At 45.2% G+C, this 479,627-nt stretch overlaps 2 protein-coding genes and 1 long non-coding RNA gene across 17 annotated transcripts; 2 read left to right on the forward strand and 1 right to left on the reverse strand.

The window, feature by feature from the left end:
• Nucleotides 1-78,238: 78,238 nt before the first annotated feature.
• On the reverse strand, nucleotides 78,239-325,545 carry LOC141172401 (myosin-10-like). 11 transcript variants are annotated; one of them, XM_073656559.1, is made up of 44 exons: nucleotides 325,398-325,545; nucleotides 188,416-188,783; nucleotides 168,290-168,446; nucleotides 164,590-164,617; nucleotides 163,138-163,240; nucleotides 159,476-159,505; nucleotides 146,685-146,777; nucleotides 145,528-145,591; nucleotides 144,270-144,368; nucleotides 141,679-141,822; nucleotides 140,896-140,991; nucleotides 134,484-134,602; nucleotides 134,250-134,402; nucleotides 131,716-131,889; nucleotides 131,384-131,557; nucleotides 130,438-130,552; nucleotides 124,960-125,028; nucleotides 123,992-124,185; nucleotides 121,437-121,558; nucleotides 120,447-120,516; nucleotides 120,076-120,236; nucleotides 119,840-119,948; nucleotides 118,819-118,950; nucleotides 117,006-117,212; nucleotides 114,400-114,537; nucleotides 114,024-114,147; nucleotides 113,730-113,901; nucleotides 113,419-113,631; nucleotides 102,971-103,115; nucleotides 100,504-100,710; nucleotides 99,494-99,598; nucleotides 99,240-99,392; nucleotides 98,902-99,150; nucleotides 97,892-98,104; nucleotides 97,469-97,681; nucleotides 97,220-97,381; nucleotides 96,193-96,321; nucleotides 95,739-95,827; nucleotides 94,953-95,076; nucleotides 94,287-94,495; nucleotides 93,460-93,568; nucleotides 90,458-90,630; nucleotides 87,500-87,523; nucleotides 78,239-83,565 (listed from the first exon to the last, which is right to left on the reverse strand). In XM_073656559.1, exons 2-44 carry the CDS (start codon nucleotides 188,761-188,763, stop codon nucleotides 83,430-83,432), a joined length of 6,048 nt encoding a protein of 2,015 aa, XP_073512660.1. In that variant the 5' UTR covers nucleotides 188,764-188,783; nucleotides 325,398-325,545; the 3' UTR covers nucleotides 78,239-83,429. The 11 variants fall into 11 exon arrangements, with proteins under 11 accessions (XP_073512660.1, XP_073512661.1, XP_073512659.1 ...); XM_073656560.1 differs by lacking the exons at nucleotides 159,476-159,505; nucleotides 325,398-325,545 and adding exons at nucleotides 152,293-152,313; nucleotides 226,006-226,162; XM_073656558.1 differs by lacking the exon at nucleotides 325,398-325,545 and adding an exon at nucleotides 226,006-226,162.
• Nucleotides 310,652-404,938, forward strand: MPV17L (MPV17 mitochondrial inner membrane protein like). 5 transcript variants are annotated; one of them, XM_073656574.1, is made up of 5 exons: nucleotides 310,652-310,830; nucleotides 392,960-393,501; nucleotides 394,572-394,642; nucleotides 395,052-395,081; nucleotides 402,347-404,938. In XM_073656574.1, the coding sequence occupies exons 2-5, from the start codon at nucleotides 393,195-393,197 to the stop codon at nucleotides 402,545-402,547; spliced, it is 609 nt and encodes a 202-aa protein (XP_073512675.1). In that variant the 5' UTR covers nucleotides 310,652-310,830; nucleotides 392,960-393,194; the 3' UTR covers nucleotides 402,548-404,938. The 5 variants fall into 5 exon arrangements, with proteins under 5 accessions (XP_073512675.1, XP_073512673.1, XP_073512674.1 ...); XM_073656572.1 differs by lacking the exon at nucleotides 310,652-310,830 and adding an exon at nucleotides 317,049-317,237; XM_073656573.1 differs by lacking the exon at nucleotides 310,652-310,830 and adding an exon at nucleotides 325,356-325,598.
• A 47,502-nt stretch (nucleotides 404,939-452,440) lies between these two features.
• On the forward strand, nucleotides 452,441-460,554 carry LOC141173200 (uncharacterized). The gene is made up of 3 exons (XR_012252607.1): nucleotides 452,441-452,463; nucleotides 455,556-455,648; nucleotides 460,442-460,554. It is a non-coding gene; the product is annotated as an uncharacterized lncRNA (long non-coding RNA).
• Nucleotides 460,555-479,627: the final 19,073 nt, after the last annotated feature.

Here is a 479,627-nt window from a genome sequence, read left to right on the forward strand (position 1 = left end):
GAGTGGAGGCTCAGTGCCAGATTTGGCGCATCTTATTGATGCGCCATTTCTGGGACTGCTGAGGGGTGATATTAATAGCCATGGAGAGGGTTAGTATTCATGGCCCCTTCCCAGGCTAGTAATATCAGCTCACAGCTGTCTGTTTAGCTTTTTCTGGTTAGATTTTATAGGGGGACCCCTCATCAATTTTTTTCTGGGTTCTCTCTGTAATCTAGCCAGTAAAGGCTAAACAAACAGCTGTGGGCTGATATTAATATCCAGGGAACATTTTTGGCTAATGGCCCCTTCCCCTGCTACTAATATCAGCCCCCAGCAGTCGGCTTTCCCTCTGCTGGTTATAAAAATGATGCGGGCGCCCATGCCGTTTTTTAAAAAGTTTTAGGCTCTGTGCCCACGATCCGGACGTAGCAGCGCTTTGGACACATTTTTGGCTGTGTCCAAAACGTTGCATTCTATTGAACGCAGGTAAATCCATATGGGATCATTAAACCATTTGGATTTACCGCATTCAATACATTCTAGTGGCCAAATTTACGTTGCTGAGACTAGCGACTCCGCAAGAGAATTTGACATGCTGCAGTCCTGAAAGACGCGCCGCACGTCAGTGTCCACGGGTGATTCACAGCCTCAGATGCACGCATAGTGGACATGGGATCTCTAGAGATACCATCCACTATGCTGTACCATCTGGACGCTGCAGGTTTGACGCTGTATAAACACGCAGCGTCAAACCTGCAGCGGCTCCTGATCGTGGTGACGTACCCAAACTCACCCGCAGCATGTCAATTTCTGTAGCAAACACGCTAGTCTCTGCTGCAGATTTGACTGATTGAAGTGTCATTATATGTGATAGATTCACATGTACCGATAACAAAAGTGCGGAATTAGAATACCCAGTTTTGGACGCAGCAAAAATACGCTGCGTCCAAAGCGCTGCTGAGTGCTGATTGGGGGGGGACAGAGCTGCTAACGAAACAGCTGTGAGCTGTTAATAATGGCCAGGGACCATGTTTGCAAATGGCACCTTCCTAGGCTAAAAATAGCAGCTCACAGCTGCCGCATAAATTACATGAAAGGAAATGCTAATGTGATTGGACAAAAAATCCCATTCGCCCAATCTCATTAGCATTTCCATTCATGTAATTTCATCAGCAGTCATTTCAGTTTATATCTTACAAGTGAGGACAATAATTAATAAAGAGAGGGCGCTATAAAAAACAAAAGCAAGAGAGTCTGATATGTAAAGAATGGTGCCGTATATAACAAGAGAGGGCACTTTTTAATAAAGTGTGGCAATATACATAATGACAGGAGACTATGTAATATATACAGTATACAGTTATATGAAAAAGTTTGGGCACCCCTATTAATCTTAAGCTTAATGTTTTATAAAAATTGGTGTTTTTGCAACAGCTATTTCAGTTTGATATATGTAATAACTGTTGGACACAGTAATGTTTCTGCCTTGAAATGAGGTTTATTGTACTAACAGAAAATGTGCAATCTGCATTCAAACAAAATTTGACAGGTGCATCAGTATGGGCACCCTTATAATTTTCTTGTTTTAAATACTCCTAACTACTTTTTACTGACTTACTAAAGCACTTTTTTTTGGTTTGAGCTTTGAACTTCATAGCCAGGTGTATGCAATCATGAGAAAAGCTACTTAAAGTGGCCATTTTCAAGTTGCTCTCCTGTTTCAATCTCCTCTGAACACCATTTTTTATAAAACGTTAAGCTTAAGATTAATAGGGGTGCCCAAACGTTTTCATATAACTGTATATCTATAGTTTGGTCACCATAAAGGGGGGGGGGGATGGGCACAAACACATTTCTTGCACAGGGACCCCAAGCTGTCATTGTCCGATCCTGAATATGAGAGCAGCATAATGTAGAGACAGGGACCTTGATTCCAGTGATGTGTCACTAACTCGACTGCTTGTTGTAGTTTCAATAAAATTAGTGTTTTACTAGTAGGAGATTATCACTACAGGACTAGGTGTCTTGTGCCTCCTAGTCCTCCTGCTCAGTGTAAACCCACCACTGATTAGCAGCTTTCTGCCAATCATTGGTGTAGGCAGGGCTAGATAGAGCTCTTAGAGCTCTGCTTTTGAGAACTGCTAGATCTGCAGCAGAGAAAACAGTGATTTTATCAAAACTGCAGCAAGCAGCCAAGTAAGTGACACATCACTGGAATCAGGGTCTCGGTCCCTACATGAAATTGCTCTTAGTTTACATAGCAAAAACCTGGAGACAGATTCCCTTTAACATTGTATGTCATGGAACATCAGAAACAATACAGCCAGGTTCCCTCAGTTGCAGGTAAGATACAAAAAAGCGCACTATCCCCTTCATGACCTTATATGTACTCAGTACGTCCTGGTTAGGAAGTGCTTCCCAACCTTGGACGTACTAAGTACACAGATTCTGACAGCTGACACCCACACTTAGTGCCAAGAGTGGTGCCCGCACTATTCCCAGCACTTTAACCACCTAAATGCTGCGATCAGTATCTATCACAGCTTTTAGAGAGCAGGCAGAGGGAGGAAGCCCCCTCTGCCCTCCGATCAGTGCCTCCGCAACGTCATCGCAGTGGCTTGATCGTTTCCATTGTGACCCAACATTGGGATGATGACATCTGGGTCACAAGAGCTATCAAACTTGCTACACCAGAGCATGGTGTAGCAAGTTTGTCTGTCAGTGCAATGCTGACAGTTTAGAAAGCATAGCAATGCTCCTGCATCCCTACGCTTTATAAGTGATCAGGCTGAAAAAAGTGAAAGTCCCATAGTGGAACAAACTAAAAAAGGGGAAAAAAAATTGTAAAAATATAAAAAATAAAAAAAAATCACAAAATAATACAAAAAAAATAAAAATATATTGTATCTGTGGCGCCACAGATATAGGGGGCTTCCAAGTTACTGGTAGTACAAAGGCTCTGAAAAAGCTAAATGGCTCCTCACCCCCCAAAAGAAATTCGGCAAATTCTGCTCTCCCAAATCCAAATTCCACCCTTCCTTCAGCCTCAACCGTCCACATGGTTGAGATTTCTGTAGCGATGAGAAAAGCCTAATTTACGGGTGCATGTCTCCAGAAACACGAGCTGGGCACAATGTACAGGCACTACAAAGTATTGGACACTACAATGGCAGTTTGTAATTTTCACTCAGCAACATCCACTGGTGCTTGTCTCTGAAAGTCACCCGTGGAGTCAAAATCATCACTACACCTGTAGATAAATTCCAAAAGGGGGGGAATCACTGACGGTGGACTTATATACTCCACTCTAGAGTCCACTTAATTAAATAAATTCACTGACTGTGGTGGACTTAAAAATGCAATTGAAAACCTTTTAAAATAGGGCTATCTGATCCACCGTACTTCTCATGCAGTCTATCCCATATGACTCAATTTTATTAGTCAATATTAGATACTAATAGATTAAAGTTCACAACCATTTGCCTTATTTCATTTAATTTATTCCCTTTGGGTCAAAGAATCCATTATTGTGACATGGCATCCACTAATTATTCAAGCAACTTTTACATTCAAAAAGTCAAATGCCACTCCTTCCTTTCCGAGCCCTGCCGCACGCCCAAACAGTGGTTTTCCCCCATTTATGGGGTATTGGCGTGCTCAGTAGAAATAGCACAACACATTTGGGGGTCCATTTTCTCCTGTTACGATTGTGAAAATAAAAAAATGGATCTAAAATAAAATTTTTGTGAAAAAAAGTTATATGTTAATTTTTTCCTTCCATATTCCATTAATTCCTGTTAAGCACCTGAAGGGTTAATAAACTTCTTTAATGTGGTTTTGAGCATCTTGAGTGAAAACTTTAGAATGGTGTCACTTTTGTATATTTTATGTCATATAGACCCCTCAAAGTCACTTCAAATGTGATGTGGTCCCTAAAAATATGGTTTTGTAAGTTTTGTTGGAAAAATGAGAAATTGCTGATCAACTTCCTCACAAAAAAAATTAGGTTTAAAAAATTGTGCTGATGTAAAGTAGACATGTGGGAAATGCTATTTATTAATTATTTTGTGTTACATAGCTCTCTGATTTAAGGGCATGAAAACTGCAACATTTTCAAACTTTTTGCCAACTTTAATGTTTTTTTTTTTCACAAATAAACGCGCCATATTGAAGAAATGTTACCACTATCATTAAGAACAATATGTCACAAAAAAGCAAAGAATCAGTGGGATCCGTTGAATCGTCCCAGAGTTATTACCACATAAAGTGATAGTGGTCAGAATTGTAAAATTTGGTCTGGTCATAAAGGTTAAAACATGCTTAGGGGTAAAGGAGTTAATTGTGTGGTGCAAAATGATTATTATTGCAACCAGGTGCCTTACAAAAGCTCCCAGGCTTTAGTCAATATGTGCATATCAAACTATTTAGCTTTTTTTCACACACTCTCCTTTCTCTCTCTCTTTTTTTGCTAATGCTGCTATCATATAATGACTCCTTAGAATAAAATGAAGTTTTTATTCATACTGCACTGATAAAGTCATGAAAAGTCTATAATTTTAAGGGTAGGTTAATTTTAACATTGAGAGATAGAATATCCAAAAAAAATCCAGAAAATCACATTGTATGAATTAGATTTTATTTTTTTTGCATTTTGCAGTGAGAAATAAGTATTTGATCCCCTACAAACTATTATGAGTTCTGGCTCCTACAGACCAGTTAGACACTCCTAATCAACTCGTTATCTGCATTAAAGACAGCTGTCTTACATAGTCACCTGTATAAAAGACTCCTGTCCACAAACTCAATCAGTCAGACTCTAACCTCTACAACATGGGCAAGACCAAAGAGCTTTCTAAGAATGTCAGTGACAAGATCATAGACCTGCACAAAGCTGGAATGGCCTACAAAACCATAAGTAAGATGCTGGGTGAGAAGGAGACAACTGTTGATGCAATAGTAAGAAAATGGAAGAAATACAAAATGACTTCTAATCGACATCGATCTGGTGCACCATGCAAAATCTCACCTCGTGGGGTATCCTTGATCATGAGGAAGGTGAGAGATCAGCCTAAAACTACACAGGGGGGACTTGTTAATGATCTCAAGGCAGCTGGGACCACAGTCACCAAGAAAACCATTGGTAACACATTACGCCTTAAAGGTTTAAAATCCTGTCGTGCCCGCAAGGTCCCCCTGCTCGAGAAGGCACATGTGCAGGCCCGTCTGAAGCTTTCCAATGAACATCTGGATGATTCTGTGAGTTATTGGGAGAAGGTGCTGTGCTCAGATGAGACAGAAATTGAGCTCTTTGGCATTAACTTAACTTGCCGTGTTTGGAGGAAGAAGAAGGATGAGTACAACCCTAAGAACATCGTCCCAACCGTGAAGCATGGTGGGGGAAACATTATACTTTGGGGGTGCTTTTCTGCAAAGGGGACAAGATGACTGCACCGTACTGAAGGGAAGATGGATGGGGTCATGTATCGCAAGATTTTGGCCAACAACCTCCTTCCCTCAGTAAGAGCATTGAAGATGGGTCATGGCTGGGTCTTCCAGCAAGATAATGACCCAAAGAATACAGCCAAGGCAACAAGGAGTGGCTTAAAAAGAAGCACAGTAAGGTCATGGAGTGGCCTAGCCAGTCTCCAGACCTTAATCCCATAGAAAACTTATGGAGGGAGTTGAAGCTCTGAGTTGCTAAGCGACAGCCTCAAAATCTTAATGATTTAGAGATGATCTGCAAAGAGGAGTGGACCAAAATCCTCCTGACATGTGCGCAAACCTCATCATCAACTACAAACAACATCTGACTGCTGTGCTTGCCAACAAGGGTTTTGCCACCAAGTATTAAGTGTTATTTGCCAGAGGGATCAAATACTTATTTCTCACTGCAAAATGCAAAAAATGTATCTAATTTATGCAATGTGATTTTCTTGATTTTTTGGGGGGATATTCTATCTCTCAATGTTAAAATTAACCTACCCTTAAAATTATAGACTGTTCATGTCTTTATCAGTGGGCAAACTTACAAAAACAGCACGGGATCAAATACTTGTTTCCCCCACTGTATAACTTAAACAAAGATGGCAGACTTGTGCTTTTTTCCATCTCACCCAAAAAGAAATGTATAACAATTAGTAAACAAAAGATATGCACCCCAAAATGGTATCAATAAAAACAACAACTAATTCCATGAAAAACTAATCCTGATCAAGCCAATTATTGGAAAAATAAAATAGTTATAGCAAGTTGAAGTGTAGCATTGGCAACATGAGTTTTTTTTCCAGAAAACAAGTTTTATGAGTGCAAAAATACTAAACTTTAAAGAAAACTACTTTTATCCACTAAACCGCGGTATCGGTTCGTTTCTCATAGTTCCCTCTGTACAATGTGTTTGTATTATACAGAATTAGTTTTATGTCTTACTTTAACATTATCACATCCAGTGCAGGAGAACCAAACCAAGGTTCCATCTTAGATCAACAGTCCCTATATGTGCGCCACACATACATAGAGGATTTATTATTAAAGCAACATGATAATTCACACAGGATTTCACAAAAAAAAGGTAATACTTTCTTTGTCAAGTGTGTTCTCCCTTCCCAGAAATAGGAGGATGAAAAATCTGTAGAGCTTCTTTATTCCCATTATTTTGACACCTGTGAAGCAGGGTAAGAGTTTCTGCTAAAAATATTTCTGTCTGGATATTCAATCCACATATTAGTAATACCACGTACTCCAAGCATTTTAATAAATCATTTTTAAATAGCATATACCGTAAATAAATAGCACATATTTTTACAGATTTCACTGGAAAATTTGCAAAAAAAAAATCTAATCAATGTCTGAATAGCCAGAGTCCCTTAACTTTACAGGGAACTTGTCATGTTGGACATGTAGTCCGATATGTGGGCAGCATGTTACAGAGAAGGAGAAGCTGGGCGGAACTATCTATACAGACCAAAAGTTTGGACACACCTTCTCATTTAAAGATTTTTCTGTATTTTCATGACTTTGAAAATTGTACATTCACACTGAAGGCATCAAAACTATGAATTAACACATGTGGAATTATATACTTAAGAAAAAAGTGTGAAACAACTGAAAATATGTTTTATATTCTAGGTTCTTCAAAGTAGCCACCTTTTGCTTTGATGACTGCTTTGCACACTCTTGGCATTCTCTTGATGGGCTTCAAGAGGTAGTCACCGAAAATGGTTTTCACTTCACAGGTGTGCCCTGTCAGGTTTAATAAGTTGGATTTCTTGCCTTATAAATGGGGTTGGGACCATCAGTTGTGTTGTGCACAAGTCAGGTGAATATACAGCTCATAGTCCTACTGAATAGACTGTTAGAATTTGTATTATGGCAAGAAAAAAGCAGCTAAGTAAAGAAAAACGAGTGGCCATCATTACTTTAAGAAATTAAGGTCAGTCAGTCCGAAAAATTGGGCAAACTTTGAAAGTGTCCCCAAGTGCAGTTGCAAAAACCATGAAGCGCTACAAAGAAATTGGCTCACATGAGGACCACCCCAGGAAAGGAAGACCAAGAATCACCTCTGCTTCTGAGGATAAGTTTATCCGAGTCGCCAGCCTCACAAATCGCAGGTTAACAGCAGCTCAGATTAGAGACCAGGTCAATGCCACACAGAGTTCTAGCAGCAGACACATCTCTTCAACAACTGTTAAGAGGAGACTTTGTGCAGCAGGCCTTCATGGTAAAATAGCTGCTAAGAAACCACTGCTAAGGACAGGTGACGCGCCCCCTGGGCAGTGGGGATACCCAGAGCCGGGCCTGTAGATGCTGGGGGTTGTAGTCACCGTGGCGGTGACCCGGTCCGTGACCCAGGGCGGTCAAACCAGTGGTAGTCTATGTGTATCTGCTTATATAGTCCGTCTACGCCACCTGTGGATTGCGGTCATTGGTAACCGCCGCTGCAGAGCAGTCCACTGAAGCTGATGATATGCGCAGCAAGGTAGTGTAACTCCCCACAGGAGGAGTGTAGCTTCAGGGCAGCGTGTATTGATGATGGTGGTGATAGTGCAGGGTGTCGCGGTGTAAGAAGAATCACAGAGTCCAGATAATGCAGTCCCAGATCTTTTACTCACAGTTAGGCAGTTCCAATTACAGGGCCAGTGTAAAAGCCCACGGCGTCCTGTGCTCACGCAGTAAGGGGCTCGGTCGACCCTCAGGTATCTCTGGAGCATTTAGCAGGACCCCCTTCAGTGTGTCCTCTCTGGCCTGTCTCCTTGTACCTCACACCTAACGGCACCTCTGTCCAGTGTCCCCGGGCCTTGGCGGGCGACGTGTGTTCCGTCCCCTGGCCCTATGTGGCTACCTTCCTGGTGGCTGGTGTGGACGGCTTGCTGTACTTGAAGTGCTGCAGCCTCTGGTTCCCAGTTGAGCCCTGTAGTCTCTGCTGGCTGAGCGATCCGGTTCACTTTTTCTGGCCTGACCCCCCTACCTCCTGGCAGCGGCGGGCGTACGGGTGGCGGCTGCGCGGCCTGTACCCCTAGGGTCCCTTCGGTTCCTGTCCTGGAGCCTTCCTGCTCCCCTTTCCTCTCTTCTCCTTTCAGGCTCAGGCTTCTTAACTAAGCCTGCCTGTAGAGCAGAGCTCGTGCAGAGCCCCTGCTCCTCTGACTGACCACTCCACTACCGCCTGTCTGCTGAATCAAAATGGTTCCTACCTTTTTTACCTCCTACTCCAGTGCTCCCAGGATCTACGTCCTCCACCCATCCACTACCTAGTTCCCCCTCTCTAGGTGGTTCCTCCCCACTCCAGCCAGGGATCAGGGACAGTTGTGCTCTCCCGTAGGAGCATTGTCGCCCTGTCCCCCGGAAATGTGGTGTAGTGGATGTAGTGTTAGGGTCCTGAGCCATACTCCTTCCTTACCTGAGAGTGAGATACCACACCTCTGGATGAGCTGCAATACCTCTGTGGCGACCGAACCCTCAGGGGCACCACACACCCCCCTGGTAAAACACAGCACGTCCGCGGGCTGGAACAGAGTAAAAGACAGATATATACAGTATATATCAAAGACATACAAAAACTTTTAGGATGCATCCACATATAAGATTGTAAACAACACATCTTCCCTTTATGGGAGGCATACTTCTTTTAACGTTACTGTAAAATTTTATAAGTGCACTTTTAATAAAACTTTCTTCACATGTTATGAAACATTTCTTCACATATATCAGACATTATAAACATCTTCTTTGCATATAAAACATTATAAAACTTTTCTCTAGTATAAGCACATTGTTGTATATAAAACAGTTTTCTTGGTAAACATTCTTCATATCAACACATTTTCAAGCAAAACTTTTGGTCAACCGGTCACAGTGATGTCTGCAACCAGGTGTTCATTTTTCAATAAGGTGCAACTTGCAAACACGAATATGAGGGACCCGTCTCAAACCCTCAACGGAGGCCCTGGGGTGGCTGCAGGGCTTAGATGATCCAGATGCTGGACCTCGTCTTCGGCCACCTCCAACGGGTTTTTGTTCTGAGGTACTAGTTGTAGTTCTTATAAGACCAATAAAGGGCACCTGAAGAGGCGCAACTATTTACAAGAAGTGGCTTCTCCCAGTCCTCAGCCGGTGAGTCTTTGGACCCGTTCCGGGTAACTTAAGTGCACACAAGGAAACTTTTTAACTTTTGATTACACCCTTTTGGGCAACTGGGTAAACTTGAACTCGCAGTGTCCCTGCATACCCTGACGGGTAACTTATTTACATTTTCAAAGTTCTGCTCCACCTACTTTACTCCATAAGGGTGCTCCCTGCCCCTGACTCCTCGTGCCTGGTGTAGGACACGGTGTCCCCGGGATACAGGTCCCGATCTGGATGTCCCTCTGACAGGCAGGACTCCACGTCTCTTCTGTTTACGAAGAGGTCAGTGTCTGACAGCGGGTCCCAGATGAACCCCCATCCCGCGTCCAAGTTGAACTTCACCACGGTCCTGGTAATTCTGGGACCACGAGCCGCTCGCTTGTCATGGCGGGTCCGGGCCTTTTCCTCCATATTTCTGGCCTCAAGTTGCGCCCACCGCTCACGCCGTTGTTTCCGCTCCTTCTCAAACTTGAGCAGCTGTTGGTGGCAGGACTCCTTGCGGCGTGCTGCGGCTGCCCTGGTCTCCTGGGAGAACCCCATTAAGTCTTCCCCCGAGTGATCCCACTCAAATTGGGCCTCATCCTCCGGTACCTGGGAAGCGGCGGCAGCGGGCTGTGGAGCGGACAGGAGTGAAGGCCGCTGGTCCTCCACCTCCACGGACCAATCCCAGGGGGAACACCCGTACACCCATTCGGGTGTCGGAGGGGGCGGCTCCTGCAGAGGACCTAGGAGCGGGCCGGCGTCGCTGGTGACTCGAGCTGGTTCCGGGGTCTGGAGGGCACCTGGAACTGGCGCGCCCTGGTACGCGCATAGCGAGCACGTGGCGGTCTCGCCCTGGTTTAAAGGGCCTGGCTCTGGCATCGGGAGTGGGGCTGCTTCGGTGATGCCCGGGATCTGCGACTCCACCAGGGGGCCCAGGGGCAGGTCGACGCTTACAGCGTCCGGCATAGGAGAACTTCTCCTACCTGCTCCTGCGGCCGCTCCTGCGTCAGACACGGTCTCCTGATCCCGATCCCGGTCCTCGGAGGCTGGGGCGCTACCGGTGCTGGGCAGCATCGCTGGCTGCCAGGCCGCCATCCTCTGCTCCATCTCCTTCTTCCAGTCCGCGATGGCGTCTCGCTGCGCCCTGGCCATCCTCCGGCCCAGATCTTCCATGCCGGCGCGGAGGAACTCGGTATCCTCCCGGGGGAGCTTGGCCACCAGCTCCTCCAGGGTATAAGGCGCTTCGGCCGGCAGCATGGCGCTGGCAGGGTCTCCGGAGCTGCCACGGTCCATCTCCTTTCCCGGGTGCGGCCTGCCTCGACTGGCCCAGACCACACCCTGTCTCTCAGTTTTCTTTGGTTCCAACCACCGTGTCTTTGTGCGACGCAGAAAAGGTGAACGGATGGACTCTACATGCCTGGTTCCCACCGTGAAGCATGGAGGAGGAGGTGTGATGGTGTGGGGTTGCTTTGCTGGTGACACTGTTGGGGATTTATTCAAAATTGAAGGCATACGGAACCAGCATGGCTACCACAGCATCTTGCAGCGACATGCTATTCCATCCGGTTTGCGTTTAGTTGGACCATCATTTAATTTTCAACAGGACAATGACCCCAAACACACCTCCAGGCTGTGTAAGGGCTATTTGACCAAGAAGGAGAGTGATGGGGTGCTACGCCAGATGACCTGGCCTCCACAGTCACCAGACCTGAACCCAATCGAGATAGTTTGGGGTGAGCTGGACCGCAGAGTGAAGGCAAAAGGGCCAACAAGTGCTAAGCATCTCTGGGAACTCCTTCAAGATTGTTGGAAGACCATTTCTGGTGACTACCTCTTGAAGCTCATCAAGAGAATGCCAAGAGTGTGCAAAGCAGTCATCAAAGCAAAAGGTGGCTACTTTGAAGAACCTAGAATATAAGACATATTTTCAGTTGTTTCACACTTTTTTGTTAAGTATATAATTCCACATGTGTTAATTCATAGTTTTGATGCCTTCAATGTGAATGTACAATTTTCAAAGTCATGAAAATACAGAAAAATCTTTAAATGAGATGGTGTGTCCAAACTTTTGGTCTGTACTGTATATGTGATTCGTGTGACGGAGAAACCACAGTTTTAAATAGCTGGCCTGTAGGTAACTATTTTCAACACCAAACTGGTGTCAATAGCTTCACTGACACACTGCAACAAAATTTCAATGGAGGCCAGAAATGGTAATATTTTCAGCACAATTATATTTGATCCATGTGATGGACAAACCACAATTTTAAATAGTTGGATTTTTAGCGCTGTAATATGGAAAGGACCTGGCTGTGTTTTGCAGTGCCAACAAGCAAATGCATGAAATGATCTCGATGGTCCAGATGGATGGAGTGGAGGATGGCTGGTTGATGGACACCCCATGCAAACACGGCTACGGCACTAACAAGGAGGAGGTGGAGTAATGTTTTGGGCTGGAATCATGGGGAGAGAGATTGTCGGCCCTTTTAGGATCCCTGAAGGGGTAAAGATGAACTCCATAATGTATGTTGAGTTTCTCAAACAGCACTTCCTGCCATGGTTCAAGAAGAAGAACCGTGCATTCCGCAGCAAGATCATTTTCATGCATGATAATGCCCTGTCTCATGCTGCACATAACACATCTGCATCTCTGGCTGCTATGGGCATAAAAGGGGACAAACTTATGGTGTGGCACCCATGCTCCCCTGATCTCAACCCCATTGAGAACCTCTGGAGCATCATCAAAAGGAGTGTCTATGATGGCGGGAGGCAGTTCACATCTAAGCAACAGCTCTGGGAGGGCATTCTGTCCTCATGCAAAACAATTGAAGCAGAAACCATCCAAAACCTGACAAATTCAATGGACGAGAGAGTTCAGAAGCTCCTTTCGAACAAGGGGTCCTATGTGCAAATGTAACATCACCTAGAATAAAGTTTTGAGTTGAAAACTGTTTGATTTCAGTTTGTAATAACCTGCTAATGCTTAGAATTTCAAAAATGACAATTTTTTTGTTCTTTATTAAAATGAAAAGATTGAAAACTCTGCTGTGCATAATAATTTGGAACATGCATTTTGAGTGCAGTTTGAGTTTTTTATTTTTTTAAAAATATACTGTTATCATAGGCAGTTTGTACAAAAACCTTTCAATTGTACTCTAATAGTTATTTGACTGGAAAATTACAATGACTGCAATTCATATAGGTAATTTGGGAAAATCTGAGAAAATATTATTTGCATAATAATTTGGAACACAGTGTAATGCCACAACCAACATGGCTGCAGCATTACAGTGAGTAGCAGGCAATCCCTGCATGTTCATTGGCTCTGTAAAGAGCGCCAAACATGCAGGGAGGGGACCCGAGCATCCGCCCGAGCATATCGCAAGTACTTGGCGAGCTCCGAACATCTCGAGTATTGAGATGCTCGGGCGAGTACCAAGGACTTGCAAGTATGCTCGCTCATCACTAGTAGCAGTAAAAAGTTTTTGGATTTGTGACATGGCTTAGGCTGTGTGCCCACGATGCGTTTTTTAAGAGTTTCCACAGCAGCAGAAACGCTGCAGAAACGCTTAAAAAGCACATGTTAGAAGGCCTGCCATGTTCCCTAATGATAATCCGCATGTGCTGTGCACATGCTGCGGAAATTTCCGCTGCGGATTATCATTGCGGAAAAAAACGCAGCACTACCAATTATTTTGCGGAAGTGCTGTGTTTTCGCCACCATTGACTTGCATTGGAATGCATGGATTACTCATTACTGCATATGTAGATGCGCATTCCACGCATTTCAATGTGCGGATGGTACCCGGGTGTGGAGGACAGGAGACTCTCAGACCCGGGTACCATGGAACCTGTGAAAAAAAGAATAAAATAAAAAATAAATGTTATATTTACCTTCTGACAGCCCCCACTGCGCTCATCCTCTCATGCCGGCAGATCGAGGTGGGCTGAAGGACCTGCGCTGACGTCATAGTCATGTGACGGCAGGTCCTTCAGTGCAGTGTACCGCGATCTGCCGGCAAGGGAGAACGGAGCGAAGCAAGACTCCGGGGGCCATAGGAAGGTAAATATAGATTTCTTTTTTTATTTTTAACCATTCTTTTACGGTCACACTATATAAATCCATGCTGGTTGCATGGATTTATATAGTGTGACCAAGTTGACAAGCACTTTCCAAGTGATGCTAAAATCGCTTGGAAAGCGCTTGTCAACCTGCATGCGGAAATGCATGTGAAGAACGCTTCACATCCGCATGTCCCTGGCAGGAAAAACGCATGTACAACGCATGCGTTTTTTCTGCCAGGGAGATGCAGAAACGCTCAGGAAAAATCCGGAGCATTTCTGCATTGTGTGCACATAGCCTTATTGTGCAATGTCTTTGGATAAGATAGAGTGAGATTTTTCAGGAAATTAAAAAGAGCATGGGAGAGGGCAGGAGAGAGGGGCAGATGTGGATGAGAGGTGATGGAGGGGTGATGGGGCGGTGAATGTGGATGAAAAAAGCACACAGGAATATGGACGCAGGAATAAAGTACAAAAGTACATAGTTAGAGGAGAGCACAAAGTGTGGGTTACCTGACTCCCCTGAATGAATGCCATTGAAATGACTGTCAGAGACACTTGTCGAATAGGACACTTTGCTGAAGAGGACACGTGCATGCACCCCACACCACGTGCACCCCTTATGATGCATCTAGATTTGTAGGAAGGGCTATAGCATCAGGTGAGAGGGATTGTGGGAGCTGCTTGTGGATAAATTAACAGCTGCTCAACACACCAGGAGGTGGAGAGCTGGTCAAAGACTCTATGCCTGACACAGTATAACACCTTCCATCAGATAGCGTTGACAATGCGACTATATCTATATCAGACAAAACAGGGATTCTATGAAAACTACATTAAACCACACAGTAAGTAACACATTGCTGGAATCAGGCTTTCTTGCTGTATATTATGCTGCTCTCAGATTATATAGTAAACACCTGCTGACGCATTCCTTTTAATGTATCTGTTGCCCTCGTCATACATACTTATGCTGACAATCTGCTGATTCCCCATCTTCTTTTCTCCCATCATGGTCGCAGTGCTCCTTAGACTACCTGTCTAAAACTTCTCCCTGTTCTCCAAATGACCAGTGCTTCTCACGTTCATTAGTGGATAATGTGATAAAATCCTAGAATACATTTTTCAAAAAGTCAACCAAGGCCGGATCTGCCATGAGACAAAATAGATATCTCTCCTCTGGCACAGTTTATAGGTCTTAGGAGGGGGTGGCACATCAGGACTGACATCAGCCCAGTGAGAAGACACTGACAGCTGCTGCTCCCTCATGTGTATCTGACACAGGGCCGGAGCCGCAGCTGTCATGTGCCCTTCATCAACCAGTGACAGCAACAGGCATCAAAGCTTACTCCACATTTTGTAAGTTTCAGGCTGTAAAATTTATGTAAACGCCTTCCACTGTAGGGGAGCAGTCAGACGATGGAAGGAGAGCAAGAAGTCATCAGATTGCGTTGTGAGCTTTGCTATGGAGCTGGGGACCACCAGTCAGCAGTTCTCCTGCCCTGTTATCAATAGCTCCCACTTTCAGTACAGTGGCCGAGCACTTTCATAACACTATTAACCAGCAAATTAACCCTATATCTGCAGGTAAATAGTGTTATCCAACATGACTGGTTGCCTTTATATAACAAAAAACATACATATTAATATGTATCCACACAACCTTAGTAACCTGAAGAAATCCCCATTAAGACTCTCCTTTCTGCTCTTAGTCCAGAGCACATTGTCACAAAGAGGGAAGAGAGAAATGCTGAGGAGGTGGTGTGAGAGCAGATAGGAATGCTGAGGAGATAACCCGAGGGCAGATATGTGAGCTGAGGACATGGCTTGAGGGTAGAGTGAAGTGCAGAGGAGGCAGCCTGTGGGCAGAGAAGACAGCCTGAGGATAGAGAGGAGCACTGAGTAGACAGCCCAGGGACAGAGTGTAGTACTGAAGAGATGGCCTGAGGGCAGAGAGGAGAGCTGAGCAGATGGACTGAGGGCAGAGAGGAGCGCTGATCAGAAGGCTTAAACGCAGATAGGAGCCCTGAGGAGATAGCCTGAGTGTACAGAGGACCACCGAAGAGGTAGCCTGAGGGCAGAGAGGAGCGCTTGTAGACCGTGTACCGAGGAAGTCTCTCTCAGAATACAACGGGCCGAGGACAAAGGATACTAGCAGTCAATTTGTTGGGGAACACTGTTTTACTAAGAACAGGAACTGGGTTGCCCCGGCAATGTAAGAAAGAAACACAAATAAACTTCACACACATCTAGCTCTGGACAGCTAGGACCACTGCGCTGCACAACTGACAGGACCAGGATGTATTAACAGAAGAACTATAATTCGCCTACCCAGTGGTTCCACCTAATGCAGTAACCAAGTGTTACCCAGAGCAATGATGCAATCAGATGGGTGCACAAAGCGGCCCGTGCAGTGGTGCAGCACAACAGTTCACAAACTTAACAACTCTCTACGTTTACAATACTGTTATTCTAACTATACACAAGCTCACCACTGGGGTGAGTCTCTAGCTAAGGTTCACCCAAACCCGCCTACAACCAATGTCTCTAATGGATAACCTGTGTTTGGCGGCAAACTCTTCCTGTTATTTACGTGCACACATCCACTGGGATCCCAATGGTGGGGCCTGAGCTCAGGACTTACCGGACGGTAACTGTTCTCTGAAGATGCTGTATGATCGTCCGACTGGTCACTTAGCTGGGAGACTGAGGAGAGAGTCCTGACCTTGTCACAGGAGTGCAGTTTTCAGTCTGTCAGACTAGCAGAAGGCCCTTCATGTCACTCAGATGCCTTGGGGGAATCCAACTCTGTATCCAACCATAGTCATCCACCCAAAGTGATTCTTTCTCTTTGCCAGAGACACAGGCAAGGCTTCACCTTCACTCAAAGTTCTGTTACACTCCCAGAACGCTGCACACACCGAGGTCTTAGGATGCAGCACCACAATCTCCTTCCTCTCCTCACTACTTGCTTTTGCAGACTCACACACCATCAAGTTCACCATAGAGTCACTTTTAGAGGCAAAAGAGACCTCTTGTGGCCAGAGGCTGATACCGCAGCAATGTCCACACATCTTCCTCTCACATGCCACCCCACTAGAGGTTGGCGTCTTCGACACACCTTCCCAGATGAAGTCATCCTGCGCATAGCGTTGTGGGGGTATGCCTGTGGTAGTCCGAGTGGTGCTTCGCAGGACTGGGGCTGTCAACTTCCCTGGTGCATTAATGCTGGGGGCAGTCATTTCTTCCTGCATATTGTCTCTGGGGGAAACCACAGGTTGTGAAACAGTCTCTCTGGAGGGCATTATTACAACAGAAGGGGCCCGTGTTTACAAGGGAGTGGATGCAGCCCACCATTCAGCATCCATGGGCGGGTCCACTTCCCTCGGCTCAGGTTCAGGAGTCGCAGTCGCGATAGTCGGTTCTCTAAACTGACACCGTCACAACATGTTGCGATGGAGATTTCTCATAGGTCCCCCATTTCCCACCGGTTCCACCTCATACACAGGGATATCGACACCTACACTCCTTTTCATCACATACGGCACAGCCTTCCACCGATCATCTCACTTTCCAGACTGTTTTTTCACTCGGACCAGCACTCTTTCCCCTGGGGCAAACACTTCCTACTGCATCGGTCTCGGATCATGATAGGTCACCTGTCTCAACCGTTCACCCACCACCCTGTGTACTGTTCTCAGGCGCCACCGATGCTCCTGGGCCCAGGCGGTAGTGGACAGAGGAGGTTCTGCCATGGGATCAGGCATGTGTAGATATTGAATCTCCCTGCCTGCTCTCCAGCACATCAGCATGTGAGCAGAGTACCCTGTCGTGTTGTGGACACGATTGTTATAAACCCACATCAGTTCCGATAGGTACTCATTCCAGTGTGCTTTTTGATCATTCTTCAGGGTCCATGCATTTGCAGGAGGGTGCGGTTGAAACGTTCACATGCTCCGTTGTCTTGTGGATGATAGGGCTTCGTCCTAGACTGTTCAATACCATAAAGGTGATAAAGTTCCTTCATTAAGGCACCCTGGAAGCACGCTCCCTGATCAGAATAAATCCACCGGGGACAACTGAACACTTGGTTGAAGTGGCGACATACTGCCTCTGCGGCTGATTCTGCGGTCTGGTCTCTGGTAGGTACCGCCACTGTATTTTTAGTGATATGATCCATCATCACCAAACAATATGAGTGTCCTGAACTGGAGTACCCCATTTGTACACAGTCTATCATGAGTATCTCCAACGGAGCGGACGTACAGATGGTCTGAACAGGAGCTCGCTCTTCCAGACTCTTGCTCAGCCCACACGCTCAGCATTTTCGACACGCTTCAACTACCATTTTCTCTAGGTCTGGGCAATATACCATTCTCTGTAGCCACTTGTAAGTCTTCTAGCTCCCGAAATGAGCCCCTCTCTCATGGGCCTCTCGAGCGGCAACTGGACCCAATATCATGGGAATCACCATCTGTTGGTGATGCTGCAACTCTGAGGGTAGGTAAATCTGACGACAGAAGAGACCTTGCACCACATTTAGATTATCCCATTGACGCAGCAGTTTTTCATTTTCCGGGGACAATCCCTCCCGCTCCTCTGGCCGGGGCCATATATTAGCCTTGACCCAGGGTTTCACGCATCTTACATCTCTGTTCTCCTCCTGGGCTCGCTCCCAATCTGCAGTCGTTTTTCTGAGCACTGTAGGCATTCCAGAGGCCACCCCACTTGAATGTACCACGCTCCGGAAGACAGGCAGTCGGCCCAGGTCAGGCGTCTCAGTGTCCTCCAGTTCATCGTCGATATTCCCGGCTGGTGGCCTCATCGGATCGAGATAGCGCGTCTGCGTTTCCATTCTCCCTTCCTGATTGGAACTTGATATGGTAGTTGAACTTAGTCAGCCTTGCCATCCACCTCTGCTCCAGCGCCCCCAGTTTGGCGTTCTCCAGATGGGCCAGTGGATTGTTATTCGTCATGTTTGTTATTCGTCATGATTATTATTCAGCCCCCGTTAAGTACTCCGCAAATCGTTCGGTCATCGCCCAACCCAAGGCCAGCAGCTCTAGCCTGAAATAATTATAGTTTGCGGGGTTACGTTCTGTGTCTCTTAGGGAACATCTTCCATATGCGATCACTCTCTCCCGGCCATCTTGTACCTGCGACAACACTGCTTCCGAACCATGCAGGCTCCTATTGGTAAAGAGCAGGAACGGAGAATCAAATCAGGTGTAAGCCAGGATCGGTGCACTGGTTAGGCCGGCTTTTACCTCCTCAAAGGCCTTCTGTTGCTGAGAGCTCCACTGAATGGGGCGATTCTTGGGTTCTCGAGTTGTGCCTCTCAGAAGTTCATTCAAGGGACCAACCAGATGAGCGAACTTGAGGACAAACTGTTGGTATTATCCCGCTAGTCTCAAAAAGGCTCTCACCTCTCGCAACATTCTCGGCTGAGGCCACTTCTGGACAGCCTCAACCTTACTGGCAGCTGGTTGTACTCCTTCAGGAGTCATCTCATGACCCAGGTATTCGATACGGTCTTGAAACAATTGGCATTTTCGAGGCTTGATCTTCAATCCATGGTCACAAAGTCACTGCAGGACCTTCCGAAGCTTCTGAATATGATCCTCAAATGATGTCCCGAACACCAACACATCGTCCAGGTAGATCAACACTGACTCGAAGTTGAGGTCGCCCAAGCAATGTTCCATTAGTCACTGAAAGGTTCCCGGTGCATTGGCAAGACCAAACAGCATCCTGTTAAATTCATAGAGTCCCATGGGTAGGATGAATGCCGTCTTCGCTTTGTCTTTCTCAGCCACTGGGACCTGCCAGTATCTGCTGGCCAAGTCGAGGGAGGAAAATTACTTAGCTCGACCCAGCGCTGATAGCGATTCCTCAATCTGGGGAAGAGGGTAGGCGTCCCGTACATTGTGAGCATTCAATTTTCTATAATCGACACAGAATCAAAGGGACCCATTCTTTTTATGTACTAAGACCACTGGCGCTGCCCATGGACTCTGGCTCTCTCGTATGAACTGGTTGTCCAGCATGTTGGCTACCATGTTCTTTACTTCTTGATACATCTTCGGAGGGATCTGCTGATAAGGTTCCGAATTGGGGGCGTGTCCCCAGTTGGAATCCATTGCTCGATGTTAGAGGAACACCCAAAATCTTCATCATGATGGGAGAAGGCCTTCCAGAATTCCCATAGGGTATCTTCCAGGAGCCTCTGTTGGGCAAGAGTCAGGGTCCTCCTATCCACTCCCATCCGATCCATCATGATTCGGCTGTTCCACTCAGCAGTCGGGTCTTCCTTCCTGGTCAGTTCAGCAGCATAAGTCCAGGCTGACCTCCTATCGGGCCGGAGTTCAAGCCCTGTTCTTCGGAGTATCTCTCGGTCAGGCACATAGATTTCTGCCAGCAACGTACCCCTGGGTATAGTAACTTCAGTATTCAGCACGTTAATGAAACAGACGGGCACGCAGCCATCTTTCATGGTCGCTAGTGCACGAGCCACCAAAGGTTTCATCTGGGATTATTCGTCGAACATTGGCTCAACCAGTACTTCCAGACCTTTCAGCCTCCATGAGGTTCCCACGGACAACATCAGAAGTTCTTCTCTGTTCGTTGTGATTACCACTGGTGCACGGGAGGGAACCTTGATAAGACTTAATGGTCAAGGCAACAGAGACCTCTTGTGGCCGGAGGCTGATACCACAGCAATGTCCACACATCTCCCTCTCACACACTGAGCAGATGGCCTGAGGTCATATAGGATCCCTGAGGAGATAGCCTGAGTGCAGACAGGAGCCCTGAGGAGACGGCCTGAGTATAGAGGAACGCCAAGAAGACAACTTGAGGGCAGTTAGGACACCTGAGGAAATGGCATGAGGGCAGAAACAAGCCCTAAAAAGACAACCTGAGGGTAGAGAGGACTACCGAGGAAAGAGCCTGAGGGCAGGTAGCAGCCCTGAGGAGGTGGCCTTAGGGCAGAGAAGAGAGCTGAGAAAACAGCCCGAGGGCAGAGTGGAGCGCTGAGGGAATGGCCTGAGAGCAGTAGGGAGTGCTGAGGAGACGACCTGAATGTTGACTGATAGGAACAAGAACTTAAATGGGTATTCCCATATCCAAGATCCTATCCCAATATGTAGTAGGTGTATTATTAATAATATTAGCAAATACAGTAGTGTTCAAAATAATAGCAGTCCAATATGACTAACTAGATTAATCACTGTTTTTGGTATAAATTATATTACCATATGTCAAACAATTTATCAGTTGGTGCAGTAGATTCCAAGAAAACCAACAGACTCAGCATTCATCATCTGCATGTTTTTGAGTCTGTGTATTTGAATAATTAATTGAAAGGGGATGTGTTCAAAATAAAAGCAGTGTGGTGTTCAATAAATGAGGTCAATCATTCTACGTAAAAACAGGTGTGAATCAGGTGGCCCTTATTTAACCCCTTTCTGACATAGTAATAGTATGTCCCTGTGCCCAGGTTCTTATGGACAAGGTACGTACTGTAACGACATGGCGATCGCGCCCACACACAAGCTGGCACTTTAACCCCCTAAATGCTGTGATCGGTGCGATGGCAGCATTTAGTGAGCAAGCAGAGGGGCTGCAGAGGGACAGCAGCCCCTCTGCTCTTGGATCGGATCGTTGCCATCGTGGCCCGATGTCGTCATAATGACATCCGGGTCACCAGACACCGGCAAATTACTTTAAAGAGACCTGAAAATGGCTGCCCACCAACGTTCACCATCCAACCTGATGCAACTGGAGAGGATCTGCAAGGAAGAATGGCAGAGGATCCCCAAATCCAGATGTGAAAAACTTTTTGCATCATTCCCAAGAAGACTCATGACTGTACTAGCAAAAAGGGTGCTTCTACTCAATACTGAGCAAAGAGTCTGAATACTTATGACCATGTGATATTTAAATTTTTCTTTTTTAATAAATTTGCAAAAATGTCTGCATTTCTGTTTTTTTTCAGTCAAGATGGGGTGTAGAGTGTACATTAATGAGAAAAAAATGAACTTTTTAGAATTTACCAAATGGCTGCAATGAAACAAAGAGTGAAAAATTTAAAGGGGTCTGAATACTTTCCGTACCCACTGTAACTGCGATCAGACTGCTGAAAGTGAAAGTCACATAGTGGGACTAAGTAAAAAAAAGTGAGAATAAAGGAAAAAAAAAGTTGTAAAAATATAAAAAAAAAATAAAAAACATAAATAAAAAACAAAGCAAAAAACAATGCTTTATTATCATACCGCCGAACAAAAAGTGGAATAAAACGCGATCAAAAAGAAAAAATGGTACCACTGAAAACGTCATCTTGTCCTGCAAAAAACAAACTGCCATACAGCTCCATCAGCCGAAAAATAAAAGTTATAGCTCTCAATATAAAGCGATGCAAAAAAAATTATTTTTTCTATAAAATAGTTTTTGTTGTGTAAAAGCGCCAAAATATAAAAAAAGATATAAGCATAGTATCGCTGTAAACGTACTGATCCGAAAAATAAAGCTGTCTTATCAATTTTACCACATGCGGAACGGCATAAAAAAAAATCACATTCCTGAATTGTTGATTTTTGTTTATTCTGCCTCCCAAAAATCGGAATAGAAAGCGATAAAAAATTGTCACGTGCCTGAAAATGATACCAATAAAAGCGTCAACTCATCCCGCAAAAAAAAAAGCTCTTACATGACTCTGTCGGTCGAAATATGGAAAAATTATAGCTCTCAAAATATGGCGATGCAAAAACTAGCCTTTGCAAAAAAAAATGTTTTTTAGTGTGTGACAGTTGCCAAACATAAAAACCCGATATAAATCTGGCATCGTTGTAATCGCACCGACCCAAAGAATAAAGTCGTCTAATCACTTATACCGCATGAGGAACGGCGTAAAAATAAATAAAAACAATTCTTCACCTGCTGCTGATTTGTTCATTCTGCCTCCCAAAGATCACAGTAAGACTCGGCTAACAGTTATTATGCGCTTTGCGCTGAGCGCTTACACCGGGGCTTCCGTGTAACTCTCTGAAATATGTGATTCAGACGGAACCCCCGGCGGAAGACTCCCTGTAATTAGGCAGATGGAGGCACCGTGGGCGCCTTCTGGCCTGTGATCCCACAGTGTCCGTCTTTTTATTAGGCGTGCATAAAAGTGCCATCGGCCACAGTTTTGTGAACCTCTAAAAAAAAAGAACACCGCTAAACAGAGGCCACATGGAGTCCAGAGCAACTCTGCTGCCTCATTATAGTGAATGGATCCCTCGAGATAGGGTTAGGGTTGTGTTAGGGTTAGGATTGTGTTGAGGTTAGGGTTGTGTTAGGATTAAGGTTACGATTAGGGTTGTGTTAGGGTTGGAGTTGGGATTTTTTCAAAAGAAAAGAAAAAAATTATGACGATATAGCGACTAGTATTGAGCGCAAGTGCTCGCTACTTGAGTTTGCATCGGGTGCTCGGGTATGCACTGAGTATGGCGGGTGCAGTGACATGCGCACTGAGCACGCTGATACCCCATATGTGGGTGAAAACCACTGTTTGGGCACATGGCATGGCTCAGAAGGGAAGGAGCCTCCATTTGCCAATTTTTTTATGTAAAATTTGCTTGAATAATTAGTGGACGCCATGTCGCGTTTGGGGAGCACCTGATGTGCCTAAACAGTGGAAACCCACCACAAGTGACACCATTTTGAAAACTAGAGCCCTTAAGGAACTTCTCTAGATATGTGGTGAGCACCCTGAACCCCCAGATGCTTCACAGAAGTTTATAAAGTAGAGCCATGAAAATAAAAAAAATCAAACTTTTTCCACAAAAATGATCTTTTAACCCCAATTCTTTTATTTTCACAAGGGTAAGAGGAGAAAATGGACCCCAAAAACTGTTGTATAATTTCACCTGAGTACGCTGATACCCCATATGTGGGGAAAATACACTGTTTGGGCGCACAGCAAGGTTCAGAAGGGAAAGCGCACTGTGTGACTATTTGAACGCAAAATTGGCTGGAATCAAGAGCGGACGCCATGTCGCGTTTGGAGAGCCTCTGATGCGCCTAAACAGTAGAATCCCCCCACAAGTGACCCCATTTTGTAAACTAGACCCCCTTAAGGATTTTATCAAGGGGTATAGTGAACATTTTGGACCCAGAGGTACGACACAGTATTTGATAACATTAGGTCATCATATTGTATAAGTTGTCATTAGTCTTGAGCATAAGTGCTGTCTACTTGAGTTTGCATCGGGTACTCGGGTATGCATCATGTATTGCGGGTGACATGCTCGAGTCCCCACCCTGCATGTTTCACGGTTGTTAGACACCCCAAAAAAAACATGCGGGGATCACTCATGCATGGCAGGCAACCCTCGTGAGGTTTTTTTGGCTGTATAACAGCCGCAAAACATATGGGGCAGAGACTCGAGCATGTCACTCGAGCACTCGTGATACTCGGTGCATACCCAAGCACCCAATCCAAATTCAAGTAGCAAGCACTTGTGCTCAATAGTAGTCGCCATATCGGCATGATTTTTTTTCTTTACTTTTGAAAGAATCCCAACCCCAACACAACCCTAACCCTAGCACAACCCTAACCCTAGAGTTTATTTTTTACGCCGTTCCTTATGCGGTACAAGTGATAAGACGACTTTATTCTTCGGGTCGGTGCAATTACAGTGATACCAGATTCATATCAGGTATTTATGTTTGGCAACTGTCACACACTAAAATACTTTTTTTGCAAAGACTAGTTTTTGCAATCATTTTTCCATATTTCGGCTGACAGAGTCATGTAAGGGCTTGTTTTTTGCGGGATGAGTTGATGTTTTTATTGGTAACATTTGCGGGCAAATGACATTTTGGCAGAATAAACAAAAACTAACAATTCAGTAATTTTTTATTTTTTTTTATGCTCTTCCGCATGTGGTAAAATTGATAAGGCAGCTTTATTCTTCTTGTCAGTACGTTTACAGCGATACTACATTTATATAGTTTTTTTATGTTTTGGCACTTTTACACAATAAAACCTATTTTATAGAAAAAGATTTTTTTGTATTGCTTTATTCTGAGAGCTAAAACTTTTTATTTTTTGGCTGATGGAGCTTTATTGCAGCTTGTTTTGTGGGACAAGATGACGTTTTCAGCAGTACCTTTTTTATTTACATTCGTCATTTTTATTGTATTTTATTCCATTTTTTCTTTGGCGGTAAGATGATAAAGCAACTGTCTAGTGGGACAGTTTTATAGGTCAGGTTGTTCCGGACACGGCGATAACAAATATGTGTACTTTTATTGTTTTTTTTTTTTACATAATAATATTTATTTATGGGTACAGTATATTTTTATTGAATTATTTTTTCATTTTATTAAAAATATTTTTACAATTTTTTTTTTACTTTCTGACATGGTTTTTCACTTTTACACTTTGTCCCACTATGGGACTTTCATTTTTTGCAGGCTGATCGCTTGCATAGCAGACTGATATAGCAGCATCTCTATGCTATGCTGGCTGTCAGCCCTGCAGACACAAGTTAGATAGATTGTGCACTGGGCATGATATAACTTCCTGATGGATGCCTGGTGACCCAGATGTCGTCATGACACACAGCGTGGGGTCCCGATTCAAGGAAAGAGGGACGCTCTTAGCTCTGCCTGCCCCAGAAATGCTGCAATCTACTTCAGTCGCAGAATTTTGGGGGTTAATGTGCTGGGAGCGGTGCGGGGCCGCTCCTGGCACATAGTCCTGGGTGTCAGCTGTGAGAATCAGCTGACACCCGGCACGACTACATTGTGCGTAATAGTACGTACCTGGTCCATAAGGCCCAGGGCACAGGGACATAGTATTACTGACAATGTCAGTAAGGGGTTAATCACACAGGTGTAGTAGTGGTGGAGGTGATAGTCTGCCCCGATACTAAAAAGGGTTAAAAGCACATTCCCGAAGTTAGAACCCTCTGGGGCTGCAGTTTGGCCTAGGTAGGGTTAACTGTAACAGCTGGCCCAGTAGAGGGAGGGGGGAACTGAGTACTAGTGTCAAGTGCAGGAAGTGAGCACAGTCAGAAGTGTGCAGTACTGCAGAAAGCTAACAGGCTCTGTAGAGGCTGCTAGGGTAGACGTGGGCCTAGCATCCTGGACAGTGGATCGCCCGAGAAACCCTCCACAAGAATCCCCTTAGCCAGCCTGGGAACCTCAAGAAATTCGATGCGTGCCTGGGGGCACATTCTGTCTGCGAGGCTGCAGAAGAAGTTAGGACTCAAGCTCTAAGAGGTGGAGTGAATTGGGATCCAGATATACTGTCATAGGTGAAGAAGAGTCTCTAGGGCTAGAGAAGAAAGCAACAGAGATGCTTCACCTAGATCGGGAACCAGGGCTAAAGTTGCATCCGGTACCTGTGGGAAAGATTAACTCGTTGGGCCTGATCTTTTATACCTGCCTTTAAATACTGTAAATACTGCCAGTTACCAAGTAAAGTTTTGGTTGTTTTTATGAACTCTGTGTCCTCTGAATTGATTGCTGCCTTGGTTCTAGAAGAGGAATTTCTGGAGCCAGAAGAGGCTGGCTGGCCAGAAGTAAGTGCGAAACACCACACACACAGCAGCACACCAGAGCGAGCACACACTTTGTCTGTAGGGTGCCAAAGCGAGCATGGGCTACAGCTCGCCCGCGACTACCATATTTGGGCACCTTACACAGGTAAAATACACTATAGCATCTGCATTAAACTCACAAGCAATACTCTGATGTAATGAGGCTAAAATGCAACTGTCATTTCAGATAACTTCTGCCTGGTGAGGGTGTAGATGATGAGATATCCACCAATAACTGAAACAAAGTTGTAGAATTGCCCATCTAAGGCCCCATTACACTAATATCAGTTGAACCAGCTGTTATCAGCAGACTCAGTCAACAGTCTGCGCATGGGGCCTCCTGACTCTACCCCCATAGATAATGTTGGGAAAGACAAGGATCCTGCATGTTTCAGACTGCCAATTATTTTGTTCTTGGTGAGATAAGACCCCACCAGAGGAGTCTGACAGTAACTCTCTGAGAGAGGACACAGGAGAACAAATGCTTCTGTGTATGAGACAGTGGAGAGAGATAGCTGCTGAACGATAAGCCCTCGATAAATACAGTGGGGAAAATAAGTATTTGATACACTGCCGATTTTGCAAGTTTTTCCCACCTACAAGGAATGGAGAGGTCTGTAATTTTTATCGTAGGTACACTTCACCTGTGAGAGACAGAAGCTAAAAATAAAAAACAGAAAATCACATTGTATGATTTTTACATATTTCATGCAATAAAATGCAAATTAATTAAGTATTTGATACAATGCAAAAACAGAACTTAATATTTTGTACAGAAATCTCTGTTTGCAATTAGAAGTCAGACGTTTCCTGTAGTTCTTGACCAAGTTTGCACACACTGCAGCAGGGATTTTGGTCCACTCCACCATACAGATCTTCTCCAGATCTCTCAGGTTTCAAGGCTATCGCTGGACAACATTAAATTTCAACTCCCTCCAAAGATTTTCTATTGGGTTCAGGTATGGAGACTGGCTATGTCACTCCAGGACCTTGGAATGCTTCTTAGGCCATGGTCCCACTATCAGTATTTGGTCAGTATTTTTTCTCAGGAGTGGGTGATAAATGCAGAATTGGTGTATTTGTTTCTATTATACCTTTTCTTTGATTGTTCCTCACCTGGTTATGGCTCCCACTCCTGAGAAAAAATACTGGCCAAATACTGATAGTGGAGCCGTGGCCTTACAGAGACACTCCTTAGTTGCCTGACTGTGTATTTTGGGTCATTGTCATGCTGGAAGGCCCAGCCACGACCCATCTTCAATTCTCTTACTGAAGGAAGGAGGTTGTTGGCCAAAATCTTGTGATACATGCCCGCATCCTTCCTCCCTTTAATACGGTGCAGTTGTCCTGTCCTCTTTGCAGAAAAGTACCCCCAAAATATGATGTTTCCCCCATCTTGCTTCACGGTTGGGACGATGTTCTTGTGGTTGTACTCATCCTTCTTCCTCCAAACACGACAAGTGGAGTTGATACCAAAAAGTTATATTTTGGTCTCATCTAACCACATGACCCTTCCCATGCGTTCTTTGGATCATCCAGTTGGTCATTGGTGAACTTCTAATGAGCCTGGACATGTGCAGCCTCTTGAGAAAGCCGGTTCTTATGCGGTGAAACGCGCGTTGAGGTGGTGCCCAGCATCGCCCCAGCTGCTCCTTCCCTCCTTGAGGTCCTACAAACATTGGTAAGGTTTCAGCCCCATTTCTGATATATTTATATTACTATTTATCTTTTTTATGCATGTGAACCTGGGGCTGTTAAAGATATACCTGTTTTGCACTATATCAGGTACTCCTACCTAATGCACCTTATGGGGGATTGTGCAGCTGTTCCCCACAGTATTTGATCTTGTCATTTTTAATTATCATGTTGTTACTCTACCCATTGTGGTTTGACTTTTGTATCTAAATAAAATATACCTTTTATACCTGTACTATTCTGCATTTTGGTTATTATGTTTTTGGCCTTCCTTTTGATAAATGTGCTGGCATGAGCAGGGGGACCTTGCATGCCCTGCAGGATTTTAATTCATGACGGCGTAGTGTGTTACTAGTGGTAATGTTTGAGATTGTGGTCCCAGCTCTCTTCAGGTCATTGACCAGGTTCTCCTGTGTAGTTCTGGGCTGATTCCTGACCTTTCTCATAATCATCCTTACCACACGAGGCGAGGCCTTGCATGGAGCCCTAGACCGAGGAAGAATGACAGTCATCTTGTGTTTCTTCCATTTTCTAATAATTGTGCCAACAGTTGTTGCCTTCTCATCAAGCTGCTTGCATATTGTCCTGTAGCTCATCCCAGCCTTGTGCAGGTCTACAATTTTGTCCCTGGTGTCCTCAGACAGCTCTTTGGTCTTGGCCATGGTGGAGAAGTTGGAGTGTGATTGAGTGTGTGGACAGGTGTCTTTCATACAGGGAACGAGTTCAAACAGGTGCAATTAATACAGGTAATGAGTGCAGAGTAGGAGGGCTTCTTAATGAAAAACTAACAGGTCTGTTAAAGCCAGAATTCTTGCTGGTTGGTAGGTGATCAAATACTTATTTCATGCAATAAAATGCAATGTAATCATTTAAAAATCATACAATGTGATTTTCTGGTTTTTGATTCTGTCTCTCACAATTGAAGTGTACCTACGATAAAAATTACAGACCTTTCCATTGTTTGTAGGTGGGAAAGCTTGCAAAATCAGCTGTGTATCAAATACTTATTTTCCCCACTGTATATACGCCAGCTGTTAGCTCAATGATGGTGCGGCCTAAGTGCTTTTCCCCTTCGGCTGTGATTCCCTTTCCTTGGTGATTAGCAGAAGATGAGCTTATAGAAAACAGATTCAGATAACAAGGAGAGCTGATCACAGCTGAAGGGACTGGAGGTTTCATCACCTCAACCCCAACGAATCAAAAATTCTGACGTGTCACTATGATGTGTCAGAATTTTTCTGAAATGATAATTACTCTTTTGGATCAGAGAGTAGCAGACCTGGGGAGGGGTGCACATTTAGTTTCCATACATAAATCCTGGTAGATATATTCCAAATCCACTGCTAATATATTTCTTCTGGGTCTGGTGCAGGACGATCCTGTCATCATAAATTTGGGTATATGGCGGATTAGCCGAAAGGGCCTGCAGGTCGCTCACCCTACGGGCTGATGTAAAGGCCACCAAGAGAATAGTTTTAAGAGTGAGTAATTTCGGAGAGATAACCTGCAGGGGTTCAAACAGGTCATCAGTGAGAGAGTTTAGGACTAAATGCAGGTGTTATGTTCTGCTACCAGAGCTAAGGAAAGAGAGGAGATCTGTCCCTACGATAGAACTCAGCTGAATCCCTACGATGTAACAGGGAACCTGATCCTGCGATCAGACCTGCTAAAGTCCTAAGCTAGTCTGTACGGAGACCTATAGATGTGGGGAAGGAATCCCTACAAGTACTAAGGACTGGGAGGAATATGGGACACCTCCTAACAGAAATAGTAGCAGACAGACGAACAAACAAAATATATAGAACATAGAGGTCCGTAGACCAAGCAAACTAACAGAGTAAGATACAGAGCACAGGCTAGCTAGAAAGTAGTTATACAATGAAGTCCAGCAAAGCCAGAAGGGCGGAGCATGCTTAAATAGGCCAACAAGGTCATGTGACCAGCAAAGGAAAAAAAAACTAAGAGCAAGGTTCTAACAGCAGGTCCCAGGGAAGAATTTTTGGAGTCCGAACTGGTTTGGACTAAGCAAAGGATTTAATAAATCTAGAGACTCATCTGTTCCTGGCCAAGTTACAATTATATAGTGCACCTAGCGCAGATACCTGGACCTTGAGTGTTCCCGTGGCCAACCCTAAATCGTATCCTCTATATAGGAACTCAAAGACCGCCTTAATAGGAGGATTATTTGACAGAAGGGTTTTAAGAAAATCCAGGAACTTTCCCCAAATTCTACCATAAATTTTAGTTGTTATGGGCTTTCTACTACATAGTACGGTGGAAACTATGGCCGGGGAGAAACCCTTATTGCTCAGTAATGACCTTTCAAATTCCACGCCGCAAGATGAAACCCTTTCTCTTGCATGTGGAATACCGGCCTCTGACTGAGAAGGTTTGGCCTGTCCAGTCGGAGCAGGGAAAACCAAAGTCTTTTTGGCCAGAAGGGGGCTATCAAAATTATTCTCGCCCGATCTTCCCGTACTTTCCTCACGACTGCAGGAATCATTACTATTGGGGGAAACGCATAAGCTTTCCTAAACTTCCACGGAATATGGAGGGCGTCTACCGCATAAGGATTCTCTGATGGGTCTAGTGAACAGAATTTCTCAACTTTTCTGTTGGTCTTGCGGGGGAACAGATCTATGTCTGGTAAACCCCACAGCTGGACAATCTGTTGAAAGACTACCAGGTTCAGGGCCCACTCCCCTTGACTCAACGTATGGCGACTCAAAATGTCTGCTTTTGTATTCTCTACCCCCCTTATGTATATAGAGCACTGAGGGATGAGAGCTGCTGTTCTGCTAGCTGCAGGATCCTGTTCGCCACTACCATAAGGGAGAGAGATCTCATACCCCCCCCTGGTGATTTATGTATGCCACCGTTGTCTGGTTGCCTGACCTGACCTGAACGTGGTGCCCCTGAACGTGGGGGGAGGAAGCCTAACAGGGATCTTTCACCACCCAAAGCGCCTTTAAGTTGGATGATGCCCCCTTTTTGCGACTTGCCCAGTGTCCCTGAACTGAGTGATCTGCCAAGTGACCTACCCAGCCAGAACCGCTTGCATCGGTTGTAATAACATAGACGACCGGTCTGGACCACTGCATGCTTGACCACTGCAGAAGCCTCATATGACCTTGGGCCCATTTGACTGCTGGGAGACAGGATGTCATGGATTCCAATAGGGACATCGCTTCTCTTAAGGACATTGCAGGAATCCTGAAGGCTTTTGTGGCTAAATTGATTATCTTGCATATCTTGTCTTCTGTGAGAAAAAAGGCCTGGAGCTGAGAATCTAGGGTTATACCCAGAAAGATGTGTCCTTGAGGGGGTTAGTCTTGATTTCTGGGAATTTATTAGCCAACCTGGTTGCTGTAAAAGCGCCGTGACCTCTAGTAGTTGAGTGGAACAGTGGCTCTCCGATTTCCCCACTACAAGAAAATCGTCTAGGTAGGGAACGATCACCACTTTCCTGATCCGTAGACAAGCTGTCACCGCCGCTATGAGTTTTGTGAATATTCTCGGAGCTACTGAGAGGCCGAATGGAAGGGCCGTGAACTGGAAATGTCTCAGTTCCCCATAAAGCAATTGAGGTGGAGGAGCTTTACTGCAGAGTTCACCGACTCCATCTTGAACGTCTGGTTCTCCGCTAGTTGGTTCAGGCCCTTGAGGTTGATAATGGTCCTTAAGGACTGATTTGTTTTTTTTATCAGAAAAAGGGGGGAATAAAATCCCCTTCCCCTTTGTGTCTCCGGGACTTTGAGAAGAACTTGTTTTTCTACTAAGCCTAAAATTTCCGTCTCTAAGGCCATCTCTTCCTCTACTGATTTCCTCCTGGGGGTGATTATAAAGGTACGGTGAGGAATTTGATGGAAGCGTAGCTTCAGGCCCTCCTTTACCATGTTTAGCACCCAAGGACTCGAGGTGATGGCCTCCCAAGCTGGAACGAAATGGGACAGCCTTCCACCCACCCTCAGATTGGCGTCATTGTGAGGACTTTCTAGCCGTGGCGGAGGGGGGGCACTAAACATATATCCTAACTCCTTCTTAGTTTTGGAGTCCTATCTCTTTTTATCTCCCGGCCTGCAACCCGGTTAAATTTCTTCCTCCAAAAATAAGATCTTTTTGCCTCTCCTGAGAAACCTGGAAAGCCTCTTTTCCTGTCGCCTGCCTTTTCCAGAATATCGTCTAACTTCTGGCCAAAAAGGAAGTTGCCGTCGCATGGGAGAGAGCATAGCTTATGCTTCAACTGCAAGTCTCCTGGGCAGCCCTTGAGCCACAAGTCCCGCCTGGCTGCATTTGACAGGTTCGCTGACCTGGCCGATAGTTTGACAGTCTGCTGAAGTATCAGCAAGGAAGTCCGAAGCAATACAGGTTAATTAGATAGGATCTTATCTCTAGGAACCCCTCTGTCTTTAAGCTGATCTTCCAATTGCTGTAACCAGACCATTAATGGCCTGGCTACAAAGGTGCCTGCTACTGCAGACCATAAGGCCCCCCCACTGCTGCTTTCCATGCGTGATGCAGGAAAGAGTCTGCCTTCTTATCAAGAGCATCTCTAAGGATGCCTGAGTCCTTCAAGGGTAAGGATGATTTTCTAGAGGATCAAGATACAGCGCCATTCACCTTGGGAATTTTCTCCCAGGATTCAGAATCCTTATCCTCAAAGGGGTATTTCCTCCTAGAGGATGAAGGTAATGCCCCTGTCTTTTCAGGCTTCCTCCATTCCCGATCAATAAGGGCCTGGATTTTAGCATTAACTGGGAATGTGCGCCTCTTTTTCTCTTCCAATCCGGCAAACATCATATCCTTTAAGGATCTGGCTGCTCTTTCTTCCTTCAACCACATGGTGGATCTAATGGCTTTAACCAGTTTGTTGGTGTCCTCAATAGGGAAGAAGGGTCTACCACAGTCACCATCCAAAGAGGAAGAGGACAAGGAATCACTAAGAGCCTGATGCTCTGACTGAGAGGAAGAGTCATAGTTAGGAGATTTTCTTATGGGACCTTTTCCTCCTTTTAAGCAACCCTTTCAGTGAACCTTGTATCTCAGAATGGACCATAGACCTGAGATTATTAGCAAAATCCGACGTACTCTCAGCAATAGTTCTACCAATACAGCCTGAACAAAGATCTTTCAGCCACTCTATAGACAGGGGTATATGGCATAAGGCACACATCCTGTGCTTCTTTTTGGCGCTATTTTTCACAGGCTCCTAGGGGCTAAGCACATAAGAGAAGAAAACTATTAATACCAAGTGACAATCACGAAGATCACTCACCCCTGAAGTCACTGAAGGTTACCAGATTTGGAGGTTGTGGCAGGATACGAGATGAATTCCTTCTGGGTGGCACAGAGATGTCCGAGACCTTGCTTCTGCGGCTACTGCTGCGGTTGCTTGAGTGACTGTCAGTCTGAGGGGCGTCAGCCTGCTTCTTCCACTGACGCTGTTGCTGCTGAGGTGGAGGTGTCAGCTGCTGCTGCTCCTGGCTGTCCTGGTCTGCCATAGCTACCAAGAATGTAGGGCTGGAGCAAGAGTAGCTCTGACCACCTTGACCCACCTTTAAATAGGATTTGGTGCCATCCAGGTCATGTTCCCTCCCCCCCTCCTTGCACCCGCCGGCCGAGGCTTCATTAACCAGCTGGCGAGCGCTTACAGGGTGCTGCCATCTTGGATCCGGGGCCCCTGACCCCGATGTCATCCGGCATGCCTCTCCCTGTGTGTCCCGCTCCGTGACGTTAGGGGCAGCGTCATACACGGAAGTACGCTGCTCCGTGCCCGCGCACAGCATGGACTCCAAAATGATGGCAGTGGGAGGGCGGTGCAGCTGTCTGCGGGAAGCCAGAGTTCTCCTCACCGCCTGCACCCACATGGATGCAGCATCCAGGAAGCTGCAGACGGCGCCTCAGGTTCCTGAAGGCCGGAGCATGTTCCTCTGCAAAAACAATCTTCTTTCTTTACTAATTTAGACAGGTTCCCATCAAGGACAGGAAATCAACTGAAGCGAGGGAGAGGTACCGCCCTTTTATTTCAGAAGGTTTCCTGTCCTTGGTGGGGCGGATCCCTCTCTCAAGGTGTGCTGTCAAGAGTGAAGGGAAAAGTAAAATTGTTCTTTTCGGGTCCAAGGGCCGCAGACAGTTTGTCAGACGACCTCCAAACTCTGCATTGAAGCCACAGTATACTCTGAAGACAGTGAAGCATGGTGGTGCAAGCATCATGATATGGGCATGTTTCTCTTACTATGGTGCAGGACCCATTAACTGCATACCAGGGATCGTGGACCAGTGTGCATAGATTAAAATGCTTGAAGAGGTCATGTTGCTTAAGCTGAAGAGGATATGCCCTTGAAATGGGTGTTTCAACAAGACATCGACCCTAGAAACACCAGTGACTAGCCCAGGGGATGGGGATGACTCGGTTACCCGGGACATTAGCCTTGGGGATGTCGCGGTGGTCGACTCCCGGGCCCGTGCCCTGGGGTCACTCTTTAAAAGCGTTAATGTTTATTAATTTTAAGAAAGTGTTCGTGACGCCACCTGTGGTTTCTGGTGAGAATCACCAGCGCAGCGCAGTCCACTGAGGCCGGTGATAAGGCAGCTCGATGGTATAGCTCCCCACAGGTGGAGCTAGGCCTCAGGGCAACGTATGAAGGGGGATGCAGGACAGTTGTGACCCAGCCGGGTCAGAGCAAGAACAGGGACAGACACGATAGTCACTTCAGTACCTTTTACTGATGGAAAGTCAGGCACGTCCCGGAGCACTGTAGGGTGAAGGGTGCATGTCAGGATCCTCCCCAATGATCGGGTTTAGGGCCTCCTGTTTCTTGCCTCTGCGTAGTAAGTTTCTGACCTGCCTGGAGCTAGCCCTAACTTTGTCTCTGTTCTGCACTGACTGACCTTGTGGTAGGGCCTTTCCTTGGAGTACACGCTCCTCAGCTTGCGGGGTCTATGTGTCTCCTGGCTCTGTTACGTATCAGCACTTTAGCAATCCTGGGACTTCCGGTTTATCTTACTGGGTCATAGAGATCCCGGTAAACTTCGGACCCGGTGTCCAGTAAATTCTTCGGGGTGAGCTAGTTAAGCTCCTCTGCCCCCTATGTACTAACTCTCCACTTGCCTTCAGCCTACTCGGGCCCTCACTAGGCTACTCACACTAACGGCAGCTTGCCGCGCTTCACCGATCTTATGGCGCCGGCACACCCAAAGCTCACCTCTCTGAGCTACCCGGAGTCTTGATCTGGATAAGCTCCACTGCAGGATAGCAATTGCAGGAGCTGGAACAGGCTTTTGTCCTCTGAGGTAACTCTTCTGACACCGCACTGGACTCACTGCTAAACCAGACTCTGACTCCAACTCTGACTAACTGCTGCCTGGCTCCACCTTCCCTATTTATCTATCCCTAACGGACTCCCTCTGGTGGTCTGAGGTGGAAGGTGAAGATGTGTGAATGGTTATGGGGGCCTCTTGTGGAGGAATCCATCAATACACCCTTCTAGGATCTGTGATACCAGGCGCAGCTGGGCGTCACACCAGTAAACAAGCTAAATCTTGGTTCCAATCCAACAAAATGGAGGTTATGGAGTGGCCAGCCCAATCCCCGGACCTTAATCCGATAGAGCACTTGTGGAGTGACATCAAAAATGCCGTTTCTGAGGCAAAGCTAACAAATGCTAAACAATTGTGGGATGTAGTCAAAGCATCCTGGGCTGAAAAAAACAGTTGACAGGTGCCCGAAGTTGGTAGACTCTTTGCAACATAGATGTGAAGCAGTTCTAAAAAACTGTGGGTACACAACTAAATATTAGGTTAGTGATTCACAGGAATGCTAAATCCTCAAAAAAAAGAGTACATATTGTGAGTTTGTAAAGACAAATGCAGACTCTATTTAAAAAAGTAGTTAAAAATTATATACATTTCTCTTCATGTTTTGAATTAGAAAACAGTGTGCAATGATCCCGATGCATGGAAATAAAAACTAGTATAACGATCATGTTTATGAACACACTGCCATTATATGAACACCACTGTATGACAAGGTAACAGTTGAGCTGAACTTTATGGTCATAAGACAGGAGCTTAGAAGAAGGGAGATAACACTTTCTATCACACCAGATAATGCATGGCATTGCACATGATGATCTTGCATGCAACAGCTTCACCATGAACCTTTGAACCCATGAAGCTTCTGATGTTCAATTCTTGTGCAGATGTCACCGTCAGAGACACTATGGATACAATATACTGCTTGATGGTTGAGCTATTGTTGCTTGTAGACACTTCCATTTTACAATAATAGCACAATAACAGCAACTACAGTTGACCAGGCAGATAAAAATTTACAGAAATCTCATAAAAGCTCAGGTAAGGCTATGTGTCCACGATGCAGAAATGCTCCGGATTTTTCCTGAGCGTTTCTGCATCTCCCCTTGCAGAAAAAACACATGCGGATTGTACATGCGGATTGTACATGAAGTTTTTACATGCGTTTTTCCCGCCAGGTAGAAGCGTTTGTCAAGCGTTTTTGCATGCATTTCTGCATGCAGGTTATCAAGCGCTTTCCAAGCGATTTTAGCATCACTTGGAAAGTGGTCACACTTTATAAATCCATGCAAACGGCATGGATTTATATAGTGTGGCCGTAAAAGAATGGTAAAAAATAAAAAATAAATCTATACTTACCTTCTGATGGCCCCTGGCGTCTTGCTTCGCTCCGTCCTGGCTGCCGGCAGATCGCGGTACACAGAAGGACGTGCCGTCAGATGACTATGATGTCAGCGCAAGTCCTTCAGTCCACCGCGATCTGCCGGCATGAGAGGACGGGTGCAGCGGGGGCCATCAGAAGGTAAATATAATATTTATTTTTTATTTTATTCTTTTTTCACAGGTTCTATGGTACCCGGGTCCGGAGGAGAGTCTCCTGTCCACCACACCCGGGTACCATCCGCACATTGAAACGCTTGGATTCCGCATGTACATATGCAGTGATACGTAATCCATGCGTTCCAATGCAAGTCAATGGCGGCGAAAATGCCGCGCTTCCGCACAATAATTGGTAGTGCTGTGTTTTTTTCCACAATGATAACCCACAGCGGAAATTTCCGCAGCATGTGCACAGCACATGCGGATTATCATTGGGGAACATGGCAGACCTTCTACCATGCGTTTTTAAGCGTTTCTGCAGCGGAATTGCCACTGCGGAAACGCTTAAAAAACGCATAGTGGGCACACAGTCTAACACATCCTGACTGAGTAAAATCCTTAGAAAAGTCCCCCAGAGCAAGGGAAGCTCAATAATAAAGATCCCTTTTACACATTCATGAAACAGGATCCACAGGAGATGTCATAAATGTCTTAATAGATGCGGGTTATAGCTTTAATTGGCTTGGCTGTTTTTGGAGATCATCTATATTATAACCAGTGTTGTGTCCTTCTGTCCGAAGCCTCTATAGACTGAGCATGCTCAGAATGGCGCCATGACGACAATATGTCCAGGACGAGAGAGAAAGAGAGAGACAAATTTGTGAGTACACCCCCATATTATTAGTACATTATATATACGCTAAGAATAAGTGAGTACACCCCTGTATTATCAGTACATTATATACACACTAAGCATAAGTGAGTACACCCCTGTATTATCAATACATTTACAACACTCAGTATAAGTCATATATATATATGTGTATATATATATATATACAGTACAGACCAAAAGTTTGGACACACCTTCTCATTTAAAGATTTTTCTGTATTTTCATGACTATGAAAATTGTACATTCACACTGAAGGCATCAAAACTATGACTTAACACATGTGGAATTATATACTTAACAAAAAAGTGTGAAACAACTGAAAATATGTCTTATATTCTAGGTTCCTCAAAGTAGCCACCTTTTGCTTTGATGACTGCTTTGCACACTCTTGGCATTCTCTTGATGAGCTTCAAGAGGTAGTCACCGGAAATGGTTTTCCAACAATCTTGAAGGAGTTCCCAGAGATGCTTAGCACTTGTTGGCCCTTTTGCCTTCACCTGTGGTCCAGCTCACCCCAAACCATCTCGATTGGGTTCAGGTCTGGTGACTGTGGAGGCCAGGTCATCTGGCGCAGCACCCCATCACTCTCCTTCTTGGTCAAATAGCCCTTACACAGCCTGGAGGTGTGTTTGGGGTCATTGTCCTGTTGAAAAATAAATGATGGTCCAACTAAACGCAAACCGGATGGAATAGCATGCCGCTGCAAGATGCTGTGGTAGCCATGCTGGTTCAGTATGCCTTCAATTTTGAATAAATCCCCAACAGTATCACCAGCAAAGAACCCCCACACCATCATACCTCCTCCTCCATGCTTCACGGTGGGAACCAGGCATGTAGAGTCCATCCGTTCACCTTTTCTGCGTTGCACAAAGACACGGTGGTTGGAACCAAAGATCTCAAATTTGGACTCATCAGACCAAAGCACAGATTTCCACTGGTCTAATGTCCATTCCTTGTGTTCTTTAGCCCAAACAAGTCTCTTCTGCTTGTTGCCTGTCCTTAGCAGTGGTTTCCTAGCAGCTATTTTACCATGAAGGCCTGCTGCACAAAGTCTCCTCTTAACAGTTGTTGAAGAGATGTGTCTGCTGCTAGAATTTTGTGTGCCATTGACCTGGTCTCTAATCTGAGCTGCTGTTAACCTGCGATTTCTGAGGCTGGTGACTCGGATAAACTTATCCTCAGAAGCAGAGGTGACTCCTGGTCTTCCTTTCCTGGGGCGGTCCTCATGTGAGCCAGTTTCTTTGTAGCGCTTGATGGCTTTTGCAACTGCACTTGGGGACACTTTCAAAGTTTTCCCAATTTTTCGCACTGACTGACCTTCATTTCTTAAAGTAATGATGGCCACTCGTTTTTCTTTACTTAGCTGCTTTTTTCTTGCCATAATACAAATTCTACCAGTCTATTCAGTAGGACTATCAGCTGTGTATCCACCAGACTTCTGCACAACACAACTGATGGTCCCAACCCCATTTATAAGGCAATAAATCCCACTTATTAAACCTAACAGGGCACACCTGTGAAGTGAAAACCATTTCCGGTGACTACCTCTTGAAGCTCATCAAGAGAATGCCAAGACTGTGCAAAGAAGTCATCAAAGCAAAAGGTGGCTACTTTGAAGAACCTAGAATATAAGACATATTTTCAGTTGTTTCACACTTTTTTGTTAAGTATATAATTCCACATGTGTTAATTCATAGTTTTGATACCTTCAGTGTGAATGTACTATTTTCATAGTCATGAAAATACAGAAAAATCTTTAAATAAGGTGTGTCCAAACTTTTGGTCTGTACTGTATATATATAGTGCTCAGCATAAGTGAGTACACCCCCGTATTATCAGTACATTATATTTACAGCACTCAGCATAAGTCAGTACACCCCCTGTATTATCAGTACATTATACTGTATATAGTGCTCAGCATAAGTGAGTACACCCCCTGTATAATCAGTACATTATATATATATATTTATATAGTGCTCAGCATAAGTGAGTATACCCCTGTATTATCAGTACATTATTTATACAGGGCTCAGCACAAGTGAGTACTCCCCCTGTATTATCAGTACATTATTTATACAGCACTCAGCACAAGTGAGTACCCCCCCTGTATTATCAGTACATTATATATAAAGCGCTCAGCATAAGTGAGTACACCCCTGTATTATCAGTACATTATATATAAAGCGCTCAGCATAAGTGAGTACACCCCCCTGTATTATCAGTACATTATTTATACAGCGCTCAGCACAAGTGAGTACCCCCCCTGTATTATCAGTACATTATATATAAAGCGATCAGCATAAGTGAGTACACCCTGTATTATCAGTACATTATATATAAAGCGCTCAGCATAAGTGAGTACACCCCCCCTGTAGTATCAGTACATTATATATAAAGTGCTCAGCATAAGTGAGTACACCCCCTGTATTAGCAGTACATTATATATATATATATAGTGCTCAGCATAAGTGAATACACCCCTGTATTATCAGTACATTATATTTACAGCACTCAGCATAAGTCAGTACACCTCCTGTATTATCAGTACATTATATATAGTGCTCAGCATAAGTAAATACACCCCCTGTATTATCAGTACATTATATTTACAGCACTCAGCATGTCAGTACACCCCCTGTATTATCAGTACATTATATACAGTTATATGAAAAAGTTTGGGCACCCCTATTAATCTTAAGCTTAATGTTTTATAAAAATTGGTGTTTTTGCAACAGCTATTTCAGTTTGATATATGTAATAACTGTTGGACACAGTAATGTTTCTGCCTTGAAATGAGGTTTATTGTACTAACAGAAAATGTGCAATCTGCATTCAAACAAAATTTGACAGGTGCATAAGTATGGGCACCTCACCAGAAAAGTGACATTAATATTTAGTAGATCCTCCTTTTGCAAAAATAACAGCCTCTCGTCGCTTCTTGTAGCTTTTAATGATTTCCTGGATCCTGGATGAAGGTATTTTTGACCATTCCTCTTTACAAAACAATTCCAGTTCAGTTAAGTTTGATGGTCACCGAGCATGGACAGCCCTCTTCAAATGATCCCACAGATGTTCAATGATATTCAGGTCTGGGGACTGGGATGGCCATTCCAGAACATTGTAATTGTTCCTCTGCATGAATGCCTGAGTAGATTTGGAGCGGTGTTTTGGATCATTGTCTTGCTGAAAGATCCATCCCCTGCGTAACTTCAACTTTGTCACTGATTCTTGAACATTATTGTCAAGAATCTGCTGATACTGAGTGGAATCCATGCGTCCCTCAACTTTAACAAGATTCCCGGTGCCGGCATTGGCCACACAGCCCCAAAGCATGATGGAACCTCCACAAAATTTTACTGTGGGTAGCAAGTGTTTTTCTTGGAATGCTGTGTTTTTTTGCCGCCATGCATAACGCCTTTTTGTATGACCAAACAACTCAATCTTGGTTTCATCAGTCCACAGGACCTTCTTCCAAAAGGAAATTGGCTTCTCCAAATGTGCTTTTGCATACCTCAGCCGACTGTTTGTGGCGTGCTTGCAGAAACGGCTTCTTTCGCATCACTCTCCCATAAAGCTTCTCCTTGTGTAAAGTGCGTTGTATAGTTGACCGATACACAGTGACACCATCTGCAGCAAGTTGATGCTGCAGCTCTCTGGAGGTGGTCTGAGGATTGTCCTTGACTGATCTCACCATTCTTCTTCTCAGCCTTTCTGATGTTTTTCTTGGCCTGCCACTTCTGGCCTTAACAAGAACTGTCCCTGTGTTCTTCCATTTCCTTACTATGTTCCTCACAGTGGAAACTGACAGGTTAAATCTCTGAGACAGCCTTTTGTATCCTTCCCCTGAACAACTATGTTGAATAATCTTTGTTTTCAGATCATTTGACAGTTGTTTCGAGGAGCCCATGATGCCACTCTTCAGAGGAGATTCAAACAGGAGAACAACTTGCAAGTGGCCACTTTAAGTAGCTTTTCTCATGATTGCATACACCTGGCTATGAAGTTCAAAGCTCAATGAGGTTACAAAACCAAAAAAAGTGCTTTAGTAAGTCAGTAAAAAGTAGGTAGGAGTATTTAAAACAAGAAAATGATAAGGGTGCCCATACTTATGCACCTGTCAAATTTTGTTTGAATGCAGATTGCACATTTTCTGTTAGTACAATAAACCTCATTTCAAGGCAGAAACATTACTGTGTCCAACAGTTATTACATATATCAAACTGAAATAGCTGCTGCAAAAACACCAATTTTTATAAAACATTAAGCTTAAGATTAATAGGGGTGCCCAAACTTTTTCATATAACTGTATAGTGCTCAGCAAAAGTGAGTACACCCCCGTATTATCAGTACATTATATACACGCTAAGCATAAGTGAGTACACCCCTGTATTATCAGTACATTATATTTACAGCACTCAGCATAAGTCAGTACATTCCCTGTATTATCAGTACATTATACATACAGCGCTCAGCATGTCAGTACACCCCCTGTATTATCAGTACATTATATATAGTGCTCAGCAAAAGTGAGTACACCCCCGTATTATCAGTACATTATATTTACAGCACTCAGCATAAGTCAGTACACCTCCTGTATTATCAGTACATTATATATAGTGCTCAGCATAAGTGAGTACACCCCCTGTATTATCAATACATTATATATATATAGTGCTCAGCATAAGTAAATACACACCCTGTATTATCAGTACATTATATTTACAGCACTCAGCATGTCAGTACACCCCCTGTATTATCAGTACATTATATACACGCTAAGCATAAGTGAGTACACCCCTGTATTATCAGTACATTATATTTACAGCACTCAGCATAAGTCAGTACATCCCCTGTATTATCAGTACATTATTTATACAGCATTCAGCATATGTGAGTACACCCCCTGTATTATCAGTACATTATTTATACAGCATTCAGCATATGTGAGTACACCCCCTGTATTATCAGTACATTATTTATACAGCATTCAGCATATGTGAGTACACCCCCTGTATTATCAGTACATTATATATACAGGGCTCAGTATAAGCGAGTACACTCCCTGTATTATCAGTACATTATATATATAGTGCTCAGCATATGTGAGTACACCCCCTGTATTATCAGTACATTATATATAGTGCTCAACAAAAGTGAGTACACCCCTGTATTATCAGTACATTATATACACGCTAAGCATAAGTGAGTACACCCCTGTATTATCAGTACATTATTTATACAGCACTCAGCATAAGTGAGTACACTCCTGTATTATCAGTACATTATTTATACAGCATTCAGCATAAGTGAGTACACCCCTGTATTATCAGTACATTATATATAAAGTGCTCAGCATAAGTGAGTACACCTCCGTATTATCAGTACATTATATATAAAGCGCTCAGCATAAGTGATTACACTCCTGTGTTATCAGTACATTATATATACAGGGCTCAGTATAAGTGAGTGCACCCCCTGTATTATTAATACATTATATATATAGTGCTCAGCATAAGTGATTACACTCCTGTATTATCAGTACATTATATATAAAGTGCTCAGCATAAGTGAGTGCACCCCCTGTATTATTAATACATTATATATATAGTGCTCAGCATAAGTGAGTACACCCCCCTGTATTCTCAGTACATTATATATACAGCGCTCAGCATAAGTGAGTACACCCCTGTATTATCAGTACATTATATATACAGAGCTCAGTATAAGTGAGTACACCCCCTGTATTATCAGTACATTATATATAGTGCTCAGCAAAAGTGAGTACACCCCCGTATTATCAGTACATTATATACACGCTAAGCATAAGTGAGTACACCCCTGTATTATCAGTACATTATTTATACAGCACTCAGCATAAGTGAGTACACCCCTGTATTATCAGTACATTATTTATACAGCATTCAGCATAAGTGAGTACACCCCTGTATTATCAGTACATTATATATAAAGTGCTCAGCATAAGTGAGTACACCTCCGTATTATCAGTACATTATATATAAAGCGCTCAGCATAAGTGATTACACTCCTGTGTTATCAGTACATTATATATAAAGTGCTCAGCATAAGTGAGTGTGACGCGCCCCTGGGCCTGCTGTATCGTGCGGCATCGCGCGCACGGGGGCTTACCCGGAGCCGGATCAGATGGGGGTAGTAGTCTCGTGGCGGTGACCCGGTCCGTGCCCAGGGAGTCAAACTGAGTGGCAGTATTTAGCAGTAGATGTTAGAATGTTCGACTACGCCACCCGTGGATTGCGGTCACGGAACCGCCGCTGCACGGCAGTCCGCTGAGGCCGGTGTTGTTTGTGCAGCTGAGAATGAGATGACTCCCCACGGGAGGAGTATGACCTCAGGGCAGATCTGTTAGAGATGATGATGGGAGTGATGGTGCGGGTGTCCCAGTGCCGAGGGTGCAGGTGTGACGACAGGAACACAGAGGCGGGAACTGCAGTTTCAAAAGCTTTACTCACAGTTCTTTATCAGGTCCTTGTGCACAGTAGGACCACCCGAGCCGTGCTGCGTCCACCAGGTCAGGGACTCGGCCAACTCCCAGGCGATTCCAGAGCGTGGTCCAGAGCTCCCCTCTCTTCCTTCCTACTGGCCGTCCTCACCAGGGACCCACCTATGTCCGGCTTCCTCGGGCCTTATGGGGCAAAACCTCTCTCCGGCTTTCCTGACCCTATGTGGCGTGCCTTCCTGGTGGATATGGCGAGGGGTCGTGCCAAAGCTTGACCACGACCTTCGGTTCCTGGCTAAGGATGATTAACCTCCACCAGTTTGGGATCCGGTACCCTTCTCTGCCAACCCTTCACCCGTTTTAGTTCACTCGTGGGATCTCAGGGTTCCCTCTGCTTGCGTCTCTGGGCCTTTCCTTGTGTTCCTCTTCTTCCTTCTCTCTCCTCTCTGCTTCAGGCCTAGCTCTGGAGCTGGGCCCAGACGGAGCCACAGCTCCCTGTCAGCCCTCTCTGGCTGAACTCCCTCTCAGCTTCTCCTCAGTCTGAACTCACTGTTCCTAGATGGTGCCCACCTTTTATACTCCCTCTGACACCCGAGCCCTGATGACAATGCAACCAATGGGCTCCTACCTATGCCCAGAGTCCCACCCCTGTCTGCTCCTACACCACTGGGTTTTCCTCCCCCTCCCCACTCCAGCCAGGGACAGACGCTGTCGTACCTGCACAACTATCTGGTGGGAGTACCGTTGTTCTGTCCCCCGGAAATGGGGTGTATGTAGTGCATGCAGCTTACTGAGCTCTGTTCCACACTCCATCCTTACCCGGGAGTGGAATATCACACCTCTGGTTCGAGGTGCAATACCCCTGTAGCAGCCGAGTCCTCGGGGTGCTACAAGTGCACCCCCTGTATTATCAGTACATTATATATAGTGCTCAGCATAAGTGAGTACACCCCCTGTATTATTAATACATTATATATATAGTGCTCAGCAAAAGTGAGTACACCCCCATATTATCAGTACATTATATACACGCTAAGCATAAGTGAGTACACCCCTGTATTATCAGTACATTATATTTACAGCACTCAGCATAAGTCAGTACATCCCCTGTATTATCAGTACATTATTTATACAGCATTCAGCATATGTGAGTACACCCCCTGTATTATCAGTACATTATTTATACAGCATTCAGCATATGTGAGCACACCCCCTGTATTATCAGTACATTATTTATACAGCATTCAGCATATGTGAGTACACCCCCTGTATTATCAGTACATTATATATAGTGCTCAGCATAAGTGAACACACCCCCATATTATCAGTACATTATTTATACAGCACTCAGCATAACTGAGTACACCCCTGTATTATCAGTACATTATTTATACAGCATTCAGCATAAGTGAGTACACCCTTGTATTATCAGTACATTATATATAAAGTGCTCAGCATAAGTGAGTACACCCCCTGTATTATCAGTATTTTATATATATATATATACAATGCTCAGCATAAGAGAGTACACCCCCTGTATTATCAGTACATTATATATAAAGCGCTCAGCATAAGTGAGTACACCCCCTGTATTCTCAGTAAATTATATATACAGCGCTCAGCGTAAGTGAGTACACCCCCCTGTATTATCAGTACATTATATATAAAGCGCTCAGCATAAGTGAGTACACCCCCTGTATTCTCAGTAAATTATATATACAGCGCTCAGCGTAAGTGAGTACACCCCCCTGTATTATCAGTAGTGTTGAGCCACCCCCGTAGTGTTCGAGTTCGGTTCGGTTCGTCGAACACCCGTGTGTTCGCCGAACTGTTCGTCGAACTGTTCGTCGAACACCTTCGAACACCGTTAAAACCAATGGCAGGCAAACAATAACACATAGAAACACATAGAAAACACCTTCAAAGGTGTCCAAAAGCTGACAAACTGCTCAGAAGACATAACTAACACATGGAAAAGTGACAAGTACATATAGTCATGCGAAAATAAAAGAGGTGGAGGAGTAAAAGGAGGGGGAGACACAGATATAGGCATGTCATGCCCTTCTAAAATCCAAAAAGTGAGAAGCCGACACGGCCAGTCCGCTCCTGCCCGTGCCACCTCCTTGTCGCCGGGTTTGTGCCAGAGCCGCGGTGAACCCTGACGGCCAGCCCCCCTCTCCCAATACTGGTGCCTGTCCGCTGGTGGGTCGAGCGAGCCCCCCTGTGGTGGAGGCAGCTCTAAGCTTTTTAATTTAAATTGTCTCTCTAATTTGAATGAATACACTTTAAATCCATTTACAAGGATCTATTGGAGGGCAAGTCTCATGCCAGCAGCCGCGGTAATTCCAGCTCCAGTAGCGTCCACTAAAGCTGCTGCAGTTAAAAAGCTTTTATAAGGATCGAGCTCGGCTGTCCACCGCAAGGCATCCTACTGCCAGTCCCAGCCCCTATGCCTTGGGGTGCCTCCTGATGCTCTTCACTAAGTATCCCATGGTCCCGAAGCATTTCCTTTGAAAAAATTAAGTGTCTAAACTACAGGTGGTGTAGCTTGCTTAACAGCCGGGATAATCCGCTGACTAGCAGACACTGCTACTAGGCACAAAGTATTTCCTGGGCTAGATGCAGTTAAAAATTTGTAATTAGATACTCTCGTTGGATGCTGAGAAAGCATTCCATAGAGTCTCCTGGCACGCCATATATGATTCTCTTAAAAAGCTTGGGGTAGGGGTCTAGGGGACCCTTTTATAGCCAAAATCACGGCCCTGTATCGCAATACGTCACCTAGGCTGAAGATAAATGGAACTGTAGCACCCTGAGGGCTCGGTTGCTACAGATGTATTGCACCTCACCCAGAGGTGTGATATCTCACTCTCAGGTAAGGATGGAGTGTGGATCAGGACCCGACACCTGCATGCATTACACCACATTGCCGTGGGGCAGGGCGACCAATATGCCCCTGAGATGGGCACGACAGTCCCTGTCCCTGGCTGGAGTGGGGGGAGGGAACACTGAGGAAGGGGAACCCTGTAGTGCAGGAGCAGGGAGGAAGCAGTTCCTGGGTGCATTGAGAAGGGAGTATAAAAGGTGGGCACCATCTTAGTTCAGTGCAGAGAAGTCTGAGCAGAAGTGGCAGGGAGCAGGGGCTCTGCATGAGCTCTGCTCCGGAGGCGGGCCTAGTAACAGAGGCCCAGGCCTGGAAGAGGGAGCAGGAAGGAAGAGGAGCGGAGAAGGCTCCAGGAACGAGGAATGAAGGGATCCCAGGGGTGCGGACGGGCGAGTCGCCACCGCACGCCCGAATCCACCTGCGTGGAGGGGTCAGGCCAAAGGGGGAGACCGGTCCCCGAACTAGTGGAGGCAGGAAACGACCCTCAGCTAGAAACCGGAGGCTCTGACATTTTATGTGGCGCAGCCCCTCGCTACACCCGCTAGGAAGGCACCACATAGGGTCAGGGAAACTGGCGCCAAGTTTACCAAGAGGAGGCCCGAGGCAGCCGGACAGAAGTGTTGGTAAGAAAGGCCAGACAAAGGACACACAAAGGGGGTCCTGTGAAGTGCTCCAAAGTTATCTGGGAGTTGTCTGAGCCCCTCACCTGGTGAGCACAGTACGACGTGGGCAGCCGTTACCTGCAGACGTGGTCTGGATAATAAGAACTGTGAGTAAAGGCCCTGGACTGCATCACTGACTCCGTGTCGTTACTGCTGCTGCCCTGCACCATCACCCCCATCCTCCGCATACACTGCCCTGAGGCTATACTCCTCCCGTGGGGAGTTATGCTACGCTCTGCTGCACCCACAACACCAGCCTCAGCGGTCTGCCCTGTAGCGGCGGTTCACTCTGACCGCAATCCACGGGTGGCGTAGTCGGACATTTAAACATCAAAACCACATAAATAGTTCCGCCACTGGTTTGACCGCCCTGAGCCACGGAACCGGGTCGCCGCCACGAAGACTACAACCACCAGCATCCACCAAAAAGGGTCCGGCTCCGGGTGTCCCAAGGCCCAGGGGGTGCGTCAGAACATTTTCATCACCTTTCACAATCACCAATGGGACAAGGCAGGGATGTCCTCTGTCCCCTCTCTTATACATCCTAGTGACGGAGCACCTGCTCTCATAAATTCGCCATAACCCCAATATTAGGTGGATTGAGGTGGGAGGCACCGAGTACAAGTGCTCTCTATTTGCTGATGATGTCCTAGTATATATCACTCAATCACATATATCCATCCCTGCTGTTATGGCTGAAATAGATCACTTTGTTACATGGTAAAATTTTAAAATCAATGCAGCGAAGTCTGAGGCCCTCGATGTCTCCCTCCCCAAATCCATATAGGATTCCATCCAGTCCAACTTTCCCTTTGCCTGGCCCTCACAGGGTATCAAATACTTAGGAATTCCTATTCATAGAGACCTCTCCCATCTATGTTATCTTAATTTTGGGCCCTTTATTGAACAATTCCATACAGACCACGGTTGGCAAGTTAGAACTGTGAGATTCACTACGTGAACCACTGGTGTTTTGTGGAAAAGCACATGTACACTGCGTTCCAAATTATTATGCAAAAAGTGTTTAGGAGTGATAAGGGAAGAATTTGTTTGTTTGTCAGTTAAACTCATTGATGGTGATGTGTGTCAGGGCTCTTTATATCACTGTAAGCAATTGCAGACACCTGTGCTAATTAGTTTGGCAGGTGTGTCCAATGAAAGGCAAGACTACTTAAGAAGGCTCTCTCACATTATTAAGCAGCCTACATTTTCTGCCAAAATGGGAAAGAAAAAGGATGTGTCGGCTGCTGAGAAGCAACAAATTGTGGAGTGTTTAGGTCAAGGCATGACTACAATCAACATTGTGCGATGATCAGGATGAAGTGTCTTGGCAATCAAGAAGTATGTAGCTGATTCAGAGTACACATGTGTGCGTGCTGATAAGGGCAAATTGAGGACTCTTTCCTACAGGCAATTACGTCAGGTTGAAAGAGCAGCGGCAAAAAAGCCTTGTCATAGCAGCAGACAAGTTTTTGAAGCTGCTTGTGCCTCCAACGTCCCCCGAACAACAAGATGCAGGGTCCTTCAGAGGTTTGCAGCTGTGCATACGCCATCCTGTCGACCTCCTCTATCCACTTCACACAAGCAGAAACGGCTCCAGTGGGCCAAACATTACATGAAGACTGATTTCAAAACTGTTTTGTTCACGGATGAGTGCCGTGCAGCGCTCGATGGTCCAGATGGATGGAGTGGAGGATGGCTGGTTGATGGACACCCCACGCAAACACGGCTACAGCGCCAACAAGGAGGAGGTGGAGTAATGTTTTGGGCTGGAATCATGGGGAGAGAGATTGTCGGCCCCTTTAGGATCCCTGAAGGCGCTAAAGATGAACTCCATAATGTATGTGGATTTTCTCAAACAGCACTTCCTGCCATGGTTCAAGAAGAAGAACCGTGTATTTCACAGCAAGATCATTTTTCTGCATGATAATGCACCATCTCATGCTGCACATAAAACATCTGCATCTCTGGCTGATATGGGCATAAAAGGGGACAAACTTATGGTGTGACCCCCATGCTCCCCTGACCTCTACCCCATTCAGAACCTTTGGAGCATCATTAAAAGGAGTGTCTATGATGGCGGGAGGCAGTTCACATCTAAGCAACAGCTCTGGGAGGGTATTCTGTCCTCATGCAAAACAATTGAAGCAGAAACCATCCAAAACCTGACAAATTCAATGGACGAGAGAGTTCAGAAGCTCCTTTCGAACAAGGGGTCCTATGTGAAAATGTAACATCACCTAGAATAAAGTTTTGAGTTGAAAACTGTTTGATTTCAGTTTCTAACAACCTGCTAATGCTTATAATTTCAAAAATGACCATTTTTTTGGTCTTTATTAAAATGAAAAGGTTGATCGAAAAGTTTGGGGGATCTAAGAGTGTGGCAACCCAGTAGTCATGATTACTTCGAATTCTGACAATATGAGGGTCATGCTGCAGGTAGTGCAGCAAGAAGGCACTTATGTGTCTTGCGCATCTCGGAGCCCCAAAATTATTTTCCGGGCTAGATGCAGCTAAAAATTATTTTTAATTTTAAATCTGGTGGAGCTTATTATAGATGGCCTAATAGGATCAGCGCTGCACACTGCTACAAAGCCCAAATTATTTTCCAGTCAAGATACAGATAAACATGATTAGTAATTTGAAAGCTTAAAACGGTTGGTAGGGTGATTTTAACCAGTCATCAAGCTTTTACTCTCCCCAGGATGACACAGGGGTAGAAAAGTCATTTCGGATCCATGATTTGTTCATCTTTATGAACGTGAGTCTGTCTACATTATCAGTGGAGAGCCGCGTGCGCTTATCTGTCAGCACACCACCAGCAGCGCTGAACACACGTTCAGACAGAACGCTGGCTGCGGGGCATGACAAGATCTCCAAGGCGTAAGTGGCTAGCTCCGGCCATTTATCCAGATTGGAAGCCCAAAAAGAGCAAGGGTCCAGTGACACAGTCGTGGCTTCAATGTTTACTTGGAGATACTCCTGTACCATCGTCTCTAGGCGTTGACTATGTGTCAGACTTCTTGTCTCCTGTGGCCTTGCAAAGGATGGGCTAAAAAAGTGGTGAAATGATTCCGCAAAATTGATGTTACCAGCAGATACTGTGGTTCTGTTACGGTTTGAGTGCTGAACACTTGACGGTCCCACGGTTGGCAAGTTGGAACTGTGAGATTCACTACGTGCACCACTGGTGTTTTGTGGAAAAGCACATGTAAGATTCTGCAACAGTCTCTGCTGATACTCCTGCATGCGTGCATCCCTTTCTATGGCAGGAATAATTTCGGCAAATTTACTTTTGTACCGGGGATCTAACAGTGTGGCAACCCAGTAGTCAGGATTATTTCTAATTCTCACAATTCGAGGGTCATGTTGCAGGTAGTGCAGCAAGAAGGCACTCGTGTGTTGCGCATCCAGGAGCACCAAGTCCCTGTTGTGTTGGTGGCGAGGTAACAATCATGCTTCCTTCCTCTGTCCTCTCCCCCCAACCTCGCACAACAGAAATGTGATCAAGGTCTCCCTCATCTGATGAGTCTTCCATCAGTTCGTCCTCCACTTCTTCCTGGGCTCCTGCACCTTCCTCACTAGTTTGGCTGCTACCATGCGCCCTGGTAAAACCATCTCCCCCACCCTCACATGCCTGCCGCCTTGGTGCTGCCGACCGTCTGGACCTTGCAGATGTTAGCCCTTCCGCATACAACTCCTCCTCCTCTACTTCCTCCACCTCCTCTTGTGCCACCACCTGACTCCGAATTCTGTTTAACATGTGCTCCAGCATGTAAATCACCGGAATAGTCATGCTGATAATGGCATCATCAGCACTAAACATCTTCTTCGCCATTTCAAAACTGTGCAGAAGGGTGCATAGGTCCCTGATCTGAGACCACTCCTCCAGCGTGATTTGCCCCACCTCTGGATCTCGTTGGCCCAGGCTATACGTCAGAACGTATTGCACCAGGGCTTGTCGGTGCTGCCACAGTCGCTGCAACATGTGCAGAGTTGAATTCCACCGGGTAGGCACATCGCATTTTAGCCGGTGAAGTGGCAGGCCCAACGACTTCTGTAGAGATGTAAGTCGCTGAGCTGCGGGATGCGAACGGCGGAAGTGAGCACACAGCGACCGTGCCCTCTGCAGAAGGCCATCTAGTCTGGGATAGTGGGCTAAAAATTGCTGGACAACCAGGTTCAACACGTGAGCCATACAAGGCACGTGTGTGACATTGCCCCGGCGAAGGGCCGCACCCAGGTTTGCAGCATTGTCGCACACGGCCTTCCCTGGTTTCAGGTCCAGTGGAGACAGCCATTCATGAAATTGGTTCTCCAGAGCTGACCACAACTCCTCAGCTGTGTGACTCACATTTCCCAGACATTTCAAAGTAAAAACCGCCTGATGACGTTGAGCCCTACTGCCAGCATAGTAAGGAGGTGTGCAGGATCCCTTCTGCGCAGTTAGAAAGCTTGTGGCATGCCCAGACAGGCTTTGGGTGCAGGTGGAAGACCGAGAGGAGGTTGAGGAGGCAGAAGCAGTGGAGGAACTTTGACATAAAGAGGATTGACGCACAACTCGTGGGGACGGCAAGACTTGGACAGCAGCCCCTTGTCCTGCTGTCACCATAGTTACCCAGTGCCCAGTCAGCGACATGTAACGCCCCTGTCCATGCCTACTCGTCCAAGTGTCTGTGGTGAAATGCACCCTGTCACACACAGAGTTTCTCAAAGAAGCGGTGATGTTGTGTGCGACATGCTGGTGGAGCGCAGTTACACCTTTCTTTGAGAAGTAGTGCCGACTGGGCATCTGGTACTGGGGCACTGCGACGGACATAAGGTCTCGAAAATCCTCTGTGTCCACCAGGCGGAAAGGCAGCATTTCTGTAGCCAAGAGCTTGCAGATGGTCAAATTCAACCTCTTAGCTTTCTCATGGCTAGGAGGAAATGGTCTTTTACTTGTCCACATCTGAGGGACCGAGGGCTGGCTATTGTGCTTAGACGGGGTTGATAAGGGTGTCCCCGGCAAACTGCCGGTCTGTGAGGAAGATGCAGGCGGACATGTTAGGTTGCCTTGATCAAAAGGTGGTGCTATCGATGTCGGACAGCGCTCAACACCAGCTGGTGTTACCACCTCCAAAGAAAATGATGACCTGCCAATCACGCTGGCTGTTGCGGGTAAAGAGGTGGCAGGTCTGCGCCCCAAAACAGGTGTGACTGCTGTCCCCCCAGTCACAGAGGATGAAGAGGCCGCGGATGCACAAGATATGGCAGACGGTGGTTGGCCCGGCCGGCTAGGCCGCATTGTAGCACACTGAGCTTCCCACTGCAACTTATGCTTCATGTCCATGTGCCGGTTCATGCATGAAGTACTCAAACTATGTATTTTTTGGCCTCTACTTAGCTTTTGCTGACAAATGTTACAGATAACACGAGTTGGGTCATCTTTATCGATCTGAAAAAATGCCCAGGCTATGCAAGGCTTAGCACCCATGCGACCTGAAGAGCCACCACGACTTGTGGTGAGAGGCAGAGTTGTGTTTGAGGATGCAGTTGTTGACGTGCTTCCAGTACTACGTCTCTGTCCAGGAAGGAGCAACCTGACCTCGTCATCACTAGCATCTTCCTCCACCTCCTCTGCTGACCTCATCTCTTGGCTGACTGTGGGTTGACAGTAAGTGGGATCTCCAACCTCATCATCATCACCCTGTGTGTTATCACACCCGTCGTCCTCAGAGCCAACCTGTTCCTGCCCTGACAAAAAACTAAAGTTGTCGCTCCAATCAGGTATTTGAGTCTTATCATCGTCTTCCTCATTGTCTCCACCAACAGGAGTTACAGTTTGGGAATGAGGGTCTACATTATGGTCAGAACCTTCTGCGTCTGGTCCTGGATCCGACTCATAAAGATTCTGGGCATCAGTGCAGATCATTTCCTCGTCTGGATTCACAGAAGCGCTGGAGTCGACCTCTGATTCCCAGGCTATAGTATGAGTAAACAGCTCTGCAGACTCAACCATCTGTTCTACCTCATACTCAGACGGGCAGCTGGAGATTTGGGAGCTGTGAGGAAGCAAGTGCGATTTGGGTGACACCTTTGAGGACTGGAGTATTTGTGATGTTGAAGTTGATGTGGAGGAGAGCCCACTTAAAGGAGCACTTGATATCCGTTGAAGCACCTGCTGTTTTTGTGCCTCATCTGGAATTTGTAGCGATTGGCGTGGCCGTAAGAAAGGGATCTTATCACATTGTCCGCTAAAAGAAGTAGACATTTTAGTTTGGCTGGAAGATGGTCTTTCTTCTGCAGATGTTACTGTTGCTTTAACACCTACCCCACGGACACAACCTTTTTTCCCCTTCCCAACACGCCTATTCCCCTTTCCACCAGCAGCAGGCCTTTTTCCACTCATTTTGGTGGTTAACTAATTCACAACTCTGGAGTTGTTTGCACAAAAAAACAATGGATGGTAACCGAGCAGAGCTGAGTGGCCAAACTGTGGTATTAGGCCAAAACTATTGGCTGGGTTAGATGCAGAAAAAAATTATATTCAATTTGCAACCTGATGGAGGTCAGTATAGATGGACTAATACAACAAGTCCCACACACAGCTAGAAGCCCAATATTTTTTCAGAGGTAGATGCAGAAAAAAATATATTCAGTTTGCAACCTGATGGAGGTCAGTATAGATGGACTAATACAACAAGTCCCACACACAGCTAGAAGCCCAATATGTTTTCAGAGGTAGATGCAGAAAAAAATATATTCAGTTTGCAACCTGATGGAGGTCTGTATAGATGGATTAATAGAACAAGTCCCACACACAGCTAGAAGCCCAATATTTTTTCAGAGGTAGATGCAGAAAAAAATATATTCAGTTTGCAACCTGATGGAGGTCAGTATAGATGGACTAATACAACAAGTCCCACACACAGCTAGAAGCCCAATATTTTTTCAGAGGTAGATGCAGAAAAAAAATATATTCAGTTTGCAACCTGATGGAGGTCAGTATAGATGGATTAATAGAACAAGACCCACACACAGCTAGAAGCCCAATATTTTTTCAGAGGTAGATGCAGAAAAAAATATATTCAGTTTGCAACCTGATGGAGGTCAGTATAGATGGACTAATACAACAAGTCCCACACACAGCTAGAAGCCCAAATATTTTTTCAGAGGTACTGTAGATGCAGATAAAAAATATTTTTAATTTGCAACCTGATGGAGGTCAGTATAGATGGACTAATAGAGAAAGTCCGACACACTGCTAGAAGGCCAAATATTTTTTCAGAGCTAGATGCAGAAAAAAAATAGATTCAGTTTGCAACCTGATGGAGGTCAGTATAGATGGACTAACAGAGAAAGTCCCACACACTGCTAGAAGGCCAAATATTTTTTCAGAGCTAGATGCATACAAAAAATTATTTTGAATTTGCAACCTGATGGAGGTCAGTATAGGTGGACTAATAGAACAAGTCCCACACACTGCTAGAAGGCCAAATATTTTTTCAGAGCTAGATGCAGAAAAAAATTATATTCAGTTTGCAACCTGATGGAGGTCTGTATAGATGGATTAATAGAACAAGACCCACACACAGCTAGAAGCCCAATATTTTTTCAGAGGTAGATGCAGAAAAAAATATATTCAGTTTGCAACCTGATGGAGGTCAGTATAGATGGACTAATACAACAAGTCCCACACACAGCTAGAAGCCCAAATATTTTTTCAGAGGTACTGTAGATGCAGATAAAAATTATTTTTAATTTGCAACCTGATGGAGGTCAGTATAGATGGACTAATAGAGAAAGTACGACACACTACTAGAAGGCCAAATATTTTTTCAGAGCTAGATGCAGAAAAAAATTATATTCAGTTTGCAACCTGATGGAGGTCAGTATAGATGGATTAATAGAACAAGACCCACACACAGCTAGAAGCCCAATATTTTTTCAGAGGTAGATGCAGAAAAAAATATATTCAGTTTGCAACCTGATGGAGGTCAGTATAGATGGACTAACAGAGAAAGTCCCACACACTACTAGAAGGCCAAATATTTTTTCAGAGCTAGATGCAGAAAAAAATTATATTCAGTTTGCAACCTGATGGAGGTCTGTATAGATGGATTAATAGAACAAGACCCACACACAGCTAGAAGCCCAATATTTTTTCAGAGGTAGATGCAGAAAAAAATATATTCAGTTTGCAACCTGATGGAGGTCAGTATAGATGGACTAATACAACAAGTCCCACACACAGCTAGAAGTCCAATATTTTTTCAGAGGTAGATGCAGAAAAAAATATATTCAGTTTGCAACCTGATGGAGGTCAGTATAGGTGGACTAATAGAACAAGTCCCACACACTGCTAGAAGGCCAAATATTTTTTCAGAGCTAGATGCAGAAAAAAATTAGATTCAGTTTGCAACCTGATGGAGGTCAGTATAGATGGACTAATAGAATGATGCTATGCCCAAAAGATTTTACTTCACTAGGTGCAGTAAAAAAATTGGTATTCTATACACAGGTGGTATATCTTGCAACACAGATAGGCTACTCCACTGACTAACACACTCTGCAATAGGCCAAAAAGGATTAGCTTTGCTAGATTCAGCCAAATGCTGTGAAAAAAACTTGCACAGCACTGGCACAGACCTGCCTGGCAAAAACTGATAGGAACTGATGTAACCTAGTCCTGAAAAGGACTCCAATTACAATTAGTCTTTACTCCCACAATCTATCTATTTAAGAGCACAGACCTGCCTGATAAAAGTCGTAGGAAATGCTGTAACCTAGTCCTTAAAAGGAATGCAATCACAACTATTCCCTACTCCCAAGCTATCTGTAGATTTGTGCGAAAATTGGCTTGAAATTAACAAGGTATAGCGCACACAGCAACAGCGGTGCCGTCTAACACGCAGCTGCAGCAGTGAGAAAATGGTGGCGACGGGGAAAATGGCTTGGTCTTATAGGGCAAGGACATGTGACATACACTGCCAATGACACATGCCCTTGCTTGTGTGAAAAAAAGCACTTCGCTCCGTGTGTGCGCTGCTGATAGGCTGACAGATTGCACCTCCCCACTGTAAATGCGGGAAAGAGAAAAAAAAATGGAGATCTTCATTGTTCCTGCAGAGATCCATCCCCTGCCCCTCCCCCCACCCCGCTGTACACTCAAACTGCGTATTAACATTAATTTTCATCATTACTGAGAAAAAATCCAGTTATGATTTTGGTGCACGAACAGTTATCGAACATAACCTCGAACAGCCGAATTTTTCTCAAATTGTTCGTGTTCGCCGAACGGCTCGAACACCGCCCAAAACAGCTCGAATTTGAGATTGGCGAACAGTTCGAGTAGAACAACGCTCATCTCTAATTATCAGTACATTATATATAAAGCGCTCAGCATTCTATATACGAATTCGCAAACACAGTTGACTAGCCCAGAGGAATGGGGATAACTCGGTACCCGGGCCTTTAGCCTGGCCTTTAGGGATGTCGCGGTGGTCGGCTCCCGGGGCCGTACCCTGGGTCTCTCCTGTAAAAGGGTTGGTGTTTTTGGTTGAGTTTATAAAAGAGTTTGTGACGCCACCTGTGGCTTCTGGTGAGGATCACCAGTGCTGCGCAGTCCACTGAGGCTGATGATAAGGCAGCTTGATGGTATAGCTCCCCACAGGTGGAGCTGGGCCTCAGGGCAGTATAAGAACGGGGATGCAGGACAAGGAGACTCAGCCGAGTCGGAGCAAGAACAGGGACGGACACAAAAGTCACTTCAGTACCTTTTACTGATGGAAATTCAGGCACTCCCCAGAGCACTGTAGGGTGAAGGGTGTATGTCCGGATCCTCCCCAATGAGCAGGTTTTGGGCCTCCTGGTTCTTGCTGCTGCGTAATAAGTTTCTGACCTGCCTGGAGCTAGGCCTAACTTTGTCTCTGTCCTGCGCTGGCTGACCTTGTGGTAGGGCCTTCTCTTGGAGTGCACGCTCCCGACCTACGGGGGCCTATGTGTCTCCTGGCTCTGGTACGTATCAGCACTTTAGCGATCCTGGGACCTGTAGTTCTCCAGGGATTCCGGTTTATCTTACTGGGTCGTGGAGATCCCGGCAAGCTTCGGACCCGGTGCCCGGTAACTGCTTCTTCGGGGTGAGCTAGTTAAGCTCCTCTGCCCCCTATGAACTAACTCTCTCTACTCTTTCGCCTTCGGCCTACTCGGACCCTCATTAGGCTACTCACACTAACGGCAGTGTGCCGCTCTTCACCGATCTTATGGCGCCGGCACACCTAAAGCTCACCTCACTGAGCTACACCGAGTCTTGATCTGGATAAGCTCCACTGCAGGATAGCAATTGCAGGAGCTGGAACAGGCTTTTGCCCTCTGAGGTAACTCCTCTCAGGCTGTACTGGACTCACTGTTAAACCAGACTCTCACTTAGACTCTGAACTGACTCCAACTCACTACTGCCTGGCTCCACCTTCCCTTTTATATCCCCCTAACAGGCTCCCTCCGGTGGTCTGAGGTGGAAGGTGAAGATGTGTGAATGGTTATGGCGGCCTCTTGTGGAGGAATCCTTCAATACACCCTTCTAGGATCTGTGATACCAAGCACAGCTGGGCTTCACATTCCCCCCTAGTTAAACTCAGCACTCCCGGGCTGAAGTACATTTTATAAAAACAGTAACAATATGAAACATAAGCAATACTAAAACAATCTTCCCTTTATGGGAGGCACAAATCTTAAACGTTGCATAACAAAACAATTACAGAGTGTCCTCAGAATTCAAGTCTCCTATGGTGAGGTTCCCTTACAGGATGTCCATCTCACAGGGTAGAGTACTTGGTGGTTTTGAGGGACCTGTCCTAAACCCTCTACGTAGGCCCTGGGGTGGCTGCAGGGCATGAAGATCCCAAGTTGGACCTCCAAAAGAGCCACTCCAGACAGGTTTTTCTTCTGAGGTCACCTAAAGGGCACTCCAGGGAGCGCAATTATATACAATAAGAGTTTTTGGGCTGCACACAGTCCTCAGCCACAAAGTTCTTTGGTAAATAAAGAAGTAAATAGGCAAAGTGTCCATATCACTTAGACTGTTCAAAAATAAGCAAAACACAAAATAATGTACATCTGCATGGGATATACACAATTATGCAGTACATTACAATTTAATACTCAATACCCCAGGGGTAACTATCTACACTCTCTGAAATTTTGCTACTTTACTCAGTGTACCTAGCAGGGGGTTTACCTCTCGTGCTACGTACTGATCTGCGTAGTGCTGTGGTTGGTGGAGTGTCAGTATCTGTATCCTCAGTTACTCTACCAGTTCTACGTGTAACCATGTTGTAAAACTGCCTTAACCTCTCTCTTGGACTGGCAAGTCTACCATTGGCTGGGCCCTCTTGCTCCGCTTCTGCCAGGGATCCTTCATCCGGGGATGCTTCTTGAGCTGGCTCTTCTGCAGCACTTACAGGTTGAACTTGCTGTGGAGGGTTTTCTGGCTGTGCATAGAATTGGAGTACTGGAATGATTACTGCTCCTCCTACTTGAGGCCAATCCGCTGGGAAGTCTCCTAGGTCAGTGTGTATCACCGCTTCTTTAGGTTCTTCCTGGGTTGTGAGAGACAATTCTTCCTGAGTTCTTAGTAGATGTGGACACAATTTTAGATGGTCCCTGGACACTGTAGCAGATGTTCTTCCTCCATTACGACTAATTACGCAGGTCTTTTTGTTGTCAAACCTTGATGGTAACACAGTGTAGGGGTCTTTTTCCCACTGGTCATCGAGTTTGTGGTTGCGTCTTTTCCTTTTTAGTACTGTTTCACCGGGTGTGAAAGGTTCTGCTGGTGCGTTTTTGTTGTAGTGCATTTCCTGCTTTTCTCTCACCCGAGTAAGACTGTCCTTGACACAAGCTTGTACCCTTCTGTACTGCTCTCGTCTGGTGGTGTCCCAGTCCTCAGTGGTCATATCAGCTTCAGGTTCAACAACACCAAGCTCCAAATCCATGGGCAGCTTTCCTGGCCTTTCCCGCATGAGATATGCTGGAGTGCAATGGTGGAACTGACTGGTATATGATTGTACAGATCCACTAGGTCTGGTAGTAGGTCTGGCCACTGGTTTCTCTACTCAAGTGGTATGGTCTTTAGCAGGTCGATGATGATGTTGTTCATCTTTTCGCAGAGACCGTTTGTTTGTGGGTGGTAAGGTGTAGTTCTTATCTTTTTACACCCGTAGAGATGGCAGAACTCCTTGAACAACTCAGCCTCAAAGGCCGGGCCTTGATCCGTCAGCACCAGCTCAGGGTAACCATGGGGTCTGCAGAAATACGCTTGAAATGTCTTTGCTGCGGTCTCTGCCGTCAGGTCTTTGACGAGGGCGACCACCAAGAAACGTGAGTAGTGATCCACCATGGACAGAGCATAGGAGTACCCTGACCTGCTAGGGGAGAGCTTGACATGGTCCAGGGCCACGATCTCCAGGGGCCGAGTCGTCTTGATGGGCTGCAGGGGTGCCTTCTGGCTGATGAAGTCTTTCCTTCTTAGGCCGCAGGCACCACCTTTCAATGGAGCTGCGCATTCCTACCCAGTAGAATCGACACTTCAGCAGGGTCTCTAGCGTTTTCCAGCCAAAGTGCCCCGCTTGATCGTGGTAAGCCTCTAATACCATCTGGATGTCTGTCTTCGGGACCACTATCTGCCATACCATCTCATGTGTTCTTGGATTAACGTACCTCCGGCACAGCTTCTCATGGTAGATAAACAGCCGGCTTCTCTCGTTCCACAGCTGCTTTGCTTGCAGAGACGCATCTTTCTCCAGGGAGGCACCTTCTTGGGTTATCAGCTGTTTGATGCGGCTGACAACCGGGTCGCTGTCCTGGGTCTCTTTCCAGCTGTGGTGAGGAAGGGGGTTTAACGTCTTTTCACGTGGCTTCCTAGAGGCTCGTTGCTCGTGGATCATCCCACTCCGGTGAAAAGCAGGTAGCTCTATCTCTTCCAGGTTATCCACTTCTTCTTCTGTGTCTGACTGGTGAGGCATCCTAGACAGGGCATCGGCGTTGGCGTTCTTGCAGCCCGCCCGGTATTTAATTGTAAATTGGTAGTTTGACAGGCGAGCCATCCATCGTTGTTCCAGTGCCCCCAACTTAGCTGTTTCAAGGTGGGTCAAGGGGTTGTTATCAGTAAAGGCGGTGAATTTACTGGAGGCCAGATAGTGCTTAAACCTTTCAGTGATGGCCCAGACCAAGGCCAGGAACTCTAACTTGAAGCTGCTATAGTTCTCTGGGTTCCTCTCAGTCGTACGGAGCTTCCTGCTTGCGTATGCGATGAATTTCTCTTGCCCATTCTGCTTCTGACTTAAGACAGCGCCCAGGCCTTCGTTGCTGGCATCCGTATACAGCAGGAACGGTTGGCTGTAGTCAGGGTAGGCTAGGATCTCATCACCTGTCAGGATCTCCTTCATCTCCTGAAACGACTCTGCTTGCTCCTTACCCCAGTGGAATGGAGGGTTTTTGCCTTTAGGGGACTGCCCTACCAGGAGGTCTGGCAGAGGAGCTGCTTTCTTTGTGTAGTCCTTTACGAACCTCTGGTAGTATCCTACTAGTCCCAAGAACTGACGCACCTCCTTGAGGTTCTTCGGCTCCGGACACTTCTGGATGGCTGTGACTTTCTCTGGGTCTGGTGCTACCCCTTCCGGACTGACAATGTGCCCCAGGTACTGTACCTTCCTCTTGAGCAGGTGGCACTTTGAGGGCTTCAACTTCATCCCGTACCGGGACAGTGACTCAAATACCTCTGCCAGGTGTTTCAAGTGGTCCTCGTACGTTCTGGAGTACACAATTACGTCATCCTGGTAAAGTAACACAGTCTCGAAGTTGCGGTGTCCCAGGCAGCACTCCATCAATCTCTGGAACGTTCCGGTGACATTGCAGAGTCCAAACGGCATGCTGTTGAACTCGCAGAGTCCCATCGGGGTGATGAAGGCCGTCTTCTCCCGATCCTCCTCAGCTACAGCTACTTGCCAGTATCCACTAGAGAGGTCAAGGGTGGAAAAGTAATTTGCAGACTTCAAGGCAGCTAGGGACTCCTCTATGCGTGGTAAAGGGTATGCATCTTTATGTGTAATGCGATTTACTAGACGGTAATCTACACACATTCTCATGCTCCCGTACTTTTTCCTAACCAGCACTAGGGGAGCCGCCCAGGGACTACAACTATCCCTTATCACTCCCGCCTTCCTCATGTCATGCAGCATTTCTTTTGCCTTCTGGTAGTGAGCTGGGGGTATAGGCCTATAGCGTTCTTTGATTGGGGAATGGCTGCCTGTGGGGATATGATGTTGAACCCCCTTAACCCTCCCGAAATCTAGTGGATGTTTACTGAACACCTGCGAGTATTCTTGTACCACCCGGTGTACACCCTATTTTTGATGGGCAGGAGTGGTGTCCGTCCCAACATGGAGCTGTTGACACCAATCCTCCACCTGGGTTGCAGGGTCATTATCCTTTACTTCATCTGGTGAGGTTAAGGACTCCACCTCATGTATGCAGCTATTGTTGACAGCATGTAATTTGGCAACAGTGGCATAACGTGGCAGTTTGACCTCGTCTTCCCCTAAGTTGAGAAGACGGACGGGCACCCTCCCATTGCGTACATCTACCACTCCCCTGGCGGTTAAGAGCGTGGGTCTATGTTCGGAGCAAAGGGGTTCTACTACCGCCTGGTAGCTCTGTCCTCTAAGACAGGGTTCCCCAACTCCAGTCCTCAAGGCCCACCAACAGGTCATGTTTTCAGGATTTCCTTAGTATTGCACAGGTGATGGAATTATTGCCTGTGCAGGTGATGCAATTATCACCTGTGTAATACTAAGGAAATCCTGAAAACATGACCTGTTGGTGGGCCTTGAGGACTGGAGTTGGGGAACACTGCTCTAAGACCTATGGCAGCTCTACACCAGGTGAGCATTTTACTCATTGGGGGGATGACAATGGGTATGGGGTCTGTTACCCTCACGTTACCGATTTCACCGTCTGTTAGCCTTACTTGCTGTTGATACATCAGGACGTGGATCTCCTTCTGTAGCGCCCTCCTCTGTCCTGGTTTGGCAGTGTCAGCTATCTGTTGGAGTAAGAACTAGAGATGAGCGTTGTTCTACTCGAACTGTTCGCCAATCTCAAATTCGAGCTGTTTTGGGCGGTGTTCGAGCCGTTCGGCGAACACGAACAATTTGAGAAAAATTCGGCTGTTCGAGGTAATGTTCGATAACTGTTCGTGCACCAAAATCATAACTGGATTTTTTCTCAGTAATGATGAAAATTAATGTTAATACGCAGTTTGAGTGTACAGGTGGGGGGAGGGGCAGGGGATGGATCTCTGCAGGAACAATGAAGATCTCCATTTTTTTTTTCTCTTTCCCGCATTTACAGTGGGGAGGTGCAATCTGTCAGCCTATCAGCAGCGCACACACGGAGCGAAGTGCTTTTTTTCACACAAGCAAGGGCATGTGTCATTGGCAGTGTATGTCACATGTCCTTGCCCTATAAGACCAAGCCATTTTCCCCGTCGCCACCATTTTCTCACTGCTGCAGCTGCGTGTTAGACGGCACCGCTGTTGCTGTGTGCGCTATACCTTGTTAATTTCAAGCCAATTTTCGCACAAATCTACAGATAGCTTGGGAGTAGGGAATAGTTGTGATTGCAGTCCTTTTAAGGACTAGGTTACAGCATTTCCTACGACTTTTATCAGGCAGGTCTGTGCTCTTAAATAGATAGATTGTGGGAGTAAAGACTAATTGTAATTGGAGTCCTTTTCAGGACTAGGTTACATCAGTTCCTATCAGTTTTTGCCAGGCAGGTCTGTGCCAGTGCTGTGCAAGTTTTTTTCACAGCATTTGGCTGAATCTAGCAAAGCTAATCCTTTTTGGCCTATTGCAGAGTGTGTTAGTCAGTGGAGTAGCCTATCTGTGTTGCAAGATATACCACCTGTGTATAGAATACCAATTTTTTTACTGCACCTAGTGAAGTAAAATCTTTTGGGCATAGCATCATTCTATTAGTCCATCTATACTGACCTCCATCAGGTTGCAAATTGAATATAATTTTTTTCTGCATCTAGCTCTGAAAAAATATTGGGCTTCTAGCTGTGTGTGGGACTTGTTGTATTAGTCCATCTATACTGACCTCCATCAGGTTGCAAACTGCATATATTTTTTTCTTCATCTACCTCTGAAAAAATATTGGGCTTCTAGCTGTGTGTGGGACTTGTTCTATTAATCCATCTATACAGACCTCCATCAGGTTGCAAACTGAATATATTTTTTTCTGCATCTATCTCTGAAAAAATATTGGGCTTCTAGCTGTGTGTGGGACTTGTTGTATTAGTCCATCTATACTGACCTCCATCAGGTTGCAAACTGAATATATTTTTTTCTGCATCTACCTCTGAAAAAATATTGGGCTTCTAGCTGTGTGTGGGACTTGTTGTATTAGTCCATCTATACTGACCTCCATCAGGTTGCAAACTGAATATATTTTTTTCTGCATCTACCTCTGAAAAAATATTGGGCTTCTAGCTGTGTGTGGGACTTGTTGTATTAGTCCATCTATACAGACCTCCATCAAGTTGCAAACTGAATATATTTTTTTCTGCATCTACCTCTGAAAAAATATTGGGCTTCTAGCTGTGTGTGGGACTTGTTGTATTAGTCCATCTATACTGACCTCCATCAGGTTGCAAACTGAATATATTTTTTTCTGCATCTACCTCTGAAAAAATATTGGGCTTCTAGCTGTGTGTGGGACTTGTTCTATTAATCCATCTATACAGACCTCCATCAGGTTGCAAACTGAATATATTTTTTTCTGCATCTAGCTCTGAAAAAATATTTGGCCTTCTAGCAGTGTGTGGGACTTTCTCTATTAGTCCATCTATACTGACCTCCATCAGGTTGCAAATTGAATATAATTTTTTTCTGCATCTAACCCAGCCAATAGTTTTGGCCTAATACCACAGTTTGGCCACTCAGCTCTGCTCGGTTCCCATCCATTGTTTTTTTGTGCAAACAACTCCAGAGTTGTTAATTAGTTAACCACCAAAATGAGTGGAAAAAGGCCTGCTGCTGGTGGAAAGGGGAATAGGCGTGTTGGGAAGGGGAAAAAAGGTTGTGTCCGTGGGGTAGGTGTTAAAGCAACAGTAACATCTGCAGAAGAAAGACCATCTTCCAGCCAAACTAAAATGTCTACTTCTTTTAGCGGACAATGTGATAAGATCCCTTTCTTACGGCCACGCCAATCGCTACAAATTCCAGATGAGGCACAAAAACAGCAGGTGCTTCAACGGATATCAAGTGCTCCTTTAAGTGGGCTCTCCTCCACATCAACTTCAACATCACAAATACTCCAGTCCTCAAAGGTGTCACCCCAATCGCACTTGCTTCCTCACAGCTCCCAAATCTCCAGCTGCCCGTCTGAGTATGAGGTAGAACAGATGGTTGAGTCTGCAGAGCTGTTTACTCATACTATAGCCTGGGAATCAGAGGTCGACTCCAGCGCTTCTGTGAATCCAGACGAGGAAATGATCTGCACTGATGCCCAGAATCTTTATGAGTCGGATCCAGGACCAGACGCAGAAGGTTCTGACCATAATGTAGACCCTCATTCCCAAACTGTAACTCCTGTTGGTGGAGACAATGAGGAAGACGATGATAAGACTCAAATACCTGATTGGAGCGACAACTTTAGTTTTTTGTCAGGGCAGGAACAGGTTGGCTCTGAGGACGACGGGTGTGATAACGCACAGGGTGATGATGATGAGGTTGGAGATCCCACTTACTGTCAACCCACAGTCAGCCAAGAGATGAGGTCAGCAGAGGAGGTGGAGGAAGATGCTAGTGACGACGAGGTCAGGTTGCGCCTTCCTGGACAGAGACGTAGTACTGGAAGCACGTCAACAACTGCATCCTCAAACACAACTCTGCCTCTCACCACAAGTCGTGGTGGCTCTTCAGGTCGCATGGGTGCTAAGCCTTGCATAGCCTGGGCATATTTTCAGATCGATAAAGATGACCCAACTCGTGTTATCTGTAACATTTGTCAGCAAAAGCTAAGTAGAGGCCAAAAAATACATAGTTTGAGTACTTCATGCATGAACCGGCACATGGACATGAAGCATAAGTTGCAGTGGGAAGCTCAGTGTGCTACAATGCGGCCTAGCCGGCCGGGCCAACCACCGTCTGCCATATCTTGTGCATCCGCGGCCTCTTCATCCTCTGTGACTGGGGGGACAGCAGTCACACCTGTTTTGGGGCGCAGACCTGCCACCTCTTTACCCGCAACAGCCAGCGTGATTGGCAGGTCATCATTTTCTTTGGAGGTGGTAACACCAGCTGGTGTTGAGCGCTGTCCGACATCGATAGCACCACCTTTGGATCAAGGCAACCTAACATGTCCGCCTGCATCTTCCTCACAGACCGGCAGTTTGCCGGGGACACCCTTATCAACCCCGTCTAAGCACAATAGCCAGCCCTCGGTCCCTCAGATGTGGACAAGTAAAAGACCATTTCCTCCTAGCCATGAGAAAGCTAAGAGGTTGAATTTCACCATCTGCAAGCTCTTGGCTACAGAAATGCTGCCTTTCCGCCTGGTGGACACAGAGGATTTTCGAGACCTTATGTCCGTCGCAGTGCCCCAGTACCAGATGCCCAGTCGGCACTACTTCTCAAAGAAAGGTGTGCCTGCGCTCCACCAGCATGTCGCACACAACATCACCGCTTCTTTGAGAAACTCTGTGTGTGACAGGGTGCATTTCACCACAGACACTTGGACGAGTAGTCATGGACAGGGGCGTTACATGTCGCTGACTGGGCACTGGGTAACTATGGTGACAGCAGGACAAGGGGCTGCTGTCCAAGTCTTGCCGTCCCCACGAGTTATGCGTCAATCCTCTTTATGTCAAAGTTCCTCCACTGCTTCTGCCTCCTCAACCTCCTCTCGGTCTTCCACCTGCACCCAAAGCCTGTCTGGGCATGCCACAAGCTTTCTAACTGCGCAGAAGGGATCCTGCACACCTCCTTACTATGCTGGCAGTAGGGCTCAACGTCATCAGGCGGTTTTTACATTGAAATGTCTGGGAAATGTGAGTCACACAGCTGAGGAGTTGTGGTCAGCTCTGGAGAACCAATTTCATGAATGGTTGTCTCCACTGGACCTGAAACCAGGGAAGGCCGTGTGCGACAATGCTGCAAACCTGGGTGCGGCCCTTCGCCGGGGCAATGTCACACACATGCCTTGTATGGCTCAGGTGTTGAACCTGGTTGTCCAGCAATTTTTAGCCCACTATCCCAGACTAGATGGCCTTCTGCAGAGGGCACGGTCGCTGTGTGCTCACTTTCGCCGTTCGCATCCCGCAGCTCAGCGACTTACATCTCTACAGAAGTCGTTGGGCCTGCCACTTCACCGGCTAAAATGCGATGTGCCTACCCGGTGGAATTCAACTCTGCACATGTTGCAGCGACTGTGGCAGCACCGACAAGCCCTGGTGCAATACGTTCTGACGTATAGCCTGGGCCAACGAGATCCAGAGGTGGGGCAAATCACGCTGGAGGAGTGGTCTCAGATCAGGGACCTATGCACCCTTCTGCACAGTTTTGAAATGGCGACGAAGATGTTTAGTGCTGACGATGCCATTATCAGCATGACTATTCCGGTGATTTACATGCTGGAGCACATGTTAAACAGAATTCGGAGTCAGGTGGTGGCACAAGAGGAGGTGGAGGAAGTAGAGGAGGAGGAGTTGTATGCGGAAGGGCTAACATCTGCAAGGTCCAGACGGTCGGCAGCACCAAGGCGGCAGGCATGTGAGGGTGGGGGAGATGGTTTTACCAGGGCGCATGGTAGCAGCCAAACTAGTGAGGAAGGTGCAGGAGCCCAGGAAGAAATGGAGGACGAACTGATGGAAGACTCATCAGATGAGGGAGACCTTGATCACATTTCTGTTGTGCGAGGTTGGGGGGAGAGGACAGAGGAAGGAAGCATGATTGTTACCTCGCCACCAGCACAACAGGGACTTGGTGCTCCTGGATGCGCAACACACATGAGTGCCTTCTTGCTGTACTACCTGCAACATGACCCTCGAATTGTGAGAATTAGAAATAATCCTGACTACTGGGTTGCCACACTGTTAGATCCCCGGTACAAAAGTAAATTTGCCGAAATTATTCCTGCCATAGAAAGGGATGCACGCATGCAGGAGTATCAGCAGAGACTGTTGCAGAATCTTACATGTGCTTTTCCACAAAATACCAGTGGTGCACGTAGTGAATCTCACAGTTCCAACTTGCCAACCGTGGGACCGTCAAGTGTTCAGCACTCAAACCGTAACAGAACCACAGTATCTGCTGGTAACATCAATTTTGCGGAATCATTTCACCACTTTTTTATCCCATCCTATGCAAGGCCACAGGAGACAAGAAGTCTGACACATAGTCAACGCCTAGAGACGATGGTACAGGAGTATCTCCAAGTAAACATTGAAGCCACGACTGTGTCACTGTACCCTTGCTCTTTTTGGGCTTCCAATCTGGATAAATGGCCGGAGCTAGCCACTTACGCCTTGGAGATCTTGTCATGCCCCGCAGCCAGTGTTCTGTCTGAACGTGTGTTCAGCGCTGCTGGTGGTGTGCTGACAGATAAGCGCACGCGGCTCTCCACTGATAATGTAGACAGACTCACGTTCATAAAGATGAACAAATCATGGATCCGAAACGACTTTTCTACCCCTGTGTCATCCTAGGGAGAGTAAAAGCTTGATGATTGGTTAAAATCACCCTACCAACCGTTTTAAGCTTTCAAATTACTAATCATGTTTATCTGTATCTTGGCTGGAAAATAATTTGGGCTTTGTAGCAGTGTGCAGCACTGATCCTATTAGGCCATCTATACTAAAGCTTCACCAGATTTAAAATTAAAAATAATTTTTAGCTGCATCTAGCCCGGAAAATAATTTTGGGGCTCCGAGATGCACAAGACACATAAGTGCCTTCTTGCTGCACTACCTGCAGCATGACCCTCATATTGTCAGAATTCGAAGTAATCATGACTACTGGGTTGCCACACTCTTAGATCCCCAAACTTTTCGATCAACCTTTTCATTTTAATAAAGACCAAAAAAATGGTCATTTTTGAAATTATAAGCATTAGCAGGTTGTTAGAAACTGAAATCAAACAGTTTTCAACTCAAAACTTTATTCTAGGTGATGTTACATTTTCACATAGGACTCCTTGTTCGAAAGGAGCTTCTGAACTCTCTCGTCCATTGAATTTGTCAGGTTTTGGATGGTTTCTGCTTCAATTGTTTTGCATGAGGACAGAATACCCTCCCAGAGCTGTTGCTTAGATGTGAACTGCCTCCCGCCATCATAGACACTCCTTTTAATGATGCTCCAAAGGTTCTGAATGGGGTAGAGGTCAGGGGAGCATGGGGGTCACACCATAAGTTTGTCCCCTTTTATGCCCATATCAGCCAGAGATGCAGATGTTTTATGTGCAGCATGAGATGGTGCATTATCATGCAGAAAAATGATCTTGCTGTGAAATACACGGTTCTTCTTCTTGAACCATGGCAGGAAGTGCTGTTTGAGAAAATCCACATACATTATGGAGTTCATCTTTAGCGCCTTCAGGGATCCTAAAGGGGCCGACAATCTCTCTCCCCATGATTCCAGCCCAAAACATTACTCCACCTCCTCCTTGTTGGCGCTGTAGCCGTGTTTGCGTGGGGTGTCCATCAACCAGCCATCCTCCACTCCATCCATCTGGACCATCGAGCGCTGCACGGCACTCATCCGTGAACAAAACAGTTTTGAAATCAGTCTTCATGTAATGTTTGGCCCACTGGAGCCGTTTCTGCTTGTGTGAAGTGGATAGAGGAGGTCGACAGGATGGCGTATGCACAGCTGCAAACCTCTGAAGGACCCTGCATCTTGTTGTTCGGGGGACGTTGGAGGCACAAGCAGCTTCAAAAACTTGTCTGCTGCTATGACAAGGCTTTTTTGCCGCTGCTCTTTCAACCTGGCGTAATTGCCTGTAGGAAAGAGTCCTCAATTTGCCCTTATCAGCACGCACACGTGTGTACTGTGAATCAGCTACATACTTCTTGATTGCCAAGACACTTCATCCTGATCATCGCACAATGTTGATTGTAGTCATGACTTGACCTAAACACTCCACAATTTGTTGCTTCTCAGCAGCCGACACATCCTTTTTCTTTCCCATTTTGGCAGAAAATGTAGGCTGCTTAATAATGTGAGACAGCCTTCTTAAGTAGTCTTGCCTTTCATTGGACACACCTGCCAAACTAATTAGCACAGGTGTCTGCAATTGCTTACAGTGATATAAAGAGCCCTGACACACATCACCATCAATGAGTTTAACTGACAAACAAACAAATTCTTCCCTTATCACTCCTAAACACTTTTTGCATAATAATTTGGAACACAGTGTACATGTGCTTTTCCACAAAACACCAGTGGTTCACGTAGTGAATCTTACAGTTCTAACTTGCCAACCGTGGTCTGTATGGAGTTGTTCAATAAAGGGCCCAAAATTAAGATAACATAGATGGGAGAGGTCTCTATGAATAGGAATTCCTAAGTATTTGATACCCTGTGAGGGCCAGGCAAAGGGAAAGTTGGACTGGATGGAATCCTATATGGATTTGGGGAGGGAGACATCGAGGGCCTCAGACTTCGCTGCATTGATTTTAAAATTTGACCATGTAACAAAGTGATCTATTTCAGCCATAACAGCATGGATGGATATATGTGATTGAGTGATATATACTAGGACATCATCAGCAAATAGAGAGCACTTGTACTCGGTGCCTCCCACCTCAATCCACCTAATATTGGGGTTATGGCGAATTGATGAGAGCAGGTGCTCCGTCACTAGGATGTATAAGAGAGGGGACAGAGAACATCCCTGCCTTGTCCCATTGGTGATTGTGAAAGGTGATGAAAATGTTCTGACGCGCCCCCTGGGCCTTGGGACACCCGGAGCCGGACCCTTTTTGGTGGATGCTGGTGGTTGTAGTCTCCGTGGCGGCAACCCGGTTCCATGGCTCAGGGCGGTCAAACCAGTGGCGGAACTATTTATGTGGTTTTGATGTTTAAATGTCCGACTACGCCACCCGTGGATTGCGGTCAGAGTGAACCGCCGCTCCAGGGCAGACCGCTGAGGCTGGTGTTGTGGGTGCAGCAGAGCGTAGCATAACTCCCCACGGGAGGAGTATAGCCTCAGGGCAGTGTATGCGGAGGATGGGGGTGATGGTGCAGGGCAGCAGCAGTAATGACACGGAGTCAGTGATGCAGTCCAGGGCCTTTACTCACAGTTATTATCCAGACCACGTCTGCAGGTAATGGCTGCCCACGTCGTACTGTGCTCACCAGGTGAGGGGCTCAGACAACTCCCAGATAACTTTGGAGTGCTTCACAGGACCCCCTTTGTGTGTCCTTTGTCTGGCCTTTCTTACCAACCCTTCTGTCCGGCTGCCTCGGGCCTCCTCTTGGTAAACTTGGCGCCAGTTTCCCTGACCCTATGTGGTGCCTTCCTAGCGGGTGTAGCGAGGGGCTGCGCCACATAAAATGTCACAGCCTCCTGTTTCTAGCTGAGGGTCATTTCCTGCCTCCACTAGTTTCGGGGACCGGTCTCCCCCTTTGGCCTGACCCCTCCACGCAGGTGGATTCGGGCGTGCGGTGGCGACTCGCCCGTCCGCACCCCTGAGATCCCTTCGTTCCTCGTTCCTGGAGCCTTCTCCGCTCCTCTTCCTTCCTTCTCCCTCTTCCAGGCCTGGGCCTCTGTTACTAGGCCCGCCTCTGGAGCAGAGCTCATGCAGAGCCCCTGCTCCCTGCTACTTCTGCTCAGACTTCTCTGCACTGAACTAAGATGGTGCCCACCTTTTATACTCCCTTCTCAATGCACCCAGGAACTGCTTCCTCCCTGCTCCTGCACTACAGGGTTCCCCTTCCTCAGTGTTCCCCCCCCCCACTCCAGCCAGGGATAGGGACTGTCGTGCCCATCTCAGGGGCATATTGGTCGCCCTGCCCCACGGCAATGTGGTGTAATGCATGCAGGTGTCGGGTCCTGATCCACACTACATCCTTACCTGAGAGTGAGATATCACACCTCTGGGTGAGGTGCAATACCTCTGTAGCAACCGAGCCCTCAGGGTGCTACAGTTCCATTTATCTTCAGCCTAGGTGACGTATTGCGATACAGGGCCGTGATTTTGGCTATAAAAGGGTCCCCTAGACCCCTACCCCAAGCTTTTTAAGAGAATCATATATGGCGTGCCAGGAGACTCTATGGAATGCTTTCTCAGCATCCAACGAGAGTATCTAATTACAAATTTTTAACTGCATCTAGCCCAGGAAATACTTTGTGCCTAGTAGCAGGGTCTGCTAGTCAGCGGATTATGCCGGCTGTTAAGCAAGCTACACCACCTGTAGTTTGGACACTTCATTTTTTCAAAGGAAATGCTTCGGGACCACGGGATACTCAGTGAAGAGCATCAGGAGGCACCCCAAGGCATAGGGGCTCGGACTGGCAGTAGGATGCCTTGCGGTGGACAGCCGAGCTCGATCCTTATAAAAGCTTTTTAACTGCAGCAGCTTTAGTGGACGCTACTGGAGCTGGAATTACGCGGCTGCTGGCATGAGACTTGCCCTCCAATAGATCCTTGTAAATGGATTTAAAGTGTATTTATTCAAATTAGAGAGACAATTTAAATTAAAAAGCTTAGAGCTGCCTCCACCACAGGGGGGCTCGCTCGACCCACCAGCGGACAGGCACCAGTATTGGGAGAGGGGGGCTGGCCGTCAGGGTTCACCGCGGCTCTGGCACAAACCCGGCGACACGGAGGTGGCACGGGCAGGAGCGGACTGAACGTGTCGGCTTCTCACTTTTTGGATTTTAGAAGGGCATGACATGCCTATATCTGTGTCTCCCCCTCCTTTTACTCCTCCACCTCTTTTCTTTTCGCATGACTATATGTACTTGTCACTTTTCCATGTGTTAGTTGTGTCTTCTGAGCAGTTTGTCAGCTTTTGGACACCTTTGAAGGTGTTTTCTATGTGTTTCTATGTGTTTTTGTTTGCCTGCCATTGGTTTTAACGGTGTTCGAAGGTGTTCGACGAACAGTTCGACGAACAGTTCGGCGAACACACGGGTGTTCGACGAACCGAACCGAACTCGAACACTACGGGGGTGGCTCAACACTAGTAAGAACACAACCTCTCCCAAACAGTTACCAACAATGTTAGTGCCAAGTACCATATATGGGTTGCTGTCATCAGGGTTAGTCTCCACTACAATTAGTCCCTGGTCCTCCAGCTCCACTCTCCCCACCTTTACAGTCACATTCTTAACCCCGAGTAGGTTAAGGGGGAGTCCATTTGAAGCATATACAGACAAATTTGGAGCTGGCGGACGTAGATCGTCCATGGACCAGAACCTCTTGTAGAGGACTTCAGGCATGATGGTTACCTGAGATCCTGTGTCCATGCGTCGGGATCCCGTCCAGTACAATGGACAGGAAAGGTCTTCCTCCGACGAACCTGTTGTACCAGTCTGATGGGCCTGGTGAATCTACTCCTGGGTGTCGGCCCTCGGACCCAGGGTTTTCTCGTTTAAAGGACACTTCTGGGCGAGGTGTTCGGTCTTGCGGCAGTGGTAGCAGGTTGGTTCCCTCAGTGGGCGGCGCTGGTCACTGGTCCTTGGCGAGGGTGGTGTTGGCCTCCTCCTCCTCCGCATCCAGGGGACATCCTCAGGGCTGTTGGCTAGCAGGATCTTCCCTCCTTCCTCGGGCTCCGTCCGCAGCTGCAGAGCACTCAGCACGGTGGTCAGAGTTTTGCTCAACTGACGCACCTCAGAGCGCAAACTGTCCAGTTCTTTAGGGGACGTTGCTGGAACCTTAGCTTCAGCAGCCACTGGGGAAAAGGTGGGTGTAGCAGGCACTGGAGTAGCCCCACCCTGGTAACATTGGATGGCATTTGTTTCCAGGGGCTGCAGTCTTTTTATAGCCATTTCCTTAAGATTGTCAAAGGTGGCATCCGGATGATCCAGGGACCACCAACGCACAGTCCTACTCTCCTCTGGAGACTTCAGTCCCTGGACAAACTGTTCCTTCAGCATTTTGTTCTCAACGCTGGTTGGACTAACCTGGTTCAGAGCCCGCAGGAACCCTTGGAGACGCCAGGCGTAGTCCCGAACATTGTCCTCTGGTTGTTGGGAGCAGTTGTAAAACCTCATCCGGAGGTCCGCCTCAGTAAGGTCCTCAAATACAGTCTGTAGTTTTTGGAATATTGCGGACACTGACTCCTGGTCAGCGGCTGACCATGTTTCCACTTCCCGCTCCGCAGCACCGGTAAGTTGTCCTAATACAACGGCAGCTCTTTGTTTGCCGGTCATAGAGTACATGTCCAAAATACCACATATCTTCCGCTTGAATCCAGACAGGGTATCTGGTTTGCCGTTGTACTGGGGGAGCCACTTTGCTCCAGGAATGTACGGTAAAGTCATAGGAATAACAGGTGTTACAGGCGCTGCTAGTGGAGCGGCGGCTTCGGCCTGCCCATTATCAGGTGCGGGCTGAACCTCAGGGACGTTGACCGGTAGGTCGGTGTTCTGCTGTTCGACGGACACCTTAGCACCCCCCTAGTTAACCGTGGCCTACCTTCTGTTTTTTTCTTCCGGTAGGCCGCAGCTCCGCAGGTGACGGTTATCTTCAGGACCTTGCGTCGCTTGTGTCCTACGTCAGAGCGTTCAGCGACACTCCGTACAGGACCTGGAGCTTCCTGCTTTGACGTCGAGGCGTGGGGCGTGTCCGGGACTTCGCGCTCTTTTGCAGGTATGCCCCTTATTTTCCCGCGGTTACGGCCTTCTTCTTGCTCAACGGCCCAACAATGGCGGCTATCTTCACCACAACTTTACGTACACAGTTCAAAATAAAGGCGCACAGTACCCGGTGGCAACGGGCATAACACTACGGCATTGCAGCGGGCACGTGATCCTGTTCGTGACGCCAGAAAGAGAGATGACTAGCCCAGAAGAATGGGGATAACTCGGTACCCGGGCCTTTAGCCTGGCCTTTAGGGATGTCGCGGTGGTCGGCTCCCGGGCCCGTACCCTGGGCCTCTCCTGTAAAAGGGTTGGTGTTTTTGGTTGAGTTTATAAAAGAGTTCGTGACGCCACCTGTGGCTTCTGGTGAGGATCACCAGCGCTGCGCAGTCCACTGAGGCTGATGATAAGGCAGCTTGATGGTATAGCTCCCCACAGGTGGAGCTGGGCCTCAGGGCAGTATAAGAACGGGGATGCAGGACAAGGAGACTCAGCCGAGTCGGAGCAAGAACAGGGACGGACACAAAAGTCATTTCAGTACCTTTTACTGATGGAAATTCAGGCACTCCCCGGAGCACTGTAGGGTGAAGGGTGTATGTCCGGATCCTCCCCAATGAGCAGGTTTTGGGCCTCCTGGTTCTTGCTGCTGCCTAATAAGTTTCTGACCTGCCTGGAGCTAGGCCTAACTTTGTCTCTGTCCTGCGCTGGCTGACCTTGTGGTAGGGCCTTCTCTTGGAGAGCACGCTCCCGACCTACGGGGCCTATGTGTCTCCTGGCTCTGGTACGTATCAGCACTTTAGCGATCCTGGGACCTGTAGTTCTCCAGGGATTCCAGTTTATCTTACTGGGTCGTGGAGATCCCGGCAAGCTTCGGACCCGGTGCCCGGTAACTGCTTCTTCGGGGTGAGCTAGTTAAGCTCCTCTGCCCCCTATGAACTAACTCTCTCTACTCTTTCGCCTTCGGCCTACTCGGACCCTCATTAGGCTACTCACACTAACGGCAGTGTGCCGCTCTTCACCGATCTTATGGTGCCAGCACACCTAAAGCTCACCTCACTGAGCTACACCGAGTCTTGATCTGGATAAGCTCCACTGCAGGATAGCAATTGCAGGAGCTGTAACAGGCTTTTGTCCTCTGAGGTAACTCCTCTCAGGCTGTACTGGACTCACTGTTAAACCAGACTCTCACTTAGGCTCTGAACTGACTCCAACTCACTACTGCCTGGCTCCACCTTCCCTTTTATATCCCCCTAACGGGCTCCCTCCGGTGGTCTGAGGTGGAAGGTGAAGATGTGTGAGTGGTTATGGGGGCCTCTTGTGGAGGAATCCTTCAATACACCCTTCTAGGATACCAAGCAAAAATGGAGCTGGATATCGCGGGATACAAAAGCGTTGACTCCTGCATCATTTTATTGAAGAATTCTACTACGTCAACATAGCAGTGAGCACACGCCAGCCATCGCCATTATCCCTATGGCCGGTGTGAGCGCACTGCTATGTTAACGTTGTAGTACATTTTCTCAATAAAACAGCGAGTGCGCATACCGCGATCTCCGGCGCCGTTTTACTGAAGACACTGTATATGTGAATTCAAAGACACAGTGTCTTTAAAAAAATGGCGTAGGATAGAAAGGTACACGCACGTGCTGACTCCAGTGCCATTAATAAAATTAAAAATGTACCAATAAAAATGCTCGCCACCCGGGCATAGAACGGATTCAATGGGTAGTATTAATATAAGGAGTTGAGCGTGCTGTGAAGTCTCCTTTCCATTCACAGCAATATGGATGTGAGTCTAGAGATTGATACCAGACATTTGTGCCTTATTAAATGAATATTATTATCATATGGATGAAGTATTTGATGACCTAACCTTCTCACAGGCTGTATATGACACGCCCCCTGGGCCGTGGGGTACTGGGTAGCCGGGCCGGTCAGTGCTGGGGGTGTCACGGTAGCAGTGACCTGGTCCGTGACCCAGGGAAAGGTAAAAGGGGAATAAAGTTTTTATATATAATGTTCGTGACGCCACCTGTGGTATGCGTCTATATGGAGCCGACGCTGCAGTGCAGATCCACTGGAGCTGATGGTGATGCAGCAGAGTTGGTTCCGCTCTCCACAGGCAGAGCTAAGCTCCAGGGCAGGATGTAGTGATACTATAGGGTAGATGTGGTTGGTGCGGTGTAATGCAGGTGATGGCGCAGATAATGACCAGTCCACAACTTAATGGCGGTTTCCTCTTATCTTTACTTGCGGTTGTTAAGCAGGCCGGGGCACGGGTACTAGCTGGTAGTAGAGGTCCGGGCGGCCTGGAAGCAAGTTGGGGATCCACCTCGCCAGGTAAAGTTGTAGGCCTTCCCTCTGCGCTATTCTCTTTGACCCTGCTGCTTATAGCTGTGCTGTGGCCCTCATCACTGAGTAAACGTCTGTTCCTCCCCCGTATGGCAGGCAAATAGGCCTTCTTGGAATGTCGCTCCCACGTGGCGGTGATGGGTCCTATGGTGCTGCTGAGCCTCCGGGCGTCTGATGGGGCCTGCAGTCTCCTTCCCTTCGGATTCTGCTGCTAGGCCTTCAGTGCCCCACAAACCTCGGACTCAGGTTCTTCTGCGCTTCCCTCTGGGGTGAGCTGACTGACAGCTCCACTCCCCAGGTCCTTCCTCGTTGCTGTCCTGTCTTCAACTCCTCTCCACTAACTCTTACTAACCCCGCCTCCAGATTCCAGTTGCTAAGGGGAGGAGCTCCCCTTTCTGGTCTGGAGCCAGAAAAGTGTTGGATGCTGGTAAACCTGATTAGGAGACCCCTCCTTGCTTCCAGGCATGGCATCACCCCTTGTGAGGGAGGCAATGCCACTGTGGCAACCGGACCCCTGGGGTGCCACATATACATTTAATACCTTTCAGGTAACTTATTAGAATAGGCTGTCATGTGTGTACAGAAAAATAACACAATTTCTGGCCATTTTATAACATGTATTCTGAATTTTTACTAGTTTTCCCTTTTTGCAGGATCAATGTATAATTTTTAGCTCTCTCTGAGCTGGTAGGTGAAGAGTAGCTGCTAAGATGTCTTCTATAACAACACACAGCGAAATGTATTTCTGCAGCAGCATGGAATACATTATACAGTAGTACTGACCTGAGTGGCTGTGAATCCTGCTCGGCCTATGTCTGCCTGGTTTCTCACTGTGCTGAATGCTTTTCACTACTCCTCCCCCTTGTCATAGAGTATAATTGGAGGTGTAACCAGACGCCTCCATGTGCTGGCATTGTGTCTTGCTTTGGTCAAGATGGATTTGAGCAGTTTCTTTCACAGTTGAGTTCTTTAGGTATGGGGGAGAAATGGCTCATAAGTGGAGAAAGCATATTTATCTGAATGATGATTACAATGTGCATCTAACAAGCAGAAATGTTACAGGCTCCACCAGCTCATGTAACGCTCATGTAATTTTGGTATTGATAGCACAAAGAAAGAAAAAACAGGATGAAAAAAAGATGGTGTCTATCAGAAGCAAGCAAGGATGCTTAACTGTGGGGAAGAAGCATTAGGTAGGATGTGCAGTGATCAAGAGCAGTTTTTGCTGCTGATTACTGACTCACAATACTTTGTTCAAAATGAATTGTTTGACTATAATTTTTTATTAATTTTAGGCACATACATACATCTCGTAGCTTTCAACAGAAATGTTTAATCTTAGCATTTGGTTCCAAGATATCATAGCTTACTTCTGTATTTCCTAAATTACTTATTTAAATATGGATCTAAGATACGAAAACCTAAAAAAATATTTATTGCGTTACCGCAGGTATAACTATATGATGAATGTAAAATTTTCAAAACAAGGAGGTTGATGTCAGTTTGCTGCTTAATACATCTTCTTGTCTATATTGTACATATCAGAGAGACAAACAGAGGTTTAAGATGACACTTTAATCAAAGCCATACATCTCTTCCTGATGGTGGATCTGGAGAGATCTCTGACGAATTGCTTACCAGTAGCGCAATGCCAATCTATTCTTAAAAAAAAATAGGAAGCAAAATAAAGAACACACAAGGAAAGACCAACTGAAGCTTCTTCAACTGTCGTAAAAATACATCTTTTAGATTTTAACAGAAAAATATAAGACTATATTTTAAAAATGAACCTGAAAGCCCGGGGAATACGTCATTTACACATCATAGGCTTTTGAGTAGACCTGTTGGCAATCAAAGAATTCTGTGCATTTTGGTTCTGGAATACCCTATAGTAACCTTACGCTTTGGATGTCAGGCCATGAAGCTCTCGAGCATTGTGTCTGAGATGCAATCTATTAAAATGATTAGAGAAAAACAATCTATATCTCTAATGGTGTCTCCTTTAAGAAGAAAACCTAATAGTAGTCTGGTCCAGCGTCTGTCCAGCATGCCTACAGTCTTCCAAACCCAGTACAACCGCTGATTTCACGTGTGTCAAAGAGGTTAAGGGCCTCGGCCGGCTTTCAAACTTCCAAGTCACACTGCCATACATCTGACGTTAGTACATTCACTTATACAATAACTGCGAGCTGTGAAAATCATTTAGGCACAATTATCCACGGCGCCAATACCAGATCTCATATAGTTGTCAATTATATTGGAGGAATTAATCAAGACCGGTATTTCATGTGCCTGTCTGACACAAAAGTCCTGATGGAGTCACATCTACCAAATAACAACTCTTAATACATTTTATACATATTTGACCTGTCTTATCATAAACTGAAACCTATAGCAGTTACAGGGAACCTGTCACATCCTCAAACGCTACTAACCAGCAGATATAGGGTTAAAATGCAAAATAATAGTGCTACTATACTGTCCGGCCGCCTTACTGAAAGGGCGGCTACCAGGAGAACATGGGCTTCAGTTCTCCCAAGATCTGTCATTTTTCAGTCATAGAGGATCATAAAGTATTGTGAGCGGTGGCTATAAGCGCGCCCCGGCACTGTGATTGACGGCTCGCTCTGCACCATTGTGCTGTGCACTGAGTGGTGACTGGCACGCCCCGGCACTGTGATTGACGGCTCGCTCTGCACCATTGTGCTGTGCACTGAGTGGTGACTGGCACGCCCCGGCACTGTGATTGACGGCTCGCTCTGCACCATTGTGCTGTGCACTGAGTGGTGACTGGCACGCCCCGGCACTGTGATTGACGGCTCGCTCTGCACCATTGTGCTGTGCACTGAGTGGTGACTGGCACGCCCCGGCACTGTGACTGACAGCTCGCTCTGCACAGATGTGCTGTGCACTGAGTGGTGACTGGCACGCCCCGGCACTGTGACTGACAGCTCACTCTGCACAGATGTGCTGTGCACTGAGTGGTGACTGGCATGCCCCGGCACTGTGACTGACAGCTCACTCTGCACAGATGTGCGGTGCACTGAGTGGTGACTGGCACGCCCCGGCACTGTGACTGACAGCTCGCTCTGCACAGATGCGCTATGCACTGAGTGGTGACTGGCACGCCCCGGCACTGTGACTGACAGCTCGCTCTGCACAGATGTGCTGTGCACTGAGTGGTGACTGGCACGCCCCGGCACTGTGACTGACAACTCGCTCTGCACAGATGTGCTGTGCACTGAGTGGTGACTGGCACGCCCCGGCACTGTGACTGACAGCTCGCTGTGCACTGAGTGGTGACTGGCACGCCCCGGCACTGTGACTGACAGCTCGCTGTGCACTGAGTGGTGACTGGCACGCCCCGGCACTGTGACTGACAGCTCGCTCTGCACAGATGTACTGTGCACTGAGTGGTGACTGGCACGCCCCGGCACTGTGACTGACAGTTCGCTCTGCACAGATGTGCTGTGCACTGAGTGGTGACTGGCACGCCCCGGCACTGTGACTGACAGCTCGCTCTGCACAGATGTGCTGTGCACTGAGTGGTGACTGGCACGCCCCGTCACTGTGACTGACAGCTCGCTCAGCACAGATGTGCTGTGCACTGAGTGGTGACTGGCACGCCCCGGCACTGTGACTGACAGCTCGCTCAGCACAGATGTGCTGTGCACTGAGTGGTGACTGGCACGCCCCGGCACTGTGACTGACAGCTCGCTCTGCACAGATGTGCTGTGCACTGAGTGGTGACTGGCACACCCCGGCACTGTGACTGACACGCCCCGGCACTGTGACTGACAGCTCGCTCTGCACAGATGTGCTGTGCACTGAGTGGTGACTGGCACACCCCGGCACTGTGACTGACACGCCCCGGCACTGTGACTGACAGCTCGCTCTGCACAGATGTGCTGCGCACTGAGTGGTGACTGGCACGCCCCGGCACTGTGACTGACAACTCGCTCTGCACAGATGTGCTGTGCACTGAGTGGTGACTGGCACGCCCCGGCACTGTGATTGACAGCTCGCTCTGCACAGATGTGCGGTGCACTGAGTGGTGACTGGCACGCCCCAGCACTGTGATTGACAGCTCGCTCTGCACAGATGTGCGGTGCACTGAGTGGTGACTGGCACGCCCCAGCACTGTGATTGACAGCTCGCTCTGCACAGATGTGCTGCGCACTGAGTGGTGACTGTATCATCTCTGTTCACGCCTCTATAACTGAAGGCTGGCAGCTCCCAGGAGAAATAAAGTTAAACAGCATTTGGGGACATGATTTCTTCCCTTTACCATCATAAGCCATAGCGAATCCATTGGGACATTGTTATCCATGCCCTCAAGTAAGTCACAGCCATGGTAAAAAGACTCAAGGCCAGCACAAAATTGAAAAAAGTCACAATAATTCTGCCTTGATAATTATGGCTTATTGATTGTAGGATCATATTTCAACTTCTCTGTGTGACGTGGTATCCATGTAGTTTTACAAGGGAACACAAACTATCAGTAAGGCACCAATCTTAAAGGGAATCTGTCAGGTTTTAGCTATTAAATCTGTGAGCAGCATAATATAAAGACAGAGACCCTGATTCCAAAGATGTGTCACTTACTCAGCTGCTTGTTGCAGTTTCAATACAATCAGTGTTTTATCAGCAGTAGTTTATCACTAGAGGACTACTTGTCTCCTGACATGTAGTCGTCCTGCTCTGTGTAACTGTCTCCCACCACTGCTTGATACAGGTGTGCTGTGGTTTCAGTACAATCAGTGTTTTAGTCATCAAGACATTATGATTTCAGGACTAGGAGTCATGTGCATGGCAGTCAGACTAATCTGTGTAACCACCACGGATTGGCAGCTTGATGCATTGCACACTGTAAACAGGAAAATACTATTCAGTGGAGTGGGCGGGGTTATATCCAGCTCAGCATTCTGAGCACTGCTACATCTACAACAGTGAAAATAGGGATTCTATCAAAACTTCAGCAAGCAGCCCAGTAAGTGACACATCGCTGGAATCAGGCTCCCGTGCCCTATAATATGCTGCTCTCAGATTAGAAAGCAAAACCCTTCTGACAGATTCCCTTTAAGCAGCTCTCGTTATAGTCACATTGATAAAGAAATAAGTCATAGCTTAGAAATGAAGTGGCTCCTCAATTGGGTTTTCTGTCACCAAACAATGGCATTCCAATAATAGTACAGGCAGTGTCCGGACCCCTGTGAGCCTGGTCTGCTTATTATATGAAGCCCTATCCTACACAGCAGTGACATGGGAAGATCGGAAGACTGGATTGTGATAAGCGGCTATGTTAACATGTGCATATTAGATTCGCTGCCTTCGTCTATGAAAAGTTGCCAGAGGAAAATGGTAAAGTACATCTCCACTCAAAGGCAGCAGAAATAGCTGGAGACAATACGGAGAGTAAGGATAACAAGAGAGTTAGGTAAAAGCACATGCGTGTGGTGCATGATTGCCATAGGGTGCAATGAAAGGAAGAATACATCTCATAACAGTATACAATCACCATTGAGTGAAGGAATGCCTAGTGAAGGTGGGAAATGGGGAGGGGATATATTATTAAAGCCCACCACCACTTTCACAAGAAAATGTACAAAATTCTGCACCTTAACCACTTTCCTAAAACACTTGATTAAACGCTTGTGCAGATAACCCCCAGCACGGACCACCCGGATTCTGTGCTGCGGGCTACACTAAATAAGCAACACCCTTCTCCTGCTTGTCCACCGTCTTCAAGGCACGGGGAGCATCATAGGATCTCACAGCACTCGCTCCGACACCGAAGACAGCCGCTAAAAGTGCCCAGCAGGATGCCGCTTAGTTTAGCGTGGTCATCAGCAGACTGCGGGAGGTCCGTGCTGCAGGTTATCAGCAAAAAGCACTAATAGAGTGATTTAGCAAAAGGATTAAATGACAGAGGTCACGCTCGCCAATCATTTCCTTGTGGGCGTTGAGATACGACTTAAGCTTAGTGTCATGGTGAGCTCTCATTACATCCGCATTACTTCGTGCAGGAGGAGACCTCAAGCCCCTTATAGAGGTTGTCTGGTGGGTCACAATGTTTTATCATTGTAGCAGAAAGTCTGGACTGAGAGGGAACCCCATTGGGATGGGAGCGTCGGGGAACAGTACGTTGAGTATTGCATTTCATTATTATTATTTTTTTTTTTTTAAGCTTTTTCTTAGCTTTTTGTAAAAACTTTTCCTTGCCATACCACCCCTTTAGCAATGTACAAAGTTAATCATGGCGATTTCCACTGTTGTTTTGAATCAGATATTCCATTGCAGCTTCTTTAGAGAAGACATGTTTTATGAAGACATTTAACAGAGCATATCTGAAGCGCTAATAAGTAATGAGATCTCAGTGGAAGTGCTCAGCCTCGCTAATACTAAAGCACTGGGTCTTATGATACATATGTATAGCCATATGTCTATGGGCTCCACGGAACGCCACCCGTCACATCTAAATGGCAAGAAACCAGTATTCTCACAACTTGCCCAAAGCTTGAATTAATACCATATAAAGTGCTCTGTGAAAATCATGGCTGATAAGGAAACAAAGGCTTAGGTGCACTCATATGGAGTGTTTAGTCATCATTCAGAGGTCATTTTAATTGAGGCGAGTGGTCTATGAACTATGTTAAGTGGTGCGTCATTGTCCGTTTCTGTTAAACCAGTCTGTCTTTAATTTTGGGGTGGTGTTAGGACCACCACCTTCCTATGGCTGTGTGGGGGCATCACTCGGGCTGAGGTTGCTGCTGCTGGTGGTTGGCTGATGGCTCGCCACTATTCGCCTCTGGTTCCTCATCAGAAACAGCTTCCAGGTGGTATACTTGACGAATGGTTCGGGTAGTAAACTGCATCGGTGCCCTCCTGCAAAGACATTAGAACATATTAAAGCACATACAATCGGTAGGTTTTTATATGGTTTTCTCTTAATTAGAGAACGTAATAACCAAAAGAGAATATTCTATGCCATGCTGGAGCAGTGTAATAATCAACGATTGGTAAGATAGTCACCCTAACATTTGCAGTACTGGGTATATACCCTCAGCTCTCCCAGCACGCCTGCAATACTATGCTTATTGGGGAGAAACTAGGCTATGGAGCTACAACCATGGAGTCTGTACACGTGTCACAGGCAGCACCGGACGTGGGTCACCACGGACTAGGCCTTGGGCACGGAAATATATTATACATGTTTACTAATCATAATTTGAAATGCAATATAAAAAATATATTTTGTGCTTCATACCCTTCCCACAAAAGAAAACAAATAAGTTTGACTATGAAGGCGTAGTGATTGCACATGCTTACTACCGACCATTCACACAAGACATTTGGGATCCCTTACTTGGATGGGTGAGGACTCGGCAGCCGGGCCCTGAGCATCAAACATGTATCATCTATCCTGTGTAGCGGTGAGAAATATTGTTTGTGATTGTGACAATACAGCCCATAATCTTAATAAGCCAGACATTTAGATTTGTTAAGCCAAGAGAAATACACAATTATCTTTGTGTTTCTGTTGACTTCTAAATGTATGAATATATAAAGAAGGACAGACCAGTATTTATGTAACCCTGATTGTTATCTCCTCTTGGGTTTGGAAACAATGAATGTTTGCTAATTATGTTGGTTAACCTTTGTGGACCCTGTTGCTTATTGACTCACAAGACAGTAGGACAAACTAAGCAAATTCATTAAAGGCTCAAACAATGACACCTGAATGAGCCCTGCACCTTTAACTCTAACTCCAACCTGTGACTGATGACCTTTATATGTAAATAGAAAAAGGGTTTTTCTATCCTGTTGAAAAGAGACTTAAAAACAGAGAATTAAGGAGAAGCAAGAGGACACTCAGAATCTCTTCACACCATCAGCTTGGCAGTATGGCTTAACCTAAAGAGACATAGATTTGGATTCTACATGATTCCAGCCTATGGGTATATAGCCCTGACTGGAAAGATACGGATCTGCTCCATTGACCATCAGAGAGCCCATGGATACATTTTAGGGAGACCAGGTTGGGACGATTAAGTCACCTGGCCCCATGGATATGTTGTTTGGGGTTGCCAGGAGGGACCCACCGGTCGCCTGGAACCTACGGAGACATTCGGAGAAGTCAGATTGGGACAAGCCGGTCATCTGGCCGCATGGAAACTCTCGGAGAGGCCAGGGTGAGACCCTCGGGTCTCATGGCTTTGTACCTCGATGGACTGCTAGCTTCCTAAGCTTGCCGCTACATTCTCTCTGTGGGGGCCCGACAGAAGTGGGGGGCCACTGGTTGAGGTAGTTGGCCCTCCTCCTGGAAGTCCCAAAGTGGCAGCTGTTCTATCCCAGGTGGGCCAGTGGAAGAGTGAGGACTGTGTAATGTTGCACCATCTTGGGTATTTGCTGGGACTGTTCTATGTGTTTATTGTCCGTTTTGTGGTTCAATAAAGTATTGCCACGCTGTTTTACCCTCACCCTGTGTGGTCTGAGTAGTATGACTCCCATGGAAGACCCCGGGTCTTCACAGTGATCTTCTAAACAGCTGTAGCAATGCCTCATACTAAAAACTCTGGCAAAATCTTCTTTCATTACAAGAGAAGAAGAACAAAGTGCAGAGAATGTCATCATGAGTGAGACCCAAATGATAATCCCTGACGGTTCCCAGTCATTGATATAGACTACAGCAGCGCCATTGGGCAAATCAGTGACACAAAGCCCTGCACATTGTAAAACGCTGGCTTATGGAAACTGCAGAAAACTCAAAGTTGTTCCTAATGTTTGACTCTGTGCCTATTGGACGGTACACCTAGTGTGGACCTATAGGTGCTGATGTGTTGCCCTACAGTTCCTCTGCAGCCACTGAAGTAATGCTTCTAGGAAAGAATCACTGCACAATCTGATTTACTTCTTACAGATTCCACATAAAACTGCATGTACATGAGCACTAGACCTACAAGGCTATATTCTGGCCATCTTTTCACCCATTATATATTATAACATTTTAGAAATAAGATGGTAAAATCTATTTGGGCAAGGACTGCAGAGGATTAATCCATGCTTTGTAAGTCACTGTCACATTGACTCTAATGATTTATTATGGCTTATGTCATATGATAGATCGATTGGCTTTCCATAAACCTGGATGTTTAGATGTCAGAGCCCCATTGCAGGACTATTCTAATAATGGGCAGTGAATGAATAAAGCAGTGATTTTACCCTGGTGGAATGTATTACACAATCTTCCCTGCACCATCTGTGATTATAGATAGATGCAGTCTGCACATAGTTAATGTGAGTAAACTGTAACGTGCGGTCCGGGCCCACCATGGGGCACTGATAACTCAGCAGGTCTAACACAGGGCGTCTGTGTGCACGGCTGCCCTCGGTAATGGCTCGGCCCAGGAGGGGTCCTGCTGCTGCTCTCACCGGCCACAACATCTCCCCTCTTACACAGGGATTCCTTTGTGCTCTTGGCACCTGGACTGTAATAAACTTGGACAGGTTTTTTTTGCCGTGCACACTGCTATGGAGAGACACAAGGATTTCAGTCATATAAAAGGGACGGCAGGGCATGAGGAGACACAGCCAAAACATGCCAGAGATTAAAGGGTAATGGTAAAAATAGCAAATAAACAGTGGGTTATCTAAGTCGGTCAGTCACTGTGTACACTTCACATCAAAGCACTACAAAGGGTTAGTTATGCTTTACAGCCAAAAATGCAATCGCTCTTACTAAACTCGAATGTCTGGGAAGAATTTGATGAATTAATGAAAACTGAATTATCCTTAATATCAAAAATAACTTGGAGATTTTTACTGCAATGATAAAGATATTCTTAAAACTAAGAAGAAGGATTGCATCTTTTGTGCCATAAAGCTTGCTTGGCACTACAGGCAGTGAGCGCCAGGCATTTCTGCCACACTGACAACTAATCTAGTGTCAAAAGCTCCAGGTAGAGATAAACACATATATACACGTCCTAATCATGTCCATGCTGAGAACACAAGGAAAACAAAGCACCATTACAACACTACAGCTGTGGCTGCTCAGCCCCTTCTTTTCCTAAGAACATATCCTTATCTGATGGAGTAAAAGTATATTACTCCTTCCAAACCAGGGTAAGGATGTGAATGGAGGCTCATCTACTCCAATCTCAGAAACTTGTATGATTTCGTCACTTTAAACAAACAAAAGAATATGATTAACCCTATAGAAATAATATAAATGCAAGACTTATGCCCCATGTACATGGCAAAGCACACTGTTCTGTGACACATAACTGAGACAATGTGTCCTCAGGTCTATCTTTTCTTTTTTTGGAAACCGCTTCTTAGTTTTAGCTTTAAAAAAACATATAAAAAAAGACCCGGTATTAACCAGGTCCACTGTTATTATCAGAAGTGTTCCCTTTAGAGCAGGAGCAATGTTAGTACCGGAGCTCCAGGTGACTTACCACCAGCAGTGCTGGAGGCAGCTGGCTCCGTGGCCACAGTGCTTTGCTAAAATGACATAACATCATTACATCTGGGGATAGCTTATAATAACAGTCATATAAATACAGTCTACCATGTCATTGATGCAGAGTTGCACTCTTTTCTAAAATATATATTATGCACTGCCCAAGATTGCATTGAACAAAAAAAGTATTAATTAAGTCTGAAAGAAAATGAAATGTACGGCAGCAGAGCGAGAAAAAAGGCAAAAGCGCATAGTGCGCAATACAACAGGGCACTATCAGAGGGGGCCGGCAGGTACAGGAAAGCAGCAGGAAAGCAAATGAACTCTCACACAGGTTCATGCACATACACGTACTTGCGTTGCTGACGCTCTAATTTGCTGTGATTGGAAAACAGAAAGAAACAGTAAAAGAAAAAGAGAAGTTATAGAAACCAGAAATGCAACCTGCGGCCTCTGGATACTACTATGCAAACATTCATTGTAGTAACCACAAAACACATATTTCCAAGTGACTTTGTATCGTCTACATTACCTGTACAAGCGTCCTAGACTCGGGTAATGACTTTATTCAATTCACACATTCTACACTACAATTACAGCAAGTTAAAGTGCACCTGTCAGCAGGATTGTGCTCAGTAAACTACATACACTGTCAGGTGGGCGACATTACATTGATTAAAATGATACCTTGGTTGATGAAATCCGTCCTGTGGTTCTTGTGTAATCTTTACTTTCAGTTTGGAGATAATGATATGCTCGTGCTTTGGGGCGGCCTGTGGGGGCGCTCTATTTGGTGCTCTGCTTACATATTCATCACTATGCTCTTATGACAGCTTACTGTGCCTTCACTGACCTGCCTCCTATGTTGCCTAGCCCCGCACTACTAGATGGATTCTGTAAAATAGGAGGCAGGTCAGTGAAGGCACAGTGAGCTGCCATAAGAGCATGTAAGCAGAGCACCAGATAGAGCACCACCCACAGGCTGCGCCGGAGCATGAGCATATCATTATCTCCAAACTGAAATTAAAGATTACACCTGAACCACAGGACGGATTTCATCAACCAAGGTATCATTTTAATCAGTGTAATGTCGCCCACCTGACAGTGTATGTCGTTTTCTGAGCACAATCCTGCTGACAGGTGTGCTTTAAAGGCGAATGACAACATCCCTCCCTTTACATGCAGTATGGATATGAAGCATCAGAAGATGATACACTTAAAGAGTAACTACGCTTTGAACATGCTTTTTCAAATTCCTCAGACCCTTTAATTGCCTGCTAATCGTTGAGGATCTGGGTCGTAAGATCCCATTGATTACTCAATAGACCCCTGAGCAGTGCACAGTGCAGGAGACAGTAGCTCACATCTCCTGTCTGAGCGCACACAGAGGGGGTACAGAATCAGAAGAAATATAGGCTTCATGGAAATTCTTGAACCCCTGAGAACATTATTCTTCAATATAAAAGAAATGCAATAACTTCTCAGTTTTCACTGGAAGAAGTGAATATAAGAAGTTCTAGCAGTCTGTCAAGAAACATTACTGATTATCAAGTGGTTGTAGGTCTGGACTGTCAGACCAGCACAACAGAATAAAAAATACATGATCGAGTCATCAGAGCTCAGTAAGATCCCTCATGAGGCCGTCAGGGATCCATTAAAACAGGATGTCATGGCCAAGAACACATTGATCTGTTACCCTTCATCACAATCTTGAAGTGCTTCTCCACTACTGGAAACCCCATTCTTAACTGCTTAGGTGCCCCACATAACATAAAAAAGATATACTACCTCCCAGACCAGCGCCAAGACTGCGATGTCGACTGTGTGATTCCCAGCAGTCATGTGACAATGGTGTGTCACATGAGTCCTTCAGCCTATAAGCCGCTTCTGTTTGATGCCACTGTTCCATCTAAGAGAACTGAGCGCTGCAGCCCATCAGCGATCGCTCTTACATTACAAGCTGCAGCGCTCACATGACGTAACAAGGTCAGTGACTGCCAGAAATCACAGAGCCGACATTGCAGTAAGAGCGCCAATCCGGGATCTAAGTATATGTTTGTTTATGTTATGTCTAACACTTTAAGAGGACCTATCATTTGCTTTAAAAAAAATTACTTAAAAGCTAGTGTAAACATCTCTGAGCTCCTTGATGCTGCTGCTCTTTTCTGTTTTGCACTACATCACTCCTTGGTAGAGATATCCACATCTGTTGCTTTTGGAGCGCAGTATGTGACATTTCTGCTTCCAGACCAACTTGTTGTTTGTTCAGTCTTCCCTGGGGGAGTGCGCCTTCACCCCTCCCACCAATCCCAGCAGTGCAGCAGTCTCAGACACTGCCGAGCTGTGATTGGCAGCGTCTCGGAGGAAGGGTGAAAGGCTACTAAACCCTCTGGACATGTTTAGCGTGTCTGTCGGGAGCTTTGCTAGTATACATGCTAAGAAGAAACAAACCCAGCCTTAAAAATTTGTGGAAGATTTTTTTGTAACACAGCAGTGTCCATAAATCAATAGCACAAATGGAAATAAGAAACTTTGTGATATATCTTATCGGAGAAATCTGTTTTCTCCAAGACTGATCACTTTCAAAATTCTTAATTAATTGTTAAAATCTGTCTTCAGCAAATAGAGACCTTCCCATTACTGAGATAGTGAAGGGTTGTTGGTGCTCATATAGTTCTATGGAGAACTGTAAGGGTTTATTGACATCTATGCGAGCAAAGACTGGCCGCGGCTCTCCCGACCCGAGCGTGACGGCCTCATAGAAATATATGAAGATGTCATGCTCTGGTCGGGAGGCCTGTGGCCAGTCCATATGCACTGCGGTCTGTGCTCGGACTGATTTGCACTGAATGAGACCCTACTGTGGTTTCAGGAGAACTTGAAGTAGAATGTATGTGCCTGCCTCCAGCTCCTCCCTCTTTGTTTCAGGAGAACTTGCAGTAGAATATCTGTGCCTTCCTCCAGCTCCTCCCTTCTTCCTCCCCTCTACATAGAATTCTAAGAACACCAACTGCCATCTCCTGTCTCAGTAATGGGAATGTCTGACTTCACTTAATATAGACTTTACCCATGAACTGAGAATGAAAGATCAGTCCCAAGAGGTGAAAGAATCAGATTTCTGTTGTCATATGTACTATTAATTTCTGAAATAAAAATTAAAACAATACGGGTACGGTTTCTATTCAGCTCTTTCATCCTGGAAATCTGTCGTACCTGATATCATAGACTTTTCACACCTTTAACATATTAGAAGAGCATTGTGACCGGATTTCCACTCTACTTTGTAATTGGTTAAAGGACTCTTCCCCTTACCTTAACCTGCTTCTGAGTGTGGTCACTTCTCGGTTCATGGACTCGGCAGATTCCGTCACATCTTCCAGTTCCCTCTGCAGGCGGCGCTTGTTGGAGTTTGCCCTTGATGCGTCTTCTTCCGCTTCCTCCAACTGACGTTTCAGCTGCTTCATGCGGATGTGCGCTTTCTCCAGCTAGAAAAGGAAAGCACATTTCTTCTAATGCATTATTTCATTGGAGGCGCGGGAACAAGACTTGTGATTTGTCTACACAGATGAGTATGGCACCTGTGATTTGTTTACTCTACTCGGAAGAGTATGGCACCTGAGATTTGTCTACTCTACTCGGAAGAGTATGGCACCTGTGATTTGTCTACACGGATGAGTATGGCACCTGTGATTTGTCTACTCTACTCGGAAGAGTATGGCACCTGTGATTTGTCTACACGGATGAGTATGGCACCTGTGATTTGTCTACTCTACTCGGAAGAGTATGGCACCTGTGATTTGTCTACACGGATGAGTATGGCACCTGTGATTTGTCTACTCTACTCGGAAGAGTATGGCACCTGTGATTTGTCTACACAGATGAGTATGGCACCTGTGATTTGTCTACTCTACTCGGAAGAGTATGGCACCTGTGATTTGTCTACACGGATGAGTATGGCACCTGTGATTTGTCTACTCTACTCGGAAGAGTATGGCACCTGTGATTTGTCTACACAGATGAGTATGGCACCTGTGATTTGTCTACTCTACTCGGAAGAGTATGGCACCTGTGATTTGTCTACACAGATGAGTATGGCACCTGTGATTTGTCTACTCTACTCGGAAGAGTAAGGCACCTGTGATTTGTCTACACGGATGAGTATGGCACCTGTGATTTGTCTACTCTACTCGGAAGAGTAAGGCACCTGTGATTTGTCTACATGGATGAGTACGGCACCTGGGATTTGTCTACACAGATGAGTATGGCACCTGTGATTTGTCTACTCTACTCGGAAGAGTAAGGCACCTGTGATTTGTCTACACGGATGAGTATGGTACCTGGGATTTGTCTACACGGATGAGTATGGCACCTGGGATTTGTCTACTCTACACGGATGAGTATGGCACCTGTGATATGTCTACTCGGATGAGTTTGGCACCGGTGATTTGTCTACATGGATGAGTATGGCACCAGAGATTTGTCTGCACGGATGAGTATGGCACCTGGGATTTGTCTGCTCGGATGAGTATGGCACCTGGGATTTTTCTACACTGATGAGTATGGCACCAGTGATTTGTCTACACGGATGAGTATGACACCAGTGATTTTTCTACTCTACACGGCTGAGTATGGCACCTGGGATTTGTCTACTCTACTCGGAGGAGTATGGCACCTGTGATTTGTCTACACAGAGGAGTATGGCACCTATGATTTGTCTGCACGGATAAGTATGGCACCTGTGATTTGTCTACATGGATGAGCATGGCACCTGTGATTTGGCTACACGGATGAGTATGGCACCTGTGATTTGTCTACACAGATGAGTATGGCACCTGTGATTTGTTTACTCTACTCGGAAGAGTATGGCACCTGAGATTTGTCTACTCTACTCGGAAGAGTATGGCACCTGTGATTTGTCTACACAGATGAGTATGGCACCTGTGATTTGTCTACTCTACTCGGAAGAGTATGGCACCTGTGATTTGTCTACACGGATGAGTATGGCACCTGTGATTTGTCTACTCTACTCGGAAGAGTATGGCACCTGTGATTTGTCTACACGGATGAGTATGGCACCTGTGATTTGTCTACTCTACTCGGAAGAGTATGGCACCTGTGATTTGTCTACACAGATGAGTATGGCACCTGTGATTTGTCTACTCTACTCGGAAGAGTAAGGCACCTGTGATTTGTCTACACGGATGAGTATGGCACCTGTGATTTGTCTACTCTACTCGGAAGAGTAAGGCACCTGTGATTTGTCTACACGGATGAGTACGGCACCTGGGATTTGTCTACACAGATGAGTATGGCACCTGTGATTTGTCTACACAGATGAGTATGGCACCTGTGATTTGTCTACTCTACTCGGAAGAGTAAGGCACCTGTGATTTGTCTACACGGATGAGTATGGTACCTGGGATTTGTCTACACGGATGAGCATGGCACCTGGGATTTGTCTACTCTACACGGATGAGTATGGCACCTGTGATATGTCTACTCGGATGAGTTTGGCACCGGTGATTTGTCTACATGGATGAGTATGGCACCAGAGATTTGTCTGCACGGATGAGTATGGCACCTGGGATTTGTCTGCTCGGATGAGTATGGCACCTGGGATTTTTCTACACTGATGAGTATGGCACCAGTGATTTGTCTACACGGATGAGTATGACACCAGTGATTTTTCTACTCTACACGGATGAGTATGGCACCTGGGATTTGTCTACTCTACTCGGAGGAGTATGGCACCTGTGATTTGTCTACACAGAGGAGTATGGCACCTATGATTTGTCTGCACGGATAAGTATGGCACCTGTGATTTGTCTACATGGATGAGCATGGCACCTGTGATTTGGCTACACGGATGAGTATGGCACCTGTGATTTGTCTACTCTACACGGATGAATATGGCACCTGTGATTTGTCTACATGGATGAGCATGGCACCTGTGATTTGGCTACACGGATGAGTATAGCACCTGTGATTTGTCTACATGGATGAGTATGGCACCCGTGATATTTCTACTCTACACGGATGAGTATGGCACCAGTGATTTGTCTACACGGATGAGTACGGCACCTGGGATTTGTCTACTCTACAAGGATTAGTAGGGCACCTGTAATTTGTCTACACAGATGAGTATGGCACCTGTGATTTGTCTACTCTACACAGATGAATATGGCACCTGTGATTTGTCTACACGGATGACTATGGCAGGAATTTCTAGATTTCTCTACTAAAACAAACTGGTGTCCAAATCCAGCACAGAATGAGGAAATGAATAATGAAAAAAACAAACAGCAAAAATGTACCTGATCCTTGAACTGATCGGCGTTCCTTCTCTCTTCTTCCACTTGTATGATGACCTCCTTTAGCCGCTTCTCGGCACGTCGTACCAGTTTGTTAGCAATAATACGTTCCCTGGTAATTAAAGGTGATAATGTTGATGTAACTCAATTTCCTAACATTTATATTTTGACATGTAATTGAATGTGAATACATGTATATAAATTTATCAGTAGAAATGTAAGAAAAGGTTATAAACCTTATAGTGTCTCTTAGTAATGAAATTCAACGATCAATTCACAACTGGGTCCCCAGACTCCTGCTCCTTCTCATTCAACAACCTCATCTAGGCTAATTTTGATTGAAGTGACAATTGTACCTGTGCCCTGCTTTATGTCCATGGGGCTAACAGAATCTGCCATCTGTCCCACAGAATTAAATGGAGTGCCTGACAGTGCTCCATCCACAGTTCTCCCCACTACAGTTGTGCAGCAAAGAGGAACCGAACGTTGGGCCCCTAGCCTAGTGATCACACAGGTATCACTTATACAGGGGATAGAAGACGAATGGTCACTGGGAGGACAACCCTTTAATGGTAGTAAGCCCTTGTAAGGAGTCCTTATCTGTCTGTATTTTCTTGGCCATCTACGCTCTGATTTTTAATTCACCACTTGTAAAGGAACCAATGCTACTGATTCTCTTAAGTCCACATTTATTAAATAAAGCGTAGATTCGCAGCAGTTTAGCACGTGCAATGTATGCAGATCAGGAAATGAGTGATGAAGCTGGACCGGACACTGTGGATAACAGTCTTTTTCTCAGAGGATCCATGAGGTCCAGTCCATTTACTTACTTGGATTCTTGTTCCATTTGCTCCTCCAGCTGAGCAATCTTAGACTCCAGGGATGCGATGGCAATCTTGTATTTTGACCTGACGCTAGAATCCATCTCATTTAATTTCCCTTTGAGCTCCTTGTTTTGCCTCTCCATCTGCTGCCGTGCGTTCTCTGCCTTCTGGGAGAAGCTGCGCTCTGCTGCCAGCTCAGTGGTCATTGTCTCCACCTAGGGGAAGCATCAAGTACTGTAGCCGTGTATGTGCCGGGGTACAGAGCTTATAAAGGAGGACATAATACTGGCTCATCAAAAAATCAAGATGAAACCAAGCAAACCTTTGTACAATTCACAGAACATTAGCTGCACACATAGAGATGTTAAGAGCACTATACCAGTAGCAAAACTGCCTCCATTGTTCTACTTTCATATACCTATAGAAAAGTGAAGGATGAGAAACACTGATTCCTGTTTATGACACGTCATACTGCCATGACAGATCGCATTGTGTGCTAGTGTACAGGAAACACAAGTGCTGTCCTATGTCGGCATGTATGGAGGGGCAGAGGTACAGCTCAGGTCTCTATACAGGCTGGTTGGGTATTTGGCTGCTATGTTAGTTCCATTATAGTCATTGCACCGTGCTCTCTTACGTCTGTACCTTAGTCCTATTACTATCTAATCTTACCTGTAGTGTATACTTCCGATATCTATCATTAAGAAGCTCCATGTTACTCTGCTCCTCATCCAGCTCCTCCTCCATCTGAGCAATCCTGGCTTCCAGAGCACGTTTTTCATCCAACAAGGCTGATCTATCAGGGAATAAGATGAGGTTAATACTGGAGTCCCTTTATGTGATATACTACTTGGATGAGCATTTTTATTCTAGTTTGTATACAGACTTAATACCTCTCACAGCTGACAGTTTGCTTCAATGCAGTTAGCTTATACAATCTTCTGTGAAATAAACATATCAGTAGCTTTGTGACTGTTCAAACCAAGCACTGATGATCGGTGCACCCTTGGCGTGGCCAAATAGCTCAGTGCACCTTTCCATCTACTTGTTTTCCATGTATTTCTGCCCTCCTCTGGCTCCTCTATAGCCAGAGCTGTCAATAAAGAAAGAGGGGCTGGAGATAGGTGCAAAAAAGTGGGTGGGAAGGTGCAGTGAATTGTTTGGCCACACCGAAGGTGCACTAAATGCCTGTGCTTGGTTTGAACAGTCATTTTGTGCTGACAGACTACCATTAATATATCTGAAATGAATGAGTGCAGATAAATCTTATCGGTCAATCAATTACACTTGGGTCCATGCCTATGCAAAGTCGACTGTTAGTAAACCCTGCTGAAAACACTGAGCACCTTAAAATCAGACATAGCTTATCGATCACAATAAATCTGTATTGTAGGATGCTGTGCTCCCAGTACGACTCCATCAGGATAATCTTGTCATGAGCCTATACAGGTGACTTACTTGCCACTGACACCATTAGCCAGTTCATCTGCCAGGTCGTCTCTTTCCTGTTGAGCTTGTCGTTTTGCCCTTTCTGCAGCTGCCAAGTCCTATAATAATGTAAGTAAATAAATCATCCATTATCCATTACACAAGATGTAGGACATGTCATTACTGGTAATCACTGACAGGCAGACATATGGGAAACCCTTATTCTTTTATGTTCAGAGGTTTCTAACTCTAACTAAGCTCAGACAGTCACACATGGGCAGCAGTGACACGGTGAGACATCTGCTCCCCACCAAAATCAGCAGGAGTTCTCCTTGTGTGATAATAAGCGCTGGTATCACAAAGGCTCCATGGCTCACTATAAGCAGGGTCCTGGTGGCCAGGTGCTTCATGTCTAGCCTAACTCTAAGCAAGCCATGGAACCGCTCCTTATTTCCTAGAAGATAAGTTTTCATATGTGACAAACCTCTTGTAGCTGGAGAAGTTCTGCTTCCAAACTCTTCAGCCTCTTCTCACTCTCTTTAGACTGGATGAACATTTCCTCTCGGGATGACCGGGTTTCCTCCACTTCACGCCACACTTCTTTGAGTTGGAGCTGTAATACAAATCACATCTACCATCAACTACACATTTCCATTGTCAGATGAAAATACACTAAAACCACAGGATAGATGATAACTCATTGATCGGTGGGGTCTGACCCCTGGTACCCACCCTGACCGGCAGAACAGGGCACTTTTGTCCCCATTAGAACGGACCCACAGTGCACATTTGACCACTGCTCCATACATTCCCTATGAGACTTGTGCTTGGCTGTTTTCGGCAGCTTCATAGACAATGAGTGGAAAGAGAGTACGACATCTGATCACCCACTACATTTGGTAACAGGGATGTAATTTCTCCTTTCTGCCAATAGGTGCAGTTCCCAATGGTCGGACATTCACTGATCAGCAAATTATCCACAGGCGGCAAGGGTCGGACACAGGCGGCACGCGTCGGACACGGGCAGCCCGATTTCAGCCAGATATGTGTGCGGCATTTCAGAGAAATACATACTTTAAAAGTCGCGGCTTCTCCCGGCTTGCTCCCCTAGATCGACAGGTCTCTCCCTAAACACGCACACAGGAAGAGACCTGTCAGTCACTGGCAGCGGGTGAGGAAAAGCCACCGGGGACCCGACTGTAAGACTAGACCTATCCGTCTTGGTCCTTGGTGGCTTTTAAAGTATCTTTTTCTCTGAAGCACTGCAACATCAAACATATATGGTGGAGACCAAACAGCCAGTTCAGGTTCAGCTGTAGTTCAGGCAGCATGTGTCGGCTGTCACAACATGTGACAGGACACTTGGTGAATAAGGAAATTATGTCTTTATGGCACTAATCAATTAATTTATGTAGCAATGTAGAAAATAAAGAGCGCTGAAATGATTGCAGAGCCCAGGGAAAAGGAAGAAATCCAAGCTATGATGGTACACATGCAATGTCTCTAGTCACCTGTAATTTCTTCAGCTGCTTCACTGCTTCTTCTCGTCCCTTGTTTGCAGCATCAATTTGACTTTCCATGTTCTGAAGGTCAATCTCCAGTTTTTTCTTGCCAGCTACAATCTGAGCTTTTTGCTTGCGTTCTTCATCCAGCTCCACCTCTAGATCTCGCACCTAAAAAAACAGACAACCAAAAATATTAGGTAATTTATGTATGTCAGCATAACACGGGCAGAAATCCAGACCTGAAATATAATGCACCTGCTTAATCAAGAGTTTCTTCTTTTCATCATTTGAGTCATCACGGTTTTGAAGATCCCTGTCAAATTGTGCTTTCATGGCCTGCATATTAACTTCCACGCGGAGTTTTCCATCTTCAATGGCCTGAAGCTCATCCTCTAGTTCTTCTAGCTGGGTCTTCATCTCTGAGACTTGTTGTTCCAGAGCTCTTTTGGCCCTTTCCAATTCATGAACCTGTAAGTGCACATGTTAATGTTATATGTATCTATAGATAGATAAATCTATAATATAGATAGATCTCCATCTAATACATGGGCATATTTGGATCTTTGTCATAGGGTCTTCTATCTTCTATGTTCACCATTGCATGATATCAGAAAAGCAGTACAATGTTAGAAATGACACTAGAATCTCTGAGATGACAAAGGTATAGCGGATCCTTACATTCTTGCCAACATCATCCTTGGAGCTGATCAGGTCGTCCATCTCTGCCCGCAGCAATTTGTTCTGTCGGTCGAATTCATCCTTTTGGTCGAGTGCTTCTTCCAGTGCTCGACCTAGAGACAGGGTCTTAGTCTCCTTGTCCCGTGCATCTGCTTCTGCCCTATCTCTTTCCTCAGCATAACGTCCTGATATATTCTTCTCTTCGGCCAACATCTAAGAAATACACAGTAACAGTTGTGAAATGGTTACAAGCAATAATTCCTAGCACTCATTTACTATAATGCCAGCTGGCCCATAGGAGTGTCCAGAATTACCCTACACACTACTAAATCCCATTGTGTATTACCGCGAACTATCCCAAGACATTCTCATGGAGAATTCTGTAGCTTTATGGGTATCAAAACCAACTGTCTTTATATTTATTCATCAACATTGATCAACTGACATCACAACTGATTCTGATGTAAACATTTAAAGGGAATCTGTCGCCTGTGCTTCACTAATGAAAACCAGATACTGATAAATACTTTATTCTATTATGTCTGGACTTGCTTATTGTATATATTTTTTACTATTTTCCATATATGATTATGGGGCTTCCCCCGTGTCTGAGCTGCTGTTAGCAACATTCAGAGAAGTCATTTACAGCAATCACATGGACCATTGGACCTATAGGGAGGGGGAGGAGGTCGCCTATTGTGAATGGTAATCCTGTCTATTATGAGAATCAGATGATTGCTATATAAAGAGGTCCCTACAGAGCAGGAATTGGCAGTCTGATATCAGGTTCAATTTGCCAGATTTCATTTTTTTTTATACGATAGATAAGGACATGGAAAAATTTAAAAAAAAAAATCCAAAAATTCTTAAAAAAACATGTATTAAACAGTGGGCCATTTTCTGGTGACACATTCAGTTAGAAGCTGCTTCACTTGTAACCAAATGTAATTACTTAGCAGCAACACATCCACATTAATTCACAATCTGTTAATACCTATCACTGTATTTACCTGGTCAAACTTCTTCTGTTTCTTTTCCAGATTTGACACAATTTGCCGCTGATGATCCAAGTCAACCATAAGGTCATCCAGCTCTTGCTGCAAACGATTCTTGGTCTTTTCCAGCTTGTCATTGGTTTGATGCTTCTCATCAAAGCGCTGGTGCATCAGCTCTAGCTCCTTAGCCATTTTCTTTTTGGCGTCTTCCAAGCCCTCCACTGCACCTCCGTGTTCCTCCATCTTTTTCTTTGAGTCAAGTAGCTGAAAAGAATAAGACGCGTTTACAGTCAGATCCAGCTATGGCGACTAGTGGTCTCACGAATAGATACAAGATCAGGTCTGCCAGTTACCTGTTGTTGCAGTGCCTGAATCTGACGACTAAGCTGGCTCTTGGCTGCCTCTTCTTCCTCAAGGTTTTCCATAAGGTTATTTTTCTCATCTTCCAACTGTTTTACTCTAGAACTGAAGTTTAGCTTCTGTCTTGTCTCTTCTTGCAATAATTCCTGGATTAGGATTTACCAGAAAGATACAACCATTAAGAGGAATAGACAAGAAGCGGAGGCGCTCAATACCAACATGTGCAGTACAAGGTGATGCTACGTACCTGGGCGTCCTGCAGTGATGACTGTACAGAGGACAAATCTTTGGTTAGTTTTATGGATTTGCTTTCTGTGGATCCCAAGGTACCAGATACACCATCTAATTCAGCCTGTGAACATAATAAACACAAGTGTTATGAGAGAAAAAAATCCTAGAGGCTAATCATAGAAGTAAAATCTAAAAATAAAATTAAGAAGACTTCTGAATTTAATGCTTTTTATGATGCTTAGTGACATTGATGGATTCAGGAGTATCTGGTCAAGAACAGATACTCTTTCCTTGAATATACAAACTGACATATTAATTCAATACAATCTGGCATCATAAGCTGTAAATGTTAATGGTGGCTATTTGTCTGAGATTGGATACTATAGGCGAGATGGATGGCATTCGTCCTGTAGGGATTCACTCACTCTTGGCAGCAGTTGAGGTACACACAGGCATGAAGTGTCTTGTTCACACAGGAAAGTTTATTACACAAAAAGTCCATGACACTTTCAGCAAAAGAAGATAAATAGCCCTTCTTTGGCATAAACGGAAATCGTATAAGAAAACACAGTAACGGCAACATTGACAAGAGTTCTTCCTAGACAATACACACACCTTTTGTCACTGACTGAGACTCACCAGCAATAGAGGTCTACACTTGATCAGCTTCTGGCAGTCTGACTAGCATACCAGAGGTACGGGAGCAGCCAGTCCCACCCATCTCTCCCAGTTGCTCCTAAAAACCTGGACCCAGAATCCAGACCCATTAAATAAACCTCTCAGTACTATCAGTGCTGGAGCCTTCTCACTGGGTTTTACATCCCTAAGGCTAGGCACGTTGGTGATACATATACTTTTGTCTAGGACTTGTCCAGCTGCCATCTTACAGTCCACATTTAGTCATGTTAGTGTAATATCTCGGCATATGATGAGTGTAGAAACAAGTGGAGGAAGGACAAGGAGGTTCATAGACTATATAAATCAGAAACCAAAGGACACAAGTCAGATATTACACGTCAGCCTTACCTGCACTTTTTGTAGCTTTTCCGCCAGTTCAGACTTTGCCTTCTCACTTTCAGAGACTCGGACCTGAAGTTCAGACACCTGCCCTTCCAGCTTCTTTCGCTTTTGTTCTGATTCTTGTTTTACACCGTGAAGATTCTTGACTTCCTTCACTAGATCAGCGTTCTCGCTTTCTAGAGTCTGTTTCACTTTCTCCAGATTCACTTTGAACTAAAAAGATAAAACCAGATGTAGCATAGGTAGCCACACACCGGAGATGTAGATCATCGATTTTGGGGGATCGCTGAATCATCTAAAACAGGGGTCCTCAAACTACGGCCCGCGGGCCACATGCGGCCCGCGGAGGATTTTTATCCGTCCCGCCGGGCTGTGGGCAGAGGAGAGCGGTGTCAGCGCCCGCTCCCTCCCACTTGCTCAGGGCCCCGGCAGCCAGATACTTACCTCTCCCCGTGCCTCTGCAGATCAGCTGTCTTCCTGCTGTGCGCTCCCTGTGACGTCTCAGGTCAGAGGGTGCGGTGACGTCTTTCCACCGCGCCCTCCCCTGAGCCGTCACAGGCAGCGCAGAGCGGGAAGACGCCGGCGGCGCTGGAGTCCGGACCCGAGCAGCGACAGCAAGTGAAAAGTGAGGTGAGTATTTTTTTTTTTTTTTTTAATGTATGGAAGCATGGGCATTCTGCATGGGGCATTATAAAGAAAAGGGGGTGATATCCTGCATGGTGCATTATAACGACAGGGGAGTGATATCCTGCATGGGGCATTATATGGGGGGTGACATCCTGAATGGGGCATTATAACGACAGGGGAGTGATATCCTGCATGGGGCATTATATGGGGGGTGACATCCTGAATGGGGCATTATATGGGGGGGTGACATGCTGCATGGGGCATTATATGAGGGGTGGGTGACATGCTGCATGGGGCATTATATGGGGGGGTGACATCCTGAATGGGGCATTATAAAGACAGGGGAGTGATATCCTGCATGGGGCATTATATGGGGGGGGGGGGTGACATCCAGCATGGTGCATTATATGGGGGGTGACATCCTGAATGTGGCATTATAAAGACAGGGGAGTGATATCCGGCATGGGGCATTATATGGGGGGGTGACATCCTACATGGGTCATTATATGGGGGGGGGGGTGACATCCTGCATGGGGCATTATATGGGGGGGGTGACATCCTGCATGGGGCATTATAAGGGGAGGGGGGGACAGCCTGCATGGGGCATTATAAGGGGGGGGGAATAACCTGCATAGGGCATTATAAGGGGGAAACAGCCTGCCTATTGAGGACCTAAGCTGCCTATTGGGGACATTTACCTGCCCATTAAGGACCTATGCTGCCTACTGGGGACATTTACCTCCCCATTGAGGACCTATGCTGCCTATTGGGGACATTTACCTGCCTATTGGGGACATATGCTGCCTATTGGGGACATTTACCTGCCAATTGAGGACCTATGCTGCCTATTGGGGACATTTACCTGCCTATTGGGGACCTATGCTGCCTATTGAAATACCGGTTGATTTAACTTTACTTGTTCTTCATTTTAAATATTGTATTTGTTCCTGTATTGTTTTTTTACTTCAAAATAAGATATGTGCAGTGTGCATAGGAATTTGTTCATAGTTTTTTTTAAAAAATTATATTCCGGCCCTCCAATGGTCTGAGGGACAGTGAACTGGCCCCCTGTTTAAAAAGTATGAGGTCCCCTGATCTAAAGTGTAGAGGGTGGTCCGACACTCACTGACCTCAAATGTTGGGGAAGTAAGGGTTGGGCATGTGGGATTTCAACATAGTCATTTGGCTGCGGCCAGGAAAATGAGGCAGCAGCTTAATCCCATCTTCCAATGAAAAAGTATGCATCATGGCCACCATAAGAACTATCTGTATTGGTATAGATGACATATTTTTGCTCAATCTATCTTTTTAAACTTCTTCAGATTTATTAAAGATGGTAACATCTATTGTTAAACTCCTTGCCATTCACATATGATAACTTCTTTAGGAAATGCAATAATTTTTCTTGTGCCAATTAACTCTTGGCAGGAAGGACATCAAAGCTCTTTATTCAATCACCTACTTATAACCTTACACTAGATTTCTGAGGAATTTTCCAATGACTCCCCTTTGTGAAAGCTGCAATAAGAACGGCTCATCTTGCTAGGTGACAAGGATTTACATACATCAGGTGGTGACTATGTTTCCTTAGCTTTAACCCCCTTTTTCATAACTCAGTAACATTAAGTCCCTGTTAAAGACAATTATAGATAAAAATGTATCCAAATCTAATAGCAGATTATCTGTTCTTAGCAGAAACGATCACAAGTCTTACCAGTGTTTCATGCTACCCTGGAAATTCACTCACTTGCCTTATAATACATGTCCACCTCCTCAGTATCTGTCCTACTGCTTCCTTTATCAATGGGAGAAGTACAGTACTTACGTTCCCAGACTTTATACTCACCCTGCGTGATTGTTCCAGCTGTTCTGAAACATCCTCCAGAGCCTGAGTGTGGCGCTGACGCATTTCTACGATTTGAGACTCGTGTACTTTAGATTCTTCTTCAATGTTCTTCTTCAGATCAGTCACCTCCTGTTCACGCTTTGCCCTTAAATATAATTTAAAAATTATAATTTACTTGAATACTTTCTGCGGATGTTCCACAAGATGATACAGGTAGACAAAAACATGTTAAACAATTATCTTTGTATTTTTAGGCAAAAAATAATGTTGTGTCTCCAATGTGCACTGCTCTGTTCCAGTCATCTGGACGGGACACAGAACCAGTCTAAAAGACTCCGCTGTAATCAGACCCACTTGACTGATGACTCACTCCGCACATTCACAGGCTGAGTAGGATGTCAATGAAGTTACCAGTGGGCCTGATCATAGCGCACACGGGGAACAGCGCACACGAGGCACAGCCATGACTGATCAGTACTATGCCCTACCTACACGACGGCTACAGAACAGTGAGATGTAAAATTAATTTCTCCTTTTTTGTGTGCAAGACCCTTACACCTCTGCTGTGGCCTTACACATTTTCCACCTATATACAGTACAGACCAAAAGTTTGGACACACCTTCTCATTTAAAGATTTTTCTGTATTTTCATGACTATGGAAATTGTACATTCACACTGAAGGCATCAACACTATGAATTAACACATGTGGAATTATATACTTAACAAAAAAGTGTCAAACAACTGAAAATATGTCTTATATTCTAGGTTCTTCAAAGTAGCCACCTTTTGCTTTGATGACTGATTTGCACGCTCTTGGTATTCTCTTGATGAACTTCAAGTGGTAGTCACCGGAAATGGTTTTCACTTCACAGGTGTGCCCTGTCAGGTTTAATAAGTGGGATTTATTGCCTTATAAATGGGGTTGGGACCATCAGTTGTGTTGTGCAGAAGTCTGGTGGATACACAGCTGATAGTCCTACTGAATAGACTGTTAGAAATTGTATTATGGCAAGAAAAAAGCAGCTAAGTAAAGAAAAATGAGTGGCCATCATTACTTTAAGAAATGAAGGTCAGTCAGTCCGAAAAATTGGGAAAACTTTGAAAGTTTCCCCAAGTGCAGTTGCAAAAACCATCAAGCGCTACAAAGAAACTGGCTCACATGAGGACCACCCCAGGAAAGGAAGACCAAGAGTCACCTCTGCTTCTGAGGATAAGTTTATCCGAGTCACCAGCCTCAGAAATCGCAGGTTAACAGCAGCTCAGATTAGAGACCAGGTCAATGCCACACAGAGTTCTAGCAGCAGACACATCTCTTCAACAACTGTTAAGAGGAGACTTTGTGCAACAGGCCTTCATAGTAAAATAGCTGCTAGGAAACCACTGCTAAGGACAGGCAACAAGCAGAAGAGACTAGTTTGGGCTAAAGAACACAAGGAATGGACATTAGACCAGTGGAAATCAGTGCTTTGGTCTGATGAGTCCAAATTTGAGATCTTTGGTTCCAACCACCGTGTCTTTGTGTGATGTAGAAAAGGTGAACGGACGGACTCTACATGCCTGGCTCCCACCGTGAAGCATGGAGGAGGAGGTGTGATGGTGTGGGGGTGCTTTGCTGGTGACACTGTTGTGGATTTATTCAAAATTGAAGGCATACTGAACCAGCATGGCTACCACAGCATCTTGCAGTGGCATGCTATTCCATCCGGTTTGCGTTTAGTTGGACCATCACTTATTTTTCAACAGGACAATGACCCCAAACACACCTCCAGGCTGTGTAAGGGCTATTTGACCAAGAAGGAGAGTGATGGGGTGCTACGCCAGATGACCTGGCCTCCACAGTCACCAGACCTGAACCCAATCGAGATGGTTTGGGGTGAGCTGTACCGCAGAGTGAAGGTAAAAGGGCCAACAAGTGCTAAGCATCTCTGGGAACTCCTTCAAGATTGTTGGAAGACCATTTCTGGTGACTACCTCTTGTAGCTCATCAAGAGAATGCCAAGAGTGTGCAAAGCAGTCATCAAAGCAAAAGGTGGCTACATTGAAGAACCTAGAATATAAGACATATTTTCATTTGTTTCACACTCTTTTTGTTAAGTATATAATTCCACATGTGTTAATTCATAGTTTTGATGCCTTCAGTGTGAATGTACAATTTCCATAGTCAAGAAAATACAGAAAAATCTTTAAATGAGAAGGTGTGTCCAAACTTTTGGTCTGTACTGTATGTCAGATTATATGACATTGATATAGAGCAGATACTGTGAAACTATATTAAAGATATTTCCAATTTGGTAGATAAGGAATAATGTAAAACACTATCACCTATGTAAGGAATAGGTAATAAATGTGTGATCACAGTGGAGCCCACTGCTGGGACCACTACTGATGACAAAATCAAGGGTCCCAAGACCCCATTCTGTGGAAGTTTGACAAGCTTAGGTGCAGCTCCTCTATTCAATGTCAATAAGACTAACAAATAGCGAGTACACTGCTCAGCTATTTCCCATAGACCTTTCTCTGGACAAATTTTTAATGACTGTGGAGTTTTCTAAAAACGTATAGCATATCTAGAGATATGGAAAGGGGAATTTCCATCCATACTACTCCTCCTAATACTATATCACAAAGCTATACACATTTACTTAAAAATGTATCTGTGCCCGGCTTTGGGCAGAGGAAGTAGGGGGGGGGGGATACGTGAAAGAGTCACTGGTGAGGTATGTGAAGGGGAGATATGTTTCACTGCGGCTGTTAGCTTCAGCGAACTGAACCCAGAAGTTTTTCTTCAGCATGTTAGATGCTTTAGAGTTTAGAAGTTAATCAGCCATTTTGGGATGGGTCCTTTGTGAGGAGGACCCGTATCTCCACCTCAAGGGTGTGGCTGGAGGAGTTAAATCTCTAGCATTGAGTTTTTTTCTGTTGTGAGTTTGGAGAAGGAAGTCTCCAGACTGTGTGGAACTTCAACTCAGGAGGAGCTGAAATGTGTTGCATCTTAAGCAGGCGAATCCCGCAAGCACATGGACTGTGCTAATATTTATATTTTGTTTTACCACTATGCCAGCAAGGCCGTGTTTAGTTTGTGGAACCTGCAGTGCATTATGCCGTTATAAATAAACCTGCAGATGAAAACGTTCCTGTGTCTACTTCTGGAAGCAGCTGAGTGAGTCGTCTTACCACAGTTGGTGCGAGTGTGCGGTCAAGATTCCAGGAACACGTGTACCTGCCACAGAGAATGGTGGATGTCCTGGGTAAAGGCCGCCAGCCAGCCAGAGATGTCCGACAGCATGGAGGAGCTCATCAAGCACCTGATCCAAAGCAAACAGCAGCAGCACCAGCAGAGCCAGCAGCAGCAGGTACAGCAGGAGACAAAAACTCCTGATGCAGCAGATCCAACAGCAGCAACGGCAGATGGAACTCCTTGCAGGGGAGGTCCGCAGCAGAGAAACCACCCCTCCCCCAAGTCCAGGTGATTTCTCATATGTCCGGAAGGCGGTAAGGTGAACTATGCAAAAGATGACTCCAGGTGATGATGATGAGGCATTTTTGACTGTGTTCGAAAGGGTAGCAGAGCGGGAAAAGCTGCCGCCAGAGCACTGGGCGGAGGAGCTGGCCCCATATTAAACGGGTGAACCCCAAAAGGCCTACTATGACCTGGCCCTACAGGATGCACAGGAGTATGCCAAGTTAGACAGAGATAATGGCACGCTCAAGAGTGACTATGTCTGTCAGAACACAAAGGGTCCACCACTGGGCGTATGCTGGCGACAAACCTCCTCGCTCGCAGATGTTTGACTTGCTACATCTAGTCCAGAAGTGGCTACAGCCAGAGTCTTCCACTCCTGCCCAGATGGTCGAGCGTGTGGTGATGGACAGATTCATCCATTCCCTACCCAGGCCGATGCAGACCTGGGTTGCCCAGGGCGATCCTCGGAACGCGGACAACCTCGTGGGCCTAGTAGAGAGGTACCAAGTGGTTGAGAAATCCCTCGGGAAACCGGACATAGTCACTTCCCCGTACTGGAGTACCTAAAAGGGGGCGGGCTCTCCACATAAGAGGTCTAGAGTCACAAACGGGAATCATACCAATTCCGCTGAGGGCCCTGCAAAGACTTTTGTTAAGGACGTGGTCTGTTGGCGTCATAATCCTGGACATGTAGCCGCCCGGTGCCATATCTCCTCTGAACCAATGGACTGCAGCCAAGGCCAGCGTTTTTCCTATTACGCCTATGCGGCCTGTAGTGTGGACGGTCAACCTGGTGAGGGGCAGCATGCATGTGCCATATCCATTAATGGGGTGATGGTGCTTGGACTATTGGACTCTGGTGACCCTAATCAGTGCTACCCTTCACCACCAGCTGATCCCTGCCAAAACTGTGGGCGTTCGCTGCATACATGGGGACGCCAAGGACTACCCTGTGGCTAGAGTAACTGTGGGAACAGACTGTGGTGCTCAGCCCCACGAGGTTGGGGTGGTCAAGGATCCGATACATCTCGTCAAATTGGGGCGGGACTTTTCTATATTTTGGGACTTACGGAAAAAGGGGTCCGCATCGAGTTGCTCTGGAAAAAAACAGGTCCCTCGTGAAGAAACCCTGTTGAAGTCAAAGGTGGATGAGTTCCCCCTGTGTGTCCTTGCCGGGGTAGAGGATGAGACTGTTACCGAGGAGGCCGACCTCCCTGAGTTAGAGGTGTCTGGAGAGAACTTTGGCTAGGCTCAAGTTCGGGACTTGACCTTAAAGGGGGCGTGGGACAATGTTACTGTCTGTAATGGGGATGCTCAAGAGCCGGGTGCAGACACCAGGTTCCCACACTTTGCAGTTCAGGGGGAGTTAGTGTATCGGCTGACCAAACTAAGGGGTGATGAGATAGTGGAACAGCTGTTAGTTCCAGGACCATACTGACGAAAGGTATTAGATATGGCCCAATTCACATGTTCTGGGGGAACACCTGGGGGTCGAGAAAATTCAGGAGAGAATAATGAGGAGGTTCTATTGGCCAGGGTGTTACCGGGAGATCCTAGACTATTGTAGGTCCTGCCCCACCTGCCAGATAACCGCGCCCTCCTCCCACTTCCGTAGTCCCCTGGTCCCACTATCTATGATAGAGGTCCTCTTTGAGACGATTGCCATGGACCTCGTGGGTCCCTTAGTTAAATCGGCCTGGGGCCACCAATATATCCTGGTGGTCATGGACTATGCTACCAGGTACCCTGAAGCAGTACCACTAAGGAACTCATCAAGTATAAGAACTGGTCCATATTTTTGCCAGGACAGGTCTGCCAAAGGAGATTTTGACAGACCAGGGAACCCCCTTCATGAACAAAGTGATTAAGGAGCTGTGTAAGGTCCTTCAGATTGCCCAGCTACAGACCTCAGTTTACAATCCGCAGACGGATGGCCTAGTGGAGCGCGCTTAACAAGACCTTAAAGGCAATGCTCAGGAAGGTCGTTGAGAAAGATGGGCGAGAATGGAACTACCTGCTTCCGTTTCTGCTCTTCTCCATCAGCGAAGTTCCTCAAGCCTCTACTGGCTTCTCTCCGTTCGAGCTTCTTTATGGTTGGCATCCAAGAGGACTCCTACACATCACCAAGGAAACCTGGGAGGCCGAGGTCACGCCCCACCGGAGCATCATCGAGCACGTTGCCCAGTTGCAGGAGAGAATGGCGAAAGTGATGCCTATTGTGAAGGAACATCTCCTCCAGGAACAGAAAGCACAGGCAAGGGTGTATAACCAATTAGCGAGGCTGAGGCAGTTCCAGCCTGGGGATCGCGTTCTGGTTCTTATTCCCACCGTCGAGAGCAAGTTCCTGGCCAAGTGGCAAGTCCCGTATGAGCTGGTGGAAAAACTCAGCGAAGTGAACTACAAAGTCCACCAGCCTGGCTGGAGGAATCAAAGAGCGGATGGTTGAGTCCCATCGTTCTCTTGCCAAAGCCCAGAAGGGAGTGGAGATTTTGTAATGACTACCGCAGGCTGAATGAAGTATCCAAGTGTGACGCATACCCGATGCCCCACGTCGATGAACTCATTGAGAGGCTTGGACCTGTAAGGTACATTACCACCCTTGACCTGACGAAGGGCTACTGGCAGATCCCCATTTCCCAGAGGGCCAAGGAGAAGAATGCTTTCTCGACACCTGATGGGTGCTTCCAATACACTCGAATGCCTTTCGGACTGCAGGGGGGCCCAGCCAACTTCCAGAGGGCCATGGATCGGATCCTAGCCCCACATAAGAAGTATGCCACAGCCTACCTTGATGACATTGTGGTCTTTGGCTCAGACTGGGCTAATCATTTACCAAAGGTACAGGCGATTCTAGATGCTCTGAGGAAGACGGGGTTTACTATAAAACCCCAAAAAATGTGCTATTGGGAAGGAAGAGACCAAGTACTTAGGCTATGTCTTTGGGAGAGGCAAAATCAAGCCGCAAGTCAATAAGGTCGAGGCAATCCAGAACTGACCACAACCGCTCTCCAAGAAGCAGGTGAGAGCGTTTCTTGGGATTGTGGGATATTACCGGCGGTTTATCCCAAATTTTGAGATGATGGCTGCTCCACTTACGGATCTTCTCAAAGGCACCAAATCAACGATGGCGAAATGGACGGCTGAAAAGGAGACGCGTTCCAATAGCTGAAGCTGGCACTGTGTAAGCAGCCGGTCCTGGCCGCACCAGACTTTAATAAAGAATTAGTGGTCCAGACAGACCCTTCAGAAGTTGGCCTAGGAGCCATGCTGTCCCAACAGATAAATGGTGAAGAGCATCCCATCCTGTACCTGAGAAGGAAGCTCTCATCCTGCGAGAAAAACTAGGCTATAGTAGAGAAAGAATGCTTAGCCATCAAGTGGGCCGTAGATACGCTAAGATATTACCTACTAGGCCGGAAGTTTAAACTGGTGTTAGACCATGCCCCTTTGAGATGGTTGAGGGAAAAGAAGGGTAAGAATGCCTGGGTAACTAGGTGGTACTTAGGTCTCCAGGATTTTAAGCTGATGCCCTCTCCAGAATTCCCTGTTTGGTGTCTGAAGGTGCCCAAACCCCTGGCTTTGGGCAGAAGGTGGGGGGGAGAATATGTGACAGAGTCACTAGTGAGGTATGTGAGGGGAGATAAGTTTCACTGCGGCTGTTAGCTTCAGTGAACTGAACCCAGAAGTTTTTTTTCAGCTTGTTAGGTGCTGAAGAGGTTAATCAGCCATTTTGGAACGGGTCCTTTGTGAGTAGGTGTGAGATGGGCAGGTCGCCTACTCACCATATCTCCATCTCAAGGGTGTGGCTGGAGGAGTTAAATCTCTAGCAATGAGTTTTTTTTTCTGTTGTGAGTTTGGAGAAGGAAGTCTCCAGACTGTGTGGAACTTCAGCTCAGGAGGAGCAGAAGTGTGTTGCTGCTTAAGCCGGAGAATTCCGCAGGCATATGGACTGTGCTATCATTTATATTTTGTTTTACCACTATGTCAGCAAGGTCGTCTTTAGTTTGTGGAACCTGCAGTGCTTTATGCCATTTTAAATAAACCTGCAGATGAAAACGTTCCTGTGTCTACTCCTGGAAGCAGCCGAGTGAGTTGTCTTCCACTATATATATATACAGGTGCATCTCACTAAATTAGAATATCATTAAAAAGTTAATTTATTTCAGTTCTTCAATACAAAAAGTGAAACTCATATATTATATAGAGTCATTACAAACAGAGTGATCTATTTCAAGTGTTTATTTCTTTCTGTTACTGTTGATGATTATGGCTTACAGCCAATGAAAACACAAAAGTCATTATCTCAGTAAATTAGAATACTTTATAACAACAGCTTGAAATTTTTTTTTTAAATCCGAAATGTTGGTTTGAGATGGTTGAGGGAAAAGAAGGGTAAGAATGCCCGGGTAACTAGGTGGTACTTAGGTCTCCAGGATTTTAAGCTGATGCCCTCTCCAGAATTCCCTGTTTGGTGTCTGAAGGTGCCCAAACCCCTGGCTTTGGGCAGAAGGTGGGGGGAGAATATGTGACAGAGTCACTGGTGAGGTATGTGAAGGGGAGATATGTTTCACTGCGGCTGTTAGCTTCAGTGAACTGAACCCAGAAGTTTTTCTTCAGCATGTTAGGTGCTGAAGAGGTTAATCAGCCATTTTGGAACGGGTCCTTTGTGAGTAGGTGTGAGATGGGCAGGTCGCCTACTTACCATATCTCCATCTCAAGGGTGTGGCTGGAGGAGTTAAATCTCTAGCAATGAGTTTTCTTTTCTGTTGTGAGTTTGGAGAAGGAAGTCTCCAGACTGTGTGGAACTTCAGCTCAGGAGGAGCAGAAGTGTGTTGCTGCTTAAGCCGGAGATTGATGATTATAGCTTACAGCCAATGAAAACACACAAGTCATTATCTCAGTAAATTAGAATAACTAACAAAAAACACCTGCAAAGGCTTCCTAAGTGTTTAAAAAGGTGCCTTAGTCTGTTTCAGTAGTCTCCACAATCATGGAGAAGACTGCTGACTTGACAGATGTCCAGAAGGAAGTCATTGACAATATGTAAATGCAAAGTAAATTTTGCATTTCATTTGGAAATCAAGGTCCCAGAGTCTGGAGGAAGAGTGAAGGCGCCGCAATCCAAGCTGCTTGAGGTCTAGTGTGCAGTTTCCACAATCAGTGATGGTTTGGGGAGCTATGTCATCTGCTGGTGTAGGTCCACTGTGTTTTATTAAGACCAAAGTCAGAGCTGCCGTCTACCAGGAAATTTTAGAGCATTTCATGCTTCCCTCTGCCGACAAGCTTTTTGGAGATGGAAATGTCATTCTCCATCAGGACTTGGCACCTGTCTACACTGCCAAAAGTACCAATACCTGGTTTACAAACAACAGTATCACTGTGCTTGATTGGCAGCAAACTCGCCTGACCTTAACCCCATAGAGAATCTATGGGAAATTGTCAAGAGGAAGATGAGAGACACCAGACCCAACAATGCAGACAAGCTGAAGGCAGCTATCAAAGCAACCTTGGCTTCCATAACACCTCAGCAGTGCCACAGGCTGATCGCCTACATGCCACGCCGCATTGATGCCGTAATTGATGCAAAAGGAGCTGCGACCGAGTATTGAGTGCATTTACTGAACATACTTTTCAGTAGGCCAACATTTCGGATTTAAAAAAAAAATTTCAAGCTGTTGTTATAAAGTATTCTAATTTACCGAGATAATGACTTTTGTGTTTTCATTGCCTGTAAGCCATAATCAACATTAACAGAAATAAACACTTGAAATAGATCACTCTGTTTGTAATGACTGTATATAATACGAGTTTCACTTTTTGTATTGAAGAACTGAAATAAGTCAACTTTTTGATGATATTCTAATTTAGTGAGATGCACCTGTGTATATGTATATATATATATGTATGTATATATTACACACAAAAAGTCAAGAATACAGCAGCACACTGTATGCAAGCATTCAATATGTGAAATTTAAACTGCATTGCTTTGATATAGAATATACTGTACATATAAAATGTATAATAATAAATAATAATAATAATAATAATGAAAGTATTTTTTGGACTATAAGACACACCAGACCATAAGACTCATACCAAATTTTGGGCAGGAAAATAAAAAAAATGTTTTTAGTAAAATGGTTGTGCGTCTTATAGTTTGATTTTACGATAGCTTACCTGGGGGTGGCTGCGGTGGAGCGGGGTCACAGGAGGCAGGGTCCCCGCTGCAAGAAGCTGGCAGCAGGAGTGAGGCGATGCTTACCGGGGGAGTGGCTGCGGTGGAGCAGGGTCACAGGAGGCAGGGTCCCCGCTGAAGGAAGTCAGCAGCGGCGGCAGGAGTGAGGCGATGCTTACCGGGGATGGGGGGGGGTGTGGCTGCGGTGGAGCGGGGTCACAGGAGGCAGGGTCCCCGCTGCAGGAAGCTGGCAGCGGCGGCAGGAGTGAGGCGATGCTGCGGGCCCAGTGTTGGGAGGAAGGGGCGTTCGGAGGTGCGAAGCTGTGGGGTGCCCTGGGCTTTCAAGTAAGCTACATTCGAATTCTAAGGCGCACCCCCATTTTCCTCCCAAATTTGGAGGAAAAAAGTGCGTCTTATAATCCGAAAAATACGGTACTTAGCACACAAATTGGCCAACTTGTGAGTGCCCACCAGCCGCGACCAGGGGACCTCTATCTGATGGGACCCTAACCACAAACATGCCTCTCCCAGGCCAAAAGCCTGGCAAGTAGCATCCAATACCATTTAAAAACAGCCTTAGGAAGACAGTGGGAGCCAAATATGGAGGCAGTCATCATCTAAAATAGTATACGGCAAAGAAACAAGACTGACCAGCACCTCCGAACAGAATAAAGCAAGTGTGAACAGGTGCAAGCTGCTGTGACTGATAGATACATACCGTATAACGATATACATAGTGATAAGCACATTAAGCATTACTTATTAGAAACGTGTGCAATGGTGCAGCCCTCCTGATCACTCTCACCTAAGTTCTTGCTGGGTGGCAGTAGAATCTAGCGTGTCTTCAAGTTCAGACTTCAATGCTTCCAACTCTTCCCCTAGGTCCCGCCGCTGCTTCTCCGCTTTTGTCCTTGCAGCCTTTTCAGATTCCAAGTCTTCATGAAATTCTGAGATCTGAGATTGCAGTTCCCGGAGCTGCTTCAGTAAATTATTCTTTTGACTTGCTTCTTCTTCAATCCTACATGGGGAACAAGAGCATAGAAATAATCCTATCTGTAAATATGAGGGGTCTAGGACTAGATAAGTAACAGAGAGTCGGAGCACAGCTTAGATTACCTGGCGAGGGCGGCCTGCAGCTCCTCTTCCTTACGGGCCAGTTGTTGTTTTAGTTCCTCAATTTGCTGTTGAAGCTCTAAAAGCTGATCCTGTAAATCTGATGTTTCTCCATCCAACTTCCTTTTCATTTTTTCCATCTCTTGCCTGCCCTTTTCTTCTTTCTTTAGACGATCTGAAATGTTTGTCAGAAAGCATTAGATAATATTTTGCTATTAGTCATTATCTTTTACTAAAGAACACAAGTGCTGAGCATCTCATGGCTTCTAAGCCAAACTGTGAATGGAGATATTGTACCTTCCATGTCGGCAATGACGGCTTCATACTTGGTGCGCAGCTTGCTTAGACTCTTTATTTTCTCTTCTTCTTCAGCCATGTTTGATGTAAAATCAGCAATTCTATCCTCCATCAACTTCCGTTCCTGTTATAAAAAAAAAAAGCAATAAATTGTTGTCTAGGGCATTGTGTTGTATAAATCCAGTAAGGTTTTCTCTGTATTGTCTGTGTTCACAAGCCTTGTGCAGTCAATTGTGTCCTCCAAGCTAACTAGGACATTGTACCAAATTGCAGGTCAAGACTTCAATGCAGGACCCCTTATTATTTCTGTATCTCCGATATATATTCCACGACGACTGAGTGCGCCTGGTTTCCATATACAGCACAACGAACCAACCTTAGCGAGTTTGGCATTTTGGTCTTCCAATAGGAGAACATCTTCTTCCAACTTCTTAAATTTCCCCTCAGTTGTTACTTTCTCCAGCTGAAGTTTCTGCCGAGCAGCCTCCTCTTCCTCCAGCTGCTCTTCCAAGTCCTGAATAATACAAAGAACAGCAGAAAATGTCATTCTGAACAAATACTCTATATATAATGGTATATATATGTAGATATATCTATAATAACTAAATATATATTAAAGTCTAACAATTCGACTGCTGTTGTCCCAAAATAAGTTCCACCCTGGGAACCAGACATGCTGCAGACCACAGCACTGCTCCTGCTGCTGCATTACCAGCACCTGCCGATGAATTACCTGCACCTGCAGATGAATTACCTGCACCTGCAGATGAATTACCTGCACCTGCCGATGAATTACCAGCCCCTGCCAATGAATCACGTGCACCTGCTGCTGAATTACCTGCAGCTGAATTACCTGCACCTGCCAATGAATTACCAGCCCCTGCCAATAAATCACGTGCACCTGCTGCTGAATTACCTGCACCTGCTACTGAATTACCTGCATCTGAATTACCTGCACCTGCTGCTGAATTACCTGCACCTGCTGCTGAATTACCTGCACCTTCTGCTGAATCACCTGCACCTGCTACTGAATTACCTGCATCTGAATCACCTGCACCTGCTGATGAATCACCTGCACCTGCTGATGAATCACCTGCACCTGCTGATGAATCACCTGCACCTGCTGATGAATCACCTGCACCTGCAGATGAATCACCTGCTGCTGAATTACCTGCACCTGCTGATGAATCACCTGCACCTGCTGATGAATCACCGGCACCTGCTGATGAATCACCTGCACCTGCTGCTGAATTACCTGCTGCTGAATTACCTGCAGCTGAATTACCTGCAGCTGAATTACCTGCACGTGCATTACCTGCACGTGCATTACCTGCACGTGCTGCTACATTACCTGCCCCTGCATTACCTGCTCCTGCATTACCTACCCCTGCATTACCTGCCCTTGCATTACTTGCTCCTGCATTACCTGCACGTGCTGCTCCATTACCTGCCCCTGCATTACCTGCTCCATTACCTGCCCCTGCATTACCTGCTCCTGTCGCAGCATTACCTGCACGTGCTGCTGCATTACTTGCACGTGCATTACCTGCCCTTGCATTACCTGCTCCTGCTGTTGTAATACCTGCCCCCCTGCATTACCAGCACCTGCCGATGAATCCCCTGCACCTGCCGATGAATCCCCTGCACCTGCCGATGAATCCCCTGCACCTGCCGATGAATCCCCTGAACCTGCCGATGAATCCCCTGCACCTGGCGATGAATCACCTGCACCTGGCGATGAATCCCCTGCACCTGGCGATGAATCCCCTGCACCTGGCGATGAATTACCTGCAGCTGAATTACCTGCACCTGCTGCTGAATTACCTGCACCTGCTGCTGAATTACCTGCATCTGAATTACCTGCACCTGCTGCTGAATTACCTGCAGCTGAATTACCAGCACCTGCTGATGAATTACCTGCACCTGCTGATGAATCACCTGCACCTGCTGATGAATCACCTGCTGATGAATTACCTGCACCTTCTGCTGAATTACCTGCACGTGCATTACCTGCCCTTGCATTACCAGCACGTGCTGCTACATTACTTGCCCCTGCATTACCTGCTCCTGCATTACCTACCCCTGCATTACCTGCCCTTGTATTACCTGCATGTGTTGCTACATTACCGGCCCCTGCATTACCTACCCCTATATTACCTGCCCCTGCATTACCTGCTCCTGTCGCTGCATTATCTGCTCCTGTCGCTGCATTACCTGCACGTGCTGCTGCATTACCTGCTCCTGCATTACCTGCCCCTGCATTACCTGCTCCATTACCTACCCCTGTATTACCTGCTCCTGCTGCAGTAATACCTGCCCCCCTGCATTACCTGCTCCTGCTGCTGTATTACCTGCCCCTGCATTACCTGCCCATGCATTACCTGCCCCTGCATTACCTGCTCCTGCTGCTGTAATACCTGTCCCTGCATTACCTGCTCCTGCATTACCTGCCCCTGCATTACCTGCTTCAGCATTACCTGCTCCAGCATTACCTGCTCCTGCTGCTGTAATACCTGTCCCTGCATTACCTGCCCCTGCTGCATTACCAGCCCCTGCATTACCTGCTCCTGAAATACCTATCCCTGCATTACCTGCTCCTGCTGCTGTATTACCGGCCCCTGCATTACCTGCTCCGGCTGCTGTATTACCTGCCCCTGCATTACCTGCTCCTGCTGCTGTATTACCTTTCCCAGCATTACCTGCTCCTGCAATACCTGTCCCTGCATTACCTGCCCCCTGCTGCATTACCTGCCCCCTGCTGCATTACCTGCCCCCTGCTGCATTACCTGCCCCCTGCTGCATTACCTGTTCCTGCTTCTGAAATACCTGTCCCTGCATTACCTGCCCCTGCATTACCTGCTCCTGCATTACCTGCCCCTGCATTACCTGCTCCTGCTGTTGTATTACCTGCCCCTGCCGCTGTATTACCTGCCCCTGCATTACCTGCTCCTGCTGCTGTATTACCTGCCCCTGCTGCATTACCTGCACATGCTGCTGCATCTTCTTCTTATCATTCTGCATCTGTAGATTCCGCTCTTCCTCTTCTTCCACACGAGACTCCAGGTCATGCAGGATTTCCTCCAGCTCCTGCTTCTTTGCTGCCAGTCTGGCACGCATTTCCTCTGCTTCGGCAAACAGTTCTGTCTCTGCTTGAAGCTGTTCAGCCAGAATATTCTTTTCTTCCACCAACTAGAATAAGGAAACATGAGAAAAATGCAATATTATCTTACTTATGTCATTTGTTTCTGCTCAGCTGGAGAATGCCACCACAAAGATGGCGCTATACTAAGAGATTGTACATGGCCGGGATTACAGGATATGAAGCATTACTGCAGATTAGCAGCAGAATTTCCTGAGGTTTTCTGTTAAGAGCATTGATGGCACATTGATATGATCTGTCTGATCAATGGTGCTGCCCTGCAATGTCAGAAACTTCATCACAGTCCCATGAAAGTGGGACATATGGAAAGGCACCTCAAACTAATTTTCTCATAAAATCCCTTAAATTGTAGGTTAGGACAAAACTATGAACTGTTCTGGACATACCTAAAAGGCTTTAAAAATTATGTACAGCCTTTTTATTAAGCCAATGTGTCTAAAATAGAAAATAAAGCAACTTTGCAAATAGTTTTGATTACAAAATGCTACTATTCTGTACCTACAGCTTTAACCCCTGAGTGACCAGACCTGAATGGGCACTTACTGAGCGCTTTGCAGCCGTCAAAGGAGAAGGCAGACGCGGTAGTGAACAAAAGCTTTAAACTGTAAATTTACAACGGCGTGGGGTTAAAACCCAGGAACAAGAATTTATAAATGTATACACAATTTCAATATATAGAGGATTTGCACTGCAAATTTCACCCGTAGCATCGTGTAGGGTAAAGTCCAATGCAATTCTGCAATAACATCGGTACAGAACACATTTCTGTAGTAAAAACCGTGTTAGAAAATATTTATCATGTCTGGCCGTAGCCTTGGGTGCAGTCTGTTTCTGTTTCTTCAGTCGTGTGTTAGACTATGTTCACATGACAACTATCAGGGAGCAGAGTTTCCGATTTTTTCTAGACAAAGCCACTTCAGGGAAGCGTCAGGGGTCTTTATCCTGAAGCGGCTTCGCTGGCAATTTTGCCGTCATTATTGCAGTGTATTCACCGACGGAGATGGTGTTTTTTTTCTATAAGATATAGTATTGTTAGCGAGTGGCTTCCTGGCCGACACCGCCTGGAGAGTGACCATGCTACGTCTTTATACCGATTCATGGTTTCTGTACCCTGAAGTGCTCGTTCTTGGGGCGGTTTTGCAGCGCCTGACATAGGAGTCGTGTGAACATCGCCTTATTTTCCTCCAATATCTCCCTCTCCACTGTGCGCTGGGTAGTAAGAAGGAACAGATTACACATCACTGGTTGTACTCTGTGACCAGAGAGGTACCTGGCCCGGATCCGTATACACGGGACCACTGGATCATTTTCGATTCAGTTTTCATTTTCATGTCGTTCAGCAATAAGAAAAAAATTGCAAGTGGAAAAAAAAGCCTTTATATAGAAAATGTCTAACACTATTTCTGCAGACATCACATGAACATGGCAGCCTGCAATCCGCTTCACCGCAGCTGCCAGAGCATCCACCAGCAAAGCGAGAGCTGTCTACAGTCTGCAAACCAGTGTCCAAAGCCAAAGAGCCACGGGGGTCCGACTGCTGGCCGCTCTCACAGCCCGCTCTCACCGCCCGCTCTCACAGCCCGCTCTCACAGCCCGCTCTCGCACCGCCCGCTCTCGCACCACCCCCGCTCTCACCTGCTGGAATTTGCCTCCCATGTCCTTAAGTTCCATCTCTGTCTTCAAGTGGGAATCTTTCACCTTCTGCAGCTCCACTACCTTTGCCTGCATTACTTCATCCTGCCGAGTTACTTGTAGTAAGGGCTTCACCTACAGAGAGAAATATTGATCACGGGATATTAACAGATGAAGCAACATTTCTATAGAATTTCGACAGAGGATGGAAAACTGCAGGCAGCATATAGCCCAAATGTCAGGAGAAGGCATGCTTATAGGGTGATGAGATAAACCATCGCTGTCCATGAAAAGGTGAGAACTTCTGGATAGTGGGGTCTGACCACTGGGAACCTGTATCCAAGGCCAGATCGGTTATAATGGAGATATGGTCCTGCATGTGCGCTGCCGCTCTGTTCAGTCTGTGGGGCTGATGGAGGTGGCAAGTGCTGCACACAACTATCCCATCAGCCTATCAACTGTGAAGGAGCAGCGGCAGCGCACAAGCACAGCCACCACTCCACTTCAATGATGGATATGGAGCCCATTCTGGTGACCAGTGAGGGTCCTTAGTGGTCAAACCCAACTAACAATTAGGACTTATCTTGGGGCTAGGTGATAACTTGTTATACCCCAAATTATTATTATTATTATTTATTATTATAGCGCCATTTATTCCATGGCGCTTTACATGTGAAAAAGGGGTATACATACAAGAACAATTACAATAATCTTGAACACAATGTGACAGCGACTGGTACAAGAGGAGCGAGGACCCTGCCCGCGAGGGCTCAAATAACCCTTTAATGGTCAGAATACATGATATTGTGTTCTGCTTGATCCACAGCCATGCAGCAGAACAGGGAACAGTGGCCGTGTATCCTAAACCAGCCCCTATACACTGTACCTGCATGTGTATATGTGGTGCCACAAACACCAGGGACTGGAGAAGAAACATTGCTCCAGTGTTCTATATAAATGACAACACAATGGCGTGGCTCCTGAAAACAGAACAGGAGACAGATACATATATACAAGTACAAACCTTGGTAAATAATCGCCACCATTGCCAGTGCCTCAGCTTCAGGTACGCAGCACAGTTTCTCTGCACCACCTTCAGTGCACTCATCTGTTGCTGTCTTCTGGAGAACGCTCTGAGATAAAGAAAACATTCTCAATTTATTATTCAGTTTGTAGGACTTAAGAATGTAAAACATACCCACATATCCTATGGCTGCCACAGGCTGGTGTCCCGTGGCCTAATGTGTCACTATAACTCACTTCCTGGCCAGGTAGCCTCTGCAAGCCGCTTGGAAGAGGACAATTATATCTGTGATCTTCAGATCTCGCTCTTCTTCCAGGTGAGCCAACACTCCAGCTCGGAAGAATATTTTGCTCTGTCCTATGCGGTATAGATTTGGGTCCAGCTCCAAAGCCTTGATCTGAAAATCAAAAATATACATAAAAGTTACATAAAAGTAAAGGGTTCTTCAAAAGTCCTGGAAACTTTCATTGCAATTATAGGATGAATGAAGTCACTGATAAGATAGACATCCACCATCTGATAATGTTATCTGGGAAAAGCCACCAGATCTTATATCAACTGTGAAGTAAGGTTACACAATTGGTGTCGAAGTAATCTACATTCTTACCATTATTGCACATGCTTGTTTGCCATCCATGAATCCTTTGGGAATAGCATTTGGTGTCAGGATCTCATATCTAAAAAAAATATATATTTTTTCATTAGTTAGTTAAAACATTATTTAAAATGACTTTACTGGCACTTATAATGTGGCCATGTTTTCAGCTGCACCTTCTGAACTGACAGTCATTACAACCATACTATAAAACATTACAACAATTGGTCCCTTGGAAGCTGCCGGCTCTCGAGCCCCCCATGCTCCACCTAACCGTGGCTGCTCCAGAGCACACTACTGGGACCAGCAAGGTCACAGGAGAACTTGGCACTAATGTCAAAACTATAAGAATGGCAATCAGTGCAAGGTAATATTATTCTTCACATCTTTAATATATTGTTCCAGTAACATGTGGTAAGCTGAAGACCCCATGTCATATTCAAAATGCCTCACAAGCTACAAACATTTGCAGACCTACGAGGTAAAGTGATTCCCTCCATCTCCATATCTAGCATTGGTGTTTCGGGGGTCTTTTGGTGATAATGTGGCCGCTACAGTCCATAAGTGGCTGCAGCACTCATGTTATTGTACTGGCGTCACCATTCAGCTAGTGGAGCCATGAGTACGGCAAATGATCTCTCAAGCCACGGACTGGATGCAGCGGTCACGTGACGGTAGATTATAAACAAGGACTAGGAGGACCAGTAGATAATCAATGCTGGATCACAGGTGGGGGTTGGAAAGAAATCCTGAGCATCAGCAGCAACTTTTACAATGTTTGGAAATCTGGATAAATGCTTTAGTGTGTCGGTGGCCTTGGCACATTGTCTGCTGGCATTGTAGGCAATGTCACCACCAAAGAAGATAGCCCTCCAGTGTGACAAGGATCCATTACATAGCTTAGCAGGTGTTTGTGTGCATTGGGTATGCCCGGGTTTTCCCTGGGCGGCATTAGCCAAAAGGAGAAGGTCAAAAGTCCTAGAAATAACTATAAGCATTTACCTCTGTCTGAACTCCTGGAAAATGATTCTGTTGGGGAAGCCTTGTCTACAGATTCGGATCCCCTCTAGGACCCCATTACAACGTAGCTGGTCAAGCACCAAGTGAGGCTCCAGTTTTCCAGCCTAAAGAATAAAGATAACAGTAACAATATACAGTACATACTTTTCACTAGGAGGAATTATAAATCTATATTTCCTATTATTTTCCCGTGTGTTAGGTCATTAAGCAATGTATACATCTTTGTTATACAGGACATCCTGTAAATGGCGGCTGCTCTAGTCATAAATCCACCACAGTCTTGCTAATTAGTAATAGTGTGACTAGTTTTAATTCCTCCATGACAGTGCCACTGACATAAGTGGATTTCATTGCCTATACAGGAATCCTACCAGGAGGATTAAAGGGATTGTCCACTACTGAAAACCACTTTTCAATGACCCTATAGTGCCTAGTGACATAAAAGCATACTTACCTCCCAGGCCGGCACAGCTCCTCCGCTCCAAGTGCTGTGTCCCCCTACAAGCTGGTGACATTGTCCCAGGAGCGCTGCAGCGCACAGGCTGTCGCTCACAGTGCTATCAGACAGAAGTGTGGAGGCTGCAACCATCAGCGGTCACTGATAGGCTGCAGCATTCATGTAACAGTCATAAGATTGCGGGGGGAAAGAGCACTCGGAGCAGAGCAGAGGCATTGGTCTAGGGGGTAAATCCTTCACAGTGCTTGTAAAATGTAGAGAGCAACACACAGCTATAATAAAACCACTATCGGCAGGTTGATGGAATCACAACCAACATTTAGGGCAAAGGCCCGCACTTAGTAAGGTGGTTGTACCTGCTTCTTTTGTGCACCAAATTCTAAATTTTTCTGATAAATGTACAGTTATATGAAAAAGTTTGGGCACCCCTATTAATCTTAAGCTTAATGTTTTATAAAAATTGGTGTTTTTGCAACAGCTATTTCAGTTTGATATATGTAATAACTGTTGGACACAGTAATATTTCTGCCTTGAAATGAGGTTTATTGTACTAACAGAAAATGTGCAATCTGCATTCAAACAAAATTTGACAGGTGCATAAGTATGGGCACCTCACCAGAAAAGTGACATTAATATTTAGTAGATCCTCCTTTTGCAAAAATAACAGCCTCTAGTCGCTTCCTGTAGCTTTTAATGAGTTCCTGGATCCTGGATGAAGGTATTTTTGACCATTCCTCTTTACAAAACAATTCCAGTTCAGTTAAGTTTGATGGTCGTCGAGCATGGACAGCCCTCTTCAAATGATCCCACAGATGTTCAATGATATTCAGGTCTGGGGACTGGGATGGCCATTCCAGAACATTGTAATTGTTCCTCTGCATGAATGCCTGAGTAGATTTGGAGCGGTGTTTTGGATCATTGTCTTGCTGAAAGATCCATCCCCTGCGTTACTTCAACTTTATCACTAATTCTTGAACATTACTGTCAAGAATCTGCTGATACTGAGTGGAATCCATGCGTCCCTCAACTTTAACAAGATTCCTGGTGCCGGCATTGGCCACACAGCCCCAAAGCATGATGGAACCTCCACCAAATTTTACTGTGGGTAGCAAGTGTTTTTATTGGAATGCTGTGTTTTTTTGCCGCCATGCATAACGCCTTTTTGTATGACCAAACAACTCAATCTTGGTTTCATCAGTCCACAGGACCTTCTTCCAAAAAGAAATTGGCTTCTCCAAATGTGCTTTTGCATACCTTAGCCGACTCTGTTTGTGGCGTGCTTGCAGAAACGGCTTCTTTCGCATCACTCTCCCATACAGCTTCTCCTTGTGCAAAGTGCATTGTATAGTTGACCGATGCACAGTGACACCATCTGCAGCAAGTTGATGCTGCAGCTCTCTGGAGGTGGTCTGAGGATTGTCCTTGACTGATCTCACCATTCTTCTTCTCTGCCTTTCTGATGTTTTTCTTGGCCTGCCACTTCTGGCCTTAACAAGAACAGTCCCTGTGTTCTTCCATTTCCTTACTATGTTCCTCACAGTGGAAACAGACAGGTTAAATCTCTGAGACAGCTTTTTGTATCCTTCCCCTGAACAACTATGTTGAATAATCTTTGTTTTCAGATCATTTGACAGTTGTTTTGAGGAGCCCATGATGCCACTCTTCAGAGGAGATTCAAACAGGAGAACAACTTGCAAGTGGCCACTTTAAGTAGCTTTTCTCATGATTGCATACACCTGGCTATGAAGTTCAAAGCTCAATGAAGTTACAAAACCAAAAAAAGTGCTTTAGTAAGTCAGCAAAAAGTAGGTAGGAGTATTTAAAACAAGAAAATGATAAGGGTGCCCATACTTATGCACCTGTCAAATTTTGTTTGAATGCAGATTGCACATTTTCTGTTAGTACAATAAACCTCATTTCAAGGCAGAAACATTACTGTATCCAACAGTTATTACATATATCAAACTGAAATAGCTGTTGCAAAAACACCAATTTTAAGAAAACATTAAGCTTAAGATTAATAGGGGTGCCCAAACTTTTTCATATAACTGTATATAAAAGTAAAGTTAGACGCTCTTACCCTCTTTTCATGGTTGGGGATTATACAGCGGACGAAGTTGGGATTGGTGTTTCTTAGTGTAGACATCAGCTTAGACAGAGATTCCTTGTAAAGTTGTCCAACGGTGCGGAACATTCCTTTCTTAGTCTTGTAGGAAGACCCAAAGGACATCTCGGCCATGCCACTCATCTGGTCCAGTCCAACAATCCTATCCACTGAAGGCAAATCAATGAGAGTGATGAAGACGACATGCACAAAGGTCTAATATCTCACAGACCTGGAGCTTTCATTAATACGTCTCTACTGTAGGCATGTGAATTACTCCACAATAATAATAATGACACAAAATGGAAAATAAGTGAGCAAGCAGGCATCTGAACATTATACAATGGTCACTCAGGAACATCTGCAGGAGGCAGATACAGACTATAGGAACAAATAGTCATCCATCCTCCTCATACAGGGATGTGATACAGCACCCACATGTCACGTGGCACAAGACCAACACGTTCAAAGGCAGGCTACATCTCAATGTTCCTGGGATCTCCGTGTGGAGACACTTCTCATGTAACTGTACAAATAGCAATTCCCTAAATTAGAGTTCAGAATTATCCCTGTACAAGCAGGGCTGGAGGAATCAATGCATTGCCAGTCATGGCAGCCTGTACTCTGGAGGCACAATGCTGATACTCTGCCCCCGGGATGAGTCCTTGTGGAGCACATGCAGGTTGAGGTCCACCTTGGCCCAACACTGCAAAGCTTGTAATGCAATCCAAACTCTGAGCTGTTTAATGTCACACATTACAGAATACTGATAATTATGTATCAATAATAAGTCTTAGGCTAAATAGCATGCCTTCAACACGACAGCAAGAGAGAAAGCCAGAGTCAAAAGCAATGATGCAGACGGGGGAAGCAAGCGTCTACCACTGCATGCGTGAGCCATGGACACTGGGATGGGGCACAGACAGAATAACGGAATCACCTACTTTCACCGGGGCCCTGTGGTAGCACAGCGTACGTGTCAAAGAAATAAACCGCCTGAATATTCTGGATATCTGAAGAAATATAGCATTGCCAGGAAGGGAAGGGACATTTTATGTAAGGTATGGAATGGGAAGAGATAGTGTCATATCAATTATATGAGAAGTAAAATCCCCATGTTTGTTGCAATATTGGAAAATTGTAAATGCCACCATGGGAGAGATGTGAGTGTCGATATATGTGTCAGTATGAAATATTAGTGGGTATCCATATGGGACAATTGTGGGTATGAATATAAATGTCAGCATGGGATGGTACACAGTGTTCGGATGGATTAGTGAGGGGTACCAGTATGGAATAGTACACGGTATTAGGATGGATTAGTGGGGTTATCAGTATGGAATGGGTGTTAGGATGGATTAGTGGGGGTATCAGTATGGAATAGTACAGGGTGTTAGGATGGATTAGTTGTGGGTATCAGTATGGAATAGTACAGGGTGTTAGGATGGATTAGTTGTGGGTATCAGTATGGGATAGTACAGGAAGTTAGGATGGATTAGTTGTGGGTATCAGTATGGGATAGTACAGGAAGTTAGGATGGATTAGTTGTGGGTATCAGTATGGGATAGTACAGGAAGTTAGGATGGATTAGTTGTGGGTATCAGTATGGGATAGTACAGGAAGTTAGGATGGATTAGTTGTGGGTATTAGTATGGGATAGTACAGGGTGTTAGGATGGATTAGTTGTGGATATCAGTATGGGATAGTACAGGGTGTTAGGATGGATTAGTGGGGGTATCAGTATGGGATAGTACAGGGAGTTAGGATGGATTAGTGGGGGTATCAGTATGGGATAGTACAGGGAGTTAGGATGGATTTGTGGGGGTGTCAGTATGGGATAGTACAGGGAGTTAGGATGGATTAGTGGGGGTATCAGTATGGGATAGTACAGAGTGTTAGGATGGATTAGTGGGGAGTATCAGCATGGGATAGTACAGAGTGTTGGGATGGATTAGTTGTGGGTATCAGTATGGGATAGTACAGGGTGTTAGGATGGATTAGTGGGGGTATCAGTATGGAATAGTACAGGGTGTTAGGATGGATTAGTGGGGGTATCAGTATGGAATAGTACAGGGTGTTAGGATGGATTAGTGGGGAGTATCAGCATGGGATAGTACAGGGAGTTAGGATGGATTAGTGGGGGTATCAGTATGTGATAGGTACAGGGTGTTGGGATGGATTATTTTTGGGTATCAATATGTGATAGGTACAGGGTGTTGGGATGGATTAGCGGGGGTATCAGTATGGGATAGTACAGGGTGTTAGAATGGATTAGTTGTGGGTATCAGTATGGAATAGTACAGGGTGTTAGGATGGATTAGTTGTGGGTATCAGTATGGGATAGTACAGGAAGTTAGGATGGATTAGTTGTGGGTATCAGTATGGGATAGTACAGGAAGTTAGGATGGATTAGTTGTGGGTATCAGTATGGGATAGTACAGGAAGTTAGGATGGATTAGTTGTGGGTATCAGTATGGGATAGTACAGGAAGTTAGGATGGATTAGTTGTGGGTATTAGTATGGGATAGTACAGGGTGTTAGGATGGATTAGTTGTGGGTATCAGTATGGGATAGTACAGGGTGTTAGGATGGATTAGTGGGGGTATCAGTATGGGATAGTACAGGGAGTTAGGATGGATTAGTGGGGGTATCAGTATGGGATAGTACAGGGAGTTAGGATGGATTTGTGGGGGTGTCAGTATGGGATAGTACAGGGAGTTAGGATGGATTAGTGGGGGTATCAGTATGGGATAGTACAGAGTGTTAGGATGGATTAGTGGGGAGTATCAGCATGGGATAGTACAGAGTGTTGGGATGGATTAGTTGTGGGTATCAGTATGGGATAGTACAGGGTGTTAGGATGGATTAGTGGGGGTATCAGTATGGAATAGTACAGGGTGTTAGGATGGATTAGTGGGGGTATCAGTATGGAATAGTACAGGGTGTTAGGATGGATTAGTGGGGAGTATCAGCATGGGATAGTACAGGGAGTTAGGATGGATTAGTGGGGGTATCAGTATGTGATAGGTACAGGGTGTTGGGATGGATTATTTTTGGGTATCAATATGTGATAGGTACAGGGTGTTGGGATGGATTAGCGGGGGTATCAGTATGGGATAGTACAGGGTGTTAGAATGGATTAGTTGTGGGTATCAGTATGGGATAGTACAGGGTGTTAGGATGGATTAGTAGTGGGTATCAGTATGGGATAGTACAGGGTGTTAGGATGGATTAGTTGTGGGCATCAGTATGGGATAGTACAGGGTGTTAGGATGGATTAGTTGTGGGTATCAGTATGGGATAGTACAGAGTGTTAGGATGGATTAGTTGTAGGTATCAGTATGGGATAGTACAGGGAGTTAGGATGGATTAGTTGTGGGTAACAGTGTGGGATAGTACAGGGTGTTATGATGGATTAGTTGTGGGTATCAGTTTGGGATAGTACAGGGTGTTAGGATGGATTAATTGAGGGTATCAGTATGGGATAGTACAGGGTGTTAGGATGGATTAGTTGTGGGTATCCGTATGGGATAGTACAGAGTGTTAGGATGGATTAGTTGTGGGTATCAGTATGGGATAGTACAGGGTGTTAGGATGGATTAGTTGTGGGTATCAGTATGGGATAGTACAGGGAGTTAGGATGGATTAGTTGTGGGTATCAGTGTGGGATAGTACAGGGTGTTATGATGGATTAGTTGTGGGCATCAGTTTGGGATAGTACAGGGTGTTAGGATGGATTAGTTGAGGGTATCAGTATGGGATAGTACAGGGTGTTAGGATGGATTAGTTGTGGGTATCAGTATGGGATAGTACAGAGTGTTAGGATGGATTAGTTGTGGGTATCAGTATGGGATAGTACAGGGTGTTAGGATGGATTAGTTGTGGGTATCAGTATGGGATAGTACAGGGAGTTAGGATGGATTAGTTGTGGGTATCAGTATGGGATAGTACAGGGAGTTAGGATGGATTAGTTGTGGGTATCAGTATGGGATAGTACAGGATACAGGATATCAATGAGATGGTTGTGAACGTATGAGACAGTGGTGATGTGCGCAATAGTCGGTATATTATTTTAGTATGTAAATTATAAAATAATCAGAACAGAGCAGAATACAAAGCAGCACAGGTAAAGAGATTTCGGGATGTACCAATGTTATTGTGTAGAATAAATGGTGTTTAAGGAAAGAATAAGGAAGGAAAAGCAAAGCAAACAGAGAAAGTTACATTGTAGAGGATAGATAAAGTGTAGTCAAAAGGGAAGCAAATTAGTAACAGAAAGTAGACTAATTATATATAATACTCTAAGTATTACACATCACAGACATGATGTCATCTACCTGCTAGAGACAATACTAGTAGTAATATCGAACATATATATATCTACAGCTGATAAAGAATGGACACATGAGCTGTCCACTGTGAAAACTGAAAAGGCCCAATGCATATTAGGTGAAAGTCGGCTGAGCACGTCCATTTTACAGGACCGGCCCACCATCTGATGTGTATGGCGGTCTCCCAACAACAGATGATGTCAGGGGAGGGAACGTTAAAGCCATTAATATTCAACCAACAATCCTTTTGTTGTAAGGTGAGATAAGCGTCTGGCAGTGACTTTCTCTTCTCTATCTCCATTGAAAAAAACTCAAGGGTCATATTAATAACATTAATTAATATTCATAACCATTTAATATCAACTATTGATCAATAGTGAAGTGAATTCTTGCGGGTTAATAATCCACTTTAGGGGAGATATCACGGTACCTGGGCTGTGGGAATGTAGAATCCTCGATAGTTTAGGATTAAAGTTTTTTTCACACCAGCGCGTTTCGGTGCTGGATTGGTACTGAAACGCGATGGTGTAATAAAAACCTTAATTTTAATCTAATCTATCAAGGATTCTTCACTCCTGCAAGCGCAGCCCAGGTACCGTGATCGCTCCACTAAAGTGAATTACTATCTGGAAGGGGGCTGCAGCTGCGGATTCTAAGGCTCTTCTAGGTGTTGGGTCCCTACACAACCCCCCAGGTGAGCACTACCATCACTCTCACCATCTTATTTATCTTACGGCACTGTGCGCTTCTGTCCCAAACAGACCTCTGCAGGTTAATGATGTCAGAGGGAAGTCAGTCAGGACAGCCAAGCGGAGCAAAGTTCTGCCTCACAATGCAAGTCTGCATCAGGCTCTGGAATGGGAGGCCAGCCTCACCCACCACGTACTGGAGGTACAGGACATGTTTCATTTTAGCTATTTTTTCCTTTCCCAAATAATTGATTACCCTGAACCAAAAACTGTATAAATCCAGGTGTGACCAGCCAACTATTTCTTTATTAGTAGGTGTTACACAGATGAGTATGAGATAGAAGCAGGGAACAGTTTAGTAAGAATACAGCTAATCCTTGTACAATGAAGCACTGCTGTCAGAGAAACATGCGGCACGTTTTGATACCTATCCCTCCCTTATGTTGATCAAGTATGAATATAGATAAAGTAGAGCTGCTTTAAACTTCCAAAACGGCATAGAGCCACCATACACAATAAGATGCCACACCGACACCTAAGGCCAGGAATAGACCGTTCCTGCTGATGCCCCAGAGGTCAGGAAGGATCCGCTAACCACAAAGACCATGATATTGGGAAACCCTTAAAATGGGTCATCACTCGTCCCACGGGCCATCAGAAACTCATGGCGCTCATTAGGATGCAGTACCAGGCACAGTCTCAGCCGTGTACACCAGGGTTCCCCAACTCCAGTCCTCCAGGCCCACCAACAGGCCATGCTTTCAGGATTTCCTTAGTATTGCTCAGGTGATGGGATTATTGCCTCTGCAGGTGATGGAATTATCACCTGTGTAATATGAAGGAAAATCTGAAAACATGGCCTGTTGGTGGGCCTGGAACACTGGAGTTGGGGAACCCTGGTGTGCACCATGCAGGGTCGCAGGCACAATGAACGCCACTTCATTCTGGTGATCAGTGGCGCTCTCAAGAGTCAGACCCCCACCAGTCAAATATTGGTGTCTATGCTAAGGATATACCATCACTAAACAGAACCTGTCACCCGAGCAAAAGTGGACACACGTGCTCTTATTTTATTCCTGCTGTTTCAGAGATTACCATTTTTTTTTATATATAAATCTGCCATTTGGTTCCACAATTGTCATGTGTTTACCAAGGGGGTGTGGCTAACAGGATTCTATGGAGGCTTCTTTAGGTTGCTCTGTATAATTACCCAGTAAGCCACACCCCCTTGTAAAGACCAGAAAAAGCAGCATTAAATAAAAAGACCCGTATCTTTAGAAAAGTATGGCGGATTAAGAGAAAACACTAAACGGAATACTCAGGGGAGCAGGGAATAAAAAAGAACAAAAACTGGACTCTCCTACACCAGGGACAGGTCTTCTTTCATTCTCCCAGCACTCACCATCTTTCCAGAGCTCTGCTGTGAATTTATCTGTGCTCTGATGAAGGAGAGTTGCAACGTTGTCATTCAGAGGATCCATGTTCTTCATCAGCCATTCATCAGCTTTGTAATCCACCTACCAACACCCAGAAATGACATGATCATAAACAACACGTGTCTACAGTGATAGGACACAATCTACACTTGTGATGGTGCCTGATAATAGACCATTCTCAGCACTGGCAGACACAGACAGAAGAGGGCCCCTGCCAGAACAATGAATGGGCCCTTTGCAGTCCAAATAACTCATTATAATGCACATTTCCAAATGCTTTGGAGGTCAAAATGGGCCCCCTTAACCCTTGGGCCCCTGTGCGACTGCACAGGTTGCACCAATGGTATGTCCGCCCCTGATTCTCAGACATCCATGGCATGTTCACTGGCTATGCCATAAATAGCTGGTCAGCCTGATGGCACGCCATTGTTAGGAGGTGGCAGGTTCTTGCGCTCATGTCGGAGAGGTGCACACTCCCTGGGATATCTCTTTGCTTTCTAGTAACGATAATTAGGAGGGACTGGCCACTGCTATTCTTAACTTCAGTGAAGGTCCCAACAGTTGGTAGTCATATTGTCACATTGTAATGCTGCGTTCTATTTCTCTTGTCTTTATATCTAACCAGAGTTTAGCTTTCTAGTAAGAGGTCACCAGGGTTCAGAAAACCTTCATGTAACGTGTACGGGGGCTTTTACTTAATTCCGCTGCTCTAATCAAAGTAGCAAAATTGTGCACAGAGAGCACAGAATAGCCCAAATAAGACTCACAGGACCAGGAATGCTGGATACTTTGCAATCCTTAGCGCCTGCCACATCTGTGCTTCTAATGTAACACTTCTCTACATGTTCACACTGTAGAATCTGCAATGGGTCAGCACTGTATATAGACAGGGCGCTTCTGCAGAGCCCCCACCTTTCCTGCATAGTGGATTATGCACAGATCAGCCTTGTCTCGGAGTTGCCTCGGTTTCTGGAATTTCGGATGAGTGCCAAGTTCTTGGATGACCTTCTCTACAAAACTTTTATCAGTGGCCTTTGGAAACCAGCACTCTTCATCTAGAAGTGACAGAACACCAGGAGGATTCGCCTAAATAACAGAAGAAACCCAAAATTATAACGGGGATTGATTTACAGCAGCTGAGAATGAAATAGGAACAAATGTAAAGTATTGGAAGATGTCCTCAAATATAAGAATTAGCATCTTGTATACAGGATATATAGTGATTCATTAGCGCTCCATCTTACCGGCCTCTCAATCAAATCAATGCACGGCTGCAGGTCCAGACCAAAATCTATAAAGTTCCACTCGATGCCTTCACGCTGGTATTCCTCTTGCTCCAGAATGAACATGGTGTGGTTAAAGAGCTGCTGCAGCTTCTCGTTGGTGTAATTAATGCAGAGCTGCTCGAAGGAATTCAGCTGTGGAAAGTTACAAACGAGGCAAGAATTGTTAATAGTTTGGTCAAAAATGCAGGGTCCATTTTACGCCATTACATATTACATCACACAGCTGACTGTATGGACCTACAGACTGTAAAGCTTGGAAAGAGCGCCATCACATGTTATAATAGAGAGCTGCAGAACACAACATTAAGGCTGGGGAACCACACGGCAATGGGCGCGTCCCAGGTGCTAACAATTCTCTTCATAAGAGTCGCAGCGACTTCCTGTTCATCACTAGGGATGAAATACAAGTGACCTGTCTGCTGTTATTGTCCTATTATCCAGAGCAGTAATGCTACTCAAATGTCATATATTACATGTGTACATGCTGTAGCGCTGCAGAGTGCTGCTTTACTTGTCATAGGCAGCAACGATTTACAGAGTAGTAATAAGCAGCTCACGTGCAATTAATCAAGTGTTAGAAAGTTTTCTCTTTGCAGCCGCATCATGGACGCCCACTACTAGCATGCCAAACACTCTGTGGGACCCAGACTAGGACTTACTTCTAGTATAAGCCATGAAAAGAGGAGAACTTAAGCATTAAATCATGGTATGGGCATTCATTTCCTTCCTGGCAGGCATTTATCAGATCCCGGTCACTCTCTTGCCTATTACTTTTACAGCATTCTCGCTTATAGAGAGGCACATTTTCTTGGAAAATACATTTCCTTCACAGTATTTTAGTTGTGGACTGAATACGAAGTATAACGACCATACAGTCAAACACAAAGGTAGCAATCCTTCTTATATCTTGTTCTTTGATAATGGCCTGCCCATCAATGTGATTATCCATATGCTTCCCACAGGGGTGTCATCCTCATTACATCTAGAATACTTGGGGAATGGGGAGACGTTGTCATTTCCAGGTGCGTGCGCTCTGAAACCCGCTACCCAAACGCTCAAAAGAATGAACAGGAGCATTTCTATGTAAAGACCACTTGTTCATATGTGCTTCATGCTTACAAAGACACCAAGGGGTTAAAAGAAGTGACCCGACCATTCGTCTGGCAGCTTCCACCCTGAAGCACTCTCATACTCATACTTTAGGATGGCTAAAAAAAAAATTTAAACGACCCAAAAACACAAAAATGTCACTTTAGGGAACAAAATCGCTGTAATTTCCTGAAATGTCTTTCTCTTGGAAAACTTGGCTGGTTCACCCACCAGGTAAAGACATCGCGTCCATATACCTTTAGGGGAAAAATGGCATTGTTGTGCAATGGTTCATCCTTCACTCTCATGTCTGCATAAAAAGAAAACCTTATAATTTCATCTCTCGTGGAGCATCTGTGGGAACTCTTCCTTGGTCCTCGGCCACTCCTGTGGGAACGCTTCCTTTGTCCTCCGTTGCTCCTGTGGGAACTCTTCCTTGGTCCTCTGCCGCTCCTGTGGGAACTCTTCCTTGGTCCTCTGCCGGTCCTGTGGGAACGCTTCCTTGGTCCTCTGCCGCTCCTGTGGGAACACTTCCTTGGTCCTCCGCCAGTCCTGTGAGAACGCTTCCTTGGTCCTCTGCCAGTCCTCTGTGGGAACGCTTTCTTGGTCCTCCGCCGCTCCTGTGGGAACGCTTCCTTGGTCCTCCACCGGTCCTGTGGGAATGCTTCCTTGTTCCTCTGCTGGTCTTATGGGAATGTTTCCTTGATCCTCTGCTGGTCCTATGGGAATGTTTCCTTGGTCCTCCACCGGTCCTGTGGGAATGCTTCCTTGGTCCTCCGCCGCTCCTGTGGGAACGCTTCCTTGGTCTTCTGCTAGTCCCCTGTGGGAACGCTTCCTTGGTCCTCCGCCGGTCCTGTGGGAACGCTTCCTTGGTCCTCTGCTGGTCCTGTGAGAATGCTTCCGTGTCCCTCCACCGGTCTTGTGGGAATGCTTCCTTGGTCCTCCGCCGCTCCTGTGGGAACGGTTGCTTGGTCCCCCGCCGGTCCTGTGGAAACGCTTCCTTGGTCCGCCGCCGGTCTCTATATACCCAGTGATGACATGTCTGTGATTGGTTGCAGCGATCATGAGTTGAGTAGGTGTCATTTATGTAGAGTGGGTGTTCAGAGATCGTCGGGGAACCAGCTACCCAGCTACTTTGCTGCTACTATGACCCACCGCAGATTTTCCACCTTAAAAACCTGCAGCTCTTGTGTATGCACCCACAAGAAATAACTATTTTATTGACTAGGCAGAGGAAAAATCAAGAGTCTTATTTTTCTGCTGAAGAAAAAAAAAACATTTACTTGTAGATGCATGAAACAAGAAGTTGTCAGCCTGTTCACACCAGTCTGCTTAAGTCACCGGCCTTACATACGGATTTCTGAGAGATAAAACATAGACACGACCTACACTGGGATATTTACCTCAAATATTTCAAAACCAGCTATGTCCAGAATTCCTATGAACGAGGCCCCTTGTCTTTTCGTCCTATCCAGAGCTCTGTTAATGCGATGAACCAGCCATCGGAAAAGACGCTCGTACATGGCTTTAGCGAGTGCTTCCACTGCAAAGTCAGCCTATGGAGAGGAAGAAAGACGTCAGCGTGTAGTGCGGAGTCAGCGGTGTCGTGCTGTGAGTCTCATCAGATTATCACTTGCCTGTTCCTTAGTTTGTGCCTTCTGGACGTAGTCGCGCCCCACTTTTATCTTAGGCATCAAGATGGCACGGGTGAATTCTGTGACATTAAGTCCCATGAGATGACACAGCTTCTGGGCAGCTAGAAAATCCAAAGAACATGGTTACTGTTACATCATGCAGATTGTCCATGGCTGACAGAGTAGCCTGTGGTAGTGAATTACAAGTAACATAAATTACTGGTCTGAAGGTCTTATTCCAGGGCCTGCAGCCATGACAGAGTTGCAGAAGAGTGGGTGATGCAGCCCGTCTGCCCAGGGCACAACTAAGCCATAGCCTACATGTCTGCCCAGGGCTAAGAAGAATTCCAGAAGGAATCATTCAACCATATCGTTGTCCTGAGGAAGGAGTCGGTGGACTCTGAAACGCGTAGACAATAAACCTACATTTTTATCCATACTAATGGTTTGTCGTGACTCCAGAGAGCGCAGATAAAGCTACCTTTCCCAGCACCTCTCTCTGACATATCCCTAGGAAGCTGCAGCATTTGGAGTCCAGGCTTTATAGTTGTTGTGTCTCACACAACCCGACTAGTTGAGCAGTTTTTAATACTTTTATGTAACATTTATTAATTGGATAAGACCCTATTGCGCTCTTGCATTTTTCCACGAGTTCACAATTAGTCAGTCACATTTACACTCATGTAAAATAGTAGTCAGTGCACAGCTGTAATAATTACAGGGATTCTGATTGACCCTATGTAAAGCTGTTGTAGTAAGATTTTCCTAACATTTTCATAGTTGCATGTTACAGCAAAAGCAATAGTCCGTAAACAGCTTACAACATAGCAAAGGGATTGTTGAAACTTATCAGCTAGGAGAAGGGTACAAAAGATTTTCAAGGTATTAGATATACTATGGAGCACTGTGAAGACATCATAAAAAAGTAGATTAATTTTGCCACAACAGCAACATTACTAGAACTCGAAGTACCTCAAAAATGTATGAAAAAGATAAAAAGAAAATTGGTCCGGGAGGCTGCCAATAGGCCTACAGCAACATTGAAGGAGCTGCAGGAATTTCTGGCAAGTACTGGTTGTGAACTGCATGTGACAACAGTATTCCGTATTATTCATATGTCTTGTCTTTGTAGGAAAAGGTTTCCGTCTTGTCACCTGAACGCAAAGACAAAAACATCCAAGCCCCGCTATGTTTTGCCCAAACCAGAGATTGAAGCTTGAAGAGGACAATTTGCATATTCCAGGTGCCTTCTGGGAAAAGCGAAGAGTCTCCTTCAGCTAGAAGATCGTCGGGTACAGCCGGGACCAGCTGCTTGGAAAGCATCGCCAAATTTATTTCATTTGTTTATCCTAGGGTATCACAAGAAAGAAGACAGACATCAAGTCAGCAGGGACAAGGAGCAGCATGGCAGATGTGACAACCTACATGGTGAGCTGCAACATGTGCTACATGTTCACAGATCGACCAGAAGCTGAAACCAACTTCACCTGCCAGAAGTGTAGACTACTGGATCTTTTAGAAGAAAAGGTGCGGGGACTGGAAGAAAGAATTGCGACATTAAAACTCATCAAGGAAAATGAAGACTTCCTGGACAGAACAGAAGCGTCACTACTGGTCACGGAAAGTGAAGGAAGCATCAGAGAACCTCCAGAGGCAGACAAGTGGAGGCAAGTGACCAAAAGAAGCAAGAAGATCATGGAGACACCACCAGCCACACAACTGACAAACAGATTCCAAGGACTTGTGGAGGACAAAGATGGCACACCTAAGGATGAGGAACTACCAGCAAGCAAAAAAGAAAAGAGCACCCAGAAACACCCAGAAGCGACAAGAAAAAAGACAGCCAAGAAGGGAAGAAGAGTGGTGGTGGTGGGAGACTCACTACTGAGAGGAACAGAAGCAGCTATCTGCAGACCGGACATAACCGCAAGAGAAGTATGCAGCCTCCCAGGGGCGAAGATCAAGGATGTTACCGATAGAATACCGAAGCTCATCAGTTCCAAGGATGTCCACCCATTTCTTCTGATACATGTTGGCACCAATGACACGGCAAAGAAGGACCTACCGACAATCTGCAAGGACTTTGAAGCATTGGGGAAGAAAGTAAAAGAACTGGATGCGCAGGTAGTTTTTTCTTCTATCCTTCCAGTAGACGGGCATGGCGTCAGGAGATGGAACATGATCCTTGATGTGAACAACTGGCTGAGACGATGGTGCAGACAACAAGGATTTGGATTCCTGGACCACGGTGTGAATTACCTCTATGACGGACTCCTTGCCAGAGACAGGCTACACCTCAACAAACCCGGGAAACACACATTCGCCAGGAGACTCGCAACACTCATCAGGAGGGCGTTAAACTAGAAGAAGAGGGGATGGGAAGAAAAACGCCGGACATGAACATGCAACCAGAGAACATACGAATGAAAGATATGAAGTGCGACAAAGAAGGTCCAAGACAAGATACTTGGAAAGGAGGTAAGAAAATTTCTAATACAATCCACAGGGAGAAGATTGGAACAAAACAAAATTGTGTAAACTGCGTGCTAGCAAATGCCAGAAGCCTGACAAACAAGATGGATGAACTGGAAGCAGAAATATCTACAGGTAACTATGACATAGTGGGAATAACAGAGACATGGTTAGATGAAAGCTATGACTGGGCAGTTAACTTACAGGGTTACAGTCTGTTTAGAAGGGATCGAAGAAATCGGAAAGGGGGTGGAGTCTGTCTATATGTAAAGACGTGTCTAAAGCCTACAATACGGGAGGATGTATGGGAGGGAAATGAGGAGGTCGAGTCCTTATGGGTGGAGATACATGGGGCAAAAAACAATAATAAAATTATCATAGGAGTCTGTTATAAACCACCAAATATAGCAGAAGCCACGGAAAGTCTATTAATGAGACAAATAGACGAAGTAGCAAAAAATAACGAGGTGATTATTATGGGGGACTTCAACTACCCCGAGATAGACTGGGAAACCGAAAGCTGTAGATCTCAGAAAGGAAACAGGTTTCTGTCAATTATCAAAGACAATTATTTGTCACAACTTGTGCAGGAACCAACTAGAGGGACGGCCCTTTAAGACTTAATATTAACTAACAGGCCAGACAGAATAATTGAGGTGCAGATCGGGGGGCACCTGGGAAATAGTGACCACAACATTATACAATTCCACATGTGCTTCAGTAGGGTGCCCAGCAAGGGAGTCACAAAAACATTGAACTTCAGGAGGGCAAAGTTTGATCAGCTAAGAGATGCCCTTCACCTTATAGACTGGGATAGTATCTTTAGTAATAGGAGCACGGATAGAAAATGGGAAATTTTCAAAACAGTCCTACATAGTCACTGTAGAAGGTACATACCTTATGGGAATAAAAGGGCTAGGAATAGGAGGAAGCCAATGTGGCTAAATAAGGAAGTCAAGAGGGCAATGAAAAACAAAAAAAGGGCTTTCGCTAAACTTAAACCAGAAGGCAGCGAGGAAGCGCTAATATCTTATAGGGAAAAAAACAAAATCTGTAAGAAACAAATAAGAATAGCAAAAGAGGAGACAGAGAGACTAATTGCCAAAGAAAGTAAAACGAATCCCAAACTGTTCTTTAACTATATAAACAGTAAAAGGATTAAAACTGATGGAGTTGGCCCATTGAAAAATAACCTGGGTAAAATCATAGAGGGCGATGAGGGTAAAGCAAACCTACTCAATAGCTTCTTCTCCACTGTTTTCACAAAAGAAAACAATTTATCGGAGGAAATGCAGAGTGATAAAGTAAACCCTCCGCTAAATATCACCCACCTAACCCAGGAGGAAGTTCAGAAACGCCTAAATAATATCAAAATAGACAAGTCACCAGGCCCAGATGGCATACACCCCCGGGTACTAAAAGAATTAAGTAATGTGATAGACAGACCGCTGTATCTTATATTCAAGCACTCTTTATGGACAGGGACTGTCCCACTAGACTGGCGCCAAGCAAATGTGGTACCAATATTCAAAAAGGGGTCTAAAAGTGACCCTGGGAACTACAGACCAGTCAGCTTAACGTCTGTTGTGGGTAAATTGTTTGAAGGATTTCTTAGAGATGCTATTGTAGAATATCTTAATGATAATAACTGTCTAACTCCATATCAACATGGATTCATGAGGGATCGCTCCTGCCAAACAAACCTGATGGCCTTCTACGAGGAGGTGAGATCACAGCTGGACCAGGGAGAGTCAGTGGATGTTGTATACCTTGACTTCTCCAAAGCGTTTGATACCGTGCCACACAAAAGGTTGGTATATAAAATGAGAATGCTTGGTCTGGGGGATAATGTGTGCAAGTGGGTAAATAGCTGGCTGAGTGATAGAAAGCAGAGGGTGGTTATCAATGGAGTAAGCTCAGGGTGTGTCAGGGTTACTAGCGGGGTGCCTCAAGGGTCTGTCTTGGGCCCTATATTATTTAATATATTTATTAATGATCTAGTGGAAGGGTTGCATAGTAAAATAGCAATATTTGCAGATGATACTAAACTTTGTAAAGTAGTTAATACAGATGAGGATAGGGCACAGCTACAGGAGGATTTAGATAAATTGGGGAATTGGGCCAAAAAATGGCAAATGGGGTTCAATGCCGATAAATGTAAGGTCATGCACATGGGAAAGAAAAACAGCAGTCACCCATACATATTAAATGGGAAACCGTTGGGGAAATCTGACATGGAGAAGGACCTGGGCGTCTTGGTTAATAGCAAATTAAATTGGAGTGCCCAGTGTCAGGCAGCAGCTGCGAAGGCAAATAGAGTCAAGGCATGCATCAGAAGAGGAATAGGGGCATATGATGAGAACATTGTTCTTCCTCTGTATAAAGCGCTGGTAAGGCCGCACTTAGAATATTGTGCACAGTTCTGGGCTCCGGTGCTCAGGAAAGACATATTGGAGCTAGAGAGGGTACAAAGGAGGGCGACTAAGGTAATAAAGGGAATGGAGGGACTAGAATACCCAGAGAGGTTGTCAAAATTAGGCCTATTTACGTTGGAAAAGAGAAGGCTTAGGGGAGACCTCATAAACATGTATAAATACATCAGGGGGCAGTACAGAGATCTCTCCCATGACCTGTTTATACCAAGGATGGTGACAAAGACGAGGGGGCACACTATGCGTCTGGAGGAAAGGAGGTTCCTGCACCAGCATAGAAGGGGATTCTTTACGGTCAGAGCCGTGAGACTCTGGAACTCTCTGGGAGAGGAAGTGGTGATGTCCAACTCACTTAATGAGTTCAAGAGAGGCCTGGACGCCTTTCTTGAGAACAATAAAATTACATCTTATGCTTAGTTAATTAATCCAGGGATTTAATCTGACTGCCAGATTGGTGTCGGGAAGTGAATTTTTCCTCAATGATGTAAATTGGCCTATACCGCATGGTTTTTTTTTTTTGCCTTCCCCTGGATCAACGCTGCGGAATAGCTGCAGTGCACAAGAAATAGGCTGAACTGGATGGACGCTTGGCTTTTTTCGGCCTTATAAACTATGTAACTATGTAAACCTACATCAAGTCTGCCAAAAGCCTGTGGGAAAATGTGTTATAGCCTGATGAGACAAAGGTTAACCCTTTTGGCCTTAATTCCAAAAGTTATGTTTGGCGCAAAGCCAACACTGAGCACCACCAAAAGAACACAATACCCACAGTGGAGGCAGCATTATGCTTTGGGGCTGTTTTCAGTAGCTGGAACTGGAGCTTTAGTCAAGGTGGAGGGAATTATGGACAGTTCCAAACATCAATCAATCAATTTAGCAACAAAACGTTTAGGCCTCTACTAAAAAGCTGAAGATGAAAAGGAGTTTCACCTTTTGGCACAACAACCACCCTAAGCAGACCTCCAAATCAACAAAAAAAATGGCTTTGCTAAAATAATATCAAAGATTTGGAATGGGCCAGCCAGTACCCAGACTGGAATCCAATTGAAAATCTGTGGATGACCTGAAGAGGGCACTGTACACAGGAGATGCCCTGACAGATTTGGAGCTACTGGAAGGAAGAGTGGGCTGATTGCCAATTCTAGATGTGCTATACTGATAGACTCCTACCCAAATACACTGAATGCTGTCATCATTTCAAAGGGTACTTCAACAAAGTATCCACCACATTATTTTGGTTGTTTATTTTGCTCATTCCATCCAAAATGTTTCAGTTTGTTTCTCAATGAATTGTACAGGTTATAGTTGACATTAAAGGAGTAAAAAGTTCTGCAATGATTCTTCTTGGTATTATTTTTTTTACATGATAAAAACTTGGCATTTTCACAGAGCCGTGTAGACTTTTTATATCCACTATATATGCCCAACTAGTGCACATAGAAATGACCCGTTTTTATGTTACAAATGATACTTCTAAAGATATATCTACAAGTTTACTAAGAATTACACACCTGTGTTGTCTGGCATGGACGCCTGGTCTGTGTTCCTCTCCTTCCGGAACACAATATTGCCAAACTGAAGCACTGCTGACACCATCCTCAGCATAGCTAGAGGAAAACAGAGACATTTTCAAGGATATATGTATTTATTTTAAACCAAGATTCTTAGATATGAGATAGAAAGTGTGCAGCCACTCTGACAGCTCTCTATGGGGAAGGGGAGAAAAGTTGATTTCAAGAATCCCCATCTAAACTATTTCAGTCCTTAGCTGAGGGCTTTATGATTCCCTTTATCTCCCTTGGGCCACCCACTATCAGTATTTGGTCAGAAAAATCAGAAAAAAAGGTATAATAGAAATGCTGACCAAATACTGATAGTGGGGCCGTGGCCTAAATAAAAAACCTGCTGATTCCTATGTCTGGGTGCTCCCCGAGTCCATAGACCTATTGCTTCCATGAACCAAGCAAACAAGCCATGATCAACCATATAAAAGTTTCCATAAATGTCTCTAACTCCAGGATAGAAATTCTTTTCTGCAAACTTGGATATAATAAAGGCCTTACAGACACAGGAGTGTCAGAACTGTTGTGATTGCGATGCATTTTTTACATAACGCTTGTTCTCTTAATCTAATAGATGAGATCTAATTCATTTCCTAGCCCTTTAAGCCGGAGCGGCACCCTCTGCAGACTCTTCCCCCTCAGTGATGGGAAGCGCTCAACAATCACATTCTTCAGCAAATAATGCCCATAGACATTCCACTGCCACCAAATTGGGGACAGCTTGTTACTTACACATGATTTCTTCGTGATTAATTCCCATGATTTTCATGGACTCCATTGTCTCCTGGAAGATCTCTTTATCTTGCTGTCCAGGAATGGTTATGTTTCCATTGGACAAAAAGCGATACTGATTGAAGCCCTCCAGTAACAAGTCAGCTAGAGACGGATGCAAGAGAAGAAACGCTGCAGTTACTGCCGGAACATTATGTGATATCAAACCTTCTGCCACGAGGAAAGCTCAGCACACTACTCATTGCCAGCAGAGCACCTGGACACGTGGAGGCTCCTGATTCATGAAGAGATGGACACCTCTAAATGAATCCAGCGCAGCTGAGAATTGCCATGCGCCCTGCCACAAAACTTACTCTAGTCAAAGACTGGAGTAAGATTTGCGGTGTAAGGAACGCCACTGCTCATTAAGAGTTTAACAAGCGAGGGGGGGATGCCAGGCCCCCGTCCCTCCGCGGCTCCACGCGCTTTGTTGGTACTGGGAGAAAATGGCGTAAGACTGAGAAAAGTTGAAAAATTTTAGAACAGTCTTGTGTTGTGCCATAATTGTGCGACTTTTCAAAGCTTTTTATGCCAGAATTCTCATTTAAAAATCTTTGAGGAATTGTGGCCTGAATATATACGTGCAATGTGATGTTTCCATTGGAGGAGATATTTAGTCTAGAAACCCCATTTTCATACTCTCTGCTTGGGGTTTTAGACTTGTAGAAAGGGAATCCTCAGATCAGGATCCTCATCTCTTGGCCAGAGATAAGAGAAGTCACCCCTGTCCTGCCTTACACAGACTATTCATTGATTTTAATGTGACAAAGATTACTGGCAGGTGTCACTCAGAGTGTAGCAGACTGCTAGGGATCCTTACAGGGGGCACAGCTTATAGTAAAGGGATGCTTCTAAAGGCTCCATACACATTAGAATAACGTCGGCCAAATCCACGGATATGGACAGGTTCGGCTGGCTGTCTAATGTGTACGAGGGCTCCTGACGCTCCCTAATGATTTTGGACTCCCAATAATTTGGTTCTCTAAGAGATAAGTTACTGCCGGAGACGTCTGGCAGCGAAGAACACAGGAGTGATGAGCAGAGCGAATTGGCTGAACCATCATTCAGCTATCTGGTAACATCCATGCAAGTACTCGCTCCTTCTGCTTCTGTCAGCAAGTGATGCCGTACCTTTGTTGTGAACGACGTAGAGTGACAATGCAGCAGTTCTATTTAGCATTCTGGGACTTGTGGTACGGTCAAGGCAAGATGTAATTCCTCACATTGTTGTTTCGTTAACTCCCTGCTCTAGGTGGAGCCTTACACTATTCAAGCCCCTAGCTCCCTGATTCCAGTGCAAGTTGTAAGGCATCTCACCTTGGTTCGCACCTGTCATTCCGCTCCTACTCAGCTCAAGTCTTGACTATTCTACTGCCTGCCGACTTTGTTCCTATCCTGACTTTTTGATACTGACGCAGCTTTCTGACCATTCTCTGCCAGCCCGCTCCACCAGCCAGCCCCTGCATAAGTAAAGATCCCTGCATAGATGTTAAAAGGATGAAGGCCGAGTTCCCCTGGGACCTACTAGACCAGTGTTTCCCAAACCCTGTCCTCACGTCCCCCCACACGTCATGTTTTCAGGATCTCCTTAGTATTGCACAGGTGAGAGAACCTGTGGCAGTTTCTGATGCCTTAATAATAATTCTATCACCTGGGCAATACTAAGGAAATCCTGAAAGCATGACGTGTGGGGGGCCGTGAGGACTGGCGTTTGGGAAACACTGTACTAGACAGAGGGGCTAGACCAAAGCCTGACCATCATAGTATTTTTAAGTGCTGCCAGTCTTTCACTTGCAGTGTGCCGTGACATATATAAAGCATATGGTGGGATTCACAATTAGTGATTGTTTACAGTGAACAACTATATGTGAGAGAATGATCAGTGATAAATGATCTTATCACCTGATTGTGAATGAATGATAAATGTATTTGTTATGGAGGCCCCTTTAGTAATTACCATGACTATTAATAAAACATGGCTGATAACTACACAGGAGAGCACAAATAGCTGAATACAAGCAATGCTCCAATCTTAGGGGGCTCGTACATTTAGTGGTTTTCACACATTTATTTTTATGGTGATTTTGGCGACTCCTATGTATAAAGAGTTAGGTCATCATTGCAAATCTTTTTCTCAAATGAACTGATCCCTCAAGGGTTTTCCGATGCAACTTTTGGTCATTAAAAATTCTTTCAGCACATAAATACACCTTCACGGTTCTTATTGGTAACGGATGGCTGGTAAGACTCCCATTCAAGCTCACCAACCTACGTCCATTGATGGCTGGTAAGACTCCCATTCATGCTCACCAACCTACATCCAACTGATGGCTGGTAAGACTCCCATTCATGCTCACCAACCTACATACAACTGATGGCTGGTAAGACTCCCATTCATGCTTACTAACCTACGTCCACGCTACAGAGTAAGTACAAACTGCTGAGAACCTGTGATGTGTGATCCGATGTGATATGGCATCATACACGTGGGAATATATAGGCATGTGTGAGGAGAAGGTTCTTCCACCAGGTATTACACAACTGAGACTTACTTTTGACATGCTCTCCTGCGCCAGCAAGAAGCTGATAAAAAACATGGAAGGTTCTTTCATCCTTGGCTTGGCGGATTGCTCGAGATTTTTCCAGTAAATCTTTGGAGTGGATAAGGAATGATACAAGCAGCATGGGTAAGCTCTATCTTATGCACACATTTTCTGCATACATGTAAAGAAGCGCAATCATATGATGTAAAATGACACAACCTTGATTACGAAAAGGGTAAAAACTTGTCCTGCAATAATTTTATCATATAATCTACTAGTAGAATTACCCGGCTTCACACCGGTCTATGCTGTTTAACTGTTGTTTGTGTGTGATTAAAAGCTTTGTTACTAATATTTACGTTGGTGTTCCGTATTTTGGGTGAATATCAAGGGGACGGTAGGTTCTGAAGTGGAAACCCAGTTTAAAACCTTCGGTCGAGTCTTATTTACCTGTTTACCAAATTTGCTGCAGATTGATCCAATCGTTTGGCCACAAATTAATATTTGGTATCTAATTCCATTTTTTGTTCATTATCTTGAGAAACGATAGCTCCTAGAGAGTTGAAACCCAGTGTAAAGCCGTCCTATGCCGCAAATTTGGGGCAAATTGGTTCAGTCGCTTGGTCATAAATTGCTATTTGCAGTAGTGTTCATTGTTTGGCAAATATTTTGAGAACATTTTTGTATTACATTTAGTGGCGAGTAGGACTTTGAGAACTGAAACCTGATGTAAAACCTTCAGTAAGGCCTGATTTACCTATGTGGTACATTTGGAGCAGATTGGTCCTACAGCTTGGCTGTAAATTCATATTTGCATTTGTTTTCCATTTTTGTGGTGAAAATCTTAAGAACAGTAAGACCAAGAGACCATAAGCCTGGTCTAGAACCTTTCAAAGTGTATGATTTAGCAGTATGGCAAATTTTGGGAAAATTGGTCAAGTCGTTTAGTCTCAAATTAATATTTGACTTCATTTTCTTTTTTTTTGTGACTATCTTGAGAATGATGGGTCAGAAAAAAGCAGTATAAAAGGTGTGTAAGCACCTAATTTACCTACATGCATAATAATATATATCAATGTCTCTGTTAGCAGGACCAGGTCAGTACTGGTGTTCAGCCGGTGATTAAGACAAAACGTGTGTAAGTAAATGACAACATGCAGAACTTTTCGCTATAAAATGACAACCAGTTTCCATTATTTTTACCAGACATGCTAAAAGTGCAGATCTTGATTTTACAAGATGTTGTGAGAACTTGCTGAAAGGATACAGGTTTCGATATTGGCTCCAACAATGTATCCGGCTACATCAAAATTGATTCTGATAAATTTTCCCTGTAAAAAGTAAAAATAAGAATTAACAAGATGAAGTGACACTGAAATGAGATTAGCATGCCGTAACTCCCATTGACTAAGCCTGTGTAATTGTTAGCGTAGTGTGAGTGTGTTACTATACTCTGCGACCACCACCTTCCCCGGTATCCTGCGTCAATCTGCTCCTGTATGTGACAGCCATTCAGACACTTCACTGCGTGCGTCAGAACCAGACTCCTTAGACTTACATTGTAAAAGAGACTTCCAGCTCACATAGAGCGCAGTGTCCTCCGGAGAGGCCGCCAAGAGACTCAGAAGAGGATCGGTGAGAATATTACCACACTGACACTACACCAACATTTACACAGGTAGAAAGAAATAACAGGAGGTTAGAGTCAACTTGGCATGACTATTAGCCTCTTTCTCCAGTAGGTGGCACATAACCCTTGAAATATAGTAGATCGACTGCAAACAAAAAAAGTGTCAGTGTGTCCAGATCATCCAATCAGATTCCCAAATCCATTTTTTTATGGACTGTTTGTAAATGTGGAATGTAATATGAAAAGTTGCTGTGCATCACATTGACGCAGGTTAGAACCATTTTTGTTCTTTGGGCTTTTTGTATAGAACTAGTGAAAAATTATTAATAATAGAATAAATATCAGAGATATGTGAAAAATAAAATAGGTGGTATCTAAGTGCTGCAGCCGACAGCAAATAACTGCATTATCCAAACATGATTTCTCACTAATATTTAGTCCAGTGTACAGTAGCTTCAGCCTATCCACCATACTACAAGTCACAGTGCACATGCTGCTGTACATGGGGCCTAATGCACATAGGGTCACAGTGAATGGGGATAGACCATAGAAATAAACGCACACAGGGCTGTACATCCGGCCTGGCAGGGCGTCATCACCACAGAGCGGAGAGCAGTCACATATCCTGAGGCTTCACACTGGTCACAATGTGGGGAAGCTTTTATTGGGTGCAACCAATTGTAAAAACTCCCCAAACTGAATGTTCCTGATGATGTTACAGGCGTCTGTATTACTTATTACAGGACTATAATCTATAACTAAAGAATAGAGAAATGAAACCATTGCCCACTTACAAATCGTGAAGAGTTATCGTTTTTCACAGTCTTAGCATTGCCGAAAGCCTCCAATATGGGGTTGGCTTGTAGAAGTTGGTGCTCAAGCTCTCCCTAAGAGCAGAAACAATTATTACGGCAAGTCGCGATATTGTGTACATCATTACACAGCGCATTCACAAGGACAGTGCAGACAGACGTGACGGCGGCTTACAACCAATTCACAATGAGATATTTGGGATATGTATATATAGATACAACATTTTAAGAACAGAAAAAACAGCTACACATAAGAGAGAATCTGCATACCAAGCAATACCATTTTATGCCCAACAGGGGCAAGACACAAACATTACATGCTGACATCTATAAAGGGTTAACCCATAGTGTCCATAGTGTCCACTACTCAGCCTGGAAGAGCCTGCTGCTAGAGAGATGTCCACGAACACTGCTGTCCGGTCAGTGATGGCCGAGTATCGTCAGGCCCCACTCGCTCACCACCCACTCCACCATCAGCACCTGAGTGTCTCCCCACATTAGTGAGCACTGCTGTCCGGTCAGTAATGGCCGAGCATCGGCAGGCCCCACTCGATCACCATCCACTCCACCATCAGCACCTGGGTATCTCCCCACATTAGTGAGCACTGCTGTCCGGTCAGTGATGGCCGAACATCGTCCAACCCCACTCGCTCACCATCCACTCCACCATCAGCACCTGAGTGTCTCCCCACATTAGTGAGCACTGCTGTCCGGTCAGTGATGGCCAAGCATCGTCCGACCCCACTCGCTCACCATCCACTCCACCATCAGCACCTGCGTATCTCCCCACATTAGTGAGCACTGCTGTCCGGTCAGTAATGGCTGAGCATCGTCAGACCCCACTCGATCACCATCCACTCCACCATCAGCACCTTGGTGTCTCCTGACATTAGTGAGCACTGCTGTCCGATCAGTAATGGCTGAGCATCGTCAGACCCCACCCGATCACCATCCACTCCACCATCAGCACCTGCGTATCTCCCCACATTAGTGAGCACTGCTGTCCGGTCAGTAATAGCCGAGCATCGTCAGACCCCACTCGAACACAATCCACTCCACCATCAGCACCTAGGTGTCTCCCCACATTAATGAGCACTGCTGTCCAGTCAGTAATGGCTGAGCATCGTCAGACCCCACTCGATCACCATCCACTCCACCATCAGCACCTTGGTGTCTCCCCATATTAGTGAGCACTGCTGTCCGATCAGTAATGGCTGAGCATCGTCAGACCCCACTCGATCACCATCCACTCCACCATCAGCACCTGCGTATCTCCCCACATTAGTGAGCACTGCTGTCCGGTCAGTAATAGCCGAGCATCGTCAGACCCCACTCGAACACAATCCACTCCACCATCAGCACCTGCGTATCTCCCCACATTAGTGAGCACTGCTGTCCGGTCAGTAATAGCCGAGCATCGTCAGACCCCACTCGAACACAATCCACTCCACCATCAGCACCTTGGTGTCTCCCCACATTAGTGAGCAATGCTGTCCGATCAGTAATGGCCGAGCATCGTCAGACCCCACTCGCTCACCATCCACTCCACCATCAGCAACTGGGTGTCTCCCCACATTAGTGAGCACTGCTGTCCGGTCAGTGATGGCCGAGCATCGTCCGACCCCACTCGCTCACCATCCACTCCACCATCAGCACCTGAGTGTCTCCCCACATTAGTGAGCACTGCTGTCCGGTCAGTGATGGCCGAGCATCGGCAGGCCCACTCGATCACCATCAGCACCTGAGTGTCTCCCCACATTAGTGAGCACTGCTGTCCGGTCAGTGATGGCCGAGCATCGGCAGGCCCACTCGATCACCATCCACTCCACCACCAGCACCTGGGTGTCTCCCCACATTAGTGAGCACTGCTGTCCGGTCAGTGATGGCCGAGCATCGGCAGGCCCCACTCGATCACCATCCACTCCACCATCAGCACCTGGGTATCTCCCCACATTAGTGAGCACTGCTGTCCGGTCAGTAATAGCCGAGCATCGTCAGACCCCACTCGAACACAATCCACTCCACCATCAGCACCTGCGTATCTCCCCACATTAGTGAGCACTGCTGTCCGGTCAGTAATAGCCGAGCATCGTCAGACCCCACTCGAACACAATCCACTCCACCATCAGCACCTTGGTGTCTCCCCACATTAGTGAGCAATGCTGTCCGATCAGTAATGGCCGAGCATCGTCAGACCCCACTCGCTCACCATCCACTCCACCATCAGCACCTGAGTGTCTCCCCACATTAGTGAGCACTGCTGTCCGGTCAGTGATGGCCGAGCATCGGCAGGCCCACTCAATCACCATCAGCACCTGAGTGTCTCCCCACATTAGTGAGCACTGCTGTCCGGTCAGTGATGGCCGAGCATCGGCAGGCCCACTCGATCACCATCCACTCCACCACCAGCACCTGGGTGTCTCCCCACATTAGTGAGCACTGCTGTCCGGTCAGTGATGGCCGAGCATCGGCAGGCCCCACTCGATCACCATCCACTCCACCACCAGCACCTGGGTGTCTCCCCACATTAGTGAGCACTGCTGTCCGATCAGTGATGGCCGAGCATCGTCAGACCCCACTCGATCACCATCCACTCCACCATCAGCACCTGCGTATCTCCCCACATTAGTGAGCACTGCTGTCCAGTCAGTAATAGCCGAGCATCGTCAGACCCCACTCGAACACAATCCACTCCACCATCAGCACCTGCGTATCTCCCCACATTAGTGAGCACTGCTGTCCGGTCAGTAATAGCCGAGCATCGTCAGACCCCACTCGATCACCATCCACTCCACCATCAACACCTGAGTGTCTCCCCACATTAGTGAGCACTGCTGTCCGGTCAGTAATAGCCGAGCATCGTCAGACCCCACTCGAACACAATCCACTCCACCATCAGCACCTTGGTGTCTCCCCACATTAGTGAGCAATGCTGTCCGATCAGTAATGGCCGAGCATCGTCAGACCCCACTCGATCACCATCCACTCCACCATCAGCAACTGGGTGTCTCCCCACATTAGTGAGCACTGCTGTCCGGTCAGTGATGGCCGAGCATCGTCCGACCCCACTCGCTCACCATCCACTCCACCATCAGCACCTGAGTGTCTCCCCACATTAGTGAGCACTGCTGTCCGGTCAGTGATGGCCGAGCATCGGCAGGCCCACTCGATCACCATCAGCACCTGAGTGTCTCCCCACATTAGTGAGCACTGCTGTCCGGTCAGTGATGGCCGAGCATCGGCAGGCCCACTCGATCACCATCCACTCCACCACCAGCACCTGGGTGTCTCCCCACAGTAGTGAGCACTGCTGTCCGGTCAGTGATGGCCGAGCATCGGCAGGCCCCACTCGATCACCATCCACTCCACCACCAGCACCTGGGTGTCTCCCCACATTAGTGAGCACTGCTGTCCGATCAGTGATGGCCGAGCATCGGCAGGCCCACTCGATCATCATCCACTCCACCACCAGCACCTGGGTGTCTCCCCACATTAGTGAGCACTGCTGTCCGGTCAGTGATGGCCGAGCATCGGCAGGCCCCACTCGCTCACCATCCACTCCACCACCAGCACCTGGTTGTCTCCCCACATTAGCGAGCACTGCTGTCCGGTCAGTGATGGCCGAGCATCGGCAGGCCCCACTCGATCACCATCCACTCCACCACCAGCACCTGGGTGTCTCCCCACATTAGTGAGCACTGCTGTCCGATCAGTGATGGCCGAGCATCGGCAGGCCCACTCGATCACCATCCACTCCACCACCAGCACCTGGGTGTCTCCCCACATTAGTGAGCACTGCTGTCCGGTCAGTGATGGCCGAGCATCGGCAGGCCCCACTCGATCACCATCCACTCCACCACCAGCACCTGGGTGTCTCCCCACATTAGCGAGCACTGCTGTCCGATCAGTGATGGCCGAGCATCGGCAGGCCCCACTCGATCACCATCCACTCCACCACCAGCACCTGGGTGTCTCCCCACATTAGCGAGCACTGCTGTCCGATCAGTGATGGCCGAGCATCGGCAGGCCCCACTCGATCACCATCCACTCCACCACCAGCACCTGGGTGTCTCCCCACATTAGTGAGCACTGGTTGTGTCCTGGACTGATGAGTCTCACATGTCTGTCTAAAGGCCCATTCATACAGCAGTTTGCTATAAGTATATTTAGCAGGTCCTTTTTCTTGTGAACAGAGTGTCCGCTGAAATAAAAAAAAGACGTGTCCTTCCTTGATCTGTGTTACAGACCAAAGTCGCCGATTCAAGTGAAAAAGTCTGTGATAAAACAGACAGGACTCGGTACCATCTGCAGGAGATCTGGGTGCTGTCCATTCATAGCAGCTCTGATAAACCAGGACATATTTAGGGGTTTCAGGGAAACACAGACATTTTACAATAGATAAGGACATTTTTATTATGTCAGAATGATTAGAAGGAGGATCAGCACAAAAAAAAACCTCCCTAATGCCAAAGGAAGCAGCATGTGGCCCCTGGAGAAGACTTCTGGCTGTGCTGCGGAGCCACACAACTGACTGCACTGAGAACAGACCGGGAACCTGACATTGACCCTGGAAGCTAAGAGCCCACGGCTGAGTGACGCCGTTATTCCACATTGTTCATATTACCCTGAAAGTCCTCAGCGTTCAACACACACAGCGGTGTTGCCCGGGCCCTGGACACGCCAATTATCCCACTACAAAGTTTCCACCATGCCCATCCATGTGTCTCTCCTACTAAAAGGGATTTCGGTCATCTCCAAAATTGTGCTTAGGTTAGAATTAATTAGCTCTTTAGCCAACTGCAATATGTTAAAAATATAGCCGTGCGCAAGACATAGTTTTTCCCTATGATTCTAGCCGGATTCATTAAGACTGGCGTAACGCACGCTGGCACTACAGCAGTCTTGATGGAGTAATAGAGGCACCGAATCCATTAAGAGGCACAGACCACTTAATTAATTTAGCATTCTTCTCAGTGGTGTGCACCTCCGTGCGCTGCAGCAGGAATGTTACTCCAGTCAGTGACCAGAGTAGCATTTCTAGCGTAAAAAAACGCCGGCAAGTTTCATGAATCACACCGGTGGGCATGACAACACCCTGGCTCATCCTCAGCTCCATCTTTTCAGCAGAGCTGATCAAAAGTGGCATAAAAACGTCAAAAATTGCAAAATTTGGGAGCAACTCCATATAGCACTAAATTTTTGAGGCTTTTCAAAGCTTTTACACGTTTGTGGCGTAAAAGCTTTGATAAAGAAATCGTCCCCTTCATGTTCTCTGAAATGCCGGAGCGTCTCATAAAAGAATATTCCTGGCAGTAATCGTGCGGCCAGGCTCTGATTGGCGAGGTCCGCGGTGTGGGCACCATGAATCGCCTCACAGGTTCCCTTTAAAGCTCTCTGGTGGTACAAAAATAAAAGGTAATAAAAGCTGAGGCCCAGACATGCAGATGTTTGGCGATGCAATCTATCCATGGTGACACCTAATCATGTCAATGGCATTTAACCATGAAGGACAAGTTGACAATTCCATAAAACATAAAAAAAGAAAATAGAAGTAGCAAAATGAAAGTGAAACAAAATGAGTGTTACTCACATATGACACAGCACTGGAGCTCTGAGGGAGGACCGCACACAACAGGGATGGGGAAACATAAAACAGATGTTAATGAGAGCCAAAAAGGCAACAGAAAGATAAAATCAATGATAAAAAAAAAACTTCTAATGATTGATGTTCATGGTGAAGTTTGTGATGGGGGGGGGGGGGGAGAACAAAGACAAAACTGGTGACTACATAATGGAATAGGCAAGTAGATTATAAGTATGTCAGTTATATAATAAACTAACTAATGGCAAATAGAAGCAAAGGCAGACCCCAAGAGTGAGGCCAAAATACTATTGCACCCCGCTATCTGGTGAACAGAATGGAAGTCCTCCAATGACTTCAATCAACTATAGGAACTGGAGACTTCAGGCCCCCAAACACCTTAGATTGCTGTCGGCAACGATGCTCCGGTCAAATGTTCAGCCGACAGACAGCTCAACCAGCTCTCCCATACACAGGAGCGCTCATTCAGTCCAGCTAATGCTCATGCGTTCCCTATGAGAAAACCACCATCCGACACTTCAGCTGGCGGCTTATCTACTGGAAACAATGTACTCATCAGTACAAAATGGGACATGCCTAATCAACATCTCCTCTGACCAGAAGTCGGACGACATGCCATGCACATTAGATTGTCGGCCAAACCCATATATATCAACCGGTTCGTCCGACATTAATCTAATGTGTATGGCGGCATTTAGACTAAACTGCACAATGCTGTGTGCCTCCTGACGAAGCTCAGTGCAATGAAACGCGTGTTGAGGAGCCTGTGCACCCCCTTCTGTGCTCCCTCCAGCCTCACCTGTTTGCCTAAACGCGTCACAAGGTACGGTTCATATATAACCATTCCCCTCTTCATTTATACATTGGGCTATTTATTTGAGTGGCTATGGTGTTGAATGTATACTTTAATCATTGTGCCTATGATTGTTAGATTAGTCCCTTTATACTGCCCATGCAGATTTTGCTGCTTTGACTTCTTTATTTTGTTTAATTTATAACTTTATCTACCTCTGCAGCAACCTTTGTATGTGTTCAGTATCTTCATACTGTTTAGGCTTCAATTCATTAACTCTATTGGAGCACAGATACAGGGGTTGTTTAGACTCTTTTTTAGGGAAATGTTCATTTTCCTAATTTGAGGTTAAAGACGTTGTCCACTACTTTTCACTGATACCCTATTCATTTGATAGGGCATCACTGTCTGATCGGCCAGGGTCCGAAACCAGCACCCTCACCGATCAGCTGTTATCGGTGCCGATGCTTGGCCGTCTAGCTGTAGTGGTCGCAGCGGAGTACTACACATCCGCCTCTTATTCAATTCAATGGGAGGTGGATGTGTAGTAGCCCACGGTGGCCACGACAGCTAGACGGCCAGCACCCCCGCCGGCATCGATAACAGCTGATCGGCAGGGGTGCTGGATCCCGGACGATCAGACATTGATGCCCCATCCTACAGATATGGCATCAATGTAAAAGTAGTGGAAAACTTCTTTCACATTTCCATACTTCCTACCCATTTTTTAGCCATTCTTCTCCCTGACATCGTTTCATGCAATATTGTATGTGATGAACTGTTATGTAATAAACTAGAATATTTCTTTATTAAATTGGTTCCTCTTTTGCGTTTTTTTCACTAACCCCTTTAATTGGGCTTTTGAAGAAACTCTATTTGGTTTCATATTATCTGTTAGGGGCCTTCTCTTTATTTTTGATGGAGAATTTTTTATAGGTTCATATGCACAATGATTGAAGACTGGGCGGCAACGTGCACAATATATGAACTCCAATTCACAAACCCCACTGGGCCCCCACTGTGCGGCTTTAGGGGCTGCTGACGTTTTCCATCACCACTGCATGCTTTAGCTCGGGTGTTTTGTGGCTCTTTATAGAATATGACGTGGAGGACTATATGTAAGAGTCATGGCTGTTGTAACGGGTCTGGGAGGCGGAACCTCTGGGCTACTATACAAGGGAGCGGTCCTTTTTTGACGAAAAAGAAGCCTGCTCCCGCCGGGGAGGTAGATTTCCGGATGAATCCCCTGGCCAGATTCTCCTCAATATATTCGGACATCGACCGGGTCTCAGCAGCGGATAATGGATAAATACGCCCACGGGGAGGAGAAGTACCAGGTAACAGGTCGATAGGGCAGTCGTATGGTCTATGAGGGGGTAGTGTCTCTGCCTCCTTTTTATTAAAGACATCAGCATAAGACCAATAAGGAATCGGAAGTCCAGGTAGATTAGCTGGGGTAGGAGAAGGACGGACGGGATGAACGGGAACCAGACAGGTCTTATGGCAGCCCTGTCCCCAGCGAAGGACTTCTCCGGTCTGCCAGTCAAGAACGGGTGCATGTTTCTGGAGCCAAGGTAGGCCTAGCAAGAGGGCGTGAGAGAGTCCAGGCAGAACATGGAAGGAGATACTTTCAGAATGCAGCATTCCCACCTGCAGAGTAATGGATTCGGTGATGAGTTGGATGGGGCGTGGTAAGAGCCCCCCATCCACGGCAGCAACAGACAAGGGTACAGCCAGAGGTTTGGTGGGGATGCGGTATTTCTCTACCAGGGACTGTGAAATAAGATTCCCGGCTGCTCCAGAGTCCAGTTGGGCTAGTTCGAAATAACGGTTCTCCCCGTAGACGATTGAAACTGACAACAGCAGGGATGGAGAGGATTTATTCTTGTCTAGGTGGACCTCTCTGAGCGAACCTAGACACAGGCGTTTCCCGACCTCTCCGGGCAGGCACGGATCCGGTGCTCCTTACTGCCACAGTAGAAGCAGGTCCCCTCGGCACGGCGTAAGTCCTGACGGGTCTTGACCATCTTGGTCTGGTCGACCTGCATAGGCTCAGGAGGGTGTACCTGGTTAGAGACAGAAGGAGTGACGGGTTTCTGAAAAGTAGGAGCTAGACATGGTAACCTCCTCTCACGGGTGACCTCTCTGGCACGCTCCTGGAACCGTAGGTCAATCCGGGTGGCAAGAGTTATTAAGTCATCGAGAGTGGTAGGAATGTCCCGACCGGCAAGTTCATCTTTAATACGGCCGGACAGACACTCCCAGAAGACGGAAACCAGAGCGTCGTTATCCCAGGCCAGCTCCGAGGCAAGGGTACGGAACCGTATGGCATATTGGCCCACGGTGAGACTTTCCTGACGGAGGCGTAGCAACGATGATGCGGATGAGGTCTTCCGTCCGGGTTCGTCGAAGACTTTCCGGAAAGCCGTGAGAAAAGCAGGCAAGTTGGACACCAGGGGGTCTCCTCTCTCCCATAGAGGATTTAGCCAGGCCAGGGCCTCCCCGGTGAGATGGGACATGATGAATGCAATTTTGGCTCGGTCGGAGTTAAACTGGTGGGACAATAGTTCAAAGTGCAGGGTGCACTGATTTATGAAGCCCCGAGCCTGGGCTGAGTCGCCTCCGAAGCGAGGAGGTGCAGAAAGCCGAGGTCCGGGGTAGGATATCATGGTGTTAGTGGACAGCGGAGCTGCCGGATTGCGAGACATGGCACTGGCGGAGGTTGTTGGTGGAACAGTCAGAGTGTCCAGGCGAGTATTGACATTCCGCAGGTGACCCAGGATGGACTCCTGTTGGGACCTTTGACGGGACAGTTCATGACACAGGTCCGAGAGCGAGGGAGCTTGGGTGCCACCGGGTTCCATGGCCCGAGCAAACTGTAACGGGTCTGGGAGGCGGAACCTCTGGGCTACTATACAAGGGAGCGGTCCTTGTAAGGGAGCGGGTGGCGACCAGGCAGGCAGTCACAGCAGGTGACCAGGACAGTCTCTGGGTGTACGGGCAGGAGGTCACAGCAAGTGATCAGGGCAGTCTCTGGAAGAACGGGCTGGAGGTCACGGCAAGTGACCGGGGCAGTCTCTGGAAGAACGGGCTGGAGGTCACGGCAAGTGACCGGGGCAGTCTCTAGGTAAAGGGTAGGTACGACCTGTGATGGCTGAACCTCCAGGTAGGCTAGCAAGGCAGATGGAGGATGTGTGCTCCCAGGTGAGCAAGCGAGAGTCTCTGGAATAGCAGGTGGTCACAGCACGTGACGGCGGAGCCTCCAGGTAGGCAAGCAGGCAGGTAGCGGAGAAGCGCTCCCAGGTGAGCGGGCAAGAGTCTGGAATAGCTGGTGGTCACAGCACGTGACAGCGGAGCCTCCGGGCAGGCAAGCAGGCAGGTAGCGGAGATCAGGCAGGATTAGGACAGCAAGCTGGCAGGAATCTGGCAGGTAACTGGCAGGTAACTGGCAACGGGACCTGAGGGCTGAAGCAGAGTAGAACGGTGCAACAACATTGCTCGGGCACCTCCATTTTGGAGGAGGTGCCTTATATATGGTAAAGTCCTCCGGCCATTGGCCGGGGACTCCTTAGGACGGCGCGCGCGGCCCCTTTAAGAGGGAGGGAGGGCGCGCGCGCGCGCCCTAAGCACAGTGGCCGGGAAGGAGCGCGTGCTGCCAGCAGAGCGGGAGAGGGACGCCGGGCACGGAGCAGAGCGGTGAGGGGAACAGCATCCCTGCCTAGCAGAGGGCAGGGACGCCGGCACTACAGCTGTTATACATACCAAACATGCTATTTTCAATAAGAAATAATTTCTTGCATTTCTTTTTAAGCCAAAGTTAGAAATTGATGAAGCAGGAACAAAAAGGCTAAATCCTTTCTTCAGTTTTCTTACTTCTTGTGAATCCTGGCTTTGGCTAAAAAACTGTATCAAATATATCAAGTCTAACTCCAGTCTACATCCAAACAATACGCGGTAACTGCTGCAAAACCGTGCACACAAGCCAAAGTGGCCAGGCGCTCAACTAGACCACTGGGCACTTTATATTACATCCATATCGGCAAAAACTGGTGTCATTCCTGAGCTGACCCATCACTGGATGGATACATCATACCTTGTACTAGATAGGACTTTCTTCTTATATGCAGGCAGCTTAATATTTCTACTGTTATTGAAGATTATTGTTGGAAGTCCATATTACACTTTTGCTTTTATTTATGTTAATTTGTGTTTTATATTTTTTTATATTGTGTCTTTGTTCACACCTGTGCTTTAATGTGCTGTTTTTCAGTTCTATCTTCAGGAACAAATTATATATTAATGTCAAAAACAGATGTGTAGCGTAACTGATGTAACTGGAGGCAAAAGGGCCTCAGTATTATGGAGTCTGTCTGGGATCTGTTAGGTGTCCATTTATTGAAGAGAAGAAAAGGCGCAGCATGCAGAACGTTTTCTTACCTTCCAATAAACTGACACATGATGGACCTAGGCAGACCCCATAATAATCATTGGGGTCCATCTGCTCGTTTGCACCGTTTATGCAATGTATCAGTTTTTGACATTAAATGTTAAAATGCAAGTGTAATTATCATTGTCACATTAGGCCAGGTCTACTGTAGCAGATTTTATCATTTATTCTGATTTTATCCATTCAGCCGTGTTTGACCTTTGGATACTCGGTAGGCCAGTTCTCAACATGTTTCCTTGTTCTCCACGGCTTCTCTTAATTGCTTGATGTTGATTTCCATGTCATTCTTGATGGTATACAGCTCTGCCGCTGCCTTTTACAACCAACCATTCAGAGGAACATCTTTCTAATTGATTTGCCTTCGTCACACCATTTCAACTTGTGTTAGTTGATCTTTCTTGCCAGGAAGAGCTCTGGGTTTATATGATCAAGAACATCTTTGTGGTGATCCTAGGTGTGCATGGGATTTGTAGAAGTCTTCTCTAGCACCACAGCTCAAGGGCATCCATTATTAGTGTGTCTGCTTTAGTTAGTGTCCACGTCTACTGAGACTAGCTTAATCCATTACATAGCCTATGCCCTAATGGGTGTATACACCAACAATCTCTTCCCAAACATGTCCATAGGCTACATAGGGTAGATGTATTCTTTCTGCGCAGGAAGCAAGTGGCATACATCTTATTTCACTGTATTAAAAACTATCAACATTCAATAAAAAGATCTATATCTCATATTTATTTATCTCATATCTATCTGTCTCATACCTATCTATTTAATATACCTATTTTTACATACATGAATGCATAAATCTTTGCCTCAATGAAAAGCATAATAGTTTCCCATAGGCAGTAAAATCATTATCAAATTAATTAAGAACTAATTTATCGCTAAACTCAGGGTAAGTCAATAGTGAGGAGCCACCAAAAGCATTTTCCCATCTAAAGACACTCATACACACTAGGGGATTTCATTCAATATCATATTTTTTATAGCCGAGTTTTTGATGCTTTGCGCCCTATTTTTTAGGGGTTTCCACCAAATTCACCTTTCCATTTGTACCATTTTTAAGTCTATTTTATGTGTGTTCACCTATAATTTTCTTTTTGCACGATTGTGGGCAAGGGTTATTGGTTTCCAGATGTTTTATCCAATTCATCATTTTTGACTTTTAGAAGAGTGGCAAAAATTTGCCGCAAATGTACCCCAGTTTCCACTTGGTGTCATCTCATGTATGCAATAAAATTTTGCCCAATTTTTGCAACTTTTTGAGCTAAATAGTCACAAAAAATGGTGAAAGTTAAGAAAAAATGACCGTTTTTGGATTTGCACCAAATTCATGAACTGCATGCGCCATTTGTATGAACTTGGTGCAAAAAATTCAGCGAATAACAGAAGACAAAAATAGAAAAGTAACTTCAAAAGGTCCTGAAATGATGAATCGGCCCCAAGATCTTTGCTTTCAATGATCTAGGGCCTAATTAGTGTGGCACCCCTAGTTGTTGGGGAGGATAACCTGGAAAAGTGAATATCTAGAGCACACATCTTTCTCTGGCTCTGCCAATTCTTGCTTGAGATGAGTTCATTTCTTACCAGCGGAGTATATCTGTTTATAGGGAGATATTGGTGTCGGGCCATGCCAGGTCTCCTCATTATAAGGTAGTACATACATAGACACTACCCTGGCCTGGTCACCATAAAAGCTGACAATCTGGCACAACGTCAAAGTTTTGATCATGTTCCTAACTTTTGACTTACCCGTAGCTAATATTCAGTAAATATCCTGTGTTAGATTCACACCTAGGAACATTCATGTAAAATAATTCTACACTGCTAAACTAGTGACAAGATACTGGTGGCACAAGTGACACGGCTACATGTGCTAGTGGCATGCATTACACGGGTCATGCAGGGTGCACACAATCTCCACTTGCCTTGTGTTTGACAGATTTGAAAGCTTCCATCTGGTATTAGTAAAGTGCACAAGATAATCAACAAAGACTGTTAGTACCCGAGACTGCAGAGCATCGCACTACAACGTGGGCTGTATCATGTCTATGCACATAGTGTCATACTCAAGTACTCCAAATACAGGTCATGCAACATGTGTGATCTACCTGTGAGAAGTGCCGACATAGAAAATGAAAAAGGAATTACTGTTTACGCCACTAGAGGTTTTCATGTTTGCGGTCTGGTCTGGGGGACTGGTCCCAGAAGAACCCGGATTCTATGCAGGCTGGTAAACCTTTTACTGAATCAACAAAGATCATACATTTATTGGGCGTGCATGTTGTCACACTGGGCTCTTTCCGTATATCACCAATACCGTACAACAGAGTTGGGGTCTGGTCCTCTTCAACCCCAATGATATTTCTGACTAACGTCATTAAAGTATTTTAATGGGATTTTATTTAATGGTGTTGTCCACTACTCAGACAACCCCTACTGAATCCCTATGTTTCCCCCCAGTAAAATAATACCACCTATACTCACCTCAGCTGCAGGCGCCGTTCCATCATTGTCAGCACTAGCTCTTCCAGGGATCGCGTGACGTTATGTCACATAATCCCTGCAGCCATTCAGCGCTGGCTTCACACTCCTCTCCATCGGACAAATCAAGACATTGGGTGAAAGTGAGAGCTGCTGCTGCCCTCTCACCGCCTCCGGATGTCAACTACATCCATTATGTCACATGATCCTCTGTACAGCCAGTGCAGACATCGGTGGAACGGCACCGGAGGTGAATATAAATGTTATTATTTTACTAGGGTAAAAACACGGGGATTCAGAAGGGGTTGTCTGAGTACTGGACAAGCCCTTTAACTCTATGCAACCTATGAGGATGTGCGCATGGGTAAAGGATCCCATTGCATCCAGTCACCATAACTTCAAGTAAGGAGCATACATGAGCATGGAACGGTGTGTGCACACCGGCAATATGGCAGTTTATAACAGTTCCCCAGGAAAATATGAGGTTTGTTTAGAACAGTAACTTACAAGTTGAGCTTTGTGTATATAACCTAAGTATATACTGTACAACTGACTGAGGCAAGGATCACTGATTAATCCTATAATATAGAGGGGGTCACTGATTAATCCTATAATATAGAGGGGGTCACTGATTAATCCTATAATATAGAGGGGGTCACTGATTAATCCTATAATATAGAGGGGGTCACTGATTAATCCTATAATATAGAGGGGGTCACTGATTAATCCTATAATATAGAGGGGGTCACTGATTAATCCTATAATATAGAGGGGGTCACTGATTAATCCTATAATATAGAGGGGGTCACTGATTAATCCTATAATATAGAGGGGATCACTGATTAATCCTATAATATAGAGGGGATCACTGATTAATCCTATAATATAGAGGGGGTCACTGATTAATCCTATAATATAGAGGGGGTCACTGATTAATCCTATAATATAGAGGGGATCACTGATTAATCCTATAATATAGAGGGGGTCACTGATTAATCCTACAATATAGAGGGGGTCACTGATTAATCCTATAATATAGAGGGGGTCACTGATTAATCCTATAATATAGAGGGGGTCACTGATTAATCCTATAATATAGAGGGGGTCACTGATTAATCCTATAATATAGAGGGGGTCACTGATTAATCCTATAATATAGAGGGGGTCACTGATTAATCCTATAATATAGAGGGGGTCACTGATTAATCCTATAATATAGAGTGGGTCACTGATTAATCCTATAATATAGAGGGGGTCACTGATTAATCCTATAATATAGAGGGGGTCACTGATTAATCCTATAATATAGAGGGGGTCACTGATTAATCCTATAATATAGAGGGGGTCACTGATTAATCCTATAATATAGAGGGGGTCACTGATTAATCCTATAATATAGAGTGGGTCACTGATTAATCCTATAATATAGAGGGGGTCACTGATTAATCCTATAATATAGAGGGGGTCACTGATTAATCCTATAATATAGAGGGGGTCACTGATTAATCCTATAATATAGAGTGGGTCACTGATTAATCCTATAATATAGAGGGGATCACTGATTAATCCTATAATATAGAGGGGGTCACTGATTAATCCTATAATATAGAGGGGGTCACTGATTAATCCTATAATATAGAGGGGGTCACTGATTAATCCTATAATATAGAGGGGGTCACTGATTAATCCTATAATATAGAGGGGTTCACTGATTAATCCTATAATATAGAGGGGGTCACTGATTAATCCTATAATATAGAGGGGGTCACTGATTAATCCTATAATATAGAGGGGGTCACTGATTAATCCTATAATATAGAGGGGGTCACTGATTAATCCTATAATATAGAGGGGGTCACTGATTAATCCTATAATATAGAGGGGATCACTGATTAATCCTATAATATAGAGGGGGTCACTGATTAATCCTACAATATAGAGGGGGTCACTGATTAATCCTATAATATAGAGGGGATCACTGATTAATCCTATAATATAGAGTGGGGCACTGATTAATCCTATAATATAGAGGGGATCACTGATTAATCCTATAATATAGAGGGGGTCACTGATTAATCCTACAATATAGAGGGGGTCACTGATTAATCCTATAATATAGAGGGGATCACTGATTAATCCTATAATATAGAGGGGGTCACTGATTAATCCTATAATATAGAGGGGATCACTGATTAATCCTATAATATAGAGGGGGTCACTGATTAATCCTACAATATAGAGGGGATCACTGATTAATCCTATAATATAGAGGGGGTCACTGATTAATCCTATAATATAGAGGGGGTCACTGATTAATCCTATAATATAGAGGGGATCACTGATTAATCCTATAATATAGAGTGGGGCACTGATTAATCCTATAATATAGAGGGGATCACTGATTAATCCTATAATATAGAGGGGGTCACTGATTAATCCTATAATATAGAGGGGGGCACTGATTAATCCTATAATATAGAGGGGATCACTGATTAATCCTATAATATAGAGGGAGTCACTGATTAATCCTATAATATAGAGGGGGGCACTGATTAATCCTATAATATAGAGGGGGGCACTGATTAATCCTATAATATAGAGGGGGGCACTGATTAATCCTATAATATAGAGGGGGTCACTGATTAGAGGGAGTTTTCTTGTTTTTACTCCTGGACAATTCCTCTGACACGTTGAGGGGTCCTGTTACTCACTATATGGCATACGCAGAGTTCGCTGAGGATCAGGGTCCTAAGTCCTGTGCAGAGATTCTGCACAGAGAGGTCAGAGACGTCCTCACTTGCCTTCTCTATGCAGAGTTGTATGTGTGTCGGGCTGTCATTTCCTAACACTCGGTGGTCCATGAGCAGTTAAGGACCTGAAGCGGTGACAACCTCCCTTTAGGACCTACATCACAGGATACTGACTGCAGGTGATGTCAGGCCTGTACTGCACCGCTGGGGAAGCAGGTCTAATCCTATGTAATCTTCATGTTACCTTGGGATTCCGTCATGTTGTGATGGTCATGTAATTACGGTCAGCACTTGTGGTGGAGTGCGTCTGCTATCTGCAATGATTTTAGCACACGTGCACACATAGCAGATCTTACCGGCGCTGCATGGTCCTTACGGCCCTTGTGTGAAGAGGCCACGTGAGCCAGGTACTGGATTACTTTCTTCGTGTTCTCTGTTTTTCCAGCCCCTGATTCTCCACTGCATATATAAAACATAAGCAAAGCAGGTGAAATAATAAATGCATGGGTGTAGATTATATGTCAGATTTCCTTAAAGGGGATATCCATTTTGCAATCTTTTTAAAGGCTCAGGCTGAGTTCACACGATGCGTATTTAATGCGTTTCCGCGGCGTTTTTGAAGTTGCGGAAACGCATGAAAAACGCATGGTAGAAGGGAAGCAATGTTCCCCAATTGAAATCCGCATGTGCTGTGCCCATGATGCGGATTTTTCAAAAATCTGCAGCATGTCAATTAATTTTGCGGAAACGCTGCTCTTTTGCCGCCATTGACTTGCATTAGACCACATGGAATCCGCATCACTGTATATGTTGATGCGCTTTTCATGCGGTCTAATGTGCGGATGGTACCCGGGTGTGGATGAGAGGACTCTCATCCAGACCCAGGTACCATTAAAAAAAAAAGAATAAAATAAAAAATATATATATTCTCACCTTCTGACGGCCCGCGCAGCGCTCCTGCTTGGTTCGCGGCACTTCGGGGTTGAATGAAGAAGGACCTTCGCTGACGTCAGAGTCATGTGACGGGTCACGTGACGCTGACGTCGGAAGGTCCTAAAGTCTTCACTGCCGGCAGTCGGGACCGAGCGAAGCAGGACACCGGGGGCCATCAGAGGGTAAAGTATATATTTATTTTTTATTTTTTGACATTCACACACTATATAAATCTATGCCGGTTGCATGGATTTATATAGTGTAAAGTTGACAAGCACTTTCCAAGTGATGCTAAAATCGCTTGGGAAGCGCTTGTCAACCCGCATGCGGAAATGAAAGTGAAGACCGCTTCATTTCCGCATGTCCCTGGCAGGAAACCGCATGTACAATCCGCATGCGTTTTTTCTTGCCAGAGAGATGCAGAAACGCTCAGGAAAAAATCCTGAGCATTCCTGCATTGTGTGCACATACCCTCAAAATAGCATACAACATACGGTAAGTAATACCCTATCAATCCACCAGCTGATCCAATGTTTCCTGGGTTCCCCGCTGGTCTCTACTTTTTATTCCTCTTGACATACAGGAAATGACTGCTTAGCCGATCACTGGCTGCAGCGGTCACATGCCCTGGGTCGGGATGTCATGGATGCAGCAGGAAATAGAGACCATTAGAAATCCGGGCAGCATCGGTACAGTCACACAAAAACTGAAAAAAAAACTAATACAAAAAAACCCCTCACGTGGAGCTCACGTGAAAACATGATAGAGAATGTAACAGAGGGATCAGCTAGCACAAGCCTGCCCTAGACAAGTACGCCATTACTCCTCCAGAGGCACATCTCATAATGCAGCATGTGGTAGGCATGGTCACTCACGTGCACAGAATGGACTGATCCTCCCGATCTAGAAGGAAGAAAGAAAAGACACAGGTAAATAAACTAGTTATTACAAATGCCAATATTATTCATCATTGGCTGCAGGTTTGTTCTCCGGTGAAGCAATCATGAAGCTGTGCAATGTTTGTATAGTCAGGTTTGTGATGTGGGTGTGAGGCTGCAGGAGGTGGTGCAAGCTTAATAGCCTTTAATAAGTCTTTGGCTTTACACGTCAATCTGGACATAATGATCCACGGATCTGATGTGACCTACATAAAGGTGTCCATGGCAAGGGGCCCCATTACATGACACTGCACGGATTGTGCCAAGCTGGGCGGCATAAATATTCTGCCCCATGTTAGTCAGTAATACCATGCAAACAGCCTCTTCATAGAGGAAGGGAGCAGGGCTCTAGCTCCACCTACTGGAGGTAGCAATCTTAAAAGTCAATATCGACCCTTTAACCCTTTCATGAGCAGGGAAGTTTTTGTTTTTGCGCTTTCACCATTGTTTTTTTTGCATGTTTGTTTTTATGGAATTCATTAAAAAATTACCTGGCAACATGATTTTTCAGGTCAGTTTGATTATGGTAATGCTAACACTGTCCAGTCATTATTACTGTAGGTGGCAAAAAAAATGCTGAAACTTAAAAAATAAATAATAATTGTCAGTGTTGCCATTTTCTGCGACTCTGAACTTTTTTATTCTTCTATCATTGGACTTGTATAAGGGCTTGACAATTATGCCTTGAGCTGACATTTTTATTGATACTATTTTGGGGTACATATGACTTTTAATCTCTTTTTATTGCATTTTTGGGGGCGAAATGTGGCCAACAAAAAATTGCAATTCTGGAATTAGAAAATTTTTGGGTGGTGTTTTTGTTGCAGTTTAATGTATGGTTTCAATTATTTTAGATTTTGAAAGATTAGCCTTTTTTAATATCAACAACGTGAAATATGTTTATTTTTTGTAATTTTTTAATTTCTTTATTGAGCAGGGAAAAGGGAGATGATGTAAACTTTTGCATATATTGTAAGGTTGCAGCCGGACAAATTCTGGATGGAGTGTATGTGTCACTGAGATACCTAGCCTCGGTGATGTGAAACCCGGACAGCAGGCTCCAGCACGGATAGTCCTGAGAGATTTTAATGGGTCCAGGTTTTAGGAACGACCACTAGAGCTGGGAGGGACTGGCCGTTCCCATACTTCCAGTTCCAGGCCTTGGAATAGCCTAAATAAGGCAGCCCAGCTGCCTCATTCAAGGTCTGTTTGTGGAGGGTAAGACCTTGTTTATGTATCTCAGTGTCTGCCAGACGACTAAAATCAGTTGGTTCTGCTATACCTTTTGTGCCCAGAAGAGGCTGTTTCGTTTGGATTTAACCTGGAAGTTTATGGAATTAACACACTTCACCTGTTATGGACCTGACCGCTTGGCCGGCCTGTGCAAACGCTACCGATTACCAAAGAGCCTGATCTCTTACTATATATATAATATAGAATTTATTTCATTTTTTAAAGCATTTTCTTTTCATTTCTAATCTAGTTTTCATTCCCCTTAGGGGACTTGAACATGGTATTGTTTCTACTATATACTGCAACACTGTATACTGCCTGTAGCTGAGCTTTATTTAAGGGTCAAGCTGGCGGCAGCAGAGGCCTTCAGAAGGAACCTAGCAGGCATGACAACCCATCTGTTCCCTGTGGTTACATGCATCGACAATGTCGTAAATTAAAGCGGTATTCCAAGATCCTATTCCAATATGTCGTAGGTGTAATAATAATATTAGCATCTCTTGATGCGTTTTTTACTTGCTCTTTTGATGCAGATCTTTCCTCACTCATTAGTATGGGTGAAATCTGCAGCAAAAACGCTGAAAGAACTGACATGATGCAGATTTAAATCTGCTCCAAATCTGCCAGTCACAAATGAGCAATGTGTGCATGAGACTTCAAGATTCTCATTCACTTTCCTGGCATCAGGAAACCCTTCAGGTTTTGTCACAAATCTGCACAGAAAAAAATGCAACAAATCTGCAGTGTGTACAGTGTGTTAGTTAGTTAGTTGTTAGTGGTTGTAACCATGGATACCTAAGCTACTGCAATGCCCTGCACATGGGGTAAGCGTCATAGAAAATCAAGAAGAACTATAATATATTTCTAATTGGAGGTATTTCCGAATATTATTATGATTACACCCACTACATATTGGAATAGGATCTAGGAGATGGATATACCCCTTTAAATGCTGCTGTAAGTAATTAATAGCGGTAGTTAAAGTACAGCGATCGGAGCATGCTCACAGGCAGATAGAAGCTGACTACGTAACACAGCTGGCACCTGCTGCTATGAAGTAGGATCAGCTCCTGAGCCGGCTTCATACTTTGTTTAGCGACCTATGACAAGAATGTACGTGATAGGATAAGAAGCCCATAAGACAAGGCCCTTTAGCTGGTCACAACCTAAGTCATTTGGCACGGACTGACTTTTAAGGCCGCTTCCTCCAATAGATGGCGCCAGATTCTTTGTTAACTTCCTCTCTGAAGATGATATTTGCATATTTAAATTCCCAAGGGGCATTGCATGGCCTTATGGTCTCCCTATCTTGACTTCGTGCTCTCAATAAGGACATATTTTTCCCCTTAAAAGTCTTAGTAAAATTCATGTGATGGTCACTATATTTGTTCCAAAAAAGACTAAATTATTATAAAAGTGATATGTTATTGGCTGACCAGAAATGTGATATAGAAGCCCCTTCACCAAGCGAGTTAACAAATGAATGCCTATAAGAAGCAACTATGAATGCAGAGCTCTAGAGTCTGTGATACAGAGCTTAAAGGGGTTGTGTGGGACTTTTATATCCTTAGGATACATCAATATCTGATCAGTGGGGTGCGACACCGGCCTCCCTGCCGCCGTGGTGGCCGGATGTGCTGAGCGACACAGCTCCGCCACCTGCACAGGGGCCGCAGCCGGGTACTACACATGGAATAATGGGTGGATCTGCAGCGTCTGGCCATGGCATTAATCTCAGAGTCCTGGACAACCCCTTTCATAGTGTGCCTTTGTGATGGCTCGTAAATCCAGGCACTAGGCTCTGTGTGTCATTACCTCGATTTCTATCAAAGCTATGGGAAAATAACACCTTTATGTTCTTCAGCTGGACTGTACATAGGAGGTCCAGGCAAATGCTGCCCCCATGAGCACAACTTCATCCCACATGTGCTCAGCTCGGAGAACCACCAGAAATATTATCTGCTCTTTATTAAGGGGAAGAGCTGGGAGAAAACAATGGCGCAATAGGGTCGTAATCGATTAAAAGATAGGGGGGGTGGGTGAGGGAGCAACCTTGGGTAGTGCGCCCACTACCACAGGAAATCACATAGGAAGGCTGCTCCAGACCCACCTGGAAGTATAATGCAATGTGGTGGGAGGAGATGGGGTTAATCCTGTGCTGCCTATTCGGATGAAGGACGATGGATGGCGCCAATGAAGGATCCTGTGGTCTTGTCCTGAGGATGAAGGTGTATATACTTCCACAAATAAACTGCATTTGATCTGGTCCTTTGTTGGCGCCATCCATCGTCCTTCATCCGAATAGTTGGGATTAAGCCCATCTCCTCCCAGCACATTGCATCAGCTCTTTACTATGAGACATGCCCTGACAATGTTTGAGTGGTCCTTTATAAAAGTGTCTCACCTTGAAGCATGCTCCGGTATGCGGCTTCTGATATCGCATATATATGTGGCGGCATTTCATGTCGTTTCTTTCCTCGATACATCTCCACTATCTGCTCCGTATATATGGGCAGGTTCTTGTATGGATTAATCACAACACAGAAGAGACCTGAATATGTCTGGATGTAAAGGGGAAATATTTGGATCAGTAACAGATTGCAGACAGCTTGGTGTACATTCAGCCTGGACTAATAATCGCCGATTGGTAAATTAGATCCTGCCATGTGCTCAGCTTTATGGTGATCCCACTGTATGTATCTGCATCTGAAGCCTAAAATCAGCTGCAGAATTTGTTACACATATATGGTAACTTCGCAGCAGATTTTACCCACTAAAAACCCCAAAATCCACAGAGAAGTGTGCAGAATAAATGGACCCGCACTTCAAATTCACAGCACTGGTTAATTCAGATTTCCCTGTAATGTGTGGATGCACCAGAGTTTCCCTATCAGATACATCCAGAAGCACATTTCAACTTATGCTTGCACCAAATTTTTGCATAAATTGCACAAAATACCTGAGCAAAATTTTATCAATATTTTGCACCAGTATAGCATCATTTTTTAGTACTTACATCAAAGCTTAAAAATGATGAGAAAAGAGTGTGTGGTTAAGTAAGTGAAGTGCAGAATATTTAAAATTGTAATGCTATATAAAAGTCACAAAAAAGCTGCATATTCCAGACAGGTTATAGTGGTCTTAAAACAGGGTGGGAAAATAGATTTGTAGTGCAACACTTTTGCACTAAAGTCTTGATTTGCATTATATTTTACATTAATATGTCACATTTGACACACTGGTCTAGAGCTCTTTTCTAACATTAGCAGTGTACTCATTAGTATATTTTAAAAGTTGCAATTTGTGCAAAAACTTGTGAAAAGTCACAATTTTTACGAAATTTCAGCATTAGCGTGAATCATTCGGCACCTTAGTCTCCATTCTTATCTACAGTTGGGGCCAAACATTTTGACAGTGACACAAATTCTGGTTTTCACAAAGTTAGCTGCTTCAGTTTCTATAGAGGCAATTTACATTAACTCTACATTGTGAAAGAGTGATCAGATGAAAAGTCATTCCTTGCCATGAAAATTAACTTAGTCACAAAAACTCCACTCCCATTGAATTTCAGCCCTGCCACAACATGACCTGCTTCCATCATTTCAGTGATCTTCTGGTTAGCTCAGGAGAAAGCAGCTGGTATCAATCTGCAATGCTGATTGATTTATGAGAGGAGACTGGGTACTTTAAGGGGGCTGGTACTTGAGATCATTGTCTTCTTCTGTTAACCATGATTACCTCCAAGGAAACGCGTGCATTCATCATTGTTCTCTGTCAAAAGGGCTTTACAGGCATGGACATTGCCTATCGTATCATGAAAATCGCTCAAAAATTGCTATTAAGAAGGCTTCAGGATGCCCCAAAAGGTCCAGTAAGAGCCAGGACTGTCTCCTCAAGAAGATTCTCTCCAAGAAAAACATCAATGACAGACCAACATTCTGCACAAAGCAAAAGTGATAACTAAGTGGCTTTATAAAGAAAACATTGACATTTTGGGTCCACAGCAAGTTAACTCCCCAGATCTCAATCCCATTCAGAACCTGTGGGTCAATCCTCAAAAAAACATAAACAAAAACACAGAAGTTGTGATAAACTTAAAAGGGTTATACACAATTTTTTTTTTTTGCTATAAAATTAACAACTTGCTGGTAGGTAATTTTTAACTACTTGCCTGTTCCGCCCAGCGATGACCTGTTCTGGCTCAGGCGGCGATTCTTCGACTTCTTTGACCTCATGTCAACAGAGCAGCTCTTTCTCTTCCACTCTGCTCTGTGGACGGGGGCATCACTGCCGACATCATGCTGACTGACCGCCAGCTACCTGCTGTGTTAGGACGAGTCGGCTGTCAATCAGCATGACATGGGCAGCGACATTCCATCGACAGAGCAGAGCGGAAGAGAAGCTGTTCTGTCGACATGATGTCCACGGCAGAGGGAGAATCGCTGGCAGGATTAGGCTCTGATCCGGAGCAGATCGTAGCAGGGCAGAACAGCCAGGTGGTTAGCAACTACCTGCCAGCAAGTGCTTAGCCCCATAGCAAAAAACAAAAAAACAAAAATGGGTTGCCATCAGTCAGGATTTGTCCCAGCTGTCAGGGCGAAGGGAAAAATAAGGATCAACACTGTAAATATTGAGTTTCTACATAAACTTGATAGATTTGTATCTAAAAGTGTAAAAACTCATGAAATGCTGCTAATTGTACATCAGTAACCATAGAAATACCTGACTAAAAGATCTAAAAACACTGGAGCAGAAGACTTTCTGAAAACCAAAAATTGTATGAGGCTCAAAACTTTTGGCCATGACTTGCAGGGGTGTAACGACTGCAGTCGCAATGGTCACCACTGCGATCGGGCTTGGATGCACATCCAGTTGAAGTGTATTGTGGCACAGAAACACATCGGGTCCACGCGCCACAATACACGCTGCCGGCCAATGAGATGCCAGCAGCTGACGTCGGCGTGCATGTGACACACAGCGGGGAACTAAGTGAAGGTATTTATTTTATTTTTATCAATCGCCATACTAGTACATGGATAACTATGGGCTGTACATTATACTTTATGGTGGACTATGGGCTGTACATTATACTTTATGGTGGACTATGGGCTGTACATTATACTTTATGGATAACTATGGGCTGTACATTATACTTTATGGATAACTATGGGCTGTGCATTATACTTTATGGTGGACTATGGGCTGTACATTATACTTTATGGATAACTATGGGCTGTACATTATACTTTATGAATAACTATGGGCTGTACATTATACTTTATGGATAACTATGGGCTGTGCATTATACTTTATGGTGGACTATGGGCTGTACATTATACTTTATGGATAACTATGGGCTGTACATTATACTTTATGGATAACTATGGGCTGTGCATTATACTTTATGGATAACTATGGGCCGTACATTATACTTTATGGTGGACTATTAGCTGTGCAGTATATTATATGAAGGATATGGGCTGTGTATTATACTAATATGGATGACTATGGGCTGTGCATTATACTACATGGATGACTATGGGCTGTGCAGTATATTATATGGAGGATTATGGGATGGATTATACTTTATGGAGGATTATGGGGGGTGCATTATACTTCCGCTATGGAGCCCTATGACTTCTATGTACGCCCCTGGTCAGTATAATGGTTTATTTGTTTCTATACATTAAAGAACAGCGGCAGAACAGGGGACATATACTAAGATGAGGGATATATATAGCAGGATGGGGCCAAGGATAAGGGACATATATACCAGGATGGGGCCCAGGATAAGAGACATATATACCCAGATGGGGGATATATATATATACCAGGATGGGGCCCAGGATAAGAGACATATATACGAGGATGGGGAATATATATACCAGGATGGGGCCCAGAATAAGGGACATATATACCAGGATGAGGGACATATATACCAGGATGGGGCCAGGATGAGGGACATATACCAAGATAGGGCTAGGGTGCATATATACAAGGATGGAGGGTGCATGCATGTACATATATATATATATATATTATATATATTTATATATATATAACATTTTATGAGGATGGGAGGGGGGGGGGCCCAGGTCCAAATCTTGCACCGGGGCCCATTAGACTCTAGTTACGGCACTGCATGACTGTACTGTGCTTCCGGAACATGGTAACACCTTAATTTATGTCATTTTACATAATATGATATAGAAGCTGCCAAACTGTTTGGGAAACTGTCAGCAAGCTGTATACCATGATGCTCACTGGAGCATATAGGAGTGGGCTACAATGAGCAGCCCATAACCTGTTGAAGGTCTGCATGACAGGAGAAGGAAGTGTCCATGTGTCCTACCTTCAGATTTAGTGAGGAAAGAGCTGTTTATTCTGGAATTCTTTCTCATCAAAAGAGAATTAATCATTTGGGTGCAACAATGGAGAAAACACCAATGTATGTGCAGACAACAACTACATCTCTGCTGAGGAAATTACACTGGTATAAAATAGGAAAGGAAGCAAAACAAAATGAATTTCCTGCAGCATAAGCCAAAGCGACCGCACCTATCCCTCATAAGTCTCCTAAAGAGCGAGCAGTGGAACAACTCCCACAATTACAGCGTCTGCTCCCAGCTTATACGGCAGATAATTAGAGAGCGAGGCTCGGCTCCTGGTGACTCTCACTAGGCAGACTACCTGTAATGGATGCACAGCGTGCCAATAACATGGTGCTGGTCTAGAGAATGCTGATGGCACAGCCGAAACACCATGGTCACCTCATCCAGATGATAAGACGCCTCCTAGAAAATCCGGCCAAGTACAGACATGGCAGGGACGGACATGGACAACCTGGGCAGCCACACAAGGAGATAAGGGGCAAATGCCAGCCTAGGAATTGGACCACCTGCTGTACATGGGACTGCATGGAAATGACGGTGCTGAGGAATATAATGGCCATTACTGATAGATTGTAAAAGGGGTTTTCCCACAAACAAAAGTTATTTTTATTCCAAGATCTAGTGAATAAAATGAAGATCCACAATTGTATGTGATTAAATAAAATGTTCCTGTGCGGAGATAATCTTATAAATGTGCCCCTGCTGTGTACTGTGTAATGGCTGTGTCTGACCGTACAAGAACATGGTCTGATCATACCACATCTCCTGGGCAGGGGAGGAAGCAAAAGAATATACAGACATTACAGCACAGGATCACAGCTGATTCTTTCTTTGAGGTAAAAAATTATTTAACAACAGGCAGGGAAATGTTTTACCCCACAAAAAGAATCAGCTGTGATCCCCTGCTGTCCTGTCTGTATAGTCTTTTGCTTCCTCCCCTGCCCAGGAGCAGTGGTATGATCAGACCATGTTCCTGTACGGTCAGACACAGCCATTACACAGTACACAGCAGGGGCACATTTATAAGATTGTCTCAGCACAGGGACATTTTATTTAATCACATCCAATTGTGGAGATTATTATTATTCCAAGATCGAATGAATAAAATTAAAGGGGTTGTCCACTACTATTCAAAATAGCCCAATGTGTTTTTATGCTGAATAGAAGCTTCTTTCTAATTACCTCCCTCTGCTGTTTCTGCCTGTGAGTGGCGCTATCACTGGCCGCTCACAGGCAGCACGTGACCCCCGGCTGCAGCCGGCTCGGACATCCGCTGACGTCACGTCATGATTCCGGATGCAGCCGGGGGTCCCTCTTCTGCGTTCCACCGGTGGCTGCTGGGTTGAGGGCAGGGTTACCCCGTGCGTCACACCCAGCATCCACCGCGCGCTCTGCCTCTCCCCATTCATTGGGAAAGTGTGCGGTGGATGCTGGGTGTGACGTGTGGGGTAACCCCGCCCACAACCCACCAGCCACTGCGGGGACCCCAGTGCTGAGTCACGCTTCACTAGACGTAATGTCAGCGGGGGGTCACGTGCTGCCTGTGAGCGGTCACCGATAGCGCCTCTCACAGGCAGAAACAGCAGCGGGAGGTAATTAGAAAGAAGCTTCTTTTCATCATAAAAACACATTGGGCTATTCTGAATAGTAGTGGGTAACCCTTTTAACTTTTGTTTGTGGGAAAACCCTTTTAAGGCTTTGGCACCACACAACCCACCATCATGTCAGATAACGCAGTTGTGTAGCAACGCTTTACTCACAGGATTGCAGACCTGCGGCACTTGAACATCTCTCCACGGGGATTATCTGATGTATCTGCCTACGTCACAATCTACACATGATTTTCACCTGTGCCAAGAAATCTAGGGCTTTCCTGCTCATAATGAGAACACCGGCACATCAGAAAGATTGATGGTAATAATAAAGCTAATAATAATGGTAATAAAGCCTTCCTCTGACTGCATCACAATATTAAAATAATGCCAGACGCAATAATGTCTTCTCTAATGAGAAAAGGAAAATGACATTTCCCGCTATTACTCATGGGACATATATGAACTGTATACTCTTATTAATACCTCAGGAGTGGCAGATACAATACAGTCCCACAGATGTCTTCAGAAAACTTTATGAACGGTAAATCAATCTACCCCACTGTGCTCACGAGGGTCATTATTGTAATATATGTCGTATAAAACATATTGTCTAGTACGTCACGCACTAGTCTAGCCACAGGCATAATACATAACCATGATACTGGAAGAATAGGGGAATGGCCAGGGCAAAGGTGGCAGTCTTCATCTAGGCTTTGGTGTGGGCTTGGCTACTATGTTGGCTAGTAAAATGCTGAGCCCCATGACAGAAACCCGATGGACTCCATTATGGGCATTGGCGCCATTGGTAAGAATCACATCAGGGATTCACAACTACTGTTCTCTTCATTGTTCTGCGTCTGAGACAACTTCTGTTACTCCTACGGCTGAAGGTTTCCTTTCTCTTGATAAGTGCACTTCATCTACAGCTTTCCATGACCAGTCACCAGTTTTCACATGAAGAGAAAACTCTACATGTTCCAGTAGTTATATATGTATAATCTACACTGCTCAAAATAATAAAGGGAAGACTCAAATAACACATCCTAGATCTGAATGAATGAAATATTCTCATTAAATACTTTGTTCTGTACAAAGTTGAATGTGCTGACAACAAAATCACACGAAAATCAATGGAAATCAAATTTATTAACCAATGGAGGCCTGGATTTGGAGTCACCCCCAAAATTAAAGTGGAAAAACAAACTACAGGCTGATCCAACTTTGATGTAATGTCCTCAAAACAAGTCAAAATGAGGCTCAGTATTGTGTGTGGCCTCCACGTGCCTGTATGACCTCCCTACAACGCCTGGGCATGCTCCTGATGAGGTTGCGGATGGTCTCCTGTGGGATCTCCTCCCAGACCTGGACTAAAGCATCCGCCAACTCCAGGACAGTCTGTTGGTGGATTGAGCGAGACATGATGTCCCAGATGTGCTCAATCAGATTCAGGTCTGGGGAACTGGCGGGCCAGTCCATAGCTTCAATGCCTTCATCTTGCAGGAACTGCTGACACACTCCAGCCACATGAGGTCTGGCATTGTCCTGCATTAGGAGGAACCCAAGGCCAACTGCACCAACATATGGTCTCACAAGGGGTCTGAGGATCTCATCTCGGTACCTAATGGCAGTCAGGCTATCTCTGGCGAGCACATGGAGGGCTGTGCGGCCCTCCAAAGAAATGCCACCCCACACCATTACTGACCCACTGCCAAACCTGTCATGCTGAAGGATGTTGCAGGCAGCAGATCGCTCTCCACTGCGTCTCCAGACTCTGTCACATCTGTCACATGTGCCGAGTGTGGACCTGCTTTCATCTGTGAAGAGCACAGGGTGCCAGTGGCGACTTTGCCAATCCTGGTGTTCTGTGGCAAATGTCAAGCGTCCTGCACGGTGTTGGGCTGTGGGCACAACCCCCATCTGTGGACGTAAGGCCCTCATACCACCCTCATGGAGTCAGTTTCTAACCATCTGTGCAGACACATTTTGCAGGGCTCTAGCAGTGCTCCTCCTGTTCCTCCTTGCACAAAGGCTGAGATAGCGGTCCTGCTGCTGGGTTGTTGCCCTCCTATGGCCCCCTCCACGTCTCCTGGTGTACTGGCCTGTCTCCTGGTAGTGCCTCCAGCCTCTGGACACTACGCTGAAAGACACAGCAGACCTTCTTGCCACAGCTCGCATTGATGTGCCATCCTGGATGAGCTGCACTACCTGAGCAACTTCTGTGGGTTGTACAGTCCGTCTCATGCTACCATGAGTGTGAAAGCACAACCAACATTCAAAAGTGACCAAAACATCAGCCAGAAAGCATTGGTACGGAGATGTGGTCTGTGGTCCCCACCTGCAGAACCACTCCTTTATTGAGGGTGTCTTGATAATTGCCAATAATTTCCATCTATGGTCTATTCCATTTGCACAACAGCATGTGAAATTGATTGTCAATCAGTGTTGTTTCCTAAGTGGACAGTTTGATTTCACAGAAGTTTGATTTACTTGGAGTTATATTCTGTTGTTTAAGTGTTCCCTTTATTTTTTTGAGCAGTGTATATAGTCTATATCTGTGAGATGATGGTAGACAGAGGCAGCAGGAATGTCATACAATCATCTTGTTTTAGGCTTTGTGCACATAAGCTTTTGGAGGTTTTGGAGCACAAAATGAACGGAAATTCTCCAAATCCTTGGCAAAAGCTCAAAACTTCTCCAAAACTTCAAGGATCTGCTCAGTTTCTGCTTCATAAACTCTGCAAGAAGACTCCGCGTGTATATAGCCTTGGATTTTTACCCACATTTGGACCAAACTCCTTTCTGTCTTTCCCAATAGATAGTAGAAATAAAACATGTACAGGGTCATGTTCAGATGCAGCGTTTTTGCAGAGTATTGGCACGAAATTTTTTTTTATGTTTTTCGTTGCAGATTTTTAAGTGCCCACAGTTTTAAGGGTAAAAATACAACAAAAAAAGCATAAAAAATGTCTGCAAACTTTCAACTACATTTTTACTTTGTTTTTTAAGACCCTCATTGATCTCAATGGGTGACAAACGTTGAAAATACGCTGAAAGAATTGACATGCTGCATCTTGAAAAAAGCACACTACAAGTTTATATGCAAGCGGGAAAAAGGCATCAAATACGCTACATGTGAACAAGCCCCAATTGTGTCAGCGGTCACACAGGTCAGGGCAGAGTGACATTGTGCTGTAAGCTCTATAGTGGTGGCTGGCTCCGGCATTGCTCCGCACCGCTGTTTCCTCTAGCAATGTATGGGATACAACATCATAGGTCTCAGGGTCAGGGCCACAAAGATGCCGTGACTGCTCTGTGTGGCCATCATTATCGGGTGTCTCCTGATGAAGCAGTCTGTGAGCCGCTGAGTGGTAGAGCCTAGAAACAGTGGGTGGGAGACCGGGGATGGGAACACGTGAGCTGTCTCCATGTGTGTGTGTGTGGTATATATACATATATACATCCATACATCACAACGGGCACAGTTGCAGACAGTAACTACTCCGCTGTTTTCATTTCCAAAGCTACTTGCATCAACAAGCAATATTTTTTTCTATATAATCCTGTCAGGCGGTGACGAGTACGCCCGTGACCGTGCGGCACCTAATGGCCGCTGCATTCTGCACGCTCTGCAAGCTCTGGAACAGGCAGGGCAGACTGTAGTTATGTCCCGCACGTGATTGAACTCTTTCCTACAAGGGACCAGTCATTGTGCTGCTAAAAAAAGACGTCCATCAGTAATGCACAGATATCAGAATGCTGCGGCAGTGGAGTATTCATCATTTAGAAAAGGTAAAAGGATGTAAAATCCATCTCTAAAGTGTATAAAACTTGAATCAAAAAAGCATAATCATAGCGACGTGTTCCGATCTAGAAGATCTTAGTCCGTGCTATAAGGCATTGCTATAATGAGAAAAAGAAAACTCAGCAGAGTTTTCTTTTTCGTTTAGAGGATATTCCAGATGCTGGACGCTGTCTTTCTTTGTTAATGTCCAGGCAATCTAATCTATCTTCAAGTTGGGTGAGCTGACAAGTCTTTTTTCTACTTTTTATTAATAATTTACGGTACTTTCCTGCAGCTTAAGAGTTGTGATAATGGCGGAGAGGCCAAAGAAAAGGCAGACGTTTCTACTTCTCTCTCTGTATGGACGTCCAGATATTTCTAAGTTTAATGTAACTGGTTATTGGGTTCCTTGGTTTCCTGTTTATGTGACAAGTCAGTGATAAATTTCCTCCTTTTTGGAATTATGGTGTTCAAGATACATACCTGTAATTATCAGAAATGGTAACATATATTCTGTAAAGGGGGAGATACCAGTGGCCAAGCCGTGCTCATATGACAGGTGCAGGAGGGTCCCAGGCCCCCGAGCAGCCGTCATCATCAGTGGTATCCCGCATACTATATGTATGTTCACACAAGTCACAAAAGCAGCAGATTTCCCAGTCTGCTTATTACAGTACCAGCAAAGTGGATGAAATTTTATGAAACTGATCAGATTTTATCCTTTGCAATGTGGTAAGGATTTTGCTGCACATTTTCCACTGCAGAAATGCATCAGTGCGAAAGTCCAGTGTGAACGTACTCTAAAGAACAAACTCATCTATCAAATAACTGTGTAATAATCCAGTATTCCTGATTCAATGGGAGCCATGAAATGTCCCTGTATTCTTCCGGCTGTCCATCCTGTAATCACTGTTAGGTGGCACGGTGTACATGCGTCTCCCGCAGTGCAGTGTGTGAGATGGGAGAACACACCGCCTCAGTGGAAATCCTGAAAACATGACCTGGAGGACTGGAGTTGGGGAACCCTGGTGTACACCATGCAGAGGGCTCTTCATGATGGTTTATGACAGCTGAGGACTCGCCTCAACAAATGGAGGACATCGTGTATAATCTTAGTTCGGGTACATACAGCGTGGACAGAATGGTCAGAGTGGTCAGTGCAGCCATTTTTTAGGGCGAGGACTGGGTACTATTTCTAGTCTTACTGGGCATGAATAAGGTGACAAGTTATATTTGAAATATACGGCACATTCACATCTATACATTTTTCTCAAACGATTTTGTTATTGCAGGTATCTGCGAGAAAATGATCAAGTCTTAAGGCTTGTTCAGATAAGCATATAATGGGTGTGTGTGCTGACCCGACACAGAGTGCACCCCTGCCGGGCCCAGAGCGCGCATCCGCCGGGCCCAGAGCGCGCACCCGCCAGGCCCAGAGCGTGCCCCAGCCGGACACAGAGTGCGCCCCAGCCGGGCCCAGAGTGCACCCGCCGGGCCCAGAGCGCGCATTGACCCATTATAACAAATTCATGTGAAAATCCCATAGCATGCATGGCTTTGGTACATTGTATGGAGCAGAATAATGCATGTAATGAATGACAGCGCTGTCATACATCTGCAATGTGGATGAGGACACGGAGAAAGCCAGTCATGTCAGCAATTTGTGGTTGTGATTGACCCAATTTTCAATATCTGCGCCTGACTTTCCATGCACACTAATCGCAGATATGGCACTCTGGATCTTTTCACCCTATTTATAAGAGATGTGAAATCTGCAGCATATATTGCCATTATCTGGATTTAGTATGTACATCGCAGGTTACCATGTGCTGTGGATTATTTTGCACAGTATCCACCATGTGTAAAAAATATATATATTTTTTCTTTTTATCGTGTTTTCTACAAATATGTCATGTCCCAGTAGATGACTGCTGGCTGGAGACTTCTGGTTGGAAGGCCAAGGTAGACCCCATTTTAGCCTTAGACCCTGATTCCAGCGATGTGTCACTTACTGGGATGCTTGCCCTTGGGTTATCACTGTTTTATCAGCAGGAAATTATCACTAGAGGACTAAGCCTGCTGCCATGAAGTCCTCCATAGTCATGAGCTGTGTATAACCCCGCCTGCACCACTGGTTGGCCGCTTTCGGCCTATGCACAGTGTACACAGAAAGCGGCCAATCAGTGGTGTGGACGGGGTTATACAGAACTCTGCATTCAGAGAACTGCTAGAGCTGCAGCAGAGAAAACATCATCATCATTTTAATCAAACCTGCAGCAACTTGTAAAGTGACACAGCTCTGGAATGAGGGTCTGTGCCCCTATATCATGCTGCTCTCAGATAGGGAAGCAAAAACCTGGTGATGGATTATCTTTAAGGAATGAAACCTAAAGACAGACAAAGTATATGGGAATGTGTTAAGAAACCTATTGCCATGTGACGTCATTCCCGATAGTGGCCATGAAGTCTTAGCGCAGGTGTTCTCTGAGATCCTGTTTTCATACATTACATTCTTGAGTGTCAGAGACAACAGCAAACTAATCCACCTGCCTGCAGTACAAGTCTGGGCAGGCATCCACCTGTCTGCTGAGCACAATGCTGTCCCGAGGCCACCACCGACCAGGGTTACTGGGCCGGGGAGGAATGCGGAGGCCAGGCAGACGGGAGGCCTGATGTGCCTCTAATATAGAGGACATCTGACACAATGGGGGCGCTACATAACCACACAGCACACATTGTACAATGTTCTTCTGATCAGTCGCTGGTCCCACAGATATGAGTGAAGGTATAGAGCCCATGCTGGCAATGTGGGGGAATGGAAGTTCTGCACAAAAATCTGCAACTGTTTTCATCACAAAACATTTTTTCCTGCTCTCGGCATTGAAAGCCTGGCATAAACAACAGCACAAATCAACAATAGATTTTCTTTTCTACCTACAGACAATAAGGAAACTAATATATTAACAGGCCTAAGCCACTGCTACATTTGCTGCACTCTAGAGTCAGACTGCGAGAAGTGTATGAAAGTACATGCAGTGTATGAAAGTGCATGCAGTGTATGAAAGTATATGCAGTGTATGAAAGTGCATGCAATGTATGAAAGTGCATGCAATGTATGAAAGTGCATGCAGTGTATGAAAGTATATGCAGTATATGAAAGTGCATGTGTAGCACCCTGAGGATTCGGCTGCTACAGGGGTATTGCACCTCAACCCAGAGGTGTGATATTCCACTCCCGGGTAAGGATGGAGTGTGGAGCTGAGCTCAGTTAGCTGCATGCACTACACACATCCCATTTCCGAGGGACAGACCGATGGTACTCCCACTAGAGAAATGTGCAGGTACGACAGTGTCTGTTCCTGGCTGGAGTGGGAGGGGGGTGGAACATCCCAGTAGTGTAGGGGCAGATAGGGGGAGCAGCCTGGGTAAAGCTAGGAGCTCATTGGGTGCTGGTCACCTGAGCTCACACATAGAGGGTGGGAACCATCTTAGATCAGGGTCAGTCTGTCAGAGTTGAGTCAGAGAAGCAGAGCAGCTCAGCCAGCTCCAAGGCCAAGAGAGAGAGAGAGAGGAGAAAGAAGGACCCAGAGGGGGAGAAGAGGGAACTCCAAGAACCCAAAATTAGATCAGAGGGTGAAGAGTTGGCACAAGGGTACCGGATCCCAAGCTGGTGGAGGGCCCTAATCCTTAGCCAGAGACCGGAGGTCGTGGGCAGGATCTGCCACGACCACCCACTAAATCCACCCGGAAGGCAAACCAAGAATAGGGTCAGGGAACCCAGAGACAAGGGTTTACCAACAAGAGGCCCGAGGGAGCCGGACTTAGGTGGATCCCTGGTGGGGAAGGCCGGAGAGGAGGACAAGTCAGAAAGGGAGCTCAGGACCACACTCCGGAGTTGCCTGGGAGTTGACCGAGTCCAGGACCTGGTGGACGCAGCACGGCTTGGGTGGTCACTGCTGTACACAGTGACCCGAGCAACACCAGTAAGTAAAACCCTGGAACTGCATTTTATGCCTCTGAGTCTCCTTGCTGCACCTTCACAACCACCATCCTCCACTGCTGACCCCCTGAGGCTATACCCCTCCCGTTGGGGGTTATACTACCGCAGCTGCACACACACCACCAGCCTCAGCGGACCATCTTGCAGCGGCGGCCTTTTGACCGCAAATCAACGGGTGGCGTAGTCGACACTAATAACATCTATAAGGACTGCCGCACACTGAGTTTGACACCCTGGGCACGGACCGGGTCACAGCCACTCGGAGACTACAACCCCCATCTGATCCGGCTCCGGGTATCCCTAACAACATGGCCCAGGGGGCGCGTCAACTTTGGCGTAGTCGGCAGGATCACGTGCCCGCAACAACCGGGTACTGCGTGCCTGAAGAAAAGATCGCATTTACCTCAAAAAGAAGTCTCCCGCCAATTCCAGAGGGTCCCCGCCATCGGACGCCATCTCGGATCAGTTCCCGCCATTTGCCCGTCATCTGCAGTCTTTTCCCGCCATCCACAGAGTTTCCCGCCACTGGGAAGCGGTTCCCGCCATCTGAGAAGGTTTCCCGCCTTGGCAGAGCGGACGCCATTATGGGCGTGCCAAAGGATGGCAAGAGGCCACCTCCCATCGTGGGCCAGGACCGAAAATGGCGCCAAAAGTGGAAACCGCCCCCACCAGCAGAGACTGTGATGATTGATATGTCCATCAGCGTGAGAGAACTGCCCCTGGAACTGGCAATCACAAAGTTGCCCCAGGACCGCCCTCGGGATGGGCGTAGACAGAACAAAAGAAAGAAGATGGGAGCAGCTTGGAGGAGTCTGGAGGAGAGTCCAGAGAGAACACACCCGGAGATGGAGGGAGAGTCAGGCAGCACCGACCCAGTGGTCAGGAGCCTGTTGCAGGTCGCCACTCCAGAAGGCCTGCTGGAGATCCTGGCGCAGCTCCCCGGAGATCGGGAGCGTGCACAGACCGCGTTGGAGGGCCTCGCACGGAGGATGGCCCGGGTGCAGCAGGAAACACTGGCGGAGTGGACTCGAGAGATGGCCCAGCAGGCTGGAGCCCGCCAGCGAAGCATGCCACCCGCAGCTAGGAGCAAGTCCACCTCTGAGGACGGCGAAGGAGGGACGACGGCCGGAGACGACGCCGCGGAGGGAGCCGAAGAGATAAAGGCAGGTAATGGGGACGACAGCATCCCGTGCCCAGAAGCCGTAAACCTGCCCCAGCTCCCCGTCGCAGAGCCTGAAGCCCCACTCACCGTTCCCGTAGCCGCTGCGTCATCACTCCAAGCTAGGCCTCAAGCGGCCGGAGCCGCGGCCACGCCCCCTGCTACGTCACGCGCCTCAATCCAGAGCGCGACCAAGCAGGAGACGCCACCGGCCTGGTCGCAAGGCCGAGTGCCCCCGGGCGCCGCAGTACCAACAGCGCCCCCTACCTCTGCCGAACCACCGGCCTGGTCGCAAGGCCAGGAACACCCGGGCGCCGCCGTCTTTACGGTGCCCTTCACCTTCAGGGTGCCCCAAGCCTGGTCGCAAGGCCTGGTAAACCTGGGCGCCGCTACCACCTCCGCGCCCTCAACATCTAGAGTGCCGCACCTGGGTGAAGACCTGTTCGCCCAGCATACGTGCCCGGATGGGCAGCCCTTTATATGGCCACCGGAGTATTACCAACTTGAGCTCCAAAAAGAAAGACCCCTAGATGAGCCCCTGATTCCGGTTCCGAAGCCCGTTAAGATCACCCCACTCTCGTTGGAGGAAGCGCAGTTTGCGTGGGACCCCACCGGAGGAGACCTCATGGGATTCACCCAAGAAACGCGGGCGGCCGCAGCTGAGCGTGCGGAGTGCTGCCGGCAGCAGTTAGAGGTCTTCGTCCGGGAGAGGAGAGAGAGGCGGGTCCGAGAGCAGCGGCTGCAAATCCAGAGCGCAGAGCAGAAGAGCCGGACCCGGAGGAACCCCCGTGCAGCCCACGGTCCCCGTGCCACCGGGACTGTAATTAAATTCCAACTGCAGCACGGTTGGGGTTTCATCAGGGATCATCACACCCCCGGCGACGTCTTTGTCACCCGCAGAGACGTAGAAAGCCATCTGCCGGAGGGACACAGAGGTCGTGACCTGTATGTAGGGGACGAGGTCACCTTCACCCGGCACAAGTGTGCCAAAGGACCCTACGCCCTCCATGTGCATCGCCTGACGGAGGAGGAGCTGCGGTGTGAGGAGGAGCAAGAGGACCCGGACGGGTCTGAAGAATCTAAAGAAGGAGCAGGAGGACGCCGTCGTTGAAGTACGGTAGAGAGAGACTGTACATAGTTACCCGTCAGGGTATAAGAACTGTTCTAGTTAAAATATAGTCCCCGTTGGGACCAGCAGATTGAACTGAAACCCGTGTGTCCCTATTCCCACTGACCGAGGACTGAGAGCGGTCAATCCTCCCTAATACCTGGCCGAGGACTGAGAGCGGCCATAATTCCCTTGTATATAGTTGCGCTTCCTAAAGCGCCCCCTACCGGTTTTATAGGAAACTGTTTTCTTCCAAGAGAGACTGTCGCACTTGACCCGGTCACAAGTTGCACCGTGGCCGGAGGAACAAGAATGTTTCTAATGAGGAGTTTTATATGAAAAGTTTTATGATATATATATATATTGTTTTATATGTTTATGAAAAAAAAAAAATTGTATGTTTTTGGATGTTTTGTTATTTTACAGCCCGAGGACGTGCTGTGATTTACCAGGGGGGAATGTAGCACCCTGAGGATTCGGCTGCTACAGGGGTATTGCACCTCAACCCAGAGGTGTGATATTCCACTCCCGGGTAAGGATGGAGTGTGGAGCTGAGCTCAGTTAGCTGCATGCACTACACACATCCCATTTCCGAGGGACAGACCGATGGTACTCCCACTAGAGAAATGTGCAGGTACGACAGTGTCTGTTCCTGGTTGGAGTGGGAGGGGGGTGGAACATCCCAGTAGTGTAGGGGCAGATAGGGAGAGCAGCCTGGGTAAAGCTAGGAGCTCATTGGGTGCTGGTCACCTGAGCTCACACATAGAGGGAGTATATAAGGTGGGAACCATCTTAGATCAGGGTCAGTCTGTCAGAGTTGAGTCAGAGAAGCAGAGCAGCTCAGCCAGCTCCAAGGCCAAGAGAGAGAGAGAGAGAGGAGAAAGAAGGACCCAGAGGGGGAGAAGAGGGAACTCCAAGAACCCAAAATTAGATCAGAGGGTGAAGAGTTGGCACAAGGGTACCGGATCCCAAGCTGGTGGAGGGCCCTAATCCTTAGCCAGAGACCGGAGGTCGTGGGCAGGATCTGCCACGACCACCCACTAAATCCACCCGGAAGGCAAACCAAGAATAGGGTCAGGGAACCCAGAGACAAGGGTTTACCAACAAGAGGCCCGAGGGAGCCGGACTTAGGTGGATCCCTGGTGGGGAAGGCCGGAGAGGAGGACAAGTCAGAAAGGGAGCTCAGGACCACACTCCGGAGTTGCCTGGGAGTTGACAGAGTCCAGGACCTGGTGGAAGCAGCACGGCTTGGGTGGTCACTGCTGTACACAGTGACCCGAGCAACACCAGTAAGTAAAACCCTGGAACTGCATTTTATGCCTCTGAGTCTCCTTGCTGCACCTTCACAACCACCATCCTCCACGGCTGACCCCCTGAGGCTATACCCCTCCCGTTGGGGGTTATACTACCGCAGCTGCACACACACCACCAGCCTCAGCGGACCATCTTGCAGCGGCGGCCTTTTGACCGCAAATCAACGGGTGGCGTAGTCGACACTAATAACATCTATAAGGACTGCCGCACACTGAGTTTGACACCCTGGGCACGGACCGGGTCACAGCCACTCGGAGACTACAACCCCCATCTGATCCGGCTCCGGGTATCCCTAGCAACATGGCCCAGGGGGCGCGTCACATGCAGTGTATGAAAGTGCATGCAATGTATGAAAGTACATGCAGTGTATGAAAGTACATGCAGTGTATGAAAGTACATGAAGTGTATGAAAGTACATGAAGTGTATGAAAGTGCATGCAGTGTATGAAAGTACATGCAGTGTATGAAAGTACATGAAGTGTATGAAAGTGCATGCAGTGTATGAAAGTGCATGCAGTGTATGAAAGTACATGCAGTGTATGAAAGTGCATGCAGTGTATGAAAGTGCATGCAGTGTATGAAAGTGCATGCAGTGTATGAAAGTGCATGCAGTGTATGAAAGTATATGCAGTGTATGAAAGTGCATGAAGTGTATGAAAGTATATGCAGTGTATGAAAGTATATGCAGTGTATGAAAGTATATGCAGTGTATGAAAGTGCATGAAGTCTATGAAAGTATATGCAGTGTATGAAAGTACATGCAGTGTATGAAAGTATATGCAGTGTATGAAAGTGCATGAAGTGTATGAAAGTGCATGAAGTGTATGAAAGTGCATGAAGTGTATGAAAGTGTATGAAAGTACATGCAGTGTATGAAAGTGCATGCAGTGTATGAAAGTGCATGAAGTGTATGAAAGTATATGCAGTGTATGAAAGTGCATGAAGTGTATGAAAGTACATGCAGTGTATGAAAGTACATGCAGTGTATGAAAGTGCATGCAGTGTATGAAAGTATATGACGTGTATGAAAGTGCATGCAGTGTATGAAAGTGCATGCAGTGTATGAAAGTATATTACGTGTATGAAAGTACATGCATTGTATGAAAGTACATGAAGTGTATGAAAGTGCATGAAGTGTATGAAAGTGCATGAAGTGTATGAAAGTATATGCAGTGCATGAAGTGTATGAAAGTGCATGCAGTGTATGAAAGTACATGCAGTGTATGAAAGTACATGCAGTGTATGAAAGTACATGCAGTGTATGAAAGTACATGCAGTGTATGAAAGTATATGACGTGTATGAAAGTGCATGCAGTGTATGAAAGTATATTACGTGTATGAAAGTACATGCATTGTATGAAAGTACATGAAGTGTATGAAAGTGCATGAAGTGTATGAAAGTGCATGAAGTGTATGAAAGTATATGCAGTGCATGAAGTGTATGAAAGTGCATGCAGTGTATGAAAGTACATGCAGTGTATGAAAGTATATTACGTGTATGAAAGTATATGACGTGTATGAAAGTACATGCAGTGTATGAAAGTGCATGCAGTGTATGAAAGTATATTACGTGTATGAAAGTACATGCATTGTATGAAAGTACATGCAGTGTATGAAAGTACATGCAGTGTATGAAAGTGCATGCAGTGTATGAAAGTGCATGCAGTGTATGAAAGTACATGCAGTGTATGAAAGTATATGACGTGTATGAAAGTATATGACGTGTATGAAAGTACATGCATTGTATGAAAGTGCATGCAGTGTATGAAAGTACATGCAGTTTACGAAAGTACATGAAGTGTATGAAAGTACATGCAGTGTATGAAAGTACATGCAGTGTATGAAAGTATATGCCGTGTATGAAAGTATATGAAGTGTATGAAAGTATATGACGTGTATGATAGTAAAAGCAGTGTATGAAAGTATATGAAGTGTATGATAGTAAAAGTAGTGTATGAAAGGCTGGTGGTCTTACAACATTCCTCATATACACATCTCTTCTATGTGTGTAAAGAAAGGAATTCTCAGCTTCAACCAATTAGGTACTAAATGGCATCTTATATTTTACCCTTGTGGGCACCTGGTTGCAGGAGTATATATATATATATATATATATATATATATATTCCTAGTGTGTATTAACCCTATGAAGCACCATTATTGAGTCATGAAGCGATCCAAACAAATAGTCATAGAAAAATCAATCCACATTTTATTAAATATTAAACATTTAAACACAAGTTAAAAAAACGTTGTGCTAAATAGCAACAACACATGCAGAGGTCAAAGTATAAGCTCACAGCTAATGTGGTGTTAAAGGCACATGTTAAACAATGGGGAAAGTTAGTAACTTGAAGTCAACACTTGGACGGATGACATAATCAGCTGTATGATTGGGCATGGAACTCCTAGTCATAAGTGAATTAGTCCCATATAGTTAGTACTGCCAGACATCGGTGAGAATGCCCGTACAAGTATTTATCAAGAACATGCATCACCCCAAGCGTCATGAGCTAAGGACAGTAACACCGGGTAATTCTCATAATTCCAACATAATAATTACCTTGCTCACGCGCTTCACCACCTGGTTTTCAACCACTACGTACGTTTCGGCACTAAACCGCACCTTTTTCAAAGGGAAAATGTACAACTTTTTTTTTTAACTTGTGTTTAAATATTTAATAAAATGTTAATTGATTTTTCTATGACTATTTGTTTGGATCGCTTCATGACTCAATAATGGTGCGTCATAGGGTTAATATGCTTGTGAGTCTTGATCAATAATGCAGCATTTTACCCAGAATTCCTCTTTGTTTTGCTATTCCTGAGTGTAGTATGAAATACATTGGCTTCCTTTGCATGTTTCATACATGCAACAATAACTAACAATTAAAGATCAGCAGATTGACTTGCAGGACCCTGGTCCAGGGGACATGTCAGTATTTTGTGGCCACTGGACGGGAGCCCTGAATACTGCCTCATTAGCGCCTCCTCTGGCAGAGTGACAAACAAACGAAGTTGCACCAGACCGGCTAATCAAAGGAGGAGCCGTAGATGCCAGGAGGTACGAGGTCCAGCAGCCACAGATTACTTACCGGTCCTTTGGGCCAAAGTCCTGCTTGTATCTGCTCATCTCCACAAACAATGCCAAACAACAGGACTTAATGTAAGCATTACTCACATAGATGAGTCCAGAGTAGTAGCGATCCTTCAGATTGTGCAGGACAGATGCCTCGTTCAGACAAGTTAATTCGGCCATGTCCTCCACCTTGGTAAACTTGGGTGGGTTCATCTTCTGGATGTCATCCTTGTTGATCACTACTTTTTTGCCATTTTCTGCTAGTTCCAACACCACCTCATCACCCCGTTCTTCTTTGATGCTGGCCGCTTCGAAGCCATGCTTCTCAGAGGGCACCCAGACCTGCTTCTTCGCTGTCCAGTCAGCCTGGGTGGCAGTGATACTCACAGGGTTACGGTCCACAAAAAGGTAGCGTTCAGCATCATCTCTGTATGAATTTCGAGATGACATCTTGGAAGCTGATCAAGGACCTAGAAGAAAGATAAAAATCAATATATGCAGAATACGGTACTACTGCGGATCTGCTTCTGCCTCACTATCATTAAGTCTTCATTACAAATATGTCATGCCGGCCTCTCTGAAGGATCCCAGGACTTTCTGCTATGACATGAGGTTACAGCACAGTCAGAAAGGCAATAAAGTAAGAGGCATTTGGTTGTCTGCCAGAAGTACTACATGAGTAGGGGAAGTGATAAAAAGTCATGGAAAATGAATAGAAACTTCATGGAAAATCTAAGTCAGTCTGCTGTAAGCAGGAAAGTGCCCATTCCCTCATGTAACAATGACCGATGTGTGCGGAGAGCAAATAACCGCAGTGGTTACTGCCTGCAAAACGATATACAGCAAAGCTGGCATTATATGATGGAAAAGCTGCCCACGTCTGCAGGGTGCCCACACACCATGGCACCAAGTCCGGCAGTGTAAAGAGAAACCTTCCAGGATAATAACAGTTTCCATTAATGATTGGTTTGCTCCACTTTCTAGTCATTACTGTACCACTTTCCATACGTTAGGCGCCTCTATGACAAGCCTGGGGACATAAGCCTCCGGTGGGTACGATGAATCAAGATCTACTATAATTAGCTCACAAGCATTATACTGCTCGCTTAGGAATAGCTTTCTAGGCTGAAAGGTATGGCATTATATTATTATTATGATCACTTATATAACACCATTAACAGCTCTTTACAGACATCATCACTGTCCCCATTGAGGCTTATAATCTACATTCCCTATCAGTATATCTTTGGAGTGTGGGAGGAAACCTACGCAAACATGGGGAGAACATACAAACTCCTTGCAGATGTTGTCCTTGGTGGGATTTCATCCCAGGACCCCAGCGCTGCAAAGCAAAAATGCTATCCACTGAGCCACTGTGCTGCCCTATGTTCAAAATCAATAGTTACTTTGTATATTGCACATTACTTCCATCTACAGCAATATTCTGTTATCAACAATGTCCACATTACTGTATCTCAACTCATAATACCATGTATAAAAATTCTTAGCACCCTTTCTACCCTCTTTAAAAATAAGGAAGTAAAAATATATATTATATATATATATATATATATATTATATATATTGTAAGGTGGCTAATGGTCAGATAGTCAATGGGAGGTATGTGTCACAGAGATGGCTGGTCTGTGTGATGTAACCCAGAGTGTTTCTCTAGGGCACGCATGCACTAAGAGGACTAATTGGTGCACCTGGAAGCCGGGTTACGAGTTTCTAGGAGAGAACGGGCGAGTCTAGCAACCCACATACCTCACCTCGGTGTGGTTACCAGCCGATATAATGGAGGCTGTAGTTTGGCACATGGTCTGTGTGTCTGGAGGGAGAAGGCCTGTGTGACCACAGTGCTGGCTAACCAGAGACTTTGCTAAACGGACTGTTTTCTTTGTTTTTGCCTGCACTAAAGGCTGTTTGTTTGCATTTTTGCTTTTGACCGGTTTATGAAGCCAATAAACCATTATGGACACTTAAAGGAACATACCTCCTGTTTGCCTGTCATCGCACCCAGGTGAGTATGATCCCTACAATATATATATGGTATTTCCGCATCTGTAAAAGTCCGATCTGTCTAAATATAAAATTCTTGTTATATAAACCCCAGTAGGGTAAATGGTGTTTGACAAAAAAAATTAAAAACGACAAAGTTCGCAATTTTCAGTCACTCTAATAAATGCAATTAAAGGCTTTCAACACATTATATGTGCATCAAAAATGGTAACAAAAAATCAGATCACTACACTCAAAAAAAGCCCCCACATAGCTCCATTGATGATAAATAAAAAATAAATAGCAGCATTGGAGACCCTGAATACTTTCTGGAAAGGCATAGGCTTTGATTTATCTAAGTGCCAGAATTATGTAGTAAAATCTGTGAGGCAGCGCTAAAATACTGCGACTCTTGGCGGGTTCACACCATTTTCGCCCAGAACAGACATGATGGGTGGGATGGGGAGTGGCAGCCCCCGTTCATCAAATTCATGATGAGCAGCGGCGGCCCTTACACCACGAATGTTACTCTAGTCACTGGAGTAGGATGTGTGGTGAGGCACACACCACTTGTCAGACGCTCCTGATTTATTAGGTGGTGCACGCCTCTGAACGAATCTGGATAGTCTGATTCCAACACTCCTCTGATCAAGAACAATGCCGGTCTTGATGAATCGGGGGCCTTAGTCTGTGGACACTTTCTGACCATTATCTCCAATTCATCACTGCTGACATATAGCACATGCTGATGTGCAGACAATGCAGGAAAGAAGCTATAATCTGAAATAAGGCCGTCCTAAGGAAAGTATAAAAAAATAAAAAGTACAACATAAATATATAAATGCATGAAATAATTCATTATCCATTATTTCTTTACTAAGGATTTACATTTAATGACCGACATGACACATTCCCTTTAAAACATATTTGAAGGTTAGTGGTCCTATAACGCTCAGAGCTGCTATATTTATACAGTTTTACAATAGATCCCCATTACATTCCAGGTTACGTTATTATACTTATATATTTCAGTGCCAAAAATTGTAATAAAACCTGACTTCAGGGGTAACGCGTGGTGTGAGGGGGCTGCTCATATACATTGCTGGCAGGTTATTTTACTGCTATAGGAGGTAAATGTTATGAGAAGATATAAATATAAGGCTGGAATCATACACAAGTAAGATGTGAAGGCATTTAGAAAAAATAGACGAGCGGGGGCGGTGTTAGAGAAGGAAAGGGGCTTGCACCATCAATAAGGGTTCATAGCAAAATTATACATATTTCTTTAATGGTTAACGAGGTTATCCACTGCTGCTGAACCCCCACTTAATCACTTTAGGGCCCTCAAGTGTTTTTGTATTTTTAAGCACTGTTTTTGGGTACATATAAATTGCTGTGTAATTTTATAAAATTTTTTAGACAATTTTTTTTTCAGTTCTTACATTTTTTGCTAGTCATGTTTCCCAACAAATAACCCATTGAATGAATGCTCCAGGTTATTAAGGTCATGTAGATATCTAATATGTGTAAGTTTTTTCTTATTATTACTTGTATGTAATACTAGATTTTAATGTGTATGTCTTACTATACTCTTCAGTCTTCTAATGACACATCTATCACCCACACATTGCACCTACCGCCATGGTCTGTGTTCAGACAACTATCATGTGATGGCCATGTCTTTCTGAAGCATCGGCATTCAGGGTGAAATAGAAGACAGAAGCGACCATGAGCTGCTCTGCCTTCTCCCCAGATCCCCAGCAGATCAGGGACCAGACCTGCTCCTTCTAGATTGCAGGAGCTTTAACCGCTGGCAGTAAATTTACAACAGCGCAGGATTAAAGTCCAGGACCACGTGCTGTAAATTCATGGAGCTTGTTGGTTACCAGGTCAAACACACAGACGTGTTAAATTAGGTGCTGTGCATTCCCTCTACATGATCTTACGAAACTTTTCAGGCTAAGACTCAGAATAAGACGCAGACTTAACACTTCAGTGTCTGAACATTCTTGACTGGACAGACCTAATAAACACATGGCACAGATGGGCATAAGCATTTTCGCAAAATGACACATGGACTCGGGCTACCAAGGACACCTCTAAAGACGGCAGGGGAAAAATATCAGGTATTTGTGGAGCATTGCAGGCAAAAACCTTCTAGCAGGCTCCCTTTAACGTCTTACTAAAGATATGTGAAGATTCTGCCATTGCTCCCAAGTATTTTAATTGTTGGCCATCGTCAATGGTTATAGGTGTCTAATTCAAATTCAGAAATCCATGACACATGGGCCAAGTATGGACAGCAATGTCTGAACTGGCTGTGGGTCAGCTGGCCCAACCTCAGCCCCCCATATAAGCCTATAGTCACAGCGGGTCCACACATTGTGGTCTGTGCTCAGGCCGTGTGTCACAGACGTCTGAATTTGGTCACATATTCTTATGTCGATTCACAGTGTTACTAATTTCACTAGGAATACAAATGTGTGAGAGCTGCCCACTAATCTTACCAGGCTTCAATGTGCAAGTCTATGGCACATCTGTCACCCACACATTGCCCAACAGTGCACCTGCCGCCATAGGGTGTGTTCACACAACTACCAGGTAGAGTAAAAGATAATAGCGCCAGTAATTCACATTCCTGAGCACTGTCCAGGCCATCAAAGGTGCTGCACTTCTGTGCAATTCAAGATTAATCATTACACAATATGGTGTCATTACATTTACTTCCAGTATTGCTGAGAAAAGGTCATAATTAGTTTCAATCACATCATAAATATAAAGCGTATTTATTGGTAATATATTCTATCACCATGAACAAACAGTATGGCTTTATATAGTGTAGACAATGGGGAGCGAGATGGCGGATGGCAGGTATGTGGCACTGAGGCCTGGAAATGGTAGGACCAGTGATGAGACCAGTCACTGTGTAGTTTATTTTACAGGCGTTTGGGTCCAGGTTTTTAGGGCCTGGATGGAAGGTCACTACCACACTCCCAGACTCCATCACACAGTTTTCCTTTCGGTTCAAAAAACATAGACAAAAGTGTGATTGATTAAAAGCCAGGTCAGTGATCGGTGTCTGCTGGACTGAGTGGAAGTACAGCCTGGGAGTGACCGCTCTGACGATATCACAGTGAGGGCTCGCTCACATGGGTGTATACACTGTATGACGTTTTATCGGAGAGCACTCAGACAATGTTATTCTATGGGGCAGATATCACAGTGAGGGCTCGCTCACATGGGTGTATACATTGTGTGATGTTTTATCGGAGAGCACTCAGACCAATGTTATTCTATGGTCAGATATCACAGTGAGGGCTCGCTCACATGGGCGTATACACTGTATGATGTTTTATCGGAGAGCACTCAGACAATGTTATTCTATGGTCAGATATCACAGTGAGGGCTCACTCACATGGGTGTATACATTGTGTGATGTTTTATCGGAGAGCACTCAGACCAATGTTATTCTATGGGGCAGATATCACAGTGAGGGCTCGCTCACATGGGTGTATACATTGTGTGATGTTTTATCGGAGAGCACTCAGACAATGTTATTCTATGGTCAGATATCACAGTGAGGGCTCGCTCACATGGGTGTATACATTGTGTGATGTTTTATCGGAGAGCACTCAGACCAATGTTATTCTATGGGGCAGATATCACAGTGAGGGCTCGCTCACATGGGTGTATACACTGTATGACGTTTTATCGGAGAGCACTCAGACCAATGTTATTCTATGGGGCAGATATCACAGTGAGGGCTCGCTCACATGGGTGTATACATTGTGTGATGTTTTATAGGAGAGCACTCAGACCAATGTTATTCTATGGTCAGATATCACAGTGAGGGCTCGCTCACATGGGCGTATACACTGTATGATGTTTTATCGGAGAGCACTCAGACAATGTTATTCTATGGTCAGATATCACAGTGAGGGCTCGCTCACATGGGTGTATACATTGTGTGATGTTTTATCGGAGAGCACTCAGACCAATGTTATTCTATGGGGCAGATATCACAGTGAGGGCTCGCTCACATGGGTGTATACATTGTGTGATGTTTTATCGGAGAGCACTCAGACCAATGTTATTCTATGGTCAGATATCACAGTGAGGGCTCGCTCACATGGGCGTATACACTGTATGATTTATCGGAGAGCACTCGGACAATGTTATTCTATAGGCAGATATCACAGTGAGGGCTCGCTCACATGGGCGTATACACTGTATGAAGTTTTATCGGAGAGCACTCAGACCAATGTTATTCTATGGGGCAGATAGCACAGTGAGGGCTCGCTCACATGGGTGTATACACTGTATGACGTTTTATCGGAGAGCACTCAGACTAATGTTATTCTATGGGGCAGATAGCACAGTGAGGGCTCGCTCACATGGGCGTATACACTGTATGATGTTTTATCGGAGAGCACTCAGACCAATGTTATTCTATGGGGCAGATAGCACAGTGAGGGCTCGCTCACATGGGTGTATACACTGTATGACGTTTTATCGGAGAGCACTCAGACCAATGTTATTCTATGGTCAGATATCACAGTGAGGGCTCGCTCACATGGGTGTATACATTGTATGATGTTTTATAGGAGAGCACTCAGACAATGTTATTCTATGGGCAGATATCACAGTGAGGGCTCGCTCACATGGGCGTATACACTGTATGATGTTTTATAGGAGAGCACTCAGACAATGTTATTCTATGGGCAGATATCACAGTGAGGGCTCGCTCACATGGGCGTATACATTGTGTGATGTTTTATCGGAGAGCAGTCGGACAGTATTATTCTATGGGGCAGATATCACAGTGAGGGCTCGCTCACATGGGTGTATACACTGTATGATTTATCGGAGAGAACTCAGACAATGTTATTCTATGGGGCAGATATCACAGTGAAGGCTCGCTCACATGGGTGTATAGACTGTATGATTTATCTGAGAGCACTCAGATCAATGTTATTCTATGGGGCAGATATCACAGTGAGGGCTCGCTCACATGGGTGTATACATTGTATGATTTATCGGAGAGCACTCAGACTAATGTTATTCTATAGTCAGATATCACAGTGAGGGCTCGCTCACATGGGTGTATACATAGTATGATTTATCGGAGAGCACTCAGACAGTATTATTCTATGGTCAGATATCACAGTGAGGGCTCGCTCACATGGGTGTATACATTGTATGATTTATCGGAGAGTACTCGAACAGTATTATTCTATGGGGCAGATATCACAGTGAGGGCTCGCTCACATGGGTGTATACATAGTATGATTTATCGGAGAGCACTCGAACAGTATTATTCTATGGTCAGATATCACAGTGAGGGCTCGCTCACATGGGTGTATAGACTGTATGATTTATCGGAGAGCACTCGGACAGTATTATTCTATGGGGCAGATATCACAGTGAGGGCTCGCTCACATGGGTGTATACATTGTATGATTTATCGGAGAGCACTCGGACAGTATTATTCTATGGTCAGATATCACAGTGAGGGCTCGCTCACATGGGTGTATACATTGTATGATTTATCGGAGAGCACTCGGACAGTATTATTCTATGGGGCAGATATCACAGTGAGGGCTCGCTCACATGGGTGTATAGACTGTATGATTTATCGGAGAGCACTCAGACCAATGTTATTCTATGGGGCAGATATCACAGTGAGGGCTCGCTCACATGGGTGTATACATTGTATGATTTATCGGAGAGCACTCGGACAGTATTATTCTATGGGGCAGATATCACAGTGAGGGCTCGCTCACATGGGTGTATAGACTGTATGATTTATCGGAGAGCACTCAGACCAATGTTATTCTATTGGGCAGATATCACAGTGAGGGCTCGCTCACATGGGTGTATACACTGTATGATTTATCGGAGAGCACTCGGACAATATTATTCTATGGGGCAGTGATAACCAGCGTTTTTTTTCTTATGCCAAAGAGGATCATGATTACCAAAAACGCAGACATATTTTTTAAAACAAAAACCAGATTTAGACAATAGGTCATTTTCTGAAGACACATACCCTTTTACGCTTCACATCCCCCTACATTGCATATAGATACAAATGTGTAATACAGGTAATATAGCGTTTAAAACATTTACACTTTTTATTTCAGCCAACACTGGATGTGATTCTTGAAGAACATGCATGTCATCTAATGGAGAATGCTGCATAGTGAAGAAAACTAACCACGTGAGGAAATGTAGGAGGTCTGACCAAACACAAATGACGTTTTTAAAGTACATGACTTCAGTGCAAAACATATACAGACAGGTGGGAGACATCGCTTCCATGCATTTGCGGTATGGAGTCATGTCCTCTGCACACAGGAATGCAAATACCCCCCTTCCTGCGCTCATCAGTGGAGCTTGCTTTACAGGGAGAAACTGAGGCACATAGTGGGCAAAGATTACTCTTCTTAAAGGGAACCTGTCACCTGATTTATGCTGCCTGAACCATGGGCTGCATGAATCAGAGATCTGATGCATTACTGCTGCAGCATTCAGAGAAGACATACATTGAAGAGTCAACCTGTGACTATGTGTCTTGGCTGACTAGTCCCATCGGCGTCTCCCTGACCCCATCCCTCTGACTGACAGGTCTCTCCCTACACAACATACACAGGGACCAGTCAGTTAGGTGGAGCTGGTTGGTGGCTTTTCAAAGTATGTTTTCACCGCATCGTTTCAGAGTAAAATATACAGGACTGAAACAGCGCAGCCAGTGATGGACTCATGCTGCCTGTGGTTAGGGCAGCATCAGATGACAGGCTCCCTTTAAGTGCAATTATCATGTAAGAGATGGAGAGATGGAGCAATGCTTCCTACACATTGCCCAGTGTAATCAGGTGCAGTGATGGCCTCCTCTTTAATGACAGCCTACAGATCATTGTTTGTATCTGTTAATTGTAAGACATAAAACGTTACAGAAAGTGTACGAACGAACGCTCTGCACAACATGCTTTTCTATCTAAACTGTCCAGGGTAATAACTGGATAACATAAAGAGCGTCAAACATTTTGAGCTAACTTCAAATGTTTCAGAAAGGGCATATATATTATATGCTGAAAAAGCAGAATAATACTACAGCATATAAGCGCCAAGTGCTGAATGCAGATCTGGGTGTGCAGTTATCACTATTTGTCCTTTGTTGTCAATTCATTAATTAATATCTAAAGATCTTAAAAATAAGTTGGCTATACAAGTTATCATAATAGAACCTTAAGGAGGACTATGCTCCTATAGGGAAGGTCCATTGGTTCGGGCCAAGGAAAGCGGATCTAAAGCTTTTCCATTCCTTATAATGGCCATCACACAATAACTGCCCGTATTAGGGAAACATGCCGGTTGCTGACTTATTTACAAAGTGGTCGGCGGCGAGCTTGCTTCAGCAATTCCATTTTGAATGAAGGGCCCATATGGAAATTAGCTGATCACTTGGGGTTCCTGCAATGGAAAATCCAGTTATCAGCTCCCACCTATAGGACTATTCTGTAAGTAATGAATGCCCCGCAGTGGCACTGCACCATTAATAAAAAGTTGTACTTCACTTTTTTAAAAAAAATGTGCCCATTCTGGAAAAAGTATGTGCATATATTCTTAATAGTCTGGATGCACACAGACCAATTACACAATGTCAGCAGCTTCAGTTATGTGAATCGGGATCACCTATAAAGCCTATGCTGATCTTTATTCTTCTGCCTAGGTGCCAATGTACACAAGCTTGTAGGCTAGATGACTTAGGGTAATCACAACTCTCTATGAATACCTAATCACATACTAAATATAATTAACAGATTTTTCTAATATAATAATATAATTCAAGTACAACCAAAAATGTATTCTTAGATTATGTTCTAAAAGGCGACCAGGGTTTAGATAACTCACCGGCTGAGACGCTGGCACATAAATGTATCGCTCTATTGCTAAAGTCCACAAGGTCCTGCTGATGGCGGTCACACCGAGCGCTCTTCTAGATAAGGACAGGTACAGAGGAGTCTCTCTACACGGTGACACACGTGAATAATACTACAAGGCTGTGCTAACGGAAATACGGGCTTCTTTGTTTCAGTTGTAAAGGAAAAACGTCAGGGATTTTGTGGAGTTATAGTCAGGTGCATGAGTAACCAATTATAACAAATAGGTGATAATTAGCATATCAAATTGAAACACATACATTAACTAAAACAGAAACAACATGTGTATGAGGCTTAAAACTGGGTGAGGATCAGCCAAAATCTACCACAAAAGTGAGGTTGTGGAAGACCGTTTTATGTAACAGGTCATTCACCATGGCAAGGCCGAGCACTGCAACAACACACAAGGTAGTTATACTGCATCAGCTAGCTCTCTCCCAGGCAAAGATTTCAAAGCAAACTGGGGAGTCCAGGTGTGCTGTTAAAGCTCTATTGAGGAAGCAACAAGAAAAGAACAACACTGAAGATGGTAAAGCAGTGATGGGCCAAGGAAACTTAGCGAAGTATATAAAAGACACATTATGCTTATTACTTCCCGTCAAAATTGGAAGCTGTCCAGCAGTGTCATCAGCTCAGAACTGGCAGCAACAGTGGTACCAAGCTACACCAATCTATTGTTAAGAGAAGTCTGGCCAGAAGTGGTCTTCACGGAAGAATTGTGGCCAAAAAGACATACAGTTATCATGGAAACAAGGCCAAATGACTCTACTATGCATGAAAACATAGGAACTGGGAAGCAGAAAAATGGCAGCAGGTACTTCGGACCGATGAGTCAAAATGTAAAATATTTGCCTGTAGCAGAAGGCAGTTTGTTTGTTGAAGGACTGGAGAGCAGTACAATAATGAGTGCCTGGAGGCAATAGTAAAGCATGCTGCATGGTCCTAGCAAGTCTTGGGTTGCATTTCAGCAAACAGAATTGGGAATTTGGCCAGGATAAAAGGCCAAGATTAATGGTGTCTTCAATATTAAGAAACACAGGCAGATACGTATCCGTCATGTAATACCATCAGGGAGGCGTCTGACTGGCTCCGGATTTATTCTACACCAGGACATTGACCCCAATAATACAGCTAATGTCATTAAGATCTATCTTCAGCATAAAGAACAACAAGGTGTCATGTGAGTGACCCCACAGGGCCCTGATCTCAACATCATCCAGTCTCTCTGGGATTACATGAACAGAAGGATTTGCACAAACGACATCCACAGATCTGTGATTAGTTCTCCAATATGTTTGGAACAATCTCCTGCTTAGTTACTTCAAACTCTGTGTGCAAGTTTACCTAGAAGAACTGAATTGAAGGCAAAGGTCGGTCACACCAAATATTGATGTGATTTGTTCATTCAATTTGCATTTTGTTAACTGATACAAATAAACTATTCACACTTCTATGATTGAAAGCATTTTTACTCTGCAGCATATTTTCCACGGTACTGTGTAATAGTTGAAAATCATTAGATGTTAAAGGATAGTTTTACATGTGTGCAAAGAGAATTTATCAATTAAGTTTACAATAAAAAGGTTGAATAAAACATCATAGCGTCAGTGTGTGCTAAGGAGATCACATTTCATACCAAGAGTAATAAGCAAATTGTTTAGGAAAATGTGGTATAGTATAATACAGAATCAACAGGCAGTAAAAGTAGTCAAGATGCATCTAGGTGTAATAGGATTAATGGCATAAATAATATACCTTTAAATACAGGAAGAACTACATGTCTGTCTCAGGATTTGGTGATGGGGCAAGTTACTGCCGCTATTGAGTACCGCAGAACAGTCAAGGTAAAGGCTTAGTGCCCACGATGCAGAAACGAAGCAGAAATTTTCCTGAGCATTTCTGCATCTCCTTGGCAGAAAAACGCATGCGGTTTTTACATGCGTTTTTGCATGCGTTTTTGCATGCGTATTTCCAATGCATTGTATAGGAAAATACGCATGCAGAAACGCAATTGGTCATGTCCGTATTTTTTCTGCGAGTAAAATCAGCGCAGAAAAAATCCTGACCATGTGCACAGAACTTGCAGAATGTCATAGGAAGTCATGGGATAAGGTATGCAATGCGTTTCTGGAGTTTCCGCGCTGCAAATCCGCACCAAAAACGCATCGTGGGCCCACAGCCAAAGACATGAGAGAAATCGGTATTGTGGGGTCTACTATTAATGGCTATCTGCTCATCTGTGCTGCAAAAGGAGATGATGGTCTGCTCATAATACAACAGAACAATGGGCACAAGTACAGCACCTTTACTCCAGGGGGTGTCCGGTGTTAACACGCCATGTCTTACCATTCCAGACAGATGAAAGTAAGCTTACAATGCTGCCTGGGCGAGCAAGTCCGCAGCCAGGAGAAGGGTAGGGCATGTACAGCATTTTACACAAGAGTCTTTTTGACTAAGGAAACTTGCTCCATCTGGCAATTTTTAAGTTAAGGGGAATAATATTTAATTTCTCAAATTTTATAATCGATCTGGTAATTTTTATTCCATGATGAGTAAAGTTTGCTATACTGTGACAGCTACAGTGGTGGCCAAAAGTATTGGCACCCCTGCAATTCTGTCAGATAATACTCAGTTTCTTCCTGAAAATGATTGCAATCACAAATTCTTTGGTATTATTATCTTCATTTAATTTGCATGCAAGGAAAAAACACAAAAGAGAATGAAGCAAAAATCAAATCATTGATCATTTCACACAAAACTCCAAAAATTGGCCAGACAAAAGTATTGGCACCCTCAGCCTAATACTTGGTTGCACAACCTTTAGCCAAAATAACTGCGAACAACCACTTCCGGTAACCATCAATGAGTTTCTTACAATGCTCTGATGGAATTGTAGACCATTCATCTTTGGAAAACTGCTCCAGGTCCCTGATATTTGAAGGGTGCCTTCTCCAAACTGCCATTTTGAGATCTCTCCACAGGTGTTCTATGGGATTCAGGTCTGGACTCATTGCTGGCCACCTTAGAAGTCTCCAGTGCTTTCTCTCAAACCATTTTATAGTGCTTTTGGAAGTGTGTTTTGGGTCATTGTCCTGCTGGAAGACCCATGACCTCTGAGGGAGACCCAGCTTTCTCACACTGGCCCCTACATTATGCTGCAAAATTTGTTGGTAGTCTTCAGACTTCATAATGCCATGCACACGGTCAAGCAGTCCAGTGCCAGAGGCAGCAAAGCAACCCCAAATCATCAGGGAACCTCTGCCATGTTTGACTGTAGGGACCGTGTTCTTTTCTTTGAATGCCTCTTTTTTTTCCTGTACACTCTATGTTGATGCGTTTTGCCAAAAAGCTCTACTTTTGTCTCATCTGACCAGAGAACATTCTTCCAAAACGTTTTAGGCTTTCTCAGGTAAGTTTTGGCAAACTCCAGCCTGGCTTTTTTATGTCTCGGGGTAAGAAATGGGGTCTTCCTGGGTATCCTACCATACAGTCCCTTTTCATTCAGACGCCGACGGATAGTACGGGTTGACACTGTTGTACCCTCGGACTGCAGGGCAGCTTGAACTTGTTTGGATGTTAGTCGAGGTTCTTTATCCACCATCCGCACAATCTTGCGTTGAAATCTCTCGTCAATTTTTCTTTTCCGTCCACATCTAGGGAAGTTAGCCACAGTGCTATGGGGCTTTAAACTTCTTGATGACACTGCGCACGGAAGAAACAGGAACATTCAGGTCTTTGGAGATGGACTTGTAGCCTTGAGATTGCTCATGCTTCCTCACAATTTGGTTTCTCAAGTCCTCAGACAGTTCTTTGGTCTTCTTTCTTTTCTCCATGCTCAATGTGGTACACACAAGGACACAGGACAGAGGTTAAGGCTATGTGCCCACATGCGTTTTTCAAGCGTTTACGCTGCGGAAATTCCGCAGCATATACGCTTGAAAAATGCTACGTGGGCACACGCATGTATATCCGCACCCCATGTTCCCCAATGGGATTCCGCAAGTTCTATGCACATGCTGCGGATTTTTCCGCAGCGTTTATGCCGCGTTCAAAAATCCGCAGCATGTCATTTAATTTTGCGTTTCCGCAAGCGGAATTGCCTTTGTCCAATGCATAAAAAACGCAAGGCAATTCCGCATGTGGAAAACGCGTGATAAACGCGCGAAAAATGCGCGATAAACGCGTGCGGAATTCCGCATGCGTTTTTCCGGGAGAGGACTTGCATTTATGCAGCAGAAATTTTCTGCTTCATAAATGCAACGTGGGCACATAGCCTAAGTCAACTTTAATCCATGTTAACTGGCTGCAAGTGTGATTTAGTTATTGCCAACACCTGTTAGGTGCCACAGGTAAGATACAGGTGCTGTTAATTACACGAATTAGAGAAGCATCACATGATTTTTCAAACGATGCCAATACTGTTGTCCTCCCCCATTTTTAGGTTTGGTATGGAATTGTATCCAATTTGGCTTTAGGACAATTCTTTTTGTGTTTTTTCATTGAAGACAAATTAAATGAAGATAATAATACCAAAGAATTTGTGATTGCAATCATTTTCAGGAAGAAACTGAGTATTATCTGACAGAATTGCAGGGGCACCAATACTTTTGGCCACCACTGTATACTTTCTGCATCGCACATACACACACACATGATCAAACCTAGCAAAAATCAGACAGCCAGCTCTGGGGGCAGATTATCTCACATAAGAACAGGAAGATTGGGCATGTACAAATTTAACATGCCTCACCCTTCATTTCCCAGACATCTGCTGTTGGTTTTCAGAGGACACTCATCCAATATGGAGAGATACCATACAACAGAAGTGGAGAATCTTCTGCCAGGGGCCATTTGGATATTTCTACCGTCATTTTGAGGCCGTACAAATTGTGCGCCAACTCCGCCCACAAAATACGTCCTGATGCTGGCACTGGTGTCAGGACATAATCTGTCATTGCATGCGCCTCAGTGTTCAGTAGTGGGCACTGCATGTACATGCTCACAGAGCAAGAAAAAATTAATGGGCAGGCGGCCATCAAACTACAGCTGCCAGCCCAAGCACTGCGGTCCCCAGGAATCTGCCCGGGGGCAGGATAAAAGATCATCGAGAGCCATAAACGGCCTGTGGGACTGAGGTTCCCCACCCCTGCCTTAAAGGGTTATTCCCATCTCGCCATGCTACATTGTTTCCTTAAAGGAAACCTGTCAACAGAAATAACGCTATTAACCTGCAGATATGCAGTTAATCTGCAGGTTGACAGCGTTATTGTGCTGCCCGGCGCCTGCACGCAGCTGAATGCAGCAGGGAGAAAATTAACTTTATTCTCCTCACCAGCATTCGGATCAGTCATGAGGGCGTGGGAGCTGCTGGTTCGGTCACCGCTCTGAGAATACAGAGCAGCCGATGTAACCGTGCTCCTGGCCCTGACTGACAGCAGGCCGCAATGCAGAGGCGCCCCGCCCTCATGACCGACACCGAATGCTGGTGGGGAGAATACCAGAATGCATTCAGCTGCGAACAGGCGCTGGGCAGCATAATAATGCTATTAACCTGCATATTAACCACATATCTGCAGGTTAAAGTGTTATTTCTGGTGACCAGTTCCCTTTAACCCCAATTAATCACAGTTACAGCAGTGTGCGAGAACAGTAATGTGCACGTCCTGACATACAGCCGAGCACTGTCATCACAGTTACAGCAGTGTGCGAGGACAGTAATGTGCACGTCCTGACATAGAACCGGGCACAGTCATCACAGTTACAGCAGTGTGCGAGGACAGTAATGTGCACGTCCTGACATACAGCCGAGCACAATCATCACAGTTACAGCAGTGTGCGAGGACAGTAGTGTGCACGTCCTGACATACAGCCGAGCACGGTCATCACAGTTACAGCAGTGTGCGAGGACAGTAATGTGCACGTCCTGACATACAGCCGAGCACAGTCATCACAGTTACAGCAGTGTGCGAGGACAGTAATGTGCACGTCCTGACATACAGCCGAGCACAGTCATCACAGTTACAGCAGTGTGCAAGGACAGTAGTGTGCACGTCCTGACATACAGCCGAGCACAGTCATCACAGTTACAGCAGTGTGCGAGGACAGTAATGTGCACGTCCTGACATACAGCCAAGCACAATCATCACAGTTACAGCAGTGTGCGAGGACAGTAATGTGCACGTCCTGACATACAGCCGAGCACAATCATCACAGTTACAGCAGTGTGCGAGGACAGTAATGTGCACGTCCTGACATACAGCCGAGCACGGTCATCACAGTTACAGCAGTGTGCGAGGACAGTAATGTGCACGTCCTGACATACAGCCGAGCACGGTCATCACAGTTACAGCAGTGTGCGAGGACAGTAATGTGCACGTCCTGACATACAGCCGAGCACAGTCATCACAGTTACAGCAGTGTGCGAGGACAGTAATGTGCACGTCCTGACATACAGCCGAGCACAGTCATCACAGTTACAGCAGTGTGCGAGGACAGTAGTGTGCACGTCCTGACATACAGCCGAGCACAGTCATCACAGTTACAGCAGTGTGCGAGGACAGTAATGTGCACGTCCTGACATACAGCCGAGCACGGTCATCACAGTTACAGCAGTGTGCGAGGACAGTAGTGTGCACGTCCTGACATACAGCCGAGCACGGTCATCACAGTTACAGCAGTGTGCGAGGACAGTAGTGTGCACGTCCTGACATACAGCCGAGCACGGTCATCACAGTTACAGCAGTGTGCGAGGACAGTAGTGTGCACGTCCTGACATACAGCCGAGCACGGTCATCACAGTTACAGCAGTGTGCGAGGACAGTAGTGTGCACGTCCTGACATACAGCCGAGCACGGTCATCACAGTTACAGCAGTGTGCGAGGACAGTAGTGTGCACGTCCTGACATACAGCCGAGCACGGTCATCACAGTTACAGCAGTGTGCGAGGACAGTAATGTGCACGTCCTGACATACAGCCGAGCACAGTCATCACAGTTACAGCAGTGTGCGAGGACAGTAATGTGCACGTCCTGACATACAGCCGAGCACAGTCATCACAGTTACAGCAGTGTGCGAGGACAGTAGTGTGCATGTCCTGACATACAGCCGAGCACAGTCATCACAGTTACAGCAGTGTGCGAGGACAGTAATGTGCACGTCCTGACATACAGCCGAGCACAGTCATCACAGTTACAGCAGTGTGCAAGGACAGTTGTGTGCACGTCCTGACATACAGCCGAGCACAGTCATCACAGTTACAGCAGTGTGCGAGGACAGTTGTGTGCACGTCCTGACATACAGCCGAGCACGGTCATCACAGTTACAGCAGTGTGCGAGGACAGTAGTGTGCACGTCCTGACATACAGCCGAGCACGGTCATCACAGTTACAGCAGTGTGCGAGGACAGTTGTGTGCACGTCCTGACATACAGCCGAGCACGGTCATCACAGTTACAGCAGTGTGCGAGGACAGTTGTGTGCACGTCCTGACATACAGCCGAGCACAGTCATCACAGTTACAGCAGTGTGCGAGGACAGTAGTGTGCACGTCCTGACATACAGCCGAGCACGGTCATCACAGTTACAGCAGTGTGCGAGGACAGTAGTGTGCATGTCCTGACATACAGCCGAGCACGGTCATCACAGTTACAGCAGTGTGCGAGGACAGTAGTGTGCACGTCCTGACATACAGCCGAGCACGGTCATCACAGTTACAGCAGTGTGCGAGGACAGTAGTGTGCACGTCCTGACATACAGCCGAGCACGGTCATCACAGTTACAGCAGTGTGCGAGGACAGTAGTGTGCACGTCCTGACATACAGCCGAGCACGGTCATCACAGTTACAGCAGTGTGCGAGGACAGTAGTGTGCACGTCCTGACATACAGCCGAGCACGGTCATCACAGTTACAGCAGTGTGCGAGGACAGTAGTGTGCACGTCCTGACATACAGCCGAGCACAGTCATCAGTTACAGCAGTGTGCGAGGACAGTAGTGTGCACGTCCTGACATACAGCCGAGCACGGTCATCACAGTTACAGCAGTGTGCGAGGACAGTAGTGTGCACGTCCTGACATACAGCCGAGCACAGTCATCACAGTTACAGCAGTGTGCGAGGACAGTAGTGTGCACGTCCTGACATACAGCCGAGCACAGTCATCACAGTTACAGCAGTGTGCGAGGACAGTAGTGTGCACGTCCTGACATACAGCCGAGCACAGTCATCACAGTTACAGCAGTGTGCGAGGACAGTAGTGTGCACGTCCTGACATACAGCCGAGCACAGTCATCACAGTTACAGCAGTGTGCGAGGACAGTAGTGTGCACGTCCTGACATACAGCCGAGCACGGTCATCACAGTTACAGCAGTGTGCGAGGACAGTAGTGTGCACGTCCTGACATACAGCCGAGCACGGTCATCACAGTTACAGCAGTGTGCGAGGACAGTAGTGTGCACGTCCTGACATACAGCCGAGCACGGTCATCACAGTTACAGCAGTGTGCGAGGACAGTAGTGTGCACGTCCTGACATACAGCCGAGCACGGTCATCACAGTTACAGCAGTGTGCGAGGACAGTAGTGTGCACGTCCTGACATACAGCCGAGCACGGTCATCACAGTTACAGCAGTGTGCGAGGACAGTAGTGTGCACGTCCTGACATACAGCCGAGCACGGTCATCACAGTTACAGCAGTGTGCGAGGACAGTAGTGTGCACGTCCTGACATACAGCCGAGCACGGTCATCACAGTTACAGCAGTGTGCGAGGACAGTAGTGTGCACGTCCTGACATACAGCCGAGCACGGTCATCACAGTTACAGCAGTGTGCGAGGACAGTAGTGTGCACGTCCTGACATACAGCCGAGCACGGTCATCACAGTTACAGCAGTGTGCGAGGACAGTAGTGTGCACGTCCTGACATACAGCCGAGCACAGTCATCACAGTTACAGCAGTGTGCGAGGACAGTAGTGTGCACGTCCTGACATACAGCCGAGCACAGTCATCACAGTTACAGCAGTGTGCGAGGACAGTAGTGTGCACGTCCTGACATACAGCCGAGCACAGTCATCACAGTTACAGCAGTGTGCGAGGACAGTAGTGTGCACGTCCTGACATACAGCCGAGCACGGTCATCACAGTTACAGCAGTGTGCGAGGACAGTAGTGTGCACGTCCTGACATACAGCCGAGCACGGTCATCACAGTTACAGCAGTGTGCGAGGACAGTAGTGTGCACGTCCTGACATACAGCCGAGCACGGTCATCACAGTTACAGCAGTGTGCGAGGACAGTAGTGTGCACGTCCTGACATACAGCCGAGCACGGTCATCACAGTTACAGCAGTGTGCGAGGACAGTAGTGTGCACGTCCTGACATACAGCCGAGCACGGTCATCACAGTTACAGCAGTGTGCGAGGACAGTAGTGTGCACGTCCTGACATACAGCCGAGCACGGTCATCACAGTTACAGCAGTGTGCGAGGACAGTAGTGTGCACGTCCTGACATACAGCCGAGCACGGTCATCACAGTTACAGCAGTGTGCGAGGACAGTAGTGTGCACGTCCTGACATACAGCCGAGCACGGTCATCACAGTTACAGCAGTGTGCGAGGACAGTAGTGTGCACGTCCTGACATACAGCCGAGCACGGTCATCACAGTTACAGCAGTGTGCGAGGACAGTAGTGTGCACGTCCTGACATACAGCCGAGCACGGTCATCACAGTTACAGCAGTGTGCGAGGACAGTAGTGTGCACGTCCTGACATACAGCCGAGCACGGTCATCACAGTTACAGCAGTGTGCGAGGACAGTAGTGTGCACGTCCTGACATACAGCCGAGCACAGTCATCACAGTTACAGCAGTGTGCGAGGACAGTAGTGTGCACGTCCTGACATACAGCCGAGCACAGTCATCACAGTTACAGCAGTGTGCGAGGACAGTAGTGTGCACGTCCTGACATACAGCCGAGCACGGTCATCACAGTTACAGCAGTGTGCGAGGACAGTAGTGTGCACGTCCTGACATACAGCCGAGCACGGTCATCACAGTTACAGCAGTGTGCGAGAATTCCTCATGCTGCCTGTGATTTAACACAACATTAGCATTTGAATGAAGCCTTAGTTTTGCGGCTCCAAATGTAGTGAATGTAAAACAAAGGAGTACAGTATTTTCATGGCAACAGAATTCATTCCTCACCAGCAATGTATTTATCGCTAGGAGAATAAAGTACAGATCAGCACAAACATCCCAACTATTTATTCCCACTTCTAATTTCATTAATTATATAAAAGCCAAAATGCACAAAGTGAGTTTTTTTATTAAACCCAATGGAATATGTTATGAAGAGTCCATTGTCCATAAAAATAAGAAGAAGAACACATCCACAAAAGCCTGGTGGAACAAAGACTGATAGAGTGCGGAGGGGCAGCCTGGCATGCACCGGCAGGGGCAGCCTCACACCCAGCCCACAGGACAATGGCCGGCTGCCAGGCTGCTTACTTTCTTTGGCCTTGCTTGCTGTACTGCAGCTTAGTCAAACAATTCTGCGCCTCCCGGCTCATTCCAGGGACACACATACTATATTGGCTTGTACACGAGAATTGCCTGTCCAGCAAATACTCAACATGTTTTATTCTTTTATGGTAAGTTGTCAAGAAGGGAAATCATGTTTTCTCATAAGTCTAAGACAACAGGTTGAGAAACACCTGCTACATAAATGTATACATGTTACTTAAATAGAAATGATTATTCCAATTCACTGACAGCAAGGAGAGATCTTATGAATGGCCAGGAATAGATGAAGAACCTATGAAGAATAACTACACAGAATGGCTGTGTCCCCGTATTATACACAGCACAGCCTTACAGACACACTCGTAGCCACATATAACACCAAGCTCTACTTGTACATAATGCTGAATCTTACGACATCAGTAACTTTGTTGTCATGAATCATTGTGTGATTATTACTTTCTTCACCTTGTCTGGTCACTCTCCCCAAAGTAATCCTGCATACGCAGCGACCTAATAGCACGGAGCTCGGTTTCCATGGGTGTTTGTACACTAACAATATAGTATAATAATACGTTATGACAATACTGTTTCTATTGACATAAAACTAAATATTTAAAGGGTTATTCTCAAGTTCTTACTAAGGTAAAAGCAATTTAGCAATTTATTCCTATCCTCAAAAATGGAGGGATTTTTAATTATATAGTTTACGGCTTGTTGTCTAGGTTACCAGCCTCCTGTGCAGTCTGTCAGCAGTGGCAGTTCTCCTAGCCAAGGAGTGTAATGCTTACAAGCTCTTTCCTATAGAACTTGTAAGCGTTGCTCCGGCCTGCTTAAGTACCCTGCACGCCTCCGATGCTGCAGAGGCAAACCTGCCTTTGCTTTCAGCAACAGAGAACACAGCTTTGTCTAGCAGTGCACCCATGCTGCTGGTTGGAACTGTCAATCATTCAGGAGCGCACCACCCGCCCGCCCATCGCAAACAGGAAGACGGTAGGTTGGGGAGCAGCGTGCTCCGGAAACTCAATCATGAGACTACCCCTTATAGGGGTTGTCTGGTACTTTTAAAAAAATGCCAGTGTGTTTTAATGATAAATACAACCTTCTTTCTAGTTACCTTGCGCTGCTGATACTGTCTGTGAGTCGCGCTATCGGTGACCGCTCACAGGCAGCATGTGACCCCGCGCTGACGTCACGACAAGTGAGGCGTGACTCAGCGCTGGGGTCCCCGCGGTGGCTACTGGGTTGTGGGCGGGGTTACCCGTTTCACACCCAGCATCCACCGCGCGCTTTCCCAGTGACTGAGGAGAGCGAGAGCGCACGGTGGATGCCGGGTGTGACGCGCGGGGTAACCCCGCCCACAGCCTGGCATCCACCTGGAACGCGGAAGAGGGACCCCCGGCTGCAGCTGCAACTTGTCATGACGTCAGCGGATGTCAGAGCCGGCTGCAGCCGGGGGTCACGTGATGCCTGTGAGCGGCCAGTGATAGCGCCACTCACAGGCAGTATCAGCAGCGCAAGGTAATTAGAAAGAAGGTTGTATTTATCATTAAAACACACTGGCATTTTTTTAAAAGTACCGGACAACCCCTTTAAATGCTAGAAATAAATATCTTCAAAGACTGAGGCATCTTATAAAATAGGACAATATAAATTACTGACAGGGGTTATAACACTGAACAGCTGTAAAAGTACATGGGGACAGGGCTGGAATGAATAGGTAGTTACATTCCTCGGCACCTACTTCTAAAATCATATTTTCACCACTTGTCCAGAAACGGAGCAGAATCTTGATGGCACTTTTATCATAATCGCTGATTTTATAGCATGAAGCACAGACAAGGGTTTATATTTCAGAAATCAATATTCCAGATAGATGACCCATTATCTAGCTCTTGCAATGCTTACATTAATATTACAGGCAACTGAAACAGCAGTCTTGTGGGCTACAGCTACTGAGCACCTGTACTTTGTGTGAACAGTCATCCTGTGATAACAGAGTCCCGTTAAGTTTCCCTACAGTAAATAGAGAAAAAAAATTCCACTCCAATGTTACAGGTGCGATTGTGCGGAGCCTCAGTACAGTCTAATGTGACAGGTGCGATTGTGCGGAGCCTCAGAACAGTCCAATGTTACAGGTGCGATTGTGCGGAGCCTCAGTACAGTCTAATGTGACAGGTGCGATTGTGCGGAGCCTCAGCACAGTCCAATGTTACAGGTGCGATTGTGCGGAGCCTCAGCACAGTCCAATGTTACAGGTGCGATTGTGCGGAGCCTCAGCACAGTCCAATGTTACAGGTGCGATTGTGCGGAGCCTCAGTACAGTCTAATGTGACAGGTGCAATTGTGAGGAGCCTCAGTACAGTCTAATGTGACAGGTGCGATTGTGCGGAGCCTCAGCACAGTCCAATGTTACAGGTGCGATTGTGCGGAGCCTCAGCACAGTCTAATGTTACAGGTGCGATTGTAAGGAGCCTCAGTACAGTCTAATGTGACAGGTGCGATTGTGCGGAGCCTCAGTACAGTCTAATGTGACAGGTGCGATTGTGCGGAGCCTCAGCACAGTCCAATGTTACAGGTGCGATTGTGCGGAGCCTCAGCACAGTCTAATGTTACAGGTGCGATTGTGCGGAGCCTCAGCACAGTCCAATGTTACAGGTGCGATTGTGCGGAGCCTCAGTACAGTCTAATGTTACAGGTGCGATTGTGCGGAGCCTCAGTACAGTCTAATGTGACAGGTGCAATTGTGAGGAGCCTCAGTACAGTCTAATGTGACAGGTGCGATTGTGCGGAGCCTCAGTACAGTCTAATGTGACAGGTGCGATTGTGCGGAGCCTCAGTACAGTCTAATGTTACAGGTGCGATTGTAAGGAGCCTCAGCACAGTCTAATGTGACAGGTGCGATTGTAAGGAGCCTCAGTACAGTCTAATGTGACAGGTGCGATTGTGCGGAGCCTCAGCACAGTCTAATGTTACAGGTGCAATTGTGCGGAGCCTCAGTACAGTCCAATGTTACAGGTGCGATTGTGCGGAGCCTCAGCACAGTCCAATGTTACAGGTGCAATTGTGCGGAGCCTCAGCACAGTCCAATGTTACAGGTGCGATTGTGCGGAGCCTCAGCACAGTCCAATGTTACAGGTGCGATTGTGCGGAGCCTCAGTACAGTCTAATGTTACAGGTGCGATTGTGCGGAGCCTCAGTACAGTCTAATGTGACAGGTGCAATTGTGAGGAGCCTCAGTACAGTCTAATGTGACAGGTGCAATTGTGAGGAGCCTCAGTACAGTCTAATGTGACAGGTGCGATTGTGCGGAGCCTCAGTACAGTCCAATGTGACAGGTGCGATTGTGCGGAGCCTCAGTACAGTCCAATGTGACAGGTGAGATTGTGCGGAGCCTCAGTACAGTCCAATGTGACAGGTGCGATTGTGCGGAGCCTCAGTACCGTCCAATGTGACAGGTGCGATTGTGCGGAGCCTCAGTACAGTCCAATGTGACAGGTGAGATTGTGCGGAGCCTCAGTACAGTCCAATGTGACAGGTGCGATTGTGCGGAGCCTCAGTACCGTCCAATGTTACAGGTGCAATTGTGCGGAGCCTCAGTACAGTCCAATGTGACAGGTGCGATTGTGCGGAGCCTCAGTACCGTTCAATGTTACAGGTGCAATTGTGCGGAGCCTCAGTACCGTCTAATGTTACAGGTGCGATTGTGCGGAGCCTCAGTACCGTCCAATGTTACAGGTGCGATTGTCCGGAGCCTCAGTACAGTCCAATGTGACAGGTGCGATTGTGCGGAGCCTCAGTACAGTCCAATGTGACAGGTGCGATTGTGCGGAGCCTCAGTACAGTCCAATGTGACAGGTGCGATTGTGCGGAGCCTCAGTACAGTCCAATGTGACAGGTGCGATTGTGCGGAGCCTCAGTACCGTCCAATGTTACAGGTGCAATTGTGCGGAACCTCAGTACCGTCCAATGTTACAGGTGCGATTGTGCGGAGCCTCAGTACCGTCCAATGTTACAGGTGCGATTGTCCGGAGCCTCAGTACAGTCCAATGTGACAGGTGCAATTGTGCGGAGCCTCAGTACAGCTCCACCAGATTAGAACGTGCTCCAGAAGTGAGCAAATCTACTAAATAATCGTGGTACCTGGTTAATCATGAGAGGCCTCTCCGCTTCTGCTGAGCCTTCAAAATAAGTCAAATTCTGCACATCGGCCTAATCTGTGTCTGACTACAAGCAGCTTATACTGAGGCCCGGACAGTGAAGAACAGGAGGGTGTGCTGCTGTCCTTCCCAGCAACAGAGGAGACAAAAGGTGTGCCTACAGCAAGGCAACCAGCTCTGGAACATGTGAGGAGGGCATAGATTCTCCTAGATTTTATTTAATTCTGGTTACATTGCTGGAATATCCATTGCACTAAACATACAACACTAAACCTACATTTCCAACAATTAGCATTAATATTGCACCCACAATGACTCCCACATCATTTTTTCTACACTTATTAATGTGAAGTTGTCACTAAACACTCTCCTGAGAAGGAATGGTCTTAAAGAGGACCCGTCACAAGTTAAGAAGTGTCCAGTCTTTGGTCTTATTTTATTACCGCTGCATCCTTGGATCATCCACCATATGGACCCAGAGATATGGGCCTTTTTATTTAGTGCAAATATTTATGGTCTTTACCAAGGGGGCGTGGCTCACATGATGATAATGTCGAGCAGCCTAAAGACACACCCCCGAGGATCCTGTGAGATTCGCGCCCCCCCGTAAAGACTCTAAAATTTAACAATAAGTAAAAAGACAAATATCTCTGAAACCATAAGGCGGATTTAAAAAAAACAAAACGAAAACCTTAATATTCAGTGGCGCAACGGGAATAAAATAAGAGCAAAAATGAAACACTTTTCACCTAGTGACAGGTCCAGTGTAAAAAATACCATCACTGGAAGCGCTGTGCACCATGGCACCAATGAAGTCACAGATCACAACCAGCTTTCCTAAAATCCAACATAACAGAACGTAATACACAGGGATCCTGAATTCCAGGTTTTAACTTAGTATTTCTTAATTTGGTTCTGTAAATGAGTATGTAGCCAGACAACCACCTTAATGGGAACCTATCAGCTGATTCATGCTGCCCGAACCACCCCATCAGGGAGCTTCTCCCAGCCCAGCTCCTCCAGACACATACATAGGGGAAAAGCTGTCAGTCACGGGGAGCAGTGCAGGGGGAAGCCACCAGGGACCTGCCTCAGACTAGTCATCCAGGACATAGACGCCTTTTATTGAGTATGTTTTCTAAGATGCTGCAAAGTAAAATAGAAAATCATACATGGCTGTAGTGGTTCGTGCAGTATGAGTCTTATGACAGGTTCCCATAAAGATGAATATTGTATTGTTTGATACAAATTGTCGCTAGGAAGAGAGACAAGTCAATTTCCAATGTGTCTACAAGATGAGGGGAATAAAGAAAGGATCCAGCCCTATATTAGTTCAGAAGGGTATATGAAAATTGAGAGAAATCCAGAGCCACACTTGGTGGATTTTTGATGAAAGCATTTCAGTTTTTTTAAAGGGCTTGATCCAGGGTTCTAGGACTGATCGCCTTTTCTCAGGGTCAAGAAGGAATTTTTCCCTATGATGCAAATTGGCTGAATGTGTCCTGGGGTTTTTGCCTTCTTCTGGATCAACAGATTTAGGCATCATAGGGATTTTAGTAATAACATTATTAGAATCACTAAAGTAATATAAAATATAACACTAATCAAAAAAATCAAACAGGTTCATTTTTAATTGTAATAGTGCAGCAATAATAAAAAGGGTAATAATACATTTGTGAGGCCTAGGCCCAGGAAGTTAGTGTAGTGTTAGTGTAGGGAGCACAATTGGGGGAGAAAGGCTGAACTGGATGGACCTAGGTCTTTATTCAACCTGTCAGCAGCAACAACCCTCCTAAGCCGTCTATATGGGCATGTAGGTCATAGGAGGATAAATAATATGATACCTTGATATCTGGGATCTAATATCTTACTTCAGCAATATCCATATTTTTCTTATATAGATGAGCTCTTCCAGGCTGTGGGGAGGACGCTGCCTCCAGAGATTATTGTACATGGAGGAGGAGTTACCAGTGTGATGTGTGATGGCCGCTCTGCTCTCCTGATCTCACTGCAGAGCTGTGTGTGATTATACCTGACACATCTGCAGGTTCCTCTCAGCTTCCATCTAACAGGCAGACAGGGGGTGGTATTGTGACAATACAGCAGAGCTCTGTAAGGAGACAAAAGTTCATTTCTCCTGTTCTGTGTTAGTTACTTGTCTCACACTGGTAACTCCCCCTCCATGTACAATAATCTCTGGAGGCAGGGTCTCATGCAGATCAGTGTCCGGCCCATAGACCTTAACAACTCATTTACATATGAGAAAAACCTGGATTTCTCTGGAATAAGACATCAGATCACAGATATCAAGGCATCACTTTATTCAGCTTCCTATGACCTACATGCCCATATATATGGCTTAGGAGGGTTCATCCTACAGACAGATTCCCTTTAAGTAAAATAAAACCTATTTGCATACAACATTTGTTCCAGAGAGAAGCTAAAACTTGTGTGGAATCAACTGTTCTCCCCCAGAGCTTGAGAACATCAATAGATGCCTTTCTTTGATGTTAGAAAATACAAAGCCTTGCTGTACAACCAATTACTGCCACACCTTCTGGAGGCATCTAGCCACAGATTTACTCATGGATGTTAGTTTCACTGCAGCTCTTGGAGACTCACTATCTGAATATAACCCTTAGACCTAAATACTTGGAGCAAATTCCTGTAAATATTAACTAAATTCATATTCATGAGTTATTATCTGAAAACGAAAAGGCCAACTACATGCGGTCTTACATCCAATATGCTGACCACATTCGTTTTGTAACATATTGCTATAGCAGCTGGAGCCCCTCAGCCACTGCATGGGTAAATCATACATTTAGGGCTGCCTGCGGTCACCACTAGGGGGAGCAGACAGCACACTGTTATGTTACTGTTTGGATAGAGGCATATAGCAGGCAGCACCCAATGATAAGCCGTTGTCCATAGATATCATATGTCCTGCTACATCTGTAAAACTTATGGCTCCTATCGCCCTTCATTTACATAGCACCAAGGGATTCTCAGCCTTTTATCTGTGCAACGCCCCAAAGGCAAATAATGCAACTCTGCGAAAGGTCTTAATGAGAAATATCCTAAAATGTGTCTCCAGCTCCAAATCAGACTTATGTGTCTCCATGGTAACATGGCTGCGGCCACTTGTAATTATGGTGGGGACCGCAGAAGCTTCTGTGCTGGATGACTAGGGTAAGAGTAGAGGTTACTTTTCATATTTCCCATCTATTGTGGTTTCCCATAGGTCGGATAGCCCCTTTACTATCGACCACAGCATTGTGGGGATTCCATTCACACACAGTTCATGCCACGCTCACAGCAGGTTAAGGGGGTTTTCTCATGTTGTTTCCTCAGGAGCGCAGCGGTCCTCTGCCCCCCGGCTCCCGGGGCTGGTGCGCTCCTGGAGAGTGACAGTTCGGGCCGGCAGTATTGTTGCTCCACCGGTCTGACTGAGCACTCTCCTAGGCCGCTAGCAGAGGTAGCTTTGTCTCTGCAGCATGGAAGGGTGACGGAAAGTGGTCAGGTGCAGCGATCCGGCCAGCTGCAGGCTGTAAAGCACACAGTCAGCAAGCAACGCCTGCTCATTGCTTAGGTAACCGGCCACTCTGAGCCTGCAGGGAGGCTGGTAACCTAGGCAACGAGCTGTACACCATATTACTAAAAAATCTCTGCTCTCTGTGCAGAGGATTATTAAATAACTGTTCGTTTTTACAAGAACTTTGTCATTTTATCCATTTAAAAGCGTGAGACAACCCCTTTACAGTAACTTCTGCTGTAACAAAGCTTGTCCTTAAGTATGTCTTAAGAATTGAGTGTGGGAGGAAACCGGAGAAAACCACACAGACATGGGGAGAACATACAAACTCCTTGCAGATGTTGTCCTTGCTGGGATTTGAACCCAGGACTCCAGCGCTGCAAGGCTGCAATGCTAACCACTGAGCCACCGTCATTAGTCATGTGTTCCTCCCGTCCTGCCTCTGCTGCACCTGCAGCCATGCATTTAAGGTGTTTTCCACTGCTGTGATATTGGTGACCTGTCCTCGCTCCCCACCTATCAGCTAACAGCACCTCCGCCAGCATCTACATGGCGGACTACCACCGCTCCGTCATACTGCTCACTGACCACTGCAGGTGCTGATCGGCCCCATTCTGCAGTTCCCGGCACGGTGTGACAGAGCGGCGTGGTCTGCCATGTTCACTAATTACATGCAGTTACTGCCGGAGCTGCTAGCAGCTGATTGGTTGGGTGCCGACCTCCACCGATCTGATATTGATGTCCTATATAACAGATACATCATTAATATCCGATAGTGGAAAACCCCTTTAATGTTAGCAATGACTGACAAAGTAGAAGCAGGAGGGTCTAACTTTGGAAGAAGAATTATTTACTGGCGAGTGACCACTGACATGTAAAGGGGTACTCCCATCTCAGGTATTAATGGTGTAACCACGGGATATATCTGATGGATAGGGTCTTACCTTGCTAGACAATTTTCTGAACTTCCAAAAAAGTAGAATAAGCTGTGCATTTCCAACCCCCCTCGACAATCACGGCAGCTGGAGGCCTTTCTTATGTAGGCTGCAGGTGCAGAGGCGGGACCCCCATCTATCATACATCTATGGCCTATTACACGACATGTCAGAAATGTCTGACATGGGAATAACCCTATAAGCACCAGGTCACAATCTTTGAGAAAAGCTTTTGTGTGTGTGCAAGAGGCCACAGCTGTCTGCCACCTAAAGAGAGGTACATGGCTGATCATACGCAGTGTAAAGACCACCTCCATTTCCCATCCATGCAGGTCTGACATAGGACTGGCATATATTGGGAAACAGAAACCCTGCTCTACTGGGAGGACGTCCCTATCTATAGATTATATCTCTAACATCTGGAGAAGTTTCTGAGACCAGTGGTCAATATCTAACCAGGAATGCTTCATCTCCTACAAGCCAGTGACTGTGGGAATCACATGGCCATGGAGGCCGCCATGGCAGGTGGTGCTGTCAGTGACAGCTCCGCTCATCTGTCCCTCATCACACTGCAGGCAATAGACTGTAGTGATCCCACATTGCCACCACTGCCTATGTGACTGTCTCTGTAAATACAACCATTACTGCACATTTCAGCCCTTACTAAAGGTTTGGGAAGGAAAAATGTATCCATCATGTAGCCATGACTAGTGATATAGCTGCTATACAGCTGTGGTAATTATTGCTGAATGGGCCTACCAGTCCAGGAGGTAGTGGTCATATTGGCCAATGATTCCTGAGGTTACGGCAATGAACAACTTCCGGAGACCTTTCCACCTGTTTAATGTAAACTGAGGGGGTTGATCTTTTCACCTTTCCGAAAGCCTTTTTTTAGTGCCACTTTTATGGGGGCGTGGCTCCCAGGGCAGAGGCGCTAAAGACACGCCCCCGAGGACACAGTGAGCCACACCTCCTTGGTGAAAACCATAAAAATGAGCACTAAAAAGGACGATATCTCTGGAACATGGCAGATTTAAAACAAAACAAACAAAAAATTTAAATACTCGGGAGCAGCGGGAATAAAATAAGAGCAAAAGAGGGCCACCTCTGACCTGGTGACAGGTGGTCTCTCAGTTTTGACACTTCGCAGAGACATCCTGTTAGCATGATTACTTATGGTGGCAGCGATGCACCTTGTATGCGATTGTATTGAATCCACTCATCTACATGGACTCAGCCTACAATAGACGAGGAGCAGCAATCAGCTGTAAGAGGTGATCAATGCTGGTATTCAGGTCTGCGTGCTCCTCACCTAAAGCCCGCACATACCTATTCAGCCCTAATCTCAGCTCGGCTACCTCTGATAAGCAAGAATTTCTCAAAGCTTCAGACTCCACCAAAGGCATATAGTGACTTGCTCCATTGTGCTGGCACCACCACATGTCAGCAGAGGAGCTGTATGACACATGGAACAGACTGGAAGGTGTGGGTTTGTTCTTACCATCATTTCTGGATGACAAAAGTGCAGTGAAAGTGATCAGCTTTATACTAGTGAGACACTCGCCACCTGCGTTCCCTCATGGCCAGCAACACCTCTCAAGGAGACAATTCACTTAATGGGAATGTGTCATCAGGAATGTATCACCAGCTGACCGGCATGATGGAGGGGCAGAGACCCCGATTCCAGTGATTTATCATTTATTGGGCTGCTTGCTGCAGTTTTGAGAAACTTCCTGATTTCTCTGCAGCAGATCTAGCAGTTCTCTGAATGCTGAGCTCTGTGTAATCCCACAACACTGATTGGCTGCTTTCTGTGTACACTGTGCTTAAGCAGAAAGCTGCCAATAAGTGGTGGGGCGGAGTTATACAGAGCTCATGAATATGGAGGACTACATGGCAGCAGGTTTACTAGTCCTCTAGTGATAATCTCCTTCTGATAAAACAGTGATGTTATCAAACATACAGCAAGCAGCCCAGTAAGTGACACATCGCTGGAATCAGGGATGGCAAAAATCTGGTAACAGATTCCTCTTAAAGGTTATGTCCACACAGAACTGATATGCAGCAGATTTTCCACTTTATATTATATATACAGTTATATGAAAAAGTTTGGGCACCCCTATTAATCTTAAGCTTAATGTTTTATAAAAATTGTTGTTTTTGCAACAGCTATTTCAGTTTGATATATGTAATAACTGTTGGACACCGTAATGTTTCTGCCTTGAAATGAGGTTTATTGTACTAACAGAAAATGTGCAATCTGCATTCAAACAAAATTTGACAGGTGCATAAGTATGGGCACCCTTATCATTTTCTTGTTTTAAATACTCCTACCTACTTTTTACTGACTTACTAAAGCACTTTTTTTGGTTTTGTAACCTGATTGAGCTTTAAACTTCATATCCAGGTGTATGCAATCATGAGAAAAGCTACTTAAAGTGGCCACTTGCAAGTTGTTCTCCTGTTTGAATCTCCTTTGAAGAGTGGCATCATGGGCTCCTCAAAACAACTGTCAAATGATCTGAAAACAAAGATTATTCAACATAGTTGTTCAGGGGAAGGATACAAAAAGCTGTCTCAGAGATTTAACCTGTCAGTTTCCACTGTGAGGAACATAGTAAGGAAATGGAAGAACACAGGGACAGTTCTTGTTAAGGCCAGAAGTGGCAGGCCAAGAAAAACATCAGAAAGGCAGAGAAGAAGAATGGTGAGATCAGTCAAGGACAATCCTCAGACCACCTCCAGAGAGCTGCAGCATCAACTTGCTGCAGATGGTGTCACTGTGCATCGGTCAACTATACAATGCACTTTGCACAAGGAGAAGCTGTATGGGAGAGTGATGTGAAAGAAGCCGTTTCTGCAAGCACGCCACAAACAGAGTCGGCTGAGGTATGCAAAAGCACATTTGGAGAAGCCAATTTCTTTTTGGAAGAAGGTCCTGTGGACTGATGAAACCAAGATTGAGTTGTTTGGTCATACAAAAAGGCGTTATGCATGGCGGCCAAAAAACACAGCATTCCAAGAAAAACACTTGCTACCCACAGTAAAATTTGGTGGAGGTTCCATCATGCTTTGGGGCTGTGTGGCCAATGCCGGCACCGGGAATCTTGTTAAAGTTGAGGGGCGCATGGATTCCACTCAGTATCAGCAGATTCTTGACAATAATGTTCAAGAATCAGTGACAAAGTTGAAGTTGCGCAGGGGATGGATCATTCAGCAAGACAATGATCCAAAACACCGCTCCAAATCTACTCAGGCATTCATGCAGAGGAACAATTACAATGTTCTGGAATGGCCATCCCAGTCCCCAGACCTGAATATCATTGAACATCTGTGGGATCATTTGAAGAGGGCTGTCCATGCTCGGCGACCATCAAACTTAACTGAACTGGAATTGTTTTGTAAAGAGGAATGGTCAAAAATACCTTCATCCAGGATCCAGGAAATCATTAAAAGCTACAGGAAGCGACTAGAGGCTGTTATTTTTGCAAAAGGAGGATCTACTAAATATTAATGTCACTTTTCTGGTGAGGTGCCCATACTTATGCACCTGTCAAATTTTGTTTGAATGCAGATTGCACATTTTCTGTTAGTACAATAAACCTCATTTCAAGGCAGAAACATTACTGTGTCCAACAGTTATTACATATATCAAACTGAAATAGCTGTTGCAAAAACACCAATTTTTATAAAACATTAAGCTTAAGATTAATAGGGGTGCCCAAACTTTTTCATATAACTGTACATATTACAGTATCAGCAAAATAGATGAGATCTGAACAAATCTCATCCACATGCTAAGGAGAAATTCTGCAACGGGAAATGACCTGCAGGTTTCAAATCCGCAACACGTCAGTATATGCTGTGCGGTGTCACACACGTCTATGCCGCCAGCCTACAGCATGGTATATACCCAGACAGCACATGTGTACACAACACACAGTATACGGCCCATTTACATCGACCGCTCTCGGAACAATAAGGAACAATGGCCAATTAACTAAGCATAAGTCAATCGTTTACCTGCTCGTGCACGCAGGACGCCATGAAAGCGATGGGAAAAGAATGATCATGAATACCATCGTCCTGTCCCCATACGGTGTAATGTTGTCAGCAGCACACCCCAGCTTACATGGAGCAATGTGCAGCCGATACCCAGGATTTTTATACAATCTGATTCCCGAGCGACAGCAGGTTTCAATAACTCGGAACGAGCAATTTTACACATGTTCCTATAGAGTCCCATTTCATTAAAATAGGCCAACCTGATTATATCTTTTTCATTTCGGGAGAAAGTATTAAAAAAAAATTAAGAATTTTTTTTTTATGGGCACATTAGAAAGCCCAGAATAAATTAGATTATATGTGATCTCTATCAGTAGCTCAGTCACAAAAATACTGTACAAGTTCCTGCAGCATCATTTCTTTTTCTTTCAGAACAGTGGAAAAAAGTTCCCACGTTTTACAGACAATGAAGGAATTAATGGTAGAAGCAGTGTGTTCTGCTTATTTACGTGGACATACTATTTGCTTAAAAGCAATGCAATCTGTTGAGTGTGTCAGTGTTACATTTACATGTATGTTGTAATAACATGTATAAAAGATGCAAAAAAAATGTTCCATAGTGTCTTTCACAAAAAAACAAAACACCCTCTACACCCCCTGCAAAATGGTTCACTCTGCATTAATCATCAAAATCCTATTTAATTGTGACAATCCAATATGGCTGCACATACTCTTCTATGTACTTTAACTCACTATTTCACATCAAGAAAATCTAATTCTAAAACCTAATACTCATTTATATAGCGTCATTAATCCCACCGCGCGTTACAGACATCATCATCATCACTGTCCCCATTGGTCTCACAGTCTATATTCCCTATTAGTATTGGAGCAAACTGAAGTACCAGGAGGAAACCCATGCAGGCACGGGGAGGACATACAAACGCCATGTTAATGTCGTCATTTCTGGACTTTAGACCCAGGACCCCAGTGCTGCAGTGCTAACCACTGAGCCGGCGGGCTGGCTACCGCTCTCTGCTTCCTAAGACGTGTCTATCTTTACAGTTTAGGTAGAAATGCTGTTAAAAAAAATAATAATTTGTAGGTTTCTTGCAAACCAATATTTCTATAAAACAGTTGTATAGTTTAGAAAAAAAAGTCTTCTTAGCAAAACTAAGACCATTATATTCAAAGTGTTTATCTATGGAGCATATGGACATCAAAGGATGCAAAGGACCCCCTGTGTTAGCCGGAATGGAGGGCCACTCACCGCGAGCACAGCTCTGTCTGGGAACCTGGTTTGTCACTACAGTCATTACAGGGTTGGACATTTATTTGAAGGGCTGGGACGTAACACTAGATGTCAGCCGCAGTGGAATTTATTACAAGCCGCATCATCCCAGGTAATTGCCTGATGTTTCTGACACTGAACCTTATTCAATAAATATTAAAAATAATCTTAATTAAAAATCCCCAAGATTACAGACAAAGATGGTGTAGTCTGACCCTGCAGTCATAATAGCCTTGATTAAAAAAAATGATACTATTTCCAAAATTGCTAATCCAAGAATCCAAGTATACAAGAGAGTGGAAGAGCATTGCCTCACGGTGTAACGTATGGAAGAAAATTGTTCATATTTGAGGACACATCAATCCATGAAAAACACTGACAAACGGTGATCATATCGCAAGAAAACAGTTCCGGATCGCGGTGGAGCTGATAAATCTGCAATGCTTCATTCCATACTATTTAAAATATGATAAAATGTCCATGATGGTGAATAGGAGTTACACTACGAGTTTCTGGCGTTGCCGCCCCTCAGCCACTGAGTATGTGTTCAGTAACTTGTGATATTTCCAAAACTGCTTTTGTTTTGCATTGGAGCAATAAAAAAATTGTTGCTTGCAAGAGATGACAAAGATTCTTCAGGCCATCACTACCATAAAGGCTGACATCTTTCTCCATCTACACTGTTCTGTTTTGCCTGTTCAGACAATTAACAAAAATAATAAACCTTGAAGGAGAAGGCATGCTCTATGTAACTTTTGTTAGAACAGAGAATTTAATTCAGTGGTATACCATTAAAATTCATATTTTATTTGTTTTAGAAATAAAAATGTCTGCTGCAAGGTTTGGAGCATATATACAAAAATGGTAAAATAACTTCAAAATGGTGTGAAGACGCCTTTTGTAATGTGCTTTCTGATCTGTCAAGTACAAAGTCACGCACAGCTCTGCCCCACCCTACAGCTGGAGCCTCATCTCTAAGGGTGAAGTCAATGATAACCTACACGTTTCCCAAGACTAGTAACAGAGGCCTACGGGTGACCCAATCCACAGCCACGGAAGATCTTCTCAGCAGGAGGACTTTGGAGGGCTGCTCATCGACATGTTGATCTGTTCCTACGGTTCATGCAAAGGGGTTCTCCCACCAAACCCATTCATCACATTTCCACAGGACAGGTGATAAAAGTATGATCGTTGGGGGTCCATCTGCTAGGACATACAACAATTCTGAGACTTGGCTTTCCAAAGACCCTTCTGTGAATGGAGCTGTAGCACATGTGAATGACCACTGCATCATCTCTTTCTATGAGACTAACGTAGATAATCGTTCTATCAGTGAATAGAAAAGTGGCCACATGTGCACTGCTGCTCCATTCATAGAGAGGACTGTGGGAGCAGCAATCTTGAAGTTGGTGGGGGTCCCACAGAATGCCATCATGCCTTTATCATCTGTGAAAAGGTGATAAACACATTTTGTAGAGAAACTCAGCTCATCTTGATTGAAGAGTTATACCACAGAGTCCATAAAAATGATGGACCTTCGTACTAGAGTCAAGGGACACCCATGACCTTCTAAAATAGCTTGGAGCAAATTCAATTCATTGATGCAATATCCAAACTAAGGCCATGATTCATGTTATGGATCCATCATTTCCTCCTTCACTTAACTTTCATTCACTGCAGTATGTGAAGAACCTATATGAATAATATGCACAATATCTGAGCCAGAAGCCCCGTCCATCCCTGCCGGCAGTGCACGGCCCATGCTTTTCCCACCAGCCTTCCATATCGTAGGTAAATAGCAATAAGGATCCTTTTCAACAGCCATGAATGGGCTTTCAGCATGTAGCATGGTAAGTAGCCACTTACTACTAAGGTGGTATTCAGGTAGGAACTCGTGTGACGGGGTTTCATGTTTATGGGCTTCAAATAATAAAGTATGCCCTGCTCCGCCAAGGAAAACATTGGTTAGTCGCACTCTTCTGGGTTTATTGTTTTTCTTTTTCCACAATGTGCCAAGGAAACATGTTTATGCCAATGCATCGGTAATGCTTTCATGTGCACCCCGGTACCAGCCTCACACTCCGGCAACTTGGAGGAACTCTCATAAATGCGCTGCAGCAACAGGCACTGACTGTGATGACTACTCAGGCGTCTCGTATATGGCCCCGGGACGCTCCATAGTGACCAGCCTCTCTATCAGTACCATGGACTCTCCATACTGATCAGCCTCTCTATCTGTACTATGGACGCTCCATAATGACCAGCCTCTCTGTACCATAGACGCTGCATACTAAACACCCTCTCTGTACCATGGACGCTCCATAGTGACCTGTACTGATCAGCCTCTCTATCTGTACTATGGACGCTCCATAGTGACCAGCCTCTCTATCTGTACTATGGACGCTCCATACCGACCAGTCTCTCTATCTGTACCATGGATGCTCCATAGTGACCAGCCTCTCTATCTGTACTAGGGACGCTCCATACCGACCAGCCTCTCTATCTGTACTTTGGACGCTCCATAGTGACCAGCCTCTGTATCTGTACTATGGACGCTCAATACCGACCAGTCTCGCTATCTGTACCATGGACGCTCCATAGTGACCAGCCTCTCTATCTGTACTATGGACGCTCAATACCGACCAGCCTCTCTATGTGTACGCTCCATACCGACCAGCCTCTCTATCTGTACTATGGACGCTCCATAGTGACCAGCCTCTCTATCTGTACCATGGACGCTCCATAGTGACCAGCCGCTCTATCTATACCATGAAACAATGTAAAGAGTTGCTGTTCACTGCATTTCTTTGGCCAACGACTGCGATTTACTGAACAAACGTTTGCAAAATAGATATCGACTAGAAAGACTGTATGATTGCAAAAATCCAATGAAAATTGTACAGTCAAAAATCAATTACTTTACAAAACGGGAATGCTGGTATCTGTAGTTCCACAACAGTTGAAGAGCCACTGCTCTACATAATACTAGTATCACAAGTACAATCTGAGATCCTGTGCAGAACAGATCAGAAATGATCACCTAGTATTGCAGTAAATCTCGTTTGCTCAGTATGGTAACATAGGTATAACGCCGATATCGTCCTATAGCATTAGAAGAAGTGGTGCCTATTAGGAGTGCACCGGTGCCCAGGACTATGTGGCGAGAAATGGTAAATTATGGCTATGACCTCTCCACACATCAAACATGGAAAGTTCTATCCTAATCTATCAGAACGTCCCGCTGTTAGGAAATGCTCCACAATCTGGAGTCTGAACACAAATCTACAGACGAGCTAGGGATTAGGAATCCTACCTGTACTCAAGGAATGTGCAATGTTCCTGCAGAACCAGAAAAAGAAGAACCTATTCCCCGGCTGCAGAGCAGGTAGATAACTCCAGAGTGGCCTGTCCCTCAGTGCATCCACACACTGTAGTGTCAGTGCCTGTCCGGAAGGAGAAGAGGGCGTGCAGCCTGATGTCACTGTGCAGGAGGGGCAGGAATGCTCCCATCTGACCACACATCATACCTACACACAGGGATGGGCTCAGCACATTGCTAACCTACCAAGACAAAGGTGTAAAATGTTTCCTCGTTGTACGGCCGAGAGTTACTTTATTCCACTACTTTCTGCCAAATAAAACTTTCTAAATGTATTTGGCTTGTGTAGTGCGATAGAGAACAGATGGTAAATGGGGAAGATTCCTGCTCTTCGCCCAGCACGAGTCCGCTCCGCAGCCCATCTTCTGGGGGTTAATGTGAAGCGTAATCGTGAGGTAAAGGTTCTGTAAGGTTCTAATGGCCTCATTCAGACAAGGATTCTCTCATACATAATAAACGGCCCGTGTGTCGTCAGCGTTCTTGGTCAGCGTCATCAGCGTACTTGATCAGAGTCATCAGCGTTCTTGATCCGAGTGTCATCAGCATTCTTGATCCGAGTGTCATCAGCGTTCTTGATCCGAGTGTCATCAGCGTTCTTGATCCGAGTGTCATCAGCGTTCTTGATCCGAGTGTCATCAGCGTTCTTGATCAGAGTGTCATCAGCGTTCTTGATCAGAGTGTCATCAGCGTTCTTGATCAGAGTGTCATCAGCGTTCTTGATCAGAGTGTCATCAGCGTTCTTGATCAGAGTGTCATCAGCGTTCTTGATCAGAGTGTCATCAGCGTTCTTGATCAGAGTGTCATCAGCGTTCTTGATCCGAGTGTCATCAGCGTTCTTGATCCGAGTGTCATCAGCGTTCTTGATCCGAGTGTCATCAGCGTTCTTGATCCGAGTGTCATCAGCGTTCTTGATCCGAGTGTCATCAGCGTTCTTGATCAGAGTGTCATCAGCGTTCTTGATCAGAGTGTCATCAGCGTTCTTGATCAGTATCGTCAGAGTTGGTCAATTTTTCTCAGATGAAAAAAAAAAGTAGCTTATGGAGGTTTCCCAAGCGTCTACTATCAAACAGTCAGTGAAAAACTAGCAGGACACGGATGGCATCTGAATACTGCCCGATTTCACTGATCCATAGACTTGCATTGGCCAGTTTGATCCAGCACTCAGATCAATATTGGAAAAGTCTCTGTGATTTTGTGCGGACCACTTTGTCCGTGGAAAATTCGGACATGGAAACAGCCCCATAGAGTATCATAGGTGAAGAACTCGTAGCACTTGTAGTAGAATAACTGACACCTGAATAGTCCCTTATTCAATTTATCAGCATTTTCAAGATCTTATTATCTGTGAATAGAAATATTAATATGGGTTGTCTGGGACTTTTACACTGATAGCCTCTCCTTAGGATAGGTCATCAATGTCTGACGGGTGAGGATGCGACACCCGGAACCCCGCCGATCAGCTGTCCTTGGTGTCGGCAGCGTCTGGAGCTTTCAGTTGCAGAGCTGCACAGCTCCATGGACAGAATAGTGGCCGCGGCCGGGTACTGCACATCTGCGCCCTATTGATTTGAATCGTGAACAGCTAATTGGCAGGGAGGCTGGGTGTGGTACCCCAACTGATCATACATCGATGACCTATCCTAAGGATAGGCCATCAATGTTAAAGTCCAGGACAACCCCTTTAAGACTCCGCCACATGTCAAAATACAGGATATGGCGCTGCTACGACGAAGCTCAGTGTAAGTGAATGTGGCCGCCCTGTGATCTGCATTTTGCAGTGACTGTGATACCATCCAGTGAGCTTGGATTTTCTGTCACTTGCACACAGCGGTCTTAATAACTTGCTGGTAGCAATGTGAGGACATTCACTTGCTTTACACCAGCAGGTATAGTGATGCAGCGGCTTCATTAGCATTAGAGCAGCCAATATCATTCCTGTGAGTTGTAGATAAGAAGCCGGGGACAAGATCTCATCTTAGGATAGCAACGTGCAGCAAAGCACAGTGGAATATGTCAGATAGTTGCATACCTTTCATTATATGATGGACATGCATTATTTACATAAAAGTCTGCATTCACCTCCGCAGTGCAGCACGGACTGACAGCGCTGGCATGCAGAAGGCCGCCTGCTGCTCCGGCCAGTGCTGAGCCTTGTGGCAGGGCCCAGACAGCTAAGATTTGTGGAAAATAATGAAATCACTGCTTCCTGGCAATCTGTCACAATATGTCAGGGGATTTCTATCACCAACTTGCCGTAGACTTAAAATAAAATAAAATAAAATAAATTTCTAACACCATGTAATGGGGGAAAGTAGAAAACACTCACCTGCTAAATCCCCTGCCCCCAGCGCCTCCCAATGCATTGCTGTTGCTTTGCTACTATGATCACATCCTGTACATCTGCCTGACCACTGTAGTAAAGAGACCAGCGGAGGCACTGGCATGGCAGGACTAGAGCAATGGGGGATTTACCAGGCGAGTATTATTGCTAAAGGGGCTGCCTTATCTTCTGCAGGAGCGCAGTGCTCCCCAGCCTCCTATTCAGACCATCGGCATCAATATGCAGCTGGCCCTGATTCCAGTGATGGGTCACTTACTGGGCTACTTGCTGTAGTTTTAATACAACACTGTTTAATCAACTGCAGCTCTCCTAGGCCTTTCAATGATGAGCTCTGTAGTTCTCGATATTCATGAGCTTTGTCTATTCTGCCCCCACAGGCATTTAGCAGTTTCCTATCTATGCACAGTGTAGATAATATACATAGAGAAACAGGAGCAGCACCAGAGAAGTATGGCTGCACAGCCTCCCTGGCAAGAACCAGGCCATTCAGATAGAAAGAAAAAACTGCAGGCAGCACTCAAAAAACTTATAGCAAAGAGCGTGGTTTATTAGCCCATAGTGACAACGTTTCAGAAGTGAAGGTCTGAAGGTTCACACTTCAGAACCGAAACGTTGCCACTACGGGCTAATAAACCACGCTCTTTGCCATAATGTTTGGGAGTGCTGCCTCCAGATTTTGCTTTCTTTGTACAGTTTAGGATAAAACTGTCAATCACTGATGTGGGCGGGAATAGACTGTGCACAACAATGAGAGGACTAGCAGAGCTGCAGCAGGAAAAATAGCGCTTTATCAAAACTACTGCTCGAAGGCCAGTAACACAGCACTGGTATCAGGGTCTTATGCTGCTGCCCTCCCCAGATTAGGAGGCATAAACCTGATGAAAGACTCCCTTTAAAGGGAAACAAACGTTCATTTTAATCAATAAGTCTTGGAATAATAGTAACAACTTCCACAATTGGATGTATTTAAATAAAATGTTCCTGTGCTAGGATAATCTTATAAATGTGCCCCTGGTGTGTACTGTGTAATGGCCGTGTCTGACCGTACAGGAACATGGTCTGATCATACCACAGCTCCTGGACAGGGTGGGGAGCAAAAGAGTATACAGCACAGGATCACAGCTGATTCTTTCTTTGAAGTAAAACATTGTTTAAAAACAGGCAGGAAATGTTTTACCCCACAGAAAGAATCAGCTGTGATCCCCCGCCGTCTTGTCTGTATACTCTCTTCCTTCCTCCCCTGTCCAGGTGATGTGGTATGATCAGACCATGTTCCTGTACGGTCAGACACAGCCATTACACAGTACACACCAGGGGCACATTTATAAGATTATCTCAGCACAGGAGCATTTTATTTTAACACATCCAATTGTGGAACTTATTATCATTCCAAGATCTATTGATTAAAATCAACTTTTGTTTGTGGGAAAACCTCATTAAGTCATATTAAAGGCCTCTTTTAAGGGGGTCATTAAGAAAATTGGGGTGGGATGAGAGCTGTGGAAAGCTCCAGTGCTTTCTGGCATTATGTACTAATTTGTGTAACATTTGAATGTATGCCCAGGAGAGTACACAGCACCATGGTGTGTGAATAGTCTCCTAATCACCATATGCTGACAATAGTATTGACTGTTTGCAGTCCATTTTTATAGTCTATACCACAGGACTACTGATCCATTATCACACAAACAGCGGCGTTATATGGCCTAACCATTACACAGATACGCATAGGCTCCAGAGCAAATACTGCTTACCTAAGTCAACAGTATGACGGCGCTCACAGAGCAGAGAGACTGATCAATCACATAGCCGCTGAGAGAGAAGAAATGAAAGCAGAAAGCGGATAGGTCGTGACTCCATGTTTTTTCACTTTACAGATAAGTGAGTGAATATGTTCCCTTTAGGAGTCTACAGGGTACCACGTTAGGTTTTGACATTCTTGGTCTGCCCCCGATCTGCTATTGAAGACTTCTGTTGTAGATAGGTCATACAATACTAGAGATAAGCGGATCGATCGAGGGAAGTTACAGGACATGCGACATTGACGCGTTTGAGGTGACCGCGCACCCTTAATCATGATTAGGGTCTGAATAAATTAAATACTATTAACATTTGGTGAATTAGCGGTTTTTTTGTTTAATATATTGTCATAATTGAAAAAAACACGGTTTGGTATTAGCACTTCCAATATTTCAGAGGTTGCTGAGCAGACCCAGAAAACCTGACTAACTCCACATAGTAGCTCAGCACTGTCCAGACTTTGAGGAAAAATTGTCATTTTTCAAAAAACTTAAAATCCAAATGAAATGATACTGAGGTGCAGTATAGCGACGGCACTCCTTCACCCACACCCTGCAGATCACGCAAGACTTCTAAATGTGATTGCAAGTAGGAGGAGAGCAAAAACACATGTTTTTCCCACTTCCAAAAAAGGGCAGAAAATGCAGCCAGAAGCTCACCACCCTTTGGACCAGTGCCAGGAACAGGAGGTGCCGTCACTCAGGTAGGGTGTGTTCTGTATGTGCAGCGAAATACTTGGACAATGACAGAGACAATCTACAGGGGTGGGGCAGGGTGATGGCAGCCGTCTGCCAGGAGAAGTCACACCTTATGCACAATGTCGCTGGAATTCACCGCTGCAGTCACCTTGTGCGGAAGGAAAACCAGGGGTTAAACGATTATGATTTACAGAACTGCAGATACTGAAAAGCTTTATATAAAACAAGAGCCCAGAATACAGACTATAACTAATCTCTAACAAGAATGACATCCTGGCATTTTTTATTTGGGGTGTTTACACAGGATTTTTTTATTTCAGTTCATATTAAAAGAAGCTATAAATCTACAGTGTATAAAACGTCAGGATCCTGCACTGTTATTATACGGCTATAAAAGAGAAATTAATGATAAAATATAACGCAAGAGATCAGCTACATCAGGGACCTGCACCCACAGCAGCTCCATGACCTGCATCATAACAACTGGGAGAGATCCACACTGCTCAAAGGCTGAAGGGAACGCCTGCACGTCACAGTGTAACGGCAGGTGCAGCCCGGCGTATCAACGGCCCGAGTACAATCCCACAAAACATCGGATCACGGAGTGTCTACAGGTGTGCTGTGTGTGTGTAGGTGTGAGTGTGTACAGGTGTGCTGTGTGTGTGTAGGTGTGAGTGTGTACAGGTGTGCAGTGTGTATGTAGGTGTGAGTGTGTACAGGTGTGCAGTGTGTGTGTGTAGGTAGGTGTGTCTACAGGTGTGCAGTGTGTGTAGGTGTGAGTGTGTACAGGTGTGCAGTGGGTGTGTAGGTGTGATTGTGTACAGGTGTGCAGTGGGTGTGTAGGTGTGATTGTGTACAGGTGTGCAGTGGGTGTGTAGGTGTGATTGTGTACAGGTGTGCAGTGGGTGTGTAGGTGTGAGTGTGTACAGGTGTGCAGTGGGTGTGTAGGTGTGAGTGTGTACAGGTGTGCAGTGTGTGTGTAGGTAGGTGTGTCTACAGGTGTGCAGTGTGTGTAGGTGTGAGTGTGTACAGGTGTGCAGTGGGTGTGTAGGTGTGATTGTGTACAGGTGTGCAGTGGGTGTGTAGGTGTGAGTGTACAGTGGGTGTGTAGGTGTGAGTGTCTACAGGTGTGCAGTGTGTGTGTAGGTAGGTGTGTCTACAGGTGTGCAGTGTGTAGGTGTGAGTGTACAGGTGTGCAATGTGTACAGGTGTGCGTAGGTGTGAGTTTGTACAGGTGTGCAGTGGGTGTGTAGGTGTGAGTGTGTACAGGTGTGCAGTGGGTGTGTAGGTGTGAGTGTGTACAGGTGTGCAGTGGGTGTGTAGGTAGGTGTGTCTACAGGTGTGCAGTGTGTGAAAGTGTGAATGTGTGCAGGTGTGTGTGTGCAGTGTGTAGGTGTGAGTGTACAGGTGTGCAATGTGTACAGGTGTGCAGTGTGTGTAGGTGTGAGTGTGTACAGGTGTGCAGTGTGTGTGTAGGTAGGTGTGTCTACAGGTGTGAAAGTGTGAATGTGTACAGGTGTGTAGGTAGATGTGAGTGTGTACAGGTGTGCAGTTTGTAGGTATGTGCGCACAGGTGTGCAGTGTGTAGGTGTGAGTGTGCACAGTTGTGCAATGTGTGCAGTGTGTAGGCGAGAGCGTGTGCAGGTAGGTGTGTCTACACGTGTGCAATGTGTACAGGTCTGCAGTGTGTAGGTGTGAGTGTGTGCAGGTGTGAGTACAGGTGTGAGTGTGTAGGTATGAGTGTGTACAGGTGTGCAATGTGTACAGGTGTGCAGGTGTGAGTATGTGTAGGCGTGAGTGTGTGCAGGTGAGAGCGTATGCAGGTGTGCAATGTGTAGGTGTGAGTGTGTGAATGTACAGGTGTGCAGTGTGTAGGTGTGAGTGTGTACAGGTGTGCAATGTGTACAGGTGTGCAGTGTGTAGGTGTGAGTGTGTACAGGTGTGCAATGTGTACAGGTGTGCAGGTAGGAGTGTGTGTACAGGTGTACAGTGTGTAGGTGTGAGTGTGTACAGGTGTGCTGTGTATAGGTGTGAATGTGCACAGGTATGCAGTGTGTATGTAGGAGTGTGTGTACAGATGTGCAGTCTATATGTAGATGCGTGTGTGTGCAGTGTGTATACGTGTGTAGGTAGAAGTGTGAGTACAGGCGTGCAGTGTGTAGGTGTGCAGTGTGTGTACGTGTGAATGTGTACAGGCGTGCAGTGTGTGTACTGGTGTGCAATGTGTGAATGTGTACAGGTGTGCAATGTGTGTAGGTGTGAGTGTATACAGATGTGTAGGTATGAATGTGTACAGGTGTGCAGTGTGTGTAGGCGTGAATGTGTACAGGTGTGCAGTGTGTGTTGGTAGGTGTGTGTGTACAGGTGTGCAGTGTGTGTTGGTAGGAGTGTGTGTGTACAGGTGTGCAGTGTGTGTGGGTAGGAGTGTGTGTACAGGCGTGCAGTGTGTGTAGGTGTGAGTGTCAAACTGAAATACACAGAGGGACAAAATTAAAACTTGGACATAGTTGCAGGCCAACCTTGATATTTATTTAAAAAAAAAAAACACCTTAATATTTGGTGGGGTCACAGAGGAGCAAATCTCACAACTTTACAGCCCTTACAGAGTAATTTTCCTAATATTCATTGCCCACATAAAAGTATGATTCCAACAAAAGTGCCCCCCAAACAAAGTATGATTCCCCCACAGTGAAGTCCTCCACACGTATGGTATGATGACCCTACTGTGCCAGGCGAATTGAAGTGGGGGTAAAGTATGATGATCCCAACACAGTATGATCCCCCAACTGTGACCCCCATAGAGCATAATGGCCCCACATAGTGCTCCATAGAGAATAATGGCCCCACATAGTGCTCCATAGAGAATAATGGGCCCCACATAGTCCTCCATACAGTATAATGGGCCCCACATGGTCCTCCATACAGAATAATAGCCCCACATAGTCCTCCATACAGAATAATGGCCCCACATAGTCCTCCATACAGAATACTGGCCCCACATAGTCCTCCATACAGAATAATGGCCCCACATAGTCATCCTTACAGTATAATGGCCCCCACATAGTCCTCCATACAGAATAATGGGCCCCACATTGTCCTCCATACAGAATAATGGGCCCCACATAGTCCTCCATACAGTATAATGGCCCCCACATAGTCCTCCATACAGTATAATGGCCCCCACATAGTCCTCCATACATAATAATGGGCCTCACATAGTCCTCCATACAGAATAATAGGCCCCACATAGTCCTCCATACAGAATAATGGCCCCACATAGTCCTCCATACAGAATAATGGCCCCACATAGTCCTCCATACAGAATAATGGGCACCACATAGTCCTCCATACAGAATAATGGCCCCCACATAGTCCTCCATACAGAATAATGGCCCCACATAGTCCTCCATACAGAATAATGGCCCCACATAGTCCTCCATACAGTATACTGGCCCCACATAGTCCTCCATATAGAATAATGGCCCCACATAGTCATCCATACAGAATAATGGCCCCACATAGTCCTCCATACAGTATAATGGCCCCACATAGTCCTCCATACAGTATAATGGCCCCACATAGTCCTCCATACAGTATACTGGCCCCACATAGTCCTCCATACAGTATACTGGCCCCACATAGTCCTCCATACAGAATAATGGCCCCACATAGTCCTCCATACAGTATACTGGCCCCACATAGTCATCCATACAGAATAATGGCCCCACATAGTCCTCCATACAGAATAATGGCCCGAAATAGTAATCAATATGGAGTTTCGTGCCAAATGTGATCACCTGGAGGGCCAAATCTGGTCCACGGGCCAGAGTTTGACATGTAGAGTTTACCCAATGTGTAACCCTACGAGTTATTTCCAGTGCACATGGATTTAGTGAGTAAGGATGGCATAATATATTCAGATATGAGTATCAAAAGACTGACAGTCTCTTCCAAAACAGAAAACAAGTGTGTACAGGTCCATACTAAGAGTCACCGTCTCCATATATTACTAACAAATAAAGTAGCACTCTGTAGCACTATAGTATGCAAACATGAAATGTATGAAATTTGAATTGCAATACTGCTCCAGAAAATAGGAACAATTGAGAATACGTAGCGCATAAACTGGCCAATTCATGTGTATCTGGCAGCCAAGGTAAGTCGACCTTGGGTTTTGCAAAATGCAGCATGTCACTTCTTTTTTGTGTTTTTTCACCCATTGAAAGAAATTGGTAGTGGAAAAACTCAGGTATCAGGTTTTGCTGTGCTTTTGGTGCCAAAGCCTGAGGACATTGAATTAGGTTATTATTTTTGGCACTAAACTTTATTAGCATGCACAAGAGAAAAATGAACACTGACAAGACCACAGTAACAACTGCACCAAAAACACAGCAAAAATGCACTAACAAACACAGCAAAATCTCATGAAAACTTGATTTTTGAGGCAATAACTTCACTGGCAAGAGAGCAGGTTTTGCTGTAGAAAAACAAAACGAAGCAAAAACGCAACGTGTGAACATAGCCTATGAGTCATAAGTCACTGCAAAAGTTCTTGGCAGGGGGAGGAGCAGAGCAGCTGGGTCAGGAGGTGAAGAGGGGGATGATAAATGCAGGAATAAGAGACTTCCTGCTTCTACATAGAGCAGAGAAAAGTGAAGACTTAGCTGGGTAAAAAGGCAAAATGAGCAATTGTAAGTACACAGTGCCATATAATATGATGGCTGCAGTATATTAAGAGGATAAAAACTTTGATGGGAGGAGGAGTGCTTCTTTAACATGTACACAAATCCTGTTATATACAGTCAGGGCCGCCATCAGGGCATTATTGCCCTTACTGCTGTATGGGGCCCAATGAACAGTGGTAAAGAGTGGGGCCCCCTTCCTCTTGTGCTTCTGCTCACCAGGCCACGGGGTTTCGTGTGCAGGCGTGAAGCCGACGGGTGAGCATTTTCTCCGCGCAGGGAGCCTTGGAGCTGCATAGCCGTCAAAACTGAACGGCGGTGCAGCTCCAAGGGTGTCCCCTCTTCCCTTCAGTCATGCGCTGGAGACGGTGTGTACGAAACGCCAACATCGAGCAGAAGGATGCTGCCAGCCCAGAAGTGAAGCTACAGGGATCGTATGAGAGGTAAGTATGAAAACTTTATTTTGTTTTAATAAAATTTAATGGTCTTGGGGGAGAACTTATAATGAACTGGGAGTGGTGAGGGAGAGCACACGATGAACTGGGAGTGGGGGGAGGAGAGAACATGTTGAACTAGGATTGGAGGGAGAGCACATGATGAATTGGGAGTGGGGGAGAGAGAACATGATGAACTGGGAGTGGGGGGGGACACATGATGAACTGGGAGTGGGGGGGGGGGGGGAGCACACAATGACCTGGGAATGGGGGGTGGGGAGAGCACATGATGAACTGGAGTGGGGGTGGGGAGAGCACATGATAACCTGGGAGAGGGGGATGGGGAAAGCACATGATGAATTGGGAGTGGGGAGAGCACATGATGAACTGGCAGATGGGGAGAGCGCATGATGAACTGGTAGATGGGGAGAGCACATGATGAACTGGGAGTGGGGGGTGGGGAGAGCTAATGATGAATTGGGAGTGGAGGGTGGGGAAAGCAAATGATGGACTGGGAGATGGGAAGAGCACATGATGAACTGGGAGTGGGGGGTGGGAAGAGCACATGATGAACTGGGAGTGGGGGGTGGGAAGAGCACATGATGAACTGGGAGTGGGGGGTGGGAAGAGCACATGATGAACTGGGAGTGGGGGGTGGGAAGAGCACATGATGAACTGGGAGTGGGGGGTGGGGAGAGCACATGATGAATTGGGAGTGGGGGTGGAGAGAGCTAATGATGAATTGGGAGTGGGGGTGGGAAAAGCAAATGAACTGGGAGAGGGGAGAGCAAATGATGAATTGGAAGTGGGGGGTGGGGAGAGCTAATGAATTGGCAGTGGGGGTGGGAAAAGCAAATGACAAATTGGAAGTGGGGGGCTAATGACGAATGAGGAGAGCAAATAATGAATTGAGGGTGCAGGGGTGCAAATAATGATGAATTAATGGTGGGGGACAAGGGACAGCAAATGACGACTTGAGGATAGAGGGGGAGAGCAAATGATAATGAATTGAGGGTGGGGGACAACAAATGATGATGAATTGAAGGTGGGGGAGAGTAAATGATGATGAAGTGAGGATGGGAGAGAGAGAGGACATGACAAAACGAATTGGGACGGAGGGGAGCATGTAAATATAATGAATCGGGAGAGTGGGGGAAAGAGTACAGGTTCTAATTAATTTATATATTAGGTGGGGAAAGTGACTATTTGCAGTTAGTGGGGACACAGTGGTGAATTACAATTTATATTTGGAATGGTGGGTTTCATAATAACTAATTATATATTAATGGTGGGTGCAAGTCTGAATAATGTAGAATCTGGGGAATGTGCTTTAGATAACTGTGCTATTTTCTGTAGATGAGATGAGTACTGGCTGGAATAAGTGATAGTGGTCTGCGCTTGATGAAGGAGAAAAGCAAAGATGAAGGACTTCAACTAGAGACATCACTAGTGAGTCAGTGTGTTATATGTACACTGACACTATACACTATATACTATGTAAAGAGCTTCTGTGTATCATGTCACTGGTGATCACTGTATTACCTGTACATTATATACAGAGCTTCTGGGCATAATATCAATGATGATCCCTGTATTACCTGTACACTATATACAGAGCTCCTGTGTATAATATCACTGATGATCCCTGTATTACCTGTACACTGACACTATGTAGAGAGCTCCTGTGTATAACGTCACTGGTGATCACTGTATTACCTGTACACTGACACTATACACTGTATACTATGTACAGAGCTTCTGTGTAAAATCGCACTTACAGTAATATTAGTATTGTGTTGTTTTTATTAATAATCAGTATTGTAGTATTCGGTCACTATGTGGTAGCAATATGTGGTTTGGTCACGGTGTGGAGGTATTTGTTCTTTGTATGTGGTATTATTCAGTCCCTGTGGTGGTAATATGTGGTCTAGTCATTGTTCCTTGTATGTGGTATTATTCGGTCACTATTTTGTGGTAATATGTGGACTAGTCATGGTGTGGCGGTATTTGTTCCTTGTATGTGGTATTACTCGGTCACTATGTGGTGGTAATATGTGGTCTGGTCATGATGTGGCTGTATATGTTTCTTGTATGTGGTATTATTCAGACACTATGTTGTGGTAATATCTGGTCAGGCAGTGGTGTGACGGTATTTGTCCCTTGTATGGGGTATTATTGGTCATTTTAAAAAATGTATGTGACACATTCCCTTAAAGAAAAATAAATAAAAAATATACCTAAAAAGAGTATTGGATATTTTAAGAAACGTTTAATAGGTTAGAGTAGAGTAGGGCCCAGCCAGAAAGTCTACCATGTCGTTGTGGGGGCTTAAAAAAATCTTTTGGCCAAAACAAAAGCTGATGGTTATGTATGTGATATGGCGTTAAATGGGAACTGTTAATGTGTGATTGATGAGGATGTGGTGCAGAAGTGGAGTTTTTCCAAGAGTGGGTGGTGGGACTGTGGAAGGTTCAAGGGATGGAGACGGAGCAGGGGTGGAGCCTGGGCAGTGTCTCATTGGGGCCCAAAAATTTTGCCAGTATGAGGCCCTGAAATTCTTCGTGGCAGCCCTGTGTGTAGTCTGTGCTCGGATTCTACTCGTCCTGATCAGCTAATCTCCTGATCTGCATTAACAGCCTCATAAACCGTATGACTTTAAGGAGACCTGCTGGTCCGGGCCAGGTGTTGCAATCCAAACACAGGCAATATTTCACAGACATGTGAACCCAGCTTTAGGCTACATTCACATTTGCCAGGCCACCAATTAATGCCATATGTAGCTGTGGCAAATTAAGTCACATTTAGACATCAGTGATTTTTCTGGTATGTGAAAAAAAAATCAGATCATCAGTGTTTGGGTCAGTGCGTCAGTTTCATCATCAGTGTTTGGGTCAGTGCGTCAGTTTCACCATCAGTGTTTGGGTCAGTGCGTCAGTTTCACCATCAGTGTTTGGGTCAGTGCGTCAGTTTCACCATCAGTGTTTGGGTCAGTGCGTCAGTTTCACCATCAGTGTTTGGGTCAGTGCGTCAGTTTCACCATCAGTGTTTGGGTCAGTGCGTCAGTTTCACCATCAGTGTTTGGTCAGTGTGTCAGTTTTATCCATCAATGATATGAAAAAATAAATAAATGACAAAGCTTCTCCTATTCATTACGTTAATCACAGGCACAGATTACACACTGATGCCATCCATGTGCTGTCCAAACCCATAAAGTTGTAATAACAATTTTGATCCGTGACTCGGATGAAAAGAGTACGTTTCTCCGGTCTGAAAAAAACATGGACATGTGAACAGCTTCATAGAAAATAATGGTTATGTATTATATCTGTAAAAACGCACGCAGAACGACGTGATTCAGGGACATCTGACTGAGGTCTCAGTATGTTGCCTTACAAATGAAGAAATATAGTGCTGCTGCACGCCCCTGGGAAAACGCCAGGTTATTGTCATGTAAAAAAGAAATATATATACTAAGCATAATTGCAGAACTTTTTTCACCTTTAATATCACCTATAATCAGTACAAATCCATTGAAAAACAAACCAAAATGTTTTTTGGTGAAAAAACAATAAAGAACTAAGATATTGTGGTGCATAAATATGCACACGCATAATACTTTGTTGAAGTTCCCTTTGAATATGTCACAATTGTAGAAAGACATGGACCTCACATCTGTGAAGACCTGGGGTCTTCCGTGGGCAGACCACTACTCAGACAACACAGGGTGATGGTAAAACAGCGTGGCAATACTTTATTGAACCACCAAAAAGACAATTAACAAATAGAACAGTTCCAGCAAATACCCAAGATGGTGCAAAATTACACAGTCTCACCCTTTCGCTGGCCCGATGGGGATAGATCAGCTGCGATTTTGGGACTTCCAGGGACAACTACCTCAACCAGTGGCCCCCCGCTTTTGGCGGGACCTCACAGAGAGGAAGTAGCTGCAAGCTTAGGAAGCTGATAGTCCATCGAGGTACAGGGCCAGGAGACCCAAGAGTCCCACCCTGGCCTCTCAAGAGTTTCCATGAGGCCAGATGGCCGGCTGGTCCCAATCTTGCTTCTCCGAATGTCTTCATGGGTTCCAGGCGACAGGAGGGTTCCACCTGGCAACCCCAAACAACATATCCATGGGGCCAGGTAACCTCATTGTCCCAACCTGGTCTCCCAAAATGTATCCATGATGGTCAATGGAGCAGATCTGTTTCCTTCCAGTCAGGGCCAAATACCCTTAGGCCGGAATCATGTAGAATTAAAATCTGTGTCTCTCTAGATCGAGCCGTGCTACCAAGCTGATGTCGAAAAGAGTCTGACTGATCTTTGATTCTCTGATTCTTCTTGTAAAGTCTGCCTGCTACAGAGGCCTTGTTCCTTAAATAGGTCATAATTGTTCTTTCAAGCACACATCCACATGGCAAGGATTAGGAAGGGTATTAATCCACAGGGTTCATGTCTCATTGTATGAGCATTTAATCAAATACATAGTTAGCATAGCAGGGGAGTTCTTGTAAATTAACATATAGCTGGCTTGTGAATGTACAGTACAGACCAAAAGTTTGGACACCTTCTCATTTAAAGATTTTTCTGTATTTTCATGACTATGAAAATTGTACATTCACACTGAAGGCATCAAAACTATGAATTAACACATGTGGAATTATATACTTAACAAAAAAGTGTGAAACAACTGAAAATATGTCTTATATTCTAGGTTCTTCAAAGTAGCCACCTTTTGCTTTGATGACTGCTTTGCACATTCTTGGCATTCTCTTGATGAGCTTCAAGAGGTAGTCACCGGAAATGGTCTTCCAACAATCTTGAAGGAGTTCCCAGAGATGCTTAGCACTTGTTGGCCCTTTTGCCTTCACTCTGTGGTCCAGCTCACCCCAAACCATCTCGATTGGGTTCAGGTCTGGTGACTGTGGAGGCCAGGTCATCTGGTGTAGCACCCCATCACTCTCCTTCTTGGTCAAATAGCCCTTACACAGCCTGGTGGTGTGTTTGGGGTCATTGTCCTGTTGAAAAATAAATGATGGTCCAACTAAATGCAAACCGGATGGGATAGCATGCCGCTGCAAGATGCTGTGGTAGCCATGCTGGTTCAGTATGCCTTCAATTTTGAATAAATCCCCAACAGTGTCACCAGCAAAGCACCCCCACACCATCATACCTCCTCCTCCATGCTTCACGGTGGGAACCAGACATGTAGAGTCCATCCGTTCACCTTTTCTGCGTCGCACAAAGACACAGTGGTTGGAACCAAAGATCTCAAATTTGGACTCATCAGACCAAAGCACAGATTTCCACTGGTCTAATGTCCATTCCTTGTGTTCTTAGCCCAAACAAGTCTCTTCTGCTTGTTGCCTGTCCTTAGCAGTGGTTTCCTAGCAGCTATTTTACCATGAAGGCGTGCTGTACAAAGTTTCCTCTTAACAGTTGTTGAAGAGATGTGTCTGCTGCTAGAACTCTGTGTGGCATTGACCTGGTCTCTAATCTGAGCTGCTGTTAACCTGCGGTTTCTGAGGCTGGTGACTCGGATAAACTTATCCTCAGAAGCAGAGGTGACTCTTGGTCTTCCTTTTATGGGGCAGTCCTCATGTGAGCCAGTTTCTTTGTAGCACTTAATGGTTTTTGCAACTGCACTTGGGGACACTTTCAAAGTTTTACCAATTTTTCGCACTGACTGACCTTCATTTCTTAAAGTAATGATGGCCACTCGTTTTTCTTTACTTAGCTGCTTTTTTCTTGCCATAATACAAATTTTAACAGTCTATTCAGTAGGACTATCAGCTGTGTATCCACCAGACTTCTGCACAACACAACTGATGGTCCCAACCCCATTTATAAGGCAAGAAATCCCACTTATTAAACCTGGCAGGGTACAGTGAAAACCATTTCCGGTGACTACCTCTTGAAGCTCATCAAGAGAATGCCAAGAGTGTGCAAAGCAGTCATCAATGCAAAAGGTGGATACTTTGAAGAACCTAGAATATAAGACATATTTTCAGTTGTTTCACACTTTTTTGTTAAGTATATAATTCCACGTGTTAATTCATAGTTTTGATGCCTTCAGTGTGAATGTACAATTTTCATAGTCATGAAAATACAGAAAAATCTTTAAATGAGAAGGTGTGTCCAAACTTTTGGTCTGTACTGTATATATTATATATCTATATATATATTATATATCTATAATATAACCGGGGATGCGAGTCTCTGTCTGAAGCCTTTATAGACTGCGCATGCGTGACGCGCAGTCTCGCTCCTGACAGAAGAACGCATGGAGCCGTTACAGGTAAGAGGAGTGTATGGCGCCGGAGATTGCGGTATGTGTAGTCACTGAACACCGCGATCTCCGGCGCCATACTTAGATACTTACCTGACCGGGAGGAGCGTTGCCGCGGCGCCTCTCTTCTGGCCGGAGACCGGGGGCAGGAGTGAGGCATCGAATCGGCGCATGAGCATAGCGCTATCCGGCGCCATTTTACTGAAGACACATTTGCAGTGTGTCTTCAGCAAAATGGCGCCGGACAGCTGGAGCACAGGGAAGAAAGGTGAGTATAAGTGTTTATTTTTTTGTATGTGTGTACAGCGTGAAAGGGATGAGGGGACCATGCATACCAGGATTGGGGGGGTGAGGGGACCATGCATACCAGGATTGGGGGGGTGAGGGGACCATGCATACCAGGATTGGGGGGGTGAGGGGACCATGCATACCAGGATTGGGGGGTGAGGTGTGTACCAGGATGGGAGCAGCACATACCAGCATGGGAGACCATATACCAATAAAAATGCTTGCCACCCGGGCGTAGAACGGGTTCAATAGCTAGTATGTGTGTGTGTGTGTGTGTGTGTGTGTGTGTGTGTGTGTGTGTGTGTGTGTGTGTGTGTGTGTGTGTGTGTGTGTGTGTGTTGTAGGGTTTCACCCTCTCTGGTAGCCACTACAGCTTTGGTCCAAGCAAGTGCAATCTTTATTGCTTTCCACAGGTTGCACGGCAGCAAATCAAACTCATAAACATAAATCCCTAGCCTTATCCAGAAGCTAACTAAACAAAACCGACCCTGGTTGCTCATACATGGCTGAGCTCACCCCAGCTCGGTCATACAAAACAGCGATTGACTATAGCAACCAATGATACTTGCGGTTCTCTACACACAGCCTGTGCAGACTCTTCTCAGAGAGGGATTCTGTCCTGTCTCTCTCTTTAGCTCCAAGACACATCCTGTCTGGTTAGCTTCCCTGAGCTGACTGACTAAGGAGACCAGCTAGCCTAGTTATATGAAGGGCCAGCCAACTGATCTAATCAGAACTTGGAGAGCTAGGATTTATCTCTAGCCTATCTAGCTTTGCTACAGTCCATGTGTGTCTATATGTATGCAAGTCCGTGTATGCACTGTGTGTATATGTATGTGTATACTGTGTCAGTGTTTTCACTGTATGTATGTATATATGTGTGACTGTGTGTTTTCACTGTATGTATATATATATATATATATATATATATATATATATATATATATATATATATGTGTGTGTGACTGTGTGTGAGTGTGTATACGTATGTGTATATGTGTGTGTTTGCACTTTGTGAGTGTATACAGTGTGTATATGTAAATATGTGTGTATGTATGCGTGTGTATATTAATATATATAAATATAATGTGTGTGTATGTATGTACAGTGGTGGCATATAGTGGTAGACATTAGTTATACACAGACATTATGCAGATCATCCAAACTGACACAGGCCAGTTAAATCCAATGACTCACAGTTTGTGTATGATCGGATTGGAGTCATTCTCTTTCCCCGACCTCTTTATCTGTCCATACATCTTTGACTACTGACTTTCCTGCACCCTTCCTGTCGTTTCCCAACCATCACAAACTCTCCATCTTGCTATTTCCCAATATAACACATTCGCTATATAACACATTCTCAAGATGACTTCACTGCATTCAAACAAGCAACACTCACATTCAAATCAGCACTCACCTTCATTAAACAGGCCTACTTCACAACCCTTATATCCTCCTTATCTTACAACCCCAAACAACTATTCAACACTTTTTACTCCCTCCTCCGCCCTCCACTCCCCCCCCCTCCGACCTGCCTGCAGAGTACTTCAAAAACAAGATTGACCCAACAAGGGAAGTCTTCATTGTCCAAAAACCACAACCCGTTTGTTTTCCAGACCATTGCCCTTCCCCCATAACCTCCCTCTTCGGCATCACTGAAAGAGGGCTTACCCGTCTCCTCTCCAAATCACACCTCACCACTTGTGCATTTGACCCCATCCCATCTCCTCCCCACTCATCCCATCCCTAACCCATCTCTTCAACCTATCACTAACTTCTGGTACCTTCCCCTCTGCTTTCAAACATGCCACAATCACGCCTATCCTCAAAAAGCCATCCTTCGCCCCAACGGCTTTGTCCAGCTATCGCCCCATATCGCTGCTTCCATTCGCCTCCAAACTCCTTGAGCAACATGTTCACGCTGAACTTTCCTCCAATTTCTCATCTAACTTTCTCTTCAACAACCAACAATCTGGTTTCCATCCCTACCATTCCACCGAAACTGCCATTACCAAAATTACTAATGATTTACTTACAGCTAAAGCTAACAGACAATTCTCCATACTCCTCCTAGACCGGTCCTCTGCCTTCAACACAGTTGACCACTGCCTCCTTCTACAGATTCTCTCTTCCTTTGGTGTCAAAGACCTTGCCCTATCCTGGATCTCCTCATACCTTTCCAACCGCACTTTTAGAGTCTCGCACTCCCACACTACCTCCTCATCCCGCCCTCTCTCTGTTGGAGTCCCTCAAGGCTCTGTCCTAGGATCCCTACTGTTCTCCATCTATACCCTTGGCCTGGGACATTTCATAAAGTCCCACGGTTTCCAGTACCACCTGTACGCTGATGATCTACCTCTCTGGCCCAGACATCACCTCTCTGCTGTCTAGAATCCCAGCATGTCTATCAGCCATATCTTCCTTCTTCTCTTCTCGCTTCCTCAAGCTCAATGTCTCGTGTATCTTCCCCTTCTGATCTATCTATCACAATAAATGACATCACTCTTTCCCCTGTACCAGAAGTCCGCAGCCTCGGTGTAACCCTCGACTCTGCTCTGTTCTTCAAACCCCACACCCAAGCTCTCGCCACCTGTCGCTTCCAGCTAAAGCGCACCTGTCAGCAGGATTGTGCTTAGTAACCCACATACACTGTCAGGTGGGCGCCGTTACACTGAGTAAAATGATACCTTAGGTGATTAAATCTGTCCTGTGGTTCTTTTATAATCTTTAGTTTCAGTTCTTAGGTTCATTTCCCCAAATGGCCACCCGACACTCGCGCATGTGCAGAAGCATCTTTCGGCTGCCGAGAGATGCTACTGCGCGGGCGCCATTTTGCTTTTGGAAAAAGAATGTGGGTGCAGCAATATGGCTCCCGCCGCCCATGCTTGCGCAGTAGCATTTCTCGATTGCCGAGATGCTACTGTGATATGCTCATCACCTCTATGTAGCAGAGACGATCAGACAAGTGCTGCTTCTAGTCTCCTATGGAGACTATAGAAGCAAGCAAAAAGTGAAAAAAAAATGGTTTTAAAAATATTAAAAAAATTAAAATATAAAATTTTAAATCACCCCCATTTCGCCCCATTCAAAATAAAATAATAAAAAAACACATACACATATTTGGTATCGCCGCGTTCAGAATCGCCCAATCCAGCAATATAAAAAAAGAATTAATCCGATCGGTAAACGGCGTAACGAGAAAAAAATTCTAAACCCCAGAATTAAGTTTTTTGGTCGCCGCAAAATTGCAATAAAATGCATTATTGGGTGATCAAAACATCGAATCTACCCCAAAATGGTATCAATAAAAACGTCAACTCAGCGCGCAAAAAATAAGCTCTCACCCGGCCCCAGATCCCGAAAAATGGAGACGCTACGGGTCTTGGAAAATGGTGCCATTTTTTTTTTTTTTTTTTTAAGCAAACTTTGGAATTTTTTTTTACCAGTTAAATAAATATACATGTTTGGTGTCTACGAACTCGTAATGACCTGGAGAATAAGAATGGCAGGTCAGTTTTAGCATTCAGTGAACGTGGTAAAAAAAAAAAAAACATCTGTGGTATTGTACTTTTTTTTGCAATTTCACTGCACTTGGAATTTTTTCCCGCTTTCCCGTACACGATATGGTAAAACCAGTAATGTCGTTCAAAAGTACAACTAGTCCCGCAAAAAATAAGCTCTCACATGGCCATATTGACCAAAAAATAAAAACGCTATGGCTCTGGGAAGAAGGGGAGCAAAAAATGAAAATGCAAAAACGGAAAATCCCAGGGTTGCGAAAGGGTTAAGGGGATCTGTACTGGTTCTAACTGCAGAGAACTGATCTCCACCAATGTGAACAACAGACACCTTCCTTTGTGTCAAGCACAGTAATAAGGCTATGTGCCCACTCTGCAGAAATGAAGCAGAAAATTTCTGCAGCATTTCTGCATCTCCCTGGCAGAAAAAAACGCATGCAGATTGTACATGCGGATTGTACATGCGTTTTTCCTGCAGAATACATGCGGATTCACATGCGTATCCACATGCGTTAACGCATGTGTTTCCGCATGCAGATTGACAAGCGCTTTCCAGGCGATAGCATCACATGGAAAGTGCTTGACAACTAGGTCACACTGTATAAATCCATGCAACCGGCATGGATTTATACAGTGTGACCGTAAAAATAAAAAAATAAAGCTATACTTACCCCCGATGCCCCGGCGTGGCTGCAGCGCTCGTCCTGGCTTCTTCCGGGTTGCCGGCACATCGCGAGACAACCTGCGGTCACATGACCGCGACGTTATCTCAGGTCCTGGAAGGAGAAGCGCTGCAGGGGCCGCCGGACAGGTGAATATAAACTTTATTTTTTATTTTATTCTTTTTTTACAGGTACAATGGTACCCAGGTCTGTATGAGAGTCTCCTCTCCTCCAGAACTGGGTACCATCCGCACATAGAGACGCATAGAAGCCGCTTGTAGAAATGTACAGACACGGATTCTATGCGTCTCAATGCAAGTCAATGGCGGCGCTTCCGCAAAATTAATGAACATGCTGCGGATTTATGAGCGCTGCAGAAACGCTGCGGAAAAATCCACAGCATGTGCATTGACATTGCGGAATGCCATTGGGGACCATGGGGTGCGGATTACCAAGCGTTTTTGATGCGTTTCCGCTGCGGAAATTCCGCAGCGGAAACGCATGAAAAACGTATCGTGTGCACGCAGCCTAAAAATGAAGTAACCCAAAAATGTACATGTGATCGGCCCATTATTACCGTGGTTGAATATTGCCATCTCCACTGACTATAGCCACACATAACGGCTTTCCACTAGTTAACGCTCAACAACCACTCCAATCATTCCATCATCTCCTCACTACTTTCTTAACAATAACATGACTGACGTAATGATCTCTTTTCTGGTTCTCACATGTATCTACACATTACACCTACACTTTCATAAATAATTACTGACTTCTTACTGCTGGTTGCTTTTACTTGTTAGGACAGGTTACTCAGTGGTTAGATCATCCCTTTTTTGCTTTCTCAAGTGCATTTAATTACAGTAGAAGTCCTTACAGGAGGCAGAAGCCCTCTGCTGAATGCACTTGTTGGCCCATTCTTATTAGGATGGGATATTCAGGAACATAGTGAACGCACAATGATACTAATGTCAGGCAGGTGACAGCACAACTCAGAGCTGTAATCACAGCGGTCACCCTGCTCCAGCATCAGTCACAGCTGGCAGATACCAGGGCTCTGTTCCTGGCAGTGGGGCAGAGCCACCTCCAGTCCTTTGCAGAACAAGCACCACACGGACAATGTGACTAAGTTTCACTGTGAGTTCTGTTGGCAGGCCAATCACCAATCCAGTCAGCAGACCAATCTGTTGCCATTATGTGCCCATGGAGCCCTATTTAAAGAGAGTTTGTCACCAGGTTTTTGCCACCTAATCTGATGACAGCATAATGTAGAGACAGAGCCCCTGATTCCAACGATTTGTCACTTACTCGGCTGCTTGCTGTAGTTTTCATAAAATCACTGTTTTATTCAGTAGGAGATTATCAGTAGACCTCAAGTAAACCTATCAGCTTTGTATAACCCCGCCCCCACCACTGATTGGTAACTGTGCATAGGCAGAAAGCTGCCAATCAGTGATGTGGGCGGGGTTATACAGAGCGCAGCATTCAGAGAACTGCTAGATCTGCTGCAGAGAAATCAGTGATGGTATCAGAATGGCAGCAAGCAACAAAGTAAGTGATACATCATCGCAATCAGGGTGACCATCCCTACTTTATATTGCTCTCAGATGCGGTAGCAAAAACCAGGTGACAGATTCCCTTTAAATCCACAGTGTGCTCTCTGACATTGTCCGTTATTGCATACTATACTACCCTGGAGCACTATTATTAGGATTGACTACTGTGTATCTGACTTGAATCAGTTACCATCAATTCTCCTGTCAGTCCCCTGGATCCCATACTGGATGGACCCTTAGATTGCAACAACTCTGTCTGCCTACCGTTACTGCCGGACCACCTGGATTTGAACCTGGCTTCCCCGGCTACCTTTTTGGCCGATATTGTCCTCATCCCCATCTCTCTGATTATGGTGCAGCATGTTTATATTTAACCCTTAAATTGCTTCCTTGGCAGCTTCTCTGTTTGCACATCTGGAGGCCCCTGTAGCACAGGGTGAAAGTCAGGTTGCTCCTGGAAACTGCTAAGCGGAGTGTGACGTGTAAATCTTGCCCATGGGCATCAATTTCTGAATTGACAAATTCTTAGCAGGAGAAATGTCAAATTGCAAAAACACAGAATTATGGCTTTGTAATCATAAACAAGCTAATTATTTAATGGTAGGGCCCCTTGGTTTTCAGAATTTATGAAGTTTTCTATCAGTTTTTCCTTCTTGGATGAGTACTGCTTTGACTTATTTTTGTTGTGGCCAAATCATCACATCGAAGCATTCGTTAAATGGATAGGACACCCATAAGACAATGTGGCTAGGACACCCATAAGACAATGTGGCTAGGACACCCATAAGAATGTGGCTAGGACACCCATAAGACAACATGGATAGGACACCCATAAGAATGTGGCTAGTACACCCATAAGACAATGTGGCTAGTACACCCATAAGACAATGTGGCTAGTACACCCATAAGACAATGTGGCTAGTACACCCATAAGACAATGTGGCTAGTACACCCATAAGACAACGTGGCTAGGACACCCATAAGACAATGTGGCTAGGACACCCATAAGACAATGTGGCTAGTACACCCATAAGACAATGTGGCTAGTACACCCATAAGACAACATGGCTAGGACACCCATAAGACAACGTGGCTAGGACACCCATAAGACAATGTGGCTAGGACACCCATAAGACAATGTGGCTAGGACACCCATAAGACAATGTGGCTAGGACACCCATAAGACAATGTGGCTAGGACACCCATAAGACAATGTGGCTAGGACACCCATAAGACAATGTGGCTAGGACACCCATAAGACAATGTGGCTATGCTTCCCTGGTGATAGAGACATCAGAAGGCAGTCTAGCTACATTACTGCCATATCCAGTACCGTCCGCACCCATACAAACACTGTGACCTAATGAACTTCAGTCTGATCCCCTGGCAGCTGCTCATCAAATGTTAATGTCTCCGTTTCATCGGCCAATTATCCCCTTCTTTGTGGCTGTTGGCAGGACTCACAGACACAATGCACCTGAACTTTTATACGAGTCTATTCGGACTTCTAATGAGCTCCCATGGGCTGAACAGAAAGCCACAAAGGGCGACACTTTGTGCACTAAAGGATATCTTTGTACTTTGCCATCATCTGTTGAATCTGAAGAATCCCCTTCCTGGGTCAGTGCAGATAAAGTTGGAATTTTTACAAGGAAATATAATGAGAAAATAACATAAAACGTTGGCAGTATCACGGTTAGGTCCAAAGGTCTAGTGTATATATACAGCCAGCTCACTATCCTACATTTATGTAAACTTATAATATTGACTCGATGGAACAGAGCTGGACAAATACCTGCAGCCAGATACCCAAAGTACCTAAAATAAATTGTACCAAACCATCTATAACACCTGCCCCCCTCCACATCAGCAATGCACAAGGACTGCAGTCTCACCTGCAAATATGATTGGGAGAAGAAAAAAAAACACTGTCATGCAAATTAGGTCACTTTTTTTATTTCTGCAATGTAGCATGAGCTTGCCGATAACAAAAGTTTATCATGATATATTAAAGTGTACCTGACAGCTGGCACATGCTGCTCAATCTACGGGCAGCATGTATCAGGCCCCGGCTGTATGATCTCAGACATGTATGTATGACTGATATTCTGCGGCATTTCAGAGAATAACACACTTCAAAAACTGCATGAGCCTGAGAAACACAGGAGACCAGTCGGACAGGCAGGTCCCCAGCGGCTTCCACCTGCCCACTGCCAGTGACTGACAGATCTCTCCATATACAAGCACGCAATGAGAGACCTGTCAATCCAGGGCGGTGGGGGGGGAGAAGTTGCCAGGAACCGGCCTGTCTGATTTGTAAAGTATATTATTGTCTGAAACACCGCAGCATTTCGCAGTCAAGTGACAGGGCAGGAGACAGGTAAGACGTGCAAGACACTTAAACTTGCTTCCAGGTCATTCGATCTGCAAACAGTGTTCACATTTGTATCTGTGCCATTTACGTTCTGGCTGCTACAATCATCCACTTTCACCGTTCTCCCACAAACTCTGCACATTTCATCCATATTAACCCCTCTCTCCTCTCTTCTCCTATGTACAGCTCTCATGCTCTCTTCACAATGTTATACCACACAGATGCATTCATTCCCACCATACAACACAGGAAACGCTCTCCCAAATCACTCAACCTTCTGCTCATTCTCTATATTTTCCTTCTCTTTGTCGCAGATGATATTTCTCCTAATCTAGGACCTTCTTGTAATAATAAGACTAACCCTTTCCTTGCTACATTGAGAAACCCTGCTAATCTCATTAAAGGGAACCTGTCACGTCCTAGCTACTATCTACACTGCCCCCATAGCATTGTTAGTAATGCAATGTGCATCACTAACAAGCTTTTTTCATTAAAATCGGTGGTAGTATAATGATTTTATAACATTTTATATACTTTGTCCTACCTGCTGGTTTTCAGTCATAAGGGTGTGATCTTGCTATTCAGTCAGGGGCGGTGCCGCATACAGTCACTGCTGGCGTCGCCCACATATTTGAATATTGCTCCCGGCAAGCGCTGATATTATTGCGGCGCTTGCGCATTTCTACATGTCCGGCCGCTGGTCCCGCGCCTGTGCAGGGAGGCTTCTGTGTGGTTACCAGCTTCACTGCGCACATGTTATGTCCCCGCGTGTGCACAGTGAGGCTGTGTAGTTCGCAGCTTCACTGCGCATGCGCTATGACCAGTGGCTCCCCGCATGCGCGCAGTGATGCTACGAACTACACAGCCTCACTGCTCAGGCATGGGACCAGCGGCCGGACATGTAGAAATGCACAAACGCCCCAATAATATTAGGCTTGCAATATTCAAATACGTGGGCGGCACCAGCAGTGACTGAATAGCAGAATCACACCCCTATGACTGAAAACGAGCAGGTAGGATATAAGTACATAAAAGGTTATAAAATCATTATACTACCACCAATATTAGTGAAAAAAGCTTGTTAGTGATGCACATTGCATCACTAACAAAGCAATGAGGGCAGTGTCGATAGTAGCTAGGACATGACAGGTTCCCTTTAATATTCCCTGCATGCCGTCTGTCTCTTTCAATTGTGCCCTTTGGAACGTGCAGTCAGCATGTAATAAACTCTCCTACATCCATGACTTTTTCCTCTCAAATTCCCTCAACCTTCTGGCTCTCACTGAAACATGGATCCAGCAGTCGGACACCACCGCCACTGCTGCGCTCTCATATGGTGGCCTAAACTTCTCTCATACCCTGAGACCTGACTATAGATCAGGTGGAGGTGTTGGTCTGCTCCTTTCAACAAAATGTACTTTTCAGGTTATCCCTCCAGTACCCTCCCTTATCTTCCCTTCTTTTGAGGCCCACACTGTCAGACTCTACCAGTCCTTCTCTCTGCGACTGGCGGTTGTGTATCAACCTCCAGGCCCCTCCCGTCAGTTCCTGGATCACTTTGCTGCCTGGCTTCCAAATTTTCTATCATGCGACATCCTCACTCTCATCTTGGGGGACTTTAATATCCCAATTGGCAACTCGCTTTCCCCATCTGCTGCTCATCTTTTATCGCTAACCTCCTCCTTCTGCCTTTCACAGCTTACTAATTCTCCTACACATGAAAGACGGGAACACACTGGACCTTATCTTCTCCCGACTCTGCTCAGTACATGACTTTACTAACTCTCCTCTTCCGCTCTCTGACCACAACCTTCTTTCATTCTCTGTCAAGAACTGTAACCCTACTCAAGACACCCCTACTTTCCACACGTATAGAAATATACGCGCCATTAACACAGAGAAATTTATGAAAACGTTGCAATCATCATTGGCCCCAATCTTCTCCCTCTCATGTCCTGACTCTGCACTGAAGCATTATAACGAAACATTGCAATGTGCCCTGGATGAAGCCGCACTTCCTACACAAAGAACAATTCGGCATAGACGGCGACAACCCTGGCACACGCTACAAACTGTTATGTTCTGCTACCAGAGCTAAGGAAAGAGAGGAGATCTGTCCCTACGATAGAACTCAGCTAAATCCCTACGATGTAACAGGGAACCTGATCCTGCGATCAGACCTGCTAAAGTCCTAAGCTAGTCTGTACGGAGACCTATAGATGTGGGGAAGGAATCCCTACAAGTACTAAGGACTGGGAGGAATATGGGACACCTCCTAACAGAAATAGTAGCAGACAGACGAACAAACAAAAAACTAAGAGCAAGGTTCTAACACAAACACGTTTTCTCCAGCGTTGCTCCAGGTGCGCTGAACGGCTGTGGAGAAAATCTAGTCTGCCGAAGATTTCCTCCATTAAAAATTTATGCTCAAAATATATAACTCTGCCCTTGACCTCTCCAAACAAATCTACTTTAACAACCTTATCATCTCACTTTCCAATAATCCTAAATGCCTCTTTGACACTTTTCACTGTAAACTTAATCAACCAGCACATGCACCAACCATCGACCTCAGTGCTGACAATCTGGCCAATTATTTCAAAGAAAAAATTGACCATATCCGACAGGAAATTTTCTCCCAATCCCCAAATGTTATGCATGCTCCTCCCTCCCACATTGTATCTTGCTCACTTTCTGACTTCAAACCTGTCACGGAAGAAGAAGTGATCAGGCTCCTTGCATCTTCTAACCCTACCACCTGCACCAGTGACCCTATTCCCTCACATCTCCTTCAGTCCCTTTATCCTACTGTCACCACTCATCTAATTAAAATATTCAACCTCTCCCTCTCATCTGGTATTTTCCCTCCTCTTTTAAACATGCCAGCAAACAAAATATATCGAACATAGAGGTCAGAAGACCAAGCAAACTAACAGAGCAAGACACAGAGCACAGGCTAGCTAGAAAGTAGATATACAATGAGGTCCAGCAAAGCCAGAAGGGCGGAGCAGGATTAAATAGGCCAACAAGGTCATGTGACCAGCAAAGGAAAAAAAACCTAAGAGCAAGGTTCTAACAGTACCCCCCCTTCTAAGAGGATCCTCCGGATCCCCTAGGACCAGGCTTATCAGGAAATCTCCAGTGAAACGCTCTGATAAGTCTGGACGCGGAAACATCATCCGACCTCACCCAAGAGTTATCCTCGGGACCGAAACCTTTCCAGGCCACAAGATACTGCAAACTACCTCTATACCGTCTAGAGTTAAGGATGCGAGAAATTTCATATTCCCCGTCCTCCACCACCGGAGGAACAGAGGCAGAGGCGTCACAATCCGATACAACAGCTTTTTTCAACAGAGAGACATGAAATACCGGATTAATTCTCCAGGAGGTAGGAACCTCCAACCTAACAGCAGATTGGTTGACAACCTGAAGCACCTTAAAGGGCCCTACAAACTTGGGACCCAATTTCTTTGAAGGAATCCTCAACCGCAGATTCCTAGAGGACAACCAAACCATGTCACCAACAGCGAACAAAACCTCCTGTCGTTTCCTATCAAAGTAGTCTTTAGATTTTCTGTTGGCCTCCTGAAGATTACCACGCACATCCGTCCAAACTCTCTCCAAATCACCGGAAAAATTCTCCTCCTCAGGCACGGCAGATCCCAACTTGGAGAACGACCCAAACGACGGATGTCTCCCAGAACAACAAAAAAAAGGCGAACAACCAGCAGAAGAAGATGTATGATTGTTCAGAGCAAATTCAGCAAGTGGCAGAAACTCAGACCACCCCTCTTGATTGTCTGCCACAAAACAACGCAAGAACTGCTCAACATCCTGGTTTTTCCTTTCTGTCTGGCCATTAGATTCAGGATGATATCCGGACGAGAACGACAAATGAACTCCCAACCTATCACAAAAGGCACGCCAAAAACGAGCCACGAACTGAGGACCCCTATCAGAAACAATGTCAGTAGGAACGCCATGAAGTCTGACAATTTCCTTGACAAAGGCCTTAGCGAGAGTTTTAGCGCAGGGCAGTTTGACGAAAGGAACCAAGTGACACATCTTGCTAAAACGGTCCACGACCACCCAGATGACAGTAAAACCCTCAGAGGGGGGGAAGGTCAGTTATAAAGTCCATAGCCAAATGTGTCCAAGGAGCACTGGGAACCTCCAAAGGACAAAGCAACCCCGCAGCAGGAGTATGTGAGGACTTAGATCTAGCACATATAGTACATTGACGCACCCACTTAATGACTTCCTTCTGCCATCCAGGCCACCAAAAACTGCGACCCACCAGTCTCTTGGTCTCAGAGATTCCGGGATGACCTGCCAACCGAGATTCGTGACACTCAACAAACAAATCTCTCCTAAAGGTCCCAGGCACAAACAACCTCCCATGAGGAGTGTTAGAAGGGGCATTCTCCTGTGCTTTAAGAATCTCATTTTCCAAAACGGAGTCCAAAGCAGCTATCACAACACCTTCTTGTAAAATGTTCTCCTCTTTCTCAGCACCGACTATGGGAGAAAAACTGCGAGACAAGGCATCCGCCTTAACATTCTTAGTACCAGGGATGTAAGTAACGGAGAAATTAAACCGCGAGAAAAACAGTGCCCACCTAGCCTGACGGGCATTCAGGCGCTTGGCAGCATCAAGATATATCAGATTTTTATGATCCGTAAGAACCTGAACGGGAAATTCCGCACCTTCCAAGAAGTGGCGCCAGTGTTCAAATGCGAGTTTAATAGCCAATAATTCCCGATTACCAATATCGTAATTCAGTTCAGTCTCCGAAAATTTTTTTGAAAAAAAGGCACAGTGATGTAATCCATCCCCGTTATCCTGAGACAATACTGCGCCAACCCCCACAGAGGAAGCATCAACCTCAACCAAAAACGGCCTAGTAACATCAGGCTGCATAAGGATGGGAGCAGAGGTGAACCTCTCCTTGAGATACACAAAAGCTTCAATGGCCTCAGAAGACCACTGAACCGCATCAGCACCTTTCCTGGTGAGATCAGTCAGAGGTTTGACAATACTAGAAAAATTTTTTATGAATTTTCTATAGTAATTGGCGAAACCCAAAAACCTCTGTATCGATTTCAAACCAATAGGCCTAGGCCATTCCTGCACAGCCTGAACCTTAACCGGATCCATCTCAAAACCTTTGCTGGAGATAATGTAGCCCAAAAAACTAATTCTCTGTACAGCGAACTCACATTTCTCCAGCTTAGCAAAAAGCGAATTGTCCATTAATAACTGTAATACCTCACGCACGCTCCGCCAATGAGACTCCAGATCCGGCGAATAAATCAAAATGTCATCCAAATACACAACCACATTTTTACCGATCAAAGGTCTAAGGATGTCATTAATCAGATTCTGAAAAAATGCAGGAGCATTAGTAAGACCAAAAGGCATAACCAGATTCTCAAAATGACCCACAGGAGTGTTAAAAGCAGTCTTCCATTCGTCACCCTCCTTCATGCGCAACAGATTGTATGCCCCCTTAAGGTCAATTTTAGAGAACCACTTGGCCCCCATTAACTGGTTAAACAGATCAGGAATCAATGGCAGTGGGTAAGGATTGCGTACAGTAATTTTGTTAATCTCACGAAAATCCAGACAAGGACGTAAACCGCCGTCCTTTTTTTTTACAAAAAAAAATCCAACCGCCACAGGAGACTTAGAGGGCCTAATGTGACCGGCGGCCAAACTTGTCTGTATGTATTCCTCCAAAGCTTTCCTCTCAGGAATAGTAAGATTAAATAAACGACTTTTAGGAAGAGTCGCTGCAGGGACAAATTCAATAGAACAATCATAGTCTCTATGAGGAGGCAAAACCTGCGATTCCTTCTCAGAAAAAACTCTCCAAAAATCCTGAATAGGAACAGGCAATTCTCCCCTATCCAAAGCTGCAATACGCCCATTACAAAACTTGTCATAACATTTATGGCTCCAGGATTTAATTTCACTGGTAGACCAATCCAGTACAGGATTGTGAAATTTTAACCAGGGCAATCCCAATATTACTGGAGAAGGCAAGTTATTCAACACTACCAAATCCAATTTCTCATGGTGAACACCATTAATAGTGAGAGGAAATTCACAGACCTTGAGAGTAATATTCTTCAAAGGGGAACCATCCACAGAAACCACAGCAATGGAGAATGATAAAGGTTCAGGTTTTAAATTGAGTCTTTCCACGAATCCCCCATCAATAACATTCAGAGTAGACCCACAATCGACAAACACCCGAAATTCCATTAATTTTTCCTGAGCAATCGTGGAAGCAGCTAAAAATACACCCTTGGAATTTAAACAGGCAATACGGGCATGACTGACCATTTTTTTTTCTTTCTTCATACGAAGCTCACAGCCTTTAATCAAATGACCAGATTTTCCGCAATAGAAACACAAGCCTTCAAAAAATCGACGGTCTTTTTCTTGAGAGCGAGGTGCCACCGATCCAATCTCCATCGGTTCACCACTGTTAGTACACACATTCTCATAACCAGAAACTGACATAGCAGAGGATTTGCTCTCATTAACCCTTGCACGCAGTCTTCTATCCACCCGTATAGCTAATTGCATAGCCTGTTGCAAATCTTCAGGTGAGGGATAAGCAATTAGCAGGTCTTTAACCCTTTCACTGAGCCCAGCAAGAAATAGACTTTTCAGAGCAGAATCGTTCCACCCTGTTTGAGTAGACCAACGACGGAAATGAGTACAATATTTTTCCACATTACCTGATCCTTGTTTTAAACGTCTCAACTCAGTCTCAGCTGATGCGACACGGTCAGGATCATCATATAATAGTCCCAAAGCAGAAAAAAAACTATCCACTGATCTGAAGCATGTATCACTAGGTTGCAAAGAAAAGGCCCACTCCTGAGGCTCTTTGCGCAAAAGTGACATTATGAACTCTACGCGCTGGGATTCATCCCCAGAGGACTTAGGTCTCAAACGAAAATACAATAAGCAAGCATTTTTGAATGAAAAAAATTCTCGGTGTTCACCAAAAAATAAATCCGGCAAACATACCTTAGGCTCCAAGAAATGTGCTCCAGGACAGTTACTCACGTGCTGACGGAGCTCGGCCACCTCCAGAGAGAGTCCCTGCAGGCGATGAACCAAATCCTGAACCGACACCATGATGGAACAGAAAAATCTTTCCTTAGAGAATTTGCTGGCTGGACTTACTGTTATGTTCTGCTACCAGAGCTAAGGAAAGAGAGGAGATCTGTCCCTACGATAGAACTCAGCTAAATCCCTACGATGTAACAGGGAACCTGATCCTGCGATCAGACCTGCTAAAGTCCTAAGCTAGTCTGTACGGAGACCTATAGATGTGGGGAAGGAATCCCTACAAGTACTAAGGACTGGGAGGAATATGGGACACCTCCTAACAGAAATAGTAGCAGACAGACGAACAAACAAAATATATAGAACATAGAGGTCAGAAGACCAAGCAAACTAACAGAGCAAGACACAGAGTACAGGCTAGCTAGAAAGTAGATATACAATGAGGTCCAGCAAAGCCAGAAGGGCGGAGCAGGATTAAATAGGCCAACAAGGTCATGTGACCAGCAAAGGAAAAAAAAACTAAGAGCAAGGTTCTAACACAAACACGTTTTCTCCAGCGTTGCTCCAGGTGCGCTGAACGGCTGTGGAGAAAATCTAGTCTGCCGAAGATTTCCTCCATTAAAAATTTATGCTCAAAATATATAACTCTGCCCTTGACCTCTCCAAACAAATCTACTTTAACAACCTTATCATCTCACTTTCCAATAATCCTAAATGCCTCTTTGACACTTTTCACTGTAAACTTAATCAACCAGCACATGCACCAACCATCGACCTCAGTGCTGACAATCTGGCCAATTATTTCAAAGAAAAAATTGACCATATCCGACAGGAAATTTTCTCCCAATCCCCAAATGTTATGCATGCTCCTCCCTCCCACATTGTATCTTGCTCACTTTCTGACTTCAAACCTGTCACGGAAGAAGAAGTGATCAGGCTCCTTGCATCTTCTAACCCTACCACCTGCACCAGTGACCCTATTCCCTCACATCTCCTTCAGTCCCTTTATCCTACTGTCACCACTCATCTAATTAAAATATTCAACCTCTCCCTCTCATCTGGTATTTTCCCTCCTCTTTTAAACATGCCAGCATACATCCATTACTTAAAAAAAACATCCCTTGACCAGAACTGCACTGCTAACTACAGACCTGTTTCCAATCTATTCTTTATTTCTAAACTTCTGGAATGCTGGGTCCACTCCAGTCTAATCCGCTATCTCTCAGATAACTCCCTTCTTGACCCTTTACAATCTGGTTTCCGCTCTTTACACTCTACTGAAACTGCACTCACTAAAGTCTCTAATGATCAACTAACAGCTAAATCTAATGGTCACTGCTCTATGCTGATTCTCCTGGATCTCGCTGCAGCATTCGACACTGTGGATCACCAGCTCCTCCTCACACTGCTCCGCTCTATCGGGCTCAAGGACACTGCTCTCTCCTGGTTCTCCTCCTACCTCACTGACCGCTTCTTCTCTGTGTCTTTTGCTGGCTCCTCTTCCTCTCCCCTTCCCCTTACTGTCGGGGTTCCTCAAGGATCAGTCCTAGGCCCCCTTCTTTTCTCCTTATACACTGCTCCTATTGGACAAACAATCAGCAGATTCGGTTTTCAGTACCATCTCTATGCTGATGACACCCAACTATACACCTCTTCTCCGGACATCACCTCTGCATTATTACAAAACTCCAGTAATTGTCTTTCTGCTGTGTCTAACATTATGTCCTCCCTCTGTCTAAAACTGAATCTGTCAAAAACTGAACTACTCGTATTTCCTCCCTCCACTAACCTACCGATGCCCAATACTGCCATTTCCGTTTGTGGCTCTACCATTACTCCCCAGCAACGTGCCCGCTGTCTTGGGGTCATATTTGATTCAGATCTTTCCTTCACTCCTCACATCAAATCACTTGCTCGCTCATGTCATCTACACCTCAAAAACATCTCTAGAATCAGAACTTTTCTTACCTTTGACTCGGCAAAAACTCTTACTGTAGCTCTTATTCATTCTCGTCTCGACTATTGCAACTCTCTACTAATCGGTCTCCCTCTTACTAAACTCTCCCCTCTCCAATCCGTCCTTAAAGCAGCAGCCAGGATCATATTCCTGGCCAACCGCTACACCAATGCCTCTTCCTTCTGCCAGTCATTGCACTAGTTGCCCATCCAATACAGAGTTAAATATAAACTTATCACCCTCACCCACAAAGCACTCCATGCTTCAGCACCACCCTACATCTACTCCCTCGTCTAAGTCTACCACCCTTCCCGTGCCCTCCGTTCTGCCAATGACTTAAAACTAAAATCCTCCATAATCCGAACCTCCCACTCCCATCTCTGAGATTTCTCACGTGCTGCGCCAATTCTTTGGAATGCACTACAGAGGACAATTCGATTAATCCCCAATACCCACAGTTTTAGGCGTGCCCTAAAAACCCATTTCTTTAGACTGGGCTATGTTCCTCAACATAGCTATCTAACTGTCCTAGTTTGGCCCATATAAAAATTTTCTTCAAAATCATGTTCATATCATCCATGCACTTAATAGTCTCTGTCTAGACTGTACACGTATTGGCTGGCGACCGGTTCATGTAGTGTTATGTACATACCCTATTTAGCATATTAAGGATGTATTGTACAACATATGTACTTTTTTCCTTTTGTGTTCCCCCTATTTCCTCATAGACTGTAAGCTTGCGAGCAGGGCCCTCACTCCTTTTGATATGAGTTATGCTTATTCTGTAACATCTGTATTGTCTGTATAAGTCCCCCCTAAAATTGTAAAGTGCTGAGGAATATGTTGGCGCTATAAAAATAAAAATTATTATTATTACCTGGATGGGATCAAACAGCCAATGTCTGTTACATGCTGGCCTTGAATCGGGCAGTATGTGCCACCTGTCAGATTCTCTTTAAAGGGAACCTGTCACCAGAAAATACTATAAACCTGCAGATATGGGGTTAATCTGCAAGTTAATAGCATTATAATACTGCTTGGTTCCTGCACTTAGCCTAACGCTGCGGGGAGAGAATTAACTATATTCTCCCCAGCAGTGTTCCCGTTTCAATCACAGGGGCTCTGCATACTTAGAGTGGTGACTGAACCAGCACCAGCACCACCCTCGTGACGAACCGCGCCCCAGCCCTGACTGACAGCTGAGACCCAATACAGAAGAAAAATCAGTCAGGGCCGGGAGCGTGGTTTCAGTCACGGGGCGGCGACCGCACGGGTTAAGTCACTGTTATAAGCATACAGAGCGACGGCTGTAACTGCGCCCACAGCCCTGACTGGCACTCCCTCAGCTGTCAGTCAGGACGAAGGGCGCAGTTACAGCCGCAGCTCTGTATACGTAGAGCGGTGACTGAAACAGGAACACTGCCGGGGAGAATAAAGGTAATTTTCTCCCTGCAGTGTTGGGCTAAGTGAGGCATTATAACGCTATTATCCTGCAGATTAACCCCATATCTGCAGGTTAATAGCGTTTTTTCTGGTGACAGGTTCCCTTTAGAGTTATGAAGTCCTCCTATCCTCCTATACAAAGCACAGGGTGGACAGTGAATTCACCCCAAACACTAGCGGATGCCTGCAGCATATTATACAGCTATTTTACTAAAAATTTATTGGTGTAGAAATTTTTTTCAAGGCGATCTAAAAACGAACATGGTGCATGCAGTAATTAGAAATTGTAATTATAAAGTGTTCTACAATTTTTACACTCTTATCAAAGTCAGAATGTTTCTGTTTGGTTTTCTGAATTGTGTCCAATATTTTCTATCCTAACACAAACCTGTCAGCAGATTTCACAATACAAAACAGCATACATGATAACATAGATCCCCTTGATTTGATTAGACTGGTGTGGTTTCTTTACAAATATAAATTAGTATGGTTATATAATACTTCATGAAAGTTTATTTGTCTTATATTAAAATGACTAGCTATAGCAAGGGTATAGTTACCAAAATATTAAATAGGAAAAGTAGCGTTTGGTACAGAATGTATATAAAACGTTAAAAAATAACCTTTAATGAATACCTTTAAAAACTTTTTGAGGACAAACAAATGCAAAAACTAGTGCTCACACACGTGGTGCAAAATAGCCCCTGTATCTAACAGGGAACCATATAGAGGTGCCTGCATATTGACCACTTTTTCAAAATCAAATGGCGACCAGCAACACCTTCTCTTTTAGTATGGTATGTGCCTTGTGGTACTTTCCCTACAAAATCTCAATGTTTCAGTTGCTGCCAGTAATATTGTACAATAAAGGGAAAAGGACATACATATATAAGTGTATAAAAACTTGCGTCTTCTATTTGTCTCTCACAATCACAGATCAAAGTGGTACAACCTCCAGACGTCCCAACACAAAAGTGTGGCTGACTACACTTAGACACATAGTACCATACCAAGCAGCAGCCTGGATGTGTATTGGATGTGGGCTATGTATAATCACATCCAAAAAACAACAGTTCCCTGAATAGTTTGCTCTACAGGCAAGTTATTGTCATAACATGATGCACACTTCTAAAAATCACATACCGTCTTACAATATGGCACCAGGCATCACACTGTACTACTTCGGTGCAGAAATAATAAATGGAACAATCTCACCCCTTTTTTGCCACAATCATTCAGGGATCACTCCTGGTAAATCCTCTGTCCATCCATATATAGGAATGGCTAGTGGGGAAAAAAATTGTCTTCAACTCATACTTCCAACGCGTTTCGTCGGGTATCGACTTGTATTAAAATGAGCATTTTATGAGTCATATACATATGCATCCGCACACTGCGACTAACGAACACATGAACTCAAATAATGCTGCAAACGTTAAAAACGTGTTAGAGCTCAACTCATAAAATGCTCACTTTAATATTAAGATTGCACTGCCAATTTGACATGGATTTTCAGAGTAAGTACACCAGGGTCATCAGGTCTAAGAGACCTGTTTAATAATGTATGAAATTTATATTGGGAAATCTGGTGACAGATCTGCTTTAAAGGCTACAGACACCTTTGATGGAAGAGGGTCTGTGAATCGATTCACATCTCTAATAAGCACAGCTACAATACTTTATTTCTTCACACGCATTTCTCCTTATCCAATAGCTTATTTTGTTTGTCCTCACTGAGACTGAAAAAACTTTCTCCCCTCTTGATGATGTGGAGATATGTGTGTAACCGAAGTCTTACAGAATAAACACCAGCTTTGTATACCTGTTCCGGTTTGGTCACCTGCATTATGGTATCCAGTCATACGAATTGTATTAAAAACCAATCGACGCAAACATGACAAAACATTGAACATTGCACAGCAACTGGAGCTGTCCTACGTGACAACTCCAGAAAAATGGCTTTAAAAGAACTGAGAGCCAAGAAAGATCTATTAATAAGACAAGCTGATAAGGGTGGCGGGATAATAATTCTAAATGCTGGCTTGTATGAGACTCTTAATTTGGGACTACTAGCTGATAGTAATGTCTATTGTAAACTAAAAGGGGATCCAACAAATGTATATAGGAAGGATAAATTAGCACAATATCTGTTAGTCCCACACCCTATTATTCCTATTTTTCACTCCATCCCAAAGATTCATAAAGGGGTCCCCCCCCCATGACCTATTGTTGCAGGAATTAGGAGTCTACATGAAAGTATGTGGGTAGATCATTATCTCCAACCCCTAGTCAAAAATATCCCTGCATTTATTAGGGATACAAAATATGTAGTAGCCTCTTTGGATAAAAGTCTTTGGCCTGAGTCATGCTTATGGTTGTCATGTGATGTCATTGGGTTATATCCATCAATCCCACAAGATTTAGCATGGACAGCTTTGTCATATCAATTACACATTCCTTCTGATGACAGTGGATTATCTCTTACATCATAACTATTTTGCATTTAATGAGGAATTAATTCTTGCACCAAAAACAGAGAGCCTCAATTGGGGCAACTTTTTCCCCTTCAATAGCAAATATTTTTATGGCATGGTGGAAGGTGTGTTATGTGTTCTCAGAGGCGGTCTCCTTTCCCTCCCATATCAGGTGGTATGGTCGCTATATCGACGACCTACTCCTAATATGGGATGGTTCAAGGGAGACGGCTTTGGAATTCATGGATTACCTAAATAACAATCCTATGAATTTAAAATATACTTATAATATGGATTACAAAAGTATGATTTTTTTAGATATCACATTACAATTTTCCCCAGAGGGAGTACTTATCCCACGCCCCCCTTCAAAAAAGACAGGGCAACTAATTCAACATTATTAGCAACATCTTGCCATATGAAATAAACCATCAAGAGCATCCCAGTAGGAGAACTAATCAGTATTAAAAGGAATTCTAGTAGAGATCAGCAATATGTACACGAGGCCACTAAAGTAACGGACAAGTTAAAACAGAGGAAATATCCACATTGGATGTTGGAGAGAGCAAACAATATAGTTAACAACATGGATCGTGACTCTATGATGAGAGATAGAATGAAAGTAGATTTACATCAATTAAATACCATAACACTCATATCTAATTATAGTCCCCAATTTCCAGAGGTCAAAAAAATAATTAATAAGTATCATTTATATAATACCACTATTATACCAAGACCCTAAACTTAAAAAAGTTCTTGATATTAGGTTTGTGGCCAAGCAAGCCCCTTCATTAGGGGATCTCCTATCCCCAAGTCTATACTTAAATAGTAATATGTCAGATAATAAAACATGGCTGCATAGTACTGGATCTTTTAAGTGTGGACACAGTATCTGTAAGACTTGCACACAAGTTAAAAATACAACATCTTTTACAGCTACAGTTACAAAAAAAGACATACCAAATAAGATAATTGCAACACAACACATGTGGTGTATATGATTACTTGTCGTGCATGCCAACTTCAATATGTTGGATGCACGTCGGGACGTCTTAAGGTGCGAGCGAGACGCCACCTATCAGAAGCGGAAAATAAATTGATCAATAATCTGAGAGACACCAGATTTTTTACAATGGTGGGAATAGAAAAAATAGCAAAACCATTCAGGGGTGGAGATCTGGTTAGAAAACTATTGACTAGAGAGTCATGGAGGATGTATGTTTTAAAGACTAGATCACCTGAAGGGTTAAATATCCGCCAGGATCTGATATATCATTATGAATAGCACGGTAACCACATTGATGCGATATTGAATATACGCCAGGAGGTTAGTTTGGATCCTAAAAGTTGCTGTGCAATGTTCAATAGTCTTGTCATGTTTGCGTCGATTGGTTTTTAATACAATTCATATGACTGGATACCATAATGCAGGTGATCAAACCGGAACAGGTATACAAAGCTGGTGTTTATTCTGTTTAAGACAATGATTAAGAACAGCAGCTCTAAACACGTCTGCGTATAACTTATATTCTGGACAAGTTGTTGACTGTAGGATATGATCATGAATTTTTAATATTTTCTAATAAATATGGAGATTTTATCTAAAGCTGGAACAATCTTTTTGATTTGGTTTGGAGCCCTGCTGCACAGCTGATTCTGTGTTTTGGACATTCCGGTGGGTGAGCGGATTATATTGGTTTTTATATGTGTGCAATCCTCTCCCTTCCTTCCCTGCTGTTATCCATAACACTGAGAGAAGTTAGGAAGACAAGCCGGAGCCTTCAGAATAGGATCTGACTGATTTGTAACATATTTTACAGACCCCCCAGCTATATAAAAGACCTAGGGCCCAAAAAAGAAAGTTATCTCCTACACTTAAAATAGGGAATAACATGCTGGTTGCTGGGAATCCAACTGCTGAGACACCCAAGAATCCAGAGATCAGTACTCTGCAACCCCAAATCAGTTTCTGCAGCTCCTTCCTGAACGGCGCGGAGGTGCACATGCACAGCCTCTGTTTTACTGATTGTCTATGGGACTGATGAAAAAAAGCTGAGCGCTGTACTGGGCAGCCCCAAAATGAATGAAGAGGGACTGAGCATGTGCATCTTGGCTCCATTCAGGACAGAGCTGTAGCACTGTTTTTGGGGTTCCAGAGCACCAATTATATGCGATCCCTGGAGATCAGCAAGTTTTCCCCCATCTATGGATAGAGGAATGCATTTTTGTGAATAACTCTTTAACGGCCACCATCAGGGTTTATAAAGATAGCCTTGCAGACATTCTGCAGTAGCAAAATGGTAGAAAAGTGTTCATATTTTTTAATACTTATAACATTTCATAATTTTGCATTTAGGAACCAAATAAACAATAAAAGATTATGTGCCAAGATGTTTATACCCTTTAAAAACAGTGGTTAGTATCTAGCTGCTTCTCTTGGCTGGCTCCACAGCATAGCCTGATGCTATGGAAAATACACTCCGTTACATGAAATTTTAGTGGTTCTGGCATCTGTTATGGGTTCACCTGGTGAGGTGGATTCTCTAAGCCGCAGATCATGTTGAACAACACAGACCAAAGGCAATGGCACAGTGGGCAGGAATTGCCGGATGGCATGTGGAATAGTGAAGACCAGGACAGAAGGCAGATAAAGGAGCCGGGCACAGCAGAAGACCCAGAACCAGGAATAACACACATAGGAACTGAAGATGTACAGCATAAACAGTTCAGGACTTGCAGCAACATTTGCAGTGTGAACAAGTCCAAAGATGAATTTGTTAAACATACAGCAGATGAAGAGTTTAGTTGCCTGTCTGAGCCAGGAAGTAAATGCATATATCAAACAAACAGCAGATTCCTGAGATGATTGCCTGAGAGAACAGTTAGAATAACTCAAAAATACAAGGTAACTGGACTCAAAGCATACTTCGTACTCGGGCACATGAGTCTCTTAGTTGGTCTTAAAAGGCCTTGGGTGATGATGTCACTGGAGTTTGCCGGGAAACTTGTGAAACCCAACAGCAAATGGCAGCAGCCACAGGTGAAAGTAGGAGATCCTGGCCCAAAAGCCAAAAAACAGGCCCACTTTTAGGAACCCTTCCAGAAGAAGAAGAGATGGAAGCAAGGATATGTTCAGGTTCAATCGTGAGAAGAGAGACCATTAAGCTTGATAGGGATTCGGTCTCTGGCTGACTAAAGATAATTCAGATTTTTATGGTCTGTATAGATGATCATTGGGAATTCAGCTGGTTGAAGTACATTGAAAAATGGTAACTGTTTTGACCTTTTGACTTTCAGGCTCCATATCTCACCATCCATTACTGCTTTGAAAGTGAGACTATTATCATTTTATAGACAATCATCTTTGCTATCTCATACATAAATTTGACTTGTAATTATTTAGCATATGATTAGTTATGCAGGGGTGATTTCTTGATTTAGAGGAATTTTTTTGACAGAACTGCACCTTCACCTTCACCAATAGTAGAGGTTTCCAATGCGATCTGTTGACATCAGGATGGTGTATGACTGGAGCAGTGAACAAACAAGAATGAAGGTACTGGAAAGTTGAACAGCAGAATCCAAATCAGTTCTAAGAATTAGCGCCCTTCTGAGTGTGGGCTATAAGAGGAGCAACCACTTGAGAGTCATTTTTAATGAACATGTGGTAATAATTTACAAAGCTGCTCAATCCAAAATTCTCTGGATCCATGTGCAGATTTCCAGATGAGATGATAGATCCGAGAAACAGCAGTACAAAAAGCTCAAAGACACATTTTTACAGTTTGACACAGAGATGGTTTTATCATAATCTCTTCAGAATGGAGCAGACATAAAGATGATGCGAGTACAGATCTCTAAAGAAGATTAGGATGACGTCTAGATAGTTTAGGATGTACTGGTACAGGGCAACATGAAAAATCTCATTAAGGAACTGCTGGAAAATAGCCAGCGTTGCATAATTCAAAAGGAATAATTAGGTAATCATAATGACCATCACTGTTGTTGAATGTGGTCTTCCATTCGTCACCCTCTTTAATGTGGATTAGGTTATAAACCCCATGCAGGTCTAATCTGGTGAAGATGGTGGCAGCTTTAAACCGGTCAAATAGTTCTGATATGATGGGCAACGGATAATGGTATTTTAGTGCGATTTTATTCAGACCCCAATAGTCTATACACCGTATCGGAGACCTGTACTTCTTGTTTGAGAAGTCTGCATGGCTGGAGATATAGATTTTCGGATGGACCCCCTTTCTAGATAATAATTAATGTAAGCAGGTATCACCTCAGTCTCAGGAAGAAATAGAGGATATACTCTTTTTACTTGATGGTTCAGTATCTGGAAGAAGGGATATGGCACAGTCAATTGGATGATGTGGATATAGTGTCTCAGCCTTCTGTTTAGAAAATACATCTCTAAAGTCCTGGTATGGAATAGGCAAATTGGAGACAATTCAGCAGAGGTTCAGAGAAGGCAGTTGAGGTAGAGCTTTGAGGTAATTTTGAAAATAAGACGATCTCCACTGTGCGATCAGGATGGACAATCTATGAATGAATTGGAGACTAGAGCCTTAGCCGCGGAAGTCCCAAAAGCACAAAAGTCTCAAAAGTTTTGCTAAAGCATCTAAAAGTAACAAAAAAAATGTCACTTTCAACTGATCAAAAATTGCTAGAGACAAGCTTCAAAGTATACGGTGCAGTGGTTCACAAAGCCCTGGCCAGTGATAGGATACCCAACAAAACGGGCAGCAGTAGAAAAATGTGGAGATGTTCCCAAAGCAAAATGTCCGGGGAAGAAATTAGGCTGTGACAGGTGTAGAGAGAGTCCTGAGGTTTAACTGCAAGAGTTTGAGGCAGTGCACCCGCAGTGCTTTCACGAGGGCCGAGGTCACGCCTAGCCTGGATAACCTGGTTAAGACTGAACAACACAACACGATGCCGATGGCACAACGAGCAGGATTTGCTGGATGGCATGTGCAACAGCAGGGTATACCAGAAGACATAAGGCTAGAGATGACACACACAGGAACTGAGGATGTACAGTGCTGCTCATCATTATTAGCACCCCTTCATTTTTTTCATAGACTGTACAATATCTTCAGAAATAAATGGAAATGTACCAAAGTTATATCCTCAGCCATTTTTAATTAGTGGTCCAAAGTATTACAACAATTAAACATTTTTTTCAACTATTTCCATGTTGCAATTTCAAAGAAGAAAACAGAATAAACTGCATGTGCAGCAATAAAGGCACCCCTAATTAATACTTGGTTGCACACCCTTTGGCATTGCTGACAGCCTCCAAACGTTTCTTGTCGCCATCTATGAGCTTCTTGCACTTCTCAGCTGGAATTTTCTCCCAGTCTTGCTTTGCAGTTTGTTCAAACTTTTGAATGTTTGCAGTTTTTTTTTTCCCAGATAGATTTCAGCTCACTCCAAAGATTTTCAATGGACTTGAGGCCAGGGCTCATTGCTGGCCATTTTATAACAGTCCATTTTTTCTTTTTCAACCATTACTGTGTACTTTTGGGTCATTGTCGTGCTGGAGGACCTGTGATCTTTGACTCAAACCAAGTTTTCTTACACTGGGTTGGACATTTCGCTCTAAAATCTCTTGATAATTCTCTGATTTCATGATTCCTTTGATGCGGTCAAGGCCTCCAGTACCAGACGCAGCAAAGCAATCCCACAGCATTATAGATTCTCCACCATGCTTAATTGTTGGTAAGGTGTTTTTTTCCTTATAAGCTTCATTGTGACATCTGTAAACAAACTGTTTGCATTGCCAAAGAGCTCTTTTTGTTTCATCTGTCCACAGAACATTTTCCCAGAAGGATTGTGGTTTGTCAAAATACTCTTTGGCAAAGATCAGTCGTTCCTTTTTTATGTCTTTTCTTCAACAATGATTTCTTCCTCGGCCTTCGCCCATAAAGCTCGGCTCGGTTTAGTGTGCGGCATATAGTACTTGTTGAAACCATGACCCCAGACTTTTCCAGGTTGGCCCTCAGGTCTTTGGATGTTTGATGTGGAGTTTTTTTTACACCATTCGCACCAACTTTCGAAGACCTCTCTTGTCGATTTTCCTCTTTCCCCCACGTCCAGGGAGGTTATTGACAGTTCCATGCTTGGCAAACTTCTTAATAACAATGCGCACTGTTGAAACTGGGATACCACGGTCTTTGGAGATGGCCTTATACCCTTTGGAAGTCTTGTGTTTACTAATAATAGCAGTTCTGATGTTCTCAGACAGCTCCTTTGTCTCCGCCATTGTGACAAAGGAACAGGGCCTACCATGTGGCTTTTTAAAACACTGAAGCTATCATTCATTGGCTAATTAATGTCACATGGACACAAACAATCACAGGAGAATCTCTTTTGTGATTTACCACAGGCGAGTCAAAATGTGTTTCCATACTAAATTAATGGAAAAGGTGCCAATACCAGTGACACAGCAAGCTTTAGGTTTTTCTATTTTTCCCTCCCATTGTTTTTGGTTTTAAATTATTACTTTTCATTTGCTCTTTTGTATTTAGCACGAGTGCTCTAAACAAAAAAACTTTCACTTGATTCATTTTTTTCAGGAGATATTCCACATTATGTACTTAAACTTCATGGGTGCTAATAACGATGAGTAGACAATCAGTGAATATGAATAGCGGTACCAGAGGGCCAATAACAGGGCAAAAATATTAAAAGGACTGGTTTATTAATACACACAACGCGTTTCGGTGGATGCAGCTGTCCACCGAAACGCATTGTGTGTATTAATAAACCAGTCCTTTTAATATTTTTGCCCTGTTATTGGCGCTCTGGTACCGCTATTTATATTCACTGATTGTCCCTTTCCCCCTGTTGGGGTGCGGTAGAGCTGCCTTTAATCTATTGTTCTTTCACCTGTGGGAGCAATTTAATTAGAATTACTACCCTGGTTTTCCAAGCTGCGCTGCCCTAACCGCTCCGGAACGCTGCCGGGGGTGTTGGTGAAGCTGGGCATCCATCTTGGCGTTACATGCTACTAACCTGACCACGTGATCCACCACCGAGAGATCAGGATCTGTGAACGCCGCTGGAAATAGATGACAGTCACCAACAGAGCGGAGCTTGTGAAGCTTTACACTGGGGTTGGGCAGAGGTGCACAACTTCACAAGGTTAGTAGCCATCCCCACACCCCTCTAACAATTGCAATACTGAGTCACCCATTGCGCCTTGTTCTCTCCTCTCTTTACAAATAACGATGAGTAGGACTGTGTAGACAGTTAAATGGGTATTCCCATCTCCAAGATCCTATCCCAACATGTAATAATAATAATAATATTAACAAATACCTCCAACTAGAAATGTAGTGTAGTTTTTCTGATTCGCTATGTTGTTTATCCCATGTGCAGGGCATTGCAGGACCTTAGGTATCCATGACTAAGGCCACTAGTACCTAACTGTCACAATATTAGTGGTCATAATCACTGATACCTAAGCTACTGCAATACCTGTACATGGGGCAAGCTACATAGCTAATCAGAACCATACTACAGTTCTAATTGGAGGTATTTGCTAATATTATTATTATACCTACTATATATTGGGATAGGATCTTGGAGATGGGAATACCCCTTTAAGGACTTGTAGCAGCATTTACAGTGTGAATAAGTTCAGAGATGAGTTACAGCAGACGAAAGGTTAGTTGTATGTCTGAGATAAGAAGCTTGTAGAAACCAACAACAATTTGCTGAGGTGACTGCCAGATGAGAGAATTAGGGTCCTTTCACACTGTTTTTGCACCCGTTCATTGGTCCTGTCGAGGTTTACGGGCAAACCTCCCGCAAATAAGGATTTGGGCTTATGCGCCGAAGGGGTCAAAGCATGTAATGGTGCCGACAGAGTGAACTTGTGCTCTGTCGTGCATCATTTTCGGGTGTGAACGCCTACTGGAGGTGGACACTTAGACGTAGTAGACGGAGTCTGGGTGTCTGTCTCCAGTAGGCGTATACGTCCAAAAATGATGCATGACAGAACATACGTTCACTTTGTCGGCGCCATTATAGTGTACGGCTCCGTCGGCGCATATGCCCGAATCGCATTTTGCGGGGGGGCTTGGACATAAGCCCTGACGGGACCAACGAACGAGTGCAAAAACACAATGAAGATAAACTCCAAGAACACAAAGCTTATCTATTATTCAAACACATGAGTGTCTGAATCAGCCTTAAAAGCCCTTTGGTGAAGAGGTCGAGTTCACTGGCAATGTGTGATACAATGTAAAGTACAGCAAAGGTCAGCGGCAATAGGGGAAGAAGCAGAGCCCGGCAACGGAGCCAAGACAGGTGCATAACAGTCTCTACATTTTCTGCACAAGCCCCTCTACCCAACACTTTTTTCTGCCTGGTGGTAACTCCTCTCTCCGTCCTTCTCAGATCCCCCCTTATCTGGTTGTCTGCTACATTCCGTGCTAGTCTGGGTTGGTATGTGGACCCCAGACACTCTATTGTTTCCATGTGCTGCAATACCAGTTGTTGCCTATTCGATTAATCCAATCAGAAGATTAAAAAATGCCACGAGATTAATAAGACTAATAATAAGACTCCAATCACATGTATTAAGTGTAAAGATCACACTGCGCACAATCACCACCTAACCAGCAGCCTACTGTATATAGTCCACTATTCATTACCATGCTTGGGCACCTTGGTGACATCTTAAATGACTATTACATCCTAGTTCTGGTCATTATTAGTGCTATAACATGCTCATTCATACTAATGATCGTGAGTAAAGGCCGTTGCTGACACCACAAGAAGTTCCTTCAGTTAATGAGCGATCGTTAAACCCGCACATGAATGAGGTCATTCTTTTCCTTGGCTAAATGTAATTGTGTGCACACATAGTCTGGCAGACGACCAACACAGTTAAAGGTTAACAATATGCAAGAATCACTCTCCCTGAAAGAAAAAGAAAATACCTTCAGAGTTATCTAATGAAAAGCAAAATAATCATTTACAAAACATCAAATTTATTATTAGACCAAGGCCACACAACTCCACAGCAGTGTCTGCTGCATTTATATATGGACGGTCTGCATTCATTTGCTCTTTTTTTTTTAAGTATATGTTATAAGTGTTTGCCAGTTTTTTTTGCCACTGTGGGCGGGGTTTGTGGTTTTTAGATGGTTTCAGCTCTTTAATCAATTGCGTGTTGTTAAAAAGTTGCAGCATTTTTGCAAAAATGTACTCCACACCCCCTGAAAGTGATTAAAAAAATTTTTTTGTTCATATTTTGCAACACTTTAACAGTACCAGGGCTGTGGAGTGGGTAAGTAAAACAGACTCCTCTGCACAGGCTCACTACCGAGCGTGTACATAAAGTGCAGCACAGATTCATCTCACTACTGAGCGTGTACCTAAAGTGCAGCACAGATTCATCTCACTACTGAGCGTGTACATAAAGTGCAGCACAGATTCATCTCACTACTGAGCGTGTACATAAAGTGCAGCACAGATTCACCTCACTACTGAGCGTGTACCTAAAGTGCAGCACAGATTCATCTCACTACTGAGTGTGTACATAAAGTGCAGCACAGATTCATCTCACTGCCTCACTACTGAGCGTGTACATAAAGTGCAGCACAGATTCATCTCACTACTGAGCGTGTACATAAAGTGCAGCACAGATTCATCTCACTGCCTCACTACTGAGCGTGTACATAAAGTGCAGCACAGATTCATCTCACTACTGAGCGTGTACATAAAGTGCAGCACAGATTCACCTCACTACTGAGCGTGTACATAAAGTGCAGCACAGATTCATCTCACTACTGAGCGTGTACATAAAGTGCAGCACAGATTCATCTCACTACTGAGCGTGTACATAAAGTGCAGCACAGATTCATCTCACTACTGAGCGTGTACATAAAGTGCAGCACAGATTCATCTCACTACTGAGCGTGTACATAAAGTGCAGCACAGATTCACCTCACTACTGAGCGTGTACATAAAGTGCAGCACAGATTCACCTCACTACTGAGCGTGTACATAAAGTGCAGCACAGATTCACCTCACTACTGAGCGTGTACATAAAGTGCAGCACAGATTCATCTCACTACTGAGCGTGTACCTAAAGTGCAGCACAGATTCATCTCACTACTGAGCGTGTACCTAAAGTGCAGCACAGATTCACCTCACTACTGAGCGTGTACATAAAGTGCAGCACAGATTCATCTCACTACTGAGCGTGTAAAGTGCAGCACAGATTCACCTCACTACTGAGCGTGTACATAAAGTGCAGCACAGATTCATCTCACTACTGAGCGTGTACCTAAAGTGCAGCACAGATTCATCTCACTACTGAGCGTGTACCTAAAGTGCAGCACAGATTCATCTCACTGCCTCACTACTGAGCGTGTACCTAAAGTGCAGCACAGATTCATCTCACTACTGAGCGTGTACATAAAGTGCAGCACAGATTCATCTCACTACTGAGCATGTACATAAAGTGCAGCACAGATTCATCTCACTACTGAACGTGTACCTAAAGTGCAGCACAGATTCATCTCACTACTGAGCGTGTACCTAAAGTGCAGCACAGATTCACCTCACTACTGAGCGTGCACATAAAGTGCAACACAGATTCACCTCACTACTGAGCGTGTACATAAAGTGCAGCACAGATTCATCTCACTACTGAGCGTGTACATAAAGTGCAACACAGATTCACCTCACTACTGAGCGTGTACCTAAAGTGCAGCAGATTCATCTCACTACTGAGCGTGTACATAAAGTGCAGCACAGATTCACCTCACTACTGAGCGTGTACATAAAGTGCAGCACAGATTCATCTCATTACTGAGCGTGTACCTAAAGTGCAGCACAGATTCATCTCACTACTGAGCGTGTACATAAAGTGCAGCAGATTCATCTCACTACTGAGCGTGTACCTAAAGTGCAGCACAGATTCATCTCACTACTAAGCGTGTACCTAAAGTGCAGCACAGATTCACCTCACTACTGAGCGTGTACATAAAGTGCCGCACAGATTCATCTCACTACTGAGCGTGTACATAAAGTGCAGCACAGATTCATCTCACTGCCTCACTACTAAGCGTGTACATAAAGTGCAGCACAGATTCATGTCACTGCCTCACTACTGAGCGTGCACATAAAGTGCAGCACAGATTCACCTCACTACTGAGCGTGCACATAAAGTGCAACACAGATTCACCTCACTACTGAGCGTGTACATAAAGTGCAGCACAGATTCATCTCACTACTGAGCGTGTACATAAAGTGCAACACAGATTCACCTCACTACTGAGCGTGCACATAAAGTGCAACACAGATTCACCTCACTACTGAGCGTGTACATAAAGTGCAGCACAGATTCATCTCACTACTGAGCGTGTACATAAAGTGCAACACAGATTCATCTCATTACTGAGCGTGTACCTAAAGTGCAGCACAGATTCATCTCACTACTGAGCGTGTACATAAAGTGCAGCACAGATTCATCTCACTACTGAGCGTGTACCTAAAGTGCAGCACAGATTCACCTCACTACTGAGCGTGTACATAAAGTGCCGCACAGATTCATCTCACTACTGAGCGTGTACATAAAGTGCAGCACAGATTCATCTCACTGCCTCACTACTAAGCGTGTAAAGTGCAGCACAGATTCATGTCACTGCCTCACTACTGAGCGTGTACATAAAGTGCAGCACAGATTCATCTCACTACTGAGCGTGTACATAAAGTGCAGCACAGATTCATCTCACTACTGAGCGTGTACATAAAGTGCAGCACAGATTCACCTTACTACTGAGCGTGTACCTAAAGTGCAGCACAGATTCATCTCACTACTGAGCGTGTACATAAAGTGCAGCACAGATTCACCTCACTACTGAGCGTGTACATAAAGTGCAGCACAGATTCACCTCACTACTGAGCGTGTACATAAAGTGCAACACAGATTCACCTCACTACTGAGCGTGTACCTAAAGTGCAGCACAGATTCATCTCACTACTGAGCGTGTACATATAGTGCAGCACAGATTCATCTCACTACTGAGTGTGTACCTAAAGTGCAGCACAGATTCATCTCACTACTGAGCGTGTACATAAAGTGCAGCACAGATTCATCTCACTACTGAGCGTGTACATAAAGTGCAGCACAGATTCATCTCACTACTGAGCGTGTACATAAAGTGCAGCACAGATTCATCTCACTACTGAGCGTGTACATAAAGTGCAGCACAGATTCATCTCACTACTGAGCGTGTACCTAAAGTGCAGCACAGACTCATCTCCACTAAAAGCCGAGATCCTTAGATCAGGAACAGAACAGACATTTATGCTATGTGCCCACGATGCAGAAATGAAGCAGAAAATTTCTGCAGCATTTCTGCATCTCCCTGGTAGAAAAAACGCATGCAGATTGTGCATGCGTTTTTCCTGCAGAATACATGCGGATCCACATGCGGATTCACTTGCGTTTCCGCATGCAGATTGACAAGCGCTTTCCAGGCGATAGCATCACTTGGAAAGTGCTTGACAACTAGGTCACACTGTATAAATCCATGCAAACAGCATGGATTTATACAGTGTGAACCGTAAAAATTAAAACAAATATAAAGCTATACTCACCCCCGATGCACGGCGTGGCTGCAGCGCTGCTTCCTGGCTGGTTCCCGGCTGCCGGCATATCGCGAGACAGAGCGGTGAAGGGCCTGCGGTCACATGACTGTGACGTCACCGCAGGTCCTCAAGCGATGCCGGCATTCAGAGAAGCCGCCGGACAGGTGAATATAAACTTTATTTGTTATTTTATTCTTTTTTTACAGGTACAATGGTACCCAGGTCTGGATGAGAGTCTCCTCTCCTCCAGAACTGGGTACCATCCGCACATAGAGACGCATAGAAGCCGCTTGTAAAAATGTACAGTCACGGTTTCTATGCGTCTCAATGCAAGTCAATGGCGGGAGTTCCGCTGCACTTCCGCAAAATTAAATGACATGCTGCGGATTTTTGTACGCAGCATAAACGCTGCGGAAAAATCCGCAGCATGTGCATAGAACATGCGGAATCCCCTTGGGGACCATGGGGTGCGGATTACCTAGCGTTTCACAAGCGTTTATGCTGCGGAAATTCCGCAGCATAAACGCTTGAAAAACGCTACGTGGGCACCCAGCCTTATAGGACATTTCAGAACTTTCCCAAATTCTTATGAAAACATTTACACCACATCCTGCATTGTACTACGGTACCCAATTTATTATATATTTTAGGAGTCGGAGTTGGTCCATTTTATAACGACTCCACCAAAATGAACACAGATGCCGACACCACAGCCCTGAGCAGAACAGTCAACTTTTTGTGATAAAAAAAATTGCAAAACAGGTAAAAACTAAAAATAAAGAGCCTTTTTATTTTGGGCAAAATTCATGAACCATGTGTTGCATTTTGAAAAATTAAGTTCACATATACATTTACAGTTTTTAGCATAAATAACTACATCTCCTTTGAAAAGTAAGATTTTAATCAATATCTCACTGAACACAAGAACAATTTCCAAAATTATGACCATGCATTTAGAAAAATACATGACGCCTACAGCGAAGCATGATAGGAGCAGTGTCCTTACGTGGTGCTGCTGGTGTCGGGGAGCCACATTTCATATATAGTATTATTAATTCACAGACATACTGCTCTTTATTGAAAGAGAAGATGCTACCATCACTCTGTGCCCTTGGTAGACATGCATGTTTCCAGAAGGACAATGATCCAAAACACATATGTAAGGCCATGGCTGCATTTCTGAAGAACAGGGTGAAAGTGATTCAGTGGCCAAGAGTCTCCGGATGTGAACCCAACCAACCATTTATGGGGAATTCTGAAGAGACAAGTTGAGCACTACTACGCCCGGCATCCAGGCTCTAGAAGAGGACGTTCTAAGAATGGAAAAAGATAGATGTTGCAATATGTCGCCAACTTGTTCATTCCACGTCTAGAGGACTTGGTGTTGTCCTTAAAAATCACGGGGTCATACAAAATTACTAGATATAGTAATTTTTGATGTGGGTTATACTCATTTTTGTATCAACTAATTTGAGTTAAACTGACGATTTTGTAATGAAAGTTATATTATTAACCTTACTAAGATGTTATGGGTTAAAAACATGTTCTATGAAACGCAGTCGTATCAAAATTTTGTAAATTGTTATTGGGTTCAGTGAGATATTGATTAAAATCTTACTTTTCAAAGGGGGTGTACTCACTTATGCTGAGCACTGCATATATAATTTGTTTGTATTTGTATACCTCATTGTCACTTCTATTTATATAAACTGGTCAATGAATTGTATATTTTTATATGGAAATACAGGGACCAGTGTTATTTTGGATTCTATTATGTAATTTTATCTAAGTCTGAATGTTTTTGCACTAATTTTAGGACAGGTTAGTGGAACATGCGACTTTTTGCGCTAATAGGTAAAAGACCAAAATTAATAAACAATAAATCAATTTTTAGTCAAAGGCAAACAACTGATGTAGTTTGTACAACTTCAGAAAGTGACCATAGTCCTAGTTATAAGTGGCTATAGCTCAGCAGGTACAGGGCCAGGAGTAATAGGGTTCTCACAGGCACGTTATTATATTTTGGGAGGAAACATCACAGTGCAGACATGTTGGTCTTTATTACAGCATGAACACTCCTATGTGCAGAGAATCTGACATAAGCCACTAATATACGGTACATCCGTGGTTGGTGCTCAATTACAGGTACTTATTATACTTCTGCTTTACAACAGGTCATTATACCACTATGAACGCGGGACCATCCGAGTCATGGTGCCTATAAATTCTCCTGCTACTCCTAAGTTACACGAGGCAAACTCCAACCAGTGACCCAAATCTGACCCGCAGGGTGAGTATATTTGGCCCGCGATGCCTGGATGCCGATACAATTGAAAGCAATGATGAAGGAGGGAGCGCCAACGGATGCTCCTTCCCCCATCATTCTCTTTCTGCGTCTGACGTCTCAGCATAGTGGGTGCCCACTGTGCCAAACAGTGAAGAGGTTCAACGCGCTCGCTGCCGAGACTGGAGCAGTGGGGAACGAGGAGAAGTATTTATTTATTTTAATTTGGGACCCATTATTCTGAATGGAGGACAATGCAGGGCCCCGTTATAATATATGGAGCACTTTGTGTGGCCATTATACTGTATGGAGCATTATGTGGGGCCCATTATGCTGTATGCAGCAGTATATGGGGTCCATTATACAGTATGGATGACTATGTGGGGCCATTATATTGTATGTAGCACTATGTGGGGTCATTATTCTGTATGGAGGACTATGTGGGGCCATTATTCTGTATGGAGGACTATGTGGGGCCATTATTCTGTATGGAGGACTATGTTGGGCCCATTATTCTGTATGGAGGACTATGTTGGGCCCATTATACTGTATGGAGGACTATGTTGGGCCCATTATACTGTATGGAGGACTATGTGGGGCCATTATACTGTATGGAGGACTATGTGGGGCCATTATACTGTTGGAGCACTATATGGGGCCCATTATGCTGTAAGAGGCACTATGTGGGGCCAATAATGTTGTATGGAGCACTATGTGGGGGCCATTATGCTGTATGGAGCACTAGAGTGGGGCCATTATACTGTATGGAGCACTATGTGGGGCCATTATACTGTATGGAGGACTATGTGGGGCCATTATTCTGTATGGAGCACTGTGTAGGGCCATTTGATTGTACGGAGGACTATGTGGAGCCATTATACTGTATGGAGCACTGTGTAGGGCCATTCAATTGTACGGAGGACTATGTGAGGCCCATTATGCTGTATGGAGGACTATGTGGGGCCCATTATACTGTATGGAGGACTATGTGGGGCCCATTATACTGTATGGAGCACTATGCTGGGGCCAATTATACTGTATGGAGCACTATGTTGGGGCCAATTATACTGTATGGAGCACTATGTTGGGGCCAATTATACTGTATGGAGCACTACGTGGGGCCCATTATACTGTATGGAGGACTATGTGGGACCCATTACACTGTATGGAGCACTATGTGGTGCCCATAATACTGTATGGAGGACTATGTGGGGCCCATTATACTGTATGGAGGACTATGTGGGGCCATTATACTGTATGGAGGACTATGTGGGGCCATTATACTGTATGGAGGACTATGTGGGGCCATTATACTGATGGAGCACTATATGGGGCCCATTATGCTGTAAGAGGCACTATGTGGGGCCAATTATGTTGTATGGAGCACTATGTGGGGGCCATTATGCTGTATGGAGCACTAGAGTGGGGTCATTATACTGTAAGGAGCACTATGTGGGGCCATTATACTGTATGGAGGACTATGTGGGGCCATTATTCTGTATGGAGCACTGTGTAGGGCCATTTGATTGTACGGAGGACTATGTGGAGCCATTATACTGTATGGAGCACTGTGTAGGGCCATTCAATTGTACGGAGGACTATGTGAGGCCCATTATGCTGTATGGAGGACTATGTGGGGCCCATTATACTGTATGGAGGACTATGTGGGGCCCATTATACTGTATGGAGCACTATGCTGGGGCCAATTATACTGTATGGAGCACTATGTTGGGGCCAATAATACTGTATGGAGCACTATGTTGGGGCCAATTATGCTGTATGGAGCACTACGTGGGGCCCATTATACTGTATGGAGGACTATGTGGGACCCATTACACTGTATGGAGCACTATGTGGTGCCCATAATACTGTATGGAGGACTATGTGGGGCCCATTATACTGTATGGAGGACTATGTGGGGCCATTATTCTGTATGGCGGACTATGTGGGGCCCATTATACTGTATGGAGGACTATTGGGGCCCATTACACTGTATGGAGCACTATGTGGGGCCAATTATACTGTATGGAGGAATATGTGGGGCCCATTATACTGTATGGAGGACTATGTGGGGCCCATTACACTGTATGGAGGGCTGTGTGGGGATTATAGTTATTATAGAATCATACTGTGATGGAGTCACCATAGCTTGCCGTGGAAGGGGGGTACAGTAGGGTCATCATACTATGCATAAGGAGGAATTAACTGTGGAGGTATCTTACTGTGTGTTGGCATCAAACTTTATTATCTGTATTATTCAAGGTTTTTTATCCTTTGTGAGTACATATTTAAATTAGGCTGCTCTTATTACTGCTCTTACATAACAGATTATATTATATTATTCCAATATTTTATTCTAATATCTGCTAATTAAAATATAATTTGTTCGTGGGACGACCCCTTTAAAGGGGTTGTCCACTACTATTCAAAATAGCCCAATGTGTTTTTATGCTGAATAGAAGCTTCTTTCTAATTTCCTCCCTCTGCTGTTTCTGCCTGTGAGTGGCGCTATCACTGGCCGCTCACAGGCAGCACGTGACCCCAGGCTGCAGCCGGCTCTGACATCCGCTGACGTCACGTCATGATTCCGGATGCAGCCGGGGGTCCCTCTTCTGCGTTCCACGGTGGCTGCTGGGTTGTGGGTGGGGTTACCCCCTGCGTCACATTCAGCATCCACTGTGCGCTGTCTCTCCCCATTCATTGGGAAAGCGTGCGGTGGATGCCAGGTGTGACGCGGGGGGTAACCCAATCCACAACCCCAGCGCTGAGTCACACCTCACTTGTCGTGACGTCAGTGCGGGGTCACGTGCTGCCTGTGAGCGGTCACTGATAGCGCCTCTCACAGGCAGTAACAGCAGCGGGAGATAATTAGAAAGAAGATTCTTTTCATCATAAAAACACATTGGGCTATTCTGAATAGTAGTGGGTAACCCCTTTAAGTTTGTTTCCATATGAAAAAGTTCATTGCTATATTTGATAAGGAAAAACGTCCTCAATTGTAAACTTTTTTATATCAAGGTCGACCTGTGATTTTGTCCAAGCTTTTAATTTTGGCCCGGTGTATTGGAGTTTGACATCCCTGTTTAGTAAATCAGTGCTCCTGCCGATGCCTCCCTGTGCTTTTTAGGTGCATTCAGACGTCTGTTCCATCCATGCTTTTCACGGACAGAACACCTACCTATTATAGTCTATGTGGCGGTTCACGTGTCGGTGTTGTCCGCAAATAAATAACATCAACATATTTATTTGTTTTATATCTGATTTATGGTTCATAATTACCCATATGAAAAAAAATCACTGATGGTAAAAACTAACACACGGACCAAACACTAATGAATAAAGGACCGTGATTTCGCGTACGAGAAAAATCACTGAAGTGTGAATGAGACCTTACCACTGGGTGACTGTGGCCTCAAATGAGGAGTCCATCACAAGGGAGTGAGGAAGAAACCCTCTCTGTATTTCAGGGTATACTGCATCTCCCAGCAAGTAACTGGACATAAACTATGGTGGCTGCTGCAGGGGAAGCCTGGTGTTGGATGACACATTACAATCATTGCTCTAGAGAAGGACTTCTCAAACTATTTGTATGTGACCTCACTAGAAAGACCAAAGTAATGCTTGAGCCTCACCATCTGTGATAGTGGACATTAATGCCAAAATTGAAGACATGGCCTAATTTACCTTTCATTTGTCTGTAAAACATTACAAGTACAGAATGAGTGAATAATGGTGTTACACCAAAGGTTGAGGCAGTTAGTGACAAGAACGCACAACTTATAACTTCTGTGAGCATCTCACTACCTGAGGGGCGCCTCACTGGTAAAGCCCCCTCAAAAGCGTGAAAGCACTGCTCCTGGCTATAGGTACATTTACATGAGGCCTGTAGGCTCCTCTGACATCCGCTGATGTCACGTCAAGTTCCGGCTGCAGCCGAGGGTCACCCAGTGATGCGCTCCCCCTGATTGATGGGCTGTGGGTGGGGTTTACCACACGTCACAGCCCAGCATCCACCGCACGTTTTCCCAATGAAAGCAGGAGAGGGAAAGTGCGCTGTGGATGCTGAGCTGTGACGTGTGGGGTAACCCCACCCACAGCCCATCAATCAGGGGGAGCGCGTCACTGGGTCACGCCCGACTTGACGTGACATATCAGAGGAGGGGTCACATGATGCCTGTGAGCGGTCAGCAATATCGCCACTCACAGGCAATAAAGACCACACAAGGTATTTACAAAAAGACTTGTTGCCATAATTTAAATCCATGGGGGTAATGTTAATAGTAGTGGACAACCTCTTTAAGAACAGTTTTCAGCGTAAGGCTAAGTGCCCACGATGCAGAAATGCTCCGAATTTTTTCCTGAGCGTTTCTGCATCTCCCTGTCAGAAAAAACGCATGCGGATTGTACATGCGTTTTCCTGCCAGGTAGAAGCGTGTGTCAAACGCTTTTCCAAGCGATTTTAGCATCACTTGGAAAGTGCTTGACAACTTGGTCACACTATATAAATCCATGCAACCGGCATGGATTTATATAGTGTAACCAAGTTGAGTTAAAAAAAAAAAGAGTAAAAATGGTAAAAAATAAAAAAAAAAATTATACTCTCCGATGGCCCCCGGTCTCCTTCTCCGGTGTCTTCGGCGGCTCGCGATGGTGTAAAAGGACCTTCCATGACGTAATTTAGTCATGTGACAGGTCACGCGACCGCTGACGTCGGCTGTCGCGTGACCTGTTACATGACTAAATTACGTCATGGAAGGTCCTTTAACACCATCGCGAGTCACCGGTGAGCCAGGACGCACCGTACCGGAGACCGGGGGCCATCAGAAGGTGAGTATAATGTTTTTATTTATTTTAAATTCTTTTCTTTTTTTACAAGTCAAAGGCGGCAAAAACGCCACAATTACGCAAAATTAATGGTAGTGCTGCGTATTTTTCCGCAATGATATCATTGGGGAACATTGCAGACTTTCTACCAAGCATTTTTTTAGCGTTTTCGCGGCAGAATTTCCGCGGCGGAAAAGCTTAAAAAACGCATAGTGGGCACACAGCCTTAAGAACAAGGAGTCCTGGAAGTGATGATATGGCCCCACAGAGCCCTGATCTCATCATCATATAGTTTATCTGGGATTACATGAAGAGACAGAAGGATTTGCACAAGCGACATCCACAGATCCTCTCTGGAGATCCAAGATGTTTGCAGCAATCTTCCTGCCAAGCTCCTTCAAAAACAGTTAGCAAGTGTACCAAGAACAACTGATATTTTGTTTGGAAGCCAAAGGGCAGTCACAAATATTCATTTGATTTAGATTTTTATTCATTCACTTTTCATCACTTTTCATCTTTCTAATTGATAAAAATCAAAAAAAATAATAAAAATAATCTATTAACATGTCTAACATTGAAAGTATTCTTACTTTACACTGATGATATACGGTATGTGATATATGTGAATAGGTATCGGATTCTGGCATCAGATGAACCAGGTTCGAGCAACACATTATCCAGGATGTTCCAAATGTCGTTCTACACACAGCAAGTGCTACAACATGTTATATATTTCCCCAAACTTTCAATCATGTGTTATTCATTGTCAATATCAAATGAAAGCATATCAACTATAACATCTTATATGTAATTTATAATGTGACCTGCACTTAATGCCAGAAAACTTGTTTCCCATATTGTTTGAATAGAAGGCAGGATTTAATCTTACATCATTGAGGTTATTTTTTTGTGTCTCCTTTGGTCATTTGTATGTACAGTGCTGGCCAAAAGTATTGGCACCCCTGCAGTTCTGTCAGATAATTCTCAGTTTCTTCCTGAAAATGATTGCAATCACAAATTCTTTGGTATTATTATCTTCATTTAATTTGCTTGCAAGGAAAAAATACAAAAGAGAATGAAGCAAAAATCAAATCATTGATCATTTCACACAAAACTCCAAAAAAGGGCCGGACCAAAGTATTGGCACCCTCAGCCTAATACTTGGTTGCACAACCTTTAGCCAAAATAACTGCGAACAAACGCTTCCGGTAACCATCAATGAGTTTCTTACAATGCTCTGCTGGAATTGTAGACCATTCTTCTTTGGCAAACTGCTCCAGGTCCCTGATATTTGAAGGGTGTCTTCTCCAAACTGCCATTTTGAGATCTCTCCACAGGTGTTCTATGGGATTCAGGTCTGGACTCATTGCTGGCCACCTTAGAAGTCTCCAGTGCTTTCTCTAAAACCATTTTATTGTGCTTTTGGAAGTGTGTTTTGGGTCATTGTCCTGCTGGAAGACCCATGACCTCTGAGGGAGACCCAGCTTTCTCACACTGGGCGCTACATTATGCTGCAAAATTTGTTGGTAGTCTTCAGACTTCATAATGCCATGCACACGGTCAAGCAGTCCAGTGCCAGAGGCAGCAAAGCAACCCCAAAACATCAGGGAACCTCCGCCATGTTTGACTGTAGGGACCGTGTTCTTTTCTTTGAATGCCTCTTTTTTTTCTTGTACACTCTGTGTTGATGCTTTTTCCCAAAAAGCTCTAATTTTGTCTCATCTGACCAGAGTACATTCTTCCAAAACGTTTTAGGCTTCCTCAGGTAAGTTTTGGCAAACTCCAGCCTGGCTTTTTTATGTCTCGGGGTAAGAAGTGGGGTCTTCCTGGGTATCCTACCATACAGTCCCTTTTCATTCAGACGTCGACGGATAGTACAGGTTGACACTGTTGTACCCTCGGACTGCAGGGCAGCTTGAACTTGTTTGGATGTTAGTTGAGGTTCTTTATCCACCATCTGCACAATCTTGCGTTGAAATCTCTCGTCAATTTTTCTTTTCCGTCCACATCTAGGGAGGTTAGCCACAGTGCTATGGGGCTTTAAACTTCTTGATGACACTGCGCACGGAAGACACAGGAACATTCAGGTCTTTGGAGATGGACTTGTAGCCTTGAGATTGCTCATGCTTCCTCACAATTTGGTGTCTCAAGTCCTCAGACAGTTCTTTGGTCTTCTTTCTTTTCTCTATGCTCAATGTGGTACACACAAGGACACAGGTTGAGTCAACTTTAATCCATGTTAACTGGCTGCAAGTGTGATTTAGTTATTGCCAACACCTGTTAGGTGCCACAGGTAAGTTACAGGTGCTGTTAATTACACGAATTAGAGAAGCATCACATGATTTTTCAAAGGGTGGCAATACTTTTGTCCACCCCCTTTTTTAGGTTTGGTGTGGAATTATATCCAATTTGGCATTAGGACAATTCTTTTTGTGTTTTTTTCATTGAAGACAAACTAAATGAAGAGAATAATACCAAAGAATTTGTGATTGCAATCATTTTCAGGAAGAAACTGAGTATTATCTGACAGAATTGCAGGGGTGCCAATACTTTTGGCCAGCACTGTATATGTATATACTTGTTCTATTTTTATATGTTTTAACCTTATATCAGAACAACTCCCTGTATTTATTTATGAAGGGGTTACGTTTGGCTTCCGGTGTGGTGAATTATGCTGGTCTGTGTATAAATGTTGTACATTCAGCCAGCCATGATACGAGTAAGGGCCATAATGGCTTATAAGGCGCAATCAGATGGTTCCTTTTGTCCTCTATGTTTGATATGGCTCATTACTATTTTAGAAGAAGCAATAAAGATCTTTGATTTGAGTTTACCTTGGACGCTGACATATTCTTTTCCTGTATTCTTACTTTACAGCATTTTTTTTCCACAACTGCCTAAAACTTTTGCACAGTACTGTATATCCAATATACTTCACAAATGTCAATAAGTGGTTTGATTTCTTTAATATTAGTGGATCTCTGCGCTAATTGCCAATCAAAAGAGCTTAACCCCTGCCTGATCTGCCATCAGATGCAGAAAATGCTGCTATGCTCCGGACGGGACAGCGAGGCGTCTCATGTAACCAATCTATAGGACAAAGGATACCGGTCTGGTGATGATGCCTGCCTCTGTGTTATTATTTATTATTATAGCGCCATTTATTCCATGGCGCTTTACATGTGATAGGGATATACATAGCAAAAACAAGTACAATAATCTTGAACAAAACGAGTCAGCAACTAGTACAGGAGGAGGGAGGACCCTGCCCGCGAGGGCTCACAATCTACAGTGGATGGGTGAGGATACAGTAGGTGAGGGTACAGCTAGTGATGCAGCGGTATGGTGGAGCGCTGGTTACTGCAGGTTGTAAGCTTGTCGGAAGAGGTGGGTCTTCAGGTTCCTTTTAAAGTTTCCAGGGTAAGCGAGAGTCTGATGTGTTGGGGTAGAGTTTCAGAATAGGGGGGATGCACGGGAGAAATCTTGTATACGACTGTGGGAAGAGGAGATAAGAGGAGTATAGAAGGAGATCTTGTGAGGATCGGAAGTTGATTGTAGGCAAGTATCGGGAGACTAGGTCACAGATGTATGGGGGAGACAGGTTGTGGATGGCTTTGTATGCCAGGGTTAGGGTCTTGAACTTGAGCCTCTGGACAATGGGGAGCCAGTGAAGGGATTGACAGAGGGGAGAGGCCGGGAAATAGCGGGGGGACAGGTGGATTAGTCGGGCAGCAGAGTTTAGGATAGATTGGAGGGGCACAAGAATGTTATAAGGGAGACCCCAGAGCAGGAGGTTGCAGTAGTCAAGGCGGGAGATGATGAGGGCATACAGAGTCTTTGCTGAGGAATGAGCGGATCCGAGAGATATTTTTGAGCTGGAGTCGGCAGGAAGAGGAAAGGGCTTGGATAGGAGGTTTGAAGGAAAGATCAGAGTCAAGGGTTACCCCGAGGCAGATAGCTTGTGGGACTGGGGAGAGTGTGGTAGCCATTAACTTTGATGGATATGTCAGATAGGGGGGTTGAGTGAGGTGGGGGTAAGATGATTAATTTCAGTTTTATGCATGTTAAGTTTTAGGAATCTAGCAGAGAAGAAGGATGACATGACGGACAGACATTGTGGGATTCTGGTTAGTAAGGAGTTGATATTGGGTCCAGAGAGGTAGATCTGTGTGTCATCAGCATAGAGGTGATATTGAAAACCATAAGACTATGAGCTGTCCCAGGCCAAAGGTATAGATGGAGAAGAGCAGGGGGCCCTAATACTGAGCCTTGGGGGACACCGACATATAGGGGGTGAGATGAGGAGGTGGTGTGTGAGTGGGAGATGCTGAATGTCCGGTCTGTTAGGTATGAAGAGATCCAAGATAGGGCCAAGTCCGTGATGCCAAGAGACGAGAGAGTCTGTAGTAAGAGGGAATGGCCCACTGTGTTGAAGGCAGATGACAGGTCTAGGAGGAGGAGGAGGACAGAGTAGTGTCGCTTAGATTTGGCGGTTAATAGGTCATTGGTGACTTTAGTCAGTGCATTTTCAGTGGAGTGATGCGGTCGGAAGCCAGATTGTAAGCGGTCGAAGAGGGAGCATGAGGAGAGGTAGGAGGACAGTTCAAAGTGGACATGTTGTTCCAGTCGTTTTGAGGCATAGGGGAGAAGTGATATGGGGCGATAGCTAATCAGAGAGGATGGGTCAAGAGAGGGCTTTTTGGGGATGGGTGTGATTGAGGCATGTTTGAAACATGAGGGGAAGACACCGGTTGTTAGTGACAGATTGAAGAAGTGGGTTAAGGTTGGGATGAAAACTGTGGTAAGGTTAGGGATGAGGTGGGATGGGATTGGGTCAAGTTCACAGGTGGTGAGGTGTGATTTGGAGAGTAAAGAGGAAACTTGATCTTCTGTAATGGTGGGGAAGTTGGTTTTGGAGGAGGAGGGTTGAGTAGATATGAGGAGGGGCTGAGGGGACTTAAGGCAAAAGCTTTGTCTGATGTTGCCGATCTTCTGCTTGAAAAATGAGGGAAACTCTTCAGCTGAGATGAGGGAGGAGGCGCTGGGGGACGGAGGAGAGAATTGAAAGTTTTGAATAGCTGTTTCGGGTTGTGGGACAGGGAGGATATGAGAGATGAGAAGTAGGTTTGTTTTGCTGTGGTGAGTGTGGACTTGAAAATAGTGAGGGATTGCGATGAAGTACTCAATGGAGCGGGACCTTTTCCATCTCCGCTCAGCAACTCTGTAGGCCCGTCGCAGTTTTTAAGTCAGGTTGGTGTGCCAGGGTTGCCTATTGAATGTGCAAGCTTTGGTATGAGTGAGAGGGGCGACCAAATCGAGAGCTGCAGCTGTTGTGGCGTTATATAACGCAGCAGCAACGTCTGCGTCGTGTAAGAAATTTATGTCTGTAACAGGGAGGAGGGATTCAGAGAGTGAGCGTAGGTCAAGGTGTTTGAGATTTCTGAGAGGGTGTGCAAGTTTTGGGAGTGGGGCTTGTGGCCCTTTATCTGTCCTGCTAGGTATACAACAGCATTTCTCCACGCTTGATATAAAAGCCCTTACCTGTTAAAGGGGTGGTCAGCACCACTCCACTCCTGAAGGAATTATGCATTTGCCCTATTCATGCACGTACCCTTACTGGTATTTGTTGTACCGCTACATAAAACTCCCAATACATACCAAATTGGTCAGTATTTTAATATCATGACTAAAATTCTTTACAAGAAACATATAATGAAAAGACTGGAATGCAAGTGGAAGCACAACTCAGGCTCACGTGTGAATACAACCTAAACCTTGGTGCCTAAATAAAGGACGCCTAAAGAATGAGGCTGACACACCTGAGAGCATCCGCTGCCAGCACTATAGGACACACGCTGACATTACAACACCGTGGAGCAAATCCTCAGGAATGCCAGAGCAGAACTTGGTATAAAAGCACAAAAAGTTGCCTTACAAATAAAGCACTTTTATGGCTGACAAATGTCTGGAACGGTAAACTCAAAATAGCATTCACTTTCCCCTCAGACACAGCCTGAAACTCATTACTGGCAGCACAAAACCTACAATGTTCCCGCTGGGTGGTCTGAAATGCACATTGTGTGAAACGCCTCCCACATAAACAGGGGACTTTACAGGGTTAAAGTTGTTTCCTACTTTGTGAGTTTCAGAAAAGATCATGTTATAAATAGTTCTTATGTCAACGCAGACACATCGCTACGGACAAGCACTACAGGTTCCAGCATGTCCTCCACTGCTAATGATTCCAGGCAGGCGTCAGGTATGGAACTGGGGCCAACACTTACCGACGTATCCAAGTAGTGTTCTGCTTCTCTTACGGTATTCAGATATACCTATGTTACAGATTGTGGCCATTGTGGTATCTAACCATAGGGGAAAGTCCATACAGACTATATATACCGTCACATACATATACTATACACCGTCACATATATATACCGTATACTACACACCGTCACATATAAAAACCGTATACTATACACCATCACATATATAAACTGTATGCTATATAAAGTCACATATATATACACCGTATATCCTGTTACGTGCCGCCCCCATCCTGTTACGTGCCGCCCCCATCCTGTTACCTGCAACCCCTATCCAGAGGCTGGGGGAGGAGTGTGGCACCAGAGTACGCATGTGCCCATACCGCTCTGCTCGCGTCAATGTGTCTTCACTAAAATGGCGCCAGATAGCGCGCTATCCGCTGATTCCGACACCGCACTCTTTCCCCGGACTCCGGACAAAACAGAGGTGGCGTGGCAACATTCCTTCAGGTCAGGTATGTCCTTATGGCGCCGGAGCTCGCAGAATGCATTCAGTGTCTACGCATACCACTATCTCCAGGCGCCATATACAGTACAGACCAAAAGTTTGGACACACCTTCTCGTTTAAAGATTTTTCTGTATTTTCATGACTATGAAAATTGTACATTCACACTGAAGGCATCAAAACTATGAATTAACACATGTGGAATTATATACTTAACAAAAAAGTGTGAAACAACTGAAAATATGTCTTATATTCTAGGTTCTTCAAAGTAGCCACCTCTTGCTTTGATGACTGCTTTGCACACTCTTGGCAAAGCAGTCATCTTTAATTTTGGGGGTGACTCCAAATCCAGGCCTCCATTGGTTAATAAATTTGATTTTCATTGATGATTTTTGTGTGATTTTGTTGTCAGCACTTTCAACTTTGTACAGAACAAAGTATTCAATGAGAATATTTCATTCATTCAGATCTAGGATGTGTTATCTGAGTGTTCCCTTTATTTTTTTGAGCAGTGTAGTATATGGTATATATATGTGACTGTGTGTAGTATAAGATATGTATATGTGACTGAATAGTACACAGTATATACAGTACAGACCAAAAGTTTGGACACAACTTCTCATTTAAAGATTTTTCTGTATTTTCATGACTATGAAAATTGTACATTCACACTGAAGGCATCAAACTATGAATTAACACATGTGGAATTATATACTTAACAAAAAACTGTGAAACAACTGAAAATATGTCTTATATTCTAGGTTCTTCAAAGTAGCCACCTTTTGCTTTGATGACTGCTTTGCACACTCTTGGCATTCTCTTGATGAGCTTCAAGAGGTAGTCACCGCAAATGGTCTTCCAACAATCTTGAAGGAGTTCCCAGAGATGCTTAGCACTTGTTGGCCCTTTTGCCTTCACTCTGCGTTCCAGCTCACCCCAAACCATCTCGATTGGGTTCAGGTCTGGTGACTGTGGAGGTCAGGTCATCTGGCGCAGCACCCCATCACTCTCCTTCTTGGTCATATAGCCCTTACACAACCTGGAGGTGTGTTTGGGGACATTGTCCTGTTGAAAAATAAATGATGGTCCAACTAAACGCAAACCGGATAGAATAGCATGCCGCTGCAAGATGCTGTGGTAGCCATGCTGGTTCAGTATGCCTTCAATTTTGAATAAATCCCCAACAGTGTCACCAGCAAAGCACCCCCACACCATCACACCTCCTCCTCCATGCTTCATGGTGGGAACCAGTCATGTAGAGTCCATCCATTCACCTTTTCTGCGTCGCACAAAGACACAGTGGTTGGAACCAAAGATCTCAAATTTGGACTCCTCAGACCAAAGCACAGATTTCCACTGGTCTAATGTCCATTCCTTGTGTTCTTTAGCCCAAACAAGTCTCTTCTACTTGTTGCCTGTCCTTAGCAGTGGTTTCCTAGCATCTATGGGCCTGCTGTACAAAGTCTCCTCTTAACAGTTGTTGAAGAGATGTGTCTGCTGCTAGAACTCTGTGTGGCATTGACCGGGTCTCTAATCTGAGCTGCTGTTAACCTGTGATTTCTGAGGCTGGTGACTCGGATAAACTTATCCTCAGAAGCAGAGGTGACTCTTGGTCTTCCTTTCCTGGGGCGGTCCTCATGTGAGCCAGTTTCTTTGTAGCGCTTGATGGTTTTTGCAACTGCACTTGGGGACACTTTCAAAGTTTTCCCAATTTTTCGGACTGACTGACCTTCATTTCTTAAAGTAATGATGGCCACTCGTTTTTCTTTACTTAGCTGCTTTTTTCTTGCCATAATACAAATTCTAACAGTCTATTCAGTAGGGCTATCAGCTGTGTATCTACCAGACTTATGCACAACACAACTGATGGTCCCAACCCCATTTATAAGGAAAGAAACCCCACTTATTAAACCTGACAGGGCACACCTGTGAAGTGAAAACCATTTCCGCTGACTACCTCTTGAAGCTCATCAAGAAAATGCCAAGAGTGTTCAAAGCAGTCATCAAAGCAAAAGGTGGCTACTTTGAAGAACCTAGAATATCAGACATATTTTCAGTTGTTTCACACTTTTTTGTTAAGTATATAATTCCAAATGTGTTAATTCATAGTTTTGATGCCTTCAGTGTCAATGTACAATTTTCATAGTCATGAAAATACAGAAAAATCTTTAAATGAGAAGGTGTGTCCAAACTTTTGGTCTGTACTGTATATGTGACAGTATATAGTATACGGTATATATATGTGACTATGTAGTATACGGTATATATGTTACTGTATAGTACAATATATATATATACACACACACTACAGTATATAGTATACGGTATATATGTGACGGTGTATAGTATACGGTATATATATGTGACTGTGTGTAGTATATGGTGTTTATATATATGTGACTGTGTGTAGTATCTATAATATAACGCTACAAGCGTCCCTCTGTCTGAAGCCTTTATAGACTGCACATGCGCGACGCGCAGTCTGGCTCCAGACAGAAGAACGCATGGAGCCGTTACAAGTAAGAGGAGTGTATGGCACCGGAGATCGCGGTATGCGTAGTCACTGAACACATACCGCGATCTCCAGCGCCATAAGGACATACTTACCTGACCGGGAGTAGGTTGCCGCGGCGCCTCTGTTCTGGCCGGAGGCGGAATGTGGCGTCAGAATCGGCGCATGCAAATAGCGCGCTATCCGGCACCATTTTACTGAAGACATGGCGGTATGGGCACGCGCATACTCCAGCACCACACTCCTCCCCTGGCCTCCTGCCTGGCCACACTACAAGCTGATCCAACTTTGATGTAATGTCCTTAAAACAAGTCAAAATGAGGCTTAGTATTGTGTGTGGCCTCCACGTGCCTGTATGACCTCCCTACAAGGCCTGGGCATGCTCCTGATGAGGTTGCGGATGGTCTCCTGAGGGATCTCCTCCCAGACCTGGACTAAAGCACCCAGAACCCAGGGCCAACCGCACCAGCATATGGTCTCAAAAGGGGTCTGAGGGTCTCATCTCGGTACCTAATGGCAGTCAGGCTACCTCTGGCAAGCAAATGGAGGGCTGTGTGGCCCTCCAAAGAAATGCCACCCCACACCATTACTGACCCACTGCCAAACCGGTCATGCTGAAGGATGTTGCAGGCAGCAGATCGCTCTCCACGGTGTCTCCAGACTCTGTCACGTCTGTCACATGTGCTCAGTGTGAACCTGGTTTTATCTGTGAAGAGCAGAGGGCGCCAGTGGCGACTTTGCCAATCCTGGTGTTCTGTGGCAAATGCCAAAGCGTCCTGCACAGTGTTGGGATGTGAGCACAACCCCCATCTGTGGACATCGGGCCCTGATACCACCCTCATGGAGTCGGTTTCTAACCGTTTGTGCAGACACATGCACATTTGTGGCCTGTGTGTGCTCCTCCTGTTCCTCCTTGCACAAAGGTGGAGGTAGCGGTCCTGCTGCTGAGTTGTTGCCCTCCTAAGGCCCCCTCCACGTCTCCTGGTGTACTGGCCTATCTCCTGGTAGCGCCTCCAGCCTCTGGACACTAAGCTGACAGACACAGCAAACCTTCATGCCACAGCTCGCATTGATGTGCCATCCTGGATGAGCTGCACACTACCTGAGCAACTTCTGTGGGTTGTAGAGTCCTACATAACACATCTGCATCTCTGGCTGCTATGGGCATAAAAGGGGACAAACTTATGGTGTGGCACCCAGGCTCCCCTGACCTCAACCCCATTGAGAACCTCTGGAGCATCATCAAAAGGAGTGTCTATGATGGCGGGAGGCAGTTCACATCTAAGCAACAGCTCTGGGAGGGCATTCTGTCCTCATGCAAAACAATTGAAGCAGAAACGATCCAAAACCTGACAAATTCAATGGACGAGAGAGTTCAGAAGCTCCTTTCGAACAAGGGGTCCTATGTGCAAATGTAACATCACCTAGAATAAAGTTTTGAGTTGAAAACTGTTTGATTTCAGTTTGTAATAACCTGCTAATGCTTATAATTTCAAAAATTACCATTTTTTTGTTCTTTATTAAAATGAAAAGGTTGAAAACTCTGCTGTGCAGAATAATTTGGAACATGCATTTTGAGTGCAGTTTGAGTTTTTTTTTTTTATAAAAATATACTGTTATCATAGGCAGTTTGTACAAAAACCTTTCAATTGTACTCTAATAGTTATTTGACTGGAAAATTACAATGACTGCAATTCATATAGGTAATTTGGGAAAATCTGAGAAAATATTATTTGCATAATAATTTGGAACACAGTGTATATCGTATACTATACACCATCACATTTATATACCATATACTACACAATCACATATATACAGGGTGGTCCAAAAGTAGGTGGACAGAAAGTGTAATAAGGTTATGAAGGGGGAGATTTATCAAACCTGGTGTCAAGTGAAACTGGCTCAGTTGCCCCTTAGTAACCAATCAGATTCCGCTTTTCATTCCTCACAGACTTTTTGGAAAATGAAAGGTGGAATCAATGTTGGTGTCAATGTTTGGGGTGGTATTTCAAGTTTGGGTGTTTTAGGACCAATATTTTTTGATGGAACAGTCACAGGAGATAAGTATCTCGAAATTCTAATGAATCAAGTTGTTCCCCAGTTACAGCAACAGCCTAATTCACATGACCTTTATTTCCAACAAGATGGGGCCCCTCCACATTATTCAAGAGTAGCCCGCGAGTATCTTGATGAAACATTTCCTAATAAATGGATTGGCCGAAGAGGCCCACTTGTTTGGCCGGCACGTTCACCAGACTTGACCCCAATGGATTTTTTCTTTTGGGGAGTACTCAAGGACAAAGTTTATAGTCGAAAAACAAAGAGTGTCAGTGATTTGAGAAATGACATAAGAGATGCATTTCAAGAAATTAATACCCAAAGAGATCCAAAAAAGTTTGTCGAAGCGTAAGAGGCAGACTTCAAAGCTGTGAAAATTGTAATGGAAAACAGTTGGAGCACCTGCGCTGATAAAATGCTAGGGCTTTTGTATTATTGTTCAGAATAAAATGTAATTGTCAATGTTATGCTTGTGTTAGTACATATAATTTTATATATAAATCAAAATAAATGTTATTATTTTCTGGCCACCTACATTTGGACCACCCTGTATATGTGTGTGTGTGTGTATATATATATATACCGTATATTCCGGCGTATAAGACGACTTTTGAAGACTGAAAAATCTTCTGTCTAGTCTGGGGTCGTCTTATACGCCGGTAATGCTTTTGAACTTTCAGAAATTGACATGCGGGGATACTCTGGGGGTGTTAATAAGCTGCCGTGGCCGTATCCCTGCCATGTCGGAGTTAATATAAGGTGGAGGGAGTTAAAATACGGCGGCGGTAGGTCCAGACAGTCAGCGCTTCTGTGCTGAAACTGACACATCGCTGCGTATTCCCAGCTCTGGACACAGCGCAGGGCTTCTGTGCCGACAGCTTTCACTTGTCACAGAAGCGCTGCGCTGTGTCCGGAGCTGGGAAGTTCGCATCGCTTCTGTGACAATATATGAAAAGCCGGCAATTCAGCAGCGGCATAAGCCGGCACCCGACAATTTAGAATAGAAAGAATAGAGCATCACACATAGATTAGATAGATAGAAACATGTCAGTCACATATATATGAAGTACAGTGACAGTATTGCTTACTGTACTTGTCATTTAGTGTAAAGAATTTATTAAAACAAATAATAGTGTTTTCATGCACTGTCTCTTTAAAAAAGCCGGCCGGCAATTCAGCATCTGTACCCGACAATTTATAACAGACAGAATAGAGCTTCACACATAGATTAGATAGATAGAAACATGTCAGTCACATATATATGAAGTACAGTGATAGTGTTGGTTACTGTACTTGTCATTTAGTATTAAAATAAAGGATTTATTATTAAAAAAATTGGCGTGGGGTTCCCCTTAATTTTAGGCTCTAGCGGAGGTTAAGCAGACGACTGGGGCAGATGTTTGAAGCCTGGGAAGGGGGTAATACCCACAGAGCTTCCCAGGCTACTAATATCAGCCCCCAGCTGAATACCTAGTCTTTACTAGCTATTAAAATGGGGAACCCCCCCAAAAAAATGACGTGGGGTCCCCCCTAATTTAATAGCTAGCAAAGGCTAGGCAGACAGCTGGGGGCTGATATTAATAGCCCAGGAAGGGAGCCATGAATATTGGCCCCCTCCCAGGCTAGAAACACCAGCCGTCAGCCGCCCCAGAAATGGCGCATCCATAGGATGCGCCAATTCTGGCACTTAGCCTCGCTCTTCCACGCTGCCCTGGTGCGGTGGCAGGGGGTAATAGGGTTGGGGTTGATGTCAGCTTATAATGCCAGCTGACATCAAGCCCAGGTTAGTAATGGAGAGGCGTCTATAAGACACCCCCATTACTAACCCCATAGTCAAAGTTAAAAGAAAACACAAACACCCAGAATAAAGTCCTTTAATTGAAATAAAGACACAATTCTTTATTGTTCTAAATTAAACCATACTTACCATCACGCCCATTCCAGCTGAAGCCAACGATCTCCTGCAATAAAAGAAAAATAATAAAGCAACCTCATCCTTACCTCTCCATGGTTCCCAGGACAGCTCCAGCTCTGCTACATCGAGATGACAGGCTGGACCGCAGCAGAACGCTGCCATCCAGCCTCTCATCCCGCAGACACTGAGAAGCGCAGGCATGCTTGCGCTCCTCAGTGTCTGGCTGTGACGGCATCCAGATGAGCCGACAATGAACTCAGCTCACCTTCTGGACGTCCGTCACTGACAGCGTGGGAAACTTCTACTGCGCATGCGGGGAGCAGGAGAATTTTCCCACGCTGTCAGTGACGTGCATGAGGTGAGCCGAGTTCATTGGACATGATCTCGGCTCATCTGGATGCCGTCACAGTCAGACACTGAGGAGCACAAGCATGCCTGCGCTTCTCAGTGTCTGCCGCATGGCAAGCTGGATGGCAGCGTTCTGCTGCGGTCCAGCCTGTCATGTGAATGTAGCAGAGCTGGACCGGTCCTGGGAACCATGGAGAGGTAAGGATGAGGTTGCTTTATTATTTTTCTTTTATTGCAGGAGATCGTTGGCTTCAGCTGGAATGGGCGTGATGGTAAGTATGGTTTAATTTAGAACATTAAAAAATTGTGTCTTTATTTCAATTAAAGGACTTTATTCTGGGTGTTGTGTTTTTTTTAATTACTTTACTAGAAATTCATGGCGGTCATGTCTAATATTGGCGTGACCCCATGAATTTCGGGCTTAGGGCCAGCTGATAATGCCAAGCTGGCCCTAACCCCTTTATTACCCAGTGAGCCACCGCACCAGGGCCCTGGATGAGTTGGGTACAGCGCCAGAAGATGGCGCTTCTATGAACGCGCCATTTTCCGGGGTGGCTGCGGACTGCAATTTGCAGCAGGGGGGGCCCAGAAAGCTTGGGCCTCCCTGCGCTGCAGATTCCAGCCCCCAGCTGCCTAGTTGTACCTGGCTGGACACAAAAATAGGGCGAAGCCCCACGTATTTTTTTTTTTTATTATTTCATGAAATAATTAAAAAAAAAAGGGCTTCCCTATATTGTTGTGTCCGGCCAGGTACAAATAGGCAGCTGGTGGTTGGGGGCAGCCCGTTCCTGCCTGCTGTACCTGGCTGGACACAAAAATATGGCGAAGCCCCACGTCAACATTTTTGGGAAAAATTAATTACAAAATTAATAATTTAGGGACTGCATCTTTATTAACCCCTCAATTGTCATTTAGTGTTAAAATAAAGGATTTTTTAAAAAGAAAATTGGCGTGGGATCCACCATCATTATAGTCTCTAGCGGAGGTTAAGCAGACGGCTGGGGCAGATGTTTGAAGTCTGGGAAGGGGGTAATACCCACGGAGCTTCCCAGGCTACTAATATCAGCCCCCAGCTGAATACCTAGCCTTTACTAGCTATTAGAATGGGGGACCCCCCCAAAAAATGACGTGGGGTCCCCCCTATTTTAATATGTTTATGAGTGACAGTTTTCCTGCTATATACCTGCATGTCATAAGAATTTAAATTAAAAAAGGACCATGTTAAATTCAAATCTGTTTTTTTTTAATTTTTACCGGTGTTTGGTATGCGTTGGAAAAGGGGTAGTCTTATACGGTGAATATATCCTAAACTCTATATTTTAACAGGAAAGTAGGGGGGTCGTCTTATACACCAGGTCGTCTTATACGCCGGAATATACGGTATATATATATATATATATATATATATATATATATATACACACATACAATACACACCATTATATATATATATATATATATATATACATACATACACACACCATATACTATACACCGTCACATATATATACACCATATGCTATACACTGTCACACACATTATATATATATATTATATACACCATATACTATACACCGTCACATATATATACACCATATACTATACACAAGTGATTGTATATAGTATATGATATATGTATGTGATGGCATATAGTTTACAGTTAAATGACGTTGGGACACTGATCTCGCGCCACCATTACATAGTGATGGCCCGCATCACATTCAGGTCACTCCAGCCTGGCCCACATGGATTCTGGGTAACAAAACGGGCCATCAAAGCAGGCAAATAGCCACTTTTCACAGATTTGAATAAGTATCTGGTGTTATTCAGGGGTTAAATTACTTTGGGCCACTGATCTCAGACCAGCATTACATACATAGTGATGGCCCATTCTGATGCCCAGAACCCACTTGAGCCAGGCTGGAGTGACCTGAATTTGATGCAGGCCATCGCTCTGTATGTAATGGTGGCGTGAGATCAGTGGCCCAACGTTATTTAACCCATGAAAAACACCAGTTACTTATTCAGATGTGTGAAAAGTGGCTATTTGCCCAGTTTGATGCCCATTCTGATACCCAGAACACATTTGGTCCAGGCTGGAGTGACCTGAATTCGATGTGGGGCACCCTGATCTGTGTGTCTGCAGTGTGTGATCAGATACCTTTAAATAACGCCCTTCAGTGCCCACTTTGATGCCCATTTTTGTGCCAATTTTATAACTTTTGTAGCTGCTTTTAAGCGTATTCACATCAGGGCACCTCGCTGCATTGTATTTTATTATTGTAATTTTTTTTTTGTTATTAAACCTGTAAAAAACAGAAAAAAAGAAATTGGCGAATAAGAAACTTCAGCACTGTACTATGTTGGGCCCATTATACTGTATGTAGGACTATGTTGGGCCATTATATTATATGGAGGACTATGTGGGGCCCATTACACTATGGAGGACTATGTGGGCCCATTACACTGTATGGAGGACTATGTGGGGCCCAATATACTGTATGGAGGACTATGTGGGGCCCAATATACTGTATGGAGGACTATGTGGGGCCCATTATGCTGTATAGAGGACTATGTGGGGCCCATTATGCTGTATGGAGGAATATGTGGGGCCCAATATGCTGTATGGAGGACTATGTGGGGCCCATTATGCTGTATGGAGGACTATGTGGGGCCATTATACTGTATGGAGGACTATGTGGGGCCATTATATTGTATGAAGCACTACGTGGGGCGATTATACTGTATGGAGGACTATGTGGGTCACATTATTCTGTATGGAGGACTATATTTGGGCCATAATACTGTATGGAGGGCTATGTGGGGCCATTATTCTGTATGGAGGACTATGTGGGGCCCATGCATCCTGTATGGAGGACTATGTGGGGCCATTATACTGTATGAATCACTATGTGGGGCCATTATACTGGATGGAGGACTATGTGGGGCCATTATACTGTATGAATCACTATGTGGGGCCATTATACTGTATGAATCACTATGTGGGGCCATTATACTGTATGAATCACTATGTGGGGCCATTATACTGTATGGATAACTCTGTGGGGCCATTATACTGTATGGAGAACTCTGTGGGGCCATTATACTGTATGGAGAACTCTGTGGGGCCATTATACTGTATGGAGAACTCTGTGGGGCCATTATACTGTATGGAGAACTCTGTGGGGCCATTATACTGTATGGAGAACTCTGTGGGGCCATTATACTGTATGGAGAACTCTGTGGGGCCATTATACTGTATGGAGAACTCTGTGGGGCCATTATACTGTATGGAGAACTCTGTGGGGCCATTATACTGTATGGAGAACTCTGTGGGGCCATTATACTGTATGGAGAACTCTGTGGGGCCATTATACTGTATGGAGAACTCTGTGGGGCCATTATACTGTATGGAGAACTCTGTGGGGCCATTATACTGTATGGAGAACTCTGTGGGGCCATTATACTGTATGGAGAACTCTGTGGGGCCATTATACTGTATGGAGAACTCTGTGGGGCCATTATACTGTATGGAGAACTCTGTGGGGCCATTATACTGTATGGAGAACTCTGTGGGGCCATTATACTGTATGGAGAACTCTGTGGGGCCATTATACTGTATGGAGAACTCTGTGGGGCCATTATACTGTATGGAGAACTCTGTGGGGCCATTATACTGTATGGAGAACTCTGTGGGGCCATTATACTGTATGGAGAACTCTGTGGGGCCATTATACTGTATGGAGAACTCTGTGGGGCCATTATACTGTATGGAGAACTCTGTGGGGCCATTATACTGTATGGAGAACTCTGTGGGGCCATTATACTGTATGGAGAACTCTGTGGGGCCATTATACTGTATGGAGAACTCTGTGGGGCCATTATACTGTATGGAGAACTCTGTGGGGCCATTATACTGTATGGAGAACTCTGTGGGGCCATTATACTGTATGGAGAACTCTGTGGGGCCATTATACTGTATGGAGAACTCTGTGGGGCCATTATACTGTAGGGAGGACTATGTGGGGCCATTATACTGTATGGAGAACTCTGTGGGGCCATTATACTGTATGGAGAACTCTGTGGGGCCATTATACTGTATGGAGGACTATGTGGGGCCATTATACTGTATGAATCACTATGTGGGGCCATTATACTGTATGGAGGACTATGTGGGGCCCATACATCCTGTATGGAGGACTATGTGGGGCCATTATACTGTATGGAGGACTATGTGGGGCCATCATACTGTATGGAGGACTATGTGGGGGCCATCATACTGTATGGAGGACTATGTGGGGGCCATCATACTGGATGGAGGACTATGTGGGGGCCATCATACTGGATGGAGGACTATGTGAGGGCCATCATACTGGATGGAGGACTATGTGAGGGCCATCATACTGTATGGAGGACTATGTGGGGGCCATCATACTGTATGGAGGACTATGTGGGGGCCATTATACTGTATGGAGGACTATGTGGGGCCATTATTCTGTATGGAGGACTACGTGGGGCCATTATTCTGTATGGAGGACTACGTGGGGCCATTATTCTGTATGGAGGACTACGTGGGGCCATTATTCTGTATGGAGGTTGGCCCTCGACTTTGTCCAAGCTTTTAATTTTGGCCCTGTGTGTATTTTCAGTTTGATATCACTGGTCGAAAGGGTCAGGATACAGTGATAAATGGCCAGAAGAGGTGTGAGGCAGTGCAAGGATCAGGCCGGTTAGGGCATTTAGAGGGTAATCAGGAGAAATGACAGAATATGGTCAGTTCAGAGCACACAACCTCAGTTTCAATAGGGAAGTACCGTATATTCCGGCGTATAAGACGACTTTTGAAGACTGAAAAATCTTCTGTCTAGTCTGGGGTCGTCTTATACGCCGGTAATGCTTTTGAACTTTCAGAAATTGACATGCGGGGATACTCTGGGGGTGTTAATAAGCTGCCGTGGCCGTATCCCTGCCATGTCGGAGTTAATATAAGGTGGAGGGAGTTAAAATACGGCGGCGGTAGGTCCAGACAGTCAGCGCTTCTGTGCTGAAACTGACACATCGCTGCGTATTCCCAGCGCAGGACACAGCGCAGGACTTCTGTGCCGACAGTTTTCACTTGTCACAGAAGCGGTGCGCTGTGTCCGGAGCAGGGAAGTTCGCATCGCTTCTGTGACAATATATGAAAAGCCGGCAATTCAGCAGCGGCATAAGCCGGCACCCGACAATTTAGAATAGAAAGAATAGAGCATCACACATAGATTAGATAGATAGAAACATGTCAGTCACATATATATGAAGTACAGTGACAGTATTGCTTACTGTACTTGTCATTTAGTGTAAAGGATTTATTAAAACAAACATTAGTGTTTTCATGCACCGTCTCTTTAAAAAAGCCGGCCGGCAATTCAGCATCTGTACTCGACAATTTATAACAGAAAGATAGAGCATCACACATAGATTAGATAGATAGAAACATGTCAGTCACATATATATGAAGTACAGTGACAGTGCTGGTTACTGTACTTGTCATCTAGTGTTAAAATAACGGATTTATTTAAAAAAAAATTGGCGTGGGGTTCCCCTTAATTTTAGTCTCTAGCGGAGGTTAAGCAGACAGCTGGGGCAGATGTTTGAAGCCTGGGAAGGGGGTAATACCCACGGAGCTTCCCAGGCTACTAATATCAGCCCCCAGCTGAATACTTAGCCTTTACTAGCTATTAAAATGGGGGACCCCCCAAAAAAAATGACGTGGGGTCCCCCCTAATTTAATAGCTAGCAAAGGCTAGGCAGACAGCTGGGGGCTGATATTAATAGCCCAGGAAGGGAGCCATGAATATTGGCCCCCTCCCAGGCTAGAAACACCAGCCGTCAGCCGCCCCAGAAATGGCGCATCCATAGGATGCGCCAATTCTGGCACTTAGCCTCGCTCTTCCACGCTTCCCTGGTGCGGTGGCAGGGGGTAATAGGGCTGGGGTTGATGTCAGCTTATAATGCCAGCTGACATCAAGCCCAGGTTAGTAATGGAGAGGCGTCTATAAGACACCCCCATTACTAACCCCATAGTCAAAGTTAAAAAAAACACAAACACCCAGAATAAAGTCCTTTAATTGAAATAAAGACACAATTTTTTAATGTTCTAAATTAAACCATACTTACCATCACGCCCATTCCAGCTGAAGCCAACGATCTCCTGCAATAAAAGTAAAATAATAAAGCAACCTTATCCTTACCTCTCCATGGTTCCCAGGACCGGTCCAGCTCTGCTACATTCACATGACAGGCTGGACCGCAGCAGAACACTGCCATCCAGCCTGTCATCCCGCAGACACTGAGAAGCGCAGGCATGCTTGCGCTCTGCAGTATCTGGCTGTGACGGCATCCAGATGAGCCGACAATGAACTCTGCTCACCTCCTGGACGTCCGTCACTGACAGCGTGGGAAACTTCTACTGCGCATGCGGGGAGCAGGAGAATTTTCCCACGCTGTCAGTGACGTGCATGAGGTGAGCCGAGTTCATTGGACATGATTTCGGCTCATCTGGATGCCGTCACAGTCAGACACTGAGGAGCACAAGCATGCCTGCGCTTCTCAGTGTCTGCCGCATGGCAAGCTGAACGGCAGCGTTCTGCTGCGGTCCAGCCTGTCATGTGAATGTAGCAGAGCTGGACCGGTCCTGGGAACCATGGAGAGGTAAGGATGAGGTTGCTTTATTATTTTACTTTTATTGCAGGAGATCGTTGGCTTCAGCTGGAATGGGCGTGATGGTAAGTATGGTTTAATTTAGAACATTAAAAAATTGTGTCTTTATTTCAATTAAAGGACTTTATTCTGGGTGTTTGTGTTTTTTTTAATTACTTTACTAGAAATTCATGGCAGTCATGTCTAATATTGGCGTGACCCCATGAATTTCGGGCTTAGGGCCAGCTGATAATGCCAAGCTGGCCTTAACCCCTTTATTACCCAGTGAGCCACCGCACCAGGGCCCTGGATGAGTTGGGTACAGCGCCAGAAGATGGCGCTTCTATGAACGCGCCATTTTCCGGGGTGGCTGCGGACTGCAATTTGCAGCGGGGGGGGGCCAGAAAGCTTGGGCCTCCCTGCGCTGCAGATTCCAGCCCCCAGCTGCCTAGTTGTACCTGGCTGGACACAAAAATAGGGCGAAGCCCCACGTCTTTTTTTTTTTAATTATTTCATGAAATAATTAAAAAAAAAAGGGCTTCCCTATATTGTTGTGTCCGGCCAGGTACAAATAGGCAGCTGGTGGTTGGGGGCAGCCCGTTCCTGCCTGCTGTACCTGGCTGGACACAAAAATATGGTGAAGCCCACGTCAACATTTTTGGGAAAAATTAATTACAAAATTAATAATAATTTAGGGACTGCATCTTTATTAACCCCTCAATTGTCATTTAGTGTTAAAATAAAGGATTTTTTAAAAAGAAAATTGGCGTGGGATCCACCATCATTATAGTCTCTAGCGGAGGTTAAGCAGACGGCTGGGGCAGATGTTTGAAGTCTGGGAAGGGGGTAATACCCACGGAGCTTCCCAGGCTACTAATATCAGCCCCCAGCTGAATACCTTGCCTTTACTAGCTATTAGAATGGGGGACCCCCCCAAAAAATGACGTGGGGTCCCCCCTATTTTAATATGTTTATGAGTGACAGTTTTCCTGCTATATACCTGCATGTCATAAGAATTTAAATTAAAAAAAGGACCATGTTAAATTCAAATCTTTTTTTTTTAAATTTTTACCGGTGTTTGGTATGCGTTGGAAAAGGGGTAGTCTTATATGGTGAATATATCCTAAACTCTATATTTTAACAGGAAAGTAGGGGGGTCGTCTTATACACCAGGTCGTCTTATACGCCGGAATATACGGTATTTAAAAGGGAACATTACAGCTGGTACCGGGAGTCATGGAGAAGGTGAATTATATACAGCACCCAGAGCAGGAACAGGCCATCACAATCATCCACTGATTAATTCAGTGCCCAGAGTTTGGAATTGACTAATTAACTAGACAATCTAATTGGCAAAAACTACTGCCAGTCACACAGGGTAAGAGCTGCTGTCGCTGCCCAGTGTCTGTCAGCATCACCAGAAAGAATGGCAGAGCAGGCGCCTGACAAGGCACAGACATCATTTACTTATTCATATCCTACTCCATTTACTTGATCTCTATAAACCAGCAAAGTCTGTGAGGTTCCAGAATTCTTAGATCACACATCCTGGTTTTTCTTTGTTCAGGATTTTGTGCCTTGCATGTTTTTTTGGAAAATAGAGCCTGTCACTTTTGTTGCGTTTTTTCAGTGTTTTTTTCACCACCCAATACTTCCTATGGGTGAAAAATCGCTGAAAAAATGCACCAAAAGTTTTTTCAGCGTTTTTGATGCCAAAATAGAATGGTTTTTTTTTACTGTACATGCATAAAAAGAGACAAAAAGACAGTGAAAAAAAACGCACCAAAAAAATCACCAAAACTGCAAAAAAAATCCTGAAAAAAACTCCCTTGAGAGATCAAGTTTTGATGCAGAAAATTGACGCCAAAAAAAATAGCTCAGCACTGACTGCTCGCTTCTTGCTGTAACGGCAAAACAATTCAATTTAGAAAACCATCGGTGACCGAGGTTGAGGAAAGAGGTTGGACCCGTTTTCATTTTAGAGACACTGAGAAAATGATTTTAAAAAGTTGCCTTAAATCACACATTGCTGGAGTGTTGTAACATGCCATAAAGGCCGTGGAGGCAGGAAGGTAAGCAAACCAGGGATTGGGTTTCATTCCAAGAAAAGCAAAGTTAATTGAAGCGTTTCTTCCTTCACAGTCTAATGCTGCCATACTAAACGTTTATTAATGAAAACAAGGTGGACTCATCTCAGGAATATCTGGATCAAACTATTACCTGTTTACTTAAGATGCATTAATTGCCACAGAAATAGCAGTAATGGAAGCCATCACTACTTCTTAAAGAGGACCTGTCACAATTTTTCTTGTTGAACTGGACACACAATGTTTGGCTTTATTCACACATCAGTATTTCAACGCCAAAACCAGGAGTGTCTACAAAACACAACAGGTGTCAATCTTTGCATTTTAGTTTTTCTCTGTTCCACTCCTGGTTTAGGCATACAAACACTGACGCAGAATACTGACCAGATACTGACGTGTGAATGAGGCTTCATAGACAGTGATCTGACCGGAGATGCAGCTTATACGCCAAAATGTGAGATGACGGGTGGCAGGGTATAAACTGGACTGTCAACTTATCACCCGCAGAATTTACATTAAAGGGGTTGTCCGCTACTAGGACAACCCCTGTTCGTACCCCTCACTGGGCTCCTATAAAATATATAGTCCCCTCCCGTGCTGGAGCCGTTTCAGCGGAGTCAGTACTCTCGGTCCTGGGGCTGTGATGCGGTGGAATGACACATGGTGTCTGGCGCCCAAGCAGCGCTGGCGTCTCTGTCTCCGCCGTCGTACGAATTGAACATGAAGAGGAAGCCCAGGCTGCGACTGATCTCTGACTTCCTCTTCATGTTCAATTCGTACGAAGGCGGAGACAGACGTTGGTTGGGCGCCGGGCTCCCATGTCACAACAACAGAACCGTAGACCAGGGGAGAACGACTGCCGACACTACTGGAATGGCGCTGGCACAAGAGGTGAGTATAAGGTTTTTTATTTTATCGGGGCCAAGTGTGGGGGATGACAAGGAGTTGTTGCTAATCTGTCTGGTCCCAGCATTGGGCCCCACCTGATCAGGAAGTTATCGCCTATTCCATGGACAGGTAATAACTTGTGTTAATCAGACAACCCCTTTAGGCTGTGTGCCCACGATGCGGATTTAATGCATTTCTGCGGCGGCATTTCCGGAGCGAAAACGCATTCAAATCGCTTGTTACGATAATCCGCATGTGCTGTACACATGCTGCGGAAAAATCTGCAGCACAACCAATTTGGGCGCGATTGTGCAGCGAAATTGCGCCCATTGACTTGCATTGAACTGCATAAAATCCGTATGTATAGATTTATACATGCGGACTTTATGCGGTTCAATGCGCAGATGGTACCCGTGTTGGGAGAAGAGGAGACTCTCATCCGATCCAGGTACCATCGTACCCGCAAGTTAAAAAAGAATATAAAGTAAAAAATAAAAAAAATTATTCATACTCACCTCTCCGGCGTCCCCCAGTCTGCTTCCGGCGGTGTCCTCTCTGCTCGGCAGCCCGCGGTGTACTGGCACGACTTGCGGTGACGTCAGCGGTCGCATGACCATCAGCTGATTAAATTACATCACCACAGGTCCTGCCAGTACACCGCGGGCTGCCGAGCAGAGAGGACGCCACCGGGAGCAGACCGGGGGACGCCGGAGAGGTGAGTATAAGGTTTTTTTTTTTACTTTTTAATTCTTTTTTTTTAGTATAGATGCACCATTTGAAAGAAGAACTCTCCTCATAAGTTGGTCACACAATATAAATCCATGCCAGTTGATGGATTTATATTGTGTGACCACCTTATATTGTCAAGCCCTTTTCCGAATGCATTTGAGTGATGCTCAAAATAGCTTGGAAAACCGCTTGAAAAAACGCATGTAAAAACGCTTAAAAAATACATGTAAAATCGGCATGTGTTTTTTCTGCCAGGGAGAGGAAAAAACGCTCAGGAAATTTCTGCTTCAAATCTGCATCGTGGGCACAAACCCATAAAACTCTCTTTTTTGTCTGAACACCCACTGAAGTACCAATCTGCATAGGGGCAGTAAAATGAGGAACAAATGTATATTTCTTTCCAGGTTTCGGCTAAGTATTTGACTGTTGACCTATAATGTTGTTACCATGCAACACCTTGTATTCTTTACTATAGTTAATCTTATCAATGACATGGGAAAAATAACCTTTGCCCTTCTCCAGTTAACCTTTAACTAGAAAAATAAGAGTATCACTTGTCTTACAGAAAGGATATCATGATATTAACCTCTAGGGCCAGGTTCACACTGCAGTTTGGCTTTGACACATTTTCCATTTTATTATAGCCTGAAAAGAAATTCTAAAAACAGCAAAAATATACTAGAAGTATTCTCCTATTAGCAGCCACTCGTGGCTTTCTGCTAAAAAGAAAAAAAAACAGCGTTAACTGGACTGTGTGAACAAGGTCAGGAAATCACAAAACTAAAGATACAATTATGCGGTAACTCGCTAACATTTGGGGAGTGGTTCAAATGGAACAAAAAAATGCTTCTTTTTTCTGTGGCATGTCCGGTATTTCTTGTAGTGAACATGTGGCCGATATATGTAGGATGAGCCTAGAAGGCCTGACATTTCCACTACAGTATGGAGGGTTCAAGTTTGCTTTTCACACAGAGGTGACATTACAGATTCTGGAGGAACATGTAAAAGTTTTACGTTTCATCTGAGTCTGAGTACTGATGACACAATAAAAACCTGCAGCTAATGTTCATCAGAACGCCCAACAATGACAAAGTCTGTACAGAAGACAGAGATCCAGCATTGCGGTGGTTCATCCTGCACATACAACCTGCAGCAGTCAGCGAAAACGAACATGTAGAAAAAGATACAGGCGTCACACTATCCGAACAAGTACAAAAAGATCCAGGCACCACACTATCCGAACAAGTACAAAAAGATCCAGGCACCACACTATCCGAACAAGTACAAAAAAATCCAGGCACCACACTATCCGAACAAGTACAAAAAGATCCCGCACCACACTATCCGAACAAGTACAAAAAGATCCAGGCACCACACTATCCGAACAAGTACAAAAAGATCCAGGCACCACACTATCCGAACAAGTACAAAAAGATCCAGGCACCACACTATCCGAACAAGTACAAAAAGATCCAGGCACCACACTATCCGAACAAGTACAAAAAGATCCAGGCACCACACTATCCGAACAAGTACAAAAAGATCCAGGCACCACACTATCCGAACAAGTACAAAAAGATCGAGGCACCACACTATCCGAACAAGTACAAAAAGATCGAGGCACCACACTATCCGAACAAGTACAAAAAGATCGAGGCACCACACTATACGAACAAGTACAAAAAGATCGAGGCACCACACTATACGAACAAGTACAAAAAGATCCAGGCACCACACTATCCGAACAAGTACAAAAAGATCGAGGCACCACACTATACGAACATGCACAAAAAGATCCAGGCACCACACTATCGGAACAAGCGCAAAAATATACAGACACCACACTAAACGAACATGCACAAAAATGTTTAGACGCCACACTATCCGAACAAGTGCAAACAGGTTCAGGCACCACACTATCCAAACATGTGCAAAAAGGTCCAGGCTCCACACTATCCGAACATGTGTAAAACGATACAGGCACCACACTATCCGAACAAGTACAAAACAATACAGGCACCACACTGTCTGAACATGTACAAACAGGTTCAGGCGCCACACTATCCAAACATGTACAAAAAGGTCCAGGCGCCACACTATCCAAACATGTACAAAGAGGTCCAGGCACCACACTATCCAAACATGTGCAAAAAGGTCCAGGCTCCACACTATCCGAACATGTACAAAAGACACAGGCGCCACACTATCCGAACAAGGCCAAAAAGGTTCAGGTGCCACACTATCCGAACAAGGCCAAAAAGGTTCAGGTGCCACACTATCCGAACAAGGCCAAAATGGTTCAGGTGCCACACTATCCGAACAAGGCCAAAAAGGTTCAGGTGCCACACTATCCGAACAAGGCCAAAAAGGTTCAGGTGCCACACTATCCGAACAAGGCCAAAATGGTTCAGGTGCCACACTATCCGAACAAGGCCAAAATGGTTCAGGTGCCACACTATCCGAACAAGGCCAAAAAGGTTCAGGTGCCACACTATCCGAACAAGGCCAAAATGGTTCAGGTGCCACACTATCCGAACAAGGCCAAAAAGGTTCAGGTGCCACACTATCCGAACAAGGCCAAAATGGTTCAGGTGCTATGATGAACCCGTAGCCGCCATCTTGGTAATGATAAATCATATCCAGGGATGGCCACACTTCAGCAGCCCCCACCCTTGGGACCTTCTGTTAAAACGTCAACTAGATAGTTTCCACCTAATCCAGGCTCCTGTAAGATAAGAAGCCCCAGGGCCTACTTAACACTTGAATGCTAGGAGCTTCAAAGACTTCGAGAGGAAACACAGCTAGCAGGGGGGGTGCTTCGTCCATCTGTAACTGACCATTTGTCCCATAGGACTAGTTTCTTTGTCTGTCACCAGCATGGAGGCATAAGATATAGAAACATGAATAGTACACGCATGTTGCGTGGGATGGGCCAATAAAAAAATATCACGGCGTCCCGGAGCCATTGCGCACACAAGCCTCCGCGGTAGACGTTTGTACGTGCTCTGGAAGCCAAGATAGAGCGCTGAGCCATTCCTGAGGACCGTATGGTATCATAATGGATATCAAAAGGTCGGTTACGACGGCCCGAATCCATGGGAACCCCTGGGGGTATCATGAGACCATCCCAGAAGAAGTTATTGGGTTCCATAGAATTTGGGCTTCTGATCGAAGTTAGACCTGAGGGTGGAGACTGAGCCAGCTGACCTCACCAGCAGTGGGCGGGACGGGGCAGGTAAGATAGCAGGACAGACAAGAGATCAGGCAGTCTTGACCCAAGAGTGGTGTGCTGAACATCTGAGCACCAGCTGAGGCCACCAAGGGGAGGAGCAGTTTGACCATGCGGTGGTAGGCCTCAGCCTGTAACAAAGAACCGTGCCTGCGACCGCAGAATCCTCTCCCTGCGTCACAAGAAAATCAAGAAACCGGTAACTGATATGCTGTGGTGATTCTGTGTGTTGTATTCCATTGTTGTATAGTTTAGCCTGACCTTATACCTGTGTATATTTAGTTGTATATCGTGTATCTAGTGTATTATTATAATCAATTACCTCAAGTAATTGTGGGCCTGCCTTTTATTCTGCATAACGAACGCACGTCCGTGTGAGCTCGGCTCAAGCCAAAAACGCTACCCAGGGTTGGTTCCTGACCCGATATAGGCCCATTCACGGACTGGGCGTATATCTAAAATAGGGACTGGTGGCAGCATACCAACTGGAGATTGGGGAAGGCTGGTAGTGACGGTCGGAGGTTCAGATATATATATTCCTGGCGCGGCCAAGGAAGATATATATACCGCCCTCACTACAGAGGGCCCCGATACCCAGTAGGTTACAGGACAGTCTCTCTGGCAACCGCTTATCCTAGGTGCAGTTCCCTGACTGACCTGAGGCTAAGAGGGCGCTAGCGAGTTGTGCTGTGTAGTGACGTTACGGTTTAGTGACGTTGAAGGGATAACACTCTACCGTGTTCCCTGCGCTGGTTGCAGCTTCCTGGCACTACTTTCTCTAGGTGCAGTACCTTGACTGACCTGAGAGGTAAGGGGGCGCCAGAGAGCTGCACCCACCGGCCGGCTTTCATCACATTGGTGGCAGAGCGGTGGGATTGCAGAATAATAGTGTTGTGGGACCCCTACTCCCAGGCACCTCAGGGAGCCAGTCCCCAGTATACGGTCCCGCAGTGGGCTGCCCACCACCTACCCAGCCCAGCCTGTCCAGATCACAAGCCCTTTTACAAGCGGCTATGGCAAGTCTCCAGTCTCATGGCGATGCCGTCTACAAAACCCTCCTGGCGGCATCAGAGAAGGCAGCGGAGGAGGAGCGTGCAGAGCGGGCTGTGGAGCGGGCTGCAGAGCGTGCAGAGCGAGCTGCGGAGCGCCAGCACCGACTGGACCTGGCCCAGTGGGGGCTTCCGCTAGAGCAACCAACCCATCAGGAGACCAAGTCGTCCAAAGTCCGAGCTGAGGACTTCCCTCTACTGGAGAAGGATGGGGACCTGGACTCCTTTCTGGTGGCATTTGAACGGACCTGTCTTCAGCACCATCTGGCCCGGGATCAGTGGGCCAGATACCTGACCCCCCGTTTGAGGGGTAAGTCCCTGGATGCCTTGGGGGACTTACCTGCCGGGGAGGTACAGAACTACGACTGCATCAAGCGGGCCCTGATCCGGCAGTACAACCTCACTCCCGAGTCGTACCGCCAGAAGTTCCGGAGCCTGCTGCGTGGCCCCAAGGACACCTGGACCGATCATATGCGGGCGCTGTTGAGAGCCGCAGAGCACTGGACCTCGGGTCTAGCGCTTACTACCCGCCAGGAGGTCCAGGAACTGTTCGTCACGGAGCAGTTCTTGTGGAACTGCCCAGAGGACCTCCGACAGTTCCTCCGTGACCGAAAACCAACAGGGGCTTCTGCTACAGCCGCCCTGGCAGACGAGTATGCCAATAACAGGGCGCCTGAGCTGAAGAAGTCTGCCAGCAGCACCTGGAGAGGGGGTAAGCCCAATCATGCCCCTGTTTCCCCGGCCCCTAGAACACAAGGGGTGTATCCCCCTGTTGCCCTCTCCAGGCAAGGACCAGACGTAAGACGTTGTCATCTATGCAACAAACCAGGACACTTTAGGGCTGAGTGTCCCCAGCGCCAAAAGACCCCATCCCAGTCCCAGAGAGCGCCCAATGTTTTGTGTGTGGGAGGGGGTGGTGGTAGGTCCCTGGACAACATCCAACCCGTCACCATAGGCCGTTCTGCGGTCATGGGACTGCGGGACACTGGCGCTGAACGAACACTGGTACGGCCTGAGGTGGTGTCCCCCCAGGACTTGGTACCAGGAAAGACTCTTTCCGTCTCCGGGGTTGGAGGCGTGGAGCCGGCACTTCCCGTTGCCATGGTGTATTTGGACTGGGGTGCCGGGAGGGGGATGCGGGAGGTGGGAGTAACGCCAAATATTCCCGCAAATGTTTTATTAGGGACCGACTTGGGGCGTCTAGTATCGCAGTATGTACCCTCTGAACCCCCAAGTTTGGCCCCCCAAGAGTGTATTGATTTGTCTGCTGCTAATGCCAACCATGTTGTATGTAGTGTGCGTCCTTGCTGAGGAGGAGGGAGTGAAACCTGAGGGTAACACCTGCACAGACACAACACAAACAGGGTTAGTGAAAGCAGGTGGGGAGTGTGGGGATGCCCGCAGAGGTGCTCAGCCGGCGTGCCGTGACCTCTTGTCCTCCGGTGAGGGAGGGGGCGGGCAGGATTCTGTAGAGGGAAGCTCAGGGATGGAGAGGGGGGCAGCTACCGGCAGTGTAGGGCTCCCAGGGGTATCCAGGCTGCTGAGTATAGGCCCACTGCAGGGGGAGGAACAGGCCATGGGGGGTGGGGGTGTCCCAAGAGAGGAGCCGCCAGGTAAGACCCCAGGGCAGGAGTTCCCCACATCCGAGATGTCCAAAGGCCTAGGAAGCCTGCCTGATCGGGCGGCTTGGTCAGAAACAGAGGGGAAGCGGGCACTACCCACGGTCACAGCGGTCATAGCCGCTGTCACCAGGAGTGGGAGCGCCGGAGCCCAAGGAGCCTTGCAGAGGTCCGACGGCTTCCCCACTTCTGACCAAGTGTCTGCCGGGTCAGACAGCGGCCAGGTGACATGCCCGGAGGGGCTGACGGAGGATGTGGCAGTTTCGTCGATTCTGGCCACATCAAGTCAGGAATTTCAGGCTGCGTTGGAAGCAGACGACAGCCTGAAAGCTCTCAAGGAACAGGCGGCACAGCCTCCCATGGAGTCAGACTGCGAGCGTGTGGTCTGGGACCAGGGACGGCTGTACCGGGTAACGGTCCAGCAGGGTTCACCGGAGGCGTGGCCCAGGGACCGACAGTTAGTGGTACCCTATCCGTTCAGGGCGGAATTGTTGCGGATCGCACACGAGATTCCGATGGCCGGACACCTAGGGATCGCTAAAACCAAGGCCAGGATAGCTCAGCATTTCTACTGGCCTGGGATGGGAGCCGCGGTGGGTGCCTACTGCCGTTCGTGTGACACCTGTCAGAGGGTGGGGAAGGCGGGGCCGCGCCCCAAAGCCCCACTGGTAACTCTGCCAATCATCGAAGAGCCTTTCTCGAGGGTCGCTGTGGATCTTATTGGACCTCTGTCCACTCCCAGCCACTCCGGGAAATGCTTCATACTCACGGTAGTGGACTATGCCACCCGGTACCCGGAAGCGGTAGCTTTGTCGTCCATTCGGGCCGACAAGGTGGCTACCGCCTTACTGGAGATCTTCTCCAGAGTGGGTTTCCCCCAGGAAATGCTCACCGACCGAGGGACCCAGTTCATGTCGCGGCTGATGGAGTCCCTCTGTAAGCAAATGCAGGTGCAACATCTGGTGGCCAGCCCATATCACCCACAGACTAATGGCCTGTGTGAGCGGTTCAATGGCACCTTAAAGCAGATGCTTAAGATGTTGGTCGACTCCCACGGGAGAGACTGGGAGCGTTACCTCCCACACCTCCTATTTGCTTACCGAGAGGTTCCGCAGGCCTCAACGGGGTTCTCCCCCTTTGAGCTCCTGTACGGGCGACGGGTACGGGGCCCCCTGGCTCTGGTGAAGGAAGCATGGGAAGGGGATTTGGCCACCCCCGAGGTGTCGGTCATCGAGTATGTCGTGCGCCACCGGGACAGGATGATGGCCTTGGCAAAGCTGGTGCAGGACAATATGGCCCAGGCCCAGGCCAACCAGAAGCGGTGGTACGACCAGAATGCTTGTGAGAGGACCTACCAGGTGGGTCAAAAGGTGTGGGTACTGGTCCCCGTACCACAGAACAAGCTTCAGGCAGCCTGGGAAGGTCCCTACTTCGTGCACCAGAAACTCAACGCCGTCACCTATCTGGTCACCCTGGATCACGCCCGTGGAAGGAGGAAGGCCTTCCACGTGAACATGATGAAGGCTCATCATGAGCGGGAAGCGACTGCCCACCCAGTGTGCAACCTTCCCGAGGAAGGAGAGACAGAAACCCTCCTGGATCTGCTCACCCAAGCCAAGGCGGGTGGGTCCATCGAGGATGTGGGGGTTGGCCACCAGCTCACGGAGGACCAACGGTCCCAGCTGGGGACCGCCCTGCACCCCTTCCGGGGGCTGTTCAGCAGCCTGCCCGGAAGGACTGAGATGGCTGTCCACGACGTGGACACTGGCGATCACCCGCCGATCCGGCGTTCAGCATATCGGGTCTCTTTCGAGGTGCAGGGAAACATGCGCCAAGAGATAGACGAGATGCTGAAGCTGGGGGTGATCCAGGCATCCAGCAGCGCGTGGGCCTCGCCTGTAGTCCTCGTTCCAAAAAAGGACCGAACTACACGGTTCTGCGTGGACTACCGGGGGCTCAACGCTGTAACGGCCACCGATGCGTTCCCCATACCACGCATCGATGACCTGCTCGATCGGATGGCCGGGGCTAAGTACCTGACCATCATGGATCTGAGCCGGGGGTACTGGCAGATTCCTCTGACCCCCGCGGCAAGGGAACGCTCTGCCTTTATCACCCCTTTTGGACTGTACGAGTCCACAGTGATGCCATTCGGCATGAAGAATGCCCCTGCCACTTTTCAGCGGATGGTCAATACGCTGCTTGAGGGACTTAAAGGGTACGCGGCTGCGTACTTGGACGATATTGCAGTCTTCAGTCCCACTTGGGAGGATCACCTAGAGCTCCTGCGGCAGGTGCTCGGTCGGATCCACCGGGCAGGCTTGACCATCAAGCCGGAAAAGTGCCAGCTGGGCATGAGTGAGGTCCTCTTCCTGGGTCACCGGGTAGGCGGGGGGGTTCTGAAGCCAGAACCTGGGAAAGTGGATGCCATCGAATCCTGGCCCACTCCTAGGACCAAAAAGCAGGTGATGTCCTTCTTGGGGACCGCCGGGTACTATAGGAGGTTCGTCCCACACTATAGCACCCTGGCCAAGCCCTTGACGGACCTCACCAAGAAGAAGCTGCCCGTCGCAGTCGACTGGACAGTCGCCTGCGAGACAGCTTTCGGGGCACTCAAGGCCGCCCTAAGTAGCTCCCCTGTACTGCAAGCTGCCGACTTCGACCGGCCGTTTGTGGTACAGACCGACGCCAGTGACTTTGGCCTCGGTGCTGTGCTAAGTCAGGTCAACACGACAGGCCAGGAACATCCTGTCTTGTACCTGAGCAGGAAGCTACTGCCCCGGGAGGTGGCTTACTCCACGGTGGAAAAAGAATGCCTGGCAATTGTATGGGCCCTGCAGCGTCTGCAGCCCTACTTGTACGGGAGCCATTTCACCGTGGAGACGGACCACAACCCCCTCAGCTGGTTACACACGGTCTCTGGGTCGAATGGCAGGTTGCTACGCTGGAGCCTCGCTCTCCAGCAGTACCACTTCTCCATTCGCCACAGAAGAGGCCGTGACCACGTTAACGCTGACGGGTTATCCCGGCAAGGGGAGGGTGCAGAAGGAGGCACGGGGGAACACAGGAATGTGCTACCCCCTCGCGCCCTCGTATAGGGGGAGGTGTGATGAACCCGTAGCCGCCATCTTGGTAATGATAAATCATATCCAGGGATGGCCACACTTCAGCAGCCCCCACCCTTGGGACCTTCTGTTAAAACGTCAACTAGATAGTTTCCCCCCCATCCAGGCTCCTGTAAGATAAGAAGCCCCAGGGCCTACTTAACACTTGAATGCTAGGAGCTTCAAAGACTTCGAGAGGAAACACAGCTAGCAGGGAGGGTGCTTCGTCCATCTGTAACTGACCATTTGTCCCATAGGACTAGTTTCTTTGTCTGTCACAAGCATGGAGGCATAAGATATAGAAACATGAATAGTACACGCATGTTGCGTGGGATGGGCCAATAAAAAAATATCACGGCGTCCCGGAGCCATTGCGCACACAAGCCTCCGCGGTAGACGTTTGTACGTGCTCTGGAAGCCAAGATAGAGCGCTGAGCCATTCCTGAGGACCGTATGGTATCATAATGGATATCAAAAGGTCGGTTACGGCGGCCCGAATCCATGGGAACCCCTGGGGGTATCATGAGACCATCCCAGAAGAAGTTATTGGGTTCCGTAGAATTTGGGCTTCTGATCGAAGTTAGACCTGAGGGTGGAGACTGAGCCAGCTGACCTCACCAGCAGTGGGCGGGACGGGGCAGGTAAGATAGCAGGACAGACAAGAGATCAGGCAGTCTTGACCCAAGAGTGGTGTGCTGAACATCTGAGCACCAGCTGAGGCCACCAAGGGGAGGAGCAGTTTGACCATGCGGTGGTGGGCCTCAGCCTGTAACAAAGAACCGTGCCTGCGACCGCAGAATCCTCTCCCTGCGTCACAAGAAAATCAAGAAACCGGTAACTGATATGCTGTGGTGATTCTGTGTGTTGTATTCCATTGTTGTATAGTTTAGCCTGACCTTATACCTGTGTATATTTAGTTGTATATCGTGTATCTAGTGTATTATTATAATCAATTACCTCAAGTAATTGTGGGCCTGCCTTTTATTCTGCATAACGAACGCACGTCTGTGTGAGCTCGGCTCAAGCCAAAAACGCTACCCAGGGTTGGTTCCTGACCCGATATAGGCCCATTTACGGACTGGGCGTATATCTAAAATAGGGACTGGTGGCAGCATACCAACTGGAGATTGGGGAAGGCTGGTAGTGACGGTCGGAGGTTCAGATATATATATTCCTGGCGCGGCCAAGGAAGATATATATACCGCCCTCACTACAGAGGGCCCCGATACCCAGTAGGTTACAGGACAGTCTCTCTGGCAACCGCTTATCCTAGGTGCAGTTCCCTGACTGACCTGAGGCTAAGAGGGCGCTAGCGAGTTGTGCTGTGTAGTGACGTTACGGTTTAGTGACGTTGAAGGGATAACACTCTACCGTGTTCCCTGCGCTGGTTGCAGCTTCCTGGCACTACTTTCTCTAGGTGCAGTACCTTGACTGACCTGAGAGGTAAGGGGGCGCCAGAGAGCTGCACCCACCGGCCGGCTTTCATCACAGGTGCCACACTATTAGAACATGTACAGGCACCACACTATCTACTCTACGACACTGGGGCAGATTCATCAGAAGGTCGTCCGCACCAGCAGCTGGTCACACGGGTAGAGGTAGTACAAGTGCGGTCGCCAAGATGTGTATATCCCATCATGGAGCACTAACAAGCGCTCACAACAGATATACAAGTTCTTCTCAGTAAATTAGAATATCATCAAAAAGCCATAATCATCAACATTAACAGAAATAAACACTTGAAATAGATCACTCTGTTTGTAATGACTCTATATAAAGTTTCACTTTTTGTATTGAAGAACTGAAATAAATTAACTTTTTGATGATATTCTAATTTTGTGAGAAGCACATGTATACATCAGGGAGCACAAAAGAGAACCGGTCAGCCGAAGAGGAGACTAGGCGGCTCCGCCGAGCGCTGCTGCAGGTGACCGGCAGGACTCTCCCCATGTACACAAGGATCTTATAGCTACTGGTATATTCTCTCTGAAACGCAGGAACGTTTCAGAGCAGAGTCAGTAGTAGGAGTAGCAGAGAGGAGTTCGTTATCAGGTACTTTGTTGCAGCAGAGTAAAAGATGTGAACAACACCAGAAATAGGAGAGAGGAGTTCATTATTGCAGCAGAGCTGATGGTGTGATTTCACTGCAGAGTTTCAGAGAAAAACATAGTTTGATAGCCACTGGGGACCGTGCCGCGGGTGAGACTAATCAGACAGGCGGGTGCCCGACGGCTTCTCCCCTGGAGTGACAGATCTCTCCCTATACATGCATGCCATTATTCTAGATTTTTCTCTGAAGCACAGCAGCGTTTCAGAGTCAAACTATATGGCTGATAAGATGCAGCCAGTGTCTGATACATGCTGCCTGTGGATCGGTCAGGTTCCCTTTTAATGGTTCACTGATGCAATATAAGAAATAAAAAGTACATTTCAGCATTTATTTAAAAATTAAAAATATAATAATTAACAATATGAAAGTTGACACAAACGTCAATGGCTGCACACACTGAGCTGAGTTGTATGTAGAAGTCTTATAGACAAGTCTCCGGGGCCGCCGGTGTCACTGAGCTAAGCACTAGTGTTTCCTGTATTGGCCAGATGATCCATTAACACGGCTAGTGTTTCCTGTACTACACATGATCTGGAAAGCCATGACTACAGCGCCCCCTACCTACTAATCTACACACACTACAATAGGCAGCACTTCAGGAATGAAGGTGTCTGATGGCTCCACTGCATGACTGTATATGAATATCTCACAATTATAAGAGGCACGGATGTAACACAATCCACATAGAGGGCATCATTCAGTATGTGAATGTATCCCATAAATATGTATAACTACACATCAATGATTCCCATTAGTTTATTATTACCACCTGTACGTGCTTTGCTTATTGTACATTCCTATTTAGGGTGCTGTACACACTGCAGCTAGAAACAAATTAAATTGTGCGTCCATTGCTCGCCACATGTGCGCGGAGCTCCGCGGCAGGGCTTGTCGTAGGGTACGGTCACCCCTTCTCACCCACAACTCCAATCAAACTCTATACTTCTGAGCGAACAAACCCCCACTGTCCATGTTTCCTCCTGACTTCCCATCCGAGTTCTCTGCGCTGGGCCTAATTCTGTAACCCGTCCCCAGCGCACTCCTGCGCTCTACTCTGTCTTCCCATCCGAGTTCTCTGCGCTGGGCCTGATTCTGTAACCCGTCCCCAGCGCACTCCTGCGCTCTACTCTGTCTTCCAATCCGAGTTCTCTGAGCTGGGCCTAATTCTGCAACCCGTCCCCAGCGCACTCCTGCGCTCTACTCTGTCTTCCAATCCGAGTTCTCTGCGCTGGGCCTAATTCTGTAACCCGTCCCCAGCGCACTCCTGCGCTCTACTCTGTCTTCCCATCCGAGTTCTCTGAGCTGGGCCTAATTCTGTAACCCGTCCCCAGCGCACTCCTGCGCTCTACTCTGTCTTCCAATCCGAGTTCTCTGCGCTGGGCCTAATTCTGTAACCCGTCCCCAGCGCACTCCTGCGCTCTACTCTGTCTTCCAATCCGAGTTCTCTGAGCTGGGCCTAATTCTGTAACCCGTCCCCAGCGCACTCCTGCGCTCTACTCTGTCTTCCAATCCGAGTTCTCTGCGCTGGGCCTAATTCTGTAACCCGTCCCCAGCGCACTCCTGCGCTCTACTCTGTCTTCCCATCCGAGTTCTCTGAGCTGGGCCTAATTCTGTAACCCGTCCCCAGCGCACTCCTGCGCTCTACTCTGTCTTCCAATCCGAGTTCTCTGCGCTGGGCCTAATTCTGTAACCCGTCCCCAGCGCACTCCTGCGCTCTACTCTGTCTTCCCATCCGAGTTCTCTGAGCTGGGCCTAATTCTGTAACCCGTCCCCAGCGCACTCCTGCGCTCTACTCTGTCTTCCAATCCGAGTTCTCTGCGCTGGGCCTAATTCTGTAACCCGTCCCCAGCGCACTCCTGCGCTCTACTGTCTTCCCATCCGAGTTCTATGCGCTGGGCCTAATTCTGTAACCAGGTATTTTTTTCAGCGGTTTTTTTTTCCACTGTCCTTTTGTCTCTTTATGCATGTACATAAAGTTCAGTGAAAAAAAATTCTCATTCTGTTATGGCACAAAAAATGCTGAAAAACCGCTGAAAAAATGTCACCTGCGTTTTTGGTGCGCTTTTTTCAGCGTTTTTTCACCACCCATTACTTCCAATGGGTGAAAAACCGCTAAAAGAAGTGACATGCTCTATCTTTCAAAAAAACATGCAAAGCACAAAATCAAAAGTAAAAAAAAAACATGATGTGTTACAATGTAATGTAACTATATTATTACACCGCCCCCCATAGTAACAGCACTGCTCACCGCACTCCGCACACAGAACACACCAGTCCTCACAGCTCAAGGGACGGAAAAGAAAAAGTGGTCAGATTTCAGAAAATGGCAACACAAACTGATTTATTTTTTCACAACCGTCATTTTTTGGTGTGTGTGTGCGCGTGTCCGTCGCGTGTGTCCATCGCGTGTGTGTCACGTGTGCGTGTGTGCGTGTCTGTCACGTGTGCGTGTCTGTCACGTGTGTGTGCGTCTGTCACGTGTGCGTGTCTGTCACGTGTGTGTGCGTGTCTGTCACGTGTGTGTGCCTGTCACGTGTGTGTGCGTGTCTGTCACGTGTGCGCAAATCCCATTCCTGCAGTGACAACCGACCAACGAGCAGAGCCGAATCCTGACATTGTATCCACTGCGCACTGTCAGTTATTCCATAAGCTGCACTGCTCGCTGAACGTTTCCTTTGGAGGTGAAAAAAACCTTTAATGGCTGTAGCTATTTTTAAAAGAATGGTTACAATACGGCTAAGAGATGTGCCAGCCATTCTTCCCTTTCTTTTTTGCTTTTATTTTATGTTCTATACAGTTCCTCAGTATATTTATGTCACCCCCCCATTACCTTTTTCATTTCTCCTTACAAGTATGTCTTGTATCTTAGCTAAAATATGGTAGTAAGAAGCACATTAGACACTTTTATAATGGGTAGTGTATAATCACTGCATATTTCAGGGTTATGTGCTTCTGAGGACTAATTCTGACAAGTAAACAGGAAAGGGTTCTTTACAGTCAGAGCAGTCAGACTATGAAATTCCGACCACAAGAGGTAGTGATGGCTGACACTAGAACAGACTTTAAGAAAGGGATGGATACTTTAACAAAACACCATTGTGAATTAGAAATAATCTAGCAATAGAAAATGTATAACTTTGAACTTTATGATCCTAGGTATTTTTTCAGCCTATATAACTATGTAGAATGTACATTAAGAAAATGCTTGAAATGCAATTCGCTATAATATTATTTTACAAGTAATTTCATCTTAATATTTTTCTTTGTAAAGTGCTAGTTATAAACCCAATCTCTGGATTTAAAAAGTGCAAAACACTCCTGAAACACTTGCACATTTAATCTGTATTTCTTATGGTGCTTAAAGGAAGCCATAATGATAAGGCTCCTGCTTGGTAACAAGTGCAGTTATTTGCCTCTATAATGAAAGCAAATTACCAATGATGAAAGGGTTAATACTTGGGCCCTGCATCAGTAATAGCCCCTGTAGTAACCATGACAACTGTTATGAGGTCATAAACAAGTGTCATAAAGAAGATTCCATAAAAGAATGCCACGATCAGTGCCATTACTGATGCGCCTGAGGACCTTGAGCTTGACCACCCCACGTAATGTGCTAACCTTGGTGTAATTTGGAGGTTCTAGCAGGGAAAGGGGGTTGTCTGATTTAGACACCCCCAGGGTATGCGAAGGTAACAGAAGGGGGTCCCCAGACCAGTATCCCCTTCTGATACCCTCTACATAGAGAGGCTCTCCTTTGGGAGTTGATGGATGGATCTATAACTTCAATGGGTGATAAATTGGGAGGGGATATTTATCCTATTAGGGGTTATCCATAACGAACTGTAACAGAGTGTCCAACTTCTTGAGAGACGGACCTGGATCTATAAGGGAGAAATGGTACATCCACCTGGACAACCAGATCAGCTAAATTTGTTCTATCAATCAATGTGGTGACCGATATCGCAGCCGGATCTCTTCCACATCCAGTTTATCACAGTCTATATTTATGTCGTTCTCTGTTAATCTGGTAAAATGTACAAATTCTAAAACTCTGTATTATATTGGCACTAACTCTCTAAGCCCAATGGAAGGGCAGCCCTCCAGCCACGGTTCCCTAGAGGTTTCCTCCACAGGGGGTTTTCCTCTCCTGAGTGCTGGAAGGTGACTCTTCGTGAGTCGGGGTTGTGCTATTTTCGGTGTCATGTAAATTTAAATAAAGTTGAGAACGTTTGACACCTAATTGCAATGCTTTGTGTGTTTATTTTGTGTGTTTCTGTCTAATTCATTTTATTTGGGAGTAGGGGTCCATCACATATCACAGAGTGATACATATGGACATCTGACAGCCGCAGTTTTGCCCCAGGGGTTGCCGCTGCTCTGGGGAGTATGATGGAGCAGAGAAGACAAGCATTACAGCACAGCACCTGCAAGTGAGCACTCATCCTCGGAATAATATTACAGCAGTATTACAAGCAGCTTCCTCGCCTCATTCACACAGTGAGTATTTTGGACAATAATTTACATCGGTATTTGTAAGCTAAAAACCAAAATGGAAGAAACACAGAGAAAAATAATAACTGAATCACACCTCTTATGTGTTTTGGATCCACTCTTGCTGTCTATTAACAAATACTAATGCAAAATATTGCCAAGTAAAAATGCCCTAAATCCTCACTGACTGATCTGACAGATTGAGTTGCAGTGAAGCAGCAGAGGTTGCAAGCGTTAAAGGAGTTTTCCAGCTTCCGTACTGCACTTTCCTCCCCCTCCCCAGGAAAGACCATGCAGCATATGATCACTTCTATGATAACCGCCTCACTATCCTCACCTCACTTACAACCAGCTACTGCATCTGAGTATGAGACGTCCTCATTTAGGCTAAGTTCTGCTGCATATTTTCAAAAATAAACAAACATAATACAGCGTATTACAGTTCCAGCAAAGTGGGTGACATGTATATAATCAAAAAGGCAAAAAAAAAAGTCAGCTCGTAGAAGCACGGAGACTTGTAATGCGGAGAGAGATAGTCAGGAGCAAAAAATAGTGATCCAGCATCAGAATCTTCCACTAAAAGCCTTATTTTATTGTGCAAAAATAGAGAAAGGAAATTGAAACTTCATCTTGAAAAAACATTAAAAAATTATGCAAACGCGTTTCAGACGACAGTATTAATCACTGCATGTCTTTGCTTCTGACATGTAAGTAAATTTTTCCCCTGGGCCTTTTTAACACTAAAGAATTTGAAATGCATTGAGTTTCTGAAATCTGCAGCGTCACTTTCTCTATCCTGAACCTGTGCTGCCTGCCCCAACCTCAGACCCTGTCCTAGTCTTCACCCTCCTGTACCTGGTACCCGCACCTCTGACCCTCCGCTCTGCTCCTGCAGTCCCGAGGACTGCCCTGGAGTGGTACCTGGTGTCTACCGGCAGCCCAGCCTATCCTCACCACCAGAGGCTCTAGTGAAGACCCAGGGGAAAATATGTGCAACTGGGTCAACAACTGGCTCAGTGATGGGAAACAGAAAGTGGTTATAATGGGACACACTCAGACTGGGTCACAGTGAACAGTGGGGTCACAGAGGTCAGTAACGGCAGGGCAGACATATCGCCGGTGAAGATGCACCGGGACCCAGAGTTAGAGGGGTCTTGCAATGGTGCACATCCAGCTAAAATGTATTGTGACGCCGGATGCCTACACTGCTAATATGCCGCTGGCCAATCAGAGGCAGACAGCTGACGTCGGCGTGCCCCTAACTGGGGGAATATGACAGTGACGTCATGCGCCATGGCTCACACGCCGAACATCATGTGTAGCAAGATGGGAGCAGCACATCAGAGGCAGAAGATGCCGGACAGAACAGAGGACGAGTTTTTCACACAAGATGTCCTCCAGCACACCAGGAAAAAGTCCTTCTCACCAGCTGGACCAGGGGAGGGTTCCTGCACTAACATGCTGCTGCTCTTCAGTGTGTACCTCAGCCTCCTCCTGCGAGACCTGCTGGCGGTAATGACCATACCGACTGCCTGAAGCGTCATCTCCTCTGTCACCTGCATAACGTGACTGTGAAGAAAAGGACGTCACATGGGACTCGTGGGAGGAGGGGTGCGGCACTGATCCCTGCGCAGCGGAGGGTACCAGGAGACACCAAGTGACAGAGCGGCCCACTGCAGGTACCAGCCCGTCTGGCAAGTGTGTGTGTGACATGTGAGTGAGTGTGACATGTGCCACGCGTGTGTGATGCGCGTCACGCACTGTGTGTGTGTGACGCACGCGTGACACATGCGTGATACACACGTGACGTGTGCGACACACGCGTAACGTGTGCGTGAAGTGTGCGACGCGCGTGACGTTTGCGTCACGCGTGAAGTGTGTGTGACGCGCGTGACGTGTGTCTGTGTTTGTGTGACACGCGTGACGTGTGTGTCTGTGTGTGACACATCACGCGGATTTATTCTCCTATTTCAGCACATTTTATGGTCATGTGAATGGAGTCACTGAAAATGCCGTCCCGGTTCTCGCCCCTCACACTGCCGGGCCTCACGGGCTCAGGCCGGTCCTGTGCTGCTGACCGGCAGAGGCGATAACGGGGCAAAGCACAGGTCACTGTGCACACACAGACGTACCGCGTCACAGGCGGGCACAGAGCGGGGCACAGGCCTGGCACTGCCTGCAGGAGCTGGGCTCCGGGTGACAGCACAGTGCCCCAGGCTGCGGGCATCACTGCCATCTGAGCAGGCCTGGACTCTGCAGCCACTGCACAGCGGGCGCCGTCTGCAGGTAGAGAGGTGCCCACAGTGCGGCATCTGTGCCAGGCTCCGGACTGCCGGGAGGGCAGCGCATTACTATCGCATCATACTGTACAGCATAGTCACGTGATGCGTTACCTGCTCGCTGCACCGGCTCCTGCCGTCTGGCCAGCGGCTTCCTGCAATGTAACAACGGACAGTGAAGCTGCGGAGGCGACGGCTGCCCGTGATCCAGGAGGGTGGACAGCAGAGCGGTGAGCCAGGCAGAGGATCCCGGCAGCCTGCACGTCACAGCGCCCCCTGCTGGCGGCCGTGTGGTAGCACTGCAGGAACCTGGAGGTAGGAGGATATGTGTGCGCATCAGGTGCAGGGCGGCCCAGGGGCGCAGGAATATGGGGACGGATGTGTGGAGAAGCTGCGCCCTGTATCAGGCTGCTGAGGAGGGGCCTGGCAACTGTAAGGGGCACCTCACCCTCACCACCATGGGGACTGGAGAAAAGTCCACTTGCCCTGTGGCATCACTACAGTCCTATGGGCCCAAGAGCAAAATTCAGACATGTACCCCCAACCAAACGTGTTGGTATGATGTACTGTATATTGTTACCAGTGCCGTAACTATAAACTTCGGGGCCCCGGGGCAAAACTTCATAGTGGGGCCCCTCAACATTTCAATCACTAGAGGTTGTGCGGAACGTGGTGAAGCTGCTACGCATTGTTGTATACAACACACAGGCTTCACCACGTTCTGCAAGACCTTTAATAGATTTTGTTGCTTATGATGCAAGTTTTAGAAGTTAAATATTCAGTGAATATGTTTGGAAATTTTTGTACCATCAGGTTGGGGCCCCTTGGATGGTTGGGGCTCCGGAGCAGTGCCCCGGTTGTAGTTACGGCCCTGATTGTTACACGCACTCCCAGGGGTGGATTAAGAGTAGCAAGGGCCCCGGGCAGCTTAGAAGGCGTGGCCCCCTCCACACACACACACCTGATGTATCACATGTCACATGATCCCCTGTGATAGATCATGTGATGGTTCACGTGAAATTAATTTGGCACAATATTAATATATTAATTATAATAATTTTTTTTAGGCTGTGTTCCCACTATGCGTTTTTTAAGCAATTCCGCTGCAGAAACGCTTAAATGCTTGGTAGAAGGTCTGCCATGTTCCCCAATGATAATCCCCAATGATAATGAAATTTCCGCTGCAGATTATCATTGCGGAAAAAAACGCAGCACTACCAATTATTTTGCGGAAGTGCTGCGTTTTTGCCTCCACCATTGACTTGCATTGGAACGCATGTAATCCGCATCACTGGATCTGTACATGCGGATTCCATGCGTTTCAATGTGCGGATGGTACCCGGGTGTGGAGGACAGGAGACTCTCATCCAGACCGGGGTACCATAGAACCTGTAAAAAAAGAATAAAATAAAAAATAAATATTATACTTACCTTCTGATGGCCCCCGGTGTCTTTATCCGATGCGTCCTGGCTTGCCGGCAGGTCGCGGTACACTGAAGGACCTGCCGTGACGTCATTTAGTCATGTGACGGGTCACGCGACCGCTGACATCGGCAGGCCATCAGAAGGTAAGTATATATTTATTTTTTACCATTCTTTTACGGTCACACTATATAAATCCATGCTGGTTGCATGGATTTATATAGTGTGACCAAGTTGTCAAGCACTTTCCAAGTGATGCTAAAAGCGCTTGGAAAGCGCTTGACAACCCGCATGCGGAAATGCATGTGAAGAACGCTTCACATCTGCATGTCCCTGGCAGGAAAAACGCATGCACAATCCGCATGTACAATCCGCATGCGTTTTTTCTGCAAGGGAGATGCAGAAATTCTCAGGAAAAATCCGGAGCATATCTGCATCGTGGGCACATAGCCTTACATTGATTGTATGACTCAATATGGAGCACACGTAGCCATCTATACACAGCAGGAGGCCGCACGTAGCCATCTATACACAGCAGGAGGCCGCACGTAGCCATCTATACACAGCAGGAGGCCACACGTAGCCATCTATACACGACGGGAGGCCGCACAAAGCCATCTATACACAGCTGGAGGCCGCACATAGCCATCTATACACAGCTGGAGGCCGCACATAGCCATCTATACACAGCTGGAGGCCGCACATAGCCATCTATACACAGCTGGAGGCCGCACATAGCCATCTATACACAGCAGGAGGCCGCACTTAGCCATCTATACACGACAGGAGGCCGCACTTAGCCATCTATACACGACAGGAGGCCGCACGGTGCCATCTATACACAGCGGGAGGCCGCACAGTGCCATCTATACACAGCTGGAGGCCGCACGTAGTCTTCTATACACAGCGGAAGGCCGCATGGTGCCACCCATACACAGCGGGAGGCCGCACGGTGCCATCTGTACACAGCTGGGGGCCGCACGGTGCCATCTATACACAGCTGGAGGCCGCACGTAGTCTTCTGTACACAGCGGGAGGCCGCACGGTGCCATCCATAAACAGCGGAGGCCGCACGGTGCCATTTATACACAGCGGGAAGCCGCACGATGCCATCTATACACAGCGGGAGGCTGCACGATGCCATCTATACACAGCGGGAGGCCGCACGTAGCCATCTATACACAGCGGGAGGCCACACGTAGCCATCTATACACAGCGAGAGGTCGCACGTAGCCATCTATACACAGGTGGAGGTCGCACGTAGCCATCTATACACAGCTGGAGACCGCACGTAGCCATCTATACACAGCGGGAGGCCACACGGCGCCCCCCAGATACAGCGGGAGGCCGCACGGCGCCATCTATACACAGCATGAGGCCGCACGGCGCCATCTATATACAGCGGGAGGCCGCACGGCGCCATCTATACACAGCGGGAGGCCGCACGTAGCCATCTATACACAGAAGGAGGCCGCATGGCGCCATCTATACACAGCGGGAGGCCTCACAGCGCCCCCCCCCGAGACAGCGGGAGGCCGCACGCAGTCACGCACACACACAAACATATACAGACATATACATACATGCATAAACACATTTGAAACACAAAAATACATATAAACAGACATCCCCCAATGATATCTGCCTGCACACACTCACACACACACGCTCACTCACGCACTCACCACCCCCTGGCTCGGCTCCAGTCGTCCAGCTTCTCTCCGGTGCAGCAGTGCAGGCCGGATGCGCACTGCATGACATCACACTAGCAGACACGGCTACGCACAGGTCGTGTCTCCTAGCTGTGACGCGGCCGGGTCAGCAAACAGGGAAGTTAACAGGTGCAGTGCTGGACCGGCCGAAGAAGAAGCAGCGGCCGTGCGCCGCTGCTGCGGGAGCGGTCCGGGGGCCCCCCCGCCACTGTCTGCCGGTATGTGCCTCGGCGCCGCTCATATTATAATGAGGGCAATCTGGCCATAGACCCCCTGGGGCCCCAGGCGGTAGCCTAGATTTCCCTCATTATAATCCGCCTATGCGCACACCGCTAGGTTCAGATAGGGGCGAGACAGGTGACATGAATTCTTTGTAATCCTGGGGGAACCGTAACTCAGGGCGACCATAGACCATGTGCTGCAGCTTCTCTCCTCTACACAGGGGTATTGACCCTCAGGCACAGCCATGTAGATTGTTTCACTTGCTGACCAGACACACTTGACAAGAGTCCTCATAAACGGTAGAACAGTAGCATTTAATAAGAATCCGCACGGCCAATGCAAGTTAAGTCTTATGAGCAACAGGCTCCAGTGACAAACAGTACAGTTTCCTTAGCAGCACAGCAGTTCACAGTCTTCCCAGTAGTACAGGACAGCACAGTTCTAAAGCAAAGGCACATTAATGAACACAGCATTCTTTACAGTACAGTGAGATGGAGGAGGGGGGAGGGTTTGCTGAGCGTGATGATATCTGTGACACCATTTTTTTCAGTCCTTATCTTTCTGCCTGACAATACTCTGCACTTCTAGTTCAGGAACTTTACCTGACCTGTGCTCAGCTTCACTCCTGACTTGAATCCTTTTCACTTGCAGGGGCGCTTCTGTGAGATACAGAACACACACACCACCTTTCTCTTAGGCTCCAGCCAGACAGTAAACAACTTCCCCACAATCCCCCTGGGGCTCTGCTAAAACACCCCCCTTCTCCTGTGACTGTGTTAACCCCTCTAGTTGCTGGATGCTTCTCGAGCACAACACTCCCTGTCTCCTGTGACTGTGTTAACCCCTAATAGTTGCTGAATGCTTTTAAAGCAACAGCACTACTTCTGCATGTTACACGCTTCCCTCCTTTTTGAATGTCATCCTCAACATTCGTCTTAATTGGTCAATCTGACCAATTCTGAGACAGTGGTGAAAGTTGGATAGCTTTATATACAAATTGGCATTGTGAAATTGGTATAACGTTCATAAACATTGATAACAACCTAATCTTACGACCTTTTTCTTGTAGGATGCCTGTAAGAAATAAACAACACAATTAAAACAATCAGCATCTCTTCAGCTGGAGCTTTTTGTACGTCTTCAACCAGCTCTCTCTATCTATGCTTTAACAGTTCTTTGTTTCTACAAAGTCTTTTAAGAAAAATCAAAGCATGAAAACAAGTCTTTCCACCAGGCAACATCTTCCACACTGTCTCTCGGTGGTGAATACCACTCAAGTTTGCTTACCTGGTCCGCAGGCAGAGATACCTGTTTCCAGTCGACAGTCCTTGGCACTTGACTCGGTTCACCAAGTGTCTCATATGTCAGCATCATGGGCCTCCTCACTTCTCGAGTCGACATCCTCCTGGCTGGTTGTTCCTCAGATACCACGGGTTCTTCGGTCACAGAAGTTTCTTCTGCCGCACTCATTTCCCGTGCCTCCTCAGATGCTCTTGGAGCTGCCTCTGTAAGTTCCTGTACTTCTCCTGAGTCGCTTGTTTCCGCACGGTCTGGTAATTCCGCTCCTCCTGAGTGTCGATCGGTCTCTTCAGGGGCCAGAGTTCGATCATCAAATCTGAATAGAATTTCATCTGTACTCCTTGGTACGAACTCTGGAGCCTCAGGACTTAGTTCATTCTCCTGAGGATGGTACATCCCTCTCCTTGCCGGTCCGAGAAATACAACAGTGTATTCTTCTCCATCGGAACTTTCAAGGTCACTATCCACCTCCGGAGCTTCAGTCTGTGGTGGTCCCTTAGTCAATCTCAGACGATGTTGGTCTACTTCTGGGAAGTCTTGTTGTGGTGGGAGATAATCACAGGGTAGTAGTAAATTCCGATGGACTATTCTGGTTTTGTCTCCCATTTCCAATCGGATTTAATACACTGGGCTGTCATCAGCTTTCCTCCTTACGACCACATACACCTTGTCTTCCCAGTATGAACGAAGTTTTCCTGGACCGCCTTTCTCACATATGTTCTTGACTAGCACCCGGCTTCCTGGTGCCAATTCTGCTCCATTTGTATTTCCACATCCATTGCTGCTAGTGAGTTTTCTTTAGGGCTGGTCCCCTTTAACTGGTGTAGCAGAGTTGAGTTGAGGTGCTGTGCTGCTGTGTTTTTCCAGACACTTTTCCTCTTCTCCTCTACACGCTAATTCCCGCTCAGGGCTCCCCGTATGGACCGCAAATGTTACATGCACGCCACTAGGTTCAGATAGGGTCGAGACAGGTTACATGAATTCTTTGGAATCCTAGGGGAACCGTTACTCAGGGCGACCATAGACCATGTGCTGCAGCTTCTCTCAGGCACACAGGGGTATTGACCCTCAGGCACAAACACATAGGTTGTTTCACTTGCTGACCAGACACACTTGACAAAAGTCCTCATAAACGGTAGAACAGTAGCATTTAATAAGAAGCCGCACAGCCAGTGCAAGTTAAGTCTTATGAGCAATAGGCTCCAGTGACAAACAGTATAGTTTCCTTAGCAGCACAGCAGTTCACAGTCTTCCCAGTAGTACAGGACAGCACAGTTCTAATGCAAAGGCACATTAATGAACACAGCATTCCTTACAGCACAGTGAGATGGAGGAGGGGGGAGGGTTTGTGGAGGGAGATGATCACTGTGACACCATTTCTTACAGTCCTTATCTTTCTGCTTGACAATACTCTGCACTGCTAGTTCAGGAACTCTACCTGACCTGTGCTTAGCTTCGCTCCTGACTTGAATCCTTTTCACTTGCAGGAACGCTTCTGTGAGATTCAGAACACACACACCACCTTTCTCTTGGGCTCCTGCCAGACAGTAAACAATTTCTCCACAATCCCCCTGGGGCTCTGCTAAAAACACTCCCCTTCTCCTGTGACTGTGTTAATCCCTCTAGCTGCTGGATGCTTCTGGAGCACAACACTTCCTGTCTCATGTGCTTGTGTTACTTCTAATGGTTGCTGAATGCTTTTAAAGCAAAAGCACTACTTCTGCGTGTCACAACAGTGCCGTGTAGTAATGTCCACCATCCTGTTCTAATGTCCCCCATCCTGTAATAATATTCCCATCCTGTACTAATGTCTTCCATCCTGTACTAATGTCCCCCATCCTGGCCCCATCCTGTACTAATGTCCCCCATCCTGTACTAATGTCCCCCATCCTGTACTAATGTCCCCCATCCTGTACTAATGTCCCCCATCCTGTACTAATGTTCCCATCCTGTACTAATGTCTCTCATCCTGTACTAATGTCCCCATCCTGTACTAATGTCCCCAATCGTGTACAAATGTCCCCATCCTGTACTAATGTCTCCCATCCTGTACTAATGTCCCCAATCCTGTAATAATGTCCCCATCCTGTAATAATGTCTCCCATCCTGTACTAATGTCTCCCATCCTGTACTAATGTCTGTCATCCTGTACTATTGTCTCCCATTCTGTACTATTGTCCCCCATCCTGTACTATTGTCCCCCATCCTGTACTATTGTCCCCCATCCTGTACTATTGTCCCCCATCCTGTAGTAATGTCCCCCATCCTGTAGTAATGTCCCCCATCCTGTAGTAATGTCCCCCATCCTGTAGTAATATTCCCATCCTGTACTAATGTCTCTCATCCTGTACTAATGTCCCCCATCTTGTATTAATGTACCAATCCTGTACTATTGTCTCCCATCCTGTAGTAATGTCCCCCATCCTGTAATAATATTCCCCATCCTGTAATAATATTCCCATCCTGTACTAGTGTCCGCCATCCTTTAATAAAATCCCTAATCCTGTAGTAATGTCCCCCATCCTGTAGTAATGTCCCCATCCTGTACTAATGTCTCTCATCCTATACTAATGTCTCTCATCCTGTACTAATGTCCCCATCCTGTACTAATGTCCACCATCCTGTTCTAATGTCCCCCATCCTGTAATAATATTCCCATCCTGTACTAATGTCTCCCATCCTGTACTAATGTCTCCCATCCTGTACTAATGTCCCCCATCCTGTACTAATGTCTCCCATCCTGTACTAATGTCTCCCATCCTGTACTAATGTCTCCCATCCTGTACTAATGTCCCTAATCCTGTAGTAATGTCCCCAATCCTGTAGTAATGTCCCCCATCCTGTAGTAATGTCTCTCATCCTGTACTAATGTCTCTCATCCTGTACTAATGTCTCCCATCCTGTACTAATGTCTCTCATCCTGTACTAATGTCTCTCATCCTGTACTAATGTCCCCCATCTTGTATTAATGTCCCAATCCTGTACTATTGTCCCCCATCCTGTAGTAATGTCCCCCATCCTGTAGTAATGTCCCCCATCCTGTAATAATATTCCCATCCTGTACTAGTGTCCCTAATCCTGTAGTAATGTTCCCCATCCTGTAGTAATGTTCCTCATCCTGTAGTAATGTCCCCCATCCTGTAGTAATATTCCCATCCCCCCATCCTGTACTAGTGTCCCCCATCCTGTAATAAAGTCCCTAATCCTGTAGTAATGTCCCCCATCCTGTACTAATGTTACAATCCCTTAATAATGTTCCCCATCCTTTGCCCCCATCCTGTAATAATGTCCCCCATCCTGTAGTAATGTCCCCTTCCTGGCCCATCCTGTACTAATGTCCATCATCAGCTGTGATTGCAGTAGTTATTCCCCTGCTGATGGTGAGTGGGCCCCCTGTTTGTCCAGGGTCCCGGCACTTGCCCCAGTGCGCCGGTAGGTGACGCCGGCCCTGTACCCACATATATATTAACCACTTCATGACTGAAGCATTTTGCGTTTTCGTTTTTTGCTCCCCTTGTTCCCAGAGCCATAACTTTTTTATTTTTCGGTCATTATGGCCATGTGAGGGCTTATTTTTTGCAGAACCGGTTGTACTTTTGAATGACGTCACTGGTTTTACCATATCGTGTAGTGGAAAACGGGAAAAAATTCCAAGTGTGGTGAAATTGCAAAAAAAAGTATTATTCCACAGGTTTTTTTTTTACTGAATGTTAAAACTGACCTGCCATTATTATTCTCCAGGTCATTACCAGTTCATAGATACCAAGCATGTATAGGTTCTCTTTTATTTAAGTGGTGAAAAGAAAAGCCAAAGTTTGCTAAAAACAAAAAAAATGGCGCCATTTTCCAAGACCCATAGCGTCTCCATTTTTCGGGATCTGGAACCGGTGTGAGCTTATTTTTTGCACAACAAGCTGATGTTTTTATGTATACCATTTTGGGGTAGATACGATGTTTGGATCGCCCGTTATTGCATTTTATGGCAACCCAAAAAAACATAATTCTGGCGTTTAGAATTTTTTTCTCATTACTCCGTTTACCGATCGGATTAATTCTTTTTTTATTTTGATAGATCGTGCAATTTTGAACACGGCAATACCAAATATGTGTATGTGGGGTTTTTTTTAATTGTTTTATTTTAAATAGGGCGAAAGTGGGGTGATTTAACCGCTTCCCGATCGCCCACTGTACATAAATGTCGGCGCTGCCTGGGCTCTGTGCAGCGCCGATGTTTATGAACGGTCTGTGGTCCCGCAGCCCTCAGGACCCCCAGGGTCCTGCAAGTGCTGCGGTTGCGGTTCAGAGCGACAGCTCTGACAGGGGACATCATCGGGACCTGATTGGATCAGGTCCCAATGATCTTCTGTATGCCGCGATCTATAGTGATCGCGGCATTTAGAAGATAGTGAGAGGAGAGGGGGTCGTCCACTTACCTCTCCGACGGCCCCCTGATGTCTTCCAGGACCTGCCGTTGTTATGGCAGCTGGAGGTCACATGACCGCCTCCGGATCTGCCATATATGGTGTCCTGCTAGGCTCAGCCTGCAGCTGAAGTCTAGCAGGAGACAGACAGTGTGAAACTGTCAGCAAAGTCACATGTCGATTGCATTGCATGAGAACAGTGATTAGAAAAATAACTATTAATGTCCCATACAGGGACTAAGTAAAAATGTAAAAAAAAAAAAATGTTTTCAAACTGTTAAAAAAAGAAATCACGAAATAAATAAAAATAAATAAATAAATTATTAAACCAATAAATCCGTATATTTATGCAAAAACAAAAAAAATACACATATTTGGTATCGCCGCGTCCGAAACTACCCGATCTATAAAACTGTCACACTAATTAACTCCTTCTGTGCACACTGTAATAAAATAAATAAAAAACGGAGCAAAAAACTATGCTTTTTCATCATATCGCCAAACAAAAAGTGGAAAAAAATGCGATCAAAAAGCAAAATGGAAATAAAAATGATACCGCTGAAAACGTCATCTTGTTCCGCAAAAAAATGCCGCCACACAGCTCCATCAACCGAAAAATAAAAAAATTATAGCTCAGAATAAAGCGATGCAAAAAAAATATTTTTTCTATAAAATTGTTTTATTGTGTAAAAGCGCCAAAACATAAAAAATATACAGTAAGTGTAGTATCGCTGTAAATGTACTGACCCGAAGAATAACGCTGCCTTATCACTTTTACCACACGCAGAACGGCATAAAAAAAACCTCAAAAAACAATTCCTGAATTGTTGTTTTTTGTTAATTTTACCTCCCAAAAAACGGAATAGAAGGCGATCAAAAAAGTCACGTACCCAAAAATGGTACCAATAAAAATGTCAACTCGTCCCGCAAAAAACAAGCCGTCACATGACTCTGTCGGCCGAAATATGGAAAAATTATAGCTCTCAAAATATGGCAATGCAAAAACTAGATTTTGCAAAAAAAAGCGTCTCTTAGTGTGTGACAGCTGTCAATCATAAAAACCCGATATGACTCTGGTATCTCTGTAATTGCACCGACCCGAAGAATAAAGTAATCTCATCACTTATACCGCACGAGGAACGGCGTAAAAAATAAATAAAACCAATTCTTCACCTGCTACTGATTTGTTTATTATGTCTCCCAAAGATTGCAGTAAGGCTCTGCTCAAATTTATCCTGCGCTCTGCGCTGAGCACTTACACCAGAGTTTCCGTGTAAATCTCTGAAATACGTGATTCAGACGGAACCCATGACGGAAGATTCCCTGTAATGAGGCAGATATAGGCCACTGTGGATGCCATCTGGCCTGTGATCCCACGGTGTCAGTTTTTTAAGGCGTGCATAAAAGTGCGGTTGGCCACAGTTTTGTGCACTTCTGAAAAAAAGGACACCGCTAAACAGAGGCCAGACAAAGTCCAGAGTAACTCTGCTGCCTCATTACAGTGAATGGATCTCGAGGGGTTTCATCTGAATTACATCACTTGGAAATTTAGATGGAAACCCCGATGTAAGTGCTCAGCCTAGAGCGCCGGATAAATGTGACGTTAAATGTTCCCAATAAAAGCTTCAACTCAGTCCTCAAAAAAAGCTAGTCCCCACTCAGGTCCGTCATCTGTTAAAAATATAAGGGACTTCCAAGTTACTGGTAGCAGAAAGGCTCTGGAAAAGCGAAATGGCCCTTGCCCCCCAAAAGAAATTCAGAAAATTTTGTGCTCCCAAATCCAAATGCCTATTCTACAATAATTTGTTCTCCAATTGTTAAATAGCGCTCCGTCCCTCACAGATCTCGCCGTATAGCTAAGCGGTACGATACAGCCACATATGGGGTATTGCCACTTTTAGAAGAAATTGTGTGACACATTTCGGCACCATTTTTACCCATTGCCCTGTGTGAAAATGTAAAATCTGAGGGTAAAACATTTTTTTGTGGTAAAAATATAATTATGTTTTCTTCACTGCCCAATGGTATACATTTAAAAATTAAAAAATACTCACTACTTCCCTAGATTAATTCCTTGAGAGGTGTAGTTTACAAAATGGGGTCACTTGTGGGGGTTTCTGCTGTTTCGGCATGTCAGCGACTCTTCAAATGTGACATGGTGTCTGCAACCTATCCCAGCCAACATAGCGCTCCTTTCTCTTCCGAACCCTGCCGTACACCAAAGCGGTGGTTTTCCCCCACATATGGGGTATCGGCGTACTCAGGAGAAATTGCACAACAAATTTCATGGTGTAATTTCTCCTGTTACCCTTATGATAATGCAAAATTAGGGGATGAAAAACATTTTTTGTGGGAAAAATGTGAAAATTTTATTTTTACGGCTCAATATTATAAACTTCTGTGAAGCACCTAGGGGTGCAAGGTGCTCACCACACATCTAGATAAGTTCCCTAAGGGGTCTAGTTTCCAAAATGGTGTCACTTGTGGGGGGATTTCCACTGTTTAGGCACATCAGGGGCTCCCCAAATGCAACATGGCGTCCGCTAATTATTCAAGCAAATTTTACATTCAAAAAGTCAAATGGCGCTCCTTCCCTTCCAGACCCTGCCGTGCGCCCAAACAGTGGTTTTCCTCCACATATGGGGTATCGGCGTGTTCAGGAGAAATTGCACAACAAATTTCATGGTGCAATTTATCCTATTACCCTTATGATAATGCAAAATTAAGGGATGAAAAACGTTTTTGTGGGAAAAATGTGAGAATTTTATTTTTACAGCTCAATATTATAAACTTCTGTGAAGCACCTTGGGGTTCAAGGTGCTCACCACACATCTAGATAAGTTCCCTAAGGGGTCTAGTTTCCAAAATGGTGTCACTTGTGGGGGGTTTCCACTTTTTAGGCACATCAGGAGCTCTCCAAACGCAACATGGCGTCTGCTAATTATTCAAACAAATTTTACATTCAAAAAGTCTAATGGCGCTCCTTCCCTTCCGAACCCTGCAGTGCGCCCAAACAGTGGTTTTCCCTCACATATGGGGTATCAGCGCGCTCATGAGAAATTGCACTACAAACTGTGTATTTTTTCCTGTTACCCTTGTGAAAATAAAAAATTGGGTAACATTTTTGTGAAAAAAAGTAAATGTTCATTGTTTTCTTCCACATTCCAAAAATTCCAGTGAAACACCTGAAGGGTTAATAAACTTCTTGAATCTGGTTTTGAGCACCTTGAGGGGTGCAGTTTTTAGAATGGTGTCACTTTTGGGTATTTTCTGTCATAAAGGCCCCTCAAAGTCACTTCAAATAAGATGTGGTCCCAAAAAAAATGTTTTTGTAAATTTTGTTGGAAAAATGAGAAATCGCTGGTCAACTTTTAACCCTTATAGCTTCCTAACAAAAAAAATTTGGGGTTCCAAAATTGTGCTGATGTAAATTAGACATGTGGGAAATGTTATTTATTAACTATTTTGTGTGACATATCTCTCTGATTTAAGGGCATGAAAATTCAAAGTTTGTAAATTGCAAAATTTTCGCCAAATTTCCGATTTTTTCACAAATAAACGCAAGTGATATCGAAGAAATTTTACCACTATCATGAAGTACAATATGTCACAAAAAAACAATCTCAGAATCAGGGGAATCCGTTGAAGCGTTCCAGAGTAATTACTTCATAAAGTGACTGTGGTCAGAATAGAAAAAATTGGCCCGGTCACGAAGGCAAAAACAGGCTCTGGCGCGAAGTGGTTAAACTTTTATATTTTTTTTTTATATTTTTAAAACTAATTTTTTTTTACTTTTTGCTTACTTCAATACTCTCCATGGGATACTAGAAGCAGCACTTGCCTGATCGGCTCTGCTACATACCGGCGATCTGCTACATACAGGCGATGAGCAGATCGCCTGTATGTAGCTGATTTGCTCACTTTCTATGAGCACCGACCACTAGGCGGCGCTCATAGCAATCTGGTCATAACAACCACAGGGGTCTGCTGCAGAGCCCGGGTTGTCATGCCAACCATTCGGTGACCCACGATCATGTGACGGGGTCACCGATGGGCGGGAATAGTGACGCTCTTCTGACGCAGCGCTGTTAAATGCCACTGTCAGAGATTGACAGCGGCATTTAATTAGCTAACAGCCGCGGGTGGATCGTGATTCCACTTGTGGCTGTTGCGGGCACATGTCAGCTGTATAGATCAGCTGACATGTGCCCGGTTTAGCGCGGGCTCAGCGCTGGAGCCCACACTGAATCGGGGGTTATGACGTGGTGCGTACTATTACGTACCACGTCATAAAGGGGTTAAATCCCTTACATCCAGGCATCGGATTTTTGATCCATTCTATTACCATTGTGGTTGTTATATACATACGTGGTCAAAATTGTTGGTACCCCTCATTTAATGAAAGAAAAACCCACAATGGTCACAGAAATAACTTGAATCTGACAAAAGTAATAAATTAAAAATCTTTGAAAATGAAGACATGACAGTGAGTCATTGCTTTTCAACCCTGCATCCACAGAATTTAAAAAAAAATTACACTCATGAAATAGGCCTGGACAGAAATGATGGTTCTTCTTAACTTAATATTTTGTTGAACAACCTTTTAAGGCAATCACTGCAATCAAACGATTCCTGTAACTGTCAATGAGACTTCTGCACCTCTCGACAGGTATTTTGGCCCACTCCTCATGAACAAACTGCTCCCGTTGTCTCGTGTTTGAAGGTTGCTTTTTCCAAAGATGCTCAATAGGATTTAGGTCAGGGCTCATAGAAGGCCACTTCAGAATAGTCCAATGTTTTCCTCTTAGCCATTCTTGGGTGTTTTTAGCTGTGTTTTTTAGGTCATTATCCTGTTGCAATACCCATGACCTGCGACTGAGACCAAGCTTTCTGACACTGGGCAGCACATTTCTCTCTAGAATCCCTTGATAGTCTTGAGATTTCATTGTACCCTGCACAGATTAAAGACACCCTGTGCCAGATGCAGCAAAGCAGCCCCAGAACATAACAGAGCCTCCCCCATGTTTCACAGTAGGGACAGTGTTCTTTTCTTGATATGCTTCATTTTTCCGTCTGTGAACATAGAGCTGATGTGCCTTGCCAAAAACTTCCATTTTTGTCTCATCTGTCCATAGGACATTCTCCCAGAAGCTTTGTAGCTTGTCAACATGTAGTTTGGCAAATTCCAATCTGGCTTTTGATGATTTTTTTTCAACAATGGTGTTCTCCTTGGTCGTCTCCCATGAAGTCCACTTTGGATCAAACAACGACGGATGGTGCGATCTGACACTGATGTTCCTTGAGCTTGAAATTCATCTTTAATCTCTTAAGAAGTTATCCTGGGCTCTTTTGTTACTATTCGTATTATCTGTCTCTTTGATTTGTCATCAATTTTCCTCCTGCTGCCACGTCCAGGGAGGTTGGCTACAGTCCCATGGATCTTACATTTCTGAATAATATGTGCAACTGTAGTCACAGGAACATCAAGCTTCTTGGGGATGGTCTTATAACCTTTACTTTAACATGCATGTCTTTCTAATCTCCTGAGACAACTCTTTCCTTTGCTTCCTCCGGTCCATGTTGAGTGTGGTACACACCATGTCACCAAACAGTGAAAATTCTGTGGAAGCAGGGTTGAAAAGCAATGTCTGACTTTCATTTGTTCATTTTCATAGATTTTTAATTTATTATTACTTTTGTCAGATTCAAGTTATTTCTGTGACCATTGTGGGTTTTTCTTTCATTAAATGAGGGGCACCAACAATTTTGACCTTGTGTGTAATTGGATGCCAGTGCTGCAGGTATTTTGTTTTTTAATTGATTTTAGTTGTGTGGTAAAGCGACTTACTTGGCTGCATGCGGAGGTAAACAAGTGACACTGTTTCTTTAAATTTCCAGTTGGTTTATTTAGCGGCATAAACCAACGCAAAGTTCATGAAACATAAACGTAGCCCATCTGGCATAATGGCAAAATAAACTTAAGAAAGTGTTCAGCAAAGTCCTTGCACCCGGCCGGGGTCCCGCCACTCAAGATCAGCAACAGAGATCCACACGGTTCAGTTTAACACACACAAACACAAGCTCCTCTCTCTGGAGCTGGCCTCCAGGTACTGAACACACCTAAGTGTCAAAGCTGGCTATTTAAAGCCCAGACACTCCCCTGATTGGAGAGGTATGGTGAATGAGCTCCCACCCTTCACAATGGTCATTCACAAAAAAACACTCTCTTTTAGTGATTTAACCCCAAGCATATAACATGCTGGAGAATAGTTGTAGGTTCAGTTCGCTAAGGCTAACAGCCGTAGCGAAACATACCTCCCCTCAAATACAACACCAGTGACTCTGTCACAGTTGGTATATGTGTATTATTGTCTCAATAAAATTTGTTATATTTACAGACAGGTGTGCTTTTCGTTACTCTAATGCCCCTTTTTCTTTCCTTTGTTGTACTTTAGTTTTGCTTACTGATACAGCACCCGCTTATATATTGGCTGTGCATCTTTAGTATTGCTATGCTTTATACTATTTATACACTGCCGCTTGTCCCCTCACCTCACTCCCTGGGGAAGCTAATGCAAAACGTGCATTGATGTACAGGGTGTACACCATATACCACACCATACCATCAAGATACGAGATGTGCAGCATCTGAAACAACGGATACTGGAAGCCTGTGCTAGCATTTCTTCTGCGGTGTTGCTATCAGTGTGTCAAGAGTGGGAGAAGAGGGTTGCATTGACAATCCAACACAATGGGCAGCACTTTGAACACATTTTATAAGTGGTCACAAACTTTTAAAAAACTCATGAAAGAATAAAGTTATGTTAAAACCAAGCACACCATTGTTTTTCTTATGAAATTCTCAATAAGTTTGATGTGTCACATGACCCTCTTCCCATTGAAAAAAATAAAGTTGGATCCAAAATGGCTGACTTCAAAATGGCCACCATGGTCACCACCCATTTGGAAAAGTTTTCCCCCTCCCATGTACTAATGTGCCACAAACAGGAAGTTGATATCACCAACCATTCCCATTTAATTTAGGTGTATCCATATAAATGGCCCACCCTGTAGAGGTAAGGAGCACCTTTGCCAGTTACATCCATTGGTCAGTATAAACTTTAAATTGTTCTTTATTATTTATTTTGAGCAATATTTCACTACATTCTTGGGATTTGTGCAATACATATTAGAGGCTTTATAAACATCTCTACAATATTACAGGGTACAATATTGCTTGGTATTTATATCCCTTCTTTATATTAATTGTTTGCTCACAAGGCTTATTATTTCACTGACCTCATATTTATACCCCTTCTTTTATATTAATTTTTTGTTCACAAGGAACAATACTTCATTGCCTTATGTTTAACCCTTGAATTAATTTAAATGAATCATGGAATAGTCTTTTCCTCCCACTTTTTATGTCTTTTATGCTTATGGTTTTTATCGCTGCCTTTTTAGTAATAAAGTTATTTAGTTTAATATTCTATATTTGTTTTGCTTCTTTTGGAATACATTGTTTTTGGTGTATATTTATATTCTTTGACATTAACTTGGTGAATATGTTGAAATATTATTGGTACTTCTAATATAGGTTATTCATTCGCTTTATGTGCTGCTCCAGTCTGTGTTGTGTGCAGACTGAGACTTTGCACAGCAGGCATGATCTAGTGACATAATCGCGCCTGCTGTGCTGAGACTCAGAAGCTGAATGGTGGCACAGGGAGCTGACTGCATTGTGTTCCACCATTCTATTCAACTGTATCTCCATCCTGAGGATGCAGATACAGGTAAAATTGTGACGTCAGACGGAGGGAGCGGCCGCCAGGTCTGCTGCTATTAACGGTACTGCCCTGTACTATTATATTTTTCCTGAGATTTATTGAATTGCTGGTCTCTTGCATATATCTACAGACTGTCAAAGATTGCAGCCAGTTCAGGATTTATTCATGCATCATTATTTGTTGCCCGTGTACTGTCCTTTTTTTCCATGAGGAGCACATAGATACATTAAATTATATGGGGTGTGACAGAGTCACAAGGGGAGGTACAGTACAGACCAAAAGTTTGGACACACCTTCTCATTTAAAGATTTTTCTGTATTTTCTTGACTATGAAACTTGTACATTCACACTGAAGGCATCAAAACTATGAATTAACACATGTGGAATTATACGCTTAACAAAAAAGTGTGAAACAGCTGAAAATATGCCTTATATTCTAGGTTCTTCAAAGTAGCCACCTTTTGCTTTGATGACTGCTTTTCACACTCTTGGCGATCGCGCACAGCATCTGTGCATGCAAAAATGCCTGGACTTATCCATATGTCAAAGGTCGGTAAGTACCTAGCGACCTGGACGTATGGATACATCCAAGCTCGTGAAGGGGTTAAAATTGACCTGTGATACCATGTTTTGTCTGATTGAGATGATGTTCTCCCTCCCTGTGAATGTACGTCCCTGGCTTAATTGGTGTACTGTGTATTCTCAAGGAGGCAGCAGTGACACCGGACACTGAGAGCTACGGAGGAGCTCCACATTTATCGTTTGAAAACGTCAATGTAAATATAGTTTTCATTGGTGGTTTGTGTGTTTCATTGGTGGCATATGGGGCTGTAAGACTGGCCTTACATTTTTGCCCGTAAATGTGGAGCTCTTAAACAGTTGCCCGAGTCCGGTGTCAAGGGCCGGACTAAGTCAAAAAAGCAGCCCTGCCACACAAACCCCACCAGCCACATACTATAAGGGTATGTGCACACGGTCAGTATTGGCAGCGCTTTGAACACAGTATACTTTATGCTGCGTCCAAAGCGCTGCACGCGGTTGAATCTGCATGTGTTCATTGAATCATGCGGATTCACCGCATCCTATAAATTATACTAATATAATTTCTCTTGCGGAGACTAGCATCTCCGCAAGAGAAATTGACATGCTGCGGTTTGGAAAGGCGCACCACATACCCGTGTCCGCAAGTGATCCTCAGGTGCACAGAGACTACAAATCCCATCCACTATGCTGTAAAATCTGGGCGCTGTGGATTGCATGCAGTACAAGTGTGCTGCGGGCAATCCGCAGCAATTACTGATCGTGTGCACGTAACCTAACACTCATTACCCCCGATCAGTGAATTTTGCTTTACTTTGTCGTGCCCCTCACTTTCCTAAAAGGAGTTATTTGACGATCCGGATGTGAATGGCACCACAGTGCGTATAATCGACCACAGCTCCGTTTACATGGTGCTCTACAGAGCTCCGATTCTCGGGATAATGGGGGTTCCAACTGTGATGTTGTTACTACATCTGTGATTGGTTGGCTGTTATCATTGTTTCAGTTTCTGCCTAGTAACGATGATGTAATGGGGAGGAGGGGACAAGGCGGAAGGAGGGTAGCGCGCGGGTAACGGGGAGAGAAGGGAACGGAAGCAGGAGAATAAAAGTATGGCTGTTTAAACCTACCATCCAGCATCTCTGTGTGGCCTTCTGGAGTTCCTTTCGTCTGCATAACAACACCACAACTGGCGACGAGGAAGCGTTCATCATCAACTAAAGGTATTTCAGCTCTACAACAATGGCCTGTTTACCTGCCTTCCCTGCTTTTGATGTACATCAGTCCCCAGCTAACCTAGCAGCATGTTGGGAGAAATGGCTGAAGCGTTTTGATATATTCCTACAAGCCATGAACATATCAGATGATACCAGGAAGAAAGCCATGCTATTACATTATGCAGGGGAACAAGTCTATGATATCTTCACTACTCTGCCTAATACTGGAGAAGACAAAGACTATGAGCTCAGCAAGGCAGCATTAAGCAAATACTTCTCCCCACACAGAAATGCGGCATTTGAAATCTTCAAGTTTAGACAATTAAAGCAGTCAGCAACAGAAAATATTGATGAATATCATGTCCGATTACGGCACCTTGCAGCTTACTATGAATTTGCAGATGTCGACAAAGAGATCCAAATGCAGATTTTACAAGACTGCATCTCCTCTAAATTACGGAGACAAGCACTCAGAGATCCCACCATGACTTTAGCAAAATTGCTTGAAACAGCACGTGTAAATGATACCGCCGAAAAACAAGCTAAACTCATAGAGAACATTGAGTGCGAGGCGGAAGCACCATCTTGTATAGCAAAGCTAACACAGAGACCGCCTGTGCCTCGTACGCAGGGGGCAACTTGCTACAACTGCGGAGGGTCGTATCCTCACCAGAATGTCTGCCCAGCAAAAGGGGGACCTGCCATAATTGTGGAAAACAAAACCATTTTGCAAAAGTGTGTAGATCCAAACCACAATCCCCTCATCCCACAGTAAAACCTAGGTCACAAAAAGTCCGAACGCTGCAGCTTACTGACGAGCCTCACAGTACTTATCTATTCTCAGTAACTGCAGAGGGATCTCAAACACTGCACGCACTTACCAGTCCAAGGCGACTTATCCTGATAAATGGCAGTCCGGTGGAAGCCCTAGTAGACACGGGGGCGTCAGTAAACGTCATCAGCCGTGCAGTCTATAGCCGACTCCCGAACAGACCTGCTCTACAAAGCACTAGCCTAAAGATTTTTCCTTATGGTTCAGCATCGGCACTACCCCTGTGCGGCAAATTCCAGTCAGAACTTGCAGCTGACGGGAAGTCCATCACCGACACTGTACATATAGTAGAGTGCTCCGCAGACACGCTTCTCAGCTGCAGTACTGCTATATCTCTGGGTCTGGTCAACCTGGTCAATAGCGTCACGGGTCCTTCGGCCCAACACATCATGCAGAGGTACCCCAATCTCTTTAAAGATCTCGGTAAGCTAAAAGACGTTCAGATAAAATTGCATATTGACCAGTCAATACAGCCGTCTGTTCAACCTCACAGGCGCATCCCATTTCATGTCCGCAAACTTGTGGAGCAAGAACTGCAAGATCTGGAAGCGTCTGATGTTGAACGAGTTGAAGGCCCGACCCCTTGGGTATCGCCCATTGTTGTTGCACCAAAACCAAAGCAGCCTGGTAAAATCCGGCTATGTGTGGATATGCGGCATGCCAATCTAGCTATTCAAAGAGAAAGGCACATCACGCCCACTATTGATGACATTCTCGCAGACCTGAATGGTGCAAAAGTATTCTCTAAAATTGATTTAAAATCAGGTTATCATCAACTTGTATCTGGAATCTGGATGCAACTCATTACAACTTTTAGTACCCACTTGGGTTTACGACGATTCAAGAGGTTGAACTTTGGTATCTCATCTGCGGCAGAAATATTTCAGAACGTTATCAGTCAGGTTCTATCTGGAATAGCAGGAGTCCTAAACGTCAGTGATGACATTCTTATATATGGTACAACCCAAGAGGAGCATGACAGTCACTTAGAGCAAGTGTTTCAGAGACTGCAAGCCTGCAATCTAACTGTCAATCCGTCAAAATGTGAGTTTAACCAAAAGTCATTAAGCTTCTTTGGATATATCTTTTCTGAGCAAGGAGTTTCAGTAGATCCTCAGAAAATTTCTGCCATAAAGTCAGCTAGCCAACCTCAAAATGTGTCAGAGGTTCGCAGTTTTCTAGGACTAGTCACGTACTGTGGACGATTTATACCTGATCTGGCCACGGTCTCCGAACCCCTGCGACTACTCACGAAAAAAGACACTCCTTGGACATGGACTACTGAACACCAAGCAGCATTCGACTCCATGAAGTCCAGTCTAACTGGCGACACCGTCATGGCCTATTTTGACCCTCTAAAGTCCACCGAGCTTATCGTGGACGCAAGTCCGGTGGGCCTGGGTGCAATTCTCACACAAGTGTCCAAAGCAGGCAACGTCTCTACCATTTCCTATGCAAGCAAAGCCTTAACAGAGACAGAACAACGCTATTCACAAACTGAAAGGGAAGCTCTTGCGGTTGTATGGGGATACCTTCATTTTCATCTGTACCTTATGGGACATAAATTCACAGTGATAAGTGACCACAAACCGCTCATTCCGCTTTTCAACAAACATTCTTCAAAGCCTCCCCCACGACTTGAACGCTGGTTGCTCCGCCTACAGAACTACCAGTTTCGGTTGAGATACGAGGCAGGAGCTGGTAATCCGGCAGACTACTTCTCGAGACACCCAACACCACAAACTACCGAGGACACATCCCAGCAACTATCCTTGCAGAGGAACATATCAATTTTATCGTTGCACATTCTGTGCCAAAAGCCATGACTATGGAGGAAATACAACAAACGGTGGATTCCGATCACCAACTTCAGTTAGTTATAGAGACTGTTCGATCTAAAAATTGGAGCAATTTTCTTGCTGAAGCCCGCCTCCAAACACCAGATCAAACAACCTACTTGACAGCTTTTTTAATGCACGACATGCTGTCTCCGTGTCTGATTCAAATCTACTGTTGCGTAACAATCGACTGGTGATACCCCAGAAGCTTCAAAGCAGAGTACTGGATCTGGCCCACGAGGCTCATCAAGGGGTGGTGAAAACAAAGCAATTACTGAGAGAGAAAGTCTGGTTTCCAGGACTAGACAAAAAAGTAGAGGCATTTATTGAAACTTGCATACCTTGCCAAGCAACTACAATTGACCATAGACGCGCACCCTTACAAATGACACCCCTGCCAGAGGGCCCGTGGACTGCTGTTAGTGTTGACTTCTGTGTTTTACCGGATCACTCCTATCTGCTGGTTGTCATGGATGACTATTCGAGGTTCCCAGTCATTGAACATGTTTCGACAACCTCTGCCAGGGCTGTTATACCAAAATTAGACAAGATCTTCTCGGCATATGGCATACCGGAAACAGTGAAATCCGACAATGGACCACCTTTTAATAGCACAGACTTTCGATCATTCGCAACCTATCTGGGTTTCACTCACAGGAAAATAACTCCTTACTGGCCTCAGGCCAATGGTGAAGGGGAACGGTTCATGCAATCAATCAACAAAACTTTGAGGATCGCTACCATGGAGCACAAGGATTTACAGCAAGAGCTACACAGATTTCTTAGACAGTACAGAGCTACACCCCATTCAACTACCGGGGTACCACCCGCCACTGCGCTGTTCAACAGGCCTATGCGTGTCAAACTCCTGAGCGTTCCGCTGAGTTCTGTTCAAACACCAATTGCTACTAAGGATGCCATATCCAAACAGAAGATGAAGAGGTATGCAGATAAGAGCAGTCATCGTTGCAAGCCGCCGGAAGTTTTGGTGGGAGATTGGTTCCTTGTAAAAAGACTAAGACCTAGTGACAAGTTTGCATCACGATACTATCCTGAACCCTTTCAGGTCACACAAGTCAAAGGCACCATGGTCACTGCTCAAGATCACGGTCGCCAGGTCACAAGGAACATGTCACATTTTAAAAAAACTTTGTGACTATATCCCAGAAACAGACGAGGCAGATGGCGATGACGTCCTGCCGGGTCCCCAGAGCTCAGCAGTTCCAAGGGAGGATACCTCAGAGGACTCGGAAAGTTCATCTGGGACTGAGATGTCTTACCGCTATCCAGCGAGGGCAAATCGAAGACCGCCAGCCCACCTCTTGGACTATGTTCTGCAGTAAAAAGAAAAAAAAAAAACCCTTTGTACTAATGTGAATTTTTGAACCGTTATCCAGTTCTATTGTGGTTTTGTTTTGTGAGATGAGGAGAGATGTGATGTTGTTACTACATCTGTGATTGGTTGGCTGTTATCATTGTTTCAGTTTCTGCCTAGTAACGATGATGTAATGGGGAGGAGGGGACAAGGCGGAAGGAGGGTAGCGCGCGGGTAACGGGGAGAGAAGGGAACGGAAGCAGGAGAATAAAAGTATGGCTGTTTAAACCTACCATCCAGCATCTCTGTGTGGCCTTCTGGAGTTCCTTTAGTCTGCATAACAACACCACACCAACAGTTAGATCTCCAGCGATTGGACAGTTATCCCCTCTCCAGATTACTTGGTATAATCAATTTAAACAGGTTTTCCAATATTTATTTTTATTTGGCCATAGTAATATTGAAAATACTAATCCAACATTGCTGCCTCTCCGACAACAGGACTGGAGAAGTGGTACTGTGCAGTGTATATATAGGACACAAGGAGTTGTACTGTGCAGTGTATATGTACAGGACAGGAGGAGTGGTACTGTGCAGTGTATATACAGGACAGAAGGAGTGGTACTGTGCAGTGTATATACAGGACAGGAGAAGTGGTACTGTGCGAAACGCACGTAGGGGCACAGGAATGCACATTTCGCATTGGATTTCCCTTATGTAAGTATTGCGGCTCATTTCTATTGTGGCCTCTTTTGATTTGGCCTAATTGTTATTGGTAGCAGAATTGCCCCTTATGCAGGGTAGGATTGACAGGGGACAGAGTATGGGATTTATCCCATTATCCCTTTGTTAGGCAATATGCACATAACGCTTTGAACACAAGGTATTTAACCCAGGACTATTAGCCTAATATCATCAGAACAATTCAGCAATACGGGGCAATAATTTATCCGACCTGTTATGTATGTTCTCATGTAGCAGCACTGTGTCTTTTTAATTGTTTTTCTATTTTTTGTCTAATAAAGTATCAGTATTTGGATATCAAGACTTTGGTCTAAGGAGCATTTTTTAGCTCAAGCTTTGTGATGTTGATATGTATATGAAGTTGTTGTCCAGTAATGTTTCCTGGATATTGAGTGCGTATAATGTTATTTACAGATTCAAGACACCCTGTGCCAGATGCAGCGAAGCAGCCCCAGAACTTAACAGTGCCTCCTCCATGTTTCACAGTAGGGACAGTGTTATTTTCTTAATATGCTTCATTTTTCCGTCTGTGAACATAGAGCTGTTGTGCCTTGCCAAAAACTTCCATCTTTGTCTCATCTGTGCATGGGACATTCTTCCAGAAGCTTTGTGGCTTGTCAACATGTAGTTTGGCAAATTCCAATCTGGCTTTTTTATGATTTTTTTTCAACAATGGTGTTCTTGGTCGTCTCCCATGAAGTCCACTTTGGATCAAAAAACGATGCATGCTATCTGACACTGATGTTCCTTGAGTTAACCTTTAATCTATTTAGAAATTTTCCTGGGCTCTTTTGTTACCATTCATATTATCGGTCTCTTTGATTTGTCATCAATTTTCCTCTTGCAGCCACGTCCAGGGAGGTTGGCTACAGTTCCATGAATCTTACATTTCTGAATAATATGTGCAACTTTAGTCACAGGAACATCAAGCTGCTTGGAGATGGTCTTATAACCTTTACCTTTAACATGCTTGTCTATAATTTTCTTTCTAATCTCCTGAGACAACTCTTTCCTTTGCTTCCTCTGGTCCATGGTTAGTGTACACCAGATAATCCAATGAGCAAGTTCAGTTTGTGAGTAGTACCCCTGTTTTCATTATTAATAATGTTAATTCATGTTTTACTGTATATAGGATGTGTCCTGTGTGGTGTAGTATAAAGAGGATATGTCCCATGTGGTGTAGTATATAGAGCATATGTCACGTGTGGTGTAGTATATAGAGGATGTAACATACCTGGCGGTGTCCTTGCATAGTGGTCCATCTCCCACTGTGCAAGAGCGCGCACTTGATCTCCAGTCCAGAATGTCTCTCTGGCTTCCCTCCATGCTGTCTGTTTGTGTCTGTTTCTGCTGCTTAAGGGCGGCACCCGATCACTTCCTGCTTTTTGTACCTGCTGTGGGTCACACCCCTTGTGCGTCCTCAGCCTATTGCTGTCTGTCACCTGGTATATAACCCAGCTGCTCCAATCAATCCCTGCCTGAGCATTGTGTTTCATTCAGTGTGTGCTTGCACTCTGAAGGTGCCAGGTCCCGTTCTGTGTTCTCTTGTCTGCCTATCCTGGAGGCTGTATTTCCAGGCCTGTCTGAACACGCTCCTAGCCTGTTCCTCCCGCCTTCTAGGGGCCGATTACCTAGACCCGCTCCTGTATCTTGTCTGTCCTGTCTGAACTCGCTCCTAGCCTGTTCCTCCCGCCATCTAGGGGCCGATTACCTAGACTCGCTCCTGTATCTTGTCTGTCCTGTCTGAACACGCTCCTTGCCTGTTCGTCCCGCCTCTCTGGGGGCCGTATTCCCAGACCCGCTCCTGTATCCCGCTGCAGTGTCGGTCTCTTCCGTACACTCAGTTCCAGTCTGAACTCTCTCCTATCCTTTACCTGTTTTGCCTCTATGTCCATTCCTTTCCTTTTTCTGCAGAGTCTGAACTCGTACCTAACTCCTGCTTGTTGTCTCTGTACTCCCGTTTGTGTGTTTGTGGTCCACTCGCTACTTCACTGCAAGTTCCTTGTGGGTATCTGGCTCTGCCTTTCCCTTCCTGTCTGTTCCGTGTGAACAGAGCCCTGTTCCCCCTGCTCAGTCTCACTCCGCTCTGACTCCTTTGCTCACTGCTCCGGCAGTCTCGCTCCGCTCTGACTCCTTTGCTCACTGCTCCGGCAGTCTCGTCCTGCTCTGCTCTTGCTCACCGCTCCAGGCGGTCTCGTCCTGCTCTGCTCTTGCTCACCGCTCCAGGCGGTCTCGTCCTTCTCTGCTCTTGCTCACCGCTCCAGGCGGTCTCGTCCTGCTCTGCTCTTGCTCACCGCTCCAGGCGGTCTCGTCCTGCTCTGCTCTTGCTCACCGCTCCAGGCGGTCTCGTCCTGCTCTGCTCTTGCTCACCGCTCCAGGCGGTCTCGTCCTGCTCTGCTCTTGCTCACCGCTCCAGGCGGTCTCGTCCTGCTCTGCTCTTGCTCACCGCTCCAGGCGGTCTCGTCCTGCTCTGCTCTTGCTCACCGCTCCAGGCGGTCTCGTCCTGCTCTGCTCTTGCTCACCGCTCCAGGCGGTCTCGTCCTGCTCTGCTCTTGCTCACCACTCCAGGCGGTCTCGTCCTGCTCTGCTCTTGCTCACCGCTCCAGGCGGTCTCGTCCTGCTCTGCTCTTGCTCACCGCTCCAGGCGGTCTCGTCCTGCTCTGCTCTTACTCATCGCTCCATGCGGTCTCGTCCTGCCCTGCTCTCACTCACCTCTCTGGGCGGCCTCACTCTGCTGTGTTTGTCTGCCACATCTGTGGTTCTGTTCCAGAGTCCCAGTGTGTACTGGGTCCTATCCCGCCTGTGTTCCTACCTGCTAGTGCCTTCCTGTCTGCACTCTAGCCGTGCTTGCCTGTACCCCCCTGCCTGCATACCCGCCTGCCCGCATACCAGTCGTGCCTGCCTATTCCCACCAGTCTGTGTGCCAGCCTAACCAGTCTGTTCCTGTATTCCCCTGTGTGGGTCAACAGCCGTGTCCGGGGTCTGTCCTGGAGTAGCACCTGGTCCCTCTGCTCGGTTCCTCCTGGGTGCACTGGCGTCGTATGCCGTCGTGCGACCCTGGTCGGATCGGGTGAATACCTAGTTACGCCCCTCCAGGCATTCACTCTCCGGCACGGTCCAGTGGAATCACACGCACACGCCGCTCAGCCCGGGCGTGTGCAGTACAGCATGCTCAGGCCATGGTTCCCGTTGAGCCCCACGGCCTTCGCTCTCTGAGACGTTTTCCAGCGAATACGTGCATTAAAAATAAATAAATAATTTTTTTTTTTCTTTAGCTGAGTTCCAGGCGAATTACGCACCCGTCCAGATGGATCTATCAGCTCTCGTTCCTGCGGATCCACCACGTTACTATGGGGATCCAAGACAGAGTCGTGCATTTGTGGAGCAATGCATGCTACACTTCAAGTTCTACCCTCTATGTTTTCCCACAGATCGGGTTAAGGTGGGATTCATGATGTCTTACCTAGCGGGTGATGCCTTGAATTGGATCATTCCCCTATGGGACGCACAGGATCCTATCGTCCTAGACATAATGGCCTTCCTGGTGGCCTTTCTAATGGTCTTCGATGATCCTAACCCGGAGGCTCCTGCTGAAGCTTCACTTCCCAGTATCCCGGAGCAGCCCCGATGGGTAATGTGTGTGGGTAGCGCAATAGTCCTCCAGCCTAATGAGACTACTGCCTACCCAGAATCCTCACAGGGTGACTACACTCTCCGGAATACTTCTCCCTACCTCAAGAGGCAGTCCAGACGTGCTAGACTTAGAGGCAAGCCGTCACGCCAGGGTCTGTCCTCCCTGAGACCTCCTGACCCCAACCTTGAAGTCCCTACTGAAGCTTCATCTCCCTGTATCCCGGAGAAGCCCCAACGGGTAATGTGCGTGGGTAGTGCACCAGTTCTCCTGCCCGAAGAGACTGCTGCCCACCCAGAATTCACACCGGAGGACCCCCTGTTGCCTCCTGAATCCCCCGAGATACCACTTGAGGACAATTGGAGAGAGACTTCCCTATACCCTGCACCTGATACCTCGCCCGCTTCGTCCAGTGAGTCCGACCTAGTGTTCTCCGAAGCAGAGGTTACCCCTGAGTCTCTACATCCCTCCGATCAGGCGGAGGATCTCCAGTTGTCTCCTGAACCCTTCGGGGTGCTACCTGGTAGCGAATGGACAGAGACTTTCCTATACTCGGTACCTGATACCTCGGCTGCTTCATCCAATGAGTCCGACCTAGTGTACTCTGAAGCAGAGGTTACCCATGAGTCTCTTCACCCCTCCGATCTGGCGGAGGACCTCCAGTTGTCTCCTGAGCCCTTCGGGGTGCTACCTGGTAGCGAAAGGACAGAGACGCTCCTATACTCTGTACCTGATACCTTGCTCGCTTCGTCCAGTGAGTCCCACCTAGTGTACTCCGAAGCAGAGGTCACTCCCGAGTCTCTACACCCCTCCGACCAGGCGGAGGACCTCCAGTTGTCTCCAAAACCCTTCGGGGTGCCACCTGGTGGTGAATGGACAGAGACTTTCCTATATCCTGGATCTGATACCTCGCTTGCTTCGTCCAGTGAGTCCGACCTAGTGTACTCTGAAGCAGAGGTTACCCATGAGTCTCTACACCCCTCTGACCAGGCGGAGGACCTCCAGTTGTCTCCAGAACCCTTCGGGGTGCCACCTGGTGGTGAATGGACAGAGACTTTCCAATACTCGGTACCTGATACCTTGCCTGCTTCGTCCAGTGAGTCCGACCTAGTGTACTCTGAAGCAGATGTTTTCCCTGAGCCTCTGCACTCTTCTGACCCGGCAGAGGACCTCCAGTTGTTTCCTGACTCCTCCGGGGTACCACCAGATAACAAAGAGACAGTGACTTTTTCTCACCCTGTACCTGATAACCCGTCTATTTCTTCCTGTGAATTTGACAAGATGTACCTCAAAGCAGAGATTACCCCCAAGTCTCTGCTCCCCTCCAACCCGGTGGAGGACTTCCAGTTGTCTCCTGTACCCTCTGGGGTGCCACCTGAAAATATGTGGAGAGAGACTTCCTTGTGTGCTGTTCCTGGTACTCCACCCGTTTCGTCTGTTGCTGAGGATGGCTGGATAGGAGGTAGCATCCTAGCTAACCAGATGAGACCAGTTTTTCCTGTGGACAGTGGAAGTGATCTCCTTGAAGTGAAGGATTGGCCCTCGAATTCCCTGCGGAAGATTCCGGCAGGCCTGAAGAAGAGGGGGCGTAAGGGGGGGGGTACTGTAACATACCTGGCGGCGTCCTTGCATAGTGGTCCATCTCCCACTGTGCAAGAGCGCGCACTTGATCTCCAGTCCAGAATGTCTCTCTGGCTTCCCTCCATGCTGTCTGTTTGTGTCTGTTTCTGCTGCTTAAGGGCGGCGCCCGATCACTTCCTGCTTTTTGTACCTGCTGTGGGTCACACCCCTTGTGCGTCCTCAGCCTATTGCTGTCTGTCACCTGGTATATAACCCAGCTGCTCCAATCAATCCCTGCCTGAGCATTGTGTTTCATTCAGTGTGTGCTTGCACTCTGAAGGTGCCAGGTCCCGTTCTGTGTTCTCTTGTCTGCCTATCCTGGAGGCTGTATTTCCAGGCCTGTCTGAACACGCTCCTAGCCTGTTCCTCCCGCCATCTAGAGGCCGATTACCTAGACCCGCTCCTGTATCTTGTCTGTCCTGTCTGAACACGCTCCTTGCCTGTTCGTCCCGCCTCTCTGGGGGACGTATTCCCAGACCCGCTCCTGTATCCCGCTGCAGTGTCGGTCTCTTCCGTACACTCAGTTCCAGTCTGAACTCTCTCCTATCCTTTACCTGTTTTGCCTCTATGTCCGTTCCTTTCCTTTTTCTGCAGAGTCTGAACTCGTACCTAACTCCTGCTTGTTGTCTCTGTACTCCCGTTTGTGCGTTTGTGGTCCACTCGCTACTTCACTGCAAGTTCCTTGTGGGTATCTTGCTCTGCCTTTCCCTTCCTGTCTGTTCCGTGTGAACAGAGCCCTGTTCCCCCTGCTCAGTCTCGCTCCGCTCTGACTCCTTTGCTCACTGCTCCGGCAGTCTCGCTCCGCTCTGACTCCTTTGCTCACTGCTCCGGCAGTCTCGTCCTGCTCTGCTTTTGCTCACCGCTCCAGGCGGTCTCGTCCTGCTCTGCTCTTGCTCACCGCTCCAGGCGGTCTCGTCCTGTTCTGCTCTTGCTCACCGCTCCAGGCGGTCTCGTCCTGCTCTGCTCTTGCTCACCGCTCCAGGCGGTCTCGTCCTGCTCTGCTCTTGCTCACCGCTCCAGGCGGTCTCGTCCTGCTCTGCTCTTGCTCACCGCTCCAGGCGGTCTCGTCCTGCTCTGCTCTTGCTCACCGCTCCAGGCGGTCTCGTCCTGCTCTGCTCTTGCTCACCGCTCCAGGTGGTCTCATCCTGCTCTGCTCTTACTCACCGCTCCAGGCGGTCTCGTCCTGCCCTGCTCTCGCTCACCTCTCTGGGCGGCCTCACTCTGCTGTGTTTGTCTGCCACATCTGTGGTTCTGTTCCAGAGTCCCAGTGTGTACTGGGTCCTATCCCGCCTTCCTGTCTGCACTCTAGCCGTGCTTGCCTGTACCCCCCTGCCTGCATACCCGCCTGCCCGCATACCAGTCGTGCCTGCCTATTCCCACCAGTCTGTGTGCCAGCCTAACCAGTCTGTTCCTGTATTCCCCTGTGTGGGTCAACAGCCGTGTCCGGGGTCTGTCCTGGAGTAGCACCTGGTCCCTCTGCTCGGTTCCTCCTGGGTGCACTGGCGTCGTATGCCGTCGGGTGAATACCTAGTTACGCCCCTCCAGGCATTCACTCTCCGGCACGGTCCAGTGGAATCACACGCACACGCCGCTCAGCCCGGGCGTGTGCATTACAGAGGAGGTGTCTTGTGTGGTGTAGTATATAGAGGATGTGTCCCTTGTGGTATAATATATAGAGGATATATGGTGTAGTATATAGAGGATCTGTCAGTTCTCCCGTGTGGTGCAGAATATATAGGAACTGTCCTGTGTAGTGTAGTATATAGAGGATCTGTCCTGTGTGGTGTAGAATATTGTCATGCAAGGTGTGGGAAATGACGCGCCCCCTGGGCCAGTGTTGTTGGGGATACCCGGAGCCGGATCAGATGGGGGTTGTAGTCTCCGAGTGGCTGTGACCCGGTCCGTGCCCAGGGTGTCAAGCTCAGTGTGTGGCAGTCCTTATGATGTTACTAGATGTTCTTTTGTGTCGACTACGCCACCCGTTGCAGAGTCCACTGAGGCTGATGATGTGAGTGCAGCTTAGGTAGTATAACCCCCAACGGGAGGGGTATAGCCTCAGGGGGTCAGCCGTGGAGGATGGTGGTTGTGAAGGTGCAGCAAGGAGACTCAGAGGCATAAAATGCAGTTCCAGGGTTTTACTTACTGGTGTTGCTCGGGTCACTGTGTACAGCAGTGACCACCCAAGCCGTGCTGCGTCCACCAGGTCCTGGACTCGGTCAACTCCCAGGCAACTCCGGAGTGTGGTCCTGAGCTCCTTTCTGTCTCTCCCTTCTTCTGGCCGTTCCCACCAGGGATCCACCTAAGTCCGGCTCCCTCGGGCCTCTTGTTGGTCAAGCCTCCTCTGGGCTCCCTGACCCTATTCTTGGTCTGCCTTCCGGGTGGATTTAGTGGGTGATCGTGGCAGATCCTGCCCACGACCTCCGGTTCCTGGCTAAGGTGTGCTGTAGCCTCTGCCAGCTTGGGATCCGGTACCCTGTTGCCGACCCTTCACCCTATTAGCTCTCTTATGGGCTCTTGGGGTCCCCTCTGCGCCTCTGGGTCTCTCTCTCTTCTCCTCTGCTCTGCTTCTCAGGTTCTCAGACAGACTGTCTGACTGACTGTGGCTGACTGACTGACATCTCACAGACTGACCCTGATCTAAGATGGTGCCCACCTTATATACTCCCTCTATGTGTGAGCTCAGGTGACCAGCACCCAATGAGCTCCTAACTTTACCCAGGCTGCTCCCCCTATCTGCCCCTACACTACTGGGATGTTCCACCCCCCTCCCACTCCAGCCAGGAACAGACACTGTCGTACCTGCACATTTCTCTAGTGGGAGTACCATCGGTCTGTTCCTCGGAAATGGGATGTGTGTAGTGCATGCAGCTAACTGAGCTCAGTTCCACACTCCATCCTTACCCGGGAGTGGAATATCACACCTCTGGGTTGAGGTGCAATACCCCTGTAGCAGCCGAATCCTCAGGGTGCTACAGAAAGACTTAGTGCAACACAAAGGGAAGAGAGAAAGGGAGCCCAGACTCTAGAAAAAGGGGGAGTGGAGACCTCCTAAGCTGATCTAGTGTCACCCTGTCTCCACAACAACCCTGTATTGACTCTTCACCAATTGCCGCAGGCGTGCCTTGCCCTTTCTTTCCCTGTCATATGGCTAAGGCTAGGGAAGGAAGGAGATGACACTAGTCAATCCCCACTAAACACTAAAGACAGCAAGAGAGGACAAACAGGGGGAAATTGCTTAGCTTTAGAGGACTCCAGACAAATGCACACATGTCCTCAAGCTCCAGAGAGGAAGAAGTACTGCTCTTGCTAAAGCTTTCACAAGGAGAAATTAATATCGCCGGCACCTCCTTCTGGAACACAACAGGTATTTTAAATACCCAGACCAGTGTGTTAATTAGCCAGAGGAAGGCAGCCGCTAGGTCCTAGAGACAGTCTCTAAGAAGATTAATGCCAAACGTGGAGATCTCCTGCAACCCACTGCAGGGCGACTGTCACTTCTGACACGCCCGTGACAAATATAGAGGATCTGTCAGCTTTCCTGTGTGGTGCAGTATATAGAGGAACTATCCTATGTAATGTAGTATATAGAGGATCTGTCGGTTCTCCTGTGTGGTGTAGTATATAGAGGATTTGTCAGCTCTCCTGTGTGCTGTAGTATATAGAGGATCTGTCAGCTCTCTTTTGTGGTATAGTATATAGAGGATCTGTCAGCTCTCCTGTGTGGTGTAGTATATAGAGGATCTGTCAGCTCTCCTTTGTGGTATAGTATATAGAGGATCTGTCGGCTCTCCTGTATGGTGTAGTAGATAGAGGATCTGTCAGCTCTCCTGTGTGGTGTAGTATAGAGAGGATCTGTCAGCTCTTATGTGTGGTGTAGTTATATAGAGGATCTGTCAGCTCTCCTGTGTGGTGTAGTTATATAGAGGATCTGTCAGCTCTCCTGTGTGGTGTAGTATATAGAGGATCTGTCAGCTCTCCTGTGTGGTGTAGTATATAGAGGATGTGTCAGCTCTCCTGTGTGGTGTAGTATATAGAGGATGTGTCAGCTCTCCTGTGTGGTGTAGTATATAGAGGATCTGTCAGCTCTCCTGTATGGTGTAGTATATAGAGGATCTGTCAGCTCTCCTGTGTGGTGTAGTATATAGAGGATCTGTCAGCTCTGCTGTGTGGTGTAGTATATAGAGGATCTGTCAGCTCTCCTGTGTGGTGTAGTATATAGAGGATGTGTCAGCTCTCCTGTGTGGTGTAGTATATAGAGGATCTGTCAGCTCTCCTGTGTGGTATAGTATATAGAGGATCTGTCAGCTCTCCTGTGTGGTGTAGTATATAGAGGATCTGTCAGCTCTCCTGTGTGGTGTAGTATATATAGGATGTGTCAGCTCTCCTGTGTGGTGTAGTATATAGAGGATCTGTCAGCTCTCCTGTGTGGTGTAGTATATAGAGGATCTGTCAGCTCTCCTGTGTGGTGTAGTATATAGAGGATCTGTCGGCTCTCCTGTGTGGTGTAGTATATAGAGGATGTGTCAGCTCTCCTGTGTGGTGTAGTATATAGAGGATGTGTCAGCTCTCCTGTGTGGTGTAGTATATAGAGGATGTGTCAGCTCTCCTGTGTGGTGTAGTATATAGAGGATCTGTCAGCTCTCCTGTGTGGTGTAGTATATAGAGGATCTGTCAGCTCTCCTGTGTGGTGTAGTATATTGAGGATCTGTCAGCTCTCCTGTGTGGTGTAGTATATAGAGGATCTGCCAGCTCTCCTATGTGGTGTAGTATATAGAGGATGTGTCAGCTCTCCTGTGTGGTGTAGTATATAGAGGATCTGTCCTGTGAGGTGTAGTATATGGTAGGTCATGGTCCACATCGGCACCAATGACAAAGTGAGTGGTAGATGGAGGGTCCTTAAAAATGATTTCAGGGACCTAGGTAGGAAGCTTAGGGCAAGGACCTCCAAGGTAGTTTTCTCAGAAATACTACCAATCCCACAAGCCACACAGGAGCGCCAACGGGAAGTTAGGGAGGTGAATAAGTGGCTAAAGAGTTGGTGCAAGGCAGAAGGGTTTGGGTTCATGGAGAACTGGGCCGACTTCGCGGTCGTGCTACAGGCTCTACCGTAGGGACGGCCTGCACCTCAATGGGGAGGGTGCAGCGGTGCTGAGGAAGAAGATGGCTAATAGGTTGGAGGAGTTTTTAAACTAGAGACGGGGGGGGGGAACCAAGGAAATAGGTGGGATGTGAGGCAAGCAAGGGGGAAGGGGAGAAGTGAATATAATGAGGGTGGAGTGGGGGGTGGGGATAGTACAGTTAGATCGTTAGAGAAGAATAGGATGCTAAATAACCCCAAAGTTTTATCTTGCATGCTGACCAACGCAAGAAGCCTGACCAATAAGGCGGATGAGCTGCGGGCGCTTATATCGGAGGAGAGGTATGACATCGTAGGTATAACAGAGACTTGGCTAGACGATAGCTACGACTGGGCGGTAAATTTATTAGATTATAGTTTATTTAGAAGGGACCGTAAACAGGGGAAAGGCGGAGGAGTCTGCTTATATGTAAAGTCATGTCTAAAGCCCAGACTAAGGGAAGATATAGGAGAGGGAGAAGAGGGGGTCGAGTCCATGTGGGTAGAGATAGAGGGAACTAAAAATAATAATAAAATATTACTGGGGGTCTGCTATAAGCCACCAAATATAACAGAGGAGAATGAGAATCTGCTATTAGAACAAATAGACAAAGTAGCAAAACATAATGAAGTGATTGTAATGGGGGATTTCAACTACCCGGATATTGACTGGGAAACAGAAACCTGTAGATCTCAGAAAGGAAAAATGTTCTTGACAAATATTAAGGATAATTATCTCTCCCAACTAGTGCAGGAACCAACGAGAGGGAAGGCCGTGTTGGACTTAATATTGACTAATAGGCCTGATAGAATAACTGAGGTACAGATAGGGGGGCACCTAGGTAATAGCTATCATAATATTATCGACTTCAAAATGCCCTTCAGTAGGGTTATCAATAAGGGAACAACAAAAACATTAAACTTTAGGAGGGCGAAGTTTGATCAGCTGATAGAAAACCTTCAACTTATTGACTGGGACAAAGTACTTAATCAATGGAATACGAATAGTAAATGGGAAACCTTCAAAAGAATTCTGAATACTCAGTGCGAGAGGTATATACCGTATAGGAATAAAAGGGCCAGAAATAAGAGGAAACCAATATGGTTGAACAAGAACGTAAAAGGGGCGTTAAATAGCAAAAAAGAGGCATTCAAGAGATTAAAACAGGAAAACAGTAAGGAGGCACTAATGTGTTACAAGGAAAAAACGAGAACCTGTAAAAAACAAATAAAAATAGCGAAGGAGGAAACAGAGAGACGTATTGCTAGGGAAAGTAGATCAAATCCCAAACTGTTCTTTACGTATATAAATAGTAAAAGGATTAAATCGGATAATATTGGACCGTTAAAAAGTGAGGAAGGCAAAATCATAGAGAAAGATGAGGATAAAGCTAATCTATTAAACAATTTTTTTTCGACAACTTTCACAAAGGAAATAGAACTAACAGGAGAAATGAGAAGTGACAAGCTTAATCCTCCACTAAGTATGACTAATCTAACCCAAGTTGAGGTACAGAAACGCCTCAGTAACATTAAAATAAACAAATCACCAGGACCTGATGGCATACACCCACGGGTACTAAGGGAACTAAGTAATGTGATAGACAGACCGTTATATCTTATATTTAAGGACTCTGTTGAGACTGGGTCTGTACCACTTGATTGGCGACAGGTGAATGTAGTGCCAATATTCAAAAAGGGAGCGAAAAGTGACGCCGGAAACTATCGGCCGGTGAGTCTGACGTCCGTTGTGGGCAAAATTTTTGAAAGCTTCATTAAAGAGGCAATTACGGAGCATCTTGATGCTAATAATCTTTTAATCCCGAACCAACATGGATTCATGAGGAATCGCTCCTGCCAAACAAACCTGATTGACTTCTACGAGGAGGTTAGCTCTCGAGTAGATCAGGGGGAACCAGTGGATGTCGTGTATCTCGACTTCTCAAAAGCGTTCGATAGCGTACCACATAATAGGTTGGTATACAAAATGAGAATGATGGGGCTGGGGGAAAATGTCTGCAAGTGGGTAGCTAACTGGCTAAAGGATAGAAGGCAGAGGGTGGTTATAAATGGAATATACTCAGATTGGGTAAGCGTCACTAGTGGGGTACCACAGGGGTCTGTACTAGGCCCAATGTTATTTAATATCTTTATTAACGACATAGTCAACGGAATAAATAGTAAAATATCAATATTTGCAGATGACACAAAGTTATGTAAAACAATTAATACAAAAGAGGACAGTGCAGACCTACAGAGGGATTTGGATAAGCTGGGTAGGTGGAGCATTAAATGGCAAATGAGGTTTAACGAGGAGAAATGTAAGGTCATACATATGGGAAGGAAAATTGGAAGTCACCAGTACTCACTGAATGGGAAATCATTGGGGAATTCAGAGATGGAGAAGGACTTGGGCATCTTGATTGATAGCAAACTAAATTGGAGTGCCCAAAGTCAGGCCGCTGCTGTAAGGGCAAACAGGGTAATGGGATGTATCAGAAGAGGTATAGCTGCAAAGGATGAGAACATTGTTCTTCCACTGTACAAAGCACTGGTCAGACCACACTTGGAATACTGTGCTCCGTTATGGGCCCCAATATATAGAAAGGATATAAATGAGCTTGAAAAGGTACAAAGGAGGGCAACAAAATTAATAAAGGGAATGGAGGGACTGCAATACCCAGAGAGGTTGGCAAAACTAGGACTATTCAGCCTGGAAAAGAGAAGGTTGAGGGGGGACATAATAAATGTGTACAAATATGTTAGGGGACAGTATAGAGATCTTGCCCGGGATTTGTTCAAAAGGAGGGATATTACGGTAACAAGAGGGCATTCACTAAGACTGGAAGAGAAAAGGTTTCAGCACCAGCATAGGAAGGGGTTCTTTACGGTAAGAGCAGTGAGAATATGGAATTCACTGAGTGAGGAGACGGTAATGTCGGATTCACTACACCAGTTCAAGCGGGGACTGGATGTATTTCTAGATTCCAGGCAGATTTCAGCATATACTTAAAAATAGAATAAAATAGTAGGTTGATACAGGGATTTATTCTGACTGCTGGTTTCAGAGTCGGGAGGGAATTTTTCCTCAGGTGAAGATTGGCTAAATCATTTGGGGTTTTTGCCCTCCTCTGGATCAACTTTAGCAATTACAGAACTAACAGGTCGAACTTGATGGACGCAAGTCTTTATTCGGCTTTACAAACTATGTTACTATGTCAGCTCTCCTGTGTGGTGTAGTATATAGAGGATCTGTCAGCTCTCCTGTGTGGTGTAGTATATAGAGGATCTGTCAGCTCTCCTGTGTGGTGTAGTATATAGAGGATCTGTCAGCTCTCCTATGTGGTGTAGTATATAGAGGATCTGTCAGCTCTCCTGTGTGGTGTAGTATATAGAGGATCTGTCAGCTCTCCTGTGTGGTGTACAGTCATGGCCAAAAGTTTTGAGAATGACACCAAAATTATATTTTCACATGATCTGCTGGCCTCTGGTTTTTATTAGTGTTTGTCTGATGTTTATATCACATACAGAAATATAATTGCAATCATATTATGAGTACCAATAGGTTATATTGACAGTTAGAATAAGTTAATGCAGCAAGTCAATATTTGCAGTGTTGCCCCTTCTTCTTCAAGACCTCTGTAATTCTCCCTGGCATGCTCTCAATCAACTTTTGGACCAAATCCTGACTGATAGCAGTCCATTCTTGCATAATCAATGCTTGCATTTTGCCAGAATTTGTTGGTTTTTGTTTGTCCACCCGTCTCTTGATGATTGACCACAAGTTCTCAATGGGATTAAGATCTCAGGAGTTTCCAGGCCATGGACCCAAAATCTCTATGTTTTGTTCCATGAGCCATTTTGTTATCACCTTTGCTTTATGGCAAGGTGCTCCATCATACTGGAAAAGGCATTTTTGGGCGCCAAACTGCTCTTGGACGGTTGGGAGAAGTTGCTCTTGGAGGACATTCTGGTACCATTCTTTATTCATGGCTGTGTTTTTAGGCAAGACTGTGAGTGAGCCGATTCCCTTGGCTGAGAAGCAACCCCACACATGAATGGTTTCAGGATGCTTTACAGTTGGCATGAGACAAGACTGGTGGTAGCGCTCACCTCTTCTTCTCCGAATAAGCTGTTTTCCAGATGTCCCAAACAATCGAAAAGGGGATTCATCAGAGAAAATGACTTTGCCCCAGTCCTCAGCAGTCCACTCCCTGTACCTTTTGCAGAATATCAGTCGGTCCCTGATGTTTTTTCTGGAGAGAAGTGGCTTCTTTGCTGCCCTCCTTGAAACCAGCCCTTGCTCAAAGAGTCTCCGCCTCACAGTGCGTGCAGAAGCACTCACACCAGCCTGCTGCCATTCCTGAGCAAGCTCGGCACTGCTGGTAGTCCGATCCCGCAGCTGAAACAGTTTTAAGATACGGTCCTGGTGCTTGCTGGTCTTTCTTGGGCGCCCTGGAGCCTTTTTGACAACAATGGAAGCTCTCTCCTTGAAGTTCTTGATGATGCGATAGATTGTTGACTGAGGTGCAATCTTTGTAGCTGTGATACTCTTCCCTGTTAGGCCATTTTTGTGCAGTGCAATGATGGCTGCACGTGTTTCTTAAGAGATAACCATGGTTAACTGAAGTGAAACAATGATACCAAGAACCAGCCTCCTTTTAAAGTGTCCAGTGATGTCATTCTTACTTAATCATGACTGATTGATCGCCAGCCCTGTCCTCATCAACACCCACACCTGTGTTAATGGATCAATCACTAAAACGTTGTTAGCTGCTCCTTTTAAGGCAGGACTGCAATGATGTTGAAATGTGTTTTGGGGGTTAAAGTTCATTTTCTGGGCAAATATTGACTTTGCAAGTACAGTAATTGCTGTTAAGCTGATCACTCTTTGACATTCAGGAGTATATGCAAATTGCCATTACAAAAAATGAAGCAGTAAACTTCGGAAAAATTACTATTTGTCTCATTCTCAATACTTTTGGCCATGACTGTAGTATATAGAGGATGTGTCAGCTCTCCTGTGTGGTGTAGTATATAGAGGATCTGGCAGCTCTGCTGTGTGGTGTAGTATATAGAGGATCAGTCAGCTCTCCTGTGTGGTGTAGTATATAGAGGATCTGTCAGCTCTCCTGTGTGGTGTAGTATATAGAGGATCTGGCCTGTGTGGTGTAGTATATAGAGGATCTGTCAGCTCTCCTGTGTGGTGTAGTATATAGAGGATCTGTCCTGTGTGGTGTAGTATATAGAGGATCTGTCAGCTCTCTTGTGTGGTGTAGTATATAGAGGATCTGTCAGCTCTCCTGTACGGTGTAGTATATAGAGGATCTGTCAGCTCTGCTCTGTGGTATAGTATATAGAGGATCTGTCAGCTCTCCTGTGTGGTGTAGTATATAGAGGATCTGTCAGCTCTCCTGTGTGGTGTAGTATATAGAGGATCTGTCCTGTGTGGTGTAGTATATAGAGGATCAGTCAGCTCTCCTGTGTGGTGTAGTATATAGAGGATCTGTCGGCTCTCCTGTGTGGTGTAGTATATAGAGGATCTGTCCTGTGTGGTGTAGTATATAGAGGATCTGTCAGCTCTCCTGTGTGGTGTAGTATATAGAGGATCTGTCCTGTGTGGTGTAGTATATAGAGGATCTGTCAGCTCTCTTGTGTGGTGTAGTATATAGAGGATCTGTCAGCTCTCCTGTACGGTGTAGTATATAGAGGATCTGTCAGCTCTGCTGTGTGGTATAGTATATAGAGGATCTGTCAGCTCTCCTGTGTGGTGTAGTATATAGAGGATCTGTCAGCTCTCCTGTGTGGTGTAGTATATAGAGGATCTGTCCTGTGTGGTGTAGTATATAGAGGATCTGTCAGCTCTCTTGTGTGGTGTAGTATATAGAGGATCTGTCAGCTCTCCTGTGTGGTGTAGTATATAGAGGATCTGTCCTGTGTGGTGTAGTATATAGAGGATCTGTCAGCTCTCTTGTGTGGCGTAGTATATAGAGGATCTGTCAGCTCTCCTGTGTGGTGTAGTATATAGAGGATCTGTCAGCTCTCTTGTGTGGTGTAGTATATAGAGGATCTGTCAGCTCTCCTGTGTGGTGTAGTATATAGAGGATCTGTCCTGTGTGGTGTAGTATATAGAGGATCTGTCAGCTCTCCTGTGTGGTGTAGTATATAGAGGATCTGTCCTGTGTGGTGTAGTATATAGAGGATCTGTCAGCTCTCCTGTACGGTGTAGTATATAGAGGATCTGTCAGCTCTGCTGTGTGGTATAGTATATAGAGGATCTGTCAGCTCTCCTGTGTGGTGTAGTATATAGAGGATCTGTCAGCTCTCCTGTGTGGTGTAGTATATAGAGGATCTGTCCTGTGTGGTGTAGTATATAGAGGATCAGTCAGCTCTCCTGTGTGGTGTAGTATATAGAGGATCTTTCAGCTCTCCTGTGTGGTGTAGTATATAGAGGATCTGTCCTGTGTGGTGTAGTATATAGAGGATCTGTCAGCTCTCCTGTGTGGTGTAGTATATAGAGGATCTGTCCTGTGTGGTGTAGTATATAGAGGATCTGTCAGCTCTCTTGTGTGGTGTAGTATATAGAGGATCTGTCAGCTCTCCTGTACGGTGTAGTATATAGAGGATCTGTCAGCTCTGCTGTGTGGTATAGTATATAGAGGATCTGTCAGCTCTCCTGTGTGGTGTAGTATATAGAGGATCTGTCAGCTCTCCTGTGTGGTGTAGTATATAGAGGATCTGTCCTGTGTGGTGTAGTATATAGAGGATCTGTCAGCTCTCTTGTGTGGTGTAGTATATAGAGGATCTGTCAGCTCTCCTGTGTGGTGTAGTATATAGAGGATCTGTCCTGTGTGGTGTAGTATATAGAGGATCTGTCAGCTCTCTTGTGTGGTGTAGTATATAGAGGATCTGTCAGCTCTCCTGTGTGGTGTAGTATATAGAGGATCTGTCAGCTCTCCTGTGTGGTGTAGTATATAGAGGATGTGTCAGCTCTCCTGTGTGGTGTAGTATATAGAGGATCTGTCAGCTCTCTTGTGTGGTGTAGTATATAGAGGATCTGTCAGCTCTCCTGTGTGGTGTAGTATATAGAGGATCTGTCTGCTCTCCTGTGTGGTGTAGTATATAGAGGATCTGTCAGCTCTCTTGTGTGGTGTAGTATATAGAGGATCTGTGTTATGTTCTGCTACCAAAGCTAAGGAAAGAGAGGAGATCTGTCCCTACTATAAGACTCAGCTGAATCCCTACGATGTAACAGGGAACCTGATCCTGCGATCAGACCTGCTAAAGTCCTAATCTAGTCTGTACGGAGACCTATAGATTTGGGGAGGGAATCCCTACAAGTACTAAGGACTGGGAGGAATATGGGACACCTCCTAACAGAAATAGCAGCAGACAGACGAACAAACAAAATAGATAGAACCTAGAGGTCCGTAGACCAAGCAAACTAACAGAGTTAGATACAGAGCACAGGCTAGCTAGAAAGTAGATATACAATGAAGTCCAGCAAAGCCAGAAGGGCGGAGCAGGATTAAATAGGCCAACAAGGTCATGTGACCAGCAAAGGAAAAAAAACCTAACAGCAAGGTTCTAACAGTACCCCCCCTTCTAAGAGGATCCTCCGGATCCCCTAGGACCAGGCTTATCAGGAAATCTCCTGTGAAACGCTCTGATAAGTCTGGACGCGGAAACATCATCTGACCTCACCCAAGAGTTATCCTCGGGTCCGAAACCTTTCCAGGCCACAAGATACTGCAAACTACCTCTATACCGTCTAGAGTCAAGGATGCGAGAAATTTCATATTCCCCGTCCTCCACCACCGGAGGAACAGAGGCAGAGGCGTCACCATCCGACACAACAGCTTTTTTTAACAGAGAGACATGAAAGACCGGATTAATTCTCCAGGAGGTAGGAACCTCCAACCTAACAGCAGATTGGTTGACAACCTGAAGCACCTTAAAGGGCCCTACAAACTTGGGACCCAATTTCTTAGAAGGAATCCTCAACCGCAGATTCCTAGAGGACAACCAAACCATGTCACCAACAGCGAACAAAACCTCCTGTCGTTTCCTATCAAAGTAGTCTTTAGATTTTCTGTTGGCCTCCTGAAGATTACCACGCACATCCGTCCAAACTCTTTCCAAATCACCGGAAAAATTCTCCTCCTCAGGCACGGCAGATCCCAACTTGGAGAACGACCCAAACGACGGATGTCTCCCAGAACAACAAAAAAAAGGCGAACAACCAGCAGAAGAAGATGTATGATTGTTCAGAGCAAATTCGGCAAGTGGCAGAGACTCAGACCACCCCTCTTGATTGTCTGCCACAAAACAACGCAAGAACTGCTCAACATCCTGGTTTTTCCTTTCTGTCTGGCCATTAGATTCAGGATGATATCCGGACGAAAACGACAAATGAATTCCCAACCTGTCACAAAAGGCACGCCAAAAACGAGCCACGAACTGAGGACCCCTATCAGAAACAATGTCAGTAGGAACGCCATGAAGTCTGACAATTTCCTTGACAAAGGCCTTAGCGAGAGTTTTAGCGCAGGGCAGTTTGACGAAGGGAACCAAGTGACACATCTTGCTAAAACGGTCCACGACCACCCAGATGACAGTAAAACCCTCAGAGGGGGGAAGGTCAGTTATAAAGTCCATAGCCAAATGTGTCCAAGGAGCACTGGGGACCTCCAAAGGACAAAGCAACCCCGCAGCAGGAGTATGTGAGGACTTAGATCTAGCACATATAGTACATTGGCGCACCCACTTAATGACTTCCTTCTGCCATCCAGGCCACCAAAAACTGCGACCCACCAGTCTCTTGGTCTCAGAGATTCCGGGATGACCTGCCAACCGAGATTCGTGACACTCAACAAACAAATCTCTCCTAAAGGTCCCAGGCACAAACAACCTCCCATGAGGAGTGTTAGATGGGGCATTCTCCTGAGCTTTAAGAATCTCATCTTCCAAAACGGAGTCTAAAGCAGCTATCACAACACCTTCTTGTAAAATGTTTTCCTCTTTCTCAGCACCGACTATGGGAGAAAAACTGCGAGACAAGGCATCCGCCTTAACATTCTTAGTACCAGGGATGTAAGTAACGGAGAAATTAAACCGCGAGAAAAACAGTGCCCACCTAGCCTGACGGGCATTCAGGCGCTTGGCAGCGTCAAGATATATCAGATTTTTATGATCCGTAAGAACCTGAACGGGAAATTCCGCACCTTCCAAGAAGTGGCGCCAGTGTTCAAATGCGAGTTTAATAGCCAATAATTCCCGATTACCAATATCGTAATTCAATTCAGTCTCCGAAAATTTTTTTGAAAAAAATGCACAGGGATGTAATCCATCCCCGTTATCCTGAGACAATACTGCGCCAACCCCCACAGAGGAAGCATCAACCTCAACCAAAAACGGCCTAGTAACATCAGGCTGCATAAGGATGGGAGCAGAGGTGAACCTCTCCTTGAGATACACAAAAGCTTCAATGGCCTCAGAAGACCACTGAACCGCATCAGCACCTTTCCTGGTGAGATCAGTCAGAGGTTTGACAATACTAGAAAAATTTTTTATGAATTTTCTATAGTAATTGGCGAAACCCAAAAACCTCTGTATTGATTTCAAACCAATAGGCCTAGGCCATTCCTGCACAGCCTGAACCTTAACCGGATCCATCTCAAAACCTTTGCTGGAGATAATGTAGCCCAAAAAACTAATTCTCTGTACAGCGAACTCACATTTCTCCAGCTTAGCAAAAAGCGAATTGTCCATTAATAACTGTAATACCTCACGCACGCTCCGCCAATGAGACTCCAGATCTGGCGAATAAATCAAAATGTCATCCAAATACACAACCACATTTTTACCGATCAAAGGTCTAAGGATGTCATTAATCAGATTCTGAAAAAATGCAGGAGCATTAGTAAGACCAAAAGGCATAACCAGATTCTCAAAATGACCCACAGGAGTGTTAAAAGCAGTCTTCCATTCATCACCCTCCTTCATGCGCAACAGATTGTATGCCCCCTTAAGGTCAATTTTAGAGAACCACTTGGCCCCCAATAACTGGTTAAACAGATCAGGAATCAATGGCAGTGGGTAAGGATTGCGTACCGTAATTTTGTTAATCTCACGAAAATCCAGACAAGGACGTAAACCGCCGTCCTTTTTTTTTACAAAAAAAAATCCAACCGCCACAGGAGACTTAGAGGGCCTAATGTGACCGGCGGCCAAACTTGTCTGTATGTATTCCTCCAAAGCCTTCCTCTCAGGAATAGTAAGGTTAAATAAACGACTTTTAGGAAGAGTCGCTCCAGGGACAAATTCAATAGAACAATCATAGTCTCTATGGGGAGGCAAAACCTGCGATTCTTTCTCAGAAAAAACTCTCCAAAAATCCTGAATAGGAACAGGCAATTCTCCCCTATCCAAAGCTGCAATACGCCCGTTACAACACTTGTCATAACATTTATGGCTCCAGGATTTAATTTCACTGGTAGACCAATCCAGTACAGGATTGTGAAATTTTAACCAGGGCAAACCCAATATTACTGGAGAAGGCAAGTTATTCAACACTACCAAATCCAATTTCTCATGGTGAACACCATTAATAGTGAGAGGAAATTCACTGACCTTGAGAGTAATATTCTTCAAAGGGGAGCCATCCACAGAAACCACAGCAATGGGGGATGATAAAGGTTCAGGTTTTAAATTGAGTTTTTCCACGAATCCCCCATCAATAACATTCAGTGTAGACCCGCAATCAACAAACACCCGAAATTCCATTAATTTTTCCTGAGCAATCGTGGAAGCAGCTAAAAATATACCCTTGGAATTTAAACAGGCAATACGGGCGTGACTGACCATTTTTTTTTCTTTCTTCATACGAAGCTCACAGCCTTTAATCAAATGACCAGATTTTCCACAATAGAAACACAAGCCTTCTGAAAAACGACGGTGTTTTTCTTGAGAGCGAGGTGCCACCGATCCAATCTCCATCGGTTCACCACTGTTAGTACACACATTATCATAACCAGAAACTGACATAGCAGAGGATTTGCTCTCATTAACCCTAGCACGCAGTCTTCTGTCCACCCGTATAGCTAATTGCATAGCCTGTTGCAAATCCTCAGGTGTAGGATAAGCAATTAGCAGGTCTTTAACCTTTTCACTGAGCCCAGCAAGAAATAGACTTTTCAGAGCAGAATCGTTCCACCCTGTTTGAGTGGACCAACGACGAAAATGTGTACAATATTTTTCCATATTACCTGATCCTTGTTTTAAACGTCTCAACTCAGTCTCAGCTGATGCCACACGGTCAGGATCATCATATAATAGTCCTAAAGCAGAAAAAAAACTATCCACTGATCTGAAGCATGTATCACTAGGTTGCAAAGAAAAGGCCCACTCCTGAGGCTCTTTGCGCAAAAGTGACATTATGAACCCTACGCGCTGGGATTCATCCCCAGAGGACTTGGGTCTCAAACGAAAATACAATAAGCAAGCATTTTTAAATGAAAAAAATTCTCGATGTTCACCAAAAAATAAATCCGGCAAACATACCTTAGGCTCCAAGAAATATGCTCCAGGACAGTTACTCACGTGCTGACGGAGCTCGGCCACTTCCAGAGAGAGTCCCTGCAGGTGTTTAGCCAAATCCTGAACCGACACCATGATGGAACAAAAAAAAATCTTTCCTTAGAGAATTTACAGGCTGGACTTACTGTTATGTTCTGCTACCAAAGCTAAGGAAAGAGAGGAGATCTGTCCCTACTATAAGACTCAGCTGAATCCCTACGATGTAACAGGGAACCTGATCCTGCGATCAGACCTGCTAAAGTCCTAATCTAGTCTGTACGGAGACCTATAGATTTGGGGAGGGAATCCCTACAAGTACTAAGGACTGGGAGGAATATGGGACACCTCCTAACAGAAATAGCAGCAGACAGACGAACAAACAAAATAGATAGAACCTAGAGGTCCGTAGACCAAGCAAACTAACAGAGTTAGATACAGAGCACAGGCTAGCTAGAAAGTAGATATACAATGAAGTCCAGCAAAGCCAGAAGGGCGGAGCAGGATTAAATAGGCCAACAAGGTCATGTGACCAGCAAAGGAAAAAAAACCTAACAGCAAGGTTCTAACAATCTGTCAGCTCTCTTGTGTGGTGTAGTATATAGAGGATGTGTCAGCTCTCCTGTGTGGTGTAGTATATAGAGGATCTGTCAGCTCTCCTGTGTGGTGTAGTATATAGAGGATCTGTCAGCTCTCTTGTGTGGTGTAGTATATAGAGGATCTGTCAGCTCTCTTGTGTGGTGTAGTATATAGAGGATCTGTCAGCTCTCCTGTGTGGTGTAGTATATAGAGGATGTGTCAGCTCTCCTGTGTGCTGTAGTATATAGAGGATCTGTCAGCTCTCTTGTGTGGTGTAGTATATAGAGGATCTGTCAGCTCTCCTGTGTGATTCTGCAAGGAGGGCCTATTTTCTAACCTGGCACCATACAATAAGCTGACAGATCAAACTATTGATGCAACACTCGTCTTTAGCATTGTTGTGTCTTGTGTAAGCCCCATTTTGTGGCCCCTGGAGTAAGTATGGTTGTATATTCTGCATACATACTGATTCTACATGCTTCAACATAAGTTTAATATGGCTATGCCAACTGCAAGTGCATATCCTCGTGTGCAAAGGTTGTAGTCAGATGCTGTAGTAGAGTGTATGCACTAACTTTAATAAGTTCATATTTAGATTACATATTTACCAATAGGAAAATATAGGGCAAGGTGGGCATGCTGCTGCAAGGATCTGCTGCATCATCACAGAATAAAACAGCCTGAGGCTGCGTGCCCACGATGCGTTTTTCAAGCGTTTATGCTGCGGAATTTCCACAGCGTAAACGCTTCAAAAACGCTTGGTAATCCGCACCCCATGGTCCCCAATGGCATTCCGCAATGTCAATGCCCATGCTGCGGATTTTTCCGCAGCGTTTATGCTGCGCTCAAAAATCCGCAGCATGTCCATTAATTTTGCGGAAGCGCCGCCATTGACTTGCATTGAGACGCACATAATCCGTGTCAGTACACTTGTACTCACGGATTATATGCGTTTCAATGTGCGGATGGTACTCAAGTCTGGAGGAGAGGAGACTCTCATCCAGACCTGGGTACCATAGAAACTGTAAAAAAAAGAATAAAATAAAAAATAAAGATTATATTCACCTTCCGACGGCCCCCGGTCTCCTTCCCTGTGCTTGCGGGTAAAACTGAAGGACCTGCGGTGACGTCACATTCATGTGACGGCAGGTCTTTCAGTGCAGTGTCCCGCGATCAGCTGGCAGCCAGGAAGGAGCGCAGCAACACACCCCGGGCCATCGGAAGGTAAGTATAGGTTTATTTTTTTATTTTTAAACATTCTTTACGGTCACACTATATAAATCCATGCTGTTTGCATGGATTTATATAGTGTGACCTAGTTGTCAAGCACTTTCCAAGTGATGCTAAAATCGCCTGGAAAGTGCTTGTCAATCCGCATGCAGAAACGCATGTGAATAACGCTTCAAATCCGCATGTATTTGGCAGGAAAAACGCATGCACAATCTGCATGCGTTTTTTCTGCCAGGGAGATGCAGAAATGCTGCAGAAATTTTCTGCTTCATTTCTGCATCGTGGGCATATAGCCTTACCAGCACCAGGTCAAATTACCAATGCGACAGACCCTCATGATAGAGGCGGGGGCAGCACAGGTGCAAAATACTGATGCGACAGCCACCCACTCCATGAAATGGCAGATATGTGAGTGGTTGTGTAGTATTATAAATGCACTTACAACTGCAGCTTGGAGGGGGTGGCTGTCACATCAGTCCTCTGCACCTGTGTTTCTCCTGCCTTTATCATGGAGGTCTGCTGCATCCTGCTTGTGTATTGGTAATTTGACCTAGTGTTGGTAAGGACTCTTTCACATGTCAGTTTCTCCGGTATGAGTGGTGACAGTTTCCACACGTACCGGAGACACTGACACATGCAGATCCATTAAAATCAATGGGTCTGTGCACATCTCCGTATGTTTTCACGGGCCATGTGTCTGTGTGCTCCACACGGAGACAAGTCCGTTTTTTTGCGGATACACGGTCCGCAAAACGTCCCACATGGATGACATCAGTGTGTCATCTGTGTGACATGTACCGGCGCCTGGGAATCAGCACTACAGTTAGCGCTGTTCCCAAGTGCCGGGTGCTGAACGCTACCCTCATCATAGTTCCCTGCCGGCTCTGCCGTCAGCACCAGAAGGGACAATGATGAGGGTAGTGGTAGTCTGCTTCCGCAGTGTCCCCACCTGTAAAGATAAGAATAAAATAATGAAATCCATGTACTCACCTCTCCTAGGTGTCCCCCGCTGTGATCCATGTGACCACTGCTGCCGAGGAGCCGGGGAGAATGAGTGGCTCTGGAGCTGCGCTCAGTGAGTGACAGGACACCGCTCCTGAGCTGAAGCTCCGCTGCCAGGATTCCCTGGTTTTTGAGTCTGGACCGGCTGATAGGTATACGTTATACATACTCCCGGCCAGAGCCTGGCCAGTGGCTGCGGCCTCTCTCCATACACTTGTATTGAGTGAGCTGCACCCATCTAGTGACGCGACCGTCCAGTGGGCGCGGCCTCACTCCATACAGGTGTATGGAGCCAGGCCTCGCCAACTAGTTCCTGAATTGTTCAGGAATAGTTTAGACACTGGCAATGCATTGAGTTTGTATGACACTATTTACTTTCACACTATGGGGTCTGCCATTCAGTTGCACAGGCATTGTTCAATTTCAAACTTTCCTGGTCCACAAGTATTGTTCAATCTCACACATAGCTCAATTAATGTTTACACGGTACACATCACTAATCTGATTAAACTCTCCTAATACAAACAACCATCTGAGTGACCAAGACAAGATGGTAAAATCACAAAAATAAATTACTTCCAATGGGTGAAAAACGCTGAAAAAAACTGAGCGAAGTGACCTGCTCTATTTTCCAAAAACCCAACCAGGCACAAAATACGCAACAACAAAAAAAACAAGACGTGAGACCAGAGAATTCTGGTTTCTCATACACTTTGCTGGTACTGCAAAACGCAGCTGGAAATTTGCATAAAAATCTGCTGCAAAAAATGCTGAAAAACCCATCATGTGTGAACATAGCCTAAAAGAGCTAAGAAAGCCTTCATCTTGCTCCTTTATTCTCAAGCAGCACCCAGAGCTTGGGCTGATTCATTAGAGCAGTTGTGCTTTGGCTAGTTTTCGGTCTTGCCCCTGCTTCTTGTGTTTTTTGCTTGTGCCATATTCATTTGCGTCTATTTTGAAGTCTATTTAATGTGTTTGCCTGTTTTTGTTGTATTTTCCATTATGGCAGAGTTTAAGGTTTCCAGATGTTTTCACCTAATTCATGAATTTGTCACAAATGTATCCACCCCACCCCCCACTGGCACAACAGCTTTGCTCCATTGTGCAAAACTGGCAATATTTTGAGCTAAAAAGTTGCAAAGAAGGTTAAAGACAAAAATAAAGACCATTTTTACAATCCATGAACTAGCTTACAAAATATGAGCAAAAACAATAAGACAAAAAAGAAAAGCGACTTAAAAGAACCCTGCAGATGATGAATCGGAGCCTCAGATGAGAACTGTAGGGTAATTGCACAAAATGCTGCCATTCAGGGATGTTATTAGGGGTAATATGGTAAGGGGGACTATTAGCTGTAATATGGTAAGAATGGAAGGCTGAGCTACAGTGCCGGAAGGAGCTGCCCTTAGGTGCTGTCCTGAAGCCGGCACATGCACAGAGGACCCCTGCTGCCAGCTGCCCCTCCCCGGCATAGTGCGCCCTGTGCTCGGCGTGCAGCGGATCAATAGGATCCATCTATAGGGTAAAGGTAACGAGCACCCCTGCAGCAGCCATGTTCTTCATGGTGGCAGCTGCTCAGCGCTTGCTTCTTTCTCCTCTTGGTCCTGTGTTCCTTCATTGTTTCTGCTCTAGCCATCAGTGATGAAATATTAATAGTAGCCTGAGAATACTGATATAACATTGTAGGCTCATCTCAGGAGTGAAGTAGGGTATGATTGTGTGCAATACCTAAGTGCATAGCTTTATTGTTAGATATATATTTTCAGATCCATTAGGCTATGTTCACACAAGTGTATGGAAAATCGTCACATTTTTTTCTATATAAAAATTGAAATTTTGTCATCAGTACTCTCATCCGGGTGACATCTGTTTTTATACCGTTCATCAAACATTTAAAGAGTTCTACGACAATGGCCATAAAATGTCAGCAACACGTCTGTGTGGTGGGACAAGCATTTTAAGGGCTTACTCACAATCACTGGGAGACTGACAGCGCCTCTGTGTTTTTGGAGACCCTCCTGGATTTGGCGTACAAATACTGATGTGTGATTAAAGCTTTAGAAGGAAAGCAATGTGTAAAAACGTTGCTTCCCGCGATGGAGGGCTACCGTGTCTTTTGCGGTGACCGGTAAGAATACCTATCACATGTAATGACGTGTGTCACCAAAATCACCTCTGTTTTTTTGATGTACAAGAAAAATGGTAGAGAGTTTCAACAGATTTTCATCAGTTTTTTTTTTTGATCCGACAGATCAATATAGAACATGTCTCTGTGGTTTTGCACAGACCACTCTGAAATGTGAACAGATGGCACTTGTATATGAAAAACTGCCATGTGAGTGAGCCCTGACCGGCCAGTCCTGTTCCCTGCCCCTTGAAAGCATGCAGGATAGCAGGACTTCATGAAGGGCTTGATTCATTGTTGCATTTGCGCCTGCTTTTTGTCTCATCTTTAATGTTTTTCACCTGTCTTTTATTTGTGCTTAACTCTTCTTGTAATTTGTGATTTTTTTTTTTAAAGTGTATTTTATACATTTCCCGGTCTTTCTTATGTTCGTCATTGTTGGCAGAGTTTAAGGTTTTCAGATATTTTTGGCCAATTAATCAATTTTTTACTTTTTAAAAAGGCTCCAAATTTGGTGCAAATGTACTCCACTTACCCTCCTGGAGTGATTTGAAGACCAGAAATTTTGACACAGATTTTGCCCCATGTTACAAAATGTGTAACCTTTTGTGCTACAAAGTCACAAGACAGGTCAGGGATAGTGTTGAGCATTCCGATACTGAAATATCGGGTATCGGAATTCCGATACTTTTAGAATATCGAATACCGGAATCGGAAGTTCCCATAATGCCTGCGTTCTGCAGTGTCTCTGAAGGATGACAAGCTGCATGGCAGCGCTCAGCTGCGATCCAGCCTGTCATCAGAATGCCATCCCAGCGTGAGAGAATTCTCCTGATTATTTAAAAGCTGGCGGGCGGTAAAAAGCTGCCGGCTTTTAAACAATCACACAGCCCCATACTGTTTCCCCGCAGCCTCCCACCCCGATCCTCCGCTCCCCCCCATCCTGATCGTAAGTTAGGACCGGGCGGGGAGCGCAGCACCAAGGAGCGGGGAGCGAAGGACCCGGGCGGGGAAGCCAGCAGTGAAAAGACTTCACCGCCGACTTTCCCGTTCTGTGCTACGCTTTCCCGCCGGTTATTTCAAATGAACAGCTGAGGTATCCGCTGATGCCGATCAGCTGTTCATTTGAAGTAGCTGTGGTGCCCTCAGAGGGTTCATGTGAGTTCATGCTTGACTGCATTGCATGAACTCACATGAACTTTCCCACGGCCACACAGGTCCGCCTCACCTCCCAGACCATCAGCCCGTCATGATTAGTGTCTGCGGAGTGTCTTTGCGATGTCTGCGGAGTGTCTGTGCGATGTCTGCGGGTGGGTGCGTGCAGGCAGACATAGGCCGATGTGACACTACTACTCCCATCGGCCTATGTCTGTCCCCCATCCACTCGTGCCAGCAGGATCAGCTCGATGGGAGCAGTAGTTCCCATCAGCCTGATCCTGCTATTTAAACTGCCTCATATGTTATTTTGCCCCTATACACCTCTTTTATTCTTTTAGGCCCCCATATTTTTTTTTTGTTTTTGGTCCCCAATAAATGTTAAATACATGTCATTGGTGGCCAGTGGTTACCTAAAATAAATGAGTTTATACATTACCTGTCCCCGCCGATCGCCACCTAAAATAAAGTAAAAACTACACCTATACTCACCTAGACACCTAATTCCCCGAAGCCATCGATCTCCTGTAATAAAATATAAAATAATAAACCACAACCTTATCCTTACCCCTCCGTAGTAGTCCACGAGTGTCCCACGATGATCTCCAGTTTAGAGCAGCCACATAGAATGTGACCGCTCTGAACCGCTGCCGCAGCTAGAATGATGGGGCCGTAAAGCAGCCCCGTCATTGCATAAGCGGGTTCGCCGGAGTTCAGGCAGCGCTGCTCCGGTTAGCTGCTTTACGGCCCTGCTGTACTGTGAGAAATTCCCATGGTACAGCAGTGCCGTAAAGGAGGTCTCCGGAGCTGCGCTGCCTGAATGCACTCCGGTGACCTCAGTCAGTGGCTCCCGCTGCCGGGAGCGGACGTGTTCCCGGCAGCGTGAGCTTACAGCAGCCATGCACAGCTGTCACCATCTCCAGATGTGACAGCTGTGCATGGGAGATCAGCGCAGGAACGTGGACAGGTAACTATTTTTTTTTTAGTAAACTAAGAATTAAATAAAATGGTGTGTTTTATTTCAAATAAATTATTTTTTTCTGGATGTAGTGTGTTTTTTTTTCTTTTTAACACTTTGTAGGTTAGTAATGGGGGTGTCTTATAGATGCCCATCATTACTAACCTGGGCTTCATGGCAGCTGGTGCTGACATGAACCCCAGCACTATTACCCCCTGCCACCGCACCAGGGCAGCGTGGAAGAGCGAGGCTAAGTGCCAGAGTTGGCGCATCCTATGGATGCGCCATTTCTGGGGCGGCTGACGGCTGGTGTTTCTAGCCTGGGAGGGGGCCAATATTCATGGCACCCTTCCTGGGCTATTAATATCAGCCCCCAGCTGTCTGCCTAGCCTTTGCTAGCTATTAAAATAGGGGGGACCCCACGTCATTTTTTTGGGGGGGGTCTCCCATTTTAATAGCTAGTAAAGGCTAGGTATTCAGCTGGGGGCTGATATTAGTAGCCTGGGGAGCTCCGTGGGTATTACCCCCTTACCAGGCTTCAAACATCTGCCCCAGCCGTCTGCTTAACCTCCGTTAGAGACTAAAATTAAGGGGAACCCCACGCCAATTTTTTTTTTAATAAATCCTTTACACTAAATGACAAGTACAGTAAGCAACACTGTCACTGTACTTCATATATATGTGACTGACATGTTTCTATCTATCTAATCTGTGTGTGATTCTCTATTCTTTCTATTCTAAATTGTCGGGTACTGCTGCTGAATTGCCGGCCGGCTTTTTTAAAGAGACGTTGTATGAAAACACTAATATTTTTTAAAATAAATCCTTTACACTAAATGACAAGTACAGTAAGCAACACTGTCACTGTACTTCATATATATGTGACTGACATGTTTCTATCTATCTAATCTATGTGTGATGCTCTATTCTTTCTGTTCTAAATTGTCAGGTACCGGTGTATGCCGCTGATGAATTGCCGGCTTTTCGCATAATACATTCTACATTATTCTTAGTTGTTTTACTTCATGTAGAATTACCCTACAAGGAAAGAAAGGGTTTATTTTCATTCCGATATTTGTGTCCCATTGACTTGCATTGGTTTCCGGTATCGGAATCGGCGATATCCGATACTTTTTGGGTATCGGCCCGATCCAATCCGATCCAATATTTCCTGATATCGGAAGGTATCGCTCAACACTAGTCAGGGACAAAAATTGTCTGATTCAAGAATTTTGGGCAGAATGTGGAATTTTGAAGAATTTGACCCAAAAAATCATTAATGATCCCACAAAACAAAAAAGACAAGTGACTTAACAAAACAAAAAAACAAACAAATCAGGGCTAAATAACTTTGTAGTCCGGCACAGGAAGCTTCTGGAAGGGCTTCTCCTCCTTTTCTAGGGCCTTTCTGACATTCCAGGAGAGTTGGCCAATAAGGTTCCAGGCAGTGGGTTAAATAAGGACAAGCCCCTATTCATCATGGACTTCGTGGCTTTTTTTCTACAGTAAAAAATGTTTTTAAGGCTAATGAGCATATAAATAAATAAATAAATTAAAAAAAATCAGTTTTATTCAGAAAAGTCATAGAATTTTTTTTAAGCTTATATGTATGGAATCCAATTTTTTTTTTTTTTTTTTTTTTTTTTTTTTTTTTCTGCACCCTTAGATCTGAATGGGTGAGTCTCATCTGATTTATGGAAGAAACTAGTGCATCCTGTGATCTGTGATTTTTTATTTTATTTTTTTTATGTAAATTCAATCCATGAAAACAACTGCTCCTCTCCACATGACCACTGAATAACCTTGCTCTCTGTGCAATCCGTTTTTTGCACAGACATCAGTCGGACTGAAAATATGGTTGTGTAAATGAGCCTTATAGTGAGTTATTTGTTATGTAGAGGGGAGGAGCTAGAGGGAGAGCCCCTCCCCCTCTTATCTGCATAGAATCTTATCAGTACCAACATGTTTTACGGAGAATTGAGAGTTCTGATAATGACTGATCAGTTCTGGAGGAGAAAGAAGCAGATCTCTCTGATAAGATATGACAAAGTCTCTTATTTCCATATGTAATATTGATTTATGCACTAAAAGTAAAAGAACGGTTACTCTTTAATGTTTCAGCCTGCATGTGATTTTAGACTACTTTTTATCCTGTTGTCAAATCCAGTAATCATCCACTTTTGAGAACCCGCGGATGGGATTTTCTTGTGGAGTATTAGGAAAAATGTAAGATTGTGTTTACTTAGCTTCAGTTGGGTAGTCACAAACCGAGGAAACAGGCCACACTTTGGGCCTCACTTTCTCTTTTAATGGTTGACTTTTTATTGCTTAAAGGGGTTGTCCACACTTAATTACTTTTTTTCAACGTATGCGTGTATTTTTGGATAAATTCATTTTTGCAATTAAAAATGTAGCCGGGTACCTTGTACAGCCTCTGTATTGCCCTGTCTATTGCTGTTTGTAGAATGGATTAAAGTAGCCGGGAATCCATCACGGAGCTGGTTCTAATGGTCCAGTGGGAGACTTTGTCAGTCTCTGAGCTCCTCAGATGATTTATGACCACAGTCCACATTAAAGCTGAATGTGCAGTAAACAAAGAGCCTGTGAAAGTCAAATGATGCAAAATCTGTAATGAAACACAATTGCTAATGTGATTTTTAGCTGCAAAGTTCAAAAATGGTCAGTGGTGGTGGACAACCTTTTTAATGTGAGTAAAGCCGCACTAATTCAAGAAAGTGGCTAACTCTTTAACCCTTTAAAATCTAAAGCATTGGCTCCAAACTTTCTGAACAATGAACCACGTTCATCTCTGACATATGTTCGCGAGTCACATGCAGAGCCCTCCGAATAGTGACACCCAGAGTCCCCATTACCAGTATAATGACAAAGAAGCTTCTCTACCCCCCCCCCCACCTCCCAGAAATAACACCCAGACTTTGTGCCAACCTGCCTTGTAGGTCGCATGCTCATATCCAGTAGTTCACACCTTACCTCCATTCAGTACTCCAGTCTACCATATTTACCTCTCCACCACCATGGCCAATATTCAGGTGCATCTCACTAAATTAAAATATCATCAAAAAGTTAATAGATTTCAGTTCTTCTATACAAAAAGTGAAACTCAAATACTATATAGTAATTACAAACAGAGTGATCTATTTCAAGTGTTTATTTCTGTTAATGTTGATGATTATGGCTTACAGCCAATGAAAACACAAAAGTCATTATCTCAGTAAATTAGAATACTTTATAACAACAGCTTGAAAAATATTTTTAAAATCCAAAATGTTGGCCTACTGAAATGTATGTTCAGTAAATGCACTCAATACTCGGTCGCAGCTCCTTTTGCATCAATTACTGCATCAATGCGGCGTGGCATGGAGGCGATCAGCCTGTGGCACTGCTGAGGTGTTATGGAAGCCCAGGTTGCTTTGATAGCAGCCTTCAGCTCGTCTGCATTGCTGGGTCTGGTGTCTCTCCTCTTCCTCTTGACAATACCCCATAGATTCTCTATGAAGTTAAGGTCAGGCGAGTTTGCTGGCCAATCAAGCACCGTGATACTGTTGTTTTTAAACCAGGTATTGGTACTTTTGGCAGTGTGGACAGGTGCCAAGTCCTGCTGGAGAATGACATTTCCATCTCCAAAAAGCTTGTCGGCAGAGGGAAGCTTGAAGTGCTCTAAAATTTCCTGGTAGACGGCTGCGCTGACTTTGGTCTTGATAAAACACAATGGACCTACACCAGCAGATGACATGGCTCCCCAAACCATCACTGATTGTGGAAAATTCACACTAGACCTCAAGCAGCTTGGATTGTGTACCTCTCCACTCTTCCTCCAGCCTCTGGAACCTTGATTTCCAAGTGAAATGCAAAATTTACTTTGCATTTACTTAGTATCAATGACTGCCTTCTGGACATCTGTCAAGTCAGCAGTCTTCTCGATGACTGTGGAGCCTACTGAAACAGACTAAGGGACCTTTTTAAATGCTTAGGAAGCATATGCAGGTGTTTTTTGTTGATTATTCTAATTTACTGAGCTAATGACTTTTGTGTTTTCATTGGCTGTAAGTCATAATCATCAACATTAACAGAAATAAGCACTTGAAATAGATCACTCAGTAAAGACTCTATATAATAGGAGTTTCACTTTTTGCATTGAAGAGCTGAAATAAATTAACTTTTTAATTATATTTTAATTTTGTGAGATGCACCTGTATATACATGAAGATCTGCTCTTCTGTGTGGGACTAGTCTGGAGACCATTCTTCATAGCTGTCTGATAGAACTGGTACACCAAGCTGGCAGAGAGCCACGCATCAATGATCCACGAGCCACAGGTTGGGGACCCTTTGTCTAAAGGCTGTAAAAATAACAAAATCAGGTGTCCTTACCCTTGTCATTCCAGGGTTTCCTCTCGTCTTTGATGCAACTGGAGTGGTAATGGCCCAGCCACTGGGCTCAGCACTTTTGCCAATGCAGACGACATATTAGGCTTCCAAAAAGGAGCATGTATGCCTCTGATTTAATTGTGAGGGTTTTTTTGCATATTATATAGCTGAAAAGAAAAAATAGTTGTATTCTCCAGGTAGGCTGTATGCACTTAGAGGTTGTCCACTACTTTTTCATTGATGACCTATACTAAAGATATTTCATCAATGTCTGATCAGTCAGGGTCCGACACCTGGCACCACCGCCGATCAACTGGTGTCAGTGGCGGCCTCTGGCCGGAAATGCTTGATTGCAGAGCTGCTCCTTCTTGTGGCCATGGCCAGGTAAGGCACATCCGCCTTCTATTCAAATCTACACTGCCGACTCCAAGAACAGCTGTTTGGCAGGGGCACTGGGTGTCGGACCCTGATCGATCAGACATTGATGACCTATCCTAAAGGGGTTGTCCTGTCCAAGTCGATAACTCTGTGTGTCACTCTGTGTGTCACTCTGTGTGTCACTCTGTGTGTCACTCTGTGTGTCACTCTGTGTGTCACTCTGTGTGTCACTCTGTGTGTCACTCTGTGTCTGCAGACTTATGAATCCCGCCAGCGCACGCACTGTACGCTGTGGAGATTCGCCAGTTTCTGACCCGAGACCGGAAGTTATGTATGTGTTATGCTTGCTTCCAGCCCGAGCCCGTCTAGTGGGTGTGGCCTCACTCCATACACTTGTATTGAGCAAGGCAGCGCCCCGACTAGTGACTCTGCCAGTCAGTGGGGACGTGACCAACTTGAGGGCACGGCCTCACTCCATACAAGTGCATGGAAGCGAGGCTGCTCCCACTGGCCGGGAATATGTATAACTCAGAATCCGGTGAATCCCCGCAGCTCACAGTGTGTGAGCTGGGGCGATTAATAAGTCTGCAGTCTTATGAATTAAGTAGTCTTATGTATTAAACAGCTGACGCCCTGCAGTATTGGCCCCAGCCAGTTTTGTGACTGATCGGGGCCTATTAACCCCTTAAATAACGCTGTCCATTGTGACAGTGGTATTTAAGTTGTGACAAGGGGGTCACAAGACCCCCTTAGTAACAATCCGACCCCCTTGATGAGAATCGCAGGTCCCGATGGTTACCGTGGTACCCTGAGGTCATGTGATGACCCCAGGGTACACGGTGGCCTGTGAGATCCAGCTAAGAGCTGCGTCTCAGTCTGTTGTGTCAGTGAGACACTGACACATCTCATGCACTGCAGTGTATGAGACCAGCAATCAAAATAAGAATTATACATGTCCCACAGTGAAAGTGTAAAAAAAAAAGCACAAAAAGTGCAGACAAATCACTAAAATCCATTTCGCCACTCAAAACGCAGCGTTTGTGATAAAACAAAAATGAAACAAAAAAAGTACACAATTAGTATTGCCGCATCCGGAACTGCTCGCCTTAAAAAAAAAAATAAAATAATGATAAACACGCCAAAAAACGTCGCTTTTTCATCATACTGACTCACAAAAGAAGTGAATAAAAGTCTTATGTAAAAAGAAAAAAAAAAATGGTAAGAATTAAAACGCCAAACCGTCCCGCAAAAAAACAAGCCCTAATATGGCTCATTTGACAAAAAAATAAAAAAAAAGTTACAGCTCTCAAAATATGGCAATGCGAAAACAAATTCATTTTTGTAAAATAATGTTTTTAGTCTGTAAAAATAGCAAAGCATTAAAAAAATATAAAAATCTGGTATTGCTATAATCGTACCGACCCAACAAACAAATCGGTCTTACCACTTTTACCACACGGTGAACGGCGCAAAAATAAAAAATAAAAACAGTAACTAAATTGCTGTTTTTTGTTCATTCTGTGTCTGTCTGAACAATCTGAATAAAAAGAGAAAAAAAAAATATTGTGTGCCCCAAAATGGTACCAAAAAAATCTTCAACTGGTCCCGCAAAAAATAAGCCCTCATACAGCTCTGTTGGCCAAAAAATGCAGTTAAGCTCTCAGAAAAGGGCGACAAAAAAACTACTTTTTATAAAAAAGGATTTTTACTGTGTGATAGGAGCAAAACCTTAAAAAAAAAACAATTAGAAATCTGGTATCGCTGTAGTCGCACCAACCTGAAGAATAAATCCGCCTTATCACTTATACCGCATGGAAAACAGATCAAAAATAAGAACTATTCTTGTACTGCTATTTGTTCATTCTACCTCCCAAAAATCGTAACTAGGCTCGGCTCACAATTATCCTGCACTCTCCTCTGAGCGCTTACACCGGGGTGTCCGTGTAAATTCTCAAAAACTGCAATTCAGACAAAATCCAGGACGCAACCACTCATTTATGAGGCAGATGGAGTCATTTTGGACTGGTCTGTGTTCGGGCAGTGTCCCATCATTTTAGTCGTCTTTTTAGTACACAAGTGTGGGTGACCACAGATCTGTGCATGCCTAAAAAGATGGAGACCACTGGAACAGACGCCAAACTGAGTGCGAAGTGTCTCCATCTGCCTCATTATGGTGGGTGGTTCCGTTGGGGATTTCACCTGAATCGCATTTTTGTAGAATTTACATGGAAATCCCGACATAAGTGCTGAGCATAGAACACAAAAATGTGATCCAGCCTTATTCTAGAAGCGTCAAAAAATATTATGCACCCCAAAATGTTACCAATAAAACCCCTAAATTATCCCACATAAACCAGCTCCCACTCAAGTCTGTCATTTGTCACTGGAACTATAGGGGGTCCCACGTTACTGGTAGAACAAACTCTTAAAAGCGTCAAGGCTCTTGACCCCCTCAAATAAAATCCAGTGAATTCTGCGCTCTCAAATATAAATGCCTACCTCCTTCTCAGCCCCACTGTGCCTAAACCGCAGTATGTAGCCACATGTTTGGCATTATTGTAGTGGGGAGAGAGCACTTAACAATTTATGGGTTGCGTATTACCAGAAGCACAATGTATGGGGGCTCCATACTTTATGGGGGCACATCGTATGGACACTACACTGGCAGATTCTCCAGAGAAAAAGCCATTCATTGAGAGGTGCAATTTCTACAATGGGGTCTTTTTTTTTTTTGCTGTTCTGGCACCTTTGGCGCTCCGCAAATGTCACCCACAAACTGTTCTAGCAATATCTGTGCTTCAAAAGCCAAATAGCGCTCCTGCCTTCTTAGCCCTGACGTGTGGCCTAAGGCTGGGTGCCCACATAGCGTTTTTCAAGCGTTTATGCTGCGGAATTTCCGCAGCGGAAACGCTAGGTAATCCGCACCCCATGGTCCCCAAGGGGATTCCGCATGTTCTATGCACATGCTGCGGATTTTTCTGCAGCGTTTATGCTGCGTACAAAAATCCGCAGCATGTCATTTCATTTTGCGGAAGCTCAGCGGAACTCCCGCCATTCACTTGCATTGAAACGCATAGAAACCGCGACTGTACATTTGTACAAGCGGCTTCTATGCGTCTCTATGTGCGGATGGTACCCAGTTCTGGAGGAGAGGAGACTCTCATCCAGACCTGGGTACCATTGTACCTGTAAAAAAAGAATAAAATAACAAAGTTATATTCACCTGTCCGGCGGCTTCTCTCTGAATGCCGGCATCGCTTGAGGACCCGCGGTGACGTCACAGTCATGTGACCGCAGGCCCTTCACCGCTCTGTCTCGCGATATGCCGGCAGCCGGGAACCAGACAGGAACGAGCGCTGCAGCCACGCCGGGGCCTCCGGGGTGAGTATAGCTTTATTTGTTTTAATTTTTACGGTTCACACTGTATAAATACATGCCGGTTGCATGGATTTATACAGTGTGACCTAGTTGTCAAGTACTTTCCAAGTGATGCTATCGCCTGGAAAGCGCTTGTCAATCTGCATGCGGAAACGCATGTGGATCCGCATGTATTCTGCAGGAAAAACGCATGCACAATCTGCATGTACAATCTGCATGCGTTTTTTCTGCCAGGGAGATGCAGAAATGCTGCAGAAATTTTCTGCTTCATTTCTGCATCGTGGGCACATAGCCCAGTAATTTCTTACGACATATGGGGCATCACCGTGTCCGGGGGAAATTGTACAATAAATTGAGGTCCAGTTTCACCTATTAACCCTTGTGTACCTGAAAATTTGCAGTAAATACAATAATTACATTTTTATCACTACATGTCATATTTCCATGTCTCAATGTTATAAAATTCTGTGAGGCACCTATGGGTTCAAAATACTCACTGCACCCCTAGATGAATTCCTTAGGTAGTGAAGCTTCCAATATGGGGTCACCTGTGGGGGGGGGGGGGTGTTCTGCTGTTTTCGCATGTCAGGGGCTCTCCAAATGCGACATGGCATTCACAATTTATTCTAGACAAATTGTGCTCTTTCCTTTCATAGCCCTGACATGTGCCCAAACAAAAGTTTTTGACCACATATGGGGAATCATCGCGTTTGGGAGAAATTGCGTAACAAATTATGGGGTCCGTATTCACCTTGTGAAAATTACAAATTTGGGACTAAAACAACATTTTCGTGAAAAAAATGAAAATTTTCTATGACAACCTAATGTTATCAAATTCTGTGTAGTACCTGTGGGTTCAAAATGTTCACTATACCCCTAGATAAAATAATGTAGTGTGAGTGTATTAATGTACTCATCTGCTGCTCTCTCCGAGATCCAGTGCCGTTCTTCTCCTCTTCTCAGTGACGTCACCACTCTGCAGACTCTCCGGATCACACTGTGATCTGTGTAACTCCTAAGTGGCTTTTACAATGTAAGTTCATAGAGCTTCAGAACAAGTCTCTATAGAATTACATTGTAAAAGAGACTTCCGGCTAACACATAGAGCATAGAGCGAGCCGGCTGGTCACAATTGCAGGGCTGTGGAGTCGGTATAAAATGGACCGACTCCAACTCCTAAAATATATAATAAATTGGGTACAGTAGTTCAATGCAGTTTATGGGGAATATTTTTTTCATAAGAATTTGAGAAAGTTATGAAATGTCCTATTCCTGATCTAAGGGTCTAGACTTTTAGCTGAGATGAATCTGTGCTACAGTAAATTTATCACTTAAACATGAGCCATGTATGAGGGAGTCGGAGTTGGAGTCGGTGTCATAGAAATTGAGGAGTTGGAGTCAGAGGTTTGGCTTACCGACTCCACAGCCCTGCACAATTGTGGTGACGTCATGAGAAGAGGAGAAGAACAGCGCTGAACACCGGCGGAGCAGCGGTAGGTGAGTATATTAATACACTCACACGACATTACATGCACACATACACACATTTAATAAAAAAAAAATAGTTAGGAGTGCTCCTTTTACGAACATGTTTTTCAGATTTGCTCACCTAGAGCTTTATAATCTGGCTTGTGCACCTGGAGGTGCTACCGGTCTGGTAAGAAGGATGTATTACATGCATGACTACCAAATGCGGAAAACTATTGTACGTGCCTAAACATTAGTTCAGCCTGTCCTCACGCCTGTCAGCTTGTCTTCTGTAATGAAGGAGAAACTCTCGTAACGCTGCTGAAGATCACCTCAGATATTACGCCTTCTATATTATTTACTGAACAAGAAATGTTATATTGTGGATAGTTATTTCTGTATGTAGATACTGTACGTTCTATATGGGTGGGCCTGGGCCGGGCTACTGTTTACCTACTGACTATATTGGAGCGAGCCGGGGAAGGAAGGTCAGACAGGGAACAAACCTCTGGAAGCCTCCATCTGAGAGTGGGGTCTGTGTGGAGAGGTTGAGAAGTCCTAGCGGAAGTGAAGAGAAAGACGATAAAAACTGTGAGTTGGCAGTTTTAACAATGACTTAGGACCCCACAGATCTTTATGGTAAGGCTATGTGCCCACGATGCAGAAATGCTCCGGATTTTTCCTGAGCGTTTCTGCATCTCCCTGGCAGAAAAAACGCATGCGGATTGTATATGTGGATTGTATATGTGGATTGTACATGCGGATTGTACATGCGGATTTTACATGCGTTTTTCCTGCCAGGGACATGCGGATGTGAAGCGTTCTTCACATGCATTTCCGCATGCGGGTTGACAAGCGCTTTCCAAGCGATTTTAGCATCACTTGGAAAGTGCTTGTCAAATTGGTCACACTATATAAATCCATGCAACCGGCATGGATTTATATAGTGTGACCGAAAGAATGGTAAAAAATAAAAAAATAAATCTATACTTCCCTTCCGATGGCCCCCGCAGTCTTGCTTCCCTCCGTCCTGGCTGCCGGCAGCTCGCGGTACACTACACTGAAGGACCTGCCATCACATGACTATATGACGTCAGCGCAGGTCCTACAGTCCACCGTGATCTGCCGGCAAGTGAAGACGAGTGCACCGGGGGCCATCAGAAGGTAAATATAATATTTATTTTTTTATTTTATTCTTTTTTCTTTTACAGGTTCTATGGTACCCGGGTCTGGAGGAGAGTCTCCTGTCCTCCACACCCAGGTACCATCCGCACATTGAAACGCATGGATTCCGCATGTACAGATCCAGTGATGTGGATTACATTAGTTCCAATGCAAGTCAATGGCGGCGAAAACGCATTGCTTCCGCAAAATAATTGGTAGTGCTGCGTTTTTCTCCGCAATGATAACCCGCAGCGGAAATTTCCGCAGCATGTGCACAGCACATGCGGATTATCATGCTAACAATTTGAGCCGACAATTTTTAGCGGATACCATGTTGCATTTGGAGAGTCCCTGTGTACCCAAACATTGAAGCTCCCCCACATGTGACCCCATTTTGGAAACTAGACCCCCCAAGGCACCTATCTAGATGCATAGTGAGCACTTGGAACCCCCAGGTGCTTCACAAATTGATTCATAAAAATGAAAAAGTGTTTTTTTTTTCACTTTTTCATTTTTACGAATCAATTTATGAAGCACTTGGGGGTTCCAAGTGCTCACTATGCATCTAGATAGGTGCCTTGGGGGGTCTAGTTTCCAAAATGGGGTCACATGTGGGGGAGCCCCAATGTTTGGGCACACAGGGGCTCTCCAAACGCAACATGGCGTCCGCTAATTATTCAAGCAAATTTTACAATCAAAAAGTCAAATGGCGCTGCTTCCCTTCCGAGCCCTGCCGTGCGCCCAAACCGTACTTTTTCCCTAGATATGGGGTATCTGCGTGCCAAGGGGAAATTGCTCAACAAATTTTGGGGTCCATTTTTTCTTGTTACCCCTGTGAAAATAAAAAAAATTGGGTCTAAAGTAACATTTTTGTGAAAAAAGTTAAATGTTCATTTTTTTCTTACACATTCCAAAAATTCCTGTGAAGCACCTGAAGGGTTAATAAAGATCTTGAATGTGGTTTTGAGCACCTTGAGGGGTGCAGTTTTTAGAATGGTGTCACTTTTGGGTATTTTCTGTCATAAAGACCTCTCAAAGTGACTTCAAATGTGATGTGGTCCCTAAAAAAATGGTTTTGTAAATTTTGTTGGAAAAATGAGAAATCGCTGGTCAACTTTTAACCCTTATAGCTCCCTAACAAAAAAAAATTTTGGTTCCAAAATTGTGCTGATGTAAAGTAGACATGTGGGAAATGTTATTTATTAACTCTTTTGTGTGACATATCACTCTGATTTAAGGGCATAAAAATTCATATTTTGAAAATTGCAAAATTTTCAAAATTTTCGCCAAATTTCCGTTTTTTTCACAAATAAACGCAAGTGATATCGAAGAAATTTTACCACAATCATGAAGTACAATATGTCACGAAAAAACAATCTCAGAATCAGTGGGATCCGTTGAAGCGTTCCAGAGTAATTACCTCATAAAGTGACAGTGGTCAGAATTGTAAAAATTGGCCTGATCATTAATGTGCAAACCACCCTCGGGGGTTAAGGGGTTAAACTGCTCCCTAGTGTGAACAAGGGCAAGCTGCTACAAAACCATAATATTCTAACCAAAGAACACCGCAGCCTCTGTAAGCGCTAAGATGTATGGAAACACTGAATATGTGAAATTTGAGCTCCATTACTTGAAGGTACTTGGCGCATACATTGGCTAATTCATGTGAGCCCCATTATGCGTTAAGTACCTCTGTTTTATAAGTATATTCTATATAGCAGTAATGGAGTTCAAGCTTCATATATTCAATGCTTGCATACATCTTCGCACTTAGTGTGCTGCTGTATTCTTTTGTTTGTATATATATAATGTATATATTTATTTCTGTCCTATGACATTGAATAGCCGTGAGTGATCAACTAGCAATCATTAATTACCACAATTACCTTCAGAGTATCTCATTCATCTATTGGAAAATACACTTTATTTGCAATTCCAGTCTCTCTTGAAGTTGTGGGTTAAGCTATATGTCAAGGAAACTAATGTTTTTGAAGTAGAAACATGTTTTTGTCATCTTTAAACTTGAAAGTTTCGATGCTTATTGTGACCACCATCCTTTTCGTAGTTACACAGGCATATTTCGATTAAAGGGGTATTTCTGTATCTGACATTTATGGCGTATCCACAGGATGCGCTGCAAATTTTGGAACTCCCATACAAATGAATGGAAAAAGCTGCTCATGCTGCGGACCATTATCTCCTCTGCCTCCACCATACACATGAACACTCTGCTCAGCTGAGCATACCCATGTTCTCTGATAGAGCCGCTCCCAGAATTATCTGCCAGCAGCTTATCACCCCACCACACAAAAGGATCGGACAATTGAATTCCATCTGCCTGATCCGTATGTGCCCTTACACAATCTGTCGGCAAACAGTCAGGACGCCGCCATATACATTGAAGTTCAATGAGGGAACCATGAATGCCAACATGTACTGGAACATATTGAAGCAGAGCATGAACCCCTCCCTTCGGAAACAGGGCTGCAGGGCAGTATTTCAGTCTAATGACCCAAAACACACCTAAATCACATAGGATACACTGATACTCTGCAGTGTACATCACATAGGAAACACAGACTGCTGTATACAGCAAATAGGATACACTGAGACTGCTGTATATACATTGTATAAACACTGAGATAATATGAATAATGGTGGCCAAACAAAATATTGACACTGTGGGCACAATTTTGTCATTTTCACTTAGAGGTGTACTCACTTTTGTCTCCAGCAGTTTAGACATTAATAGCTGTGTTGAGTTATTTAGAGGGCACACCAAATTTACACGTTATAAGAGCTGTACACTGACTACCTTACATTGTATATAAAACGTCATTTCTTCAGTGTTGTCCAATGAAAAGATATAACAAAATATTTACAAAAATGTAAGGTGTACTCATTTTTGTGAAATACTGTATATTGGGCACTTAGATAAAATATCAAGCAAATAAATAAACATTTATGGATATTGTATACAATACATTTACTATTGAGGTATACCCCTACATTATCCTTTTTTTTTTCCAATCTTTTGTGTAATCAATTTCCCCCAAATCCATTTTAATCCTTTTGGTGTAATTAATTTTCCAATAAATATTATATTTAATATATTTGGTTGTATGTCATATTTGTAGGTTTTATTATGATATTTGGATGTACAACCGCCTCTTTGTGTTTAATCTATAACTGTCATGTATACAGCAGTGTCTCAGTGTATCGTGATGTAAACAGCAGTTTGTGTATCTTATGCGGAGTCTGTGTATTCTATGTGATATATACAGCAATCTATATATCCTATGCCAAGTATACAGCAGTCTCAGTATATGTATACCCTAAGCGATGTATACAGTAATCTCCGTGTTTATGCAATATATACACAGCAGTCTCTGTGTCTCCTATGTGATGTAGGCAGCAGTCTCTGTGTCTCCTATGTGATGTAGACAGCAGTCTCTGTGTAGCTTTTTATTACTTAGATTTGTACATTTTCTATGTTAGTAATTACAAACTTGGGACCTGCTTGACGAATTTAAGAGCTTCTTCGAATAGGCTGCTGTATAATTAGGATTATGTGAGGACTTTTATTTTCTTATCTGTGGTGGCGGATATCACGAAAATTACTCAGACCCTTTTTATTTTTTTTGCTCATCACCTTTCATTAGTTTGTATATTTAAGTGGACCTTTCACCGAAATGTTCATGTTGAATAGGACATGATATAGTACATAATAAAATGGAAGAACATGCCTCAACAGTAGCATTGACAAACAGTCTGCTCTCCTCCCTGCAGAGTGATGACCTTTTGCTGGAGCACAGCAGACCTGAGTATCACTGACAGCTGTCACTTCATCTCCAACAGTCTCATTACAAACACTTCTAGTAGCTATTTTCTCATAATGCTTCCAGCTCTGCCAACCATAAGTAGTCCGATATAAGAGGAAAAAGACCCCCCCCCCCCATTATAGCGTAGAATAGGCTCTGTGCAAGACATAATGGCACAGCATTCAGTGTGGGGGGAGGGGCAGTACAGCAGAGTTGGCAGATGAATACACCCCCAGTTGACATCTCTCTGGTAAAGCCCACTTGGACTTTAAAAAAATAACTGTTTAGTTGCTAAATTCTTTGATCGCTAATATCTCCACAACAAAGAAGTGAAACAGAACAATCAAGCCAAAAAAGTTTTATTCCGCTCTGCAATCACTATTACATCCTATGCCCAGCTCAACATGAAGAATTTGGTGAAAGGACCTCTTTAATGTGTGGCCCAAGACAACTCTTCTTCTGACACAGCCCAGAGACATCAAAAGGTTGGACACCCCTGATTTAGCCTTTGTGACGTATGTAGACATAATAATAATAATCTTTATCTACATATAATACAACAGTGAAAACAGAATACTATGAATGTTATACGTGTGCGTGTAAAGGAATTGCCATGGTATCGGTTATTTGACAGCTGACTTTTTTTTTTTAGCACCTGATGCATTTTGTACAGTGTGATTAGGCTTTAACAACTAAATATCTGACTTGTAATATTGTTTTAATGTTTTTTCACTTTTTTAGGACCAGTGACTATACGGAGTGTGAACAGAAGCAGTAATACAGACAGTACACATAATTACAAGGAGGCCCACGTCATCCCAGTGTCTCACTTATTAGTGTTAATAATGTGGCTCTAAACATCCTCGATCCTGTAAGAATCACAATATATCATTCAGTGAGAGCAAAGATATCGTCTTGTAAATTGGTAAGTAGTGCTTGTGCCTCCGGTATCCTATCATCTACAACACTGCAGAACATGCGTGCTTTTCTCCAGTTCACGAAAAGACATCCGTGGGCGACCAATGTGACAATTTATGGCTCTCTCTTCGCATCAGCTGATGCTGTACAACAAAAACTCTCTAAAGGGCCGAATGAGCGGCTAGACTGGAAGCAAACTGCTAAAGTCGGCATTGTTGGCTTCTGCTTTCACGCCAATTTTAACTTCTTTTGGCTGAGATTTATAGAAAGGGCATTTCCAGGATCTGCTCCAAAGAATGTCCTAAGGAAAGTGGCTTGTGACCAGTTAATGGCGGCACCCATAACGATCAGCGCTTTTTATACAGGTAATCTATACCCTTTCTAACAATGTCTGACACTGAACAAAATGTTACATCTTACTTATTAAATATAATGTAAGGAGACCTCTGTATCTACACCATCAGTGTTATGACATGGCACTATCAAAATGCTGCTGTTATATTTTAAAGTAGTATTCCAAGCTTACTGATTGCTGGGGGTCCAACCGATGGGGCCCCGACAATTGCAAGGGACCGGGCTCTGCAAGCAAGGGACCGGGCTCTGCAAGCAAGGGACCGGGCTCTGCAAGCAAGGGACCGGGCTCTGCAAGCAAGGGACCGGGCTCTGCAGAGATCTGTCATAAATGGAGTGGAGGTGATGTGAGCTAGAGCCCTGCTCTTAGGATTGCTGGCTATTCCAGCGATCCGACCCCCATCAAACAGTAAGTTATTCCCTATCCTGTTAAAGGGCACACTTAAAATTTTGGGCATAACACTTTAATGCTTCATGAATATGTCATATCAATTGTTCTTTTGAAAAAAAAAAAAAAATGAAAATAAAGGAAATAGTTTTTAGATTACCTCTATAATTAATGTATACAGTGCTGCTGTATTCTCCAGGATTCTTTGGTTTGTTCACACTGCTTCATTGTGTTTGGTTATACATTTGGAGGTGGTGACGGCCTTATTTCATCAGTGCAAGGCTGTTTTTAATTCTCATTGGATCCTACCTGCCAGGCTTTTGGCTTGGTAGAGGCATGTCTGATAGATAAGGTTAGAGTTGCATCAGAGAAAGGTCGCCTTGACTGGTGGGCACACACTAATTGGCCAATTTGTAGCTTCATTTTTTAAGTATATTCTATATGGCAGATAATGCTTTTGGCTTGGCTCTCACTGTATGTGGGCTATTATGTGGCCATTACTACCTCACTGTATAAGTGCCATTACCAGATGCAGTGTTGTGACTAGAAGGAGAGCAGAAGATTGCCTGTGTATACTTGTGAGTGATGAGATGACCAGAAAACTCCGCTCTATAGTTAAAAAACTGCTCCTGATTGTTGCAATCATTCATGATCATATTTTATGCCTCCATAATAAATCACTATTTTGTTTTTTAGGTTTAAGTCTTCTGGATGGAGAGGATGACATCTTTAAAAATCTTAAAGAGAAGTTTTTGCCAACCTACAAGGTAATAATGCTGTGTCTGTATAGTATTAGTGCTCTGGAGTGTACTGTCAGGAAAAGGAATGCAATCTGATTATATCCAGGAGGATACATAGTGCAGGATTGCACGGCCTGCAGATGGTGGGAGGATGCAGAGAGGTCTCCCTGCCCCAGCGGAGCAGGAGACTGTGAGAACATGGGCAAGTGATGGGACCAGGAAGCCAGCCAATCACATCCCGGTATATAGTAGGAAAGAGGCAGCTGGATCCATGTCTGCAGGCGATGAGCTGAGGAGAATGAGGCACCCGAAGACAGTGAAATTATCTAGAAAGTCACAAAAACCTATAGTACCCAGGTGTAAGCTATGAAAGAATATATGGCATAATGGATAGTAAACCTCGTCTAATGTTATATTTTTATCTCTCCATTTCCAGACTGGAGTGTTATGCTGGTCAGTGTTTCAGGTAAGGTGTCATTGATCAGGTTTACTTTGGTTACAATATCTGTTACATATAATTTATCTTCTATAATCTTACCCAACTGGACAAAATGGCTTTTGCATCTGAGGTGTTTTGTAATGGACGAGGCTGATGGACAGGCTTAGTCATACAGTATGCTCTGAGAGCTGTGAAGAAAGCTGCGCTCACAAGTTCAGGAGGAGAACCTGCCATACTTGTATATAATAGGAAGTGCCTCATAATCATGTCCCCAGTACATGTGTGAAAATAAAGAGAACCATCATCCACCTCTTTGAGTCTTGTCCATACCTGAACCTCTAGACTTGCAGATGTACATGCGCTGATTCCTCCTCCTACTGGACCAGCGCAAGCAGTTATTACTGATCCGAGGCTCATCCCCAATATGGGTGCATCCTCAACTGCATTGGTCAAGGAAAAGGCGGAAACCAGTGCATGTGCATGGTCAGAGGTGTGGACAAAACTGTTAACATGTCACGTCATGTGCTGAGCTAGGCAAGAGCAACATGGAGCGGGGAGAAAGCACAACTTACAAGAAGAAATAACCGCGGATACTGATGAAGATATTAGTAATTGTAATGTATTCGTGTCTGACACTTCTTAGTAAGGAGTCCACATAAAGTGGCCATCCCCTTTGAGAGGTCAATGGTTTTCCTATGATGCATTTTATAAGATTGTGTATGCAGCATTGTGTCACTGAAACAAAATCTTATGCGACAAAAATGGAGGCACGACATTCTCTTGTGGTAATGTTGTGCTGCATCATCACAATTTCCCCTGGCTTTACACACCCCATACACATTGCATATGTGGGTATCAGGTTTATTGCCCATGTTAATCCAATCTATGAAGCTCCTCTCTCACCTTTTAAAGGGAACCTGTCACTTGATTCATGCTGTGCAAATTGCGGGTGGTGTAATTTATGATGAATTTAATGGGCAGCCGTGACCATGCCCCATCCCGCCCATGTCCCTCCCATGCTGTCCCCGCATTGGTGTAGCAGGCCGAGACTGGCTTGTAAACACCAGATGTCGCAATCATTTTATGCAACTGCCAAGTTGTGCAAAAATACTGTCACTTATTAAAATGGTTATGGCAGATTACACGTTACTGAATCGACCCCACAGTCTGTAGAGCTGGCCAAGGGAGATGTGACTTGTCTGGCGCTGCCCCCAGCATCTTCTGCTCATATTTCCAATTCCAGAGCTGTTGTCTGCAGAGATTGCATAACTTTATGCTTCATGTCGTGCACCAGCAAAGCATTCATGAGGATATACAGGTGCATCTCACAAAATTAGAATATCATCAAAAAGTTAATTCATTTCAGTTCATCAATACAAAAAGTGAAACTCGTATATTATATAGAGTCATTACAAACAGAGTGATCTATTTCAAGTGGTTATTTCTGTTAATGTTGATGATTATGGCTTACAGTCAATGAAAGCACAAATCATTATCTCAGTAAATTAGAATAATTAACAAAAAACACCTGCAAAGGCTTCGTAAGCATTTAAAAGCGTCCCTTAGTCTGTTTCAGTAGGCTCCACAATCATGGGGAAGACTTCTGACTTGACAGATATCCAGAAGGCAGTTATTGACTCTCCACAAGGTCCCAGAGGCTGGAGGAAGAGTGGAGAGGCCACAATCCAAGCTGCTTGAGGTCTAGTGTGAAGTTTCCACAATCAGTGATGGTTTGGGGAGCCATGTCATCTGCTGGTGTAGGTCCACTGTGTTTTATCAAGACCAAAGTCAGCACAGCCGTCTACCTGGACATTTTAGAGCATTTCATGCTTTCCTCTGCCGACAAGCTCTTTGGAGATGGAAATGTCATTCTCCAGCAGGACTTGGCACCTGTCCACACTGCCAAAAGTACCAATACCTGGTTTAAAAACAACACTATCACTGTGCTTGATTGGCCAGCGAACTCACCTGACCTTAACCTCATAGAGAATCTATCAGGTATTGTCAAGAGGAAGATGAGACACCAGACGCAACAATGCAGACGAGCTGAAGGCTGCCATCAAAGCAACCTGGGCTTCCATAACACCTCAGCAGTGCCACAGGCTGATCGCCTCCATGCCACGCCGCATTGATGCAGTAACTGATGCAAAAGGAGCCCCGACCAAGCACTGAGTGCATTTACTGAAGATACATTTCGGATTTTAAAAACATTTTTTCAAGCTGGTGTTATAAAGTATTCCAATTTACTGAGATAATGACTGTTGTGTTTTCATTGGCTGTAAGCCATAATCATCAACATTAACAGAAATAAACACGTGAAATAGATCACTCTGTTTGTAATGACTCTATATAATGAGTTTCACTTTTTGTATTGAAGAACTGAAAAAAATTAACTTGTTGATGATATTCTTATTTTGTGAGATGCACCTGTATATGAGATATGCTTTAATAAGAGTATTTGATTAATTGATGACATTTCTGTACTATTCTTTACAGAGGAAATAGTTGATGGACTTTTAAATTAATCTCTCCCATGGACAGCGTGAAGGCCAGATGTTATGGCCTTATTGTGTTTAATCACATGCTTTTTTTGCATTTACATATATTCTTTTGACTGTATGCTGTTTAGCCGAGTCACTACAACTAGTCCTTGATAATGCTATTAAATTTGGCTTACACAGTAAAAAGAGAACCTGTCGAAGCATTTCTGATTACGCAAAAACCTCAATTGTTTTATTGGAGCACATCAGCCATACCATCTGGCATCATTTGAGTGAGGCTTTGCCCACTAGTCGGATTTTGGCCAGGAGTATGCATATCATGTACTTGAGCGCCATTCCCAGCACAAACACCGGTAAATCCTTGGCGCGCACTGTGCCTGCGCTGGGAGGATTCACAAGTCTGCATTTATACAGAGTGACTTCACACTTGGCATCCTAGACCAGACCACCCCTTTTAAAGAGGTTGTTCCATGAACAAAGTAGATTTTAATAAATAGATCTTGGAATAATAAGTTTCACAATTAGAGGTGTTAAAAAAAAAAAAAATTGTTCCTGTGCTGAGAGCTTATAAATGTGCCCCTGCTATGTACTGTGTAATGGCTGTGTCTGATCATGCAGAGCCGCTCCAGTTCATGGTCGGCACATACCACAGCTTCTGGCCAGGGGAGGAAGCATAAGTCACTTATGATGAATGAGTATACAGATGAAAAAGCAGGGGCTACTTTCTGAGGTAACACATTTCCCTATATGTTTTATCACAGGAGTGAGTGTTTCTGCCACTTCACCAGCAACACTCACTCCTGTGATAAAACAGACAGGAAAGTATGTTGCCTCAAAAATACCAGCTGTGGTGCCCTTCTTTTTCTCTTGTCTGCTCACTTATAATAAGTGACTTCTGCTTCCTCCCTTGGCTAGAAGCTGTGGTATGTGTCAGACACGGCCATTACAGGGCACATAGCAGGGGCATATTTATGATTATATCTACACATGCACATCTGATAGTGGAACTTATTATTCTTCCAAGATGAAAATGTTCTTTGCTTCTGGGACAACCCCTTCAATGTAAAAAAATACAGCAGGACAATGAAGCAGACGCTCCTTTTCTTCGGGGTGCTATATAAATGTCTGTTACATATTGTAAATGAGAATCCTGCTTAAAGGTGTTGTCAGGCACCACTCACTTCTGTATTGATAGGTGAGCGGCAGTGATGAGGTGGCATCTACACATTCCTGCTGGGACGTGCGCATGATTGTGGGGTATCGTGCACTTGTCCTATTCATCAGCATCCCATGCCCTGGCCGTTATGCATAGACACACAGCGGAGGGTGAGCAGCAGCTGACAACCCCTCGTGGCCACGTGACTGCATCCACAGCACTTTAATAGGCATACTTGCTATGTAAGGTAGGAGCTCAGAGGCATGCTCAGTGGTACAGGAGGCTTTCTTTTCTAAATAGACCGCTCCCTTTAACCCCTTTAAAGCCCATGACGTACTAATACGCGTCTGTGCCCTGGGCTTTAAGAGCCTGACCCGTATTAGTACGTCATCGCGATCGCGCGCGCACACAGGCTGTGCGAGCGCGATCGCCGCCGGGTGTCAGCTGATAGTACCGGGTGTCAGCTGTGACAATGTGCAGGGAGCGGTCCCACACCGCTCCCAGCATATTAACCCCTGCAATGCTGCGATTGAAGTCGATCGCAGCATTGCGGTGGCAAGGGGAGGTGATCGGAATACTCACCTCCTCTTCCGGCCTCCAGCGCGGTCTGCCGCGGCTTCCCGGGTGTTGCCATGACGACCCGATGTCATCATGACAACATCCGGGTCACCAGACAGCAGGAAGATTGTTTGGACATGCGCAGTGCATCTCCAAACTATCTTCTCCCTGTCCAGCGCTGACTGCCTGCATGCCACAGGGATGGTGCTGCATTCCTGTGCCATGCAGGCGATCAGAATGAAAAAAGTGAAAGTCCCATAGTGGGACAAAGTAAAAAAAACTCCCAGAAAAAAATAAAAAAAATAATCCACTAAAAATAAAATATAATGTACCCATCAATAAATATTATTATGAAAAAAACCAAACAAACAATAAAAGTACACATATTTGGTATCGCCGCGTCCATAACGACCTGGCCTATAAAACTGTTCCACTAGTTAACCCCTTCAGTGAACACTGTTTAAAAAAAAAAAAAAAAAAAAGCAAAAAACAATGCTTTATCATCATACCGCCAAACAAAAAATGGAATAACACGCGATCAAAAAGACGAATATAAATAAAAATGGAACCGCTGAAAACGTCATCTCTTCCCGCAAAAAACAAGCCACCATACAGCTCCATCATCCGAAAAATCAAAAAGTTACAGCTCTCAGAATAAAGCGATGCAAAAAATAATTTTTTCTATAAAATAGCTTTTATTGTGTAAAAGCGCCAAAACATAAAAAACGATATAAATGTGGTACCGCTGTAAACGTACTGACCCGAAGAATAAAGCTATCTTATCAATTTTACCACACGCGGAACAGCATAAAAAAAGTAAAAAAAAAACAATTCCTGAATTGTTGGTTTTTGTTTATTCTGCCTCCCAAAAGCTGGAATAGAAAGCAATCAAAAAATGTCACATGCCTGAAAATGGCACCAATAAAAACGTCAACTCATCCCGCAAAAAAACAAGCAATCACATGACTCTGTCAGCCAAAATATGGCGATGCAAAAACTAGATTTTACAAAATGTGTCTTTTAGTGTGTGACAGCTGTTAATCATAAAAACCCGATATGATTCTGGTATTGCTGTAATCGCACCGACCCGAAGAGTAAAGTAATCTCATCACTTATACCGCACGAGGAACGGCGTAAAAAATAAACGCTAGGGCTGGGGTTGGGGTTGTGCTAATGTTAGGGTTGGGGTTGTTGTTTTTTTTCAAAAGTAAAAAAAAAAAAAAAAAAAAAAAAAGATGACTATATGGCAACTAGTGTTGAACGCAAGTGCTCGCTACTTGAGTTTGCATCGGGTGCTCGGGTATGCACTGAGTATCGCGGGTGCTCGAGTCTCCGCCCCATATGCTTCACGGCCAAAAAAACATTGTGGGGTTTGCCTGCCATGCACGAGCGATCCCCGCATGTTTTTTTGGGGTGTCTAATAACCATGAAACATGCGGGCGGGGACTCGAGCGTTTCACTTGAACACCCGTGATACATGGTGCATACCTGAGTACCCGATGCAAACTCAAGTAGAGAGCACTTGCGCTCAAGGCTAATGACAACTTATTCAATATGATGACCTAATGTTATCAAATTCTGTGTCGTACCTCTGGGTTCAAAATGTTCACTATACCCCTTAATACAATCCTTGAGGGGTATAGTTTCCAAAATGGGGTCACTTGTCGGGGAGCTCCACTGTTTAGGCACATCAGGGGCTCTCCAAACGCGACATGGTGTCCGCTAACAAATTGAATGGAAAATCGGCTCAAATTGTTAGCGGACACCATGTTGCATTTGGAGAGCCCCTGTGTGCCTAAACATTGGAGCTCCCCCACAAGTGACCCCATTTTGGAAACTAGACCACCCAAGGCACCTATCTAGATGCATAGTGAGCACTTGGAACCCTCAGGTGCTTCACAAATTGATTCGTAAAAATGAAAAAGTGGAAAAAAAATACTTTTTCATTTTTACGAATCAATTTGTGAAGCACCTAGGGGTTCCAAGTTCTCACTATGCATCTAGATAGGTGCCTTGGGGGGTCTAGTTTCCAAAATGGGGTCACTTGTGGGGGGTTTCCACTGTTTAGGCACATCAGGGGCTCTCCAAACGCAACATGGCGTCCGCTAATTATTCAAGCAAATTTTACAATCAAAAAGTCAAATGGCGCTCCTTCCCTTCTGAGTCCTGCCGTGTGCCCAAACAGTGTTTTTTCCCCACATATGCGGTATCTGCGTGCCCAGGGGAAATTGCACAACAAATTTTGGGGTCCATTTTTTACTGGTACCCCTGCGAAAATAAAAAAAAATTGGGTCTAAAGTAACATTTTTGTGAAAAAAGTTAAATGTTCATTTTTTTCTTTCACATTCCAAAAATTCCTGTGAAGCACCTGAAGGGTTAATAAAGTTCTTGAATGTGGTTTTGAGCACCTTGAGGGGTGCAGTTTTTAGAATGGTGTCACTTTTGGGTATTTTCTGTCATAAAGACCTCTCAAAGTGACTTCAAATGTGATGTGGTCCCTAAAAAAAAATGGTTTTGTAAATTTTGTTGGAAAAATGAGAAATCGCTGGTCAACTTTTAACCCTTATAGCTCCCTAACAAAAAAAATTTTGGCTCCAAAATTGTGCTGATGTAAAGTAGACATGTGGGAAATGTTATTTATTAACTATTTTGTGTGACATATCTCTCTGATTTAAGGGCATAAAAATTCATATTTTGAAAATTGCAAAATTTTCAAAATTTTCGCCAAATTTCCGTTTTTTTCACAAATAAACGCAAGTCATATCGAAGAAATTTTACCACAATCATGAAGTACAATATGTCACGAAAAAACAGTCTCAGAATCAGTGGGATCCGTTGAAGCGTTCCAGAGTAATTACCTCATAAAGTGACAGTGGCCAGAATTGTAAAAATTGGCCTGGTCATTAACGTGCAAACCACCCTTGGGGGTAAAGGGGTTAAATAACTTGTGGCAGACTTACATTTAATATGTAATATGCAGTATATATTTGGGGTTTCCATATTTTGGGTTTTCAGACCATCCTGCACTCTTTTCTATGTTCTGTACTTTATATATTTTTTTGTATTTCTATTTTCAGACAATAAATTTCAGCATTATCCCTCCCGTCATCAGAACTGCCTACATTGGGGTCTGCGCTTTTCTGTGGACAACGTTTCTCTGCTATATACGTAATAGAGACATTGATCAGGTGATTGCAAGGTTTCTGCAAAAAATACCAATAGTTGGAAATAAAATGGCTCATGAAACTGGAAAAGAAAAAGAAGAAAAGGGGAAATAAATGAGGCTGCTGAACCTGTGGATTATAATTCCAAACGCGATCCTGGTCTTACAGAAGCAGCATGTCCCGGAGTAAACGACACCCGGATCAGGAACATTCTGCCAAGAATTCGTAGTTAATTCACTAATCTCTGAAATTAAACATTCTTCCTGTCCACACAGATCATTATAAATTAGAGATGCATTATAGATGGCCACCAATGTAGTCAGCTTCCATAACCGACTGCAAATGCCCAGCACTATGGTTAAAGAGAAGCTGTCAGGTCCTTTTAGAAGAGACATGATGGAGCAGTATAAGGCGTCCGCACAGCATGGCTGACACGGGATTTGTGCTTAGTAATGTATTTCTTAACTTTACATGGCGAAGCTCAGTGCGTGAGCAGCACTTGTTCTCCGCTCCTGAGTAACTAAGACTTCTATCTCTACCAAAGGGGTCATCCCATTTCTGGAAAAAAATAAAAACAGCAACAAAAGAATAAAAAAATTATACTTCCCTCTTCTTCCCTTCTCCAATCCAGCATGAATGGTGCAGGGGTCCTCTGGGTATTTGTTTGCAATACTATATTGGAGCCAATATAGGACCACTGCAGCCAATTGATGGGCACAGCGGTCACATGTCGTAATATTGTCACTATGGCTCTGGACTGGGCAATGTGGCCAATAAAGTAAAGCATGTGACCTCTGTGGCCACTGATTTGGTGCAGAAGTCACAGGCTAGCGGCAAGTAACCAAACACTGGAGGACCACAAGAAGAAAGGAGAGGGAAGTAGCGTTCTTTGTTTATTTTTGCCTTATAACATTTGCTGGAGTTTTCATGTTGTCAGAATTTGGGTAATCCCTTTACTGGATGCCCGGAGTTTATTGTACACCCATCAGTGTTCAGCATTTTTTAAGGATCTTTTCTAACCTGTCAATGTGAATCCTTTTATCACTGCTGCACTACAAGTACTGAGAACTTTTGTATTAACCGTTCAATTTTATATTTCACATACTCATATTTGTTTTATGATCACAAGCATCGCACATTGTAACATTTTTGTCAGACAGCACCTCGGGTGATATATTTGGAATCAATATTGAGAATGTGAGGGGTCATGATGGATATGATTGGGGCACTGTCTACATACTGTATGCACTTGAAAAAATGTTATTGGGTTTTGAGAGAATAAAAACATTATTAATAACCTACAAAACTGACGAGTAATTTGTTTCTACCACGGTTACTGCTGATAATCATACACATTTATCCTAATGGAATTTTTTTGGACCTTGTGCTATTGGAAATAAAGTACAGTTAAAGGGCTTGTCCGGTCCAAATCGATAAGTCTGCAGTCACTCTGTGCGTCACTCTGTGCGTCACTCTGTGCAACTACAGACTTACGGATCCCCCCAGCGCAGGCACTGTGCGATGCAGGGTTTCACCAGTATTCTGACCTGGGACCCGAGGTATGTATTAGTTATACATACTCCCAGCCAGAGCCCATCTAGTGGGCGTGGCCTTGCTTCCGTACACTTGTATCGCGCAAGGCCGCGCCCCGTATAGGGGCGCAGCCTTCCAGTCGGTACATCCTCTCTCCGTACAACTGTATGGAGCGAGACCGTGCCCACTAGCCAGGAGTATGTATAACTCACACAGGCCCTTCAGTCCTGGATCAGAAACTGGCGAATCCCCAAAGAGCACAGTGCCTGCGCTGGGGGAATTCATAAGTCTGCAGACACACAGAGTGACTACAGACTTATCGATTTGAACTGGACAACCCCTTTAAGTGATGTTTTAATAACTATGTATAACCTATCAAAGATCAATAGATCTTAATAGTTATGGTCCTAATATATTCATTAACAAGGGGACATGCAGGTAGCAGCTCGCCTCCTAAATCAAAATGTAAAGAGCAGATAAAGGGTTTCTTCAAAGAGCAACTATCACCAGTCTGGGGCTGCCCTTTTTATTCAACCCCTTCCCAACATGTGACGTACCAGTATGTCAAACCTTGTCGGTACTTCCCTCAAATGGATTTACTGGTAAGTTATGGCAATTATGCGGGCACAGGAGCTCAGCTTAACCACTCCCTCTCCCGCCTCCCCCAAGCCAATTTTCACCTTCCTGACCAGGCCAAATTTTTCAATTCTGACCCCTGTCACTTTATGAGGTAATTACTCTGGAACGCTTCAACGGATCCCCCTGATTCTGAGACTGTTGTTTTGTGACATATTGTACTTCATGATTGTGGTAAAATTTATTCGATATGACGTGCGTGTGTGTGAAAATATTAAAAATGTTACAGTTTTTAAACTTTTTTTATTATTATTTGTTTTATTAAACAAAATTACGTTATCTATGTGAAGAAATTATAAGTAATAAAGAATTCCTGAAATCACAAATCTTGGAAAATTTTAGCGTGGAGCCTCTATTCTAATATACCCTCTTTTCATACAGTATTATTGAATTTACAAGTTCAATCCAGGATTGTAGTGTCAGGCATGAATTACCCATCCACTGTAATGCTAGCAGCTTGCTAGCCAGAAACAAAGTCTCACGCAAATTTTTTTTTTAATGTATTGGTACCACATCTCCTCCTCAAGTATCCCAAACAAACAAATCAATGGGTCACAAGGAACTGGAATGGACATTAAGGAGGTCACCTCTTGCCAGAAGGATGAAACCATTAGACAGGACCATATCATGTGTGAAATCTGCATCTGTAGTATGACATCATAAACATTCTGTGGTGCAAAATAATTTTAACGGAGTGACATATGATTGAATAGTATAATGCGGAATCATTTTGTTGTTAGAAGAGAAGACCATGGTAGGGGACTCTACGACCCCCTCCCAGTCTTCCTCCTGGATATTAGGTATTAAAGGGATCCATTTATCTATTACCGTTAATGGATTATGTTCCAAATTTTTTTTCATTTTTACAAGGGTAACAGGAAAAAATTTAACCCCAAAATGTGTTGCAATTTCTCCAGAGCACGTCTATACCTCAAGTGGGGGGAAACTACTGTTTGGGCGCACGGCAGGGCTCGAAAGGGAAGGAGCACCTTTTGACTTTTTGAACGCAAAATTGGCTAGAATAGAGAGCAGACGCCATGTTGTGTTTGGAGAGCCCTTGATGTGCCTAAACAGTGTAAACCCCCCCACAAGTGACCCCATTTTGGAAACAACTAGACCCCTCAAGGAATGTATCTAGATGTGTGGTGGGCACCTTGAACCCCTGGGTGCTTCACAGAAAACTTTTTTCACAAAAATGTTCTTTTAGCCCCAAATATTGCATTTTCAGAAGAGTAACCGCAGAAAATGCACTCTACAATTTGTTGTTAAATTGCTTCTGAGTACGCCGATACTCAGTATGTGGTGAAAAACTACAGTTTGGGTGCACCACAGGGCCAGGGAAGGAGCGCCAGATTACTGTTTGAACACTAAATTTGTTGGAATCATTAGCGGATGCCATATTGCGTTTAGAAAGCCCCTGATGTGCCTAAACAGTGGATCCCCCACAAGTGACCCCATTTTGGAAACTAGACTTCTCAAGAAATGTATCTAGATGTGTGGTGGGTACCTTGAACCACTAAGTGCTTCACAGAAGTTTATAATGTTGAGCTGTGAAAATAAAAAAAAATTCCCAACAAATTGTTCCTTTAGCCTCAGTTTTTGATTTTCACAAGGGTGACCGGAGAAATTGCACAACAATTTGTATGGTGCAATCTTCTGCTAGAACATTCCATCCTTTTGTTCCTTCATTTATCAATATGAATCTCTGTTTTCTTTTAGTACAACGCTGAATACACATTAGAAAAAGCTTAAAAACCAAATAAACCGCAAGACACATTAGCAAAACCTGTAAAATAGCTTGTACTATACCAGCCAACCACCCACCGATACCTTTAAACCAATTTGCGGGATTTAGAAAGGAAAATCTCTGTGTGAAATTATTGGCCCAAGTATCTGAACAGTTCACCCAAAAGTTTATCTCTTCCCATGAGACTGGAACAGCGAGAAAGGGTATGCTAGTGGACGTCACAGGGGCATGTGTACATATCCAACAGTTAGCAATGGTCTGGTTTTGCTCCTTTAGTCCATCGATTAGAGCAAGATGGTGTCTAATGAATCTATTGTCATCTCCATCCATGGTGCCTAACGTAGTCCATGCACCTGTGGTCGCAAGTATGCAGGTAAGTAAAACAATGTCTTCATTCTTTGTCCGCTGGTTCTCCTAGTATCTTTTTGCAATGGGACGCGTGGATCCAGGTCTCTTTTCCCTCTAGCTTAACGGCTGTACTTGTGGTCAGCAGAACTTGAAAGGGTCCGTCAAACCGTGGATCTAGGCTTTTCCTCACGTGTCTTTTTATAACCACCCAGTCTCCAGGTTGCAGCGTATGGCTGCTAGAGTCTTGATCTGGATCTGGAAGAGAACTGAAGACATTATCATGTACTTGCTTAATCTTTTTGTGTAAAGCCCTCACATAGGAACTTAGCACATGGTTGTTCATTTCTAATGCTTGCGGATAGAAACACCCTAGGCTGGGTACGTTGCCAAACAATATCTCATATGGAGAGAGTCCAGTCTTTCTATTAGGCGTGTATCTTACTGAAAACAGAGCAAGCGGTAAACAGTCCGGCCATGGTTTTCCTGTCTCAGCCATGGCTTTCTGAATTTTTAATTTCAATGTCCCATTCAGTCTTTCCACTTTTCCACTACTTTGTGGGTGATATGGGGTGTGGAATGCTTGTTGAATTCCTAGAGCTGACATGACTTCATTCATTATTTCACCTGTGAAGTGTGTACCTCTGTCACTCTCAATTACCTCTGGTACCCCATACCTGCAGACCACCTCCGCAAGCAGTTTCTTTGCAGTTGCCGCAGCCGTGGCTTTGACAATCGGGAAAGCCTCTGGCCATCCTGAGAACAAATCAATACAGACCAACACATATTCCCATGATCCTGACTTTGGCAGCTGAATATAATCAATTTGCAGTCTCTGGAATGGATAGAGGGGCCGGGGGGTGTGTTTGGGTGGTGTTTTAACTACTCTACCCTGATTATGTGTAGCACATATCATGCACCCTTGTACCAGGTTTTCATTACAGGTGGAGAATCCTGGTGCCACCCAATGTTTCTGCATCACACTCATCACACCCGTTTTAGATTGGTGTGTCGGCCCATGTAGTATCTGGGCAGCTGCTGGGTACAGTGCCCTTGGAAGGCATCGTCGTGTCCCTTTCCCCCATACCCCATTTGCTTCATTCAGGCATGCACCTTCCTTTAACCACTTATCAACCTCCTCCTTTTGAGCCTGAGCCTGCATTTGGGATAAGATGTCCTCCGACACAAAGGGGTTTTTAGGGGCACTTAACTGACGTACTGCTGACCATTGTTGCGGCTTACAGGCTGCTGTTTTTGCCGCTGCATCTGCCATCGCGTTTCCTCTGCTTACCTGGTCGGTGCGTCTGGTATGTGCTCTTACCTTTATGACAGCTACTTGTTTGGGTAGTTGTAGCGCATCAATTAACTGCTGGACCGCATCAGCATTCTTAATGGGGTGTCCTGCTGCCGTCAGGAAACCTCTTGACTTCCATATTGGACCAAAATCATGCGATATACCGAATGCGTACCTAGAATCTGTGTAAATGTTAACAATACTACCTTCCGCTAGTTTACAGGCCTCGGTTAGGGCCCTAAGTTTGGCTTCTTGAGCCGACTGGTGTGGGAGCATTGGTTCTGCCTTGATTACTGCATTGAGGGAGACAACTGCATATCCAGTATGGAAGGTACCTGAATCGTCCCGATGACGGGATCCATCTACAAAAAATTCAAAATCTGCATTTTGCAATTCATGTTCAAATACAGTAGGTAAACCTGCCGTTTCTTGTGACATCATTTGTACACAGTCATGAGGAACTTCCTCTCTTGGATCTTCCTTAAAAAGCACAGTACCTGACTCCACCTTTAGATCCGAGAGAGGTAACAAAGTTGCTGGATTCAGGGTAGTACACCTCTGTAAAGAAACATTGGGAGGCATTAACAGTGAACATTGTAGCCTAAGATGACGTGCTGCTGAGAGGTGAGCGGGTTGCACTTGATTCAATATAGTATAGACATCATGAGGTGTTAGCATGGTGAGCGGATGATCTAGAACAATGTCTGCGGATTTATGGAGTAATAGTCCAACAGCATGCAGAGCACGTACACAGGATGGAGCACCTCTGGCTACCGCGTCTAATCTGCCACTAAAATAGGCAACAGGTCTCTGATTATCACCGTGTGTTTGAGTTAAAACTCCTGCTGCATGTCCAGCTTGTTCATGAAGATACAGAGTAAATGGGAGCTCATAATTAGGGGTAACCAAAGCTGGAGCAGCCAAATACGGTTCTTGAAAGAATAAAAGCAGTCTATTGCCTCTGATGTTAGTACAAAAGGTGTTGGAGTAAGACAGTCATAGAGGGGCTGCATTAAAACAGAGACGGCATGAATCCACTGTCTGCAATAGGAAACAAGTCCAAGAAAAGTTCTGAGGGCTGCAACATTAATGGGGACGGTGAATGCCTGTACTGCTTGTTTACGTGCATTTGTTAAATGACGAGCTCCTGGTGTAATGCAATGTCCCAAAAAGGTGACTGAAGATTTACAAAACTGAAGCTTATCTTTCGATGCCTTGCAGCCAGCGCGATAGAGAAACAACATAAGTGATATAGTTGCGTTATGACATTGTTTCCTGGAGGGGGCATAAATGAGCAGGTCATCGACATATTGCAGAACAACGATATGTTGTTCAGACCATCCCTCCAGTATTTCCTGCAGACTTGCAGTGTACATTGTGGGTGAATTCTGGGCACCCTGTGGCAACACTGTCCATGTATATTGACTACCCTGGAATGTGAAAGCAAAGAAGTACTGGCAGTCAGGATGTAATGGTACACTGAAAAATGCATTTGCCAAATCGACCACTGAAAAGCAAAGAGAGTTAGAAGGTATCTGTGACAGAAGAGTATGCGGGTTGGGCACAACTGGTGTTAGAAGTTCTGTGGCTTTGTTAACCAACCGGAGGTCATGGACCATTCTATATGCGGCTGGTTGTCCTGGCACACTCTTTTTCTTTACTGGGAACAGGGGAGTGTTGCAAGGGGACTGGGTTTTGACTAGTACTCCTCTCTGTAGTAATTTTTGGACTTGCTGGGCTATGGCATTCTCCTGAGCCGAGCTAAGGGGATACTGCCTCTGTTGAGGTAAGATTGCTCCTGGTTTTAATTTCACCATTACTGGTTGAACTCTTAACCTACCAACATCTGTTTTGTCTGAGGCCCAAAAATCATGTGGCACAGCCTGCTCTAATATCGGGGGAAACTCATTTGTCTCTTCTATGCTGGCAATATCTAGTGACATAATTTTGCAAAGGGTACTTGGTTTTAAACCTGGGGTCATGGTGACAGTACCATCGGGATGATACTCAATATGTGCTTGTAATTGGGACAACACATCATTTCCCAATAGATTACATTGGCCTCGGGGTGATACCATGAGCTGGCTATGTACAGTAGCTCCTTGAATTTGCAGGGGAATTTTTTTAGTGACAGAGAGCAGGACAGACGGGGAATTGAAGGGGGTGGCAATGACATGATGTGAAAAATCAGTGTCAGTATATGGCCAATCACCTTGCGTAATTACTGAATTGTCGGCCCCCGTATCTACTTGGAAATCGATTTCATGTCCCCCTGGTAGGTTCACCTGCACTATACAACTGGGAGTTGGGGGTAAGGAGATGAGGGGGTTCATGTGCAAGCTACCCTCATCCTATGGGGGCATTGTTTGGTCGGCTGGAGGACCCGTACTCTGAGCATTTGGATACGGGTTGGTCCTACAGTTCTTTCTAAAATGTCCTGGCTTTTTACATCCGTAACACAGTTTCTGTCCTCCTCCTTCAGTCCGTCCTCTGCCTCTGTTGTTTCTGGGGGTCGTCTCTACTATATGTATTCTGGCAGCTCTTTTTGCCTGCGCTATGTCATGCTGTGCCCCCTGAGCTATTCTAGCTAAATCTTCTGCCTTCACTGATCTCCAGTCCGGTCTACTTGCTTTTACCTTCTCTGCAATCTCTTTCTTTAGTCCATTCATGAAAGCACTTGCTAATACCCTCTCACTAGTCTTATTCCCGAGGTTGAACCCCATTTGTGACCAGGTTTTCTTTAGTGCATAGAAATAATCCTTAGGATCTTCCTCCTTCCCTTGCACTCTATCTTCTAGTGTAACTTGCTTTTCTGCTTGCCTGTCTTGACATGCTTTTACCAACGCTGCTGCGAATAGGACTCCAGCTGCTGCATCATTAGATTCTGCATCTACGGGTCCGGTCCTATTGGCATACTGTTTTTTTGTCTCATCTATCAAGCTATCATAGCGGGCTTCATCTGCCAATTTTCCCTTAATTACCCCCTGCAGATCTATTCTAGTGGCATGGTACGTATCCTGTATGGTGGTGATCATTCTAGCGAAACCCATAGGGGACTGGGATGGGTCTGGCAGCTGGGAGATCAGTGCCAACTGCTCTGAGGGACTCCATGGTCTATACATTAACATTGTACGAGCTTCCTGACCTGGAACCACTGCATCCCCCCCTGCTGCTGCTCCCGGTGCTCCTGGCACAACTACCGTCCTCATTGGGAATTGTCTAGCTGGGTGGGGTCTCGGTCCTCCACATGCCACACAGATGTCTACGGTCAAGGGGTTCTGCTGTCCACATCTGGGGCAAACCCAACATTTAGGTTCCTGGGAATTCTGATACTGGGGTGGGGGTGACGTCGGGAGCGGACAGGGAGGAAAATCTGTCATTCCGGTTTTTGTCAGTCTGTAACGTCCGTCTCCTAATGATAGGAGTTAAAGAAGGATTTCCATTTCTCTCCGTTCATCTCTCCATTCTCATTCATTCCCGCTTTACACAATATTTTGTCAATTCCAATCAGTGCCTGTTTCCCTTCTCTGCGTACTACTAAGTCTTTGGCTATAATGCCTTCCTTGGCATTTTGGTTCCCCATTTTTTCGGTTCTCCTCACCTAGAAGAGACTCCTCAGTCACTTAGACAATGGGCCACAAAGGTTTCTGAACCATTCCACTACTAGCCTCTCTAGGACTTATATGCCAGCCAGAAAAACAGACCAAAAACATCAATCCCGGGACACATCCACAACACAATCATTGGATCCATACTTTCATTCTTAAATTCTCCAAAGGATAGAAGGCAGGACTGATCTAAGGGGATTCTACTGGTTCAAAGGGACCTGAGCCAGACAACAATCTGTTGAATTACTTGGGGAGCCGACCGCTCGGGGGTGAGGGAGTCTCTTCTATGCAGTGATATAATTAGGTAGAATATAACAGTTATTCTTACCTCAGCACTGTATATATCACCAACAGAGAGCTTCACTCGTCCCACGTCTCGGACCGGTCGAGCACCCCTGGGTAGATTAACTCAAGGTCCCTGTTCGAGGCGCCAGCTGTCTTCACTGCATTCTTGGTCTTCTATCCTTTGGATTACGATATCGGAGAGAATGAAGACACAGGACAGGATGTTTGTGTCTAAACATACCCTAAACTTTATTACAAAACACAGGGCTAACATACACCCTGAAGGCAGGAAACGGATTTACCATATATGGTTCGATTATACAGTTTAGCTGAACAAGCGAAAAAAGCTAGTTTCTGTATGCTTTAAAATATTTAATTAGACGTATCTGGTTAGCAAGGCCATTTTATCTTCTTGCAAGAACACATTATTGCTACAAGAAGAAACATCTGGCCAGGGAGGACACTTATCTTCTTAGCAAGGACACGCTATTGATACAAGAAGGAACATTTCAGCTTGCTGTTGTTTTGACCTGAAATAACTGTCAGACTTATATAGCATAGATGGGGCCTTTAAACTTGAGGGACTCCATCTTCTGCTATAACATACCCTAATTGCCCGAGGGCTGCAGCTTCACCCACTGGGTTCCAACGGGAGTCCAGAAATTGCACCCTCAAACCATTCCAGAAAAATTTGAACTTCAATATGGCGCTTCTTCCCTTTCGAGCTTTGCAATGTGCCTCAAAAGTAGTTTTCAACCACATATGGGGTATCTGTCTACTCAGGATGATAGGAATGGGTGATCGATAGCGCTGCCCAGGAACCGATGTCACAAAGGCGTGATCTTGAAAATCCTTATAAATCTAATATATATTTTTTTGCCTGATGAAGAGGCTAGAACAGCCTCAACACGCGTAGCAAATAAATGAGCTTTCAAGATCACTCCTGGGCAGCGCTATTGATCACCCATTCCCATCATCCGTCATCCTGAGTAGACAGATACCCCATATGTTGACTTGCCTTTTTTGCAAATTGAGTTGAAGCTTTTATTGGGAACATTTTACATAACGTTTGGGATCACATTTATCCTGCGCTCTACGGTGAGCACTTATATCAGGGTTTCCATCTAAATATCCGAATCACGGGATTCAGATGAAACCCCCGAGGAATCCATTCAGTATAACAAGGCAGCAGAATTACTCTGGACTCCATCTAGCCTCTGTTCAGTGGGGTCCTTCTTTACAGAAGTGCACAAAACTGTGGCCGACCGCACTATTATGAAACCCTTAAAAGATGGACACCGCCTGGTCACAGGCCAGACAACATCCACAGTGCCTCCATCTGCCTCATTACAGAGAATCTTCCGTCTGGGGTTCTATCTGAATCACGTATTTCAGAGACTTGTACGGGAACCCCGGTGGAACCACAGAGCGCAGGATAAATGTGTGCCGAGCCTCACTGCGATCTTTGGGAGGCAGAATGAACAAATTAACAGCAGGTGAGGAATTGGTTTTATTTATTTTTTTACTCTGCTCCTCGTGCAGTATAAGTGATTAGATGACTTTATTCTTCAAGTTGGTGTAATTACAGCTATTCCAGATTTATATTGTTTCTTTACCTGTTTGACAGCTGTCGCTCACTAAAAGACACTTTTTTTTTTCTCAAAAACTAGTTTTTGCATCGCCATATTATTAGAGCTATAATGTTTCCATATTTCTGCTGACAGTCCTTCCTGTGAGGGCCTGTTTTTTTGCGGGATGAGTTGACTTTTTTATTCGTACTATTTTCGGGGACATGATATTTTTTGATCGCTTTCTATTCCGATTTTTTGGAGGCTGAATGAACAACAACCAGCAATTCAGGAATTGGCTTTTTTTATGTCATTTCACATGTGGTAAAATTGATAAGGCAGCTTTATTCTTTGGGTCAATACGATTACAGCAGTACCACATTTCTATAGTTTTTTTTATGTTTTGGTGCTGTTACACAATAAAACTATTTTAAAGAAATACAAATTCTTTTTGCAATACTTTATTCTGAGAGCTATAACTTTTTTATTTTTTTTACTGATGGAGCTGTATGGCGGCTTGTTTTTTGCAGCACAAGATGATGTTTTCAGAGATATTATTTTTATTTGCAATTGTCTTATTGATCGCGTTTTATTCCACTTTTTTTCGGTAGTAAGAAAAAGCAGAGTTTTTTGCTTTTTTTGCGGTGTTCACTGAAGGGGTTAACTAGTGAGACAGTTTTATAGGTAGTCATTCTGGACGCGGCGATAAGAAATACGATTATAGTTTTATTTTTTCATTATTTTGTAATTTTTTTAAAAAAACTTTACTTGTTTACTTAGTCCTACTATGGGAATTTCACTTTTTGCAGTCTGATCACTTTATAAAGCATTGCAATGCACCAGTATTACTGTAAGCTGTCAGTGCTGCACTGACACAAGCTAGTTAGATCATGCGCTAGCCCCGGTAAACCGGATGTCGCCATGATAACATCAGGTTACCATGGCAATGATCAGACCCTCGTGATGATGTTGCTGGGGCACCGATTGGTGGGGAGAGGGAGCCCCCTCCCTCTTCCTGCCTTCTGATATTGATCGCAGCATTTATTCACAGCATTTATGGGGTTAAACGGCTGGGAGTGGTACAGGCCTGGCAGTGAGTGCCGGGTGTCATCAGTCATGTCAGCTGAACACTCTGAGGTGATCGCGCAGGCACAGATCCTGTGCGCAAAATCGCCATGACGTGTCCAAGTTCTTCCCAACCTGGACATATGGATACGTCTAAGGTTGTGAAGGGGTTAAATAGAACCTGTCTAGCAAAAAAAAAGCAGCATTAACCTCCGGTTATGGGGTTAATCTGCAAGTTAATGACGTTGTAAAGGCTTGCGACCGCCGCACTTAAAGCTCAGCTGCCGGGAGAAAACTAACACTATTCCTCCTGAGAGCCTCTGGCTTTCCGTTATAGATGCACGGCCGGCGCAGCTTCAATCACCAATGGGTACATAGTAAGCGGCAGCTGTAACCGTATCCCCATCATTGACTGACAGCTGGCTCTGTACTGATGCACTGCATTAATCCAAAATTCATTGAATTCCTTCAATTAAATTTTCTGTCAAAGATACATTTTTCCAAAGATATTAAGAAATTTTTGGATGCGGTGAATTGGTGTATTAACAGGGAAATATGCGTTCCCTAATTGGAGAAGCTTTTGCACAGTGGACTGTTGCCAACCACATGTATGACCAGGTGACCACTATGCGTTCCTTGCAGCGTTGCTGCCTATTTGTAAAAATGGTAATTTTGTGAAAGAAAATTGTACTTATGGAATTCATATAATCTGATTTTGAAAATTTTAAACAATTTGGTGCCTTCTGATAATTTTTGCCGTTCGGGGAAGTATTGACTCTGCAAGGAACACATAGTGGTCACCTGGTCATACATGTGGTTGGCAACTGTATGTATATGTATGTGTATATGCAGTTGTGCTCAAAAGTTTACATACTCCGGCAGAATTTTTCCTTTCTTGGCCTTGTTTCCGAGAATATGAATGATCACAAAAAAAACGTTTTCTCCACTCATGGTTATTGGTTGGGTGAAGCCATTTATTGTCAAACTACTGTGTTTTCTCTTTTTAAATCTTAATGACAACCAAAAACATCCAAATGACTCTGATCAAAAGTTCACATACCCCAGTTCTTAATAGTGTGTATTGCCCCCTCTAACATCAATGACAGCTTGAAGTATTTTGTGGTAGTTGTGGATGAGGTTCTTTAATTTTTCAGATGGTAAAGCTGCCCATTCTTCTTAGCAAAAAGCCTCCAGTTCCTGTAAATTCCTGGGCTGTCTAGCATGAACTGCGCGCTTGAGATCTCCCCAGAGTGACTCAATGATCTTGAGGTCAGGAGACTGAGATGGCCACTCCAGAACCTTCAATTTGTTCTGCTGTAGCCAATGACAGGTCGACTTGGCCTTATGTTTTGGATCGTTGTCATGTTGGAACGTCCAAGTACGTCCCATGCGCAGGTTCCGGGCTGATGAGTGCAAATTTGCCTCCAGTATTTGCTGATAACGTGCTGCATTCATCTTTCCTTCAACTTTTACCAAGTTTCCTCTGCCTTTTAGCTCACACATCCCCAAAGCATCAGCGATCCCCCTCCGTGCTTTACTGTAGGAATGGTGTTCCTTTTATCATAGGCCTTGTTGACCTCTCTCCAAATGTAAAGTTTATGGTTGTGGCCAAAAAGTTCAGTTTTGGTCTCATCACTCCAAATTACCTTGTTCCAGAAGTTTTGAGGCTTGTCTCTGTGCTGTTTGGCATATTGTAAGCGAAATACTTTGTGGCATTTGCGCAGTAATGGCTTTACGTCATCAATCTCTACGTCATTCCCATAAAACCACACCCTTTAAAAGAGTTAACTCCAGCATATAACATGCTGGCAGAAAGTTTATTGGTTTCAGTTCACACAGGCTAGCAACCTGCATGACACATACCTCTCCTCATATATCATACCAGTGACTCTGTCACATATTCCCCCCCTCTGCCCAAAGCCGGGGGTTTGGGCACCTTCCGATACCAGACAGGGAATTCTTGACAGGGCATCAGCGTTCCCATGTAACTTCCCGGGCCTTTGCGCTACGTGAAAGTTGAAGTCCTGAAGAGCTAGGAACCATCTAGTGACCCTGGCATTTTTACCCCTCTTTTCCCTCAACCATCTCAACGGGGCATGGTCTGACACCAACTTAAACTTCCAGCCTAGTAGGTAGTATTTTAGTGTTTCTACGGCCCACTTTATGGCTAAACGCTCCTTTTCTACTATTGCGTAGTTTTTCTCGCCAGAGGATAGATAGAGAATGGGATGTTCTTCCCCATTTATCTCTTGAGAGAGTATGGCTCCTAGACCAACATATGAAGCGTCTGTCTGGACCACAAACTCTTTCTTAAAGTCTGGTGCGACCAGGGCTGGCTGTTTACACAGTGCTGACTTCCAACAGTTGAAACGCGGTCTCTGTTCCCTCCGTCCACTTCACCATGGTTGATCTGGTGCCTTTTAGGAGATCCGTCAGCGGCGCGGCCATCATAGCAAAATTCGGGATAAACCGCCGGTAATATCCCACTATTCCCAGGAATGTTGTTACTTGCTTTTTGGAGAGCGGTTGCGGTCAGGTCTGGATTGCCTCCACTTTATTGACTTGCGGCTTTATTTCGTCTCTCCCGACGACAAAGCCCAAGTACTTGTGCCATTGGGAAAGTGGAGGCCATTTTCTCTGATTTATAGTAAATCCTGCCTTTCTCAGCGCATCCAGAATGGCCTGCAGTTTAGGTAGATGACTAGCCCAGTCTGGGCTAAAGACCACAATGTCGTCAAGGTAGGCTGCGGCATACTTCTTATGTAGGGCTAGGATCTGATCCATAGCCCTCTGGAAGGTGGCTGGAGCCCCCTGTAGCCCGAACGGCATCCGAGTGTATTGAAAGCAGCCATCCGGTGTCGAGATAGTCGTTTTCTCCTGGGCCGTCTGGGACATGGTGATCTGCCAATAGCCCTTCGTCAGGTCAAAAATGGTGATGTATCTCGCTGGTCCAAGTCTCTCGATGAGTTTGTCGACGCGGGGCATTGGGTATGCGTCCCACTTGGACACTGTGGCCTTCCAGTCTGGAGTCTTTGCCACACCAAACTCACAAAAGAGAAAAAAATATAAAATTATACACTGCTCAAAAAAATAAAGGGAACACTCAAATAACACATCCTAGATCAGAATGAATGAAATATTCTCATTGAATACTTTATTCTGTACAAAGTTGAATGTGCTGACAACAAAATTACACAAAAATCATCAATAGAAATCAAATGTATTAACCAATGGAGGCCTGGATTTGGAGTCACCCCCAAAATTAAAGTGGAAAAACACACTACAGGCTGATCCAACTTTGATGTAATGTCCTTAAAACAAGTCAAAATGAGACTCAGTATTGTGTGTGCCCTCCACGTGCCTGTATTACCTCCCTACAATGCCTGAGCATGCTCCTGATGAGGTTGCGGATGGTCTCCTGTGGGATTTCCTCCTAGACCTGGACTAAAGCATCCTCCAACTCCTGGACAGTCTGTGGTGCAACGTGACGTTGGTGGATGGAGTGAGACATGATATCCCAGATGTGCTCAATCGGATTCAGGTCTGGGGAACGGGCAGGCCAGTCCATAGCTTCAATGCCTTCATCTTGCAGGAACTGCTGACACACTCCAGCCACATGAGGTCTGGCATTGTCCTGCATTAGGAGGAACCCAGGGCGAACCGCACCAGCATATGGTCTCACAAGAGGTCTGAGGATCTCATCTCGATACATAATGGCAGTCAGGCTACCTCTGGCGAGCACATGGAGGGCTGTGCGGCCCTCCAAAGAAATGCCACCCCACACTGACCCACTGCCAAACTTGTCATGCTGAAGGATGTTGCAGGCAGCAGATCGCCTCCTTGGCTTCTCCTGACTCTGTCACGTCTGTCCCATGTGCTCAGTGTCAACCTGCTTTCATCTGTGAAGAGCACAGGGCGTCAGTGGCGACTTTGCCAATCCTGGTGTTCTGTGGCAAATGCCAAAGCGTCCTGCACGGTGTTGGGCTGTGAGCACAACCACCATCTATGGACATCGGGCCCTCATACCACCCTCATGGAGTCGGTTTCTAACCGTTTGTGCAGACACATGCACATTTGTGGCATGCTGGAGGTCTTTTTGCAGGGCACTGGCAGTGCTCCTCTTTTTCTTCCTTGCACAAAGGCGGAGGTAGCTGTTCTGCTGCTGGGTTGTTGCCCTCCTATGGCCCCCTCCACATCTCCTGGTGTACTGGCCTGTCTCCTGGTAGCGCCTCCAGCCTCTGGACACTACGCTGATAGACACAGCAAACCTTCTTGCCACAGCTCGCATTGATGTGCCATACTGGATGAGCTGCACTACCTGAGCAACTTTTGTGGGTTGTAGAGTCCGTCTCATGCTACCACAAGTGTGAAAGCACGACCAACATTCAAAAGTGACCAAAACATCAGCCAGAAAGCATTGGTACTGAGATGTGGTCTGTGGTCCCCACCTGCAGAACCACTCCTTTATTGAGGGTGTCTTGATAATTGCCAATAATTTCCATCTATTGCCTATTCCATTTGCACAACAGCATGTGAAATTGATTGTCAATCAGTGTTACTTCCTAAGTGGACAGTTTGATTTCACAGAAGTTTGATTTATTTGGATAACTTGGAGTTATATTCTGTTGTTTAAGTGTTCCCTTTATTTTTTGAGCAGTGTATGTGTGTATATATAAATGTGTGTGTATATACACATTACTATATGGAGGACTAGGTGGCATGTGAGACATAATGAGCGGACTAGTTAAGCCTGCAGTGTGCACCAGGTTCAGCAGCTTACAGAGCGAATGACTGAGTGCAATAATAATTACATGCTCTGAAAAGGCTGACAAGCACTATTTCAGGAATACATCAGCTGCATCAATGAAAATGACCTGACAGATTGTAAGGTCAATGTAAATAAAAATGTAAAAACTAAATATAAAAGTAAAACATTTTCTTCCATTGTGGATTTTGATGTACACATGCTCTGATCGTTCCTTCCTCTATAAACAATTCCACTTTAATCCCAGTAGTTGAACAACCTAAGGTTGGATTGACACGTTCGTGATTGTTACCATCCCAGAGAAACAGAACGATTTTTTCTCAGGTGGCATACTAGATGCATCTTTGTTACTTCTGCTATAAGGCCCCGTCACACTTAGCGAAGCGACAACGATCCCGACAACGATACGACCTGTCAGGGATCGTTGCTGCGTCGCTATGTGGTCGCTGGTGAGCTGTCAAACAGGCAGGCTCACCAACGATCAGGGGAGCAGCGACATCGTAGAAAGAATCTTTCCACAATGTCCTGCTCCTGGTTACGAGCCTGCTGAAGCAGGAGCAGGCTGGTAACTATGGTAAACATCGGGTTACTAGGGGCACACGCGCTCCTAGTAACCCGTTGTTTATCATGGTTACCACTCTGCTACAGTGAGCAGGAGGTTACCGCTCACTTTAGCAGGCTCGTAACCATGATAAACAACGGGTTACTAGGAGCGCGTGTGCCCCTAGTAACCCGATGTTTACCATAGTTACCAGCCTGATCGCTGCTCCCGCTGGTCACACACAGCGATGTGTGCTGACCAGCGGGAGGGCAACGACCAAAAAATGGTCCAGGACACTTTCCAGCGATCAGCGACCTCACAGCAGGGGCCTGATCGTTGCAAAGTGTCACACATAGCGACATCGCTGGTGAGGTCGCTGTTGCGTCACCAAAACCGTGACACAGTTGCGATCTTGCTAGCGATCTCGCTATGTGAGACGGGGGCTTTATTTCCATTGCAGAGCGGTTCTTGCTTCCAAGACAATTAAAACCTTTAGAAGATCACACGCTTTATTCACGTTCAGTCATGAGACACTGATGCAAATTGTAAGCAAATTGGGAGCCTTCAGATCTGCGTTCATGGTTCATGGATCCCCATAGACTTAAATGGCCGAGTATGATCCGCAAATCAGATCAGAATAGGACCTGCGCTGAGGCTCACGAATCTCACAGTCGGATCTTGGATTTTCATAGATGTGTGAATACATCTATTCTACTCTATGGGTCCGAGTGCTGAGGAAAAAATCAGATAGATCAGAGAGGCCACACGGATGTGTGAAGGCAGCCTCACTATCCACTACAGACACCAGGTTGTGGTCAGGTGAGTTTGACTGGTGGAACATGACGATGTCATAAAGGATGACATTTGTGTTCTGAAGTAAATGTATTGAAAACGTCTAAGAGAAAGCGTCACCTTGATCAACCATGACTCTGGGCTTCACGCTTCTTCTTTTAGCCATTGCCATCACAACTGCTTCCAGCTGCTTTCAGTGTAATTCAGAAATTGTGGATTTATTTAAAAGGATCACCAAAGATGCCATACCCAACCACATACAAGACACCAGACTTCAGAAGAGGGCGGACGCTCTGGTGAGGGGCATGGCCAGCAATTTCTTTAAAGACTATGCTGTAAGGCACTTTGCAGGTATCATAGGTGTGTATCAGTGAGAGAATTAATGGCATTACTGGAGTGCAGCTTTCTGCTTTAGAAGCAATGTGAATGTACAAAAAGTTATGAAATCTAGTTAATTTGCATTTGATGCTCCAAAAATTCTTTACATTACTAACTGATCCTGTAATATGAAAATCCGTGTGTACGTGAGCTGCTCTGTCTGCCCTAGGATGCTCGTAACTTTTTAATGATGCAGCCAATTGTTGCACTTTCATTTTTCTCCACTTCTTCGAAGAGACATATTTTTTTATTTTTCTTGTTTTAGCTTTGAATGACACTATATATTTTACAATGCAATGTACTGAACAGATATTAAAAAAAACTGCTGTGAAATGATGAAATAAATACTCAATTCATCCATTTTTTTGTGTTCCATTTTTACGACATTCATTTTGTGGTTAAAATAACCTATTACATGATTTTCCAGGTCTGTATAATTTAAACAGTACAAAACGTATATAGTTTAATATTTTATTTTAGTAGCATAAACAATTTCTGAATTTTATACAAAAATAAACAATTGGTAAATTTTCAACACCCATAACTTTATTTTCCATTGATGGAGCTTTGTAAAACTTCTATGCTAGGCTGTAGTTTTCATTGGTGTTATTTTGGGGTACAACATTTGTATTCCATTTTTTGGGATGATGCGGCAACGAAAGAACTGCAATTCTGTCTGGTATTTCTTTTATTTTATTTATGCTGTTTACCTTATAGGTTAAATAATTATAATAATAATTTTATATTTTAATAGATCAGACTTTTTACACATGCAGTAATACCAAATATGCTTATTTCTTTATTTTTGGACAAGGAAAATGTTTTATTTTTTTATTTTTTTAGTATTTTTACATTTTTTATTATATTTACTTTATTTTTTGTCCTCCTAGGACTTGAACTTGCTCTCTCTTAATCACTACTACAGGTGCTTATCACAAAATTGGAATATCATCAAAAAGTTAATTACTTCAGTTCTTCAATACAAAAAGTGAAACTCATATATAGAGTCATTACAGAGTCATCTATTTCAAGTGTTTATTTCTGTTAATGTTGCTGATTATGGCTTACAGCCAATGAAAACATAAAAGTCATTATCTCAGTAAATTAGAATAATTAACAAAAAACACCTGCAAAGGCTTCCTACATGTTTGAAAAGGTCCCTTAGTCTGTTTCAGTAGGCTCAACAATCATGGGGAAGACTGCTGACTTGACAGATGTCCAGAAGGCAGTCATTGACACACTCCACAAGGAGGATAAGCTACAAAAGGTCATTGCTAAAGAAGCTGGCTGTTCACAGAGTGCTGTATCCAAGCATATTAATGGAAAGTTGAGTGGAAGAAAAAAGTGTGGTAGAAAAAGGTGCACAAGCAACCGGGATAACCGCAGCCTTGAAAGGATTGTTAAGAAAAGGTCATTCAAAAATTTGGGGGAGATTCACAAGGAGTGGACTGCTGCTGGAGTCATTGCTTCAAGAGCCATAACACAGATGTATCCAGGACATGGGCTACATGTGTCACATTCCTTGTGTCAAGCCACTCATGACCAATAGAAGAAGCGTCTTACCTGGGCCAAGGAGAAAAAGACCTGGACTGTTGCTCAGTGGTCCAAGGTGTTGTTTTTAGATGAAAGTAAATTTTGCATTTCATTTGGAAATCAAGGTCCCAGAGTCTGTAGGAAGAGTGGAGAGACCACAATCCAAGCTGCTTGAGGTCTAGTGTGAAGTTTCCACAATCAGTGATGGTTTGGGGAGCCATGTCATCTGCTGGTATAGGTCCACTGGGTTTTATCAAGACCAAAGTCAGCGCAGCAGTCTACCAGGACATTTTAGAGCACTTCATGCTTCCCTCTGCCGACAAGCTTTTTGGAGATGGACATTTCCTTCTCCAGCAGGACTTGGCACCTGTCCACACGGCCAAAAGTACAAATACCTGGTTTACAAACAACAGTATCACGGTGCTTGATTGGCCAGCAAACTCGCCTGACCTTAACCCCATAGAGAATCTATTATAGAGAATCTATGGGGTATTGTCAAGAGGAAGATGAGAGACACCAGACCCTACAATACAGATGAGCTGAAGGCAGCTATCAAAGCAACCTGGGCTTCCATAACACCTCAGCAGTGCCACAGGCTGATCGCCTCCATGCCACGCCACATTGATGCAGTAATTGATGTAAAAAGGAGCCCCGACCAAGTATTGAGTGCATTTACTGAACATACATTTAAATAAGCCAACATTTCGGATTTTAAAAACATTTTTCAAGCTGTTGTTATAAAGTATTCTAATTTACTGAGATAATGTTGTGTTTTCATTGGCTGTAAGCCATAATCATCAACATTAACAGAAATAAACACTTGAAATAGATCACTCTGTTTGTAATGACTCTATATAATATGAGTTTCACTTTTTGTATTGAAGAACTGAAATCTATTAACTTTTTGATGATATTCTAATTTTGTGAGAAGCACCTGTATATACTGCAATACTCCAGTATTGCAGTATATTGTAAAAATCCTGGACTCATACAAAGCCCTGCCTGTGGTTAGGCTTCAAAGGCGCACCAAGATGACAGCAGCGGGGGCATTTATCAGCCAGAGCAACCCATCAGCACCTCAAGATTGGTTTGCAGGGGGCCCAATGGGCGAACATATCAATGCCCCACAAGGATCACACAACACAATCGAAAGTGGCATAAAAGTTATTAAAAATCAGCTATTGAAGCCAGCTCCTATTGCTGCTGCTAGGCTATATTCTGACACAGCTTTTCCTATGCATTTACAAATTATGAGGTTTTCCACTGTAGGAAGTGCTCCCTTTTGGGGGACATTTTGGGGGAGTTTCTCCTTTCCTTACGTGTCTCCTGAAGCAGGGTTAGAATATTAGCACGCAATGTCTATTTCACGCGGATCCCACTACAAAAAAATGAAATTAGTGCACAGCAATGTAAAAATAACATTGTTGTGCACATGTTTAGTGTTTGCCCACAGACCACAAGACTTTTCCTGAAGCAGCTTCATCTAGGAAAACCTTGGTGGCTGCACTGTTGGAATAAGGATGTTGTGTGTGCATACCCTTAGGCTATGTTCACACGTTGCGTTTTTGCTACGTCTTTTTCTGCAGGCAAAACCTGCTCTCTTAGCAGTAATGAAGCTGCTTAACCTCTTTACCACGTTGGACATATGAGTACGTCCAAGGTGGTATCCCTGCACTCCATGAGGGCTCCGGCGCGGAGTCCGCACCTTTCCGGGCACATGACAGCTGATCTGATCAGCTGACATGTGCCCCTAACAGCTGCGAATGGAATCGCGATCCACCCGCTGCTAACATGTTAAATGCTGCTGTCCATCTCTGACAGCTGCATTTAACATCGCCGCGGTGGAAGGACGTCACTAGTCCCACTCATCGGCGCCTGTGTCACATGACTGCGGGTCGCTGATGGGTTGGCATGCCACCCCGGGGTCTGCAGGAGAACCCTGCGGTTGTTATTGCCGGGATGCTATGAGCTCCGCTCAGTGGCCAGCGCTCGTAGCAGATGAGCACTTTTGTTACAGATAGCAGGGCTAAAGCCCTGCCATGTGTAGCACAGGCGATCAGATGATTACAGCTTCAATTCTCCCATGGAGACTATTGAAAGAAGTAAAAAAAAAAAAGTTTTTAAAAATATTAAAAAAAAATTAAATATAAAAGTTCAAATCACCTCCCTTTTTGCCCCATTCAAAATAAAACAATAAATAAAATACACATATTTGGTATCGTCGCATTCAGAATCGCCCGATCTATCAATATATAAAAAAAATTATTCCGATCGGTAAACGGCGTAACGAGAAAAAAAATGAAAACACCAGAATTACTTTTTTTGGTCGCCACAACATTGCAATAAAATGCAATAACAGGCGATCCAAACATCGGATCTACCCCAAAATGGTATGAATAAAAACTTCAGCTCGGCGCTTAATAAATAAGCTCTCTCCCGGCCCCAGACCCCGAAAAATGGAGACGCTACACAAACTTGGGATTTTTTTTTCACCACTTAAATAAAAAAGAACCTATACATGTTTGGTATCTACGAACTTGTAATGACCTTGAGAATCATAATGGCAGGTCAGTTTTAGAATTTAGTGAACATGGTAAAAAAACAATTGTGAATTGCATTTTTTTTTGCAGTTTCACTGCACTATGATTTATTTTCCCATTTTCCAGTACATGATATGATAAAACCAATGGTGTTGTTAAAAAGTACAACTCGTCCTGCAAAAAACAAGCCCACATATGGCCATATTGACAGAAAAATAAAAAAGTTATGGCTCTTGGAAGAAGGGGAGCAAAAAAACAAAAACTGGAAAAACCTATAACATTTAATATAGATAGTAAAAATAAAAAATAAAATATTTAAAAAAAACATCAAAAATCTTGTAATTTTCAAACTGGTCTCCTGCCTATAATGATAATGAGACTGCTGAAATATTCTTCTGTATATAGGAGGAAGCAGTCAGTCTGGTATAAGATCTATAGGCAGTGTGAAAATTGCAAGATTTGTGATATTTTAAATCTAGATAATATGTAATATTGAAAAATAAAGCAAAAATACATTGAAACTGAAAAAAAATGAATTAACAAATTGGTTATTTTCTGATGACACGTTCCCTTTTAACGAATATAAATAAAAGACTTAAGGCTAGAATTGAGAAAAACGTTAAAAGGACCTTGGATCCAGGGGCCATGGTGATAATTGATGACCGCCAGACCAAAAGCCCTGCAAATCTCTTCCTACCTGCCAGCATCCTCTGACCTCTTCTGATCAGTAGGCAACAAGGAGGGTTTTGCAAATCTTTTTGCTGAACTCCACTCTGCACAACTTTCATTTATTTTTACTGTCGCTGCTTTCTGTTATACAATGTGCACTCAGACTGCATTCACATGTTGCTGCCGCAGTGTTTCCCCATGGTCACAGTAAGACTGTAATGTTTTTTCTGTGATTTTCCAATCAATGTGTTTTTGACATCATGGACTCGTTTCACACATCAGTTTATTTTTCTGAAAAACGTTTTATTTTTTCTTGGCGTGCAGGATCCATTTATTTTTTAGTCACTTTTTTCAATCAATGTAACATCTGTTTTTGTTGTATGGAAAAACATTCAAAGCTTCTATCAAGTCTAGAATCAAAGATGGACAGCATTCTGATGACACACGGTTAGCATCCAAGTAATGTCTGTTTTTGTTCATGGACTCATTCACTTAAATGGGCAACTTTGATCCGAAGCACAAAACAAAGAAGGACAGGTCTCCTTTGTTTTTATTTTTTGAGAATAATTGGTCCTTTTAAAAGGACATGTGAAAAGACACATTGATCGTAATGAGTCCGGGAGCTATCCATCAAATAGACGGATAGTGCACATAGCAAAAAGCCACAGATAAGCAAACTACCTGCGTATTCCTGCACCACCATTCAAAAGTCCCGGCTCAACTGCTGGTAGTTGTCCCATAAAATAGACGGAAACTGTCAGAAAGGAGGTCAAAGGGAGTCCGAAATGTCATCTTTTTTTTAATTAAGTTGCCTCATTGCAGTGAAGGGGAACATCAGGGGCCACTTCTGAATGTTGTGTTGGGGTATGCAGACATAAGCCCCTGATGCCCAATTTAGAGCTTTACTGTAGTGTGAACTCCGCCTTTCACAGTCATCACATTAATCTGAATTTATTCTCTACCGCCTGCAGAAATCCCCCATTTCAATACATTGGTTCATTACATTCTGGCAGAAGCTGAAACATTTCTTCGTTCTCAGGAAAGAGGTATGCTTATTAGCTTATTATTTGCTAGCCCTAATATTGATGGACCTCATTCTGAATGAAGTTTTAATCACATCATACATGGTGAACGTATTCTTGTTTCGACATGGCAAACTGTATACAAGTTGAGAAGATCTTTACTACAATTATACTGCACTTTGCAGCTTAAGGCCGGGGTCACATTGGCGTATAGCATCCGACGCGATATGCTTATGACACTCTGCTCAATCTCTGCTGCGAGCATGATCCGAGTGTCATGCTGCGGTGATCCGATTCTCTCTCATGCAAGAATCGGATCACAGGTGAGGAGAAGGAGAGATTCATTTCTCTATCTTCTCCATTGCCTGTCTCCGCATGTGGCTTTGCATGCACCCAATGACTTTAATGGGTGTGCGTCGTGCGAGATACGCTGCCAATTGCAGCAATTTTTTCTCAGATCTGCTCTGCCTTATTGAATAACATTGATCAGAGTGCAATGTGAGATTTTCTCGCATTGCATTTCTCCATATTATGCGCCAGTGTGAGTGAGCCCTTACAAAGTGAACAGGATTAGGATAATATTAATTTGACTAGTAATTTTGTCTTTAAAATACAATATTTTTAAGAAACTTGTTCTTTCATGGGATTATAAAGCATATTCTTTGTCAACTAAAATTTAAGAATTTAAACAAAAATATCAAGTTTATTAGCTATAATAAAGAAATGAATAAATACAACTACAGGTAGGTGGAGGGTATCAACCCACAGCCCTGTTTATTAAAGAACAAGTTTAAAGGAAATATATAAACCATAACCAATTTGTTATTAAACCTTTGAAAAGCACCATAAAATGAAATTGGCCCAACCATACTTTCAAACCTGACCATCAATAATTCAGTAACCGTCCATTCGCTAACCATGAGCGACTTCCTCTAATCAACCATAAAAACGAAGTGCTATCTCAATCATAGCCGGCAAATCCAAGATAAAAATACAGAGACCAATGTCTGACAGATATATACCATCAATGAAAATAAAGGCTGGCAACTTCACCCTCTAAACATGTCTGAAAGATAAATCATAAATCAGAGCTGTAAGTTTTGCCGTTAACCAATTCACCAGGATTCTAATTTTGCCTAAATACTTCAGGTGGACATAAGACAACCATTAACCGAGGAATCATCTCAGAGAAAACAACATGTGCATCTGGAAAGAGGCATCTTGTGTGACATGCAAAAGTAGTGCTGTTGCTTTAAAAGCATTCAGCAACTATTAGAGGGGTTAACACAGTCACAGGAGAAGGGGAGTGTTTTAGCAGAGCCCCAGGCGGATTGTGGGGAAGTTGTTTACTGTCTGGCTGGAGCCGAAGAAAAAGGTGGTGTGTGTGTTCTGTATCTCACACAAGCGCCCCTGCAAGTGAAAAGGATTCAAATCAGGAGTGAAGCTAAGCACAAGTCAGGTAGAGTTCCTGAACTAGCAGTGTAGAGTATTGTCAGGCAGAAAGATAAGGACTGGAAGAAATGGTGTCACAGGGATCATCTCCCTTAGCTACCCCCCCTCCTCCATCTCACTATGCTGTAAAGAATGCTGTGTTCATTAATGTACCTTTGCATTAGAACTGTGCTGTCCTGTACTACTGGGAAGACTGTGAACTGCTGTGCTGCTAAGGAAACTGTACTGTTTGTCACTGGAGCCTGTTGCTCATAAGACTTAACTTGCACTGGCTGTGTGGCTTCTTATTAAATGCTACTGTTCTACCGTTTATGAAGACTCTTGTCAAGTGTGTCTGGTCAGCAAGTGAAACAACCTACGTGTCTGTGCCTGAAGGTCAATACCCCTGTGTGCCTGAGAGAAGCTGCAGCACATGGTCTATGGTCGCCCTGAGTAACGGTTCCCCCAGGATTCTAAAGAATTCATGTAACCTGTCTCGCCCCTATCTGAACCTGGCGGCATACATGTAACATTGGTGGCCCATACGGGGACTCCTGAGCAGGAATTAGCGTGTAGAGGGAGAAGAGGAAAAGTGTTTGGAAAAACACAGCAGCCAGCACCTCAACTCAACTCTACTACACCAGTTAAAGGGGACCAGCCCTAAAGAAAACTCACTAGCAGCAATGGATGTGGAAATACAAATGGACAGAATTAGTGAGCTGCTTCTTCAGTTAACCTGTGTAGAATTGAGAACAGTAGCAGAACATATAAAGATATCAGAAGAACAGATTTCTAAAGCACACAACCGCAGACAACTGTTAGTTGCCATTAATGCAAAATTGGATGAGCTGGGAGAGAAAGAAGCTGAAGACGTCATGGGGACATTCCTCCAGGCGCTAACATAGTTTCTAACCAGGTTGAAGTTGGAGGATGGAGGGGCGGCACCAATTACCAAAAGCAGGAATCTCCGTCCGCAGACAGAACTACAGGAATTGAAAGAACAATTCAAAGCCCTAACAGCAGCCCTGCAGAAATTGACCAAAACCTCTGACCGGGTGATAGACTCAAACAGAACCTTTAACCTGCTCAGGTTAGAAAAATCAGTAAGACTGTCCTCTCTAATACCACAAATCACCATAAGGAAAGAATTAAAGATCCTGGGACAGATTGGAGGATGTGAACAGAAAGAGAGACTGTCTTATATGAACTTGTTGCACCAGATTGATGCATCCTTACAGAAAGGCTACCAGCCAGATGAGATCGTTGAGGGGGTGGTGTCAGCCCAGGACTGAACCTCCGTAGTATGCTAGAAATTAAGAGTCAATTTACCTTGCAACAGCTGAAGATGATTTTAAAAGGGCACTATAAAGAAGAGAGTACTTCAGAATTGTTCCACCGACTCATTAACCTCTCACAGAAAAATAATGAATCACCCCAAAGTTTCTTGTTCAGAGCAATTGAACTGAAGGATAGACTGTTGTTTGCATCCAGAGATGTAGAAGCGGAAGAGAAGTTTGATGCTGTTCTAGTCCAGAAGAAGTTCTTGAGATCATTGGGAACGGGTTAATCAGCAAAGACATCAAGTTGCAGCTGAAACAGTACCTAGAAGATCATGGCATTCTGGACGAAGTCCTAATTGAAAAAATGAATGAGGCAGCTAGTTTGGAGTCAGAAAACGAACAAAAGTTAAAGAAAGGCTCTGCTCCTAAAATCACCAAAATGAGTCAGCTGAAGTTGGAGACCCCCCAGTGGCCAGTCCGAAGATCATCATGGAGACCCTCCAGTGCCACCTCCGAGAGGGAACCTTAAATCACCAAAAAAAGAGAGAACCGCCAGCGCTGACTGGAGGAAGTAGTAGGAAAACTGCGAGCCGAGTTGATTGAGGTGAAAAAGTTGATTCGTTCCAGGCCAGAACCTGTATCCCTCAGACCCAGGAGTGAGTTCCAAAACAGAAGATACCCGGCTTGTGAAGCGTGTCATTCATCAAATCAGAGTACGGTGTGGGTCCACTGTCTATGATGTGGTGAGGAAGGACATTATGCCAAGGAATGCCAATGGTCACGGTCATTTGGGTTAAAAGACAGGAGGTCACCAGTGCGGGGCGACTGGTAACCGCGACACGGAGGAGGCCCCAGAAGGAAATGCAAATCTCACCGAACCCAGAATGGTGCGTGAGGTAAAACGGCTGCGTCAGTACTATCCCCAAGTGTGATCCCGTCAAGAGCAGTAACAGCTGCAAGAGAGACAGGGGCATCAGTTACTTAATGCCCAGTGCTGAGGTCAAACGATGTACTCCTGCGAGGAGGATTCCTCGGTCAGTAAAGATAGCCTCCTCAGTCTAATCGGTGAAAGGTGCTTTAGGCTATGTGCCCACGTTGCAGAAATGAAGCAGAAAATTTCTGCTTCATTTCTGCAAGTCCTCTCCCGGAAAAACGCATGCGGAATTCCGCACGCGTTTATCGCGCGTTTTTCTCGCGTTTATCGCCCGTTTTCCACATGCGGAATTGCCTTGCGTTTTTATGCATTGGACAAAGGCAATTCCGCTTGCGGAAACGCAAATTTAATTGACATGCTGCGGATTTTTGAACGCAGCGTAAACGCTGCGGAAAAATCCGCATCATGTGCATAGAACTTGCGGAATCCCATTGGGGACCATGGGGTGCGGCTTACCAAGCACTTTACAAGCGTTTCCGCTGCGAAAATTCCGCATCAAAAACGCTTGTATTCCGCAACGTGGGCACGCAGCCTTATACAATACCAGCTAGATGGACTCCTGGTAAAAGCACTGTGGGACACAGGAGCCCAAGCGAGCCTTTTAAATGAAAAATGGAGAAGGCACTACCTGCCCCATACCTGCCTTCGGTCGCTAAAAGAACTTAGGACCAATGGAAATCCACGGCAAAGCTGTCAACCAGACCGAAATCCCTTTCATAGGCTGGGTGGAAATGACTTTCCAACTGAGGGCCACGAAGAACAGCAACACCATTCTTGGTACCTTTTCACGTGGCAGAGGATCCTATCCTGGGTTATAATGTAATCAGTGAGGTCATCACGAAATACAAGTCAGGGACACTGGTGGTGGATGCAATTGCCAAATCGCTTGCCATACCCAACGCCGTGGCGGAAAATGGGGTTCATAGAGTAAAGAAAGCGCAGAATACAATGGACCTAAAAGAAGTCAAGGTAGGCTGGTGCCCAACCATCATCCCTGCAAACCAAATGGTGTGGGTGAGGTATGGAGTCCGGGTAGAACTGGGAAGAAAAGTCCAGAAAAGACTGTTCGTGCCAAAAGACTCCTGAGAACTTCTGGAAGGCCTAGTTCAAGGTGAGACTGTGCTTACAATTCCTACTGGTGGGTTTGCTTGAGTGACAGTACCAGTGATGAATACTACGAGACACAAAATTAGACTTGATCCAAAGACTGTGTTAGGTCACATCGAATTCGTTAAAACGGTATATCCAGCCAGTGTGAGACTCGTCCACGAGTCTACAGTGAATTCAGTCTCCCCAACCAAGGAACAGGAGTTGCCCAGGGGAAGAAATTGCACGACCCATCTCGGAGTCCTGTATGCCTGGAACACTTATGTGCTGAAGATCGAGTGGTAGCAAAACAGATGCTGAGAGAAGAGTGTCATGCATTCTCCAAAGATGACTCTGATATAGGTTGTATCCCATCGTTGCAGTTGAAAATAAATTTGAAAGACACGACCCCAGTAACCAGAAGTTACATGTCTGTGCCGAAACTATTACACTGTGAAGTGAAAGAGTATTTACAAGACCTAATCAACAGAGGTTGGGTCCAAAACTCGAAGTCTTATTCCTCTCCTATTGTTTGTGTTAGGAAGAAGGACGGTACTTTGAGACTCTGCTGTGATTACCGGGAACGAAACCGAAAGTCAGTACCTGATCGGCACCCGATACCAAAGATCCAAGATGTGCTGAATAGCCTATCAGGAAGTCCCTGGTTCTCTGTCCTCGATCAGGGTAAAGCATACCACCAAGGGTTTGTCGAAGAGTCCAGTAGAACCTTGACTGCATTCATCACACCATGAGGATTATATGAGTGGATCCGCATACTGTTTGGGTTCAGTTCAGCTCCAGCAGAATTGCAGAGGAGCATGGAGACATGTTTTGAAGGATTGAGGGATGATATCTGCCAGCGGTACTTGGATGACAATGTGGTACACAGCAAAACCTTCCGGGAGCATGTTGAACACGTGAGGATCGTATTACAACGGTATCAACAATACAGAGTTAAGCTGACCTCAAAGAAGTGTGAACTGTTCAAAAGGCAAGTCCGATATCTAGGGAAAATTGTGTCCGGAGAAGGATATACCATGGACCCAGCAGAAATAGCTCCGGTACTGGCCTTAAAAGACAAGCGGCCCACTACCGTCGGGGACTTGAGGCAGATATTAGGATTCTTCTCCTACTATAGTACTAACGTTCTGAACTTCTCCAGGATTGCTGCCCCACTATGCCTCCTCTTGGGGGGGGACAACAGAGGCAACAATTCCCACGGAGAAAAAGAAGAACGTGGGTAGGACCGGGCTTAAAAGAAACAACGCAATTTCGTCCCAACTGCCCATTCTCTGGACAGCAGACCACCAGGAGGTATTGGAAGAACTAGTAGACTACCTGGTAAAACCACCCATCTTGGGATATCCTGATTTCAATTTACCATTTGTTCTTCATTGTGACGCTTCCCAAGTTGGACTGGGAGCTGCCCTGTATCAGCATCAAGATGGAAAAATGAGAGTCATTGGTTACGGTTCTAGAATGTTGACAGACGCCGAGAAGAATTACCATCTACATTCTGGAAAATTGGAGTTCCTGGCATTGAAATGGGCTATCTGTGAACGATTTAGAGATTATCTCTACTACAGCAAAGAGTTTGAGGTATACACTGACAACAACCCTTTGACCTATGACCTTACTACAGTCAAACTGAATGCAACAGGTCAGAGATGGGTCGCTGAACTAGCTGACTTCAATTTCAGCATCATGTACATGCCAGGAAAATGCGGATGCTGACGGATTGTCAAGAATGCCACTAGAGCCTGAGGAGTTCATGCAAGAATGCTCGGAGGAAGTCAGTCTGGAAGCAATTGAGAGCACTACCCAAGCAGTACAAGCTTCTCAGGAGGAAAACACACCATTGTGGTGTCCATTGACGGTGGAAACCACCATAAGAGCAAGAGAACAAGATCACCCCCTGTCCATTCAACAACTACCGAAAGGAAAAATCCATAGATCACAATGGAAAGATCAGATAATTGCATCCACCACCAGTGTCCCAGACTTGTATTTCGTGATGACCTCACTGATTACATTATAACCCAGGATAGGATCCTCTGCCATGTGAAAAGGTACCAAGAATGGTGTTGCTGTTCTTCGTGGCCCTCAGTTGGAAAGTCATTTCCACCCAGCCTATGAAAGGGATTTCGGTCTGGTTGGCAGCTCCCAGTCCAACTTGAGAAGCGTCGCAATGAAGAACAAATGGTAAATTGAAATCAGGATATCCCAAGATGGGTGGTTTTACCAGGTAGTCTACTAGTTCTTCCAATACCTCCTGGTGGTCTGCTGTCCAGAGAATGGGCTGTTGGGACGAAATTGCGTTGTTTCTTTTAAGCCCGGTCCTACCCACGTTCTTCTTTTTCTCCGTGGGTGTTGGACAACTCCTTCTTATACCCCACACTTGGCCCTGATAAAATAATAAAGCCTATACTCACCTCCTGTGCCGGCGCCGATCCCTCTGTGTTGGCACTCACTCTCCCCTGGGCTCCTGTGCGGTTGTTGTGACACGTGATCCATCTTCCTAAATTGGTGAAATGGAAGCAGCAGGGGTAAAATGCACTTTTTTCTTCTTGTCGTTTCATATATTCTACACTGACATGCCACTGGCTGATCCCAATTGCGTGGTGGTGCCTTCTTTTTTCATTTATTTTTAAATCTCCATTCTCTGGCAGTTCAAAAAACATTGGAATGTCCAACTAAATGTACATTAAACCTTGGAGAACATAAAAAAGTAAAACCTGTGATCTAGTTAAACATACATAACTACAAGGTGATTATCTCGCTACGTTTCCTAGAAAAATGCTGTTATTTCTAAAAGAGACGATCTATTGTATAGAAATTTGGACTGTACATACCTTTGTTCATGAGAAACTGATGTTTTAAAGCAGGTGCTGAAAATGTCTAACCTTCGCATCAGGGGCGTACATAGAAATCATGGGACCCCATAGCAGAAGTTCTATTTAGCCCCCCCTCCAAAAAATCCCTTAATATTCGGCAGAGTCACAGAAGAGCATATTCCACAACTTTGCAGCCCTTACAAAGTCATTTGCCTTCTATATAGTCCTCCATCCAGTATTATGGGCACCACACAGCCCTTCATACAGTATTATGGACACCACATAGTGCTCCATCCAGTATTCTGGGCACCACACAGTCCTCCATACAGTATTATGCGCACCACATAGTCCTCCATACAGTATTATAGGTACCACATTGTCCTCCATACAGTATTAGGGGCACCACATAGTCCTCCATACATTATTATGGGCACCATATAGTCCTCAATACAGTATTATGGGCACCACATAGTGCTCCATACAGTATTATAGGCACCACACAGTCCTCCATCCAGTATTATGGTCACCAAATAGTCCTCCATACAGTATTATGGGCAAAACATAGTCCTCCATACAGTATTATGGACACCACACAGTCCTCCATACAGTATTATGGGCACCACATAGTCCTTTATACATAATTATGGGCACCACACAGTCCTCCATACAGTATTATGGGCACCACACAGTTCTCCATACATAATTATGGGCACCACACAGTTCTCCATACAGTATTATGGGCACCACATAGTCCTCCATCCATTATTATGGGCACCACATAGTCCTCCATCCATTATTATGGGCACCACATAGTCCTCCAAATGGTATTATAGGTACCACACAGTCCTCCAGTCCTCCATCCAGTATTATGGGCACCACACAGAACTCCATCCAGTATTATGGGCACCACATTGTCCTCCATACAGTATTATGGGCACCACACAGTCCTCCATCCATTATTATGGGCACCACATAGTCCTCCATCCATTATTATGGGCACCACATAGTCCTCCATACGGTATTATAGGTACCACACAGTCCTCCATCTAGTATTATGGGCACCACATAGTCCTCCATACAGTATTATGGGCACCACACAGTCCTCTATACAGTATTATGGGCACCACACAGTCCTCCATACAGTATTATGGGCACCACATAGTCCTCCATCCAGTATTATGGGCACCACACAGTCTTCCTTACAGTGTAGTGTTGCCACATAGTCCTCCATACAGTATTATGGGCACCACACCGTTCTCCATACATAATTATGAGCACCACACAGTCCTCCATACAGTATTATGGGCACCACACAGTCCTCCATCCAGTATTATGGGCACCACACAGTCCTCCATCCAGTATTATGGGCACCACATAGTCCTCCATCCAGAATTATGGGCACCACACAGTCTTCCATACAGTGTAGTGGTCCCACATAGTCCTCCATACAGTATTATGGGCACCACACAGTCCTCCATACAGTATTATGGGCACCACACAGTCCTCCATACAGTATTATTGGCACCACACAGTCTTCCATACAGTATTATGGGCACCACACAGTCCTCCATACAGTATTATGGGCACCACACAGTCTTCCATACAGTATTATGGGCACCACACAGTCCTCCATACAGTATTATGGGCACCACACAGTCCTTCATACAGTATTATTGACACCACACAGTCCTCCATACAGTATTATGGGCACCACACAGTCCTCCATACAGTATTATGGGCACCACACAGTCTTCCATACAGTATTATGGGCACCACACAGTCCTCCATACAGTATTATGGGCACCACACAGTCCTCCATACAGTATTATGGGCACCACACAGTCCTCCATACAGTATTATGGGCACCACACAGTCCCCCATACAGTATTATGGGCACCACACAGTGCTCTATACAGTATTATCGGCACCACACAGTCCCCCATACAGTATTGTGGGCTGGATGGAGTCCTATGATACGTTTTTTCAGTGCATATTTGTCACAAAACCTGAAGGATTTCCTGATGCCAGCAAAGTGAATGAGAATTTTGAAGTCTCATGCACATGTTGCTTATCTGTGACTTGCAGATTTGGTGCAGATCTGCTGCATGTCAGTTCCTTCAGTGTTTTTGCTGCAGATTTCACCCAAACTAATCAGTGGGGAAAAATCTGCACCAAAAACGCAAGTTTTTCCTGCCAAGAGATGCGGAAATGGTGCAGAAATTTCTGCACCAAATACATGTGTACACAAACTCCAAGTGTCCAAGCAATGCATGCAGGGGTTACTAATGTTGCAAAAGTTTTTGTTTTACCTGGTGGAAAGACAAATGCAAATGGTTAATTTCCTGCAGTGAAAATGTAGAATTATGTAGTACACACTGAAATGAATGTGTGACTATGAGACATGGCTGTCTCGAGTCCGACAGTTTGGGAAACACTCTGTTAACTCTCCTTGCAGGGTAATAAATAGCAATCCACAGCGAGAATCCTTCCGATATTATTTTCATATGCTGAAATATCTCATGTGGACTGGAGCTGCCCCAACTTGCCCTGTGGGTCACACGTCTGCTATAATATTGGACTCTATAGTCAACAATTTCTTAATAAAGGTTCATTCTTAGCACTCAGCATAAACTCCAAATCTTCGCAGAGCAGCAGAGGCTGTTACCAAGGCTTACAAATAGAGACTATAAGAACTTTCCTGATTGGCACCTATTATAACAGGTGCATAGCAGCCCCAGGCCTTGGGGACTTTCTAACTATTTTAGTCCACTACAAGACTGTAAGTATAAAATAACTACCATATTTACTCTTACTTAACTTGGAGAACGTGTAGAAATTAAACATTGTATGAAATACGATTTCAATTTTAACATTATTTCATTTACTCAATGTACACTGATGATTGATCTCAGGGCTTTTCTTTTCTTAGACCAAAATTTTTTGGATGCTTTGACGACGTTCCGAAATCATACTACAATGAAACTTAAACTTCATCTGCTGGCTTACCGTAATAAAGGTATCATATGTACTTTTGGAAATAACATAAGCACAGTGTGGTGGGGCTCATGAGATGAAGCAATACACTGCTTGTCTTTTGGTCAATTACATAAGAGATGGTAACATACAAAAATATTTGTTTTAACCTTAAAGGGAAACTAACAGCTGATGCATGCTGCCCGATCCATGTATCAGACACTGGCTGTATGATTTCATGCAGGTATGTCTAAGAGAAAGAGGAAAAACATACAGTGGGTATGTGGTTCGTTTTTTTCTCATTAAAGTACACTCTGCACCCCATCTTGACTGAAAAAAAACAGAAATGTAGACATTTTTGCAAATTTATTAAAAAAGAAAAACTGAAATATCACATGGTCATAAGTATTTAGACTCTTTGCTCAGTATTAAGTAGAAGCACACTTTTGAGCTAGTACAGCCTTGGGAATGATGCAACAAGTTTTTCACACCTGGATTTGGGGATCCTTCGCCATTCTTTCTTGCAGATCCTCTCCAGTTCCGTCAGGTTGGATGGTGAACGTTGGTGGACAGCCATTTTCAGGTCTCTCCAGAGATGCTCAATTGGGATTAGGTCAGGGCTCTGGCTGAGCCAGTCAAGAATGGCCACAGAGTTGTTCTGAAGCCACTCCTTTGTTATTTTATCTGTGTGCTTAGGATCATTGTCTTGTTGGAAGGTGAACCTTCGGCCAAGTCTGAGGTCCAGAGCACTCTGGAAGAGGTTTTCATCCAGGATATCTCTGCACTTGGCCGCATTCATGTTTCCTTCAATTGCAACCAGTAGTCCTGTCCCTGCAGCTGAAAAACACCCCCACAGCATGATGCTGCCACCACCATGTTTCACTGTTGGGATTGTATTGGGCAGGTGATGAGCAGTGCCTGGTTTTCTCCACACATACCGCTTAGAATTATCACCAAAAAGTTCTATCTTCGTCTCACCAGACCAGAGAATCTTATTTCTCATAAACTGGGAGTCGTTCATGTGTTTTTGAGCAAACTCTATGCAGGCTTTCACATGTCTTGCACTGAGGAGAGTCTTCCATCAGGCCACTTTGCCATAAAGGCCCGATTGATGGAGGGCTGCAATGATAGTTGACTTTGTGGAACTTTCTCCCATCTCCCTACTGCGTCTCTGGAGCTCAGCCACAGTGATCTTGGGGTTCTTCTTTACCTCTCTCACCAAGGCTCTTCTCCCACAATTGCTCAGTTTGGCTGGACGGTCAGGTCTAGGCAGACTTCTGGTGGTTCCAAACTTCTTCCATTTAAGGATTATTGAGACGACTGTGCTCTTAGGAACCTTGAGTACTGCAGAAATTCTTTTATAACCTTGGCCAGATCTGTGCCTTGCCATAATTCTGTCTCTGAGCTCCTTGGGCAGTTCCTTTGAGCTCATGATTCTCATTTGGTCTGACATGCACTGTGAGCTGTGAGGTCTTATATAGACAGGTGTGTGCCTTTCCAAATCAAGTCCTATCAGTTTAATTAAACACAGCTGGACTCCAATGAAGGAGTAGAACCATCTCAAGGAGGATCACAAGGAAATGGACTGCATGTGACTTAAATATGAGTGTCTGAGCAAAGGGTCTGAATACTTATGATCATGTGATATTTCAGTTTTTCTTTTTTAATAAATTTGCAAAAATTTCTACATTTCTGTTTTTTTCAGTCAAGATGGGGTGCAGAGTGTACTTTAATGAGAAAAAAAATGAACTTTTTAGAATTTACCAAATGGCTGCAATGAAACAAAGAGTGAAAAATTTAAAGGGGTCTGAATGCTTTCCGTACCCACTGTAATTTATTAGCTGCCAGGGACCAAGCCACACTGGAGACTAGTCAGACAGGTGGGTCCCTGGTGTCTTCACCCTGCCTGCTACCCTGGAGTGACAGGTGTCTACCTGCTTGCATGTATAGGGAGAGACCTGTCACTCTAGGTCACGAAGAAGCTGCCGGGGACCCGCCTGTCCAACTAGTCTCACATGCATCTCTGTCCCCGGTGGCTATTAAATTATGTTTTTCTCTGAAATGCCGCATATATGGTTGCGATCATACAGCCAGTGCCTTATACATACTGCCTGTGGATCGGAGAGCATGTATCAGCTGTCAAGTTCCCTTTAAAGAGGTAATATGGGTTCAACACAAAAAGGTTTTTAATATAGCTTTAGTATTCCTTTCTCACGATCTCTGCTTGCTGTCATTCAGTAGGCATCTCGTTATTGGTAAATATAATCAAGTCTGGTTATTCTGACTCGATAGTTAGACCGCAAGTATATGGCACTCGAGCTACCATTTCTGGACTGCCCCCATGAACCAGTACTTACAGGTAGGTAAATATATCAACAGATAGCTTGAACTTGACTGCAGGAGGCACATATGAAGATTCCAGAAGATTATTTATTTTCCTGCTGAATTCTTATAATTATGCACAAATACAGTAGGTAAAAAATACTTTTCTGAACCAGAGATGCAAACACATTAGTTTCTAAGATGGCTGACAAACAGTGAATGAGGAAGAAGAATGAAGAAGAAGGGAGAGGTTACTGACATCAGAGCTATATCAGAGCCAGTGGGAGAAACAAGGAGAGAGGAAGGACAAACTTCTAAAGAGGGCAAAACTTATTGTATAACAATGAAATAACACAATATAACGCACTGGTCATCTGATTATCACATGGGTGCACAGCTCACTGCAGCTGTAATACACTCATCAGATCTGTATCAGTGATTCCTGCACGCACATGTCCAACTCGTGACCACTAGTAGTGATGTCAACACTGCATCAAGCTTCAATACTGTGTTGGGTGCACAAACGTGGGATAATCTATTTTCCCAAACAAAATCCATGCATGAGAACGAGGTGCAGCATGAATTAGACAGACTGCATTATTGCAGCTGTGCATGTTTTACTTTGTAATGCTGCAGCATTTTAGAGAAAACATCTTTTTAAAGTCTGCTGGGGAATATGCTGCTGAAAAGGCTGGTCCAAGGCAGGTCCCCTTTCATTGCTGTCCAAGACTGATAGGTTTCTCCCTGTGTGTGTGGAGAGGAAGGGAGAACCTGTCAATCTAGTGAAGTAGGGTGCGAGAAGCCACTAATGACCTGTGGTGGACTAGTCAGCCAAGACGCATAGTTGTCAGCTGAGACGCATAGTTGTCAGCTGAGACGCATAGTTGTCAGCCGGTTTTTCAAAGCATGTTTTCACTGAAACATCCAGCACTTAAGAGTAAAATGTACATGGCTTCAATAGTGCAGTCAGTGTTTGGAGTATGCTGGTGGTTTTGGCAGTATTAATATCCTCTTAGGCAAATTGTCTCTTCAGAGAGGAAGAGGACCAGAACTCTAGTGCCACCTACAGGAAGTAGCAATCCTGAAGGTCAGTATTGACCCTTTAACGAGCCTTATCACATGACTTAGGATATAAGCCAGAACCAGAAACTCAGTTTACAGACACTGTGTTTCAGGGTACTGCCTCTCGTCAGTGCAAAGTGTGAGTTCTGGTTTGGCTGGGTGAGAGGCGTCAGACCGGTATCTAAGGGGTAATATTTCTCCTTGTGGAGAGCGACATGGGATCCCTTTAGAGGGTTATCTACCTCTTCATAGATGGATGTTGTTGGATAGTGCTTGTCAAAACCATCGATATTTGCAATTTACTACCTATTAAAATTTGCAGACAATCTAGACATATTAAAACTTTTGTTTACAGCTTGTTGCCTAGTAGACCGACCACCACTGCTTTCTATCTTGTAAAACACTACGCTAAAGCTAGTTTAGGAAGTAAAGTCACGCTCCAGGGATCCTGACATGCTGCAAAACAGTGCTTACAAGTGACTCGCCCCCCTGGGCCGTTGGGCACCCGGAACCGGGCTTCAGTGCGATGATGGGGGTAGTAGTGGCAACCCGATCCCATGGCTCAGGGTGGTCAGACCAAATGCTATGGCACTCTATTTGTAGAGTTATGAATGTCCGACTACGCCACCCGTGGATTGCGGTCAGGGATGACCGCCGCTGCAAGGCAGACCGCTGAGGCTGATGATGGTGTGCAGCACAGGGGTAGGATAACTCACCACGGGAAGAGTGTAGCCTCAGGGCAGCGTATGTGAATGCTGGGGGTGATAGTGCAGGCCGCAGTAATAAGAGTGCAGAGTCCTCTTCAAACAGTCCAGGGTCTTTATTGTTTGTATTACTAATGACCCAACAGGAGTACCGGGCAGGAATGGGCCTGGGTGTCTGAAAGCATTCGGGCGAACCCCACTGGTCAGGGTGAGTGTGAAGGCCTACCGTTCTCTCTCTGCCCTTGCTGACTATCCCCCTTTTCGTGGTGTGATAGCCCACGTCCCTGAGCTGGCCGTGTACTTCGCCTGTATGGCTTGCGACTCGGGCCTTAGGTACCTTTTGCTTCTCCATGCTGTACTGGTCCTTCTGTGTGGCGGAGCCTCCAGGCTTCTTAGGCCAAGGGACCTGAAATCCCTCGCGGGTTGGTTCTCTGCTGCTGGGCTTGCAATCCTGACAGCCTCGGACCCCAATGTCCGGTGGTGATTCTCTCAGCCAGGACCGGCTCTCGTCGCCTCTGTCCCTGGCTCGCAGCTTCTCCTCTGCCTCACGGACTCCTTGGCTACAGCTGAACTGTCCCTCCTTCTCTGGGACTAGTCTCAGTCCTGAGCTAGGTCGTCCAGTTCTCTCTAACCCTGCCCTCAGTTCCAGCTTTTATAGGGGCAGCCAGCTCCCCCTACTGGCCTGGGACAGGAGGTGCTGTATGCGAATTGTCCCTGACCAGGGAACCTCCCTCCTGCTCTCAGACACAGCCTTTAATATTTGTGGCATCCAGGCCTGGGGTGACACATTCCCCCCTAGTAAAATTTAGTACTCCGGGACTAAACAGGAAACACAAATACAGGGTATAAACAATAACATAACATATATACAAGTACATTTTGTCCTTAAGGTCACGGCGCTTCCGTGACCGGGTGTCCATATCACCCAACTTGGTGAAGTTTTCCACGGTGTGAGGACCTGTCCCTATAAACCCCAAGTTCCTGGCCTTGGGCGTGGCGGCAAGGCTGAGCTACCTACTTTGGACCACAAGAGGGCCACGCTGGACAGGTTTTTCTTCCGTGGTCATCTTCGAAAGAGGGCACCAAGTGCAACTATCTACATGGTAGTTCCGGTTATTCACCGTCCATAACCTGTCAGTCCATTGTATCTAGGGAAACTGGAAAAACATTATTAATAACCAGGGTACAAACATAAAACATTAAATATATACACTGTGGATTTAGATCTTCCAGCGTGCTGGTATTTGACCCCTAGTGCTCCGGGTTGACCTCCCTAACCCACTGTCTGGTGGTGGTCTAACCTGGCTTTCCCCACTAGTATTAAGGGTACAGCTACTAGCTGGGTTTACAGGCAGGGCAGGCAGCTGTCTGCGGGTCCTTTGGCTTACCGCAGGCATGGCAGGCTCACTGTCAGCAGAGGGTTGACTCTCCTGGGCTGCTGGCATGGGTTCTTCTGCCTCCGGGGCTGCTTGTTCCTCTTGTTCTTCCTGCTCTCCAGTAGGTTCCTGCTGGGTTGGTTGAAGTGTAGGACGGGTGCCACTATGGTATCGTTTATCCGAGTCCAGGACCGGGGGAACTCTCCGAGAACGGTGCTGACCATTTCTTCCTTGTCCTCTGCGGGTTCAAGGTCATCTTGACCTTCTCTTGGACTCTGCAGTTGCTCGGGGCACCGTTTTAGGTGGTCTCTGGAGACGGTGCTAGTGGTTTCTCCTCCATCCTTGGTAACCACACATACCTTCGGGTTGTTGTGGTCGGACTGCAGTACTGTGTACGGGTCTCTCTCCCACTGGTCGTCCAGCTTGTGAAGCCTTCTCTTCCGCTTCAGGACCTGCTCTCCAGGTTCCAGGGGACCAGCAGGGGTGTGTTGGTTGAAGAGCCTCTCCTGCTTTTCTCTCGCTTGAGCCAGACTCCTCTCCACACTCTCCTGTACCTTCTTGTACTGTAGCCGCCGTTCGTATCCCAGTCCGCGTCTGGGGAGGTGTCCTCGGGTGTCAGGACACCCATCTCCAGGTCTATCGGCAGCTTACATGGTCTTGCGCGCATCAGGTAAGCCGGGGTGCAATTTATAGCATTCACCGGGATATGGTTGTACAAGTCAATCAGGTCTGGCAGCTTCTCTGGCCACAGGCTGCGTTCTTCCAGGGGCAACGTCTTGAGGAGATCAATGACGATATTGTTCATTTTCTCACACAGCCCGTTGGTTTGCGGGTGGTAAGGCGTTGTCTGAATCTTCCTACAGCCGTAGAGGTTGCAGAACTCCTGGAATACTTCAGCCTCAAACGCTGGACCTTGATCTGTCAAGACCTGTTCTGGATACCCGTGCGGATGGCAGAAGTGTTGCTGGAAGGCTCTGGCCGCTGTTTGGGCTGTCAGGTCTTTAACAGGAACCACCACCAGGAACCGGGAGTAATGGTCCACAATCGTGAGGGCATAGATGTAGCCGGACCGGCTTGGAGCCAACTTCACATGGTCCAGAGCTACTAGCTCAAGAGGCTGCCTGGTGACGATGGGCCTCAAGGGTGTCTTCTGGCTGGTACGGTCCTTCCATCTGAGGTGGCATGGGCCGCAGTCCCTGCTCCACTTCTCTATGGCCCCTCTCATACCGACCCAGTAGAACCTCTCTCTCAGTAGGAACTCCAGTTTCTTCCACCCGAAGTGTCCCGCTCTGTCATGGTAGGCCTCCAGGACCATTGCTGCATCTCGCCTTGGGACCACTACCTGCCAGGTCAGCTCGTGCGTCCAGTGGTTGACAAGCCTTCTGCACAGCTTACCCTCGTAGAGGAATAGCCTGCTTTTCTACTTCCATAACTGCTTGGCTTCCTCTGGAGAGTCCGGGCCAGGGCTAGCGTCTGCCTGGGTTAACAGGCCTTTCACCAGGCAAACTGCAGGGTCACTATCTTGCGTTTCAGCCCAGCCGTGGTGGGGTAAGGGGTTGAAAATGACGGTGGTTAGGTATTTGTCTTTTACCCGGTGAGAATACTGAGTGGCCCCATACCGGTGGAACGCAGGGAGCTCTACTTACTCCAGCTCTTCTGAGTCTTCTTCTCCTTCGAGTAGGTGGGGCATTCTTGATAGGGCGTCTGCGTTGGCGTTGGTTCTGCCTGCCCGGTATTTGATTGTGAAGTCATAATTTAATAGCCGGGCCATCCACCGCTGTTCTAGGGCACCTAGTCTTGCATTGTCCAGGTGTGTCAACGGGTTGTTGTCCGTGTACACGGTGAACTTTGCGGAGGCCAGGTAATGCTTAAACCGTTCTGTGACGGCCCACACCACTGCCAAGATTTCTTGCTTGAAGGAGCTGTAATTCTCTGGGTTTCTTTCAGTGGGCCTCAGCTTCCGGCTGGCGTACGCGATCACCCTTTCTCTGCCCTGTTGGTTTTGTGACAGTACGGCTCCCAGCCCCACATTACTGGCGTCTGTGTGGAGGATAAAAGACTGCCCATAATTGGGGTAGGCCAGGATCTCATCCCCCGTGAGGGCCATCTTCAACTGGCGGAAGGACTCCTCTTCCGGCTTGTCCCACTTGAAGGGTGGCTTTTGGCTTCTGGTCTTGGATTGCCCTATCAGGAGGTCCTGCATAGGGGCTGCCATCTTAGTGAACCCGGGGATGAACCTTCGGTAGTAGCCTACCAACCCGAGGAACTGCCTCACTTCTTTGATGTTTGAGAGGCTTGGCCAGCTCTTGATTACTGTGACCTTGTCGGGGTCGGGGGCTACTCCCTCAGCACTCACCACGTGCCCTAGGTACTGTACCTTCGATTTTAACAGGTGACACTTTGAGGGCTTCACTTTCAGGCCATAGCCTGCCAGGGCTTCGAACACCTCGGCCAGGTGCTTTAGATGGTCCTCGTAAGTCTTCGAATAGACAATCACGTCGTCCAGGTAAAGTAGGACCGTCTCGAAGTTTCGGTGCCCTAGACAGCATTCCATCAGCCTCTGGAAGGTCCTGGGTGCATTGCAGAGCCCGAATGGCATACAGTTGAATTCACTCAATCCCATCGGGGTGGTGAAGGCGGTCTTTTCCTTGTCAGCCTCTGCCACAGGAACCTGCCAGTACCCGCTATTAAGATCCAAAGTAGAGAAGAAGTTAGCTGATTTTAGTGTGGCTAAAGACTCCTCTATCCTAGGTAACGGGTACGCGTCTTTATGGGTGATACGATTGATTTGTCTATAGTCCACGCACATTCTCATGGTGCCGTCTTTCTTTTTTACCAGAACCAAGGGGGCTGCCCAGGGGCTACAGCTGTCTCTAATGACCCTGGCTTCTTTCATTTCTCTCAGCATGCCCTTTGCGTTCTGATAATGTGTAGGGGGTACAGGTCTGTGTCTCTCTTTTATTGGTGGGTGGCTCCCCGTGGGGATGTGATGTTCTACCCCTTTCACCCTGCCGAAGTCTAGCGGGTGCTTACTAAAGATTCTCTCGTACTCCTGAACCACCCGGTAGACTCCTTGTTTTTGGTGCGAGGGAGTGGAGTCAGCACCCACGTGGAGTTTCTGGCACCAGTCCTCCTTGTGTTTCTGGGAGCCATTATCCTCCACCGGTGGAGATGGAGGCAAGGGTTCCACGACGCTGAGAGCATTGTGTTCGACAGCAAACAATTTGGCTAATGTAGCCTACCGGGGCTAGTGTACTTCCCTTTCCCCAATGTTTAAGATCCGGACGGGCACCCTCCCATGGCGGACATCAACCACCCCCCGGGCTGTCAAAATGGTGGGCCTGCTGTCTGAGTACACGGGTTCTACCATGGCTTGGTAGTCTCTCCCTCTTAACCCGATTGCAGTCCGACACCAGATCATCATTTCACTTTTGGGAGGCATGGCAATGGGAAACGGGTCGCTCATCCTCACGCTACCGATCTCACCACCAGACAGTTCTACCTGTTGCCGTCTCATCAGGGCTCTTATCTCTTTCTGGAGGACCCTCTGTTGGCTGGAGCTCGCATTCATCGCCACCTGCTGCAAAATTACAATCACTTCTGAAAGACAATTTTCAATCACGTTAGTACCCAAGGTTATTTTAGGGTGACTTTCTCGACGGTCAATGTCCACAATGATCACTCCCTGTGCCGGCAGTTCAACTTTACCAATCTTAATGGTCATCTCTCTGAACCCCACCAGCGGCACGGGCTGGCCATTGCTGGCGATGATGCTCAAGTCACTGTCTGGATAGCGGGTTATGTCAGTGTCACTCCAGTACTGCTTGAAAAGTACATAGGGGATGGTAGTCACTTGAGACCCGGTGTCCAGCAGTGCACTCATGGGGATACCGTCCAGCACTCCGGGTAAAACCGGGCGTCCCCCTACGTACTTATCATGCCAATTAGACGGGCCTGGTGACCTTATGCCTGGGGGTTGGCCCTCTGCCCCAGGTCGGACCCATTTAAAGTACAGTACCTGGCTACGTGTCCCGGCTGGCTGCAACTGCGGCAAATCGGCTGTCCATCCTCAGTGTAACGATCGGCGGGCCTCCCTCTGAACGACTGGATCCTCCTCCGTCGACACCACGGGACATCCTCCGGACTGGAAGCCAGCTTGATTGGTCCTGACGGGTCCATCTGTAACGACTGTACGGTCCTGGTCAATGCAGCAACACTCTTTGTTAGTTCCTGGACCTGATGGTGCAGGTTTGCAGGCGGGGATGGGTTTAGGGCCGGTGCATCAGCCCCCACAAGGTCTGCAGGGTAGGGCGCTGCCTCCTGGTGGTAAGTGATGGCAGGGTACCGGGAAACTACAGCGCCACCTGGTGCGGGATCTCGGAGCACCCAGATGGCCCTATCTTTGAACTGTGCAAAAGTCAAATCGGGGTTCTGTAGGGCCATGAGGCGCAGCGGAGTTCTGTGGGTGCTGGACAGCAGACCTTCTATGAACTGATCAGTCAACAGTTTATCGGTATCCTGCACGTTGCCAGGGTCAGCTTGTTTGATTGCTTCCAGAGCTTCTTGCAGGTTCAAGGCATAGTCTCTGATACTATCTTGGGCTCGCTGCTTACAGCCATAGAACCGCATTTTGATCTCTGCTGAGGTACGGGTGTCAAAGGTACCCCGCAGCCGGGTCAGAATGTCCTTTACAGTCCTTTTCTCCTCATCTGACCATGACTTCACTTCCCGTTGGGCTGCACAGGTTAGCTGCCCCGTCAGAATGCTCACTTTCTGTTCTTCTGTCAGGGGATAAACTTTAAATAAACTGTGCAGTCTTTCCTTAAAGTCAGTTAATGTATGGGATTCCCCTGAGTATTGGGGCAGCCAGGCCGCTCCGGGGATGTAGGGCATGGAGAACGGCATCACCGCTGCTGCAGCCACGCTGGTGGTAGAGGGGGCCTCCGCTTCCGACATCTTCCTCCCCCCTAGTTAACCGTGGCCTACCTTCCGTTGATCCTTATCCGTAGGCCGCGACTCCGCTGGTGCTGCTCCGGGCGAGGACCTTGCGTAGCGTCCTGGTGACGTCAGCGTCGCTCTCTCTCCTTCCAGGACCTTGTGCAGCGTCGGTGCGTAGGGTGGGGCTTCAGGTCTCGCGCGGTTTGGACGTCCACGCCCCTCTTCTTCCCGCGCGGCGTCCCGAAGATGGCACCCGATGGCGGGAAAACGGCTGAGGATGGCGGGAAACGGCTGAAGATGGCGGGAAACGGCTCCGGATGGCGGGAAACCTCTTTTTAAGGTACGTATACAGTCTTTTTCAGGCACGCAATACCCGTTTGTGGCGGGTTGGTCACAATCCTGCCGACTACGCCAAAGCTGACTCGCCCCCCTGGGCCGTGGGGCACCCGGAACCGGGCTTCAGTGCGATGTTGGGGGTAGTAGTGGCAACCCGATCCCGTGGCTCAAGGTGATCAGACCAAATGCTGTGGCAGTCTATTTGTAGAGTTATGAATGTCCGACTACGCCACCCGTGGATTGCGGTCAGGGATGACCGCCGCTGCTAGGCAGACCGCTGAGGCTGATGTTGGTGTGCAGCACAGGGGTAGGATAACTCCCCACGGGAAGAGTGTAGCCTCAGGGCAGCGTATGTGACTTCAAACAGTCCAGGGTCTTTATTGTTGGTATTACTAATGACCCAACAGGAGTACCGGGCAGGAATGGACCTGGGTGTCTGAAAGCATTCGGGCGAGCCCCACTGGTCAGGGTGAGTGTGAAGGCCTACCGTTCTCTCTCTGCCCTTGCTGACTATCCCCCTTTTCGTGGTGTAATAGCCCACGTCCCTGAGCTGGCCGTGTACTTCGCCTGTATGGCTTGCGACTCGGGCCTTAGGTACCTTTTGCTTCTCCGTGCTGTACTGGTCCCTCTGTGTGGCGGAGCCTCCAGGCTTCTTAGGCCAAGGGACCTGAAATCCCTCGCGGGTTGGTTCTCTGCTGCTGGGCTTGCAACCCTGACAGCCTCGGACCCCAATGTCCGGTGGTGATTCTCTCAGCCAGGATCGGCTCTCGTCGCCTCTGTCCCTGGCTCGCAGCTTCTCCTCTGCCTCACGGACTCCTTGGCTACAGCTGAACTGTCCCTCCTTCTCTGGGTCTAGTCTCAGTCCTGAACTAGGTTGTCCAGTTCTCTCTAACCCTGCCCTCAGTTCCAGCTTTTATAGGGGCAGCCAGCTCCCCCTACTGGCCTGGGACAGGAGGTGCTGTATGCGAATTGTCCCTGACCAGGGAACCTCCCTCTTGCTCTCAGACACAGCCTTTAATATTTGTGGCATCCAGGCCTGGGGTGACACACAAGCTCAATAGAAAAGATCTTGTCAGCAATGAGCATATTCTGCTGTCTAGCAGAGGTGGCCGGTCTCTAAGGAAACAAGCAGTAAATAACTGTTATTGTGAACAGTTAAGCAAGTTGAAGATGAAATGATCTCTAAAAGGGCTAAAGTTAAAGATGACACATTTCCTTTGTATTTTAGGAAAAAATAACATATACATTTTTATCTTTTACATTTTAGAAATTATAAAAAGGAAAATGGGCTCATGCAAAAAGTTTGGGCACTCTGCATGGTTAGTACCTAGTAGCGCCCTCTTTTGCAAATATCACAGCTTGTAAACGCTTCTTATAGCCAGACAAGAGTCTTTCTATTCTTGTTTGAGGGATTTTCATCCATTCTTCCTTGGAAAATTCTACCAGTTCTGTGACATTCCTGGGTCTTCTTGCATTCACTGCTATTTTGAGGTCTAGCGACAGATTTTCAATGATATTCAGATCAGAGGACTGTGAGGACCATTGTAAAACCTTCAGTTTGCGCCTTTTGAGGTAGTCTATTGTGGATTTTGAAGTACGTTTAGGATCATTATCCATTTGTAGAAGCCATCCTCTTTTCAACTTCAGCTTTTTTTACAGATGGTGTTATGTTTGCATCAAGAATTTGCTGAAATTGCATTGAATCCATTCTTTCCTCTACCTGTGAAATGTTCTCCGTGCCATTTGCTGCAACACAATCCCAAAGCATGATTGATCCACCCCCATTGCTTAATGGTTGGCGAGATGTTCTTTTCCTTAAATTAAGTGCCATTTTTTTCTCCACACATACCTTTGATCATTGTGGCCAAAGAGTTCTATTTTAACCTCATCGGTCCACAGAACTTGTTTCCAAAATGCATCAGACTTGTTTAGATGTTCTTTTGCATACTTGTTTCTTCTGATGACTCTTCCATGAAGGCCATATTTGTGCAGGTGTCTCTGAGCAGTAGAAAAATGTACCACAACTCCAGAGTCTGCTAAATCTCTCTGAAGGTCTTTTGCAGTCAAGCAAAGGGGGGGTTATTTGCCCCCCAAGATTTGCTATCTTCATCTAGCCTTCTCCTGCTTTGTGGGCCTCCACCATTTTTAGAGTGCTAGGCAGCTGCTTACAAGAAACCCATGGCTGCTGTTTTTTTGGCACAAGGTTAGAGGAGGCTGGGTTTTTGTAAAGCAGGGAAATTTGCATCATCTAACAATGTTAGAACAAGCCATAACCCAACAGGCTAATTAAGGTCTGAAATCTTGGTCAAACTTATCTGAGCACACAAATCTACAAGGGGGCCCAAACTTTTGCAACGGCCCATTTTCCTTTTTGTCATTTTTAAAATTTAAAAAATATATATATATATACATATATATATATATATATATATATATATATATATATATATATATATAGACACATATATATATATATATATATATAGACACATATATATGCACTGCTCAAAAAAATAAAGGGAACACTCAAATAACACATCCTAGATCTGAATGAATGAAATATTCTTATTGAATACTTTGTTCTGTACAAAGTTGAATGTGCTGACAACAAGGTCACACAAAAATCATCAATGGAAATCAAATTTATTAACCAATGGAGGCCTGGATTTGGAGTCACCCCCAAAATTAAAGTGGAAAAACACACCTCAGGCTGATCCAACTTTGATGTAATGTCCTTAAAACAAGTCAAAATTGGGCTCAGTATTGTGTGTGGCCTCCACGTGCCTTTATGACCTCCCTACAATGCCTGGGCATGCTCCTGATGAGGTTGCGGATGGTCTCCTGTGTGATCTCCTCCCAGACCTGGACTAAAGCATCCGTCAACTCCTGGACAATGTGTGGTGCAACGTGACGTTGGTGGATGGAGCGAGACATGATGTCCCAGATGTGCTCAATCAGATTCAGGTCTGGGGAACGGGCGGGCCAGTCCATAGCTTCAATGCCTTCATCTTGCAGGAACTACTGACACACTCCAGCCACATGAGGTCTGGCATTGTCCTGCATTAGGAGGAACTCAGGGCCAACCGCACCACCATATGGTCTCACAAGGGGTCTGAGGATCTCTTCTCGGTACCTAATGGCAGTCAGGCTACCTCTGGCAAGCACATGGAGGGCTGTGCGGCCCTCCAAAGAAATTCCACCCCACACCATTACTGACCCACTGCCAAACCGGTCATGCTGAAGGATATTGCAGGCAGCAGATCACTCTTCACGGCGTCTCCAGACTCTGTCAAGTCTGTCACATGTGCTCAGTGTCAACCTGCTTTTATCTGTGAAGAGCACAGGGCGCCACTGGCGACTTTGCCAATCCTGGTGTTCTGTGGCAAATGCCAAGCGTCCTGCACGGTGTTGGGCTGTGAGCACAACCCCCATCTGTGGACATCGGGCCCTCATACCACCCTCATGGAGTTGGTTTCTAACCTTTTGTGCAGACACATGCACATTTGTGGCCTGCTGTAGGTCATTTTGCAGGGCTCTGGCAGTGCTCCTCCTGTTCCTCCTTGCACAAAGGCCGAGGTAGCGGTCCTGCTGCTGGGTTGTTGCCCTCCAACGGCCCCCTCCACATCTCCTGGTGTACTGGCCTGTCTCCTGGTAGCGCCTGCAGCCTCTGGACACTACGCTGACAGACTCAGCAAACCTTCTTGCCACAACTCGCATTGATGTGCCATCCTGTATGAGCTGCACTACCTGAGCAACTTCTGTGGGTTGTAGAGTCCGTCTCATGCTACCATGAGTGTGAAAGCACAACCAACATTCAAAAGTGACCAAAACATCAGCCAGAAAGCATTGGTACTGAGATGTGGTCTGTGATCCCCACCTGCAGAACCACTCCTTTATTGAGGGTGTCTTGATAATTGCCAATAATTTCCATCTATTGTCTATTCCATTTGCACAACAGCATGTGAAATTGATTGTCAATCAGTGTTGCTTCCTAAGTGGACAGTTTGATTTCACAGGAGTTTGATTTACTTGGAGTTATATTCTGTTAAGTGTTCCCTTTATTTTTTTAGCAGTATATATATATATATATATATATATATATATATATATTTGCCTAAAATAGGGAATAACCCTTTAGTTAAAGATTTTCATAGCACACTAGACAAAAAAGTGAAACCATGTTTGTTACTTGTTTGCTGTGGTCTGAGTATTAGGCGTAGACTACAGAATGTAGTTTGTGTACTAATGAGGATATATTTGAGAAAGGTGGACAATAGAATTCTTTACAATATGAGTAGTGAGATCTTTAAATCAGTCATTAAATCTGAAAATTATTGGTGCTCAATGTTTTTCATGTTTTATAGATTAGTGTGATACTCTGGTAATTTTCATGTTTTTCTTTTCCTTTGCAGCCTGTTCACCCACTCAGTGTGGTGAGTGTTTAACCTTCTCTTTAGGTTTTAGTTTATAATTTATCAAAATGTGGAAACAGTGTTTATTACTGTCATTTACTGCACAGTTTATTACTGCCGTGTACTGCACAGTTTATTACTGCCATGTACTGCGCAGTTTATTACTGCCGTGTACTGCACAGTTTATTACTGCCATGGATTGCACAGTTTATTACTGACGTGTACTGCGCAGTTTATTACTGCCGTGTACTGCACAGTTTATTACTGCCATGGATTGCACAGTTTATTACTGACATGTACTGCACAGTTTATTACTGCCGTGTACTGCACAGTTTATTACTGCAGTGTACTGCACAGTTTATTACTGCCATTTACTGCACAGTTTATTACTGCCGTGTACTGCACAGTTTATTACTGCAGTGTACTGCACAGTTTATTACTGCCGTGTACTGCAGTTTATTACTGCCGTGTACTGCACAGTTTATTACTGCCGTGTACTGCACAGTTTATTACTGCCATTTACTGCACAGTTTATTACTGCCGTGTACTGCACAGTTTATTACTGCCGTGTACTGCACAGTTTATTACTGCCGTGTACTGCACAGTTTATTACTGCCATGGATTGCACAGTTTATTATTGCCGTGTACTGCACAGTTTATTACTGACATGTACTGCACAGTTTATTACTGCCGTGTACTGCACAGTTTATTACTGCCGTGTACTGCACAGTTTATTACTGCCATGGATTGCACAGTTTATTACTGCCATGTACTGCACAGTTTATTACTGCCGTATACTGCACAGTTTATTACTGCCATGTACTGCACAGTTTATTACTGCCGTGTACTGCACAGTTTATTATTGCCGTGTACTGCACAGTTTATTACTGCCGTGTACTGCACAGTTTATTACTGCCATGGATTGCATAGTTTATTACTGCCGTGTACTGCACAGTTTATTACTGCCGTGTACTGCACAGTTTATTACTGCCATGTACTGCACAGTTTATTACTGCCGTGTACTGCACAGTTTATTATTGCCGTGTACTGCACAGTTTATTACTGACATGTACTGCACAGTTTATTACTGCCATGGATTGCACAGTTTATTACTGCCGTGTACTGCACAGTTTATTATTGCCGTGTACTGCACAGTTTATTACTGCCATGTACTGCACAGTTTATTACTGCCATGGATTGCACAGTTTATTACTGCCGTGTACTGCACAGTTTATTACTGCTGTGTACTGCACAGTTTATTACTGCCATGGATTGCACAGTTTATTACTGCTGTGTACTGCACAGTTTATTACTGCCGTGTACTGCACAGTTTATTACTGCCATGTACTGCACAGTTTATTACTGCCGTGTACTGCACAGTTTATTATTGCCGTGTACTGCACAGTTTATTACTGCCGTGTACTGCACAGTTTATTATTGCCATGGATTGCACAGTTTATTATTGCCGTGTACTGCACAGTTTATTACTGCCATGTACTGCACAGTTTATTACTGCCATGTACTGCACAGTTTATTACTGCCGTGTACTGCACAGTTTATTAATTCCGTGTACTGCACAGTTTATTATTGCCATGGATTGCACAGTTTATTATTGCCGTGTACTGCACAGTTTATTACTGCCATGTACTGCACAGTTTATTACTGCCATGTACTGCACAGTTTATTACTGCCGTGTACTGCACAGTTTATTAATGCCGTGTACTGCACAGTTTATTATTGCCATGGATTGCACAGTTTATTATTGCCGTGTACTGCACAGTTTATTACTGCCATGTACTGCACAGTTTATTACTGCCATGTACTGCACAGTTTATTACTGCCGTGTACTGCACAGTTTATTATTGCCGTGTACTGCACAGTTTATTACTGCCGTGTACTGCACAGTTTATTATTGCCGTGTACTGCACAGTTTATTACTGCCGTGTACTGCACAGTTTATTACTGCCGTGTACTGCACAGTTTATTACTGCCATGGATTGCACAGTTTATTACTGCCATGTACTGCACAGTTTATTACTGCCGTGTACTGCACAGTTTATTACTGCCGTGTACTGCACAGTTTATTACTGCCATGGATTGCACAGTTTATTACTGCCATGTACTGCACAGTTTATTACTGCTGTGTACTGCACAGTTTATTACTGCCGTGTACTGCACAGTTTATTACTGCCATGGATTGCACAGTTTATTACTGCCATGTACTGCACAGTTTATTACTGCCGTGTACTGCACAGTTTATTACTGCCGTGTACTGAACAGTTTATTATTGCCGTGTACTGCACAGTTTATTACTGCCATGGATTGCACAGTTTATTACTGCCATGTACTGCACAGTTTATTACTGCCGTGTACTGCACAGTTTATTATTGCCGTGTACTGCACAGTTTATTACTGCCATGGATTGCACAGTTTATTACTGCCATGTACTGCACAGTTTATTACTGCCGTGTACTGCACAGTTTATTACTGCCGTGTACTGCACAGTTTATTACTGCCATGGATTGCACAGTTTATTATTGCCGTGTACTGCACAGTTTATTATTGCCGTGTACTGCACAGTTTATTACTGCCATGTACTGCACAGTTTATTACTGCCGTGTACTGCACAGTTTATTATTGCCATGTACTGCACAGTTTATTGCTGCCACGTACTGCACAGTTTATTACTGTCATGTACTGCACAGTTTATTACTGTCATGTACTGCACAGCTTTTTGCTCTGCATAACACCATCCCCACCACTGATGAGCAGCTTTCTGCCTATGCACAGTGTACACACCACAATCAGTGGCGTGGGTGGGCTTATAAAGAGCACAGCATTTAGAGAACAGCTAGATCTGCACAAGATAAATCAGTGATTTTATTAAAATGAGAGCATGCTGACCAGTAAGTGACACATCGCTGGAATCAAGGTCTCTGCCCCTACATTGTACTGCTCTAAGATTACATAGCAAAAACCTGGTAACAGATTCCCTTGAACTGCAGCCTGAGTCGTCCCCGGGTAAGAGCTGGATAGGATTAGCTGTGTGCTGCATTGTAGTGTGGGGGACACATGATACACATGATATTCCACTGTCGTTTCTACCTCCACAGGTTGGCTAAAGATGGATGTGTTCAGTTGCACCCGCTGTGTTACAGTGAAGCCATCCTGCTTAAGTCGTTCCGTGTGCATGGGCTTGCATTTTAGTAAGATTTCCAACTTGTTTCCTTTTCTTTATATTATTTGATTTGTGCACAAAGTAAACGATTTGTAATTTATTGATGGGATGTCAGACCCATAACCTTGTATATAGTGACAACCATCAAACGCTATCATGCCATTTCATTCAGACCCTACCAAAGTGAAGAAGGTTGGGAAGTTCAAGACTAGTGATATTTTCCCTGGAAAAACTCTTGAAGACATGAAATTGCCAAAAGAAAAAGATCTTTTCTATTCAAATCCTGGTTTGAGGCCCCGATTCATCAAGATCGTCGATTTTCACCTGTATTGATGAGGGGGCGTATAATAGTCAGACACTCCTAATTTACAAAAGGCGCATGACTCTTAATGAATTAGGAGTGTCTACCCAGAATAACAGTCGCGTTTCGAAGGGTCTCAGCCCTTCTTTCTCAAGGTTTGATCACGTGTCCCGCTAGCACTGCCGGCCGGAGTGCACTTCACCGCATGCATGGAACTTGTCAGGTAGAATGGGAGGACGCTCCCGCAACTACATAAGCCCCTCAGCCCCACAGACTTCTACACGCCACATGGGCAGCAAGGATTAGGCACTTCCACTGACTGTGTACATCTGATCTTCACATTACGAGAACCTACAGATAGCTGCTCTATCTTAACAATTTATACGGACTTCAGTATTTTACCAGTGTCCCTTACCTGTACTTAACTTGGCATTTATTGTTTTATATGTAAATTGCTCCATTTTTTGTATACATTTTTTACATTTATTTACTATTAAATATTACATATGACTAAAATAATATATAAAATTACTTTATTAGCACAGAGCAAACTGCACCTTATTTATACTGTGCATAGTGTCCACCCAGTAATCAATAGACTACTTTCTAAGGACTTTTAATAGAGTTATTTTTGGTTTCTATCCGCATATATATTAATGGATACAGTGTTCTCATATAGAGTGGTAATTGCAAGTGCGGTGGTGATACACAATTATTTAGAATCTAAAAATAAAAACCAGAAAATGACATGGTATGATTTTTACATAATTAAATTGCATTTTATTGCATGAAATAAGAAAGAATTCTGGCTCTCACAGACCTGTTAGTTTTTCTTTAAGAAGCCCTCCAACTCTGCACTCATTACCTACAGGGTGGGCCATTTATATGGATACACCTAAATTAAATGGGAATGGTTGGTGATATCAACTTCCTGTTTGTGGCACATTAGTACATGGGAGGGGGAAAACTTTTCCATATGGGTGGTGACCTTGGCGGCCATTATGAAGTTGGCCATTTTGGATCCAACTTTATTTTTTTCAATGGGAAGAGGGTCATGTGACACATCAAACTTATTGAGAATTTCATAAGAAAAACAATGGTGTGCTTGGTTTTAACGTAACTGTATTGTTTCATGAGTTTTTTACAACTTTATGACCACTTATAAAATGTGTTCAAAGTGCTGCCCATTGTGTTGGATTGTCAATGCAACCCTCTTCTCCCACTCTTCACACACTGATAGCAACACCGCAGAAGAAATGCTAGCACAGGCTTCCAGTATCCGTTGTTTCAGATGCTGCACATCTCATATCTTGATGGTATGGTGTGGTCTCTGGAAAAGTTTTCCCCCTCCTATATACTAATGTGCCACAAACAGGAAGTTTATATCACCAACCATTCCCATTTAATTTAGGTGTATCCATATAAATGGCCCACCCTGTATATTACTTGCACCTGTTTGAACTTGTTATCTGTATAAAAGACACCTGTCCACACACTCAATTACACTCCAACCTCTCCACCATGGCCAAGACCAAAGAGCTGTCTAAGGACACCAATGACAAAATTGTAGACCTGCACAAGGCTGGGATGAGCTACAGGACAAGCAGCTGGGTGAGAAGGCAACTGTTGGCACAATTATTAGAAAAATGGAAGAAATACAGGATGATTGTCAATCTTCTTCTGTCTTGGGTTCCATGCAATATCTTGCCTCATGGGGTAAGGATGATTCTGAGAAAGGTCAGGAATTCACCCAGAACTACACGGGAGAACCTGGTCAGAGAGCTGGGACCACAGTCTCAAACATTACCATTAGTAATACAGCACACCATCATAGATTAAAATCCTGCCGGGCACCAAGGTCCCGTTGCTCACGCCAGCACATGCCCAGGCGTGTTTGAAGTTCGCCAATGACCATTTCGATGATCCAGAGGAGGCATGGGAGAAGGTCATGTGGCCAGATGAAACCAAAATAGAACTTTTTGGTACCAACTCCACTCGCCGTGTTTGGAGGAAGAAGAAGGATGAGTACAACCACAAGAACACCGTCCCAACAGTGAAGCATGGTGGGGGAAACATCATACTTTGGGGGTGCTTTTCTGCAAAGGGGACAGGACGACTGCACCATATTGAAGGGAGGATGGATGGAGTCATGTATTGCGAGATTTTGGCAACAACCTCCTGCCCTCAGTAAGAGCTTTGAAGATGGGTCATGGCTGGGTCTTCCAGCATGACAATGACCCGAAACACACAACCAGGGCAACTAAGGAGTGGCTTCTGTAAGAAGCATTTCAAGGTTCTGTAGTGGCTTAGCCAGTCTCCAGACCCTAACCCAATAGAAAATCTTTGTAGGGAGCGGAAACTCAACTTTGCCCAGAATCAGCCCCAAAACTTGAAATTTCTGGAGAAGATCAGTATGGAGGAATGGGCCAAAATCCCTGCTGCAGTGTGTGCAAACTTGGTCAAAAACTACAAGAAACGTCTGACCTCTGTAATTGCAAACCAAGGTTTCTGTACCAAATATTAAGTTCTGTTTTTCTACTGTATCAAATATTTATTTCAAGCAATAAAATGCAAATTAATTATGTAAAATCATATCATGTGCTTTTCTGGTTTCTATTTTTATATTCTATTTCTCACAGGTGAAGTGTACCTACGATGAAAATTACAGACCTCTCCATTCTTTATAGGTGGGAAAACTTGCAAAATCGCCAGTATATCAAATACTCATTTTCCCCACTGTATATAGATATGAAACGGCAGAGGGTAATATAGAGAGTGGAGTCAGAAATCAGCATCATTTGAAAAAAACAACAACTATAGAGTATAAAGATATGTGCTCTGATTCCTTTTGCCTGGATTCTGGTGTAATATAAAAATATAATGTAGTCAGGAACAATTCATCCACATACCAAGGAGAGTTTTTATATTAAATACAGATTAATGTATCTTTGTCATTTATATTAGCTGCCTACTATATGTGGGACGCACAATACAGGAATTACACAGCAGATTACACAAGCACAGGTCCAACAGCTACAATAAAATTCCTACTGCATAGCATTTCTAATCACTGTACTTCACTAAACAATGGGAATGTTATACGATCACACCCAATCATTATATACAGGAAAGATGTCCTAATAGAATTCAAACCTTATGCAGGCATGAAATACATTGGATATATATACTAGACATGTTAGCCTCCAAATTTCCCAAATGAGGTCACTGTGGTGATTCTATCAATTATTATTATCCTCACGGTAGGAAGAACTACCTAAAAGAGAAGACTGTTCCCACATTATATTTATTTTATTGCATTAATATTGTTTATTTATTCATTTACAAGTTATTATTTTTATCTCTATATGGACGCTCAGTCTATACCATAAACCATACTTATCCCACATGGGTGTTTTTGCTAAATAAACTATTCTTTGGCAACTCCACCCTGGATATGCTTGACCTTAGAAGCTAAACAAGGATAGACTTGGTCAGCATTTGGATGGGGGACTTCTGTGGAATAGAGAGAGAATTTACTTTTTACTTCTCTGTAATATATGCCTCATGAAGGAGCCATTTAGACTCCAAAACGCGTTGCGGTTACTTTAATATAGGAATCATTTCACTGGACTCCATTGCCTCTGATTCTCTATTGATCTGGGAGGAGGAACCAAGCAAGGTGGACATTTTTGCATTCAAGGGGTGGTCTGGGACTTAGTTTTTTGACGCATAGTATCAACTACCTGCCTGTGCTTTTTTTTGGTTAACAGAGGCAACTACCTGTCTGTTGTACCCAGCAGCGGCACAGAATGGTCATTGACCGCTTTCTTAGCTTTGGCTGGATTCTGATGGGACATAGGCTGCAACACCCCATTCCTATATTTGCCTGTTCCTACGGTTATCCTGCACCTAGCAGTATAAATTACTGTCTCTTTTGATGCTCAGCATGTAGCTGAGCTTCAGAGGAGGACCAAGATGGCAGCGATTGGGGGCCTTCAGCAAGCCCCCTTCTGCCATGGTAACCTGCATTCTTATTTTCTCCTCTATTTCCTTATATCGGTGCTGCCTTATGTGCAGCGGCACCTCTGCTTTGTACAATACAGAAGACAATATGTAATAAGTAAAATAATATTTACATAAATATCTAATATATATAATCGTCTTATCCCATCTGTCTGTCCTTCTGTCCAGGAAATCCCGCGTCGCGACCAATCAGCGATATTGGCGCCAAATTTAAACACTGCTCTGCTGATTGCGCCCGGTCGGCCGCATACCTATTCTAGAATACCCGATGCATTAGAATCGGGCCACCATCTAGTGTAAAATATTAAACATTCAGGTCTGGGATTCTTCTATTATACACATGGACTTACGATGAGTTACCATCAGATTTTCATTCTTGTATCCTGTGTATAGTGTATCGTTGACACGACCATGCTTCTAAAAGACATATGATTTAGCAATAAACCTGTAAGGTACAATATTAGTATTTAACCTCAGTGTGTTCATTCTTTTTATAGAGGATAAACAAAGGATTACACTTATGTTAGAAGAGGAAGAAGCCAAGTCAGCCATGTTATCGAATGGATTGTACAATGCTGCAATTTTAGCTTTTATCCTACTGATTGTAATGAGTCTCCTGTGAGTGTTCCCCATTATCTCCATTGAATTATATGTGCTGTCCTTCACTATTACTCCATCTACCTTCTCTTTCACCTTAGAATTTATTTGTTTCAACTTTTTATTTTTCCATTGATATAGCCATATGAGTGTTTTTTTTTACCTATTTTCTGTTAATAGTCATCATCGGTGCCACCAGGGCTGTCCAGTGAAGTGCTATATACTCTGCAACAAGAGCTGGCCGTGTTGGATTATTTGGGACATGGTGGAGACTATTGTAGAATAACAGCTGGAGCCACAGCTTATAGATCTCTATATAAGACAGTAAACAGTGAGCCTGCCCACTTGAAACTGATATTAGATATGGCTGACAAGAAGTAGTTGTTTTTTTAAACTGACAACTGGAGAAGCTTATGGCAAAAACAGCTAAAATTGTGATTAGAAAACTTCTGATTCAGAATTACTATTGAGTGTTCATTTTTCGCTTGGGATACAGTTTAGGAGGGTTTATTCATCTTCTCTGTTCGGGAACCACTCCTCTGCCTCCTGTTCATTGGAGGGTGGTGTCATGTGCTCCTGATTGACAGTTTGGACCTCTGGTTCTGACTCTGCGCTCCCCAATGATGCTAGTAGAGGCAGTTTGTCTCTGCAGCTTTCAAGGAGCTCAGTGGCACTGAAGATGGCCAGATCCAGTGATCCAGTCAACTTCAAAGTAGCACTTCCAATCTCAAAATCAAAGAACTTGCCATTGCGCACTCCTTGCCTAGTAATTCAGCCACTTTTTGATGCACTGAAGAGGCGGCCTGTAACTATGCAACAAGCAGTAACCTATAGAGTTAAAAATTCCTCCATGTTTGAGAATGGAGAGGATCTTAAATAAGAGGTAAATTACAAAGTTGTTTGTGTTTACATAATGATTCAATCCCCTTAATATTTGTTTCATTATTCTTTTCAGGTCTTTTCTGTACTGGTTCAGAAAGAAGTCACTCGTCGAAAGAACAATGTTGGTGTGAACAGTTAAAGAGACACTAACAAACTTAAATTTCCTAAGTAAATGAGCTAAACATTATAATTGTGTATTTACTTAATATTTTGCACCATTTGGTTTATTTTTTGTTACATTTCTCTGGTAGTATAAGAGGTTGTCTGGTATGATAAAAAGTTCTGTAGCTGTCAAAATGTAAAATACTCAAACTGACTGAATACCGCCCTGTTGACCTGATTTTAGACCCTCTTCTTGATCCCCGACCCTCCACTTCTACATTTGTTCTGACTTAGGCAGACAGCTCCCCACCCACCCTGTGTATGGAGTAGATTAAAATGTGGTTGTAAAAATATATTCCTTTATTTATGGCTATAAACACACAGCACAAACCAGTTTTCAGCTCTAGAGCTTTCGTCAGATAATGTAATGCATCTTTAACTGATCTCTGGTTCATCTAACAATACGGTGATCTAGATAAGTGACCGCGATAGGAAGAGCTGGAGAAGCCATCTTTAGTAGCAGGTACGCCACCAAGACTTTGAGAAGGTCTATCATCTCATGACCATCATCCCCATCTTGCAAAATATGGTCCTTTCTAGGAAAACACCATTTTTTTCATTCTCTTATGGTTTTATCCCCTGTGTCAGAAAGTGATGAAAATGATCATTGAATGGATCAATTCATTAGCTAAGACTGTCCCCTTCTCATTCTCTGTATCAGCCATGGATGGAGTAGCATGCTTCTTGTCTGTGTTGGAACACAGCTCCACTTATAAAGAAATAAAGTACATTAGTAAGTTATATTATTTTACATTTTGATAAGAAAATAAATTCCCATAGCCTAGTCAAAAAGGATTATCTGGAACGGATGGTGATGTCCTCACTAATCTCATTTCTACACTCTCCCCCTTCCTTCTTCCATCATTGAACCTAAATGGATCCTTGAATACAAACGAGCAACCATACTACTGACCAAGATTGCCAACTTCCAGAAATTACAAGACAGTCTGTAAAAATTGGTCACTTTTTTGCTCTGTCCATAAAAAAACCTGTAAGGTGTGATTTTTTTTAAAACTGAAGACATTTATACAGATTATTTTGACTGTAATTATCAACATTTTACAGTGAATGCAGCTGATGTCTACATATCAGAATTATGGGCTGTAGACATGGATCATGTCTGTGATTTTTTGACAAGCTGTCAGAAAAAATATAAAGTCAAGTTGGCAACCATACTAATGATGTTTCTGCAGACCACCAAGAGATCCAACAGCATGTGCAGTGTAACGTTACAACCCTCAGCCTAAATTATAACACCAAAAATTAGAAGTAGGACTACCAACCATGGGCAAATATCTAGCAGGGTAGAAGGTGTAATAAAATGTAACTATTATTAAGTATACAGTATGTTAAAATAAACCATATGGCTCAAAAAGGATACTAACGGAGAACAAGAAAACAAAAAACGACCCACATCAATAATAGTCACATACACCACGGGGGAGTGGATGTATTCCCTAATACTGTAGCCCCCTTTTAGTGTAATAATGACGTAGATAAAGCATATAAATGAGAAAGGAACAGTCTCACCATTAGTTGGAGTAAAGCCTATGTGTGCTGACCAGCGGGAGGGCAAAGACCAAAAAATGGTCCAGGACATTCTGCAGCGATCAGCGACCTCACAGCAGCGGCCTGATCGCTGCAAAGTGTCACACATAGCGACATCGCTGGTGAGGTCGCTGTTGCGTCACCAAAACCGTGACACAGCAGCGATCTCGCTATGTGAGACGGGGGCTTTACTCACAACAGATAGGATCCCCACTCAGCTGGTATTCCATCCAGAGAGGCACAGTCCAGAGAGGAGATAATAACAATGGGGGGGGGGGGGAACACCCACACAATACCCAAAAAGAATATCTCATGTATAAAAAGGGGACCGGGGAGCTATTGCACATGTCCCAAAAATATTCCCATTCCCTACGCGTTTCGTTGATTAACTCATGAGGAGAGAGTGGGGGAGGAGGGGCAGCCGTATTGGCTCTTGACAGATAAGGTTTCTCAAAAGAATTAATAGTGAGGAACTACATGTGCTGCGCTTACACATAAGTGAGTGGCGTTTAAATATGCTCGCTTCTTGCGTCATATTGCAGACGAAAACCGTCACTTCCGGTGCGCAATATATCGCATCACAGCGCCCATGCTAGGCAGCATAGGGTGCTGAGATTAGTATGCCGTGCGCTCCAAGCTGGAATGCACCATTGGAACGCTCGCATCATACAGGAAACCGGAAGGGGCGGGTAAGTGCGTCACTACCGGTCCGATGCGCTCTAGCCTGGAATGCATCGGCGATTCTTGCGCAACAGTGTCGCATAGCTAGAGATAAAAGGAGGCACATATTGCACACCTTGCGCTCCAAACAGGGACGCAAGAAGAAGTATAAGGCGCCACAAATAGAACACCCACCAGCATAAATAGGGGTGTAATTAGAGAGAGAAGCATAATATACATGCAGAAGAAGGTATAATTCATGTCCACATGTATAACAATATAACAATATTCCATAAAAGCCATAACACTTGGTCAAGATGGAAAAAGCAAGTGTGTTAAGCACAAATACTGGGTATAAAATAGATAAATAGAAGCATCATGATAAACCCAATAAATGCATCCCAATTTTAATGGTTCTAAAATTAAAGGGGTAAGAGTAGCAATCCAAAAAAGTAGTTGCATAGACCCAAAAAAACCCAAAACCTTCAAGCATAAACAATCCTGCAACTTTGGGCATGAAAACCCAAGGGAGGATCAGAGTTTTAACGTGGTAGTTTTGGCGGGGTAAGAGGCCAAAGGTCATGAGTAGAGGAGTAAATGTCAGAAAAACTTGCTGACAGGCGGACCAACAAGGCGGGAAAGGATAGAGAAAGGGGGGGGGGGGGGGGGCCCTGGTATGTCCTAGTATAGCTGTTCTTGGCACCCTACCTACCAGCAGAGGTTGGCACCCTAGGGGGAAATGAGATGGCGCCCCCGCTCCACGGCGGCTCTCTCTAAGTATCCCTGATAGGCCCTAAAGTTAAAGGAAACAGCCAAAAGTTAGAATCTCGTTGAGGCCAAGTGGAGGCTGAGTCTTAAGACAAAAAATCGACCTGGTTTCACATTGTAGAATTTGTTTATCCCAGTTCCCACCCCGTAAAGGGACGTCAACTTTGTCAATTCCCATGAAAGTCAATGAGGAAACATCTCACCAATGTGCTATATTTATATGCCTTGCCAGGGGGGTGTCTCTTTTATTGGCGATGTCCCTCAAGTGTTCCCCAATTCTTCTTCGAAGTTCACGGGTGGTCTTTCCTACATACTCTAAACCGCATCCGCATGTAGCTTTGTAAATGACCCCCTTCGTGCGGCAACTAATAAAAGAACGAATGGTATATTCTTTTCATGTGACATTACTGGAGAATTTCTTCCCTGTTGTCAGGACCCATCAGGCGATACAACGACTGCATTTGTAACAGCCCTTGATGTTAGATGTAAGCCAGGTAGTATTCCGGGGGGGAACAAAATGGCTGTGTACCAGCCTGTCACTGATTGAACGGCCTCTATTGAAGGTGATAAGAGGATGCAAATCAATTAATTCACCGATGTCAGTATACATCTGTAATACCTGCCAATGTTTCCGCAAGATAGAGCAGACCTCTTGCGAGCTGTTATCAAAGGTAGCGATGTAACGAATAGACGTCTGCTCTGTTTCTTTGGGTTTGAGAACCAATAATGATGCTGTATCCCTGGACTTGGAATCGTTGTATGCTTTCTTAAGTATACCGTCAGGGTACGCCCTATCACGAAAGCGCCGTCTGAGATCCCTTGCCTGTCTTTCAAAGGACACAGACAAGGAACAATTCCTCCAGGCTCGTAAGTATTGTCCCTTGGGGATACCTTTTTTCAGGGAAGTGGGATGGTTGCTATCCCATCGCAGCAGAGCATTGGAAGATGTAGGTTTCCTATATGTTTCTGTTGATAGGTGCCCCTCTGGTGTTTTCTGGATAAGTATGTCCAAAAATGCTAGTTCTCTCTCATGACATTCGTGTGTAAAGAATAGTCCCAGAGAGTTGTTATTCAGAAGAGCCACAAAATGAGAAAAACTATCCTGGTCTCCTTTCCAGATGACCAGGATGTCATCGATATATCTTGTCCATAGGACGATGTGATGGGTCCCCTCCATTTCCATTTCACCAAAGATGACTGTTTCTTCCCACCAGCCCAGGAGCAAATTAGCGTAGGCGGGCACACATGGGCTACCCATTGCTGTGCCCCTGAGCTGGTGGTAAAACTGTCCGCTAAACAAGAAACAATTCTTTGTAAGACGAAATTCTAATAGACATAGAAGAAAAGTGTTATGGCCTATACATTGGCGACCTTGACTCTGTAAAAAGAATCGTGTTGCTTTCAATCCTTTAGAGTGTATAATGGACGAGTAGAGTGTCTCTACATCAATACTACACAAGATCGTGTTAGGCTCAAGGGTAATGCCATCCAATTTTCTCAGCAGATCCATAGTGTCTCTGGTGTATGAATTTAGAGATGTAACAAATGGTTGTAGTAAAGTGTTCAAATATATGCCGACATTTTGGCAAAGACTCCCTACACCAGAGACTATTGGTCTCCCCTTCAAGGGTGTTAAGCCCTTATGTATCTTCGGGAGACAATAGAAGGCTGCCACAGTAGGGTGTCGAGGAAGCATAAAATTCAACTCGTTTTTGTCAATAAAGTTATTACTCAACCCTTCAGCCAAAATATCTTTGAGCTGAACTAAAAATCTGGTCATAGGGTTAGAGGATAGTTTAGTATAACTAGAAGGGTCGCTGAGAATAGCCATACACAGATCCTGGTAATTAGATGAGCGCATGATCACTATATTTCCACCCTTGTCTGATGGTTTGATAACGATCTGGGGGTCTTTCTCAAGATTATGTAGGGCTTCCATTTCAACTTTAGACAAATTCAATCTGCCTGTTCTATTGTGCATACTTAATTGTTCAAGATCTTTAGTGACCAGCTCTACAAATACATCGATGGTAGATAAATCATTCTTAGGAGGGGGCATTTTTTCACTTTTCAATTTTAACTTAGTAAAGGGGCCCTCTCCTGTGTTCTTTGGAATAGAATCAGATAGGTTGTAGAGAAATCTCACGTCTGAGAGGAGAGAGTCAGGAATTCCGATATCCCTACATGTACTTTTGTCTTCCCTGATAAAATGTTTCCGCCATTTAAGCTTTCAGGCAAACAGTTGGAGGTCCCTGACTCCCTCAAATAGATGGAAGTCCGAGGTGGGGACAAACAAAAGACCTCTATCAAGGAGCTGCTTATCCATAGGGCTTAAGACCTTTTTGGATAGATTAATCACTTGGGGTTTATAGGACTGAACTAATTGTTGGTCCGTTTCCGAAGGATGTACCCGTGGTCTAAAAAATGGGTGCCCGTTGGTCTCTCGTTTGATCACCCCTCTCTAAAACCCCGACCCCTCTGTCTGCCCAGTGAATTTTTTGGGCAGATGTCTAAGCCTGATGCCTCGGTGTCTGTGGAGGATAAATCAGTATTGAAATTTCTACTAGGATTTTTGTTGGTAGGAATTTGGTAGGCTCTATTATCCTTGAATTCCTGAGAGTCTCTATTGAAGTTCTTGTGTTTGCGTTCCTTTAAATGGAATTGGAAGCATTCAAGACTATTTTGCAATGTCAATTCTTTAGAGGCAAAATTAGGTTCAGAAGAAAATTTTTTTGTTATGTCTATTTGTTCTTTGAGGTCCTCGCTAAGAGGTAAGAGGTTTCTCTTTTCTTCCTCCAATAAAATTTCCATGAACCTCAGAGAACTTAACGTGGCCTCTTTTTCCCACTTTTCATGCAAAGCCGAGTTGTGATACCTGTAACCCGGACTCAAGGTTATCCGTAGGTTACGGGGGACAATCTTGGCTTTGATATAACTTTCAAGGCTCTGGACCTCCCACCAGGACGTGATCTGATTTTTGTATACCTTTAATAGTTCCTTAAATGCACTGTTATAGGAAGGAGTGTATTTGGGTTGAGAGAATTGATTTTCAGAAAAGACGTCTTTAGCCTCTGCAAGCCACGTGTGAGTGTCAATTCCCTTGGCCAAAAAACCCGCCATACCGCAATAAATCAAAAATTAGACGTAAGACTACCAACAATGGGCAAATATCTAGCACGGTAGAGAGTGTAATAAAATGTAACTTTTATGAGGTATATGTTAAAATAAACCATATGGCTCAAAAAGGATACTAACGGAGAACAAGAAAAACAAAAAACGACACATATCAATAATAGTCACATACACCACGGGGGAGGGGATGCATGCCCTAATACTGTAGGGGGGGGGGGGGAAACACCCACACAATACCCAAAAAGAATATCTTATGTATAAAAAGGGGACCAGGGATCTACTGCACATGTCCCAAAAATATTCCCATTCCCTAAGCGTTTCGTTGATTAACTCATCAGGGGACAGTGGGGAAAGAGGGGACAGCTGTTTTGGCTCCTGACAGATAAGGGTTCCCAAAAGAATTAATAGTGAGGAACTACATGTGGTACACAGCCATTTTGTTCCCCCCCCGGAATACTACCTGGCTTACATCTAACATCAAGGGCTGTTACAAATGCAGTGGTTGTATCGCCTGCCGGGTCCTGACAACAGGGAAGAAATTCTCCAGTAATGTAACAGGAAAAGAATATACCATTCGTTCTTTTATTAGTTGCTGCACGAAGGGGGTCATTTACAAAGCTACATGCGGATGCGGTTTAGAGTATGTAGGAAAGACCACCCATGAGCTCCGAAGAAGAATCGGGGAACATTTGAGGGACATCGCCAATAAAAGAGACACCCCCCTGGCAAGGCATATAAATATAACACACGGGGGAGATGTTTCCTCATTGACTTTCATGGGAATTGACAAAGTTGACGTCCCTTTATGGGGGTGGGAACTGGGATAAACAAATTCTACAATGTGAAACCAGGTGGGAACTGGGATAAACAAATTCTACAATGTGAAACCAGGTGGATTTTTGTCTTAAGACTCAGCCTCCGCTTGGCCTCAACGAGATTCTAACTTTTGGCTGTTTCCTTTAACTTTAGGGATATTTAGGGAGAGCCGCCGTGGAGCGTGGGCGCCATCTCGTTTCCCCCTAGGGTGCCAACCTCCGCTGGTAGGTAGGGTGCCAAGAACAGCTATACTAGGGCATACTAGGGCCCCTCCTTTTCTCTATTATTTCCCTCCTTGTTGGTCCATCCAACTGTATGCCTGCCTGTCAGCAAGTTTTTCTGACATTTACTCCTCTACTCATGACCTTTGGCCTCTTACCCCGCCATAACTACCACGTTAAAACTCTGATCCTCCCTCGGGTTTTCATGCCCAAGGTTGTAGGATTGTTTATGCTTGAAGGTTGGTTTTTTTTGGGGGGGGCTATGCAACTACTTTTTTGGATTGCTACTCTTACCCCTTTAATTTTAGAACCATTAAAATTGGGATGCATTTATTGGGTTTATCATGATGCTTCTATTTATCTATTTTATACCCAGTATTTGTGCTTAACACACTTGCTTTTTCCTTCTTGACCAAGTGTTATGGTTTATATGGAATATTGTTATATTGTTATACATGTGGACATGAATTATACCTTCTTCTGCATGTATATTATGCTTCTCTCTCTAATTACACCCCTATTTATGCTGGTGGGTGTTCTATTTGTGGCGCCTTATACTTCTTCTTGCGTCCCTGTTTGGAGCGCAAGGTGTGCAATATGTGCCTCCTTTTATCTCTAGCTATGCGACACTGCTGCGCAAGAATCGCCGATGCGTTCCAGGCTAGAGCGCATCGGACCGGTAGTGACGCACTTACCCGCCCCTTCCGGTTTCCTGTATGACGCGAGCGTTCCAATGGTGCATTTCAGCTTGGAGCGCACGGCATACTACACTGTGTGCAGAATTATTAGACAAATGAGGATTTTGATCACATGATACTTTTTATACATGTTGTCCTACTCCAAGCTGCATAGGCTTGAGAGCCAACTACCAATTAAGTAAATCTGGTGATGTGCATCTCTGTAATGAGGAGGGGTGTTGACTAATGACATCAACACCCTATATAAGGTGTGCTTAATTATTAGGCAACTTCCTTTCCTTTGGCAAAATGGGTCAGAAGAGAGATTTGACGGGCTCTGAAAAGTCCAAAATTGCGAGATGTCTTGCAGAGGGATGCAGCAGTCTTGAAATTTCCAAACTTTTGAAGCGTGATCACCGAACAATCAAGCGTTTCATGGCAAATAGCCAACAGGGTCGCAAGAAGCGTGTTGGCCAAAAAAGGCGCAAAATAACTGTCCATGAATTGAGGAAAATCAAGCGTGAAGCTGCCAAGATGCCATTCGCCACCAGTTTTGCCATATTTCAGAGCTGCAACGTTACTGGAGTATCAAAAAGCACAAGGTGTGCGATACTCAGGGACATGGCCAAGGTAAGGAAGGCTGAAAAACGACCACCTTTGAACAAGAAACATAAGATAAAATGTCAAGAATGGGTCAAGAAATATCTTAAGACTGATTTTTCAAAGGTTTTATGGACTGATGAAATGAGAGTGACTCTTGATGGGCCAGAGCCTGGATCAATAAAGGGCAGAGAGCTCCACTCCGACTCAGACTCCAGCAAGGTGGAGGTGGGGTACTGTTATGGGCTGGTATCATCAAAGATGAACTTGTGGGACTTTTTAGGGTTGAGGATGGAGTGAAGCTCAACTCCCAGACCTACTGCCAGTTTCTGGAAGACAACTTCTTCAAGCAGTGGTAAGTAAGAAGTTGGTATCGTTCAAGAAAAGCATGATTTTCATGCAGGACAATGCTCCATCACATGCATCCAACTACTTCACAGTGTGGCTGGCCAGTAAAGGTCTAAAATAAGAAAAAATAATGACATGGCTGACTTGTTCACCTGATCTGAACCCCATAGAGAACCTGTGGTCCATCATAAAATGTGAGATCTACAGGGAGGGAAAAGAGTACACCTCTCGGAACAGTGTCTGGGAGGCTGTGGTGACTGCTGCACGCAATGTTGATCGAAAACAGATCAAGCAACTGACAGAATCTATGAATGGAAGGCTGTTGAGTGTCATCATAAAGAAAGGTGGCTATATTGATCACTAATTTTTTTTGTTTTTGTTTTTGCATGTCAGAAATGTTTATTTCTAAATTTTGTGCACTGATATTGGTTTACCTGGTGAAAATAAACAAGTGAGATGGGATTATATTTGATTTTTATTAAGTTGCCTAATAATTTTGCACAGTAATAGTTACCTGCACAAACAGATATCCTCCTTAGATAGCCAAATCTGAAAAAACCCCACTCCAACTTCCAAAAATATTAAGTTTGGATATTTCTGAGTCTTTTCGGTTCATTGAGAACATAGTTGTTGATCAATAATAAAAATAATCCTCTAAAATACAACTTGCCTAATAATTCTGCACACAGTGTATACTAAGAGCACAGCCACAAATTCTACTTTACTTGCTACATCATGTCACCAAAAATCTACCATCAAGAATTTTCCTCTTGGTGAAGTTATACGTACCAAAAGAAACACTACATCCAAAATTTCATACGAAGAGGAAGCAGTGAAACTTACAACACAGACTACGCAGTCAGAAATATCCCTATTGGATGATTAATAGAGCCATAAATATAGCGGAACATACTAATAGACTGGATATTTTGAAGGATAAACCACAAGTCATTGATCGTACGAATAATCAAATTACCTTTATGTCCCAATTTAGTCCTCAATTTGCAGATATAAAACGTATTACACTGCTCAAAAAAATAAAGGGAACACTCAAATAACACATCCTAGATCTGAATGAATGAAATATTCTCATTGAATGCTTTGTTCTCTACAAATTTGAATGTGCTGACAACAAAATCACACAAAAATCATCAATGGAAATCAAATTTATTAACCAATGGAGGCCTGGATTTGGAGTCACCCCCAAAATTAAAGTGGAAAAACACACTACAGGCTGATCCAACTTTGATGTAATGTCCTTAAAACAAGTCAAAATGAGGCTCAGCATTTTGTGTGGCCTCCACGTGCCTGTATGTGTATGACCTCCCTACAACGCCTGTGCATGCTCCTGATGAGTTTGAGGATGGTCTCCTGTGGGATCTCCTCCCAGACCTGGACTAAAGCATCCACCAACTCCTGGACAGTCTGTGATGCAACGTGGCGTTGGTGGATGGAGCGAGACATGATGTCCCAGATGTGCTCAATCGGATTCAGGTCTGGGGAACGGGCGGGCCAGTCCATAGCTTCAATGCCTTCATCTTGCAGGAACTGCAGACACACTCCAGCCACATGAGGTCTGGCATTGTCCTGCATTAGGAGGAACCCAGGGCCAACCGCACCAGCATATGGTCTCACAAGGGGTCTGAGGATCTCATCTCGGTACCTAATGGCAGTCAGGCTACCTCTGGTGAGCACATGGAGGGCTGTGCGGCCCTCCAAAGAAATGCCACCCCACACCATTACTGACCCACTGCCAAACCGGTCATGCTGAAGGATGTTGCAGGCAGCAGATCGCTCTCCACGGCATCTCCAGACTCTATCACGTCTTTCACATGTGCTCAGTGTGAAACTGCTTTCATCTGTGAAGAGCACAGGGCGCCACTGGCGACTTTGCCAATCCTGGTGTTCTGTGGCAAATGCCAAGCGTCCTGCACGGTGTTGGGCTGTGAGCACATCCCCCATCTGTGGACGTCGGGCCCTCATACCCCCCTCATGGAGTTGGTTTCTAATCATTTGTGCAGACACATGCACATTTGTGGCCTGCTGGAAGTCATTTTGCAGGGCTCTTTCAGTGCTCCTCCTGTTCCTCCTTGCACAAAGGCGGAGGTAGCGGTCCTGCTGCTGGGTTGTTGCCCTCCTGCGGCCCTCTCCATCTGGGACATCATGTCTCGCTTCATCCACCAACAGACTGTATGTTGTTGCACCACAGACTGTCCAGGAGTTGGCGGATGTTTAGTCCAGGTCTGCGAGGAGATCCCACAGGAGACCATCTGCAACCTCATCAGGAGCATGCTCAGGCGTTGTAGGGAGGTCATACAGGCACATGGAGGCCATACACAATACTGAGTCTCATTTTGACTTGTTTTAAGGAAATTACATCAAAGTTGGATCAGCCTGTAGTGTGTTTTTCCACTTTAATTTTGGGGGTGACTCCAAATCCAGGCCTCCATTGGTTAATAAATTTGATTTCCATTGATGATTTTTGTGTGATTTTGTTGTCAGCACATTCAACAAAAACTGAGGACCGTTCTTACAGATCCGATATGTTTTTCAGCTACCAGAGTGCCCACTTTGGGCAGTATTCTCTTGCCAAGTCTTTATCTGAATGAAATATAAACACAAAATACCTGGCTCCATACTAATGGCTTTTTTAAATGTGGCCATAAAATCTGCACCTGCTGTAATCTGATAACATCTGCGTGACAGTGTTGCAAATCAGGGATGTTCGTGGGCGGAGCCAATTTTTGGCGCGAACAAGCCGGAACCCCAAACACGAACCCGAATTTGAAATGCCGAACAAATTCACTCAACACTAATTATGTGTAGTCTATCTAAGATACGAAAAAAATGTTAATTTTTCTTGCTTTTTCTCTATGTATTTGTCATTGAATCATGTGTGCTTGTCTGCCTTGTGGAATATAATCTAATAATTTCCTTTTCAGGTTTTAATCGTATTCATGAATTTTTAGATGTTTGGTTTTTTTCTATGTGGTATTTGATTGGCACAGAAGTGTCAGATGACTCTAACAGGAAACACTATGTAACATTGACCTGTGAGCACTTACTGATAGCAATGATTAAAAACCGGAGGGTCTGAAACGCGTCTGCCTAGTCTCCCCCTTTTCTTGGTGGCTGTTATTCATATGCTCTGTTATCTTTTTAATCTATTTTTTCAATAAACCTTGTTATTTTATGGACTTCCGAAGCTGGATCCTTGCTTCCTGATTGATATATTTTAGTAGAGTACATCAGTTTGGCATAAGTAAGTTGTGTAGAATACATCCAGTTGTGCAATAAATTAGAATAAATCAAAAATAAATTTAGGATGAGTGGTACACTTTGAAATAGCCTTTTATGCACAGGCCAGGTTATTCGAGGCAGGTGTCACATTGCCAAGTGGTGTCCTTTCTAATTCCGCTTTTGTAACACATTTGGCACTTTTTTTGCGACCTTCCTCTCTTTGCAGTTTGAGGGACCTCACCTGGGAAATGTTGCCATGGTACTATACGGGCACCTTCAGTTCCAGAGTTACTGGGGCCCTCTCCCTCCTGACTTCCAAATATTAGGGCCTTGATCATTACCTCCTAGAACTGAAGGAATATGCCAATCTGCACATCGTGATGGCACGTAAGCATTATACACTGCCATCTGTACAATGTGCATGGACAGCTTTCTGTACCACACTTTTGTTTTCCCACATGGCACTCTAAGGCTGAATGACTTGATCAGAGAGATCAACTCCCCCCATGTTCATGTTGTACCCAGGACACATTCTGGCTTGGGGACCTGTGTAGAGGAACCTCGTACAGTGGTGGGGGTTTTGCAATTAGAGATCAGCAAACTTGTTTGGAAAACATTCGCCAATCTCAAAGTCGTCACGAACATTGCACATTTGGATTCGGATTCCTGAGCATTTTCCTCAAAATCTGCAAAATTCGGCCAAAGTTTGGCAAATGATCGAGTTTCCACTAATACTTTTGTTAGGACTTTGGCTAGGATAGTGGTGCTGTATGATGAGCGGGGAGAACGTGTTTGATGAGGGGAGGGTAGTAGTCAGTGGAGCGGTGGACTGTTATTCGCTTTTTTTATTAACTAAATGTGTGGAGATTCCGGCAGCCAATCAGGACTCAGAAATCATCCACAATGTCCAGACACAAGGGCTTGTGTCATAGGCTGCCAAAGTCACATGTCCGTCGCCATATAAAAGTGGACATGTGGCTTCAGCCGCATTTTGTCAGTGTAACTGCCGTACCAAGGATGCTGCTGCAAGTAGTCATATAGTTAGCTAGGCAGTTTATTGTCAGCTAGTTCAGATAGATAGGGTCCTGTGTCAAATCGACCTTCCAGCATATCAATCAATCCTTTGTGCTAATTGTGTGGTCCAGCCAGCAGTCCACATTTCAGCATCTAAATCCTTAGTGCTAATTGTGAAGTCCAGACGCCAGTCCACATGTCAGCATCTAAATCCTTTGTGTTAATTGTGTGGTTCAGCCAGTAGTATACATTTCAGCATCTAAATTCTTTGTGCTAATTGTGTGGTCCAGACACCAGCCCATATTTCAGCATCTAAATCATGTGTGCTAATTGTGTGGTCCAACCAGCAGTATACATTTCAGCATCTAAATCTTTCATGCTAATTGTGTGGTCCAGCCAGCAGTCCAAATTTCAGCATCTAAATCCTTTGTGCTAATTGTGTGGCCCAGACACCAGTTCACATTTCAGCATCTAAATCATTTGTGCTAATTGTGTGGTCCAGCCAGCAGTCCACATTCAGCATCTAAATTCTTTGTGCTAATTGTGTGGTCCAGCCAGCAGTATACATTTCAGCATCTAAATCCTTTGTGCTAATTGTGTGGTCCAGACACCAGCCCATATTTCAGCATCTAAATCATGTGTGCTAATTGTGTGGTCCAACCAGCAGTATACATTTCAGCATCTAAATCTTTCATGCTAATTGTGTGGTCCAGCCAGCAGTCCACATTCAGCATCTAAATCCTTTGTGCTAATTCTGTGGTCCAGTCACACTATCTCAGCAAATAAATACAGATTGTTAATTTAGTGACAGGTGACTGACAGGTCTGGGTTTAGGGTTGTGAAATAGCTGGTTAAAAGAGGGAAAGGATACATCCAACATGAGTGGGAAAAAGCGAGGTCATGGTGGAAGGGAGAATAGGCTTGGTGTATGTGGGGTAGGTGATAATGTTACTGAAAGCTTTACTGAACAAATAGAGTCTTGTCCTATCCAAAGACAACTGACAACTTCTGTTACTGGACAGGGTACTCAACTCCCTTTGTTTAGCAGCCGTACAGCAGTACACCTTGTAGATGAGGGTAAGAAAGAGCATGTGCTCCAGTGGATGGCAAGCGCTGCATCAAGTGGCCTCTCCTCCTCTTCCTCCACCTTAAAATCACACAGAGTATAGTCCTCAGAGGTGGCACCTTAATTACCCCCATTTTCTCCCGCATTACAACTCTCCAACCCCTCAACTGACTGTGGGGAACCACAGATGGGCGAGTCTGCAGAGCTGTTCACACATTCTATTCCATGGGCATCAGAGGTCTGCTCCAAAGATTCACAGACTCAATTTTTTTTTTCAGTTGGAACCACGACCGGACGAAGTAGGGTCCGAGCAGAATCCAGACCCTCGTCACCAGACATTAACTCCCGGGGTGGAGGTGACCCTGATAAGACTCGGATATCTGAGGCGCACGCGGACTGTACTGTGCTGTCAGGGCAGGAAGAGGAGGAGGGTGACTCTCAGGGCAAGGAATGGGAGAACAGAGAGGATGAGGTTGTAAATCCCACTTGGTGTGAACCCAGAGACATGCAGCCGAGTAGCTCAGCAGAGGAGGTGGAGGAGGAGGAAGACTAGGAGGTTACGTTGTGGCTTCCAGCACAGACACGGAGTGATGCAACTGACGCGCCCCCTGGGCCGTGTGTGTGGGGGAATACCCGGAGCTGGGTCTCCGTGAGATGCTGGGGGTTGTAGTCTCCGTGGCGGCGACCCGGTCCGTGCCCAGGGTGGTCAAACCAAATACCAGTCTATATTCTGAATGTCCGGCTACGCCACCCATGGATTGCGGTCAGAGTGAACCGCCACTGCAGGGCAGACCGCTGAGGCTGGTGTTGTGGGTGCAGCAGAGGGTAGTATAACTCCCCACGGGAGGAGTATAGCCTCAGGGGAGCGAGTGCGGATGTTGGGGGTGATGGTGCGCGGGAGCAGCTGTAACGACACAGAGTCCTGTAATGCAGTCCAGGGTATTTACTCACAGTTCTTTATCCACGTTACTCCAGCTGGTCATAACGTCCCACGTCGCACTGTGCTCACCAGGTGAGGGGCTCGGCCGACTCCCAGATAACTTTGGAGCGTTTCACAGGACCCCCTTTGTGTGTCCTTTCTCTGGCCTGTCATACCCCAACAATGACCTCGTTTCTGTCCGGCTGCGTCGGGCCTTCTCAGGTAAACGTTGGTGCCGTTTCCCTGACCCTATGTGGTGCCTTCCTAGCGGGTGTAGCGAGGGGCTGCGCCACATAAAATGTCACAGCCTCCGGTTTCTAGCTGAGGGTAGTTCCCCGTCTCCACTAGTTTCGGGGACCGGTCTCCCCCTTTGGCCTGACCCCCCTACGCAGGTAGATTCGGGCGTGCGTGGCGACTCGCCGGTCCACACCCCTGGGGTCCCTTCGTTCCTTGTTCCTAGAGCCTCCTCCGCTCCTCTTCCTTCCTTCTCCTTCCTCCAGGCTCCGGCCACTCTCTCAGGCCTGCCTGCGGAGCAGAGCTCGGTCTGGGCCTCTGCTCCCTGTCTTCTCCTCTTACTCTCAACTCTCTCTCCTTGCTCTTTCAGTGCTGGCTGGGCCTCACAGGCTAGGCCCGCCTCCGAAGCAGAGCCCCATGCAGAGGTCCTTACTCTGTCACTTCTTCTCTCTGACTGAACACAGAACTAAGATGGTGCCCACCTTTTATACCTCCTTCTAGTGCACCGAGGAACTGCTCTCTCCCTCCTATGCACTACAGGGTTCCCCTTCCTCGGTGTTCCCTCCCCCCACTCCAGCCAGGGACAGGGACTGTCGTGCTCCACTTGGAGCATATCGGTCTCCCTGCCCCCCAGAAATGTGGTGTAATGCATGCAGGTGCCAGGGTCCTGATCCACACTCCATCCTTACCTGGAAGTGAGATATCGCACATCTGGTTGAGATGCAATACCTCTGTAGCGACCGAACCCTCGGGGCGCTACACAACCATGACAAGCACTGCATTCTCAGCCACAACTGTGGCCAGCAGCGGTCATGGATCTGCAGTTCGCAGGGGTGGCAAGGGTTGCCTAGCCTGGGCCTTTTTTGAGACCACAAAAGATGACCCAACTCACGTTTTCTGCCAACTTTGGAAAAAAACGACTCAGTAGAGGCAAAAATTACAATAATCTGACTACTACATGCATGAACCGGCACATGCGCGATCAACATGCGTTAGTCTGGGAATCTCACTGTGCTAAAATGCGGACAAGCAATCCTTGCCAACCACCGGCCTTCCACATCTGCTGCTTCTTCCTCCTCGGTCACCGTGGCAAGTGTTCTCACACAGGTCTCCCTCTGCCGAACCTCCACTTGTTTACCCGCTACAGTCGGGGTGAGTGAGAGCCCGTCAGCTATTACGGAAGTGGAAATGCCAGCTATTTTTGACTGATCTCAGACACCTAGCACACCACATCTTTTTTAATCCACTATAACATCTCCGCCTGCAGCTCACTCACAGTCCAGCAGTTTGTCGTGTTCACCCTACTCCACCCGCTCTCAGCCCTCAGTCCCGCAGTTGTGGTCACGTAAAAGATTGTTTCCTCCTACACATGACAAAGCTAAGAGCTTGAACTTCATCTCCAATCTGTTGGCCATGGAAATGATGCCTTTCCGCATGGTGGATACCGACGGTTTCCGAAAGCTGATGGCCATCGCAGTCCCCCAATACCAGTTGCCCAGTCGCCATTACTTCTCTAAGAAAGCTGTACCTGAGCCACTCCAGCATGTCGCAGACAACATCACCCATTCCTTGAAAAAATCTGTCTGACAGGGTGCATTTCACCACTGACACCCGGACAAGCAAGCATGGCCAGGGGTATAACATTTCGCTGACTGGGCACTGGGTGACTCTGTTGGCTGTGGGGGAAGACGAGGAAGAGGCTGCTCTACAAGTCTTGAAATCCCAAAGGCTTGGGGGACAAATCTCTGTATCTAAGGCCGGTTTCACACGTCCGTATAGTACTGGTAGCAGAGATATCCGTGTCTGTGTGTGTCACACGTGTGGCAACCGTGTGCCGCCCGTGTGCCGCATCAGAATCACACGGACCGGCGCCTGGGAATTAGCGCTACAGTTATCGCTGTTCCCAAGCGCCAGGTGCTGAACACTGCCCTCATCATGGTCCCCTGCCGGCGCTGTGATCTGCAATAATGAGGGTAGCAGTAGTGAGTTCCGGCAGTGCCCCGGTGTAAAAATAAGAATAAAATAATAAAATCCTTATACTCACCTGTCCTAGGTGTCCCCCCGCTGTAATCCATGCGACCGATCAGCAGAGGAGCCGGGGAGAATGGGCCGCTACAGCGGCTAACTGTGAGCGCTGATTCCCAGGCGCCGGTACGTGTCACACTGATGACAAGCGGTTGTCATCCGTGTGGGACGTTTTGCAGACCGTGCATTTGCAAAAAAACAGACATGTCAGCGTGTGGAGCACATGGACACACAGTCCATGGAAACACACTGACATATGCAAAGACCCACTCATTTGAATGGGTCTGCGTATGTATGGAAACTGTCACCACACCTACTGGAAACACGGACATGTGAAGGAGCCCTAACACTTAATCCACTGCTGCTGCCTCCTTCATTTCCTCTAGGGCCTCCACCTGCACCCTCAACCTCTCCCTTAATGAAACTCATTCCAACAGTGCAGAGAGTATCCCCCCCCCACTTCCATACTGCGCAGGCAATGCTCACCACAATCAGGCAGTGTTTAAAATAAAATGCCTTGGAGATTTCAGCTCAAGAGTTGTGGACAGCTATCCAGACCGAGTTTTAGCAATGGCTGTCTCCACTGAACCTGGAGCCAGGGAAAGCCATATGCGATAATGATGCAAGCCTGGTGGCGGCCCTATGCCGGGGCAATCTCAAACACGTGCCGTACATAATTTATGTCCTCAACCTGGTGGTACAGCAATTTCTCCGCCACAAACTCCGGCCTGGATGCGCTGCTGCAGAAAGCATGGTCGCTGTGTGTTCACTTTT

This window comes from Phyllobates terribilis, unplaced genomic scaffold (genome assembly GCF_046119375.1).
Source record: "Phyllobates terribilis strain yellow unplaced genomic scaffold, ASM4611937v1 Scaffold_12__6_contigs__length_324123572, whole genome shotgun sequence".
Classification (NCBI taxonomy): Eukaryota; Metazoa; Chordata; class Amphibia; order Anura; family Dendrobatidae; genus Phyllobates; species Phyllobates terribilis.

Excerpts from the sequence above, each read along its gene's own strand:
- LOC141172401 (XM_073656559.1), bottom strand. The coding sequence starts at position 188,763 with ATGTCATCTCGAAATTCATACAGAGATGATGCTGAACGCTACCTTTTT. Across the intron at positions 120,237-120,446 it reads AACAAGCATGTGCAATAATG|ATCAAGGCTTTGGAGCTGGA; the intron begins GTAAGAATGTAG and ends TTTGATTTTCAG. Across the intron at positions 98,105-98,901 it reads AACAGAAGAAGTTTGACCAG|ATGTTGGCCGAAGAGAAGAA; the intron begins GTAAATACAGTG and ends TGTATTTCTTAG.
- MPV17L (XM_073656574.1), top strand. The coding sequence starts at position 393,195 with ATGCGTGCTTTTCTCCAGTTCACGAAAAGACATCCGTGGGCGACCAAT. Across the intron at positions 394,643-395,051 it reads AGTTTTTGCCAACCTACAAG|ACTGGAGTGTTATGCTGGTC; the intron begins GTAATAATGCTG and ends CTCCATTTCCAG. Across the intron at positions 395,082-402,346 it reads TATGCTGGTCAGTGTTTCAG|ACAATAAATTTCAGCATTAT; the intron begins GTAAGGTGTCAT and ends TTCTATTTTCAG.